Source organism: Nymphalis io, chromosome 30 (genome assembly GCF_905147045.1).
Source record: "Nymphalis io chromosome 30, ilAglIoxx1.1, whole genome shotgun sequence".
Lineage (NCBI taxonomy): Eukaryota > Metazoa > Arthropoda > Insecta > Lepidoptera > Nymphalidae > Nymphalis > Nymphalis io.
In genome coordinates this window covers 2616741-3175715 of record NC_065917.1, presented here as the reverse complement: position 1 = coordinate 3175715, position 558975 = coordinate 2616741, and the positions used below count along the sequence as shown (strand labels likewise).

General features: G+C 36.8%; 25 protein-coding genes, 1 long non-coding RNA gene and 6 other non-coding genes across 53 annotated transcripts; 16 read left to right on the top strand and 16 right to left on the bottom strand.

Annotated features, from left to right (window-relative positions):
- Positions 1–4084: 4084 nt before the first annotated feature.
- LOC126780179 (U2 spliceosomal RNA) lies at positions 4085–4277 on the top strand. Its single transcript, XR_007670459.1, has one exon. It is a non-coding gene; the product is annotated as a U2 spliceosomal RNA (small nuclear RNA).
- A 6811-nt stretch (positions 4278–11088) lies between these two features.
- Positions 11089–11281, top strand: LOC126780177 (U2 spliceosomal RNA). Its single transcript, XR_007670458.1, has one exon. It is a non-coding gene; the product is annotated as a U2 spliceosomal RNA (small nuclear RNA).
- A 1054-nt stretch (positions 11282–12335) lies between these two features.
- Positions 12336–26353, bottom strand: LOC126780013 (uncharacterized). Its single transcript, XM_050504255.1, has 6 exons — positions 26080–26353; positions 21186–21293; positions 20071–20186; positions 15540–15651; positions 14668–14794; positions 12336–13491 (listed from the first exon to the last, which is right to left on the bottom strand). Exons 1-6 carry the CDS (start codon positions 26151–26153, stop codon positions 12844–12846), a joined length of 1185 nt encoding a protein of 394 aa, XP_050360212.1. The 5' UTR covers positions 26154–26353; the 3' UTR covers positions 12336–12843.
- A 3682-nt stretch (positions 26354–30035) lies between these two features.
- Positions 30036–122021, bottom strand: LOC126779883 (la-related protein 1B). 10 transcript variants are annotated; one of them, XM_050504018.1, is made up of 28 exons: positions 121203–122021; positions 94845–94950; positions 94283–94356; positions 60740–60859; positions 57704–57821; positions 56623–56736; positions 55958–56112; positions 47761–47924; positions 46879–47068; positions 45793–46011; positions 45160–45446; positions 44349–44456; positions 44163–44251; positions 43801–43880; positions 43219–43364; positions 42977–43130; positions 42451–42507; positions 42041–42163; positions 41308–41405; positions 40511–40621; positions 40049–40200; positions 39469–39577; positions 38814–38959; positions 37808–37941; positions 36852–36982; positions 35855–35949; positions 35161–35528; positions 30036–33854 (listed from the first exon to the last, which is right to left on the bottom strand). In XM_050504018.1, the coding sequence occupies exons 1-27, from the start codon at positions 121554–121556 to the stop codon at positions 35458–35460; spliced, it is 3705 nt and encodes a 1234-aa protein (XP_050359975.1). In that variant the 5' UTR covers positions 121557–122021; the 3' UTR covers positions 30036–33854; positions 35161–35457. The 10 variants fall into 10 exon arrangements, with proteins under 10 accessions (XP_050359975.1, XP_050359976.1, XP_050359985.1 ...); XM_050504019.1 differs by having other exon boundaries at positions 47761–47897; XM_050504028.1 differs by lacking the exons at positions 94283–94356; positions 94845–94950; positions 121203–122021 and adding exons at positions 64333–64454; positions 90101–90206.
- Positions 122022–123960: 1939 nt separating this feature from the next.
- Positions 123961–133541, top strand: LOC126780002 (60S ribosomal protein L4). Its single transcript, XM_050504242.1, has 10 exons — positions 123961–124093; positions 125424–125604; positions 126468–126549; positions 127985–128148; positions 128737–128861; positions 129431–129529; positions 130580–130715; positions 131911–132046; positions 132705–132864; positions 133347–133541. Exons 1-10 carry the CDS (start codon positions 124091–124093, stop codon positions 133515–133517), a joined length of 1257 nt encoding a protein of 418 aa, XP_050360199.1. The 5' UTR covers positions 123961–124090; the 3' UTR covers positions 133518–133541.
- A 5932-nt stretch (positions 133542–139473) lies between these two features.
- On the bottom strand, positions 139474–151852 carry LOC126779886 (zinc finger Y-chromosomal protein 1-like). Of its 2 annotated transcripts, none has more exons than XM_050504035.1 (9): positions 151637–151852; positions 149434–150696; positions 148772–148901; positions 146006–146585; positions 144371–144807; positions 142745–142949; positions 142048–142231; positions 141116–141280; positions 139474–140488 (listed from the first exon to the last, which is right to left on the bottom strand). In XM_050504035.1, exons 1-9 carry the CDS (start codon positions 151727–151729, stop codon positions 140309–140311), a joined length of 3237 nt encoding a protein of 1078 aa, XP_050359992.1. In that variant the 5' UTR covers positions 151730–151852; the 3' UTR covers positions 139474–140308. The 2 variants fall into 2 exon arrangements, with proteins under 2 accessions (XP_050359992.1, XP_050359993.1); XM_050504036.1 differs by having other exon boundaries at positions 148832–148901.
- Positions 151853–152246: 394 nt separating this feature from the next.
- On the top strand, positions 152247–154980 carry LOC126780051 (28S ribosomal protein S35, mitochondrial). Its single transcript, XM_050504308.1, has 2 exons — positions 152247–152531; positions 154143–154980. Exons 1-2 carry the CDS (start codon positions 152313–152315, stop codon positions 154947–154949), a joined length of 1026 nt encoding a protein of 341 aa, XP_050360265.1. The 5' UTR covers positions 152247–152312; the 3' UTR covers positions 154950–154980.
- A 228-nt stretch (positions 154981–155208) lies between these two features.
- Positions 155209–189056, top strand: LOC126779908 (uncharacterized). The gene is made up of 12 exons (XM_050504092.1): positions 155209–155332; positions 155594–155668; positions 156788–156969; positions 158135–158273; positions 163690–163823; positions 164132–164988; positions 165739–165936; positions 167020–167174; positions 177539–177708; positions 187619–187766; positions 188077–188222; positions 188916–189056. The coding sequence occupies exons 1-12, from the start codon at positions 155266–155268 to the stop codon at positions 189039–189041; spliced, it is 2397 nt and encodes a 798-aa protein (XP_050360049.1). The 5' UTR covers positions 155209–155265; the 3' UTR covers positions 189042–189056.
- On the top strand, positions 158921–161477 carry LOC126779971 (putative aminopeptidase W07G4.4). Its single transcript, XM_050504201.1, has one exon. The coding sequence runs from the start codon at positions 158952–158954 to the stop codon at positions 160482–160484; it is 1533 nt and encodes a 510-aa protein (XP_050360158.1). The 5' UTR covers positions 158921–158951; the 3' UTR covers positions 160485–161477.
- On the top strand, positions 182868–184649 carry LOC126779967 (heat shock protein 68-like). The gene is made up of 2 exons (XM_050504195.1): positions 182868–183006; positions 183089–184649. The coding sequence occupies exon 2, from the start codon at positions 183090–183092 to the stop codon at positions 184635–184637; it is 1548 nt and encodes a 515-aa protein (XP_050360152.1). The 5' UTR covers positions 182868–183006; position 183089; the 3' UTR covers positions 184638–184649.
- A 7025-nt stretch (positions 189057–196081) lies between the features above and the next one.
- Positions 196082–198346, top strand: LOC126779842 (DNA polymerase alpha catalytic subunit-like). The gene is made up of 3 exons (XM_050503965.1): positions 196082–196085; positions 196152–196483; positions 197231–198346. The coding sequence occupies exons 1-3, from the start codon at positions 196082–196084 to the stop codon at positions 198344–198346; spliced, it is 1452 nt and encodes a 483-aa protein (XP_050359922.1).
- A 3828-nt stretch (positions 198347–202174) lies between these two features.
- On the bottom strand, positions 202175–211455 carry LOC126779951 (PR domain zinc finger protein 5-like). Its single transcript, XM_050504168.1, has 8 exons — positions 211198–211455; positions 209897–210006; positions 207521–208214; positions 205694–205896; positions 204806–204931; positions 203976–204170; positions 203229–203442; positions 202175–202324 (listed from the first exon to the last, which is right to left on the bottom strand). Exons 1-8 carry the CDS (start codon positions 211291–211293, stop codon positions 202241–202243), a joined length of 1722 nt encoding a protein of 573 aa, XP_050360125.1. The 5' UTR covers positions 211294–211455; the 3' UTR covers positions 202175–202240.
- Positions 211456–234607: 23152 nt separating this feature from the next.
- On the top strand, positions 234608–283644 carry LOC126779905 (oxysterol-binding protein-related protein 8). The gene is made up of 20 exons (XM_050504085.1): positions 234608–234849; positions 235149–235212; positions 237525–237631; positions 239662–239835; positions 240446–240532; positions 242038–242182; positions 243282–243402; positions 245255–245352; positions 266472–266626; positions 267689–267867; positions 268347–268527; positions 269461–269557; positions 271016–271155; positions 272995–273051; positions 274270–274395; positions 275097–275237; positions 275969–276089; positions 277479–277521; positions 278664–278828; positions 279789–283644. The coding sequence occupies exons 1-20, from the start codon at positions 234739–234741 to the stop codon at positions 280027–280029; spliced, it is 2553 nt and encodes an 850-aa protein (XP_050360042.1). The 5' UTR covers positions 234608–234738; the 3' UTR covers positions 280030–283644.
- On the bottom strand, positions 235654–235727 carry Trnan-guu (transfer RNA asparagine (anticodon GUU)). The gene has a single exon. It is a non-coding gene; the product is annotated as a tRNA-Asn (tRNA).
- Positions 238723–238794, bottom strand: Trnac-gca (transfer RNA cysteine (anticodon GCA)). The gene has a single exon. It is a non-coding gene; the product is annotated as a tRNA-Cys (tRNA).
- Trnan-guu (transfer RNA asparagine (anticodon GUU)) lies at positions 272286–272359 on the top strand. Its single transcript has one exon. It is a non-coding gene; the product is annotated as a tRNA-Asn (tRNA).
- A 6606-nt stretch (positions 283645–290250) lies between the features above and the next one.
- On the bottom strand, positions 290251–292642 carry LOC126780057 (uncharacterized). Its single transcript, XM_050504314.1, has 2 exons — positions 292505–292642; positions 290251–291224 (listed from the first exon to the last, which is right to left on the bottom strand). Exons 1-2 carry the CDS (start codon positions 292548–292550, stop codon positions 290272–290274), a joined length of 999 nt encoding a protein of 332 aa, XP_050360271.1. The 5' UTR covers positions 292551–292642; the 3' UTR covers positions 290251–290271.
- Positions 292643–302042: 9400 nt separating this feature from the next.
- LOC126779841 (uncharacterized) lies at positions 302043–346364 on the bottom strand. The gene is made up of 28 exons (XM_050503964.1): positions 346291–346364; positions 336148–336236; positions 335258–335314; positions 329279–329425; positions 324829–324910; positions 324089–324210; positions 322963–323135; positions 322550–322656; positions 320710–320817; positions 319161–319233; positions 317434–317630; positions 316496–316575; positions 315932–316044; positions 315571–315728; positions 314635–314728; positions 312401–312507; positions 311494–311631; positions 310974–311077; positions 310449–310680; positions 309835–309917; positions 307868–307965; positions 307605–307743; positions 306971–307160; positions 305606–305732; positions 304733–304890; positions 304343–304429; positions 303343–303451; positions 302043–302177 (listed from the first exon to the last, which is right to left on the bottom strand). The coding sequence occupies exons 2-28, from the start codon at positions 336209–336211 to the stop codon at positions 302043–302045; spliced, it is 3282 nt and encodes a 1093-aa protein (XP_050359921.1). The 5' UTR covers positions 336212–336236; positions 346291–346364.
- An 8299-nt stretch (positions 346365–354663) lies between these two features.
- LOC126779975 (ruvB-like 2) lies at positions 354664–364454 on the top strand. Its single transcript, XM_050504203.1, has 12 exons — positions 354664–354797; positions 354965–355151; positions 355431–355547; positions 355825–355906; positions 356261–356423; positions 356854–356950; positions 357883–358014; positions 359342–359454; positions 360499–360719; positions 362620–362758; positions 363444–363555; positions 364024–364454. The coding sequence occupies exons 1-12, from the start codon at positions 354678–354680 to the stop codon at positions 364053–364055; spliced, it is 1515 nt and encodes a 504-aa protein (XP_050360160.1). The 5' UTR covers positions 354664–354677; the 3' UTR covers positions 364056–364454.
- A 665-nt stretch (positions 364455–365119) lies between these two features.
- LOC126780161 (uncharacterized) lies at positions 365120–367613 on the top strand. Its single transcript, XR_007670444.1, has 2 exons — positions 365120–365269; positions 367451–367613. It is a non-coding gene; the product is annotated as an uncharacterized LOC126780161 (long non-coding RNA).
- Positions 367614–369203: 1590 nt separating this feature from the next.
- LOC126779840 (xaa-Pro aminopeptidase ApepP-like) lies at positions 369204–383328 on the bottom strand. Its single transcript, XM_050503962.1, has 19 exons — positions 383315–383328; positions 382386–382459; positions 381773–381888; positions 380565–380736; positions 379780–379886; positions 378166–378301; positions 377765–377860; positions 377348–377415; positions 376703–376837; positions 376198–376272; positions 375323–375400; positions 374746–374876; positions 374176–374328; positions 373749–373881; positions 371290–371467; positions 370928–371019; positions 370050–370163; positions 369447–369609; positions 369204–369274 (listed from the first exon to the last, which is right to left on the bottom strand). The coding sequence occupies exons 1-19, from the start codon at positions 383326–383328 to the stop codon at positions 369204–369206; spliced, it is 2106 nt and encodes a 701-aa protein (XP_050359919.1).
- Positions 383329–386656: 3328 nt separating this feature from the next.
- LOC126779928 (xaa-Pro aminopeptidase ApepP-like) lies at positions 386657–412345 on the bottom strand. Of its 5 annotated transcripts, none has more exons than XM_050504129.1 (18): positions 412285–412345; positions 404010–404068; positions 402705–402805; positions 401753–401924; positions 401391–401503; positions 400915–401050; positions 400273–400368; positions 399394–399593; positions 398527–398613; positions 395910–395999; positions 395407–395537; positions 391397–391549; positions 390340–390469; positions 389845–390022; positions 389507–389598; positions 389300–389413; positions 387584–387702; positions 386657–386749 (listed from the first exon to the last, which is right to left on the bottom strand). In XM_050504129.1, exons 3-18 carry the CDS (start codon positions 402798–402800, stop codon positions 386743–386745), a joined length of 1914 nt encoding a protein of 637 aa, XP_050360086.1. In that variant the 5' UTR covers positions 402801–402805; positions 404010–404068; positions 412285–412345; the 3' UTR covers positions 386657–386742. The 5 variants fall into 5 exon arrangements, with proteins under 5 accessions (XP_050360086.1, XP_050360085.1, XP_050360087.1 ...); XM_050504128.1 differs by lacking the exon at positions 412285–412345 and adding an exon at positions 406499–406566; XM_050504130.1 differs by lacking the exon at positions 412285–412345 and adding an exon at positions 404417–404483.
- Positions 403542–403734, bottom strand: LOC126780173 (U2 spliceosomal RNA). Its single transcript, XR_007670455.1, has one exon. It is a non-coding gene; the product is annotated as a U2 spliceosomal RNA (small nuclear RNA).
- Positions 408500–412148, bottom strand: LOC126780110 (histone chaperone asf1). The gene is made up of 2 exons (XM_050504376.1): positions 411267–412148; positions 408500–410116 (listed from the first exon to the last, which is right to left on the bottom strand). The coding sequence occupies exon 1, from the start codon at positions 411916–411918 to the stop codon at positions 411268–411270; it is 651 nt and encodes a 216-aa protein (XP_050360333.1). The 5' UTR covers positions 411919–412148; the 3' UTR covers positions 408500–410116; position 411267.
- A 233-nt stretch (positions 412346–412578) lies between the features above and the next one.
- Positions 412579–432446, top strand: LOC126779904 (uncharacterized). Of its 2 annotated transcripts, XM_050504082.1 has the most exons (13): positions 412579–412747; positions 413343–413482; positions 413979–414214; positions 414388–414558; positions 415614–416111; positions 417088–417797; positions 419563–419692; positions 420259–420350; positions 428037–428184; positions 428863–428998; positions 429109–429181; positions 429251–429381; positions 430056–432446. In XM_050504082.1, the coding sequence occupies exons 2-13, from the start codon at positions 413366–413368 to the stop codon at positions 430185–430187; spliced, it is 2574 nt and encodes an 857-aa protein (XP_050360039.1). In that variant the 5' UTR covers positions 412579–412747; positions 413343–413365; the 3' UTR covers positions 430188–432446. The 2 variants fall into 2 exon arrangements, with proteins under 2 accessions (XP_050360039.1, XP_050360040.1); XM_050504083.1 differs by lacking the exons at positions 428863–428998; positions 429251–429381; positions 430056–432446 and having other exon boundaries at positions 429109–429172.
- Positions 432447–433858: 1412 nt separating this feature from the next.
- LOC126779927 (monocarboxylate transporter 12-like) lies at positions 433859–472548 on the bottom strand. Of its 2 annotated transcripts, none has more exons than XM_050504125.1 (8): positions 472324–472548; positions 457954–458239; positions 454453–454572; positions 453772–453915; positions 452829–452955; positions 451049–451228; positions 450103–450229; positions 433859–437452 (listed from the first exon to the last, which is right to left on the bottom strand). In XM_050504125.1, the coding sequence occupies exons 2-8, from the start codon at positions 458093–458095 to the stop codon at positions 436226–436228; spliced, it is 2067 nt and encodes a 688-aa protein (XP_050360082.1). In that variant the 5' UTR covers positions 458096–458239; positions 472324–472548; the 3' UTR covers positions 433859–436225. The 2 variants fall into 2 exon arrangements, with proteins under 2 accessions (XP_050360082.1, XP_050360083.1); XM_050504126.1 differs by lacking the exon at positions 433859–437452 and adding an exon at positions 442860–444085.
- A 486-nt stretch (positions 472549–473034) lies between these two features.
- On the top strand, positions 473035–488664 carry LOC126780080 (uncharacterized). Its single transcript, XM_050504341.1, has 5 exons — positions 473035–473496; positions 473761–474024; positions 486400–486469; positions 487702–487760; positions 488533–488664. Exons 1-5 carry the CDS (start codon positions 473035–473037, stop codon positions 488545–488547), a joined length of 870 nt encoding a protein of 289 aa, XP_050360298.1. The 3' UTR covers positions 488548–488664.
- A 4620-nt stretch (positions 488665–493284) lies between these two features.
- Positions 493285–501678, top strand: LOC126779902 (myb-like protein X). Of its 4 annotated transcripts, XM_050504080.1 has the most exons (5): positions 493285–493362; positions 494187–494606; positions 497057–497269; positions 498164–499350; positions 499540–501678. In XM_050504080.1, the coding sequence occupies exons 2-5, from the start codon at positions 494204–494206 to the stop codon at positions 500203–500205; spliced, it is 2469 nt and encodes an 822-aa protein (XP_050360037.1). In that variant the 5' UTR covers positions 493285–493362; positions 494187–494203; the 3' UTR covers positions 500206–501678. The 4 variants fall into 4 exon arrangements, with proteins under 4 accessions (XP_050360037.1, XP_050360035.1, XP_050360036.1 ...); XM_050504078.1 differs by having other exon boundaries at positions 498164–501678; XM_050504079.1 differs by lacking the exon at positions 493285–493362 and adding an exon at positions 493438–493506 and having other exon boundaries at positions 498164–501678.
- A 2971-nt stretch (positions 501679–504649) lies between these two features.
- LOC126780006 (astacin-like metalloprotease toxin 1) lies at positions 504650–518582 on the bottom strand. Of its 2 annotated transcripts, none has more exons than XM_050504246.1 (9): positions 518419–518582; positions 517154–517338; positions 516451–516538; positions 515703–515749; positions 515111–515333; positions 514544–514716; positions 506864–507014; positions 505810–505952; positions 504650–504798 (listed from the first exon to the last, which is right to left on the bottom strand). In XM_050504246.1, the coding sequence occupies exons 1-9, from the start codon at positions 518516–518518 to the stop codon at positions 504673–504675; spliced, it is 1236 nt and encodes a 411-aa protein (XP_050360203.1). In that variant the 5' UTR covers positions 518519–518582; the 3' UTR covers positions 504650–504672. The 2 variants fall into 2 exon arrangements, with proteins under 2 accessions (XP_050360203.1, XP_050360204.1); XM_050504247.1 differs by having other exon boundaries at positions 517154–517263; positions 518419–518553.
- An 8432-nt stretch (positions 518583–527014) lies between these two features.
- On the bottom strand, positions 527015–530668 carry LOC126780107 (cleavage and polyadenylation specificity factor subunit 5). The gene is made up of 4 exons (XM_050504372.1): positions 530269–530668; positions 529709–529820; positions 529304–529394; positions 527015–528018 (listed from the first exon to the last, which is right to left on the bottom strand). Exons 1-4 carry the CDS (start codon positions 530493–530495, stop codon positions 527771–527773), a joined length of 678 nt encoding a protein of 225 aa, XP_050360329.1. The 5' UTR covers positions 530496–530668; the 3' UTR covers positions 527015–527770.
- A 286-nt stretch (positions 530669–530954) lies between these two features.
- LOC126780113 (uncharacterized) lies at positions 530955–537619 on the top strand. The gene is made up of 4 exons (XM_050504378.1): positions 530955–531165; positions 531355–531523; positions 532454–532585; positions 536877–537619. Exons 1-4 carry the CDS (start codon positions 531057–531059, stop codon positions 537091–537093), a joined length of 627 nt encoding a protein of 208 aa, XP_050360335.1. The 5' UTR covers positions 530955–531056; the 3' UTR covers positions 537094–537619.
- Positions 537620–539194: 1575 nt separating this feature from the next.
- On the bottom strand, positions 539195–558145 carry LOC126779945 (zinc finger protein ZFP2-like). Of its 2 annotated transcripts, XM_050504159.1 has the most exons (14): positions 557936–558145; positions 555752–555874; positions 554416–554613; positions 553272–553478; positions 551744–551920; positions 549313–549441; positions 548850–548938; positions 546745–546867; positions 545802–545915; positions 544689–544833; positions 542762–542820; positions 541382–541592; positions 540315–540437; positions 539195–539290 (listed from the first exon to the last, which is right to left on the bottom strand). In XM_050504159.1, exons 1-14 carry the CDS (start codon positions 558059–558061, stop codon positions 539285–539287), a joined length of 1830 nt encoding a protein of 609 aa, XP_050360116.1. In that variant the 5' UTR covers positions 558062–558145; the 3' UTR covers positions 539195–539284. The 2 variants fall into 2 exon arrangements, with proteins under 2 accessions (XP_050360116.1, XP_050360117.1); XM_050504160.1 differs by lacking the exon at positions 541382–541592 and having other exon boundaries at positions 553272–553490.
- Positions 558146–558975: the final 830 nt, after the last annotated feature.

Below are 558975 nucleotides of genomic sequence, written 5' to 3'. Positions count from 1 at the left end.
AAATAGTGAATCGAATATACAACTAAATTTGATATATATTTCCAAAATGCACATTTTGTATTAACCAATTGATTTTTATCGAAACAAATACTTTTATCACTTTTGATATTAAAAGTAGATAAACTTTGTCTTTTACACGATGTGATTTGGACAAATCGCCGCCAGCAATTTATAATAAGCTAACTCTCAAATGTGTACTTTACAGTAGAGGCGAGGCGTATAAAGAAAGAAACGTGATTAATTTTATATGAATTACGACACTTATTTCAAATTTGGTACCGTTAATGGTGAATTTATTCATTATAATTACCCATATTTATTTTTCCTTAATTATTTATATTTTTTGATTAAGCGCAAGTTAGCCGTATATACACATAATTCCTCAATAATATTTTACATATTACACACATCTAACTAAAAGGCATGCGTCGGATATATCAAAACGAATTCAAAATCCGATTTCAAACACAAATCGATTCGTATCGATTTCACAAACTAATAATCCGATTTCAAAAACCGACCCAGCCGAACCAAACGCCAACGATTAAAATCGATCGATACCATTAAAAAGGCTAGGCGTTACCAAAATCGGATATCTAAAATCGATTTGTAAATTTGAAACCGGATAAATACCAAATTGCGTTAAAAACAAAAAACGCCCATGTCTACTAGCTAACGTTAGCGTCGTGTATTACGGCAGAGCATATTGCAATAACAATTTTAAAATATATTATGCACTAATTATTACCTTAGGTTTGTATATGTATTTACAAGATACAATATTATAAATTCTTATGCTAAGTAACAAGTTCTTAAAGTTAGCTTTATTTAAATGGTGCATGCGTCTCTGGCGGATATTGTATTAAAAGCCGTCAAATGCTATATAGCGTAATATTTTATATAGCGAACTGTGGCACGAGTTTCATGTCGATTTTGACCTTTGCCCATCGCACTAGTGAATACCATTCATCTGGCGAATATACCCCTCTGCCTCTTGCAGTGTTTTCTATTAAAGCATGAACGGAATCGCCCTCATTCTTTGTATGGCCCTTTTCCATAAAATGGTGTCTAATCTTCATTTTAAAATTTTTAGCAGCTAATAAGAACATATTATAATTAACGATACGGTTACGATTTTGTCACCCACAATTGTCTGACCATAGTTTGACTTCTTGAACTCGCTTAGAAACTAATTTATTAAAAAAATCGTATAAGCAACTGGCCACTTCATTGCCCCCCCCCCCCCTTAGCCGTTTACTCGTCCCGCATATAACAAAATGTTTCGTTTGATCGCATATTGTAAATTGTAAAACATTGAGCTTACGCCTATAATAATAAACACTTATATTACCATGTGGTGAGCTTAAAACTTTTTGAATATCAAATACAATATAAGCTACTTTGTTACTACAGATAACAGTTTACATTCCAATTATTTAAATTTAATTTGCGGGAAATTTCTTTTTCCGTTTGATGTTTAGCGAAGTTTTATTTTAATTCATCAGCAGGGCTAGATGTATTTTTCTACTGATGACAAAGGTCGCATTGGTCTTTTTTTGGTAAATGAAAGTCTATCTTTAAATTAGTTTTAACAATATCTCTTTACTGTCTTACTGTCTGTACTCTAACATTATAATTATAATCTAACATTATAATCGGCACACCACTCAACATATAATTTAAACATTTTTGAAAAGAATAACGAAGAATCTAAGAATTTTTTACTCGTACGTTTTATAACCTAGCGAGACTCGACAGGGGTGAAAGAATTAACGGTTTTTATGCCGACCTCTGTCATCAGTAACGTCAGCAAAATCATTGTTAGCTTGTATTTTCCGTATCGCAGTATAAACAAAATCTTCACTAAAATTAAAGGCGTTCAAAAACATTGTTTCACGAGCGTTTTGTAGTATAATACCATTGTCAGAATCTATGGGAAGGTGATAATGCAAAGTGTGTGATCGACGACTATATTCGCGTTCGACGTTAGTGGCAGTTTTTTCACATATTTGGCGATGATTTGCCATTGTTTGGCGTGATTTCCAGTACCCCAGAACTTATCGAAGAGATCAATACGAACTTCTTGGTTTATTTTATTATTGCACTGCAGACGTCAATTGGCGCAACTGACTTTAATGCTTCTTGCTGCTTACTCCAACCCTTTGTTACACAAACGTTTTCTCTTTCTAACTATCCACTCATCTTCACGTTTAAGACGCTTGAGGCCCACGTCTGTCCTTTTTTCGATCTACGTTTATGTTTTTTGCGTAGATACTGCAGAATAGTTACTATTATTAAACTTTACAGGCGAGGAAATTGAACAACAGGGAGTAGATATTGCTGATACTGAATCTTGCTGAACGGTATTGCTAAGGGCGTTATCTATATGCGAATCGGGAAGACTTTCCTGGGCGGACGTACAGATTTCATGTGTGAGAACACTCCCTGTATCTTGGGAAGAAGTCGGCACCAAAGTGTCATTTAATATATTTGGAGATTCCGAAAAATCACAACAGGGTGAAGGTAAGGAGGTGTTATTTACGCTGTCAGAAGGATTAGTAATCACCAAAAACAAAGGTTCGATACTCGGTGGAGTTAATGTCAACAGAGAAGGTTTTTGGATAGAAGTCAATACCTTTGGTGAATACATATTAAATGGAGTATTAGGAGCCCCCAAAACGTTTAATGTATTTCTTGTAATATTACATAATTATCATAATTGGTCATATCTCGGCTAGCAGAATTGGTTATAAAATAAAGCATGCTCTTGAATAGGCTCATTAAACATGACGTGATTATACAAAGCCACGAATTCGGGATTATCAACTTCGGCAGGTAATATCGACGATTCCATAACAATAAGTACAATGTATTGATATCATACTATGATTATTTTTATTTAAAAACATGTACATTAAAAGGAGTAGTCAAGTACTATCAATAAATCAATTAACATTAATTTTTAGATAATTATTTACAAGGTAAATTATGCTAAGTAGAGTAATTTACAAACGAAAAAGTATAAACGAACGCACTAAACTAAGCTTACTAAGTGTCAGCGTAATGTTACACGGATTTCGAGCTAAGCGGCTCAAATTTTTAAAAAAACGTAGCGTATTACTATAAAATATGTTTATATATTACGACCTACATTATAATCACAATAAACTTGCCTCTCTCGACAGTATGAAGCGATATCTCATTATTTTTATCAACCTTCCTCAACAAATATTCCTCCATTTTGATTAATTTCACTAAATATTTAGATCGGTTTCGTGACATTTTTGGAATATTAAAATAACATATACAATATTTTAAACAACTTGTAAAAAGACGTTATCAATTAAGATTTACTGATAAAGTTTTTAAAGCCGCGCGCAATCACATCTAACACAGCGACAAGTGTCGTTAGATTAATGTAAAGAAACAAGCGGCGCGTCACCTCCCCGCGCACACTCCGCTAGTAATAGTTAAAGTTTAATTTAAATCGAGTGATTTCAAAAAGTACCTTTAGTTAGCGTTGTATAAGATTTGTAACTTCGTTATATTTGTATATTTCTTCATGATTTTTTAAAACATAAAAAAACATATTTTAAGTAACTTGGCATAAATAAATGATTTTCCCAAAAATCGAGTTAGCGTAGTAGAAATTATTGGTGTCGAAATATTATGACAGCTTTACAACTCATTACCAAAAAACTTTATAATTGCAAATTCAAAAAAAGATTACAAAGTTATTTACTGGCACAAAAAGTAGACATAAGTTATGGTATATTATATATAGTACTCTATATTTAATGGTATTTCCTAAGTTTAAGTGGACTTTGTTCTCTTTTAGGGAATAAATGTCTTAAGGTTTACTTAAATACTTTATCTAAAATTAGCTGCGCCTCGCGATTGTATCCTCATTCAATCTGTTGTATACAATACATATGTGTAGAAGTTGTACAGTACATAAAGTTAATTCGAACTAGTTCTGCCGTGATCTCGCAGATGGCGCTTTACGTTTCGAACGATACTCTGAATCGCGCTGGCTAGATTTTCTCGCGAATAATGAGGTCCGTGGGTTGGTTCCCTTCGAGTTATCGCTTCTCGGCCTTTTGGCTAAGATCAAAGTGTAGTATCTGTTCTTTTCAGCTTAATATCTGAAAGTTCCCGCACTGCGGGACCAGTATATTAAACTGATTTTTGTACCACGACGGGATGTTCGGGGCTCGCTCCACTCCCGTCACGGGTCGGCCCGGCATTGCAGTGCCGCCGGGATCGGCCCACAGAATTCACTTGAAACTAGGGAAATAACTTGCGCAGCAGAATAACTTTAGCTAACAAATCTAAACTCTAGAGGTGTAAAAGTAAAGAAAAAAAGCGTACTCGTATGTATTCGTTACTATAGTATCGTTATGTTACTCGTTACTTCTCATGACAAAATTCTGATTTACTATTTTAAAAATGTTACCTGTAGCTTATGTTATATCGCAGTAACATCGCAATCCATTATACATCAATTATACTGAAAAAGCAACAAATAGGTGTCGAAAATTATTTATTGATAATAATATTTAAATTATTTTCTCACCATAAATCAACATAAAAATAGTTTTGCTTAGAATGAAATTGAACATCAAAAATGAAATAAAACACATTTTAAACAAAATTGCAACAACAACAAAAATCTTTTGTTCTTTAAGTAAAATTAAACACAATAATAAAATAAAAACATATTTTAAACAACAAAGAAAATCTTTTTCTTTAGAATGATGGAACATTAAACACATCAACAGTACTTGCGTAAGCTGAAACGGTGTAGATACCCATACTACGAAAAATGCGAGTAACGAAATGTATTTGTGTGTAACGTTTCGTTACTCGGTACTAGATGGCGCACCCGTTACTCAGTACCGAATACGGTTTGCAGTGCACGGTTTACAGCTCTACTAGACTCCTCAAATGTCTAGTATGCACATCCTACTAATATTATAAACGCGAATGCTTGTATGCATGTTTATTACTCTTTCACGCAAAAACTAATGGATTTTAATAAAACTTTACAATAATATATCTCATACAAATCATATAATGTGTCTTTATTAATACTTTATAATATATAAGATATAGGCGGCTATAATTTATACTGCTATTGATTAAATTGGCCAAAATATAACAATAAGTGTCACATAAGTCGGAAAAATTTCTCCGTTTTGGGAGCCGTTTTGGCGTGCGCTGTAAAAACCGTAAGAGTTTTACGAATATAATGTATGGTAGAAATGTATCTCTTAAATAGTTCTACAAAAAAGTCCGCGACGGCATATATCTATTTTGACGTGTAAGCCATTATCGCTAAAATAGTGAATCGAATATACAACTAAATTTGATATATATTTCCAAAATGCACATTTTGTATTAACCAATTGATTTTTATCGAAACAAATACTTTTATCACTTTTGATATTTAAAGTAGATAAACTTTGTCTTTTACACGATGTGATTTGGACAAATCGCCGCCAGCAATTTAAAATTTATAAGCTAACTCTCAAATGTGTACTTTACAGTAGAGGCGAGGCGTATAAAGAAAGAAACGTGATTAATTTTATATGAATTACGACACTTATTTCAAATTTGGTACCGTTAATGGTGAATTTATTCATTATAATTACCCATATTTATTTTTCCTCAATTATTTATATTTTTTGATTAAGCGCAAGTTAGCCGTATATACACATAATTCCTCAATAATATTTTACATATTACACATATCTAACTAAAAGGCATGCGTCGGATATATCAAAACGAATTCAAAATCCGATTTCAAACACAAATCGATTCGTATCGATTTCACAAACTAATAATCCGATTTCAAATATCTAAAATCGATTTGTAAATTTGAAACCGGATAAATATCAGCTTGCGTTAAAAACAAAAAACGCCCATGTCTACTAGCTAACGTTAGCGTCGTGTATTACGGCAGAGCATATTGCAATAACAATTTTAAAATATATTATGCACTAATTATTACTTCAGGTTTGTATATGTATTTACAAGATACAATATTATAAATTCTTATGCTAAGTAACAAGTTCTTAAAGTGAGCTTTATTTAAACGGTGCATGCGTCTCTGGCGGATATTGTATTAAAAGCCGTCAAATGCTATATAGCGTAATATTTTATATAGCGAACTATGGCACGAGTTTCATGTCGATTTTGACCTTTGCCCATCGCACTAGTGAATACCATTCATCTGGCGAATATACCCCTCTGCCTCTTGCAGTCTTTTCTATTAAAGCATGAACGGAATCGCCCTCATTCTGTGTATGGCCCTTTTCCATAAAATGGTGTCTAATCTTCATTTTAAAATTTTTAGCAGCTAATAAAAACATATTTTAATAAACGATACGGTTACGATTTTGTCCCCCACAGTTGTCTGACCATAGTTTAACTTCTTGAACTCCCTTAGAAACTAATTTATTAATAAAATCGTATAAGCAACTGGCCACTTCATTGGCCCCCCTCTTAGCCGTTTGCTCGTCCCGCATATAACAAAATATTTCTTTTGATCGCATATTGTAAATTGTAAAACATTGAGCTTACGCCCATAATAATAAACACTTATACTACCATGTGGTGAGCTTAAAACTTTTTGAATATCAAATACAATATAAGCTACTTTGTTACTATAGACAACAGTTTACATTCCAATTATTTAAATTTAATTTGCGGGAAATTTCTTTTTCCGTTTGATGTTTAGCGAAGTTTTATTTTAATTCATCAGTAGGGCTAGATGTATTTTTGTACTGATGACAAAGGTCGCATTGGTCTTTTTTTGGTAAATGAAAGTCTATCTTTAAATTAGTTTTAACAATATCTCTTTACTGTCTTACTGTCTGTACTCTAACATTATAATTATAATCTAACATTATAATCGGCACACCACTCAACATATAATTTAAACATTTTTGAAAATAAATACGAAGAATCTAAGAATTTTTTACTCGTACGTTTTCTAACCTAGCGAGACTCGACAGGGGTGAAAGAATTAACGGTTTTTATGCCGACCTCTGTCATCAGTAACGTCAGCAAAATCATTGTTAGCTTGTATTTTCCGTATCGCAGTATAAACAAAATCTTCACTAATATTAAAGGCGTTCGAAAACATTGTTTTACAAGCGTTTTGTAGTATGATACCATCGTCAGAATCTATGGGAAGGTGATAATACAAAGTGTGTGATCGACGACTATATTCGCGTTCGACGTTAGTGGCAGTCTTTTCACATATTTGGCGATGATTTGCCATTGTTTGGCGTGATTTCCAGTACCCCAGAACTTATCGAAGAGATCAATACGAACTTCTTGGTTTATTTTATTATTGCACTGCAGACGTCAATTGGCGCAACTGACTTTAATGCTTCTTGCTGCTTACTCCAACCCTTTGTTACACAAACGTTTTCTCTTTCTAACTATCCACTCATCTTCAAGTTTAAGACGCTTGAGGCCCACGTCTGTCCTTTTTTTCGACCTACGTTTATATTTTTTTCGTAGATACTGCAGAATAGTTACTATTATTAAACGTTACAGGCGAGGAAATTGAACAACAGGAAGTAGATATTGCTGATACTGAATCTTGCTGAATGGTATTGCTAAGGGCGTTATCTATATGCGAATCGGGAAGACTTTCCTGGGCGGACGTACAGATTTCATGTGTGAGAACACTCCCTGTATCTTGGGAAGAAGTCGGCACCAAAGTATCATTTAATATATTTGGAGATTCCGAAAAATCACAACAGGGTGAAGGTAAGGAGGTGTTATTTATGCTGTCAGAAGGATTAGTAATCACCGAAAACAAAGGTTCGATACTCGGTAGAGTTAATGTCAACAGAGAAGGTTTTTGGATAGAAGTCAATACTTTTGGTGAATACATATTAAATGGAGTATTAGGAGCCCCCAAAACGTTTAATGTATTTCTTGTAATATTACATAATTATCATAAGTGGTCATATCTCGGCTAGCAGAATTGGTTATAGAATAAAGCATGCTCTTGAATAGGCTCATTAAACATTTTTTTTTTTTTTTATTCTAAAAAAAAAAAAAAAGGGCTTTTTCGCATAAGCGAACATGCCGCCCTGGTTGAGAATTCTTAGGAGGGTACAAAATATAATATATTAAACTTAAAAATACCTTAATTAATCACAGATCTAAGACTTAATTTGGGCAACATTTTTGCGAGATTTGACGTCGGATCTGACAGAATGACATTGCATTGTCCAACAGACTTTATATCCAAATTAAGTCTAGTTCTAAGAGATTCGTTCTGAGCACATTCCATCAATACGTGCAAAAGATCATCAGGTACATTACAAGTTGAGCAGTTTGGAGAAGTTGATTTCCGCATCAGAAATGCAAACTTATTGCATGGGATGTGCCCAGACCGAAGCCGCAGAATTAATTTCGTTTCATTAAAATTCATGTTACTATTCTCAATCCAAGGATATCTGCATGGATGAGGCTGGATCGTACGGTACCATATACCTTTCTCCTTAGCTCTTTCGTCAAAGTACTCTTTCCATAAATCATAGCAATGCACTTTTAGATTTGGCAAGTAACTTTCAAATGAAGGTGTAAAGAGGACTTCAACACCGTCAGATATAGCTTCTTTGGCTAGTACATCTACTTGTTCATTCCCTTCTATGCCTACGTGAGATGGTATCCATTGAAAGAAAATTACTTTGTCATCTGATTGTAACTTAGATAGAAGCTTTAGAATCGCGTAAGCTACAGGTAACCCTCGACAGATCGAGGTACACCGAGCTAGGTGTTGAAGCGCGCTTTTCGAGTCTGACAAGATAACTACTTTACTGTAGCTTGTACACTCAATATAGCCTAAAGCCTCTAAAATAGCTACAAGCTCAGCTTCCATTATAGATACCTCTATTTTAATTTGTAATTTAGAATAAATGTTCAAATTGAAATTCAAAAATGCAGCTCCCTATTCCATATTTGTCTTTCGAACCATCTGTAAATATTTTTTGACAGTTGGAGTAATTCGAATTTATGTATTTTATACAAGTATTTCGCAAACTAATTTGATGATACTCTCGCTTAGAACCGGTAAATCCTTCGATATTTGTTTTTAGAATGCTTGACATATCAATACTAGTTACCCATTGATCTAATGAAAACATGCCTAAACTTGAGAAAGAGTTGCATGGTTGAGATTTGTACATCTCGGAAATTTGTGTAAGTAGAGGTTTTTTCTTGTTAGTCCAGAATCTGTTATGTGTCAGATCTGTTAATTGATTAATTAATGAAAAAGAAGTATTATTATAGAGTGATCTGTTTTTAAGCCAAAATTTTCCTGCCAAATACAATCTTCTTAAATACAAAGGAGGTAAACAAAGTTCACTCTCCATCACATGTATGGGAGTGGTCCTTATAAACCCTCCAATGTTTCGCATTGCTTGATTTTGAATTTTGTCCAATTTCGATAAATTGGTTTTACAACAGTTGTCATACAAAAATGAACCATAATCTAATCTACTTCTAAGTAACGTTATATACAGCTTACGAATATGTTTTGGATGGACTCCCCAACCTGATCCTGTTAACACCTTAAATATATTTAAAAACTTAGACACCCTAGACACAATCTCTTTAATATGTTTAGTCCATCTAAGACCGCGATCCAGCCACATCCCCAGGTACTTAACATTATCCACGACTTCCAAAACTACATCATTTAGAGTAATAGTAATATTGTGCAAATTTGTGCCCTCTTGAAAAAATACATATTTTGCTTCTCATTAAACATGACGTGATTATACAAAGCCACGAATTCAGGATTATCAACTTCGGCAGGTAATAGCGACGATTCCATAACAATAAGTACAATGTATTGATATCATAATATGATTATTTTTATTTTAAAACATGTACATTAAAAGGAGTAGTCAAGTACTATCAATAAATCAATTAACATTAATTTTTAGATAATTATTTACAAGGTAAATTATGCTAAGTAGAGTAATTTACAAACGAAAAAGTATAAACGAACGCACTAAACTAAGCTTACTAAGTGTCAGCGTAATGTTACACGGATTTCGAGCTAAGCGGCTCAAATTTTTAAAAAAACGTAGCGTATTACTATAAAATATGTTTATATATTACGACCTACATTATAATCACAATAAACTTACCTCTCTCGACAGTATGAAGCGATATCTCATTATTTTTATCAACCTTCTTCAACAAATATTCCTCCATTTTGATTAATTTCACTAAATATTTAGATCGGTTTCGTGACATTTTTGGAATATTAAAATAACATATACAATATTTTAAACAACTTGTAAAAAGACGTTATCAATTAAGATTTACTGATAAAGTTTTTAAAGCCGCGCGCAATCACATCTAACACAGCGACAAGTGTCGTTAGATTAATGTAAAGAAACAAGCGGCGCGTCACCTCCCCGCGCACACTCCGCTAGTAATAGTTAAAGTTTAATTTAAATCGAGTGATTTCAAAAAGTACCTTTAGTTAGCGTTGTATAAGATTTGTAACTTCGTTATTTTTGTATATTTCTTCATGATTTTTTAAAACATATAAAAAAACATATTTTAAGTAACTTGGCATAAATAAATGATTTTCCCAAAAATCGAGTTAGCGCAGTAGAAATTATTGGTGTCGAAATATTATGACAGCTTTACAACTCATTACCAAAAAACTTTATAATTGCAAATTCAAAAAAAGATTAAAAAGTTATTTACTGGCACAAAATGTAGACATAAGTTATGGTATAGTACTCTATGTTTAATGGTATTTCCTAAGTTTAAGTGGACTTTGTTCTCTTTTAGGGAATAAATGTCTTAAGGTTTACTTAAATACTTTATCCAAAATTAGCTGCGCCTCGCGATTGTATCCTCATTCAATCTGTTGTATACAATACATATGTGTAGAAGTTGTACAGTACATAAAGTTAATTCGAACTAGTTCTGCCGTGATCTCGCAGATGGCGCTTTACGTTTCGAACGATACTCTGAATCGCGCTGGCTAGATTTTCTCGCGAATAATGAGGTCCGTGGGTTGGTTCCCTTCGAGTTATCGCTTCTCGGCCTTTTGGCTAAGATCAAAGTGTAGTATCTGTTCTTTTCAGCTTAATATCTGAAAGTTCCCGCACTGCGGGACCAGTATATTAAACTGATTTTTGTACCACGACGGGATGTTCGGGGCTCGCTCCACTCCCGTCACGGGTCGGCCCGGCATTGCAGTGCCGCCGGGATCGGCCCACAGAATTCACTTGAAACTACGGAACTAGTTGACGCAGAAATATGTCTCGCGGATAACTCTTACACTTAAACTCAGAAATGTACTTGAGTATATTATATTTTATGAATTATAATTTATAAGAGCTTATAATTATTATCTGCTGTGTACATTATTCTAGTTAAAAGAAGTTCTTTCTTACTTTGAAATGTATCGTATTTAGAAAGTACACAATTAAGCTATAATACATAAGTAAATTGTTTAAATTATAATATATATAATTTAAATTAGTGTAAATTTATGATAATTTAATTTAATTATTACAATCTTGTACAGCGCAGCGTAGGGCGCCCTCCAGCCAGGTTGACCGACGACCTTAAGAAGGTGGCGGGCACCAAATGGATGCGGAAGGCGTAGGACAGGGAGCTTTGGCGCACCTTGGGAGAGGCCTATGTTCAGCAGTGGACAACGATTGGCTGTTGATTGATTGATTGATTGAATCTTGTACAAATACGTCTGAATGTGCAACAATCACATTAAATATGCTTTATGATAATAAGTAATCAAATTCACAATCGAAATTAAAAATACGTGGATTTATGTAAATAAATAAATAAAAAGCCTTTTTTATAGAATAGGATGGCGGACGACTTGATGGTAAGTGGTCACCAACGCTCTCAGAATTGGCATTGTAAGAAATGTTAACCATCGCTTACATCACCAATGCGCCACCAACCTTTGGAACTAAGATGTTATGTCCCTTGTGCCTGTAATTACACTGGCTCACTCACCCTTCAAACCGGAACACAACAATACCGAGCACTGCTGTTTTGCAGTAGAATATCTGATGAGTGGGTGGTACCTACCTAGACGAGCTTATAGCCTTGAAATGACCATGAGTTAATTCGGATGTAATTTATTCACGGTGGGCGTTCCGGGGGGAAGAGGATATATGATGAATGGATGGTACCTACCCAGACGGGCACGAAGCCCTACCACCAAGATAATTTCCACCAACTGGTCCTCGTAATTTTTAGACCTGAGAAGAATCGAGAAGAGTTTTCAAATAAAAACCAAATTATAATAATTTTAAAACATATTTATTTACCAGTAATAGAAGATGGGCACTTGCTAACAAGCGTTAATTCATCACCCCGGAACATTTCACATGATTCAAAAACCGAGCAACATTATACTATAATCCGTTCCAACGGGGGGAGGAGTGGGGATAGACAAACATTGAAACGACACGACGCTTCATTTATTATCTGTGGTGAATTCCCGAACGTTTTGATGTAAATAATATATGAATCGCGAACTGTTTGTAGTGTATATTACAGTCGTGTGTTCATTTATCCCAACATCTTCCACCGTTGTTATATACTATACATCTTCATACCTTATTTATATATATGACAGAAAGAAAAAACAATTACTCATATTTATATTAAACGTACAATATTTAGTGTGTAAAGATTTATTAACATAGCGTTATTGAAACTAAAGGCATTGGATCACGCGAATATATATCTAAATTAAAAATAATAATAAAAAAAAAATGATTAAAGTTTGATCCGCTCCGTGTTTTCTAGTTAGGTAACAAAATCATAGCCGAGGTACTTTTTATTTTTCCGTCTCACTCTAGCCGCTTTCTTATCGTCGTAATCGTCGGACGTGTCCTGGTCGTAGACACTATTATCGATTACCCAGTCTTCGTCTATCTCCGTTTTGATCTCCGTTTTCACCTGTCTCACTTGCTCCCTGACAGACGGCGATGCTGTTTTCTTCTTCCTCCGTTTGGTCGGATCCGAATCCCTGGATCGCTTCCTGGGACGCTCCTCGAGCACCAAGTGGGGGTATTCCTCGACTATGAAGTTCTCCGGCTCGTAGCTGGTCGTTATTTCGACGCCGACCGACGGATCCACGTCCGGTAGTATGTAGTAGTTCTCGAAGTCGCCCTGTAGTGTTATCTCGTTCATCTCGGCCGTGAAGTGCCGTTTCTTCTTGCCGGTGTTACAGTGTTTTATGTAGGCGTACTTCGGCTTCGTCTCCTCCGGTATGATGTTCACGGTCCACTCCCGATTACTGGAGACGGGTATCTCCTTAACCTCCTCCATGGTTATCTCTTGTTCCTCCGCTATTTCGTATATGAAGTTATCGGATATGTTCCCATCTTCCATCACGTGGAGAACTTCGCTCTGGGCTTGGAGTTCCTCAGACGTCGACGTTTGCGGGACGATCTGAAATTTTAATTAATACTATTATTATTATTATAACAATCCTATAAGAGGAATACAGGAAAAGACATTGGATACCTAACCCACCCTCCTTTCCAAAGGGAGTGGAAACTATTTATATAAAATGTTTGATAACGTAGTATAATCCAGTATCGACCGTATTTGATTTGATGACATGACAAATATCTGTTACGGCCATTCTCAATACGAGCCAACTGCGCAAACACAGGTGCACTCTATTACCTCACTCTATAATACGATACAACTTGAGAGTTCAGCGACCGACGACTTTACGTGCTTCCCGGAGCACGGACACCCAGCCTGGCGTCGTGCCTTTCGTGTATCATATATTTAATTTATTTTATTGTCATTTTGACGGGCCAGTTGGCGTGGTTGGTAGATACTTGCATTTCACGCCGAAGGTTGTGGGTTCGATTCCCACCCAGGACCGACATTTGTGTGCATGAACATGTCTGTTCGTCCTGAGTCTGGGTGTAATTATCAATATAAGTATGTATTTACAAAAGAAAAGTAGTATATGTAGTATATCAGTTGTCTGGTTTCCATAGTACGAGCTTTGTACAAGCTTAATTTGGGATCAGATGGCCGTGTGTGAATAATGTCCCAGAATATTATTTCAATGTGTATGCATGTTTATTACCAGACAGCATCGCGGATCTACGTTTATATATATTTATGTTATAGATAAGTGGTCACCACCGCTCATAGACATGTAAGAAATATTAACGACTCCTAACATCGCCAATGCGCCACCAACCATGGGAACAAAGATGTTATGTCTCTCGGGCCTGTAGTTACAATGGCTCACTCACCCTCAAGTATTGCTGTTCAGCGGTAGAATATGTAATTAGTGGATGGTACCCACCCAGACGGGTTTGCACAAAGCCCTACCCAGTGTAGTGAATAAATAATCACTTTTACATTAGATGTAGAGTCCAGATGACTTCCCCAATCACTCAAGATGTGTAGCAGTTGACATTGAAGGTGCATTAATTGTCTCCAAGATTGGAATTCAGGAGCGTTAGCACTGGTCCCATGAGATTATGAAAGAGTGGAGTGCACTTGTGTTTGCACACAGCTGCTCTATATCTCCAGCAGTTGGCTGATCTATACCAAAATCGAGGAGTACCAGCAGAATTAATTAAAACAACTCATCACCTCAATAATCTGTTTCGGATCCGGCATCTTGGTTATGACCTGTTCCGATTGCGTTATCGACGCCTCCGCCTTGTCGGTCTCCACCTTCACCACCCACAGCTGTTTCTTCTGTAGATTCTTTATAGACCTGGAATATGACATAGTTTTTTTTTAATTACCGAACATATTTACCGTGTCATTTTTAACTTGTTTGTGGAAAATATTCAAATGTGGAGCTTGGTAATTGGTTTTTAACCAAAATTTGAAAACTTGGATGAAATAGCTAGAGAAAAATATTGTATCGGTACAATCTGCGGCTTCCGTAACAGCCTGTGAATTTCCCACTGCTGGGCTAAAGGCCTCTTCTCCCTTTTTGAGGAGAAGGTGACCTGCGGCTTCGCCAGCGTGTAATTCAGTTTGTAATGAAAATCCTTTAAAACTTGCCATTTTAACATACGTAATTTCTATTTAAATCATACATCGTACGTGTGTTTATCACATAACTCCTCCCAAACGGCTGGGACGATTTGGATGAAATTTTCAGTATATTTCAATGGATTCCTGGATGGTGCGAAAACAATTGGACCAGCTAGTTGGCGCTGCTGTCGGTACGTCACACAATGACTTTATGACATATATAACAAATAAATCAATAACTAGCTAATTGTCTAAAATAAAAATGGATGTTTCGGTTTTGATCTCTCACAAAGCCATACTGACTTAAAAAAAAGCAATTATTTTGCGATAACAGACAGACGTTTTATTTTATTAAACTGTAAAGTTATTGAATTATAAACACAAATTCATGTGACATGTATCATGAAAAATTGGTGATGTTCTAGCACTAGAAATATTGTAAGAACAAATCTTATTTACTTTAGAAGTCTACTTACAAATATCCCAATGTATCGACGAGTTGTCTCACGTTCAGACGGGAGACGCTCTCGGCCGCCTCTTTGACCGCTTCTACACAGTAATTGTGTTCCATGCGGATGATATCAGCCACTGTTGACGAGAATTGTGATGATGAGCATAATTCACTAGGTGGACGGCTTTGGGTGCCGTCTGGGTAGGTACCACCACATATAAGATATTCTACCGTCAAACAGCAATACTTCGTATTATTGCGTTCCTTGTTTGCGTGGTTGGTGGCTTAATTATTGGTGATGTATGAAATGATTAGTATTTCTTTCATCGCCAATGTCTATGGGCGATGGTGACCCATTTGGTAGTCCGCGTACCTATGAAATAATATATATATATTGAAAACTAGGTGAGGCGTAGATGGAGAAGTGTCGAAATCGCAAAGTTTTGGGTATTTTTAATCGGAATTTGTCTCAAAATGTCGCTCAACGTCTCTGAATGCATCTCCTAACAGTCCTAAGAGAACTTTGAGTGCCTCCTGTAAAGCCTTCGGATAAAGACACACGAGCTTTCAGTCTAATCACAAGACATCCCGGAACTTGATTTTTCTGAATAAGCGATACGGGAATGTCGACCCGAAGTGCAAGCACACGGTTACCCGTTACCCGAACCTTAGTTGTAATTTTGCATCAAAACAAAATACACTTCATACACTCGTTCAATCACTCGGATCGTCATTTTGCAGGATTCCGAATATAGATTTTACGAACTGACCAGAAACTCAATGGTAACTCTTTTCCGCCATTTTTATAACTAAGTTCTATTATTTGATATAATCCCGACACGAAATCTCAAAATTTACTTCTACCCTTTGGTCCTATGGCTAGTTTATCAGCTTATATATACACTGAAAGTTATATTAACCATCCCTTAAATAAAATAAATGTATAAATAAAGGGAGGGGTTGTCTACATACATAGTATATAAGGATGAATTATCGAGATATACAAATTTATGATACAGTAACAGCCTGTGAATGTCCCACTGCTGGGCTAACCCCTCCCCTTCTTTTTTTGTGGGTAAGGTTTGGAGCTTATTCCACCACGGTGCTCCAATGCGGGTTGGTAGAATACACGTGATAGAATTTCAGTGAAATAAGACACATGCAGGTTTCCTCACGATGTTTCCCTTCACCGTCAAGCACGAGATGAATTATAACTCAAATCAAACACATGAAAAACATCGGTTAAGATTCACGCGGCTATTTTTACCACTGGGCCATTACGGCTCGCTTATTTATGATATGATATATTGTATACGTTTTTATGTCGAGAAATTGCCAGTAACAGCCATTATATACCACATAAAACCATTCCACCAAAACACTTTCCGGTCATCTCGTCCCCATCACATTATGAGAGTAAGGTGATAGTGAACTTGCGTTTAATATATTAATTCTACATCTACATTTTAAACGGTCAATTTCTTTTTATTCTTCTTATCTTTACTAATAGATGCAAAAGTGAGTTTGATAATTTGTTTGTTTGTTTGTTTGTTACGTCTTAACTACTCAAAAGAAGCCGAGATGGCCTAGTTTTTTTTATAGAATAGGAAGGCGGACGAGCATATAAGCCACCTGATGGTAAGTGGTCACCAACGCCCATAAACATTGGCAGTGTAAGAAATGATAACCATCGCTTACATCGCCAATGCGCCACCAACCTTGAGAACTAAGATATTATTTCCCTTGTGCCTGTAATAACACTGGCTCACTCGCCCTTCAAACCGGAACACAACAATACCGAGTACCGCTGTTTTGCGGTAAAATATCTGATGAGTGGGTGGTACCTGCCCAGACGAGCTTGCACAAAGCTCTACCACCAGTAGCCTTATGACACCTCTCCTTTTGAGGAAGTTTAGATTTAATTCCACCACGTTGCTCCAATACGTGTTGATTGCTACACGTGTGTTACATTTTCATCCCACACATAAACAGTTCTTTACGTTTTTCTTATACACAAATTAACATTGTTTTTTTTTTTTAATTAAAATTGTTCCTAATGTTAATTTTTATTTTTATATATGTACGTCGATAGCGATGATATATCCGTGGACATCACAATCAATGAGATATTATGTGTATATTTGTACCGTATACTATATAAATATACACTATAGGACGAATTGAACTGCCTTTTAAATAAATTGGTTCATTATTATCGTATTTTAATCAAAGAAAATTATAAGAGCACAATAATAATCTAGTCCCCGATCGTTTAAACAAGACATCAATTGATGATCGCGGCTCCAGAACCGAGCATCACTACTCTAACTAAAATTCATCACCTTCATAAATCAGAAAAATAACCATCACTTACATCCGGCTCGCAGAGGACCAGCCTCCGGAAACCTCTTTACCTATTAATACGGCAATAATTCTACTTTTTAATATTATTGCAATAATGGTACCTTTGTCCGAGTTTGATGCGAACTCAACAAATAGGTCTTGATACGTCTGTCGGGCCGCGCCTGTAACCAGAGCGGCCCTTAGCAATTCACTGAATGAAAAACCAATTTTACTAATTTTTTTTTCTTTATGCTATAGTTACGCTATAGTTACAGGACAGCGGCCACCTGATTGTAAGTGGTCACCACCTTAGACATTGGCGATGTAAGAAATATTAACTATTCCATATGATATATTAAGTTGCATAATTTTTTGAGGATATCGCTTAATATGCCGCAGAGAGAAAATTGTTGGTCCAGACGCTTTTAAAACGAACGCTGTTGAACATAAAAGATACAACAAAAACTTTGTATTAAAGATTTGGCGTTGTGTTCCGGTTTGAGGGGTGAGTGAGCCAGTGTAATTAGACACAAGGGACATAACATCTTAGTTCTCAACATTGGTGGATTGACGATTTCAGGAATGGTTTTTTATATCTTACAGTGCAATATTTATAGCTAATGCAATATTTATAGCCCGTCTACTTATTGCGCAAGACTCGCGGAGAGTTCAGACGACGGACAAACTGCTTAATATGTTGCAGATCAAACGGGAGAACTGGTGGTAGAGCTTTGTGCGAGCTCATCTGGGTAGGTACCATCCACTCATCAGATATTCTACCGCAAAACAGCAGTACTTGGTATTGTTGTGTTGCAATTTGAAGGGTGAGTGAGCCAGTGTAGTTACAGGCACAAGGTACAGCATCTCGTTTCCCAAGGTTGGTGGCGCATTGGTGATGTAAGCGATGGTTAACATTTCTTACAATGCCAACGTCTTTGGGCGTTGGTGACCACTTACCAACAGGTGACCCATATGCTCGTCCGCCTTCCTATTCTATAATAAAAAAATAGCTCCATTAACTACTGAAACGGGACTGTGAAAATATCTGAAACCCCATGGATTCGAGCCAGAGTTCTCCGATAAGTTCAGTTGATTGCGTCGATGTGGCCTTTAAGTTATGTTGGCGAATGAATTGGACAGAGAAATACGGATGGTGTTCAGTTGCACACAGAATACGTCAAACGATCGAAAATCAAAACGAGTGAACTTCAGCCAACACTTTTACTATTACTATGAATAGTCAAGCACTACCACCGGTTCGGAATGTGGAATATTCCGAGAGGAACCGGCATGAGGTATTTTTTTTAAATACCAATTTGTACAAATAAAATTTGTATAAAAGGCGGGGACGGCTAGTACAGAACATTCTTCCCGACTGTACTGGCCGTCGTCGCGTTTGGACTCTACTACCACTTACCATCAGGTGGAGTAGAGTCATTTGCCATCCCGGGGCATATAAAAAAAATATATAAAAAAATAATATATATTTAAAAATATATATATATAGTGATATTTCGCTTATATATATATATATATTATATCACTCATCACTCATCACGAGATCTCCTAAGCTATCCGCCCGATTGACTTGATATTTGTCACAGTTACTCCTTCTCACGTAGACGCTCACTAAGAACGGATTTCACGCAAATCCTAATCAAAATACATTTTTCTTCATATCTAGCCGTGCGAATCCGGGACGATAAACAAGTATAATATACAATGAACGTATAATCTTTACAAGAACATCAATATCGCTATATCACGTCAATAGTCTGAATTCAAAGAGGGTGAAACTGCGAAGCGCTGCTATAGTAAATATATATATAATTATATTATATACTAAAGCCTTTTCTGAAATGCGCTATATCTTCCGGTAAAAGTTTTATGTAAATCGTTGTAGTAGTTTCTTTCAAGTTAGGTATTAACAAAATACCTTTTTCTCATCACGAAGACGAAAAAAAAATCTTCAAGTATTACAAACAATAATATAAAAGATTAATTCACATATTTTATCATCAAGGAAACAAATAATAAAATAAACACGCTAACGATAAAGTCTAGCAGCGTTAAGCTTTAAGCAAGTTTGGAGTTGGGCGGTCTTAAGGACAAACGGCATAACTCCCGAATGTTCGTTATTCCGATTAATATAAAATAACATTTTTGTGGTTATGTTTTTTTTTAATAATTTTAAAATTAACAAATTTTCTTACCTTTCTTATCAGCGGCCGTCTGTTGAATCGGAGCGGCTTGTTCCTGAGGCGTCAGTAGTTCAGGTAACATTGGCGAATCGATCCATAGTCCTTGCGCGTCCAGTTCAAAATGATACCTGTGTTAATAAACCGTTTAAATTATCGTGTCGTTGTGTAATAACTTCAATAATCATTATTCAATACTAATTTCCGACCGCGTCGTCGCCCACGTGTTAGGGACCAGATATTAATATTATAATTGACGAGCCGGTTGGCGTAGTTGGTAGAACACTTGCCTTTCACGCCGAAGGTTGTGGGTTCGATTCCCACCCAGGACAGACATTTGTGTGCATGAGCATGTCTGTACACATACATACAGACATACAAAGTTACTTTCACATTTATAATATTAGATAGGAGAGTGACACTTGCTGTTTGACTAATAAATTTACCAACGGTTCGGTGGTCTCTGAACTAAGGAACCCTCTGACAACACGAGAGAACCTCTGGAGATTTGTATATTTAACAATATCTTCCGTAGACTGACATAATGATTGACTAGCAGTTCCCGTACCGTACCGTAACAGCCTGTGAATGTCCCACTGCTGGGCTAAAGGCCTCCTCTCCTCTTTTTGAGGAGAAGGTTTGGAGCTTACTCCACCACGCTGCTCCAATGCGGGTTGGTAGAATTCACATGTGGCAGAACTTCAGTGAAATTAGACACATGCAGGTTTCCTCACGATGTTTTCCTTCACCGTAAAGCACGAGATGAATTATAATCACAAATTAAGCACATGAAAATTCAGTGGTGCTTGCCCGGGTTTGAACCCACGATCATCGGTTAAGATTCACGCGTTCTTACCACAGGGCCATCTCGGCTTTTTTAGCAGTTCCCGTAAGTAGTCAATCAGCGTCCACATTGCGTAATGGCGCAGCATCACAATAGGCCGCTGCGTCAGTGACTACGTACAGCGTTATAGCGTGATATCGGTTCGGTCTGAACGAAAAATTTGGTATGTATGAAAATATCGTTTTTGTTTTTTTTGTTCGCTCAACATGGTGAAATGATGGAAAGACCTCACAAAGACATAGACACGGCACAAAGATTAGAAAGAATAAAAATATATTTGTCTCACCCACACAGCTGTAAGCTCACGTGCCTCCATAGACACTCGCTCTCCTCCTGCATAGCACCTTCGATCCAGTTCTGTCTCTTGTCATCTGTCTGGGCGGACGTATTAACACTGCGCAGAAAATTTTAAATATATTTAATATATATATTGGGTTCCAAAATTGGATCACCAAAGCAAAAGACGGACAGATGTGGAGCAAAATGGAGGAGCCCTTTACCCGTAGAGGGGTCCATAATGATTTATGATGTTAAAAAGGAATTTTGATTTTGATTCTTTTTAATTTATTTATCATTTAAAATTTGTATACATTGAAATTATTTATTATGATTGGAATTTAAATTTAATGATTATTCATTATAATATTTTATTTTTTAATGCATGTACATATTATGTAATAATTAATCATATGATATATTTGTTTAATATATTATTCATTATGGAAATAAAGAGGCGATAATAATAATAATTGGGTTCCAAATGTAGATTCTATCAAAGAAACGGCTTTATGGAAGCTCGTCTGGGTAGACCACCCAATCATCAGATATTCTACCACCAAACTGCAATACTTAGTATTGTGTATTGTGAAGGGTGAGTCGGTGTAACTACAGGCACAAGGAACATGACATTAGTTTTACTAGTGGTAGGACTTTGTGCAAGCTCGTCTGGGTAGGTACCACCCACTCATCAGATATTCTACCGCAAAACAGCAATACTTGATATTGTTGTGTTCCGGTTTGAAGGGTGAGTGAGCCAGTGTAATTACAGGCACAAGGGACATAAAATCTTAGTTCCCAAGGTTGGTGGCGCATTGGCTATAAGCGATGGTTGACATTTCTTACAATGCCAATGTCTAAGAGCGTTTGGTGACCACTTACCATCAGGTGGCCCATATGCTCGTCCACCTTCCTATTCTATAAAAAAAAAAAAAAAGTTCCCAAGGTTGGTGGCGCATTGGCGATGTAAGCGATGGTTAACATTTCTTACAACACCAATGCCTATGGGCGCTGTAAGAAGTAGTTCCCAAGGTTGGTTAATATTTGTTATAATGCCGATGTCTACGGTGACAATTTATAATCAGGACCCATTTGCCCGTCCAACTACCACACAGCCTTATTGCCTTACTTTAAAAACGTTGTTTAGTTAAACACTCATTTATCTCTTACTGTCATCACTGATTTGACAATCGAAAGAAAGAGACAGCATTGTTTAACTGATTTAACCCCTAAACGACATTCATAGATAAATCCGTTATTATTTACTTATTACATATGTATGATAACTTTACATAAAACATTTATATCGTAATACATATTGGTTTACGAGGCTCTCGCCAATAAAACTCCCAGTCGGCATATATTTTCCGACATCTTCAACAATAATCGTCATGTTTCCTCCAATTTATAGAAAACTATAATGAATTATACACCTGAACCTTCCTCATGAATCTCTCCGTTCATTGGTGAAAACCGTATGAAAATCCGTTCAGTAGTTTTTGAATTTATCGCGGTCATACAGACAGACACGTTACACTTTGTTTTATAATATGATTAAGTAGGATATTAATATGTCGACTATTTAATATACATGTATTTTTAATCTTTATATAAACGTATATGGCTGGTGGTAGAGCTTTGTGCAAGTTCGTATGGGTTGGTACCACCCACTCATCAGATATTCTACCGCAAAACAGAAGTACTTGGTATTGTTGTGTTTCGGTTTGAAGGGTGAGTGAGTCAGTGCAATTACAGGCACAAGGGACATAACAACTTAGTTCCCAAGATGTGTGGCGAATTGGTGAAGTAAGCGATGGTCAATATTTCTTACAATGCCAATGTCTATGGGCGTTGGTGACCATTTACCATCAGGTAGACCATATGCTCGTCCGCCTTCCTATTCTATAATAAAAAATATTATCGTTGGTGAGATTTTACATAATCACTATTTTCAAGAAACGACCCGTTTTCCTTACGAACAGTTGAATTGTCTACGAAGCGTAATTCAGACGATACATTTGGATCCGAACTTTAAAAATAACGGCTAGTTGTATAAATGTATGGAGATAAAGAGTTCCTTTGTTACGATGGAAATTGGCTTCATACTCCTACCCCCCGGGGAGGGGTCTATGTGGGACTTTTGGCTGATTGCCAAACGCTACATGTCACTTTAATGCTTGCGATATCCTTATAGAACATAATAAGATAAGGTATTATACAATAAAACTGAACTTACCTGAGAATCGAACCTAAGCCTAAAAGTTAAACACAATTAAAGAAGCAATAATTATAGACTAATTATAAAAAAAAAAAACATAATTTTGTAAATATAACAAAAAATGTATAAGAAATTGCTTTTATATATGCAACATATTACATAAGAATAATAAATACCTAATATAAGGTATATAAGAACATGAAATTCATGTAACATCAAAAGGCTAAATCTAAAGCGAGTGAAACTGAAAAGTTCAGCTTATAGAATTGTATTATATACTAAACTTTCTCCTATGCTTCCTAAATCTTTCAGTTTTATATAAATAAAATTTTAAGTAAACAGTTAAGAGAAATTTATTTAAAGTTCTCATATATTAAACGTATTCAACGAGATGTGTTTGGTATGTTTATTAATTATGAAACCAATGTGTGAATCGTGAACTATTTTATTATGTGGGCAGACCACGTGACATAATACTACTAAACAGCAATAGTTAAAATTGTTGTGTTCCAGTTTGAAGTGTGAGTGAGCTAAAGGCACAAGGGACATAGGATCTTAGTTCCCAAGGTTGGTGGCGCATTGATGTAAGGAATAGTTTCTAATTATCATCAGGACGATTCGCCCTACATATAACATCAAAAAAATACATGTTGACGAACTGGTTTCTATTAGAAACAAATACGTTATTAGTAATAATCATCAACTATTCATAATATATATACCAAAGACAATAAACAAATCATAACATAGAGTTAAAAGCGAGCCGTTTGGTGTGGTTGGTAGATACTTGCCTTTCACGCCGAAGGTTGTGGCTTCGATTCCATTTGTGTGCACGAACATGTATGTTTGTCCTGAGTCTGAGTGTAATTATCTATGTGTAATTATTATGAATAATAATATCCCGGGACATTATTCACACGCGGCCATCTGATTCCAAACTAAGTAATCAAGCATCCACCAACCACGCCAACCGGCTTGTCAAACTTTGTAAATTATCTATATACATTGTTATTCTATGAAAAAAATTGATTTTAAATGTTTTGCAAATTTGTTACGGGAATGTTGAGAGTAAAATAAAGTTGATATAAGTGGTTAAGTGGAATAGTGTCGTTACAAATAAAGATATATTAATCATCAACTATTAGTATTGTATAATAATAATGTCCTCTAGAACGATTTCGGCCACGGCGGCCAATATGAAGAGAGATTAGCCAACTATGCAGGAGATATTATAGTGCACAAGTGTGTGCGTAAACACAGGTGCACTCTCTATTCCCTAACTCTTACAAACTTCCAACTTCCAGACTTCGGGCTGCTACTGAAAATTTTCTAACTCAAGAGAAAAACTCAATAACATTTTATTGGCCCGACCTGGGAATTGAACCCAGGACCTCCGGGTCTGCGTCCTTACATCAACCCCACTAGACCAACGAGGCAGTAGTGTATAATATAGCATAGCTGATAGTAAATTGCATGGAATTTATAAATCTACGATATAGTCCTGCCTATATATCAATATAGTTGAAATACTGCATCGCCATCTAGCATCAAGTTGCAATAAAGTTGCAGACATATGTGCCATGCCTTGGGTTATATTTGATTTTTTATTTTGTATTAAATGTTTGCTATGATTTTTTCATTATAAAAACTATTATATCATACAAATGTACATTGATATACTATTATCTTTATGTTAATTAGATTTTAGATTATATTATTGAAACTAGAAAGTTAACAGTATGAATACTAATAATAAAATTTATCAGCTAAACTGTTTCGAAGTATATTTATCTCAAACAGACACACCAATAGTCACCACACACCAATATACATATAATATATAATTTACTTTAAGACATGTATTTTTTAATATCATTAACAACAATTATTGTATGATTTTTATTTAATAATTGAAGTTTATTGTTTGAAAGAAATCTGTTCTTGTGCTCGTCTAATCAGCAAATCCTATTTGATTGATTTCCAATATACCAATATCCACCCAAGCAACATCAGAGTAGTGGGCGCATAAATTGCTAACCTCTTGAAGAGTTATAATTGTCCAGCAATAGGACACTATTCTGCTGATATTTTTATCCTATTTAAATTATATTTCACTTTGTTCAAATTTATATTTATTATCAAAACACAACAGATCATTAAGTTGTTTTATGTATATGATAAAAAGTAGAAATATTTTATATGAAATGAAATATGAAATGTTTTATATATTAATGTTATAGTTAAAAACCTAATTTATATATTAATATTTATCCTATACATAGTGTTATGATTTTGTAAACTCAGACCAAATAACAAAACGAAATAACATAACACTATAGCAGTAATATAGATAAATTTGATAAGCTCTATTGAATGGTGGAATAGTTGAACAAAATTGATGTTATATGCAAAAATACATATAAATATAATCCTATACTGTTTCAAGATTAAATGGTATTCTTAATGCATTTTAATGTAATAATATACAAGATAAACAAGAAAATTTAATCGAAAACAAAATGTAAACATCTAATAAGATTCGTAAATAAAGCTTTGTTCTTAGTTTCTTTGGACGTATAAGTGATTTTTTTACGAGTCGAGGTCACACAGCGTCACTTTGCGCAAAAATCATCCCCTGAAATCGATTCAACATTCTAATTGAAATAAAAGCGGGAAAAACACTTACTTGTAGAAGGAAAAGCTGCACACTACATCATATTCCATGTTGCAGCCTTCAACTACACACTTTAGAGCGCTCATAATGGCAACCAAAGCCGCGACCTCCAAATATGGAATCCGTTTACTCACATCCTTCTCAATACGAGAAAATTATAAAATATTAACATTTAGCGCCTAAAGTAACTTTCAAACAAACTAATTTGATGGATCTTTAGAAAATTATCAATCAAATGTCGAAAATGACATGCTGTCACGAAAAGTCGCAGTCCTAAATGCGTGCCATGAAATGGTGATGTAATGTACCATGAGAAATATGTGTGGCAACATTTAATTATTAAGTCGATTCAATAGATTCGAATGAAAACTCGATTATATTATGACGCTATTATGATTTAAAGAAAACGAGAAATATACACAATTATTGGAAAAAAAAAGTAAAAGAAACAATATTTTTTTAATTTAAACTTTATACTAAGTGGAATAAAAAAAACGATTCTTAATATTCCTTTTGACTTTTGCTTTTGCCTTTGTATTAATAATTTTAAATTGCCAGTAACAATTATTAGACATAAATATTGTGTCAGTGTTATATTTATATATAAATACAGCGAGAGACAGTAATTTTATACATAATATTATTGCAGTAATAATGAAAAACGAATGATTTCGATAAAATCGATTTTGTTGAAATATGTTGCCCAATAAAAAAATGTGGCCATAGAGTTTTCTTCAATTCTGTTGCCACAGGATACTAATTTTATATTGGAAAGCAGCCAGCAAATTGAAAACAATTTAAAAATTATACCTACAATTCTAGAACAATATATAACACTTTTAGGGTAGTAAAGTTACAAAATATCTCATTTACAGTCACAGAATATTTCTTTTACCCGTTATGTTAATACTTTAATTTTCACATATTTCATAGACAACAATGCAAGGAGCGTATCGATCGCTTTCATTTTACGTTACTTCCGGTCATTTGGGTTATTTTAAGAATAACCTTTCAATCTTAATATTTCACTAAACATTATCGTGAATGATGAATAACAAATAATATTGATGTAGGTAGCCCATTATTTAGTCGTAAATTGTCATTGTCACATTTTCTCTGACAATTTTGTCAAAATTCTATGTCATTATTTGTCAAGGATGTCAATTGAGTACCTACTACCTAATTGTTTTTTCTATTAATGAATTCATTACGTAACACGGTAAATACCAAAATGATTCTTTCGCGAAGTGTTTTGTATCGAAATTCATAATTTACTCAACTATATCCAATTAAACATAAATTCCTAATGTAATATTGTGATTAATTTACTAATTTTTGCTAATTTTTAGTAATATTTTTTATTGTTAGCGAACTGTAACCCGTCTTCTAAATGAATGATCTCAAATACAATTATTAAAGCAAGATCCTTAAATTTTGCGTAACCTTATGTATTTATATAACTCTACGTTACAACATTATTGAGTAACAATGACAAATTTAAGTTGACCTCTTTATAGTATTCGCTTTCACGATGTCAGGAGGTCAATTAGATTCAGAGATTAGCTTACAAATTCTTATATTATTGTTATTTACCTGATACGTATTGGTATTATTTATTTACTATTCAAAGGAGTGGGTATTTAGTGTGTTCAAAAAAACAGTTAGAAATGATATAAGTACATAAATATCTACATAATGTTGTGAAGGAAACATAATATTGTAGTTATAAATAGTTGTTTTGAATTGTAGTGTAATTATAACTAGCAACTATTTTATATGTATTACGATTGTGAATAGCATTATATGAGTGTTACTTTTAGATTCACGTTCCATACATATGTGTATTAAACAGGAAACAAATGATTGCTAGTGTTTTTTTTTTATATATGAGCCATTAGACAATTGCCTTGCCTACATTATAATATCTAAAATAATGTCAACAGTTTCAGTACAAAACCAATGCATTTTTTTTATAGAATAGGAAGGCGGACGAGCATATGGGCCACCTGATGGTTAGTGGTCACCAAACGCCCTTAGACATTGGCATTGTAAGAAATGTCAACCATCGCTTACATAGCCAATGCGCCACCAACCTTGGAAACTAAGATTTTATGTCCCTTGTGCCTGTAATTACAATGCATTTAGTTTTATTGTTGATTATTATTCATTTGAAAATGTGGTTGTTTATTTGTCATTCTTTCGGAAAAATTAACAGCATTTAAGCAAATACCTACTAACCATACTACTAACCAATGGTAAATAAAATAAAAAAATTAAACAAATGGTTACAGTTTTCAATCGATTATTATTATTAAGAGTAATTTTTATTTAATATATTATTTATACATATAATCTAATAATAATACATTTCAATTTAAAAATGACTATAATAGATAATCAAAGTGTCCAAAGTTCAATGAAAGTAACAAAAGCGATGTATTGCGCGGGAAATTTCCCGCCAAATTTCCCGCGCTTTCGTAATTTCAGTTACTTGATTGCCTTGATGCAGCAGGTTTGCTTTAATCTTGCATAAATTGGTGTACAAAAGACGCAAAAGGGTTTCTTTGAAGCTGTATGATATATTTTTATTACAAATACCAATGACCTAATTATAGCTGTCACGTGTTTCGCGCTAAAACAACGTGAGCTGCGCTATGCATGTATGCATACATAAGCTTAGGTCTGGTAACGCCATCTTGTGAATGGCCATTGAAATGGCAACGATGTTGCTATTAGAAAAAAGTTTACTGTTTATTATTATATTATTAGACTTAAAAATATATTGAATAATGCATTTAATGCTCTAGTTATTACAATATTAAAAGTTTTAATATATTGTAATAAATTTAAAAAAAATCAGTATTCACTTTTATAAAAAAATATTTCTTTACTGGATTGCTAGTTTTTTTTTAATGATTAATAAAACTCATAATAAAGTTGCAAAATGCAACTGGTGTAATTTAATTTACACTATTTTTATTTGTACATGCCTACACTTTCCATAACACTGTTATTCCTATTACTTATCAAGCTGTTTACTTGGTGGTAGGACCTTTCTGCATGCTTGTCTGGGTAGGTACCACTCACTCATTACATTTTCTACCACCGAACTGTATACTTCGTATTTTTGTGCCCGATTTGAAGTGCGAGTCACAGTTAACTACAGGCACAGGGGACGTAACATTTTGGTTCCCAAAGTTAGGAATATTTGATACTTTTTACAATGTCTAGAAGCGATGGTAATCATATACGATCAGGTGGTAACCTGGTAGTCAGACTGTTCGAATTACTATTTTAATAAAAAAGGTAACAGCATAGACACAAAATTGTGTATACTTTTTTGTGTTTTTATACTAATTGTTTATTAAAAAAGAAATAAAATTACTCATTTTATATTGTGTTCGGATTTAAAAAAATAAAATGCACATTGTTTTTTATTATTAATTTATTTATCAATATAATAATATGTATATAATGTATAACTTACAGCCTTAAAGAGCGTCAATCGGGGTACAAAGTGTCAGAAATCCAAAGACAACCCATATTGAATCAAAAGTGAAAATTTAAATTAAAAAAATTACACCAATATATATTATTTTTCACAATGGGAACTATTGAAGGCCACGATCGACGCCACCAAGCATCCTTAAAAAAAACATGTATTTTTTTTTCTTAATTTTATTAAATCATCAAATATACCTAACGTTACTGACTATGAAACAATTCTACGCTCGCCTATGTTACAACAACCAATTTTTTAATTATTTTTTTTTTTTGTTTTGTTAATTAATTAATTTGAATAAAACCGAATTAAATTGAGAGTCAGCAAAAATTAAGAGATTGGAAAATTGCACGACACGCATCTTTTTCTGATATTTATACAGCACTTATTAATAATAAAAAGAGTAATCATTTTTTTGTATCGTTTTCCATTTATACAATATCCTAATTTTTTTTTTATTTCCACCTTTTAGCACAATGTCTTCTCCTTTGGCGTTCTTACGAAAAAATTGCAACAACTGATGTATTTAACTTAAAAAAAAAACTTAACAAAAAAAAAACACAACGTCGTTTCGAATCGTCAAATTTTTAAACGTCTGAATTTATGAAAGGAAATTTCGCGGGAAATATCGAAAACAAAAAAAGAGTCAGTTCATGAAGTATATATATAAAAAAAAATTAAGCACATTCGATTCTAATTATTAGTAAATTTATTTACAAAAATTTTATATAATTCATACGTTTAAAAAATTGACGAAAAATTTTTTATACCTCATCTCATGATCGCTTCGTACATTATACGACCCTTAAACTTAAAACTATAATAAAAGGGACGGTCCTGGTGTTCGAGGTCCGTTTTAGACGATATCATTATTGATGACCACAGATCAATTATATTCCGTTAAAACATCATTTCCTTTATAAATCACACTGTCATCAAAAAATTAATTAATAGACATACATTATGTTTCTTAGTCTGATTTAATTCATAATTATTAAAAAAAAAAAATTGCTAGTTTTGATAAGCCTAAATGAAAACATTCGTCTAAAACGGCCACATTGTGGAAATTTAGCGACACAGAAATCGTTCATAAAAACTATTTCGAAATCAAACATTAAAATATTACTACAGAATATTATAATACCAACCCTTTAGGCGAACTTTATCCAACCGAAGGTCTCTCCATAAAGGGATGGTTTAAGGTTACATTTCTAGCTGTCATATAACTTAAATTATAAATCAAAATTATTACTTTAAAGAATTCGAATTAGACATTCTGAAAAATATATATGTAATTGCAAAGAAAACGTTGCCTGCACGATTCAGAAATGCGTTTAAAATATAATAAGCGCCATCTATTGGCACTGGGCTATTAACATTGATTGCTAGTTAATTTTTTAATTAATAAAGAAAGCTTATGAATCAATGTACCATTTCATGGTAACATATATTGTGATAACTAAGCAATCGATTTATGTTTAATTATTTTTAATCTGTGTTTTATAAGAAAAAAAAAAAACAATAAACCTGCATTAAAACAGAAAATCTTCAATAAACATTATTTATTCTAAGTTAATAAACAAAGTGCGGTACAATTTCTGTGTCAATGCTATAAAAGAAATAATTTTACATATTAATTAATTAGGAACTATATTTTATTTTCAATAATCAATAGGAGAAGCGATCTCAGCGATATTTTGACGTTATTTTTGTCTTAAATTTACCAAAATAAGTGATGTCACGCGTGTATGGCAACACTGGCTTTACAGATAAGAAATATATCTGAACCGAACATTCATTTAAGAAATTAATCTGTTCTAAAATGCTTAGTTTATTGTCACAGTATAATATATGTGGAGGCAAGATTCACAGAATTAAAAAGAATGTATTCGAAATTTAAATAGCCATACACGCGTCACATAATAACTATGTTTACAAAAGCATCCTTAAAATCTAGAAAAAAAAAAAGAATAAAAGTATTAAGAAACACACCCTAACTTTTTATATTAAGTGCAAATTGCAATTTACATGTATCATCTTTTATTGAGAGAAAAAATTATCAACATTAAACATTTAAATGGATGCCATTTTATTCATTTAAATCAAATCCCTTTCAAAATTTTTAATGTAGATAATTTTTCACTACGTCACATCTTAACCCCGTACAATACAGATAAACAATCGCATTGAGCAAGTTAGTTCTCAGCAAAAATTAATTCAAATTTAGAACATTTTCTTTATCTATTTCCCGTACCATAGACCACAAAGACAATGCATCGTACACTATGACAATCGTTAATATAATCTAAAACTCAGCTATTAGACTACGACAGTGCCGGTTTTATATAATTTTATATCTAAATAATAATAGCAACTATTAATTTCAGGATTAAAACGTTACACCGTAACGAAAAACTTATATATATTTCATTGATAACAATTTCTAACCGACTTAAAAACAACTTAAGTTTAAATTGTTAGCTGCTTGTGTGTTTGTTTTTGCGCGATTTTATCAGAAGCCACACGACCGTTATTTGTGTTTACTCTCACTGGATAATCCGTTTAAAAATAGGAAGGTTCTAGAATATAAATAAGAGAAACGACCATCCTTATATACTCTATTATATAAGTTCATTGAAATCTATACGAAAAAAAGTTTAATTACACTATCGGTGCTCAATGAACTGAAAGAAGCATATTTTGCTATCTCTACCACATGTGTACTGTTGGAAAGGGATAAAAAAAATGTGTTTAACTTACACAATACAGCGTTATATATTTAGCCTACTAGTATCGACTAGTACCTACCTGGACGCATAGCATATTTCATTCCTATTAAATATTATATACCTTAAGATTTTTAAAGATAACAACGACTTTTTCAGCGATTAAAATGGTAGGAGTAACTCACTCATCTATATTATGCTCCAGTTAGAAGTGTAAGTGGGCCAGTGAGCCAGCACACCGCACAAGGACGCACTTAGCCAGCGAGCTAAGTTTGGTGGCATATGCCTATACAAATAATTGTGTAAAAATGTCCTATGGGCTAATAAAAAAAATAATGAATTGTTAAAAGTTTTATCATTTACGGTGTAATCGTTTTAAGTACCGATGCGGTTATTTCTAAGGAATTTGTGTGTTTAATTTTGTCATAATATTACAAGTGGCAGTATTCGAAATGCGGCTTTGAAAAATGTTATAGTTTCATCGAAAATTCTTTAGCAATTTTATCACAGAATTTAAATTTTCGTTCGAAATTTCCACGAAAGAAATTATTACGGTGAAACTTGTTTAAAATATTTTTTTTTTTTTCAAATCCGCAGCAGTACGCAGTCAAACTTTTTTTGAAACATAAACAATAGTGCTACCAAAGAAAAAAATAGAACGATTTCTCTACTAAATATGCACATAACCAGTCTTAGCGACGTCACGTCGTTCGTTTTTTAATATCAATTCTATTTAAAAAAAAGAGAAAGAATATCTATAACTGTACAGTTTTACAATTTTCGCCACTAGAGATCTGCGCTGGTCAGTTTTATTGACCATAGACAATACGCAGCACCACTTGAACCATAGACAAAGTGGACTGAGCAATCAGTGCGCAAAGAGACCTTTTGAACTCTCTGAATGTAAAGATCAAAATGGACTAATTACAAAACGATATTAAATAAGCCACTCTCACAGACAACATGGAGCTTCGGTATTCGGCGAAAGCATTGTTACAATAAGTGAAGCGTTGTGCAAGATTCGTTTAGTTTATTTGTGTGCAATAAGTTGTTGAAAAATGCTCTTCGTTTGTGTGTGCGCGTTTTCTTCTGAACACGAACATTCTATGTTATAAATATACTTATGGTAAGTCTTGTATAAAAGTCTTTTGAATTATTTAAAAAAAAACCTCAATTATTATAAAAAAAAACTATTCCAAAACTATATGTAAAGGCAAACAAAATACCGCATACCGAACGCTAAGATGATAAGCATCAAGTCCCTTGCAACACTGATCGCTCACTCCCTCGTCGAAACCCAGTGTTGCCACTGATAAATCTTATTCTAACAAGCATTAATCGTACTTATTTAAATTGATTTATATTATGTTATTAGACTAAGAGTGTCACTATTATGCATATATTTTTTTTAATATGTTCGTATCGAAATTTTTACTTTACATGTCAAAAATATATAAATACATATATAGATTGTATGTTTTTTTTAATGGTAATCTTATTCTATGGTGATAGTGGCGTCTAAACCGCGTAGCATTTTGCTTATTGTCGATGCGTACAAGCTGAAAAGTGAAGAAAAAAAGTTAATTAGTCTATTGTCGTGAATATTGCAACCACTAATAATAAAGATCATGTTGTCGAGATGGCCTAGTGGTTAGAACGCGTGAATCTTAACCGATGATCGTGGGTTCAAACCCGGGCAAGCACCACTGATTTTCATGTGCTTAATTTAATTTGTGCTTATAATTCATCTCGTGCTTGATGGAGAAAGGAAAACTGCATGTGCCTGATTTCATTGAAATTCTGCCACATGTGTATTCTACCGACCCGCATTGGAGCAGCGTGGTGGAATAAGCTCCAAACCTTCTCCTCAAAAGGGAGAGGAGGCCATAGCCCAGCAGTGGGACATTAACAGGCTGTTACATGTGGTCAATATGTTCTAGAGAAGAAAACATCGTGCAAACGTTGCCACAAGTGCAATTTGCATCCACCAACTGGAATTTGAGTTGCAACTTTTGACCAGCACCAGCTAACAAACCAATAGGCATGCGTCCGATATATCAAAACGAATTCAAAATCCGATTTCAAACACAAATCGATTCGTATCGATTTCACAAACTAATAATCCGATTTCAAAAACCGACCCAGCCGAACCCAACGCCAACGATCTATAGGTCGATACCATTAAAAGATTTCAAATCGACAAATAAAACCACTGGAAATGGAGTGATTGTTGCATAACATGAAATTCGCTTTCTGTCTTTCGAACCAATTGGAATAAAGCGGAATAAAAAGGATAGCGAATTTTGCGATTCGGATTTCGATTTGTTTGTTATGCTACGGAAATCTATTACACAATCATCGACCTTACTTTTAAGTACTTAAAGACTATATTTGCCTGAGCGCAAGCGATTTGGTGAGGCTAGGCGTTACCGAAATCGGATATCTAAAATCGATTTGTAAATCTGAAATCGGATGAATATCAGTTTTCGTTAAAAACCAAAAACACCCATGACTACAAACCACATATTAGAATTACTTTAATAGTTCGCCTGGTGACTATTTCATATGGCTGCTGTCTTGGGTTTTCCTTTCGAGAAATTCCTCAATGTTTTGTCTGGGCGTATAATACTGTCCCATCGGATTATGAGAGTGAGGGAATTGAGTGCACCTGTGTTTATACGCGAACATTGCACTGTAATATCTCGCGCGTAAGAATACTAACGATACCCATACATCCAAATTTGTCCAGCCGTTTAAAAGTTATGATGGAATAAAGAAACTCACATACATACATTCATTACAAATATTGATTTATTACAAAAATATATCAAATTAAAATTAATAATTAAAAAAAAAAATTATTACCTAGGCTCCACATATAATCAGCCTGCAATCCCAGTAACCGCACACCGCCCGCGCAGCCAGATTGGAGCCGGCCGCGACCAGCTCAGGCCGGTCGGAACCGGCTCAAACCAGTTATAACTAGTTAACACTAAACACCAGCGCGATCCGCACAACACTTTTTATTCACTTTTATTTTTATAGTATTTTTTTTTTTGTAATTTATATATATAAAAAATGCACTTTAAAAGTCTAGATAAGTAACACATGCACACGGGTTTATTTATATGTACAGTGTTTGTATGTTTGTTTGTTATGACTTTACTGTGTTTTAGCGGCGACTGGCGCTTTCAGCTCGTTCGGCGCGGCTTCTGGTTTCGACTTGGGTTTCGCTGTGAAAAAAAAAATACCAAAACTTATATTTGACACTTACTACTAATATCAGATAGATTTTTTTTATATAAAATAGGAAGGCGGGCATGCATGTGGGCCACCTGATGGTAAGTGGTCACCAACGCCCATAGACATTGGCATTGTAAGAAATGTTAACCATCGCTTACATCACCAATGCGCCACCAACCTTGGGAACTAAGATGTTATGTCCCTTGTGCCTGTAATTACACTGGCTCACTCACCCTTCAAACCGGAACACAACAATATCAAGTATTGCTGTTCACGGGGTATGTGAGGATACAATTTATTATCGTGGTGTACTCACGGCGCGGCCGGGCGTTGGCGACGACGCTCTGCGCGCCGCACGAGCCCGCGCGACCGCGGTTGTTGTTGGCGCCCGACGAGCCGCCCGCCGCCCGCCTGCGGACACACACGCGTTACGTCGCTATATTACACTCACACGGACACACGCGTTACGTCGTTATACTACACTCACACGGACGCACACGCGTTACGTCGCTATACTACGCTCGCACGGACGCACGGTGTCCGTTGCATCAAACGACCAACGCCAGATGAATCACTTTCTTACCTACCTCTGATTAATTACCCTAGATTTACATACGGATTCACTTTAAACTGAATTATCTTATTTGTGACTTCTTACGTACATGATATCGGAAATTTATCAGTTTTTACAAAAAAAAAAAAAGATTATTGTCATTGGGAATAAGCCAATTCCAATCGAAGGAGTAAAGATGAACAATCTTTAGATTTGTATATTCCATGCGATTCGTTCATAGTTCTTTATTTAACTACTTATACCCACTTTAACTTTCAAAATCCGATGGTAAGCTCGCCGATATTCAGCAATTATAAAGTATCCATCATGAACATCACTGGTTATTCAAGATAACCAACGATATCGCGTGGGTTGTTTATTTGTTTTTACTTCTCTCGCGGTTCGAATAGGCTTTAGCTACATTGATTTGTCTAAAAGTGAGTGATCTACTGTGATGTCATACTGCTTTGAAGATAAATATTTAATCAATATATTATTTTTATTATTTCACAAGTTACTCCCTACTGTCCAAATCATCTTAAATAGCTAGATATAAGGCCGGAAATCCAGAGATTCTCTGTCGAAAAATTCTCAGTAGCAGCTCGGAGACCGGAAGTTGGAAGTGTGTACACTCCCGCGTCTCGGAGAGCAGCGCCTCTGGTCGTTTCGGATTTTTCGTTCCATCGGATTATGAGAGAGATAGAATAGAGATTGACGTGCAGTATAAGGCTAGGCTGCGAGCCGCGAGCAGGAGGCGTACCCGAGCGCGCGGAAGGCGGACAGGTGTCGCTCGCTCTCGGACACGGAGCGGTGCCGGTCGTAGGGCCGCGCGTGCGGGCCGCGCCCCGCGCCCGCCGCGCCCTGCGACGCCAGCAACTCGTTCAGCTGCGGCTGCGGACGGCGGCACGTTAGTGTCATTGTGGAGCAGAGGCGGACCAGGTGATGGAATACCACCTGAATTCTTATCTTTCGTGCTCAGCGGCTAAGAAAATAGCTTTTCTTTTTATAGTATAGGAAGGCGGACGAGCATATGGGCCACCTGATGGTAAGTGGTCCCCTGATGGTAAATGTTAACCATCGCTTACATCACCGATGCGCCACCAACCTTGGGAACTAAAATGTTATGTCCCTTGTGCCTGTAATTACACTGTCTCACTCACCCTTCAAACCGGAACACAACAATACCAAGTACTGCTGTTTTGCGGTAGAATATCTAATGAGTGGGTGGTAGCTACCCAGACGAGCTTGCACAAAGCTCTACCACCAGTATTTGAATATATTTAACATATATAACATATTTATATATATATACTGTTTGGTGGAAGAATACCTGATGAGTGGGTGATAGCTGCCTGTGAATGTCTCACTGCTGAGGTAAGGCCTCCTTTTCTATTTTAAGAAGGTTTGAAGCTTATTCCATCACTCTACTCCAATACAGGTTGTTAAAACATACATGTGCCAGAATTTTAGTGAAATTTGACACATGCAGGTTTCCTCACGATGTTTTCCTTCACCGTCAAGCACGCGATGAATTATAAACACAAATGAAGCACATGAAATTTCAGTGGTGCTTGCCCGGATTCGAACTTACGATCATCGGTTACGATTCACGCGTTCAAACCACTGGGCCATCTCGGCTTAATTCACTTATCCTACATAAATAATTAAACAATTACATTCCTCGAGCAAGGCAAGGTAACCTTGAACAATACATACCTCTAGTACACGAAAGTCTTCGATGCTCTTGAACTTGGCGAGGTGAGCTTGGAGCTTCGGCTCCACTTGCAACGAAGTCGCGTGCTTGTAGTACTTGAGGAACGCCCAGAACTTTTCCAGACCGTACAATTGACCTGAATAAAAAAATATATATATATTTATATGCTAAACGCTTTACATATTTATTAAATATGCAAAGTAGCAGTCTGGGATTGTTCCACAGCTGGGAAAACGTTGAACGTGATGGGTGGTGTCTTGAGATATGTGCAAGGCTTTGAAGAGGTTATTAATTTATGAAAAACTGTTTTTTTTTTTACAAAGAGTAACTACGGTAATCTCTTCATATATATATATAAAATATATGAAGAGATTATAATAAATAAATATTTATGTATAATGGCCAGATTAGTCGATTTGTTGTCATAAACCAGTTCTGATGAGAGGATGAGAAATTGAGGGTACTCTTTAACTATTACATACATATACTGATTTTGGTATTTTCATCAATAAATCAAGCGTATTATCAATCAATCGATGAGATGAGATAGAACTGATTAAGCATACCACAAACAGACACCGAAGTAATTTTTATATATATGCCAGAGATAATAAATTTAAGCGGGTATACGACGTCACTTATTTTATTAGAATAGCAACACCACACAACGTGATTGATGTCATATAGGTTGGTCGGTTGTCAGACGTCAAGTGTGAAAAGTATAAGACGGGTGATTATTTTATTATGTAGCCGACTGATGGAAATATAAAATATAAAGGAGTATTTCAGTAGCGCGTGTGATCGTTTGTCGAGTGACACACTTGGTCTCTCGGTCTCTTGCTCTCAGGACAGCGCCAGCGCCGAACGTGCGCACTGACCGATTTAATAAAATCAACATGTTAGACGACAATGGCGGCCATTTGAATGGCAATCCATTTGAATCCGCGACATATATATATATATATATATATATATATATATATAATTATAATTAAATAGTATTCATACCTTTCTCGTAGTCAGCGAGTGTTTCAGCCTGGAAGTGCTGATATAGCTCAGGGCGGAACTTCCGTTCTAGACCGTACGAATAGAAACGGAACAGGCATTCGAGACCATAGCGGAAACCAGCTGACGCGTCCTCGTTAGCCAGTGTTCTATAGAAAAAAAAATAGATTATAGATCATACAAATAAAAAAAAAACTTACAATAATAATCAATTTCTAATTACGATATCTTGATATAGTAACTTAAATTCGGACACTAAGAGAATGTAGTCCATAATTTATAAAGCTGTATAACTTCAGGTCTTGGGTTGGGTGACGAGCCAGTAAAAAGTTACTAATTTTTTTTTTCATGAAATCATCATCTCAGTAGCAGATTAGTCACCACTATGTCGGATTGCAAGTACATCGGTTTATGAGTTAGCTGTGTTAGCGCACACACTTGTGCACTTTAATACATCCTGCGCAGCACGATAACGTAAAGTAAATGTCCCACTGTTGGGCTAAGAACTCTCTTAACTGAGAAGGTTGCAGGTTACTCGCGATGTTACCCTTCACCTTCGAGCACGATATGAATTAAAGACCCAAATTAACGATATCAAAATTCGATATTTCTTGTGTGTCTTCTATCTAGCTCACGAGTCCATCAATTACACACATACCTAAATTCGTTGTACATAGTTCGGTTGAAGTGATCACGCAGGAAGAACGACCAGAATCTAAACAGCGTGTTCATCTCCTGGGACTGGCCGATGCCGAGCTTCTTGCGTTCTGTAAATAAAATATATATTTTCTATATTCATTTATAAAGAAACCGATCGACTGCGAGTCGAATTTGCGATATAACTTTTTTTTTTAATAGGTAGGCGAACGTGCAATTGCTTCATCTGATGGCATAGACATTGGTACTGTAAGAAATATTAAGCATTCCTCACACCGTCAATGCGCTACCAATCTTATGAACTCAGATGTTATATCTCTCGTGTCTGTAGTTACACTCTCTATCTTCAAATCAAAACAAATCCATACTTATATATTATTGCTGTTTGGCGGTAGAATATGTGATGACCTGGTACCTACCCATTATATGTTACGTAATTAGAAGATTAAGCAATCTGACACACGGTCAGACAAACAGACATGTATCTTGTAAATGATCAGTTTTTTTATCGACAAGACAACAATATTTATAATAAATATGAATATAAAGAAATGAAACAAAGAAAGACGGGATTAACTCACCCTTAAGACACCTGGAGTGGTACTTGTGGTAGGCCTGCTGGGTGAAGTGGTTCTCCCGCAGCAAACCGTGGCTGGGGTGGTGGAAGGCTGGCAGCGACTGCGGGACGGAGCCGCACGACGAGCCCAGCGTCGGAGACGTACCCAGCGACGAGCTGCGCGCGAGACAAATATCCAGTTACATCTTTTGTGAATCAATGTACAAGATTAATTAGAAACAGACTGTCAAGGTCACTGCTGAGCTTTTAAGAAAGGAGTTTATTTCACCACGCTACTCCAATACGGATAGGCGGAGACCGTCTGACGGGAGATTTTCATCTGAGACATGTCGATGTATAAGTACTATTACTACCCACTCAAGCGGGGTTTGAAATTTTTGGTTAAGCTTTACTAGTGTTCCAGCCACTGTACCAGCTCAGTTCGTAATTAAAAATGATAAACTATATATAAATGAGAGAATGTTACCCGGTACTGTCACGATGCGATCGCTTGTGTTCACGGACGTCCATTATCCATCCCACGTGGTGCTCGACCGGCGGGTTCAGGCTGTGCCGGGTCTTGTGTTTCCTGCTGCTTCTGTAATTATAACGGTTCAGGTCAAATTCGTACACACACACACACACACACGTACGCACCGCACACCCGTACACACACATTATACGCTAAATACTTACGTGCACGCACGAGTGAGCGGTGTAATGTGTTAATGTGTGCTTTGCAACTTTTTTTAAGTCACTTTTAATATAATGTTATATGAAATATATATTATATTCATTCGTATTTGCTAGTAACTACAATATTTACATTTATTTTGCTTTTTAATCATTTAAACGGTTCGACGTTTTTAATATTAAAACGAAATCCGAGCGTTTTTAATTTTAAGCAAATAACGATAAGTGTTTAAATAAACTACATTTTTTTTATTAACGTCTTATAGCCGCTGATCAGTCTCACAATGCTGTGTCTTCTTCTTTCAAATCAACAAATCAACGATGAAAGAAAGAGAGAAATCGATGTATAACCAGACATCTCACTAAGTGACATATGTAGTATGTATGTATAATAATAATAATATCCCGGGACATTATTCACACGCGGCCATCTGATCCCAAACTAAGCAGAGCTCGTACTATGGAAACCAGACAACTGATATACTACATATACTATTTTTCTTTTGTAAATACATACTTAAATATAAATATATATATATATATATATAATTACACCCATAAGTATGCAGTAAGTGTTCGTATGGTACTCACATGACGTCGGTGGCGTGCGGGTCCTTGTTCGCGGCGTAGAAGCGCGCCGTACGTCTCGGCCGCAACTTACCGCCGCCCTCCTGTGTTTGCTCCACGGCCTGTATGGTGTACAATTTATTATAATTATCAAATCTCGTTCTATAATCAATTTATATTTTGTCTCTGTACCAAGGAAACCGTTTCGTTCTGTTGTTCTTGATTTTGTATATGACAAGTATAACAGACAAACAGATACTACACTCTACTCGGCACAGAGGTTGTCCATTGCCGTACAGCGTGGAAATGCGGTCTGCATTATGGGCAGCCTTGCGTCGGGTGGGAATTGGGATGTACTATTTTAAATTTAACTTAAATAATAAAAAAAAAATTGACATTGTTACAAAAAAAAAAAAAACGCAACATAACTATCGAGAGAAAAATAACGTAAAAAAAAAGCAGATACGTTATATATGTTAGATGTTATCACATTCATAATAGGTAAACGTGGTACTATTTATGGTAATAAATGTTAAAAGTATATTGTTCAAATTACACACTCAAAAGATTGAAACTTGAAATTCAGTGTTCAAAATCAAAATAGGACCCAAAAATCTTATCAGTATATTCTGACGAGAAATTCTTTAAAAACGACTCGGCATCTGATAGTTGACAGCGTTAACCCTCTCAAAGGGCCAGTTAAGCTTTGAACTTGTTCCGGTCGTATCAGAGCGGAGCGGAGGGCCGGTGTACGCACGGGTCGCGGCGGCGGCGGCGGCGGCTCGCTGGGGTTGGCGTGTCGCTCGGCGGGCGCGGCGGCCTCGAACTGCTCGCGCGAGATGAGCGACACGGTGCGGTACTGCGGCGTGCTGCTGTACGACTGCGGACGGGACCACGTTTTATTCAACACAGAAATCACTCGCCTGTTTAATGTTAAGAATCCACAATCTGACGTGTAGAGAAAAGGCAAATGAAACGCAGCAGGTTTCACTTGTTTACATTAATAAAATATTCTCCATGTGAAGGATATTCAACATTTATTTTTCATATGAAACAAATCTTAGCTGCTTACATCTACATACTATTAAACTTTAAATATATATATATTATTATGTATAATATATATTTCATTAGATATTATAAATATGAATATAATCTATAACTCACCGATGAAAACTCATTCCATAGATCCTCTTCGTAGCGTCTGAGACCATCCGTGATCACCTACAATAAAAATAATTATTTATATTGACTTGCCTTTATTGTTACTTATTAACTGAACACTAAATCCGAAATGGCCCTGTGCCCAACGCGTTCTTAGCGTGAATCTTAACCGATGATCGTGGGTTCAAATCCGGGCAAGCACCACTGAATTTTCATGTGCTAATTTCCCTGAAATTCTGCCACATGTCTATTCCACCAACCCGCATTGGAGCAGCGTGGTGGAATACGCTCCAAAACCTTCTCATCAAAAAGGGAGAGGAGGCCCAGCAGTGGGACATTCATAGGCTGTTACTACTATAAACTAAACACATACTATTTACTATATAATCTTACTTATACTCTCTTTCATATAATCTTGCAAAAGTTAAACGAAACGTTTGTCATAAAACTTTCACTAACATACGTGTAGCAATGTCGCTTTAAAAAATATACTCAAACTAATCCCTAGTTATAATTTTCGACTTCATACCTGCTCCAAGTCCTGAGTGATCTTGGTACGCGTTGCCCAGTCGCCCTGGCGGTCGTGTCCGTCGTGCTTCGGCTGTCGGGTCGCCGTCTGGGTCACTATCAACAGCCTGCCGATGTCGCGATCCGACAGTTCCAAGTCGGATTCTTCGTCGGACCTGAGGAAGGTATAAAAACACATTGTAATTAACTATATAAGAACGAATTTTATATGGCCGAGGTTTTTTTTTCGTGACGCGTAGTTACCAGGCGTCGGTGAAGGTGTTGTGCCGCGGCGGCGGCAGGTCGAGCTCCTCGTCGAGCTGGAAGTGCAGCTCCTCGCGGGGCTCGTCCTCCGGCGGCGGGGCGGGCGGCGCTCGCTCGCGGGACCCCGCCTTCGTGCGGCGCTTCACCTGAGGGATACACACATTTAAGTATTTTTCACATAGCCAATGCGCCACCAACCTTGGGAACTAAGATTTTATGTCCCTCGTGCCTGTAATTACACTGGCTCACTCACCCTTCAAACCGGAACACAACAATATGAAGTATTGCTGTTTTGCGGTAGAATATCTAATGGGTGGGTGGTACCTACCCAGACGAGAACCCACAAAGATCTAAGGGGCCGAAACGCAAGAACGAGTTGCGTCGTCACATCGCAGCAATTTGCGAATTGATTCGTGGGTGACGTATGAAACCTTTTTTTTTGTTTAACCGAACCCTGACAGTGAAGCCGCCTTGCTGCACGAAATCGCATCACAGCAATTCGCGCTATGTTGCGCGAACGATTCGCACTTTTGTTTATACATACAAATCTATAAAATTCAACAAAATTAAAATAATATTCACCTCGGTCCAGACGTCAGGGTCGACTTTATCTGAACTCGCTTTGCCGTCTGGAATATTTGATATCTCAGAATTCGTTTCTTCTAAAAAAAAAAAATGAGTCAATAACATGCATATATATATCTTGGTAACTAAAAACCAAACATTTTAAGCATAAATCGTTAACTGTGTACTAATAACTTGAACTTTAGCATATCTCTATATTATTATACTCTATATATTTCTATTTGCTTTCGTTTAATTGAACAAAAATGTTTGCTCAAGTATATGAAAATTTATACTCATTTCATATATATAATTGCGCTTAACTTGCGCAAATAGGTTTGCTCGAGTAAACGACAAATGATTTTAGAATATATATCTACCGGCGCGTCTCGCTTGGGGCACGAACTCGGGCACATCTGGGTTGAGATGGTCGTGGGCCAATAACGACGTTCGGCCAGTTCGAAACATCCTAAAAAATGAAAAAAAATAAATATTTATAGTTTAATGAATTAATTAATATATAAAGAGTTGAACGTGCTGGTCTCCCTGATCTATCTGGCACCTACCTGGGCAGCGGCGGGGGAGGCACGGCGCGCAACAGGCTGGACACGGGCGCCACCAGCGGACCGCCCATAGTGGCCAGGGGGAATATACCCACCATCTGCTTCTTGCGACTGGAACACAAAGAATAATTCAGTAAGCGGGGGAAAGGTTTACACTACATGTCTCTTTTTTATTATGCTGAAGAAAATGTTTTAAGGCTATTTACTATTTAACAATAATACGTGTATATTTATCACGGCGACCATTTTTAACTGAAAAAAAAAACAACTAAGATGGTTATATTATAGTGCAAGTGTATGCTCATTTCATTTCATTCCTCATAATCTCAACGTAAATGATTAGAAGCTTGAGACTTTTCTAAGAATAAAAAAATATCGTCGACTTATATACGAAAAAAGTCGTCTATAAATAGTATGAGTTTGAGTCTGCATAACACAATAAAAAAAAGAACACATTTTTAATCTGACACCTTTTTTTCCAGGGCTCCGTTAATCGAAGCTTTACTTTTATCAGTCTTAAAGTATTCCTTATAATGTATACTAATATTATAAATGCGAATGTAACTCTGCCTGAGTGTTATGCTTTCACAGCTAAACACCAATGGACCGAATTTGATAAAATTTGGCACGAATCAAGCTTGAACCCCAAGGAGTATCATAGGGTAATTGGCGAGACTTTTTTTTATATTTGCTCGCCCCTCGAATGCTAGTTAATAATAATAATAAACTTTATATTGTAACTAATATAGATAACCAGCATTTTTTTAAAATTAACTACTAAATGCTACTAAAAGCTACTCGGTAGTCTACTAACCGTTTCTCCCCAGGTTTGTCTGCAACCTCAGGCTGTAGCGGGGGGTCATCGTTGGAGTCAATCTTCTCGCTCCCTTCTCTATCCTCATTGATTTCCTTCTCTTCCGGGAGTGATGGTTCCACTGCAGCCGGCTGAGATTCCTCTGGAGTCGGCTTGGATTCTTGTGGAGTCGGCTGAGGTTTTTCTGGAGCTGGCCGGAGTTCTTCTGGCTTAGTTTCAACCACTTCTTTGGATTCTGTGGCTGGTGAAGTCTTTGTGTATTCCGGTTCGATCGGCGTTGGTTTTTGCTGCAAAATTGTTTTTGTATTTATTTTTTGTTATTTCAAATGGATAGATTAGCAAATGAACGTGATGGTAAGTGGTCACCACAACACATAGATATTGGGATGTAAGAAATATTAACCATTCCTTACATCGTCAATGCGTTACCAACATTGGGAACTAAGATGTTTACAAGCGAAATAGCACTCCAAGATTTCCTAAACTATCCGCCCGATTGACTTGAAATCACACAATGTATGTCACAGTTATTCCTTCCCCAACGTAGACGCTCACTAAGAACGGATTTCACGCGAATCCTATCCAAAATGGATTTTTCTTCTTATCTAGCTTAGCCAGTCATAAAATACTAACTGTAATTTCGACAACAGCAACTGCTTCCGTCGCCTCCGTCTTCTCTACCACTTCCTTATTCTGTATCCTCTGGTCTTCTACTGCTTTCTCTTTGTCTTCTACGGTCTTCTCTTTCTCATCGACCGGTCGTTCCGCCTTCTCGTCTGTCCTCTCCCTGTCCTCTTCGTGGTTGGTTAAGTCCAGTATCGGCCATTTCGTCGGTTCGAAGGCTGTTCGGACCTGTTTAAAATTTAAATTACTTTTGTTATTATTTGATCATAATACATATTATAAGTGCATCGTATGACATAGGACTCCATCTTTTTTTTTTATAGAATAGGAAGGCGGACGAGCATATGGGCCACCTGATGGTAAGTGGTCACCAAACGCCCTTAGACATTGGCATTGTAAGAAATGTCAACCATCGCTTACATAGCCAATGCGCCACCAACCTTGGGAACTAAGATTTTATGTCCCTTGTGCCTGTAATTACACTGGCTCACTCACCCTTCAAACCCGAACACAACAATAACAAGTACTGCTGTTTTGCGGTAGAATATCTGATGAGTGGGTGGTACCTACCCAGACGAGCTTGCACAAAGCCCTACCACCAGTATCACCATCTATAGTATATTCGAACTACAAGAGCAGTAAAGACAAATAAACAGTTTTGACATTGACGCGATATCATTGGTCGAGATCTTGAATAAGATGAAGTTGAAAAATATTACAATTTGAATTTTTTTTTTAGAGAATACGACGGCTGACTAGCATGTGGGCCACCTGATCACCAACGCCCTTAGACATTGGCATTCTAAGAATTGTTACCATCGCTTACATCGCCAAGATTTTATGTCCCTTGTGCCTGTAATTACACTGGCTCACTCACCCTTCAAACCGGAACACAACAATATGAAAGTCGACGTAGTCGTTATCGTAACTTTGGAAGTAAAATTAAAGTGTATATAAGTGGTTAAGTGTAATAGTGTTGTGTTATATATAGAGATGTATTAATCGAGAACTGTTCGTAGTGCGTAATACAGCAGAGGTATTAGCGAATCGCGTGGAATATGTAAATATAAGATTCGTTTATGTCGACTCGCTCACCTTGAACCCGTTGATGAGCTGCAGGCGGTCGGAGTCGCGGATGGCGTCCAGCACGAGCTGCACGTCGGCGGTGAGCGCGCGCACGCGGTGGAACGACGCGATCAGCGTCACGGGGATCGTGCCGTCCGCTGACATCTTGCGCCGCAGGAAGAAGTCGCGCGCCAGGTTGTCCGGGCTGAAGTAGTACTCGCTGCGGGAATTGAGAGCTGTTCAAGTCGACTGGCAGAATTTCATAGAACACGTGCGGGTTACATCGCGGTATTTTCTTTAAGTCCAGCGCGAAGTTTATTATGAACAACATCGAGCCATTTCAGCTCATATTAACCGAAACGGTTTTTATTTAATTACATTTAATTCGACGGACAATTAAGCCACCTCGTGCTTACAGCCAGCCCATAGACATTTGGACTGCAAGAAATATTAAGCAATTGAGAGGATGGAATTAAAATTATACATCGTAAATTCGTTATTTGAATATTTATTCAATTTGTAAAATTTATTGAACTATAATGCCAATTTTCATTAACGATTCGTATCGATATTATGAAATTTCAAACATAGTATATAAGAACTGTTATATAAATGTTGTTCAAAGATATATAATAATAATATCCTGGGACATTTTTCACACACGGCCATCTGATCCCAAATTAAGCTTGTACAGAGCTTGTACTATGGAAACCAGACAACTGATATACTACATATACTACTTTTCTTTTGTAAATACATACTTATATACACTCAGACTCGGGACAGACAGACATGTTCACGCGGACAAATATCTGTCCTGGGTGGGAATCGAACCCACAACCTTCGTCGTGAAAGGCAAGCATCCACCAACCAAGCCAACCGGCTCGTCGATATAACCGGAAGCGCACTCACATTTGATTCTTGATGAGGTCCTTGAGCGTCGCCTGATCCAGGGCCATGCCGTATGGAGCACCGCTAGCCGCACCGTAGTAGAACGCCTGAGCGAGCGGCGCGATGGGTAGACCGCCAATACCGTATCGGAGTACAACCTGCGGTATGGCCGGCTGAACGCGAAGCTAGGGGGGAAGGGGGGAGCGTATGCGTTGATGTACGTATGATAAACGCAATATATGGATGAGTTAGTTATATATATATTTGAATGTGGCCATTTATTTTTCTGACGGTACCCAAAACCGTTCGAAACATGTACTAAATGATAAATTTAATCTTATATATGAGAAAAATAATAGCTACAATCAATACAGCACCATCCCATACATTGCCTTCCATGTTATAATAATATATGTTAGTAAAACTTTATACCGATTGATATAATTACCGTCTTATTAAATAAATTCATAATTAAAATTAAATAAATTATCTTTCCAAACGAGAGGAGGCCTTAGAAAAGCCTTTTAAAATCAAAACACTATATAATTTGATAGATTCGATATAAAATTTTATCATTTATTTTATGTTATAACATTAAATGAACAATATTTTTATGTATATAACTTGATTTCGTTTGTCTCTGAAACGATCTTGCTCAAATCTTGCATTTAGATGAGATTTTACTTTTTAATATTATCAATATATTTAATTAAAAGAGCGTAGCGATGCTCATTCGAATTTGTACTATATATTAATAAGACGATAAGTATATAATAGGCATAATGTACCAACCCTTGTATACATATATATATTACGTACAAATATGTTTATTATATTATTTTAAAAAAAAACAATTGATATTACCATAGTATTCAAAAAAAGCTAAGCTCGATTAAAAGTTTTTATTTACTATATATAGTGAACTATAGTGAACCTGCGCTGGTGTAAGCATGATATGATTGTTTATATATATGACGATTTATTGTTCATTAATATATTTAAAAAAATTATATTGACAACAGATTATAAAACAAAGTATTTGTCGAGAAAATCATATAAGAATATATATATATATATATATATATTTAACCTACATGTAAATAATATGATGTGCAAGTTCTAAGTATATAAAAGAAGATAAAACACTAAACATAATTAAATCATTATATACTTTATAATTAGCATTTAAAATAAGAACGAATGTCAATCAATCAATCAACAGCCAATCGTTGTCCACTGCTGAACATAGGCCTCTCCCAAGGTGCGCCAAAACTCCCTGTCCTACGCCTTCCGCATCCAGTTGGTGCCCGCCACCTTCTTAAGGTCGTCGGTCCACCTGGCTGGAGGGCGCCCTACGCTGCGCTTGCCGATTCGCGGTCTCCACTCTAGGGCTCGTCTGCTCCAACGGCCATCGGTCCTACGACATACGTGACCAGCCCACTGCCACTTCAGCCTGCTAACTTTGCAAGCTATGTCGGTGACTCCGGTTCTTTTCCGGATAATCTCATTTCTGATCTTATCCTTCAAAGATACTCCGAGCATAGCTCGCTCCATAGCACGCTGAGCGACTTTGAATTTGTGGACTAGTCCCGCAGTTAGTGTCCACGTTTCGGCACCGTATGTCATGGCAGGTAAGACGCATTGGTTGAAGACTTTCGTCTTCAAAACTTGCTGTATAGACGACTTGAGGACTTGACGAAGGTTGCCAAATGCTGCCCATCCCAAGCGAATTCTTCGATCGGCTTCCTTCTCGAAGTTGTTCCTACCGACTTGTATTATCTGTCCTAGGTAGGTATACTCACTAACAACTTCGAGAGGTTTCCCCTCGACGTATATCGGTCCCGGCACGACATGCCTATTGAACATGACCTTGGTCTTGTCCAAGTTCATACCGAGACCGACACGCCGGGAAGACTCGCCTAGGCTACGCAGCATTTCGGTGAGTTGTTCCAGCGACTCTGCTATGATGACGATATCGTCGGCAAATCGAAGGTGTGAGATGTACTCGCCGTTTACATTGACTCCATACCTAGTCCAATCCAGCGTTTTGAAAACGTCTTCCAACGCGTTGGTGAACAGTTTCGGGGATATTACATCCCCCTGTCTCACCCCTCTGCGCAGTTGGATCGCCTTCGTCTTACAGTCCTGGATGTGGACAGTCATTGTAGCGGCGTTGTACAGACATCTCAGTACCTCGATATATCTCCAATCGATATGACATCTCTGCAATGAGTCGAGCACAGCCCAGGTTTCGATGGAGTCGAAGGCTTTCTCGTAGTCCACAAATGCCATACACAGCGGCTGATTGTACTCTTTGGTCTTCTGCACAATCTGCCGAACAGTATGGATGTGGTCCACGGTGCTGTAGCCTGATCGAAAGCCGGCTTGCTCTGGGGGCTGGAACTCGAGAACGAATGTAAATAAATTCAAATAAAAAAAACTCAGTTTTTTTTTTATAGAATAGGAAGGCGACGAGCATATATGGGCCACCTGATGGTAAGTGGTCACCAACGCCCATAGACATTGGCATTGTAAGAAATGTCAATCATCGCTTACATAGCCAATGCGCCATCAACCTTGGGAACTAATATGTTATGTCCCTTGTACCTGTAATTACACTGGCTCACTCATCCTTCAAACCGGAACACAACAATATCAAGTACTGCTGTTCTTTAATAATAATTATTAATTATAACATTTAAATTATTGTAGCGGTAGCGGTGATGGGTTGAACAACCCAAGATGATGATGAAAGATGATGAGTTTCTTTTTTTTTTTATATGCGCCGGGAAGGCAAATGACTACTCCACCTGATGGTAAGTGGTAGTAGAGTCCAAACGCGACGACGGCCAGTACAGTCGGGAAGAATGCTCTGTACTAGCCGTCCCCCCCTTGCCGGCCCGTAAGATGCCTCTTCACGTCTCGCTTGAAGGAACCCGGGTTTCGAAGGTGTCGAAAATAAAAGCTGCGTTAGGCTCTCAATTCAAATCGCATGTTATGTTCAAACGAATGTACAGACATCAAGAAGGGGTGCGGGTAGTTGAATTAAACAATCGCGGCCGATAAAAGGTATTACGTTGTATACGGTTGAATATATCGACCCGAGATGTCGCTACCCGTTCTTAACTGGATGGGAAGTATGAACAATGATAATTGTATCAAAATTTTCATATTTGTTTTCAAAATTTCACGAGTGAGATGCTATGTGAGTTCTTAATGAATAGAAATACTGTTAGATTTATAACAAAGGTGAGTACGACACAAACGGAAATTTTACAACTTTTGTATAAAAACATTACAACGTAAACGCTAAAGAAACGTCGAGAAACGTATTATCGCCTAATGCAGAATATCATCAATGGTATACATATCCGAGATGGCCCAGTGGTAATAACGCGTAAATCTTAACCGATGATCGTGGGATCAAACCGGGCAAGGACCACTGAATTTTCATGTGCTTAATTTGTGATTATAATTCATCTCGTGCTTTACGGTGAAGGAAAACATCGTGAGGATACCTGCATGTGTATAATTTCACTGAAATTCTGCCACATGTGTATTCCACCAAGCCGCGTTGGAGCAGCGTGGTGGAATAAGCTCCAAACCTTCTCCTCGAAAAGGGGAGAGGAAGCCTTAGACCAGCAGTGGGACATTCACAGGCTGTTACTACACATATATTTTTTTTAAATTGATTGACGATAAAATATAGACAAATGACTCTATAAAACTTCATAAAGTTTTAAAACACAGAAATTGTCGACTATTTATAGCTGAAACGTACCTTTAACACATAAATTACCTTGTAACAGAAATTGCCAATTATTTGAATAAAAACTCACTACATTAACAATTATTATGTTATATAAAATAGCACACACACTAATAAATATTTTATATGATTTTTTAATAATATAAAATGAACCCGATTGATCATTAAACCCATTACATGTAAAATTAACCAAATCCCCAATCAATAAAGCTGTATCTAGAAATGTTATGGGCAATAACGAATATTATCAGTCAGTGTTAGAAAAAAGGATGTTATATTTTATATGATAGCACAATGTAGTTGACAAAATGACATACTTAAAAACTTTATAAATAAAATTAGATATAATAAATGTTACCGAATTTAAACTTTGAATTTAAAACACACGTAATATTCTTTTTTTTTATATAGAATAGGTAGGCGGACGAGCATATGGGCCACCTGATGGTAAGTGGTCACCAACGCCCATAGATATTGGCATTTTAAGAAACGTTAACTATCGCTTACATCACCAATACGCCACCAACCTTGCGAACTAAGATGTTACGTCACTTCTCACTCACCCTTCAAACCGGAACATAACAATACCAAGTACTGCTGTTTTGCGGTAGAATATCTGATGAGTGGGTGGTACCTACCCAGACGGGCTTGCACAAAGCCCTACCACCAGTAAAATTAATTGTTTTGTTTCAATAAAATTAAATTTAGAAATTATTAAGCATATAATATAATTTTGAAAACTCTATAATTTCTAAGTCAAGTCATTTCGTCAACCATTTAAGGATGTATTAAAACTCGCACCCCGCCTGCAATCAAACCACGTGGTCTGATGACGAAATCATACATTCAACAAACGTGTATTTACTTAAATCAGACCACGTGGCAATGACGTCACTGGCATGTATAGTAAAATGAATAAACCTTGATACTTATAACCTATTCCAATGACAGCTGAGACGAATAAACAAATTCGACCTTAAATTTGAACAATTGGTCGAGATTTTCAATAGAAAATAAAAAAACTAAAGCGTTTTGTATATCGAGTTATCATCGAAACTTTGGAAGTGAAATTAAAGTGTATATAAGTGGTTAAGTGTAATAGTGTTGTGTTATATATAGAGATGTATTAATCGAGAACCGTTTGTAGTGCGTGATACAGCAGAGGTATTCGCGAATCGCGTGGAATATGTAAATCTATGGTTTGTTTATATCTTCTGCAATTGGAATAGCTTGCGTAAATCTTTATTATAAGTAATGCCCATAATAAATAAAAATGATCGCGTGAAATGCATAAAGGAAACGAGGAACGGGATACCTGATATGACAAGCTCTTCAAACGAAAAGTTGTCATACCAGTTGCCATAGACACGAACGTAGCTAGTGTTGTGCCCAGGTACAAAATAAGAACGAACATTGAAACCTTTTGATTCATGATTTTTTTTTTTTTAAATTTTATTACACAATATAGAAAAACTGTAATTCGAATCTCATTGAAATCAAATAAGCTTCAATTAAAAAAATATAAAGAAACAAAAATATAAGGATATTTTTATGTGTGTTTTTATAGACGTATAATAAATAAGTCGATTTGACACATCCATGGATGATATTAACAATGATATTAACTTTAATAGTAAGAGACATTAAATATACCTCACAACTGATCTAAGGTTATCTGTCAACTATATCGAAAATAAACGACAAAAACCGATTCCTTTTTTTATAAAATAGGAAGGCGGACGAGCATATGGGCCACCTGATGTTAAATGGTCACCAACGCCCATAGAAATTGGCATTGTAAGAAATGTCAATCATCGCTTACATAGCCAATGCGCCATCAATCTTGGGAACTAATATGTTATGCCTTGTGCCTGTAATTACACTGGCTCACTCATCCTTCAAACCGGAACACAACAATATCAAGTACTGCTGTTCTGCGATAGAATATCTGATGGCTATAGCTCGGACAAAGAGACATAATGACAAAAAAAAAAATTGTTTTGCTTTTGGCTTCTCGCAAATAGCCATGTTTACTTTAAAAGAGTCGGTTAGTTTGAAATCACAGACAGACATTTCAATTTTATTTATTTGTATAAAGTATAGTATTGTAGACAAGAATATTAATAAATTATTAATATTAATGAATTATTTAATTTTAATTTGTACCTATATCAATTCAAACTATTTGTGTTTTTAATTTTAATTTTATTAAGTGCATGTTTATTTTTTTTATGGTCTTTAATTTGTAAAAATTTGGACTTATTTTTTTTTTAATCTTTCTACTCATGTTGCTATAATTATGTGTTAATGTATTTTTAAAACAAATATTGTAATTGTTGTGGCTACTTTAAAAAGCTTCACATGTTAGCTATTTTCACTAAATTGTTTTACATTTGTCATTAGAACATGTAGCAGCTACTAGTGGTCCTTAAAATAAATAAAAAAAAAAAAAAGAATATTATATGTATGAAATGTTTTAGTTCACAAATAGATGAAGAAAAAAAAAACTAATTTACTTCTATATAACACACGCAAAGTTCTATGTTTTCAAGTTAATCACACTTTCGTGTTCATAGGTCGTTCGTATTTATATATCATTTCAGTTTTAAAACGTGAAAGCTAAAGGAAGTTTGATGTGTATAGTGCGACTTGCCACCTTCATCTATTTATGGTTTTCTTTTTATAGAATAGGAAGGTGAACGAGCGTATGGGCCACCTGATGGTAAGTGGTCACCAACGCCCATAGACATTGACATTGTAAGAAATGTCAACCATCGCTTATATAGCCAATGCGCCACCAATCTTGGGAACTAATATGTTGTGTCCCTAGCGCCTGTTTTTTATTTATTGTTTTTTAATTACACTGGCTCACTCACCCTTCAAACCGGAACACAACAATATCAAGTACTGCTGTTTTGCGGTATAATATCTGATGAGTGGGTGGTACCTACCTAGACGAGATTGCACAAAACTTAAAGGGTGCTTGCTTGACATTTAAGTATTTAACGCATTTACGACCTCACTTATAAACGTCCTTTACAGTAATGTTGAGGTAACCACTGATTTCTCTCTCTTTTTGACATCACTGATTTGACATTCGTTGGAAGAAGAGAGCGTCAAGAAAGGGGTAAACGTAGAGTAGTATGGTGGAATAAGAACTCAAACAATCTCTTCTAGAAGCGAGATCTAAGCCCCGCATGGGATATTTTATTGACTTTTACTGTTTTAATTTAAGTTTATAATTCATATCGTGCTTGAAGGTGAAGGAAAACATCGTGAGGAAACCTGCATGTGTCTAATCACATTGAAATTCTGCCACATGTGTATTCTACCAACCCGCATCGGAGCAGCGTGGTGGAATAAGCTCCAAACCTTCTCCTCAAAAGGGAGAGGAGGCCTTAGCCCAGCAGTGGGACATTAACAGGCTGTTACTGTACTACTACTGTACTGTACTTTTTTAATGACTAATTAAAAAAAAAATTGGCAGTTGGCAAGTGTTTGTATACATATAAATTTATGCGTCGAAAGTTATCTATGTATTCAGATAATTTTAGAAGAAACAAAGATATCTCATGGACTTTTAAGTGCGTGAATGACGTGTGCTTGTATGTGTGTTAAAAATCAATATTTTTGTAATTGCTTTAAAAATAAACAAGAAATCTCAACGACGTGCGTGTGCGTACATAACGTGTGCGTGTGTGAGCGTGAAATAAAATTAAAATATGAAAGTGTATGAAATGCGCTTGTGATTTAGCGTAATTTTAAATTAGATTAAAGGGTAAGAAAATAGAGTGCACCTGTGTTTGTGCACTACAATTTAGTGCTGCGCATTTAGCTAATCTCCTTTGATCGCCGAAATTGGTCATGCATTTATATATTTCGAATATAGCTTCGTGTGGTGGTCGAGTGGTCAGAGAGCATAATATGTGCACAATAGTTGAACCGTACTGTGCAGAAACAGTTCCAACTAACCGAAACACTGACAAATGTTTTTAAATCCTTTTATATAACCTTACGAATCAACGGGTACTGTCAACATAAAAATGTTTTTCTCTGCTAAACATTAATAACTTTTTTTATGTTATCTGTGGGCTGGAATATTTGTACGCAACACAGCCGAACATTCTGATCGGTGTATCCGTAAGTCGGAACGGTCCAAATATTGTTTTTTCGAATTGTCTAGTTTCTGTTGGCCATAGTGGCCTCATGAACTCGGCCGGATGTTGGAAGCCACACGAGGGGCTCAAGAGAGACGGACGTCCTAAGGGTGCCTCCTATGAGGCCGGCTCGGCTTAGGACGCCGTTGAAATCGGGAGGGAAGGACGTGTGCACTATAAACGCCGTCATACGCCTAAGCGTCGACGGGACGTAACGAACGAGGGTCGTCGACCCCGCCGGCGGGGTCGGTGTGCGTTTAGCGTGTCACCTAACATGTTAACGGCGATGTACCTGCGGCATGTCGGGGTGGTGGTAGAGCGCGTGCGGCGGCGCGTGCAGGGCGGCGGCGCGGGGCGCGGCGCGCCGCCCGCCCCGCGCGCGCGCCGCGCCGCGCCCGCGCCCCGCGCCGCGCCCGCGGGACTCCTCGCCGTTCAGCGACACCGTGTCTGCGGACGAGATCGGACTCTGCTTACTCTATTGATTGTGACGTTTTTAATCTAACTGAATCTATCTATAATAATAATGTCGTTCGCACAGATTTCACATACATGTTAAGTGTGTGCGGGTGCACAGGTGCACTCCCCATCCCCTCACTCTCACTCTCTAAATCTATATATACTAATATTATAAAAAGGTAACATTCATTTTTGTATGTTTGCATGTAATTTCGCCTCCAGAAAGCTTCATTATCAGCGAGTAGCAAAACCTCTTCTATGCCTACGAGTTTATTCTTATAAGTTTAATAGAGGCAAGCGTGCTACGACCTAGACCGTATCGATGCCCGATCTTAAATCGGGCAAGTCAGCGGTCAAACGCTTGCCTATTAAGAGTAAATAAATAAAAAAAAAATCAGAAAAAAAATTAGACAAGACCGAAGAAACGAAAAAACAACTATCATGTTCATAAAATAATAGTAGAAGCGAGGATAAAAAGTATTTAAAAAGCTTTGATAATACCGTGATCTTGTCTGGGCGGATGCTGTGGTCCATGTTTCGAGGGTCTCGCAGCTTTGACGTCTATATCTAAGGGCAGCCATTTGTGCTTGCCGGACTTGCTACCACCCTTGCCAGCTGAAATTGAGAAAATAAAACTTATACTGACGGTTCACTTTAATTACATGATGGTGACGTCGATTTTATATAAAATACGTAAAGCCGATGGTAAATGGGCCTTCTTTAAATGGTCACCAACACCCATAGGCATTGGCACTGTAAGAAATATTTACCATCCCTTATACCTTACATCACCAATGCGCCACTAACTGTGAGGACTAATATCAAACTCACCCTTCAAACCGGAACACAACAATACTCAATATTGCGTTTTATAATTGCTATATATTATTTTATATAATAATAAATATATATTCGTATGAATATTTATTTTAATTAATTATCGCTAATTATTGAATTTATTCATTATCAATAACTATAAATAATTACAATAATCGTGAATTACTAAATCACATTTGTCGTAAATCACATAAGGGTCAAACATTTTATTAAAATGTTTTCTTCAAAAATAACATTAGCATCTTTATAAAAAAAAAAAATACTACATATCATTTTAGAAGAAGTTTCTCTTTACCCGTATTGCGTAACCCAGCATCTCCACTGATAAGAGATTAGAGGCCTAAAATACGGGAAACATTATTTACTATTACGATATACAGTTTATAGTTACTGGTGGTAGGGCTTTGTGCAAGCTCGTCTGGATAGGTACCACCCACTCATCAGATATTCTACCGCGAAACAGCAGTACTTGGTATTGTTGTGTTTCCGTTTGAAGGGTGAGTGAGCCAGTGTAATTGCAGGCACAAAACATCTTAGTTCCCAATGTTGGTGGCGCATTAGCGATGTAAGCGGTGGTTAACATTTCTTACAATGCCAATGTCTATGGTCGTTGGTGACCACTTACCGTCAGGTGGCCCATATGCTCGTCCGCCTACCTACACAATACTTATTATTATTGCGTTCCGGTTTGTAGTCCCAGCAGTGGGACAATTAAGTGATCTAAAAGATCAGATACAATACGAACCTGCAGCTTTATTCTTATCGTGTTGCAGGTGTCTGTCGTTGTTTCCCTGGTGATTGTGAGAAGGTTCGATCTTCTCTACCTTCACCTGTTGCTCCTCGAGCGGTTTACGCTCTTGATCCTGAAAAATACAGATAAAAAACACATTAATATCTATTATTTAATCTGTAACTTTCTAAAAACACCCATTTCTCCTATATGTACATATATTTTTTCGATTTCCTAGAGATATCTTGCACACATTACATATTACAGAAAAGGACAGACGGTACTTTGCGCCCCCCCCCCTCTCCCTAGTCATATAAATCACCCTACATCACAACTCCAGCCCGCTGCGTTTGCCTGTCTGAACGCGATAAACTCAGAAACTACGGAATGGACAGAATGATTCATCACTAAGGTTTTGAAGGAATAATTCATTATGGTTTTGTGTAAAATAGCTGAAACATGACGTGAATTGTTAAGTATATCTGAATAAATCATGACGTATGGAAATTTTACCAGCGTGTGCCATGTAAGCCCGTATTTGACCGCGCAAGCAGCTACTGGTGTATGAAATTGTTAAATATCCTCCCGGGCCATCTGATCCCAAACTAAGCAGAGCTCGTACTATGGAAACCAGACAACTGATATACTACATATACTACTTTTCTTTTGTAAATACATACTTATATAGATAATTACACCCAGACTCGGGACAAACAGACATGTTCATGCACACAAATGTCTGTCCTGGGTGGGAATCGAATCCACAACCTTCGGCGTGATAGGCAAGTATCAACCAACCACGCCAACCGATTACTTAAATGGAATGGATACGTTTTTTTTTTATTTCCAAACTATAATAGATCTCCATCGCGAAAGCATCGCGGGGCGTTATATATAATACTATGTATATATATCTAGGTCCTTATCTAGGTCGCAGGCAACGTGCATGCGGAATTTCATTATATTCAGTTTAATGGTTCAATCGAGTCGAGAATCTCAACCGATGTTATTGGGTTCAAACCACCGGTAATAACGGTGAAGTTTATGACAGTTCATGTCGTGCTCGGCGAAGGTGAACATCCTGGGATGACTGAATCAGGGATGAGTTATATCACACATGTTACCAGCAACCATGGACCAGCGCTGTGGAATATGCTACAGTCTGAAAAGGTGACCTTAGACGAGCAGTGAGAAATTTCAACTTAAATATTTCAATCATGATAACGTAACAGACACTAATCGAGTTTTAAAACCTTTCTGAATATTTAAATATAATATTATATATAATGCAAAAATGAGTTTATATATTTTATTTATTTGTCTGTTTGATTTTCACGTATTATCGACTCAAGCGATCATCATGAAATTTCGCATACACGTTTACTGGTGATAGAGCTTTGTGCAAGCTCGTCTGGGTAGGTACCTCCCACTCATCAGATATTCTACCGCAAAACAGCAGTACTTGTTATTGTTGTGTTCCGGTTTGAAGGGTGAGTGAGCCAGTATAATTACAGGCACAAGGGACATAAAATCTTAGTTCCCAAGGTTAGTGGTGAATTGGCTATGTAAACGATAGTTGACATTTCTTACATTGCCAATGTCTAAGGGCGTTTGGTCACGACTTACCATCAGGTGGCCCATATGCTCGTCCGCCTTCCTATTCTATAAAAAAAAAAACGTTGCTCGGAGTATAGAATACATAATATCTCCTTCCAATATCACATACATCACGCTAGAAAATCACGCTATCACGTCTTAAACGTTGAACCGATTTTGATGAAATTTGATACGGAGCAAGTTTGAACTGGAATGAAGGACATAGATTACTTTTTTTATATCTAGCACCTGACACATCACACCCTAATACGTGGGCGAAAACTAGAAGACTCGGAGCAAGACAACAATATTTGTTCTCTTTCATAGTAATTTAAGTATCTATAAAAAAAATACAGTATATAAAACGATGAAAAAAACGTATTTTACCCGTATTGCGTAACCAATCATCTGCTATATACCATTATAAATACCAAGAAATACATATTCGTATGGAGATTGACTTTAATTAATTATCACTAATTATTGAATTTATTCATTATCAATAACTATAAATAATTAAAATAATCGTGAATTACTAAATCACATTTGTCGTAAATCACATAAGGGTCAAACATTTTATTAAAATGTTTTCTTTAAAAATAACATTAGTATCTTTATAAAAAAAAATACTACATATCATTTTAGAAGAAGTTTCTCTTTACCCGTATTGCGTAACCCAGCATCTCTACTGATAAGAGATTAGAGGCCTAAATTACGAGAAACCTACCTATTTCAACCACGAGAAAGACAAATAATAATAATATCTGGTCCGAGCCGATATGGCTCACTGTACTGAACACGTGAATCTTCCTTATATCCTTTACTATATTTCTGACGGCGTGATTGTAAGATTTCATTATGATCGGCTGAGTAGTGTGAATTATGAAGCCGCGATGGCATTCATCTCGTGCTTGACGGTGAACAAAAACATCGTACGGAAACCTGCATGTGTCTAATTTCCCTGAAATTCTGCCACATGTTTATTCCACCAACCCGCATTGGAGCAGCGTGGTGAAAAAAGCCCAAAAACGTTCTCCTCAAAAAGGGAGAGGAGGCCTTAGCCCAGCAACGGGACATTCACAGGCCGTTACTGGTACTGGCTGAGTAGTTAAAACGTGAAAGCGTAACAGATAAACAAACTCATATTCGCTTTTATATTAGTAAGGATCGGTATACGTAAATCCATCAAGTGCTTCGGCGGTGGAACATATTCTCGTGAAGAAACCTGCATTGGTCGTATCCTCAAACTCGTGACAGGAGCTACCCTTAAAAGGATGGCTGTGTAAATTTACCCCAACACCAGCCAGTTTCCTTGACGGAATATCATTTCATCAGCGAGAACACAAGCTGCAGAAAATTCACTGTTTATCTGAATGTATTTATTTGTGAAGATCTGTGGTACAAACATTGCTGAAAATTCTGGAAAAAAAAATATGAGACACGTGTAGTTCTTACCGCGTTTCCGTTATGGTGCGCGGAGTCCTCGTGGGGTGGTGGCGTCGAATGACATCTCGCCCCAGCGACAGCCGCCCCTAGCGTCGGCCAATCATCACCGATATCCGTGAAGTCGGATGCCTGTGGACAAATTATACTAAATTTAGATGATTCCTGTAAATAAAATCTTTACGAGGCCAGAAAGGCGCATTCGACAATTGTCGAATCAATTTCAACTCACGTGATTAACAATTTACTTTAATTAGATGCTACCAATATATTCTATCGCCAAAGAGCAATACTTAATATGGTCCAAGCTAATTGCATATAGTTGACTTTATATGAGACTTATATACCGGGAGCTTTGGCGCACCTTGGGAAAGGCCTATGTTCAGCAGTGGACGATGATTGGCTGTTGCTTGATGATTGATTGAACTTTAAATACTATTTGATTAACAAAAAGAAAAAAAAAGCCGAGATGGCCTAGTGGTAAGTGCTTGACGGTGAAGGAAAACATCGTGAGGAAACCTGCATGTGTCTAATTTCACTGAAATTCTGCCACATGTGTATTCCACCAACCCGCATTGGAGCAGCGTGGTGGAATAAGCTCTAAACCTTCTCCTCAAAAAGAGGTGCGGAGGCCTTTAGCCCAGCAGTGGGACATTCACAGGCTGTTACTGTACTGTACGTAAACATTGACGTGAACTGACAAAATCCTTGACGAGATAATTTTTTTTTTTATGTGCGCCGGGATGGCAAATGACTCTACTCCACCTGATGGTAAGTGGTAGTAGAGTCCAAACGCGACGACGGCCAGTACAGTCGGGAAGAATGTTCTGTACTAGCCGTCCCCGCCTTGCCGGCCCGCAAGATGCCTCTTCACGCCTCGTTTGAAGGAACCCGGGTTGTAGGCCCTCCTTCTCCTCTTGTGAGCACGAACTCGTGAGCTGGTAAGGAATTCCATTTTTTGGTAGTGCGACATAGAAAAGAGTTGCCAAATTTCTTTGTGCGCGATGGAATTGATGTCACAGTTAGGCGGTGACATCGAGAACCAGCTCGCGTGGACTTAAGAAGGAAGGGGGAAGCAGGAATTAGAGAGAATAATTCCTCAGAGCACTCGCCGTGATACAGTCGATTGAAAGCGCTCAGTGCTGCTATCTCGCGACGCAATTGTAAAGGTTCAAGGGTGTTTGTGACCTTTACGTCGCCAATAATGCATACTGCACGTCGCTGCAACCGGTCCAAGGCCTCCAGTAGGTACTTAGCGGAGCCATTCCAAAGGTGCGAGCAATATTCAACGCAAGACCGTACCTGTGTTTTGTATAAAAGGCACAGTTGTTGTGGCCTGAAAAAACGTCGCACCTTGTTCAGAACTCCGAGTTTCCGTGAAGCTGTTTTTATAATAGCCTCTATGTAATCCCTTGGACTAAGGTCGCAGCGAACGTCCATCCCCAGAATGGCGATTTTGCTTTGTATCATCAGCGGTGTGCCACAGAGGGAGGGAAAGGGGAAAATGGTCTTTTTCGCTGTGAGAGCGCATACCTGTGTTTTCTTGGCATTAAACTCAACAAGATTATCAGAACCCCATTTGGCGATGAACTCTAACGTCCTATCGAGTTCAATGACAAGATTCTCCCGCTTCTCCTCAGTTTCCGCCCGCCCAGCCACTGCGCGTCCGTGGTATCCACCATGCACAGTACTATCATCTGCATAGCAATGTATGTTCCCAAGAGAGAGCATATCATTGATATGCAAAAGAAAGAGTGTGGGAGATAGCAAAGATCCCTGGGGGACCCCAGCATTCACTACATAGAATTGTGAAGCGCAACCATCAACTAAAACACGAAGGCTACGCTTGTGTAGGAAGCTGACAATCCAGGTGCATAGCTGAGCAGGCAGACCATATGCCGGTAGCTTGGGGAGAAGACTTCTGTGCCAGACCCTGTCGAAAGCCTTGGAGATATCGAGGCTGACAGCCCACGATTCTCCATGCTTGTCGATAGCTTCACCCCAGAGGTGTGTTACATACGCTAGAAGATCACCTGTGGACCGTTTTGGTCGAAACCCGTACTGACGATCATTAATTAGACAGTGATCTTCTAGGTAATGGATCAGTTGGTTGTTTAGAATCCGTTCCATCACCTTACAAAGTAATGAGGTGATACTATTGGTCGATAATTTGCCGGGTCAGACCGATCCCCTTTTTTGGGAACCGCTTGCACATTAGCTCTTCTCCAAGCCTCCGGCACACATCCCGAAGAGAGAGAAAGTTGGAACAGGCGCGTTAACACAGGAGACAGCTCCGCCGCGCACTTCTTCAGCACTATGGCTGGTATTCCATCGGGACCGCTAGCTTTCCGTATATCAAGTGATTGCAGCTCCGCACGCACATCACGTTGCCTGATTTTGATGTCAGGCATCGTGTGGCCACATGAAGGTATTGTTGGTGGCAGCGCACTACAATCATCGATCACGGAGTTGTCGGCAAAGAGTTTAGCCAGGAGATCAGCTTTCTCCTGCGGACTGAGAGCTAGCGATCCGTCCGGATTTCTGAGCGGTGGCAGCGAAGGTTGGCAGAAATTGTTTTGCACAGACTTAGTCAGACTCCAGAAGCTACAGGAGCCCCTAGGATGCGAAATAAATTCATGACCAATCTGTACAATGCGCTGTGCATCCGCTCTCGTGTATGCCTTCCTACAGGACTTGGAATTTTTATTGTAGTTTGCTTTCAATGAGTCAATGTTAGATGCCCCGCTAACGCAGCCGTTGATCCACGCGCGATATGCCGCCTGCTTAGATGATATAGCGTCGGCACATTCACGAGTGAACCAACGGTTACGCGTACCCCTACTGATGAGATCTGAGTTAGGAATGTAGTATTCCATTCCTAACATGATCTCACACCCATGGGAAAAAGAGGGGCAGTGAAATGTATTCTTTCTCCGTCACTGCACGGATAATTATAAAAGCCAAAAAAAAAACAAAAAAAAATGATAAAAGTAACATTCGTTTCTGGTAGTTATTTCAAACTCTTCGTTAATAAAACACATTTATATAATATAAACATATATACATACATACAACAGTATATAACTCATTAAATAAGGTGGTCTAAGGTCTCCTCCCCTTAGACATGAGACAAATTATTCCACAACGGTTCTCTATATACTTTTTTATAAAATTTGTAGTTGGGACTTGCAAATGTGCCACGTGATGGTAAGTGGTCACTACAACCCATAGACATTGGTCATTGGCGTAGGAAATATTAACCGTTCCTTAGATCGCCAATGCGCCACCAACCTTGGAAACTAAGATGTTATGGCCCTTGTGCCTATTAATGTAATTGTAATTACACTGGCTCACTCACCCTTCAAACCGGAACGCAACAATACTAAGTACTGCTGTTTAGCGGTAGAATATCTGATGAGTGGGAGGTACCCACCCAGACGAGCTTGCACAAAGTCCTCACACCACATTGATTTCTGTGAGTGAGTTTGCGAATTTATCCATTACAAACAAACATGAATATTCGGAGGTGATCGCATTCTAGTCATTCGGCAATATTGGCTCTTTAGTTTAGCATGTCTTATGTATATTTCTTATAAACTATTTACCTGCCCATCGTGTCCGACTCTCGCCCAACTTTTTCTCCCCTTCCCCTTCCTCCTCGTTGCGACTCCGGCCGTCATTATATACACTTATTACACACTTATATCACCATTCTTCGACACTAAACCTTATATATTAACCGTTAATTCTAATCACATTTCATATCGTTCGTATAAGCGGAAGGAGTTGTCACTTAACGAATATGATTTTGTATATATGTCAGTTTTATGATTTCAAGCTGATCACTAATTCCCGTTCATGAGCCGTTAATATTTTACATATCTTAAATAATTTAGTGACTAGGTATGAGACCCTGAGGTCCTGGGAAGTTGGAAGGAGGTTGGAAGTTGTGTACACTCCCGTGCCTTAGAAAGCACGTAAGGCCATTAGTCGTGTGTCAGAACCCTTTTTTTAATATATGTATTATAGGTAGGAGGACGAGCATATGGGCCACTTGATGGTAAATGGACACCAACGCCCAAAATCATTGACATTGTGAGAAACATTAACCATCTGATTAGTGGGTGGTACTTCGGACGAACTTGCATAAAGCCCTACCACCAGTGACCATACCACTTTCCGGTCCCGTCGGATTGCTGTCTGATCAGGTTATGAGAGATAGGGAATAGAGGGTGAATTTATGTTTGCACACACACTCGTGCACTATAATATCTCTTGCGTAGTTGGCTAATCTCTCTTGAGATTGACCGCCGTGGCCGAAATCGGTCCGGAGGACACTATTATAATATATAAACAAACAAACACACTTTCTCATTTATAATATTAGTTATCGTCAATTCAATATACAATGCATGTATGTATGTGAAATATAAAAAAATATATACATTATCATGTAAATGAGTGACATTTCGATCGAGTAGGAAGTGATTAAGATACCGGTTCGTGTTTTTTTTTTTATAATATCGACTTCTTTTAACACCGGTTTCACGTAACTATGGTAAATATATATATATACCAATTATAATAATAATAATATCCTGAGACATTATTCACACATATACGTTTCTTTTGTAAACACATACTTATATAGATAATTACACCCAGACTCATAACAAACAGACATGTTCATGCACACAAATATCTGTCCTGGGTGGGAATCGAACCCACAACCTTCGGCGTGAAAGGCAAGTATCCACAAACCACGCCAACCGGCTCGTCTTTACGCGCAAGGGTGGGCGGCAGTATTTTAGTTATTGGGGAAAATAAGCCCATATCCGTCCTTGAGATTCAAGCGTGCTACGTAGCCAATTCCATCAAAATCAGTTCAGCGGTTTAGCCGAAGCGTAGCAGACAAACAGACAGATGAAATTAGGTATGAAGCAAGCTGGAACACCATGGAAGGACATAGCATCGCATTGATAAGGGATGATTAATATTACCAATGTCAATGTCCATGGTCATGACCACTGAGCATCAGATGGTCTATTTAATAGTCCAAAATACCAATAGAGAAAAAAAAAGTAATTATGAGTAATTAATTAGATGACGATATAATTATCTAAACATAAGTCGATAAGAGTGAAATGTTAATGATTTTTTAATCGAATCGGAAAAACCGTATTTCTTACGTAAAATAACAATAAAAATCGTACTCGAGAACTTTTTTTTTTACGCTGGAAAAACGCCTTACGCGTTTCCCCCACGGGAACAGTGGAGGGGTATGTGTGGCTCGCCGATGTCCGAGGCGCCGAGTGCGCACGAATGTAATTATGTAACTCTAGCTATCTAAAGTAACTGTCTATGTAAATATGTCTGTTAGGCTTAAACGTTTAGAACACTGAATTGATTTTGATGAAATTTTGTATTACATAAGCTCAATGTCATATGCTACTTTTTAATATCTAACATTTCAATAGCATCCCCTCCAATACGCGGGTATATTATGAGTGACGTATCATATCTGACCTGCAGTGCTGTAAGAACAATATTAGTTATCGTTGCTCAATTGTGAAATGTCGTATATCGACTTACGATGTTACGCTATTTTGATTCTTGTATCATTTAAATATTATAATTATCACAATCAAGGTCGAATATCACTTTTTGATATTTCACGACGTATTCGTGTTTGTTCTCAGACTCTTTTATATACATACTTATGTATAAAATATCAAAATTATTTATCATTAAATACATATGTATGTATATATGTTAATTCTGATAAATAATAATAAATATCGAGGTCACATAATTATAAATATTACGTAAAACAATAATATATATATATAATTTCTATTTAATACTTAAAACATATATAATATGGATAAAAAATTAAGCAGCGAATTGTTTACTTATCGCGAATGAATATGACCTTTTCCAGTTTTCGTCCGCGCGTTTGGGAAAAGGGGTCAGCAATTAGGTAAATAAAATGTAGCGTATGTTCTCTCCAACCCGCATTGGAGCAGCGTGGTGGAATAAGCTCCAAACCTTCTCCTCAAAAAGAGGAGAGGAGGCCTTTAGCCCAGCAGTGGGACATTCACAGGCTGTTACAGTATGTTCTCTCCCGGGGTTCAAGCTTGCTTCATACAACATTTCATCAAAATACGACCATAGACAAGACATACCGAGTTACTTTCACAATTATAATATTTGTATATAATTTCTATTTAATGACTTAACCGTATATAATATAGATAATTAAATAAACCGCGAATTATTTACTTATCGCGTATAAAATATATATACAACATATTTCCTGGGATTTCTTTTACATCCGCGATATTTACTAACAATATAAATACGTACGTTTATCCGTTTGTATACTGAGTGGACTTGAATGTATCGTGTGCGATAGCCCAGTGGTTGGAACGCGTGGATATTATAACAAATGCCCGCGAGTTCGAAACGTGGCGAGCACAACTTATTTTGTGCTTAATTTACGTTTTATAATTCATCTGTTTTATATGATATCCTATCACGTATGTTTCTACCAATCTATATTGCAGTATCGTGGTGGAATATACTCCGAAAACCTCCAATTACGAGCCTTCGTTAACGGTTTATTTATTTGACATACAAAAAAAAAAAAAGCAATCGATTTAATTATATGCAAGCGAAAACGATCCTGACATTCTTAATTCCTATAGTTAACTTTACTAACCTAGACATCTATAACAGATTGAGAACTAATGATGGTGATGAACGTGACCTGCTGATCGATCGGGGTTAACAATCGTACGATAATTATCGTACAATTACGATGTGCAATGGTACATAGATATATAGCGTACAATAACTTCCATTATGATGCAAAATTTGATAATTACACATCAATAGCAAACTACAATTGGTTTTACAGCCGCTCGTATTATTGGTTGCTACTGTCTTTCAATCACCGATCCAGGTTTGTTGTGGAGTGTTGGGTTCTTGTATTTTTTTTTTATTAGTTTACTGGTAATTTCAACTATAATTATAAGTTATTTAAAATATATTGTTGTGATCTTGTATAATATTATTGTATATTATAATCATTATCCTGATGAACGATAATTTCGCTCCATGTACGATAACTTTACGGCCCTGGTACGATAACTGCCTGGCTTTCTTGTGAACACTGTGACCGATTTCGGCCACGACGACCAAAGGAGACACACAAGTGCACAAGGGTGCGCAAACACAGGTGCACTCTATTCTCTCACTCTCATAATCCGATTGGACGACAATCCGATATGATCGGAACGAGTTCAGGCTCAGCACCAACGGAATAACGTGATTTCCGAGGCAAGGGAGTGTACACACTTTCTTCTTCAACACTACAGGCTGCTAATGAGATTATTCGACGGAAAAACACAATAACTTAGTTAAGTTATTGGCTCGACCTGGGCTTTGAACCCGTGACCTCGGGATCTGCGGCCTTATATCTAGCCGCTAGACCGACGGGGCAGTCAGATGAAAAACTAACATACTCTAAGAACGAATATATGAAAACACAGACAGCTGATAAACACGGCAACTAGGATTGTTTTACAAAACAAAAGTATAACTAACTACTCCACTCTTTATATACGTATTAATAATTTCAACGAAAGAGATTTTTTTATTTAATATAAATAAAATTCATGGACCACATGACGGTAAGCGGTCACCACTGCACATAGAGAAAGGCACTGTATGACATATAAACTATCTTCAATGCGTATCAACGCGCCACCAACCTTGATGATTAAGATGTTATGTCCCTTGTAACACTGGCTCACTCACGTTTCAATAATAAACACGACAATAAAAAGTATTACAGTTTTGCGGTAAATATATAACCGTGGCATTTATCCAGACGGGCTTGGACAAAGCGTAAATTTAAAAAAAAATATATAAAAATTTAAACGTATTTGAATACGGAACAATTACAATACAAAACTATAATTTAATACCTATATTTATATTACATAATAAAATATCACATAACAATCACTAAAACACAATATATATTATATAACAACACTAAGAATGGTTATTTAAAAGTTTTATTATCACGTTTGTCGAAATATAACCTAAAAGTTGCGGCGTGGCTACCGCACAACACATTGCCGGTTCCGTCTCCCTCGCTCGGACTCGTGCCGTTTCACTCGGACGTATTACGAAGGTCGCGTTACTCGAATGAATGTCGATTGTGTATCAGATATCACTCACCTTTCACATTCGATATATTTTATTTTCGTTTACGTCTCATTTATCGAGAGTTATATGTGTTTATATTTTATATAATATTATTTTCACGTTATGTAAAATATACTAGATAATTAATTAAATAAGTATATATTTTATAGATGTCAATACTTATTTTATTTCCGTAATATTGAAGAACTAAATATTTCAAGGCAAGCAAAACCGATTTCGACATAATTCGGTTTGGTTATATCTTGAAATATAAGCTACATATTATGTTACGGTTTTTAATATGATGTGACAAAATTACATCACATTAAAAACTAGTTCATTATAAATCGACTACTTGGGCTATTGTGTATGAACAAATTCGTAACTCATCGTAGGAAACGGTCGTGAAATGTCAGATGGTGATATGCGACATTGACCGTTATAATGATAGAATTACAAGAATACACGCGTCAAAATAGTATATCACCATAAGTCGGTTCGCGTGTGAGCTCTGTGACGAGTGAGCTTTTAAATGGGTTGACATAAAATGGCACTACTGGCAATGAAGAATAATCGCTGTATATTGAAAAAAAAACGAGTAAACCTTTGCGGCTTTACATATAAATGTTAGAGCCGAGATGGCAAAGTGGTAAGAACATGTGAATCTTAACCGATGATCGTGGGTTCAAACCCGGGCAAGCACCACTGAATTTTCATGTGCTTAATTTGTGATTATAATTCATCTCGTGCTTTACGGCGAAGGAAAACATCGTGAGAAAACCTACATGTGTCTAATTTCACTGAAATTCTGCCACATGTGTATTCCACCAACCCGCATTGGAGCAGCGTGGTGGAATAAGCTCCAAACCTTCTCCTCAAAAAGAGGAGAAGAGGCCTTTAGCCCAGCTGTGGGACATTCACAGGCGGTTACGGTATATAAATATTGTTTAGGAGATGATTAGTCGAACATTGCTATCTTTTTCTTTCAAATCTCAAATGAATGATGATGAGGAGAGAGGAGAGAAATTAATATTACTGTGTATCAATCATTTCTATATTAGGTTGTCTTGGTTGTTTTTTTAGAATATAATAACAATAATAAAACTGATATTTATTGCATTCAATATTTTGAACACTAGTTACTTTTAGATAATTATTACTACAAGTATGCACTTATACGATAGATGTTATATGTATATTTATATACATTATTAAGATATAATACATATATATAAATTAGACACATTTTGAAAAGTAGTTCATAAATAAGTAACAAAATGTAAGACGAAGAAAAAACGATTATATTAAAATTGATTTATTTTTAGTTCCATTTATATATTCATTTTAACGAATTGTGACAGATTATCCTTAATATATATATAAAGTGGTGGTGGTCATATATATGACCACCACCACTTTATATATGTATTATATATATATATATAATACATATATAAAGTCACCACCACCACCACTCCCACCGTGGATTGGTAGTTACGTTTATTAGTTACCTTTTATCGTGGTTTTATCTTAAAATAGTCTTTATATAATATTTCGAGCGAGAAAGTTACATAAGGTCATCATTGAAATGTTATTCTGTGAGATCTCACGACTTATCTCAATACGCTATTATGATGCGTGTATTCTTTAAATAATATAATAATTATAGTCAATGCATGTTCTCACATATAATATGCTCTGCGATAAGTTTAGTTTATTCATAAAGAACAGCTGTACGGTATTATCGACGTCAATTATGTATTCGAAAATGACTCAGAATACCTGTATGTTGGTCACGGTTAAGCCACTGAGCCAATTTGTCGAAATTTGGTCTGAAGGGAGCTTGAATACACAGGAATGACCATTTATATATCTAAAACCTCGCCCTCACCCCTGTTAGGGAAAGCCCTGGCTATCGCACGGGGATAATAAGGGTCTTACTAAAAGGTTTGTATCGTAATACATATATAAACCATTGGTTTACGCGGCGAGCAAGGCAATCTTCGACATTGTCATATCGGACAATTTGCATCTGATCCTTCCTCATGAATAACGCCGTCCATTTTTGAAAACAGCATGAAAATCCGTTTCGTATTAATATTTATATTTAATATTTTATGCAAGTGTCACAGTCAAAGTTAAGTTAGATAATGAAATGTTTATGTGTAACTATCACCGTATTGAATCAATTGTCATGGTCCGTTTTTTAAATATTATAACGAACACTAGTTTCAATTCGCAACAACAACAGCTTGTGGAGGGGTGCTTGCTGATATTAAATCAGGGCGTAAGCTATCTGTATTCTAAATTTCACCCAAAACCTCGTCTATATAATCTCAAACTCTCACGTTTATAATATCAATAGGTTTATAAAGAATACTTTAAAAATAAATAAACTTAATCGTTTTTAATATTATACAAGAACCACTGCTATTTCAACTCTGATTTAATGTAATGTTCTAGTATGTAACAGTACATTTCAAGAGCCCTCAATCGACTATCATATATAGTTCCATTCCTCTCAAATATCAATTAACAAATATCCTCAAGACAAACTTAGTTAGGAATTTAATCACATCACACCAATTCCTAAACAATTGTTACGTTTACTTACAACTTTGAACAAAACCTATGCAATTGAAAAACATTAAATTACTATTCATCGATAATTTATTTATCGTGAAACGCATGTTTCGTTAGTTTACGATACCAAAAACATTTTTAACCATTTTTAATAAAAAAACAAACTCAGTATGAAACGTAGAAATCATCTGTACTTCGAGGAAATATAGATATAACAATATAAAAATTAACAATATTAAAAGTGGAGATTAATTTTATATTATTTCAGTAGTTTAAGAGATTATGCCAGACAAATTTTTCACAAATGCACGATAAGGTTAGAGATTAGATATGAAATAATACAGACCGATTACTAAGTCTATTTATATAGATAAATATACATAAATATGTTTTGTAAATCATAACTGAAAAAAAATACTAATTTAATATACATAAAACTGTTTATATAAGAAGCCGCGATTCGCAGCTTTAAATTTAGACTTTTGACGTGTCAAACATGAATTTTATGTTCTTTAAACTATATATATATATATGTATTTCAGCTACTTGATAAGTTGTATACCTAATCACAAATATCAAATGAATATGGTTTAATAATATTATATTTACGCTTAATTTAACAAACCGATACGCATAACCGCAAAACACATTTTAATTTCGATTTGAAATACTCGTTTCTTTACGCCAACGACAAATCGAATTAAAATCGATTAGAACGAACGAACACAGAAACGAAAAGAGCACAATAATTAAAAAAAAAAAAAGTAATCCAACCATTGGTAGGGGACATCTCGGTTTTTAAAAATCGCCCCACGTGACGAGCAAAGGAGGGGACAACAACAGGCGTACGTATTATAATTTGTAACCTACAATGTGACACGTGCTAAATATATTAACCGACGAAATTTAAATGACATTGTATCGCGATATATTCCGATACCGTGTATCGATGCTTTTAATGTTATCAACATAATAGCCTTGGTCGTATCACGGAGAGCACGTTTAATTATTAGGTTATATCATTACTAAAGAGTTCTATGCAATCATACTAAGAAATTTTCGCCATTTACTTGGTGGTAGGGCTTTGTAAGTGCATCTGGGGAGGTACCACCCACACATTACACATTCTACCACCTAAATGTAAAAGTCGCAGGTTCAATCCTGACCACTTTTGTAAAAATAATAAAATGTCGATTAAATAAATAAAATAGATTTTGACTTAAAATATTTACACTTCTATAATGTCTGTTACGCTTTCACGGCTAAACCACTACGCGATTGTGATGAAATTTGGTATGTAGCAATCTTGAACCCTAGACATTAACACCTTACGACACAGACCCCCCCCCCGCCCTAAACCGCGGGGTAAAGCTAGTTTAAAATAAAATAATAAACAAATTTATTTTTGATTTAATAAACAAAAAACAGAAATAAAACGATGCTGCAAAAAGTGGGAGTAAAAACTAAACTTTTTAGGGTGACAGCACTTACGCTTGTGTCGCGGATACACGTGTTCAATGCTCGAATAATCGATATTGATTTGAACTTAAATCGTATAACTGTTCGTTCCTACTTCATACTGGTGAAATTCATATGAAGTAATCGTAACAGCCGATGAATGTCCCACCGCTGGGCTAAGGCCTCCTCTCCTTTATTTGAGAAGAAGGTTTTGGAGCTTATTCCACAACGCTGCGCCAATGCGGATTGGTGGAATACACATGTGGTAGAATTTCGGTGAAATCAGACACATGCAGGTTTCCTCACGATGTTTTCCTTCACCGTAAGCACGAGTTGAATTATAATCAAAAATTAAGCACATGAAAATTCAGCGGTGCTTGCCCGGGTTCGAACCCACGATCATCGGTTAAGATTCAAGCGTTCTTACCACTGGACCATCTCGGCTCCTTTATGAAGTAAGTAATTTTTTAGATTTACTTGAAACCTGAAATTATATTTTGAAAAGGATTTGCGTACAATGTATATACATCGTGAGTAGGTAGGTAATGGTTTTCGCCCACGGCTTCACCTTCCACCTATGTCCTTCTTGTAATTACATACAAGTAAATCTTGTAAATACACCAGTTTAGTGTTTTTGCCGTGAAAGCGTATCAGGCAGAGAGTTTCGCGTTTATAATATTAGTGTGTCCCGTTATTAAACATCATTAATGGTCACACTATCTGAACGGGATAAGCCTTAACAGAATCGAATGTTTTTATAGCGTTTTCAATGTGTTTGACGATTCATGCACGAGTGGTTATCAAAACATTTAACCGACATCGATCAAAACAAAGTACGAGCATCAAACAACTCATATATTATAAGATGATATTTGTGTTTATAAATTGAAGACTTACTGGTGATAAGGCTTTGTGCAAGCTCGTCTGGGTACGTACCACCCACTCATCAGATATTCTACCTCAAAACAGCAGTACTTGGTATTGTTGTGTTACGATTTGAAGGGTGAGTGAGCCAGTGTAGTTAAAGGCACAAGGGACATTAACATTTCTTACAACGCCAATGTCTATGGGCGTTGGCGACTACTTACCATCAGGTGGCCCATATGCTCGCCCGCCTACCATTTCTTATAAAATAAAAGACCAGCAAATAAATCAGGGCTTCGAGAAACCCCTCCAACTTCCTGTGGAAAATAACGCACGATGGAAAAGTTTGTAGCGTTTGTTTTTAATTAGTTTAAGTATATTTAAATATGATATGATTTCTATTAGTGTTGTATAGTTCGCCTTTTATAATTACATAAACAATAATAATAATGTCCTCCAGACCGATTTCGGCCACGGCGGCCAATCTCAAGAGAGATTAGCCAACTGCGCAGGAGATATTATAGTGCACAAGTGTGTGCGCAAACACAGGTGCACTCTCTATTCCCTAACTCTCATACTATGATGGGACGGCAATCCGACACGTCGGATTCGGATTGCCGTCCGGTCCGGTCGTGTCGTAAGAACGCGTGAATCTTAACCGATGATCGTGGATTCAAACCAGGGCAAGCACCACTTGATTTTCATTTGCTTAATTTGTGATTATAATTCATCTCGTGCTATACGGTGAAGGAAAACATCGTAAGGAAACCTGCATGTGCCTAATTTCACTGAAATTCTGCCACATGTGTATTCCAACAAACCGCATTGGAGCAGCGTGCTGGAATAAGCTCCGAACCTTCTCCTCCAAAAGAGAGAGGAGGCCTTAGCCCAGCAGTGGGACATTCACAGGCTGTTACTGTACTGTATACATTCTTATTTATTACATAACGTAATTTTGCTCGTTATCGCTTGCCAATTAAGAAGTTGGATTAATCGTTTATTTATAGTCCACGATAAGGTTAAGACAAACTGATTGATAACAAAGTCGTTAATTATTGATTCTGATAACGAACTAAAGTTACACAGGATAGGTACAAAGTAGTACACAATTAGCCTTTTCTTTATCGCTGGAAAAACACTTTTACCCCACGGTTAAAAGTGTGGGGGGGAGGTATGTGGGAGTTGCCGTTTTCCAAGACAACCAGTGTGCCCGAACATCGGAATACCCACTAAAATATCAGTGGTACCCTCGCCATCTCTTCGGAGGCGTCACGGAATCGCTTGTTAATACTACCGCGTAGTACACATAGCTTATTCCAACCACAGGATGAGTGAAGACGAACAAACAAGTTTCACCTTGAAATGACGCGACGCCATTGGTCGAGATCTAAATAATCTGTGATATTCATTGCGGATTCGCGAATGACGTTTTGAATGTCTACGAAGTTGCTATCGGAACTTTGTAAGTAAAATTAGTGTATATAAGTGGTTAAGTGTAATAGTGTTGTGTTATATATAGAGATGTATTAATCGAGAACTGTTTGTAGTGCGTAATACAGCAGAGTTATTAGCGAATCGCATGGAATATGTAAATATAAGGTTTATTTATGTTTACTTCTGCTATTAGAATAGGTTATAAATCGAATATTTATGGTTAATTTGCAGTTTTTTTTAATTTATTGAAATAGATTGACAGGTTGGCGAATCAAATGGATCATATCTGATAAGTGGTCTCGACTGCAAGTAATCTCAATCCCTTACATCGATTATGCGCCACTAAACTTGGGAACTAAGATGTAATGTCCTTTATGAATATAGTTACAGTATTTCACTCACCATTCACACCGAAAAGAACAATAGAAAGTATTGCTTTGAAAATCTTATGAATGAGAGGTACAAGACGAGCTTGCACGAAGCCCTACCACAAAGTGGTAATACCCGTTCTGATCCATCGTATTACTTATCGTACTAAAAACGCATGACGGCATTCTTAATTAATGACACTACGATAACACGATATGTAAAGCTAAGTTTGACATGGACTTACCTTATCTATTTCTAATTAATATCTATCTACATATAATATTATAAACCTGTAATAATATTGAAAGCAATTGCTAGAACCGCAAACTATTCCAGACAAACTTTGATCCACAACAAAGGATCTAATCCAAATTCACAACAATGCACATTCCTTTTTAATAAACACGCTGGTAAACACCCTTACGCATTTCAAACGCATGAAGTGGGAGTGGTTTTTAATCTGTGTCGAAATAATAAACAACTATAATAATAGTAATAATATCCCGGGACAGTATCCACACTCGGCCATCTGATCCCAAACTAAGCAGAGCTCGTACTATGGAAACCAGACAACTGATATACTACATATACTACTTTTCTTTTGTAAATACATACTTATATAGATAATTACACCCAGACTCAGGACGAACGGACATGTTCATGCACACAAATATCAAAGATTTGAAACGAATAAAAAAGTTCTATATATATATATAGAAGCACACCTTATCAAAGGCCTTTCAAACATCGATAATACTAAAGATTCAACTTTTATTTCCTGATCGATTGCAATCAATAAATGATTAGTCCAAGGTCGATAGAAATTTAGTATATATATATACTTTTATTGAGACTATCAAATTGACTAATATAAGGCCGCAGATACCGTTAGTTAAACAATGCTATGTCTTCTTCTTTCGTATGTGAAATCAATGAAGACGGAAAGAGAGAAATCGGTGATTAAAACGAAGTAAATAAGGCCGCATGTCAATTAAAATCAACGTACCGCTGCTTGCTTTACAATTACTAATTAGAATGTTTTTAATTATTTACGTAAACATTACATCATTTACACAAAAACAAAATATGTTGAAATATATCTAATTATCCTGTTTTATTGTAAATCGCTTCAGAACTTTTATTTATAGATAGGACTTTCTCTAGGCTCATCTGGGTAGCACCTACCAGACGTTCCTCTCGAGACGACATCACATTTCTATGCTTTTTCTAATTACAAGGCAAAAATGAATTTAACAGTGAACGATTTTGATTTTAACTAAATTATGATAATGACATTGTATTTTAACTAAAATATGATAATGACTGAATTACGAAACAAATAGATGTATTAAGTATGGATGACATGCGACAGGAGATGTTTTTTCGCGAACACAAAATGTAGTAAGCGCCAAAAGCTCTTTTTCGTCATTACAATGAAACCAAAAGGAATTTACCAAAAATCTCTAACATCAGCTCTAGATTAATCGTAAATACAATCAATTAACGCGTTTTTGTCTCAATAACCTTTAAGATTACGAGTATAAAGTAAAATTACTGGCTCGTTAGTCTAGTGGTTTGTGTAAGGCCGCAGACCCGGAAGGCCTGGGTTCAATTCAGGTCGGGCCGATAAAAAGTTATTGGATTTTTCTGTCAGAAAATTCTCAGTAGCAGCCCGGAGTCAGGAAGTGTGTCCACTCCCGTTCCTCGGAAAGCACATAAAGCCGTTGGTCCTGCGCCTGAACTATTTCCGGTCGTGTCGGATTGCCGTCCAATCGGATTATGAGAGTTAAGGAATAGAGAGTGCACCTGTGTTTGCACACACACTCGTGCACTATAATATCTCCTGCGTAGTTGGCTAATATCTCTTAAGATTGACCGCCGTGGCCGAAATCGGTCTGAAGGACATTATTAATTAAAATAACGTAAAAAATTAAGAGACATTTCCACGTCAAACTATATTTTTTAAGATAAAATCTTAACAGACATTAGCATATTTTTATATATCTCGTCTTGTTCTAGATTATTCACATTGATATTATATTTAAATCCTAATTTTATATCGAAGTCAATTTCTTATAGCTTTAAACAGACACTGAACACTAATTATAATAATTTGAATATTAAAATAAATGTCTCTTAAATTATATATCTGGTTACATAGAACAGTAAAAATGAAAAGATCACAAAAATATAATAATAATAATATCCTGGAACATTATTCACACACGGCCATCTGATCCCAAACTAAGCAGAGCTCGTACTATGGAAACCAGACAACTGATATACTACATATACTACTTTTCTTTTGTAAAATACATACTTATATAGATAATTACACCCAGACTCAGGACGAACAGACATGTTCATGCACACAAATGTCTGTACTGGGTGGGAAGCGAACCGACAACCTTCGGCGTGAAAGGCAAGTATCTACCAACCGACGACAACAACTAAACTATTGCACACTGAAAAGGGTTCCACAGGGTTCAACTCTTGTTCACGTTATGTTCCACACATGTTCATTTAACACAGGTATGCGCTCTCACGGCGAAAAAGTCAACATTTTCCCCTCTTCCCTCCCTCTGTGGTACTCCGCTGGTGATGCAAAGCAAAATCGCCATGCTGGGGATTGACGTTCGCTGCGACCTTAGTCCAAGGGATTACATCGAGGCTGTTATAAAAACAGCTTCACGGAAACTCGGAGTTCTGAACAAGGTGCGGCGCTTTTTCACGCCACAACAACTGTGCCTGCTGTACAAAACACAGGTACGGTCTTGCGTGGAATATTGCTCGCACCTTTGGGATGGCTCCGCTAAGTACCTACTTGAGGCCTTGGACCGGTTGCAGCGACGTGCCGTACGCATTATTGGCGACGTAAAGGTCACAAACACCCTTGAACCTTTACAATTGCGTCGTGAGATAGCAGCACTGAGCGCTTTCTATCGACTGTATCACGGCGAGTGCTCTGAGGAATTATTCTCTCTAATTCCTGCTTCCCCCTTCCTTCTTAAGTCCACGCGAGCTGGTTCTCGATGTCACCGCCTTACTGTGACATCAATTCCATCGCGAACAAAGAAATTTGGCAACTCCTTTCTTTGTCGCACTTCCAAAAAATGGAATTCCCCACCAGCTCACGTGTTCCCCTCCTCTTACAACCCGGGTTCCTTCAAACGAGGCGTGAAGAGGCATCTTGCGGGCCGGCAAGGCGATGGCGGCTAGTGCAGAACGTTTTTCCCGTCTGTACTGGCCGTCGTCGCGTTTGGACTCTACTACCACTTACCATCAGGTGGAGTAGAGTCATTTGCCCTCCCGGCGAATATAAAAAAAAAAAAAATTTAAATACCAAGTATATAAATGATGATATAAGTGTATGTACGGTAATCGCAGAATGGGTAATCAAATTACTCCACATTCCAGTCTTTCATAGTATCTTGGGCCCAACATGACAAAGGCTTTTTCGCAAACACCGAATGTAGTAAACGCCAAAAGCGGATTAATGGATTACAAAACATATATAAAAATGCCGCTATTTTTACACATCAAAATGTAATTTTCAGTTTATTTAAGTTTCCGGTGTTCAACTTGCTTAATACCAAATTTTATCATTTTGACATTTGCATTGTGAGAAATGTTAACCATCGCTTACATCGCCAATGCGCCATCAACCTTGGGAACTAAGATGTTATGTCCCTTGTGCCTGTAATTACACTGGCTTATTCACCCTTCAAACCGGAACACGACAATACCAAGTACTGCTGTTTCGCGGTAGAATATCTGATGAGTGGGTGGTATCTACCTAGACGAGCTTGCACATAACTCTACCACCAGTAAACCTATATTGGACCTTTTAGCACTGAATGAATTAATTATAAACGGTTGTGTCACTGTTTAACTATTTTGACATTCTCTGAAAAATTAATAAGCAGCTTTTCATTGACAATGATAATTAATTTAACAAAAAATATTATTTATTCTTCAAATAAATACAACGAATAAAGATAAAAAAACCTTATTTTTACATATTCCACGCGATTCGCTAATACCTCTGCTGTATTACGCACTACGAACAGTTCTCGATTAATACATCTCTATATATAACACAACACTATTACACTTAACCACTTATATACACTTTAATTTAACTTACAAAGTTCCGATAACAACTTCGCTGACTTTCAAAACCTTACCAATTTTATTTATTTATTATATAAAATAAAAAAATCTTTAGAAATGGTTTAATATTTAACCTACGCTAATTAAAATATGAAGTGAAAGAGGCTAGTATATAATAAAAAAAAAATTTAACTCCACGGCGGGGAATCGAACCCCGGTCTCCCGCGTGACAGGCTGGGATACTTACCACTATACTACCGAGGATGTAATCATTAAGTTGAATTTAGTCTACAGTTGCTACTGACATACAATTAATTTACAATCATTCAGGTATTTGATATGAATTGCAATAATTTCATTCAACAATTCGGGTGGTGACTGTCACATACTATGCCAATTGACGCCATTCTCTTAAGTCAAAACAAAGTATACTCTTTCATGATAATAAAAACTTTTTATTTTATTATTATTTAATTATATTTTAATAAATTATCTAAATCGATATTTAGAAGTAATTTTTTTGTACGTTATTGGATAACAAACGGTCAATAAAACACCTTAACACTACACACATTGTACCTTCATGTTTCACGTTTTAAAACATTTAAGATATAATAAATAAACGGCCTATATACACGAATTAGTAATTAAATCAAAATCATTCATGTACTTAATGAAAACATCTTCTTAATTGAAGTATATGAATTTTAAATAGCTGGAACATTAGACAAATTAATTAATTTATTAATGTTATGTATATATAAGCGAAATATCACTCATCACGAGATCTCCTAAACTATCCGCCCGATTGACTTGAAATTTGTCAAAGTTACTCCGTCTCCAACGTAGACGCTCCCAAAGAACGGATTTTACGCAAATCCCATTCAAAATACGTTTCTCTTCTTATCTACCCGAAGCGAAGCGAAAGCGAAGCCGGGAAAATTAGCTAGTCTTGTATATAATCTTCTTCACAAAATCAATCTTATTCGAAGCGATAACAATCCGTACCGTAACAGCCTGTGAACGTCCCACTGCTGGGCTAAAGGCCTCCTCTTCTCTTTTTGAGGAGGAGGTTTTTGTCACGTGTGTGGCTGAATTCCACTGAAATTAGACACATGCAGGTTTCCTCACGATGTTTTCCTTCACCGTAAAGCACGATATAAATTATAATCACAAATTAAGCACATGAAAATTCAGCGGCGCTTGCCCGGGTTCGAACCCACGATCATCGGTTAAGATTCACACGTTGTTACCATCTCGGTACTTAAGTACCGATAACAATCGAATGTTTTCAACTATACCATGTATTATAAAAGACATTGTCGTACAAATACACTGTGAACATTAGTTATGTATTATATTAAAACGTTTATATGTTAAGGTCTTATACATATCACGATTTGAACTAAATACTGTTACAAAACATAACGGATTGTGTCAAACATATTGCTTTATATATATACTTTTTATATATACTTTACTCGTGTTTAAGTTATTCGTTTATATATGTTCGTTTCTTAAACTTACTTCAAGTTTAAGAAAGGCTTTAAGATAGATTAAGTTTGTTCCGATTGGAAAACTCAGTGTTGCTGTCCATGACTTTAATCTTAAATTATATATATATATATATATATAATCATTTGTCCTGTCCGGCTATCGACGCTGACCTAAAACTACAGAGTACAGAAAAGTGAAATTTTGAATAAAAGTACATTTTATCACGTAAACATTCGATAAGAAAGGATTTTCTACAATTTCAACTTGAAAGCGATTATTTTGTATGAATTTTAAACAACAAAGTTTACAAAGTTAACAGAACAAGCAATTACTCGATATAATAAAATTTCTTTAGTATACCTATAATATTTAGATATTAACAGAGAAATCATAAAAAAAAAATATATTAATAAGCGCACAAGAAACTGAAATAAAACGCCTAAAATGCTAAAAATTACAGAAACGATTACGCGTCAAAGAATTTGCATTTCAATTCGATCTTGATTTCTCATATCATTTCTCCAAACGTCATACATAAAAAAAAAAAACAAATCATTGCTCTTGAAATCTACCGTAACCGTAGCAGCCTGTGAATGTCTCACTCTGACTCACTCGCTGGGCTAAAAGCCTCCTCTTCTCTTTTTGAGGAGAAGGTTTTGTCACACGTGTGGCTGAATTCCAGTGAAATTAGACACATTCAGGTTTCCTAACGACGTTTATGAGTTATAATCACAAATTAAGCACATGAAAATTCAGTGGTGCTTTGCCCGGGTTTGAACCCACGATCATTGGTTCTTACCACTGGGACATCTCGGCTCTTGAAATCTGCATTTGTAAAAAGTAATATAATTCCTCTGTACTTCAATGTTATAAAGCCATATAAAAATCGATATTTAGATTGTTCTTATTGAAATAACACTTGGGTGTCCCTCAAGGTTCTCGACTCGGTCCGCTACTTTTCAAATAAGTTATCGTTAACGATTTTAACGATGAATTAAATGTGACCGTAAATATATAACATTTTATTATTATAACGTGCTATTGAGTAAAATATAACGCTTTTATAGCTTTATTTTAATATACTAATGTTAAAAACTCGAGCGATTGTTCGTTTGATTATTACGCTTACAGATATTTTTTTATTGTATATTAGGTTGAGGAGCATATGGGCCACTTGATGGTAAGTGGTCACCAACGCCTATAGACATAGCCGTAGTATCGTAACAGCCTGTGAATGTCCCACTGCTGGGCTAAGGCCTCCTCTCCTTTTTTAAGAAGGTTTTGGAGCTTATTCCACCACGCTGCTCCAGTGCGGTGTGGTGGAATACACATGTGGCAGAATTTCAGTGAAATTAGACATGCAGGTTTCCTCACGATGTTTTCCTTCACCGTAAAGCACGAGATGAATTATAATTACAAATTAAGCACATGAAAATTCAGCGGTGCTTGCCCGGGCTTGAACCCACGATCATCGGTTAAGATTCTGCGTTCTTACCACTGGGCCATCTCGGCTTTTAGCTGTAGTAAGAAATGTTAGCCATCGCTTACATCGCCAATGCGCCACCAATTTGGAAACTAAGATGTTATGTCCCTTGTGCCTGTAATTACACTGCCTCACTCACCATTCAAACCGGAACACAACAATACCAAGTACTGCTATTTTGCGGTTTACTATCTGATAACCTGGGTGGTACCGTACCTACCACCATTCTAATCTTAATAGATATTTACTACTCAATGGATCATCATTAAATTTTGCATACACGTTATCAGGGATACAAAAACCACAAAAGGTACCCTAAAAACCCTTTTTCTCCCCTCCTCACACAGGCAAAGTCGCGGTCGGAAACAAGTAATTTATAACACACATATAACATAAACACGTGATTGAGAATAACATACCTTTATTGTTTTACAAGCACATTTAACAATGTATTATGTATTTATTGAACATTATCGGCATGTGAAGTCTTATTTACATAAAATTTAAATAATATAGACTGTATATAAGAACGATTACTGGATAATACATGAATAAATTTAAATTCCATGGTCACGTTATGAATATTTGGATTCGTTTCAGCCGATTATTAATTCATTTAACATTTCTAGGTGGACTCGCAAATAGGACACTTGATGGTAAACGGTCGCCATCGCTAACAGACATTTGTATTATATGGAATTACTTTAAATCTTACCCAATCTCGCTCGTGTCACGCAAGTCGTCATCTATTTTTTGTCATTGAAAATTATTGTCACAAAAACGGATTTGAAACAGGTATGAGACGAATTTTACATATATTTAAAAATTTAATTAGGATCAAAGGTCAAATGGCATCTTTAATGAGTATATAAAGAAAAATATATAATATGCGGCGTTTATAAAGAATGTCGTAACAATGTAATTACCACTTCAGGATGAATATATTGAAAGAACAAGTTTTTTTTTATGGTATTAGGTAGGTGGACAGATGATACCTGATAGTAAGCGATCATGGTAACCTACAAACTTTGACATTGTAAGAAATGATCACCATTTCTCCAATCGCCAATGCACCACTTGAATTGGGAACTAAGATGTTATGTCCCTTGTGCCTGCAGTTACACTGTCTCACTCACCCTTCAAATCGGAACACAACACTCAGTATTGCCGTTTGACGGTAGAATGTATGATGTGACTTACAAAACCCAACACCACCAAGTAAACACTCATCGGATTGCTGATCACGGTTGCGTTATATCAGAAAGTTATAAGCGACATTGACTATAATAATTATAAGATTTAAATGACACACGTATCAAAATAGCGTAACATCGTAAATCGATTTACGACATATCACGAGTGAGGAACGATGTTAGTTCATAAAGACACAAGAACACTAGAATCAACATCAATGTGCGATCATCTAATCTCAATGTATATTTATGTATATTGTTATATACCTTTGTCTATAGTCTATATATAATAAGCACAGTTCTCCTTTCCTAACGTAGACGCTCACTAAGAACGGATTTCACGCAAACCCTATCCATAATACATTTTTCTCCTTATCTACCCGTGCGAAGACCGGACAATAAGGTAATCAATATAGCTTTAATGACGTTGTCCGAATACGCGGGACACGCGTGCCGTGACATTTAACCTGTCTAATCGTTTCTTGATATAACCGATTTCGAAGTCATCTGATTTTTCGTCCCGCGTAAATATAAGCAGACGCAACGCCGTATACAATCAAACAAAGACTCAACCATAAAAACAATATCCATTCTATAGTACAATATTGTAAGTTCGAAAGTAACGTCAGTTACGCTTTCACGGCTAAACAATTGAACCGATTTTGATAAAATTCGCTGTGAAGCTTGAATCCCATTGGAAGACACTACTTTTTGAAATCCAACACCTTCTAACCCCTCAAACTCGTTGTCTAAAACCGCAAAGTGAACTATAATTATCGATTGCATTATAAAAACAATTACATAACAAATGAACACCAAAAGATATATACAAAACAGCGAATCGGCTATTAGAACGAGAAACGTAAATCCAACTATTATAATAATCCGAATGAAAAATTTAATATTATAGAATCCATCGATTAAGACGTGAAAACAGAAAAAAATAACAGCTCGTCACGAGGACATCCTTGAAGACGATCAAATGTGACATTGTATATTCATTATTTACTAGCGAAAACCGGGGCTTCGACACCGTGGAATTCATTTTGCGAACGAAAATCCTTCGAAATCTACCATTTTATCGTACACGAATATAAAATATTAGTTATTCCTCGGCTTCGCCCGCGTGTAACCAATACGCTGTTAACTATAAAAAAATGCCTATGTCCTTCATTGAAGCTCAAGTCTTCATACCAAAAATTTTATCAAAATCAATTCAGTGGTTACTTTTGCATTTATATCATTATACCATAGTTTTGTTAAAAATTATTATTTTGATTTTGGTAAAACGGAAATGACCTTATGAACTAAAAAGGTTATTTTGATATACACAGACATACATTTCGATAACATTTATCTGTATACATTCGCTCGATCAGCTCCAACGTCCAAAACCAGTTCGTCCGGCTCGTGGCACTTGCTCAACATGGTTAAGTAATGGCATTTATATACGATCTGATACGCAAGAGCGGAAAACGAAACGAAAAAATGTAACACTTGAAAATATAATATAAGTTATATATAATAATAATATCCTGGGACAATTTTCACACTCGCCATCTGATCCCAAATTAAGCTTGTACAGAGCTGGTACTATGGAAACCAGACAACTGATATACTACATATACTACTTTTCTTTTGTAAATACATACTTATATAGATTTTTACACCCAGACTCAGGATAAACAGACATGTTCATGCAAACAAATGTCTTCATCAAATCCACAACTTTCGGCGTGAAAGGCAATCTACGAACCACGCCAACTCGTCAAATATCAAGGGACATAGTATCTTATTACCCAATGTTGGTGGCGCATTGGGCATATTTGAGATTGATAATATTCCTAGCAGTGCCAACGTTTATGGTGACCAATTTCAGTATGTGACCAATTCGACAATGTAGACACCAAATTTGAAATTAAAAAATAATATCGGAACAAATATTATAAATACAAATATGGTATGATTTGTCAAAGTGTAATCACGTTGTCACGGGTGCATAAAGGACATATAACACCAGCCAAAAGGTCACGAGCGAAAACCAGTAATAAATAAAGAGAAAGTAGATATCAATACGTATAATTAAAGTTTAATACTAAAAAAATATGGCGCAATGTCGTTATTGAATGACCTGAACGTAGCGACAAACGTGAACGGGTCCCAATCGCTAACAGACAACTGCTAACGTTAGTACAGTAACAGCCTGTGAATGTTCCTCTGCTGGGCTAAGGCCTCTCCTCTCTCTTTTTGAGGTGTGGAGCTTAATCCATTACGCTGCTCCAATGCGGGTTGGTGGAATACACATGTGGCTGAATTTCAGTGAAATTAGACGCATCTAATTTATGTATTTTTTACCTAATAAAGTCAAAGTCAAAAATCTGCATGTGTCTAATTTCATTGCGTTGTGGAATAAGTTCCAAACCTCAAAAGGGAGAGGAGGCCTTAGCCCAGCAGTGGGACATTAACAGACTGTTACTGTATCTTACAATTATTACATATTTTATAGCAAAATTTTTAATTACCTTGGATTACATTAATGCAATTTTCGTAAGGATCTTTAACTTTTTAATAGTAAAATTCGGCTTATATATAGTTTTTGAGTTAATCCATTACAAACATACATACAATAAATCAAATCTCATCTCTTTATAATATTAGTTTAAACTAGCGCTAAGCGTCCAATATATATACAGCCTCGATCATTCGAGAGGTTTAAATTATATGTATATTGCGCAATATAAAAGCAATGAATAATTTTAAAACGAATTGGATGTGTGTTACGAAATAATTACGAAATTATCTGATACCGAGCGAAATGAGTGATTTTTTTTTAAATTTTTTTACTACGAAATATATTAAAAGGTCTTATGTTACATACATTAAACGCTTTGCTATGTATAATTATACACATAAAAGGTCAACATGTCTCGAAAGCTTCAATAGCGCAATGGTTTTCGAAACGTGTCGTTGCGATGTAGAAGTCGTAGGTTCGATACTGTCTCGGGATATTGTCGTCAAAAAATATCTTTACACAATAAAAAAGACGAATTAACTGTTCGAAAAGTAACATTAGAAAAAAAAAAATTGCGAATCCCATTTTTATGGGATTCACTGACATTCCTATTAACCCCCTTCAATTATACGTGTGCCAGGACAAACCCAGGACCCAGGACATCCCAAGGGATTAGACGGCTATTCAATAAGAAAAAACTCGAGACCCACCGCAGAAAACGCTCTTGAAACGTCAGAAAGTGATATGCGATATTGACCGTTATAATCATAACATTACAAGAATACACGCGTCAAAATAGTATATCAACATAAGTTTTCAACATTTCAGGAAGAGTAATGAAATGAGTTCTTACTGAATAACACAGCTGGATCGAACCAGCGATACCAACCATAGAGCTATTGAGGTAAACTTGATATTATCAAATCATTGCTATTCTATGAGAATTCACTTCGAATCTCACTCGAGAATTTTGGAACACTAATCTTACAACAGTTTCTCTAAAACGTCTTCCCGTTCTGATATCTCGAACCAGACGAATCCAAAGTTCGATCACAATAAATATGTTTATCTTACATTAAGATAAACAGTTATATACGTTCACGAAACCGAAACTACATTTAATTTAAAAATAAAAATAAAAAAACCGACAAGCGTGCCAAAAACATACGCAATAAATATAAAACTACCATTTTCTAAACAACAATAATATATTTTTAAAACGAATACAGACGAAACGATATTTATAATATTATATATATAGTATAATTTTCGGCCGAGACTTTGTGTTTGAGGATTGCGTGGGTGTTAGATACCAACTTGCAAGTGGACCACCTCACGGTGGACATTGGCGATGTTAATATCAACAGTTCCTTACATAGCTTACATAGCCAATGCGCCACCAACCTTGGGAACTAAGATGTTACGTCCCGTGTGCCCGTTTTTGATACACCGTGTAACAAACAAACCCACTTCCGCGTTTATAACATTAGTTAGAATACAATTCGTACAGCTCACCATTATTTTAACAGTGACAGCCTGTGAATGTCCCGCTGCTGGGCTAAGGTCTCCTCTCCCTTTTTGAGGAGAAGGTTTGGAGCTTATTCCACCACGCTGCTCCAATGCGGGTTGGTGAAATCATTATTTTAAAGTATACCGAAATTAATATAAATAAAGATTTTCTTTATCAATGTTTCCAATACTACTTTATACTTTATTGTACACCACAAAGAGAAGAAAAAAAAATACAAAACATGGATGCAGCCTAAATAAAAGTAATATACAATTTTGGCGCCTTTATCGGTACATAGCGATCTCGTCCAGGCAACCAACGGAAAGGGTACCGCTGGTTTTTTAGTGGGTATTCCGATGTTCGGGGCGCACTCGGCGCCTTGGACACCGGCGAGCTCCACAGACCTCCCCACTGTTCCCGTGGGGGAAACGCGTAAGGCGTTTTTCCAGCGTTAAAAAAAAGGTGGTGCACAATAAATAAGATAAATTTAATTTATGGTTAAACAAAATACAAATCAATATTATAAATGCAAAAGTACGTTCATTAGTTTCTTTGTTACGCCCTCACGTCTCAACTACTCATCTTGAATCGTTACTTTCATATTATATAGCTATGTTTTTTATTTTCTTTGTTGTTGTTATATTTGTATGTATGTATATTTTTGATTATAAATTATCGCCCTTACGAATTTCCGCTTACCCTAAAGGTTGACTGGTAGAGAATGCCTTTAGGCATTAAGTGCGCCTTTTGTCGTACTAACAATGTGGTGGGCAAAAAAGTTTTTAAATAAATATATAAATATCAGGGCAATAGAAAAGACATTGGAACCATAACAACCCCCTCCACACACACGCACACACACACACACACACACAAACACATACACACACACAATATTATTGTGAACTGTATATGTGTAAGCAATATGAGTGTTAGATGTATTGTCTAGTATTGATAATATTGGGTTTAGTAGTTAGCTATCCCGCAGATTCTGGAGGTTCAAACCCTTCAAGGATAAATCACTAAACCGATTTTGATGAAATTTATGTATGAAGCAAGCTTGAATCACAATCGTGAACGTAGCCTACGTTTTTACATAGCGTCCGCCCCTCTTCACGTACTACGCAGGCGATTACTAATAACATATAAAATTCAATACAACTACAATATCATATTCATACAGACATCCCAGAGTAACTCCAGCGTGACAGGCAGACGAACGTAATGACAATATTAGTACTTAAAACATAACACTCGTGCTATATTATGTCAACGAGAATTGAAATTAAAAATGGCGGCTTCCGCAATCAAAGCAGAGGTAATATTGATTACACTTTAATTAAAAAAAATATATGTTACCGACTAGTGATCAAAATCAAAATACTTTATTCAACATTGAAGCATTACTCTTATTAATTGATTATCAAAGTAGAAACTACCACCGGTCCGGAAACTAAATAACCTGACCCGAGGAGGATCGGCAAAAGAAACTCAGCGGTTTGTGTTTTTTTAATCACCGATTCGTTTAAAAATTCGCTTTCAATTCACTCTTAATAAAAACGATAACAGAAAAATGAAAAAAAAAAATACGAAAAGGTCACCATCGCCGTGTAAGAAATATTAACCATTCCTTGCATCGCTAATACGCCACCAACCTCGTGAACTAATATAAACATAATCCTTGTTCCTATATTTACACTTTAAGGAACACAACGATACCAAGTATTGCTGTTTTCTGGTAGAATATGCGATGAATCTTGAGTTATAACCTGACGAGCACGAAGCCACAAAATTACCCCATCTATGCTTCAAATAACATTCAAAATGGACCCACCTTAGAATTAAACCATATTGAAATTAAACTGAACGCAACGTATACATGAACAAAACCGACTCACACAGTGCATACTTCCCGTAAAATCGTAAAAAACCAAATATATAAAATTCGTTATATAGATAACAACTCCAAACCGTGAAACTGCATTCCAACCAGAACAAATGTGCGCGATAAACAATAACACAGATTAAAAACTAAACACAATAGTTCTTTCTTTTTTTTATTGCGTATTTAAATAACACAGAACTGTGCAAATGTATCACAACTCGTTGCAACATTCAACTATAATGTACGTAATAAAACCTTTTTCGAATCGAATACTTGTAATATTATTTATATTAGCAGATAAAATATGCGTTCTGAATTTAAAATGCGCGGGAAACGCGACCGTCAACCGCGCCGCCGGGCGTCCGACTGGCCTAGTGATGTATATGGTTCGCTAGCTTGCGATGAATATTAATTTTATAACTCGACTATTGTTACTTTTTTTTTTCTCATGATCTTTTAGTATAACATACGAACGTACCTGTTAAACGTGTTATATATGTCACTATCTCGATAACATACCTCGAAGATAAATAGAGAAAAACGATACAGAAACCAAAGTGTTGTAATTTCATCGATTAATAATGTTTTTGTTATTACACCAAATTAACATAAGTTTTTTTTTATTTTAAAACGCAATTACACTGTGTAGTAAAAACATAAAGATATGAAAGGTTTCTAAATAACCTTAATACAAATCCTAATTAACATGTAACTTATGTAACGGTGATATTTTTTTTAAATATCGTACTCATCGTTACAGCGTACAACATCATTATAATAAGACATATATATCAATCAACATGCGACAATAACAAACCAGTCGAGTATTTGATCGATAATGTAGTGATCGTTGCACAGCACTAGAATCGCGATTGCGCGTTGTGTCCGTACTGCGGCCATGTTTTATTATGATTCACGGATACAATTTAGGAATTTAATGTTTTTTTTATTTATATTTCTCAAATACATAAAACAGCGACATTGATAGTTTTTGATATAATCTATTATTATAGAGAACCAATATAATAAAATAAGCAATTTTTTTTTAATTTTAAGCATTAAATTAAATAAAATCATTGACGGCCTTTTAAACTCTGTTTAGTGGGGAGGACCCGTCTCTCGTTGGCTGACTGCCTCGTCGGTCTAGATTTAACGCTTGATGTAAAGCCGCTGACCAGGAGGTCCTGGGTTCAATTCCTAGGTCGAGCCAATAAAAACGTATTGAGGTTTTCTGTCAGAAAATTCTCAGTAGCGACCCTAGGAGTCTGGAAGTTGGAAGTGTACACTCCCGTACCTCGGAAAGCACGTAAAGCCGTTGGTTCGGTCGTGTCGGATTGCCGTCCCATCGGATTATGAGAGTGAGGGAAGTTATAGGAAGTGCACCTGTGTTTGCGCACTGGCTAATCTCTCTTAAGATCGGCCGCCGTGGCCGAAATCGGCGTGGAGGACATTATTATCATTATTATTAGTGTCTCATCTGTCGTATGTGAAATCTATGATGACAGAAAGAGCGTAAAACTTTTTATATCACTTTGGTGGTAAGGCTTCATGCCTACTCTAGGCACCACCCACTCATCGCATTTTATACCGCCAAACAGAGGTTATTATCGTTGTGTTCTAAGGTTTGAAGGACGAGTAAAGACTGTAACAGGCAAAAGGACATCATAGTTCCCAAGATTGGTCGCGCATTGAATATATAAGCTATGAGCAATTCTTGCCTCGCCAATGTCTATGGACGGTGGTAACCATTTACTATCAGATGTCCGATTCGCCATAGGTAGGTGACTTATGATAAAAAAATAAAGAAAAACTATAATATACTAATTAATCGATATATATGGTCACTCTACAAATCAGATACACGGAAAAATAGAACAGACGACCACGTAATAATGACTACATTCCCGTGGAAAATTTTAAAATGTTATGGAACAAAAATACGAACCGTTCGCGGACATTACATACATTTTTTTTCATGTCTGCATAATTGTTTCGCGCGGTTTTAAATCTTGACGTCGACGTTCGATTTTCAAAATTCTTACACGTTTACTCGATTGGTATTCGATCGTTATCATTAATTGACTTTAATAATAATCTGTTGAAATTGACGTTTTACAGTTAACGTGACTTTTTTTTTTTTTAATTATAATCCTTTAGACGTGCCAAGGGTAAAATTTTACGGTTGAACAGAAATGACGTTAAAATTTACACAATATAGTTGCGAAAGAGAGCTGAATATATACTTATACGTACATATATAAACCTATAGCCAAAGACCTATTGTATTACAGTTTTCGGCCGCAGTGTCGGCTGTTTGGTACAAAATTGTAGCCTACACTTGTCGTGAATTTCATCAAAATCGGTTCAATGGTTAAACCGTAACAGAGAAACGGACAGGTAGAGTTACTTGCACATTTATATTGGGTATATGTGTGATAAAAACGCATATTAAATTACACGAACCGTTTTTTATTTTAATCTACTCGTAAATTTCCTGCGCTCATCCTTTATTTCGTTTGGCATTTCCTCACGTTGTTTTCCTACACCCGTGAGCCAAATATAATCATACGCATCAATCACATAAAAAAAAAAACTCTGGCTTTGGCCGGATTTGAAACAGGGAACCATGCTGACAGCGCTGAGCCAAATCGGCTTGGCAACATTTAACACAATTCAAAGTCATTGTTCGTTAACAATGAAAAACATTTCTATACAATATTAAAGACCCAATCCTTACTAATATAATAAACGCGAAATTAAGTTTTTTATTAAAAAACTTTATGCAAAGTCAAGCATACATAATACTACATAGGCTACCTAACAGTTATTTATAAAATAAAATAATTCAATATTAACAAATGGCAACACTTCATTCTCATACCGTATTCATAGTACGACCACAACGTTATTCGATCAATACACCACTTGACTATAAATAAAATGTTATAAATTTACATAAACTACATTTTAATGAATATTCGAAATGGTTGACGGTTTTATAAATATATTTAATTCGTTTCGTTTTAATAAATAGCTTATATTGTATATATTGAGATGAAATGGTAATAATAATATTAATAATATCCTGGGATTTTTTTCACACACGGCCATCTGATCCCAAATTAAGCTTGTACAAAGCTCGTACTATGGAAACCAGACAACTAATATACTAATTTTCTTTTGTAAATACATACTTATATAGATAATTACACCCAGACTCAGGACAAACAGACATGTTCATGCACACAAATATCTGTCCTGGGTGGGAATCGAACCCACAACTTTCGGCGTGAAAGGCAAGTACCTACCAACCACGCCAACCGGCTTGTCTATGGTCACTGCGTTATTGATCTAGTGGTTGTCTCGTAATGTTGCAATCTCGAGGTTCAAATCCCAGGTCGGGCTTACAAAATGCCGCCAAACAGCAATACGATATACGAGTATGTTTGTTTGAACGAGCCAATCTCCTGGACTACTGTTTTTCGTCCGCATTTTGGGGAGGGTGTGGGGCGGTGTTTGCTGGTCTCCGATTTAAGTTATGAAAAGCAGCCTATGTCTTTCCTTTGGGTTATAGCATGCTTCATATCCAATTTCATCAAAATCGGTTCATTGGTTTACCAATGGAAGCGTAACAGACTGATTGAGTTAATTTCACATTTATAAAATTAGTATCGATAACCATTAGACACTAACCCCAGCAGTGGGACCTTTAAAATCCTTTAAAGGTTATTTATTTTAATGCGTAGATTGGAACGTAATTTTTTATCTACGATCCGATTTTGACGTGTGACGTTCATCCCTTGTCGTGTGGCCATCTCTTGGTCTCGTGTTCTTCAAACTTGTGAAGACCAAGACAGCGTTCCCATGAAGAATTGTCTTCAGGAATACGAGCCCGAATTCCGATGAATAACGCCCTTTCTATTGATCTTAATATATACACTAAGAGATAATATTAATTTTAGATATGTCAACACTTTACAATATAAATTCAATCATGCAGCTCCCAACGTTTCGGAACGAAGATTCCACCGAGAAGAACCGACAAGAATCTCAGTAGATACTCTTTTTCAATACAACACATGCCATAGTCATATATAATTATATTTATATATCCTGTATGAACATCAACGTTTACCAACTCCAAGCTCGTCTATCATTTATATAATCCTGTACAGTGTAATACCAAAGCCTTATTATTAAAAAAAACAACATGACTTTTAAATTTAGCTATTGGTAAATATGAAATCATCTCACAATGATCGTGGTCATATATACCTATCGATCTAATTATCAGAGACATTAATAAAACTTTAGCCCCCCCCCTCCAATAAAAATTACACATATGTTTTTAACTTCCAAAATCAACTCACACGTAGACGAAAAATCCTATAGAGCATCTAAAGTCTAAAGGGTAAAAATGATTGGCTTGGAACTGACCTTTTGATTAATCTTGGCATTCTTCGGCGCCTTCACGACTGCCGGTTTCGGAGCTGGAGGAGGCGGGACGGGCTCTGGTGAAGAGTATGGTGACGATAAAAAAAGATCAACACTTTTGCAACTGACTTTAGTATTTCACTTCTAAGCGATGACCAGCATTTCAGAAACAAAAAAAAAAGTTAAAAAAAGTTAAAAAGTTTTTATATAAATAAGATAAGGCCGTGTATCCTAGTAGTACACGTACCTCTATTCGGTGGAAATATCTTGGACGAGATTATGTAATATTGAAACAAAAAAAAAAAACCTACTCAAGCGACTTGATGAATTTTCTCGGAAAACCTTATTTGGATTATAACGTAAATTTTAAAAATAGAAAAACCGATTCTTCCAATGTTATATTTTTACCAAGGAAAAGCATTTTGTTTATGTACACTTATGTCATAATCTTCTATAGAGGACACGAGAATTAGCTTTTTTTTTTCAAGTGTTATACATAATATACGCATTTATTCATCCCATTATAAATATATATATAAATTATTTTTGTAAGAACAAAAAATACCTGGTGGTAACTGCGCCCTGCCCTGCTGCTGCGGCTGTAGAGGAGACCTCTTCTCTTCAAGGATCGGAGGCGCTGGCGGCGGCGCGCCAGTACTCCCACCTCGAACCTACGAACAAAATTAGACATAATTATTGATTTATGATAACAACAAGTGTTCGCCCACGGTTTCGCCCCCTCGCTGTGTCTGTTTATCTGTCTGAACGCGATAAACTCCCGAACGAATTTTCATCCGGTTTTCACCAATGAACGGGTGGTTCATAAGGAAGGTTTTAGTTGATAATTCATTAATGTTTTATGTAAATTGACTGGAATATGACGATGATTGTTGATGTCGGAAAAAAAACATGCCGACTTTACTGGCGTGCGTCGCGTAAACCAATACAGTGATATGTATTACGATATAATTTTGCCCGTGCGAAGCCGTGACAAGTAGCTAGTAAAACATACAAACTAAACAAAGGCAACACTGTTTAAATTTTCCTTTCCGAATTTTGTTTTCTTTTAAATATTACTAGTGCATTAACCGCGGCTCCGCTCGCTTCATAATTCAGAATTGCTTAATACCAACTTCTCGAAGAATAACCTTAAGGCCTCTGCCTCGAATCTCGCGGGCAGCGGGGCGGCGGCGGCGGCGGCGCGGGAGCGGCAGGATCTTACGCGTATAATCAAATGGACCGACCCTCGAATACAGCGGTGCAGGAGCGGCGCGGGGGCGGGCAACGAGCGGTGCACTCCAGTCAAGCGGTGACCGCCCGCGTTGCGCGTCTGCATTGTAGGTATAGTGTTGTACATTTTTTTTGTGACGTATCAAAATGTCTTCGGACGTGCAAGAGCTAATTATTTCGGCAATCTTTGAGAGGACACCCATATGGAACAGCAAAGATGTGAACCATAAAAATAGAAGAATAATTAACCAATTATTAGTCGTAGAATTTGTCGGGATTTTGTCTCTGTTCTTCATAATTTCGATAAAACTCGTCATTTATTTTCCTTGCCCTATAGTAGGGATCCACTTCTTCTTTTGCCCACAATAAATCGAGCGTTAGGAATAAATTTGAATCAAAAAGATGTCGCCGTTTTTCAGACATTTCGTTCGCGAATAAAAACAAATATCTCGACAACACAACCACGAACACAACACTACACCGCTATAGTGCCGCGCGATCTGCCCGCTAGTTTGGAGAACAGGTATGCGTTGCCCGCTCCGCTGCCGCGCCGCCGCCGCCGCCGCCCCGCTGCCCGCAAAATTCGAGGCAGAGGCCTAAGGGTTAAATATTCAAAAATGCCTCGTTACTGATAACCTGCAGCGTAAACAGAACCCGTATGCAAAATTTTCATGGTGCTAACAACAGAAGTTTGGGCTGTGAGTTGATATGTAAGTCAGTCATCATGGTGCCAATCTCAATAGGTTGGACTTTTGATGTCAGTCAGCCAGTTATTCTTTTATACAGTGCAACCTCGATATAACAAATCGGAAGGGAACAATTAAATATTCGTTATATCAAGTAATTCGTTGAACTGAGGTTTGTTATGTTGGGGTTAAGTTTTTTTTTATAGATTAGGAAGGCCGACGAGCATATGGGCCACCTGATGGTAAGTGGTCACCAACGCCCATAGACATTGGCATGTAAGAAATGTTAACCATCGCTTACATCACCAATGCGCCACCAACCTTGGGAACTAAGATGTTATGTCCCATGTGTCTGTAATTACACTGGCTCACTCACCCTTCACTCACTTTCTTGATAGTTGAAAATTCGTTATAAAGAGGTTGTTCGCAAAAAAAAATCCGTAATGTAAAGGGATATTTCACATTGACTCTTATGGACAATTCAAGGGGATTACGAAGAATTTGTTAAATCGAGGAAGTCGTTATATTGAGGTACGTCATATTAAGATTGCACTGTATATATATATATTGTTATTATAGGTAGGCGAACAAGCAAATAAGCCACAGGATAGTGAGTGGTCACAACCGCCCGTAGATATTGTCACAGTAACAAATAGTAACGATTCCTATCGCAAATGCACCATAAACCTTGAGAACTAAGAAGTTACGTCCCTTGTGCCTGTAGTCACTGGCATATTACCCTTTCAAACCGGAACACAACAATACTATGTATTGCCGTTTAGGCGTAGAACAAGGAGAAAAGGGCCATAAAATAAATGAATAAAAAGGGACTGGAAGTGTTTTTGACACTGTAATTAAAATGGTGTTAAGAATAACAATCAAGTTTCTTTCCCGTTCTCTTAGTAGAATCGACTTTCCGAACCGATGTTAACTAATTATTATTTTTTTATAGAATAGCAAGGTGGACGAGCATATGGGCCACCTGATGGTCACCAAACACCCTTAGACATTGGCATTGTAAGAAATGTCAACCATCGCTTATAGCCAATGCGCCACCAACCTTGGAAACTAAGATTTTATGTCCCTTGTGCCTGTAATTACCAGAACACAACAATATCAAGTATTGCTGTTTTGCGGTAGAATATCTGATGAGTGGGTGGTACCTACCCAGACGAGCTTGCACAAAGCTCTACCACCAGTACACCAGGTTGTTCTAAAATTCGTTATAAAGAGGTAAAACAAATAATTGATGTATGATGTATCAGCCTGTGAATGTCCCACTGCTGGGCTAAAGGCCTCCTCTCCTCTTTTTGAGGAGAAGGTTTGGAGCTTATTCCACCACGCTGCTCTAATGCGGGTTGGTGGAATACACATGTGGCAGAATTTCAGTGAAATTAGACACATGCAGGTTTCCTCACGATGTTTTCCTTCACCGTAAAGCACGAGATGAATTATAATCACAAATTAAGCACATGAAAATTCAGTGGTGCTTGCCCGGGTTTGAACCCACGATCATCGGTTAAGATTCACATGTTCTTACCACTGGGCCATATCGGCTAACAATTATACAATAGTAATTGTATTTGATAATTAATCGAGAAATTAAAATAATTAGTTATATTTCGTTAAATTTCCAAATCAGGTACTAAACAGAAAAACAGAGCAGTACAGCCATAACTCCCATTAAAGTAAAAAAAAATTCCTGACTTACACCGAACGAAATCATTACAAGCGTATCACTTTGATGTTATTAACCACGCCATATTAATGCGCACGCTCTTATGTCTTAGGCGATAAGGACCATTTCGGCTTATACATATAAATGTTAACAGGTTTCTGCAAAAATGTCGGACCGCAGCCGACGGATTGAGTAACTACTCGGTTCTTAAGGATACCGTGAGATTTTGTGCCACTTTCAATACACTATCGTTCACATAACGATTTTTTTGTTTGACGAATTGTTTGCGAACGTTTCATTAGCCGCATCTATCGAATACGAATCGCAATCGCTTTGGAATTGGAAGCGATTGTTTTTGTGAATCCTAACTAAATTATTTCATGTTTCATTCGTTTTCGTAAAATTTTGTACACACGTTATCAGGAGGTACTGGAAACAAACAGGCCCTAAAACCCCCCTCCCCGTAGACACGGTCGAAAGGAATAAATAAATAGCAAAGCAACGCAAAAAGTCGAGATTAGTGGTACGAATGCGTGAATCTTAACCGATTATCCTGGGATCAAACCCGGGTAAGCACCAGTGAATTTTCATATGCTTAATTCGTGTTTATAGTTCATCTCGAGCTTGACGGTGAAGGAAAACATCGTGAGGAAACCTGCATGTGTCTAATTTCACTGAAATTCTACCACATGTGTATTCCATCAACCCGCATTGGAGCGGCGTGGTGGAATAAGCTCCAAATCTTCTCCTCAAAAAGGGAGAGGAGGACTTAGCCCAGCCGTGGGACATTCACAGGCTGTTCGTGTAGTGTAGTGTAGTGTAGTGTAAAGCAACGCTGTCCTATCCCGGAAGAGCTTTGAAATTCATGCAAATTGTTAGTAGCGTTTAGAAAACTACACATACTACCATAAATGCGCTTAGTATATAAATTATAAGCTATCTACATAATCCTGAATGACTATAAACGCACAGTCAAAACCACAGAATCTAAAGAGCTCAAAATCGAAAAACATTTTCATTTTAAATCGTAAGCATCCACCGATATAGAATTCCATCTCGGAAAACGGAAAAGAAAAATCTAATGTACAAATAAAAATATTTAAATCTAAATATATAAGCGTACTAATGGTACAGTCGCACGTCGACCCGTCGGCGTCACCACCCACTCACGATCTACCACATCAGTTATTTAACCAAACATCAATACTTCGAATTGAAATTGCATCGTTGTTATAAGCCGTGTCAATAATTTGAAGAAGGAGAAACGACATAAAAGACTTACTGGTGGTAGGGCTTTGTGCAAGCTCGTCTGGGTAGGTACCACCCACTCATCAGATATTCTACCGCAAAACAGCAGTACTCGGTATTGTTGTGTTCCGGTTTGAAGGGTGATTGAGCCAGTGTAATTACAGGCACAAGGGACATAACATCTTAGTTCCCAAGTCTTGTGGCGCATTGGCGATGTAAGCGATGGTTAACATTTCTTACAATACCAATGTCTATGGGCGTTGGCGTCCACTTACCATCAGGTATGCTTGTCCGCCTATCATATACCATCTTTGAAAGTGTTATTCATTTAATCATGAAAAAACTTGGAACACGTCAATTCTATTCGAAGGTACAGCAATCTTCAGCTCAAATCATCACTAGCTCAATTTGTGTTTTATGAACTTTTTCCACACAAAACATGCTCTTATGACACCATAAATAAAACCACAGCGATCCCTCTGGTGCAGTTTGATTTTCTTTATGGGACTTTTTAGTATCAGCCTCATTGTTATGGCCGTTGTTAGCAATCATTACTTCTTCACGTACTTCTTTTTATATTTGCTTTACCATAGTAATGATATCCAAATTTCCAAGTCTAAGAAATAACTAGCCAAACGGTAGAATCGCAATGCAATGTGTCTTATAAATATAATTTTCTATTGTTGAGGATAATTAAAACAGATATTTATAGCTTGGCGTCTACTAGAATAATGAATATAAAATTTCATTTTATTATAAGCTTACATAATACATGCACGTAAAGTACCAAATACATAATATGGGAACTGAAACTTTAATACACAGGGTTGAGGGTCTGGTGACCTGATGTACAGGATCTACCTTTTTTTTAGGACCAGTCTCCTAAGATTTGATATTATACTGACTTGATATAATAATAATAATAATAATATCCTGGGACATTTTTCACACACGGCCATCTGATCCCAAATTAAGCTTGTACTAAGCTTGTGCTATGGAAACCAGACAACTGATATACTACATATACTACTTTTCTTTTGTAAATACATACTTATATAGATAATTACACCTAGACTCAGGACAAACAGACATGTTCATGCACACAAATGTCTGTCCTGGGTGGGAATCGAACCCACAACCTTCGGCGTGAAAGGCAAGTGTTCTACCAACCACGCCAACCGGCTCGTCGAATATGACGTTGATATGACGCTTTTATTTATGGAAATATAATTTATTCATTCATTCATACACTACACACGCCCACGGAACTGTCAATTGGAATAAGCACCTCATGTATCAGTTGGATATTTATCCACGTTTTATATTATAATAAATAAACTATCGAAATTGATCAATTAAAAGGTCGAGCTGATCAATTTTCTCTTTAAAGCAACCACTATAATTATATCAGGCTATCGCTAAATAAATTTGCGTAACAATATAACACTTATCAGACAAGCTCATTTTGGTTAGTGTGTTACAATAAAGATTTACTGATTAAACGAACCTTGAATTTTATCAGATAACAACGTCATCAATCAACTCAGGATAAAAACGACGAAAATCTTTTAAATTCATTTACAATATTTTAATCATTAACAAATCATCTACGACCTAACAGTACAGAAACAGCCTGTTAAAATCCCAATGCTGGGCTAAGGCCTCCTTTCTTTTTTTTAGAAGGTTTGGAGCTTATGTCACCACGCTACTCCAATGCGGGTGGAATACACAGGTGGCAGAATTTCAGTGAAAGTAGACATGCACCCAAGATAGACAAGATCATACCAATAGTTTAGTAGAATTATTTAAATGATAATTCTATTTATATAATATGAATTAAATAGGTGATGAATTTCTTGAGATTTTATCTATTTATGAAAACCGTGGTACTGGTGGTAGGGCTTTGTGCAAGCTCGTCTGGGTAGGTACCACCCACTTATCAGATATTCTACCGCAAAACAGCAATACTTGATATTGTTGTGTTCCGGTTTGAAGGGTGAGTGAGTCAGTGTAATTACAGGCACAAGGGACATAAAATCTTAGTTCCCAAGGTTGGTGGCGCATTGGCTATAAGCGATGGTTGACATTTCTTACAATGCCAATGTCTAAGGGCGTTTGGTGACCACTTACGATCAGGTGGCCCATATGCTCGTCCACCTTCCTATTCTATAAAAAAAAACCGTTGATATAATAATAATAATAATGTAATAAAACTAAGGAGCATGTTTTTTATTCTGTTTGTATTATCTAAACGAAAGAGGAGATTTACAATTAAATGGATTATTACACTGTAGAGGATAATATAAACGATAGAAAATCTTGGAGTTGGTATTCGATGGATATATAAATATAATTGTATACGATTATTGCATGTAATTAAAGTCAAAAAGGGTAACCACAGAGTTTCTAGTCGGTTCTTCTCGGTATAATCTACAATCCGAACCGGTGGTAGCTTTGTGTTAAAATATTGTAAACTGACGATTCCAAAATGCTCGTGATAGTCTACAGTAACGGCCTGTTAATGTTCCACTGCTAGGCTAAGGCCTCCTCTCCTCTTCAAAGGTTTGGAGCTTATTCCACGCTGCTCCAATGCGGGTTGGTGGAATACACATGAGGCAATTAGACACATGCAGGTTTCCTCACGATGTTTTCCTTCACCGTCAAGCACGAGATGAATATAAGCACCAATTAAGCCCGGGTTTGAACCTACGATCATCGGGTAAGATTCACGCGTTGTAACCACTAGGCCATCTCGGCGTGATAGTCTACGTGAATAAAATATATTTTGACTTTACCGCTACAGCCGGGTACGGGTCGGAGAAACATCTAATGCTGAACGAAATCTTCACGTTTCATACAGGGTTTAAGAATTTCAATGTTTCTGTAAGTTTTTCATATCTCATCGGCTCTGGCGTCCAGCCAAATACCAACGCATTGCGTATGTCACCTTATTTGATTATATTTCTGATGCCGATATTTATATATAAACACAAAAAGATTTGATAATATAGACGATATTTTTTTTTTTATATTTAAATATTGTTGTCTTGCTCCGAGTCTTCCAGTTTTCGCCTACGTATTAGGGTGTGATGTGTCAGGTGCTAGATATAAAAAAGTAATCTATGTCCTTCATTCCAGTTCAAACTTGCTCCATATCAAATTTCATCAAAATCGGTTCAGCGTTTAAGACGTGATAGCGTGATTTTCTAGCGTGATGTATGTGATATTGGAAGGAGATATTATGTAGTCTATACTCCGGGCAACGTTTTAAATAGAAATAGAAAGGCGGACGAGCATATGGGCCACCTGATGGTAAGTGGTCACCAAACGCCCTTAGATATTGGCATTGTAAGAAATGTCAACCATCGCTTATAGCCAATGCGCCACCAACCTTGGGAACTAAGATTTTATGTCCCCTGTGCCTGTAATTAAACTGGCTCACTCACCCTTCAAACCGGAACACAACAATATCAGGTATTGCTGTTTTGCGGTAGAATATCTGATGATAAATATAAAAGCATTTTGCTTGCGTTGAAAGATCTTAGTTTAGAATCATACATACATATTTACTCTACCGATTAGGTACAGGTACTAATCTTTTATGTATACATATACAATAGGTAGGCCGCCAAATGGGCCACCTGGTGGTAAGTGGTAGCTATTTAACTGTAACCGTTTTATGTAACATGCATTCAACTTATTATTTCTCATCTAGTCTCTGAATCTATACCAACAATAATAGGAGAAAAGATTTTAAATATGTTTGTTTGTAATGGATAAACACAAAATCTACTAAACCGATTTTGAAAATTTCTTTCAACTACAGAAAGCTGTAATTTATTTAAAAAAAAAATTACATATCGTAAGGACATTTATCTTTTCTATAAAAGTAATTATTGGCGTTAAAACAGATAAATGACAACGACGACCAAAACGGGGGGGGGGGGATGTTTGTGGTGTGCTGTTCTAGCCATTTATAAAGCTACCGATCACATATGAATCGATACGTTGTCCGTAATCATTGTCAGCTATTATATATAACGATTATTTATATAATATCGCTGAGCGTGACAGAAAATGTGACAATTCCTTATCAACGCGTTGCGTCAGAGTGTCAAGGTCATACAACATCACGAGCGTCACAACAATAATGCGATTGTGAGCATCAGGGAAGGAGATTCTGACGGGGCATTGGCAAACTGGCTCGATATTTATTTGGCACAGATAGAATGTCTTCACCTTTCGCCGAAAACGTGGACACTAACTGCGGGACTAGTCCACAAATTCAAAGTCGCTCAGCGTGCTACGGAGCGAGCTATGCTCAGAGTATATTTGAAGGATAAGATCAGAATATTCGGAAAAGAACCGGAGTCACCGACATAGCTTGCAAAATTAGCAGGCTGAAGTGGCAGTGGGCTGGTCACGTATGTCGTAGGACCGATGGCCGTTGGAGCAGACGAGTCCTAGAGTGGAGACCGCGAATCGGCAAGCGCAGTGTAGGGCGCCCTCCAGCCAGGTGGACCGACGACCTTAAGAAGGTGGCGGGCACCAACTGGATGCGCAAGGCGGAGGACAGGGAGCTTTGGCGCACCCTGGGAGAGGCCTATGTTCAGCAGTGGACAACGATTGTCTGTTGATTGATTGATTGATTGAGAATGTCTTCTCTATATCAGCCCAGCACGTTGGCGCCGTAAGAAATATTCACTATTCCTTACGTCGTGCCATGGTATGTCTCTCGTGGCTGCAGTTACACTGGCTATATCACCTTTCCAACCGATACACGACAATACTAAGTATCGTTTAGTGGTTGTTACGATAAGTAAGTGGTACCTACTCAGACCAAGTAATTTTACCCGTCCATCTAACCTATATTACATATAATATAAATACAATTATTTTATTATTATATAAAAACAAATTATTTTATATTAATTATAGGTAAAGTTATTTATATTTATACATGTATATTTATAAGAAAACATTAATTTTGTAATTAATTTAAATAACAAATTAATGTAACGTAATACAGGGCAACCTTAAAAATTTATGTAATTGGGCAACGTTGCCAATTTCGAATATGTGCGTGCGTTAGTCAACCCCTTTCTAGGAAACAGCCGAGCTTAAAACGCAGCTGCTGATCGCGCTTGAAATCATTGAGGGTGTCCGCCCCTGGACTACGCTTTTAATCTATCATTTCGTCATAGATTAAATATTATCGTGACGTCATAATTTACTGACCACCGATTTATTTTTCTAACATACCATTCCATAGATGTCATGCAATAGGCGCCGCCGGGACTAGTGGGGGGTTCTCAGTACCCTGGGAATCACCCCTAGAGGGAAAGAATTTTCAATCAAAAGGTCAATTTTTTTTACAATGCCAATGTCTATGGACGTTGGTGACTCCTTACCATCAAATGGCCAAAATACTCGTCTTGTACTAACTACCTATACTGTTAAAAAAAAACGAAATTAAAAGCTTTTATATATCATAAGACAAGATAGCTAATAATCAAGTAGCTCACTGATGTTAAGTCCCTGTAGCCCATACATATAAGCATTGCAGCTTCACCCATCCCCTTTCAACATTAAGACCAAAAACGATCCGTCCTCCGCATCTCTTATTATCTCACTCAACCTTCAAACCGAAACACGGCACGTATTGACGTTTAGGGGCGGAACGATCGATGAGAGGGTGGTGCCCACCTAGACGGGAATGCATACCACCTTGATATTAATTTAATTTTATATTCTTTTTATATCTCGCAAGTAGTAAGACAAATATGTAGGCCAAACAGGTCGAGATCAACCAATCATTCATTCACTTGTTTTATTAATTTATTTATTTAGGACAAACGATAAAACACGAACTAAAAAAAAAAAATACTTAGGTTACCAACACATATGTAAAATTAAAATCAGATAGAAACACAAACACATCTTCACATATTAAATAGGGTTATAATATATTAAAATCTTACACGGCGGTAGTGTAACTAATATCAGATTATATTTATTTAATTATTTACTAAATATAAATGAACATTACAGGTTGAAACTAAAGCGTTTACTTACTCAATTATTAGAGTTTATATGTATGTATTATATGATACACTACCGTGCCTTGGAAAGTACGCTAAGCTGAAGATCCTGCGCTTTAACTATTACCGATCATATCGGATTTGCCGTATCATCAGATTACGAGAGTTCAAAAATAGAGAGTGCGTTTGTGTTTGTACACACACTTGTGCACTATAACGTTTTGCCTCCTAGAGATTGACCGCCATGAACAAAATGGCCCAGTGGTAAGAACGCGTGAATCTTAACAGAGGATCGTGGGTTCAAACCCGGGCGAACACCACTGAATTTTCATGTATTTATGATTATACATTTATGATTATTCCAACAACCCGCATTGGAGCAGCGTGGAATAAGCTCCAAATCTTCTCCCCAAAAAGAGAGAGGAGGCCTTAGCCCAGCAGTGGGACATTCACAGGCTGTTACTGTGTATGAACAAATTCGTCTAGAAGGTCACCACATGATAATCATCATCTTCATCATTCAAAACTTCGCAAATCTTACTTCAATCAGCTTTAAAAATAAAACACGATATAACATTCAATATAATATCCGAAAAACCGTATCTATCGTTCTAACAAATATTCTTTGCAAGACTTATCGTGGGGGCGAGATAAATCAATATACTAACAAAGAGGAAGCTGTACGGGCACACATTGAAACTGCTGTATCGATTTTGATGAAATTCGTCATGATGATACAACTTGATAGAAAAATATATCGTTTCTTGTTTAATTGCATCTCCGCAGACGTATTATCATTGCCTTTTCTGTTTCATTGATTTTTATTAATGTTATTAATGTGCCTCAGGATTGAAAAATTATCAAGATATGATATTCGTATGGAATATAAATATTGGTTCGCATTAGTCTAAACGACCTGTCCGTTGACTCGGAATGTGGGCCACTTGACGTTGAAAGGGTTGCTTGTTGTCGTCGTAGGATTCTGATCTCCAAGTGTGGATTGTATTCAGCCAGTCTTATATAATAATATAAAATATAATGTTTGCGCTTGTGAATTGAAAATTTTGTAGTATATTAAAAAAAAAAATCTTCATTATTTAATCAAACCATTTCGTTTAACTGCTTGTCGAATAAAGATGTGATTCGGTGTTGAAATAGTTTGTATCTAAGAATATGATGAATGGGCTTTGAAAATACTGTCATATGACAATGCTTTTTTCTATAAAAAAAGGGGAGCGGAAGGGCACCCAATGACATTACCAAGTCAAAAGATTTTTTTTAATATTTCCCATAGCGCTAATGTATGGTTTATCCATTTCGCCTGTCTGTTTGTCTACTATTTTAAATTAAAAAAATAACAATAATAAACATGATTCACGCATCGAGCGTCCATTCCCTACTACGAACCGTAAATAACCGGGATTGCGTGATAATGATTTAAAATTAAAACCTGGATCATATCCAATGTTGCCTAGAATCAGCTGATTGTATATGATGAAATAACATAGTAGCATGTCGCACTAGACGATACGACTTTGAGAGGAGAATCGTCATGTGGTTAACGGGAGAAGTAAAAAAAAAATTCTCCAAAAAGTTAAGTTATTATATGTTACTGGCTTCAATCCTATTGAGGAGATGGTTTGGAGTTTATCCCATCACGCTATTCCAATACGAGTCGGTGGATAAACGTTCATGTTCACGCACAAGTTCAATAATAAAATGTATTAAGAATAAGAAAATTAATGATTGCCTGGGTGTGATCTCGCAATTTTCATATATATGTTCATAGGTAGGCGAGAGAAGCCTTAAGTATCCTTTATAACGCCAGTGCGCCACAAATCTTAGGAACTAAGATGTTATGTCCAATGTGACTGTAGTTGCACTGGCTCACTCGCCCTTCCTTATTGTTGCTTGGCGGTAGAATATTGAGTGGGTGTTATCAATACAGACTGGCTTCCAGAAATAATTGCACAACCACCGGGAGATTCACCCGTTCTATCCATTGGTCACATCTCAACTCAGGTTTATAACAAACGCACTTATTCGCATGCCTATTTACCATCTATATATAACACTACACAGATTATATGATCGTATCCCTTATCTCTACGTTTTTTTAAAACTTTTTTTTTTATAGAATAGGAAGGCGGATGAGCATATGGGCCACCTGATGCTAAGTGGTCACCAAACGCCCTTAGACATTGGCATTGTAAGAAATGTTAACCATCGCTTACATCACCAATGCGCCACCAACCTTGGGAACTAAGATGTTATGTCCCTTGTGCCTGTAATTACACTGGCTCACTCACCCTTCAAACCGGAACACAACAATACCAAGTACTGCTGTTTTGCGGTAGAATATCTGATGGTGGTACCTACCCAGACGAGCTTGCACAAAGCTCTACACCAGTAAAAAACTTTATATACATTGTGTGATACATATAAAATGTAGCGTTAGGATAACCTTCAGGATATAACAGATAAATAAATACCAACGGTATAAGGTACCCACACACGTAATAGCAAACGCTTAAACAATATTAAAACGAAATAATTATAGTAACCATTTAAAGTTGTATGATTCACTTGATGGTAGAACTTTGTGCAAGATCGTCTGGGTATCACCCACTCATCAGATATTCTACCACTATGCAGCAATGAGATGAAATAAAACAACGAAGTATATAAATAAAATAAAACCTACATAAATAAAACCGGCAAGAAAAACAGAAGTTACTGACATCAATTAAAAAACAAAAAAAAAAAAAAAACATATCAAACGTCTAAACATAAACGGCTCCGTGTTTGGGTAGCCTTAAAATAATTATACACATCCAAATTTTTACACTGGCTCACTTCCAGATGACGTAGGACGTTTAATGTCAACGGCTGGGTGACGTCACGTGACCTTGGCGAGGGGGAGCTCGTCGAAGGTTAGATTTAAACGAAAATATCAACTGTTACTACTACATATATACCGAGCGGGTCATCAGCTACTATGGATTATTTGGAAGTGGTTTGGAGTTTCTCTGTGTGAAAGGCGAGGCGAACCAAAGTAACCGACATAGCCCGAAGAATTGCTGAATTAAAGTGGCAGTGGGCGGGGCACATCGCTCGTAGAACTGACGGCCGCTGGGCAGAAAGGTTCTCGAGTGGCGACCAAGAACCGGAAGACGCAGCGTGGGTAGGCCCCCTACAAGATGGGCCGACGACATAGAAAGGGTCGCGGGAAGCCGTTGGATGCGGGCAGCGCATCCTTGGGGGAGGCCTTTGTCCATCAGTGGACGTCTTTCGGCTGAGAGATGAGATGGTATGGATATCGGCGAGTCCCACATACCCCACTGTTTCCGTGACGGAAACGCGTAATGCGTTTTTCCAGCGATAAAAAAAAGGTGAGCGTGTATGTAAGGTGTTAGTTACGTTATATCCTTTTGGTACCTCTGACAACTTGTATGCAAAATTTCACGATAATCCGTCGACTAGTTAAGACATTACAGCGTAACAAAGAAACAAACGATTCGGACTAGATCGATAGATAGATAAGAGTGGATAGTCCAGTGGCGAGAACACGTGAATATAAACAGATGATTGCGAGTTCAAACCAAGGTAAACACCACTCGGGATTTCACGTGCATGCGTTTATAATTTTACCTTTTATAATATCCTAATATCCTGGGACATTTTTCACACACGGCCATCTGATCACAAATTAAGCTTGTACAAAGCTTGTGCTATGGAAACCAGACAACTGATATACTACATATACTACTTTTTTTTTTTTGTAAATACATACTTATATAGATAATTACACCCAGACTCAGGACAAACATTCATGTTCATGCACACAAACGTCTGTCCTGGGTGGGAATCGAACCCACAACCTTCGGCGTGAAAGGCAAGTGTTCTACCAACCACGCCAACCGGCTCGTCAAATTTACCTTTTATTTGTTACTAATCGCTTTATTAATAATAATTTAAAAACAATTAGTTCTTAAATTTGACAATCGATAAGTGATAATTTAATTATAATTAATTAACATAACTAATGTTACTAGGCGAAACAGATTAACTAACTAAGATAAATGCCGAAGAATCAACATTCCAATCCGATCGACATGACAGAAGTGCCTTTATGAGCCCACTTAATAGAAAAAAAACATTTCGATTTTTAAATCATAAATTTATCAGGCAAAGACAATCATCCATAAGTCCAAATAATCGAAAACGTGGCTATAGCACACGATACGTAACCAATGATGTGTTTTAGAGCCACGTGTCGTTTTTAGGTTAGAATAGCTGATATCTATTATCTCCGCATTGATAAGGTTTGTCGTATATTGATATCCTCGGAAATTTTACGTGTCAATTTCGTTACGTAACTTCGATTCGATTTCGTATGAACATTTTAATATCTTTTTAAATCGTTTGGCAGACTGGTAAGTCACCTTTGCCTGTTAACATTGCAAAAAATATTATCCATGTACATTGTCTATGCGTAACGAACTTCGGTAACGAAGATGTTACGTCCCATGTGCCTGTAGTTACACTGTCTCAATTCAACCCGGAACACCAGAATACTTAGTATTGTATACGAACTTATACCTTAGCCTTATTAGCTGCATTTACAAATTAAAAAAAAATACCTCTATCACACAGATACGTTGAGCTACACACATACATAAATGTAATATAATATCGTTCGTTCAATTTCACTTCGTCCACTCTCCACCCTTCGTCGTACCTTTAGCTGTTAACCTTGAACTTTCAACCCCTTCGTCATAAACGGTACTCGAACGGTGCAACCGATTCGAAAGTAGTTTCTTGTTTATATAAGAACAAGTGCAGAACATGTGATGGCTTTTGTAATGGAATTTTATTGAAAAAAGGTCGTATGTGAACTTTGCGTACTATTACAGTAAGTAGCCGTAACGTTTTATGGAATTGGTAGTAACAGCCTGTAAATGTCCCACTGCTGGGCTAAGGCCTTCTCTCCCTTTTTGAGGAGAAGGTTTGGAGCTTATTCCACCACGCTGCTCCAATGCGGGTTGGTGGAATACACATGTGGCAGAATTTCGATGAAATTAGACACGTGCAGGTTTCCTCACGATGTTTTCCTTCACCGAAAAGCACGAGATGAATTATAACAGAAATTAAGCACATGAAAATTCAGAGGTGCTTGCCCGGGTTCGAACCAACGTCCATCGGTTAAGATTCACGCGTTCTTACGACTGGGCCATCTCGACTTTCACGAATATCAGGAATTGGTAGGCGGACTGTCAAATGGGATCAGCTGATGGTGAGTGGCGTTGTATATAGCGAAATAACACTGATTGACTCCTTACGAGATCTCCGAAACTATTCGGACCGATTGGCTTGGATTTAAACATAGTAATAATGAAATGGACACGCTCACTAATAACGCTGTCCAAAATAAAATGTTCACCATTTCACACCCATACGATGTCCGAACGGTCGACTAATTTCCCATAAAACGTATCATAATCAATCATTTCCGAGGTCAGTCGTAACACACACACACACACACACACACACACACAAACACATTCACGTAGCGATACTGCATCACACAATCACGTCGCTGTATGTATTTCAAGGTAATGTATATAGGTCAAGTTTGTGATCGATACTAGGAGCCGTGACGTTTGACGTCGAACCGGGACACATGTTTCGCTGTCACAACATATTGTAAAGGTGGATCCGATGGTTTGGAGCTTGGAGCTGAAGAAGTAGACTCTTGGTCTAATGGCTAGATATAAGGCCGCATATCCCGGGATAAAAAGTTATGGGATTTTTCCGTCGGAAAATTCTTAGTAGCTGTGACGACGAGTCTTAGAAAGCACGTAAAGTGGTTGGTCCCGCGCCTGAACTCATTCCGGTCTCGTTGGATTTGCCGTCCCTTCGGATAATGAGAGTTAGGGAATAGATAACTGTGTTTGCGCACACACTTGTGCGCTATATGTTCCGAGCAGTAGGCTTGGCTTCGTTGGCCGGCGTGGCTGGTATCAGGTCGGGAGAATATCATCATAACCGGATGTAAATGTTTAAAGCTTATATACCCCGTTGCTACCACCTCAATGAATCAGGAAGACCACCACTATACTAGTCGTTAAATCTTAAAAAGAGGAAATACTTGACCCGAACGAGTTGCCCATAACCCTACAGCCAGCATTCTATCATCACGGTGGTGGTGTACGATTAAAAAAAAAACCCACAACATTATAATTTTAAAAGCATAAAACTTACAATTGAAAGGGGAGTTAAGATAAACAAATCTTAAATATACACATGCCAAGCGATTCTCTAATAGCTCTGCTATATTATATGCAAACAATTATATATTTATGTATATAATTTATGTATATTATGTATATAATGTGTATAATAACAAAATTATACTGAACTACTTATATATTAAAATTACGACGAGCCGATTGGCGTGGTTGGTACATACTTGCCTTTCACGCCGAAGTTTGTGGGTTCAAATCCCACCCAGGACAGACATTTGTGCGCATGAACATGTCTGTTTGTCCTGGGTCTGAGTGTCATTATCTATATAAGTATGTATTTACAAAAGAAAAGTAATTTATGTAGTATATCAGTTGTCTGGTTTCCATAGGAGAAGCTCTGCTTAATTTGGAATCAGATAGCCGTATGTGAATAATGTCCCAGGATATATTATAATTTTACTTACAATTTCCGATAAAACTATCGACATTCAAAACGCAATTTTCTCGCGAATCCATAGTGAATATCATAGACTATTCGAGATTATATGGACCAATGATATCGCTTCAATTCAATGCTGTTTATTTGTCTTAAGTCCTGTGATCGGATACCTTCACGCTAACTCTTTAGGAAAATATTATATTTTAAAAACATGAGTACGCTTCATAAACTTGACCGAATTAATCAGCATCAGTTCATAGCCAAAATTTAAAATACACATTGTTTAAAATTTGAACTCAATCCAAAATAAACGTACACCGTGCCCCGGCATCACTTGCTCTTAAATCTATACAAATTGCCGTTTCTATTCCGGAAACGTACAGGCATTTGAGATAATTGACTGGAACGGGAATCGATAACGCGACCTCTGGCTAAAAGCCAGACGCAGTGACCGCTGCACCATTCGATTCAAATATACAAACTCCTTTGTTTTATCAAAACAAAGTACATTTTTATGACAATTTTAATTGTCAAGTGAAAATTTTAAGTTTTTATTCATTGACACGTCAACTCATACTCTTTGTCATCTTCAAGTCTACATCATATCATATGAACGCAGTGCTGCTAATAAGAATTCCCCGAAACCTAACCAAATCGAAGTAAATCAAATAATTCTTTATTCAAGTAGACTTGGCACTTTTGAATCGACATGTTATAGTATTAAATTAAACGTTAAGCTACTACCGGTTCGGACTGTATTCTGATTCTAGAGAGAAGAAACGGCAAGAAACTCAAAAGTAGTTTTTACTGGTTGTAGGGCTTTGTGCAAGCTCGTCTGTGTAGGTATTCATCAGATATTCAAGCGCAAAACAGCAGAACTTGGTATTGTTGTGTTCCGGTTTGAAAGGTGAGTGAGTCAGTGTAATTACAGGCACAAGGAACATAACATCTTATTTCCCAAGGATGGTGGTGCATTGGCGATGTAAGCGATGGTTAACATTTCTTACAATACCAATGGGCGTTGGTGACCATTTACCATCAGGTGGCCCATATAGTATAGGAAGGCGGACGAGCATATACAAGAGTACTGAATTTCTTAGCTGGTGGTAGCTTTATGAAGAAAAGTGCACGTGAAAACTTACTTAAATAAAGTATATTTTGACAATATTGCTTCGTTATATACCTGCGACACATGCGGTTTCAGAGTAGACGCAGTTAAGAGTGGAGGCTTATCGGTAATTTTTCGACCGAACGTCGTAACGTCCTGTTCTAGCGTACAAATTGAGACGTGTATGAAAGAGATAATAATAGTTTCAATTTGTTACACATAAGAGGCCGTATCGTATATTATTCGACCTTAAAACTAAAGTTCAAGAGAAATCAAAGGTCGATTATATTCTATCGTTTTATACAAAAATATTTTAAAAAAAAGAACATCGTTCCAAAAATGCTACTTGGTGGTAGGTCCGTGTGCAAGCTCGATTGAATAGGTAACACACGCTCATCAGATATACATAAATGGTGTATTTTTTTTTTATATTTTCCGGGAGGGCAAGTGATGGTAAGTGGTAGTAGAGTCCAAACGCAACGACGGCCAGTACTGTCGGGAAGAATGTTCTGCAATAGCCGCCCCGCCTTGCCGGCCCGCAAGATGCCTCTTCACGCCCCGTTTGAAGGAACCCGGTGTATGTTATATAATATTTTACTGGTGGTAGGGCTTTGTGCAAGCTCGTCTGGGTAGGTACCACCCACTCATCAGATATTCTACCGCAAAACAGCAATACTTGATATTGTTGTGTTCCGGTTTGAAGGGTGAGTGAGCCAGTGTAATTACAGGCACAAGGGACATAAAATCTTAGTTCCCAAGGTTGGTGGCGCATTGGATATGTAAGCGATGGTTGACATTTCTTACAATGCTAATGTCTAAGAGCGTTGGTGACCACTTACCATCAGGTGGCCCATATGCTCGTCCGCCTTCCTATTCTATAAAAAAAATAAAAAAAATATATATAACGGGTAGGTACCAAGTCATCACATATTCTACCGCCAAAGAGCAATACTTAATATTGGTGTGTTCCTGTTTGAAGGTGAGTGAGCCAGTGTAACTACAGGCACAAGAGACATAACATCTTAGTTATCACCGTCGGTTCTTAATACTTACGACCAAAATGTTTATGGGCGGCGGTGACCACTTATATATTATGACGAGCCGGTGTCTGTCCACCCAGGACAGACAATTGTTCCTTTTGCATGAACATGTCTGTTTGTACTGTCTGGGTGTAATTATCTATATAAGTATGTATTTACAAAAGGAAAGTAGTACATGTATACCAGTTGTCTGGTTTCCATAGCACAAGCTCTGTACAAGCTTAATTTGGGATCAGATGGCCGTGTGTGAAAAATGTCCTAGGATATTATTATTATTATTATATATCAACAAGTAATTCCTTCATTATACGAGGTTATTGTATCTAAATTATGTAACATACAATATCTTAATTGCATATTTAATTATATGTATCAATCGATAATAAAACATATAACTTAGTTTTAAGTACATAACATATTATTAAACTATTTAGGTAGGTTGGTAACTAGATAATAATTTGAACGTACTTTATTCACACGAGACGAGATGGCCCAGTGGTAAGAACGCGTGAACCTTAACCGATGATCGTGGGTTCAAACCCGAGCAAGCACCACCGAATTTTCATGTGCTTAATTTGTGATTGTAATTCATCTCGTGCTTGACGGTGAAGGAAAACATCGTGAGAAAACCTGCATGTGTTTAAATTCATTGAAATTCTGCAGCAGCATTCTGGAGCAGCATGGTGGAATAAGCTCCAAACCTTCTCCTCAAAAAAGGAGAGAAAGCCTTAGCCCAGCAGTGGGATATTCACAGGCTCTTACTGTACTTTATTCATATGTGATTATATAATTTTACAATATATACCTTATTTACAATAAAGTCAAATAATTATATAGCAAATTTTTAAATGATTGCACACCCTGGGAATGAAACGATCGCCTCCAGATTATTTTAAATAAAAAAAGGTATATATAATTTGGCTATTGTTGTATTTTATTAATTGTAAAGGCCGAGTTTCTTTCCCGGTTCTTCTCAGGTCTGAGGTGTTTATTTCCGAACCGGTGGTAGATTTATGACAATCAATAAACAAGTGTAACGCTTCTATATTGAATAAAGATTTTTGACTTTGACTTTGAATCATAATTTTTTTTTTTTTTTTATATGCCCCGGGATGGCAAATGACTCCACTCCACCTGATGGTAAGTGGTAGTAGAGTCCAAACGCGACGACGGCCAGTACAGTCGGGAAGAATGTTCTGTACTAGCCGTCCCCGCCATGCCGGCCCGCAAGATGCCTCTTCACGCCTCGTTTGAAGGAACCCGGGTTGTAAGAGGAGGGGAACACGTGAGCTTGTAAGGAATTCCATTCCATAATTAAATAAAGATACCGCACAAATCATGACAGCCGCCTGGAATGGTCGCAAGATCGCTACCAGCATTTCCCCGTTCAATTGCTGTTCTGTAAGAACTAAACTACTCATCCGTGAAATGTCGACAGCCGACTTATGTTGATATACTATTTTGACGCGTGTATTCTTGTAATGTTATGATTATAACGGTCAACATCGTATACCACTGTCTGACATTTCACGACCGTTTTCTGAGGTGACTTTTGTTTAGCCCTACTGATGGTCTGAGCGAATGAATATTTTGAAGACCCGTGTAGATTAAAAAAAACACTACTAAAATACCAAAAAAAAATGTAATAATTTAATTTTCAATTGAGTGCTCAAATGCCCGCTATGCGGGAGCATCATCAGTAAGCAGATTGGCTACATAAGCCACATGCGAGCACATGAACGACACCAGGCAGGGAGTTGAAGCGGTCGCCGAAATCGATCGGGAGAATATTATTATTATTATATTCAGTATATATATGTAAATACCAATAAACGATACACTACTATATAAAAAGATACGAAAAACGATGACGCGATCGAGTATTCAATAAACGAAAAGCGAATACGTGAACAAAATAAAAAAATGATATAAGGGCCGCGTTACTCACGAGATGGCCCTGTGGTAAGAACGCGTGAATCTTAACCGACGATCGTTGGTTCAAACCCGGGCGAGCACCACTGAATTTTCATGTGCTTAATTTGTGATTATAATTCATCTCGTGCTTTACGGTGAAGGAAAACATCGTGAGGAAACCTGCATGTGTCTAATTTCACTGAAGTTCTGCCACATGTGAATTCTACCAACCCGCATTGGAGCAGCGTGGTGGAATAAGCTCCAAACCTTCTCCTCAAAAAGAGGAGAGGAGGCCTTTAGCCCAGCAGTGGGACATTCACAGGCTGTTACGGTTACGGTTACGGTACTCACGAGGATTGATGTGCGAACAAATCCGACGCTCGAAATCTTACGCTTATCCGTTTGACGAAGTCTCGGTTACCTGTCGTGCCGAACGCTAAGATATTTACACATTAAAAAAAAAAAAAACATTACGTAAACTGACATAATACATCATAAAGTTACGATATGCAATGAAAGTAAAATAATGAAGTTTTGTAATCGACGAATTGGAACCGACACGACAACTGCTCAACATCCAAGGTCCCAGATTCGGTTCATACGAGACACTTATCGCTATACTGTTCAAGATATCAGTTTAAAAGTTAAAAAAAAAGGTTAAGGAATTTTTTTGATAATATAAAACTGACTATTTGTAGTTTCCACCCATGGTAAAGGGGGGGGGGGATGGTTTAGGTAAAATATTTCCTTTTCTATACACCAGACACCGTGTATGCAAAATTTCATAATGATAAATATTTTCGATTAAAATCAATAACTTATTCATGGGACAAAGTATCCGTTTGTATAATCAAATACCACACATACTTTTCGCTTTTCTATATATTATATATAAATTTAAGTATATATACATATATTATAGGTAGGCAGACTGACAATATACCATGGTGACGCATGTGTCACTCTGCCATCCTACCGGACCAAAAAAAATAATACTCATTTATTATAAATATTTACTTAGTACTGTTTTGTTCTGATTTGAAGGGTGAGTGAGTAAGAGTAACTAGATACAAGGGACATTATAATCTTAGTTCCCAAGGTTGGCGGCGCATTGGTTATGCAAAGAATGGTTTATATTTTTTACAGTTCCAATGTATATGGGCGGTGGTGACCACTTACCATCATGTCACCAATTTGGACGTTTGCCTATCTATTTTATAACAGCCTTGAAGGAACATACTATAATTTATAGGAGTACCTTTTAAATGTTACATTGCAACCAGAAATCACTTACCGAAGTGACCTTTAGTAATAATTACTTGTTTCATGCGATTTCATCCATTTGAAATTTATTTTACCCATTAATTTATAGGTCTACATCCATCAGATCCAAGGCTACATAAATGTCAAATTTCATTACGATCCATTCAGAGGTGATTTGGTAACAAACATACAGACAGCTACTTATTTTTCAAAAATTTGTTTAGAAAATACACAAGAAAATATGTAGGATGAAAATTTTAGGGCTTTATTATTACACCCAGGTTCAATTATCGCTAAGACCAGATGGGTCTGAAATGGGACGAGGAACCCATAAGTGCAAAAAAAAACTATTTATTTATGAATACATAGTGACAATCATTTGATATATAGAGATGTATTTATTGTACCACATGCAGTTTACAGTCTTGTAAATGCAAAAATATGCAATTCAAAAAAAATAGAACTCGTACCAGTCCATATTTACATGTTCTATCCAGTAGACCGTAACAGCTGTATATTTAATTAACTCACAATTACATATATACTATATAAATTAAGCATATAAACTTACAAGTTTAGCATTCAACATATTATGAGGAGCAACTATAAAGTTTTTATATCAATAAAAGTCATTTCTTATTCAATTACTTTACATAACTATAAATGCTAATAATGGTCACGTAAATACTTAATACTTCAAGGATACTGTCCCACACACTGTACTATACACAATAGCTAAGCAATTGACAATGTCTATAGACGTCGAGCTAGTTTCTGCCCGTGTTGGGGAGGGAGAGCAGTTATGTCTTTTTATCCACTGCTGATAATGTGTATGCAAAATAAATAATTGAGTCGTTAAGTCTTGAAAGCGTAACAAACAAACAAAAATACTCAATTTTGTATTAATAATATTAGTAAGGATTATTCTGAGGCATGAAAGTGTAAGCCCTTTACATTCAAAATAATCCTATCAAAAGTGCTCAGCTTTACTTTTATAAAGAATATATGTATTTTGGCTCAGATCAGCCAGTTATTGCCTGATTAGAATCCACAGCTAGAAATAAATTGTATTTTCAACAATAGTTTTTTAAAATACATTTATGTTAACATTATGCAAAATCTATAATTATAAAATTGTATGTCCTGACAGATGTCAACGCACAGTCAAAACTATTAAATCTAAAAGGCTGAAATTTGGAACACAGGTTTCGGTATCAGTATAGGCAACCGCTAAGAAAGGTTTTATGCAATATTCAACTTAAAATGGGAAAGTGGGAGAAATTGCTATGTATAAATTTTAACCATAAAAAGTCGGAATAGACTAAATAATATATGTTGAGGTAATTAACAATGGGATTAATAGATATACTCTTATTGATAATTAATATACAGTACTTTCATTCATAATTCTCGTTAGTATACACAAACATTACATTATATATTGACATATTATACAATCTATGTGCAATATTAGAATATCTTAAGTACTTAATTCTATTAAATTGATAGATTCATTTATGAGATTGAGCCAGTGTTATTACAGGCACAAGGGACATTGGCGATGTAAACTATGGTTAACATTTCTTTCATTGGTTACAATGCCAATGTCCATACATGTTGGTGACCACTTAGCATCAGGTGTCCCAAATACACGTACACCTACCTATACTATAAAAAAAAATTTACTTAAAGATATAAAATTGAATGAAAAGTCAGGTGCTTGGTAACATCAAGATATGAAGCTAAAACCACAAGGACGTAAGTTTTGCTGCATACCAAATTTCATCAAAATTAGTTCAGTGATTTATCTGCGATAGTGTAACAGACATAATTACTATCTCATTTACAATATTAGTATAGATGTTACATATTATATAAATCAATAAGAGGAAATATCCCAATGGTATGCATAGTGAAATCATTGGGAAGAAAACACGAGGAAGCATACGTCAATGAAATTCTACCACATATGTATCTATCGACCTGCACTACAAGAGATGAATACACTTCTCACAAACAAGCATATGCCCAGTTATCCAATTAAGCTTACTGTATTGTACTTTACTATAAAAAAATACAATCACAAACTGAAATTGATCTAAATGATAAATTATACCTTGTAACGGTGGTAATATGATATATATTTTCAAGAACATATTATTTGGCACATTGATTATGATGAGAATGACCTCCTGACCCATTACTGATGCTTTCCAAGACACTAGAGTACAAACATCCAATTTCTAAACAATAGACCTCTGCGGTCAATTTCTAAAAAATCTACCACCAGTTTTTGAACCTAGGTATTTACTTTTGAGCCTTTTAAGTAGCCACTACACCAACAAGACAGTTGCTTTTTTATGCATTAAATATTCATAAGCATATGTTTATACATAATAAAATAACACATTTCCTTCACAAAATATTGAGGTATTATTTTTATTAAATCTTTTAGAATTTATATATACTACATATACTATCATTAAAAATGCAATATATTAAATACTTGAAAGCATAATATGATTGCAATGTCTTTTTATATACAGAAGGTATATAAGTCATTACTCAGACAAATTGCATTCATATTAAATGATATTACCATAATACCTAACACAATAAAAAAAAAAGAAAAATAAATATATATGACATACATTCTATGACATCACAACTTTACTTTTATATGAAAATATGTTAATTGAACTTATTATAAAAATAAAAAAAAGTATATATTATAAGTAACTGGAACAGTTTATGTTTATATACAAATTGAAATTTCATTAAATTTCAGAATAAGTGTTAAGATATACAGTAATCACTTGATTATGTATATACTATTCATCGTATACACCACAAGAAATCATAAAAAAATATTTTTTTTTATAGAATAGGAAGGCGGACGAGCATATGGGCCACCTGATGATAAGTGGTCACCAATGCCCTTAGACATTGGCATTATAAGAAATGTCAACCTTCGCTTACATAGCCGATGCGGCACTAAGCTTGGGAACTAAGATTTTATATCCCTTGTGCCTGTAATTACTCTGGCTCACTCACCCTTCAAATCGGAACACAACATTATCAAGTACTGCTGTTTTGCAGTAGAATATCTGATTAGTGGGTGGTACCTACCTAGATGAGCTTGCACAAAGCCCTACCACATCATATGCAGATGATAAAGAAAACACTTCGAAGAATACTTACATTAACATTGTCAGGTCTTACATACAACAATATATCTATTGTTATGAAATTAGAGATGTATAAACAAATCTATAATATATAATAGCTACTTTAAAAATCATAATCAAGTATACTGATGACAATACTGCGAGCAGCATGTCCATTGAATCGCAATTCCCATCCACCGGCAGACTAAATTAACCTGTACACCATTCACCGGTCAAGGGAAAAAGGGGTGTGTTAGAATATATAATATGTTCCTTATTTGTTTTCATTTAAAATGCAAAACATTCCTAAACATTACCAGACTTGCTTATAAACATTGATTCTTCTTTCTATCTCTATTAATTTAAACATTTATAAGTAAAGCTGTAAAATTTATATCGAATTAATCATGGGTTACGCTTGTCCATGACATGAAAAATCTATTAAGCGTTTACACAATGAAATTATCTGATAAACTGATATTAAAACATCATTTCTTGTTATATACTTGAAGGAAAACGCTTGAAATAATTCTTTAATACGGTAAAGTAAACATTGCTCAACTTGAAAGATTAATGACTTTGCAGAGCTATAAAAGTCATTTTAAAGCTTGACCAATACATTTAATTATATTTATGATTATAAATATAATATTAACAATATATAAATGTGTGTTTTATCCATTTAAATTGGAAGAAAATGTTTTATAGGTTATGTTGTCTGTTACCAGTGCTTATGCAATAAGCCTAAGATTCAATCATAATACATATTGATTGGATATAATTATGAAATGTTACAACATCTTGTTATTTACAATGAGAAATATGGCTAAACCATATAAAAAAAACAGCTTGTTTACATACCTGCCAAGGGTTGACCTTAGGAATGGGTGCTTCAACAAACTTCTTGGGCTGCGCTTCAGCTGCTTGTTGTTGTTGCTCCGATGTTGGCTGTTGGCCTGGTTCAGCATGTGGTTGGGGTACTTTGTGCGGGCGAGGTGGAGCCCTGCGTTCACGCTCCCTGCGACTCTTGGCCGGTCTCCTCGCGTGAGAGATGACCGGCACAAAGCCCTCCTCCTCCTCGTCGTCCTGCCGTGGCGGTGCGTCCGCCACTTCCTCCGTCGCCTCTATGTTCTCTTTATTACATTCACTTCCTCTGAAGTTCAGCACAGACGCGTACGAGGGCCCTGCGCCCTCGACCGACACACGCGCGGCCATGCCGCTGCTACCCACGTTATATAAGACCGGGCGCGCGCTCCGCGCCGACCTAGGATCACGAGCGCGCCGCCATGCCCCTTAGCACGACGGCATGTTGCGGGTTAGACCCACGAAATTCAGAACTTTCCCAATCGTACGAAGGTCAAACTCGGTAATGTTAATGTATCGAACGCGGTTATAGAGTATCAGGGAGAAATATGCGCACAGTTCAAAATGCACACCAGACTGACCCTGGATCGACCGTATTTACATCGAAAAAATTCACTTCCGTTGACTTGTTCCAACTTTTTAGCGACACACAACGCTCCGGACACACTTTATCTATCGATTACGTGTATCGATCACACTAAAAATGGCTCTCCAAACCTGAAAATAACTAAAGATCCATATTTTGTTCACAATTCACACATGTGGTCGGACGCCCAAAAAGGGTATTTTCCGCAACATACACGGAACTCGCGGAAGCCTGTGACTTCTAATTTTACAGGAAAGACAATTTTCGCCAGATGGCGCTGAAATATCCATGTCAGTGAATGTGTTCGAAATAAGGGCACATAAAACCCCATTTTAAAAAAAATACCTGCTAGACTTATATGTTTTGAATAGTGTATATTAACCCTTAATAATACTATGATTTTATAATCAATATAAGCTTATAATTAGTATTTAAAATATATAAATCATTCCTTATTGCCCTCTGGTATTCGTGAACGCGGCTGTAGTAAAAATCACATTTCATTCTTATTTCTTCACGACCTTGCAAATCGTGCTAATGTAACCTATTAAGTACAAAAATTTTCAAAAAAATTCCAAAACATTATAATACCTGATTTTTAAGTTATCATTTTATAATAAAATAATAAAAAAACTAAACATACTTAAAATGTTTTAATACATAAAACTTTTCTTAATTTTTTTGTCTATGGATAGAAACACGTTGCAACACTTAACATTCGTTCAAAAATATAATAAAAACAATCAAAAATTTAAATGAAATTATAACAAGCATAACAAAGATAAAACATTTATACAATTAAATATTAAAAAAGATTTATTATCTCCATTTATTTTTCACGTATATGAACTTTCTGTGTTAGTAGGACAATACATTCCCAGATAGTATCGGCAATTTCTACAGTAGTGATAAACATCCTTGCATGATCTTAGTACATATGGTAGAGGGGCACAAATCCAGCAACATAATAAGCACAATACTATTGCACATAAGTGAGTACACAGAGTTATTTTACTTGCCACAATGCTAAAACCCGCATAACCACATTCAGGGCAAACAATTGGTATTGGCGTAAACCCAAAGTTATAATTTCTCATTGGAGGCGGTGGTAGGGGACTATCGACGTATATATCAAATGCAGTTGCGTAATTTGGAGGTGGTGTATGTTGAACAAATGATGGAGAGGGTATGAAAGTTCCCATAAGCCTGCGTCGTTTTCGTGCCGCCATTTGCCGCAAAACAAAAGAATAAGATGGCGGTGCACTCGTTAAAGAGTCTGGAGGCGTTAATTCTACAGAGTTCATATTAATACTTTTATTCGCACTTGTAATATCTGAGCTAAATTTTGGTAAAATATTATTTTGTATTGCTAAACTTATTGAACTCTCGTTTAATTTTGCTAATGCTTGGAAGAATAATGTCAACGGTTGGATTGTCTCAGGATTATTCAAAGAAGTCGGTGATGATAAATTTGAGGATATGCGAAGCGGTTGATTTGTCATAGACTTTGTAAAAAGTACAAACGGCATCGAAGTTTTTGAAGAATTAACCATTAAATCATTATTACATTCATTCGAATTTGGATTTGTAGTGCCAACATCCAGTCTTTGCGAGATTATTTCCTTGGAAGTTGTTGATGTGATATCAATTACTTTGTCTATTTGCATTTCTTGAGTACCTGCGTTTGTACTGCACTGAGGACAGTTCTCACTAGATTTACGATCCATAATAAGTAACCTTAATGTTGTTTTATTAATTACTATTTGTAACGTCAGGATATTGTCATAATCACATGGATATCATTGAGCATTGACATAATATTTTGCAATATAAAGAAATAAAAAAAAAACTTATATAATAGATTGACCAATGTTTATATAATTATTTGCTTTAGCGTTATATTAATTCAACGTGCAATTGTTTACTTCCCTCGTATTTTAAAAAAATGTTGAATTAATTTTACAGGAAATGGCTGTATAATTAAATACATTTACCCTATTAATGCTGCGTATAGTCCAGTTAAATGAATTGGCTTCGCAGATCTTTGGCAATTTCATATTATTTATATAATTTTATGTTAAGCAACATAGATTTTAGAATAAGCTTGTTAGTAATATTTTAACTTAATAATTAATATACTGGCAATTGTCAAAAAAAAATTATTTACCTGGCAACTGTCGTTTAATATTGTCAAAAAAACTGATTCTTTCCGGTCTTTTAACTCCTCCGTGGCATGGCGGATGGTCTATACCGCCGCTTATAGTGTTTATTTGGAGGAAAAACTTCGCTAACAAGCGAAATGGTAAGTCGATGTTTTTTAAAAGTGTAAAATTAATCTAAATCATATTTTTGTAGTGAAAGTTACAAAGTGAGAGTGTTAATACGAGTATCACGTATGTATGTGACATCCACGTGTTTAGGATAATTTTGTTCGAAATAACTTTAATGGGATGGTTTTGTGCAAGTTTTAATAATTTAGAAAACAAATTATATTAATTCTTTACTATATTTTTGCCTAATTTCTTTACCGATTGGGCAAATATTGATTTCCACGATATACGTATTCGCTGCACGCGAACGCAACATATCCGCCCTTGTTAAGTGTTTATGCTGAAGTTAAGGGCAAATGGAACAAAATAAACTCTTTTATATGTTTCAATCGTGAACAATCATAGCTATGATCGATTAATCCGTAAAATATGGTAAATATTAATTGCGAAAAATCTAGAATTTTTGAGGTTAGGACGGTACATTTTTTGGTTATATTAGTAACAACCTGTGGCAAACATTATTATAAAAGCATATTGGTAATAAATGATAATAATGTAAATCTAGATATCTTATTGCTTTAAAATCTTGGTCAGTATTTTTAATTGTAACTTTGTATTAGAATTTCTAAATATTTACATTAGCAAGTGCAATACACTTATTAAAAGTGTTAGTTATACGTATTATTCAATATTATAATAAAATATATGTCCTAAAATCTGAACGGGTAAAAAGAGGTATAGAATAACAAAACTAAAACATTAGAATTGAACCTAATTTTTTGATGTAGAATTATAATAAAAAACATTGATCAATAAATACAACCAATAGTGGTACTGAATATATTTTAAATTGGAAATATTTTGGCTTTACTTAATATTGCTTATTCATTTATCCTTATGCTCATTAGTCACATAGACATTACACCTTTAAAAATATATATACCTGTACATGTAGCCCAACCCTATGTTTTACTTGTATTTTTTTAATTAGTTTGAACAGCTTAACCAATGGTCTTCAGCTATCTGTGAATAATATAACCTATATTATATAGGCAAAATAAGCAAATATGTTATTTTAATATGTGTGAGAATTTGTGTGGTGTGACTGTCCCACTAAAACAGTACATAATTATGTTTACATACTGCTTGGTAATTATATTAATCCCCTAACTCTTACTGGTTGAATGTTACTGCATCCTCCAGGTACCAATTAGGGGTAGAGTAATGAATTCCTGTAGGAAACATCACTAACAAAAACATTTTAGTGATGTGTCGACATATGGAATACATTTCATCATACATTATTTGTTGCTTCTTGTCAGCTTTGATAAATATTAAATAGGATGATTAACTTCGTTACAGAGTCTATCAGTTGCCCGGCCGCTTGTGTCGGTGTACACAGAGAAGAGTGAGAAGGTGGCAGATGCCTCCATCCCACTGCCGTTCGTATTCAAGGCACCCATCAGGCCTGACCTGGTCAACGATGTCCATGTCTCTATGTCCAAGAATGCAAGACAGCCATACTGCGTCAGCAAGGAGGCCGGTACGTGTTTTTTATTGTTTTTGGAGTAAAATTATTGTCATTGTTATTATTACACTAGTATTAAAATACTTTAGTTAAAAATTAAATGTTGTTTCTCTTCTTTAAGAGTTAAGTTTCATAGATAAGATTAATGACAATAATAATAAGTTCAGTAAACCAACTATATTTTGCATTCAAGTCAGTATTTAAATCTACAACCAACAAATTAAAACATTATTCCGGTTAAAGAAACTTTATTTCTCATTAAGAATATTAATATTAGAAGTACAATCTAATTTTGTTGATGTTGTTTAATCATCATTAATCATTGAATTTAGTTTGCGATTACACCCGGAAATAAATAAGCAGTCATATCAATATGAATGCAAATTCAAGTAATAGAAATTTATTTCGAATATTTGTCGCACTGTAATGTCCACATTCTTCAACTCAATAATGTTGTTGCGTGTTACTGCGAATAAGTGCAATAATAATGTGACGATATGGTGTTCTGGGTCTGTTCAGTAATTGGCACGGGTGCAAATATGTCACTACAAAGATATATAATATCTAATAAAACTTTGCTTTCTTAAAAACAACATAACTGGAAAGAAAGATTTAATTTTTTTATATTTTTAATTTCTACACATAAAATAAAAAGTTACAGTCAAAATATGTTAAAACAACAATAAGGGTACACTCGGTATAACCAAGATATTGTTGTAAGTGATGTTGTCATAAACATTTATATACTTACATACTTAGAAATAAACAAACTGAAGCTGAATAAGTGTCTGTCATGGAACACCGAGCAGAGAACATCAAAATTGTTGTATTTCGGTGTTAAAGTACAAACCTTGAATTCTTATTTATTTATATTCCAGGTCACCAAACCAGTGCTGAGTCATGGGGTACCGGTCGTGCTGTAGCTCGTATACCCCGTGTTCGTGGTGGTGGTACCCACAGGTAATTTGTCAGACAATAATAGTTATAGTGAAATTTATGTATGGATTATCCGTACATACGTACTAATATAGATGAATATCATTTGGAGATAAAATAATATTGATTTAATTATTAAACTTAAATTTGTTACAGTGACTAATTTCAATCATGACAAATGAAAATTGTGTGAAATTAAGGAAACTTACTAATGTGTGCTGCATATTTTCCTTAAATTTTCATAATGATTATTATTAAAATTATGATGAAATCATATATGAATGTTTTGAGCTTTTGTTTCCAAAGTGTGTTTACCAATATTACTATAGCTCGTCAATTGAAAACCAAAAAAGAAAAAGAAAATCAGTTGGCATACAGATCAAAATGGTAAACTGTTTTGTCTTTGAATATTTATATATTAGAGAAATGATTGGTGTCTCATTAGCATAACTGTAAGGAATGCATTGTTTTGTATTTGAATTTTAAATGTTTGTTGAAAATGTTTCCCCTAACTAACTCATCTGAATAAAACTCTCCCTGTAACCTTACTTGTATTAGTCTATCTAATACAAGGGTCACTACGGCAGGGTATATTATAACTCCTTTATCGCAGGCATATTAAATTATTTATTTATCATGTCTCGACATATCGGAGGATATATATACAGAATTTTAATTGAATTTTCTATGGATTAAGTAGTTTAATGTTAGTTATTAATTGCTTTTGAATATGAATGAAGATGACAGTAACTGGTATGTTAGCAATGCCCATTTTTAAGGAATTACTAATATTTCTTTTTATCCTATATAATATTATTTTACTGGTGGTAGAGATTTGTGCAAGCTCGTCTGGGTAGGTACCACCCACTCATCAGATATTCTACCGCAAAACAGCAGTACTTTGTATTGTTGTGTTCCGGTTAGAAGGGTGAGTGAGCCAGTGTAATTACAGGCACAAGGGACATAACATCTTAGTTCTCAAGGTTGGTGGCGCATTGGTGATGTAAGCGATGGTTAACGTTTCTTACAATGCCAATGTCTATGGGTGTTGGTGACCACTTAACATCAGATGGCCCATATGCTCGTCTGCCTTCCTATTCTATAAAAAAAAATCCCTCTAATTAAGCCTTCAGTTTGTGTTAGGAGTAATAGGCCGAGGTTTCAAGGTCGCACCTGCCGCTTACCATTGTGCTATTGTCGCTGTATTCATCCATTTCAACGTTAACTTGCTGTTACCAATATATCATAATGTACCGAAATAGACCAGTGGTAGAATACCTTATATGTTGAACGAAGATTGTAGGTTGTATATTCTTGAGTTGTATTTGTGTTTTATCTCATGCTAGAGGAAGGATAACATTGTAAGGAAACCTGCATGTATATATAGACCAAACCAAATTTAATAGTAAGTCTTTATTCGGAGTCTAGTTCAGCAGCTAATAGCGTTTTTCGCCTCCAGGTCGGGGCAGGGTGCGTTCGGTAACATGTGTCGCGGTGGACGCATGTTCGCTCCCACCAAGCCGTGGCGTCGTTGGCACCGGTTCGTGAACCTGCGCCAGCGCCGCGCGGCCGCCGCCGCCGCCGTTGCCGCCGCTGGAGTCCCTGCCCTCGTGCAGGCCAGAGGTGAGCATGGTGATCGTATTAGTCGAGTTTAGGCTTTCAGTGAACAAATCGTGGCTCTTCAATTATGGTTTATACATTTTCGTTAAGTGGCCTACGTATGAGGCTTGTCTGGGTTCAATTACCTGACGTAAAAAAGTAATGGGTTTTTCCATTAAGAAATTTTGAGTTGAAAGCGGGAACAAGTTCGAATTGTTTTGCTAATCATGCAAGTGAAAGAATAAAGGTCTTTTTATTTCGAACTGACTTGTTGCTCGACAGCGTCACCGGGCGGGGGGCGAGTCTTTAAAATACTCAGCCTCAGGATGTTAGGTGCCCACTAAAGGGCTCAGAATACGCGTGGCCTAAGGGCGCCTCCTGTGAGGCCGTCACCGTCGACGTCAGGAAGAAGGACACTATGTGTGCAATGACCCCGTCATACCCCTAAGCGCGGACGGGTTATAATAAGAGGGACCTCGACCCCGCTGGCGGGTTCGGTGTGATGTAATCTTAAGTCTGGAAATTTGACCTTTATTTTCCATGTATAAAGTTGTTTTTCTTTTGTAATTTGCTACCTGTTACATATTTTAAACAATGTAAATATCTATTCAGGTCACATTATTGAAAAAGTTCCTGAGCTACCTTTGGTAGTCTCCGACAAGGTACAGGAAATCAACAAGACAAAGCAAGCCGTTATCTTCCTGCGACGTGTCAAGGCCTGGTCTGACGTACTTAAAGTGAGTTATATAAATTTAACATTATTAATTAAAATAAACACTTCACCTGTTAGCGGTACTTATAAACAGTAAGTCTGTTCGAAGGTTGCCGCAAGTGAAATGTATAAATATTTAATATTACTTTCACGTTTTTTTTTTAAATTTGCAACTAAGGTTTTGGGTTAAATGTGTGTATATTCAATTCTGCTCAACAACTTTAAGTTGAAATTTCGGACTTTGGTAGTATGATTGTACATGAATTTCGTTTTCGAAGAGCAGGTTGGCGTGGTTGGTAGATACTTGCCTTTCACGGCGAAGGTTGTGGATTCAGTCTGGCCATGTCTGTTTATCTTGAGTCTGGGTGTAATTATCTATATAAGTATGTATTTACATAAGAAAAGTAGTATATCAATTGTCTGGTTTCCATAGTACAAGCTTAATTTGGGATCAGATGGCCGTGTGTGAATAATGTCCCAGGATATTATTAAATGAATAAAAGTTTAAGGACTGTTAAAAAAAAAATCATTCTTTTAATGATTAATTTTTAATATCACTCAAACTCTCTTATTAATAATTTGTTAACATTTTAGGTATACAAGTCCCAGCGCCTGCGTGCTGGTGTCGGTAAGATGCGTAACAGACGTCGGCTACAACGCAAGGGACCTCTCATCATCTACAACAAGGATCAGGTACGCTTATATCTCTTGTACTATATGTATAATGTCTCATTTGTGTAGCGGGTAGCTTGGCTGATGTTATTTTTCTAGGTTCAAGCACCGACCAATAAAAAAGTTATTGGTGATTTTTGTTTTGATGAGATATTATTATTTGGAAGTCGGTAAATCTGTTGTTCCTATGCTTGAAGTCTGGAGTTAGAGAATAGTTTGTTGTGTTTACAGTACCCGCCTGACCTGGCCTGGCCAAGTTGTCTGGCATCTTGACTGGTTATTCTAAACTAGTTCTACGTAAATTATGATTGTCTTGTTGGTCAGCCAGCCCAGCTCCACCCCCCCCCCCTCACTTGCTAAACTCATAATATTATAATTGTTTTGAGTTACAATTAAATGAGGGTATATAAATATTTCCCTAAGGAAACATTGGACAATTGTTACGTTATGTCCAGTGTGTCGACATGTGGAATACATTTCAGTTTTATCCATTTATTTTCTTTTCAAAAGGAATTAACTGAACTAATTGTTTGAGAACAATATTACTTGTTGCGTTGATCCTCTTGATATATATATTATAGATAACTTTGTGCAAACGTAAGTGTACTCTATTTACTCAGTGTAAACCGATGGGAAAGCAATCAGATAATCCAAATAGGAAATGTATACTGACTACTTTCGTTATCGACAATTACTGTTAGAAGAAATTTTTTAGCCTATTCCAAACACGAGTGGAGTAAAGACATATAAACAATGTGGCATTGAATTTACACGATATTATTGTTGGATCTCGAGTAAACTATAATATTCATGATGAGTTTGTGAATAAATGGTGTTTTGAATGTCGGTGAAGCTATCATTATCACTTTGGAAGTAAAATTAAAGATGATACAGGTAATTAAGTTGAATAGTGTTGCATTATAAACAAAGATGTATTACTCAAGCAAAAACGTGGGGTAGTAAGGTTTGTTTACATCTATAGGGAGGAAATTGGAATTTGTACCATTTGGTTTCGCTTATATATGATATTAAGAATATCAAGTTCATCTACTATATTCTTTCTCTTTCCAGGGTTTAACCCGTGCCTTCCGCAACATCCCAGGCGTTGAAATGCTCTCCGTCAATAAGTTGAACCTGCTCAAGTTGGCACCAGGTGGTCACGTTGGACGCTTCATCATCTGGACGCAGTCCGCTTTCGGCAGGCTCGGTGAGTTGTATCTTCAACTTTGTTTAAATTGGGTTGCCTATCATCAATGCACGACCAACCTTGGTAACTAAGATAGTCCCTTGTGCCTGAAGTTACACTGGCTCACTCACTCTACAAACTGGAATACAACAATACTTCTTTAATGCTACTTTAATAGTAATTCTTCATTTGTAAATCAAAATTCCAATAACAGATAACATTTTTAATACTCTATATTTATTAATAAACAAAAGAAAACATTCGCGTTATTTCTACTATTACAGTAACAGCCTGTTAATGTCCCACTGCTGGGCAAAGGCCTCCTCTCCCTTTTGAGAAGGTTTGTAGCTTATTCCACCACACTGCTCCAATGCGGTTTGGTAGAATACACATGTGGCAGAATTTCAATGAAATTAGACAAATGCAGGTTTCCTCACGATGTTTTCCTTCACCGTCAAGCACGAGATGAATTATAAACACAAATTAAGCACATGAAAATTCAGTGGTGCTTGCCCGGGTTTGAACCCACGATCTCGACTTTTACTATTGCAGATCTTTTAATTCCACCTTAAAAAAAATATGCAGACTGCACTGTAATGTCCACATTCTTCAACTCAATAATGTTGTTGCGTGTTACTGCGAATGAGTGCAATAATAATGTGACGATATGGCGTTCTGGGTCTGTTCAGTAATTGACACGGGTGCAAATATGTCACTACAAAGTTTTTATTAAATATATCACGTCATTTATTGGTAGGGCCTCGTGATAGACCCTCTGGGTTGATCCCACTCATCAGATATTCTACAGTTAAACGGCACATACTTAGGTTAGTTTTGTTGTTTTTCATTTTTTTGTTAAGGTTAGGGTGAGTGAACCAGTGTAAACACAAATAATATACAGAACATCTAAGTTCGTAAGTTGGTGACGCATTGGCGATGTAAGGAATTGTCAATATTTCTTACATCGCCAATGTCTATGAGCGTTGGAGATCATTTGCTCTTCACCTTTTCACACATAGCCGAAGCCGCAGCCGCAGCCGGGCTTTGCTCCAAAGATATTCGATAATTGAGTGCGAGCAGAATTGGAAAACACCATACTTATAATGGAAATCGATTCATATGGATATATAAATAAGGAGCAAAATCATATTAATATCACATGCTTAAATGACATCTAAGTTTTGTCACTGACAGTTCATGTGAATGTTTATTTCAGATTCCCTCTTCGGCTCATGGAAGACACCATCCAAGGAGAAGAAGAACTTCAACCTGCCTCAACCCAAGATGGCGAACACTGATCTGAGCCGTCTCCTCAAGTCCGATGAGATCAGGAAGGTCTTACGTGCGCCCAAGTATGTTATATTTTTTACATCTTTTATCTTATTCTGAGCAGTTTTAATTTCGTAATGGGTATATTTAAATCATATAGAGGACTTTTTTTACAATACATTCTTATATACAGCTTTCAAAACCGGTTGAGATAGACAAACAAATATTTTTTATGTATTGTTATAGTCTTATTATCTCGGCTTTTGCTTAAAATATTAATGGTAATGCTAATGAATCACAATACTGTAATAAATGAATGTATACTCTATTCCAATGGAAGAAGGATTTAAAATAAACAAACCAAAGATTTATATATTGTATGCAATTTTCTATGAACTTTGCGATACAAACTGTTCTCGATTAACAACATTATTCCACTTAAATACTTATATCCACTTTAATTTTTCAAAATGCAATTTTGTCGTGATTCCATAATGAATATAATAGATTATTCAAGATCTCGATCAACTATATCCCATCAATTCAATTTTTTTACACTCTTGTGGTTGGAATATAGGTTATAGAAGTATTATTGAAATGATGAAATTCTCTTACAGAGCATTGGGTTATGAAATCTTCCATGATTACTCAATCACGTTGACTTTAACTGAATAAACAATATTAGATTTTCAATTCTTTTTAAATTCAAATGACAATGTTTAACAATGAAACTTATTACAGCAAGCGTGTGGTTCGTGCTTCTCGCAAGTTGAACCCACTCACCAACTCAAGGGCAATGCTCCGTCTGAACCCATATGCCGCTGTGCTCAAGAGGAAAGCAGTTCTCGACCAGCAAAGAAAGAACAACCAGAAAGCACTTGCCCTTGCTGAGAAGCGTGGAGTAAGTTGGTTTTGATGACTGTTAAATAGTCATATTTAATTTTTGGTAGTGTAAGTGATAACCCATAATGGTGATAATGCTTGCCAAGGCTTCCTCTCTTAAAGTGTAGGTTCGGAGCTAATTCCATCATGCTGCTCTAAATGTGGGTAATTGGATACAAATTAAGGTTACTTAGGAATGGTTTCCTTTATCGAAAGATGATTTTTAAACTCAAATTTATTTATTTATTTTGAAGAATTAATACATATCATAAACAATATATACATTTAGTAACTACAAAAGTATTAGACCGTGTCGTAGCTACTAAATTAGGTTGCAACCAGAAGTAACTATTTTGTAGTAAACATAAAATGATGATACTCTCTTTCAGAGCATTGGGTTATGAATAACCATGATTACTCACGTTGACACCTACTGAATTACCCACCAAGAAAGGGAAGGATCCTAAGCATTTCTCGGTACTAAAATAGTTCTATTTACAGATCAAACTGCCAGAGAGCGATCCAGCGGCGAAGGCGGCGAAGTTACGTCTTAAGAGGGCTAAATCTATCAAACTCGCAAATTCCAAAAAGCCCAAGAAGGCTGCGGCTAAGAAGACAGCGCCCCCACCACCCAAGAAGAAGGCAGAGAAAAAGGCAGCGCCTAAAAAGTGATTGAACAATAAAGTTTATAACTGAGTCGGCGTTTCAATTTGTTCCTTTGCCTATTTGTATTGATATATGTTATCTGTAATAGTGCGTAGTGTCAATGTCACTTTTGGGATTAGGTCCAATCACATCATTCAAAAATATTACTTAACTTATTCAAAAGATATTTAACTTAGAGCACAAAACAGTGCGATTTCTAAAGTGTTCTTTATTATTATAATTAGTATATTTCAAACATGACAATTGTCAACAATGGGTATTTTAGGTTCAATCACCAGAAAGTGTTCGTGCCCGGTATATCAAAGCCGTAAGATACCAGAATACATGAGAGGCAAATTATAGTGCAGCATGAATTAAAGATCTTCGCAAGTTCGCATAATATTATTAAACCGTTGCAATACGTGGGGCCAAGGCTTCTGCTGGTTACCAATTTCATATAATTATAAAGATTATTATAGATAAGTTATTAAATCACTATAAATACACCGCGTCAGAATAGCTGGTTGTCTCATTTACTATTAAGTTGGTGATCAAAAATTCCTGCTTACCATTGAATAATTGCTATCACATAGTAAAAAGTAAGGTATATAAGTGACCAGCCATTCTGTCGTCAGGTTGGCTGGTTGGTTTGAGGAGAAGGTTTTGGAGCTTATTCTACCACGCTGTTCCAATGCCGGTTGGTGGAATACACATGTGGCAGAATTGTGCTTTGGGTGCAGTGGGTTTATTTATTTATTTGGATCTCCAACAGTTGTACATAACACACATTCAAAACACTTTTTACATCAACTTAAAACTAACTATGCACAACCGATTATAGGAGAACACACCATTCACAAACACAATTACAAAATATACAAATCAAAAATAGAATAAAAACGGAAAATAAAAATATTTAAATAGAGAACAAAAACAGCAAAAAGTTATGTTGCGCAGTACACGGTTTCTTCCAACAAAGGAATCTCGGGAAACCAGACACCCTGCCAGTTTCAATAACGCCAACCGACTCAAAGTCAAATTTATAATTACTTGTTTACATTTCTAACATTCTGAAAAACAAATGAAATAAACTGTTAAAACAGACAAATGTTTGTACAAAAAAAAGAGGGTGGGTAATAAGGCCTACGAATAAATTTGGTAGGCCTTATTACCCACGGATACGATGTATGGATAAAGATTAAAAAAATAAATACATTTTTTAAACATCAAGTTCATAGAAACTAAGAATAAATGAAAACTAAATGGTTAATATTTATAATATAAGTACAATATTTAAAAAAATACCTACGATTGATTCGGACGAATTCTTATTATTTGAGTCGCGCATCTGCTCCTCACGATAAATAACGTAACATTGGTGGCAGAGAGCAAGCGAACACGTAGCGACAAGATTGAAGCGACATCTTTGAGGGTTAACTACCTACAAGGGTGACTTCGAGCGAATACGATCATTTTAAATACCATTTTTGTTATTTAGGCCCTATTACCCGCCAGGCCTTATTACCCGCACCTACCATACACATAATTTTGATAAAAATAACTGCTACTATGACCCGTATGACCAAATTATACACTAGAAAGATGACCCCTATGACGCTTATTACAATGAAATAAACGAATATGCTTCGAACGAGGAGGTTATTAAAAAAATACTGCGATCGACTCAAACCGACAAAATATTAAAAGTGGAGATGAAATTGAAAGTTTTCACATAATAGCCTCACACATAGAAATCGGCAAGTAATAGAGCTTAATTTCGACAACGGTCTAAAATTACCTTACATTTATATTCCTGATGTAGATGGTAAATTTATGTTAAACACTGGCAGCACAAGGTCATTCATAAGCCCTAAAAAGGCTAATGAGTATTTCCAGCATGCTAAATTTTATGAACAATTCCAAGTTCTAAGTACTCATGCAACTAGTGCTCACAACGAGGTAATCGAAATCCCACTTTTTTCAATATTTAATAGTTATGACTGACACAAATTAGTATATTAGTATATAACGTAGACAATAGATATAACGGACTCATAGGACTCGATCTATTGATACATTTAGAAGCTGACATCAGACTTAAAGACAAACAGATAAAAACTAAAAATGCTAGAATACCTATTGAATATAACCCAGTAAACGTTATAAAATTATTCCCGCGTACCGAACAAGTTTAAGAATTAGAAGTAAGCTCACCAATTTTTGTTAAAGATATAATTAAAAGAAAAAGCATGGACAAGCCCCTCTATACACAATGGTATACAGGCAAAGGTTTTAGGTAAGCCCGAACACAATATATTCCCTGTACAAATAGCAGATAGACCGCCAAAAATACATTTAAAGAATATAATACGACCTCTACAGGTGGTGCCTCATTCCGCTGATGTAGATTTCTTGAGTCAGGGCCTTCATCTAAAAAAGATTCATGAAAATCCTGGTATCCTTCCTTTAAAACTAGAAAACGCCTATATACAGTAAGACAACTGGCTTATAGTTATGATTATAGATTTAAATAACATAATAGATGATTTGCAGTTAAATATAAATAGGTATTTAGAGTTGTTACAGATGTAAGACCGTAACCGTAACAGCCTGTGAATGTCCCACTGCTGGGCTAAAGGCCTCCTCTCCTCTTTTTTGAGGAGAAGATGTAAGACAAGCATAAGCAATGAATTTTTAGATTTAAAAGGGCAAGCCGATGATCGGACACACCTTTCTGTTGTGAAGTTAGATCAATTAGTACTGTCTAAGCGATTTAAAAGAGGGTTAATAGACCCACTTGCAGACGATATCGTCATCGTGGCAGAAACCGTGCAGGATATGCAATATATGCTGAGCAGCCTGGCTGATTCTTCTGCTCGAATTGGTCTCCGGATGAACTTGAAAAAAACCAAGATAATGTTCAACGAACACGTCAGTCCGGAACCAATAGCTCTTAACGGAGTTCCTCTCGAAGTTGTTCAGGAGTATGTGTAACTTGGGCAAACTTTGCAGTTGGGTCGAAACAACTTCGAGGGGGAAGCACGAAGAAGAGTATAGCTGGGCTAGGCAGCGTATAGAAAACTTGGTCAAGTCTTTTCGTCACAAATACCGCAATGCTTGAAGACAAAAGTCTTCAACGAGTGCGTCGTACCGGTTATGACCTACGGAGCCGAGACGTGGACACTGACAGTGCGTTTGGTCCACCATTTTAAGGTCGCTCAGTGAGCTATGGAGAGGGCTATGCTCGGAGTTTCTCTGAAGGATCGAATCCCAAATGTGGTGATCTGACAGAGAACCAAGGTTAACGACATAGCCCAAAGGATTAGTCAGCTGAAGTGGCAGTGGGCTGGACACATATGTCGCAGAACCGACGACCGTTGGAGTAGACGCGTTCTGGAGCGGAGACCACGCCTTGGCAAACGTAGCGTAGGACGCCCTCCTGGTAGGTGGAGTGACGATATACGCAAGGTGGCTGGCAGCGGTTGGAGATTAAGAGCTGAAAATCGAGCTCAGTGGCGTGCCATTGGAGAGACCTATGTCCAGCAGTGGACGCGAAAAGGGTGATGATGATGATGATTTTTATTAGAAATTTTACGTGATATTAATTTGTTAGAAATTGCTAGAAGAACACCGCCACCAAGCTTATTATTTGCACGATCTCTTCTATACACTGTATATCTGCTGTCGAAAATTTCAGAATCATAGATTGTACAATTTAGCCATGTTTCTGTAAGGATTATAATATCGAATGTATTGTTTTGAATTTTTAATGAGACATCTCTCAGTTGTCTGGTTTCCATAACACAAGCTTTGTACAAGCTTAATTTGGGATCAGATGGCCGTGTGTGAAAAAGGTCCCTGGATATTATTATTATTATTATTATCTCTAACGTTAGACATTAGTCCTTTGACATTTTGATAATAATATGATATAGCATTGAATGTTATGTTATGTATAGTAAGGTATTCCAACACATTTATATATAGGTTTAACAATAAATCTGTTTTAATTAATATAGTTAATTCAGACTGTTGAGCGATTGAACATTTTTGATGCATATATAATCTGATGATTCATTTTTACGTGTATATATGCGACCCGATTTAATCCACACATATCTGTAGCCTATTTCTTTTGCTCTAGCGCGGGTAGCTGCATGAAGAGATTTCAAAGCCGGGGACAAGTGCTCCATGATATACATAGGTTTTTGTTCACCTGATATTCCTAGATACATAGAATACAAGCATGTTTTAAATTTTTCGTTATTATCTTTCTGTTTCCTGTTGAAGAGTATGTCGATGCTAGAAAACCATCACGAATTCTCGGGTTAGCAAAATTTACAAGAACGGAGCGTGGCTTGGAACTGTTTTTATCTATTTTTGTTATTCTTGTACATAAGTGTATATCTGTTTCATTTAATTTATATTCTGATACATTTGCAATTTGCTTTATAATATATATTACTGGTGGTAGGGCTTTGTGCAAGCTCGTCTGGGTAGGTACCACCCACTCATCAGATATTCTACCGCAAAACAGCAATACTTGATATTGTTGTGTTCCGGTTTGAAGGGTGAGTGAGCCAGTGTAATTACAGGCACAAGGGACATAAAATCTTAGTTCCCAAGGTTGGTGGCGCATTGGCTATAAGCGATGGTTGACATTTCTTACAATGCCAATGTCTAAGGGCGTTTGGTGACCAATTACCATCAGGTGGCCCATATGCTCGTCCACCTTCCTATTCTATAAAAAAAAAAAAATAATAACAAGGTTTTCTGATTTGTGTTCAGGTATACAATAAATTTCGATATTGCTAGCTCTCGAATGTTTCCATTTGTGTAAGCCTAGCGCTGAGGTCCGCGACAGTATTTTTTAATTCATTGTTTTCGGATTGTAATCTCTTTAACGATTCATTTTTATTGTTTACATAAATACGTAGTTCTTCATATTTTTCATCAAATAAATTAAAATAAATCGTTGGTTGCTCTACTCGCTCTTTTAGTTCATTGTTTTTTGCATCTATATTTTTTAATAAAGTCTCTTGCAAACTAAAAAAAACACTCGTTAACGCATCCCTCACTATGCTTCGAATTTCATCCTTTCATCATAGGAGAATTAGGTTTATCGTCTGCTTTTGAGTGCCGTTTAAATGCGTCAGGGCTCTCGTGGGTTTGAAATCACGCGTGATTTTAATTCACGCGTTCTTACCATTGGGCCGTCTAGGCTTATCTCAGGTTACCGTAACAGCCTGTGAATGTGCCACTGCTGGGCTAAAGGCCTCCTCTCTTCTTTTTGAGGAGAAGGTTAGCCAACCTTATAATTCGTATAATTTTTGGGAAGCAATTATAATAAAATTTTATGTCATGGAGAAGATATTTTCTTAAGAAGATACCTAGATATTGTTCGTATATTTATCGGGCCTGTTGGCGTCATTGGAAGATACTTACCTTTCACGCCGAAGGTTGTGGGTTCGATTCCCACCCAGGACAGACATTTGTGTGCATGAACATGCCTGTTTGTCTTGAGTCTGGGTGTAATTGTCTACATAAGTATGTATTTACAAAAGAAAAGATGTAGTATATCAGTTGTCTGGTTTCCATAGCACGAGCTTTGCTTAGTTTGCGATCAGATGGCCTTGTGTGAATAATGTCCCAGGATATTATTATCGAATATTTGTTATACATTCGAAATAAAGCTTTTTTTATAACCGTGTCAATTAAAAATATGTTTCAATAAATAAACAACAGAATATATATATATAAAAAAAATATTTATTTCAAACATAATATAACATGCAAGTACAATTAAACTATATCACTAAATTTAATGTCATTATTATATATAATAAATTTCTCACAGCAACAATTATTCTAATTGTATATTAAAATATAAACACAACATTGTGTACGAAATTCATTTAATTTTTTAATGAAAATTAAATATATTTTTAATATTTTATTCAATAAAAGTTATGTAAGCGACAAAACTTCATAGGATCAGTATTGGGATTCATACAAAGAACAATTAAAATGCTTAAAAACTAAAACTAGATTACGTTAAAACTATGATTTTATATGTATTAACAAATTATCGAGTTAATACATGCAAAGTGAAAAAATAATAAACGTCAAAATCCAAACGATATATTTAAGACAGCTGCAAACTTTACAAAAACACAACACCCCATCTTCCCTGCACTGACAAATCAAGTTATTTTATCAACCAGTAGACCAGTGACCCAGAGAACGTCTCCATTCTTGCCATCATTACCACGCGATCATGATTCGTATATTTTTATTTGTCAATGTTGAATATTTTATTAAACAAAATAATTCCTATCTAGCTTATAAAATATATATATATAAATATAAATTTTGGAGCGTACAACTTATTTGTATATATATTATATAAGCCAATATCATTGGTCGAGATTTTAATAATCTGTGGCATTCATAGTGGATTCGTGAATGACGTTTTGAAGATAGAATCAAGTATATATATATAGTTAAGTGTAATAGTTTTGTATTATATATGTAAGAAGAAGAAATATATATATAAATATATATTAGAAGAAAAATGAAAAAGTTAGAATCAAGTATATAGAAGTAGTTAAGCGTAATTATATATATATATAAATATAACTGAACTTTTTGTTGTGCGTAATAGAACGGAAATATTAACATATATATAGATATATAGTTTGTTTATCGTTAGTTATCTTGGTAAGTACATACGACAAATCACGTTAACATACACAAATTAAGCACAAAATTCACTTCACTTTACTTCACTTTGCTATTATTCGGTGGGCATTTTATATTTAAAGTATTATTATTTCTTTGATCCGCCTCGCTTTAGACGCGGTGTTTATTTGTGATTTGTAATGCAGGTATTGTTTTTCGTCGTGGTCTTCCCGGAGATGATGCTTCACGTCCAAAAACTTTCTGAACGACTTGTTACAAAGTGGACAGTCCGCTTCGTATTTTCTTTCGTTATGTACCTGTGACGAATTTCCATATAATTTCAAAACATAACATATTTAAGTATAAAGTAACAGCCTGTTAATGTCCCACTGCTGGGCTAAGGCCTCCTCTGCCTTTTGAGGAGAAGGTTTGGAGCATATTAATTTAAAATTAATATTTATCGGTAAGCCGTATACTAATGTTATAAACCCAATAGAAAGTCTGTTTGCCTGTCACAATTTCACGGCTAAGCCACTGAATCGGGTTTGATTTAAATTTTGTATGACCAATCCCAAGGAAGGGCATAAACAACACTTTTTTTGACGGGCGATAACTAGTACAGTAACAGCCAGTGAATGTCCCACTGCTGGTCTAAGGCCTCCTCTACCTTTTGAGGAGAAGGTTTTGGAGCTTATTCCAACACGCTGCTCCAATGCGGGTTGGAATACACATGCGGCAGAATTTCAGTGAAATTAGACACATGCAGGTTTCCTCACGATGTTTTCCTTCACCGTCAAGCACGAGATGAATTATAAACAGAAAATAAGCACATGAAAATGCAGTGGTGCTTGCCCGGGTTTGAACCCACGATCATCGGTTAAGATTCACGCGCTCTTACCACTGGGCCATCTCGGCTTACGATAACGATATATATATATAATCACCTCCCACATATGATCCCATTTCTCTTTCAACGACATGTAGTATGAAGCACACACGGGACACTTGAATCGGGACTTATTCCTCTTCAAGTGTTTGGAGTAACTCGACTGGCTGTAGAACAGCTTGTCACAGGTCTTGCACATGATCGGCTTAACGACTTGATGCATCTGAAATGATAAATACAATGTATTAATTTTTTTTATAGAGTATTAAGGCGGACGCGCATATGGGCCACCTGATGGTAAGTGGTCACCAACGCCCATAGACATTGGCATTGTAAGAAATGTTAACCATCGCTGTGCCACCAACCTTGGGAACTAAGATGTTATGTCCCTTGTGCCTGTAATTACACTTTTAAGTGGACTTTGTTCTTTTTTAGGAAATAAATGTCTTAAACCTTGTATTAAATAATTATTACATTTGTATTGGTTATAATTTGTAATATCTGACTGCAATATTAGGTCTAATGTCTCTTCGAGGGGCATCCCTCGACGACGCCTATGACAGTAGGAAGTATATGGAAAATTTTCGCTGGAAACCATTTCCTTCCAGCACCTTTTGCTACCAAGAATGGCGATTATCACACTCGGTAGCGAATGGTCTCCGACGACTACGGCCGGTATACTCCCGTGCCTCAGAAAGTAAGCAAACCAAGGTCACGCGCCGAACTCTTCGCGGATGTTCGTTGAGCTCTCTGTTCCGCGCACTTGCCAAGTATCTCTTAAGAGTAGCCTGTGAATGTCCCACTGCTGGGCTAAGGCCTTCTCTCCCTTTTTGAGGAGAAGGTTTGGAGCTTATTCTACCACGCTGCTCCAATGCGGGTTGGTGGAATATTGCCCGGTTTGAAGCCACGATCATCGGTTAAGATACACGCGTTCTTACCACTGGGCCATCTCGGCTTTTTTCATAGTCTATATCAAGTAAACGAACCTACCTTTAAATGTTTAATGAGGTATGCCTTTTTACTGAATTTCTTTTTGCAAATATCGCAGACAAGCACCGACATATTGTGCACTTTCTTGTGTTTACAGAAGTTGCTCGAGTCGCTGAACGTTTTGTCGCATATCTCGCACTTGTATATAGGGAGGCGGGCGTGGTCGCGCATGTGGCGTTTGTATCTGAAAATAATACATATTTAATAAAAAAAAAAATTAAATAAAATTTTAACAAAGGTCTTTTTTTTCTCTTTAATTTCTAATATTCCTGTTTGGGGTGAATAGGGATATTAGTGGTTAGTGAGTGGGGAAGACAATAGCCTGAGAATCGAAATTGTTTTTATTTTTTTTACATATAACCGTCTCCTAATTTGAGGTCTCGAGTACAACCTCCAGGTCTGACCAAAAAAAAGGTTTTTTACGATTTCTGTCCAGATATTCTTTCAATAGTAAACCTAAGTTTGGTAGTGGACAGGGTTTACCCTTTCGTACGTATAAGCGCTGATCTTGAACTCTATCCTGTACTATGAGTCCTGGATTATGAGAGTGAGAAGATAGATGGTGCACTTTTGCTTGCACAGTTGAATTTCCTTTAACACAATCATCAATCATAGGTCAACCCGACACTCGCGAAGTGATTTCAGATGCAGAATGACGTAATGGAGTCCAAAGAGGCCATAAATAGGTGCAACTCACGCGTCCCCCTTGAGGAAGCCCCGCCCGCACAGCTGGCACTCGAGGCAGCCGCGCTGGTCGCGCTCGGAGTACGCGTCGGTCAGCAGGTGCTCGATGTAGTGCCGCTTGCAGTCGTTGCGGCGCTCGAAGCGCTTGTTGCACACGAGGCACATCCGCAGGGTCATGTCTTCGTGCGACAGGGGCGTGTCGGGCCCCTGGATGATCTCTGGAATTGTAAACAGGAACTTGTTATGATTGACATAGAAAATAGATAGTGTGCATTTTTTTATACGATAGGAAGGCGTACGAGCATATGGGCCACCTGTTAGTAAGTCACCACCGCCCATAGACATTAGTCTTGTAAGAAATGTTAACCATCGCTTACATCGCCACCAACCTTGGGAACTAAGATGTTATGTCCCTTGTGCCTGTAATAACATTGGCTTACTCACCCTTCAAACCGGAACACAACAATACCAAGTATTGCTGTTTAGCGGTAGAATATCTGATGAGTGGGTGGTACCTACCCAGACGAGCTTGCACGAAGCTCTACCACCAGTAAACTAAAACTAAGGAATAGGTAATATCAAAAGTAAAAAGTTATAATCTATAAAATTCAAAACATAAATATTACTTAAGAAGTTAAGACTTATCCAATCAAAAACATAAATGTGAAATGAGAGCCAAGTTCAATATTATGATATACGCCTTGGTTATTGACTTCAACGGTAAAAGAAGTGAGACCTAAATGGGTGACAAGTTTTCTTTATCTTCTCATAACTTAGGATAATATATTGAAGTCTGGTGAAGGCGAGTTGGCCCAGTGGTAAGAACGCGTGCATCTTAATTGATGACCGTGGGTTCAAACCCGGGCGAGCACCACTGAATTTTCATGTGCTTAATTTGTGATTATAATTCATCTCGTGCTTTACGGTGAAGGAAAACATCGTGAGGAAACCTACGTGTGTCTAATTTCACTGAAATTCTGTTACATGTGTATTCCACCAACCCGCATTGGAGCAACGTGGTGGAATAAGCTCCAAAACCTTCTCCTAAAAAAGGAAGAAGAGTCCTTAGCCCAGCAGTAGGACATTCACATGCTGTTACTGTACTGTACTAAGGTCTGACTACCAGTATCTACCAGCCACGCCATCCGACCCGTCATCCCGTGAAAAATAAGTACGTTTTTATAACTTTTGATAGATTCAACCGATTTCGATGAAACAAAGACTGAACGGAACCTTGAAATACTTCTTATAATAATTCAGTTATTCCAATTTGTAATATTTAACCGTTTCAAAGATTAGCCCGGACAAACAGACAGACAAAAACAAAAAAAAAGATTTTTTCGGTTTTAGTAACTCGCAGATACCTTTTTTTTAACGCTGGAAAACGCATTACGCGTTTCCCCCACGGGAACAGTGGGGTCGTATATGGGGCCGGTGTCCGAGGCGCCGAGTGCGCCCCGAACATCGGAATACCCACTAAAAAACCAGCGGTACCCTTTCCGTCTTAACGAGGAGCGCCACGGGATCGCTGTCGCGTGCTACCGTGATGCTCAATTTAACGCAGATACCCATATTAACTTTAAGAGAGGCATTTATTTTGAAATCACAGGACATTTTAATTATTTTTCATCAAACTCACCCAACATATTCTTCAACATTGGCTTCCCGTCCATGTTGACATTGTAATCACTTTCCTCGCTGCTGATATCCTGGATCTCCAGGTGGCGCTCCCAGTGCTCGAAGAAGTCGCTGACGCTGAGGGTCATTTTGCACTTTCTACACTGGTAGTTGCAGTCCGGTTCCGTGCTCCAATTCCGTATCGAGTGTATCATCACGAAGTCGCTCTTTATGTGAGCATTCACGTGACTCAACAGAGATTGGGCCAGGGGGAACTGCTTGAAGCACTTCGGGCAGGACAGCTCCTTGTAGTTGTGGTTCTTGAAGTGCAGCAGGTACTTCCTCAGAGTCTGAGACGTGGAGTTGCATTTCGTGCATGTATATCTATCTGTTACGTTTTTCGTATTTTGTTGATCTGTGTCGCCCGCCAGGGGTTTTTTCTTCTTTTTTTGTTTCGCTCTGAAATTAAAAATATTTCCTTGATTAGTTCATTTGCGATTGAAAGCAGAAATAATGGCAAGGGATTTTTTTAATTTGAGGTTCATTTCAAGTGCGGATTTAATATTATTAATGTAGGCTGATAACCGATACAGCCCAGTGGTTAGAATAGTTCAATCTTGAGGTAGATTGTGGGTTTATGCCCTGTTGAGCACCACTGAATTTTCATGTGCTTGATATATGATAATTCATCGTGAAAATCTTTTACATGTATTGGAAACATATAATAATATCCCGGGACATTATTCACACAAGGCCATCTGATCCCAAACTAAGCAGAGCTCGTACTATGGAAACCAGACAACTGATATACTACATACACTACATTTCGTTTGTAAATGCATACTTATATAGATAATTAATAGATCACCAACCCACAGTGGAACAGCGTGGTGAAAACAGTTCCAAGACTTCTCCTTAAAACGATTACTGAGAGCGACAAGTGCCTTTGCATACTCATTGTGTTTATTGTATTCTGTAACTATAGACACAAAGGGCATTTCTCAAGGTTGGTGACCATTAACCATCAGATGTCCCGTCTACCGCCCATAGCCATTGGCATTGTAATAAATATTATCCATTCTTTACATCTCCTCATTGGTGATGTAAGCGATAGTTAACATTTCTTACAATGTCAATGTCTAAGCGCGTTGGTGACCACTTACCATCAAGTGGGCCATATGCTGGTCCGCTTTCTTACTCTATAAAAAGATTTATTGCGATTTCTGTCCAGATATTCTTTCAATAGTAAACCTAAGTTTGGTAGTGGACAGGGTTTACCCTTTCGTACGTATAAGCGCTGATCTTGAACTCTATCCTGTACTATGTGTCCCATCTACCGCCCATAGCCATTGGCATTGTAATAAATATTATCCACTCTTTACATCTCCTCATTGGTGATGTAAGCGATAGTTAACATTTCTTACAATGTCAATGTCTAAGCGCGTTGGTGACCACTTACCATCAAGTGGCCCATATGCTGGTCCGCCATCTTACTCTATAAAAAAAAAATCTCCAATGCGCCACCAATCTTAAGAACCAAGATATGATGAGTGGGTGGCATCTAACCAAACGAGCTTGCAAAAAGTTAGAAAATTATCACCATCAAATGGACATTTCCAAGTCTACCTCCCAATTATGAATTAAAAAACATATTCACCTTTTTCCTTTCATTACATCCGATACAGCCGCTTCATATAAGTCAGGCTCATCACACACTTCATCTACATAGTTCATTTCATCATCAGCCTCCATCTTCACTTCGGTCTTTAATTCAACAGTAACCGAATCATCGCCGATTATTTCTTGTTTGATATCATTTATAACTTCACTTCCATCAATATGCTCAATATCCTCTAGAATTTCCTGTTTTATATCAACAGCAGTATGTATAGTTTCTGAGTTTTCACTTTCATCAGCAATAACTTGTTTGTTTATTCTATTTTTGTTCGTGTTCGTGTAAGTTCTTTGTATTGGTTTCTTTTTCTCTTCTACATTATTGTCTATGGTTTGCTCTGTGTTGTCGATAGTTTTTCTTTTTATGTTCAATTTGTTAATTTCATTCGTGTTAACATTATTTTCGTCTGCATCTGTATCGTTGGTTAATTTTTGTACGGTCAGTTTGTTGATTACTGTCACCTTTATACCTAATTCATCTTGGAAATAATCTTTTTCCTTCGTATTCTCACTTATTTTCTTATTGCCGACTAAATTTCTTCGTCTTTTTGGCTTTTTCTTGTCTGTAAATGATTGATCGTTATGAAATTTATTAAGTTTTACGCTGTTATGTAGGGGCTTCGCGCACTAATGGAAACCTCTGAGGTAACCACAAAGTTGTGGTCCTCTAGCGGTTAAAGCCCCTTAGGGTGATTTCAACCCCTTACAATATTGTCGTGCACTTCTAATTTAGCTACATAAATGAAATGAAAAAAATATAGAGAAAAAAAATATAATAAACAATTTAAGCAACAAATACATTTATTAACTAAATTTTTTTGCTATAAATTAAATTTTAATAGATTAGCTCAAATTCTCTTATCGTTTACTTTACGTTATACAATCCTTTACATTATAAGAAGCAAATAAATACAAAAAAATTGTAAGGTTTTAGGGTACTATCCATTCCAAATGCTATAAGGTTGCAACCAACTAAAGACAACATTTTAAGTACTAGAACTGAGATATATTTGTTGTATTAAGTACCAGGATTTTCGAGTACATTTTTATTTTCCGGGGTAAGTGGTCACGATACCCGCCCCCCCGCAAATCCTCGCTCATGCAAATGCCAGCTGGCCCACACGCGAGGCCCCTACTCCACGCGACCTCGTCCCCAGGGTCACGCTCTATCATTTAAGCCCCAAAGTTGTGGGATGACTGAGACGACGCCGTTGAGCGTTATCGAAAGTAGAAGTAACGGCCTTGATCCATTGGGACATTCACAAGATATTGATTGAAGTATATAACGCTCATATCAGGAAGCGGTACTTCAAAGCGAAGTGTTAATTTGAAAACCTGATAAAGTACACCTCTCATTCCTTATAAGTACCGTTAGCAAAACAGTTGCTGTTATTTATTTTTGCATTATATTCCTTTATTTGGTCAAAATTTGCGTCAGAATGTGTGTGCAACAACTGCTGTTTAGTCCATAATGTGACATTTAACAAATTATACCATTTCATTAATTCATATAGTAAAGTCAATGTACCGTTGGCAAAACAAAGATACAGAGATACTAAGACGACAAAGAGATGCTTTTTTATAAGCTATTTATTGATTGAAACGTTTTTCTAACACTACACAGAATCTACCTTGCAACACAGTTTCAAAAGGTCTTATCAAATAGCATTTGGAATAAAAAATAATAAATAGGAATGAAAATAAAAATAAAATATCCCTACAGTCCATTTCAATCGTATTTGCACATATTTACCAATATATTATAGTGTAAGGACTTGTTTTTCCGATCTTAAGCGATTTCGTCACGATGGCTGCGCGGCCAACTACACGGGACATACTATAGTGCACAAGTGTACCCTCTATCCCCTCTTTTATAATCCGATGGTGTGTCAAAATCGATCAGACAGGAGCGAGCACAGGTTCAGGACGAATTGTACGTGCTTTTGTAGCTAGCTTTTGTCGTTCCGATGTCTTGGGTGAAACGGTATATAAGGATTATTGGTTTTTTTTTTAAAAAAATTGTGGTAGCAGCTCGGAGGCTGGATGTCTCCTGTATACAGTGCCTTAGAAAGCACGTAAATCTTATAGAGGGATAGAGTACAGCTGCGTTTGCGCACAATTTTTTTATTATTGTATAAGTTGGCAAATTAAAAAAAAAAGGAATTGGCGTTATGAGAAATTGTTAACATAGCCAATGCGCCAACGACATGAGGAACTAGGTAGCCTTGTGCTTATACTCGTTCTCCTTTCAAACCGGAACACAACAAATTACAATACATATTACTATTGTTATGCTAGAATAAGTTATAATACTGGTGGTAGGGCTTTGTGCAAGCCCGTCTGGGTTGGTACCACCCACTCATCAGATATTCTACCGCAAAACAGCAATACTTGATATTGTTGTGTTCCGGTTTGAAGGGTGAGTGAGCCAGTGTAATTACAGGCACAAGGGACATAAAATCTTAGTTCCCAAGGTTGGTGGCGCATTGGCTATAAGCGATGGTTGACATTTCTTACAATGCCAATGTCTAAGGGCGTTTGGTGACCACTTACCATCAGGTGGCCCATATGCTCGTCCACCTTCCTATTCTATATAAAAAAAAAAAAGTTATGTGTGGGCCCAGACGTGAACAAAGCCCTACCACAAAATAATTGGTGCACTATAATATATCCAGCTCAGCAATTACCGTTAAGAAGTAAATAGCCCTTTGTGCAAATCAATTGGAAATGAACTGCAGACATGACATACCTAAAGAGCATATAAGACCTTGGCAAGCGTTATCAAAGCTTGGAGCTGGCTGCCAATTACCTGTGTCCGGGACTTCGGGGAGGTTACTCATCAGTTTTGACTCGTCTAATATTTTTGTAGGCATGATAACCTGAAAAATTAATTAATTTCATAAACTAGCTGTTCCCTTCGACTTTTTTCCACCAACACTGCAGCAGCAGCGTGGAGACGGAAGTAGTGCTCCAAATCTTCTTTTCAAAAGAGGTTTTAGGCCAGCAGAGGGACATATATAGGTTACTGTTACTCAATTTTTTTTATCCCGTCATTGGAAACTTAGGTCTCCAACCAGAGCCCAGACTATCTCTACGTGAAACTTAATTAGAATTGGTTCGGTAGTTTCATGATGAAGTCAGACAGGTAGGTGGACGTTCAAATAGACCTCCTGATGCTAAGTGTTCAGCACAAATCACATCCTTTCGTCACCAATGCGCCACCAACCTTAGGAACTAAGATGTTATATTTCTTGTGCCTGTGGTTACAATGCCTCACCCTACAAACCAGAACACAAAAGACTAAGCATTGCTGATTGGCAGTGTAATTACTGACGAGTGGGTGGTACCTACCCAGACGGGCTTGCACAAGGCCTACCACCGAGTTAATCAACATACATAAAATCAACTCACCTTCTCGTAGACTGGTTGCTTTTCTTGGACATCGGCATGAACACTTTTTTTATGTGCCTTTATCGAGACATAGTCCTTAAAATATAACGATTCCACGCACAGAATACATTTAAACATCATAGTATAATTAGAGGTATGTACTAGGAGGTGTTCTGCCAACATGCATTCACGGAGCACTTTCATGTTACAAATTCTACATGATACTTCATGCTTTGAATTATATAAATGGTACTGGAGAGCTGGTTTAACTTGAAAAGTCATTTTACAAAACTCACAGCTATACATCATTGGTCGGTGTGGGCATTCGTGGACTCTGTGATCATTGTAGCTCACATCGCACCTCGGACAGGGTTTTGAAGTCCAGTGTATTGGTAAGTCTGATCTGACGCTGTGCCCTAAAAGTAGGTGCTTCTGGATTTCACCTTGAACCCAATGCTTGTAAGGGCATAGCGGACAATAGTATGTATTCGAAATATCAATACCGGTACAATTTAGCAACATCTTGAATTTCTTACAATCATTTTCATGTGTACACAACATCGTACAAGAAGGCAGTTCCAACTTACACCCACGACATCTATACTCAGCTCGTTGATGCACCGATACATCTCTCCCACATTTCCAACAATCTGATTCAAACTGTATATTCTTAGATTCAATGGCTTTCTTATATGCTGTTATCCGGAACTCTTCTTGATGGGGAGTTTCGGTACCGTAGGTCAAGGTATCATGTTCTTTTAAATGTTCCCTGAACTCTGAGAAGTGCCACCAGCCCTTATTACAGACGTAACAAATATACATTATAGGGGAATCCCTTAACTCTGGGGCTGCTTCATACCATAACTTCCATTTCTTCAGTTTCATTTGCAACATTTTATCTATATTACTTTCTGCTATATATGCTTGTTGTCTACCAAAATTGTTCCTTATATATATTTCTATCATTTTGTCGACACAACTTATCGTTTTCTTGCTTTGTAAATAAAATACTTCTCTTAAATTGTCTTCATCTATTTGGTAGTATTGTATAATTTCCTTGGTCGTACTTTGAGTATCGTTTAAGCTTCTAATGGAATTAATTTTTATATTTAAGTCATTTGATATTTGATTATGGCTCTCGCTGTCGACTTCTATATTTTCATTGCATTCTTCTACTTCAACTTTCACAGAGAATTCCAACGACTTAGAAGAAAAATATTTTGGTTCTAATTTTCTTAATATTGATTGTACATTGATTTTGGATATTGTCTCTTCAATTTCATTCTGAAATTTTAAACAAACATTTTTAACATGTGGTTAAACAGTTCAAGAAAAAATCATCAGAAAGAGATTTCTATACATCTAAACATCTATACATACATAAAGATATACTTCTATACATAAAGAGACTTCAGTGTATACACTTCCAACTTCCTTACTCCGGGCTGCTACTGAGAATTTTCGACAGTTATTTTCACTGACCAGACCTGGGATTTGAACCCAGGACTTCAGGGTCGAGACCAACAAGGCATACAAACATTACATTGCCCCACAAAAGAGTTACTGTTAATGCAGTTGAGTAACAGGAGTAATACATTGCTTTTTGTTTCTTGTAACAAATCTATATATTGTGAAACCACAATATATCACAAACACGAATTTTGGAAAAATACATAATAAAGAATATGTATGTTTCTTAGACAAAAAAGTGAAAAAGTTTATATAAAATTTATACATAAAATATTGTATATTACATAAAATATTGTATTTATTACTTAAATGAATAAACATCTACAGTGTAAAGTTATGTATAATGAGTTATTAATTTAATTTATTATTATTATGAAAATAATATTAACTAAGCATATTTTTATCCTGTTTATGAATAATTTTGAGATATATCAAAATTAATTTTCATAAACATCTTTCAAACATGCTTTAAAAATTGTTGATGCCATTTATAATATTACAAAACGTGTTGATACTAATCTAACAATAATATTATTTTGTTTGTATAAAATTGTTTTCTGTTTTGGTTATGATTAATTCGAGTCTACCCACATTATGTAAATTACAATTATGAGAACATTTAAGCCTAGCCTCATATAGTAAGCGTTTTTATACGATTCTTTATAATTTTACTCCTATTTTAAATGTTTGATTAATATAACTTTAATGCGTTACATATTTCGTAAAAAAACACACACACAAAATGGTGGCCTACCTGCATTTGAGCGATATTTTCATCGTCAGAGTCTAAATATTCCCGCGGCACCAGTTTTGTTTTCCTAGACCTTTTTTTATTATTCTCTTCCATTTTTCGATTTTATTATATCATAACTATAAAGTTAACACAAAAATACACTTGTCACATGTATTTTAATAGTTTGTTTAACAGAATGAAACAATTAAAACTTAAAATTTACTCCACGAGCTATCAACTTTGTCAAGTATAATCCTACCAATGTAAAAATAAGTTCGTTTCGTAAATAACTCCATTGAATATTGTTTGTTACTTTATAATAACGAACAAAATAGTACATGTGATTTTAGCACAGATACCATCGTAATTTGGTCGGCTTAATCTTCATTCTTCACGCGAGTCGGGTAGTTCGTGAGAATGTTTTTCGTTCGAAAACGTTTTTTTGGGTGGTTTTATTTTTTTGTAATAAATTTAAATAAATGTGACTAAAAAATAGAAAATCCATTACTTTATCGTGAAATAAATACAATTAAAAATAATACAACAATTTATTTTTTAAAATAATTTCTTATATTATAAATTTCTTGACTGAGTTTTGACATTTTAAAAATGACTAAATTTATAACCTAAAGAAATAACAAATGGATATATTTAATATTGTGTCATAAGTCTGTAATTCGTAAATATATTTATAAAAATGAGTTTATTTATGAGAAATTATAAACCTGGCGTGGCTTACAACGCTCAGATATTATGGCGTTTTAATTCAACAACGGCGGAAACTCTGAAACAAGGCGAGGAAGAAGAGGAATTTCGAGTTCTTGATATTCTACAAAAAAGGGGGAAATTACAGAAGAAAATAGTCCGTAGAACAGATATACAGCCAGATAGATCGGAGAAAATGCCGACAGACCAAGTGGGTAAATATATGAAGTATATAAGAGCTGCCTTTGATTTGTATGCATTAACAAAATTTTTGTTGTAACGCGAAACTTCACCTAAATATTATTATCTCTCACTTTAGACACTGCAATCATAGTTAAATACAAATTATCCACATTGAGGATTGATATAAATGTATACAAATTAAAAAGAGCTACTGTACAAGTCATGTATAAAACATTCTTATACTTTTTAATTAGTAATAACAGCCTGTGAATGTTCCACTGCTGGATTAAGGCCTCCTCTCCCTTTTTGAGGAGAAGGTGGATGGAGCTTATTCTTACTTTTTAATTGATGTGACAAAGATTAAATTTATTCTAAAGTTAAAAAGACAAAGTAGATAAAGTTGTATATAGGTACTAACAACTACTGTTATGCATACCGAGTGTACTGCACATACACTTAATTATCATGATAAAAAATAAAGTAACAACCTGTGACCGTCCTACTACTGGCCTCCTCACCCATTGAGAAGGTGTTAAGCTTACATAAGTGGTAGTAAAAAAAAAGCCGAGATGGCCCTGTGGTAAGAACGTGTGAATCTTAACCGATGATCGTGGGTTCAAACCCGGGCAAGCACCACTGAATTTTCATGTGCTTAATTTGTGATTATAATTCATCTCGTGCTTTACGGTGAAGGAAAACATCGTGAGGAAACCTGCATGTGTCTAATTTCACTGAAGTTCTGCCACATGTGAATTCTACCAACCCGCATTGGAGCAGCGTGGTGGAATAAGCTCCAAACCTTCTCCTCAAAAAGAGGAGAGGAGGCCTTTAGCCCAGCAGTGGGACATTCACAGGCTGTTACGGATTACGGAAGTGGTAGTATTTCATTGCTTATTACGTTTTCCTTCACTGCTAAGCATGGGATGAATAATAAATTAAATTAACCAATTGAAAGTCCAGTGGTGCTTGCCTGGGTCTGAACCTGCAATCATTGGCTACAATTATTTATAAATTACATGAATTCTAAAACTGATCCATATACGGGCAAATTGTGATTTAAAAATAAGTGCATTTATTCTTTATTTATCTGTGGGTATGTTTCTTCATGTCTTTGCTTAGTCAAGATTAAAAATAAATACCGACATCAAAATTAAGCTGTCCCCAAAAGAAAATAGAATAGGGATGACTCATGAAGAGGTAAAAATTACTATTATAGGGCTAAGTAGCTAAAATAATATTTTGTGACATAGAGAGTGGCTAAGGAATTTTTTCGGAAACAGAGAGGACGAAAATATTAATAGATAGCCTGGAAGTCAGCCATATTTTAAAGAAGCTGTTTCCTTAGTTTATCCAAGGATTTGTGCTATACATAGTATAATAAAAAGCCTAAAATCTTAAAATTATGTATGTAGCAAAACTATGGAAGCAAAATTTGGGGGAAATTTGAAAATGTTGAAGATAGTTATTAATCTTAAATTGCGGTAAACAAATATGTACATACTTAAGTTGTTATTATTAGATAGACTGTATAATAATCCAATTATTGACAAACAAACAGACATTATTGATTTAAAAAAGCAATTATTTTTGAAATCACAGTTTGACAGGACTGAAATATATATATTTTTTTATGTTACAGAATTGGGGCAATGTCTGGCCAGGTCCAAGATCCTTCCACCCATCATCAGTACCACTGCCAATTCGACAAGGCTATGTGCCAAAGGGCCAAGCTCCACCAGGGAAGAAGGCAAATGCGGAATTAATGAAAATACCAAACTTCCTTCATCTAACACCACCCGTCATCAAGAGTCAATGCGAAGCTATCAAGAAGTTCTGCACACCATGGCCGAAGCTATTAAACTCTGAGGAAGCAATTGAGAAGCATTATCCAATGGAAATTATCAGCTCGGACTACTGCCATGCAAGTCCAACGATCAGGAACCCACTGGCTCGTATCGTGACTTTACGTGTTAAACTTTCAAATTTGAAATTGGATGCCCGGGCAAGGGATAAGTTCCTGAGATTGGTGGGTGATAAATACGATGAGAAGACAGACCTGGTCACATTGACAGCTGACCGATGTCCGGTTAGGAAACAGAATTTGGATTACGTCAACTATCTTCTGACCGCATGCTACCATGAGTCTTGGACAGTAGAAGATTGGGAAAACGATAAAAGCTTAGAGGATATGGAATATTATGATTTTGATTTGAATCCGTCGAAAAAGAATCTTGTTGAATGGTATTTAAAGTCAAACAATGAAGGTAATAATTTAAATGATGAAGAAATTAAAAATTATGATGTATCAAAGATTCCTAATGGAGTAGAATATAAAAATGCAGTATCCGAGTTGTTTAATGTGGGTGAAAGTGATGCCACATTGAATAAATATGATACATCTGTTAGGAAATTGTTAGGGTTGCCAGAGAAAAAAATTGCTAATTGATTGTAAATAAAATAAAATATTATAGGTTGTATATTACAAGATTTTTTATTTATAATCCTAACACGAACAAATACGTTAAAATATCAATTATTTAAATATGTTATTAAAAATATATATTTTTACATATTTTCAAAATTTGTTTAAAAAAATTATGTTTAAGAAAATAAGTTTGAAATCAATCATCGAAACATATATAAGAAAATTGCTGACCACAATTTCAAATTCAATTTCAGATTGTTTTATACTCTAATAAACTTAATGTGCTAAAAGCAATAAAAAGTGCATTAAAAATGTTTTAGTACAATACGCATACAAAATGGCGGTGTATATGACATCGTTTTTTTTATTTTATTTTTTTAATTATTATGTCAAAGGAGATCAGGGTAAAATTGCATTTTAATATATAATAATAATTATTACTAAATCCTGTGGTAAGCTTATCTAGCCAGATAATGATTGTCTATTAAATTATTATTAATTAATATAGTCTTATATTAATTAAAAAAATCGTCATGGAATAAATTCATCAAATCATGAGTATGATATAATTATTAACGATCACCAAATGACTAAACTCATCGTGAAAATTAACAAACTGTATAGTTACTATTATCTGTGTAAGAAATGTATTTTTTTTTTCAAAGATATTTTCAAGAAAGAGCACTTTGTATTTTGGCCAAATGGAACGATTCCTTTTTACATAAATCCAGACCATTTCGGTAAGTAATCATAATTCAAATACGAATAAAAATATTTGACGTTAAATTAGTCACGTGATTTTTACATTTTGTTAATTAAAGAGAACGCAACTGAATCGAATCGAATAATTAGAAAATAACTTTTTTTTTAAATAAGCTCAAGCAGTCCTTTTAAATTACGAAAGTTGTACATTTTTTTATTCAGAAAATTTGTTAAAACTTCAAGGATATTTTTGCTCCTGGCTCAGTACTGGCCCTCGGCGCTTAACGGAGTCAGATCCGGGCTGACTTTCGGCATCCAATGGCTCCTACTTTGGTACCAAGGAAATTCATGTCTGTCTGCTTGTTACCTCATCATCATTAAATCAGTGAACCGATTGTTATGAAAAACAAAGGTAGCGTAGGATATGAACATAAATCGATCACATGAAAATTCAGTGTTGCTTGATCGCGTAAGAACGTTCGCTTAAGATTATATATATTATTATTATATTATTATGCGTACTAAACAATTATAATTGACATCTCCGATATTCGGAATCAGGCATATAAATCAATGTAATTGTAATGATCACCTAACAATTAATAAAAATCTATTATTTTTATATTTGTTTGACGCTTTCACGTTAACTACACCCAGCACCCGACCCCGCCCCCCATGGGAAACTAGTTGATAAATGTGATAATAGTCTGTGATTATTTCAGTTTCTAAGATCTATTGATTTGATAGAGGGCTTTGTCGCATTTCCAAAAAATGGAATTTTTTACCAGCTCACGTGTTCCCTTCCTCTTACAACCCGGGTTCCTTCAAACGAGGCGTGAAGAGGCATCTTGCGGGCCGGCAAGGCGGGGACGGCTAGTACGGAACATTCTTCCCGTCTGTACAGGCCGTCATCGCGTTTGGACTCTACTACCACTTACCATCAGGTGGACTCTATAATTTGCCTTCCCGGCAAATATATAAAAAAGGACTGTATATAGCCCTTTAAATAAGAGTAAGCTTAGTGTGATATAGGCCCGGCAATCGATATTCGAAGCGCTTAGAGTAAAATCATATAATCGGCTCGGTGGTGGCTTGAAAGCCTAGGCATAAATAGGCTGGCGTGATCATAATACAGATTAAATAAATATGTGTTACAGATAACGAACAAACAAATTTAATCATGACGACGTTGTCGTCCTTTGGGTTTAAAACTTGCCTCGAATTCCACCCGATTTTGGGTGAACCGCAGCCGAATTTACACATAATGGTCTTCGAAAATCCGAGGGGTATTAGAAAGTGCATCATCGGCATGGAGGGGCACGCCAAGGAGGAACCTCACGTGAGATTGCGATTTTGTTTGCACTGGGTATCACATTATAGCTTTCGTTGGTAGGAATATTCCCGATTCATTTAATAGTATTGTACTTTTTTTATAAAATACCTTCCTAATAGTCACCATCGTTAATAATAAATGGCGCTGTATGAAATATTATCCAACCTGATCTATTAACTGATCTGATCCATCGCCAATGCGCCGCCAACATATTCTATCGCCAAACAGTACTATTGTGTTCCGGTTTCGAGTTCCGAGTGCAGTAACAGCCTGTTAATGCCCCACTGCTGGGCTAAGGCCTCCTCTCCCTTTTGAGGAGAAGGTTGTGGAGCTTATTCCACCACGCTGCTCCAATGCGGGTTGGTAGAATACACATGTGGCAGAATTTCAATGAAATAAGACACATGCAGGTTTCCTCACGATGTTTTCCTTCACCGTTAAGTACGAGATGAATTATAATCACAAATTAAGCACATGAAAATACAGTGGTGCTTGCCCGGGTTTGGACCCACGATCATCGGATAAGATTCACGCGTTCTAACCACTGGGCCATCTCGGCTTTTTCTTAGTTCCGAGTGAGACAGTGTAAATTTAGGCACATGGAATATAACATCTTAATTCCAAGGATTGCATTGGCGATGTGTGGAATATTTCTTGCATCGCCAATGTCTATATGCGGTGACGACCATTTACAAGTTGGCAGTCAGTTGGCCATACGTCTGTTCAAGATCAAATTACATTATATCAAATATTATTTTAATTTTCCTTTCTGTTAATAGATGGCGCTAGTTGTCTTTTAAATTGCGCTATAGGTTTTAATTTTTGTAAGTACTTAATAATGCTTGGCCTTTTTATTATAAGAGTCCCTCCCGACTTCAACGGCGTCCTCAGCCGAGGTCCGGCCTCAAAGCAGGCACCCTTAGGACGTCCGTTTCTCTTGAGTTTCTTGTGTGGCTCCCAACATCCGGCTGAGGCCATTAGGGTCAACAGCAACTAGACAGTTCGAAAAAGAAATTATAATGAGAGGCTAATAAAGCTATCTGACAGTACATAGTCGGTGGTTTTATTATAAAAGTAGTACAGTACTACCTGGTAACCCTTCATACCGTACAACTTCCTATATTATAAAAATTAAATTATACTGGTTTCTCTCAATTGTTAATTCTTTCAGCGTATAGTCCTGGGCTACGATTGCCTTCGATCACCTCAAATCGATATGCTCTTGATGAAAGCCCTGGGTTTCCCGTTCGAACATAACAGGGCGAGTCGTGATGTTTTCATTGATGTGCAGTTCGAAAATATTGAACCAGGTAAGTGGTAATGTCAATTCATAAAAAAAGTATTGTATTGTCTGTGGCTTCATCTCAATATCTTTGATTAGAATAGAATGCGAAGGCTACGTGTAAGGGTCTATGGTGGCTACCTCTGTCATAAATAATAATAATAATTATTATTTATTTGCATGAAACATAATTTTACAGATGATTTCTTTATAAGTATCTAATACTTATAAATAGGAAAAATTAACGTATCATACCAGTAGAGGCAATATTTGTCTTTAATTTACTTAGTGGTATATTATGGCTTTGTGTTCGTCCAAACAGCAATATATGGTATTGTTGTATTCATGTTTAAAGGTTGAGTAAGCCAGTGTAATTACAGGGACAAGGTAAATTAAACCTTAGTTCCCTTATTGGTGGCACATTGGCTATGAAATTGGCTATGAGCGATGGTGATCAGTTACCATCAAGTGGCTCATATGCTCGTGTGCTAATATATTTCATATAAAAAAAATATTGTTATGTAAACTTTATCGACTGTATCACAAGTTTAGCTCCGTGTCGTATCAGCAATTTATCAGATATATAAATAACTGATAATAATTATAATTTACACAATATTGTTGAAAACAATGATAATATATTAATACAGTTTAATTATTGTATTACGAATAACATCACCAGTTTCGTGATAACATTTGTTTAGACATGACGTCCCAGGATTTTAAACTGTACGAAAATATATTTATTGAGACAAATCTCCAATCAACCGATTATGATGGGGTTATAGTCATTATATACCCCCAAGAAATGAACATTGGGCTACCGAGACACATATGCAGTTTCATCGATAAAATATCTCTACTAGATAAACATATAAATACCGTGCCAACTGTTTGGAACTGTGATTATGTCTCTGGGGGAAGATTGGTTCTGTCTCCAACCGGGAAAATAACACCCTACCATGACGTCAAAGTTATCAGGGATGCAGCCAAGAAAGGGATGGCGCGAGCTCTGGATGCTGGAATGAAGAAACCTTTACTAGTCGTGGAGAATGTAGTCGATTTCCCTGATGGACAATTGGTATGCATACTCGGAGCTCTTGAAGCGTTTTACGTTCCATTGCAGATACGAGAAAGACAGGAATGTAGGAATTTCATCAGAATCGGTTTGCACGCTGAGGAAAAGGAGACGGAGTCCTTTGAGAGGATCGTTAGGAATGCGATAGCTTTGGAAAGAGCGAGGATCTTCACAAGAGATATAGCTGGTGGTGATCCGGAGAGGATGGCGCCGGCGAGAATTGTGGAATACGTGAAGAATTCGTTCGCTGAAGACAGTAATATTACAATTAATGTGATTGATGATGATGAAATTATCGCAAAGGATTATCCCCTCTTAGCAGCTGTCTCGAGAGCCGCTAATCGCGTGGACCGGCACAAAGCGAGGATCGTAGAAATCGAATATAAATCATCTAACCCGAATCGAGTTACAGAAACACTAATGCTAGTCGGTAAAGGTGTGACGTACGACACCGGTGGCGCCGACATTAAAATAAGCGGTAAAATGGCCGGTATGTCCAGAGATAAATGCGGAGCAGCTGCTGTTGCTGGTTTCTTAAAAACGTGTTCGATTTTAAAACCACCACATTTAAAAGTGGTAGGTGTGATGTGTCTTTGCAGAAATTCCATCGGTTCTGATTCGTATGTGTCAGATGAGCTTATCATTTCCCGTGGGGGTAAATCCGTGAGAGTGACAAACACGGATGCTGAAGGTAGACTCGCAATGGCCGATTCAGTTTTCAAGCTGTCCGAATTAGCTGGAAAAGAGCTGAACCCCCATATTTACACCATTGCTACGTTAACAGGACACGCTAGAGCATGTTATGGCAATTACAGCGCTGCAATGGACAACCACAGCGCTAAAGCGACAAATCATTCGTCGAAATTACAATTCAGCGGTTCAAGAGTCGGTGAAGGATTCGAAGTATCAGTTGTTCGTTCGGAAGATTTAGCCGTTAATATTGGCAAATGTAAGGGCGATGACCTCGTTCAATACGATACGGACGCCAAGTGCCGTAATCATCAGCTGGCTGCCGGTTTTCTTATCAAAGTCGGCGGCTTAGAAGATAAGAATGTTAAATTTACACATTTAGACATAGCTGGTGCAGCTGGAATGCCTCCTGAGGAACCCACAGCTGTCCCCTTACTATCTTTGTGTCATTTGCATAAAGTTCTTTTGTAATTTCAATGTATTCTTAATTCTTTGCTTTTCATAATAATGGAATAATGTAAATAATATATTAGTTATCTACATACTAAACATTTTTAATTACTTCAATGATTAGAAATTGTATAACATGTATTATTAGAACCATTTGTAAGAACTAATTTGACACAACGCAGAACGCTGCCTTCATCTTAAATGTCAAAAAGTAATATGCAATATTGATTACAATAATTATAGCATTAAAAGTATTCACGTATCAAAATAGCGTATCATTGTCGTCGGTTTTCATTTCGCGAGTGAGATACGAAGTGAGTAACAACATCACTTCATCGCCACTTCTACTAACAAATTGTCACTTTATCGTAATCAAATCGAAGCGTGATTGCCGTTTTTCCGTTTTTATATTCTTTAATTTAATTATCGACGATTGGCACAAAAGTTAACAATGACGTTTGATTTTGACATAACGGTATATGTTAACATTTTATCGGTTCGGTTCCGATTCTTTTTTTTTTATAGAATAGGAAGGCGGACGAGCATATGGGCCACCTGATGGTAAGTGGTCACCAAACGCCCTTAGACATTGGCATTGTAAGAAATGTTAACCATCGCTTACATCACCAATGCGCCACGAACCTTGGGAACTAAGATGTTATGTCCCTTGTGCCTGTAATTACACTGGCTCACTCACCCTTCAAACCGGAACACAACAATACCAAGTACTGCTGTTTTGCGGTAGAATATCTGATGAGTGGGTGGTACCTACCCAGACGAGCTTGCACACCACACAAAGCTCTACCACCAGATTCGAATAAATACAGATGATTCAAATTTGGATCGGAATTGAATCGAGAACGCATCGTATAAATTTGTAGAATTCGGCCCCTAGTTGCGCTGTTGATTTTCCGCAAAATGAGCGAGAAGCGTGCATACATAAATTACATTCATATCATACATACGAACTAAATTTATTGTAATAAAAATGTATTTAAAGATAACAATAAACTATGTTGTTTTATTTGTTCTAACACGCCATGTTTCATTGGCTTGGGACTCTTGAAGTTTTTAATTTTTTTATTATTATAAATGAAGAGTTATAAAACATAAAAAAATTATAATTTAAAAAAAAAAAAGAATATTCGGTAGCATTTTATTTTGTTTTTTAATCTGTTTCAATGATATTTTTTATCTGTCGAATTATTTATTATACGATTAATCAATAACAATCAGTCTTTATTTATCAGAAGCTTTAATTTTCATCTTAATTATAAGATAGAAGAACTAATCAAAGCGATAAAGATTTTTAATGACGTTATGTTTTTTTATCACAGACTTGGTCGTGAAGTACACAATATATAATTTGCCTTATCGTTAATGATATTCGATATTCAAATTCGAGGATTTAGGATTTGCTTAAGAATGTTTTTAAGAACTATTAAGCAAATCAAAGTCTAACCAGCCAGCAAACATTTCTTTCCTTAAGAAGTTTTTATTACGATACAATGTTGATTTTTTTTTTGTCATTTATTATTACTGCCCACTAATCAGTATTATTTACTAGTGGTAGAGCTTTGTGCAAGCTCGTATGGGTAGGTACCACCTACTCATCAGATATTCTACCGCAAAACAGCAGTACTTGATATTGTTGGGTTCCGGTTTGAACGGTGAGTGAGACAGTGTAATTACAGGCACAAGGGACATAACATATTAGTTCGCAAGGTTAGTGGGGCATTGGTGATGTAAGCGATGGTTAACATTTCTTACAATGCCAATGTCTATGGGCGTTGGTGACCACTTACCATTAGGCCCATATACTCGTTTTGCCTTCCCATTCTATAAAAAAAAATTTAGGTAAATGCCTATTTTTGTTGTAAGTGTTCTTGAATTAATTTAAATATAGTAAACATCGTAAAAAATAATTATAAAATAGTTGTGTCATATTATAAAATTAACAATAATAATACATTTTGTCGACAGATTAAAAATAATTTACATAAAAGAATCGAATGAATAAGTAAAAACACATTAAGAATTTGAACATTTTAAACGGAGTTTTAATGAAAATTTGGAATTAATAATAATAATGGAATTATTCATAATATAATTTTTGCAGTTTATATGTCAGATCGCAAAGGCTTGTTTATTACTCGTTTATTTAGATTTACTAAAAAACGTTAAGCATATAAAAGCCTAACACGATTAGTGATTTATTAGGAATATATCAAAAGTACTAAAAATTGTCTATGATCTCATCCGATATCTTTCATATTTATATAACCTAAGACTAGAGACTAATAATAACAATAATTCATTTTTATAATCCATTTCGTTTTGAAACATTACGACGGTATTTTTTAAGTCATATAAAGTTTCATCATATGTGCGTCAGCTAATCGATACTGGAGTAGCCTTGTGGGTAAGCTATCTCAGCTCTTTAGAAAGGTGTATTATTGTTATTATACGTCTATTATGTATACACCTATATACGATTAAAGTATTCATTGTAGCTGAGTTAACTGACCTTACTCAAACGTGGACTTGTGGCGGACTGTCTTATGAAGGATATCGGGATGCGATCAAAGACAATTTAATGGTTTGACATATCCTAACAAAAGAGCAGACATTTTTACCAACCTTTTTTTAATTTAAAATAATTAGCATTAGCATCATCACCAACGCCCGCGGACATTAACGGCAATGCAATTTAGCATCCCTTACATCGCCAATACGCCACCAAGCAATAAAGTGTTTGTATGGAACACAATACCACCGGGTGTTACGTACTTTATCAGACTTGCACATAACCTTACCACCAATTATGTTTATGAAATTCAAATGTCATCTCAAAAATGGAAAAGCATTGAAGAAATTAACACAGCGCTGACCAAAAAGTAATAAGTTGACTGATTTCGGCAACGGCGTTTATTCTCAATGGTCGTTAGACGTTGCAAGCATATTACAATATGTGCAATATTGTGTGTGTGCACAAAAAAAGTGCACTTTGAGAGAGGGGAGACGGTGAGAGAGCTGCATACATTCCGAAGTATGGGAATGAACATTCAGGTTTCAGGCCGTTTATGAGTATTCCTCTACAGGAAAACTCAATTTGTTTATTGATGTCGATATGCGCAACCAAATAATGACCTTGACCATCAACGAGGCAGTGTAGTCAATGGATGATCTTTGCTAACTTGGGTAATAAATGTAATTTGTTTTTAAGGTTCAATTCCATTTTTTACGAAAGAGAAGAAATTACCCCCTGAACTAAGGGTATTGCCATACGACATTAACAGCGTGATGCATTTCGGAGAAAGGGAATACAGCAAGAACGGTCACAGAACTATCATATTTAAGGTAATTTTATGATTATAATTAAATTTATCAGCGAATATTCCTCTGCTGGGCAAACGCCTCATTTGGAGGAGAAGGTTTAGGTATATTCCATCACGCTGCCCCAGTGCGGATTGGTGAAACATGTGGCAGAATTTTGTCCAATTTTATAAAAACATTAAGCAAGCGAAACTTCAGTAGCACTTTCCTGGATTTCAACCCGCGATCGTTAAGATTTACGCGTTATAAACATATCTAATTAAATTTGTATTTTGATTCTGATTACATAATAGGCTAAGGAACAAATATAATCGAATATTATTTTATTATAGAATCTTAACGCGAAACAAAATCGAATCGGATTAACAAAGAACGACTTGAGAAAGATAGAAATAATATACGGTCCAGAATGTCAGAAACGAGATCGTCAAGCAAAAATCGACGTATGCAAGAGTTACCCAAGCTCGCGAAAGAAGAGAGAAACTGAAGTTGAAATTGTCAAAAGTTTAAGAGTAAATCCAAACATAACACCTCCTCCTGACAATAAACTTATCGACGATTTAACTAACAGCGTTAAAGAACTAGGAATCGAGAATGAAGCGCAAGATTTGCTTGAACAAGTCCATAGAATAACAGCGAAGGCTTTAGAAAACGCTAGAATTAAGCGATGCAATACTACAGAAATTAATAATGAAACTTATTCAATATCACACGATGTTTCAAATATATTAGAAGCAACGGTAAATTACATAAAAGCAGTTGTTAGTAAAGCGCTGCAGAATTCGACAGCGTTCTGCGATAAAACGAACGATATAGACATATTTCTGCGGGCAGGTTGCAGCTTTGGAACGGGTAACAGGTGTCCGGTTTTTTATAAACCAACGAAGTCAGGTTCCGTTCGATATTCAACACAACACAGACCCGTCATCCGTCAATCCACGAAACACGACGGTAAAGGGAACAAGTCACCATACGTCAAATGGTTAAGAGCAAGTAATGAAACTGATGACAGAGCGAGAAAGAAGAGAGATTTGACAGATGTGTCAAATTTAGATATGGAAACTGTAACAGATCATGACTTAACAGCTGGTGCTAATGTCAGTGAAGTTTTGACGTATGACACGACGGTTTCCGTTCAGAAAGTTCTTAATTTCGCACCAGTTAGAAGATTTCAGGAGCGTGATTCAAGGTGAGACTTTTTTTTATATGTCTATACCAATATTATAAATGCGAAAGTCGGTCTGTCTGTTATGCTTTCACGGCTAAGCCACTGAACCGATTTGATGAAATTCGGCATGAAGAAAGCTGTAACCCCGAGGAAGGACATAGGCTACTTACTCCCCCCTAACACGCGGGCGAACACTAGTCTATAATATTATAGTACCTAAGACCCCTACTTACATACGGGCGGAGCCACTGGAGCAAGTAGTAAGCAATATTCTCCAAAGTATCAGAACTCAGAAATACATTTTGATGTGAAACATTTGACCTCCAGACGTGCCATTAGCATAAGTCTATATAATAACTCGTATGCCGTGACGGTACACGACATGACACTCTTATGTCTGATAAAAAAAAATATTTAAATTAGGAATGGTATCGTGTCAATTCAATACCATAGTTGTTTATTTGCCCTTACACCTCTTGTAATTGGAATAGTCTATCCATACTTACGATGTTATTTTATTTTTTTGCTTGATGATAAATGGTCTCGTTCTGCATTGGCGATTTAAGAAATATTAACAATTCCTTACACCGCCAATGCGCCACCAACCTGTAGTTACACTGGCTCACTCACCCTTCTAAGCGGAACGCAGAAATACTAAGTATTACTATTTGATTGGATGTAACTATCCAGCCGGGTACCCATACCTTGCACAAAGCCCTACTACGAAGTAAAACGTGGTAACAATTTAAATCAAACTCATTTTTCTTCTAGAATGTTCGGAAGTAAAGAGAAACAGCAAGAAGAAGAAAATTCTAATACGTCATCCGAGAGCACTAAGAAGAAAGCGAATTCGAAACGTGTAACTAAGAAGGCTTTAAATATCGAGCTTTTGTCTGATAAACATAAAAAAAGAAAAGAGCAGTACAAAGAGAATGACAGTCAGAGTGACAGCGAAACAGAAGAAGAAAGGTACATAGTACTTTTTTACTTTACAGGGTCTTACAAGTTACTTTTTTTATATATCCCCTGAACTGGCGGGCGTCCCAAAATGGGACGATTGTCTTATGTCCCGTTACACAGCAAAAATAACAACAATAATTTCATATTATCTTACTCGCACCTATTTTAGTGTGTATGAGATCGAATAGGCTAGCAAGCAAGCCAATAATATGGGCTTACATGAAAGGATATTATAAATTGTGAACAAACTACGATTTGCCGTGTGGCGCGAAAGTGTGAAGAAAGTATGTTATTATTTATCGTGAATTTTATATTTGTATGGAAACACCATCACCAGTTGAGGGGTTATAAAGATATATTATATATATCATATATCAACAGCCAATCATTGTCCACTGCTGAACATAGGCCTCTCCCAAGGTGCATCCAGTTGGTGCCCGCCACCTTCTTAAGGTCATCGGTCCACTTAGCTGGAGGGCGCCCTACACTGCGTTTGCCGATCCGCGGTCTCCACTTTAGGACTCGTCAGCTCCAACGGCCATCAGTCCTACGACATACGTGACCAGCCTACTGCCACTTCAGCCTGCTAATTTTGCAAGCTATGTCGGTGACTCCGGTTCTTTTCCGGATAATCTCATTTCTGATCTTATCCTTCAAAGATACTCTGAGCATAGCTCGCTCCGTAGCACGCTGAGCGACTTTGAATTTGTGGACTCGCAGTTAGTGTCCACGTTTCGGCACCGTATGTCATGGCAGGTAAGACGCATAAAACCCCCTGCCCTGCCGATACCGCGACCGCTACCTTGGTCGAGCCTAGCGGGCTTGCCGGTAACTGGGGGCCTTTTTTTAGGCGCATTTACCATTGAAGAGGGCTTGCCCATACTCGCCGCGCTGGGCAGGCGTGTTGGCGAGCGCAGTAAGATGTTTATGGGGGGGACGCTGCTGCCCATTTCCTCTTTTCCCCGTCCCTCAGTCGCCTCATACGACATCCACGGGATGAGATTGGGGAAGTACTATTCTAAGCCGGTACTCCACGGTTTATATTATATAAATAAACATTTATAAATTAAAAAAAATATATATATATTTTAGGCCAAAAATAAAAAAAAGTAAGAAAACGAAAGAACCAAAAATAAGCGTCGAGTTACCAAAGACTGTGAAGCTTTCGAGGGCAAACCGAGAATTCTACGATGAACGAATGTGGCCAGACAAGATTGTTAGATACGTTATTAGAGACGATCCCAGATGTAAGTATACATATGTACAGCTTTATATAAATAACTAGCCCATCTCGAAATCGTATGGAGAAAATATCGTGGAAGACGATCGCAGCGCCTCCTACCGGGTATAATCATATAGGAATTACATTCGAGCACACAAATACTCAAAATCGGTTTAGCTGACAGTCCAGCTGTTTAGGACTTCAGTGACATACCACACGTACAGATAATATATAAATTGAATTTAAATTAAATCCTATAATGCTGTAAGGACGGGACTAGGTAAATAAAGTAGATGTTTAAGGTTTGAAGATAAATTTATTACTGCTCCTCAATACCATGTGTCAGCTGCTTATATACTACACTACATGCCCTACCAAACAAAAAAAAAATGTTGGATACATTAACATTTTTTTTAATCAAAATACAATATGAAAAAGTAAAATAAAATTGAATATAATAATAATTAAACAAAATAAAACAAATATGTAAACAAAGGTATAATAATGCAGTGCTGAAATTTAATATCAAATATCATAATAGGTACAGTCATAATCACAAGTCTTAATAAACAATATGTTTAATGATCATTCAACATAAAGTCTTGTCCTATTTTTATGAACAGTTTTTTCTTTACCATTGACTAAAATTACAACATTCGGTGATAAATCTTTAACAACTGTATATGGACCTAAATATAATGGATCAAGTTTGCTAATATTTTCATTTTTAACCAATACTAAGTCTCCTTGTTTATACTCCACTGGGTTTATACTTCTATCATATTTTATTTTTCTTAAAGTTTTACAATTTATGAGGTTTGTTTTAGCATCATTTTGTGACTTTTGTAACCGGTATTTTAGTTCTGTTGCATAATCATCAAAATTGTAAATTGGATCTATTGTCGACCTAAGATTACTTGGTAAGTTACATTGTTTGCCAAACACTAATTCGTATGGAGTAAATTTTGTACTCGAGTGTACAGAAGTGTTATACGAAAAACACCAGTAAGGAATCCATGAACTCCATTCCTGACTATGACTGTTAACTTGCATTCTTAAATAAAATGTTAAATGTTTATGACTATTTTCAAGTGATCCTAAGGTCTGATGGTGGAAGGCTGTAGACTGTAATTGACTTATATTTAAAATTTTACAAACCTCTTCCATTGTAGAATTTATAAATTCAGTTCCTCTATCGGTCACGATCTGCCGAGGGATGCCATATCTAAGTATAAAATTATTTACTAGAGTTGTAGCTACTGTGCGCGCATCCTTACCTGCTATCGGATATGCCTCGACATATTTGGTGAGGTCGCATTGGAGCGTTAAAATGTAATTATAATTATTATCTCTTGTCAATGGACCTACCAAATCTAAATAAATCTTATCAAAAGCTGAATTTCCACAGTCCGTTATGGTCATAGGTTCTTTTATGGTATTTAAATATTTATAACGTTGACATTTACTACATTTTTTTACAAAAAGCTTAACATCATGCTCTAATCCTGGCCAAAAATATTTTTTACGAATGTTATTTAACATACGTCTTATTCCTGCGTGTCCGCTAGTGGGCAGGATATGATAATCGTTTAATATAACTCTTTTCGTATCGTCGTCTATAATTTTTGTAACTCCTTTAATTACGCATAAACGGGGTCCGGACCACTTACGCATTTTATTTATAACCTGAGCTAGCTCTTTAATTATTTGAAAATTATTCTCATCTTTTATTACATATAACGTATTTATTTTTAAATCGATACAAAATGATTCCATTTCCCTCACAGAGACAGCTCGTGTACACTGGGATTGGGTAAACAGTTTCACAAAAATTGTACGATTTGACGACGAGTATGCATAATCACCACGCTCTAATGATACGCATTTTTTAAACTTTCTCCATTCTTCTTCATTCACAAATACCAACTCCGTGTAATACTTCGGTAGTTTTAACATCTCTACAACTCTTGGGTGATCAGTCCAATCGTCAGAAGAAATATTAGAAACCGAAGTAGAATTACAAGGTTTTTCATCAAGCTTCTTCTTTTGTGCCCTTGTAAGTACTGACAAAATATGATCATTCATCGCCTTTAATTCTTCACTACTAATTTCTATGCGTGACAATGCATCTGCAGCTACATTATCACACCCTTTCACATAAGTAACCTTAAAATCATACTCTTCAAGTATTAGCCGAAATTTTAACAATCTACTGGAAGGATCTGTCATATTGTATAAAAATATTAAGGGTCTATGATCCGTTTCTATAATGAACTTTCGTCCATAGAGATACGGTCTAAAATATTTAACAGACCAAACAATCGCTAAAAGCTCTTTCTCAATCGTTGGATACCTACGTTCAGCTTTATTTAAACTACGACTGGCGTAAGCTATTGGTCTACGATCAGCATTACATAAAATCGAACCTATTGCATACCCTGAGGCGTCTGTCTGTAGTATAAATGTGTTATTATAATCGAAAATAGGATATTGTAATATTGGAGGGCTCATTAACATTTCTTTTAAAGTACTAAATGATTTTTGACAGTTTTTATCCCAATTAAATATTACATTTTTACGACATAAATCATTTAATGGAATACAGATTTGGGCGAAATTCGGAATAAACTTTCGATAATAGTTCGCAAAGGCTACAAATCGTTTGAGCTCGTCTACGTTTTTAGGAACCGGATAATTAATTAACGCCTTAATTTTTTCTGGATCTGGTTTAATGCCGTCCGCTGATACCACGTGTCCGAGGTATAAAATTTCTTTTCGAAGAAAATCGCACTTATCAGGATTTAATTTTAAATTAACTTTTCTAAGCCTTGTTAAAATATCTAACAAATTTTTATTATGACTATCTAAATTTCTTCCGAAACAAATTAAATTATCCAAATATACAAAACATTTATCGTAATTAAGTCCCGACATTGCTACTGTCATTAAGCGTGAAAATGAACCAGGACTGGTTTTCAAACCCATAGGCATACGGGTCATTTGATACTGGCCAGACGGTGTTGTGAATGCGGTATATTTCCTACTGTCAGCATTTAGCTTCGTTTGATAATAAGCTTGTGTTAAATCTAATTGAGAAAAATAAATAGCTCCTGAAAGTGAGTCTAATATATCACTTATATTCGGAAGGGGAAATTTGTCATGCATTATACAATCATTCAATTTCCGAAAATCTATCACTAAACGCCAGCTTTTATTATTATCTTCTGATTTTTTAGGTACTAATAGTACTGGGCTAGACCATTCGCTGTTAGCGGGTTCGATAATATCATTGGCCAACATTTTTTGAACTTGTTTTTCTATTTCATCACGTTGAGAAAACGGTAATCTATATTGTTTAGTATAGACCGGATTCGTATTAGCTTTTAGTTGTATATTTTGTTCGTAAAGATTACACGTACCTAACTTGTCTCCTGGCAAGAAAAATACGTCAGCATATTTCGCACAAATACTTTGTATACTAATGCTTTCTTCTTTGTTCAAATGATTCAATTTAATTAATGATAATAATTTCCGAACTCTTTTTCCGTCCAAATTTTCTTTGTTAAACGAACAAATATTATAATTCGATAATAAATCAATTTCAGGCCTAAAATAACTAAGATTAATTTCTGTTTCGCGAGTATTTAAAATTTGAATAAATATTTTTCCCTCTTTCGGTTGACAGATACTTCCAGCGATAAATACACCTTCACACAATTCTCTGGGAAATATAACACACGATTCATTCAAATAAGAATCAACTTGAAAAAACTTTTCACACCTCGGAGGTACCTTTATAAATGTATTTTTACCTAATTTTCCTATACCTAAGGAGAGCGTAATTGGTTTGTCGAAGCTATTTAAAGTAAATGTATTATTTTCGTAATTTAATACACAATTATAATTAGTTAAAAATTCTTGTCCGATTAAACCATCTTGAATACAAGGCAAATTCTTTAAGACATAAAACTTATGTTTGAATTCTATTCCACATAAGGTAAACGGTATGTAAACATAGCCCTCGGTGTACGAGGTGCCACCAATACCATTTACGGCTACGCGTTTTGGATGTATTGGAATATTCCTATCTCTTATTACATCGTATTTAATCACTGACATCGAGGCGCCCGTGTCAACTAGCATTCTATATTTGGTACCTAATATTGTAAACTCTACGAAATTATTATATGTATTGCATGCTAGAATAAAGTTAGGATCGAAAAAACTCTAAGTTTTGGTTATTTTCCGAAGTAGTAACCTGTATATCGTTTTGGGATTGATTCATAAGATACCCATGCTGTTTTCTACCGTTATTATTTCTACCTCGCGATACTGCACGTTCAAAATTATGTCCGCGTCCTCGAGAATTACTTGTGGATCCTCTATTGTTTCCTCGGTGGTATAAACTAGATGTTTGATTCGGCATCGGCCTAAATGAACTATTTGGCGTGTAATGTTGGCGTGCGTTGTTTAATACTCGACCTCTACTATGCCCCCTATAAGATGGTTGGTACTTACCTCGATGTTGAGTCGTGAAAATCGTTTCAGCTGATGTAAAAGAGCCTTGACGCGACAGTTCCTCGTCTTTGGCTGCTCTTATAACATCTTTCAGCTCTGAGTAGTTGCGGGCCGCTAAAATAGTGCTTAATCGACTGTTCCTCAAACCTTCGGTGAATCGCTGTATTGCTAATTTTTCGTTTACGGGTCTCAATATTTTAAACGCGTTATCGTCACCGTTAGCTTGGGAAATAGTCAATTCAACAAATAAATCCTCAAGTTTCTTACCAAATTCCTCAATACTCTGCGAACCTTGTCTAGATTTTAACATTTCTATTTGTAGTGCCGTGGCTGACTGCTTAGTCAACAGATTATTTTTCATGTCGGCAATAAGTTCTGTGGAAGATTCATAGTTAGATAACAAACGTAATTTGGCATTTTTAGTTAAACGCGTTTTAAGGACAAAAGAAATAAGTAACTGTTCATGTTCTTTCCTAATGGTTTGGCTATAGAATTCGATACAATCTATTAATTTTTTAGTAACTTCTTCATCTCCTGTCATAATAGGTAGAAGAGAAGTAGCAGTTTTCATGTCAAAGTCAGTCATGGTGCTAAAATCTTGGTCACTAACTAAACAAGTTGTTTGAATTTTTTGATAAAGCGATTCAATTTCTTCGCAAGCAACTAATAAGTAATTTATCTCTTCCTTTTTTATATACCCTTTAGATGCATTAAAGTTTAACTCGTCACGATATTTTATATATTCGTCATATAAACTTTTTGCCTCTAAATATTTCTGTTCTAACAACTTTAAGAAACATAATATAATATTTAGTACCGAAAAATAACAAAAAATGGCTTAAAAATATACACTTAAAAATAATGATAAAATATGAATAAATCTATTGTCTATAATACCATAACACCTTTGCTGATGACACTATTTCACTTCTCCTTTTATATATTTTTCACACTTTTACACTCCTATTTTTTTTATAAGCATCTATTGATGCGTCTCCAGGCTAAACGACACGTTCCTGATTTATTTCTCCAGTCTCTGGTCCACGCCTCGAACGTCTGAAAGCGCTCCTGGCCATCTCCTGACGCATCCAGTTTATGTGGCAGCGTTTATATAATTTATATATGGCAAACTTTGCCCCCAAAATTAAAAGTAAAAGAAAAATACCCAAAATTATATTTGTCACTTTCTGATTTTAGTGTATAGTTCCACGTCGGCCGAATTCACGCCTCCTGCGACATTTTGTGCAATCACAATTTGTTCTTTACTTTGTTCTTTGCCCATTTTGTATTATGACGCTACTAACGTTCGAACAATTAAATACACGAATGTCCAATATTACACAGAGCGACATTATATTGTTATACTGCACTTCGTTAGAACCCGAAACCGAACCTTAAATGGCAGGGTCGCCATGTAAGGACGGGACTAGGTAAATAAAGTAGATGTTTAAGGTTTGAAGATAAATTTATTACTGCTCCTCAATACCATGTGTCAGCTGCTTATATACTACACTACAATGCAATTCCACGATCCGATAACAAAAAAAAACTATGAGCCTACAAAAAAACGCTTTAGTTATTAATCAATGATGTCTCTTAGTGTCTGATTATGGCTGACCTTGCAAAGGTTTAAAGACTCCGTTGACATAATCAAACTACTTTCTCGTTCGGTAGCGATGTAATTAATGTGGATTGTTCTAGAACGATCGTGACATTGACGTGTAACGACTTTTTAAACTGTACGCTTTATACTAAGTAGCAATGAATAAGGGTCCGTTCACACAGACCGGCTCGGAGAGCATCGGCCTGCTTTTTTCTTTTCACACAGACCGGGTCGTATACGCTTGGAATTGGCCGGAGCGGAGCCGCCAACTATTTCACATCGACCGGCTGGAAGAGATCTGAAAGCGGGTGCGAGCGAGAAAGAGCACGCAAGCGGAGCCGGTCGGCTCCTTTAATTACTTCACACGAAGCGCGTTCAGGCATTTTTAATGACAAAAAAGGTGCAAATGCAAAAATAAACTTTACTACAATCACTCAAAACACTGTTTCCAACGTGATAAAAATCTGCTCTCCTCTCCGAGCCGGTCTGTGTGAACGGACCCTAATGTATGAACGATATTCCGCGAGTGAATATTAACATATTTGAGAATTCTGGATATAATTTTGAATTAAGAATCAATGAAAAAATAAGACAAATTAATTTAAAAAAATAGTTTTTTTTAATGCAACACACTACTTTAGAATGTATATACTCCAACAACACGATTTAATTACATACATATATATATATACATATATATATGTAAGTGCACTAAATATAATTATTAATATTAAAAACTACAATAATGTTCTAGAGTAATAATTTACTGGTGGTAGGGCTTTGTGCAAGCTCGTCTGGGGAGATACCACCCACTCATCAGATATTCTACCACAAAACAGCAGTACTTGGTATTGTGTGTTCCGGTTTGAAGGGTGAGTGAGCCAGTGTAATTACAGCTACAAGGGACATAACATCTTAGTTTCCAAGGTTAGTGGCGCATTGGCTAAGTGAGCGGTGGTTAACATTTCTTACATTGCCAATGTAAGGATGTTGGTGACATTTTCTCGTCCACCTACATATAATATAAAAAACAAAACATATAACCTTTATATCGCAATACAAGTACTTCTTTTGGTTTACGCCGAGCACGCCAGTGGAGCTCCTAGTTGGCATGATTTCCGACACCTACAAATATCTTTTTATTTAAGTTTTTTTTTTTTTTTTATATCGCCGGGAGGGCAAATGACTCTACTCCACCTGATGGTAAGTGGTAGTAGAGTCCAAACGCGACGACGGCCAGTACAGACGGGAAAAACGTTCTGCACTAGCCGCCTTCGCCTTGCCGGCCCGCAAGATGCCTCTTCACGCCTCGTTTGAAGGAACCCGGGTTGTAAGAGGAGGGGAATACGTGAGCTGGTAAGGAATTCCATTTTTTGGAAGTGCGACAAAGAAAGGAGTTGCCAAATTTCTTTGTACGCGATGGAATTGATGTCACAGTTAGGCGGTGACATCGAGAACCAGCTCGCGTGGACTTAAGAAGGAAGGGGGAAGCAGGAATTAGAGAGAATAATTCCTCAGAGCACTCGCCGTGATACAGTCGATAGAAAGCGCTCAGTGCTGCTATCTCACGACGCAATTGTAAAGGTTCAAGGGTGTTTGTGACCTTTACGTCGCCAATAATGCGTACGGCACGTCGCTGCAACCGGTCCAAGGCCTCAAGTAGGTACTTAGCGGAGCCATCCCAAAGGTGCGAGCAATATTCCACGCAAGACCGTACCTGTGTTTTGTACAGCAGGCACAGTTGTTGTGGCGTGAAAAAGCGCCGCACCTTGTTCAGAACTCCGAGTTTCCGTGAAGCTGTTTTTATAACAGCCTCGATGTAATCCCTTGGACTAAGGTCGCAGCGAACGTCAATCCCCAGCATGGCGATTTTGCTTTGCATCACCAGCGGAGTACCACAGAGGGAGGGAAGAGGGGAAAATGTTGACTTTTTCGCCGTGAGAGCGCATACCTGTGTTTTCTTGGCATTAAACTCAACAAGATTATCAGAGCCCCATTTGGCGATGAGATCTAACGTCCTATCGAGTTCAATGACAAGATTCTCCCGCCTCTCCTCAGTTTCCGCCCGCCCAGCCACTGCGCGTCCGTGGTATCCACCACCACCACCACCACGTGATCGCCAGATAAACAACGATAATATATATATATATATATATATATATATATATATATATATATATATATATATATATATATATATATCACCGCTCATAAACACTAGCACTGTTATAAAATTAACTACTACTTACTTATGTAAAAACAAGTTTGGACAGGTTATACGATGTGGCTAAAACCGGTTTAAACTAGTTACTACTAGTTCGCGCTAGATACGACAAACTCTCGCATAAGTAGCGTAAACTGTCATTTCGTTTATTGTCATAATAATTAGTATGAAATGATTATGAATCCGTAACAGCCTGTGAATGTCCCACTGCTGGGCTAAGGCCTCCTCTCTCCCTTTTCATCAAATTACTTTGATTTCACCAAAGTACTTTGGTGATAGCTATTGGCCGATAATTTGCCGGGTCAGACCGATCCCCTTTTTTGGGAACCGCAAAGTAAATGTATATAAAACTAATGAATTACACTATATATACATATACACTTTAATTTTTCCTCATAAATCACTCTTTCCATTGGTGAAAACCGTAGGAAAATCTGTATGGTATTTTTCGAGTTTATCGTGTTCAGATAGATTGAATGCACTGAAATTTATTTAAAAAGCCGAGATGGCCTAGTGGTAAGAATGCGTGAATCTTAACCGATGATCGTGGGTTCAAACCCGGGCAAGCACCACTGAATTTTCATGTGCTTAATTTGTGATTATAATTCATCTCGTGCTTGACGGTGAAGGAAAACATCGTGAGGAAACCTGCATGTGTCTAATTCCACTGAAATTCTGCCACATGTGTATTCCACCAACCCGCATTGGAGCAGCGTGGTGGAATAAGCTCCAAACCTTCTCCTCAAAAAGAGGTGCGGAGGCCTTTAGCCCAGCAGTGGGACATTCACAGGCTGTTACGGTACGGTACGGAAATTTATTTTGGGCTTATTACCTGACTCATTTTACTTATGAATCCTATATACTTATCAACCACAAATGAATCTGATTTTATAAAAATCTCGGATTGGTCTTTTTAAAAATAGAACACCAAATCATACAAATTGATGTAAATAACTCACTAGATGACTCTTAAAAATCCAAATAACAATTGAACACATTCAACGAAGCACAAGTCACGCCAATAATGAATCGATTACTTTGCCTTTCTGTCAACAAACAAAATGGCGGTTTTAAATTGGCGCGCGTCTTTTTTTTTCTTAACAACGTTTTCTTAGAGATCAAGGATTCTCCTTAACGTATAAAAACAATGAATGATTTGAATATATTATATATATTAAAACCTAACATTTATATGTAATATATCATGATTTTCTTCAACTCAACATTTAGTAGTAGTAGTAATAATGATGATTCGATCTGATCTTGTATCTAAACCTCTCTTCAATAGAAGTATATGTGGTGGAATAAGCTCCAAACCTTCTCAAAAATAAGGGAGAGAGGAGGCCTTAGCCCAGCAGTGGGACATTCACAGGCTGTTACGGATTCATAATCATTTCATACTAATTATTATGACAATAAACGAAATGACAGTTTACGCTACTTATGCGAGAGTTTGTCGTATCTAGCGCGAACTAGTTTAAACCGGTTTTAGCCACATCGTATAACCTGTCCAAACTGGTTTTTACGTAAGTAAGTAGCGTATGTTTTATCGATTTTTCTGAATGAATAAATGATTTGGTCAACATAATAGCTATCGGTGAAATTTTGAATGTATGTTCGCGAGTGTAATAGCTTCCAATATACCTCCTAAAGTAGTAATGAGTCAGTACAGGCTCAAGAGATATATTATCTTGGTGATCTTAGTTCGCAAGGTTGGTGTCGCATAAGCGATGTAAGAAATGGTTAATTTTATAACAGTGCTAGTGCTTAAAAACCCGTAAAAACCGTAACAGCCTGTGAATATCCCACTGCTGGGCTAAAGGCCTCCTCTCCTCTTTTTTTGAGGAGAAGGTGCTAGTGCTTATGAGCGGTGATATATATATATTTTTTATCGTTGTTTATCTGGCGATCAGTTAAACAATGCTGTCTTCTTCTTTCGAATGTCGAATCACTAATGACAGAAGAGACAAATCGATGTTTAACTAAACAGCCGCTTAATGTTCATAGTAAAGCCGTTAGTTTATAAACAATATTTTGTTTATAGATAACTTAAAAAAAGTACGTGAGCGGCTCGAGGAAGTAAATTCTATACTGAAGATAAAAACCTGCGTCCAACTCCAAGAAATCTCAGAGAGAGAGGGACGGAAATATAGAGACTATCTCGTTCTTGACACCATTCCGGACTACGTCACGGGCAGAGTGGGCGGGGAGCAGGTAGGTTTTCATATATATCTATATATATACATATAATAAATGTAAATTACAAATCCTCATGTATGATTCCAATTGTATGTAGCCTAGATCAGGGTGCGGCAAAAATAAAACAAAAAATATTGTATATACTGAAATATTATGAGTCTTCTCTTAGTGATTTTTTTAAGTTATACGCAGGTGAAACCGCAGGCACAGCTAGTAAGTAATAAAATTTTGTAGCATTTTTTAAAGAAGAGCGGTAGGACATTATGTAGTACCTACGCATTAGATATTCTATCGCTAAACAGCAATATTTAGTATTTTTGTGTTCCGGTTTGAAGAGTGAGTGAGCCAGTGTAGCTACAGGTACAAGGGACAAAACATGTTACATCCCAAATCGGTGGCTCATTAACACTGTAAGAGATAATATATCTTACAAGGCTTGTCTTTGGTGACCAATTACCATAATTTTCACATTCGATAGATTCTCTCTATTTAAACAAAACTATGACACTTAATCAACTTCTTAGAACAACAAAAGAATAAATACGATTGCATTAAATTGGGAAAAGTAAGTTAAAATTTAACTAATTGCTCAGTGTAGCGTCAACCGTATTAATCCGTTGCTAAATTTAAAAAAAAAGAAACGCTTGTGTGTTAAAGGTTATTATACAAGTAATGAATTTATGGTGATAGCACACCTTGGGAATGAGAAGATCGCCGCATGGTTATTTCTTTTTTTTTTGTGAATGAAACATGATACATGTAAAAAAAACCCCGCTGAATTTCTTTCGCCGGTTTCAGGACTGTTTCTTTTCCGAACCGGTTGTAGTTCCTGGTTTGACTATCAATAAGTAAGTTCTTATTAGTAATTTGTGATTAAAATTCATCTCGTGCTTGACGGTGAAGGAAAAGATCGTGAGGAAACCTGCATGTGTCTAATTTCATTGAAATTATGTCACATGTGTATTCTACCAACCCGCATTGGAGCAGCGTGGCGGAATAAGCTCTAAACCTCCTCCTCAAAATGGAGAGGAGGCCTTAGCCCAGCAGTGGGACATTAACAGGCTGTTACTGTTACTGTACTGTAAGTAAGTTCAATGTTGAATAAATCGTTTTGATTTTTAATCATGACCTTTTTCGTGATGGTTCGCAGCGTGGTAAGTCTATAGAAAATAAAAAACATAAAGCGACTATACATTTTAAACTTATGCATTTATGCCCGAAATCACTTAATAAATGCATTAAAACAAAAGTCAAAAATCTTTACTCAATATAGAAGCGTTACACTTACTTATTGATTGTCATAAATCTACCACCGGTTCGGAAATAAACATCTCAGGCTTTTTTTTTATAGAATAGGAAGGCGGACGAGCATATGGGTAACGCCTATAGACATTGACATTGTAAGAAATGTTAACCATCGCTTACATCACCAATGCGCCACCAACATTGGGACCTAAGATTTTATGTCCCTTGTGCCTGTAATTACACTGGCTCACTCACCCTTCAAACCGGAACACAACAATACCAAGTACGGCTGATTTGCGGTAGAATATCTGATGAGTGGGTGGTACCTATCCAGATGAGCTTGCACAAAGCCCTACCACCATTATGACTTGAAAAGAACCGGTGAAAAAAAAACTTATCAATACTTTAATTTCTTTTTATGTCTTTTTGTTTTAACAATTGTATTAACAATGCAATTATTCAATAATTTTAAGTAACTGTATATATTTTTTAATTTTATTTATTTTGAGTTAAAAATAAATAAAAATAAAAAAACACAAACGAGTCACAAAATATCATCTGTTGATTTAAACAAACACCAAGACTAAGGCAAATAGTTAAAATTCATAACTCGACATTTACTTTCACAACATGCTCAATTAATTATACCTTATCTGTCGGATCGAGAACATTCCAGATGTAATGGTCACCCGTTAACCGTGCTTTTACCCAAGTCGTAATATCGGTATTAAAAATTAAATAATACATATTATATTTTATATATCAGCTCGTTATGCACACACACCGTCTTCATTTCGCGCCAAAACCAATATATGTATTCTATTTTCCCGCGCTCCGCGATGTGTGTCACCCGAGATGACAGATGAATAGATACACAGATAACATATATTCATATTATAAAATACTAATTAATACATTATTGTAGATGTGTGTACACTATATCAGATATATAGAAAATAGAAAAAAACTGTTAACAATGATGTTCCACGAAATCTTGACAAAAGGAACTTCGTAAACATCCCAAGCGAACCAAACTCGACTTTGAATGTATCTAAAATAAGCTATTATCTACATTTCTTTGTGATCTATATACGTATTAAGTTTAATGTTTTTTTTTTGAGCATTCGTGAGTGTACTACGGATAAAATTTTACGTCTTTACATAATTCGTTTAATGATAAAGTTGTTGATTATAAGTTAATAAATAAAATAGCAATTACATTATAAAAAAAAAAAACTTCTGGCAACAAATATTCAAAATTAAAAAAAGTCAACTTATTAAAACCTTTTTTATGTTTAAAAAAGATAATGTCAACTCTAATCTTATTTAATAGTCGCATAGTATTCATTCTTATAAAAATAAATAACATATTAATTTCAAACGTTTAATGTCGATAAATATCGCATTAACACTTTGCATTTCGAACGAGAAGTCTACAATATATTACGAGATATTAAAATAAACGCGTTAAAAATTACGCAACCTCTTCACTTTGCGTAATTAAACACAACAGGCGGGGGCAGCACAGTCCACTCCTAACGCGCCAACAATTTCATAAACTAATCACTATTCAATCGAAGGAGTAAACAAAATTTACATATTCGATGCGATAATCGTTCTGCTATATTATGCACTACAAACAGTTCGTGATTAATTTGCCTTTATTTATAATACAACACTATTACACAACTAGTTATAACCACATTAATTTAACTTCATATTCAGATTACAATTTCGCGGTTATTAAGAACGCCATTTTTAAGCGCATGCGCGAATCCATAGTGAATAATAGTCATTCAAGATCTCGACCAATGATAACGCGTGATTATTCAAGATTTCGAATTATCAACCAATGGTATCGCGTCAATTCAATATCAAAGTTGTTTATTTGTCGTTACTCCTATTGCTGTTGTGGAATAGAATATAAAAGCAGCAGATTCTATTCTTTGTCAAATATCAAATTATGAGTCTGATTATTTATTCAAATCGTTTAAAATTCAGTTTATTTTAAGTGTTATAATCAAAGTAATAAGCTCCAAAACCTTCTCAAAAAGGGAGAGGAGGCCTTAGCCCAGTAGTGGGACTTTCACAGACTGTTATTGTAATAATAGTACAAGTATTTATATAAGTTTTTAAGAAATATAAATTGTTCCTGTTTATTGTTTTAATTTAATTGTACTAAAAAATCTGCCTTTGCTGATTGATATTATTATTTTACTTATAAGATAAATGTATTTTGGATAGGATTTGCGTAAAATCCGTTCTTAGTGAGCGTCTTCGTCAGAAGGAGTAACTGTGACAAATTTCAAGTCGATCGGGCGGATAGTTTAGGAGATCTCGTGATGAGTGATTTCTCTCATATGTATTTATTTGTTGTTTAAATACAACGCTATCGAGTTTAATTATCGTCACGCAATATATTTATTATCAGAGAGTGCAACGACCTAGTAACATGTATATAAATATTCAAAATTATTTGCCTTAATAATAAGAACAATAATATTTACTTTTCATTTACATAATAAATAATTCATGTATTCAGCTTGCATTGATTTCAAAGTAATAATTTAATTATATAAGGTACGTAGTACCGAATTTATTAGTTTTTTAATTGTTTTCTAAATGACCTAAATTTTTATTTGAATAATTTGTCTTATTATAAATTGTCTGTCTTTCTGTGTGTTGTGTTTTCGTTTCGTTTTCGATATAAAGCAAGCTTGAAACCCGAAATAGGACACCCCGTCTACCCGATAACACACAGCGAAAACTTTTTACTAATAAAATACAATATATTTTTTTGCAATTATTTTCTATATTTGCAAGAAGTTAAGTTCCGAACATAAATAGAAAGTAAATAGAGGTAAATTTCTTTACCATTTTATAATATACAAAAAAGTTATTTTTGATAAGGTACAAAATTTTAGTAATTTTAAAAACAAAATCTTATTCCAAATTTAAAAGTACGTTATTTTCGTTTCAAATTAAAAAATGTAAATATTTTTACCAAATTTAAGTGAAATTAAAAAATTATATATTATTCCATTTTCAAATCTGGCTGTTATATTAAAATGTAGTTTAGCTTTTGCGTTGTCATTTAAATGATATCTAAATAAAGCAATTAAAACTCGTTTTAAATCTCGTGTCCTAGTAAAATAATATTTAACATAAATATCTTTATTAACGATCTCTTTGAGCAGTTCTTGATAGTGATAGCATGAAAACTTTTACGAGAAATGTAACGAGTTAGAACGAGACAAAAGGATTGACGCAGTACATTGCATAGCACGTAAGCAATGCACTGGGTGACCATATATTACATTTTTCCCTGAATTTAGAATATATTTTTATTTATATAATACAGAGCCACATAAAAGAAATTATAAGCATTTGAATATCATAAATCCTTCAGTTTTGTTTTGAAATAATATAAAAATGCATATTAACTATTACTAAACTTAATGCAAAATTAAAATTAAATTATTAGATTGGTATAAACTTAACTAAATAATACAATTTCTATATTATTTTGAGAAGAACATTTGAAGTATTTTCTACCATTAAATCGAACATCATATGTTTCTGAAAAAATAACAAATTGTATACAACAATCCAAATATTTTTTCTTTAAATGTCAACACTATTCTAGAAACGTCTATCTATCCTGCCCTGTGATTGGTCGATATGGCACTCTAGAATATTCCTAGCTGTGATTGGCTGGGTATATAAACGAACACGTCATTTTACAATGTTTCAAATACTTTGGAGTGTTTGTTGATAAAAAAATGGTTGGAATTGGTATAGATTTAGGAACTGCTTGTTCGTGTGTGGCTGTGTGGCGTAATGACTGTGTTGAAGTGATACCGAACGAACAAGGTACTTATATAACGCCGTCTTACGTGGCATTCACGGCGCGGGAACGCTTGATCGGCGAACCCGCGAAAAGTCAGGCATCCGTTAATGCGATTAACACGGTTTTCGGCGCGAAACGATTAATCGGGCGCGCGTTCGAAGATGTTGGCTTGCAATTGGACTTGCGTCATTTGCCATACAATGTTATAAATCATAATGGTAAGCCAAAAATTGTTATTAATTATAAGAATCGAAAAAGATTGTTCGCGCCCGAAGAAATAAGTGCAATGCTACTTTTCAGGATGAAGGAGTTGGCTGAAGTGTATCTTGGGTGTAAAGTGGATAGTGCCGTTATAACCGTGCCCGCGTATTTCAATGATACTCAACGCCAAGCGACCAGACTTGCGGGTGAAATCGCTGGTCTGAATGTTATTAGGATCATTAACGAACCGACGGCCGCTGCTTTGGCGTACGGTTTGAGCAACAATTTAAAGGGAGATCGCAATATTCTCATTTACGATTTAGGTGGTGGGACTTTCGATGTGTCAATTTTAAATATAGGGGAAGATTCGTTGTATGAAGTTAAAGCGACTGCTGGAAACTCAAGATTAGGTGGGGAGGATTTCGACAACCGTTTGGTTGCGTATTTCATTGATGATATACGGAAAACACAGGGGAAGGATATCAGAAGCGCGCGATCGCTCAGACGTCTTCGATTCGCCGCTGAAAAAGCGAAACGAGCGCTGACGTCCGCATTAGAAGCGGTTGTTCACATTGAATCGCTAAGCGACCGAACGGATTACATTGGAAGAGTAACACGCACCCTCTTCGAACAACTCTGCTCGGATTTGTTTAAAGATACACTAATATCCGTCGAAAGGGCATTAATGGATGCTAGGTTGCAGAAGACCGATATCAATGACGTCATATTAGTAGGGGGCAGTACGAGAATACCGAAGATAAGGGAGATGCTCACAAATTTCTTTGATGGTAAAGAAATAACGAACTCCGTTAATCCAGACGAAGCGGTCGCAAGCGGTGCAGCGATTCAAGCGGCTATATTGTCCGGGGAACAGAGTGAGAGAATCAAAGATTTGTTATTAATCGACGTGGTACCATTATCTCTTGGCGTGGAAACCGCCCGTGGTATTATGTACAAAGTTATAAACCGTAACACACCAATACCTTGTAGACAGGTTAAGGAAATAACGACTTTAGAAGATTATCAGGTCAGCATGACGATTGAAGTGTTCGAAGGCGAGAGATCTCTGACGAAGGACAATCATTTGCTCGGTGTCTTCGAACTGCACAACATACCTCCAGTCCCGAGAGGTGTTGCGAAAATCGACTTGATATTTGACATAGATGCAAACGGTATACTGACTGTTTCCGCGAACGACCGAAGCACGGGACACCAAAAAAGCGTTACAATACAAAACGTTAACAGACTAGCGCAACAGGATATATGTCGAATGATCGCTGACGCTGAACGGTTTAAGAACGAAGACGACGAAGACAGACGACGATTGGAATCGAGGAATCAACTAGAAACATACATTTATAATGTCAAACGATCGTTCGTGGAGAATTTGGAGAAATTGAGCGGTGAAGAGTGTGCTGATATGATAGGGGAATGCAAGGACGCTATCGCGTGGCTAGATGACAATCCTGATTGTTTGAAAGAGGAATACGAGAGGAAAATGTCGGAACTGCTCAAACGTTGGTCGTTGAGGATAAAGAAGTTTGATCGTGCGATGCACAGAGCTAAACGACAGAGGAATTGTTCTACGGAAACAGAAATGCAACAGACTACAATTGAAGAAGTTGTAGATGAAAATATAGCCATATAATTATGTGCTAATTCCTCATAAGGTATGTGCTATTTATTTTATTTAGTAAATAGAAAATACATTATAATACTTTTGGATGAACTAGCTTTCTTATTGTGATGGGATTATTAAAATTGGTTTATTTTCAGAGCTTATCGATCGCAGATGAATCTTTATAATATAAGTCTAGTCGGCTGTATAAATGTTGTTCAGGGAGCGATTTAAATATTGTCTTCTTCTTTGAAATGTCGAATTAATGATGAAAGAAATAGATAATTCAGTGTTTAACTAGACAGCCTCTAAGTAAAGTTATCAGCATATGAAATGGCTATTGAAAAAATTCGTAAAGCTATTCTGTAAAAAATTACTTTCTACAGAATAGCTTCGCTTCAAACTTAGCTTGATAATTTATATACAAGCTTCTACCCCCGTTTGTGAGGGAAGGGAGCCATTGTATGAAGTCAGGGTATAAGCTATCTATATTCAATCTTTCATACAATTTTTTTCAGTGGATTTTGTGTGAAAGAGTGAAATAGATCCATCGATCCATTCTCACAAATTTAATATTATATTAAGTTATATATTTATTAAGGTATATTAATCCCCGATTGTTTTATTAATGTTTTTTAAAATACCACTTTATGGTAACTGGTCAAGGCCCATAGACATTGGCGCTGTAAGAAATATTAATAATTCCTTACATCGCCAATGCAATCCAATCAAACTTGGGAACTAAGATGTTGTGAAAGTCCCCTGTGTCTGTAGTTACAATGTCTTATTCACCTTTCAAGCCAGAACGCAACAATTCTTGTATTGCTTGGCGGTTGATGCTTTTGATGTTATTATTAAAACTTTGGTTAAATTTTATATCGAATATTTAACTAAAGATTAATAATAATAATCTTGAATTCTAGGATATGTTAACACGATTTTATAAGCAATGGCTATTTCTATAAGTACTCAATGCTGCATCGAATGCTGAACACGAATCGAAGCAACTCTTCTGTTTGGAAAAAGTTTAACTAAGAAAAACAACAGCCTACATCAAGATTTACTAGCAAGTGGTATACATAAGGATTCACCAACCAGCATTGAAGCAGCGAGAGGAGCTTTCAGTCCAGCAGTGGGATATTTAAAGGCTGGTTTTTGTTAAATGCAGCCCAAGAGTGTGTGTGTGAAATGTGAACACATTATCAAGAAAACATTCAAGTTATATGTAAATATCTCAGTGTAGTCGATTCCAATGCCAGAAGTAAAGACCTTGAAGTGAAACTTTAAATAATTTGCAAACTTATTGTTTTTTTTTTTCAATAATGTCAAAGATGTAATATTCCTATTCACCCCCGATTAAATCTTTAAGCTTATTTTTGTACAACAATAAGTTCATCACTCGTGTAATGTTTACATGACTAGCCCGTTAACCATTATGAATAACTCTAGCGTTTTTCTAATTTGTTTAGTGTTACATATATTATTTTTTTACTGTAGTAAGCTTAAGTATTATTTTTATAATTAACGAAAAAAAATCTCCTTCGTCAGAATTTCAAATTTATTTATAATGTTTTCAGAATACAGACTATGTATTTTTTTTTAATTATAATTCACAGCACATTTGTGTCAGGGCCTTGAGTTACAGTTTTTCTTAATTTTATTTGCAATTTCGTCGCGAATTTAAAATTCATAAACGTCGACAGTGACGTAGCCATTAATATTGACTATTTATACAATTTCAATATTTATTACTAATTTTCGAATGCTTTTTCGGACGGGGTTTCTGTAGGGGTTAAGTATAAAAAAGTAGCCTATGTCCTTCCTTGGGATTCAAGCTTCCTTCACACCAAATTTAATCAAATTCGGTTCCGTGGTTTATTCGCGAAAACGTGACGAACAGACAGTTACTCTCGCATTTATATTAGTATAGGTGATAGGTTTTGGTCGTTGTTAGATAATAATTGGATATTCCCATTTAATACATTATCGTTTTTCACTTATTAATTAATATTATATTTGTATTGTTTTTTTATATAATATATGCTGATAACAGCATTTTTTATCTACCTCATTTACTTTGAATAAAGATTTTCTTTTAATATTTTTTTATTTATTAACCTATCCTTTCAATACTGCAGTAAAGAAAAGTTAATACAAATTAAATCATACTTTTATTTACCGCAAATATTGAACAAGCAGGATTGGAGCCATATATATATATAAACAGTGTGTTTATAACAAAATGGTGTAAGTGCCATGTTACGTACGAGGATTGATGTGTGAAGCAGGTGAGCTCGCGTAACGATCTCACGCACACCGTTATAACCGTGCGCTACGTTCGGATTCAAACCGATCTGGTGCCAGCCAGGTCAAGCAGCGGTCGGCGATCCGTAAGCGCGGCATCGCATAGCCGTAGTCGAGTTGACACATCGGAGCTGCTGATCCGCTTTTTACGTGCTTGCGTTTGATTGACGCCTGTTGTTGTGTAGTGTTGACGGCGAGGCGAAAGGCGATACGGTGACGATCCCTTTCCAATTTGATATGTGTGCTGACTGCCTACTGCTCTCATAATAATTTATCTCACGCTGACGTCATCACGCTCGAACTCTCGGCTACCGTGCGCCGAACGCTAAGATGTTTACACATCAATAAATCTATAATCTCGCCCTTGATGATGGAACACATCAACCAACCCTGGGATTGGTGGATTTATTACTTTGTCGTAAACATGTTACACGACGATAGCGATAGATGGCGCTCATTCAAAACACACAGACATTTGTGTGCATGAACATGTCTGTCTGTCCTGAATCTGGGTGTAATTATCTATATAAGTATGTATTTACAAAAGAAAAGTAGAATATGTAGTATATCAGTTGTTTGGTTTCCATAGTACGAGCTCTGCTTAGTTTGGGATCAGTTGGCCGTGTATGAATAATGTCCCAGGATATTATTATTATTATTTACATCAGCGTAAACAATAATTAAAACAAATTATTTGATTATTACAGAATTTCGGTTGCCTCGAGTTATTCGAAGGCGGGCAACACCGTCAGCATGCCGCTATGATGGTGATGGCGATGTTGGGTTTCTACTTCGAAGTCTCCCGCCATGATCGGGACAAGTATATCAGGGTTCATAATAGGCATATTCGCGCAGGTTTGTTTTATATAGAATCTGGTTTTTATCTTTAAACCAGAATAGCTGGTTATGGCGGCCGTCCTCGGCATTGATTGGAGAGCCTGCGAGATCGTGTTGATATAGCGCATCTGCGGTCCCTCTGTGTACTTCCTGCCTTATAATTTTAACGAAAGTGAGTTAGCTATGTTTTCACTTCTAACTATTCAACCGTTTATCATGAATTACATACATGAACGGGGTAGGAAAAAGTACATAGAATACCCAATACCTGCTGCCCTTCACATTCGGAAACTAGTGATATAAATAACAAATTAGCTCATTATTACAGATAAGCTACACCATTTCGAAAAAATACGTTCTGACGCGACTCTAGCTCTTGCTTACGATTACAATAGCGCCACTCACCCCGCCTGGCAGTTTTGGAGGAGAGTCGGGAAGAGGGGCATTTCATCAGTCGCTACCTATAAGGATCAGGTGAATATTGAAATTTTATGCTCGTCTTTGGCTGTGATGGAATAATATATTGGGAGTATGTGAAATGATATCTTAACATTACTTGGTGGTTTTGTGCAAACCTGTCTGGGTAGGTATCACCCACTCATCAGATATTCTACCGACAAAAGGAAATACTTAGCATTGTTGCTCATCTGCTCATCATGCTCATTGTTCCGGTTTGAAGGTTTTTTTTCTAAGAGGGGGTAAACGAGCAGGAAGCTCACGTGATGGAAAGTCACTACCGCCGCCCATGGACACCTGCAACAGCCGAGGGCTTGCAGATGAGTGTCGGCCTTTAAGGAATGAATACGCTCTTTACTTGAAGGCGTATATATTATAATAAATATATAATAATAAAATAATAAATGTCACATCTGTTTGGAAAAATTGTCGGCGAAAACGATATAAGGTATAGTTAAATATATGTGGTTGATATTCGTTATATCGTTAATGTCTATGGGCGGTAGTGACCACTTACCATCAGGTGGCCCATTTATTAGCCCACCTGTCTTTTGACACATTAATATTTACCCCTCTCTATTCCGAAGCTGCTAAAATGAAATTATAATATGTATGGCTGGGTGGACCCCTTCGACCTTGTAGGCCGATATTTGGAGACGAGCCTACACAAAGCCCTACCAGAGAAATATAAGTATTGCGTTTTTTTTCCAGGATCCAGACGGTTCCGTCATGAGGTCACTAGGTCAGAACGAGGAGCTCCTCTCAGAAACAGATATCATTAAGATAAACAGCGTGTACGGTGTTCAGTGCTTTAAGAGAAGGAACGAAAACAATTAAAAATAAATACGAATACTGTTTGTCTGATTTCAAATCTATACTTATACTAGCGGTTCCGGGAGACGACGTTCTGACAAACAGACATTTTTTCATTTAGTGGCATACTGACAGCAACGCCAACTACCGATTCCCATTGTGTTTTCAAACCATCCAGAAACCCATTGAAATATACTCACAAAATTTTCTCCTAATAGGTCCAGCCGCTTAGGAGGACTTGGGTGACAAACAAACGTACAGAAGATTTTTATATATTAAGATTATAAATACGATGTGCTGTCTGTTACGGTTTCACGGGTAAACCATTGAACCGATTTTTATGGGATTTTTTTAAGCTTGAACCCCAAGGACGAACTAGTAGGTGACTTTTTTTAAATAATACCCGGCACTTAAAGCTGACAAACATGCAGACAAATATAGTGGTTGTTTTGGTGTTAATAACTTGCATAGCCATATGAACTTTAAACATACACTAATTTTAAAATTTAAAGTAAGATATACTATTAATACTAGTAATTTTATTTGCTTAATATTGTATTGATTAAATACTCCTTCGTGTATTATCATATATACATAATATTTCGTTTTCTTAGTCAAATAAAAACACTATAAATAAAAATAAAAAAAAACAAAATTTATTCTATACAAGTATGACACAAATAGCAATATCAAATAGCATGACTCGAAACGTTTTCTTTCGTCAAGCTAATACTACTCTTGCTGACTACATCATAAATATCAATATCCTCTGCGTACCTCCTTCGACGTAGGACACACTTGTCTCGACTTATCATTATACTTACCGCTGAAATATTAAACCAATATTAAAGGTGAGGAGAAGTACATTGTGTAATAAAAAGTGTCCCTCAAAATATATCAAATTTAGATATTTTTATAGAAAAGGAAGGCGGACAAGCATATCGGCCACCTGATGGTAAGTGGTAAGCCAATAACCTTGGGAACTAAGATTTTATGTCCCTTGTACCTGTAATTACACTAGCTCACTCACCCTTCAAACCGGAACACAACAATATCAAGTACTGCGGTTTTGCGGTAGAATATCTGATGAGTGAGTTGTGACCTACCCAGACGAGCTTGCACAAAGCCCTACCACCAGTAAAAGTAGTAGATGTCTATCACTTATTTCATATTAACTTGAAATTCTAATTAAATTTCAATTAATAAACACATTTAATTTCAAGTCCTCTAGCTAAGGTAGCGCCACTGGCAATTTATGGAACTATTATTTCATACATATTAAAAATATAATATTGATGTGAAAAGTGTTTATTTCTTATTTTTATTAAAATTATTTTTTTTCATAATAATATTATTTATTGCGTTAATTCTAAAAAATTATTTTAATAACAATTACAATTTTGAAACCGAACAGATAATTCGTGTCTTTGTAACATTAGTAAAACATTTTGCCAAAGTAGCCGACACACGCCTTAACTAAGCTTAAAAAATATGCTGTAATATTCTATCGCTCGCTATATTTTTTCTTTGTCTGGCGTACTTCAATAAATATAATGCACTATACTTTACGTACCAGGTCTGTCAGTTGTACTCAAAATCATCCGTTCGATTTTGTGTTCTTGTTTCCAATGAAAATACATTTTTTTTATTATCGCCATCACAAGAGCTATCATGAATATGCTGATTCCGAATAATATTGTATATAAAGCCATATTTGTAACAATAAATTTTATGTTTTTTTACCATCTTTTTTATAAAAATGTTATTTATATATCATGATTAGTATTTGTCAAAATATTTTTTTTAATCAGATAGATTTTATACAATCAATTATATTATGATATAAATAAACATTGTTGCCATTACCACTATTAAAAAAATATATAGTTATATTCACGATTTTACAACTATATTGTCAAATGAAATATTTATTTAAAAATAAAAAAACCACGTTAAGCTGTATGGTATATGACTTTTGCCTTTGTAAAAATGACATAAAAACAATTAAATGGCGCGAAGTGCAACATTATATTAATATTAATTTTGTAACAATTTAAGATTTTGTAAAGATATTTAATAAAATGTTTTTATTTACCACGAATATTATAAAATAATTTTAATTTAAGAAATGATTTCTAGTGATTATGGTAAGTGTGGATTCAAATATAATAATTTCGTACATTTTCTTGATGTACCTAAAAAAAAATTCATAATACTGTGTAGTATTTAGTATTACATTAAATAAAATAATTTGTGACGAAGTGCTTAAATGTCAGAAAAACAATGGTAAAGGCCGGAGCCTAATAAAATAGGTACGTATAATCTTATTTGAGAGTTAAATATTTAAAAATAGAAAAGCCTAGATATCATGATATTTAAAAAATACCTAGTTGATTTTTGAACATATCATAAGTAGTTGAATATTTATGTGAGAAAATATGTTTTCAGTTCAGTGTGTGTTAAGAGTGGGGACGACAATTGCCCAAGGGGATAGGATTGAATGTAAGACTTTTGCATGTCTCGGGATTAAATATTATTAAATATGTATATATATGTTCAGTAAATGTCGAACGGCAAATATATGTATGTTTATATATCTGTTTGAGATTAATATACAGCATCACTGTTTGACACCATGAATTGATCACCATAAAAGTTTATACGTTTATAATTGTTCATGAAGAAGATTTTTACACAATCCATTTATTGGAACTCCCAACATGTGCAGGTTACCTCCCAATGTTTTCCATCGGGCAAAATACGTAAATTAAATCTTTACTGGTGATAGGGCTTTGCTAAAGCTCGTCTGGGTAGGTACCACCCATTCATCAGATATTCTACCGCAAAACAGCAGTACTTTTTTTTTTTTTTTTTATATGCCCCGGGATGGCAAATGACTCTACTCCACCTGATGGTAAGTGGTAGTAGAGTCCAAACGCGACGACGGCCAGTACAGTCGGGAAGAATGTTCTGTACTAGCCGTCCCCGCCTTGCCGGCCCGCAAGATGCCTCTTCACGCCTCGTTTGAAGGAACCCGGGTTGTAAGAGGAGGGGAACACGTGAGCTGGTAAGGAATTCCATTCTTTGGTAGTGCGACAAAGAAAGGAGTTGCCAAATTTCTTTGTGCGCGATGGAATTGATGTCACAGTTAGGCGGTGACATCGAGAACCAGCTCGCGTGGACTTAAGAAGGAAGGGGGAAGCAGGAATTAGAGAGAATAATTCCTCAGAGCACTCGCCGTGATACAGACGATAGAAAGCGCTCAGTGCTGCTATCTTGCGACGCAATTGTAAAGGTTCAAGGGTGTTTGTGACCTTTACGTCGCCAATAATGCGTATTGCACGTCGCTGCAACCGGTCCAAGGCCTCCATTAGGTACTTAGCGGAGCCATCCCAAAGGTGCGAGCAATATTCAACGCAAGACCGTACCTGTGTTTTGTATAACAGGCACAGTTGTTGTGGCGTGAAAAAACGCCGCACCTTGTTCAGAACTCCGAGTTTTCGTGAAGCTGTTTTTATAATAGCCTCGATGTAATCCCTTGGACTAAGGTCGCAGCGAACGTCCATCCCCAGCATGGCGATTTTGCTTTGTATCATCAGCGGTGTGCCACAGAGGGAGGGATGAGGGTAAAATGGTGACTTTTTCGCTGTGAGAGCGCACACCTGTGTTTTCTTGGCATTAAACTCAACAAGATTATCAGAACCCCATTTGGCGATGAGCTCTAATGTCCTATCGAGTTCAATAACAAGATTCTCCCGCCTCTCCTCAGTTTCCGCCCGCCCAGCCACTGCGCGTCCGTGGTATCCACCATGCACTGTACTATCATCTGCATAGCAATGTATGTTCCCAAGAGAGAGCATATCATTGATATGCAAAAGAAAGAGTGTGGGAGATAGCACAGATCCCTGGGGGACGCCAGCATTCACTACATAGAATTGTGAAGCGCAACCATCTACTAAAACACGAAGGCTACGCTTGTGTAGGAAGCTGACAATCCAGGTGCATAGCTGAGCAGGCAGACCATATGCCGGTAGCTTGGAGAGAAGACTTCTGTGCCAGACCCTGTCGAAAGCCTTGGAGATATCGAGGCTGACAGCCAACGATTCACCATGCTTGTCGATAGCTTCACCCCAGAGGTGCGTTACGTACGCTAGAAGATCACCTGTGGACCGTTTTGGTCGAAACCCGTACTGACGATCATTAATTAGACAGTGATCTTCTAGGTAATGGATCAGTTGGTTGTTTAAAATCCGTTCCATCACCTTACAAAGTACTGAGGTGATAGCTATTGGCCGATAATTTGCCGGGTCAGACCGATCCCCTTTTTTGGGAACCGCTTGCACATTAGCTCTTCTCCAAGCCTCCGGCACACATCCCGAAGAGAGAGAAAGTTGGAACAGGCGCGTTAACACAGGAGACAGCTCCGCCGCGCACTTCTTCAGCACAATGGCTGGTATTCCATCGGGACCGCTAGCTTTCCGTATATCGAGTGATTGCAGCTTCGCACGCACATCACGTTGCCTGATTTTGATGTCAGGCATCGTGTGGCCACATGAAGGTATTGTTGGTGGCTGCGCACTACAATCATCGATCACAGAGTTGTCGGCAAAGAGTTTAGCCAGGAGGTCGGCTTTCTCCTGCGGACTGTGAGCTAGCGATCCGTCCGGATTTCTGAGCGGTGGCAGCGAAGGTTGGCAGAAATTGTTTTGCACAGACTTGGTCAGACGCCAGAAGCTACGGGAGCCCCTAGGATGCGAAATAAGGTCATGACCAATCTGTACAATGCGCTGTGCATCCGCTCTCGTGTATGCCTTCCTACAGGACTTGGAATTTTTATTGTAGTTTGCTTTCAGTGAGTCAATGTTAGATGCCCCGCTAATGCAGCCGTTGATCCACGCGCGATATGCCGCCTGCTTAGATGATACAGCGTCGGCACATTAACGCGTGAACCAACGGTTACGCGTACCCCTATTGATGAGATCTGAGCTAGGAATGTAGTATTCCATTCCTAACATGATCTCATCAGCAACAGCAGCGGCACTAGCTGTCGGGTCATTCCCACTGAAGCAACGTTCCTTCCAAGGGACTGACGCATAGTAATCGCGCATACCGTCCCAATCTGCCGACTTATAGTGCTAAACGCGACGTTTGCATACCGCTGATGGCGGCAGCTTGGCCTGTGGCACTTTGGTAGATATAAGGCCGTGATCCGAAGAACCAAGTGGAGCTTGAACCACAACCTGATATTCCACCGGGTGAGAAGTCAGCAGAAGATCCAGTAGAGAAGGCGCTTGCCCATCAATGTCTGGGATGCTGGTGGGCTGATCAACCAGTTGGGTCAAGTCGTGTGTGAGAGCAAAAGCATGAGCAGTTCTTCCAGCATGGTCAGTTTTGAGGGATTTCAACCATGATTCATGGTGAGCATTAAAATCCCCCAAAAACACCAATTCCGCGTTAGGAAACTGCTCTTGCGCAGCATCTGCCACCCGACTAAGATGTTCGAATAATCGGCTTGTCTCCAAGTCACCATTGTGGGATCTGTAGAGGCACACGTAGACTCGACTCTGACGAACCAGGTCCACACGTACCACCAACATGGAGAAGGAGGGGTCCTCCAAGCAGCGCAATCGGTGACAACAAACATCCGCCCTGACGAACAAGCATACTCCGGCTTTCGCTTTAAAAGATTCTTCAAGCATGTAGCCGGGATAGTTAAGGTAGCTGGTGTCGGCAGGGCGGAGTATTTGCGTCTCCGTGAGAAACAACATTGCTGGCCGTGCTGTCTCGAGATGGTGGTGGACAGCGTTGAGGTTAGCGTGGAGTCCTCGGATGTTAGAGAACTCGACCTCAAACAGCGTGGGTATGGTGGGGGTGTGCACCGCTGAACGACCGTTATTTCTTATTTGCGCTACCATTTGGAAATTAGGAAAAGAGACGTGAGGCGAGCGACGTATTGCCACGATAGGGATGGGCAAAGTATGGAGGCGTGTTTTCCCAAATGTTTGCCAAAAAGGAAAATATACTGATCCGCCGGACGGAAGGGCCCCCGAACCCCCCCGGAAGTGGCCGCCGGGACCCCACCTTCCGGTCACCAACCGGCACGACGGTCCACCCCGAGATTATGCGTGGCCTGGTGGGGCAGCCTCGAGAGCTGGTTAGGCACGCTCGGGCCCCTGTACTATGCCACGGGCGGCCAGCGGAACAGCCGTTTCTTCGGGTCTCCCTGTCCGGCAGGTCAATACAGTTTCCCCCGGCATGGGTTCAACAGCCGTCTCCACTGGACCAACACCCATCGCGGCAATACTCGCTCGGGCACTGGCTGTACGCTGGCTGACCTCGAAACGCGGCTGCAAGCCACTTCACGAGTTTTTCACCATGCGTACGGTGGTAACAAGCCAGGCGGATGTTAGCATCCTACCACCAGATGAGCAGATGGTCGCTCAGATATCCCTTAGTCGCCTCTTACGACACCCATGGGAAAGAGAGGGGCAGTGAAATGTATTCTTTCTCCGTCACTGCACGGATACTTAGTATTGTTCTGTTCTGGTTGGAAGGGTGAGTGAGCCAGTTTAATTATAGGCACGAGGGACATTACATTTTGGTTCCCAAGGTTGGTAGTGCATTGGCGATGAAAGCGATGGTTAACATTTATTATGGTCGCCAACGTCTATGGGCGTTAGTGACCACTTACCATCAGGTGACCCATATGCTCGTCTGCCTACCTATACTATAAAAAAAAAAATAAAACGCATCGATCATTTTGGAATCTGGGACTGATAATTACGATGCGCCCAGTACGATTTTTTTTTTAATATCCCATAGCGTTGAGTTTTACTGCGATTTGTATGGAATGAAAACAGCACCATCTAGTGCCAATAATCAAACTTCCAAATAAATAGCAGTAACGTCAACGCTATTGAATAAGTTTACAAAAAAAAACTTGTACCAATCACACTCAGGTCTGGACTTAAAGCTCAAAGGCGTCTAGCCATTTTGACATTTGAGGCCATTCCAAAGCGTTAAGAGTTTTACATTATTACCGTCCGAGAAGGACTAAGCACACTATGAGTATAAATTCTATCCAACCTCCTTAGTTTACAATATTTAATAATAAAAAAAAAAACATATTTCTAGATCAATTTATCGTTCAAAAGTATCGTGTAGCGGTAGCACTTGCTGTCCTTAAAACGAAACCACCTAGTATATCAATTGAGGAACATTTGAATGACTTAAAAACAATTAACGAACAAATTGACGATGACATCACGATATGCGATGACGATTTCGGTTTTGATGAAGACGACTCGGACGTAGGAGACGAGTTTAAGGAAAACGACAGCAATGATAGTGTGACCATATTGAAAAATTTCGACTTTAATAACTCGGGAGATGTATCGAAGGCTCCCAATGTTTCGTTGATGAACGTTATGCAAGAATTGAACACTATAGAAGATCTAGGTAATAAGGTAATAAGAACGGTTTCATACTGTTATAGAAACACGTATTGTGTGATGATGCCACGATAGTGGCTGACAGTCTTGCTTGGTGGTAGGGCCTTATGCAAGCTCGTCTGGGTAGAAACCACTCACTCAGATATTCCACCGCAAAACAGCAATGCTTAGCATTGTTGTGTTCCGGTTTGAAGGGTGAGTGTGCCAGTGTAACTACGGGCACGAGGGACATTACGTCTCAGTTCCCAAGGTTGGTGGCGCATTGACAATGTTCACACTCCCCCTCACTCTCATTATCTGATAGGAAATCTGCTGGGAAATGAAATCCGACCGAATCAGATAACCGGAGTCCGCGTTGCACTGTCCTTCTTATTCAGTGACAAATTATTGAACTTATCAACCACACTGATAGATAAATCATCTGACCAGATCATATCTAAAATATCTATATACTAATATTATAAATGCGAAAGTTTGTCTGTCTATAACGCTTTTAAGGCTGAACCGATTTTAATAAAATTCGGTTCGAAGTAAGCCCCTAAGACGTAATAAGACATAAACTACTGTTTTCCTAATATTCTACTAATTGATGTCTCTCAGCACATCTACATAGATACAAAGCATTATTTGTGTTAATGATACAAGTATTACACGATTACTACCCTTAATATATATAACTTTTGCTGTTTATTTGTACATACGCAAATACGCGTCATATACTTGTTATATATTATAATATATAAATTATCAATTTATTTATAGAAAACCGTCCAAAATGATTCACAATCAACATACTTCGAAGGATCCCAAAAAACTGATCTAGATTTAATTAACAATATATTAAATGAAATAGATAATGAAATAATATCTGAACAATTAACGATTAAAAATCTAAAAACTAATCAACAAATTGACAAATTGGCTTTAATAGATGATAATGAGATAAATTCACAACAAACAGAAGTATATACGTTGCGTGATTATTCAGAATTTAACACACACATAAGTCAGAGTCAAGATAATTTCGTTATATCTAAAAATTTATACTTAAAAAATGCAAAATCAGATGATTTCAGACTAAATAATGATATAGAATATCCTGGACAAAATATAAATACAAACGAAAATTTAACAAACAAAGCGCTCAATGTAGACACTGACATTGTTATAAATGATAAAACAATCACAAACGATGCAATTGATAAAAAGAACAAATTAAAAAATAGTCAAATAGTTAAAAGCGATCCATTTGATCAACTTTCAACACAATTTTCATCTCAAAGTACACATTCGAAATTTGATACGTCACTTAATTTAGGTGTTCTAAATACGAATTCAACTTCCTCTCCTAACATTCCCCTAAATACAGATGATATATCAAATATCAATGATGTAATCAATTCAACTAATCAAGAAACTCATATGGATTTCGATAAGGAAATTGAAGTAATCAAAACAAATGAAGTACGTAAAGCGAATTCGTTTTCATTGGATGAATTCGAATTTAACACACAAAGTCAGGGTTTCAGCTTAAATAATTCAAAAATTAAAAAACTTGATAAGGAACTAGATAATTTAACACAGAATAATAAAATCATTTCCGAACATAGAAAAGATAATCTAAATTTGAAAGTTGATTTAGACAAAGATCGATTGAAAGATTTGTCATTTGATATTTCGAATGTGAGTTCGGAAGAAATCTCCGATTTAACGGAATCTCAAGCTGAAATAATAACTTTTAAAGTTTTAGAAGAATTAAGTAAAGTTAAGAATTACTTGAATAGAAAATTGATTAAATCCGATTCGGGATACAGAAGTTTTCAACCGAGATATTCAGGTGGTAGTGGTGAGATGATAGAATATTTATCCTGTCCATAAAAATTAAAGCATAGCTTAATATTTCATTGTTGGATAATTCCCTTGTTAAGGAAAAATTCAATTTTACTAAGTTCAGAAACATGTCAAGACTTTTAAGCTACATGCAAATGACACAATTTTCCAAAGACGAGAATAATTTATAAACACTTGCGTGAAGGAAAACGTCGTGAGGCAGATTCCGCATGTGTCGAATGAAAATACAACCCAAATTGGGATATCGTGGTGGAACAACTCCAAAAACTTCTCCTCAATTCGACATGAGTACAGCTACGGGACGGACTCGGCCGTGTAATCTTGACAACCGACTTATGGTGATATACTATTTTGACGCGTGTATTCTTGAAATGATATGTCTATAACGGTCAATATCGCATGTTACTATGTGAAATTTCACGACCGTTTTCTGCGGTGTGTTTCGTCATGTCATCATGTCTTTATCATCATTAAGACGTGTTAGTTGGCGTGGTTGGTAGATACTTGCCTTTCACGCCGAAGGTTGTGAGTTCGATTCCCACCCAGAACAGACATTTGTGTGCATGAACATGTCTGTTTGTCCTGAGTCTGGGTGTAATTATCTGATAGGTGATATTATTAACAAAATATATTTTTATATCTCAAAAAAAACCAGTACCTATAAAGATGCCGAAAATATTTTATTTTCATTTGATCGCTTAAAGCGATTTTTCCTTTTACCATCAGCGCTGCTTCTAGTGTTTTGATTTTCAAGCGCTTCAATAATATTCCAGCGTCACAGTGTTATAGTTCATGGATCAATGAATCCGCTCATTGCTTAATGAATTTTTTGACGACCTGCCCATTAGTGATGAGCACTGTTGAAATAACGGATGAAATTTCTAAAGTAAGTACTATGTACTTTGTAATCTATGTATATAAATACAAATGTTTTTTGCAATAGCTAGTCATTCAAATTGTTAAGTTAGGACAGACAAATGGTCCATCTCCATATTTGCACCGTAAGAAATATTAACCATCCCTTACGGTTATATCCCCTGTGCCTGTAGTTGGCTCGCTCGCAAAACTTTGTCCCGGTTTTGATACTGTATAATAATGTCCTCCAGACCGATTTCGGCCACGGCGGCCAATATCAAGGGAGATTAGCCAACTGCGCAGGAGATATTATAGTGCACAAGGGTGCGCGCAAACACGGTTGCACTCTCTATTACCTTACTCTCATAATCCGATGGGACGGCTATCCGACACGACCGGAAAGAGTTCAGGCGCAGGACCAACGGTTATGCATGCTTTCCGAGGCACGGGAGTGTACACACTTCCAACTTCCAGACTCCAGGCTGCTACTGAGAATTTTCTCACAGAAAAACCCGATAACTTTTTATTAGCTCGGCCTGGGAATTGAATGCAGGACCTCCGGGTCTGCGGCCTTACATCACGCCACTAGACCAACGAGGCAATCGTACTAATAGTCAGATTAATCAAATCGTATCACGCTTAATGCTTTCTCTTTTCTCGTAATTGGAGTCCAACGTTTGTAGTGTAACGTTTGAGTAAAACGCTTTTTGGCGCATTTTCGTTCACTCATATCACTTGGTGAGTTGCAAGTGTTTAATTTTATATATATAAGTATGTATGTTATATTTGTAGGTTTTAGGTAAATTAATAGATAAATTGCACGAGGACGAAATCTATCCGAATTTTCTCGAAGAAATCCTCAACACGTGTAATGATTTACTACATACAGTTTACGAAGGTCGAAATTATGGAGAAAATATAGTAATACTCTTTATTATTTTATTTTAAAAATGGTAATATGGCATACCATATTGCCATATATTTTTTTATTGACTATTGAATGTAACGTCAAATGACTTCAGCGTAAGATTTGTTGTTTACACGTCAATTCTCGTGAGTACCTCGGCACTCACAATTTTTATTTATAACAACACCTTCCCCAAAACCAACATCTCCCCCGTACCTAAAATGCTGGTGAAATCGCAAACAAACAGTACTATTATATAATTTTACTGGTAGGGCTTTGTGCAAGCTCGTCTGGGTAAGTACCAACTCATCAGATAATCTACCGCAAAACGCCAGTACTTGGTATTGTTGTGTTCCGGTTTGGAGGGCGAGTGAGCCAGTGTAATTACAGGCACAAGGGACATAACATCTTAGTTCCAAGGTTAGTGGCGCATTGGCGATGTAAGCGATGGTTACATTATTTCAATGCCAATGTCTATGAGCGGTGGTAACCACTTACCAAATAAAAAAATCTTTAATTTCCTTATTAAAATATAATATAAACATTAATTTTAGCTTAACAAAGATGAAACAATACTCCGAATCCTACTTCTAAATCGATCATTGCATATAATAAAATATTCAATAGAAAAAATAACAATTATACTAGAAATGACACTCGAAAACTTAAACGATACATTTGAAATTGAACACACGGACAAATCCGAGAATATTTGTTACATATTCTATATTTTAGAAGATTTATTAAAACGCAATAATAAATATAAAAATACATTAAGTCAAAATAGTTCGCAAACGTCGCAAGATGAGAGAGTTCTGAAGAAGAGTTCGCTAACAGAAATATGGCGGAAGAAATGGAATCTGTCAAAAAGTGACATTTGCGAGGGGACCTTGGAAAATAAATGTTCCTTGTCCAAATGTAGTGATGTTTTGAATAAAATAATAGTTCGAGCGATGGAGGGTTACAGCTTAATATCATTTGCGGCGCTACAGTGTTTTAATTTGTTGCAAAATTGAAAAAAAAAATTTTTCTTTAAATATATATTCACGCAAAGACCTCAAATGTTTATGCCAAATTTGAGCTTATTTGCCTATTTAATATCATTTGCGGCGCTACAGTTTTTTAACTTGTTACAAAATTGAAATAAATGTTATTTATTATATCTTGTTTCTTTTTTTTTTTAATTATATATTTACGCAAAGACCTGAAATGTTTATGCCAAATTTGAGACTAAATCATTGCCTTATTATATAAAAATCTGCTCTATCCTGCCTGTGATAATTCGATCAAAATTGTTTCGTTGACGAATTCACTAATATACAGATTATAAATAAGAAAATGAATATTTGGATTGTAACAAAATAAATATTATGATCATGATATTAAGATTTTATTTACTTGTTATATCAAAAGCGTATAAATGAAATAAACATTCCTCTATTACAACAAACATAGACAGTTTACATAACTTCATAACAGCGCAGTATGTATATAAAAAAAATCAAATTAAAATTTAAATAATATTGTTTTATTGATATTATTCGTCAATGTAGTGAAATATTTCGTTAAGTTGACATACTGATAAATTAAATCTCATGTCAAAAAAACTTTGACAAATAAGGCACATTACACATGATTATATAAAGTATATAAAAGCACGATGTTAGTATTTGTTATATTCAAGCGGAATATGCATAAATTTAACTGTATTTGATTGAATCTGTAATTAAAAATCGTAACAATCGAGTTTTTAGCCGGTTCTTCTCGGTACATTACTGCTTACATAGGTAGCTTTACATTTAATTCAATACTAAAAACATGACGATACAAAAGCGCTTTTACGAGCCTACGACGTTACGCATTCCTTTTTTAATTTGTATATGTGGGCGAATAAACTTAATGTTATTTTAACGTAAATCCTTCGCTACTTAATGTTATATTGTCTATGGTCATACGAACCTGTCAAAAACGCATTCTCTCAGCGGGCGAATATTATTCCATCTTTGCAAATGAAATGATTACAACAATACTGAATTTTTAGGAATAATTACAAGTAAAACCATCATCTAAACAATTTAAATATAAAAACAAAACATTTTTAAATATTTATTTCAAATGTCACTTTGACAGATATCACAGATATATATTTTTTTAAATTATTAATAATACAAAGCCGAAATCTCTTCTTCCAATTTCGTCTTCTCACAAACTTGTCTCAAATGCCGGTTCAGCTTATTGGTGCCCTGAAAATTAAATAATCATATTATAGTCAAACTTGGACTATATACATTTTTGTTCCTAAATCTAAGTACGTACGCAACAGCTTCCTTTACAGATCGCGCTGAAACCTTAATAATAAATTCAATTATCTTAATTTCTCTTGCCATTGAAGGAAATAAAATGTAAAATTAATTGTCACCTTGAATAGAATTTTATAATTTTATTTTTTGTAAATTTTTGTTTGTTATTATTTATTTTATGGCATTTTATTTATTGTCTGTATTGGTCGGTTGGATATAACTGGTAAAATTACATCTGGCCATTAACTGTCATTATGGAAGAGGACAACTGTCATGGTGGCGGTTCTTAAAAAATGGAGGAATTAACAAAATAATAATTTTTTGTATTTAGATTATATCGGAGAATAAATAACGTTATACGTTGACAACGGTGTTTTATTTCTGACCAGCTGTAAATCGTAACTATTTTTATTCCTAAGATTAAATATAATATCCCGGGACATTATTCACACACGGCCATCTGATCCCAAGCTAAGCAGAGCTCGTACTATGGAAACCAGACAACTGATATACTACATATACTACTTTTCTTTTGTAAATACATACTTATATTGATAACTACACCCAGACTCAGGACGAACAGACATGTTTATGCACACAAATGTCTGTCCTGGGTGGGATTAATTTGAATTTGAATCGAACCTGCGGGCGAAAGGCAAGTATCTGCCAAACACGCCAACCGGCTCGTCAAACAAATTACAAAAAAAAAAACAAAAAAATTACAAAATAAAAATGTCCTTTCTACTTTTTTGTACCCTTTTACAAGGAAAATGAAATATTACATAATGATCGGGTTGAGTAGATAAGACGTGACGTAAGAGCGTAACAAACAAACATAAGACTTCACCTTAAAGGTACTGCCACACAAGTGACATATCGCCATTTTGATATCGGGCTTCTTGTTATGTGTGCCCATGTGCCTCACGAGAGACTTCCGACTAGTGTACCTAGCCGGGCAAAGTGTACAGGTGTAATCCTTGGTGGACGAGTGGACTGTTTGGATGTGGGACGCCAGTGACCTTTGATTGGGACACACCCTATTACATATTGGGCATTCGAATCTGAAAAAAATATAAACTATTTTAAGTAAATCATTATGACGTAAGGAAATAAATCACCTCGTTGGTCTAGTGGATAGATATAAGGCCGCAGACCCCGAGGTCCTGGGTTGAAATCCCAGGTCAGGGTGATAAAAAAATTATTAGGTATTTTCTACCGAAGAATCAGTAGCAGCCAGAGTGAGGGAACAAAGAGCTGTGTTTGTGCACACACTTGCGCTTTTCTTATATTACAGGCAAGCGAAAGTGCAAATGGACTCAATGGTAATTGGTCACCACCACACACATTGGCGACGTAAGAAATAACAACCAACCCTTAAATCGCCAAAGCACCACCAACCTTGGGAACTAAGACGTCATGTCTTGTACAAAGACAGGCCCGGACTTAAGAAATCGGAAAGCCACTACGCACTTTGACAGTTGAGACACCCCCCCCCATTCTGAATTATATTATTTCTGGTTAGATTTAGTTCCTCGCCGGAGCCCTGAGCATAAATCTGGGGCTGTAAAGACATTAAAAACAGTCGAATACTCACAAGGTCTGCTGATGATTCATGGTGTTCCGTTTGTGCGCCAGTAGACTCTTCTTCGTGGCATAACCGACGCCGCAGGTGCTGCAGTGGTGCAGCTGCCCCGTCACCTCGTGCGTGCGCTTGTGCTGCGTCAGCGTGTACGGACTGCTGTAGCTCGCTGGACATTGCTCACAGTGGAATTTACGTTTTATGTGCTTTCTGGAAAATTACGTGCGATATTTTAACATACTTACATTAAGAAAATTAAACGACAGATATACAAAAGCTAGTTTCCGCTAAAGCGTAACAGACAAACAAATAAACTCACTTTAATTATCGATTGTATCGATAGTTCACCATGAGCAATACTAGCGATAGGAATTAATTCGGTAGTAACGACTTCACTGCTATCGAAAAATCATTGCCCATCTATAGTCCAAAACCATCGTTGCTATGGATGGCTATGGAGTATCGTTAGATTTTAGTTAAGAGGAATAACTTTCGCAATACCATCGATACTATAAGAAGAACAATATTTTCTCACTAACGACTTACCAGTGTAAAATCCAAATGACCAACTGGCTTCTCAATTTGGGCTATGATTTTTTTTTACAGAATAGGAAGGCGGCCGAGCATATGAGCCACCTGATGGTAAGTGGTCATCAACGCCCATAGACATTGGCATTGTAAGAAATGTTAACCATCGCTTACATCACCAATGCGCCACCAACCTTGGGAACTAAGATGTTATGTCCGTTGTGCCTGTAATTACACTGGCTTAATTAATATGTCATTATTATCAAGATATTATTATTATTATATGTGATCAGCGATGTTAGGACAGCTATGCTTACATCATATGCGTGCGCAGGGCGGCTTGGTTGCTGTAGCTCTCACCACACACCACACACGACAGCAGACGACCCCCAGATTTGCTCGTGTGGCCCCTTTTTAGGTGTTGTTGTAACCCATTCGCGTCTCTGGAAATATTTCTTTAACATTAAATAAACTTATTCGATCGATTTTTCCGAAACTTTAGAGGCTTAGATTGTTTATATCAAAACATGAATTCGAATATGTTTTTTTGACCGATTTGGTCGCGGCGATTTTGGCAAATTTCAAGATTAGCCTTCTGCGCCCGAAATATTATATATACATATGTATACGTGCAAGAGTATGAGCGCAAACACACCGCAGATGGAATCAATATAAGGATATTGAGTTTTCTGTCGAAGATTTTCAGAAGAAGCCCGGAGTCTGGAAGTCAAAACAGCATTAGTTGATATTGTTGGGTTCCGGTTTGAAGGGTGAGTGAGCCAGTGTAATTACAGGCACAAGGGAAATAACACCTTAGTTCCCAAGGTTGGTGGTGCATTGGCTATGTAAGCGGTGGTTGACATGTCTTACAATGCCAATGGCTAAAGGCGTTGGTGACCACTTACCATCATATGTGGTGGCTCATATGCTCGTCCGCCTTCCAATTCTAAAAAAAAAAAGGTTGGAAGTGTGTACACTCGCGTGCCTCGGAAAGCACGTAAAGCCGTTGGTCCTGCGCCTGAATTCTTTCCGGTCGTGTCGGATTGCCGTCCCATCGGATTATGAGAGTTAGGGAATAGAGAGTGCACCTGTGTTTATGCACACACTCGTAGACTATAATATCTCCCGCGTAGTTGGCTAATCTCTCTTGAGACTGGCCGCCGTGGCCGAAATCGGTCTGGAGGACATTATTTTATGGGACTCACTTAAACAAATTCCCACAGAATTGACAAGCGACGCTTTGCACGTTCCTCTTGACGCACACATGTAACCTCTTCGCGCGCGGCTTGAGGCTCGCGCCACACTTGGTGCACTCGTACCGCTCCGCGTGACCAGCAGTGTGGTGACGGAGCACTGTTACAGTTGCGAAACGCAGCGTGCACGTTCTACATTGATATTCACCGTTCGACTGCAAAAATTTTGTCAATAACATCTTAGTTCCCAAGGTGCAAATTGGCGATGTAAGAAATGGTTGACACAGTGGCGATGTTTTTGGGCGGTTGTTTGGGCGCCCACCTTTTTATTTTCGAAAAAAAGGCGAAGGTAATCTCGCTGCCCCCCCCCCACCCTCCTCGCTAGTGCGTACGGCAGCGCGAGACCATTCCGGCTGCCGTCCTCCTCAGGGCCGTCTGAAATAAGACACGCGAGGCTCCCACCTCACGCATCCACGGTCCCAGGGTTACGCCCTATCTTTTAAGCCCCGGGCGTGTGGATTGTGGTTGTATCCACCTACCATTGTCACATTTGCCAGCCAGTCACGTAATTTTCGAGAAAGCACATGAAACGTTACATTGCAATGTAATCAATTCCACTTAACCTCTCTACTACCGATTTTTACAGGGAAAGATTTGTTTTGACCGGCAAATGGGCTACTTGTTCGCGCTCACCAACCTTGAGAACAAAGATGTTATGTCCCTTGTGCCTGTAATTACACTGGCTCACTCACCCTTCAAACCGGAACAACACAATGCTAAGTATTGCTGTTTGGCGGTAGAAGCGATGAGTGGGTGGTACATATACCATGTATGTACCAGATAGGCTTAAACCGAGTCGTACCACCAAGTAACAGTGACAGGAGTAAATATAAACAAACTTTAGATGAACATATTCCATTCTATATGATGATAGCTCTAAGATAACACTCAATTTTCATGTGCTTAATTTGTAATTATAATTAATCTCGTGCTTGAGGGTGAAGGAAAACATCGTGAGGAAACCTGCATGTGTCTAATTTCACTAAAATTCTGCCAAATGTGTATTCCACCAATTCGCACTGGAGCAGCGTGGTGGAATAAGCTCCAAACCTTCTCCTCAAAAAGGGAGAGGTAGCCCAGCAGTGGGACATTTACAGGCTGTTACGGTACGGTCTTATCTATTATGCACTACACAAAAAGTTCTCGATTATTATATATACTATTCTAATTAACTACTTATATTCATTTTTTTTTAAATATATAAGCTAGCACTTGACTGTTATCATTTTTTTTTCATCCTTTTGCCGTCCACTGCTGGACGAAAGCCTCCCTATAGAACGCCAACCATCCCGATCTTGGGCAGTCCGCATCCATCCCGAACCTGCCACCTTTTGTAACGTAACCGAATGCCGCCCAGCCCAAACGTATTCTTCTTTTAGCCTCCTTCTCAAAGTTGTGCCGGCCAAGTTGTATAGTTTGGCCCAGGTATATTCCTGCACAACTTCAAGTGGAGAGCCATTTATGACCACTTATCATTAAATGATCAAAATCATACAATATCACACATTATTGAAAGTTATGATACAGTCTGAGGTGGAACGCGCTTGCCTATTTTATTAGCAAAATTCCGATCACAACTTCGCGTACATTAAAAAATGATTTTTTTTACTAATTCACAGTGGATACATAATATTATTTTGAACTCGACCTATGATATCATCAATACATGAAAGCGGCGAAACAGCAAACGTACACTTGTGTATGTTAGAGTGAGAAAGCAAACACTGCTGCTGAAGGTCTCCCTTCCTCTTGAGGAAAATGTGTGTCTGTTTTACTTACCTCTTCATGTCTCATCATGTGCGTTTGATATGTATCTTTGAAAAGAAACCCCATTGCGCAATTATAACACTTAAATTCAGCTTCTATATACTTCTTCTCCCTTCTATTCGCTTCTAGCACTGCTTTCTGTTCTTCTAGACTTAAAATGACTTTCTTAAAACATTTCTTCTTCATGCTCTTCGATTTCTTAACTATGTTTTGTTTCGAATTATCGTTTGATAGATTTTCATTTGATGAATTAATTGTATCAACGATTTCTTCATTGCTTTCATTAATATTCGTTTGAATTTCATTATTTGTTGCTGTTGAATCATTATCTAAATCATTAATATCATCACAGTCATTAAAAACATCATTAACATCATTAAATTCTTTTACAGCGTCGATAGGATTAACAGTGGAATCTTGTTCAATTTCAGGGTGATTTTCTTCATCTACTTTAACGTTTTGTTCCAATAAATTGTAATCAATCGTTTTGTTATCAACCGTTTCAAATTGTATCAAATGTTCGTGAAATTCATTATCATTTTGGAGCTTTACATATCCGCTATCGGTGTTATAGTTTGTATCGATAAAATCATTGTTGTAAGTGAAATCGTATGTTTTGTTGTTTATTTGATATAAGCTACAATCTTCGGGACACAATACATGAATTTCTAAGTTACTTTTTTGCAAATTTAATGTCCCTTTTTCACTGAAAATTCAAAGATAATTGTCAGTCACAATTTTATATGCATGTTTTCTCCATATATATATATATATGTAAATATATCATCAAACAGAGGATTTTTCAAGCAGATTTAAAAACCTAAACACATCAAAACAAGGTTGTTTTAATCCAACAATATTTGACCAAATTCTTATATAAACTCGAAAATTTTATAAACGAGATGGCCCAGTGGTTAGAACGCGTGATTCTTAACCGATGATCGTGGATTCAAGCCCGGGCAAGCACCACTGAATTTTTATGTGCTTAATTAGAGATTATAATTCATCTGCTTGACGGTGAAGGAAAACATCGTGAGGAAACCTGCATGTGTCTAATTTCACTAAAATTCTGTCACATGTGTATTTCACCAACCTGCATTGGAGCAGCGTGGCGGAATAAGCTTCAAACCATCTCCTTAAAGAAGGGAGAGGAGGCCTTATCCCAGCGGTGGGACATTCACAGGCAGTTACAGTTATATAATTTTGGTGGCAGAGTTTTGTGCGAGCTCATCAGTGAAGGTGTTACTTACTCAGTAACACCTTCACATATTCTGCCACCAAACAACAAAACGTTTTTGTTAATTTAAACAGGCACAAGTTACATAACATCTTTCACTGTCTATGACCGGTGATGACAATATACCATCGGCTGACCCATCTGTCCATTAGCCTACCTGTATTATATGGAAAAAAGTAATCAAAAATTAACTAATTATTATTTTAATTCTTATCGAAGCTTCGCTTGTTACGATGGGATATACTTCATATCTTATATTTATTATACAGATATTAATCTTTGCAACTTTATAAATAGTTTTTATTTTATTTCTATAAGGCGAATTTTTTTTTAATTTGGGCTATGACAGCCTTAATTACATACATTGTTTAGTGGTAACTTAAAGAATACTTTGTCTTTTCTTTCTAATGTCAAATCAAAACAGACAGAAAGAAACTCACGAGCCAACTCTTTCGGTGCTATTTTCTCGTATTGCATGTACACTGTATAATAACTTTAAGCCGACCCTAAGATTACCTGTTTATCGTTCATGGTATATTCCTATTTTAGTAATTTAATATTACTGTAAGAGAAAATTACACCTTAATAAATAGAATTTTTAATTTTTATGTACCAAATTTTCCCTGCTATTTCAAATATAATTTATGTCATATTGTGAAAAAATTGTAGATGATAAAAAAAAAATTTAGTTTAAGGTAATTTTGTTTAAAAAGTTTTTACAAACATTTTTTTTTGTTGGCGTGTTTAATTATTATAATAATATGAAATGTTTAATAGTTAAATCTTAAGAGTATTTTAATGTATACTGATATGTAAAGATTTAGAATATAACTGGCTGTTACCAAAAATTAAAAAAAAAAGGACATGCTTAATAAATTGTTTAAAATTTCGATTTTAATTATTCTCATCTCCCTGGTTACTTTTTGATTCTTGTATTAGTTATTTGTGAAAACTTTATTGGTTTAAGTGTTATTTTATGGTTATTTATTATATATATATATGTAGCCATGTAATTAATGAAAAGAAGAAATGTAGTCTTATTTATTGACCAAGCCCTTCCTTATGCAATATTTTCACCTAAATACTCCATTAAGGACATCCAACTCTACTATTATTATTACCGAACAAAACTGTGAAAATTTTGGACTCACCGAAACAAAACTGGATATTCTAGGCTCCGTTTGAAACATATCGACTTAAACAGCGACAGTTTGTTTAAGACATGACAGCAGATGAAACAGAGCTGAGTGTCGGGGCACAACTGGAATAGAACACAAATATATAAATTAATTTTTCTATATGTATTTTCTTAATCGAAATGGTTGGCAGACCAACTAATGGGCCATCTATGTAAGTGTTTGTTGGCCAATAACATTATCGCAGTAACAAATATTAACCATCCTTTACATCGCCAATGCACCACCAACCTTGGGAATGAATATGTTACATCCCTTGTGCATGTAGTTACAATGTCTCACTCACCATTAAAACCGGAACACAACAAAACTAAATATTGCTGTTCGGTAGTAGAATATCTGAGGAATGGGTGATACCTACTCAAATGATTCAAAAATTCGAATTAAATTTAATGAATGAATAAATTAAGTTTTTGAAATAAAAAACTTTATTATAATTTTGTACCGTACCGTAACACCGTAACAGCCTTTGAATGTCCCACTGCTGGGCTAAAGGCCTCCTCTCCTCTTTTTGAGGAGAAGGTTTGGAGCTTATTCCACCACGCTGCTCCAATGCGGGTTGGTAGAATTCACATGTGGCACAATTTCAGTGAAATTAGACACATGCAGGTTTCCTCACGATGTTTTCCTTCACCGTAAAGCACGAGATGAATTATAATCACAAATTAAGCACATGAAAATTCAGTGGTGCTTGCCCGGGTTCGAACCCACGATCATCGGTTAAGATTCACGCGTTCTTACCACAGGGCCATCTCGGCTTTTTTTTTATATATAATATTGTAATTTATAATTTTGTAATTTATGCGAAAAGGAAAGTTTAAGAAAAAAAAAACAATAATTATAAGCTGTTTTTTTTTTCATAGAATTGGTAGGCGGACGAGCATATGGGCCACCTGACGGTAAGTGGTCACCAACGCCCATAGACATTTGCATTGTAAGAAACCATCGCTTACATCACCAATGCGCCACCAACCTTGGGAACTTAGATGTTATGTCCCTTGTGCCTGTAATTACACTGGCTCACTCACCCTTCAAACCTGAACACAACAATACCAAGCACTGCTGTTTTGCGGTAGTATATCTGATGAGTGGGTGATACCTACCCAGACGAGCTTGCACAAAGCTTTACCACCAGTAAACCAGTTGTGTATTACGCTCAAAACAGGTAGCACAGTATTTGTATGTTATTATTTAAGTACCAATACGATAATTTTAGTGAAGATATTTCAATAATATAATCATTAAATGTTACGTACAGGTATCCCGACAACATCTCTATATTTTTCTCGTGTGTCTTCATTTATTTCTTTATTAACTGTACTATGGCAGATAAAACACAAAAACGAAGACATCCCCGATATGTTGTTTTGTTTACATTTAAGCACCCTTTTTTTTCTTTTATCTGATTTTAAGAAAATGACATTAGTTTTAGAAACACAGAACCACAAAATATTAGCCAGTTAAGTCAAAAGCAATGTAAAGGTATTATACAAAAGAGGCAAAAAAATAATTTGCTGCTTAAATTTCACGTTCTAATATACAAATTTATTATTCAAGTTTCTTATTAATATTTTTAAAACATTAAAGAAATATTATATAACGCAAAATATAAATTCCTAATATAAATTTACTTATGGTAAAAAAAAAAAACCATGTGTCTATGGTAAAATACGTAGTTTCGTTGGAATATCGATATCGATTTTGTATTTATTTATTTATTATTATAGGTAAGCTAAGCAAATATATATCTTAAGCTTAATAGATATTATTATCTAATATACCAATGAATTTTAGACATTTTTTTAACATATTTAATTTAAAGATTATGCTAGTGACGTTAGACAAGTAGTCCAAAAAAAACACAACTTAATAATTGTCTACGATATATAGTTAAACACAATTTAAAAGAAATATTTTATAATTTATTAAATTATAATGCAACATACATAAACAATTTTATTAAATTTAGGCTACATTTAATAATACTATAATTTGTAAAATCAAAATTATGTAATTTTTCATATTTAGATATTTTTTAGTTTTATATCAATTTATTCGTCATAAGCTTAACTTTAACGGGTTTTCTATGAAATGATAAGAGTAAGGCCTTGCTTTTGCCTTTTTTATCACCATTTAATAATATAATCTGAGTTATAAATAAATATATTACAAAAAATTAAATTAAACTGATATTTAAATTAATAAAAAAACACATTTATCAATATGGATGACCAATCTAAAATCGTTGTGTAGTAAACGTTCTTTAGTTGAAAATAAAAAAAAATACGTCTTAGAATATCGATATCGACATTTAAACAATGCTAAACTGTCTAGTACCTCACGTACTCACGCATGTCTCACGTCAGAAGGATAATTTTTGTGTCTCGAAGCATAAAACTATTAAACAATTCATTTCGACATCCATCAACCGTTCAAGAGTCGAATTGAGGAGTTGCGGACTTCTCTGTGTGAATACCTCTATGTGTATTTGTTGTGCGTTAATTTTTCGAAAATTGAATTTGTACTATATTCGCGTAAAGTGATAAAATTAATGTTGGAGTTAGAATAGATCTGTGCCGTATAGTATAATTGAATGTTTGTGTCCAGCGATAGTTGTGCGAAAAAATTATTTATGCGGAATTACGAAAGTATTCGGCCTTTTTCGTGTTTCAATGGATTTGGCAACAAACGACGCCGGTAGTCAAAAAATGTATACAATTAATTTTATTTGATGAACAATACACAATTGAACATCGGCTGTGAGCTTGCTGGTATGTATTTTTCTTTAATTAAAAAAAAAAAAAAAAAAACAAAATAAATGGTTCTTTACAATGTCGTGATCTGAGTGAGCTATAATTATCGTGGTCTGGCTGTTTGTAGTGTGTTTTTAATCTAATTAAGCAGTATCACGTTACTAGGTTGGTTAAAAAATAGGTCTCTTTATATTTAATAAGATTCCAATAAGAATTTCCTTTTCCAGGTCATTTATACATGAATGTTTCGTTTTTAGCTGTTATATAAAAATATTTTGCAATTTATTTATGCTTAATATTATATATTAATTTTATATAATGTTATAATATAAATCAAGTTAAAAAGCTATTGAGTATCAGGTACAAGATATATTTTAGATTTCATAGTTATTTTTGCATTAACTGTGTAATGAGTAACTTGTAATTCATACTTTACAATTTTGTGTCTGAAAGAAAGCACTGACACTGTGAACTTTTGCCTCTTTGTAATGATAGAAAATAAAAATCTTGACCTTGATCAGAGTACAAATAAAAAAAAAGTTAGATTCTTAAATCTTTTTCATTATTTTTTTAATTACACTATAAATTAATTACACAGATAGAATATTACAATTAAGCCAGAAAGTTGATACACTATTCTATGTATAGATTTTTATCTATCCACTGTGGATAGATAAAAATTAATCTTTTTTAAAATTATTTACGACTGGTGGCTCTCCCTGATTTCGTCAAGATGATGATGAACTATTACCATTTTACGCCAATAATTACTTTTATAGGAACAAAATTTATTACCTTGGGCAACATTATTGCAATTTTTATTCAACTAATTAGTTTGAAAATAAAATGTATGTCAGTCGCTGAAAACTTACATTTCTATTGGTGAAAAATTAAAATCGATTTAGTAGTTGTTGAGTTACATTATAAACAAAAATACAATTAAATCTTTTCTCTTTATAATATTATTATAGTAAAATCCACTGCATCCAGCGTGGAATTTAGTTTGTGATGAAAATCCTTCGCAATCTAACATTTTAATGTACACAATGTATGAATTTTGAATAAATTGTTTAACCTCTTATGTCGTCGAGTCGAGAGAATATAACTTTGAAGATTGTTGTGGTTTTGGTAACTTGCGAGTAGCTGACTAGTTTATCTGAAAATGAGCACTTTTATTGTTTGCTTCTTTGTTCTCATAGGATTAATGAAAAAAAATATTTTCATGACCTTACATATTATATTACATACATATTATAAGCCATGATAGCCCAGTCGTTAGAAGTGAATGTGAATTTTTTTTTATATACATTGTTATAAGCCATGATAGCCCAGCATTTAGAAGTGAATTACGATTAGTAGTATGGTAGACATTTGTTTTCTCAAAAGATTTACATTTAAATCACTAAGAAAATTACAGAACAATTATTAAAAAAATTAAATCGAATTGGCGTACATAGTAATACTATGAATGTTATAATAACCTAATATTATCAGTACAGTGCAAACAAGTACTGATGTTTTGTGATGTGAAGTAGGGTAGTCTACTAAAAAATAGTGCGTATACAAAGTAGTCTAGTATAACTAAGGGAGGAGATTAACCAATGATTCCAAATTAAGACCCTACCAAGCCTCACTGAATTTTCAAATGCTTAGTTTGTGTTTATAATTCATCTCATAATCAGCAGTAAAAGAAAACATAGTAAGGAAGCCTACATGTAACGTATGAAAGTTGCCATGTATATCCACCAACCTGTATTGGAGCGTCATGGCTTAAACTGCAAACCTACTCGATAAAGAGAGCAGGTCTTTGACCAACAGTTCGACATACTGGCTGTTACATACTACTTAATATATTTACTATTTCAATGATGGCTGAAAGTTGATTAGATTAGAGTCTTTGATGCTTAGATACGAATTTAGATAAAAATCAATCATTTCTATATTTAATTATGATTAACAAAATCAGTTGCTTGCCGAAGAAACGGATATATTCCTAACTCTCTATGCAATATATTAACTATGAACATTATTCTACCATTATTAATTAATTAAAATTTTATACTAGCTAATTGTCCCAGCTTTATACAGGTAGATAAGGATAAAAATGCATTTTGAATAGGATGGGGAAGGAGTAACTGTGACAAATTTCAAGTGAATTGGGCAGATAGTTTAAGAGATCTCGTGGTTTTTCGCTTATATACACACATAGCATAGAGCCTTGTGCATTCTCTGTTATTATCATATAAATATAAGCTCATGTACTATCAGGTTATTCTCCTATCAAACATTGATGTATTGTGTTGCTGTGATCAGATTGTAAGGTTGAGTAACCCAGTGTAAAACAAAAATACAATATGAGGTAAGCGGCCCTCTGGACATGTTGATATTAATGGAAGGTTAAAGGTTGAAATCTTAGTGTTATTTCATCTTGGGTTTTTGTTATCTTGATTGCCTCGTTTGTCTAGTGGTTATATATAAGGTCGCAGATTTCGAGGTCCTGGAATCAAACTCCTGGTCGGACCAACAAAAAAAAATTGGGTTTTTCTGTCGTAGATTCACAGTAGCAGCCAAGAGTATGGAAGTAGGAAGTTTACACTCTCATGCCTCGGAAAGCACGTAAACCCGTTGGTCCTGCGCCTGAACTCTTTCCGGTCGTGTCGGATTGCCGTCCCATCGGATTAAGATTAACCGCCGTGACCGAAATCGGTTAGGAGTACATATATGAACTGGCAGTTACTCAACTTTTTTTTATCACACACACACATGCACACATCGGCACCGATTTTGCCAGAATACCAGCGGTAGTCATTCCCTCTCTTTGGCGGCGTCATGGGATCGCTTGCGGTTCCATCTACATATCCACCCGGGTGGAAACAATTATAATCCTCTCGTAAACATATATATGTCGTTGAATTCTTAATCTCTTACATATGTATATATGCCCACGCCCATAGTCCCACGGTTGTGCCCGCATCATCATCGAAAATAACGGTCATATTTTAGCTGGGATATAATATTCACAACCTAATTACTAATTAAAGATAAAGATCCTTGGTAGACACGATTTGTGCCCTTTTCACTAATGGCCGAATGAAGGTTTTTGTGTGACGCGACGTTAAAAATACATTTAAACCCTGACCTGCTGACTGGTTCGCTGATAACTAAGTGTTTAGCGTATGTGCGTTTGTTTATCGTAAATAATTCTAAACATTATGTGTTCAAATTCGTAATAATATATAAATAGTTTTTTTTTAATAGCAAAATTATGGGGAAATCTGATACCATTTTATCTATGATTATAGAATCATTTATCCTGACTGACTATCAATGCGAGGCCAAAGCTACTGAGTCTAGAAAGCTGGGAGTGTAAGCCTCCGTTAAGGCAGGTTTTATGGATCGAGGTTATGGCTTACCCTATTTTGATGGTCCAGAGCAGATTTGGACGAAATGTAATCATTTTAATGATGGACGATTACGATTACAGTCTTACGGTGACCGAAACTGATTCTTTTGAAAATACGTTAATCCTTTTTTCGAATTCACGTACGTTTTATTTATATATTAATATATATATGATGTAATGGTATAAAAAAATATTAAACAGATGAGACGAATTAATTTCATGTATGGTGTAATTATCAATCAAACAATCTTGATTAACCAAAATTAACGATTACATGTTTAATTGTAATCAATTTAAATTAATCATAATTATTTTGAATCATTTTTTATAGTATAGGCTTAGGACGAGCATAAAGGCCACCTGATGGTAAGTGGTCACCAACGCCCATAGACATAGCACTGTAAGAAATGTTAACCGTCGCTTACATCGGCAATGCGCCACCAACCTTGGAAACTAAGGTGCTATTTCCTTGCTTGCCTGTAATTACACTGGCTCACTCACCCTTCAAACCGAAACACAACAATACCTAATATCTACTACTGTTTTACGGTAGAATATCTGATGAGTGGGTGGTACCTACCCAGACGAGCTTGCAAAAAGCCCTACCACCAGTAAATGTACCACCATATTATTGATTTTATATAGTAGTTGATTACGCCGAACTCTGGTCGAGGGTAGAACCGGTAAAAGGTGGTGGTGACCACTTAATTAATACGTATATTATTTTTGAACATAAATATCATTTTACGTTTTTATAGACTTCGATTTTATGTTTGTTTGTTTGAAGGCAGAATAGCTGAAGAGTAACATCGACTCTTCAGCTCCCCTCGTTTCATGGGTAAACATTTGCAAACACTTGAATTTATTATGATAATATTCCGACTTGAATGGTGTTCGCGTCAACATAGTAGCTTTGATGTCAAACACTTGGGCGTCTGCCAATTTCGATTATGGTGCTATAAAACTGTTTAATGGGATGAAGTGTGTTTTTAATTCGTTGTATTTCGCTCTGGGTTCCGTATATGTGTTTTTTTATATATTCTCTTAGTTATCACTATGTTTATATATAAAAAGGAAATAGATGACGGACATATCAAAACACTACTGGGGTTATCACCATGAAAATTTGCATACGGGTTCCTTTTTTTACACGGTAACTTTTTTTTATAGAATAGGAAGGCGGACGAGCATATGGACCACCTGATTGAAAGTGGTCACCAACGCCCTTAGACATTGGCATTGTAAGAAATGTCAACCATCGCTTACATATCCAATGCGCCACCAACCTTGGGAACTAAGATTTTACGTCCCTTGTGCTTGTAATTATACTAGCTACTCACCCTTCAGACCGGAACACAACAATACCAAGTACTGCTGTTTTGCGGTAGAATATCTGATGAGTGGGTGGTACCTACCCAGACGAGCTTGCACAAAGCCCTACCACCAGTAAAAGCTTAGCACTTAGGTGGGATTATTGAAAATTTTTCATCTGAAGTAGTGATAGAGGGGATGTAATTTTGTATGAAAATCATTCGCTTTTAAAGAAGGAGCTTTGAAAATTTAGTAATTTTAGTAAATTTATTTAGTAATTTAGTAAATTTAGAAACAGTTATGGCACAAGACCAACGGCTTAACGTGCTCTCCGAGGCACGGGTATATACCACCACCAACCTCCTAACTCAGGGCATTTACTGAGAATTTCTAGACGTAAAAATCTAAATAATTTTTATTCGTCTGTTTTTTTGAACATCCAAGATCTATTCTAAAAGCTAGTTATCAGACCAACAGTACCACGTTGGTATTTATGGTACCACCATAAATATGTATATAACCAGCATATAGAGAGTTACAGTCGCAGTTCTTAGCGAAGTTATGTGTTGCGTACATAAATGCGGCGAAACATTGCCAAGTGTTATATATAAAGTTTATAATTAAATTTATACATAAGACATACGGATAAGACAATTATATCTCCACAAATAAATGTACGTTTCTTTTGTAATGCCTAATTGAAAAACAAACTACAAGACCAGTGATTTTCAACCACTGTGCACCGGCACTTTTGCGTGCCCCGTACTTCTGAAAGTGTGTCGACAATATTTTTAATTAATATGATTTAAAAAGAAAAATCCTTTTGAAAGGAATATATATTTAAATCCATAAAATTTGATTGGGTTCGTAATCTATTTTACTCTGTGTACAGATAAGTAAATGATTTTTAAACTTATGTCTTTCTATGCTTTTTAAATTGGCGGCACACAATGCCGCCAATTTTGAAATCGTTGTGTGCTGCAACAAAAAAAAAAAAGGTTAAGAATCATTGTACTAGACCAATATACATATAACGTATATAGGAAGATGTATCGCGTTTCTGAGAAGGTTTCAGTATGTAATATTGTTTTATAAGTAGTAGCGCTTTGCAGTTTCACCCGATTGGAATTTAGACTATTGACGTGACAAGCGTGAATTGTTATATACATTGAAATCGGTAGGCTTATTAAAAATGAGCCATCTAATGGTAAATGGTCGCACATTAATAATAATAATAACATATAATAATGTCCAGGGACATTATTCACACACGACCATCTGATCCCAAACTAAGCAGAGCTCGTACTATGGAAACCAGACAACTGATATATTACATATACTACTTTTCGTTTGTAAATGCATACTTATATAGATAATTACACCCAGACTCAGGATAAACAGACATGTTCATGCACACAAATGTCTTTCCTGGGTGGGAATCGAATCCACAAACTTCGGCGTGAAAGGCAAGTATCTACCGACCACGCCAACCGGCCCGTCAAACATTACTGACATCGATAATGCGCCACCAACCTTGGGAATTAAGATGTTATGCCCCTTGTGCCTGCAATTACACTGGCTCATTCATCCTTCATACCGAAACGAACAATACTGAGTTTGATGGTATAATATATGATAAGTGGGTGGTGCCTACCCGGACGGGTAAAAAATCGTACCTAAAGCAAGAGCCCGTTAATATCCCAAGGCTGGAAACGGCGAAGGAACCTCTTTATATTGATTTATGCAGCTTCAACCATGCAGTTCCAATATCCTCACTGTGTTTTCATCGTGTGTAGAAATAAGCGAACAAATGGTCAGACTCGAGAAGCGGTTGACTTATGATAATGTAGTTCTGCAGTTTCATGTAAATGATTGATCTTTTTAAAGTTAAATTATTATATGCTCGAATGGCAAAAGAGTTAAAGATAGACGAACCTTTGCCATACCATCGATACTATAAGAATAAGAAGATCAATATTTTCTCACTAACGACTTACCAGTGTAAAATTCAAATGACCAACTGGCTACTCAATTTGGGCTATGTTTTTTTTTTATAGAATAGGAAGGCGGACGAGCATACGGGCCATCTGATGGTAAATGGTCACCAACGCTCATAGACATTAGCTTTGCAAGAAATGTTAAATATAAATGTTATATAGCCAATGCTCCATCAACCTTGGGAACTAAGATGTTATGTCCCTTGTGCCTGTAATTAATTTCGATTCGCTAATACCTCTGCTGTATTACGCACTACGAACAGTTCGCGATTAATACATCTCTATATATAACACAACACTATTACACTTAACCACTTATATACACTTTAATTTTACTTCCAAAGTTACGATAACGACTTCGTTACATTCAAAACGTCATTCGCTAACCCACAATGAATACCACAGACTATATAGATCTCGACCAATGGCGTCGCTTCATTTCAAGATCAATGTTGTTTATTTGTCTTCATTCGTTCTTCCATTGGAATGGACTACAGTTGTTTTGATTTCCCATTCGGGACGCGATGACTCATCGCTAAAAACACGTGGCTTTTACGCGGAGGACATAAGTTCAAGTCGTGACACCGTTTTTTCAATCGTTGTTTACGTTAACGCGGTGTTGTGTCTCTATCGCGTGTTGGAAGTATTTTATGCTTTGTGGTAGGGTTTTGTGCAAACCCGTCTGGGTAGGTACCACTAATTCGTTTATGCTACCGTCGAACAGCAATACTTGTTAATGTTGTGTACCCGTTTGAAGAGTGAGGGAAAATACCAAATTTTTTCCCAAGGTTGGTAGCGCATTTGTGATGCAAGGAATGGTATCACCGTATATTCATATACTCTCATTAGCGATTTTAATAATTAATTTCGTGAACGGCGGTGAAGAAAAACGTCGCAAATCGGCAATCGGCTTTAAAATTCCTCATCAAATAAGTCCAACAGTGGGAAATTAAAGTAGTCTATATCGTTCCTTACGGTTCAAGCTTACTTCATAAAAACTTTTATCAAAATCGGTTCAGTGGCTTACCCGTGAAGGCATTACAGATAGACAAAAGTTACTTACGCATTTATAATATTAGTATATATGTATTATTATATATTAATTTATACTGGTGGTAGAGCTTTGTGCAAGCTCGTCTGGGTAGGTATCACCCACTCATCAGATATTCTACCGCAAAACAGCAGTACTTGGTATTGTTGTGTTCCGGTTTGAAGGGTGAGTGAGCCAGTGTAATTACAGGCACAAGGGACATAACATCTTAGTTCCCAAGGTTGGTGGCGCATTGGCTATAAGCGATGGTTAACATTTCTTACAATGCCAATGTCTAAGGGCGTTTGGTGACCACTTAGCATCAGGTGCTCGTCCGCCTTCCTATTCTATATAAAAAAAAAATATTTTGTTTATTTATTGTAATAGCACACTTACAACATACATATAAAGCATTGAAAAAATGAATTTATAAAACAATAATAGTATATCTAATATGCATGTCAATTACAAGTGTACATAGCACTTTCAGATTGAATCTAAACAAATTCAAATTAAAAGTAACAAAAAATCATCAGTAATTTTTAAAAATGTCAAAATTAAATAATAAATAATGTCATTGTTATAATAAAAAATCAATCGATCAAATCAACAACAAAATTAAAAATTATTAACTAAAACTAATTATGAATTTTTAAATAATTAAGTAACTTATTTCTAAAGATTGTGGGAGAGTCATAAAAAATGTCAATGTCCGGAATCGATTTAACGATATTGTTATGTAAACTTATCTGAACTAAAATTATTTTCTACTATTTTAAAAATGTTTCTACTACGAAGTCTTCATGATATTTTTAATAAAATGTTTTTTTGATATTTTGAATTGTTTTCGAAGTAATGCGAATTACAATTTTTTTTTGAATTTTTAAACCGAACTAATTTGATGAATGAAGCGAGTTGGCAACGTCGCAACTCAATGTAGTATTTGGACGCCAAATAAGCGGATATTTCGCTATTGCTGAGAAGCGTATACGCGGCATTAATATACGCGCTGCAGGAGCGCCACACCTCGGCCGTGATTGATGTGAAATCTTCCGGAACTTTTATTTTTTCAATCTTTTTACCAACATTTTTAAGTCCACTCATTTTTGTTCTACGGGTAGCTAGGACCATAAGGACGTATGTACAAACGGTCGTAAAAGTGGCGTCCGATATTCGGCTGCCAGTTTGTTTCTAGGATGTATATATATATAAGCTCCAAGATAACTAAATATTAACTGACCCTTACGTCTTTTATCATTTATTATATTTAATACTTTTTGTATACATATATGGTAATTAAAATATAATTAATATGTAAGCTTGTTTCATTGCGATTGTATAGTATATTATAATCCATGGGAATTAATTTTTTTTTTTTTAATTTTTCACACATTTTAACGAAGGTATCCATGTATTGTATGTATATATATATATATATATATATATATATATATATATATATATATATATATATATATATATATATATATATCACTAACCGTGTTATGTTGTGTTATATATAGAATTATATTAAACCAAGATCTCCTTGGCAGTCGGTCGTCATTTGTGTCCTCTCCACCAATGTCCTCAATAAAGCATTGTCGTGTGACGCCACATGTAAAAAATTTTAATTTAACCCTGACCAGCTGAATGCTGAAAGTGTTCAGCGGGTGTGCGTATGATAATATGGTTTGACGGTTAGTATGTCGTTATATACAGTTTAAGTAATTAGCCTTGGAATGCATTGCTTAGACTGGTGGTAGGGCTTTGTGCTAGCTCGTCTGGGTAGGTACCACCCACTCATCAGATATTCTACCGCAAAATAACAGTACTTGGTATTGTTGTGTTCCGGTTTGAAGGGTGAGTGAGCCAGTGTAATTATATTCACAAGGGACATAACATCTTAGTTCCCAAGGTTGGTGGCGCATAGGCGATGTAAGCGATGGTTAACATTTCTTACAACGCCAATGTCTATGGGCGTTGGTGACCACTTACTATCAGGTGTTCCATAAGCTCGTGCGCCTACCTATTCTATATAAAAAAAGATGAAACATATTAACATAAATCGGGTTAAGAATATCACAAAATACTGACCTTACTGGGCAAAGCCTGTCCTGCCGATACCAAATACTTACCTGATATTTTTTATCTGTGACGATAAATACGACTCAACTCTAATGTAAATCTGTAGCCACCGTCACCATCATCTGTACCACAAGAGTAGTAAAGACAAATAAATAACTTTGATCTAGAAATGACGCGATGCCATTGGTCGAGATCTTGTATAATCTGTGAATCCGTCTTGAATGAAAGGGGAGTAGATATTGGAACTTTGGGCATTTGGTAGGCTGACTTGCTAATTGGCTATGTGATAGTAATTAATCACTAATAAAGTAACCTTAAAACTAAACTCTTCGGAGTCAATAAAAAGTTAATTTGTAATCGTGATTAATGATTACACATTGTAATCGTAATCGTTAATCGTTCTTCTGATTACATTTTGATCAAGTCTGCCAAACAAAACAACTTCCAAAGTTACGGTCGACACAATTTACCATTAGATCGCGATTGCAATGAAACAAAACATGCCAAAAATGTCAACTCCATATTTAAAAACTCGATACCCTATATATAATCGGGCGCAGCAAACGTTAGCGTGATTCAGAAATTTGCTTTTTCTTATAAAATTTTATTACAAAAATGTTACTATATTTTTTATGGTTTAACAGCCGCGAAAGTTAAAATTAAAGATAAATAAAACAAATAACACGATACATAATGTTATCATGTAGCTTATCAGAAATATATTTACTTACATATAATATATATATGCTGTTATGTACATTTAGTTCGAACGGACATCGATATTTTATGAAAGAGCTTATAATTAAAAAATAAATAAAAATAAATATGGAGTACAAACGAATAAAAACAGAGACAGAGTCGGCAAAGGCATCCCTTACATCGCCAATGCTCCACCGCATCCTTCCTGCTTCCCCCTTCCTTCTTAAGTCCACGCGAGCTGGTTTTCGATGTCATCGCCTAACTGTGACATCAATTCCATCGCGCACAAAGAAATTTGGCAACTCCTTTCTTTGTAGCACTACCAAAAAATGGAATTCCTTACCAGCTCCTCTTACAACCCGGGTTCCTTCAAACGAGGCGTGAACAGGCATCTTGCGGGCCGGCAAGGCGGTGACGGCTAGTACAGATCATTCTTCCCGACTGTACTGGCCGTCGTCGCGTTTGGACTCTACTACCGCTTACCATCAGGTGGAGTAGAGTCATTTGCCATCCCGGACATATAAAAAAAAAAAAGATCTTGGGAACTAAGATGTCATGTCATGGCTACTTACATAGTCTGAGTCACTAAACTTTCAAATTGGAACGCAACGATACTAATTGTTACTAGCATTAGAATATCTGATGAGTGGGGGGCATTAACCCGGGCTTGCACAAAGCCGTACCAAGTAAACGCGTCACGACAAGATAATGACGGCATAAGAGAGCGTCATACTCACCGTGCCGCTCGCGGTCACGTCACACGAATCGGTCTCACCGCCGAGGCGCGTATCAACTGCAAATAATGTCCTCCAGATCGATTTCGGCCACGGCGGATATATTATAGTGCGCAAGTGTGTGCGCAAATACAGGTGCACTCTCTATTCCCAACTCTCCTAATCCGATGGGATGGCAATCCGACACGACCGGAAAGAGTTCAGGCGCAGGACAGGTAATGGCTTTACATGCTTTCCGAGGCACGGGAGTGATCACACTTGTAACTTCCAGACACCGGGCTGCTACTGAGAATTTTCTGACAGAAACACCCAATAACTTTTTATTGGTCCGACCTGGGAATTGTACCCAGGACATTCGGGTCTGCGGCCTTACATCAAGCCACTAGACCAACGAGGCAGCTAAAAATATCATCTATTTCGCACATCTAGGTCAAACAACTGTAATCGAATCTCAAACTTTGACCTAAAACATCATTTAGGCCCAATTATCGTAAACACGAGTGCTTACCCATTAATGATCGTACTTGAAAACGAGTAACTAGTAAGTTCTTTACAAATTTTCATTCGTTCGTTCCATGAATACGGCGTTGTGTTCGAAATTCGAATCTGTTTATTGGTGTTTTTTTTAATTTGGATCTGACAAAGGGTACTTCAAAGTCAAAAGTCAAAAATGTTTATTGGAAAGCATTACTCTTATTTACAGTAACAGTCTGTTAATGTCCCATTGCTAAACCTCTTCCTTTTGAGGAGAAGGTTATACCACCACGCTGCTCCAATGCGGTTTGGTAGAAAACATATGTGGCAGAATTTCAATAAAATTAGACACGTGCAGGTTTCCTCACGATGTTTTCCTTCACCGTCAAGCACGAGATGAATTATAAACACAAATGAGGCACATGAAAATACAGTGGTGGTTGCCCGGGTTTGAACACACGATCTTCGGTTAAGATTCACGCGTTCTAACCACTAGGCCATATCGGCTCTCACTTTTTTATTGATTGTCAAAAAATCACCTATCGATCTGAAGGGGACGTGACCAATTACCAGTGGCCAACTAGCCAGCCTGCCTATTTCAATAAAGGTATAACTATGTGACCACCTCTGCTAAATATCGTAAGTATTTTATGTGTATAGAATTGAATATTTTTATCAGATACGAAGCGCTTATCAGCTTCTATTGGACGAAGGATACAGCGAACTCTGTACGAACTTTCTATTTGAAAATTATTTAACAAATTCCAAATTCGGATAAATCAAAATTAATTATTCCAATTCCAACTACAGAAGGATTAAAGACAAATAAACATCTTTGACGTTGATTTGATGGCGGTTTGGTAACAGCCTGTGAATATCCCACTGTTGCGCTAAGGCCTTCTCTCCCTTTTTGACATGAAGGTTTGTAACTTATTCCACCACGCAGCTCCAATGCGGTTTGGTAGAATACACATAGCGGTATGATATTCATTATCACCAACACACGTATCTTCTGGTTCCCAATAAGTATTCATTGGTTCTAGGATTGAACCCAGTACCTCGTGGTCCAGATTTATAGCAATGATTGTTTTTTAAAGTATCTAAACAAAAAAAGTAATTCTGTCTGTATGTTACGGTTTCACGGCTAGAATACTGAACCGATTTTCATGAAATTTTGTATGAAGCAAGCTTGACCCCCAAGGAAGGAAATACTTTTTATAAGTAACAGTAGACGACCCCCCCCCTCCCTCTCCTAACACGTGAGCGAAAACAAGTGAGTAATAAATGAAATAAAAATATACTTAATCCAAGTATGCTCTTGCGAGCGTTATTACGTCATTTTACAATTAAATTAAATTACATACTACCGTTTCGGAATGAAGATTCTAGAAAGAACCGACAAGGAATTCAGTATTTACTCATTTTTGACAATCAAATTATATTGATAATTGAATACAATGGAATTATAACTATATTTAATAATTTATTTTAAGCTATTTACAATCATTGTTATAATATATGTATAACTTAAAAAAAAAAAAAAAACAAACTACGCATTACAAATTTATAGAAAAAAAACACGCCGTCTAAAAAATGGAATTATTATTTATATTGCATGGCATCAATCAATGAATACTATATATATATATATATATATATATATATATATATATATATATATCACTAACCGTGTTATGTTGTGTTATATATAGAATTATATTAAACCAAGATCTCCTTGGCAGTCGGTCGTCATTTGTGTCCTCTCCACCAATGTCCTCAATAAAGCATTGTCGTGTGACGCCACATGTAAAAAATTTTAATTTAACCCTGACCAGCTGAATGCTGAAAGTGTTCAGCGGGTGTGCGTATGATAATATGGTTTGACGGTTAGTATGTCGTTATATACAGTTTAAGTAATTAGCCTTGGAATGCATTGCTTAGACTGGTGGTAGGGCTTTGTGCTAGCTCGTCTGGGTAGGTACCACCCACTCATCAGATATTCTACCGCAAAATAACAGTACTTGGTATTGTTGTGTTCCGGTTTGAAGGGTGAGTGAGCCAGTGTAATTATATTCACAAGGGACATAACATCTTAGTTCCCAAGGTTGGTGGCGCATAGGCGATGTAAGCGATGGTTAACATTTCTTACAACGCCAATGTCTATGGGCGTTGGTGACCACTTACTATCAGGTGTTCCATAAGCTCGTGCGCCTACCTATTCTATATAAAAAAAGATGAAACATATTAACATAAATCGGGTTAAGAATATCACAAAATACTGACCTTACTGGGCAAAGCCTGTCCTGCCGATACCAAATACTTACCTGATATTTTTTATCTGTGACGATAAATACGACTCAACTCTAATGTAAATCTGTAGCCACCGTCACCATCATCTGTACCACAAGAGTAGTAAAGACAAATAAATAACTTTGATCTAGAAATGACGCGATGCCATTGGTCGAGATCTTGTATAATCTGTGAATCCGTCTTGAATGAAAGGGGAGTAGATATTGGAACTTTGGGCATTTGGTAGGCTGACTTGCTAATTGGCTATGTGATAGTAATTAATCACTAATAAAGTAACCTTAAAACTAAACTCTTCGGAGTCAATAAAAAGTTAATTTGTAATCGTGATTAATGATTACACATTGTAATCGTAATCGTTAATCGTTCTTCTGATTACATTTTGATCAAGTCTGCCAAACAAAACAACTTCCAAAGTTACGGTCGACACAATTTACCATTAGATCGCGATTGCAATGAAACAAAACATGCCAAAAATGTCAACTCCATATTTAAAAACTCGATACCCTATATATAATCGGGCGCAGCAAACGTTAGCGTGATTCAGAAATTTGCTTTTTCTTATAAAATTTTATTACAAAAATGTTACTATATTTTTTATGGTTTAACAGCCGCGAAAGTTAAAATTAAAGATAAATAAAACAAATAACACGATACATAATGTTATCATGTAGCTTATCAGAAATATATTTACTTACATATAATATATATATGCTGTTATGTACATTTAGTTCGAACGGACATCGATATTTTATGAAAGAGCTTATAATTAAAAAATAAATAAAAATAAATATGGAGTACAAACGAATAAAAACAGAGACAGAGTCGGCAAAGGCATCCCTTACATCGCCAATGCTCCACCGCATCCTTCCTGCTTCCCCCTTCCTTCTTAAGTCCACGCGAGCTGGTTTTCGATGTCATCGCCTAACTGTGACATCAATTCCATCGCGCACAAAGAAATTTGGCAACTCCTTTCTTTGTAGCACTACCAAAAAATGGAATTCCTTACCAGCTCCTCTTACAACCCGGGTTCCTTCAAACGAGGCGTGAACAGGCATCTTGCGGGCCGGCAAGGCGGTGACGGCTAGTACAGATCATTCTTCCCGACTGTACTGGCCGTCGTCGCGTTTGGACTCTACTACCGCTTACCATCAGGTGGAGTAGAGTCATTTGCCATCCCGGACATATAAAAAAAAAAAAGATCTTGGGAACTAAGATGTCATGTCATGGCTACTTACATAGTCTGAGTCACTAAACTTTCAAATTGGAACGCAACGATACTAATTGTTACTAGCATTAGAATATCTGATGAGTGGGGGGCATTAACCCGGGCTTGCACAAAGCCGTACCAAGTAAACGCGTCACGACAAGATAATGACGGCATAAGAGAGCGTCATACTCACCGTGCCGCTCGCGGTCACGTCACACGAATCGGTCTCACCGCCGAGGCGCGTATCAACTGCAAATAATGTCCTCCAGATCGATTTCGGCCACGGCGGATATATTATAGTGCGCAAGTGTGTGCGCAAATACAGGTGCACTCTCTATTCCCAACTCTCCTAATCCGATGGGATGGCAATCCGACACGACCGGAAAGAGTTCAGGCGCAGGACAGGTAATGGCTTTACATGCTTTCCGAGGCACGGGAGTGATCACACTTGTAACTTCCAGACACCGGGCTGCTACTGAGAATTTTCTGACAGAAACACCCAATAACTTTTTATTGGTCCGACCTGGGAATTGTACCCAGGACATTCGGGTCTGCGGCCTTACATCAAGCCACTAGACCAACGAGGCAGCTAAAAATATCATCTATTTCGCACATCTAGGTCAAACAACTGTAATCGAATCTCAAACTTTGACCTAAAACATCATTTAGGCCCAATTATCGTAAACACGAGTGCTTACCCATTAATGATCGTACTTGAAAACGAGTAACTAGTAAGTTCTTTACAAATTTTCATTCGTTCGTTCCATGAATACGGCGTTGTGTTCGAAATTCGAATCTGTTTATTGGTGTTTTTTTTAATTTGGATCTGACAAAGGGTACTTCAAAGTCAAAAGTCAAAAATGTTTATTGGAAAGCATTACTCTTATTTACAGTAACAGTCTGTTAATGTCCCATTGCTAAACCTCTTCCTTTTGAGGAGAAGGTTATACCACCACGCTGCTCCAATGCGGTTTGGTAGAAAACATATGTGGCAGAATTTCAATAAAATTAGACACGTGCAGGTTTCCTCACGATGTTTTCCTTCACCGTCAAGCACGAGATGAATTATAAACACAAATGAGGCACATGAAAATACAGTGGTGGTTGCCCGGGTTTGAACACACGATCTTCGGTTAAGATTCACGCGTTCTAACCACTAGGCCATATCGGCTCTCACTTTTTTATTGATTGTCAAAAAATCACCTATCGATCTGAAGGGGACGTGACCAATTACCAGTGGCCAACTAGCCAGCCTGCCTATTTCAATAAAGGTATAACTATGTGACCACCTCTGCTAAATATCGTAAGTATTTTATGTGTATAGAATTGAATATTTTTATCAGATACGAAGCGCTTATCAGCTTCTATTGGACGAAGGATACAGCGAACTCTGTACGAACTTTCTATTTGAAAATTATTTAACAAATTCCAAATTCGGATAAATCAAAATTAATTATTCCAATTCCAACTACAGAAGGATTAAAGACAAATAAACATCTTTGACGTTGATTTGATGGCGGTTTGGTAACAGCCTGTGAATATCCCACTGTTGCGCTAAGGCCTTCTCTCCCTTTTTGACATGAAGGTTTGTAACTTATTCCACCACGCAGCTCCAATGCGGTTTGGTAGAATACACATAGCGGTATGATATTCATTATCACCAACACACGTATCTTCTGGTTCCCAATAAGTATTCATTGGTTCTAGGATTGAACCCAGTACCTCGTGGTCCAGATTTATAGCAATGATTGTTTTTTAAAGTATCTAAACAAAAAAAGTAATTCTGTCTGTATGTTACGGTTTCACGGCTAGAATACTGAACCGATTTTCATGAAATTTTGTATGAAGCAAGCTTGACCCCCAAGGAAGGAAATACTTTTTATAAGTAACAGTAGACGACCCCCCCCCTCCCTCTCCTAACACGTGAGCGAAAACAAGTGAGTAATAAATGAAATAAAAATATACTTAATCCAAGTATGCTCTTGCGAGCGTTATTACGTCATTTTACAATTAAATTAAATTACATACTACCGTTTCGGAATGAAGATTCTAGAAAGAACCGACAAGGAATTCAGTATTTACTCATTTTTGACAATCAAATTATATTGATAATTGAATACAATGGAATTATAACTATATTTAATAATTTATTTTAAGCTATTTACAATCATTGTTATAATATATGTATAACTTAAAAAAAAAAAAAAAACAAACTACGCATTACAAATTTATAGAAAAAAAACACGCCGTCTAAAAAATGGAATTATTATTTATATTGCATGGCATCAATCAATGAATACCAAGTCCATACTTTTTTTATCTATATATCTACAAATTATCAAAATTTTTTTTTATCTATGAGCGAAATAGCACTCATCACGAGATCACCTATACTATCCGCTCGGTTGACTTGATATTTGTCACAGTTACTCCTTCTTACGTAGACGCTCACTAAGAACGGATTTTACGCCAAACCTATCCAAAATACATCTTTCGCCGCGACCATTACAGTAGCAGCCTGTGAATGTCTCACTCCTGGGCAAAGGCCTCCTCTCCCTTTTTGAGGAGAAGGTTAGGAGCTTATTCCTAGCGACCATTAGCTGGTAACTAATGTGATAGTTAAGTTAACAAAGTAATTTTAGAGTACGGACTGGTCATCCTAGATTATATGAAAATAACCGTGTTAAGGATGGCCAGTTATCTTCCGTCAGGGTAGCATGCGAAAGCGATCCCGTGGCGCTCCTCGTTAAGACGGAAAGGGTATCGCTGGTTTTTTAGTGGGTATTCCGATGTTCGGTGCACACTCGGCGCCTTGGACACCGGCGAGGTCCGCATACCCCCCCACTGTTCCCGTGGCTGAACCGCGTAATGCGTTTATCCAGCGTAAAAAAAAAAAATGGTCAGCCACCCTTCCCAAATGCGGAAAGTTTATAGCACAATACCTTACATCATAGACCTTGAAGGTCGATCTCTTACCGTCAAATGTCAAAAACAATTTAAAAAGTCACTCGCCCGAGCCCTACCCGCCGCAAATCTACCCATAACACAGGCCGCGTTTCCACGCTGTATTTTTTTTTATATAGCAGTTAATCTAAATCCAGATAGATATTTTACACAGTTGAAATTTATCAAAACTGACATATTTAACACTGATAAAAGATAAGACCGCCTCACGATCAATGTATGTTGATGAATTATTTTTGTGGTGATAACGTTAGAATGTAAAACGTATAATCACTTATTTTCCTTTTGCTAAAATATCACATAAGATATCGCCCTGCAAACGTCGTGTTTATAATAAATACATATAACTCTATTGGCTTACGCGAACCTCAGTAGGATTCCCGGACAGTTTTTCTATTCTTTCTAATAATCCGAAACGTTCGGGAAGAGTTCAGGCGATGGACCAACGGCTTTAAATGCCTTTTTTATTTTTATTTTTTTATATTCGCCGGGAGGGCAAATGACTCTACTCCACCTGATGGTAAGTGGTAGTAGAGTCCAAACGCGACGACGGCCAGTACAGACGGGAAAAACGTTCTGCACTAGCCGCCTTCGCCTTGCCGGCCCGCAAGATGCCTCTTCACGCCTCGTTTGAAGGAACCCGGGTTGTAAGAGGAGGGGAACACGTGAGCTGGTAAGGAATTCCATTTTTTGGAAGTGCGACAAAGAAAGGAGTTGCCAAATTTCTTTGTGCGCGATGGAATTGATGTCACAGTTAGGCGGTGACATCGAGAACCAGCTCGCGTGGACTTAAGAAGGAAGGGGGAAGCATGCCTTCCAATGCATGGGACTGTAGCCACATCCAACTTCCAAATCCGATAAGTTTTTACTCGTGGGATTTGAACCCAGGACCTCGGACGGCCTTACATCTAGCCATTCGATAAACGAGGCATTCAAAACTCAAATTAGTAAATATAATAAGATACGATAATTAAAATATTAATAATTACGTAAAAAATTTACTACACGCATTATTTATTAAAAACTGGCATCCGCCCCGACTTCGTCCGGGTTGAACAATTATGGGCTAAAGCCTCCTCTCCCTTTTTGAGGAGAAGATTTTGGAGCTTATTCCACCACGCTGCTACAATGCGGGTTGGTGGAATACACATGAGGCAATTAGACACATGCAGGTTTCCTCACGATGTTTTCTTTCACCGTCAAGCACGAGATGAATTATAATCACAAATTAAGCACATGAAAATTCAGAGGTGCTTGCCCGGGTTTGAACCCACGATCATCGGTTAAGATTCGGGCGTACCGCTGAGCCATCTCGACTTTTCGTAAGCTAAGCGTAAGATTTTCGTAAGGATATGTAATTTTTTTTTACTCGATGACAATGAAGCTTTGTATAGGTGATAGAATTTTTAAAATCGGTTTAGTAGTTATTGAGTTTATCCGTTACAAACAAACATACGAAAAATCAAATCATATCTCTTCATATTATTAGAACAGGCAATTGTTTTAAATCGTATTCGCGCTATCCTTACTTGTTATAAATGCGAAAATTTGTTCGGTTGTTTGTTACGCTTTCACGTTTTAACTGAACGGGATGAAACCGAAATTCGTTTTACATTCGGTTTTAACCGAAATTCGGTTTGAATACCGAAAATTCGGTGCAAAATGAAAGTAAAATAAAATACCTACTTGCACTATTTTTACTGATATGAATGGGTATCATACTTATCTATCATGACTGTAAAATAAAACTCGGCCTTTATGTACTCGTGGTTATTTATTTCAGTTCGAACAAGTAAACCTTAACTTCCGTAACAGCCTGTGATTGTCCCACTGCTGGGCTAAAGGCCTCCTCTCCTCGAAAAGAGGAGCTTATTCCATCGCGCTGCTCCAATGCGGGCTGGAATACACATGTGGCAGAATTTCAGTGAAATTAGACACATGCAGGTTTCCTCACGATGTTTTCCTTCACCGTAAAGCACCTTAACTTACAATGTTATAAAAAATTAATTGTCTTCTTCTATATCTATAATATATCGTATTATATAATATATAGGATTATTAAATAAGGAATAAAGGAATAAGCTCCAAACCCTCTCCTCAAAAAGGGAGAGGAGGCCTTAGCCCAGCTGTGGGACATTAACAGGCTGTTACTGTACTACTATTACTATATAGGATTATTTGGAAAACATTAATAACCTCCTTGGTAATATAATACAATAGCACTCAAATAATCCTGTATAATGGTTGTCAGATTAAACAAAAATAAAATAAACTTGGTATTCTTCTAACAAATAGCACTAAGTATAAATTGTAATGCGCAACTTTATTACTTTAAACAAAATAAATCACTCGTAACATAATGTCCTCCAGACCGATTTCGGCCACGGCGGCCAATCTCAAGAGAGATTAGCCAGCTGCGCAGGAGATATTATAGTGCACAAGTGTGTGCGCAAACACTAACTCTCATAATCCGATGGGACGGCAATCCGACACGACCGGAAAGAGTTCAGGCGCAGGACCAACGGCTTTACGTGCTTTCCGAGGCACGGGAGTGAAAACACTTCCAACTTCCAGACTCCGGGCTGCTACTGAGAATTTTCTGACAGAAAAACCCAATAACTTTTTATTGGCCCGACCTGGGAATTGAACCCAGGACCTCCGGGTCCGCGGCCTTACATTAAACCACTAGACCAACGAGGCAGTCATGTAACTTGTAACATACATTTGAAACAAATTGAATTTTGATTGAAATTACTACAAACCAAATATTCATGTAAGTATGTACACAAGTCACGTGTTGCTCTCGTATGTATGAATGTTTGTACGAATTTCGTATTAGGTTCAATCCACATTCGGCGCTTCTCTGGTCTTAACCAATAAACCGATGGTCATGAAATTTTTCATTCACGTTGTCAGGTGTACAGATATGGACATAGAATATTTTTTTTTATAGAATAGGAAGGCGACGAGCATATGGGCCACCTGATGGTAAGTGGCCAACAACGCCCATAGACATTGGCATTGTAAGAAATGTTAACCATCGCTTACATCACCATTGCGCCACCAACCTTGCGAACTAAGATGTTATGTCCCTTGTGCCTGTAATAACACTGGCTCACTCACCCTTCACCTGGCTGGCCAGCCAGGTGGACCGACGACCTTAAGAAGGTGGCGGGCACCGACTGGATGCGGAAGGCGGAGGACAGGGAGCTTTGGCGCACCTTGGGAGAGGCCTATGTTCAGCAGTGGACAACGATTGGCTGTTGATTGATTGATTGACTCACCCTTCAAATCGGAACACAAAAATACCAAGTACTGTTTTACGGTAGAATATCAAGTATATATATATATTATAATGTTATGTTTATTTTTCCAGGTGACAACTTCATTCCTATTTCCCATACCTTTAATTAGCATTCCATATAATTAATAAATATATTGTAACACACTGCCAATCATTATATAATAAAATTATATTTCTTATATAGTATCCCGAATTCCAGTAATCCATTCCAGTCGAAAAGAAAAAAAAAAAAACAGTGTCTTTAACAGTGATAATATAAATAATTATTAACGAAAAGCAATAATTTATCTGTATATATCTCGCTTTAGTATATAAAAAAAAACTATTTAAATAATAGATTCTATTAAATTATTATTTATAAATAAATATATATATATATAAATATAGAGATATATAATATTAATAGATATATTTCACACTGCACATTATTACATGAAAAAATAATATTATTTAAGCAATTTATTTTTTTCGCCATTTTTACGTGTACTCAAATATTTGAGTAAAATGTTTAGATAATATATCCAATATGAGTTCATCCCCAGCCATCGAGGCTTCTACCCCTACCGCTACCCCATCCTCCCCAGCGCTAAAAGCACCAGACTACCACTTCCAGACTTCAACGCCGAGCTATTACAAGGTAATCGTTTTTTTTTTTTTTTTTTAAATAAATAAGCACAAGTGCGATTCTGTAAGAACTTACTTCATTGCTCATCCGTGAAATGTTGACTAACTTACGGTGGTGTACAATTTTGATGCGTGTATTCTTGTAATGTTATGATTATTAAGGTCAATGTCGCATGCACGGTTTCCTGTGGCGAGTCTCGAGTTTGTTCTTACAGAATGGCGCTACTTATTGGTAAATATCGTCTACTCGCATTGTCTTATATATTATATAACTCTTATATATATATATATATATATATTATGTAATTCCAGAAACAGCATCAACCACTGAGCGTTGTGTTATCAGCAACCGCGCCATCGACACCACCTACTTACGGTCAGTGAACAATAAAACAATATAGTAAGCTAGTGCATATTTTATTAATTTGAATTTCGAATGTTATTATTTTTTTTTTTTACTCAAAAAATCGTCAATAGTTTATTGGACGATGGAAAAAATTATACTGAACAAAATTTTTCTTTGCCTATTTATATATAGATATATATTCCTTATATAGTCAAATATGTTATAATTTTACTCTAACTGTCCTGAATGAGGAACCTCAAGTGCATGACCCTTAACCCTATACCATTCGAAAAAGTACAATAGAGATAATTAAAACTTTTGGAATAATTTATAACTATGCTATATATATAGCAGCTCGACGATCGTGACGTCATTATAATTAAAATACGCACCAACATGTTTATACATTTATAATAAATATGATATAAAATTTGTATAGAAAATAAATTTTAAAATTTACAAAAAGTGTGCCGCCCCCGGGTGGGCTCGAACCACCAACCTTTCGGTTAACAGCCGAACGCGCTAGCCGATTGCGCCACGGAGGCGATGGGAGTCGTCGCGAAATAGAACATCGCTCGCGGACGCGTGACGCGTGACGGGCGACGATCGACTCGACGTATTGCATTGTTTATTATCTATGTATTGTATTTGAAATCTTTTTTTTTAAGTAGCGAAGATTTAATTTTGTAATGCCAATTGTATTTCGAAATTCGTAATTAGATTTATTTTGAATGACATCAAAACAGGACTGTTAAATATATATCGGCGTCTCAAAAGAAATATTATTAAAATAAATTACAAATCTAAGCCACATACGGACATCGTTTGGCCTTGCTACTTATTGATTGTCATAATACATATATGCATAAAGCACCGCCCTGCGAATTTTTGTCCAACATGCGTTTATTTATTATTGTTTTCTTCGGTTGTGTCTACGGATTTTGTGTGTGATTGGTGGCTCATCATCATCATCGTTCGTCCTACATTATGAGACAGAACTTTTGAAAAAGGTGGTCCGTTATTTGATTTCTTTTCTAATATTGGTAAATGGTCACCCCCACCCATATACATTGGCACTATAGAAATATTGACCATTCTTTATATCGCGAATGCGCTACCAACCTTGGGAACTAGGATGTTATGTCCCTTGTGCCTGTAGTTACACTGGCTCTATCGCTCTTTAAGCCGGGTCAGAACAATACTAAATATTGCTGTTTGGCGGTAGAATATGGGATAAACATGGTCATACGAATGGAACATAATCTTTGCGCTGGCTATTTCACTGTCACATCGTTGGCCAACACCATACTTTTTCTTCTTGTGCGAGAATTTAATTTTGCCGTGACTCCTAAGATATTAATTTAAATTAATCCTTTTATAATTCCAGTGAGGCAACCGCGTATTTTTATCGCCTTTCAATCGATTCAATTATTAGCAACCAACAGTTCCTATTAAAACAGACAAATTGAATTATTGCTAAATATATATTTTTTTGAAATATAGTATAATATTTTGCACAACTCGAGATGATTTATTTCACACAAACTATATAAACAAACATAGTCTGTTCAAAAGTAGCGTTGCTAACTAAAGAAGAATATTAAATACATAATTAAAAAAAAAAGACAACATTTTTTTACATCTCATCCCCTCCCTTATCACACGTGGGGGGAAACTAAGTCTTCTAAATATTCTTGTATTATGTGATAAGTGTTTTCAATTCACATATATATGTTTTAATAATAATAATATATATATGTGGATGGAAAACTGATTATTTTGACTGCCTCGTTGGTCTAGTGGCTACATGTAAGGCCGCAGACCCGGAAGTCTTGGGTTCAAATCCCAGTAAAAAGTTATTGAGTTTGTCTGTCAAAAATTCTCCCTTGCTTCGGAAAGCACGTAAACACCGTTGGTCCTGTGTGTGAACTCTTTTCGTTCGTGTCGGATTGCCGTCCCATCGGATTATGAGAGCGAGGAAATAGAGAGTGCACCTGTGTTTGCGCACACACTTGTGCACTATAATATCTCCTGCGTAGTTGGCTAATCTCTCTTGAGATTGGCTGCCGTGGCCCAAATCGGTCTGAAGGACATTATTATATATTTTTTATTATATGATTCGCTGAACCCATATGAATGAGGGGAAGTGAACTGATGATGATGTGACACATGTTCCTATTCGTGGTCTAGTGGTTAGTGGAATCTGAATTGATGATTGCCGGTTCAAATCCGGGCCAAAAATCTCTAAAGGAAAACATAGTCAGGAAACCTTAATGGAAATTGTCGTAAATGTGTTTTATTTGTCCGTTTTAAATTCAATATCGTTAAACGTCACATTTCAGGGGAACCGACGCTCACGCCGCCCCCGCGGTCCCCAGGCGCTCCGCTAGCGACCCCGGCCTCTGGTGACGGGAGGGCTCACCCTCCAGACGGGACATCCTCAGATAAGGTAAATTATTGCCTGATAATTTCACTCGTCGTTGTAAAAAAAAAACCGTGCGGTTTTTTTTTTTTACGATGGCGATAGTATATAGGTTAGGATAGGATGGTATGGATGGACTGCCTCGTCGGTCTAATGGCTTGATGTAAGTCCGCAGACCTGGAGGTCCTGGGTTCAATTTCCAGGTCAGGCCAATAATATCTCCTGCGTAGTTGGCTAATCTCTCTTGAGATTGGCCGCCGTGGCCGAAATCGGTCTGGAGGACATTATTATTATTATTAGTATGGTATATAATATAACAAACCAGAAGTGAAAAGCACTTTAAAAAAAAAACATTAATTTTTTTTCTTTGTAATTAAAAATAAACAAATAATAATTAATTCCTTTAAATGCTAACACAAAACCAAATAGATTTGACAACGTAATTGTATGTTCGAAGCATCCCAACTTCGCGCCAAAAGTAATATTCCTCTTCTATGACGGGCGATGGCGCGCTTTTCTTTTTTTTTTTTTTAACATACTCCGGCACAAGGTATTGATACATTCGGTCGAATATTGTTAAGTGTATATTAATAGTTGCGTTGAATTATTGATTAATTTTAAAACATTTTTTAAAATAAGCTTAGTATTAGTATATACAAATATACTACGCTGTTGTACGTCGAGGAGTTCGTCCCTCTGGAGCAATTCCTGTACAATCAGATCATGGTTACCATTAAAATGCTTTTTTAATAATGAACGGATGTGTGAAATTTCAACTGTGTAGGATAAGCGTAGTGGTTGGGTAGCTAATTTAGATTGCAAGTTATGACATTTATTTATTTATTATAATATCAACACCAACAAGTACACTAATAAATACAATTGAGTCTTTAAACATGACGTTGTGCAAATCAAGTGTCTCCTTAATTATATGTGTTGCAAAATATATCAACATTTCGAGTTAACAAAAATATAATAATTTCAAAAATCAAAATATTTATGACATAAACAAACTTACAAACAATAAGTTAAAAGCTCTACATGCATTGGCCACAGATTAGATAAGGTTATATAATATAAATATATGAAACAAAAAAATATATAAAAAGAATTCACTTAGGGGACACCCGGGTTTGAACCGGGGACCTCTCGATCTGCAGTCGAATGCTCTACCACTGAGCTATATCCCCGTTGAGTGAAGTGTTGAAAAATCATACTATATATTACGAAAGTATTATCTTGTATGTATTTCTTTATTCTTACCAATATTATATATTTCTTTATTCTTACCAATATTATAAATGTGTAAGACATTCTGTTTTATTGTTACAAAATAGTCATTAAAATATATAATATTATATATATTTAACTATATATATTTAGATATTAACACAATTTATAAACATGTAGCGCCGAGGTGGCCCAATGGTAAGAACGCGTGATTCTTAACCGATGATCGTCGGTTCAAACCCGGGCAAGCACCACTGAATTTTCATGTGCTTAGTTTGTCTTTATAATTCATCTCGTGCTTGACGGTGTAGGAAAAAATCGTGAGGTAATATGCATTTGTCTAATTTCACTGAAATTCTACCACATGTGTATTCCACCAACCCGCATTGGAGCAGCGTGGTTGAATAAACTCCAAAACCTTCTCAAAAATAGGAGAGGAGGCCTTAGCCCAGCAGTGGGACATTCACAGGTTGTTACTGTGTCTCTTCTATATGCTTTTAATAATAATATATGTAAAAAAATGACAGTTTATATAATAATAATAATCAAATACATTTTACAATTTTATAATACACTTAACTACAATTTACAAATTATTACATTACTTATTTCTTTTATTACGGTTTGTTTTGTGTAGCGAAATCAATATCAAGAAAATATTTGTTGGACATTTAACAAGCTCTGGGAATAAAAGAGTTTGGGCATATTTGGTTTTAAGTTTTTTTTTTCCAAATAAACTAAATTTTAATATATTTATTTTAAAATTTCGCTTCCCTTTCCGGTTTAAACGATAATTAAGTCGTAAATATTGTTGTTATGATTTTCAGTCATCAGAAACAGCAGTGGGGGGCGTGTCGCGTACGGCAAGCACAGCGCTCTCACGCAAAGAGAGTTACAAAGCGCAGAGGCAGCACTACAGGAAGGAGAAGAAGAGGGCAGCCTCCGCGCTCCTGCATTCGATAGAGGATCCATCGGTCGTCGTACTCTCGGATTGGCTGAAGGTAATCCGAATGATCACTTATTTGGCTGCAGATCTGGAGATCTGGGGCTTGTGTGGTGGTGTTGAAAGTATGGAGATATAATGAACACTCCATGTGCTGTGTTCGTGCACACACAACGGAGATATTAATCAGCAGCAGCTGCTGGTCATCGGTATTTGGAAGTGTGGCCAAAATTCGATCAGGATTTATTATTTGTCTGTTACGTAAAGCTCTTGGCTACGTGCCTTAACTATTTCCTGGGTCAGATTACCTGTACACACACACTTTAGTACAATATCCTGCGCTGCGTAAGTATTAATAGAATACCACAGCATATATTCCATTTAAGGTGTGTCGTAGTCCGGTTTGAAGGGTGAGTGAGCCAGTGTACAAGGGACATAACATCTTAGTTCCGAAGGTTGGTGGCACATTGGCGCTGTAAGGGATGGTCAATATTTCTCACGGTCTACTGACTGAGGATCAGTCGATGTCTATGGGCGGTGGTGGCGTTGCACACCATCGCACCATCAGGTAGCCCATTAGGAGTTCTTAAATGAATAAAAGAAACGTATTAATCAAAATAAAACGCGTGAAATTTTGTTCAGTTCTCAAGACGGTAATTCTTCTCCAGGTTCGTGGGTCGTTGAAGTCATGGACGAAACTCTGGTGCGTCTTGAAGCCCGGTCTACTGCTTCTCTATAAGAGCCCTAAAGCTAAAGTAAGTAACGTATATACATAATTTATCCCAATAGCAGGATGACTAAACACCGGCCGCAGAGGGTCATATCGATAAGAGCGATAAGAGGGTATCGTACGGTGTCTTGGACAGCGGCGATGCTCCTCGCGGGCGATCCGCCCTGGGAACTCCAGGCGGAGGTGCTCGCAGAGGTGTACCACTTCCGGGCTGAGGCGAGAGACCGCGGTGACCGTCCAGGGTCGGCGAATGTCGGGCGGATCAGGGTTCTAGCCCAGCAAGCCTTGATAGCCCGATGGGAGGAAGATCTGGGGTCCCCCACGGCGGGCCTGGCGACAGTGGAGGTGGTACGTTCCCACTTGAGTCGCTGGGTCAAAAGAAAACGAGGCACGCTCTCGTTTAGGTTGACGCAGGTACTTACCGGACACGGCTGCTTCGGTAAGTACCTGTACAAGATAGCACCGCGGGAAATGACACCTTCCTGCCACGAGTGTGGTGCGCCAGCCGACACGGCGCAACACACCCTGACGGAGTGTGCCGCGTGGGCCCCAGAGGCTTTCCCTGGCGGCAGTTGTCGGCGGAGACCTCTCCTTGCCGAGCATCATCAACGCGATGCTCGGAAGCGATGAGTGCTGGTCGGAAATGGTCTCCTTCTGTGAAAATGTAATGTCGCAGAAGGAGACCAATAAACTACTACGACCTTAAAATGAAATGACGTCTCTGGATGAGATATAAATATGATCTGTGGTATTTATTGTGGATTCTTGCATTGCGTTTTGAATGTAACTTTGTTATCGGAACTTTAAAAATACTTATATCTAACAAGTTTAGATGAAGAGGCGCGGGTAATATGCAAAGTAAATAGTGTATGTCCTTCCATGGGTTTCAATCTTGCTTCGTACCAAATTTAATCAAAATCGGTTCAGTGGTTTAGCCGTGAAAGCGTAACAGACAGACATTTCGCATTTATAATATTAGTATCGTCATGTCTGTTGTATTGCGTTTTACGGTTGTTAGGTAAATGAAAATTCACTTGTTTCAACCATTTCGTCGTCGAGTCGAGTCGAGATGGCCTAGTGGTTAGAACGCGTGAATCTTAACCGACGATCGTGGGTTCAAACCGGGTGAGCACACCACTGAATTTTCATGTGCTTAATTTGTGATTATAATTCATCTCGTGCTTGACGGTGAAGGAAAACATCGTGAGGAAACTTGCATGTGTCTAATTTCATTGAAATTATGCCACATGTGACATTATGCCACATACTACCAATCCACATTGAAGCAGCGTGGTGGAATAAGCTCCAAACCTTCTCAAAAAGGGAGAGGAGGCCTTAGCCCAGCAGTGGCACAGTAACAAGCTGTTACTGTTACTGTACACCATTTTGGTGTACGAGTACTCAAACTCCAATCTAGCTTAAGATAATAAATGTAATAGACGCATAATCTCATATCGTGTAAGTGTTTTTTTTTTAATCTGTATGCTTATGTCAACCGTACCTGTAATAGTTATATAATTTTATTTACAGAGAAGTCACTGGGTCGGAACTGTTCTGCTGACGTCCTGTCAGGTTATAGAGAGACCGAGTAAGAAGGACGGCTTTTGTTTCAAACTCTATCACCCCCTCGAGCAGAGCATCTGGGCTCCGAGGGGCCCCCATAATGAGACGATAGGTGAGAGTCTGTATTGACTAACTAGCTGCCCTTTAGCGGGTAGAATGAAGATTTTAACTTGAGATTGGCGGGCTGGCGGCGTGGTCGGTAGATACTTGCCTTTCACATCTAAGGTTGTGGGTTCAATTCCCACCCAGGATAGACATTTGTGTGCATGAACATGTCTGTTCGTCCTGAGTATGGGTGTAATTATCTATATAAGTATGTATTTACAAAAGAAAAGTAGTATATGTAGTATATCAGTTGTCTGGTTTCCATAGAACGAGCTCTGCTTAGTTTGGGATCAGATGGCCGTGTGTGAATAATGTCCCAGGATATTGTTATTATTACCAAGTGTGCAATATTTATTTATTGCACTACAATATTTCCTGATCAGTGGTTCACGCTTTATAATAATAGTTTGGATTATATATTTTTAGGAACGAGACGTGGATTTAAAAAAAAAAACGGAAATGTTTAGTTAAATAAAAAACAAAGAAATTAAAATAGTAACGAAAAACGACTGTTTAACATTAATAGAGAAATGTACCACTATGACAGCTCAGGCAGATGAAAGCGAGTTCCGATCTTCAGGAGCAAAGAGAGGCCCATCATGGAGAGAGAAGTTCTTTTATAGTCCGGTGCCCGTGTGTTGCCAGACTTCTCGCTTGCATCCTTATAATATACATTTTTCTATATATAAATTTTTATAGCAGTTTTATATATAAGAAGCAATATATTAGTTTATGATAATGATTTGTTTTATTTTCGTTGTTGCTGTGTTTTTCTTTATGTAATTGTGATACTATGAATAGAATTTCATGATTTGGTCAAAGTCGAATCCACCTCGTGACGTACCTTCGTTATTGCACGTATTTACGACTTACCGAGGAGAGCCGGACACCCCCCACCAGCCCGCATTGGAGCAGCGTGGTGGAATAAGTTCCAAACCTTCTCCTCAAAAAGGGAGAGGAGGCCTTAGACCAGCAGTGGGACATTCACAGGCTGTTACTCTACTGAATAGAATTTACTTTTGTTATATTATTTTAATCGTGTACACATTGATGAACGAAATCAATCAATTATAGATGGTTACTCTTATTGTTATCATTTGAAACAGGTGCAGTGGTCCAGCCCCTCCCCACAGCGCATCTCATCTTCAGGGCCCCCTCCCAAGCGGCTGGACACTGTTGGCTGGATGGACTGGAATTGGCGTTAAGATGCAGCAACGCTATGCTCAGGTAACTCATACTTTATTTATTTATATGTATGTTGTACATACATATAAGGCATTGAAAGGAATTAATCTATAAAACAATAATAGTATATCTAATATGTATGTCAATTACAACGACGACGATTGGACGAGCCGGTTGGCGTGGTTGGTGGATGCTTGCCTTTCACGCCGAAGGTTGTCGGTTCGATTTCCACCCAGGACAGACATTTGCGTGCATGAACATGTCTGTTCGTCCTGAGTCTGGGCGTAATTATCTATATAAGTATGTATTTACGAAAGAAAAGTAGTATATGTAGTATATCAGTTGTCTGGTTTCCATAGCACGAGCTCTGCTTAGTTTGGGATCAGATGACCGTGTGTGAATACTGTCCCGGGATATTATTATTGTTATTATTACTAAATGTGCATTACACTTTCCGATTCAATCTAATCATATTCAAATTGGAAGTAATAAAAATAAAACATCACTAATTGTTAAAAATTTCAAAATTAAATAATAAATAATTTCATTGTTATAATAAAGAATTAATCGGCGAAACCGTAATTAAAATTATTAAAAGTACTTTATACGTTAAGGTTTCTCTGCTTACTACACTTATGGCGGTTGTAAATAGCCCATAAGGTTGAATGTGCTTGGATTAAAAAAAAAAGTGAGCCGTCGCGAGACGTCTGACTGATTTTTTTGTTATTATTTTGTACGTATAGTACGCATACAAGGATAGTTTATGGCATAATAAAAAAAAAAAAAACAAAATATATTTTGAAGAAAATGTTAATATGACTTTTATTTATACCGCAACGTATTAGTGACATACGACGTGACGTGACGACGCGTCAGATGTTTGGAGGAGTGGAGTTAGTGTGTCTAAGTAATTATTACTACAATCCCGGAATTTGGGAGTGGGTGGTGTTTACAGTTGGTCCTGCGCCTGAACTCCTTCCGGTCGTGTCGGATTATCTCCCCATTGGTTTTACTGGTGGTAGGGTTCGTCTAGGTAGGTACCACCCACTCATCAGATATTCTACAGAAAAACATTAATACTTAGTATTTTTGTGTTCCGGTTTGAAGGGTGAGTGAGCCAGGGTGATTTCAGGCACAAGGGACATAACATCTTAGTTCCCAAGGTTGGTGGCGCATTAGCGATGTAAGCGATGGTTAACATTTCTTACAATGCCAATGTCTATGGGCGTTGGTGGCTTTCCATCAGTTGGCCCATATGCTCGTCCACTTACATATATTATAAAAAAAAAATTAAAAAAAATGAGAGCTCATATACACATGTGCATTATAATATGTTATAATCACTAGACCAAAGTGACAATTATACGTTACAGCATTAAACCTAATATAAATCACTACATATTATAAAACAAAGTCTGCCCGCTGCATATGTCTGTTTGTACGCGATAAACTCTAAAACTAAAGAACGGCTTCTCATTCGGTTATCGCCAATGAACGAAGGGATTATTGAGGAAGGTTTTAGTGTATAATTTATTAATGTTTCGAGTGAATTGAATGGTATATGACCATGATTGTTGAGCAGTCGGAAAAAGTCACGCCGACTGAGAACTTTACCGGCTTGCACCGCGTAAATCAATAGAGTAAATCAATTATATGAATAATATTACGATATTTTTATATTCTTTAGATCCATTTTTTTTTCACTCAGTGGAAACCTTTAGAAAGGTACGCATTTGCGGCCTCTCCCGCGCTCAGCGCGAGGCCGGCTGCCGTCCTCCTCAGGGATTCTTTAGATCCTTATTCAACTCGTGCGAAGCCGGAACGGGTTGCTATTAATGTAATTATTTTGTTTTCACTAATTTTCTTTCATTTGTTTTTTTTTTTCAAACCACAGATGCTCCCGGTCGAAACCGGAACAGGCCGTGGAAGATGCCCCCGCTTCACAGACGAACATCTCCCACGAAGAACTGGAGAAGCACTTCAATGAACATGGTTAGTACGATTTTATTTTATTTTTTTTAATTAAAATTAATAAACGCCTGCGCAAATTGTCGTAGCAAAAACATATTCCGAAATTTTGTTGATTTTTTTTTTGTAGGGTTACAATCTTAATATTATATTTATAGTCGATTCCAATGGCAATGTTGCTATATTATGTACTTTAAACAGTTCTATTTTCATATATATATATATATATATATATATTTATTTATAATACAACACTATTTCACTTAACTATTTATACAGGATTATTGGTAATTCGACGTGTTCCCGTTAGGAGGTGATAGGGGTGACTATTTGCGATAATTTTAACCCCCCATAAGCATTATGCAAAAGTGAACAATTTTTGAGTTTTTTTCAAAATAAATCAAAAATGCAACATCACAAATTTATTTAAAAAAAAGTATCAATTTTAATCATTTTTTTTTCTTCTGATTTATAAAAACGATTAAACAATGGTTTTTTATCAATGTTAAAACAACAATTATCGGGCCAAATTTAATAATGCGAGACGAAAAACGATATTATTTCAATATTTTATTGAGTTTTTATTTTCACTAAAATGCCTTAAAAACAAAAACAAAACGTTAAAAAACTAGGCTTGCAGATTATTTTAAAAACATAACCGTTTTCTTAACTCGCCAACAATGCATAACAACTAGAAACTTATTTCAAGGAAACTGAAAAAAATAAATGATCACAAAGGATACAGGTGGAAATTCGTATTCAAACTAAACTTCGAATTACCAAAAACCCTTTATACACTTTAATTTCACTTCCAAAGTTCCGATAGCAAACTTCGCCGATACATAAAACGTCATTCACGAATGTACAATGAACACCACAGATTATTAATATCTCGACCAATCAGAACGCGTCGATTCAAGGCCAGTGTTGCTTATTTATCTGTGCGCCACCCGCTATTGGAATCGACTATATTTTAATATGTTTTTATACTTTATATGTTTCTTAATAGGATTTTTGCTTATGAGAAATATTATAGATTTTTTTTTCTTTAATTAAAACGGTTATAGGCGTTGAAACATAAATTTGAATTTCACATGTTTACGAATGAATGTTCGGTTGTTATATTCAAGAAACAATTCGTTTTGCTTGAATTTTTGAAGTTGAATTTTCGACGAGGGTAAATTCAGATTTATAAATAAGGGATAGTAGGATAAATATATGAAGATGTTAGATCATATACTAGTGTTAATTAGATATACCGTTCGTAAGCGAAACGATTCGTTTATTTTTTAATATTTATAATAAAGCATGAAATAATTTATGGTCAAGTTTAAAATGTACGTTTTCACATTGTCCACGAGTTGACGATGACGTCACGATTGACGTACGTCACGGTTACGTGTGTTTGTCCACATATTTAAATCGGTTCTCTTTCAAAAGCTTAAATAATTTCGTTTTTGCATTAAAATGTTATATTAATATTGGGAATGGAACACGTCTAGTCCCGTCCGTGTCTCTGAATCAAATGATATAATTTTGTGTAATTCTCAATGTCGTGACGTGTATCGTGTCACGATGTCAAAGCACGTCACGTCACGGCTTTACTACTAATCACGATGACGTCGTATCGTCTACAGCCAAATCAGATTGAAGACGTTTTTGCGTTTGTAATAGTAAACGGTCAGCAGAAAACTTTTTATATTTTTTTTATGACACTTGTAACGCTACTCATGCGACATTGCGAGGCACGTGACAACTGTTTTATCCCGTTATGTTATAGATGTTAAGTTTCTGAACGACGATATTGCACGATATTGCGTGTGTTTATTTGGACACTTAAGTTTGAATGACTACTAATTCGTATATATATTTTTTTTTTTTTTTGCACGTATTCGCTTGCTATATCCTTTTGTATTGTATGTTTAAGTAGTTTTAAGACTTGATGAGTCGACATGTAGTTCGCCGCTGCCTCTGCTATCTGTATCAGATTATTCACCTCAAAGTTCACGGTCCGAGTTCAAAGCGTATCATTCGAAAAATTATCATGATAAATTATCGAAGAGTTTGACGTCTAGCCCGTTCAGATTCGACGCGAAACTGCCCATATTAAGATGCTTCGAATTGCCGAAATTGTCGTTCGGCGAGCGGAGTAACGAACGGGATAAGAGTTCAATGAACTTTCTAGAAGATAATATCACGAAGATGATCCTGAAACGACGCAGTTCGACTCCATCCGTTTCGAAGTCTAATTCGTCGCAGAAACGGATAAGCGAGTTCAGGGAGTCAGGGGTTAAAACGGACTCGGAGAACGATGAAGCTCTCCAGTCTGAGATGATGAAACGAAGGAAGATTCTGGAATCGGAAGTTCTGTTCAGTTCGCCAGAAAACTTCTTGATAACTAAAACGGCTCCATCGTTGGAGAGGTTCGGGGAGTCGCTCGATGTGTCATCGTCGAGCGATGACGTTATCACGTTTAGGTGATGTGTTTTCGTTTTCGAAGTGGTCTAGTTAATTTCAATAGATCATGCATGAAAGCCGATATGGTCTAGTGGTAAGAACGCATGAATCTTAACCGTTGATCGTGGGTTCAAACCCGGGCAAGCACTACTGAATTTTCATGTGCTTAATTTGTGATTATAATTCGTCCCGTGTTTGACGGTGAAGGAAAACATCGTGAGGAAACCTGCATGCGTCTAATTTCACTGAAATTCTGCCACATGTGTATTCCATCAACCCGCATTGGAGCAGCGTGGTGGAGTAAGCTTCAAACCCTCTCCTCAAAAAGGAAGAGGAGGCCTCAGGCCAGCAGTGGGACATTCACAGGCTGTTACTGTATGCATGAAAATAGAATTGACAAACGGGCTACCGGATGGTAGGTGGTCACCACCGCATATAAACTCTGTCGATGTTAGAAATATTAACCATTCCTTACATCGCCACCAAAACTGGGAACTAAGTTTTTATGTCTTTTGTGCCTGTTGTATATTTTTCGTTCATTTATTAACAACCCAAAACATTTGTATACATGACTAATTAGTGGCTACATATAAGTCCGTAGAGCCTGAAGTCCTGGTTACAAATCCCGGGTTGAGCCAAAAAATATTATTGTTGTGTTTTTCCGTAGAAAAATCTCAGTAGAAGCCCGTTAATGTCTGACTACTGTGGTATTCATTGTCTATCAGATCCGTTGTCCGTTTGCCCTGTTGTTGTTATGCAGTTGGCTGTATGGTTATTAAATGATCTTCTTGACCGAACAACTGCAACAAACAACATCAGCAACCTGGCGAGTGTACCATCACTCCACTCTCTGATAACTTCACAGCATTACGCCTTTTTCCATTTTTTCTGTACTATCTATTGAAATTAACTATGACGTTATTATTATTAAGAGAAATGGAAAAGTTTTAGTAGATTTCGGTAATAATGTTACCATGTGAAAAAGCAATGTTTTGAATTTGGAATGGATTTTTTAGAAATGCAACGGCTTACAATCAAAAATATTCGCTAATAAACTATGACAATTTACCATCGAATAATTTTGAGGCGTCACAAACGGATCGACGCGACGATAGGTACACGACTCAGAGTGTTTACTTGGCTGGGAAAATTGTTAAAAGCGGTGAGAAGTGTTGTTTTTGGTAGAATTAACCAGTGTTAGAAGGCCTCTTCAAGTCCTCTTGTGCGAATCAGCCGCGGTACGTTAGTCTAGATTTCGCCGAGCCGATTAGTCTTTGCCAATTTTTGACGGATCTTTTCGATCCGAAATATAGGACGGAGATAGAGAGAACCAGAAGCGATTTTTCGCAATAGCGCAACTGAAGATTTTACTGCGATCAGTGCTTTGAACTCGCACGGGAGTCTGGAGAGGCCTTGAAATTGATCGTGTTGGTATCACATATTTCATCAGCTATAAGGAAGAGAAATGTAGAGTGATCAGTATATTAGGCCTATCATCTAAGAACAAACTCGAAAAATACCGCAGATACGGTCGTGAAATGTCAGACAGTGATATGCGACATTGATCGTTATAATCATAACATTACAAGAATACACGCGTCAAAATAGTATAACACCATAAGTCGCTTGTCATAATTTCACGAGTGAGTAATGATCTTAGTTCTTACACGACAGCACAGATGGTATAATTGTGCACAAAACAAAGCAGTCGATCATTATTACCTTTTTTACAAATAACAGGACAGACATTTGTGTGCGTGAACATGTCTGTTTGTCCTGAGTCTGGGTGTAATTATCTATATAAGTATGTATTTACAAAAGAAGTATATGTAGTATATCAGTTGTCTGGTTTCCATAGTACGAGCTCCGCTTAGTTTGGGATCAGATGGCCGCGTGTGAATAATGTTCCAGGATATTTTTTTATTTATTTATTTCTTTATTATTCAATAGTTATATTGTTTTTTTTTTTTAATTTAAAATTGCGTCCACAGACCGATGGATCTGTGTCTCGGAACTCATGTTGGTTTTTAATAATCATATTGATTAGTTAAATTGACTAGTTTAACTAAACGCTATTGCTAATTCAATCTTAACGCTCATTGGTCGACTATCACGTCATCAGCTGCAACCGACCAATGAGCATGCCTTCATTGAACTTCGGTTTGTGGAAGTAGAGGTTAGTCCTGTTTGATTCCTGTTTGAGTATTCATTTTCAGTCGATTATCAAAATGTAAAAAATATTTCTGAAATGTAGACATTTACTACGTGCGAGTTTGGGTAGGTACCACCCACTCATGGTCAGACGCCAAGGTAGCATGCGAAAGCGATCCCGTGGCGCTCCTCGTTAAGACGGAAAGGGTACGGCTGGTTTTTTAGTGGGTATTCCGATGTTTGGGGCGCACCGGCGAGCCCCACAGTTCCCGTGGGGGAAACGCGAAAGGCTTTTTTCCAGCGTTTAAAAAAAAAAGGTACCACCCACTCATCGAATTTTCTACCACCAAATAGAAATGATTGGTGCTGTTGTGTTCTTACACAACTATCGCATTTCATCGTCATCATCTTAATCGACATTTTAGGCGAAAATGTCCACTGCTGGACAAAGGCCCAAGGATATCCAACGGCAATCAAATTAAGGAAAATATATACACAGTATTATATACATACTAGCTACCCGCACGTGTAGAATAAAAGGTTAATATCCTGATAGGTACAGCATTGGTGTCTTCAAATCCAGAGTAAATAGGTTTCTTACAGGCAAGCGTGCTACATCCTAGACCGTGTCTTTGCTTAACATCAGGCAAGTCAACGGTCAAACGCTGGCCTATTAATTGTAAAAAAAAAAAATTTCCGACATCTCCAACGATCAATTATACACCTAAATCTTCCTCATATATATATATATATGTAAATATTTTTTAATTTTTTATGTATATAAACAGTTTATAATAAATTACATAACTAAACTATATTATCAAATGACTACCAATAAAAGTTATCCCCCCTTTCTAAATTTTGACTGGTGGTAGGGCTTTGTGCAAGCTCGTCTGGGTAAATACCACCCACTCATCAGATATTCTACCGCAAAACAGCAGTACTTGGTGTTGTTGTGTTCCGGTTTGAAGGGTGAGTGAGCCAGTGTAATTACAGGCACAAGGGACATAACATCTTAAGCTTCCAAGGTTGGTGGCGCATTGGCGATACGGGCGTCATTAGCCACTTATCATCAGGTGGCCCATATGCATGAAATGAAAAATGAAAAAATCATTGTAAAATTAATAACAAATAACGTTCAATTGATAAATTATTTTTGTCTATATATATCTAGATTGATATTATAAAGAGAATTAATTTAATTTTTTATACGTTTGTTTGTTATGGACAAACTCAAAATCTACTTGACCGATTTCAAAAATACTTTCATCTATAGAAATTATCAGCGAGCAGCATATTACGAGATGCCAACGTAAATTGCAATAATGTAAGCCAATGTAAAGCCGAGATGGCCCTGTGGTAAGAACGCGTGAATCTTAACCGATGATCGTGGGTTCAAACCCGGGCAAGCACCACTGAATTTTCATGTGCTTAATTTGTGATTATAATTCATCTCGTGCTTTACGGTGAAGGAAAACATCGTGAGAAAACCTGCATGTGTCTAATTTCACTGAAGTTCTGCCACATGTGAATTCTACCAACCCGCATTGGAGCAGCGTTGTGGGATAAGCTCCAAACCTTCTCCTCAAAAAGAGGAGAGGAGGCCTTTAGCCCAGCAGTGGGACATTCACAGGCTGTTACAATTACAAAAAGCCAATGTATCAAAAAATTTCCTACAAAATATCTCTTAAGATAGATAATTGGTATACCCGAACGTAGTGCCATGCCGCCAGTGAATTATAATTATTTCAACGGTGACGTCAGACACTTGATGACGCTGATATTATAATGGTGCTTTTTTATCGTCACTTCCTGTTTAATGACACGGAGAGTGTCAGTATATTGTTTTCAATTTACATATAACCGAGGTCTTATTTAATTTTTATCACCGTCTAAATAATCGCTGGTCTGAAAGGTATCTGTAAGGTAAATGATAGGGCTAGCCTGCTAGGATGGCACCACCCTCTGATAATATTCGTTACCAGCAATGCTTAGTATTGTGTTCCGGTTTTGAAGGGTGAGTGAGTGTGACTACAGGCACAAGGGACATAACATCTTAGTTCCCAAGGTTGGTGGCGCATAGGCTATGTAAGGAATTGTTAATGTTTTTTAGGGTGCCATTGTGTATCGGTGGTGGTGACCGTTCGCCAGTCTTCCTGTGTAATACAATAAAAAATAACGAAATGAGAAAAGTTATAAGGTTTTTTTTCATCAAGAAATACACTAATTATTTACATAATGATATATATATTTAATAAAGTAAATTAAAATGAAACAGCGTGTGAATGTCCCGCTGCTGGGCTTGTCTCTCCTTTACTTTTTGAGAAGTTTTGGAGATTACCCCACCACGCTGCTCCAATGGGGATCGCTTGAAACGCGCGGCGGATTTTTATCAACATACAGGTATCCTTCATCACCGAGCACGAGATGAATCGTAAAAAAAAAATTAAGTACTTAAAAATGTCCGGCTTTGAACTCCGAACCATCGCTTTAGATTTACGTATTCTAACCATTGATCTGTCTCATAAATAAATGACAACTGAATTGCTTTGAAATGAAATTTCCTTAAATATGCTGTTGAGTAAACAAAACATAAACGCATAACCTATCTATTGCAAGTTGATTAAACATTACGTCATCTTATCTCACGCTTATGTAGTAAGTAATGATCTACCGGCCTTGTAGCACGCGTCGATGTGATAATTTTTAATTTTAATAACATTAATGGCGAAAACCTTCGTCAAAGTTTCTAAAAAAATTGTTTTTTTTTTTTAAAAATATATATTTACATTTATTAGTGTACGGTGAAATTGTGATTATTTTTTAAATGTTATTAAAAAGTTTCAACTAAATCCTTCGCCGAAGTTTCGTTTTAAAAAATGAGTGTTTTTTTTTTCTTTGAAACTATTTACATCAAATGGTGTACGGTGATATTGTGATTAGTTTTTAAATATTTATTAAAAAGTTTGAATTAAAACCTTCGTCGAAGTTTCGTTTAAAAATTAAGTGTTTTTTTTTAAATTATTAACTTCAAATAGTGCTCGGCGATATTGTGATTACATTTAAAATATCGTTAAAAAGCTTAAGTTCATACCTTCTTTAAAATTTCGTTTAAACTTTTTTTTTTTAATTATATATATAAAACGGATTGTTGACATTTTGGTTATACTTAAATTAAGAAAGTTAAACAAAAATCATCCTCAAAATTTCGCTATAATTTTTTTTTGTAATATGTCCTTTTTGTAATATGTATTTTTTGTAATATATCCTTTTTGTAATATATCCTTTTTGTAATATGTCCTTTTTGGTAATATGTCCTTTTTGTAATATACGAGTCAGTTTTAAGTGTTTTTTAAAAGTCTAAAATATCTTATCTTAATCATTGACGTCGCGTTTTAAGTGAAAAGAAATGTATGCACTATATACACAGTGGTATATATATATTCTATAGGTAGTCATGTCTACATAAAACCAGGCAATTTGTCTGAATGATAACAAAAAAAAACGATAAAATAAAATAGTTTATTTATGATAGACAGACATATAAAATAGATTCAAAACTAAACCTTATCGTATATAGTATTATAAATTCGTTTTTGTTTGTTTTTTTGTTAAGTTTTAACAATTTAATCGATTGTCATTAAAATTTCATATACACGTTTTCAAGGATGTGAAAATGAACTGTTTTGTGGATAGAAGAATCACAAAAATCATAATACAATCGCATTACGTGCAAAATACTTTTATTTTTAGTAGGCGCAGTAACACAGGCCAGAATCAATTTTATATAAAATTACACAATAACAATACAGTAACAGCCTGTGAATGTCCCACTGCTGGGCTAAGGCCTCCTCTCCCTTTTGAGGAGACGGGTTGAAGCTTATTCCACCACGCTGCTCCAATGCGGGTTGGTAGAATACACATGTGGCGGAATTTCAATGAAATTAGACACATGCAGGTTTCCTCACGATGTTTTCCTTCACCGTCAAGCACGAGATTAATTATAAACACAAATTAAGCATATATATTGTACCCATATTGTACCCATGATCATTGGTTAAGATTCACGCGTTCCAACCACTAGGCCATCTCGGCTTTTTAGAATTACACATTAAATTAGACTAAAATCGTTTTTCAATAATAATTATTCACGACATTTCCATACGTAACGTAACGCAACTAAACCAGAAATTATTAAAATGTACATCACAGTATTCTTTAGGATTTAAGTTCAGCTTAGAATTTGTTTGTTTGTTTGTTTGTTATGCTTTCACATGTTAACTACTGAATCGATGATTATGAAATTTTTCTTACACGTTGTCAGGTACAGAAATTGATTGATAATACGCTCACAGGAGGGTGAAGCCGCATACGGTAACCTATGGTCTTCATTAAAGTTGGAACTTGTTTCATACCAAATCTCATCAAAATCGGTTCAGTGGTTTAACATAAGAGAAATGAATTTCTCGAATCTCGTCGTAGTATGAGTTTCGCTATGTTAGAAACGTATTTTAAGATGTAACGCATTGGTTTGGGTGAAATTAAAAAAAATACGCATTTTTTGTTTAATTATTATTGTTAATGGTTAATTAATAGTAAGTAGGTTAACTAATGATGAGATTTTGACTGCCTCGTTGGTTTAAGGTTGTTGGTGTAAGGTATTGATGTAAGACCGCAGACCCGGAGGTCCTGGGTTCAATTCCCAGGTCGGGCCAGTAAAAAGTTATTGGGTTTTTCTGTCAGAAAACTCTCAGTAGCGGCCCGGAGTCTGCAAATTGGAAGTGTGTTCACTCCCGTGCCTTGGAAAGCACGTTAAACCGTTGGTCCTGCGCCTGAACTCTTTCCGGTGGTGTCGGATTGCCGTCACATCGGATTATGAGAGGTAGGGAATAGAGATTGCACCTGTGTTTGCGCACACACTTGTGCACTATAATATCTCCTGCGTAGTTGGCTAATCACTCTTGAGATTGGTCGCCGTGGCCGAAATCAGTCTGGAGGACATTATAATAATGAGATTTAATTAGTAATGTTCATTAGTTTCTACAAGTTCCTTTATAAAAGTCAAATCATAGTCACAAAATATGTATGGAGATTATAAAGGCTAAGCCGAACTTACAAGACTTGCGGCCCCGAGCACGTGCTCATGGTCATAGGGTCGCCATAATACGCCGCTGTGCTGTGTGATCTTTCTGTCTTTGCCATAACGATACGGGGCGTTTTAAAAAAAAATCCATAACACGAACTTCGTGTTGTAAATCTTTTAATGACCACGGCACGTTGTATGTTTATTTCAATGAGTGTTTTCGTTCATATATGTTTCGTACGGTCTTTGTAAAAGGTTTATATATTAATACATATTATAATTCGATTGGTTAACTCTCAGGCGGTGAGACATGATTTTTTTCCGACATTTTTACTGGTGGTAGAGCTTTGTCCAAGCTCGTCTGGGTAGGTACCACCCACTCATCAGATATTCTACCGCAAAACAGCAGTACTTGGTATAATTGTGTTCCGGTTTGAAGGGTGAGTGAGCCAGTTTAATTACAGGCACATGGGACATAACATCTTAGTTCCCAAGGTTGATGGCGCATTGGTGATGTAAGCGATGGTTAACATTTCTTACAATGGCCCATATGTGGCTTATATGCTATCCGCCTTCCTACTCAATAAAAACAAATCTTCAAGTTATCGTCATATTTCCTAAAAATGAATTAAACACCCATAGAAAACTTCCTCGCGAAAAAAACCGTAAGTGAGAACCGTATTAAATCCGTTCGGTAGTATATGAGTCTTCAGTCAAACAGACAGACATACGAGTCAGAAGTGATTGTTTTACAGACAGACAAGAAAGAAATGGGGTGACTCTGTTTTATATATAGTGATATGAAAACTTATCAACGCTTTCACACCTGCAGTATTAATCATACCGTACAAGTGTTATCAGGTTTGATAAGGATAAATCAAACCAGCTAAGACCTAAATTAAGTAGTCTTATATAAAAGATAAAAGTGTGTGCTTTGTTTATATTATATAATATATACTTGGTCCACACATCGCATATACTACAGCGCTACAGCAATAATTATGTGAGTAAGACTACAGGCACTGGGATATAACATCTTAGATGCCAAGGTTGGTGGCGCATTAGCGATGGTGATCACTAACCATCAGGTGCTTCACTAGACAGTCTGCGAGCCTAATAATCAAAAAAAATGTATAGTGTTGTTAACACTTGAGTTTCCTTCTTAAAAGTGATCTTCGAACTCCCTTTTTTACTGTAGTGCTTATGTGGCACTAGGGTACGCTCGTAGTACACGAGATACGATACACTAACATCTTAATACCTAAATATACATAATTTTTACTTAAATTAAATTGAAAACCCATAAACTGACCCCCCCCCCTCCTAATGCACGCACATTTTACACACACACACACACACACACACACACACACACACACACACACACACACACACACACACACACACACACACACACACACCCACACACACACACACACACACACACACACACACACACACACACACACACACACACACACACACACACACACACAATAGCTCTGTTTTGACGTGACAAATACATTTTTTCTAACACTATTAACGGTGAAAATACAAAGATATCTTCGCAATGCCATATTAAGGAGTTTTTAGGTTAAGGCTAAGTTGGTTATCTTCTGTGTAAGTTAGTCAGGGTGTCAACCACTCAAGTATATCAATAAGTAAAGCCAATTCCAATGGCAAGAGGATTAAAGACAAATAAACAACATTCATCTTGAAATGAAGCGACGCCATTGGTCGAGATCTATATAGTCTGTGGTAATTATTTTGGGTTAGCGAATGACGTTTCGAATGTCAGGGAAGTCGTTATCGGAACTTTGTAAGTGAAATTAAAGTGTATACAAGTAATTGAGTGTGTAGTGCTATGTTTAAAATAAAGATAGCTAGTTTGGTTTGTACCGCCCACTCATCAGATATTCTACCGCAAAACAACAGTATTTGATATTGCTGTGTTCCGGTTTGAACGGTGAGTGAGCTAGTCTATTATTACAGGCACAAGGGACATAACATCTTAGTTACCAAAGTTCGTGGTGCATTGGCGATGTAAGCGATGGTTAACATTTCTTACAATGCCAATGTCTATGGGTGTTGATGCCCACTTACCATCAGGTGGCCCATATGCTCGTCCGCCTACCTATACTATAAATATATTGATTCGAAAACTGTTTGTGGTGTATAATATAGCAGAGGTATAAGTAAATTGTATAGAATATGTATATTTCTTATTGTTTTTTCTTAACCCTGCCATTTGGCTACAGTATTGTACGGCAAAGTAACGTATGTATGTCACATTGCTAGATCATATATGGTTAACTTCCTGCGATATATTTTAAACGACGCAGGGCCACGATTCTTTGCGGATGAATGCGATTAGCGTACCCATAATCTATCCTTTCAGAGTGAAACCGTTTTGATTTCAACCTTTATGATATCGACATATTACAGTGGTTATTTTGTTTATTTTTTGTCTCATTTTTATTGGTGTAAATATGGATTTGTGGAATTCCGGATTAAGGACTTATTATTATTATTATTACCCATACTATTAAGGGGTATCTATGATGAGTCACCGTCAAATTGTGACTTTATCGCAATCGTATCGAGACGAAACCGTTAACGTTTAAACGTTTTCATATTCTACTAACAAATCGATACGGTTGCGGTACAGTTGATGTCGGATCGGAATAGAATCGGAAATCGTATCGTGATCGTTCTTCAGAAACAGTTCCCTGTTTCGTATCGTTTTGTGTATGTGAATGAATAAATTAAAATTTTACAAATAAACTTGGAGGTCTTGTTTATTGTATTTGAGAGAGTAATTCGATTTGAAATTGTAAAGTAATGATTGCTTGTAAACAAAGTTTTCGAGTCGAGATGGTTCGGTGATCGCGAAACGATAATCGCGCTGTCGAATCCTCGAGTTTTTTTCATGTTTAATACGTCTAATTTTATTGGTGGCGGATATCAGCGTTGGTCCAGGAATAAAAGAAGGGATTAGATTCGTCATCATATTACCCTTAGCTGATATGTTCCAGTGGTTAGTTCGATTAACCAATGATCGCAAATCCAAACCCAGGTAAACGTGGTGAAGGAAAACACCATGAGGACACCTGTAAGTGTCTAATTGCACTGTTTGGAGTACCATCGTAGGATGACCTCCGCAATCTTCTCCTCAAAGAGAGATAACTTAGCCCAGCAGTACCGCGTGTCAAGCCAAGTTCAAGCTAACAGAACTGGCGAATGGATTAAAAAGAACTAAGGGTGGTATTCCACCCGTTATATATTCACGCGAAGACCTTAAAATCCACATAAAGACCGGCTGTCATCAATTTTGATCGCTGATTCTAACATTACAGGCACTAAAAGTAAGTGTTCCTAAAAGAATCAATTAATAGGAAACTGATAATAAAATGATAAAAAAATACTAGATAATTTCTATGCAAAAAGTAATGATATCCCATCAAAAACATAAATGTGATTTTACTTACCATACCTTAGCGCAGTTGGCTAGCCATCGTTCTGATTGCCATCTTATTCATCATCTTACCTGACTTGCCATATTGGTGGAAATCATACGAAACGCTCCTCTAAATGTTAACTTATTTCGTCTATTATGCAAACGCTAATTACCTTACTTATAAATGATGATTTATCTCTTTCTCTCATCAACGATTTGACCTTCGAAAGAAGGAGACGGCATTTTTTTATCAATAACAAGTTCACAGGTGTAAATGGCGGTTATAAACAAATAAATATTGCCTTATGTATGTGTTTAAGGTACATTGACCTAAGTCAGGTGTACTCAAATATTTTTAGAGTACGGGCTGCACTGAAGACATAGTTAGCCGGTTTAGGTCGCGGGCCGGAGCGTAAACACCCCTGAACTACGATGCGCATTTATAAATAACCCAAAACCGTTAGTCATGTTGTTTTATCAGGCAATGCGGTTTGAAATTGAATTAAATTAGTCCATTTTTAAATTATATACTAACTGGATTGCCTGTGTGTGTGAGGGGGGGGGGCTAGTAGATACCCAATGTACAAGGATACTGTATCCCTGACAACGTGTGTGCAAAATTTCATGATGATCGATTGAGTAGTTGAAACGTGAACCGTAACAAACAAACTCACGTTCGCATTTAAAATAGATTCTGAAGAGTCTGTTCGTCTGCGCTAATCTCCGGAACTAATAATCGGATTCGAATAATTCTTCTTGCATTTAATAAAAACTCTTAAGGAACGTTATATGCTAACATCACACTATAGCCAATATTTATTTGAATTGCATTAATAGCAATGTATTTATTGTATTTATTTATTTGTGTAAGATCAATATTATGTTTGTAAATAACTGGCAGTAGAGAAATAAAAATAAAAAAAAATATAATTTTACGTTACACAGCCTATTTCGATTATAAGACATACGAAGCTTTTCTATATACTAATATTATGATGAAAGTAAGTGTCTGTGTGTTACGTTTTCACGCCTAAACACCTGAACCGATTTTGTTTAAATTCTGTATGATGCAAGCTTAAACCCCAAGGAGTGTATAGGATTCTTTTTAGGCTACAACGGTGAAGCTGCATATAACCGTAACCGTACTGTAACAGGCTATGAATGTCTTACTGCTGGGCTAAAGGCCTCCTCTCCCTTTTTGCGGAGAAGGCATGGAGCTTATTCCACCGCGCTGCTCCAGTGCGGGTTGGTGGAATACACATGTGGCAGAATTTCAGTGAAATTAGACACATGCAGGTTTCCTCACGATGTTTTCCTTCACCGTAAAGCACGAGATGAATTATAATCACAAATTAAGCAAATAAAAATTCAGTGGTGCTTGCCCGGGTTTGAACTCACGATCATCGGTTAAGATTCACGCATTCTTACCACTGGGCCATTTCGGATTTTTTTCGGAAAGCTGCATATAAAGAGTAGTAATTCATATAAAGGATTAAATTTGGTAATATACTTGTCATTTAATACTTGAATGTCTGGTGTGTACTCCGATTTCATTATCACGCGTATTGTCCCATTAATTGTATCTCCATATATCTTTCGAGTATGTTGCGTTCAAGCTTTATATATTATTGTGTGAATTCAAAACACTTATCGAGTTAATATAAACGCAATATATAGATGAATACAAAGAATATTATCGAACATATATATACACGTGTGTGTTGTGTGCTTAAGTATATAACATAAACAGAAAGTAAATAAGAAGTTAAAATCTTAAAAGCAAAAGTCAATCGTTGAAATCATTAAACGAAAGATTTAACCGAAAAAAACTGATAGGAAACTCCTAATATACTGTTTGTACTAATGGAAGCATGTTTATTAATTATTTACAATATTATATATTGTATTTAATAACTAATTGTTTGTAAGAAATACTATTTTTTTTTGTTATTTTGATATTACATATACCTTTCGGTCAATATACTGGTGGTAATATATTTACTGGTGGTAGGGCTTTGTGCAGGCTCGCCTGGGTAGGTACCACCCACTCATCAGATATTCTACCGCAAAACAGCAATACTTGATATTGTTGTGTTCCGATTTGAAGGGTGAGTGAGCCAGTGTAATTACAGGCACAAGGGACATAAAATCTTAGTTCCCAAGGTTGGTGGCGCATTGGCTATGTAAGCGATGGTTGACATTTCTTACAATGCCAATGTCTAAGGGCGTTTGGTGACCACTTACCATCAGGTGGCCCATATGCTCGTCCGCCTTCCTATTCTATAATATATATATATATATATATATATATATATATATTATATATATATATATATATATATATACTATTGCTGTATATATATATATATGTATATCGCAATTAAAAAAAACCACTTATATCACAAGATAATGTTTAATCTCACTCATATTTATATATATAATTAATTCGAATTTAAAACACACATAAAACTTAGACGTTAGCAGATATATTAAAATATTATATTAAAGACAGTTCTAAAAGTGATATTTCTTTAAGTGAAAATTAATGATGAAAATGACGAAATAGCTAATTAAAATGATAGAAATGGTGATAAGTTTGTAGAGGATGCTGAAATAATTAAATCAAGAACAGCAATAGTACATCATGATGGATCAAGAGACGAATATGATGGTGTCGAAGATGAAAGACAAAAATCGTAGGCGTTCGAGTATATTCTCGTTATTGAAGAGGCAGAAGAAATTGTCAAGGCAGTTCTCGGAGCCGACGAAGATGATGAATCGGAAATTCTCAATCGATTCGTCGATTATGAATAGTTTTAATAATGACATTGTCAATGGTGAAACGAAGAGTGCGTCGGATCTGTCCCATTACGATGAGGGTGAGTTTGGTTTTATAGTCAGGAGCGAACGTAAGAACTTGGTGTTATTTTAGTGTGTAAAATTAATATGTAAATTCCCTTAAGTCTCCTCATCTTTTGAAGTTTTGAACTTTATACCATCACGCTGCTCCAATTTTGGTGGATAATATGGCGAATTAATTATTATTTACATTTAGGCTTTTTTTCACGAGTGCGAGATGATTTTTCGTCACAAATTAAGTTTGAAAAGTCATATGGATCATTTTATAACTGTTACTTTTATTCTTATAGAAATATAAATACTATGTTAGGCTACAGTTATCGCTAATAGAATTTGAATAGAATAGATAAGTATATGCTTTATTATATACCAAAAGAGTTACATATATAAAGTCGAGATGGCCCAGTGGTAAGAACGCTTGAATCTTAACCGATGAACGTGGGTTCAAACCCGGGCAAGCACCTCTGAATTTTCATGTGCTTAATTTCTGTTATAATTCATCTCGTGCTTTTCGGTGAAGGAAAACATCGTGAGGAAACCTGCATGTGTCTAATTTCATCGAAATTCTGCCACATGTGTATTCCACCAACCCGCATTGGAGCAGCGTGGTGGAATAAGCTCCAAACCTTCTCCTCAAAAAGGGAGAGGAGGCCTTAGCCCAGCAGTGGGACATTAACAGGCTGTTACTGTACAGTTATAGACGCTAAAATAACAATTATTACTATGTACAAAAGGCGGTCTTATCGCTAGCAGAGCGATCTCTTCCAGACAACCTTTTGGTAAACGACAATCAGATAAAATAATTATACAAATAATTGCTTTTTTTAATATAAATATAAATACTAGACATACATATTCATACAAAAACAAATACACACATATATGTCTATGTATGTATAATTACTATTCCGTAGGCGAAACGATGAAAATACAGCAACCATGTTTTTTTTACTATTTCAATGAATGACCGATGTCAACTCTGATCTTTGACTTGTAAAAAAATAATAATAATAATAATATCCCGGGACATTTTTCACACACGGCCATCTGATCCCAAATTAAGCTTATACAAAGCTTGTGCTATGGCAACCAGACAACTGATATACTACATATACTACTTTTCTTTTGTAAATACATACTCATATAGATAATTACACCCAGACTCAGGACAAACAGACATGTTCATGCACACAAATGTCTGTCCTGGGTGGGAATCGAACCCACAACCTTCGGCGTAAAAGGCAAGTATCTACCAACTACGCCAACCAGCTTATGAATATTATAAAATATTCATAAGCTGGTTGGCGTAGTTGGTATATGAATATTATAAAAAATGTATATTAATATTAATAATATATAGGAACAAATAATAATGTAAGTTGGATATAAACATGATTTAACCGTCCTTTCATTTGAATCCAATAAAAAGCTATTAGGTAACATACACACATATGTAGCGAGCAGAAATTGCTTCGAAAACAGACACTTCTTCTGTATTCGAGGAGCGAATACTTCAATACAATATAACTTTTTTCAATTCATATTAAATTACTATACGTGGCCAGAAAAAGTCGCCGTTTGTGGTACCCTGTCGTAGCCTGGGGATTCTTAGCACCCCCCGTCATACCGTTACCATGGCCGGTACCGTGGCCAGGAATAGGAATTGGTGGCTGTGCATTTGGGTGTCGCTCATTTAGGGGGGTTTATTGCCTTAGTCATCACGCTTGGAAGGCGGGTTAGTGACCGCAGTAGCTGGAAATCTTTCGCTGATAGCGATGCTGCCGCTATCAGGATTTGCATTATCGGATTCCAGCATTTGTGTGATTATACCGCCACGATTTCGGTCGCTAGAGCCGTTGTTTCGTTGGTCAGCAGCATGCAACACGGGCAGGTGAGGTTGACGGTAGCCTAAGGTCGTTGTCAACTCCCCTAACATCGTAAAGATTGGGATGGTTGGCATTTTATGGGGGAGGCTTTCGTCCAGCAGTGGACGGCGATAAGCTGATATATATTAAACTATTCTTTGACTATTACAACCGGCTCATGGACAATAACGCTATAATTACTACTTAGGACCATAATGTAATGTTAGATACAAGTGTTTGTTAGACACAGGTGTATCTACTCTCTCACTCTCATAAACCGATGGAGGGCAATCAGACCGTATAGAGTACAAGCGAAATACCATCGTATTAATTTTATTGACTGGGATGCTACTCATTTCTAGACGGAAATATTTTTGGCTCGACCCGAAAACCGAACCAAAAAACGAGACGGAACATGTTATATATCAAAATTATAAAGTAATAATAGTCCCGGCTTTGCACTGGTCGATAAGAAGAATGTATGTATTTTGGATAGGATTTGCGTAAAATCTGTTCTCAGTGAGCGTCTACGTGAGAAGGAGTAACTCTGACAAATTTCAAGTCAATCGGGCGGATAGCTTAGGAGATCTCGTGTTGAGTAGTATTTTGTTCATATATATATATAATGTATATATATATATATATATATATATATATATATATATATATATATATATATATACATAGTCACATTTTTGGTACATTTTACATTGCTAAATTTATAACTCTGTTAGCCACTTTGGCAAAGACCTCCTCCATTCCTTTCCATTCTATTTTATTTAGTGCGGTGATGGTCCATGTATTCCCTGCTGTCGCTTTTATTTCATCTTCCCACCTTCGAAACGGTCTTCCGCGTCTCCTTTTAGCGTTTCTGGGATACCAGAAAACCAAAGTTTTTTTCGCTTTCTCAGTACCTCTTATTATAATTCAAATAATTCAAATTAAATATAATTCTAGTTATTACGTCGTCTACTTTTGTGCGCTTTCTAATGATTCTGTTTTGTATTCTGTTGCTTTTGCTGACATTCAGGAATAGTATTTTATATATATATATATATATGAACAAAATACTACTGCTGATTATATATATATATAATCAGCTAAACAAATACCACAGTTAACACAAAGAAAATTATTTTTCGTATGATTTTAAACGGACGGATTTTACGTTTTAAATATTTGCATATGATGTTTGTTCGCGACCTTATCGCCGTGTGACGTAATCAGCTTCGAGTATGTATAATTGTTTTTGCGTCATATAACTTGAGTTATGCTCTTGGTTTTTTTTTAAGAAGCTGTTATCGACTTGTTCTCTATGTATCTATGTATTTGCTTGCACCATAAAGATATTTTATGGAAGAAATATTAACCATTTCATACGACACCAATGCGCCACCGACCTTGGGAACTAAGATGTTATTTCCCTTGTGCCTGTGGCTACACTGACTCACCCTTCAAACCGGAACACAACAATACTAAGTAATAATAATAATAATAATAATAATAATAATATCCTGGGACATTTTTCACACACGGCCATCTGATCCCAAATTAAGCTTATACAAAGCTTGTCCTATGGAAACCAGACAACCGATATACTACATATACTACTTTTCTTTTGTAAATACATACTTATATAGATAATTACACCCAGACTCAGGACGAATAGACATGTTCATGCACACAAATGTCTGTCCTGGGTGGGAATCGAACCCACAACCTTCGGCGTAAAAGGCAAGTATCTACCAACCACGCCAACCGGCTCGTCAAGTATAGCTTAATGTTCAAAAATATAACTTAAATATCAAATATGTCTATAGATAGATAGAAAACATTGTCGTTATCTTTTGTCGTGAAGGTTTAATGAGCCAGTGTAGTTAAAAAAGATACTTCAAGGTTTTGGCCTCGCATTGCGAATAATGATGCAAAGCGAAGAGTTTATTTGTTAATCGATGATTGCGGCTTCAAATCCAGACACTATTTAATTTTCGTTAGAATAGTTCATCTCGTGCCCTGCGGTGAAGGAAGCCTGTGTTTATCCACCACACCGCTATGGAGCAACGCGGTAGAATAGTATCCAAGTCACTTCTTCAAGAAGGCTTTAGCAGTGGGTTTTATAGGGTTAAACTTTTGATCCATAGTATATTTTAATTTTCTTTTATAATATTTGTTTGCGGCCCGCGACACCATGACTACCACGTACTTATGGCCCCTATGAAGAAAAGGTTGAGTTTCGATCGTCTAGTGGCTAGATGTAAGGCCTAAGGTCCCAGGCTCAAACTAGGTACGGTCGATATAAAGTTATTGTCTGTCGAAAAATTCTCAGTAGTTCGAAGTTTGGAAGTTTTTACGCACCCGTGCCTCAGAAAGCACTTAAAGTCATTAGTCCTGCGCCTGGACTCTCCAGTCGTGTCAGATTGCCGTCCCATCGGATTATGAGCGTGTTGGAATTTTGCACCTGTGCTTGCGTACGCACTTGTTTACTATAATATGCCAGGTGCAGTTGGCCGCCGTGGCCAGTGTCGGTCATTTGGAAATCATTATCATCATTTTTCTTCTTCTTCTTCTGCCTAGCGTTTTCCCGGCCTAGTAATGCCAGGATCATATTTCCTGCATCTATTCCTCCACTTTGCCCGATCTAAAGCATCCTCCTTAGTGAGATCGTGTTCTCTCGTGTCGTCCCTCAGGACATCGAGCCAGCGTTTCTTGGGCCTGCCGCGGGGTCTAGGGCCTTCGACAACAAAGTCCAGGCATCGGTTTCCGATATAATTATTAAATATGATTATTATTTAGTCATATACTATGTGTACACTGTGCTGTCTCAATATCGTTGGAAGCAGATAGCATGTCTTTATTTTGTGAAATACAAACGTTAGCGCGATGTAGTCGACTACTAACGCCATCTATCGAGTGTTCGCTGTTGGCCCTACTGGCTTTTACAGCGTCACCGGGCGTCGGGGCGAGTACAGGATTCCGCCTTGAAATTTGAGCCAGCTCGGGCTCCGAGTGACGTCCATCCTGACGGCCCATAATCGTTAAACATGGTAGGTCTTCATTCTGTGAGATCGAAACGTTAGCGCGACGTAATCGACTAGTAACGCCATCTATCGCTAGCCAATGTCACTATCGTGGGACAAACTTTATTATAGTAGCTTAATTTTCCTGCTAAATATTTTGCTCTAGCTATCTAGCATCGTCTAAGTGTGTTTCGCTAGAGATTCTGTATAGATGCGCTAGTCTCCTGTAGCTAATACCTAGCACCGTCCGACAGAGTTAGCAGGTGCAGCGTCGGACACGGATAGCGAGGGCTCCAGACCAGGGATGCAGGACAGTCAGAACACGGACGATCAGGGGTTGAAAAAGGAAGACGTTCTAGCTAGGATAGACAGCTTTTACGTTGAAGATCCAGACATTGAGATTGGTGTGGTATGTTAATTGATATTATTATAATTATTATATTGTGGTATATTGATTGATCATTTATTTATAAAAGCTGAAATTCGGACCATATATATAAATTTATGGTGTTTTTTTGGTGATTTTCACTTTAAGGAAGTAAATGGGTAACTTTGTAAGAATTTCTGTACTAAGTCAGGACTGGTAGTAGAACTACGAAGCTATATAAATAATCTAAATATTAAAAGCTAAAAAATCCTTATAAAAACATATAAAATATATATATGTCAATAACAATATTAACACCATGGCGGAATTTTTAAAAGATCCTGATAATCGTTTTCTGTGGTTAATTCGTTGTTTTAAATCAATAAAAGCTAAACTTTTTGTTATTGTTTACATATATATAATAGGTAAGCATGCTGGCTTTAGGGTCAACTGATGGTAAGTCACCACCGCCTATAAACATTGTCACTTAAAGAAATATTAACCACCTCTCCAATGCGCTACAAAGTTTGGAAATTAAGGTGCAACCTACCTTGTGCCCGTAGTTACTCTGTTGTACTTTAAAACGGAAAACAACAGTATTGAGTAATGGTGGTCGAGTATCTGATAAATGGTTGGTACCTACCCAGATGGACTTGGCATGTCTTGAATGTCATGACTTAAATAAGTGTATAAATAAAAATTTGAAACGCCTACTGTCCCAATTACGATCGTGTGGAATGGTAGATAGCAGCATTCCCGCCACCATTCCTTTGTACCTATATACCATACCTTTATATATTTAGCATCCAGAAGTTAAAACTAATTAAAAAAATAACCCTGAATTGGTCTTTTTAAAAATAGAACACGAAATTATATAAATTGATGTAAATAACTCACTAAATTACTCTTAAAAATCCAAATAACACAATTGAACACATTCAACAAATCACAAGTCGCGCCAATAATGTATTAATTAGTTATGTTTCTATCCATTAACGAAATGGCGGTTTGAAATTGGCGCGCGTCTTTTTTTTAACAACGAAGTTGTAGAGATCTAGGAATCTCCTAACCATATATTATATTTATGTATATGTATGGTTCCAGGCAGGCGAGCTGGTGGAAGAAGTGGCTGAAGAAAATAAATCGTTGCTATGGTTTCTCTTGAAGCAAGTGAGACCAGGTATGGATTTATCGAAGGTGGTTCTCCCGACGTTCATATTGGAACCAAGATCCTTCCTCGACAAGCTATCTGATAATTATTATCACGCGGACTTGTTGGCACAGTAAGTTGTTTCTGATTTTTTTTTATAATGGGCAGATTGGACATCTGGGGTAAGTGGCCACCACGGCCCATAGATATTTTTGTCGTATGTAATATAAATTATTCTTTATATTACCAATGCGGCAACGACTTTGGGAACTAATTATTGCTGTAAGTGGTCACCGACGCCCATAGACATTGACATTGTAAGAAATGTTAACTATCGCTTACATCGCCAATGCGCCACCAACCTTGGGAACTAAGACGTTATGTCCCTTGTGCCTGTAATTACACTGGCTCACTCACCCTTCAAACCGAAACAAAACAATACCAAGTAGTGCTATTTAGCGGTAGAATATCTGATGAGTGGGTGGTACCTATCCATATGAGCTTGCAAGCCCTAACACCAGTCGAAATTCGTCATTGGCGGAAGAATTTTTGACATAGAGGAGGCTGCTAATTTCTACTTCTCATCTTTATATTTTATCTTTTATCTTACAGAGCGCAATCTATAGAAGATCCCTACCAAAGATTTAAAGGGGTACTGCGATGGTATCTATCGGGGCTCTACCGTAAACCGAAAGGGCTGAAGAAGCCCTACAACCCAGTACTGGGCGAGACGTTCCGGTGTTGCTGGCGACATCGGAACAACGAAACGTACACATACTATGTTGCTGAACAGGTATATAATTTTTTTAATTATGTAGATAAATATTATTGTGTTTCAAATATCCGCTAAGAGATGGCGCTGTGTGTATTTTAAATCGCGCTATCGTTGTTCGCGTTCGCAAAGTAAAACCGTCTAAGAACAACTTTATATCTCAAGTTATACCTCAGCGTTTCCGCTGGCGGAAACGCGGTCCCTGACTAGTGACGTCACGAAACCGGTCGTGACATTAAATCACAGTTCCGGAGATGAGGTGTGATCTTATAGGAGACACACTCAGGAATCAGGATGGACGTCACGCGGAGCCCGAGAATATTCAAAGTTCAAACAGTCGAGTATTCGTCCCCACGCCAGGTGAAGCGGTAAAGGCCAATAGAGCCAGCAGATCCTTATACAGGAAAAATAATACTGCTACGAGCTGAAACGCTGTCGTCTCCCTACTGAGCACATACCACCACATGTTCAGGCACATTTCACCTACCGTTTCTATTGGCGGTGTTTGCTTCCGGTCGTGTCGGATTGCTGTCCCATCAGATTATGAAAGGCAATGAGTAGAGATAGAACCTGTGTTTGCGTACACACTCGTGCACTATAATACGTCCCGCGCGGCTTGCTAATGTCTTCTGGCCGCTGTGATCGAAACAGATTCAGGGGGACGTAATCGTCAATTGCCGTCAATCGTAACTATTAAACGCTTATGTCGGAAGAATTCTTGAATTTGGAAAGACTTCTCATGCGTGTATTTCTCGGTCTTTTTGTTTTATTTATTTCAATTATTGTTTGTGTAAACATCTTGGCGTTCGGTACACGGTAGCTAGCCGTGAGTTCGAGAGTGATGACGTCAGCGTGAGATTAGTTATTGTGTGTTAATGTGTGCGTGAGATCGGTACACGAGCTCACGTGTTTATTTAAGTGAGTACAACGGCACTCACACTTTTTTTTTTCTAGGTATCCCATCACCCACCGGTCTCCGCTTTTTATATATCTAATAGGAAGGAGGGCTTTGTCATAGAGGGCAGTCTCCTGGCGAGATCTAAGTTTTATGGTAAGACTTTTATGGTATATGACTTACTAGCTTCCGCTCTAAGGGGGGGGGGGGGTTGTAAGTTAGATAGGATCAAAATAAAATAAAAAACAAACAGTACTATATCGAAAAACGGTATTCTACATGAATATCGCAGAAGAACTATTCTCCTCGGTCCATAGACTCGTCCTCAGAGGTTTAGTGGGCGTCATTTGAATTATATAGTAGTAACAGCCCGTTAATGTCCCACTGCTGGGCTAAGGCCTCCTCTCCCTTCTGAGGAGAAGGTTTGGAGTTTATTCCATCATGCTGCTCCAATGCGGTTTGGTAGAATACACATGTCCAGAATTTCAATGAAATTAGACACATGCAGGTTTCCTCACGATGTTTTCCTTCACCGTCAAGCACGAGATGAATTATAAACACAAATTAAGCACATGAAAATTCAGTGGTGCTCACCCGGTTTGAACCCACGATCATCGGTTAAGATTCACGCGTTCTAACCACTGGGCCATCTCAGCCTATATTTATTGAATTATATGCGAGCACAAAACAGCGTACACAATTTCGCATATTTTAAATGATTTTACAAATGTCACTTCACAGTTCTTACCAACTTAAAGTTACTTTACTAATAAAATACAAACAATACAAAACAATTAATATAATCGAGCCGATATAACACAACTCCAAGACAATTATTTCATCGCAACGATCCCGCGTCATTTTAGAATTCCCGCCAAAAAGCACGTTAAGATGGCGCTTCGACCTGTACTCTGATTGGTCGTGACGTAAGACGCAATGTAGAATAAAAATGTATGATTTTAAACAATGTAAAAATAATAACAAATTAAATAAAATTAATTAAAATTAAGAATGCCGAAATGGCCCAGTGGTTAGATCGCGTGAATCTTAACCGATGATCGTGGGTACAAACCCGGGCAAGCACCACTGAATTTTCATGTGCTTAATTTGTGTTTATAATTCATCTCGTGCTTGACGGTGAAGGAAAACATCGTGAGGAAACCTGCATGTGTCTAATTTCATTGAAATTCCGCCACATGTGTATTCTACCAAACCGCATTGGAGCAGCGTGGTGGAATAAGCTCCAAACCTTCTCCTCAAAAAGGGAGAGGAGGCCTTAGCCCAGCAGTGGGACATTAACAGGCTGTTACTACTACTACTAAATAAAATTAAATGAAAATTAAAAATATAAACAAAACGTCCTTTTTATATGTAAATCCACTTATTACCTGTTCTCTTACAAAAATTATTTCACCAAAGGCTGTCTATGAGAGATCGCTATAAGCGATAAGACCGCCTTTGCGCACCATTTTTTTTTCTCTGATCGTTTCATATTTCTCTTATTTTATTTACATGTTGTGCAATAAGTATTAAATAAATAAATAAACGTTCGTCCATTACGTCACTTCCTCCGACACACATATATATATATATATATTTCGTTTATATTTTCAGGCAACTCAACGTCGGCTATACTAGAGGGCTGCGCGCGGATACATCTCCTGAACTGGGGGGAGACGTACATAACCACGGCACCGTACGCGCACTGTAAGGGCCTCGTGATTGGAACACTCAGCATGGAGCTCGGTGGCAAGGTCAGTTGGGACTTAGTTTTTATTTTATGTTACACGTAGGCGGACGAGCAGATGGGCCACCTGATGGTAAGTGGTCACAACCGCTATTGCTAATGCGCCACCAACCTTGGGAACTGAGATATTATATCCCTTGTACCTGTAGTCACACTCACTCGCCTTTCAAACCGGAACGCAACAATACCATATAATGCTGTTTTGCGGTAGAATTTCTGATGAGTGGGCGGTATCCACCCAGACGGGCTTGCACAAAGCCGACCACCAGGTATTGACCGAAATGATAACCAGTGACTGTGTCGGTTGAAATTTCGTTCCGTGTGTTTTCAATTATCAACACTGGAGGCGTTTTAGGACCGCTCTCTATTTTCTATGAATTTACTTAACTATTTTGAAGTACGCTCGGCTTCGCACAGTTAGTATAAAGGTACACATATAACTCTATTGGTTTACGTGGCGCACGCGAGAAAATCTTTTAGTTTAGCTACTCAGACAATTAAAAAAAAAACAAATTAATTTTAATCAGCTATAAAACACCAAATCACACAAATTGAAGCAAATTTCTTACTCAGATATTCTTTAAAATTGAAATAAATAAAAGAACGGAACTCTTTTAGAAATCATAAGTCATAAGAGCTTTTACCGTGTGTTTCTAAGAGCACGGTGCTCGTCAATGACCGCCGTAGAGCCCACACACAAAATGGCGGCTTAAGATTAGCGCGCGCCTTTTTTTTCTATAGCCACCTATTGGCACTATACTAATAAACCTTCGCTACACTACACAAAAACAAAAAAAAAAACAATATAAAATAAAAGTTATCAAATACAAAACATCTATACAAATTAATAAAATTGTAGTCTGTGATTTCAAAATAACTGCCTTTTTTGAAGTTAATATGGTTATTTGAGAGTTAAAAAACCAAACATTTTCTTTTATCTTAATACGAACGCTTATAATTAAAATATTTAATATTCATAATTTAAATAAGCATTATATACATCAAAACGTTAGAAATACAATTGAATTCAAAGCTGGTGAAATCACGGATTTTGTTTGTAAATAATAAAGCACGCAATACATCGAGTCACGCGTCCCCAGTCCGCGAGCGATGTTCTATTTCGCGACGACTCCCATCGCCTCCGTGGCGCAATCGGCTAGCGCGTTCGGCTGTTAACCGAAAGGTTGGTGGTTCGAGCCCACCCGGGGGCGACACACTTTTTGTAAATTTTTATTTTTTTATTTTTCATATATGTATATATAATTACATTAATAATATTTTTATTGTGTTTGTTTTTAAATTTTTTAACCTCTTTCGAAATAGGAAGGTTTTTATGATGTATATTAAAAAAGAGAAATAGTTTTTTTTTTAATTCTGCTACTAGGGTATTTTCATTGGGAACGTTTTAGTATATATATATATATTTTATTACGGAAACAATTAGTATTATCACATTATTTAAATCAATTAATTCGAGTTCATAAACATTGTTTACACTTAAAATAGAACAGTACAGGGAGAAAAAACATCAAGCAATAACCACAATAAAATTTTATCAATAATCTAAATACAGGCAAAAGGAACATCTTAGTTCCCAAGGTTGGTGGCGCATTGGTGATGTAAGCGATGGTTAACATTCCTTACAAAGCCAATGTCTATGGGCGTTGGTGACCACTTACCATCATATGCTCGGTCGCCTACCTAAATTATATAAAAAAAAAAACAAATAATTTCTAAACGTAAGTTTAAGAATGATGTGTTCTTTTTTTAAAAGATAATTAATCTTTTAATTAACGTATTAATTGTATTAATTTGTATTATAAATATATTATTTATATTTTTTCAGATACATATAATATGTCAGGAGACCGGCTATCAAGCGGATGTTGAATTTAAATTAAGGGTAAGGCTTTAATTAATACCAAATAATAATGGAATTAAAAGCCGAGATGGCCTAGTGGTTAGAACGCGTGAATCTTAACCGATCGTGGATTCAAACCCGGGCAAGCACCACTGAATTGTCATGTGCTTAATTTGTGATTATAATTCATCTCGAGCATACGGTGAAGGAGAACATCGTGAGGAAACCTGCATGTGTCTGATTTAATTGAAATTATTGAAAAAGCTCCAAAACTTTCTTTTCAAAAAGGGAGAGGAGGTCTTAGCCCAGCAGTAGGACATTAACAGACTGTTACTTAACTTACTTAATAATGGAATAATAATGTCCTCCAGACCGATTTCGGCCATGGCGGCCAATCTTAAGAGAGATTAGTCAAGTGCGCAGGTGATATTACAGTGCACAAGTCTGTGCGCAAACATAAGTGCACTCTCTCTTCCGGATTATTCTCTTCGGGATGCTACTGAGAATTTTCTGAAAAAAAAACTCATTAACTTTTTATTGGCCCGACCTGGGACTTGAACTCAGGACCTCCTGGTCTGCGGCCTTATATCAAGCCTAGTGGCTTGACCAACGAGGCAGTCAATTATGGAATATTTTGTTTATAGTGTGCAATTGGGGATATGTATCTCGTGTATAAAAAGGGTTCCTCAAAATATATGAAATTGGAAATTGTCGCTCTTAAAGCTAGAAGTTGACATTTGTTACGAGCGCGTAATTGTCTTTACAGAGAGTTAATACATCCGCTTATAAAAGGTGCTATTTTCAAATTATTCTGTTAATCCCAATTTATAAAATCCAATCTCGAGGACAGCAGATCTCGAGGCCCGGGGTTCGGCGTTCTGGCCATTGAAAGAAATTCTATAAAAAGGAAAATCTCAGTAGCAGCCCGGGTCTGTAACTTGGCAATAAACACTCCCGTGTCTCGGAAATCACGAGAGAGTTCACTATAATATGTGCTGGGCATATGGAGTCATAAGTTGGTCATATGTTGTCCTATTCGAGATGGCCCAGTGGCTAGTCGAGATTCTAAAAAAAGGTGAGGAGGCCTTAGTCCAGCAGTGGGACATTTACAGGCTGTTACTGTATATGGAGTGTCATCGATGGTCAAGGTCATTCGGTCATCATTAATCAATATTTAAAATAGAGATGACACGTCTGATCGTCTCCACTAGTTGGTGATATAAACCTGGTTCGTTTTAATTTTTTTTTTTTTTGTTAAAGTCCTTCCTCGGCGGTGCTGATCAAACGAACGCCATATCCGGTAGGATAAAGCGCGGGAAGGATACCGTCGCGACGGTCGAGGGGTACTGGGATGGAAAAATTGATATCAAGGATAAGAAAAGTGGGGTATGTCTTTTTTTCGTTTTTCATAGTATAATATCGGCTACGTAATGGCAAGTGGTAACCACCATTCATAGATAGAGGTGCTGTAAGAAACAGTAACCATCCCTTACAACGCCAATACGGTCTGCTTGATTGGGGGGGAGGGGGGTTTGGAATGTAAGTAATTTTTAATTAAATTGGGAATTGATAATATACTTTAAAAAAATTAAATCGTGTGTTAAACTGCGAAGCGCAACGTATATGATATTATTTACTATTATATCATCTTTCGTTGTTTAAATTACATCACGATGTCGGTGGTGGAGATAATCGTGAGGATATAAGCATGTGTCGAATGGAATCAGGTCACATGTGTATGAGCACCATCGCTGGTAGCCCAGCTGTAGGACGGCAACGGCCGTTAATTACTGATGTCGAACGTGTAAGAACTAGATCCCAACACGGAATCCGCAATGCTCGTAAATAGAAATCAAAGTCTGTCAGTTTCCCGCCATAAAGAGTATCTGTCAATGTTCTTCTTGCCAGATTAAAAATGTAGATTATTATTGAGTAATATGAAAAAATGAAAGATACTCTCCAGTAATATTTTTATAATAATTCGTATGACATCTAATATTATATATTACAAGCTGACTTAGCCTTACAAACGTAAGAGAATATTATCAGTGTATGTCATTGTGACGCGTTCGTCTGTAACGTTACAGGAAGAAACGAATCTTTTAGACGTCGCGATATTGAGGGAGCAGAGGTTGCCGAGATTTCTCGTCAAAATAGACAGGCAGCAAGAGTGGGAGTCGCAGAGGCTCTGGATCAAAGTCTCCGAGGCGATACACAATGAGGATCAGGTGATTATTCACTCATTCGTCATTTCAATTGACGGGCCGGTTGGCGTGGTTCACGCCGAAGGTTGTGGGTTCGATTCCCACACAGGACAGACATTTGTGTGCATGAACATGTCTGTTCGTCCTGAGTCTGGGTGTAATTATCTATATAAGTATGTATTTACAAAAGAAAAGTAGTATATGTAGTATATCAGTTGTCGGGTATTCACAGTACGAGCTCTGCTTAATTTGGGATCAGATGGCCGTGTGTGAATATCCCACGATATTCAAACATTCATTCGTTCGCTCATCCATTCACTCCTCTATTCATTCAATTTATCAACAAAGCACACAATAAGACAATTTGCAGCTTAAAACAAACAAACATTTGGAAAATTACAGGTATAAATGGTGCCTTAATAATTATAGCTATTGAGTGTTTATAGAAGGAACATGTTCGTTTAAATTACAAGTTAAATGACACTAATCACACAAAGAAAATCAATTAATTAAAAAAAAACAAAGCTATTATCACTTTGCTTATATAACAAAATTCGGTTAAAAATTTATTGTATAACTTCAGTACTGCTTACGATTTTACACCGAGTCACTATGATCATGAATTATTAGATTAAAAACGTGCCGAGACCTCGATACATGTTTATCCGCCTCCCAGAGGACCAACGTCGTGGAGATCGTTCCAGAACCTTCACCAGTTTTGGGAAATTAATTGATATTTTCTTTTTTTTTTTCAGGTGGTAGCTACTGAACAAAAGACAATAATAGAGGAGGCGCAGCGCGCTAGGGCGAGGAGTCTTCTAACGCCGTGGATACCAAGGCTGTTCCACCGGGACTCTAGAAGCAGTCCACCAGAAGGTTCAAAACACGGACATGAAAATTATATATATACATTTAAAATACAAATTGTTTTTTATAAAAAAAAAAACTATAAGATGTCGTTGTGACATTTTATAGGTATACGCATGAATCTTAATCGTTCAATGATTCTGGGGTCAAACCTAAGCATTACAAATACTAGTACCGTTGACAAAAACACATTTTTTTTTTTTATAGAATAGGAAGGCGGACGAGCATATGGGCCACCTGATGGTAAGTGGTCACCAACGCTCTTAGACATTGGCATTGTAAGAAATGTCAACCATCGCTTACATATCCAATGCGCCACCAACCTTGGGAACTAAGATTTTATGTCCCTTGTGCCTGTAATTACACTGGCTCACTCACCCTTCAAACCGGAACACAACAATATCAAGTATTGCTGTTTTGCGGTAGAATATCTGATGAGTGGGTGGTACCTACCCAGACGAGCTTGCACAAAGCCCTACCACCAGTAAATTATGTAAACATTATGTAAACATTACTTTTTTTTTCATTGAAGATGAAAAAGTTTTTAGTTTACTTATTAAATTGCATTCCCCGCTATGTCATCGTAGATAATAATATAAGAATAGACGCGAGCAGTAATAATAACAATAACTATAATTTCTTAAAACATTAATGTATTGTACACACATCTACAAATATATATTAATTAATATTATATTATATTAATTTAAAAAAACCTCGAATTGGTCTTTTTAAAAATAGAACACAAAATCATACAAATTTGTGTGAATAACTCACTCAATTACTTAAAAAAAATCCAAATAACACAATTGAACACATTCAACGAATCACAAGTCGCGCCAATAATGAATCAATTACTTTACCTTTCTGTCAACAAACAAAATGGCGGTTTCGAATTGGCGCGCGTTTTTTTTTTTTAACAACGCCGTTATAGTGATCAAGGAATTTTCTGACTGTGTATTATCTGTGTGTCTATCCATCTGACACATTTCGAGTGACACATCGCGGAGCGCGGGAAAATGTAAGATATTGGAATTGGCGCGAAGTGAAGAATGCCGTGGTGTGGGAACTAAGATTTTATGTCCCTGTTATTACACTGGCTCGCTTACCTTTCGAATCGGAACACAACAATACCAAGTACTGCTGTTTTGCGGTAGAATACCTGATGAGTGGGTGGTACCTACCCAGACGAGCTTGCACAAAGCCCTACCACCAGTGAGTAATACATGAGTATTATTGATAGACCAAGTGAAAATTATCACCAATTCGAACTAGATACTTGTATTAATATTAGAAAGATATAGTTATATACATAGAGATATGATGTAGAAAGAGACAGAATCAGTTACGAGATACTTACTAGTTAATTTAACTTTTACATGTATTTTTTTCTTTCAGGTATAACGGACCAGGGTTGGAAATATAACCATTCAAATACGAGGTAATATTTCAATTAGTTCATCCTCTAACCTATCCGCTTCATGATTATGTTTAACGTATATATGTGTGCTTGTTGTCCTGTGTGGACATATTATAGTGCACGAGTGTGTGCGCAAACACAGGTGCACTCTCTATTCCCTAACTCTCATAATCCGATGGGACGGCAATCCGACACTATTGGAATGAGTTTAGGCGCAGGATCAACGTCTTTACGTGCACACCGAGGCACGGGATTGTACATACTTCCCACTTTTATACTCCGGGCTGTTGCTGATAATTTTTCTCTCCAATAACTTTTTATCGGCCCGATCGTGGGGACCTTGTATCTCATGATAGACTAACGAGGTACGTATGTATTGTATGCCTATTGCCTCGCTGGCAGTAGTGCTTAGCTTGCAAGGCTGCAGATTCCAAGGTCTAACCACGAGTTTTCCCATAAAAACATCTTGTGTAACAATTTGAGATATATAATAATAACGCAAAAGGTTGAAAAGAAATAAGAAACTAAGTTGTCACTCAATTGACATGATGATGAAGGCCTGGTGACCTGGTGTACCAGGACCTACATTTTTTATGCACCACCCTCCGCAGACATGACTATTTTAATTCATCCGTACCGTAACCGTAACAGCCTGTGAATGTCCCACTGCTGGGCTAAAGGCCTCCTCTCCTCTTTTTGAGGAGAAGGTTTGGAGCTTATTCCACCACGCTGCTCCAATGCGGGTTGGTAGAATTCGCATGTGGCAGAATTTCAGTGAAATTAGACACATGCAGGTTTCCTCACGATGTTTTCCTTCACCGTAAAGCACGAGATGAATTATAATCACAAATTAAGCACATGAAAATTCAGTGGTGCTTGCCCGGGTTTGAACCCACGATCATCGGTTAAGATTCACGCGTTCTTACCACAGGGCCATCTCGGCTTTTTTTTTACTTTTTTACTTTACCATACCGACAGCAGCGTCACCTACCGGGTCTAAAAGTGTACTCAAACCATCCTGACACCCATTCAAATATATACACAAAATTTCATCCATTCATTAGCCGTTTAGAAGAAATTTGGTGACAAACACACGTACAGTAGAATTATATATACATACTAATTATATATATATATATATAATGTATATTTGTTTTTTCCAGTCCATGGCAACCGGAAGAATTGATAGAATACGAAGACGACTTTGTAATAACGACGGTGAAGAACGTACCGATGCGCGGCCCGGCCGAGGCGCGGATACGGGAGCTGGCGCCGAGGTCCGACTCCGACAGCCACGACGACCTCGCGAGGAGGTCGAAGACGTCCACGTGAGTTGCGAATTTGAACCTTATGTCGTAGAGTGTATTTTGTTATTGCACTATCAATGGTACATATATTGCTGTGTAATTACAGGCACAAGGGATATAACAGCTTAGCTCCCAAGGTTGGTGGCGCATTGGCGATGTGAGGAGTCGTTAATATCTCTTACAATACCAATGTCTATGGGTGTTGGTGACCACTTACCATCAGGTGGCCCATATGCTCGTCCGCCTACTTATTCTATAAATATTTTGTGAAAGGAATTCAAAAATGACAGTTCTCGAACGAACTAGCGTTAGCAGAATGGTTTTGATCAATAATTGTAGTGTACACATCTAATATATATTATCTGTGCACCTATCGATCTGTCATCTCGGTGACACATGGTGGAGCGCGGGAAAATTACGAAATATTGTGGAGTTATCTATATATATATATATATATATATATTATATCGCAGTATATTTAACAATATAAAATTTCCGACTACAGCAATGGGATTGTCAACAGATTATGTCTACGTTGATATGTAGGTTAGGTTGTTTGTGTGTATGTATGTATGTTGAATGGTAGGAATTAATTTGCGATTTTTTTTTTTTAAATGTATATAATTATAATTAATCTTATTTCTATTGAATAAATTAATAATAATGATCAAAGTAATCTAAAATTGAACTACGTGGTGCTAGCTGGCTTAATCGGTGGTAGGGCTTTGTGCTAGTCCGTCTGGGTAGGTACCACCCACTCAGATATGTATTGAAATTCCGGTTCGAAGGTTGAGTGGGACAGTGTAACTATATAAAATCTTTGTTCCCAAGTTTGGTGGCGAATTGGTGATGATTGATTATATTTACAGCTCCAATATCTATGTGCGGTGGTAACCACTTACCATCATGTGGCCATTTACAAGTACGCTTATTATAACTTTTCTCTGTTTATATGTTTTAATAATATAAAATATATTTCAGACGAACTCTAAAACAGACACTGTACGCTATCGACGCCTCGTTACGCGAACAGAGCTTAGTGTTGGAGCGCTTGACGAAAAACTTCGAAACTTTGTCGGAGAGCCAGCGAGCCGCGTCATATCGTCCACAGAGCGTAGGCAGGGTCCCGACTTCGAGCCACTCGTGGGACCTGTTCGGCGGATTCGTTCTAGCGATGGTGTTGCAAGCCTTGTTAAACTGGATATTCTACCAAAAAGACTGAGTGTTGCCACTTAAAAATAATAATACATCGACCAAATTTAGTTTATCGAACTGTCTTTTTGTCTGTCGCTTGAATTGAATTTGATTCTTGCTTAATATTGCAATATTTATATTTTAAAATAATTGTCATAAGTTGATTTTAAAAATGTTTATAATTAATAAAACTTAGTATCTATACGCAATTCCAATCGAAGGAATAAAGATAAAAAAAACCATAGATTTACATATTCCACGCGACTCGCTAATACCTCTGCTGTATTACGCACTACGAACAGTTCTCGATTAATACATCTCTATATATAACACAACACTATTACACTCGACTACTTAATAAGTACATTACACTTAACTTATATACGCTAAAATATTACTGCCAAAGTTCCGATTATAACATCGCTGACATTAAAAATGCAATTTTTTTCGCGCACCCATAATGAATATCACATCAAGCTCTCGGCCAGTGGTATCACGTCAATTTAATGTCAAATTTGTTGATTTGTCTTTATTCCTCTTGAGGTTGATAGGCTTTAGTTTTATCTTTTATAAACATTTCTAAATAAACTACAGATAATTAATTTTATTGAACTCATAACAGTTAGGGTTGCCAGATGTTTTAAATTAAACACGGACTGTTTGGACGCAGCTGAACACTGTCCGATGTTTAAAAAAAAGATAAAAATATATTTATATTACTAAATTAAATAACTTTAATTATTATATATAAATAATTTTATATGTCTCGTTATAAGCTGATAACACAATCAGACAGATACAATATTAAAATAACGGAACTGTGTGTCAATACTGGACACCCTATAACCTTGATAATGTAATAATTAAAACATTCTTAATAAGATACATATATGTTACATAAATAAAAAATAATAAATAATACGATTTTGGATCGTTCCTTTGTGTGGACAAAACGCCGCGTCATCACCTCCCGTCCCGGACCGCAACACCTCCGCTCTCGCCCTACAGATATATTGGTTACAACGGAAGTTTTTATCTAAAACAAAAGTTAGATGAAACCTCGTTATTAAATCAATGAAACAAAACTCGAGTCAATCAATCGGTGCTCAATATATCAAATAGGTGGACCGGTGTCGTTACCGTGAACGCACCCATTACCCCCTCGTATTATTTGTTATTCTCGTGATGATAGGATCCTCTCCATATTTGAATTACGTAATATAATGTATGAATTTAATATTTCTCAACATAAACAACTTCGTTGCTATAGCAACCGGCTTGAGTCAGCTTATTTTTTGTTATGGCAATAAAATTAACTATTATTATAGAAATTATATATACATATATATATATTTATATATGCAGTAAGTGACACAGACAGTCGAAAGGACAAATTTCAACACGCCTATGCTTTCCAAATGTTTAAATGTATATATATAATTTTTAGCTAATTATATGAAATAAATTGAGCTTGATGCGTTTCGTCTATGGAATACGATTCTGTGTTGACATAAATTAAAATTCATTTCTTATAATATGTAAATGAATATAAACTTTAAAATACTTAAAACATATAAATTATCTGTGAAATGTCCATAAAGAAGCCATAAAGGTTTTAAAAAATATAGTTTTTTTTTTATTCGTTTACATCTTGTACGAAATGGATTTTTTTTTTGATTGATTTTTAAGACACTCGAATTGTAATCTCTATTATATTTTTTTTTTAATAATAAGTTTTTTTTCTTCGTATATTAATTAGTTGATCTATATTGCCATTAAATATTATAACGAGGTTAATACAATAATAAAAAAGACATCTTAATTATATAAAAATAATGTATTATTATATACAGCTTAAAATCAATAATATTTTATCTGTTAATATACAAAATTAGTCGTTCATTCAATCAGTAGTATTTCAACCATCAAAGTCAACCAATCAAAGATGGCGTCGTGTAACAGAACATGATCATGTGTGCGTTATTTTAAATTTAGAACGCGTATATTTTTTTTTCTACAATTTATTTAAATATGTCGTCGGCACTACCAGTCGCGGCTTTGGAAATTAAAAAGAAATTGAGCTAGTGTGTTTTCGTCGTCACGTTTCTCGATTATCAAAAGTTGAATTCTGAAGATCTTTATAATTAAAAAATCGCAAAATCCCTTATTTCGTCTCGATTAATAATACTTTGAAGTATATATTTAATAATAAAGCTATTACCGTTTATTAAGGACATTATGTTTAGTGTGTGTACTAATATTATAAATTCGAAATGCGTCTGCGAACTCTGTCTGTATGATACGCTTTAACGGCTAAACCATTTGATACGCATCAAGTAGAAACTCCAAGCCGGACATGGTTCCTAACAACTGCCCCACCCCTTCAAGCAAGCGCTTTAATTTTATTATATATCATTAATTTTATTATCTGTTACTAAGTGACAGCGATTCCTAGTGAATTTTAAATTCTATATAAAGTCCTCATTCCCTTATAAATAATATATGTAAATACTACCCAAGTCCATACTCTGATAATTCCTGACCTATGATTTTATTTATGTATATTAATAAATTGATTTCGTTTTGTAAGCATTGTTATATAAAGATGAAATGTTATTGGTTTTAATTGTATATAAGCGAATTCATTTTTTACATATGTATATATATACCAAAATTATGCTGTTAAGGTGACAATTCTGTGTCTTCTTCTTTCGTATGTCAAATCAATGATGAGAGAAAGAGAGAAACTGTTTAAAAATCCGCTAAACAACGTCCATAAGTAAGACCGTTGATTATTTATTTCGTTTTAAAAAATCTAAATAATTCATGTATCTCATTTTCAGTTAAACACTTGTTTTCACTCTTTCCGTCTTCATTGATTTCATATTTGAAAGTAAGAGACACAATTGTTTGACTCATCGCACGCTAAACAACACATATAATTAAAGTCTTATAATGTCGTTTGTCAATTTCGCTACGCGTGTCAGGTTTTGTTTATTAAAAAATAAAAATAAAATTGTGAAGTCGTAAACAAACAATTTCGATTTATATCACGTAGGTTCTTAAAAAAAGATAAAATTAATATAATTTTGTTATATTTTCTTTATTTGAAAATACAGTCGGCGGCCATTTGCATTTTTTGAGCCGCGACGGCTTATCAAATATCTAGGTTAATATTAAATTCGTTTTGTGTGATTGTGAACAAAAGAATCAACAGCTTTTCTGTAGTTAATAATGCACTTTATACTGCGAAGCCATTTATCTTGTCATTGCTAAATAAAAATATAATTTTTATAGTATAATAATTTTAAATAATCTTTTTTCTTATTTTAATTTTGGCGGCAATTCTAATGTCAAGTTTAGAAATACAGTGTTGCCAGTCCTAAAATCCATTCGATGGGAACTCTGAGGTATTGTAGTCGAAACTTTTGGTAGTGTTCCGTCGATAGCAATGGTGTTGCCATTATCAAAGTATTAATTCCTACTTTATTGTAGTTAATAAAAATTATATTTCTTTTCGTTTGTTTTTTTTTTCTTTAATGAATATTTGTCAATATTTATATAAATTTCGCGTCTATATAAGGATCATTAGATTGTTGATATTTTGTTGTTTTATTCATTGATTATATATTTTTTCCAATTTCTTTGTTGTTTTATTATAACCTTACAGTAAAAACATAATAAAGATGTTTTCGTCTCTTTTTATCCCTTTCAAAGCAATGAAAAGGACTCTTTCCTTTAATACACTGCTGTTAATGAAGAACGATTTTGGCCGAAGCGAACATTCCGTTTTTTTTTTTCAAAATAAATTGAACAATTACTTTCATACGGTTATTTTAAGAATAATTTATTTCGGGTCAAAGGAAATTATTAAAAAAAAAACGATATAGTATTTTAATATATCTACATAAATTAATCGGGACGCTTTGGCTTTACAAATCTTTTGCGGAGTGCCGGATTCTCTAAACAGCTTTTTAATTGTATTTATATCTCATTATGTTAATTATTTATTTATTTAGGATCTCCAACAAAGGAGTACATTACATAGTGCAAATATTGTTTTAAAATATATATACTCAATTATAGGAGACCACATTACATTAAATAATGACTAAACTGAATTAAATTTTTCGATGATTGCAGTACCATCGCTAACCTCAACTTCAATAGCAACCACAGAATGCTCCGAGCATATCTCAACATAGGATTTAAGGCGGGGTTCTCAACACTAGACCACATACACGTTGTAAGGCAAGTTTTTGAAAAGAATAGAGAATATTATGTACCATTCTACTGTTGCTTCATAGATTACGACAAGGTTTTCGATTCAGTTGAATATGAAAGCATCTGGTTAAGCCTAAAAAACCAAGGAATCGAACATAAATACATAAGAATTTTGAAAAATATATACGCAAACAGTACAGCTAAAATAAAGTTATAAAAACAGGGAAAGAAATAAAAATTAACAGAGGCGCACGCCAAGGAGACCCCCTATCTCCCAAATTATTTACTGCGGTTTTAGAAAACGTCTTTCGCAAAGTTAAATGGGACCACTATGGTTTAAACATAAATGGAGAACAGCTTACCCAACTACGATTTGCTGACGATATCATTATATTCGCTGTATCAAGTGCCCACCTTCAAAATATGCTACTGGACCTGGATATAGAAAGCCGCGGAGTTGGTCTAACTATGAATACCTTTAAAACCAAAGTATTGACAAACGCGACCGAAGATCCTATTGTATTAAATGGTGAACCCATCGAATATGTAAAAGAGTACACTTACTTAGGCCAACTCATCTCACCAACTAATTCAATGTCAAAAGAAATAGACACAAGAATAGGTAACGCATGGAAAAATTATTGGAGACTAAAAGAAGTTATGAAAAATAAAGAAACTAAGATGTTTGTTAAGAAGAAGCTATATAATACCTGTGTGCTGCCAGTACTCACTTATGGCTGTCAAACTTGGGCACTCACCAAAGCGCAAAATGAAAAAATTAAGACATGGCAAACAGCGATGGAGAGAAGCTATGCTGAATATCATGAACAGCGACAGAATACAAAACAGAACCATTAGAAAGCGCACGAAAGTAGACGACGTAATAACTAGAATTCGGAAACTCAAGTGGAAATGGGCAAGTCATATAATAAGAGGTACTGAGAAATGGAAGAAAACTTTGGTTTTCTGGAATCCCAGAAACGCTAAAAGGAAACGCGGAAGACCGTTTCGAAGGTGAAATTAAAGCGACAGCAGGGAAACATGGACCAGGACCGCAATAAATAAAATAGAATGGAAAGGAATGGAGGAGGCCTTTGCCAAATGTGGCTAACAGACTAAGTTGTCGATGTCAATTCACCAGAGTGATAATTTCATTAATATTAATCCGTGCAGTGACGGAGAAAGTTATCCGTGCAGTGACGGAGAAAGAATACATTTCACTGCCCCTCTCTTTCCCATGGGTGTCGTAAGAGGCGACTAAGGGATATCTGAGCGACCATCTGCTCACCTGGTGGTAGGATGCTAACATCCGCCTGGCTTGTTACCACCGTACGCATGGTGAAAAACTCGTGAAGTGGCTTGCAGCCGCGTTTCGAGGTCAGCCAGCGTACAGCCAGAGCCCGAGCGAGTATTGCCGCGATGGGTGTTGGTCCGGTTGGAGACGGCTGTTGAACCAATGCCGGGGGAAACTGTATTGACCTGCCGGTCAGGGAGACCCGAAGAAACGGCTGTTCCGCTGGCCGCCCGTGGCATAGTACAGGGGCCCGAGCGTGCCTAACCAGCTCGTGAGGCTGCCCCACCAGGCCACGCATAATCTCGGGGTGGACCGTCGTGCCGGTTGGTGACCGGTAGGTGGGGTCCCGGCGGCCACTTCCGGGGGGGTTCGGGGGCCCTTCCGTCCGGCGGGTCAGTGTATTTTTCCTTTTGGCAACCACTTGGGGAAACACGCCTCCACACTTTGCCCATCCCTATCGTGGCAATACATCGCTCGCTTCACGTCTCTTTTCCATTTAATTTCTCCCAAATGGCGCAACAAAAAAGAAATAACGGTCGTACAGCGGTGCTCACCCCCACCATACCCTCGCTGTTTGAGGTCGAGTTCTCTAACATCCGAGGACTCCACACTAACCTCAACGCTGTCCACCACCATCTCGAGACAGCACGGCCAGCAATGTTGTTTCTCACGGAGACACAAATACTCCGTCCTGCCGATACCAGCTACCTTAATTATCCCGGCTACACGCTTGAAGAATCCTTCAAAGCGAAAGCCGGAGTATGCTTGTTCGTCAGGACGGATGTTTGCTGTCACCGACTGCGCTGCTTGGAGGACCCCTCCTTCTCCATGTTGGTGGTACGTGTGGACCTGGTTCGTCAGAGCCGAGTCTACGTGTGCCTCTACAGATCCCACAATGGTGACTTGGAGACAAGCCGACTATTTGACCATCTTAGTCGGGTGGCAGATGCTGCGCAAGAGCAATTTCCTAACGCGGAATTGGTGTTTTTGGGGGACTTTAATGCTCACCACGAATCCTGGTTGAAATCCCTCAAAACTGACCATGCTGGAAGGACTGCTCATGCTTTTGCTCTCACACATGACTTGACCCAACTGGTTGATCAGCCCACCAGGATCCCAGACATTGATGGGCAAGCACCTTCTCTACTGGACCTTCTGCTGACTTCTCACCCGGTGGAATATCAGGTTGTGGTTCAGGCTCCTCTTGGCTCTTCGGATCACAGCCTTATTTCTACCAGAGTGCCACAGGCCAAGCTGCCGCCACTAGCGGTATGCAAACGTCGCGTTTGGCACTATAAGTCGGCGGATTGGGACGGTATGCGCGATTACTATGCGTCGGTCCCTTGGAAGGAACGTTGCTTCAGTGGGAATGACCCGACAGCTAGTGCCGCTGCTGTTGCTGGCGAGATCATGCTGGGAATGGAATACTACATTCCTAGCTCAGATCTCGTCAGTAGGAGTACGCGTAACCGTTGGTTCACTCGTGAATGTGCCGATGCTGTATCAGCTAAGCAGGCGGCATATCGCAAGTGGATCAACGGCTGCATTAGCGGGGCATCTAACATTGACTCACTGAAAGCAAACTATAATAAAAATTCCAAGTCCTGTAGAAAGGCATACACGAGAGCGGATGCACAGCGCATTGTACAGATTGGTCATGACCTTGTTTCGCATCCTAGGGGCTCCCGTAGCTTCTGGCGTCTGACCAAGTCTGTGCAAAACAATTTCTGCCAACCTTCGCTGCCACCGCTCAGAAATCCGGACGGATCGCTAGCTCACAGTCCGCAAGAGCAAGCTGATCTCCTGGCTAAACTCTTTGCCGACAATTCCGTCATCGATGATTGTAGTGCACTGCCACCTACAATACCTGCATGTGGCCATACGATGCCTGACATTAAAATCAGGCAACGTGATGTGCGTGCGGAGCTGCAATCACTTGATGTACGGAAAGCTAGCGGTCCCGATGGAATACCAGCCATAGTGCTGAAGAAGTGCGCAGCGGAGCTGTCTCCTGTGTTAACGCGCCTGTTCCAACTTTCTCTCTCTTCGGGAAGTGTGCCGGAGGCTTGGAGAAGAGCTAATGTGCAAGCGGTTCCCAAAAAAGGGGATCGGTCTGACCCGGCAAATTATCGGCCAATAGCTATCACCTCAGTACTTTGTAAGGTGATGGAACGGATTTTAAACAACCAACTGATCCATTACCTAGAAGATCACTGTCTAATTAATGATCGTCAGTACGGTTTTCGACCAAAACGGTCCACAGGTGATCTTCTAGCGTACGTAACACACCTCTGGGGTGAAGCTATCGACAAGCATGGAGAATCGTTGGCTGTCAGCCTCGATATCTCCAAGGCTTTCGACAGGGTCTGGCACAGAAGTCTTCTCTCCAAGCTACCGGCATATGGTCTGCCTGCTCAGCTATGCACCTGGATTGCCAGCTTCCTACACAAGCGTAGCCTTCGTGTTTTAGTAGATGGTTGCGCTTCACAATTCTATGTAGTGAATGCTGGGGTCCCCCAGGGATCTGTGCTATCTCCCACACTCTTTCTTTTGCATATCAATGATATGCTCTCCCTTGGGAACATACATTGCTATGCAGATGATAGTACAGTGCATGGTGGATACCACGGACGCGCAGTGGCTGGGCGGGCGGAAACTGAGGAGAGGCGGGAGAATCTTGTCATTGAACTCGATAGGACGTTAGATCTCATCGCCAAATGGGGCTCTGATAATCTTGTTGAGTTTAATGCCAAGAAAACACAGGTATGCGCTCTCACGGCGAAAAAGTCAACATTTTCCCCTCTTCCCTCCCTCTGTGGTACTCCGCTGGTGATGCAAAGCAAAATCGCCATGCTGGGGATTGACGTTCGCTGCGACCTTAGTCCAAGGGATTACATCGAGGCTGTTATAAAAACAGCTTCACGGAAACTCGGAGTTCTGAACAAGGTGCGGCGCTTTTTCACGCCACAACAACTGTGCCTGCTGTACAAAACACAGGTACGGTCTTGCGTGGAATATTGCTCGCACCTTTGGGATGGCTCCGCTAAGTACCTACTTGAGGCCTTGGACCGGTTGCAGCGACGTGCCGTACGCATTATTGGTGACGTAAAGGTCACAAACACCCTTGAACCTTTACAATTGCGTCGTGAGATAGCAGCACTGAGCGCTTTCTATCGACTGTATCACGGCGAGTGCTCTGAGGAATTATTCTCTCTAATTCCTGCTTCCCCCTTCCTTCTTAAGTCCACGCGGGCTGGTTCTCGATGTCACCGCCTAACTGTGACATCAATTCCATCGCGAACAAAGAAATTTGGCAACTCCTTTCTTTGTCGCACTTCCAAAAAATGGAATTCCTTACCAGCTCACGTATTCCCCTCCTCTTACAACCCGGGTTCCTTCAAACGAGGCGTGAAGAGGCATCTTGCGGGCCGGCAAGGCGAAGGCGGCTAGTGCAGAACGTTTTTCCCGTCTGTACTGGCCGTCGTCGCGTTTGGACTCTACTACCACTTACCATCAGGTGGAGTAGAGTCATTTGCCCTCCCGGCGATATAAAAAAAAAAAAAAAAATTAAATGTAGCAAAAATGTATCTGAATAAAGGCTTATTTATTTATTTATTTAAATTGAATTAAAAAAAGAAGAATTTATTAATATTATAATTTACATTTACTAGTAACAGCCTGTGAACTGTCGCTGCCCACATCCCACTGCTGGGCTAAGGCCTTCTATCTATTTTGTGAAACAGGTTTGTAGCTTATTCCACCACCCTTTTTTTAACGCTGGAAAACGCATTACGCGTTACCCCCACGGGAACAGTGGGGGGGTATGTGGGGCTCGCCGGTGTCCGAGGCGCCCAGTGCGCCCCAAACATTGGAATACCCACTAAAAAACCAGCGGTACCCTTTCCGTCTTAACGAGGAACGTCACGGGATATCTTTCGCATGATACCGTGATTTATTCCACCACCCTGCTCCAATGCGTGGAAAACACATGTGACAGAATTTTAGTGAAATTAGACACATGCAGGCTTCATCGGGTTTTCTTCCAACGTCAAGCATAAGATGAATTATAAACAAAAATTAAGCACATTAAGATTGTTGTGTTGTCATTTGTTTCACGGTTTTAACCCACGAAATAGGTTAAGATTCACGCGTTCTAACCACTTGCCATCTCGCCTCTATTTACATTTAAATCAATTAATATATAAGAAATTCATGTTGCTTTGGGATGTGTTTGCGTTTACTTCTAACTGTCACATTCAATTGCCAAGCATTGCTTTCATGGTCATAAATAGATTTCGACGGGCCGGTTGTTCGATTCCCACCCAGGACAGACATTTGTGTGCATGAACATGTCTGTTTGTCCTGAATCTGGATATAATTATCTATATAAGTATGTATTTACAAAGCTCTGCTTAGTTTGGGATCAAATGGTCATGTGTGAATAATGTCCTAGGATATTATATTATATATTTAGGTTATGAGGCAGTGAATTGCGGGGGATACCCGTTATTAGGCATTTATGTTTCCAAACGAATCTAGTCCAGTACTAGAAGATCAGAAGTTATCAAGAATATATGCTTTATTTATTACACTATATGTATATTTAACTATTAAAAAAGCTAATGGACCGCGTTAGAACCGCGCGTATATCATTTCCAAAAGGTCAAATCCCAATATTATGGCGCGTTGATTATGTCATTGAATTCAGGTACACAGGAAATAAGAACTAAATTTGAAAGTTAATATATTTTATTAATAAGGTGTTCTGTATTCGGAATACTTCCCTTGCGGTCCATTTAACCAGTAATTCCTCAAAGTCTTCATGTCATATTCGTCCCAGTGAAGTCTTTTTGGAAAGAAATATGATAGTCTTCTCCTACTGTCTTCTTCGTACAACCTCGATGGACCTTGCATGTAGAGAACTTGGGGTTTTTTCAATTTAGGTATTTTCTTCTTCGACTTAGGCGCGGCTTTTATATGCTTTTGTTTCTGGAATGTCAATATTTCTTCTTCAGAACTGACTTCTTCACTGCTATCAATATCATACGATTTATCAAAGGTTTTGTGACTCTTTGAACCTTTTCTCATTCTATCTTCTTGCGAACCACTAGAAGCACTGTAGTCGGAACTGGAGTCGGATCTCAAGCTTTTCTTTGATTTTAAATTCGGGTTAAACTTTCTGAATCTCGATAAATCATAATCGAATCTGCCGTATTTGTTTTTCGGTTGTACAATTTTAAAAATGTATCTGTTCTTCGTCTTATTGGTACCCTTAGTGATTTCGTTTGTTCGCAATAAGTCTGCTACATCTAAGTAATCTTGCGAAAAGTTACTCCGACTATTGAATGATTTATTCAGATTTGATTTAGTTAAATCTATTTCATCTGAGTCGTATTCATTAAAATCTTTCTTTATATTATATTGATAATGTTTATGCTTTGGGATGTTAGTGTGGCTTCGCCTTTTAAATTTGTTTTTTTTTACTAAATAGTTAACGCAGTTTAGATGATTCCTCAAACTGTTGTGTTTCAGACATTCATTTATGTCGTTGGCTTTTGGTTCTTGTTTAATTATCAAATCAACAGCTTTATTAATTTGTTCAAGTCTGATATTGTCGTTATTTGTTGACTCTAGTCTCACTCGCCAATTGTTTCGTGGATATTCATCTAAGTTTATTATTTTTGAAAACGTTGGAGCTATTTCCACTGAAAACAAAATATATGTTAGGAGATTATAATAGTAAATATGGATTCTATATAGTCTGTATTGAGTGTGATATATTTAATTCAGGTTTTAACTCATGTGCTCTACTGACAGGCGAAAAATGCTGTCAACACTTCGGTTTGCGGTTACAACTCTAATCCTTATCTTATATACAAAAATATATCAAACGCCTTGAATACATCACTATCATAATTGGTATATTCATGTAGAATATTTTGCTTCTATCCACTTTGTTAATACTTAAGACTCGATAGCGCTGTAACACTATACGTTTTAAGCCGCTCAAAGTATTGCCAGGATAATTGATTCGAGATATTCATTTACTTGATTGTTTATTTATATATTTGTTTGTTTTAAAAACAGTATCGGCATATTAATAAAATTAGCAACAAAAAAAAATACGACAATAGTTTAGTGTGTGATACACCATTATAGACATTTACAACAATATATATATATATATACATCAATCAATCAATCAGTCATTCGTAGTCCACTGCTGAGCATAGGCCTCTCCCAAGTTGCGCCAAAGCTCCCGGTCCTCCGCCTTCCATAACATATACATAGAGATATATATATAAAGTTCCAGAAATATTATAATAGTGTCCAGCGAAAGTCCGCAATAGCGATTTTTATATGTCTCAAGCTTTATTAGAGGAATAATCTCTAAAGGTCACGGATACCTTAATTGTTCAGAGATGAATGTGTTACTACCGAGTTTCTTGCTGATTCTTCAATAGAATCTGCATTCCGGACCGTTATCTTTGACGATTCTAAGTAAAAGTCTATTTAAATAAAAATATCTTAGATGAAAGTACCATCAGGTGTATAATCATTTGAAAAGTTCATTATGGGCATATAGACGTATGCTCAAAGTTCTCGAACGTAGATGTCTTGCGACGCGTCAACCAGAAACGGCAACTTTTGGAGACTGTCAAGAAAAGATAAGTTGCATATCTCGGACACGTGCTTAGGCATGAAAGATATGAATTCTTGCAACTCATTATGTTGGGAAAAGTTGCCGGAAGGAGAGCTGTTGGTCGCAGGAAAAAGTCTTGGCTGTGCAACATCCGAGAATGGACGGGAATCGCGAGAACTGCCGAAATCTTTCGCCTCGCGAAGAACAAGAAGGAGTATTCAAAGCTGACTGCCAACCTTTGCTAGTCGGAGTGGCACTCGAAGAAGATCATGTACAAAAATCAATATGTTTAAAATGCGACAAAACTTGTGCATTTATATGTGCAATTATCATAAAACTTACCGAATAATACAAAACTGAGAGTAATCACAAAAAAATTCATTGACATTTTAAAATGGATCGTTCTACATCATTCAATATTATTCAATTGCGATGCATTTTACGTTATTCAGAATTAATTTGTACGTTTAGAAGCTACACGAGTACAATGTGATATGGTCATGGCTTATATATATGCAATATATATGGATTATTTACAAATTGTTGTCTGTCTGTTGAATATTTTTGACGCAAATATATTATTAAAAGAGTATGCGTTATCTGCCTATAGAGTATGTACATTCTGCCGGGCCGGTGGGCGTGGTTGGTGGATATTTGCCTTTCACGCCGAAGGTTTTAGGTTCGATTCCCACCCAGGACAGACATTTGTGCGCATTAACATGTCTGTTTGTCCTGAGTCTGAGAGTAAATATTAATATAAGTATGTATTTACAAAAGAAAAGTATAGTAAGTATGTAGTATATCAGTTGTCTGGTTTCCATTGTACTGCTTAGTTTGGGATCAGATGGCCGTGTGCAATAATGACCCAGGATATTATTATTATTATATGTAATATAAAAAGTTTTAAAAATGCAAGCACAATGCATGAAGTTACATATTTAAATGTCGAAAAAAGTAATTTTAATTTTTCATAATGAAAATTATAATACAATTAGAAAATTATTCAGTCTATACCAATATTAGAAAAGCGAAGTAGCTCTGTCTGTGTCTTTCGCTTTCACGGTTAAACTGAAACGATTTTGATGAAAATTTGCTATGGAGCAACCTTGAATCCCGAGAAAGGATATAGGGTTCAAATCTCAGGTCGTGCCAATAGAAAAATATTGAGTTTTTCTTAATATCAGCTCGCAGTTTGGAAGTTGGTAGTGTGTACACTCCCGTGCCTGATAATATAAAAACATCATATTGGTCTTTTAAAAAATAGAACACTAAATCATATAAATTGATGTAAATAACTCACTCGATTACTCATAACAAATAAAAATTGAACACATTCAACGAATCACAAGTCGCGCCAATAATGAATGAATTGCTTTGCCTTTCTGTCCACAAACAAAATGACTGTTTGAAATCGGCGCGCGACTTTTTTTTAACGACGCTGTTGTATGGTTCAAGGAATCTCCAACTATATTTTTTAACAATATTGTAATCTTAAAAAATAAAATATTATTTCAAATAATATAAAAGTCGTAAAGTCGATCCTGACCTTGGAGTATTATGGTCTTTACTAATATAAGTTTTACGCTTAATTGTGAAGGTAAATAAAAATATTGTGAACTATCTTTATATCCAGACAATGGTGGTGACCATTACAGAATTACAGATATAAATTTTCCTTTAATAAATAAATGATTTTATTATTAAAATTCAAATCCAGATGAAAAAACACGTTCATAATGTTTCATAATTAAAACAAATTCGATAACACAACGGAATGTAAAACGTGACGCTCAATTAGAAAATAATTGAATTCAAGATGTCAATTAATTTCATTTACGCGGAAATAATCAAATTATTGTGTTCTTTTAAATAATAATAAATTATTCGTATAATTATTTGTGTCTGTATTTTTAAACACTTGGTTCAATTTGTGTCAAGCCGGTTGGCGTAGTTGGTAGGATACTTGCCTTTCACGCCGAAGGTTGTGGGTTCGATTCCCACCCTGTCTGTCCTGGGTAGTGTTTGTGTGCATGAACATCATGAGTCCATGTAATTGCATGAGTGGATGTAATTATCTATATAAGTATGTATTTATTAAAAAAAGTAGTATATGTAGTATATCAGTTGTCTGGTTTCCATAGTAAGAGCTCTGCTTAGTTTGGGATCAGATGGCCGTGTGTGATTAATGTCTGAGGATATTATTGTTATTATTATTTAGGGGCATGTAATGTATCTCTATATATATACGCGAAATGCCACGCACGATCAGATCAGATCTCCTAAACTATCCGCTAGATTGACTTGAAATTTGTCACAGTTACTCCTTCCCCGAAGTATTCGCTCTCAAATCCTACTCAAAATACATTTATCCTATCTACCCGTGCGAAGCCAGGAGTATTAGCTAGAATTATATGTTGAAAATGATGTCGACTGCCTCGATGGCCTTTTGGCTAGATATAAGGCCGTAGATTATTTTTTATAGAATAGGAAGGCGGACAAGCATATGGGCCACCTGATGGTAAGTGGTCACCAATGCGCCACCAACCTTGGGAACTAAGATGTTATGTCCCTTGTGCTTTTAATTACACTGGTTCCCTCGCCCTTCAAACCGGAACACAATAATACCAAGTACTGTTGTTTTGCGGTAGAACATTTGATGAGTGGGTACCTACCCAGACGAGCTTGCACAAAGCTCTACTACCAGTGCCGAGGTCCTGGGTTCAAACCATAGTCTACCAATAAAAATATTAACCAATAGAGTTATATGAATAACATTACGATACAGACGTTTCTCTGTCTGTTACGATTTTAGTGCTAGAACACTGAACCGATTTTGTTGAGATTTCGTATGAAACAACCCCTCCCCAGAAACCAATATCTTCCCGTATCTAGAGGACATTACATGGAGGCGAAGACTAGTATAAAATAAAAGTAGGGGTTTTCGAGTAATTTAATTGAAATCAGTTCAATAGTATTCAGTGGCTCAAACACATATACACCAATAATCTTACTATTAGGAATATGTCAAATCATTAAAAAGTAATAAATTGTCTATGGTTTCATCTTTGATAAGTATTGACAGTCCGCAAGGGTAAATGTGAATAAGGTCTATTTGTTAACTTTCGTTTTTCAATAAATATGTTGATACTTACTGGTGGTAGGTCTTCGCGTATAATCTTATTAACTTCCGTTCGCAGCTTCGCTTCCATATGAGGGGAGAATTAGGTACCATATATTACTGTTTGTACTTGGCTTTGTTTGTTCGTTTGGGTAGGTACCACTCAGTACAGTAACAGCCTGTTAATGTCCCACTGCTGGGCTAAGGCCTCCTCTCCCTTTTGAGGAGAAGGTTTGGAGCTTATTCCACCACGCTGCTCCAATGCGGGTTGGTAGAATATACATGTGGCAGAATTTCAATGAAATTAGACACATGCAGGTTTCCTCACGATGTTTTCCTTCACCGTTAAGCACGAGATGAATTATAAACACAAATTAAGCACATGAAAATTCAGTGGTGCTTGCCCGGGTTTGAACCCACGATCATCGGTTAAGATTCACGCGTTCTTACCACTAGGCCATCTCGGCTTTTTTTCATATGATGAGAGAGGTACCACTCACTCATCAGATATTCTACCGCAAAACAGCAGTACATGTTGTTGTGTTCCGGCTTAAAGGGTGGGTGAACCAGTGTAATTACATGCACAAGAGACATAACATAGTTCCCAAGGTTGGTGGCGCATTGGCGATAAGCGATGGTTAACATTTCTTACAATGCCAATGTTTATGGGTGTTGGTGACCACTTACCATCAGGGGTCCCATATGCTCGTCCGTCTATCGATTCTAACATTAACATTAACATTTTTTATAGTGCCAATGTCTATGGACGTTGGTGACCAATAACCGTTAGGTGGACTATATACTCATCCACCTACCTATTCTACAAACTTACCCTTGTTCCTAGATAACGCATATGTACTTTGTTATGTATAAAGGCGAAAGTAACTATCTATTACGCTTTCACGGCTAAACTACTGAGATGATTTTGATGAAAATTGGCGTGAAGCTTGAACCACAAGGAAGGTCACGAATATCTCGAAGGCCAAAAACAATTATTAAATAACCGCAATCTACTAATATGAGCCGAGATGACCCAGTGGTAAGAACGCGTGAATCTTAACCAATGATCGTGGGTTCACACCCGGACAAGCATCACTGAATTTTTATGTGCTCAATTTGGGATTATAATTCATCTCGTGCTTTACTGTGAAGGAAAACATCGTGAGGAAACCTGTATGTGTCTAATTTCACTAAAATTTTGCCACATGTGTATTCCACCAACCCGCATTGGAGCAGCGTGGTGGAATAAGCTCCAAACCTTCTCCTCAAAAAGGTAGAAGAGGCCTTTAGCCCAGCAATGGGACATGCACAGGCTGTTACTGTACTAAAAGGAAGCAAGTTTTATTAAAACAGACGACGCTGTATTTATTTGTTTAATAAAAAGCTGATTTACATTAAGAAAGTTTATTACAAAAGCAGATACAAATCCATCGGAGACTTATAATTAATTTACACACTAAGAGCTAAATGACTGGAATCCAAAACTTGACGGTTGAACAGACTTATAGATTCTAAATGAAAAAAAAAACTAATTTACAGATAATTAAAATCTAACTTGGCATAATTGTATAAAAAGTTTGGTACAATTTTAAAACTAAAAACTAAGTACATTTCTTTTTTTTTATATACTGACAGCACATTTCAATAGATTTTTACAAAGTTTCAAAAGTGATTTCGACGTCCGTCTTAATAAATCTTACTTGTAACGTTGCTTAGTGGCTGTTCAGTTATACACTGATTCTCACTCTTTCTGACATTATTGATTTGAAATTCGAAAGAACACATCATGCGCAACGAATCACACGATAAATAACATTTATGATCACGGCCTTTGACGTTTAAATAAAAATTATTCTCTGGCGTACGACGGTACATACGTCTCTTTCGCACTGAGAGTTATATTCGATTTTCTATCTTTTACTTTTAATAAGAGACTTGTTTGTTTGACATCTAATGAAATGTGCCGCCTTGTTCAATGTCACACAACCGATTAATATATCGTATCCACTACTGGTCGGAACGTTTTAAATATAAAGACTTTAGAAATATCTAGAATATAAAAAAATTCCGATCATATAAAAAATATACAAAAATTTTCATCTTTCAAATTACGTCTCTTCTAAATTTTTTCTAATTATAATCCGAACCACTTAAAAAGTCTCTTTATGTAAATAACATTTTTAATTGTCGTATATATTTTTTATATACTTTCGTAAAAATATTTTTTACATCAAAGACTTGTGTGGAATGTTATAAAGCTCCATTGAATCATGGTGTTATGAACTTGTTGCGTTTACATCTAAAAACAAGTTCTCAACAATGATATTTTATTCCAAGACAAGGTATATCAAAAATGTCTCACAGTGATCCGACTGTTTCTCTTTTATTTAGTATCATTCGATCCTTCATACCTTAGCCTTCAAACGGTGCGTGATATTACGGACGGACGCCGACCACGACGCACCGTGGGAAGAGCGTCGTCTGTGAAAGCGCGGACAAGTCGTGCGAGAGGCGTAGCGATATGTTCTGTTTCACTTTGCAATTTGGAAAAACAAAATGGCGTCAAATGTCACGACCAGCACAGACTGACACGCATGGTTGGAAGAGCCTCGGTGGGGTGCGTGGTTGTCCGTGATCGTTCGTCGCTTATGAATAATCCGCAAAATTACGCACCATTTACATATTTTAATAGTTAACTAAAAAAATGTATCCAAAATGGCGCCTATTTTCATTTCTAACTGTAAACGATTTTAAAATTATGATTTTATTCATGAATATTAAATATATATATATATATACCTTTATTGTGGTAAGGTGAGGTTTGACAGCCTCGTTGGTCTAGTGGCTTGATATAAGGCCGCAGACCCTGAGGTCCTGGGTTCAATACCCAGGTCGGGCCAATAAAAAATTATTGTGTTTTTCTGTCAGAAAATTCTCAGTAGCAGCCCGAAGTCTGGAAGTTGGAAGTGTGTACACTCCCGTGCCTCGGAAAGCACGTAAAGCCGTTGGTCCTGCGCCTGAACTCTTTCCGGTCGTGTCGGATTGCCGTCCCATCGGATTATGAGAGTTAGGGAATAGAGTGCACCTGTGTTTGCGCACACACTTGTGCACTATAATATCTCCTGCGCAGTTGGCTAATCTCTCTTGAGATTGGCCGCCGTGGCCGAAATCGGTCTGGAGGACATTATTATTATTAAGGTGAGGTTTAGTGTAAGCCAACTTTTGTGGGTACCATCAACTATTCTACCATCACTAACATTGGTACCTATGTCTCTGTTCGTAGAATGAATGTACTAGTGTTTAAAGTGAATGTTTTAAATAAATAACAAAGCTAGCCAATACAGAAATCAAATTGTGCAAAGACAAGCAGTTATTTCGTTTCGGTTTACGACAAACTATTTTCAAGCATTGATCATTAGCGCCATTTTGATATCATCACAACATTCTTCGTACTAATAAACTACGTTTTTTTTTCTCTTTTTCTCGCGTGTATATACGTTAGTTGAGTGTAAAATATTCTGCCAATGTGACATATTAGTAAATGGTGTAGTATGGTTTCTAATTTTAAAGTTATTAATGATGGTGGGTTTTCTACGAATTTTGCGGATAAACACTGACAACTCCTCGTTAAAATCTGAGAGACAGTCAGTTATCTTTTGTAAAATACAAATTATATATAAACAACATGACTTAAGGTCTGTTTTGACATATCTACGGATAAAATACCATTACGTGATTAATACCTATTTCAGTCAAAATGATTTTATTCATTTTCCATTCTAAGATTAGTGATGTGATAATTATTTTAAAATATTTATGAGAAAAATAAAAAATAATTTATTTTAATGTTTCCGCCTTTGCCTTATTATTAACGAAGACTGACAAAATTACATAAAAAAATTATGTTACCTCATACTAAAATTGACTAGATTGAATTAAAACTAAATTACATTTAATTAACTAAATTAAATTAAATATAAAATTAAGCTAAGTTACAAATACATGTAAGAACACCGTAGGCATGTGCCTACTTTGCTTATGGCAAAACTACAACCAGGCTTGGGATGAATGAAATCAGATTAATGACTAACGATTATGATTACAATGTATAATCATCAATCACGATTACAGATTAACTTTGTTTTGACGCTGTGGGACACTTCAAAACACTAACGTAACTTTTTAGATTACTTTTGTAATACTGTACAACTATAATCTAATAATAAAATAGATTACAAACTATAATCTATAATCATTAATCTGATTAAATTTTTCTCAAGCTTGACTACAACTACATTAATTACCACATAACCATGATATATGGATATTGAAAAGTAAGCGTGGGTAGTCAGATGGGTATAATTACCCATCCTTTTATGAGATTCGATTAAAAAATTTACATATTTCTTTATGGCATGACAGCGGTTTTGCGAATGATTAGTTCTCGAATAGTTTTTTTCAATTTTTAATGTAACATATACTTTATTACATATATTGTAAAATGAGAAATATATCACCAAGTGTGCATTTATATTACAAAACGACGCGGAAATATGAAATCAATCGGAAAAAATATGTTTATAATTTGGAAGTTAGAAGAAAATATATATATTTTATTAAAGTATTATATTTAATATAGCGATAAAAAATAATTAATTTATACATCGGTATATTCTTTTGACATATAATTTTGGCATTTCATGAACCGTTCGTAATTTACAATATGTATAATAAAATATTACAGTTGGCAACATTGATCAGATGTTTTGTAGTTGGCAACACTGCAGTATTTTAAATCGATTTGTGTTTATTCTAGTTTTTAAACGTGTATTGACATGCGATGACAATTGTACGTCCTTAGACTCACAGAAGTTTTGCTATCTCTGTCTTCATGATGATTATATAATATAAACGAAAGAGATGCAAGATTAAAAATTAGTAAATGCAATAAATATATTTATTTAAGTGCGTGATTAACTGATGTATATATGTTTATATGTTGTTATAACAAGTGTTTTTATATAATAGATTGCTATATATTAATACTACTTGAAGGCATCTTTATATTTTGAAAGAAACTGCAGCTATACAAATTACATATGTATATAAGCTTAATCATTTAAGTACATATAAGTAATTATTCAAATAAAAAGAACAAAATACACATTACAAATTTAAAGCAAAAACACGCCGTCTAAAAGATTGTCCTGTGGCATTGTACCCAAGACGCTGGCACTATTGCCTCTCTGCACCGCTGGACTCAGCCTTTGGGCTAAATAAGCGCCAGCTCTTGGGTCACCAGAAGTGTATTATATATTCAAATTATTTATATTTTAACAAATAAATAAACAATTGGCAGCCGAGAAGATGCCATAAAATTCTTCCTAACTGTCAAATTCAAATAATAAAATGACACTTCGATATTGACTTAAATTAAAACCAAAATAGCTTTGGAGACGTTTTTGAGTTTGTAGTAGTATACAGTCAGCAGATGAATTATATATTCGTTTCTGAACAAAAACTTTTTTATCTTAAATATATGATAATTAGTTCCTATATTGCATCAGAAGCCTCGTCTCCACCCCGATTTCCTCTTCAATAGCATGATTTTTTTTATAGTATAAGTTGGCGGACGAGCATATGGGCCACCTGATGGTAAGTGGTCACCAACGCCCATAGAAATTGGCATTGTAAGAAATGTTAACCATCGCTTACATCACCAATGCGCTACCAACCTTGGGAACTAACTAACTAACTAATGTTATGTCCCTTGTGCCTATAATTACACTGGCTCACTCACCCTTCAAACCGGAACACAACAATACCAAGCACTGCTGTTTTGCGGTAGAATATCTGGTACCTACCCAGACGAGCTTGCACAAAGCTACCACCACCAGTAAAGTAAGTGTAGCCGTAGAGAAGCATTTCTCCATTCTACTGTTATATTCACGATGAAAATTTTGTTTGAGAGTTAAGTTTTCACATTACTCAATTAATTAGTGAAAAAAGAATAATAAACTGACATGTCTAACGCTACACTAGAATTCGAGGCTGGTCATAGCTAGCGAAAACTGGTTCATTCCGGTTTTAGCAACTTTACACTACTACATACGCAAAAACGTCACCGAACTGATTTATACGTAGTCTTAAATGACGAAATAAAACTAAAATTGCAACGAATATTGAACTAGACATATTAAGATGATTCTTGAATGAAAACATTTCCGAATATGATTTATTATAGATTTAACTACAATACAATTATATTAAGTTTTGTATACAAATTCGTCACAAGGATTGTCTACAAATTGATTTAGAAATATCCATTAAAGCGAAGACAAGCTGAAAAGAGTACTACTGTAAATATTATGTATATAACCAATAGGGTAACGCTATTTCTGCATCTGTCCACTTCAGTAGACTCCTATCTCCGCTTTACTGGATACAGTGCCTTACACGTACGTTATATACAATCATAGTACCCTAATATTTGATAAAAAAACATCCGACAATTGAGAATGATTTACAAAAAAAAAACAGCAACTATCCATTCCGCGAATGTCGTTTCATAAAAGACCATTTGACAGGTACTCAATTCGCAAAAGTGTAAAAAAAAACTGTCAAATAATAATCTTTTACAAAATGGTGTCTTGTAAGTATTTGCCAAATTATTTATAATATTATGATGTTTGTGTATAAGATGAAAATAAGTTTGTCATTTGTTTTTTTTATCAAATGTATATATATTGTATATATTGATATTTAATCCGTTTGTTTGTGCACTGCGTTGAAGTACGAGAGAAGATCACCGTCAGCGCGAGACACCCACGCTGTGTTGAGTGCGATCGTGTCTAAGGCGATTGCCGCGCCTTTCTGTGCTCCAAATAACTCCCTAAACTATTACCAAATTAACAAATATATATGATGAACTTACGAACAATATCTTTAAAACACATTGACATAGCCATTTTATTAAATTAAAATTTTATCCTTACACTTTTTTTTTATTTGTAAGACTTAATCAAATTTTAATACAAAATGATACGAATTATTATTAAATATTTTTAAAGCGTATCTGTATTTTTTTACATTAAACAATAATAAACAACATTTTTAATCTGTCAACAAGAACATTGACAGTTACTCTTTATGGCGGGAAATTGATTCGCTTTTAATTTTTTTTACGGGCATTGTGGCATAAAGCATAAAATAAAGATGTTTTATGATTGTGAATCATAAAAGGAATCCTTTTATCGAAATCTCGTTTTATTTCTGAATTGAGATCAAGTCCTTTCATATTTAAGTATATGAGACAGATAAATAATTAATTATTACGAATTTATCAGAGCATTACAAGAAAATGGCGTGAGTGCCAAGATGCTGCAGAATTGATGTGTAAACATGTGTGCTCGTGTACCGATCTTACGCACACATAAACGCACTCACAATAACTAATCTCACGCTGACGTCATCACGCTCAAACCCTCCGTTAGTTACCGTGTATCGAGCGCTAAGATTCTCACAATATCATCATTCATTATCAAAATTGCGTATAACCGTTAGTCGGTTTTCATTTTACGAGCGAGATACTAAGTGAGTTCTTAAAGAATAGAACTGCTATAAGAACTGAATTGAAGCTGTATTCTGTAAGAAAAAACTCGAAACTCACCGCAGAAAACGTTTTTGAAATGTTAGAATGTGATATGCGACATTGACTAATAATTATAACAATTAAACAATACAGTACAGTACAGTACAGTAACAGCCTGTTAATGTCCCACTGCTGGGCTAAGGCCTCCTCTCCCTTTTGAGGAGAAGGTTTGGAGCTTATTCCACCACGCTGCTCCAATGCGGGTTGGTAGAATACACATGTGGCAGAATTTCAATGAAATTAGACACATGCAGGTTTCCTCACGATGTTTTCCTTCACCGTCAAGGAATTAAACAATACACTCATCAAAATATCTATGGTTAACATTTCATGGGTGAGTAATGAAGTGAGTTCTTACAGAATAGTATCGGACGGCAAAGTTAGAATAATCGTTCTATAAATTAGTCTTACCCTGTAATAGTCTCCGGGTTGATGGAGACACCGTGCTGCTGCTTGTAAGGCGGAAGGTGGAAGTGTCGTCATGTTCAATATCCTCCAAATACCCGAAGCGCCGCGCCATCTAGTTTTAACGAGTAAAATTTAAATAACATACCAACTATCAAGATTATTTTTGTTGTTAAATATTTAAGCGAACTTGCAAGGCCACGTGATAGTAAGTGGTCACCACAGTTGATAGACATTGGCTTTGGAAACTTGGAAACTAAGATGTTATGTCCCTTGTGCCGGTAGTTACATTGGCTCACTCACCCTTCAAACCGGAACAACACAATGCTAAGTAATGCTGTTTGGCGGTAGAATACCTGATGAATGGGAGTTATGAAAGTCTTGTAGTATTAATTTTATTTATTAAACCTTTATTGCACACAATTTACAAACATTTAATAACATATAATAACAAAAATAACATATACTAGTATGCAAGGGCGGCTTTATTATTTACAGTGATCTCTTCCAGGCAACCTCTGTAAAGAGCATGTTTATGTTTTTTTTTTTTTGCCAGGTTCACTAACCATAGTGTACGAACAACTATATTTAAATTCCTTATCATTTTCAATTAGTGTTTATTAATAATAATGATAATTTTTTTTTTTATAAAATATTTCTATAAATATTTCATACCCTTGAAGATAACCGCATGCACCGTATGGACTATAGTATTTTACTCAATTATATTTATTCATAGGCACAAAGCAGTCGGAATATGTTATTTTTAGTTCAAAAAATTAAAAAATTTTGAAATTGAATTGAAACTTTTCATTATTTTTTCATTTGTCATACGGCTGTATAGTCCAAAAAGTATCAACTGTCAACTGATCAGCGTATATTTTAATTTCGTAAACAATGTAATATTTGTTTTCACATCCAACTGATGTCATGAGCGTGGCGTCGATTGCGTCCAGCGTTTTTGTAAAATTACGCGTGAAATTTGAAAATGTAAACATTTACATACTTGCAAATTCCCTGGCAGAGTGACGTCACCCAGGTCTTCCACTCCCGCCCGCGCTGCGCCTCGCTCGACATCACCGTGTACGCGAACCTGGACACCAAGCATTGAAGTGTCAACAGCGCAATGGTTTACGGGCCCTAGCGATATAAAGTCGCAGGTTTTATGTTGATGATTTTAGCTATTGTCATCCCCACTCTTAACGCTTAATTGGAGTGGTAAAAAGGAATTTGAGATATTGTTCTCTAAAACATTATATACATTTTTAATTAGATAATCAGAATTCAGTCAATGAGTGAGTGAGTGAGTGGGCGCGGCGCCGCGTGTGACGTCAGCAGCGCGCGCCACACGCGCCGCCACGCCGATGTGTGAGTGTGCGAGAGTGTGTGTACGTACCGGTATAGCAGCCAGTCGTCGCGCGGCGCGGCGAGCGCGGCCAGCAGCGCGGCGTGCGAGTGCGTGGGGCGCGGCGCCGCGTGTGACGTCAGCAGCGCGCGCCACACGCGCCGCCACGCCGCCGCGCCGCGCGCGCGCACGCCCGCCGTGAACGCGCCCTGCGGCCACCGACCGATACAACTCATTAAAGCGCTTAAAGCGATTTTCAATCGCAGCCAGTGAAGCTGACCACACGTTCAGAAATCAGTGGTGCCGTAAAATTATCTCCACGTATAAAATAATACGGTTTATGTTCGCGCAGATACTGTTCTCGCTCGTATGTATAACGACTGTTCAACATACTACAATGGCGTCGGTCGACAAAACATTATTTACGCTGGCAACGCAACAGTCATCTTTTCGGACATTAACGTCATTGTAATAGCGCGTTAGATAAAAGCGCTTTTACAAGGTGGCTCATTTGCTTCTCCGCCTACCAACACGATACAAAAAAATATATATATCCGGGGACATTATTCACACACGGCCATCTTATCTCAAATTAAGTAGAGCTTGTACTACGGAAACCAGACAACTGATATACTACATATACTACTTTTCTTACATACATACTTATATAGATAATTACTCCCAGACTCAGGACAAACAGACGTGTTCATGCACTCAAATGTCTGTCCTGGGTGGGAATCAAACTCATAACCTTTGGCGTGAAAGGCAAGTATCTACCAACCACACCAACCGGCTCGTCGATATTATAAATATGAAATAAAAACAACCATTCATCGTATTAAGTCATCGATCTCTTAGCTAGAGAACTCCTCACTGTGCGACCGTATTCGATCATCAGCCAAACTAAAACAAAAAAAAACTTACCTCCTGATATATTTCCGGTATCGTCTCATTATCATTCATCCAAGCGTCGAACAGCTCCAGCGCTTGTTCTGTGACGTTTTCGTTGCCCCACTCCACGCCAGCTGTTAGCAATGCTCCGCTCAACCACCTGGATATGCGGAGTTTTATTTACTAAGAGCTTTGGTTGGGCTTTGTGCTTACCTTTACCTGCTTTACCCGTCTTTTTGCGTACCATCCACTCATCAAATATTCTTACCGTACCGTAATAGCTTGTGAATGTCCCACTGCTGGGCTAAAGGCCTCCTCTCCTCTTTTTGAGGAGAAGGTTTGGAGCTTATTCCACCACGCTGCTCCAATGCGGGTTGGTGGAAAAATATTCTTGGTCCTTTTGGGTTTCGTGGTCTCCTCGGTAAGTCGTAAATACGTGTCAAAACGTAGTTACGACATGAGGTGATTTCACTTTGACCAAGTCAAATATTCTTACGCCAAACAATAATACTAAGGACACCCTTAAATTAGTTCAATTAATAAATACCATATTCCTTTCTTTTATTTATATTTAAAATACATTCCCACAAGACAGGACAGGTTTTATTTTAGATCTAAACCAATTATGTATTGCAATTCAAGGTCATTGATGTTTATTTTTTTTTATAGAATAGGAAGGCGGACGACCATATGGGCCACCTGATGGTAAGTGGTCACCAACGCCCATAGACATTGGCAGTGTAAGAAATGTCAACCATCGCTTACATCACCAACGCGCCATCAATTCACACACACTTCAAACCGGAACACATCAATACCAAATACTGCTATTTTGCACTTATTTATCCTGGAATAGGCTGTACAGCTGCTCCAGCAGGAGTCGAGGAAACATTATCAATTCAACTGCATCTTCATATACTATATCTATCTATATATATACATAAAGATGTTGTTGAAAAATTTTATATTAATTATAAATGTTATATAGCTTATAGATTGCTCAGTTAGACCGCGTGAATCTTAACCAATGGTCGTAGGTTCAAACCCGGGCAAGCACCACTGAATTTTCATGTGCTTACAATTTGCAATTCATCTCGTGCTCGACGGTGAAGGAAAACATCGTGAGGAAACCTGCATGTGTCTAATTTCACTGAAATTCTGCCACATTTGTATTCCACCAACCCGCATTGGAGCAGCTTGGTGAGATAAACTCCAAATATTCTCTCTAAAAAAAGGAGACGAGGCCTAAGCCCAGCAGTGGGACATTCACAGGCTGTTACTATATTGTTACTATAGCTGCAAAGGCACACGGTACATTAAGATGAAATATATTTTACAAGCGCTAGTGATAACACGATACGTATTACTTAAAATAAATAAATGGTGGCTGGAACTCACAGCTGATCCTCATTTATCCCCGGATCTTGTAATTCCTGGTAAGTGTACAATGGTAAACGCGGTGGTAGGGTGCTTAGCAACTCTTGAAGGTGTGGTCCTGACGCTGAAACTTGGAGCAGTTCCCGCCACCAGGACAGATGCCCGACAACCACACGCCATACTGCCCAATGACGCTCCGTTGCCAGATGAGCTGTAAACATAGGTTAATTTTCTTCTAACAACTTTTTGTGTAAGATTTGAAAATAGCTGGTAGATAATACTGTATAAGCGGCTGAGAAGAACCAGCTAATGAAACGTTACGAGATTTTTTTTAAATATTTAGCAACATTTTTACTTGGTGGTAGCTAGAGGGCCTTGTGCAAACTCATCTAGGTAGGTACCACCCACTCATCAGATATCCTACAGCAATACTTAGTATTGTTGTGTTCCGGTTTAAAGGGTGAGTGAACTACAGGCACAAGGGATGTAACATCTTAATTCCCAAGGTTGGTGGAGCATTGGCGATGTAAGGAGTGGTGAATATTCTGCCAAAGTCTATGGGCGGTGGTGACCACTTACCATCAGGTAACCCACCTATATTATAGAAAAAATGATATTTTTATTAGAAACATCTGAAGGAGATCGCTTCGCTCACCGGCCGCGGCGACGGCCCTGCTGGCGGGCAGGCGGGCGGCGCGGCTGAGCACGAAGGCGTCGTCCAGCAGCAGCGCGCGCTCGGCCGCCGCGCCGCTCGCGTACAGCGCCGCCGCGCGCCGCGCCGCCGCCTCCGACGACTGCGGAGTAAAGGAGGGGGTTGGGGTCAACTACCCTTAGCAGAGTCTAGTACTAGTGATATATTCACGCACACATAGAAGATAAATACATACATCACGTTAAAATAAATATGCTACAATTTACCTCTCCAGCATTTCGGTCCTGGGGGGCCACGCGGTATAGACCGCGCGCTCCCACGTTGTACCTCACCCACTTGTGTTTGCCCAGCTCTGGTATAACCACTAAAAAAAATCAAATCGGTAACCCATTTAAGCTGCAGAGTGAAAAAATAATATATATTGCATAATCAATGAGTTTTTATTACTTGTCTATTTAAACACTTCGAGCGAACAACAAAACCAACCGATAAAAGAGAATATAGTCTAATTTCAAATTATTCTTATAAAAACAGTAGTAGTTAAGAAAATTGTTGGCAATTGAATATAGATAGGCAGACTGTCAAATAGGCCACCTGATGGTAAGTGATGTTAAGATGGGTGGTCACCACCACCCATATATAAACCATTCCGTTCACCGCCAATGCGCAACCAACCTTGGGAACCAAGATGTTATGTCCCTTGTGCCTGTTACACTGTCTCACTCATCCTACAAAACGCAACCACAACTAAGTATTACTGTTTGGCGGCAACATATCTAATAGTGGTGCCTACCTACCACTAGCTTGATCGCTCTTCACCAATTACACTACAATTCGATTTCAATAGTCCAGTTAATAAAAACTATTCCAACTTTTACTGGTGGTAGGGCTTTGTGCAAGCTCGTCTGGGTAGGTACCACCCACTCATCAGATATTCTACCGCAAAACAGCAATACTTGATATTGTTGTGTTCCGGTTTGAAGGGTGAGTGAGCCAGTGTAATTACAGGCACAAGGGACATAAAATCTTAGTTCCCAAGGTTGGTGGCGCATTGGCTATGTAAGCAATGGTTGACATTTCTTACAATGCCAATGTCTAAGGGCGTTTGGTGACCACTTACCATCAGGTGGCTCATATGCTCGTCCACCTTCCTATTCTATATAAAAAAAACCACAAGAGGAATAAAGACAAATAAACAAATTTGACATCGAATTGAGGTAATACCATCGGTCGAGATCTTGGAAAATCTGCGATATTCATTGTGGATTCGAGATAGTGGCGTTTTGTCAAATAGTGTTTTTATTATAAATATATACATTAACCGTATATACTTGTATTTACTTTTTACAGTAATAGCCTGTTAATGTCCCACTGCTGGGCTGAGGCCTCCTCTTCTTTTTTGAGGAGAGGGTTTGGAGCTTACTCCACCACGCTGCTCCAATGCGGGTTAGTAGAATACACATATGGCAGAATTTCAATGAAATTAGACACATGCAGGTTTCCTCACGATGTTTTCCTTCACCGTCAAGCACGAGATGAATTATAAACACAAATTAAGCACATGAATATTCAGTGGTGCTTGCCCGGGTTCGAACCCACGATCATCGGTTAAGATTCACGCGTTCTTACCACTAGGCCATCTTGGCTTTACTTTTTATTTAATTTCAATTTATAATTATGGGAACCATCAACGTTTGATTTTTTTTGTTAATTTCTAAAGACATACGAGGGTCGCATGCAATCCACCAATCAGATTGGACCAGCGTCGTGTAGTAAGCATCAAGTCTTCTCCAGTCTCCTAAAAAGGACGTCTCCTAAAATCGTACACTGTTAATGTAGCCTCTACCATAGAAACTAACATATTCCTTGTTCGATTTATTATATTATATTATACGGTTCTACAACAGGATCCCAGAAAGCGTTCAAAATGCCTCAGTTGCTAAATTTAAAAAATTGTAAAGGATCGCTTGTGTTAAAGTTTTTTACAATTAATGTATTTATGGATGATAGCACACCTTGGGAATGAGACGATCAATAACAAGTATGTATATAAATTGTAATATCAGAGTCAGCAATTAGTTTTGGAGTCAGAGGACCACCACCCATGTTGCCTGCGTAAAAACCGTAGATTTAGATAAACCTATCAACTAAAATTGTGTACATTTTTTTGGGTGTAAACAGCGCGAGCGAAGCCGCGGGCAAGAGCTAGTAATAAATAATGAGATCAACTTACTTTCTGTGTCATTCATCCAAATGAGATAAGTGACATTTTCCGACCACCTCGACGTGTGTTTTGTGTCGTTGACTATATCATACCTGTGAATAATAAATAATGGCTGGTATATTTGTAACAGCATTTACACACACAAGATTGAACACACTGTAATACTCGTATATTAATGTCCTCCAAACCGCTTCCGGCCACGATGGCCAATCTCAAGGGAGATAAGCCAACTGCGCAGGACATATTATAGTGCACAAGTGTGTGCGCAAGCACAGGTGCACTCTCTTTTCCCTAGCTCTCATAATTACACCGACCGGAAAGAGTTCGGGCGGAGACCGCTTTACGTACTTTCCGAGGCACGGGAGTGTACATAGTGCTACTGAGAATTTTCTGACAAAAAACCCAATAACTTTTTAGTGGCCCGACCTAGGAATTGAACCCAGGACCTCCGGGTCTGCGACCTTACATCAAGCCACTAGAAAGAGGCAGTCAATGAATGTGCATATAAATTGTAATCCACACACTTCCACATACATACTTCCAACTTCCAGACAGACAGAATAATTGCTTTTTACCTAAACGAAATGGAATTGTTACCAAAGGTAAGTTTATGTAAGACTTACCAGGTGCCATTTTGTATGTTTTCTGTAACGTTCTTCCAAAGCTTTGTAAGGTTTTCTACTTCTTCATCATCGCCGTGATTAAGTGGTCCAACTGAGAAGGTAACTGGTATAACCCATTTCGGTGTTGGTGGAGCTTTTGTTGTTTTAATTGTCGTCCGTTTGGTTGTTGTTGGCGGGGTCGGTGTCGTTGTTGTAGCGTTGATATCTTCTTCCACTATTTCGGTAAAGTTTTCTGTGAATTTGAAGGATATTTTTCTTATGTGTTGTTTTAAATAAAGAACAATTAAAGTAAGACTTTACTTTCATGGTTTTTGTAGTTACATTTATTGATTGGTCGTTTATTTTGTTAAATGTTATTAATAATAATAATAATAATGTTATTAAATTTATTTATAATAAAGAGAGTTTAAAAACGCGGAAAACCAAAAATGACCCTTAGATTAGCTAACCTAACAGCGTAGTAACGGCCATAGGTGATTTCAATTACATTAAAAATCAAATTTATTCGTTTTAAAAGAAACTTACCGGGTTCATAGAATATTTCATCCAGCTCAGCTCGAAGGTCTGAAGTTAAGAGGTAGTTCAGCATCGGCGGTTCAGGGTCCGGTGGATCCGCAGACATGACAAATCTGAAATTATATTACCTGATTGAGGATAGGCTTAACATGTTTATATTTTTTGTTACATACTCTAAGCATATTATCATTATTAAGGAAGGCCAGCCAACTAGAGCATTATATTCGAAAAGTGTGTGTGAAAATACAATTAAGTGGTACGGCTTTGTGGAAGCCGTCTGGATAGTTACCACCCACTCATTAGATATTCTATCGCTAAAGAGCAATGCATTGTAATGTTGCGTTATATTCTTTTGGGTTTTTATCATTTTTTACATCGCTAATGTCTATCGGTGGTGGTGACCACTTAACATCAGGTGGTCCATTTATATATAACGTCCATTTATATATGACAGATAACAGGTAACTTTAAGCTTTTTTATGACATTAGATCGGTAGAAAAATAAGTAGTACATGGGGATTTCCCTCACCTTTCCTGCTTCAGCACCACGTCACTGCCAGATACCCGGGCACAAAGTAAAGGGTATCCAGGTCTCTCGCACCAACCGTCCCAGGCGTGAGCGGGGGCATCATCGGGACTGTCGTGCTGGAGAGCACGCCATAGATCTCTGGAACGAATTCATAAATTTGTCACACATGAAACGTTGATATCCGAAATACGGTGATACGCAATTTTGATGCGTATAGCTCATAAATATTAAAATTATTGATGTCAATATCGCATAACACTTTCTGAAATTCCACGATTTTGTGATGCGGTGAGCTTGGAGTTTGGTCTTAGTGATATTTTTTTTTAAATTAAAATAAGTAAGTTTATGTAGGCGAACGAGCATATGTGCCACATATGTGTAAGAAATGTTAGCCACATACATCGCCAATGCGTCACCAACCTTGGGAACTAAGATGTTATGTCGCTTGTGCCTGTGATTACACTGGCTCACTCACCCTTCAAACCGGAATTTGTATTCCGGTTTGAAGGGTGAGTGAGCCAGTAGTGTAATACCAAGTACTGCTGTTTTGCGGTAGAATGTCTGATGTGTGGGTGGTACCTACCTAAATGAGCTTGTACAAAGGATTACCAACAATAAATGTGTAGGACTGGGTATTCAGCAATTGAAAGTTAAAAAAAACATTCTTCAATAGCAGAGGCAAATTAAAGACATATTTTTGATTATGGTTAAATCCTCTAGAACGATTTCAGTCGCCACGAATATTTTTAATGAATAGTAAGCATCTGTGCTTACCTCTTATAGTGCTTAAGTCTGTGCGGAAACAAAATTGAACTCTTTTCCGTCACTATCATAATTTGCGGTGAGTTTATACAAAGACCAATTGCACGCACTTTTTGAGGAAGTCAGGAGTCTCTCTGAAGCTTACCTGGCATCGGCACTGGCTGAGCGATGGTCGCGCAACAGTCGCGCGAGCGCAGCGCGTCCAGCTTCCTGCCCCGCGGCCTCTATCGCCATACTCACTATGGCTGCACCCTACCACATCGATTAAGAATGTATTATTCTGTGAATTAAAGACGCTATATATGTGCTACTGCGGTTATAGTGCAATCTCGACATTTTCTAAGAATCTTTTAGAGGCAAAATTTGGAAACTTTTCTGAATAACCATTTTTGGTTATTTGCATTATCTTCATAACCATTTTAATCAAATTCCATCATTTTAAAAGTCAATTAGGATCTAAGCAATTGACGTGTTACACTCTTAAATGAAGTAAGAAAGAACTAAGTATAAACTGCACTAAATATAAAGTAGAAATAGACTTCCTCTCTTTCCGAGAAGAAACTTCAGAGCTCATTCGGTTATGATGGTCCAAAGGGATGTCAGGTTTTGACACATGAGTTTCCTCACGATGTTTTCCTTCATAAAACAAACTCAGTAGGGCATGCCAAAGTTTATGTTTTAAATACTGGACATTCTAAGCCCCGTATTATTATTTTATTTATTGTATTTTCAGGACAGAAGTGAAATATCAACTAAAAAAATTTAATTTTATCAAGACACAAAAGGAAGAATTCAAATTAACTAATTATAGAATAAAAATCATTCACAGATTATAACGATATCTTAAGCTGACAAAAGAGTAATAAAAAATAAAACCGGCCCGTGACAGTTACGATGTGTTTGCTGCCAGTGCTATTATCCGATGGTATTTGATAACAGTTATCAACATATTTACATATTTAATAATATCCTCCAGACTGATTTCGGACACGGCGGCCTATATTAAGAGAGATTTGCCAGCTACGCAGGAGATATTATAGTGCACAAGTGTGTGCGCAAACACAAGTGCACTCTCTCTTCCCTAACTCTCATAATCCGATGGGACGGCAATCCGACACGACCGGAATGAGTTCAGGCACAGGGTCAACTGCTTTACGTGCTTTGCGAGGCCCGGGAGTGGACACACTTCCAAATTCCAGACTCCGGGCTGCTACTGAGAATTTTCTGACAGAAAAACCCAATAACTTTTTATTGGGCCGACCTGGGAATTGAACCCAGGACCTCCAGGTCTGCGGCCTTATATCAAGCCACTAGACCAACGAGACAGTCAAACCTCACCTTACCACAATAAAGGTATACATATATATTTAATATTCATGAATAAACTCATAATTTTAATATCGTTTACAGTTTGACATTTAAACGACGGCGCCTTTTGGATACATTTTTTTAGTTAACTATTAAAATATGTAAATGGTGCGTAATTTTGCGGATTATTCATAAGCGACGAACGATCACGGACAACCACGCACCCCACCGAGGCTCTTCCAACCATGCGTGTCAGTCTGTGCTGGTCGTGACATTTGACGCCATTTTGTTTTTCCAAATTGCAAAGTGAAACAGAATATAAAGCTGTTGCTACGCCTCTCGCACGACTTGTCCGCGCTTTCACAGACGACGCTCTTCCCACGGTGCGTCGTGGTCGGCGTCCGTCCGTAATATCACGCACCGTTTGAAGGCTAAGATATGAAGGATTGAATGATACTAAGTAAAAGAGATAGTCGGATCACTGTGAGACATTTTTGATATACCTTGTCTTGGAATAAAATATCATTGTTGAGAACTTGTTTTTAGATGTAAACGCAACAAGTTCATAACACCATGATTCAATGGAGCTTTATAACATTCCATACAACTCTTTGATGTAAAAAATATTTTTACGAAAGTATATAAAAATTATATACGACAATTAAAAATGTTATTTACATAAAGAGACTTTTTAAGTGGTTCGGATTATGATTAGAAAAAATTTAGAAGAGACGTAATTTGAAAGATGAAAATTTTTGTATATTTTTTATATGATCGGAATTTTTTTATATTCTAGATATTTCTAAAGTCTTTATATTTAAAACGTTCCGACCAGTAGTGGATACGATATATTAATCGGTTGTGTGACATTGAACAAGGCGGCACATTTCATTAGATGTCAAACAAACAAGTCTCTTATTAAAAGTAAAAGATAGAAAATCGAATATAACTCTCAGTGCGAAAGAGACGTATGTACCGTCGTACGCCAGAGAATAATTTTTATTTAAACGTCAAAGGCCGTGATCATAAATGTTATTTATCGTGTGATTCGTTGCTTATATATTTACTCACTTTATGTAATGACAAGTCATCGGTAGATGATTCTATATCCGCTTTATCCAATCTCGGTGACGCGACTGCTCGGACCGAGTAGCTCGAATCCAACCTGTATCAGAAAGTATTGTATTTTTTTTATATTTGCCGGGAAGGCAAATTACTCCACCTGATGGTAAGTGGTAGAGTCCAAACGCGCGACGGCCTGTACAATCAGAAAGAATGGTATATAGAATAATGAAAAAAAAACACAGTATATAAATAATTGTCAAAATGTGTACCAAAATCGATGATTATTAGAAATATATATCAAGATAAACAGTGACAAATATTACTACAAACTTATAAAGCTTTCGACTTTTTTTTATAGAATAGGAAGGCGGACGAGCATGTGTGCCACCTGATGGTAAGTGGTCACCAAAGCCCTTAGAAATTGGTATTGTAAGAAATGTCAACCATCGCTTACATAACCAATGCGCCACCAACCTTGGGAACTAAGATGTTATGTCCCTTGTGACTGTAATTACACTGGCTCATTCACCCTTCAAACCGGAACACAACAACACCAAGTACTGCTGTTTTGCGGTAAAATATCTGATGAGTGGCTGGTACCTAACCAGACGAGCTTTCACAAAGCCCTACCACCAGTTAACAAAAGACTTAACCAACTTATATAATTAATCCTTCATGGGGCAGCGTATTCGATTCTATAATAAAACTACAGACCATTTTACATTTACTAACAACTGAATTATAATAATAATAATAATTGATGAAAGAGCTTGGAGTTAGCATTTGGTTGATATGGACAAAACTCTCTATCATATTAAATAATAATTTTGCCAGTGAATTCACGAATAAAATCGCTACACTTTTAACCATCTATAAAATCCTGTATTGAGTATGTCTCATCTTTTTTAAATATAAAGCAAAGTTACCTTTCTAAAAACTTACCTCAACGCAGGTAATACATGATCCAGTAGCAAGGCGTCCTGTTGCCGTTCAGCGGGAGCTCCGCCTAATGCTGGCGCCTTTTCACCCAATACTGACGTTAAGGCTTCAAGAAGCCACTGCGAGCTCCACCAGCGCGGTGAAACCAGACCTCCAAACCACTATGTAATAATAATTTACTATTTAATTTTTTAAACATGAAAGCAATTTACAATTAAAGTTTTATGTAATGAGAAGTATAAAAAGAACTCTGTAATATGGACTTCCATTCTTTATTCGTTGGTGACGCATGATGGAAGGAACAATTAATATTACATGAAACGCCACAAAAAAAACAATAATTGATTTATTACTAAAACCTTACCTGTTGTGCTAATAATCTTGCAATCGCTTTCGTGTCCGTAAGTAATGATGGCGACAGAGTGATCAGACCCCAACCTTCAGAAAACTGGTTACCCCCATCAACAACTACGATGTCTGTTGGTGACAGAAAATCATTGCCAGATTTAAAATTAAATAGCACTATGTTTTAAATAACATTAATACTATGTTGATTATATATATATAATAATAATAATATCCTGGGACATTTTTCACACACGGCCATCTGATCCCAAATTAAGCTTGTACAAAGCTTGTGCTATGGAAATCAGACAACTGATATACTACATATACTACTTTTCTTTTGTAAATGCATACTTATATAGATAATTACACCCAGACTAAGGACAAACATGCACACAAATGTCTGTCCTGGGTGGGAATCGAACCCACAACCTTCGGCGTAAAAGGCAAGTGTTCTACCAACCACGCCAACCGGCTCGTCAGATATATAACACAATACATGTTATGATTTTTTCTAATAAAAATACTAAGGTAAGTATTGAAAATAAATTGCTCAATAATGTTTTTATTAAATAGAACTTACCAAACTTAGGTAACGGGTAAGATGTGTTCAGTTCGAACGCGAACAGCTGTATCGTTTTCTGGACCCATTCTAGCAATGGCCTAAAAATACAGTAAAACTTATATAATTAGCTGAATAAAAATATATAATACTTAAATATTTCAGTAAAATTATTCTATCTAGAGATGAAAGCAAAAAAATCTAAGCAACCCTGGATTTAGGTCTAGGTCAACAAGACACTCGAACCGCTTTGGATTGAGAGCGCATTTCTACAATAGCACTTTAATTTACTTTATAAATATTTAACACTAGTTTTTGTCTGGGGCTTCGCTCGTGTGGTGGTCTGGCTTAGGTGTAAGAAGTAACCTATATCCTTCTTTGAATTTCAAGATGGCTTCATACGAAATGTTATCAAAATTGATTCAGTGGAGCCTTGAAAGCGCAACAGAAGGACAGAGTTACTTTCGCATTTATAGTATTAAATAAATATTTGTTTTTTATTATAATAAATGCGAGGTAGGATATATATAATGCTGCTATTGTTGTATATTACTTATTGTAAAGTCTGAGATGTAAATAAAAAACCCGCTGAGTTTCCTTGCCGTTTCCTCTCAGGTCTGAGGTGTTTATTTCCGAACCGGTAGTAGATTTATCACAATCAATAAGCAAGTGTAACTCTTCTATATTGAATAAAGATTTTTGACTTTGAACTTTGTCTTTGAACATGGAACTACATTTAAATGTATTTCTATATATATTCTATGTGTATTAGTAACTAGCAAAATTCACGATTTTCCCAAAGTGCAATACAGCTTGTGACGAAATTCCTTCAAATTCTGCCAATTTAACGTAAATCACCTACCTGAATTGTAGGTATAAAATATCTTAAAGCAGTTGTCACATACACACACTACGCTTCAATTATATTTATTCGTATAGAAGACATATACATAACAAACCCCGATTCATCCAGTATAACTTGCTGGTCACTGTATAAGCTGACTTCCGGTGGGGGCATGAAGTCATCCGGCGGAGCTTCAGTGACTTCTGGAGTGGGTTCGGGTAGAGGCGGTGCAGCTCTACGCTGGAGGCGGCACACAGCGAGTGACATCATGTGTGTCGACATTGGAGGGGAAATTGCAAATTCGTCTTGAAGCTAGAAAACACAAATAATTATGTCTTATAATATATATGTATATAGATATATATAAAGCCTTTGTTTGTTAGGAAAATCTTTAAAATGTACTAAATTGTCTATTGTTTCATCCTAATATCTTTGGGTACTGACAGTCCGCTAAAAGGCTACGTGTTAGGTCTATATCGGTTAACTCAATGACAATGACTACATTAATACTATTAATAGTGAATATATAGTGGTGCGGGCAGCGCAAGACCAAATCCTTGGGGGAGGCCTTTGTCCAGCGGTGGACGTCTTTCGGCTGATGTGATGATGAATAAAATTCAGTCATTGTTTGGGCTTCGTGAGTTTCACTCCAAATTTTGAACCATCGTTTCCACCACGGCTATTTTTCCAATTACTAGATATTTTGTTTTTTTTTTTTTATTGATGTTTGCAGGATGATCTTGATCTTGATATTGGATTTTTTTTATCAGACAATGACTGCATTTCATTTAAAAAAGAATAAGATTATATAATATCGTTACACATACTTATATAGTTATATAAACAGACTAAATACATATAGCAAGAATGGTACCATTTTTTTAAATAAAAATCTAAAAAATCATCAGATATTCTACCGCAAAACAGCAATACTTGTTGTTGTTCTGTTCCGGTTTGAAGGGTGAGTGAGCCAGTGTAATTGCAGGCACAAGGGACATAGCAACTTGGTTCCCAAGGTTGGTGCCGCATTTGCGATGTAGGCGATGGTTGACATTTCTTACAATGCCAATGTCTATGGGTGTTGGTGACCCCTTACCATCAGGTGACCCATATGCTCGTCCGCCTTCCTATTCTATAAATAAATAAATCCTGGGACATTTTTCACACGGCCTTCTGATACCAAACTAAGCGGAGCTCGTACTATCGAAACCAGACAACTGATATACTACATATACTACTTTTCTTTTGTAAATATATACTTATTTAGATAATTACACCCAGACTCAGGACGAACAGACATGTTCATGCACACAAATATCTGTCCTGGGTGGGAATCGAGCCCACCTTCGGCGTGAAAAGCAAGCAGCCACCAACCACGCCAACAGGCTCGTCATTCAAATTAGAATTAGTCGATATTGACCACAGAGGCTTTTCACAAGCTTAGCCGTGCGTGACATATTATTTTTTTTTTTTTTTATAGAATAGGAAGGTGGACGAGCATATGGGCCACCTGATGGTAAGTGGTCACCAAACGCCCTTAGACATTGGCATTGTAAGAAATGTCAACCATCGCTTATAGCCAATGCGCCACCAACCTTGGGAACTAAGTTTTTATGTCCCTTGTGCCTCTTATTACACTGGCTCACTCACCCTTCAAACCGGAACACAACAATATCAAGTATTGCTGTTTTGCGGTAGAATATCTGATGAGTGGGTGGTACCTACCCAGACGAGCTTGCACAAAGCCCTACCACCAGTAAAGTATAGTGTACGTGTACGCAACTTTATTAATCTTATTGTTGTTATAAATGATTGTTATTAATTGTTATTAATAAAACTTACTAATCTGTGTCCTAAATAAAATCCAGCTTCTTCGGTAGCGACTATCGGCATATTTGTTAAAGATACGTGAAACCTGCAAACAAGAGAACAATATAAGACCTTGCATGCATCATATGAAGCCGAGATGGCCCTGTGGTAAGAACGCGTGAATCTTAACCGATGATCGTGGGTTCAAACCCGGGCAAGCACCACTGAATTTTCATGTGCTTAATTTGTGATTATAATTCATCTCGTGCTTTACGGTGAAGGAAAACATCGAGAGGAAACCTGCATGTGTCTAATTTCACTGAAATTCTGCCACATGTGAATTCTACCAACCCGCATTGGAGCAGCGTGGTGGAATAAGCTCCAAACCTTCTCCTCAAAAAAGAGGAGAGGAGGCCTTTAGCCCAGCAGTGGGACATTCACAGGCTGTTACGGTACGGTACGGATGCATCATATTACCGCAATTATATTTATATAGCATTATTATTCTTAAGCTTTTTTTGTTTTCTTATATACTTGTATTTGCCTTTTTTTGCTTTTGAGTGTGCAATAATTTTATTTTATATTAATAATAATAATAGAAACACTTATTTTAATATATATACAATATGTACATAAAAATAATGTCATATACAATAAAAAAAAGCCGAGATGGCCTAGTGGTTAGAACGCGTGAATCTTAACCGACGATCGTGGGTTCAAAACCCGGGCAAGCACCACTGAATTATCATGTGCTTAATTTGTGATTATAATTCATCTCGTGCTTGACGGTGAAGGAAAACATCGTGAGGAAACCTGCATGTGTCTAATTTCATTGAAATTAGACATGTGTATTCCACCAACCCGCATTGGAGCAGCGTGGTGGAATAAGCTCCAAACCCTCTCCTCAAAAGGGAGAGGAGGCCTTAGCTCAGCAGTGGGACATTTACAGGCTGTTACTGTACTGTACTGTATACAATAAAAATATACTATATTTACTTTCCGAGAGAATATAGAGTAACACCTGTGTTTCTTACTGAGAATTTTTCGACAGAAAATTTCTATAACTTTTTATGAAACAAACCTGGTTTGAACCCATCATAGGGATCAGCGTTATTGCTAGCCACTACACCAATAGGCAGTCTATTATTGTATAAAAAGACAATGAAAAAACACCAAAGTTCCATGCTCTATTGTTTCCGAGTTTGTTGTAAATAATTATAATTCAATAAAGCTGTAAGGGTAACAAATTAAGCACATGAAAATTCAGTGGTGCTAATTGTATTAATTGTCAGTATTTGATTATAATTCATCTCGTGCTTTACGGTGAAGGAAAACATCGTGAGGAAACCTGCATGTGTCTAATTTCACTGAAGTTCTGCCACATGTGAATTCTACCAACCCGCATTGGAGCAGCGTGGTGGAATAAGCTCCAAACCTTCTCCTCAAAAAGAGGAGAGGAGGCCTTTAGCCCAGCAGTGGGACATTCACAGGCTGTTACGGTTACGGTTACGGTAAGGGTAACCTTAGAAATATGAATGGTAAGTTTAGAGTTAAATTTAAATATGTGTTAAATATTACTTACCTATCCCTTACAATGGTAAGTTTGAAGGTAGCTCTGAGATGCGGTTCATCGAGGCAAGGGAACGCTGAACGGGCGTGAGTCAGCCAGAAACGGGACACCGCACAACGACTGAAACATAAATGCCGTTTGTTGATTCTCGCCCTGAATGTATGTCTCCCATACACATAAACACATAAATATAAGAGTATCATGTATTTTTGTCTTTATGAAATTAATAAACATCAAGTTAATGGTAAAAAAAAAGTCGAGATGGCCCAGTGGTAAGAACGCGTGAATCTTAACCGATGATCGTGGGTTCAAACCCGGGCAAGCACCACTGAATTTTCATGTGCTTAATTTGTGATTATAATTCATCTCGTGCTTGACGGTGAAGGAAAACGTCGTGAGTCTAATTTCACTGAAATTCTGCCACATATGTATTCCACCAGTGGGACCACCAACCCGCATTGGAGCAGCGTGGTGGAATAAGCTCCAAACCTTCTCCTCAAAAAGGGAGAGGAGGCCTTAGCCCAGCAGTGGGACATTTACAGGCTGTTACTGTTACTAAGTTAATGGTAGGGTAGCCCTTCTGAATACCACGCTCTAATCACAAATTCTACCACCAAACGGGAATACTTATTAGTGTGTTGGTGGTAGTGTTGCATGTCGATAGTCCACTATCGATAGACAATCGATTGTTTATCGATACTGAAAGTGTGAATACTAACGGTATTATCGACAGTATAGCACACCATTAGCAATACTGGTGGTAGGGCTTTGTGCAAGCTCGTCTGGGTAGGTACCACCCAATCATCAGATATTCTACCGCAAAACAGCAATACTTGATATTGTTGTGTTCCGGTTTGAAGGGTGAGTGAGCTAGTGTAATTACAGGCACAAGGGACATAAAATCTTAGTTCCCAAGGTTATTACCACTTACCATCAGGTGGCCGATATGCTTGTCCGCCTTCCTATTCTATAAAAAAAAAAATACTATTGAAAACAGCAATACTGTCGATAGTAATTCATTCAAGTTCAAAATTCGTTAGCTTTAACCAAAACCTATCGATACTATCAAAAGCATCGATAGGACTATCGATATTTTGGACTATCGAAAGTCAATGATATTTCGATAGAATTGAAATTTTATTAAATCGTTACTACCGAATGAATTCCTGTCGATAATATTTATAATATTGCTGTTTTCAATAGTATTGTGCATGGAGAACTATAATTACCACCGGTATTGATACAAGACGATACTTTCGAAAGTACTGTCGATATCCTGAATAGTATTCGAGGTCAACTATCGAGTTCTGCAACACTGGTCGGTGGTGAACTGATAATCTTTAATGGTTAATATTTCTAACAGTACTAATGTCTATGGGCGGTGCTGATCGGTCAGTCTGGAAACATATTTTCAATAATTAAAAAAAAAAAAACGCCAATTACGCCGAACTAATTTCGGGTCAAACGGTAAATGAAACTAAGGAAAAGCTTTCCACTGTTCTCACATTTTACATTATTATTTTTTTTCTTAATGAGTAAATGCTGTTGGCCCTACTGGCCTTTACAGCGTCACCGGGCTTTTAGCGAGTACTAGACTGCCTTGAAATTTGAGGCGTCTCGGAGCTCTACGTGACGTCCATCCCGAGGGCGTCTCCTACGAGACCGCACCTCGGCTCAGGACGTAGTCAGTGGGGTGAGTAATTTTACAATTATTGTACCACACTATATAAAACCAATAGCGAATATTTAGACAGCGCGATTCAGAAAATTTACATATTGGTTAAGCGCCATCTATCGCTATCGGGTTGCAACACATGTCATTATACACCAATGATTAAACTTGTATACATACTGTCGATGCGTTGATGTCAGGAAGAAACCGCGTTGTTTGTCGCTTCTATCTAATTTCGTTATGAAACGGAGACTCAGTGTATAATTGTATTTCCGGCGAAGTTTCTCCTGCAAACAATAAATGCACTTGCGTTATGTACTTATATCAGTAGTCCAAGACATATATGACAGCGTGACAATATCAATATTTAGACGAGAGCGGTTGCATACTTTTTATGTCAAACGGGCCGCCATCTTGTGGTTTGACGTCATCATAAATTTAATTACGCTTGAATTACAAAATATAATGATATATAAACCTAATGTCTCTACTGATACGCCGATTTATATAAAAACAAAATTGAAAATAAATAATAAAAACTTATTAATTTAAATAACTTACCTTACCTTACCTTACGAATAATCGAAACTTACCTTAAACTCGATATATGTTTGGTCAGCCGGCGGATAATCCAACGTCCTAGCGACCTTCGGGCCCAAAGAACCGCCACTCTTAAACAGTGCCCTTTCTGTTATATTCATATCCCTCACGTTGAGGACTAGGAATGTACTGTCGCGGTCAACCTTGAAATCTATTGAAACTTCACCTGAAAAAAAAATAGAACAGTACAGTACAGTAACAGCCTGTCCCACTGCTGGGCTAAGGACTCCTCTCCCTTTTTGAGGAGACGGTATAGAGCTTATTCCACCACGCTGCTCATGTGACAGAATTTCAGTGAAATTAGACACATGTACGTTTCCTCACTATGTTTTCCTTCACCGTCAAGCACGAGATGAATTATGCCCAGTGGCTTCAAACGCATGTCAAAAACATAATCAGAAATTTCTCAAATTGTCTTTCACAATTAGTTATGAATCTTCAAACGCTACCACCGGTTCGGAATGTGGATTCTACCAAGAAGGACCGGCAAGAAACTCAGTTTTTACCCTTTTTTGTATAACAGAAATACAAACTTATCTATATAAGTATGTATTTACAAAAAGAAAAGTAGTATATGTAGTATATCAGTTGTCTGGTTTCCATAGTACGAGCTCTGCTTAGTTTGGGATCAGATGGCCGCGTGTGAATAATGTCCCAGGGTATTATATTATTATTCAATCCACGCATTTTGTCTGATATACATTCAGTAACAGTAACATGCTTTAATAATAAAATTATTTTTTATAACTAAGTGAAGCCTGCTTGGAGTAAAGACTGCGGAATTTTATTAAAAATGCGAATCAATGTTATGAATGAACACTATGCCGCTCCACTAAGTTTTATGATAGATTTGATTTTCTAATAAATCGTGAGGAAACCTACACGAAAAAAATAACTCCTGTCCTGCTCCAATGTGGTTTGGTGGAATACACGTTTCGAAGAATTTTAGTGAAATTAGACACTTGCAGATTTCCTCGCGGGTTTGAACGCATGATCATCGGTTAAGATTCACGCGTTCTAACCACTGGGCCATCTCGTAACCTGCATGAGTTACATGAAAATTTGCGACAGTTGTATAAAATCCGCATTGGATAAGAGGTAAAAAGCATCAAGACTTACCTCTCAACTCTCCCGTAGTCAGATTTGGGTGTAACCATAGACTATAGTGTTTGGGTATTAGGAAGGTTGGTAACCTCGCGCCACGCCATGGGAAAACCATTCCATTGCTGGCTATCCTATCTCTGAAATAAGATTATTGATTTTATAACTGTAATTCTACCAAGAGGTTCTAAAATAAAAATAATAATAATAAGGTCCTCCAGACCGATTTCGGCCACGGCGGCCAATCTCAAGAGAGATTAGCCAACTGCGCAGGAGATATTATAGTGCACGAGTGTGTGCGCAAACACAGGTGCACTCTCTATTCCCTCACTCTCATAATCCGATGGGACGGCAATCCGACACGACCGGAAAAGGTTCATGCGCAGGATCAATGGCTTTACGTGCTTTCCGAGGCACAGGAGTGTACACACTTCCAACTTCGAGACTCCGGGCTGCTACTGAGAATTTTCTGACAGAAAAACCCAATAACTTTTTACTCGCCCGACCTGGGCATTGAACTCAGGACCTACGGGTCTGCGGCCTTACATCAAGCCACTAGACCAACGAGGCAGTCGGTTCTAAAATATACATATAAGCATGCAAGCGAATGAGCTTAGGAGTTTGAAATGTAACATATAAACAAATGTTGAGTTCGCAATTAGTACGGTGGTCGCAACTTCCACTCAATCCCAGCCATACCGCGTGCTTTTGGACCTCTCCTTGTATTTAAATGAGGAGTATAATATTGATGTTCTTACTTATTAGCGGTTGTTGCATTTTCTTCAGATCCCGTTGGCGATTGACCTGGTATTAGTTCAGCTTCACTTAGACATGGGCATTCTGAAAAATGACATCAACTTTCAATAAAGATCTTCTTTGTAATCTATACTAATGACAATATTATAAAAAAAGTCGCGTCTGTCTGTTTGGCCGCGATAATATCAAAAACTACTGAATGGATTTTGATACGGTTTTCACCTACGAACAGAGAGATTCATGAGGACGGTTTAGGTGTATAATTCATTAATATTTTGTGGAAATTGGCTTAAGTATGACAGTAATTGTTGATGATATATTTACTGGAGTGGGCCGCATAAATCAATAAAATTTATTTATTTGTAATAGCACACTTACATCATACATATAAATCATTGAAAAAATTAATTTATAAAACAATAATAGTATGCATGTCACAAGTAGTAGTACAAGTGTACATAGCACTTTCAGATTCAATCTAATCAAATTCAAATTAAAAGTAACAAAAAATCATCAGTAATTTTTAAAAATGTCAAAATTAAATAATAAATAATGTCATTGTTATAATAAAGAATCAATCGACGAAATCATAATTAAAAATTTTTAAAATTATCAACTAAAACTAATCGAATTTTATAATAATTAAGTAACTTATTTCTAAAGATTGTGGGAGAATCATAAAAAATATCAATGTCATTATGATATTGTTATGTTTATTACACAACCGTACTAAGGGAGCTTGTTTACCAATATGAGACTTTACGCAAGGAGTATAAAATATTTTGTGGGTGTTAGTACTTCTGTGTGCCCTGGACGGAACTGATATCAGTATTTTCTCAATTAATTCTGAGTTGGTTAACTTATCGTTAATTATAACGATATAACTGTGTAGGAATTTAAGTTCTAACATTTCGTGCCAACTCCGAAAAGGAATCATATTAAATTTTGCCAAACGTTCTTTGTATAACTGTCTGTGCGAAAAAATATTTTCATAACAAGCAAGATGTTTCGTAAAGGCTCGCTGAATACTCTCAACACGCTGTACATTGGATTCCATATAACACAGGCGTACAAGAGTAATTTAGTTTTCCATAAAAAGCCTTGTATGTTCCGCTTGATGAAACCAAGATTTTGAGCAGCTTTAACAATTATGTTGTCAACATGAGTTACAAAGGTTAGACGCTCGTCAATAGTGACTCTTAAGTCTTTAATTTGCGATAACTCTTGTAATATTTTATTTTCAATTGAGTAACTAGAAACAAGCGGTTTTTTCTTACGGGTAAATTTTATATGAAAACATTTACCTACGTTAAGAGTCATATTGTTGAGATGACGATACCATCAAATAATATTGTTCAAGTCGTATTGTATTAAATCTATGCCTGAATTGGATTTTACTGTTTTGTATATTTTGAGATCGTCTGCCAACAATGAACACTTACAATACTTTATATTCTTAGTAATATCATTTATAAAAACGAGAAACAAGAGAGGACCCAAATGTGAGCCCTGTGGAACCCCACTTTAACAAAATATATCTGAGATTCAAACCCAGTTACGGCAACTGTAAGAGATCTTTGTGTCAAATATAACTGAAACCATCTAAATAGAGTAGTTCCAAGTTATACTGGTGTAATTTATTAAGAGTATCGCTAATGCCAAGTCTGAAGTAAAAAGTATTAGATTAGTTTGAACTGATAACCCGTCTCTACAACCGTGTTGCGAATGTGTGATGATGTTGTTCAAATGTTTATTAAGCAAGGGATACACAAGGCTCTCAAACAGCTTAGAAAGACAGGAAAGGATGGAGATGGGACGGTATTTCTTAATGTCCGATTGGTCTCCTTTTTTATAAACTGGTACTATTCGAGCTTTTTTCCATTGCTCGGGAAAAATAACGTTTTTTAAAGAATTATTAAAAATTAACGTCAATGGAAAAGCTATTATTATAATATATATATAACGATATAATATAATAATAAAATACGATATAAGCTATTTTTATGAAAATAGGTGGAATTCCATCTGGACCCGCACCTTTTTGAGGATCTAATGATTTAATTTTTTTTTTAAACCTCTGCTTGATTAAATGTTATTTTAGTCAGTGTTGTAATGTAGTAATGTAAGTTATACGTGTGTGAAGTGTGATGTACATTATTTGGGGTTATCATGTGTGTAGATTCCTTAGAATAGACTGAAGAAAAGTAGCTAGCGAAAAGGTTGGCTATGTCTACTCCTGAACTAGCGCTAATGCCACCCAACGACATAGATGCAGGCAAAAAGTTTATATTACGTTTGCTTTTATAGTAATTCCAAAAAGAAGTCGGATTCTTGTGAATATTATATTCGACGTTTCTTTTGTGGTTATTATAACATTTTCCCCTCTTCCCTCCCTCTGTGGTACTCCGCTGGTGATGCAAAGCAAAATCGCCATGCTGGGGATTGACGTTCGCTGCGACCTTAGTCCAAGGGATTACATCGAGGCTGTTATAAAAACAGCTTCACGGAAACTCGGAGTTCTGAACAAGGTGCGGCGCTTTTTCACGCCACAACAACTGTGCCTGCTGTACAAAACACAGGTACGGTCTTGCGTGGAATATTGCTCGCACCTTTGGGATGGCTCCGCTAAGTACCTACTTGAGGCCTTGGACCGGTTGCAGCGACGTGCCGTACGCATTATTGGCGACGTAAAGGTCACAAACACCCTTGAACCTTTACAATTGCGTCGTGAGATAGCAGCACTGAGCGCTTTCTATCGACTGTATCACGGCGAGTGCTCTGAGGAATTATTCTCTCTAATTCCTGCTTCCCCCTTCCTTCTTAAGTCCACGCGAGCTGGTTCTCGATGTCACCGCCTAACTGTGACATCAATTCCATCGCGAACAAAGAAATTTGGCAACTCCTTTCTTTGTCGCACTTCCAAAAAATGGAATTCCTTACCAGCTCACGTGTTCCCCTCCTCTTACAACCCGGGTTCCTTCAAACGAAGCGTGAAGAGGCATCTTGCGGGCCGGCAAGGCGAAGGCGGCTAGTGCAGAACGTTTTTCCCGTCTGTACTGGCCGTCGTCGCGTTTGGACTCTACTACCACTTACCATCAGGTGGAGTAGAGTCATTTGCCCTCCTGGCGATATAAAAAAAAAAAAACTATCAAATAAATAATGGCAACGACTACGCAATATTTGAAATTCAAGTTTATCTCTAGGGTTACCATATTTACGATATTTGTTACGGAGTTTCTCCTTCTCCTTGAGTATGTAATATGGTTGTGTTTGAACCATTTAGGATACTTAGAATTCCGTAATTTTCGTTTAGGTACTAATCTATTATTTCATACAGAGTATTTCATACAGAGAGTTATATGTCTTACGATGTAATCATTTTATATAGACCATTATCCTACATATATATAAGCAAGTCAGTAGACAAAGCAGATCTCAAATAATTTTTTTTATAACAATAACAAACAGAAATTTCATTAAATATACATAAGGGAAACTCAAAATAGGCTCCGCAGTAATTGCCTTTAATAATAAATAAACTTTAATAAAAGTTGTGTTGAATTCATTATAAGCAAAACCTTTGTGTGTTTTGCTTCGTGAGGAGTACAAATATTATACAAGGTCACCGTTATATTGTTTTGAGTATTTAATCATAAATATTTAACCAATAGAAATGCTTTATATCATGTTATAATAAACATAAATCCTCTACAATTAAAACAAGGATTATAAGCTTATATTCATATATTGATCCTCTGCGAGCCGGATATAGTTTTTTTTTGTTTAAAACCAGTTTAATTGTCAAGTATATATTTTTTTATTTAAGTGTTTTGTCACAATAATGAGTATATAGATCAAATATATTAATATCAATTGTAATTACTACACGTGTCCTCCGCTAGCCGAATATGAGTGTATTTTGGTGTCCGAAGCCCGGGGATTGAACCCATAATTTTTAATCTAGACCAATAAGGCATTTAATTACCGAATTTATTTGATTCAGGGGAGGACTACAGCTCCGGGGCTTCCAAAAGAAAGGGGCACATAGAAATTTTTAGATTCTTATATCTCCAAAATGTTTGTAAAATAATTTAATATGTTCCGAAATAAATTATAAATAAAACATCCGATTGTGGAATTTTTCAGTTTATTTGAGTTATAATTAGGCTAGACTAGGGGCTCCAGACCTCTATCCGGCTCTGCTATTACAATTTCATTTTATACCAACGTACCACGTGCTCTTTATTAGCCCTTGATATTAAAAAGCATGCTATTTTGAGACGATAAATAACTTTGCTAATTAATTTATCGAAGCCTAATAATTAATTCATAAGTTATTAATACTGATTTATAAAATAAACAATATTTTTATGTATGAAGCAACAAACACCACACGCGCATCAATCACACACACACACATCTACGCATACTTTCAAATGAAGCTTGACTTACCAGGCTGCGGAGTTGCGTACACCACTAGGAGCGCGGTAGCAAACATCGCGGAGAAGACTAAAGCTGCGAGACATAGCGCTCTTCGTTGGGAACACACAGCCACGGGCGTGTCACCGAGCTCCCTCGCTTCCCTTGCTTTATCTGTGTCTAGAAATACATCATACATTAACGATAAACTCATATATGTTGAAAGTCACTAGCAGGAACAGATATTTAATGGGTGAATCCGAACTTTCCAAATGAATTGTAGGAAAACACAATCAAATCTATTAACAGTTTTTATTTTAAAATGTCACAGACACAATTCACACGGGACACACTCTCATTCGCTGTCGCCCCCGATCGAATGACATTTTATCCGTCAAAAAAAGAACCATTGACAGCTCGACGCCGGTTATCGTTCAAAAAACTAAACGCTAACATATGGGAACATTTATGTGTCGTGGAAAACGATATCGCTTAAAATTAAGTTTTTAATTTGAGTATCGTAAACTCCGTGATGTCACTTGTTATTGTAAAGGCTGCACGTGGACAGAGCCATGTTGGAACGTGAGGAATTGAAAACGGCACATTACAATTCGGGACGCCAACCAGGTCACTTCTCCAAAACGAAACTGTCGATTTACCTAGTTTACTTTTAAGTGTATTTATTGTGTTCAAAACAAAATAAATTAAGGTTATAAGAAGTGTACACTATTATTTTCGCCACTTACGCAATGGACCCTGTACCACCTACTCAAGATGGAGATTTTTTTTTTTTTATAGAATAGGAAGGCGGACGAGCATATGGGCCACCTGATGGTAAGTGGTCACCAACGCTCTTAGACATTGGCATTGTAAGAAATGTCAACCATCGCTTACATATCCAATGCGCCACCAACCTTGGGAACTAAGATTTTATGTCCCTTGTGCCTGTAATTACACTGGCTCACTCACCCTTCAAACCGGAACACAACAATATCAAGTATTGCTGTTTTGCGGTAGAATATTTGATGAGTGGGTGGTACCTACCCAGACGAGCTTGCACAAAGCTCTACCACCAGTAAGTGAGCGATGGAGTATCGCTCAGCCGTCGCTCCCGCCGTCATAATCATATATTGATTTATTTATGCGAAACTTGAAATTATTTTTTTACGAAAATCCTTCAAACAGTACATCCGTTTGAAGATATACAATGCATATTATTGTAATGAATTGAAATTTTTAGGTTAGTCTAAAATAATAATAATTGTTTATATTTTGATAACTCGCATAATTTGAAATCATAATCAGACACTTCTTTTTTTTAAATATATTATGCAAAGACGTAATGCCGGATGGCATTCCCGTCCAGGCAACCCTAAGCTGAACAGATAACAACCCAAAAATTAATATTTATTTTTACCTAATATTATACATATTAAACGATTTTTTTTTAGTCTGCATATTCTTTTTTATAGACTTATTTATTAAAAATTTAAAATAGTTAATGACTGCGTGTAATGCGGCAAGAATGCTAGCAGAATTTCCCATTTGAATCCCAATTCCGAACCTCTGGGCGAAAAATGAATCAGCCCTCCGTTAGTAGACGCAATAAGACAGAGATTATAAATTTTTTTGATGATGTATTTCATCTCCAGACATTTCTTATTCATCTTCATCCTCGATTTAATCTGATAAACCATTTGTGTTGCCTGTAGTTCGTACTATCATTGTATTTAGGCCTCGTCTCTACTAAAATTACTTAAGTCGTTCGCAATAAAACCTTCGAGTCGCATGGTATTCTTTTTATAGAATAGGAAGGCGGACGAGCATATGGGCCACCTGATGGTAAGTGGTCACCAACGCTCTTAGACATTAGCATTGTAAGAAATGTCAACCATCGCTTACATATCCAATGCGCCACCAACCTTGGGAACTAAGATTTTATGTCCCTTGTGCCTGTAATTACACTGGCTCACTCACCCTTCAAACCGGAACACAACAATATCAAGTATTGCTGTTTTGCGGTAGAATATCTGATGAGTGGGTGGTACCTACCCAGACGAGCTTGCACAAAGCCCTACCACCAGTATGGTTCTATTATATGAATCTACTATAACTCAAACTATAAACAACGGATATGAATTTGCGGGCTGGGTTTTGAAACATTAGGTCCATGGTCGTCTGATACAAAAAAAAAACATAAAAGATCTTTCTAAGAAACTGGTCCACACTTCTGGTAAACCAAGAGCTGGCGCTTATTTAGCCCGAAGGCTGAGTCTAGCGGTGCAGAGAGGCAAAAGCCAATGTCTTGGGTACAATGCCACACGACAATCTTTTAGAGGGCGTGTTTTTGCTATAAATTTGTAATGTGTATTTTGTTTTCATTTTAATTTTGTATATTATAAAAATGTCTGTACATAGTTCACTATTTAATGTAAAAATATAATAAAGAAAAATATTTTTGATTAAAAAATATATTTGATTAAGATCATATAATTATAAACTTAAATATCATGTCAAAAAAATTTAGCTAAATATGGCTTGTTACTTGAAATATTTTCTTTATATCCAGCGACAAACTAATTACTCATTATTTAGTACGGCTCAAGGTCGTTTTTCCTTTGTTTGAATATCTTCATAGAAGCGTCTTCGTCTTTCATCTTTCAAGATAACGGGTAAGAACTCTGTATAATATTTGAAGAGTTTGAGCCACTTGAGCTAGCTATGATACAATGAGCCAAAATTTAATGAATATATTTGGTGACACGAATTTTTAGACGAGTTACTAATACATCATACTTGATACAACAGCCTGTGAATGTCCCACCGCTGGGCAAAGCCTCCTTACCTGTTTTGAGGAGACGTTTTGGAGCTTATTCCGCCACGCTGCTCCAATACATATGTGACAGAATTTCAGTGAAATTACATGCAGGTTTCCTCACGATGTTTTCCCTCGCCGAGATGAATTATAAACACAAATTAAGCACATCAAATCTCTGGCCTTGGGGCCCGGCCAGCCAAAAATTATATAGTTTGACTCTAACCGCTTTGAAATGAAGGACCTCATAAAGTTTCTAGGGGGCTTGCGGATCACTGTTCAAACCGGCAGCCATCACGGCCATTTTTAGTGACCAAGTCAAATACACAGGTCATAATAAAGTGCACAAGTGTGTGCGTCAACACAAGTAAAAGGGATGGCAAAAGCGGTTCGACTAGAAAATCCAATCCAAATGAAGGACCTCATAAAGTGTCTAGGGGGCTTGCGGATCACTGTTCAAACCGGCAGCCATCACGGCCATTTTCAGTGACCAAGTCAAATACACAGGTCATAATAAAGTGCACAAGTGTGTGCGTCAAAACAAATAAAAGGGATGGCAAAAGCGATTCGACTAGAAAATCCAAATAAATTAAACTCAGTTGTAATATAATTAATTACTATATCATGTCTTTGCTGAAGAATCTATTTGTGTGCAAGTAAAGACTGATTTAATACAGACTGTAATTTAAAATGATCTCAAGATGAGCTGTGGTCTGGCTAGTCTATTGAAAATGGCTGTCGTAAACGCGGTATGTCAATTTGTGTACAAAACTCCATTTCCCAAGCACGCCACTTTTTAAACTGTCACAGTGACGTCAATACTTCCAGACGAACGTATTTAATTTCGCTTGAATAATACAAAAACATTAATATCTTCTGTGTTGTTCGAATGTAACAAATTTAGCGCGATTTAATTGTCAGCGACATCTGTTATCACGTAACAAAAACTTATTAACATATAATAAAACAAAAAGTTTTATTATATGTTAATAAGTTTACTTATATTTACTATAAATAAATAACTATACTATTTTATAAATAAAAATTCATTTTCTGTTTTAAATAAAAATCACATTTCTAGACTGAGATTTCCTTAAAAAACTAAACACCTAATTAAAAAAAAACAATAGAGATAAATTCATTGTAAAGAATTGTATTTAAGCGCCATTTTGTTTTATTACAGATTATAAAGTTGTAGTCCGTCGCGTGTGTCCCTTTTCTTTTTATTAAAAACAAAAGAATATGATAATATATATTAATAAAAACAATTTTGCATATTTTATATTTTAAATAAGGTTTTAAATTAGTACAGCAACGCTCTTTCTTACAAGCGCTTCGCGGTTTTTTAATTGGAATGTAACGAGGGTTTCATAAATTGCCACAATGGCGCCATAGAAGCTGTATAACCTGACATTAATACATTTATTAATTAGGATTTATAGCTTTGATTAACAGATGAGATTATTTAATCTGTGGAATCTAAAAGTCAAAAAAAATTCTAAAAGTTGCTACTCATGATATTTCCCGTTTTGTAGATTTATATATTATTGCTGTTGCATATATCTAGATAAAAGCCGAGATGGCCCTGTGGTAAGAACGCGTGAATCTTAAGCGATGATCGTGGGTTCAAACCCGGGCAAGCACCACTGAATTTTCATGTGCTTAATTTGTGATTATAATTCATCTCGTGCTTTACGGTGAAGGAAAACATCGTGAGGAAACCTGCATGTGTCTAATTTCACTGAAGTTCTGCCACATGTGAATTCTACCAACCCGCATTGGAGCAGCGTGGTGGAATAAGCTCCAAACCTTCTCCTCAAAAAGAGGAGAGGAGGCCTTTAGCCCAGCAGTGGGACATTCATAGACTGTTACGGTGTTACGGTGTATATCTAGATTTGAAATGACATTACTTGTGCTTTAAACTAACTATCCGCGCTTAGGGGAGGATGTTTGGCCATCTTTAAGCATGTTTTTTTTAATAGAATGGTTAGGACAAGCAATTGGGTTCCCTGTTTACATCGCCAATGCGCCACCAATCTTGGGAACTAAGATGTTATGTCATTAAACCGGAACTGCTGTTTTGCGGTAGAATATCTGATGATTGGATGGTACTTCCAGACGAGCTTGCACAAAGCCCTACCACCAGATTATTCTCATGATCTAGCTAGGATGACCAGACTGTACTAAAGTTTTTGTTAACTTGAATTATTGTAGAAGTTATTTCTTGTCTATACTGAGTAAATGTAGAAACTCTTATGTGAAATAAACATTATTATCATTATCATAGACTTTGCAAAAGTGAATATGTGTTTTGTGAACATTCATTTTTTACAATTTCAATATTATTTTTTTCTAATTTGATTACGTTCTCTAATTAAATTTAATGCTATTCTTAAAACTTTCAACTCTGAGTCAGTTTGCAAACAGCTACAAGTTGAGTCTTCGACCTTTACCGGCATTGATTATGTTTTTTACCTGACGACTGCGAAGCAAAAAGGAGGTTTATTATGTTGATCATATGTTCACCTGTTCCCTCATAACTTCTAAACTACTTATTATAATTTGGCGCTGGTTTTCGCCATTGGTCGCCCTCTCGAGGATTTAGTCATAAACAAAAAAAAATATGCCGTGTCAGATATCAAATGAAAGGGTTTTATTAAATACAAATTTTTATTAAATAGAAAAGGTTTTTTTTTGTCATAAGATAGTTTTCTGTTCTTTTTTTTTATACATACTAGCCAAATCCAGCAGGCGTCCTGCCTTTATGCCTGCTTACCAAGTCATGGCGATCGGATAAACGCTACACAAGTTGTTGCGCTACACAGCATACAGTAACAGCCTAATTCATATCAATAATAATTACATTAAGTTAATGCCCCACTGCTGGGCTATGGCCTCCTCTCCCTTTTTGAGGAGAAGGTTTAGAGCTTATTCCACCACGCTGCTCCAATGCGGGCTGGTAGAATACACATGTGACATAATTTCAATGAAATTAGACACACGCAGGTTTAGGCCATCTCGGCTTCATACAGCATAGTGGAAAGCATAAAAAACTTAGGTATTAAGTTTTCTATGAAGAAATAATATGAGCAACTGGTAAACATTGTCGAAATCTTATTATCTTAAACAGAATATTTATCTCTATATATATTTATTAAAGTACTATTCACATGGCTGCTGATCAAATCTTTACTTACCAGCTAAAAACGCCACGTCATCCAAGTCCTGATCAACCATGTTTCTCCAAGCGGCCGCTGTGGACATAAAAGATAGTTTTAAAGCCCATATATATATATTAAACAAGTTACAACCCGATAGCGATAGATGGCGCTCATTCGATATGTCGCATTCCTGAATCACGCTGTCTAGATATTCGCTAATGGGTATATATAGTGAAACAATCGTTTTAAAGTGATCATATACATTTTAATTGTAATACGCCACCAACCATGGGAACTAAGGTTCCTTGTGCCTGTAGTTACACTGGCTCACTCATTAAAGCGCAACACAACAATACTAAGTAATGCATATATTGGACAATATATGAGTGGGTTATACCCAGACTCATGAAAGCACTGACTTTTAGTTTTCGCCCACATTGGTGGGGGAGCCAAACCGAGATGGCCCAGTGGTAAGAACGCGTGAATCTTAACCGATGATAGCGGGTTCAAACCCGGGCAAGCACCACTGAATTTTCATGTGCTTAATTTGTGATTATAATTCATCTCGTGCTTTACGGTAAAGGAAAACATCGTGAGGAAACCTGCATGTGTCTAATTTCACTGAAATCTGCCACATGTGTATTCCACCAACCCGCATTGGAGCAGCGTGGTGGAATAAGCTCCAATACCTTCTCCTCAAAAAAAAGGAGAGGAGGCCTTTAGCCCAGCAGTGGGACATTCACAGGCTGTTACGGGGGGGGGGGGTGTATGAGAGCAGATGTTACGTATAAAAAAAGCCTATGAATCTTGGAGTTCAAGATATCTTCATACCAAATTTCATCAAATGTTTTTCTGTAGTTTAGGCGTGAAAGCGTAACAGACAGTTACTTTAATAAAACATTAGATTAGATTTTGATTTTACATACCCTTAGCGGATCCGTTACGATCGGCTTTATACTTGCCGATGGGCTCCATCTGAATACCATCCATTTCACGCCCACGGCATGCCGATTATCTGTTGAAAAATGATTAGTTTATCAAGCAAGACTCGAAACGAAAGAACGCTATGCAACGCTCATTAGAAGCCTGTCAGAGTGATCAGAGGATAAGAGAAATATTTTTTAATTCATCTCGTGCTGGACGGTGAAGGAAAACATCGTGGGGGTAAATTCAAAGCGATTCAAACTTCAAATCACTGCTTACATAATAACATTATTTACTCAATAATTATACAATAAAACCTTCTTCGAAAAGCGCAGTATCTTCTGATATAAGTTTTATGTATATTATTTAGGTAGATTTTTCAGTCTGTGGACACCTCTCGCTGCCGAGTGTGATAAACACCATGCTTGGTAGCGAGAGATGCTGGTTGCAGACGGAGTCCTTCTGCGAAAATGTCATGTCGCAGATGAAGGCAGCGGAGCGGGAGCGAGGGCCTCCGCTGACTCGCTTCGCCGAAGAAGACCAGGGAGAAGACGTCGGCGCTATGCGCATCTTCTCCTCCCGCCGTAAGTGTTGCCGGGGTTAGGGGGTCTTTGTACCTCGAGAATCCCCTAGGATTTGGAGGCCTGTAGAGGCGGGCCAACCGTCGGGGCGTCATGGTAGTATGCGCAAGCGATCCCGTCACGCCCCTCGAAAAGGCAGTGTGGTACCGTTGCTTTTTTTGTGGGTATTCCGGCGCATGCTCAGCGCCGGCGAATCCTACATACCCCTCCACTTCAAGTGAAAGAAACGCGTAAACGCGTTTTACAAGCGAAGAGAAAAATAATAAAAGGTAGATTTTTCAGTTACACATTACATAAAAACCAGCTAATTGTGAATCGGGTTCTCGCACCAGTGGTACCTTTTAAAGCATGGACTAATATATTTCAATATTGTAAGCTGTATCATCTAGTAGCTCATCTGTGTAGTGCACTCGCTGTGTTGACATGACATATTGGAAGGAGACGGTTGAGCGGTATAATCTCAAGGGAGATTAGCCAACAGCGCAGGACATATAGTGCACAAGTGTGTGCACAAACACAGTTTCACTTTATTCCCTCACTCTTATAATATGTGTATTTTATATTAACATTTATTTACTAGTTTGTTTTAATCATAGATTAATGTTATTTTATTTATTATTACCGCACCGCCTACTTCATATCCCATAAGCTACTACTTCGTTGGTTGCCTGGAAGAGATCGCTATGTAGCGATATTTTTTTTTTTTTTGTAGAATAGGAAGGTGGACGAGCATATGGGCCACCTGATGGTAAGTGGTCACCAAACGCCCTTAGACACTGGCATTTTAAGAAATATCAACCATCGCTTTAGCCAATGCGCCACCAACCTTGGGAACTAAGATTTTATGTCCCTTGTGCCTGTAATTACACTGGCTCATTCACCCTTCAAACCGGAACACAACAGTATTGCTGTTTTGCGGTAGAATATCTGATGAGTGGGTGGTACCTACCCAGACGAGCTTGCACAAAGCCCTACCACCAGTGATAACGTCGTTTATTTAAGCTGTATTCATTTTTTGTATTATTTTTTCTCTTTTTGGTGTACAATAAAGTATAATGTAAAGTGATGTTTTTAACAAGAGGGCGATGAAGATGCAACGATACTTATTGTTTTTATTGGTCTTTAATCTTTGTACATACACTTATATACTATTTTCGTATTAAGTGTCACCGAGTTAACTGACATAGACCTTCACATGCAGCCTTGAGGCTGTCAATGTCTTATGGAAGATATCGAGTGTTCCCAACATAGATTTCTTTAATATTTATAGATTTGACATATTCCAAAAGATACCTCATTTGTAGAAATACGATAACTACGTATTTGTGAGGTCATAACCCTCATTTTGTCATCGTCGAAAATAAATAGTAAGAGTCAATAAATATCCCACTGCTGGGAAAATGTGATTATATTTATGAAAGGGACGATACCATGATCTTTTTCCCTATAATTATTCTATCCTACTCCCCTTCATGTCCTGAAAAATCGAGGAAACAAAGAAGAAGCGCTTGACAATAGACACTTCAGCGCTTTACTCTTAATTATTTGAATTCCCTTAATGCTCCCTAATGTTCAAGCTTATGAAAAGTGAAAAAACATTATTATTTATTTATAGAGTATATAATAAAGTGTTTTTGAATCATCACAATTTTAACTTACCATCGTTTCGGAAAGCAGATTGTAGCGGGAAGAAGCTGCAAGAAACTTATGTAGTTGCTCTCTAAAGAGCTAAATTTAGCAGCAACAATTCTACTAACAAATTGTCACTTTGTTCTCATCTCACAATCTTTCATTTAATTATCGACTTTTGGCATAAAAGTTAACAATTAAGTATGGTTTTGACACAACGGTATATGTTAACATCATATCGGTTCGGTTCCGATCCGATTAAATATGGAATAGTCAAAGTTGGATTGGAATTGAGTCGGGAAAGTATTGCAATCGTTAGAGATTAGTAAAATTCGCTTCTTGTTCTGAATCACGACACGAGTCGCGGATAATTAGTATTTGATATAATGTCATTATATTCCGCCATTGTGTTCGTGTAGTGGAATATTTATAAGCTGTTTACTTTGTGAAAATTTTAAGGCGTGTGACGTAAGTTAAGACCTTTGACGTCGGAACAAATACGACCTTGAAATTTTTTTATCGTACAATATTTCGCTTCAAAAACCTACATCACCCTAAGCTTTGTGAAAAGGTTAAAATAATCTCATAAACCGTCAGCTTGGAAAGGCAAGGGCGCGTATGTTAAGGGATGTTAAAAATTTCATCCCCTTTACAGCCATGAAGGGTAAGAAAATAGCATTGGTGTGACAATAGGGCTGTCTACGTGTAAAAAAACATGTTTTTCTAATTTTTGTATTTTGTTTCTGATATTTGTTTATGAATAAGCTGAGATGGTCCAGTGGTCAGAACGCGTGAATATCAACCGATATCGTACGTTCAAACCCAGACAAGCACCACTAAATTTTCACGTGCTTAATTTGTGAAGGAAAACATCGTGAGGTAACCTGCATGTGTCTAATTTCACTGAAATTCTGCCACATATGTATAGCACCAATCCAAATCGGAGCAGCGTGGTGGGATAAGCTTCAAACCAGCTCCTCAAAAAAAAGAAGAGGAGGCCTTAGCCCAGCAGTAGGACATTCACATGCTGTTACTGTAATTTTTGATTAACTAATATTATAGAGAGTTAGTCTGTTTGTTTGTTGTAAATCAAGAACATTAAATTTTGCGCTTGTCAAATAAATGGTCTAAATTTAAAACTATATACTAAAACCTCTTCCGAACCGCGCTGCATCTTTTGGTATAATTTTTACGTATATTGGTTAAGTAGATTTTTCAGTTGGATATTACATATAAACCGACCAATTGCGAGTCGCGTTCTCGCACCAGTGACTTCGTGCAAACTTACAGGTATTTAATTTTATCATATATAACGTCCTCCAGACCGATTTTGGCCACGGCGGCCAATCTCAAGAGAGATTAGCCAACTGCGCAGGAGATATTATAGTGCGCAAGTGTGCGCGCAAACACAGGTGCACTCTCTATTCCCTAACTCTCAAAATCCGATTGGACGGCAATCCGACACGACCGGAATGAGTTCAGGCGCAGGTCCAACGGCTTTACGTGCTTTCCGATTGAGATTTTTCGACAGAAGCCCCCAATAACTATTTATTGGCCCGACTTAGGATTTGAAACAAGGACCTCCGGGTCTGTGGCCTTACATCTAGCCACTAGACCAATGAGACAGTCGTTATTATATATAATATATTATATGATTTTATTTATTTATTTGTAAAAGCACACTTGAATATACATATAAAACATTTACAAATAAACATAAAAAAATATATAATAATTTATCTAATATGTATGTCAATCACAAGTGTACATAGAACTTAAAATTAACAAAAAAATCATAATATAAGTATTTTTTTTACTGATGCAGAGTCAACAGTGCCAGCGTCTTGGATACAATGCCACAGGACAATCTTTTAGACGGCGTGTTTTTGCTATAAATTTTATGTGTATTTTTTTATTTATTTTAAAAATGACTAAATACACATTGTACATAGTTTCAACAAATAAATAAATGGTCCATTATATATATCATAATCATAATTGAAATTAATAAAAATATTAATTAAAACTAATCATGCATTTTATTGTAATTAAACTTATTTCTAAAGATTATTCATTTGGTTACCCATAATCGATATAGGTTGCGGTTAGTTTGCCAATTGCAAATACCTTTGTAATCGCATTTTGACGTGTAAAAGCTTATCTTAGCGCTCCGTACGTAGTAGAATTGGTCCAAAGCTAGCAAGCTAAATGGGGAATAATTCTACAAACAAAATATCACTTTATCGCAATCGAATCGAAGCGTGATCGTTGCCGTTTTTCCGTTTTCCTATTCTTTAATTGAATTATCGACTATTGCCAAAAAAGTTAACAATTACGTTTGATTTTGACATAACGGTATATGTTAACATGTTATCGGTTCGGTTCCGATTCGAATAAATACAGATGATTCAAAGTTGGATCGGAATTGAATCGGGAACGTATCGTAATCGCTATAAATTAGTAGAATTCGTCCCCTGAGAGTTCGAGCGTGATGACGTCAGCGTGAGATTGGTTATTGTAAGAAATATTAACCATCGCTTACATCACCAATGCGCCACCAACCTTGGGAACTAAGATGTTATGTCCCTTGTGCCTGTAATTACACTGGCTCACTCACCCTTCAAACCGGAACACAACAATACCAAGTACTGCTGTTTTACGGTAGAATATCTGATGAGTGGGTGGTACCTACACAGACGAGCTTTAACAAAGCTTTACCGCCAAGTTACTCGTGTTACATGACATTGCTTGCGAAATTTCATGATTCAAAGTCAACGTTCATTTCGTACACTTAAAAATACTTTATTGTACACCACAAAGATTAAAAAAATACAAAACGGATCAAACTTAATTATGAGTAGAATAAAACTTTGGCGAACTTATCGCTACATAGCGATCTCTTCCAGGCAACCATACCTTCAAAAATAGGTAGATCGGTAAATTGGTAACGTCAACTGACCAGCGCCCATAGACATTGGCATTGTAAGAAATATTAACCATTGCTTACATCGCAAGCCGAGATGGCCCTGTGGTAAGAACGCGTGAATCTTAACCGATGATCGTGGGTTCAAACCCGGGCAAGCACCACTGAATTTTCATGTGCTTAATTTGTGATTATAATTCATCTCGTGCTTTACGGTGAAGGAAAACATCGTGAGGAAACCTGCATGTGTCTAATTTCACTGAAATTCTGCCACATGTGAATTCTACCAACCCGCATTGGAGCAGCGTGGTGGAATAAGCTCCAAACCTTCTCCTCAAAAAGAGGAGAGGAGGCCTTTAGCCCAGCAGTGGGACATTCACAGGCTGTTACGGTTACGGTTACGGGCTTACGTCGCCAATGCGGCAGCCTTGTGCTTGTTACACTGGCTCACACACCCTTCAAACCGAACTAAAACAATACTAAGTACTGCTATTTACCGGTAGAAAATTTAATCGGTGCTAACTACCCAGACTTGCGCAAATATATTCGTTTTAATTATACGTCATCAACCCTAGCTTGTAAAACAACTGACGTCAAAGTGTGACGCGTATAATTACGTCACACACCCTGTCGCCTCGCGCTGCGCTTTTCATTTCAGACTCTCTAACTTGTGGAAAATATTGTAGTGTTTATGGAGCAAGTTTTCCTTCGTCCTTACTAATATTATAAATGATAAAGTGAGTTTGTTTGTTTACTACGCTTGTTTATTTTGCGTACAGGTTTTTTTTTTATTGAATACGTTGATGGACGAGCGTATGGGCCACCTGAACGCCCACAGAAATTGGCATCGTAAGAAATGTTAACCATCGCTTCCAACCTTGAGAACTAAGATGTTATGTCCCTTGTGTCTGTAATTACACTGGCTCACTAAGCCTTCAAACCGGAACAAAACAATACCTAGTACTGCTGTTTTGCGGTAGAATATTTGATGAGTGAGTGATACCTACCCAAACGAGCTTGCACAACCCTACCACCAGTAATTTATGGTACCTAACATATGGTACCATATGGGGGTGAAATCGCGAAACGAACCTAGTAAAATTATACGAAAATAAAACTCTTTTGTCTGTCTGTTAAGCTTTTATGGCTAAAATCAAATATGGTTAAATTTAAATCGTTTTCGATGTAATTTGGTGTGAAGCAAGCTGAACATAAACTTTTTTTTATAACTAAAAATTACGTATAACCCTATTTTAGAGGGGGATTTACACAACAATGCTGTATACTTCTTTCGAATGTCAAACTAATGATGAAAGAAAGAGAAATCAAGTATACTAAGGATCTTTGGTTAGCAAGTCAAGCTTTTATAATTCGATGCAACCATCGACTTCAACATTCTGAAGCATCAGCTATCTAGTAACTTCTAATGAGGATATACTTGACATCATTTCTATTGCATTTTGCCATGGTGCAGTTTCGCCCGCTTTTTAGTGGGAAGGTGCTGGTGTAAGGAATAAAAAGAATCTTAACCGATGATCGTGGGTTCAGATCCGGGCAAGAACCACTGAATTTTCATGTGCTTAATTTGTGATTATAATTCATCTCGTGTTATATGGTGAAGGAAAACATCGTGAGGAAACCTGCATGTGTCTAATTTCACTGAAATTCTGCCACGTGTGTATTCTACCAACTCGCATTGGAGCAGCGTGGTGGAGTAAGGTATACCTTCTCAAAAAGGGAGAGGAGGCCATAGCCCAGCAGTGGGACCTTCACAGGCTGTTTTGTTTTACTGTACGTACGTGAACTTTAAATGTTGATAGACTCAACCGATTTTGATGAAACAATAAATAAACGGTACCTTGAAATACTTCTTATAATAATCGATGGACCGATTGGCGTGGTTGTTAGATACTTGCCTTTCACGGCGAAGGTTGTGGGCTCGATTCCCATCCAGGACAGATATTTGTGTGCATGAACATGTCTGTTTGTCCCGAGTCTGGGTGTAGTTATCTATATAAGTATGTATTTACAAAATAAAAGTAGTATATGTAGTGTATCAGTTATCTGGTTTCAGATCAGAGGGATCAGATGACCGTGTGTGAATAATGTCCCAGGATATTGTTATTATTAGGTCCTTACATATGAAATTGTATGGCATTTTGTACGGGAGGAATATAAAGTCAATTTTTTTTTGTTTGTAAAATATATTTAATTAATCAAAGTATGCACCGTTGTTATCTATCGACTTTTGCCATCTCATAGGTAGTTATGAAATATAATAAACTCTTTGAAGGCGGTTTGGACTGCCGCATCGGAGGTGAATTTTTTTCTTTGTAAGAAGTCGTCCAAATTCCGGAAATATGTAATCTGTTGGAGCAAGGTCCGGGGAGTACGGTGGATGTCGCAGACATTCCAATTGTATCTTAACTTTATTTCCAGAACGAAAACGTTGAAACCATAAACGTACCGTGCTTTCTTTTGCGACACCAGCGCCGTACACATCATTAATCCTTCGAGCTGTTCCTGCAGCACTGGTGCCACGGTAGAACTCGTACTCGTAAATACACCGATATTTCATGTTGTCGATTATGCGGTAATAAGCGACGCCAAAGAAAAAAATAAACGTCTGTTTTCCAAACTCAAATATACCAGCTAAATGAATTTATAAATTTGTATTTGGAATTCTTAACCAAAGAGGAGATATTTCAGATCAAAGTGTTCAGTACGACAAAACGCTAATTTCATATGTAAGGACCTAATATTATTAATTCAGTTATTGCAATTTCTTAATGTTTAGTCGTTTTAAAGATGTGAAAAAACTCAGTTTTTATGTATAAACATCTCACCACTATGTACACGGTACCCGAATGAGACTTCGAGCGTAAGATTTCGAGCGTTAAATGACGTCTGTTAAGATTTATTATTGTAAGGGCGTTAATGTGTGCGTGAGATCGATAAACGATACACATGCACACATAAATTCTCATATTTTTCGATATTAAGTAAATTATTTAACATTCGATCGAATCGAGCGTCGAGTTTCGAATCATACAGAATTGGTTTACAGGACGCGAATTCGTGTAAAATTGGCAATTTCCGGAATGGAATGAGACTGCAATTCCGAACGAAATACATTTTTCATATTATTAGATTTGTATATCCTTAAAATAGGTATTTATGTATATTATGTACCTTAAGGTTTCGTTTCATGATGATGATAATCCACCTGACTGATTTCGACCACGGCGGCCAATCTCAAGAGAGCAACCTGCGCGGGACATATTATAGTGCACAAGTGTGTGCAAACACAGGTGCACTCTCTATTTCCTCATCCACATAATTTGGAGGCATAGGAGTGTGCACACTTCCGACTTTCAGATTCCGGGTTGCTACTGAAAATCTTCGACAGAAACTCACTAGATTTTAAACGCCCGACCCGGGATTCAAACCCAGGACCTCGGGATCTGCGCCCACTATCAAGCCACTAGATCAACGAAACGGTCATTCGCTTCATAATATTTATATTTAAAAAGACTATGATATTCACGCTTGTCCAATAAATAGTCTAAATTCAAAAAGCAATTACTATTATAATAATATTATATACAAAAGCTTTCTCCGAAACTCGCTGCATCATTCATATAAGTTATATATTGGTTTAGTAGCTATTTTTCTGTTAGGCATTACATAGTCTCGTTTATTATTATATATAATTTTCTTAATTGTTATTAATTAACCGCCAGTAAAAGTAGCCCGACGCTGGGCTAACTATCTCTCTCTCTCTCTCTTTGGGGAGAAGGATTGGCTCTCATTCCACCACGCTTTCCCAATACGTGTTTATGACACACATTGACGAGCCCTCGTGTTTATGTGTGAAAATAATATGTTTTTTAAATTTGAATTTAGAAAACGTTAATTCTTTTATTATCTCGACCGTTATTATAAATGTATCCGTTGGTTTGATAGATTTAGTCTTCATGTTTTTTTTTTTTAATAAATATAGATTAGTCAAAGTTGGATTGGAATTGAATCGGGAACGTATTGTAATCGTTATATATTATTAAAATTGATACCCAGTTTTTTACTCATATTCTCTGTACGTAAAAAAACATAAACACATCGGATACGTTCCGAACCCCTAAAAGAGAGAAATCTTTACCCAGTGTGGTGTGGGGCTATATGTATTACTTTTTGCCTTGAATATTAAAGTCGAGATGGCAAAGTAAGTCGAGATGGCCCAGTGGTAAGAACGCGTGAATCTTAACCGATGAACGTAGGTTCAAACCCGGGCAAGCACCTCTGTATTTTCATGTGCTTAATTTCTGTTTATAATTCATCTCGTGCTTTTCGGTGAAGGAAAACATCGTGAGGAAACCCGCATGTGTCTAATGTCATCGAAATTCTGGCACATGTGTATTCCACCAACCCGCATTGGAGCAGCGTGGTGGAATAAGCTCCAAACCTTCTCCTCAAAAAGGGAGAGGAGACCTTAGCCCAGCAGTGGGACATTTACAGGCTGTTACTTACTTAAACTTAACAAACAACGAAACCATGACATTAAAATAATTTCTACTTTAAAAATAAACGAAATTGCATATAATTAATTCATTTATAATCCATGAAAGAGTAACTACGATTGAACTGACGGTTCTTTCGTTCAGAATCGGTTTTACGTTCTATCAACATAACATAACAAAATATTTTGATAATTACTTATAATTAAGAATATATATTAATAGGCAAAGGCAAAATATTTTAGTGCCTTTTTCTCATCGATTTTTCAATCATACTTTTTTTGTTTGATTGCTATTGAGCTGTAGTTTTATCAATAACAAAAAAATAAGAGTTGAAGTTCCATATATAAAATTGGAAATTTTCAATAATGATTATCAAATTTTGACCGATACGAATAATAAAACGCTGAGTGCAATCACATCGTAAGTAAATACGTCAACATGTTTACATACATTAAACTAATTATTTATAATCTGTAATAAAATAAATATATTCACCTTAGTTTCCGAAAATAACACGATCAACACTGCACTCAATTAAATTATTATTAATTATCACAAAATCACAAAACGGCGATATCACGGGCACGAGCGATCGTGCTGATGCCGCGAAGGAAAATGCGAACACGAATCGATTTTCCGACAATAGCGGAGAGGGAAAGAGATAGCTACATCTGTATTGTTATCGGTTAGAACGAGATGTTTGTTTTCTGTGTGTACGATGCTATGTGGATGTGTGGAACCCTTCGAATCAGGGTTGCTTCGTGAAGGGCGACTATTTGTTCTCGATCATAGAACTATAGTATTAAAAAATATATCATAATTATGTTTTACATTGCAATAGTTTTATTAAAATTATACATATCTTCCTAAAACTCTATTAAACTAATTAAGGGAAGGAATTTTATGGAAAACATTGGCATTTAATTGTTTAATTCTAAATTAGTTTGAGCAAGTTCTTAAATGGAGACGAAATTTATAAATGTATAAAATTCTTCTGTATATGTGTTTGTCACCTAACTCCTAAAACGATTGGACCGAATTGGATAAAATTTTGTGTGTACAATTCATGGATGGATTGAAAATATAATTGAACCCGTTAGATGGCGCTGCACGACAGGTCTGCTAGTAATGTATATATTTTTTTATATATATACCGGGAAAGCCCATGACTCCACTCCACCTGATGGTAAGTGGTAGTAGAGTCCAAACGCGACGACGTAGTAGTAGCCAGTACAGTCGGGAAGAATGTTCTGCACTAGCCGCCCCCGCCTTGCCAGCCCGCAAGATGCCTCTTCACGCCACGTTTGAAGAAACCCAGGTTGTAAGTATCCAAAATAAAACAAATAAACGAATTAAATTTCTTTCAATTACGCTCGATTTTTGCTGATCAGACGTTACGCGCGAGATGCTGTAACTCACTTCTGTCAACTAAAATCATTAATATTGAAATATTACTGAAGTATAATATAAAATCCCGGGACTTTATTCACACGCAGCCATCTGATCCCAAACTAAGCAGAGCTCGTACTATGGAAACCAGACAACTGATATACTACATATACTGCTTTTCATTTGTAAATACATACTTATATAGATAATTACACCCAGACTCAGGACGAACAGAATGATTTCATGCACACAAATGTCTGTCCTGGGTGGGAATCGAACCCACAACCTTCCGCGTGAAAGGCAATTATCTACCAAGCACGCCAACCGGCCCCTCAGTATGACGATGATTGTTGAAGGTGACTGAAAAACATGCCGACTGGGAGCTTTATTGGCGTGCGCCGTTTAAACCAATAGTCTTATATGTATTACGAAAGAAACGTTTTTTGTAGACCATTATTATTCGTGTTGTCGAGTTTTAAATAAAAATTATACTTAAAATAATGTTACAATAATTTTTTATAGTATAGGTAGGCGGACGAGCATATGGGCCACCTGATGGTAAGTGGTCACCAACGCCCATAGACATTGGCATTGTAAGAAAAGTTAACCATCGCTTACATCGCCAATGCGCCACCAACCTTAGGAACTAAGATGTTATGTCCCTTGTGTCTGTTAACACACTGTCTCACTCACCCTTCAAACCGGAACACAACAATACCAAGTACTGCTGTTTCGCGGTAGAATATCAGATGAGTAGGTGGTACCAACCCAGAGGAGCTTGCACAAAGCCCTACCACCAGTAAAAAATTTAACAATAATAAGAAACAATAAATTTAAATAACTCTAAAAAGTAAAAAAAAAATGTAATGTGTTATATTTTAAATATTTAGTAATATTTTAATACAAGCGTCGGTACGTCAGAGCATCATAAACTTGTAATATACTTCCTTTCGGAGCTTAAAAACTAATTATATATTATCATTGTTCTTAGTTTCAATTTAACATTTTTGTATTTACTCGCTTTGGCAATATAAATTGAAATACAAAATATAATAAAATTGTTACGGTATAGATTAAACTAGAATGACACAAAATTTAAATATTCTATAGGAGGTTACGTAAATAAAAGAAGCAACTCGATTTTTAAATAAAATATATCACAGAAAAAAAATTTGACAGATGTCAATGTTATACGTTACTGGCCAACAGCCATTTAAAAAATTATATCAGATATATTTTTTAAAAACTTTACTGTAATTTTTACACAAATTATCAACCGATACTATATTTAAAAAAACATAAATTGTCAGTTTATAAAAAAAAAAAACTATTCTTTTTTTTTAATACTTTTTAAGACACATGGTAGCGCTGTTTAAGGTTTTGGCAGTTACTTCCTAGTCGCTAGGGCATAAATATCTAGAGCACCAGGGGACATGTTTAGGGTTGATGAAAAGAATAACGGATAATCTAGACAAATAGATGAAAAACATCACTTAATTGCATGTAAACAAAATATTTATCAAACATCTAAAAGTTAACAAAACTTTTTTTTAAATAGGGCCGAGATGGCTTAGTGCTTAGACGTGAATCTTAACCGAATATTTCAAATTTTCCGAATGGTTCAAATTCGGAAAAGTGCTATTGAATTTTCATGTGCTTAATCTCGTTCATAATTCATCTCATGTTGGAGGATAACATCGTGCCTCGTGCATCGTGCCAACACCTGCATGTTTATGATGATAATTTGTATCCAACTCGAATCGGAGCAGCGTGCAAGCTCGAAACATTTTTAGCCCAGCAGTGGGACATTACAGTACGTTACTTTTAAACATATTTGTTATAAATATATAGTTAACTAGCTGACCCGTGCCCACTTCGTTGGGCGGTAAACATTTTTACTTGTGATGAAATTATGATTGCGGTTCGGTTAGTACTGAGTGCTATGATTTATTTCCTGACTGCCAAAAGTCGCGTTGGCCGAACATTAAGAAAATTGTCTCGCGTATTTGATATTTAAAATTATCTCTTAAACTATGCAACCAAAAAACATATCTTAAAAACCAATTTTATCTAAATAAAGTTTCCTTAGTGATAAAGCAATTTATTTCTAAATAGATTGACGTGTTGTATATAAAAAAAATCCAATAGAAATCACCGAATAGATTACGACACAGTCGCGGTCCCATACCTATGTCGTTATCTCTTGAACCTTTCGTCAAATTATATGCAGTAAAAGGAAAAAGTCTTTTGTTTTAAACACTTGAGACGATAAGTTTACTTATTTTGATAAGAATTCATAATTGTTGATAATATGACCTAATGATTTAAATTATTTTTTTAATACGAGAAACTCCTTTTTGTGACTTAAATATAAAAGTTAGACATATGCTGTCGCTGACTTTTTTGTAGGCATTATCAAGCTCTACAACTTTTCTTTAGAACTCAATCATATACCTCTCATCGTAAAGGCAGCGTTCGTGAAAAACGTTTTCGTTCGACCGTTTTTCTCCGACTTACTTTGCAAATCCGACTACCACGAAAGTCTTTTCATTTTATGGGTAAATACATAACCTATGACACTCACAAATAATGTGGCTTTCGATTGGTGAAAGAATTTTCAAAAATAATTCGGTAGATCCAGAGATTACCCCCTACAACGTCACAAACTTTACCTCTTTATAATAATAGTATACGTGTCATGCTTTAACGCCATTAAAGAATGTCATTAAAATAATTGTCCGCGTGGCTTATTTTTATATAGGTAGAAAAACAGGCAAATGGGCCACCAGATAAGTGGTCTCCACCGCCCAAAGACATCAACATTGTAAGCTTAGGAACTACGATGTTATGTCCCTTATACATGTTGTTACTGTCCCACTCACCCTTCGAACGGGAACACAATAATACTTAATGCTTGCGATAGATTATCTGGGAGGGTGGTATCCAGATGAGTTTGCACAAAGCCCTACCGGGATATTTGTTTGTTATAATACGCTGAACGTGATTGTTAAAACTCCTAATAAAATAGTATTATACAATTTTTATGACATTTCGAATCTATATTATTAAATTTTTACACGTCTTTTAAATTTTCATTATAAGTGTAGGTACACCTACAACAATATTTATAGTATTTTATAATATAAATATATATTATCTGTGTATATATTATCTGTCATCACGGGTGACACATCGCGGAGCGCGGGAAATTACAATAATGTATATTGGATTTATTGGCGCGAAATGAAGACGGTGTGTGTGCATAGCGAGCTGATATAAAATATAAAAAAATCTTATTTAGTTTGTAATACCGACATAACATTGATTAATATTACACGAACCATTTGGAGCTACTTTTAACTCCTTCATAACTCAAAAATAGTCGAGATGGCCCAGTGGTAAGAACGCGTAAATCTTAACCGATGAACGTGGGTTCACACCCGGGCAAGCACCTCTGAATTTTCATGTGCTTAATTTCTATTTATAATTCATCTCGTGCTTTTCGGTGAAGGAAAACATCGTGAGGAAACCTGCATGTGTCTAATTTCATTGAAACTATGCCACATGTGTATTCCACCAACCCGCATTGGAGCAGCGTGGTGGAATAAGCTCCAAAACCTTCTCCTCAAAAAGGGAGAGGAGGCCTTAGCCCAGCAGTGCAGCACTTTAACTCAAAAACTATTTCACATAGACATGTCAAATTTGGCTTATATATTAAGACCTGCGAGGTACATATGTGTTCTAAATTTCATAAACACCTCAAACGGTTATTTAGATATTAACGTCCAAAAATCGTCATTATAATCACTGACTGTCCTATAGATAAAAACTCTAACGCAGTTCCAGATGATCTAGAAAGTTCAAATTTCGTATCCAGATAGGTAGCTGGGTGAATACAAAGGAATAAATCTGAAACCAGTAAATTTTTATCATTTTATTATAATTTATCAATTAATTGATTCTATTAGAAACACTTACTTATAGTGCCTGTAATGTAATCAGCAATCAAAATTGATAACAGCCGGTCTAACGACTGGAATAATTGTTTTTTTTTAATGCAAACATATCAGATTTAGTACTTATAACTGAGAGTATCGTCGACTTTCGTATTTATTGCGTTTTTAACTGGGATTTAGTATTAAATATTATTTCAATATTTTGCGCACATCAATAGTGTAAGTTATACTCTTAGTTATAAATAGTTATTAAATGATAAAAAATTACTAGATAATTTCTGTACAAAAAGTAATGATGTCCCATCAAAAACATAAATGTGAAATGAGAGCCAGTTCAATATTATGGTACATGCCTTGGTTGTTGACTACAACGACAAAAGAAGTGAGATCTAAATGGGTGTCAAGTTCAATGGTCAGTTCTGAAATTTATTTACAACATAAAATATTTTATAAAAACTTAAAATATCATTTCTTCTTTTAACTTAGGATAATATATTGAAGCCTAAGGTCTGACTTGATTAGTTTTCATATACGAATTATATTATAGCCTTTGCAAGTTCTAAATCTGTAAGTTGTTATTTTATTCTTCCGAAAATTTGGCTTGCTGGTGGAAACTAGCCATTGAACATATGGCTCTTCCATGACTGTTTTAATCCGTAATAGCCTGTTAATGTCCCGCTGCTGGGCTAAGGCCTCCTCTCCCTTTTTGAAGAGGTTTGGAGCTTATTCCACCACGCTGCTCCAGTACGGGTTGGTGGAATACACATGTGACAGAATTTCAGTGAAATTAGACATATGCAGGTTTCCTCACGATGTTTTCCTAAACCGTAAAGCACGAGATAAATTATAATCACAAATTAAGCACATGAAAATTCAATGGTGCTTGCCCGGGTTTGAACCCACGATCATCGGTTAAGATTCACGTGTTCTTACTCTTAATATTATTCGTATATAAAAAACTAGTTAAGTATACTAAAGAGATTGTCGATCTCCCTGATAACCGTTTAATATTTTTATTTGTTATATTTTTTTATAAGCTGTTGTATGTACCGTAGTAGCACGACGTACGTACGTAGTAAGTACTACGAGTTCTACCTGGCACCAATTTTGCAGAAACGGCTCGAAGGATTAATGATGTGTACGGCGCTGGTGTCGCAAAAGCACGGTATGTTTTTAGTTTCAACGTTTTCTTTCTAGAAATTTCGACCTTCAGAACCAACCCCGTATCGGCCGGAGACCAAAATGGAAAATGAAGAATTAAAGGCTATTGTGGAAGCGGATCCATCACAAAGCACTTCAGAGACAGCTACAGGCTTTAGAGTAAGTGATAAAACTGTATAAAACCACTTGAAGCAAATCGGGAAAGTAAAAAAACTGGAACGATGGCTACCGCATGAATTGAGTGAATTGAACTTGGAAACACGCATCGACTGCTGTGTTACTTTGCTTAACCGACACAATAATGAAGGGATTTTAAATCGAATCATTACTTGTGATAAAAAGTGGATACTGTAGGATAATCGGAAGCGCACGTCGCACGGCTGAACCCTGGAGACCCGGCCAAATCCTGCGCTAAACGAAAATTGAATCAGAAAAAGTTACTTGTTAGTGTTTGCTGGACGAGCGCCGGTGTCGTTCACTACAGCTTTCTAAAATCTGTGTGGGATAGTGCTGTCATAAGAGTTTGTATCGATGGAAAATGCATTTCAACGTTAATCTTAGGTTTATTGGTAAACAACTCTGTATCAGCAATGATCCATTGAAATTGAATTAAAACGTAGTCTAAGTACATATGATACAAATGTCATTTAAATAGGCTTATATGGGGACTTTTGAATCGCCATGTTACAGTATATAATTAAACGTAAAGCTGCCACCTATTTTGCTTCTTCTGTATTTTAATGACATGTCCAAATTAGCATCTTTCAATGTTGGCAGAGGACAACATTGTAGACAACTTATACACCGGCCGCGCAAATATTTGTCGGGAACACGTCGACGAGTATAAACTTGTGTCTGAAATAACAAGTTATTAACTAAAGCCTGAGATTGGGGCCAACCAAACTTCATACAACTCAAGCTCAATACGTCCAAATTAGCGCGATGACTTCTAAAATGTCACCTTTAGACCGCGATGACTTCTAAAATGACCATCCCTTCATATTGTGAATACCGCCTCGCTACCAAATCCAGTATCAGGACGTTAGGTTCCGTCTATTGAAAGGTGAAGCCAAATGAGCCTCTAAAAGCTTTGTGTGCTCAACAAGGTGTCAGTACTTCACGTCAAAATTTTTTCGAAAAGGCTAAAAAACAGCTTTACATGGAGTAATGCTCTCATCTCTGGGCGGGAGAGATGTCATTATCACTCTGCATCTTCTATCGCATCTTTTACGGAGAATGATCTGAGGAACCATTCCATCCATTCCATCCATACCATCTCGACGTCTGGAAATCCACTACTACGCTATTTTTAAAGCATTTCTTGCCATTTCTGTGGAACCAAATTATCCGGCGACATTTCCGAACTGTTATGACATAGAAACCTTCAAGAAAAACTTAAGCCCACTCATTCCTTTAAGGCCGACAACGGACCTGTAAGCACTCCGGTGTTGCCTCCCTTTTACATAAAAAAGGTTTTTTCCAGTAACAGATTATTTCATTAAAAGTAGGCTCCTTACATCGCTATAAGCGCTACCAATAATAATAAAATCATTTATTTCGGCCAAACAGGGATCATACATACAAAACAATAAATAGTAAAAAGACAAAAATTACAATAATAATATTCTACAGCTTTTACATATTATAAATTAGATTAAATTAATTCCAAATTAATTATAATACCAAATTAAACTAAAATTATTTAAATCAAGTCTAAATAATTAAATCAAAATAAAATTTGAATTAAATCAAATCAATTCAAATTCACACTAATCAAAAGAAATCAATCACATTAAATTATATTAAATTAGACTAAATCAAATACATAAAAAAATACTAAAATACTACTCTTATTTTAATAATCGTTCTAATATTATTATAAGTAAAAGAACATATGTGGGGCGTCAAATCACAAGGAAGGATAAAATAAATACAAATTATCAATGCGCGTATCGCAAAAGAGTCGCCCGCAATAACGAACCGGCGACGTGAACATTGTCAAAACTCGGACGGAGCAAGAATTATACGAGAGCGCCCAGATTGATTTGCTTATAAAAAAAAAAGTTTACATGATATAATCATAATATTCTCACACATGTTATTATAATCGTGTAAAGATCATTTAAGTACAAAAAAAATTATATATATTTTTTAATTTACATCTTCCTAATTTAAGTATTTATCAATGTTCTTAATTTTATTACTTAGTAAGAAAGCTATAATTTATTTTAATGTCACGGCTTTATACTCATCCTGCTAAATATTTTAAAAATATAAATATTTTAAAAATAAATAATTATTATTAGTCATCAAATGTTTTTTAATAATTTAAATTGTTGTTTCCGGGCAACGGTTTCCAAACAGTTTACAAATGTCATGTTACATTTTAACTGTCATTCATTGTTTGATTTTTGCGGCAACAGCGCATTTTATAAAAAGTTTGTAATTTGTTACACAAGTAATTTCTTAACAAATAAGTGTTTCTTGAAAATGGCTGTAAGTAGAGTAAAATGTGTTATACTACTAATTTCTTTATAAGAACAAATAATACTAAATAAGTGTAAACATTAGTAACATAACCTATAATATCGTGTGATTTTTTGTCTTTTAAAAATATTTACACCTTCTATTTGTAATTTAAATGTTTTAAAACGTAATTCCAGTCATTAGCAGCGGCGCAAGTACAAGAAGTTAGGTCAATAACTCGCATAGAACGCATCGGCGCTCATTCTCACATACGCGGGCTCGGATTAGACGATGCTTTGGAACCACGAGCTATATCGCAGGGCATGGTGGGCCAGAAGATGGCGAGGAAAGCAGCTGGCGTCATCCTGCAGATGATTCGAGAAGGTAAAAACGAAGCCGTTACCATAGCAACCAAATCAAGTGACCTAATGCGTGAAATAAACAATTTTTGTATAAATAGTGAATAGAAATGCTGAAATGCAGTAAAATTTGCTGCATCTGTTTCAAGGAAATACCCTCACAAGACATACATTCACAATATAATAGGATTGCCATCCCATTAATCTCTGTTTGTGCAACAAACGAACTATAATATCGCCCTTGCAGTTGACTACTCTTCGATTGAAATTGGACATGATCAACATGTTGTAATTTTATTTACAGGTAAAATAGCAGGCCGAGCTGTGTTACTTGCCGGTCAGCCAGGAACGGGGAAAACGGCTATTGCTATGGGCTTAGCTCAAGCTCTGGGTCCCGATACACCGTTTACAAGCATGGCCGGTAAGTGTTAGTGGTTCTTTATTTGATTTATGCTACATTGATAAGTGTTGTCCAGGTTCAATTTAATTTTAATTATCTGAACTAACCTCGGTTGCAATTGATTCGGTTAATCGAGGTTCTACTGTACTTAATCTAATCTAAATAAATATTTATAGTTAAAACTAAAATTAAATTAATGGCCAAAAGTAGGTGGCTCAGCTTAACCTGCTACGGGAATCCGCTTATATGCAAGCTGTTTTTCCTCTTACTTATATAGTTGTATATATGTCTGTTACAGGATCAGAAATATACTCTCTCGAAATGAGCAAAACAGAAGCATTGACACAATGTATAAGGAAGTCAATAGGAATACGGATCAAGTAAGCTCTATTTTATTTATTGCTAGCAAAACATATGCCTTCCAGTGTTGGAATTCAGTTTCTGCAAAAATCCTTCAAAAGTGTTAATTAACAATATATATGATAAAAAAAACATTTAATTATTTTTTACAAGAATGAATTATGATTATAATTGTATGCTCTCTCGTGCCCTCTGTAAGTAAGTTCAGGAGAACATCATCAATTTTCACCATGGTTCCTTTCATGGTCTCCGAGATACCATACAATTGCTCCATTTTCCTAAATCATCTATATAATAAAAGAATTCAAACATACTCGTTCTGTATTATGAATTATTTGTTCTTGAGTTGCTAATTTTACTAACTAATTTTCCAGAGAGGAATCCGAGATAATCGAGGGTGAAGTCGTGGAGGTGGTGGTGGAGCGATCGGCTGGGGGAGGAGGCGCGAGATCCGGACGACTCACGCTGAAGACCACAGACATGGAGACCAACTACGACATGGGCACGAAGATGATTGACTCGTTGCTGAAGGAGAAGGTGGGCAGCACTAATTATATTCATTACTGGTGGTAGAGCTTTGTGCAAGCTCGTCTGGGTAGGTACCACCCATTTATCAGATATTCTACCGCAAAACAGCAGTACTTGGTGTTGTTGTGTGCTGGTTTGAAGGGTGAGTGAGCCAGTGAAATTACAGACACTTAGTTCCCAAGGTTGGTGGCACATTAGTGATGTAAGCAATGGTTAACATTTCTTACAATGCCAATGTCTATGGGCATTGGTGACAACTTACCATCAGGTGGCCCATATGCTCGTCCGCCTTCCTATTCTATAAAAAAAAACAATTATCAGTACAAATACACACCTCATGCTCCCTTGTAATTATTAATTGTACGAATGTGAATTATGATCTGTTTTTGTGAATCAGAAATAAATAAATAAATATAATGTTCATAAAACTTCGTTTTAGGTTCAAGCCGGTGACGTAATAACAATAGACAAAGCTACGGGGAAGATTAATAAGTTGGGAAGAAGCTTTGCACGCGCTAGAGACTACGACGCAACGGGTATTAACCTTTTTTATTCTGTAGCGGGTACTGCTGTTGATCCGACTAACCTTGAAAGCATAACTAACATAACTATTAAAAACAATTGAGCTCATATATGGGCTCAGTGAGACGACCTTAGTTAAGTCTCTTTTGAGATGCACCTGAGCTCAAAATATTTTCACAGCTATATTATATCTACATGAAATGAAGTGCCAAATAATCTTAATTTAAAATCAGTGAAACTGCGAAGCACAGCTACTTACATAGTAACACCTACTTTTACCTGTTGTAATTCAGATTTGTTAAATACCTCTTTCTTCAAAAATGAAGGATTTTCACACCCTTTTTCACTACCTTTGGGGTTAAATTTTCAAAAACCCTTTCTTAGTGCTAACCTGCTGTGTAAAAAAACCCAACGCGTTTGCAAATTTTCATAGTGCTAGCTCCAGTAGTTTGGGCTGCACGTTGAAATGCCAGCCAGTTATTGTTTTTTATAATATCGTTGGACATTATTCAAACACAGCCATTTGATCCCACACTAAGCAGAGCTTGTACTATGGAAACCAGACAACTGATATACTACATATACTATTTTTCTTTAGTAAATACATACTTATATAGATAATTACATCCAGACTCAGGACAAACAGACATGTTCACGCAGACAAATGTCTTTCCTGGGAGGGAATCGAACCCACAACCTTCGGCGTGAAAGGCAAGTTGTTGCCAATCACGCCAACCGCTTGACTCCCGTCATATATATAGATTATATACTGAAACTTTCTCCACCATTTACTATTCTAATTAAATAGATGAAGTCGTATACCCGAGTAAATTGATTATCTCTAACATATCATCATCATCATCACCAGCCGAAAGACGTCCACTGCTGGACAAAGGCCTCCCCCAAGGATCTCTAACATATATATACATATATTTTCTATCATCAGGTCAGCAAGCGCGCTTCGTTCAGTGTCCGGAGGGGGAACTCCAGAAGCGGAAGGAAGTCGTCCACACGGTGACATTACACGAAGTCGATGTTATCAATTCAAGAACTCATGGATTTCTAGCACTATTTTCTGGTAAGTGATTGTTAGAAACATTATATAAACAGTATAATTGCCTCGTTCATCTAGTGGCTGGATTAAGAGGTCGCTCATCTCAAGGTTCTGGGTTCAAACCCTGGTTTAAAACAAGGTCTCTTTCTTTTTTTTTTTAAATATCTTTTATCGGCATCATTGTTTATTATTTTTATTTCCAGTTTGAAATGTATATACTTTATATTATATTACTAAAGCTATATTGTTTTATTCTATTCTATATTTAATTAAAGTTAAACTAGTAACTCTTGTAATATATAATATAATAATAATATCCCGGGACATTATTCACACACGGCCATCCGATCCCAAACTAAGCAGAGCTTGTACTATGGAAACCAGACAACTGATATACTACATATACTACTTTTCTTTTGTAAATACATACTTATATAGATAATTACACCCAGACTCAGGACAAACAGACATGTTCATGCACACAAATGTTTGCCCTGGGTGGGAATCGAACCCACAACCTTCGCCGTGAAAGGTAAATATCTACCAACAATGCCAACCGGCTCTCAAAATATATATATTTGCACACTGTGTTTGCATCTAGTCGGACACAATTAATTATTTTATTCTTATTTATTGTGTTCCTGTATCTACCACCTAATTTATTGTATCCAGTATTGCGAACTTAATAAATAAAATAAACAGAAAGTTATAGGGTTTTTTTTTTATATAGTATAGGTAGGCGGACGAGCAAATGGGCCACCTGATTGTAAGTGGTCACCAACGCCCATAGACATTGGCATTGTAAGAAATGTTAACCATCGCTTACATCGCCAATGCACCACGAACCTTGGGAACTAAGATGTTAATGTCCGTACCGTAACCGTAACAGCCTGTGAATGTCCCACTGCTGGGCTAAAGGCCTCCTCTCCTCTTTTTGAGGAGAAGGTTTGGAGCTTATTCCACCACGCTGCTCCAATGCGGGTTGGTAGAATTCACATGTGGCAGAATTTCAGTGAAATTAGACACATGCAGGTTTCCTCACGATGTTTTCCTTCACCGTAAAGCACGAGATGAATTATAATCACAAATTAAGCACATGAAAATTCAGTGGTGCTTGCCCGGGTTTGAACCGACGATCATCGGTTAAGATTCACGCGTTCTTACCACAGGGCCATCTCGGCCATGTTAATGTCCCTGTGCCTGTAATTACACTGGCTCACCCGCCCTTTAAATCGGAACACAGTAATACCAAGTACTAAAAAGAGGCAGTCAATTAATATGCATATAAATTGTAATCCATATGAAACTTTTCAAAAGTCGCTTATATGTACTATGTCATAACGTATTCCAGGTGACACGGGCGAGATAAAATCTGAGATACGTGAACAAATAAATAGTAAAGTAGCCGAATGGAGGGAGGAGGGGAAAGCGGAGATGATACCCGGAGTACTCTTCATTGATGAGGTATGATCTTCATTTAAGTTTTGTAGTTGTAGTTTACGTGTGAGGCGGGCGAGCAGGTGTGAGTCTTTCCCTGACTGTGTATTCAAAATTGAATGATCGGTTTAGTTAACATTGGAAAGTGTAGCAAATATACAAATAAACAAACTTATTTAGGCATCACTGGTGGTAGGGCTTTGTGCAAGCTCGTCTGGGTAGGTACCACCCACTCATCAGATATTCTACCGCAAAACAGCAATACTTGATATTGTTGTGTTCCGGTTTGAAGGGTGAGTGAGCCAGTGTAATTACAGGCACAAGGGACATAAAATCTTAGTTCCCAAGGTTGGTGGCGCATTGGATATGTAAGCGATGGTTGACATTTCTTAATGCCAATGTCTAAGAGCGTTGGTGACCACTTACCATCAGGTGGCCCATATGCTCGTCCGCCTTCCTTTTCTATAAAAAAAAAAAAAAAAAATTATAATATTAGGATTACGTGGATAACGTGATGCAAAGGGTAGCGGGTAGGTAGTAGAAATGAGCTCCTTTTTAAAGCTTACAATAGTAACAGCGAATGTCCCACTGCTACTGCACTGCATGAGAAGGTTTGCAGCTTATTCCACCACGCTGCTCCAATGCGGGTTGGTGGAATACACATGTGACAGAATTTCAGTGAAATTAGACACATGCAGGTTACCTCACGATGTTTTCCTCCACCGTCAATCAAGCACGGGATGAAATATAAACACAAATTAAGCAGATGAGAATTCAGTCGTGCTTGCCCGGGTTCGAACCCACGATCATATCAACGAACCAAATACAAAATAAAACAATTCGATCAGAACACATTCTATTACTCAAGATCTCGACATTAATTAAGTCATATCAATTAAATGCAACAAATTTATTTGTACTTTACACATCTTGTGGTTGGAAAAGGCTAGAGGAAGATGGTATGTCGACCACTCACCACCACGAGCAGTATCTTTTGATAGTCTCTCACATACATAAGACACATTAAAATCTCTTTGTTAATTTCAATTGATTAAATTTTCATACCGACAGGCCCACATGCTGGACATCGAGTGCTTCTCGTTCCTAAACCGTGCCTTAGAGTCTGAAACGGCTCCGGTCGTGATCATGGCAACGAATAGAGGCATCACACGAATCAGAGGGACGAACTACAAGAGTCCCCATGGGATACCCCTCGACCTGCTGGACAGGATGATCATTGTGCCAACGACACCATACTCACACCAGGAACTCAGAGAAATATTGAATATAAGGTGAGAACAAAATATATCTTTGGTTTAGAAGTAACGCATGAGCCTTAGAAGCAAATAGTTGAAGAATTGAGAACACAATTAATTTGGGTACACTCTTGTACTATATTCAAATGGTAGGAGGAGAAAAGGTAAACAAACATTTTGTTTACATGTTCTATGTGATTTGCTAATATCTCTGCTGTATTTCACACTACAACTGGTGGTAGGGCTTTGTGCAAGCTCGTCTGGGTAGGTACCACCCACTCATCAGATATTCTACCGCTAAACAGCTGTACTCGGTATTGTTGTGTTCCGGTTTGAAGGGTGAGTGAGCCAGTGTAATTACAGGCACAAGGGACATAACATCTTAGTTCCCAAGGTTGGTGGCGCATTGGTGATGTAAGCGATGGTTACCATTTCTTACAATGCCAATGTCTATGAGCGTTGGTGACCACTTACCAACAGGTGGCCCACATGCTCGTCGGCCTTCCTATTCTATATAAAAAAAAATAAAAAAATACAAACAGTTCTCGATTAATATATCTCTGTATATAACACAACACTATTACACTTAACTACGTATATACACTTTAATTTCACTTCCGAAGTTCCGATAACAACTTCACACAATGAGTACCACAGATTATTTTTATCTCGATCAATAATATCTTTTTAATTCAAGATGACTTTACGTTAAATAAACAAACTTAGAACTGTTGTCCAGTTGTAATTCCAAAGGTTACCACATTATACTTATAACCTTTCCCCGGGCTAATGCATCCACTCTTTTTAAGGGGGCTTCAAGCTTACTCTTAAGTATTTTCCAATGCGAGTTAAGCATACACATGAAATTTCAATGGTGTTTGATTTGTTTTAACTGTTTCAAGCCGGAGTAGGATATTTTTATTCATTTAATAAAGGTTTGCTAATGAAATAAAGTACAGGTGCCGTTGAGGATGCAATAAGATTGATATAAATTTGCCTAAAATATTTTAATTAATATAAACATAAGACTGTGACAATTGTACAATGTCAGTTACAGAAGTAAATTATAATTTTGCAAAATTAATAATGATACATCGGTATGGTCGACTTGATGTAAGGCCGCAGATCCGGAGGTCTTGGGTTCACAGAACGGGCCAGTAAAAAGTTATTGGGTTTATCTGTCAGAAAATTTCTTAGTAACAGCCCGGAGTCTGGAAGTTGGAAGTGTGTACACTCCCGTGACTTGGAAAGCACGTTAAGCCGTTGGTCCTGCGCCTGAACTCTTTCCGCTCGTGTCGGATTGACGTCCCATGGGATTATGAGAGTTATGGAATAGAGAGTGCACCTGTGTTTGCGCACACATTTGTGCACTGTAATATCTCCTGCGTAGTTGGTTAATCTCTCTTGAGATTGGCCGCCGTGGCCGAAATCGGTCTGAAAGAACTTATTGTTCGATCACACAACAATGGTACAAAGCTTGCTGAGATAGCGGTTTCCACAGTACCACTGCCGTAGATTTAAGGGTTGCTGGTTTAATGGTCATCACATAAAAGCGGATTTTACATAAACTATATCTTAAAAAATGATGTACAGAAATTAGAAGCATTTTATATAACACAATTGAAAGCAAACACTGCATGCATAGTGTTCTACAGATTACAGTTATATTCTGACGTATGATAAGCCTTTATTTTTTTATTCTATATTTTAGATTCTTATGACAGATTATATAATATAAGTATATTATATAATCTGTCACGTGTTACGTGTTTGCCCAATTATCGACTATAATCATTACTGAAAAAAATTGCGGGCATGTTTTTTTTTTATTGACAACACTTAAGTACAGAAACAAAAAAAATTGCTGGTTGTCAAACAGAAGAGTATTGTTTTGTCTTTGCCTAATTATATATATATATATATAATTTAATTACAGATGCGAAGAAGAAGACTGTCAAATGTCAGCGGACGCGCTGACGGTGCTCACCCGGGTCGCAACGGAAACGTCTCTGAGATACGCGATACAGCTTATAACCACTGCGTCACTGGTGGCGAAGCGGAGGAAGGCGTCTGAGGTAATTATAATAATAATAATATCCTGAGACAGACAGAGCTTTTATACTATGGAAACCAGACAACTGATATACTACATATACTGCTTTTATTTTGTAAATACTCGGGACGAACAGGCATGTTAATGCACGCAAATGTTTGTCCTGGGTGGGAACCGAACCCACAATTTTCGGCGTTAAAGGCAAGTATCTACCAACCACGCCAAATGGCTCGTCAAATTTTCGATTATTAATCAAAATAGGTAGGCAGACTGACAAATGGGCTATCTACACTAACGCTCATAGACAATGTAAGAAATATATTGCTAACTAAGATGTAATGTCCCTCGTTTTTGTTATATCGGCTCACTCATTCTTCAAACTGGAACACAACAATACTAAATATTGAGAACACCCCCCTCCCCTCCCCTCTCTTCAATAATAATATACTCCAATGACAGAAGGAGTAAATATAAACAAATCTAAAATTATAGATATGATTTTAATTTCAAGCTCTTCTATCATTAATATAATACTGTACAATACAATAAGCATGATTTATTAAAAAAGAAATTAACATGAGTTTTAAAGCAATAACTAAACGTAATATGGAATCGAATGAATTTTATCATAGAATATAATACTACCCTCTTATCATTGTGGACAATGGGACGTTAAAAGGCTGTAAGTTTATTTTTTTATATTCTAGGTTAGCATGGAAGATGTTAAGAAGGTCTACTCGTTGTTCTTGGACGAGCATCGTTCCGAACAGTTCCTGAAAGAATATCAAGACGAGTTCATGTTCAACGACGGCGGTGGGGGTGAGTTGTGTTGCCATGTGTAAAAAATATACTAAAATGGTAAAAAAATATACTATTTATATAGATATAACTATAATTGGTTTCAATGGTAGGTATAGAGACATTGTTTTCACAATTCAACAATTCAGAAAAAATCCTTTCTCTGATCTCTTAAACGACAATTGTCATTAATTTCAAGGCATACGACTTGTGCCATATGATGTTGTCATTGCCATTGCCATATGATGATGTATGATGAGTCCCATTTTTAAGTTTCAATCCTCATATGAATGACTAAGATTAAACATTTATGCTTAAGCGATCAGCGAACCAATTATTAAAAAAGCTGTGCGCTCCGAGTTACTCACTCAATAACAAACATCACGCTGACGTCATCACGCTCGAACGCCTAGTTAGCCCATACCGTCTACGGAACTCTTAAGTAAGATACTTACACACCAATAATATAATAATAATTTTTTTTCACAGATGCACCACAGATGATGGAAGTAACGCAGTAACGTGTGAAAACAATAACGTGGCAATTGTTCCGAATGCTTTATACAACACGACTTTGTGTTAATACATTGGGTGCGTTTAGATTAAATAACCACAAGCTATGGAATATTGTTTACTAGTAGAGGGTTAGGTGTTATATACGCTGTCTCTTTCTGTAATCCTTAAAAAAATATGCAAAATTTCATGTTTAAAATTAGGCTTGTTAAAACAAATAAATCAGTGATATATTGTTAAGGGATGAGTTGACGTAGCTCACGATGTTGTCGCTAGACGTCGCTTCACTGAAGCTGCTAATTTTCAGTGTATACGTTTAAAAGTTATATAATCTGAACGCACCTTTACAGAGGATGATTTTTGTTAAGCTTTAAGCTAATTTTATAATAAAAATAAATATAACACAATATTTGACTTTTAATCACATTAAACATTGAATAACCTCCCTTTCTAATAGAAATGGGGGGATGAAGTTCTTCCTGACCGATTTCTATGTCTGTTTATTTCAAATGAAATTATTTTATTGGAGTAGAGGTGTGTTCTAACACACACACTTGAGTTTGAGAACTCAAACTGCACTATTCAAATATTAACATTACAGTACTGAAATATTTAATCTTAAGTGAATTTAACTAAGTATCACCACGTGCGATCAGCCAGAGTATCCCTGCGCAGTCCTCAATCAATTAAAAGTAATCGTAATCTTGATTAAGATTATAGAATTATAATAATTAGTCCCCCGAATTACAAATCGTAGCAATTAATCCGATTTCATTTTGCCCAAGTTAAACTCGTTCAAGTTAGCAGTCAAATTCTTATTAAATGTTTATTTATTGTTTTAAAAGAATATAATTACAGTTATATTAAAATTAATAATATGTAACATTAAAAATTAAAACAGTCTGAATATATACTTATTACATCTAAAATGTAAATAAAACTTGACGATATTTCTACCATTTAACGTGATATTTTGTATATGGCAATACCAATTATAGAACTTTTTGGGAATCGACTAATGGCAACACTAAGTCAATTTTCATTGCCCGAGTTATCGACTAAACTAAATTCTTAGTAGAATTTTCATTGAATTCATACACCTTCCAAAATGTTGGCTATCAAGAACCTTCTCAGGACCAACCCGTCGATCGTTAGGAATGTCGTCCAACAGAGAAACATGAGCGGAGTCGCAATCCCACCGAGGAACAATGTTTCTAAGGGTGTAAGTTTTTGTATACATTTATTATTTTTCCATTAACAGGAGTTCCTTTAATTAATACGTAGCTTGAAGGATAAAATATCTTTATTCCAATTAGTACTAAAGCTTAAGAAAATTAAAACGAATGTATAAATGATTTAGGCTGTTACGTAATTTTTAAAAAGATAGGTTATCTTTAAAATTTATTTTACACGTACCTATTAATATTAGTGTATGACTAGCGTAATTTACTATTACAAACAGAATGAATACAGCTTACTGCTTATAGCATTTTTTTAATGTATTTCTTTGTTATTTACTACATAAAAAAAACTTTTCAACTTTTTATAATTATAGAGCTTAAAATAATAAACTTACGTTAGAACTATAGGAAAGTAAATATGCAATTTCATTTCAAACAATACATTGTTATTAATTAAATAATATGAAAAAAAACAGTATAAAGCTTTTGTTATTATTAAAATAAAGAAATCAAAGGAGCTTTTGAATTACTAAATACAAACAGCTGAATCAAATCCTGAATAGCTTTATCCAATTACTTATACATTAGTGATAAATTAATTGTATACATTAACATATAAAGGCATCTTTTAAAATGTCTACAGTAATTGACAAGCCGGTTAGCATGGTTAGTAGATACTGTCCTTTCACTTCTGGTCGTGGGTCGATTCCAAACCAGGACAGACATTGGTGTGTATAAACATGTCTGTTCGTCCTGAGTCTGGGTGTAATTATCTGTATAAGCATGTGCAAAAGTAGTATATGTAGTATATCAGCTGTCTGGTTTCCATAGTACGAGCTCTGCTTAGTTTGGGATCAGATGGCCTTGTGTGAATAAAAATTCATTTATGTATGTTAAGACTTCAATTCAATTGAACACATGTAATCAAAATTAGTAATGTTCTACATCATAGATGTGTGCAGGCTCAGAGGGGTCCGGTCACAAACCAACATTCTAAACATGTTCTAGTTGAAATATTGAGTGAGCCAGTGTAATATGACATGGGATTTAGTATCTAAGATTCAATTGCTAGCAGTTCATTGAAATTGTAAGAAATGGTTTATAATTGTTTTTTTTTTTTATTTACATTAGTATTACTTACATTAAAGTTTTTTTTATTAATTATGAATTAAATTAACTACAGTGCAAATTATGATACCATGGAATAGTGGTAAGAATGCAGCTTTTCACCCTTTAAGTTAGTGTTAAGTTTATATAATATATTTTTAATAATTTTGCAAAATTACTCCCAATTCCAACTTTTAGGCTAAACAGAAATCTGTGAAAGCGGTAAACAGTAAATTGTACCAACAAGAATACACACACATAATATGCTACATAATGTGTTAGTTATATAAATAACAATATCCTGGGACATTATTCACATGTGGCCATCTGATCCCAAACTAAGCAGAGCTTATAAACATATACTACTTTTCTTTTGTAAATACATACTTATATAGATAATAACACCCAGACTCAGGACAAACAGACATATTCATGTACACAAATGTCTGTCCTGGGTGGGAATCGAACCCACAACCTTCGGCTTGTCAAAATATAGTATAATAATAATATATAATTAACAACACATTGCATTTCCCCTGCTTTCAATAAAGATTGGTTGTCAAAAATATATGATCGAATCGAATTGAAATTTAAAAAATAGGAATAAATCATTGACATATTTAGTTTTAATAGCTAGACACAATCTATAGTTTAATATCTAAGATTTAATATTTTGTTACCATTGATTAGTTATATATACTTATATTATTATAAATCATATATGGGACAGCAACTCGACACGACCGGAAAGAAATCCGGCACAAGACCAACGGCTTTGCTTGTTTTCCGAGGGACGGGAGTGTACACACTTTCAACTTGCAGAGCAAAACCCAATCACTGGCCCCACCTGAGAATTGATCCCAGGACCACCGGGTCTGCGGACTTACATCAAGCCACTAGACCAACGAGGCAGTCAACTAAATAAACAATCATTATAAGAAGGGCTCTGTCGCCTAGAATACAATGTTTTTTTCTACTTAAAATGGACAGATGACCTATTATAATATTACATAATATTTTCTTCTTGAATATGCTTAATGTTCTATTTGTATAACGCTGATTTAGATTTTAAACATTATAATTATTATTAATGCTATGTAATTTTTGCCTTGCAGGAGATTTTTGTCCTGGCCGGCTCCATGGTGATTGCCTGGCTGTCCATCCCCGCTTGGGTCCTAGTCAACATTAAACATTACCGTGACAAGAACTAAACGCTTAGAAAAAATCAATATGTAGAATATAATGAAATTGTATTAAGTAAATATTAATTTAATCAGGTATATTGTTTTATTTCAATTAAATTCAATTCCTTTTTATAAATACATTTGACATCCAGAAGTGAAACTATTTTATAAAAACGAATTGATCTTTTTAATAATAGAACACCAAATCATATACAGTACAGTAACAGCCTGTTAATGTCTTACTGCTGGGCTAAGGTTTCCCTTTTGAGGAGAAGGGTTGGAGCTTATTCCACCATGCTGCTCCAATGCAGATTGGTAGAATATACATGTGGCATAATTTCAATGAAATTAAACACATGCAGGTTTCCTCACGATCTTTTCCTTCATCGTCAAGCACGAGTTGAATTATAATAACAAATTAAGCACATGAAAATTCAGTGGTGCTTGCCCGGGCTTGAACCCACAATCATCTGTAAATATATACGCGTTCTAACCATTAGGTCATCTCGACCAAATCATTGTCAATGTCAATATAAATTGATGTAAATAACACGCTCAATTATTTTTAAACATCCAAATAACACAATTGAACACATTTAACAAATCACAAGTTCCATCAATAATACATTAATTACTTTACTTTTCTGTCCACCAACAAAATGGCGGTTTGAAATTGGCGCGCACATTTTTTTTTAACAACGCTATTGTATGAATCAAGGATTCTTTAACTATATATTAATGTAAAATAATAGAGTTGAGATGGACAAGTTAAAACAGATGAAACTTGAAGAAGTACATAGGCTCACCATATAAATTTTACTATGTACATATTTGTACAAATAAATATTCGAGAACTTAAATTTTATTTATAATTGATCCCGTGCTAGGTGAAAGAAAATATCGTGAGGAAACCTGCATGACGTGTGGATCTCAGATATGGTTCGTTATTTAAATATACAGTAAAATTGTTGTTTTATGTGACCAATTATTATAATTCACATTTTCATTTTATAAATTGTTAATATAAGATGTACAACGCCACCTAGTTATAAAATATAGAAAATAAATAAAGTTGTTTATCGATAGATGGCATTAGTTTGCATAGAATTGTTTTATATCTTACGTTATACCGCATTTACACATTCGCGCGGATTGTGAGTCAAATCACGGACAAGCATGAATGAATGTGGTATATAATATACTTTTCCCGCGTTTTTCGAACTGCAAGATTGGCCTATTCCAAACACAGGAGGAGTAAACTCAAATAAACAACACACTGATATCAATTGACGCGATATAATTGGTCGAGATCTTGAATAATCTATGACATTCACTATGGATTCGCGAAGAAATGGCGTTTTATTTACTTGCTTGCCTTTCACGCCGAAGGTTGTCGTTTCGATTCCCACCCAGGACAGATATTTGTGTGCATGAACATGTTTGTTTGTCCTGAGTCTGGGTGTAATTATCTATATGAGTATGTATTTACAAAAGGAAAGTAGTATATGTAGTATATCAGTTGTCTGGTTTCCATAGTACGAGCTCTGTACAAGCTCAATTTTGGATCATTATCATTATAAAAAAGTGAGTTATTAATAGCACTGCTGCATAGGTACTGTAAAAAAATACTTTTGATATATTTGTAAAATACATAAGAGTTATTTTACAAATAGTCAAATGTCATTCAGTACCCGTCACAAAACACGTCCGTTATATCAAACTTCACATCAAACAGATTTTCGACACTGCTTATACCTGTTGTGTGTAAAATTATGATAAATCCAAAGTCCAGAATGTTGCTATTGTTTATTTGTTTGGCTTAAGCTGTATAGATTAAATAAAATTAAACACATTATTGGTACCTAATTACTAATATTTTTAATAACAAATAATTAACACATTCACAAGTTTAACAGACTGTACATACTTAGTAATAAAAATGGCGATGTTTTCATCAAAATGGCCGCGCTACGATATATTGGCGCGCATTCTTTTTCAAGCCATTCGTAGTCTTCTGTTAATTTTCTTTGTTTGAGAATTGGACCCAATGTCGCCAGGACTCGAGCGTGGTAATTGTTTAAGTAGGTAATCTGAAAAAATAATTTAGGTATTTCATTATCTGATATTCAAACAATCACATACCGATTTGGGTTAAATTATAAATAAACTAGACAATGTTGATGTATTATTTTACAATAAGTAATTTTATTTATTCTCGTATATCTTAATACTCTGTATACTTAAGTATTATTTGCCGTAAAATGATCCCATAGACAATAGCTATATTTTAACTAGTTAAACATATTCGTAACAATTAAAATTTAAGCATTATATCCAATTCACAGGCTTCAATTATTTATCATCTTGGATAAATTATATTTCTATGACTTGGTGCCATATTAGGTTTCGGTGTGTTTTTTTTATTATTTGTCTATGGTCTAAAGTCTCAATACATAGTCACTAGCAAGTTGAAAAAAAAAACAAAATTAAGATTCCAAAGTTATTAACACGTTCTTCGAATCTAACATACCTCATCCTCACTCAGCAACTCGACGTCTAAGCTCGCAGTTTGGTGAGGTGCCAGAGATATCGTGTAAAAGGCAACAGCCCCCCTCCCACTGAAGTTACCCACTAAGCCCTCCGCCTGAAATATATACAAAAATAATACTACTAGTAATTTTGGAGACACCACTATAAGCTGACAATTGAACTGTAGCATAATTATGTATATATTTTACTATAAACAAATATAAATAAATGTTATAAATAGTAAACCAAAAAAAAATAAAAAAATAAATTCTAAAATCGTTAGCTGTACTACTTCTGTACTATAAAGCTTATTTTTCTTTTGGCTCTGTTCTTCGTTTTTGTATGTGCTTGTGACTCTATAATACAATTAAATTTAAAAGGCGTTTATACCTTCGAAGGAGGTGTAAATATAAACAAACCTTAGATTTATATAACAAAAAAAATTCAATGCAACCAACATTAAAAACATTAAAATAATTGTCAAATATCCACATATTTGCATCACTAACATTTATCGACATTTACGACTCACTTTGTTTCGCTTAATTTTTTTTATAGGATGGGCACGTAAATGGGCCACCTGTTATTAAGTGGTCACCATTCCTTACATCGCCAATGCGCCACTAATCTTGGGAAAGAAGATGTTATGTCTCTTATGCCTGTAGTTACACTGGCTCACTCATTCTTCGAACCGGAACGCAACAATAGTCAATACTTGATTCCTAATTCATACTTATATGATTACATTATATTGTTAGGAGTAAGTCCAATTAGTTTGTAAAATATTTTAGCCAGCGCGATTTATTATTGATGCTAAATTGATGAGCGCCATATATTGACAGTTCTAAATACTATATTTAAATATATCTTAATGCTTACGAAAATGTGATCCGCGTTGCGATTCATCTCGATAACTTCAACAATGTCTTCATGTCTTATTCCGTATTGTCCCACTTCGTAAAAGCCTGGCTCTGTAAACGTATTGTTCAACAATAAAATAAATTAAAAAATAACTGCGTAATGAACCCGCGTTACTAGTTATACCGCCTACCTAATTTTATAATAAAAACCGTTATATTTATACAAATGTTATTAATTGATAATAAGTTTAACAAATTAAAATATGTATGAAATTTCTAGACCTTACCTTGTGGCATTATTTAGCGTGGCTTTATCTGGTATGACGTATACAATATATAGATGTATAAACAAACACTGATAAGAGACTTACACCTACTTACCATCACTGAATATCATTCCAGGAGTAATACCAGGATCGTTGGCCATCAACGCTGCTCCGATACCAGAGGGCCCTTCGTGTACGTTCAGAAAATGTCCCACACCATGCCCTGTGCCATGGGCATAGTTCAACCCAACGTCCCATAGAGCTTTTCGAGCTAGGGTTTCTAGAAGATTACCCTGAAACAATAATATATAGAGTTTTTCTAAATTTCACACAATTTAATATTCAAAATGTGAAGTCAATTCTATTAATTAATAGCATAGCTATTTTTTCTTTATAATACAGTTAGGCGAAGCACATGAGCCACCTGATGGTATGTGGTCACCACTTGTTAGACATTGGTAAGAAGTATTAACCAATCGTTTCATCACCAATGCACCACATATTTTAGGAAACATTGGGAAACTGCTTTTGTCAATGCTTCTAGTAAATGTCATCTAATAAACTACATTTACAATAATATTTTAAAATATGTGTGCTCCTTCAATTAAAGGATACCACAGCAAGCATATAAATAATGACTAAACAGAAAAAAATAAATAAGCTAAATGTTACATAGTGGTACTCAATAAAACATAGGAACTAAAAAAAGGTAAACAATGGTTAAACTAAGACTAAATTGTGCAAATGTGAGTTAAGAAATATATAAAAATAGCTAGAAAAATTAAAATTAAAATAACGGGTAATAATAAACTTAAAAATAAAACCTTTAAACAAAAAGACAAAAACATTACGTATTAAAAAACAATTTTTTAAGATGTTTTTTAAACTTATTTAATTCTGGAGTATATATATCCAATTCAGTGTGCTGTTTAGAAAGCGCATTATGCAGCCTGCAGATCCTTGGCAAAGCAGCATAGTGTCCGAAATTTGAATTGGAGGTGGAAATATAAGAGTGATTGTAAGCGTTTCTACAGAAACGAGAGGTAAACGAGAAGGTACATTAAGATTAATTTGTTGAAGCAGTCGCTACAATCAAATGTTCCATTTATTATTTTATACAACATAAGCATGTCAGTTATTTTTCTTCTGGAGTTTAGGGGGATCATCTTATAGCGCTGAAGCCTATCGCAGAAGGTAGGAATACCTTTAAGGTTCATCCACATCATTATGTAACAAGTACTGTAGGATTACTCTGTAAGAAAAAAATCGAAACTCAACGCAGAAAACGGTCGTGAATTGTCAGTAAAGGTTATGCGACATTGACCGTAATAATCATAACAATACAAGAACACACGCACCAAAATGGTTTATCACCATAAGTCGGTTGTCAACATTTCACGGTTGAGTAATTCAATTCTCACAGAATCGCACTGCTGTTACTATAAAGATGGGTTTCTCTTTTAAGTTTTGATAACTTCTATTAGTGTTTCCGTGGTTTGGATTTTGCACAACAAGTTCTTATTTTTTAAAGTAACAGCCTGTGAATGTCCCACTGCCTGGCTAAGGGGCCTCCTCTCCCCTTTTGAGGAGAAGGTATGGAGCTTGTTCCACCACGCTGCTCCAATGCGGGTTGGTGGAATACACATGTGGCAGAATTTCAGTGAAATTAGATACATGCAGGTTTCCTCACGATGTTTTCCTTCACCGTAAAGCACGAGATGAATTATAATGACAAATTAAGCACATGAAAATTCAGTGGTGCTTGCCCGGGTTTGAACGCACGATCATCGGTTAAAATTCACGCGTTCTTACCACTGGGCCATCTCATCTTATTTTTTGGTCAAAATTAAATTGAAGCAGTGTCCACTTCAGTGCACTTCGTGGTTTGATGACTCAAAGGGATGACCCGACTGGATGGGGGGACATCCAGTCGGGTTTCTAGACAGAACCCGTACACACTGCCTCGTCGGTCTACTGTCTAGAAACAAGGCCGCTGTCCCGGAGGTCCTGGGTTCAATTCCCAGGTCGGGCCTATAAAAAGTTGTTGGGTTTTCTTACAGAAAATTCTCAGTAGCAGCCCGGGGTCTGGAAGTTGGAAGTGTATACACTCCCGTGCCTCGGAAAGCACGTAAAGCCATTGGTCCCGCGCCTGAACTCTTTCCAGTCGTGTCGGATTGCCGTCCCATCGGATTATGAGAGTTAGGGAATAGAGAGTGCAACTGTGTTTCCGCACACACTTGTGCACTATAATAGCTCCTGCGTAGTTGGCTAATCTCTCTTGAGATTGGCCGCCGTGGCCGAAATCGGTCTGGAGGACATTATAAGGACGTATTAGGTACCTTGTCAGTGTTATACATAGATCAGATATTATATATATTATAGAATACTAAAAGATGCTACTACATTCAAAAGTGTTTAATATATGTACTGTAGATGTGCCTTTTTCAAATAAACAAGATAGAGAACTGGACACTTTGGCGCAGCTTGGCGGGGAGGGGTTGTCCTATGGAGGGGTGTCCTATAACCATTAATGGACTACGTTTAGATTATGAAGATATGAAATAAATCTTTCACCGTTGATCCTTTAGGGAATACTGCGGTGGCGAGCAAGATTTGACCTTTCAACACCCTCGTGAAGGCCAGCCTCTGCGCAGGAGTTGGATTCGAGCGCATATGCCGTGTGCGTGTTATGTCGGTGGTACCATCCCTAGAAAGTTTAAATAATATATTTCTTACAATCAAAAGTCATTTCCGATTATTATTTTTTATAAAATAGGTGAACTGGCAAATGGGCCACCTGATGGTAAGTGGTCACCAACGCCCAAAGGCATTAGCGCCATAAGAAATATTAACCGTTTCTTACATCGCGTGCTCTTTCACATTTCTTTTTTATGTATATTAGGTATACATAAAAAAGCAATGCCCTGAAATAAGCATGCTATTACGCTTCTATAAAGCACGTGTTTTTTTTATTTTATTTATGTAAAATTTTAATACTTACATATATTGCCCCCCAGAGTCTACAAGTAGCATGTCATCGGGCCGTATCACCCTTTGAGGCCCTTCCCGTGATGGTTTGTAGTGTATTATGGCCCCATTTTCACCGGCGCCCGCGATCGTTGCGAACGAGGGGCCCTTGTAATAAGCTTCCTCTCTGGAAAATCATTAAGTCATCGAATATCTATTTATATAAAGGGTGCATATCTTACTTTTTTTTGTTACTATTACGTGGTATTTATTAGTAAAATTTTTTTAATTGTTAATATTATAGGCAGGCGGACGAGCAAATGAGCCACCTGCCACCACTGCTCATGGCGAGCGATGCGCCACCAACCTTGGGAACTGAGATGTTATGTCCCTTGTGCCTGTAGTTACACTGGCTTACTTACCCTTCAAACCAGAACGCTACAAATAAGTGCTAATACTAAGTAATGCTGCTTAGCGGCAGAATATCTGATGAGTGGGTGGTACCCAAAATAACATACATTTTATTTTATTCATTTTACATAATCCATATATCTATAAAACATAGTTACAATTATTTTGAGCCATAGATCATTTTTTTTCTCACCCTCTGAGCTGGTCCAGCTTATCAACGACGTTAATTTCAGTGATATTGTGCCCGGCTGATACTTCTTCATGTACCCAACGCAGGAATCGAACTACGGCCACTCCGTCCCTGATGTGTGATGATCTAAAACCCTAAATATATCATCCATATTATCATTACTTACAAAACAAAGCCTCCCGCCGCGTCTGTCTGTTTGTACGTGATAAACTCGAAAACTACTGAAAGGATTTTCATACGGTTTTCACCAATGGACGGAGTTATTCATTAGGAAAGTTTAGGTGTATAATTCATTCCAGTTTTATATAAATTGGCTGAAATATTACGATGATTGTTGAAGATGTCGGAAAACATGCCGACTGGGAGCTTTACTGACATGTACCTCGCAAACCAATAGGTCTATTTGTATAACGATATAAATATATGAAGACCATTAATCTACCCGAGCCAGGAGGATATTGTGCATGTATATGTACAAGAAATATTGTGCATAAAACTTTATTTTTTATAATGTTTTTAATATTAATTTTGCTTATTTTACGCGTTACGAATTGATCACTAACAATAATTACAGTCTTACCCTCAGTTCGACGTCATTTTTGATGCACTTCATAAGCGCGACCGGCGACAATGTAGACAGCGTAGAGACTCCCGTATTCTGTTAATAATCATATTTGCAATACTTTTTTTAATTTTTTTAATGGAGACAAACGCGTGAATTTTCGCGATGATAAATACGTCTTATTGTAAAACTACTCTGTTTTTTGGCGGTTCTTATCGATAGAATAGCAGGGAGATTAATAGACGACAATTTACTGGTGGTAGAGCTTTGTGCAAGCTCGTCTGGGTAGGTACCATCCACTCATCAGATATTCTACCGCAAAACAGCAGTACTTGTTATTATTGTTTTTCGGTTTGAAGGGTGAGTGAGCCAGTGTCATTACAGGCACAAGGGACATAACATCTTAGTTCCCAAGGTTGGTGGCGCATTGGTGATGTAAGCGATGGTTAACATTTCTTACATGCCAATGTTAATGGGCGTTGGTGACCACTTACCATCAGGTGGCCCATATGCTCATCCGCTCTCCCATTCTATAAAAAATAAAAAATCAAAAATGAAGGCAATCAGATAAACACTGATTTCGATCCTTCTGTCATTATTGTTTTGACATTCGAAAGAAGAATACAAAGCATTGTTTAATTAAACAACGTATATAAGTAAGGCCGATAAACATTAATATTCAAAACGTTTGAAAACTAAGACATTTGCTAGTTCAGCGTTCGTTCGATCGCGAAAGATAATTTCATTTATATAACGATATATTTGTGCAACGAGATGTTTTCCACGTGAATAGTTTCTAAGATAATTTTTTTAAAATTATCATGGGTCAATTATTTTTATCGGATGTTAGGAATCCGAAAGGAGCCGTGCAGTATTTTTTTTATTAATCTAACCTTTTCCGCGGCAACATGTACAGCTTGGCTGCCATCACTGGACAACCAAATTGTACTCCCGGCTGGTAACTCATCCTGTTAAAAAAATATTTATTATCTGTGGTTTAGTAAAACATTATTGATTTGAATTATCCTTCCATTCATATTTTAATCTAAGCACGAGATTAATTAGAAATACTAATTTGATTCGTCAATAGTAAAATGGTTTTGCACCAAACGAACATTGCTGATACTATTTTAAAATAAAATATAGCGCAAGAAGATTGTATGTGTTTGATTAAGTTTGAAGTTTAAATCGGTTCATTAATAAGAAAACGACACATAAAGTCATTTCTGCACTAAACAAGAAGATCATTCATTTATTAAATTTCATTCAAGTGCACAAACCTCAATGATAATGTTAAAATACGTGTTCCAAAGTTCAGGCCATTTTGGTCCTTATGTATACATGTGTAAGAATGTAAATCACATAACACAATTTTAATTTAAGATGCTTTAAACTAACGCTTAAATTCCTTAGATAATCGAATATTTGCGTGTAAGGCAAGCATGTGAGCTTCGTCCCTTCGGATGCGAGATGATCTTGTATGTGCGTTGGTAACTCGCCATTACCCCAGAACAGGATCACGTTGTTATTTTCCTGTAAAATAATACGTATTGTTTAAATAAAAATGTCCTCCATTCGCCTCGATCGAATTTCCAATATGGCGGCCAATTTCAATTATTAACTGAATAGTTAGAATCCTTGATCACTATAACGGTGTTGTTAAAAAAAAGACGCGCGCCAATTCAAAACCGCCATTTGTTTGTTGACAGAAACGTAAAGTAATTGATTCATTATTGGCGCGACTTGTGATTCGTTGAATGTGTTCAATTGTGTTATTTGGATTTTTAAGAGTAATTGAGTGAGTTATTTACATCAATTTGTATAATTTGATGGATGATTTCTCGATCTTAATCGCGAACTGTTTGTAGTGCAGAGATATTAGCGAATCGCATGAAATATGTAAAATTAAGTTTTTTTTTTATCTGTACTCTTTCTATTGAAATTGTCCGTAGATTGTAATGACATTTCATTGTAGACAAACAGCTTAGTTATATTGTAATATTTGACAAAAGCGTTTAGAGTTTAGGGTCTTACCATATCTGCTCGTATCACGAGATAGGAAAAGTATACGGGGTTGAAGGGAATATCGGATCCGCGGATGTTTAAGGTATCTGTGAAATAAAGTATTGAATAAGTGACAACCAGTGATATTTAAAAGTAACCTATTTTTCAACCCCGACGTAAGAGATGGTTTAAAAATAAGTACCCGAGACTGAATAAAGACTGATACTTATTAATTTGAAAATAATAGTTAAATTCAATTGTTTTTTATATAATGTAACTTAGCAAGTCTATATTTGCATGCTGTGACTGCTTTTAAGTGAGTTTATGTGTGTCTTACACAGTTAGCGAATCCCTTGAGATTGCTATCGTGGCAAAAATTGATCAATCCGTCATCATTTCATTATTATCACAGAGCTAGTTTCAACAAGAGGATCAGCTCATTAAAAAAATACTTACATGCGATATCGTCTAATGCTGTCAACACCAAAGCCGAAGCTTGTCGACCATGGATCTGCGCCAGCAAGTCAGATATTTTTTCACTCGATACTCTGCCTGGAAATAATATTGGAACTTTTATGTTGATAAATGTGTTTGTGTGATGTATTGTTGTGTTCCAGTTGGAAGGGCACAACGAATATAGCATCTTAGTTCCCAAAATTAGTATTTAAAATTAATTTAAATAAAATTAATTCGTGTCGGATTGCCGTCCCATCGGATTATGAGAGTTAGGGAATAGAGTGCACTCGTGTTTGCGCACACAGTCGTGCACTATAATATGTGCACTCAAAAAACTGTGAAGAGCACGTCATCATTGACGTATCTCGCGTGACTTTCTTTTGATGTATAAAAAACGATACCTGTGTAGTTTGAAGATAAAGCGAGTAATGGTTCATTCGGCCTGCTCGGAGGTGGATCTTGGATACGTCTTCGAGCTTCATCCACGATATTATTATATATCGGAACGAGTTCTATATTTGCAGGTCGGAGGGCTGCCTGTAATATTTGAGAAGACAATTGATTATGTTTATTATATAAATGGTTGTATGAAAATGTTAATCTGAAACAAAGATTAAGGGATCATTCTGTTATAACTATTCTCTTTGTGAAACCATCTACGCACGCCTTGGGGTTATACCGTTGTATGCCGTGACGGTGAAGGCATGACGCTCTCTTATGACGTCATGTCTCTCCTCCGTTCTCGACTCCCTTGTGTGTGTGTATATACATACTTCGTTGCTTTATATAATCATATATTTATTTTTACTAACGACTAGTCGTTTTAATTATAAACGCTTTCAATAAAGCCAAGTATTAAAAAGAAAGAAAACTGCACGTATCGGGTAAAATTCTACCGCCTGTCTTGCCAAATTAGTGCACAAGTATAGTGCACAAGTATATATGCTCTCCGTAGTGATTGTACATTATATAAAGTAGTATAGATAAATAAATATCGATATATACCATAAAGCCGAGATGGCCTAGTGGTAAGAACGCGTGAATCTTAACCGATGATCGTGGGTTCAAACCAGGGCAAGCACCACTGAATTTTCATGTGCTTAATTTGTGCTTATAATTCATCTCGTGCTTAACGGTGAAGGAAAACATCGTGAGGAAACCTGCATGTGTCTAATTTCATTGAAATTCTGCAACATGTGAATTCTACCAACCCGCATTGGAGCAGCGTGGTGGAATAAGCTCCAAACCTTCTCCTCAAAAAGGGAGAGGAGGCCTTAGCCCAGCAGTGGGACATTAACAGGTTGTTACTGTTACTGTTATACCATAAAAGGTATACCCTTTACGTAATAAGACACTGTAAGATGATTCTATTCTTAAAATATTATATAAACTGTTGAAATGATTAATTGCAACACTGAACGCCATCTATTTAGGATATTGTGCACATGTCATATTATGACATTTAAAAAAAAAAAAAAAGAATATACTCTGTAAATCTGCCTTGTCAAATATACACATTGTTTCCGTCGTTTTGCTCAGATCGTGTTTTAATTCAATTTACCTAGTTCAATCAAATAAATACTAAATACTATCAAATAATATCATAAACAAATAATAATATTAATGTGCACTCTCTATTCCCTAACTCTCATAATCCGATGGGAGTTTACACACTTGCAACTTCCAGACTCCGTGCTGCTACTGAGAATTTTCCGACAGAAAAACCCAATAACTTTTTATCAGCCCGACCTGGGAATTGAACCCAGGACCTCCGGGTCTGCGGCCTTACATCAAGCCACTAGACCAACGAGGCAATCAAAATATTATACAATCACATAAGTACTATTACTCACATATTTATATCTTAAAACGATTATATTATTTACTTAAAAACGTTTCACCTTCCTCTTCTAATCCCATGACAAATCTGACACGAGAGACTAAGACGCAAGATTTTTAAACGGAAAAATAGTAATTTTAGGAGTCAATGTTTCCATATATATTAATAATGTTACCTCCAATGCGTTCCATGAAGCTCTGGTGTACGTGGTGGGATCAACGCCCACTCTGCTTTGGCTGCGCAAGTTCGTAGCCAGCCAGTTCTGTATTGTAGCGTCAATTCCTGTGAAATAAAATGTTTCATATATTTATGCGATACAGATTTTTTGAATATTATCATTGAATTTAAAACAGAACTGGCAATTGGCCATTTGATGGTAAGTGGTCACCAAGTCTCTAGGCCTACAGCAGCTTAGTGGCCCCGCCGGCCGAGCCCACCCAGTCAAAAATAATACAATAATTCACATACCGTTTAAATAAATATTTGGTACGTTATAGTTTAAGTTCTAAGTAATTATAAATATCAATTATGAAATTAGTATTTTTATACACTAACAGTATGAAATATAGGGTACTAATTGTACTAATATTTGAGTAAAAATAAACGTCCAACTTGCTGAGCTTTCACGACGAAGTTAGTAACAGAAATATTCGTCTTATATAGTCAGATGATAAATAAAAATAAATATTAATAACGTACTAGCTAATCGTTCCGGCTTCGCACGGGTAGATAAGAAGACAAATATATTTTGGACAAGATATGCGTAAAATCCGTTCTTAGCGAGCATCTACGTCTGGGAAAGACTGTGATAAATTCCAAGTCAATCGGGCGGATTACGGATAGTTTAGGAGATCTCGTGATGAGTATTTCGCTTATATATATATCCCGCTAGGGATAAAATTACCCCACTATGCTGGATTGCAATCCCTATATCAGATCCCAAAGAACACACCAAATTACCTTGTCTCATCAGAGTCCACACCGACGTGTCTACTTGAAGTTCGAACTGTGTAAAATATCTGCCGTCAGTCCAGACCAGAGCATGGTTTTCCGTCACCAAGGCTGTACCTGAAGACCCGGAGAGACCAGACAACCATTCCCGGCGAGCGTCGCACGGTGCTATGTACTGGGACTACGGAATACCAAACAAGTTTAAATATTTACTAGGTGGTAGGGATTTGTGCAAGCCCGTAAGGGTAGCTACCACCCACTCATCTAATATTCTACTGCTAAATAGCAATACTTCGTATTGTTGCGTTTCGGTTTGAAGGATGAGTGAGCCAGTGTAACTACAGGCACAAGGGACATAACATCTTTCGGTTGATGACGCATTGACATAAGGGATGGTTAATACTTCTTGCATCGCCAATGTCTATGGGCGTTGGTGACCACTTAGCATCACGTAACATCAGGTCAGGCCCATTTGCCTATTCGCCTATCCGCCTATCCATAACATAATAATATATATATTAGTAAAAAAAAAAATTGAGCCCAACTTGCGTACAATATCGATTCTTTATTTTTTACTTAGTCTGTGTTTTGTTGCGCTAACATGGTAACCCAGCGGTTAGAACACGATTAGGAATATTTCAAAACTATGAAAAGTACTAAAAATGTCTATGCTCTCATCTTGATATCATTCGTATGAAGTATTGACAGTCTGCCTCAAGGCATTGTGAAGGTCTATGTCAGTTAACTCAGTGGCGATTAATACGTGAATAGTATATAGCTGTATATATAAAGACTAAAGACTTAAAATAACAATAAAAAAAACAATCACTTGAAGCTTGTACAAAGATAGTGGTTTCACACTGAATTTTCATATACTTAATTTGTGTTTATAAATTAATAACGTCGTTGGTAAATGAAAACATCGCGAGGAAGCCTGCATGTATTAGATAAAAACCATCCACATGTATATCCACCAATCCGTACTGGAAAAGCTCCTAACATTCTCCGTAAGCTGAGAGTTGATTTCAGCCCAGCTTTAGAAATTTACAGGCAACTTTAGGACGGGACTGCTAATACCAGAATCCAGACAGCTACTGAGAATTTTTAATCGGAAAAAACCAATTACTTTTTAATAGTGCTATGGGGCTTGATTTCAGGACCTAAGGACATAGGTACGCCATGGCAGCCATAGTTGGCTGATAAATAATCAAACTTACGTTATGAGCATCTGCAGTTGGTACGATGAAGGCGTCGATGTTGTTCTCCTTCATCACTTCAAGAACTGCTTGAACCCTTTGTGAGCTGAGCTGCCTGCCCACATTACTAGGTCCAGCTGTAATTATAATAATACATGTACACGGTCAATTTTGTTGCCGTTGAGGAGTCAATCCTGTGGAATCATAAGAAGATATTTTTTATTTTATTAATTAAGAAGCCAACGTACATATATATTAAGAAAAACATTTTCTTATTGCTTATATAGAAATAGCGTAACAAAAAATATCCAATTACAGACTAACTTAACATTTAAAATAAAAAAAAACTCTTATTTAAATAACAAAATATATAACTGGACTGAGACAAAAAATCAATTAAAAACCGTGTAATTACAGAGACAAAGGACATAGCATCTTAGTTTCCAATGTTGGGTATTGACGATACAAGACATGGTTTAATTTTCTTGCAAACCCATAGACAAAGAACACGGATGATAGTGATCACTTACCATCAGGTGGCCCATTTGCCAATCTGCCGAATCATTTGAAATTAATTAAAAAATGAAAAGAGCTTGTAGGCTATAAACTAAATATATACTCCATTGGTACTCACCATAAATAGGATCATTTGGTTCGGCATAATCGTAGCTGGCTGGAACATTACCAATCACAATATTTGTTTCACAGCTAAAAAATATATTAAGTCATTGTGAGTAGTCCTGTGCCTTAAAATAACATTTACAATTTAAAAAAAAAGTTACATGGCCGTAACACTAATGTGAAACGTCGATAGTGATGAATGATCGTTTGAAAGAAACTATAATTAAATATAACTATTAAATAAATTTGTAATAAAATTAATATTAACATGGAGCTTTGGTAATAAAATATATTTATCTTATTATTATTAGCAACGAAAAACAAGAGCGACGGCGGAAAGACATGACGTCATAAGAGAGCGTCTTGCCGTTGGCCGTCACGGTATTGCGCTGTACGGCTGAGGCGAGCTAATAGATTTTTAATACATTTTGTTTATTATTTGACTGCCGTGTACTGGTTTGAACCATAAGTCACTAACTCCAGACACAAGGGACATAACATCTTAGTACCCAAGGTTGATGGCGTATTAACGATGTAAGGGGTAATATTTCTTACAGTGCCAATGTCTATGGGCGTTGCTGACCACTTACCAACATTTGTCAGTATGTCTATATTAAATTTAAAAAAATATTAGCTAGAAAAAACGTAAACAATTAAATCTCCCCAAGGTTGGTGGTGCATTTGATCAAATCAAATATTTTCAAATCATTGCCGACGTAAGTATTGATTAATATTTCTTACAGTGCTAATGTCTATGGGCGGCGGTGAAAACTAACCATAGGTTTATGTATTCCAAATTAAAAAAAATGTGGATAAAAAAAACAAACAATTATTTCTTATTATTTAGTATGTTAATATATATAAATTAATTATTTTCTACTAAGTAATAATTGTAATAATAATAGAATAACTTACAATAATAACAATAACAAATAAACGCACTGGCTGGCCGCCATTTTGAAATAAGGATATTAAATTTGGTTATCAAAAACTTATCAGAGTGTATAGTTTTATAGATAGCTTAAGATTAAGATTATTTTGATAAAAATTATTATATTTAGATAAATAAAGCATGTTTGTTTGTTTAATACGTAATTTTTTTTTGGAGTGTTATATACTGTATTTTTAGTATAGGTATTTCGACGAGCAAATAATCCACCTGATGGTCACCGCCCATAGGCATAAGCATTAAGAATATTAACCATCCCTTAAATAGTCAATACGCCACCCACGATAGCAAGCATTAATAATAATAACAATATCCTGGGACATTATTCACACAAGGCCATTTGATCCCAAACTAAGCAGAGCTTGTACGATGGAAACCAGACAACTGATATACTACATATACTACTTTTCTTTTGTAAATACATACTTATATAGATAATTACACTCAGACTCAGGACAAACAGACATGTCCATACACACAAATGTCTGTCCTGAGTGGGAATCGCACCCACAACCTTCGGCGTGAAAGGCAAGTACTACCAACCACACCAACCGGCCGGCCATTGAAAATCAAATTTAATACAATCAAATGACCTAGTCAACGAATTACTACGTACTATAAATCAAAGAACGCGTCTGTTTGTTTGAACGCGATAAACTCAAAAACTACATAAAACATTCTAATATGTTTTTCACCAATTAACGGAGTAATTCACGAGGAAGGTTTAGATATATAATATATTAATATTTTATGTAAATTTGATGAAATATGACGATGAGTGTTTATTTTTTTTAATAGGGTCTAGTTACATTAGCTACAGTCCGAAGGCCGAAAAAAAACCAAAATCTATTTTAAAACTAATTTAATTATATAAAATTAATTTTACAATTAAACCTAATGTACAACCTACTCGATGTAAGCTTTACAATATAATAACGGTGAGTAGGTTATAATAAAAAAACTTATGTCTAAATTGCAATTTAGCATTCCCGAAAAATGCACATTATTGTTTGGTTCGAGGGAAATCTACGTCAGCAATCTTCACTACTAGCTCCTTCAATGAATAAACATACCAAGCTTTAATACATCATGCGAGTTATAAGTCTACGTGTTCCCTCACTTTTTTTTTATAGAATAGGAAGGTGGACGAGTATATGGGCCACCTGATGGTAAGTGGTCACCAAACGCCCTTAGACATTGGCATTGTAAGATATGTCAACCATCGCTTATAGCCAATGCGCCACCAACCTTGGGATCTAAGATTTTATGTCCCTTGTGCCTGTAATTACACTGGCTCACTCACCCTTCAAACCGGAACACAACAATAACAAGTATTGCTGTTTTGCGGTAGAATATCTGATGAGTGGGTGGTACCTACCCAGACGAGCTTGCACAAAGCCCTACCACCAGTAACAGTTACAGGAAACCACAGCGTCCATCACATACAACTAAGTAACAGCTAATATAAATAGTAAAATTAAAATCAAGAACTTACAAATTTAAAATGATACGTCTTAGAAAACTAAAAAACAGAACTTCTTATGTTAAATGACCAAAATTTAGGAATGAAATTTGATAAATAAAAGTAATACAAGAATATACTAAAAATACAAATAGAATGAATGAATGAACGTATGAAATTTATTTTAAATATTGTCGAAGATATCGGAAAATATATGCCGACTGGGCTTTCAATCATTATTATTTTACAGACTATCATTTATAAAGTTAAAGTTAGGTAAAGTTTCAGCCAATTCAACTGAACAGTTATTTTATAGCAATTTTTTCGATTAAATTTTTGACGTGATTCATTTAATTGACATAACTATTATTTATGAACCGATTGAAAAAAAACAAACACTAAATTTTAAGTGAAGTTGGCCACAACATATTAGTGAAAGCCGCACTCAAATTCGTTTCTAAGATTAGCACAAAGGCACAGATAAACAGACAGAAATACTAACGATCATTTTTTTGGGTTCTGTTACGTTTATAAAGGCCCCCGGTAATATTTTTACCTCAAATATCTTCAATGTACAGACAGCGATCAGTTACAGATTTATTATATTTTTAGATTACGATAAAAAGCTTTATTTAGATCTTATTCTACACGTGCGAAGGTACGAGAAGCTAGTAAAATATATACAGAGTAAGTTATTGAAAAAGTATAATTGAATATATTTGAATATATAATTTGAATATATAATTTTCCTTTTTAATATATAATTACATTCAACAGGCAAAGGTATAAACGCTATCTGATTATCGACAATTATTATCTTTATTTCCTTAATAAATTATATTCTATCATCAAAATGTAATAAAATTTGCAAATTATATTGGGGATAAGCTCCAAACGATCTTCGTGTTTTATATTGAAACTAGTTTCCGTTTCCTGGCTTCGTCCACGTCTAAAATACATGTTTCTATTATTAATTTATTATTATTTACGTATAGAAAAGCCGAGCCGAAAAATTGAAAATTCATGTGCTTAATTTTTGTTTATAATTCACCTCGTGCTATACGGTGAAGGAAAACATCGTGAGGAAACTTGCATGTGTCTAATTTCACTGAAATTCTGCCACATGTGCATTCCACCAACCCGCATTGGAGCGTGGTGGAATAAGCTCCAAACCTCCTCCTCGAAAAGGGAGAGGAGGCCTTAACCCAGCAGTGGGACATTCACAGGCTGTTACTGTTATTATTGACATCTTCACTCCATACGGAACAAACGAAGCTCGGTGCGGACATCCGAGTTTTCTTTCACACAAATATAATCATCGCTTACTGGTTTCCGCCCACGATTTCTCCCACTTGTTAGTGGGGGAAGTGTTAGGTAAACTAAAACTATAACAGGGTTGGGCTTTGTGCAAGCCAGGTTGGGTGGGTACTTACTCATTAAATATTCAACCGCCAAACTCCAATACATAGAATTGGTGTGTTCCAGTTTGAAGGGTGAGCGAGCCAATCGGTGCCAGGTCCCAAGGTTGGTGATGTATTGACGATGTAAGGGTTTGTTTAATATTTCTTACAGTGCCAATGTCTGGGCATTGGTGACTTACCATCAGGCGGGCCTACGTAGCAAAGTAAGAAAACGAAATTCCATAGTAAATTACTCGAAATATTGTAACACACAGACACGAGTTACTTTCGCATTTATAATATATTGTTAACAAATATCTGTGGATAAAAAATGTTCTCAAAACGTTCGTTTTGCTTGACAAAATGCCGTTAAATTCGTAATTTTATGATTAATTAATTCTTTTTAATTTCATATTTATGTCGTAATATATAAATCATAATAATTATTTATTTCGGTTTAAATTAAACAAAACTGCCAGTAACATATTTTATTATACGATTAAAATACAATGAGCCTATATAATTTCTTAAAAAAATGCATTTCCGGTATGAATCGTCTTCAAGACCTGAAAAAAAACAAACAATATAATAAAAACACACACAACATCACAACATCTTGCGACTAAATTTTCGTTGCAAATAATTCCTGACATTTATGAGTAAATAATAGGGGCGTGGCTTATGTCTGCTATGTCTGCAAAACTGCAAAATCCGACGGGATTATTGTACAGCGAGTGACCCAGTACCTTCCAATACCTTCTTCTCAAAAAGAGGAGAGGAGGCCTTTAGCCCAGCAGTGGGACATTCACAGGCTGTTACGGTTACGGTACGGAGTGACCCAGTGTGTAATTATAAAGACACTGGACATCTTGAAGATGAGAACGTTCAGGAACTGTTACGTGGGATAAGATAACAGCACTAACCTTGAAATGACGCGACACCATTGGTCGAGATATTATTAATCTGTGGTGTTCATTGCGGATTAGCGAATGACGTTTTAAGTATCGGCGAAGTTGTTATCGGAACTTTGGAAATAAATTTAAAGTGTATATATATATATTTTTATATTCGCCGGGAGGGCGAATGATTCTACTCCACCTGATGGTAAGTGGTAGTAGAGTCCAACGCGACGACGGCCAGTACAGTCGGGAAGAATGTTCTGCACTAGCCGCCCTCGCCTTGCCGGCCCGCAAGATGCCTCTTCACGCCTCGTTTAAAGGAACCCGTTATAGAAGTAGTCGAGTGTAATAGTGTTGTGTTATATATAGAGATGTATTAATCGAGAACTGTTCGTAGTGTAATACAGCAGAGGTATTAGCGAATCGCGTGGAATATGTAAATATAAGGTCCATCTCTACACCTTTTGTTAATGTAATGAAGATTTCCTGGCAACATCTCACCTCGATATCGGCTTACACTCGTTCTCCAACCACAGGTAATCATTTTCCAATCCGCGATTCTTCAAAATATCTCCGAGAACTTTGAACACTCTCGCGTGGTACGCGTTTATGTATTCTATCTGTAAATTATAAATTTTTTTTTAAATCTATTTCCTAAAACGAATGACAATGATTATGACCTGTGCTGTCAGATTCTTACCACAGCTCAACAGATTCTGATAAAGCTATAATGAAAACCGGCTGTAACACTTCAGTACTCCTTATTTACAACAAGTCTACCCGTGCTTTTGAGAATGTGTATAGAAATTGAACAATGATTGGTATTCGAGAAAGCGTAACAAACAAACACAATATCGCATTTATAATATTAGTAAGGATTTAGTAACAGTAACAGCCTATTAATGTCTATGGGCTAAGACCTTTTTGAGGAGAATGTTTGCAGCTTATTCCACCACGCTGCTCCAATGCGGGTTGGAGGAATACACATGTGGCAGAATTTCAGTGAAATTAGACACATGCAGGTTTCCTCACGATGTTTTCCTTTACCGTCAAGCACGAGATGAATTATAGACAAAAATTAAGCACATGAAAATTCAGTGGTGTTGCCCGGGTTTGAACCCACGATCATCGGTTAAGATTCACGCGTTCTAACCACAAGGCCATCTCGGCTTTTTTTTTAAAAAAAAGGATTTAGTATAAGCATGATACTTAAGGAATGTATTTCTTTTATTTGGTTAATCATTACATGTTATAGAAAAAAAGTGCCCCCGCTATGTCTGTTTGGACGCGATAAACTCGAAAAGTACGGAACGGATTTTCATACGGAATTTGGACTGTTGGTAGGGCTTTTTTTTTTTTTATAGAATAGGAAGGCGGACGAGCATATGGGCCACCCGATGGTAAGTGATCACCAACGCTCTTAGACATTGGCATTGTAAGAAATGTCAACCATCGCTTACATATCCAATGCGCCACCAACCTTGGGAACTAAGATTTTATGTCCCTTGTGCCTGTAATTACACTGGCTCACTCACCCTTCAAACCGGAACACAACAATATCAAGTATTGCTGTTTTGCGGTAGAATATCTGATGAGTGCGTGGTACCTACCCAGACGAGCTTGCACAAAGCCCTACCACCAGTAAGCTCAAGTGTGCAAGCTCGTCTGGGTAGGTACCACCCAATCATCAGATATTCTACCGCAAAACAGCAGTACTTGGTATTGTTGTGTTCCGGTTTGAAGGGTGAGTGAGCCAGTGTAATTACAGGCACAAGGGACATAACATCTTAGTTCTCAAGGTTGGTGGAGCATTGGCGATGTAAGTGATGGTTAACATTTCTCACAATGCCAATGCTATGGGCGTTGGTGACCGCTTACCATCAGGTGGCCCATATGCTCGTCCGCCTTCATATTATATAACTGGCTCACATTCATATAAACATTGGATGAAGACCATTTATCGACCCGAGGAAATCCGGGTAGCTAGTAGTATTTATTTATTTGGATCTCCAACAGTTGTACATAGCACACATTCAAATCACTTTTTACATTAACTTAAAACTAACTATGCACATCCGATTAGAGGAGAACACACCATTCACAAACACAATTACAAAATATACAAATACAATTATAAGATAAAACACACAATTGTAATATATATAATAAAAACAGTAAATAATTAAAAATTAGTCAAAAATTATTATATTGAAATACCTCAAAATCATCCAGCAGGTCGATTTTCAAGCACTTCCGTTGGTTGGGCACCAGGGTCAAGGTGTTGAACCCTAAAACTCCGCGACCTTCGAAATCACCAGCTAGTTTTGATGCCTGTGGATTGAATTAAAAAAAAATCAACTTTTTATCGAAAAAGGAAGCCGGACGGGCAGGTCCGCTACCACTTCGAATTCTTAACCCACTCACCCTGGGATGATCGGTTTCATTTGTGACGGATATGACCTCCACCAAGTCCTCATGCCTTATACCGTATTCACCGACCTTGTAGTAACCAGGTTCTGAAAATAAAGTTAAGTAACAGCCTGTAAGTGTTGCTGGGGTAGGGCCTCCCCTCCATTTGAGATGGTTTAGAGCTCATTCCACTACACTGTTTCGATGCGGAATGGGGGATACAAATTTGGCATGATTTCAATGAAATTAGTCACTTGCAGGTTTCCTCACGATACTTCCGCCCAATAAATCAGCACGGGTCGAGCCAGTGCCCACAGACCGGTGGCACTTGTCCCCCCCACGGGTCGACTCACCGTTGCTAAGTATCTGGCCGGGCACCAGGCCGGGGTCGTGCGGGTAGGGCCGCCAGGACACCCCGGCGGGCCCCTCGTGCACGTTCAGGAAGTGCCCCACGCCGTGGCCGGTCCCGTGCGCGTAGTCCAGCCCGGAGTCCCAGAGGGACTTGCGGGCGAGAGTGTCCAGCACGTTACCCTAAAAAGAGCTGCTTTTGTAGCTTCATGAACAGAATATATATTGTTTATGGTTTTAATGTGATTTTTATTCATTACAAATTGGAAGGCAAGTTCAACTGATGGTAAGTGGTCACCCATAGACATTTTAAAGTCAAAATTATCTATATATCACTAACAATAAAAAAGTGAGCCGTCGCGAGACGTCTGACAGATGTGAAAATGACATGTTCATGCACACAAATGTCTGTTCTGGGTGGTAATCGAACCCACAACCTTCGGCGAGAAAGGCAAGTATCTACCAACCATGCCAACCGGCTCGTCAAATATATATATTACCTTGACACCTTTAGGGAAGAGAGCTGATCCAACTCCGATCTGACCCTTGAGGACACGCGTGAACGAGTCCTTCTGTGCGAGGGTGGGTTCGCCCATGTGTCTCGTACGTGTTATATCCGTTGTACCATCCCTGAACACGTTCAAATACTTTTATATTTATACTAGTTTTGCCAGCGGTTTCACTCGCGTAGTTCCCGATCCCGTGGGAATACGGGGACAAAATATAGCATGTGTTACTCGCTGATAATCTGTCCATTGGTGAAAGAATTTTTAAAATCGGTTTAGCAGTTTAGGCGTGAAAGCGTAATAAACAAACAAACTCACATTCGCATTTATAATATTAGTTAGGATTACTAGTAGCAGGGAGACACACGCCGTATTAGATAAAATGCAACCTCGATTAAGTAAGTTCGACCTTGGTTTAAGATTGTTTCATACGAAATTTTATCAAAATCGGTTTAGCTGTTTGGCCGTGAAAGCGTAACAGACAAACAAAGTCACTTTCGCATTTATTATATTGATATAGAGACCTCAATCTCAAGAGAAATTAGCCAACTGCGCAGGAGATATTATAGTGCACGAGTGTGTGTGCAAGCAGGTGCACTCTCTATTCCCTAACTCTCATAATCCGATGGGACGGCAATCCGACACGACCGGAAAGAGTTCAGGCGCAGGACCAACGGCTTTCCGAGGCACGGGAGTAAACACACTTCCAACTTCCAGACTCCGGGCCGCTAATGTGAATTTTCCGACAGAAAAGCCCAATAACTCTTTATTGGCCCGACTTGGGAATTGAACCCAGGACCTCCGGGTCAGCGTCCTTATATTTAGCCACTAGACCAACGAGGCGGTCAAAGACACTGGCACTACGAGACATATCAACCATACCTTACTGAACTAAGATGTTATGTCCCTTGTGCCTGTAGTTACACTGACTAACTCATCTACAAACCGGATCACAATAGACGGAGCCAGACGGGACTTGCAAAAAGCCCTATCACCACACAAACTTGTTCCTTCCACTGGGTCATCTTATGTAAACAAACTAATCCCATACATGTACTGTCCACCGGAATCCAGCAAAAACATATCGCTGGCTCGGATCTTCCTCTGAGGACCGTCATGGGAGGGGCTGTAGTGTATGATGGCTCCGTTTTCACCAGCTCCTGGTATCGTTTCGAACGATGGTCCCATGAAATACTTCTCTTCCCTGAAAAATATTAATAGTTAATTATTGGAAAACTCTTGGAAATTCTCCTGGCCGATTTCGGTCAATGGAAACTAGTCAACTAGCACGGGAAACTTTATGTAAACACAGGTTTACTCTCAAAAAACATCTATATATATATGACGGATCGGTTGGCGTGGTTGGTAGATACTTACCTTTCACGCCGAAGATTGTGGGTTCGATTCCCACCCAGGACAGACATTTATGTGCATGAACATGTCCGATTGTCCCGAGTCTGGGTGTAATTATATATATAAGTATGTATTTACAAACGAAAAATAGTGTATGTAGTATATCAGTTGTCTGGTTGGAAAACATCGTGAGGAAACCTGCATGTGTCTAATTTCACTGAAATTCAGTCACATGTGTATTCCACCAAACCGCATTGGAGCAGCGTGCTGGAATAAGTTGCAAACCATCTCCTCAAAAAGGGAAAAGAGGCTATAGCCCAGCAGTGGGACATTCACATGCTGTTACTGTATATATTATTATATACAGGGTTACAGGGTAATATGTCACGATCCTTTTAAAGGGTTATAGTTCAGGACAATAGCTATCAAATGACCCCCAAAATGCTTATGCAAAAGTGTATCGTTTTCGAGTTATTAATTTTTTAATATTTTTTTTATTTAAAGGATGTTTAAGATTCTAAAATTCAATAAAAAAAAAATCAACGTATTTTCCCTATTTTTTTTTTTGTATTTCTTGCTAGGGTACATCCTAGTTAATAATAACCAGTTATAAAACAAAAACAATCTTCAAGCATTTTTAAATTACAGATCCAAAACTGTACAACTTTTCGATTTTTAATTTTGATTCTTTAAGTTACTCGCAATTTTTTTGTAAAAATCACTATGGCTCTTATCGTGCGGATCATTTTAAAAACATCTGCGTTTCCTTAGCTATCCATCGGTACATAAAAAGTACAGTAACAATCATAAACTCAGGAGAAAATTAGATAACAAAGAGACCAGGTAGGAAATTCTAAGAAATGCTATTGTTAAGAAATTAAATCTGGATCAAAGACAAAAGGACCTCAATGCAAAGTAGTTAAAGATTATTTTTAATAGGGGTAATAGGTAAAAAAGGAGAGATAAACCAGAGCTGTCATTGCAATTTTAAATTTAAATCAAAAACAAAATACTTAATCTTTTTAGTTACTCCATACTTTCGAAATTACACTGTTTATTATTCATAATTCGTGTTCAAAATGAGATCCCCTATTTCGTATACAAATACGCATTCTTTTTCTTAATTCACTTTTTACTACAACACTACTCAAGCTATGTCGAATAGAATTTGCAGCATTCATTATTCTTGTTTTGAGTTCTTCAATTGTTTGTACTGGTGAAACATCATAAACCAGGCTTTTCATATGCCCCCAGACATAATAGTCCATCGGAGTCAAATCTGGACTTCTCGCTGGCCATGGGATTGGTCCTCCTCTGCCAATCCATCTATTACGATAATTGCTGTCTAGCCACTGTCTTACGGACATTCGAAAGTGTGCGGGGCAACCATCATGCTGGAATATCATTCTCTGCCTAAGTTTCAGCGAAACATTTTCGAGTAACTCATGCAGGATTTCTCTAAGCAAGCTTTCATAACTTTCACCATTTAAGTTATCAGGTAGGAAATGTGGCCCAATAAGATTATCATTGATAATCCCCATCCAGACGTTTACCGAGAAACGTCTTTGGGAACCGCTTAATCGCTTTTTGTGAGGGTTTCCCTGTTCTTTTTGAGACCAATATCGAATATGTGGTAGTTAGTAATACCATCTTTGTCAAACTTTGACTCGTCTGTCCATAAAATTTTTCTCAAAAAATTGGGATTTTCTGCATCACAGTGTAGCATAAATCGGCAAAAATCTAAACGTCTTGCAGGATCTCCTTCTTCAATCACGTGTACGGGTGTGTAATGATAGGGATACAATCCAGCCGCGTTGACAGTAAACCAGACTCTCCATTGAGATACGCCCAGTCGGTTTGCCACAATATTGGTGGAAACTGTAGGGTCCTCTCGAAAATGACGAATAATTACATCTTCTTCATCTGGAGAACGGACACGAGGGCGTCCGGAATCAGATTGTCTCCTTTGCACGCGACCAGTTTCTCTAATTCGACGATATACACCAATAAAGACACTATTGTCAGGTGTCCGGCGATCCGGAAATCGACGATTATACTCACGACGAGCAGCTGCGGCGTCACCGTTACAATATCCATAGCAAAATAAGATGTCAGCGTATTCCTCATTAGAGTACGGACGACGAGAAGAATTTTGTTCTGCAGCCATAATAGTCCTTTTTACGCGCCAAGTTATCATAAACACAAATCACAAATTCCTTTTAGCTAGCCGAGTCACGAAGTTGTAAGAAACAGAGTCCAGTAAACGAAGCGGTTTTTTTCAAAAATTTAAGAGATCAATATTCACTAAAGCGCGTCCACACTATACGAGCAGTGCAAGTACAGTGAGTATTATGTACCCCGACAAGGTTTTATTACTCTTATTCTTAAAAGAAATGAGATAAAAGGAAATTAGAAAAAATGACGGTAAATTCAAAGGAATTGATAATAGTATTCCACAAACAGCTCTGGTTTATCTCTCCTTTTTTACCTATTACCCCTATTAAAAATAATCTTTAACTACTTTGCATTGAGGTCCTTTTGTCTTTGATCCAGATTTAATTTCTTAACAATAGCATTTCTTAGAATTTCCTACCTGGTCTCTTTGTTATCTAATTTTCTCCTGAGTTTATGATTGTTACTGTACTTTTTATGTACCGATGGATAGCTAAGGAAACGCAGATGTTTTTAAAATGATCCGCACGATAAGAGCCATAGTGATTTTTACAAAAAAATTGCGAGTAACTTAAAGAATCAAAATTAAAAATCGAAAAGTTGTACAGTTTTGGATCTGTAATTTAAAAATGCTTGAAGATTGTTTTTGTTTTATAACTGGTTATTATTAACTAGGATGTACCCTAGCAAGAAATACAAAAAAAAAATAGGGAAAATACGTTGATATTTTTTTTATTGAATTTTAGAATCTTAAACATCCTTTAAATAAAAAAAATATTAAAAAATTAATAACTCGAAAACGATACACTTTTGCATAAGCATTTTGGGGGTCATTTGATAGCTATTGTCCTGAACTATAACCCTTTAAAAGGATCGTGACATATTACCCTGTAACCCTGTATGTGTGTACAGTACGATATCTAAGAATTATAAGACACAATCAAATTGTATTATAATATTATATATAATACGAATAATTATTAATTATTACAGAGTCATGTAATTTTTTTACGTTAACAACAATCATAAAGTACATTTTTAATCTGTTAACAAGAACATTGACAGATGCTCTTTTTGGCGGGAAATCGGTTGAACTTTTCTTACGATCATTGCGCGGTAACATATAAGGAATAATTCGTTCATTTCATTGAAATCTCGTTTTGTATCTGATGTTTATGATATATAATGGTATAAAGTGGCAAGTAGCATTTTTACTGGTGGTAGGGCTTTGTGCAAGCTCGTCTGGGTAGGTAACATCCACTCAACAGATATTCTACCGCAAAAGAGCAGTACTTGATATTGTTGTTAGTGAGTCAGTGTAATTACAGGCACAAAAGACATATATTCCCAAGGTTGGTAAAGCATTGGCAATGTTGACAGCGATGGTTGACATTTCTTACAATGTCAATGTCTATGGGCGTTGGTGACCACTTACCATCAGGTGGCCCATATGGTCGTCAGCCTTCTTATTTTAATAAAAAATATATATATATATATATATATATAATTTTTTTATATAAATATATATATACTCACTTTCTAAATTCCAGTAGCTTATCAGCAGCCTGCACCTCGGTGACGGCGGTACCACCGTCAATCTGGTCGTGCAGCCACTTGAAGAAACGCACCACCGCTACGCCGTCTCTTATATGACATTGACGGAAACCCTTGAATAGAAGTCGAAATTAATTCACGAAGACATTTTTACACACACATCATGACGTCATGTAAATTGTCTTTAATTTAAAATAAGATTAGGCCACCTGATGGTATGCGGTCACCACAGCCCATACATCTTGGCGCTGTAGAAATATTAACCATTTACGTCATCAATGCGCCACCAACTTTGGGAACTAAGATGTCATGTCCCTTTGCCTGTAGTTACACTTTTTCTCACCCATCAAACCGGAACCCAACAATACCAAGTACTGCTGTTTAGAATATTTGATGAGTGGGTGGTACCTACCCAGACTTCCACAAAGCCTAACCACCAAGTAAGTCCGTATGTTCGTTCAACACTAAATGCAGAACACTCATACCTCCAACTCCACTGAGTTCTTGACTAACTTAGCCAACGCGACCGGTGACATTTCGGAGACCAAATTCAGCGGTTTCTTCAAATCACCTTCCTGAAAAGATAAATAAATCTTGAATATAATAAATGTGTGTATATCAATCAACAGCCAATCGTTGTCCACTGCTGAACATAGGCCTCTCCCAAGGTGCGCCAAAGCTCCCTGTCCTCCGCCTTCCGCATCCAGTTGGTGCCCGCCACCTTCTTAAGGTCGTCGGTCCACCTGGCTGGAGGGCGCCCTACGCTGCGCTTGCCGATTCGCGGTCTCCACTCTAGGACTCGTCTGCTCCAACGGCCATCGGTCCTACGACATACGTGACCAGCCCACTGCCACTTCAGCCTGCTAATTTTGCAAGCTATGTCGGTGACTCCGGTTCTTTTCCGGATAATCTCATTTCTGATCTTATCCTTCAAAGATACTCCGAGCATAGCTCGCTCCATAGCACGCTGAGCGACTTTGAATTTGTGGACTAGTCCCGCAGTTAGTGTCCACATTTCGGCACCGTATGTCATGGCAGGTAAGACGCATTGGTTGAAGACTTTCGTCTTCAAACATTGCGGTATAGACGACTTGAGGACTTGACGAAGGTTGCCAAATGCTGCCCATCCCAAGCGAATTCTTCGATCGGCTTCCTTCTCGAAGTTGTTCCTACCGACTTGTATTATCTGTCCTAGGTAGGTATATTCACTAACAACTTCGAGAGGTTTCCCCTCGACGTATATCGGTCCCGGCACGACATGCCTATTGAACATGACCTTGGTCTTGTCCAAGTTCATACCGAGACCGACACGCCGGGAAGACTCGCCTAGGCTACGCAGCATTTCGGTGAGTTGTTCCAGCGACTCTGCTATGATGACGATATCGTCGGCAAATCGAAGGTGTGAGATGTACTCGCCGTTTACATTGACTCCATACCTAGTCCAATCCAGCGTTTTGAAAACGTCTTCCAACGCGTTGGTGAACAGTTTCGGGGATATTACATCCCCCTGTCTCACCCCTCTGCGCAGTTGGATCGCCTTCGTCTTACAGTCCTGGATGTGGACAGTCATTGTAGCGGCGTTGTACAGACATCTCAGTACCTCGATATATCTCCAATCGATATGACATCTCTGCAATGAGTCGAGCACTGCCCAGGTTTCGATGGAGCCGAAGGCTTTCTCGTAGTCCACATATGCCATACACAGCGGCTGATTGTACTCTTCGGTCTTCTGCACAATCTGCCGAACAGTATGGATGTGGTCCGAGGTGCTGTAGCCTGATCGAAAGCCGGCTTGCTCTGGGGGCTGGAACTCGTCAAGTCGTCTGGCGAGACGGTTCGTGACGACTCTTGAGAACAGCTTATACACGTGACTCAGGAGGGAGATTGGTCTGTAGTTTTTCAAGAGGGTTTTATCACCTTTCTTGAAAAACAGTACCACCTCACTCCCGCTCCACGTTTCCGGGGTCTTGCCATGTTGGATGACGGAATTAAAGAGGCTTGCTAGCTCTTTCAGGACCGGAGTCCCGCCTGCCTTAAGCAACTCTGTTGTGATTCCGTCATCTCCCGGAGCTTTGTTGTTTTTAAGCTGTACTAGAGCCGCCCTAATCTCTCCTTGGTCAACGACCGGGAGCTCCTCGGAGTAATGGCGCATAAGAGGGGCGCGCTGGTCATCAATACTGATTCCCACGGGTTTATCCGATCTTGAAGAGAACAACTGCCCATAAAACCTCTCTACTTATCCGACAATCTCAGGCCTAGAGGTAACGACCCCACCATTTTCAGTTTTAAGTTTTGTCAGACGCGGCCTCCCAAACTTGCGAGCGAACACTTTCGATCCCCGATTTTGCTCAATCGCAGCCTTGATGGCACGGGTATTGGAGCGTCGGAGATCGCGTCGCGTCAGCGTTTTTATTGTTCGGTTTAAGGCCTTATCTGACAAAAACGATGGTAGTTCTCGTCGTTTTATCATGAGCTCGAGTGTCTCAGCAGAGAGTTTTGGTGCGTTGTCTCTTCTCTGTGGCGGAAAACGCTTGCGGGATGTGTTTTGCAGTATTTTGACCAGCGTGTCGGTTCTCTCATCAATGTTGCTTATGGTTTCCAACGCGGTGAATTGATTTTGAAGTTCCATTTGGAACTTTTCGGAGCCTTGAGCATGCAGCTTGGAGCATGGTAGGTCGGAGAGTAGACCTCATCATTCTCGATCTTTCGGCTTATATATATATATATATATATATATATATATATATATATATATACATATATATATATATAAGCGGACGGACGTCATCCAGCCATACAGACATTTTTTTGATTCGGTGACATACCGACAGCAGCGCCACCTATAGTCCAATTGTGTTTTCAAACCATCCAGAAACTCATTGAAATATACATACAAAATAAATAAATAAAATAAAAGTGTTCATAAATCTAAATCAGTGATTTAGCCGTGAAAGCGTCAACAAACAAACATACGGACAGAATTACAGTCGCCTTTAATATTAGTAAGTATACATCATGGCGCCTCCTTAAAGTCCTCGTATGTATGTTGATTTGATTTTATTTTATTTGATTTGGTTTGATTTGGTATGGTATGAGACTCACCCCAGAAGCCGCTCGATGTATCGCCTCGCTCGCTTCACTGGACAACCATATCGAATGTTCCCTATCACCATTTTCCGACAGCTCCCTCTATAAATAAAGTAGAAAATTATTATTACTATCTAGTATCTAAGCCGTGCGGTATACATCGCTTCGATCATGTGCCCCCCCCACAGGTGTTAGCTACCCCTGGTAACGTGTATGCAAAATTTCATGATATTCAATTCAGTTTTTTATAAAAATGGTAGGCGGGCATGCAAATGGGCCACCTCATGGTAAGTGGTAACCACCGCCCGTAGACATTGGCATTGAAAGAAACGTTTACCATCACTTACATCGCCAATGCGCCACGAACCTTAGGAACTAAGATGTTATGTCCCTTGTTCAAACTCACCCACTTATTAGTTTTCTACCGCTAAACAGCAGTACTTGGTATCGTTGTGTTCCGGTTTGAAGGGTGAGTGAGCCAGTGTAATTACATGCACAAGGGACATAAGACCTTAGTTCCCAAGGTTTGTGGCGCATTGGCGATGTAAGCGATAGTTAACATTTCTTATAACGCCAATGTCTATGGGCATTGGCGACTACTTACCATCAGGTGGCCCATATGCTCGTCCGCCTTCATATTCTATATATATATATATATATATATATATATATATATATATAAGATCACTGGGCTTTACAAAGAGCAATGAATAGTGAATGGGCCAGTTTAATTACAACTACAAGCATTAGAGTGAGTGAGCCAGTGTAACAAGCATAAGGAACGTTGGCTATGTAAGAGATAATATTTCTCACAGTGCCAATGACGAACGGTGACCACTTACCATCTTTGCCATCAGTCTACAAATCTAAAATCAAACTTACTGCTATTTTTTTCAAAGCATCAGTGATTTCCTCGTACGGCCTCCCCTCCAAATCAACGCCCTCTTCCACCAGTATATCGCGTATATCCTGTGGTATCTTGCCCTCGTCCCAGAACAGCACCACCGACGTGGGGGTTATGACGAGGTACGAGAAGAACACGGGGTTGTAATTAATATCACTACCCCGGAGGTTAAGTGTATCTGTAATTGTGTGTGAAGAACAAACAATAATTTAAAAAAAATGGTGGACTGCTGTGGTACTCACGAGAATTTATGTGTAAACTCGTGTACCGATGTCACGCACACATCAATGCACTTGGACTGCAAAATGGTGGACTGCTGTGATACTCACGAGAATTTATGTGTAAACTCGTGAACTCGTGTACCGATGTCACGCACACATCAATGCACTTTGCATCAGTAACAGCCTGTGAATGTCCCACGGCTGGGCTAAGGCCTCCTCTTCCTTTGAGGCGGTGTAGAGCTTATTCCACCACGCTGTTTCAATGCGGATTGGTGAATACAAATGTGGCATGATTTCAGTTAAATTATGCATTTATTAACCTGCAAGTGGCAGGTTTCCTCACGATATTTCTGCCCAATAAATCAGCGCGCCCTTAAGGGGAGCCCTTTTTGAGGAGAAGGTTTGCAGCTTATTTCACCACGCTGCTTCAATGCGGTTTGGTGGTATACACAGCCCATACCGCTACTGCTACCATCGCTACTGTTTACACATAAATTCTCGTGAGTATATTGGCACTCACACATTTTTTTTAATATAGTGACAAACATTTAAAATTAGGAAGCCAACATTAAAAAAACATTAAAAAAATATATAGGACTTAAGGAACGAATGAATGAACAAGTGAATGATATTTACATGCGACCTCATCCAACGCTGTTATGACGAGAGCGGAGGCATTCTTCTCGGCCATTTTGTCTCTCAGCTCCTTTATCTTCTGACCAGCCGTTTTTCCTGTTAAGGAAAACCAATTTTCATCTGTTATCTATCTCAATTACAGGATTAAAGATAAAAAATAACTATGACTTTGAATTGTGATCACATAATTCGATATTTGAATAATCTGTGGTATTTAAAGTCCTTGATTGTACTGGCAAGAAATATTGGTAACGCGGAGGTTGGAAGGTAGTGCGAAGGACCATTGGTCCTTTGCTTTTGGTCCAGGACAGTCTTAATAGACTAGCCAAGCTCAGGGCATATTATAGTGCATGAGTGTGCGCGCAAACACAGGTGCACTCTCTATTCCCTAACTCTCACAATCCGATGGGACGGCAATCCGATACGACCGGAAAAAGTTCAGACGCGGAACCAACGGCTTTACGTGCTTTCGGGCTCTGGAGTGTACACACTTTCAACTTCCAGACTCCGGGCTGCTACTGAGAATTTTCGACAGAAGCACCCAATAACTTTTTACTGGCCAAACCTGGATTTTAAACCCAGAACCTTTACGTCTGCAGCCTTATATCATGACCACCGAGGCAGTCCATTTTTTTTGTATACCAGTATACTCGATCGGCAGATGCATAATATTATTATGCGGTCGCTCCGGCGGGAAATCCTTCAACTGGAATCGCGCCAGATCGACTAGATTTTTATCAACAGCCATTAATTGCACCTTCGCCTTCGATAGAGCCGTCTGAAAAAAAAAACAAAAATTTATCTTAATCTCTTTATAGGATTATATTACGTACCCACCCAGTAATATTATTAATATTTGGCTTGGAATTCTGGGAAGGTACGAACCTACCTATTTATTCTTATTATAATCGCGAAAGTTTGTAAGGACGGAAGTTTGTTACTTTTTGACGCAAAAACTGCTTAACGGATTTTAATGAAATTTATAATAGAGATTGACTTAAGAGAGCTGACTTAAGCCCCTCTAAAATCTTCCCCCCCCCCTTTCACGCAGGAGTAGCCGCGAGCGGAATATAGTGATATATAATCTTGCGACAAAACCGAAACAGTTAAATGTATACCTGTAGAGGCGTCCAATCCTCCCTGGTCATCGTGTGAGGATCGACTCCCACCACAGAACCGGATACGAGGTTACTCGTTAACCACTTGTCCATAGACGGTGTTTCCGGTAGTGCTGAAAAAAAAATGTATGAAATTGATCAGGCAACAAGTTTACTCGGTAATTTCAGCGCCAATGTCTATGGGTGACCATTTTAAAAAAAAAAAAAAAGTCTAAGCTGATTTATCTATATTTCACCATATGTACTATATTCAAGTTGCTTACTTGCCGGGTATAGAATTTTTTTGCTCACCCCCCCCCCCCTAGTATTTTAGAATAAATATATTCTTGCCTTCTTAAAGCCCTGCTCTATAAATAACTCACATTGTTTCATAAGCGTCCATACATTCATATCAACTTCGTTCTGGAATTGCGTGTAGTACCTCCCATCAGTCCAGACGAGAGCCTTCGCCGACGTCACGATGGCGATCCCCGCTGACCCCGTAAACCCTGATAACCACTCCCGCCTGGCGTCAACCGGGGCTATATACTCCGACTAAAATGAATCGTTGCGTTTACATACGTATCAAGCACATTTGAATCGACATTTCAAATGGTTGCATTATACGCAGACAATTTGACATTTAAAAATTAAACGCTTAAAAAAAGGTAAGTTCCTTTTGAGTAGAAGGCTTACTGGGGACCAATTCTACTAACAAATTGTCATTTTATCGCAATCGAATCGAAGCGTGATCGTTGCCGTTTTTCCATTTTCCTGTTATTTAATTGAATTATCGACTATTGCCAAAAAAGTTAACAATTACGTTTGATTTTGACATAACGGTATATGTTAACATGTTATCGGTTCGGTTCCGATTCGAACAAATACAGATGATTCAAAGTTGGATCGGAATTGAATCGGGAACGTATCGTAATCGCTATAAATTAGTAGAATTCGGCCTAAGAGTTCGGGCGTGATGACGTCAGCGTGAGATAGTTATTGTGAGCGCGTTAATGTGTGCGTGAGATCGTTATACGAACACATGTTAACACGTCAATCCTCGTACGTACCATGGCAGTGGCAGTGGCAGTCGCTATTTGTTGTACATGATTTATTCACCGCTGATTCGGAATATTTACTTAACCATTAATTAGTATAATAATAAATTGAATTATTCCCTCGTAGGGGACGGCAAAAAATATGGGTTTCTTTAAATTCTGGCTCATGAGAAATTTGGCCTAAGCAGCAGAGCCTTTAACTAGCAGTGAAATATTGGATAGTATTCCTAAAAGCACCGGGAATCCCCGTATTAATATAATCGGTGTAAAATCTTACGTTGTGTGCGTCGGCAGTGGGCACGATGTACGCAGCCAGCGCCGTCGGCTGGCTCGCCATCAGCGCTCGGAGCGCTGTCAAGCGCTGTAGTGACATCTTTGCTACAAGCAACAAATAAAAAAGCAGTTATTTATTTGTCACAGAGAATTAATAGAATCGTTTCATATTGATAAATTTTACATAAAAGTTTTCGCCCGCGTTTTAAGACAAGGTGTGGGCGTGGCGTTTTGTGTTCATTGTGTTACTTATAAAATATTGCCTATGTACTGCCTTGGGGTTGAAGTTTGCTTCTACCAAAATCAAATCTTTTTAATTTAACCATTAAAGCGTAACATACACACAGAGTTACGTTCGCAATTCGTACAATAGTATATAAGAAAGTATACATAATATACACATTGGTATCCGAACCAATTTTTAAAGTATGACGAGATATTTAAATAAAAAAAATATGTTTCCTTCAGTTTAATAAATAAAATTAATGTCCGTATATTTGTAAACGCTTTCCATACATTAACCTTGTGACGAAACTTTTGCAATATATATATGATAGATTTACACTATGACATGCGATTCACTTTAGAAGACATTGCCAATTCCAAAGTACTAGCAACAATATTACCAAAATTTGAATCTATGGACCGAGACCTGTTTCAACTTTAGAGGTAAATGTGTAACATATAGACATATACTTTACTTGCGCTTTAATAATGCTCCCGGTGAAGCTGTAGAGGCCACTCTGGCCAACAGCAACTTACATTTCGAAAAAAAATAAAAGCTTTAATAATGTAAGAAATTTGATTCTACCACAAATTTTATGACCCTAGTTTCAAGTGAATTCTGTGGGCCGATCCCGGCGGCACTGCAATGCCGGGCCGACCCGTGACGGGAGTGGAGCGAGCCCCGAACATCCCGTCGTGGTACAAAAATCAGTTTAATATACTGGTCCCGCAGTGCGGGAACTTTCAGATATTAAGCTGAAAAGAACAGATACTACACTTTGATCTTAGCCAAAAGGCCGAGAAGCGATAACTCGAAGGGAACCAATCCACGGAGGTCATTATTCGTGAGAATATCTAGCCAGCGCGATGCAGGATATCGTCCAAAAAGCATAGCGCCATCTATGAGATATGGAGTAAACTTTACGTATATAAAAAAAATGGCCAGCGCGATGCAGAATATTGTTATAGTGGTACAGCGCCATCTATGATATTACGGTGACACTACGAGTTAACTTAATGTACAGTTTCACTTTTATGCCACAATACTTCAAATCACACGTGTTGCTCTATAAATAATACTTACATTTATTTGAGGTAGTTTGATAGTTTTCTAATTTCAAACCATCGATGACAGCCGTCAATCTGAAAAAAAACAATGATTACGTATTAAAAAAAACAATAGGTAATCTCATACAAACAATTCATTGTTGTTAAGTTATGTAATATTTATATTAAATAATTATATTAGTGTTACCACGCAATCGCATAAAAACTTAATTTGATATATTGAACAAATGATAAGGCTGACTGTTACTGTTTATAGACCGTTGACCAAGAAAGACGGCTTAATCCTGCTATTGCAACAAACTTTTGAACTTTCATAAAAATTTTGATCTGCTTCTTTCCAATTATCAGCGGTATTCGTTCGGTTTCGCATTCATATATTAATTGAGAAGCTACCTAATTAATATATATATAAGATGTTAACACCTGTGGGCTTTATGAAATGAAAAACAGCCCAATTATTACACTTAATTCATAATAGACAGCGTAACGTAGTGCCAGGAATTCTTAAAACCAATATGCTTCTATGACGCGTCCTACCCACTTTATACAAAAATAATCGGAAGTCAGTTTATGAACTAATAAATTATTATTATGAGCCACAACAGCTGAGCGCCTATGTCGTACTTGTTAACATAAGGTTATATTTCTTTGGATGGCACCGACTCCAAAAATAACTCACACATACGTATATATATCGTTCACAAATATTTAATAGATATATAAGTATCAAAAAATGTTGTTGTTTTTGCTTTGAAATAATTAAAATACTATTTTTTACTTTTTAGTTTAAGTTTGTATATATGGGTATAGATTTCAAGTTGGTTTTTGTTTTTTTTTTTAAATAAATTTTATTTTGCATTTTTTTGTAGGAAGTGTTTTTTTTTTAAAGTTTATTAATTTTTATAAAATACGGGTAAGCCTACGCGTTGCTCAAATGAGACAGCACCGTTTGGCAGAAAGTAGTTTTTTCATTCTTTTTTAAGAATATATATAGGTATTTTTAATGTATAATAATTATCATGACGGCTCCTTATTAAAAATACAAACAATCTTTTTTGTTTTTGGATATTTTGTCTATGATGACAGTTAAAAGAACAGAGATTGAAAATCCTCATCAAAAACTTTTGTGAAAGGAACCATAAACCAAAACATTATCTGAATGTATATCTTTGTTTTTGTTGATTTTCTCGGAGAGCTCCGAATCAATTTCGATAAAATTCTTATGGGACCACCTCTGAAATATGACCTACTAAACAAAAAAATAATCACCATAATTGGCGGAATTGTCGTGTAATAAACATACAATCGAATTAAGAACCTCCTCCTTTTTTGAAGTCCGTTGAGAACTGGATAGTTATCGTACTGACATATACAGCCAGGATTGGCTGTATATGTCAGTACCTATGCCCGCTCTATATTCGCAGCGCGAAAGCCCGCGAAACAGGAACGTAGATTGTCTCGCGGCGTCGCGTTATGGTTCCCGCGAATCGTTATATAAATGTATATAACGATGTGTAGGAATCGAAGCAGATTGTAAATAATATTAGATATAATATGAATTATTATTAAATATTTCTGAAGCGTAACTGTCACGGTTTTATAATAAATTACATTTTTAATCTGTCAGATACTATTCATGGCGGGAAATTGATCGATTTAAGTTTTCTTACGAGCATTATGCAACAAACCTATTTGAACTCAAACGTTATAGATTAAGGAGATTTAAAAATAGTGTTTACATTAATAATATATTTAATTTATTAATCTTTATTAATATTTTGTTTTCTCATATTCAATTTATTTTTTTATAATTTGTAAATAAGTATGTCGTAATATTTTTCTGTTTAATGGTAACTGTTCTTAATATTTTTTAAGATAGGAATATGATTTTTGTTTTTTTAAAAGACGGTAAATATATTTGTAACCTATGTTTACGGTTACGGTATTGTTTACAGTTGATATAATAAATCGCTGCCGTGTTGGATATTTGTTTTTTTTTAATCAGTATCGTCCACGCGCCACATCCGTCAACCATAATAATTGCAAGAATAATACATTCATTGTATTGAAAATTCGTTTTATGCACACTTGTGCACTATAATATCTCCTGCGCAGGTGGCTAATCTCTCTTGAGATTGGCCGCCGTGGCCAAAATCGGTCCGGAGGACATTATTATTAAAATATATTAATGAATACATATTCGTATCTTTAAATTGCTCATAACAACACTTCTTCAAATCATTGCACATAATTTAAATTAATAGAATTTATATACTATAGAAGACCGGCAAGATTGACCTCGTACTGAGTTGACTTTACGAGGAATTCTGAAAATATAAGTCAAATGTCTGATATCCATCAGCCCGCATTAGAGAGAGTAAAATAAACCAGACATCCTTAAGATGGAACAATATGTTATTTCTAAGTATTAAATCAAAGCAATTTGACGGTTTTTGAACCAATAATTTTTAGTAAACAACGTCGATTAAAAAGAAAAATACTTACACAATCATGACGAACCAAATAGTTTTTATATATTTTACACCCATTTTTAACGGAATACAATACACCGTTCGTAGACAAGTCAACTGACCATTTGTCTACGACATATTCATTTGTAACCGAACCTAGACAGATTGCATAGACAATCGAGACCAAATGAGTTTTTTATTGCAAAACCAAAAAAAAAAAAAGGTTTTATATCCAATTTTTTTTTTTACCTCAACATTTCACGTAAGTCGTAAAAATATAATATGCCAATTGCGTTTCGGCTTTGCACGTGAATAGTCTACAAACTACTTATAGACTATACTATACTATACTAGAAACCGCACGCATACGCAGGAACACGCAGGCAAAAAAGTATGAATAGTTAAGAAACACATACATGACAAAAACAAATATTATTTTTTAGTATGAATATTTTAAGTCATTCATAATGCATGCAACATAATGTAAGATCTATTATAATAAACATAGTATATGGGCCACCTAACGGTAATTGGTCAATAACTTCCATGGACATTGGCGCTGTACCCAGACGGGCACAAAGCCCTACGTCCAAACAACGCTTAAAAAAAAAAAAAAACTTAAATCGAACGCGACTGAAAACTTTTATAGAAAATTACTGTTCTAATTTTATTTGACCTCATATGTAATTTACGGTCAAAGGTCTATCGTAAAAGGTCAACGAAAGGTCATAGTATTTAAATGTTAGACTAATCAGGTCGAGTTATAAATATCCCGTTAGTTGGTGGTATAATTAATATTTTCTGAGAAATATTTTTTCTACTTTTCGTTAAATTTATTCCTAGTAATGGCGTGATCTAGAAAGTAGTGATTTATCGAGTAATAATTATAATATAATATAAGTAAAATAGATAGATACATATAAACAAAACTAACCTAAATAATAAAACAGAGGCGGATGTTGGAAAAAAATCATACCGACTGGGAGTTTTACCGTATATTATATATATGCATATATAAATAACGATATAAACGTTTTATGTAGATCTTTATTTTACCCGTGCGAAGACGAGATGAGAAGCTAGTATATAGGTATGTGTTATATCAAACATGTACAAACAAAAAAAACAAACAGCAACAGCCTGTTAATGTCCCACAGCTGGGCTAAGGCCTCCTATCCCTCCGAGGAAAAGGTTTGCTCCAATGCGGATTGGTAGAATACACATGTGGCAGAATTTCAATGAAATTAGACACATGCAGGTTTCCTTACGATGTTTTTCTTTTACGTCAAGCAGGAGATTAATTATAAACACAAATTAAGCACATGAAAATTCTGTGGTGCTTGCCCGGTTTGAACCCATGATCATCGGTTAGGATTCACGCGTTCTAACCACTGGGCCCATCTCGGCTATTAAACTTGTACAGTACAGTACATTATAATAAAAGCAATGTATTTTTTTCTTATATATTAGATATTTGTAAACAAAAAAAAACATCTGCTACAACTTTAATATTTGTTATTGATAGACATTTAATGATAATAGATAATTTTTTTCGATAAAAAATAGTTTTTAATTGGAACTTCAAAACTGTAATTATAAATAAAAAATTTCTCGACGAAAAATCTGTCTGCCATGATGGTTTATAGATTATCTGCGCTATGGCGTTATTTAATTTGAAAACAAATACGTAAGTTAACATGAAAAAACAATGAGCATTGTTATATATATGTATATAAAATCGCATTACACAATCGTGTGAAAAGCCAGAAAGTGATATGCGACATTGACCGTAATAATTATAACATTTCAAGAATACACGCATCAAAATAGTATATCACTATAAGTCGTTTGTCAACATTTATCGAGTGAGAAACGAAGAAGTTCTTATAGAAATCTATCAGCATATCACGTTTGAGTTCATTATTCTTGATTATTTTTAATAATGCATCCACAGACACAAAATCTACTCAAACAATTTGACCAAAGAGGTTATTATAACAGAGAGAGGTTATGAAAAAAAAAACAATAACAATTTTATTTTATATCTATATTAGTTCGGTTTTGGTAAAAATATTTCCGCTATCAACAAAGTATTGTTACATTATACTTAATAAATAAAAAAATAAATACAGTACCGACAGATCAACAGTTACTTACATGTGATTGCTTCGAACTTGCTTGCAAAGGACTTTGTACTATGTTTTTTTTATTAAATCATGCAAAGATGTCACTATCCGCAAAGAGTTTTTATTACACTTTAGGAATTAAAAACAAATAATGCTTTAAGATCTAAGGTAAATGAATAACAATGACCCTGAATTGTAAAATAAAGTGAAAGATCATTGATCATCTATCACGTCATCAGCTAAAACAGTTATGATATATATAATACATAAACATAAGCAAAGATGTATAATTTGTTTAACTTCAAAAGGAGATTATAGGCAACACAACTCATTTCATCGCGCTTAACTACGCAAACTGTTTGCTCATAAACGCGCAAAAGTTTATACCATATTCATCAGTTCATTTCAAAGTCATATATATGCTTGAGACTGACAAGACATTTTTTGACATTAATTGTTAATTACAGATAAAATATTTTAAAATTTTTCGAATTCGTTTATTTATTGCATATTTATTTAATCAATGTAGTAATCGAATGATTTAATTTCTAACAAAAGAATTAATGCAAATTTTTGAATCAATATCATTTGGTCATGGAACGAAATATTCGATGATTTAAGGATATCCACCAAACCACATTGGAGCAGTGTGGTGGAGTAAGCTCAATCCTTCTCCTCAAAAAGAAGAGGCTGTTAATTAACTTTTAACATTCAAGATACCAATTCTATTATAGAAATATATGAAGTTCTAATTAGACAAATGTCGTAAGTGATAGCAATTCTTCTTGTTTTAAATTAATAACTTTGAATAAACTGTACATCATGATATTAAATCTCCGTTGTAAAACTGTTATACCAATATAAAGAGGGACACTCTGAAGCAGTGTTACCATTGGCATTTGCCATGTTCAATGGCAATCGGCCAAATGTACAGCAATTTCTCATCATATATAACAATATATTTTTTTATTAAAGGATGAATTATATATATTTAAATGTTATTTAAGCGATTTAGTTCATTAATTTAGTTAGTTAGGTTGTTTTATTATTAAACTAATTTCTTTTGATTACAATTCCGAACATGGCAATTGAAAATATGACACTGGCAACACTGATCTGACACTTAAAATTAAATGCTATTGAATGGCTAACCGACTCAGAAATAGTGGTACTGTACACTATGATCCGGTTACCATAAACAATACAGATGGAATAACAACTGAGCCAGTGTAATTTTAGGCATTAAGAAATAACGGCTCAGATGTCATAATTGAAAATAATATTATAAATATTCCATCAGATGGCACATTTTAATATCTACAAGCAAGTCTAATATTTACAAGCAAGTTCGGTTCAGATTTTTTTATTACAATATACATTATACATAATCCATAATGACCATTCCTCATCTCTATGCATCAACCTATGCACAAGTTTGCTTATTCATTATTTTCAGTCGATATAGAAATTCCATATGTTTAATTCACCGACGTATTATTTACTCCCATAATTAATTCCTCACCAATCTGAAATTAAAAATATTTTCAATTTAATAAAAAATCTGAGTCTAGTAAGAATAAAAGGCTATTAATAAGCTGTCATGTCCATACAACGCTTTATGGACAACCAAACCTTACATTTGTTAATCAAAGAACATTCTAATTGGATGTCATATATATTTTTTTTTAATATTTCAAATTTGTAGGTGGATTGGCAAATGAGTCATCTGATGGCAAGTGGTCACTGTCCACACATCCATAGCCCAGTCATCGCCAATGCACAATAAACCTCCGTTACTGAAATGTCATGTCCCTTGTGCTCATAGTTATACTGGCTCACTCACCCTTCAAACCGGAACACAACAATACCAAGTATTGCTGGTTGACTGATATGATGAGTGGGTGGAACATACTCAGACGGACTTGGAAAAGATCCTACCACTAAGTAAAATTTTAATAAATAAAATTTGGTAAAAATAATAAAATATTTTGTTTATTTCATCTAGTGCTTTGTTAAAGAAGATCTATTTGTATCAGACATTGATTGATTGAAATTCTAATACGTGTATTTCCAACAAGCCATATAAAAGCCATCGAACAAGCTCTATAACTTCTAAAAACTTAGTTGATGGGATATTTATCGAAACTTAAAAAAACCAAATTCTTTTGCATCAATTGCGTTTACAATTTGTATACTTTATTAATTTAACCCGATTTATTTTTGTTTTGATAACATTGTAAGATTAATTCAATCAAGACATACATTTTAAACTGTGCAATTCTATTAATAAATTTATCAAAGTCATGAATAGTAATTTATATTCAACTAGCGAAAGTTGGAAGTTGCTGCTCTGCTTTTGTATATATAATATATTCTGACATTGGCATCGGGCAAGTCTGACGAGAAAGGGAATGGGCTGATGTTAGATATCTGTTTTAAATCAGCGATATAAACTTTATTTACTCAAATTTGTAGTGTGATTGACTAATAAATCTCGAAGCTTTCACATATATAATTAAGTAGGATTCAAATTATCATTGCAGATATCAGATAAACATTAAAGATTTGCTTCAGTATAGTCTAGTAACAAGTTATAACAATGCAGGTAGTACAAAAACCTCCCATGAAAAATACATTTATATAGTATTTGAAGAATATTGACAAAAGGTTACTTACCTCAACACTCCATGGGAGCAATAGAATTTGAGTTGTCTCCATAACCACTCAGACTACCTTGGAACTCAATACCACTTATTTGACTATCAGCATTGAAAGACGCTCCATAGGAATCATTGCTCGGTGCATGTGACGTCTCCAAATTGCCATCTCCGCTGTCTGTCGCAACGGCTGCGTCCGGTTCAGCCCAATTGATCTTAAACCTAGTCACTCTTGGTTCTGACGCCAATATATTCCTAACTACTTTATCGAACTGTGGTTTAGCTGGGGGATTCTCTCTTAATTCCGGTTCGCTTTCGTTGTATTCGTTATTAATATAATAACCAACTCTGACAAACTCTTGTCCTCTATATGAACACGCTAATAGTACCACAGTGACCCCTAAAGCATCGTTTTCTGGTATGCGTGTTACGTCTGGAGGTGGGGCTTGAAAAACAAACATGTGCCTACCTTCTGGTATCGGTCCAACGTAAATCGTGTCCAATACTTGATCGTGCTCTTCAGATTCCGCAGAACCGACGTAAATCATTTTCCATTCGAGGTCTTCTTTGAGTTCTTCTATGCATTCGAAGGTCAACTCGAATTGGAAAGGGTTAAAAAAAGGACTTGGATTGTCTAGCACAACGACATTGGTTATATGCACTTTAGCCATTATATTGATCGCTTTTATAGCGATTAATTAGAACTTTTATAATAAATATTTAAACTGATGTAAATTATTTGTAAAACAAGAAACAAATACGATTAAAATAACAAATTACCGTTTCTTTGTAACAGAAATTTATGCTGTCGGCGAAAAATGACACTTATTTTGGCGGTTGAAACGATCACGTGACGAAAATAATTTACGATCGCTACGCTTCGTGCGGCAAAATGACGTACTAAAATAAAAAGTAAATACATTACAATAACTCTGCAAATATGTAAGTTATTGTTATAAGCCGTCATATATTAGCATCAATTGGTAGATACTTGATTTATACACGTAAGCATTACCAAGAAAATTAAAATAACTTACGAATGAAATCCCAAGACAGCCTTATCATCAACACTTCACAACATACGTTCGTAACAATCAGTCTTATGTCAAATGTATATGTACATAGATAACAAAAGCAATTCCATGTATGACATTTTTAAAATTTTAATTATTAACTATTGAGAAACAGTGCACAACTTAATTCAAAAGTTTAGTAGATCATTCAATTTCTAAACTCCAATTTCACAGCATTTTAACTATTTGGAAATTATTTTAAATAAATGCATAAAGGGACAACATTTACAAACGTCATAAGCAAAAATATGACGCTTAAGCTTTGTTACGTTTACATTGTAGGTATACATTTGTTGCTAGTTACGGTCTAATAAGTTATTAATTAAGAAAAGAATAACAAAACGTTGCATTATTAAGGAATAATGAAGCCGAGTTCGTGCAACAGTATTAAGAATTACATATAAATACAATATAGTTTTTTACACAGGTAAGTCACAATTTCTCTTTACGATAATATTTTTATTTACACAGGAAATAATTAACTTACAATGATATCACATGCTAATATTATATATAATTGAATTGACATACATACAACATCAGTAAATATTATGTATTAATATTGTTCCCTTACTTTCACTTTCGTGGTAGTATTTAGGACTCACTAAACATTCTTACGAAATGACTCACAGTATGTCCAGTGTCCTCTAATTAATGCGGGCATTAAACTGCACAATTAATTACAATTGTTCACGCAATTTTGCACAACAGTTCATTAAAGAAACCCCGATTTCGTACTCAGTTTCGTGTTTGGCTGTTTGCTCATCGTCTGTTTCGTTAGTTTTAAATTAAAAAAAAAACAAATGTGTATATAAAATATATTTCTACGTAAAAAATAATTTAATACGAAAATCATATTTAATAAAAGTGAGACTTGCGTTTTTGAGTAAAATTAAACTTCAGCTTAAATAAGTAAAGTATTGGAAAGAAAAAAAAATATAAAATATTATGGATTTTTTTAGGAATAATAAATAAATTACAAGCTATTATATAAAGTTTCTATAATTAAATTATTATTTCAGGTGAACTGAATGTTGTCCAAAATATGTCGTCCAGTTACGATGAGGGACCAGTATATTACAGGGAAATACAAAAGAATGCATATCTTAAGAGGATCCCCAATGACATTAATTCCAGTAAACTCCGACCACTGGGACATAAGGTACTATTAAAGTTTGTACTCGGGAATTTGATTTTTCAAATGATCCGTTGTTTACTACATATATATTATATAAGGTTAATGTTTATCAAAGTATTCCTATTGATAAATGACTACTGAAAATGTCAATCAGATACTAAAAATGAAATTAATATTATTAAAAACATATGGTGTATATCAGTATGTTGTATAATATAAGTGCATTCTTTATTCCTTCTATTTCATAATCTATATTGAAATGATAAATGTTAAAGTATGTCAGTTACACTTTCGCGTTTAAGCTGAATCAATTTTGATGGAATTCAGTATGAAACGACTCTGAAACTCAAGGAATACAGGACATATGCCACCAAAGACCTGCCTCTCCCTCTCCCTAATACGGGGGCAAAATCTGTGACTCATTCACTAGACACAGACCTAACCATAATTATGTAATATCTTTAATATCTTCTTGTAATATCTTGATTATATATGTTTTACGACAATAATGTAATTTCAGAAGCCACCCCTCAAACCGATGTGGACATTATTCTGTGTCCACAACGGAAAAACCCCCTTCCTGGAACAGTATCCTGAAGCGGACAGTGCCGCGACGCTGGCGCACCGGCCGGCGTGGCGCGCCTGTCTCCGGAGCGCGAGACACGTGACGGCGAGCGTGAAGCCCCATGTTGGGGCGGAGTACGACTTCCTAGTTGATACAGACCATGGCCCTGTGAGGATGTTAGCACCAGATTGGTAAGAGATTATTTATATTTAATATAAAATTTAGACTTGCAACGAAATGTGAGTAAGATTGGCGTGTTCTTATCACGGCCAGTTTGGTTCTAATATATTCAATATGAATGTGGTCAATAAAATGAACATGGTCCTTCGAGCCGGATTTAAGAGTAAAATTAAAAACTCAACAGGGAGTCAATGCAAGACTGGGTGTCCATACTGCGTGCAAAACTCCACGAACTGCGCATCGTGTCCCGCGGAGAGAACGTGTACGGAGCCCCGCCTGTTGCCCCGCCGGCACGAGCAGCTGCCAGGGACCCCACCTCGCCCCTACCGCCCACCCCGCCTGTACCACCCGACAGGTACCCGTACTACCCAAAACTCTTCAACTACATACCTCTTACCAACTGCCTTGTTAGTCATATGGTTAGTTTATACGGTTACTATTCATTCAGCGTCCAATCTCAATAGGCATGATGACAGTATTAAAGAATTAAAAAAATAATTATTTTAGAATAGAAACTATTTTAAAAGGATTCTAAAAAATAATCCAATTTTAATATACACATTGAGATCAATAAGATTTTTAGTAAAATAAAAATATAAAATTCTGCAATCGGCCAATTTATTTGAAACATCAATCAGAGATTATTACGAATACTATTATTACTTCTTTTACTTCTAAATATATCATAAATATATAATAAATCTTATTAATCTGCCTCCATTTGCAATTTCTTAAAAATGTTCTGTAACCATACTTTCTTTTAATTGCTTTTTACATTCTTCAACGACCATAATCTTTCGTTTCTTACTTATGTATATATGGTCGTTCTGCTTCTGTAGATTGTTCTTCGATCTGGTTGATATTCGAATGTATTTTTACACAGAGAGACCGCACACCACTTGCAAACTTTGGAATTCATTTTTCACCTTAGGAAATACGCAATACTTTCTGCTTTTCTTCGTTGTGTATAGACACAATATAACGTTTACTGAGGTGTGACGTCACGTGCAGGCGCCATGACACCTGCGAGTGTTTTCGAGCGAAATTCAAAATAGGTAAATGAAAATGCAATTATTTGAACAGTTTATTACTGAAATAAAATTATTTTCAGTAATTGTAGACGTGTACCTACATTATAGAAGGTTATTTCAAAATCAGTCATCATGCCTATTAGTTGCATTAATAAAGTTCTAACCACCATGCACTGTTGATATTAAAAAGCAGTAAGCTCCTGTTGAAACATCTCTGGATCAGATGATCTCTTACAGGGTTTTTCTAAAAAATATATCTTTTAAGTGAATTTTAAATAAAAATTAAGCAAATAATTATAAACTCAGTGCTATTACTACTTACTTAGACTTGCCCTGATCATACCGCAATATATAAATTAAAAACAAAAATTATTTCCAGGGTACCGGGAATCGACCTTACTCCACTCACTCGTCCCACATTGGAAACCAACGAAAGCGTACGGGAGAACTCAACACCAACCCCCCAACCGCCTCCGACACCACAGACAAGCCAGACCGCACAAGAAACCCCACCAACACCCACCCCCCTAAACCAACAAGAGATCCCGACCAGTTCCGCTCAAGCGTTCCCAAACACCTCGAGCCTAACAAACGTGATGTCACTTACGAACATAATCCCACAGGAAACAGAAGTGGACATATCCAGCTGGGAGCCGTTCTCCCTTCCAAGTACGAGTCGTGAAGTGGACCACAAGAAGGGTGTGGCCAAGATATGTGGTCAGAATATATGTTTAGACGATTCGTTGTTCAAGAGGAATGTTACGGATAGCGATGAGGAATTTTTCAATGAAATCGATCGGATAAATGACAACGATAGCTTTGATTTTAAACAGAGAGTTGTCGTTAACAATGGTGAACATTCAGATAATGGTGACAGGTTTGTAGTTTTATTATAATTATTATGATATAGAGTGAACCCAGGCTAGCAGTTTAGCTCGTCTGGGTAGGTACCACCCACTCATCAGGTATTCTACCACAAAACAGCAGTACTTGGTATTGTTGTGTTCCGGCTTGAAGGATGAGTGAGTCCGTGTGATAACGGGCACAAGGGTCATAACATCTTAGGTCCCAAGGTTGGTGGCGTATTGGTGATGTAAGTGATGATTAACATTTCTTACAATGCCAATGTCTATGGGTGACCACTTACCATCAGGTGGCCCATATGCTCGTCCGCCTTCCTATTATATAAAAAAAAACAAAGCACAGCTGTACTAATTTATCATGTGAAGGAAAATATCGTGAGGATAGATGTGCCTGTGTGAATGAAATCTGCCACATGTTTATTTCACCAACCCTCGTTAACTCCTTATCCTCAGAAATGAGAAGAGGCCTTAGCCCAGCTTTGGGACTTATTTTAATGATGTCTGTCTGATTTATTCTGGCTAAGTCAGTCATTCAAGAGAGAAAAGCCAAATGAACAGGAGATATTATTGTTCACAAATGTATGCGCAAACCCAGGTGAACTCTATTGCCTCACTTTCATAGTTTTTTTAAATTTTTTTTGGACATTTTTCACACACGGCCATCTGATCCAAAATTAAGCTTGTACAAAGCTCGTGCTGTGGAAACCAGACAACTGATATACTACATATACTACTTTTCTTTTGTAAATACATACTTATATAGATAATTACACCCAGACTCAGGACAAACAGACATGTTCATGCACACAAATGTCTGTCCTGGGTGGGAATGGAACCCACAACCTTCGGCGTGAAAGTATCTACCAACCACGCCAACCGGCCGTCCGTAATTCATCCGTAATCGTCGTAATTCGAAACATACATAAGCTGAAATCAATAATTTTATATATCTACTCTATTCAATAAATGCATTTTTCACTTGCTTTCCAGTGCTCCTCAAAGATCGAACGTAACCGTGATACAAGTGTCGAATAAAGGCCCCCCGCACACAGCGATACCGGTCCTGGGCCCCGAAACGGACGTATTTGACTTTGAATTCAAACAAAACCTTCGAATAACACCAAAAGAGAACAAGAGTAACTTCGTAAACATCGTGAACACTGAAACGCCAAGCGACAGCAGCTACGGGACCGTATTCGATAACTCCAACTCGGAATACGGACACATAAGCCTCACGACAACTGTCAGTTTGACAGGGCAAGACGTCAGACCGGCTGTCAGCGCGGACGTCAACGTGACAGCTGTCAATGGTGACGGAAACGTGACGGTTAATAGTGATGGGATTTATGAGAGGCTCTGTCTCGCTTCAACGGCGAATGTAACAGCTTCGCCGCTTTCGGTAAGGCGTGTTAGAGCTGAGAAAGTCAGGAAGTCATCGTTACCTAATCTAGATCACGTTGAATCGGACTACGAGTGCTTATTTCCTAATTCTAGTCAATCTGGCAACACTGTGAGTGAAAATGCGACAAGTTCGATGCAAAATGGCAGGCTAAATGACGTTTCAAGGAATATGGACACTGTTCAGAGGGTGATAAGGTCGAATGTCGAACGATCGCAAAGTCAGAACGCGTATGATATAGCACCGAGGCAAAGTGCGAGAAGGGTTACCAACAGCAGTCCGAAAAGGGAAGCTAAAATTGGTGAGTTATGTATTAGTTTATTTATTTATTATTATAAAAAAGCCGAGATGGCCCAGTGGTTAGAACGCGTGAATCTTAAATGATCGTGGATTCAAACCCGGGCAAGCACCACTGAATTTTCATGTGTGTTTGTGTTTATAATTCATCTCGTGCTTGACGGTGAAGGAAAACATCGTGAGGAAACCTGCATGTGACTAATTCATCATTCATTGAAATTATGCCACATGTGTATTCTAGCAGCCTGCATTGGAGCAGCGTGGTGGAATAAGTTCCAAACCTTCTCCTCAAAAGGGAGAGGAGGCCTTAGCACAGCAGTGGGACATTCACAGGCTGTTACTGTTACTATTTAGTATAAGTAAACATATAATCACTTATATGTTACAACGCGGTAACGATAGATGGCGCTCATTCGATATGTCAAATTCCTGAATCGCGAGATATTCGCTACTGGGTATATAATATATATATATATAGAATAGGAAGGCGGACGAGTATAAGCGACCTGATGGTAAGTGGTCACCAACGCCCATAGACATTGGCATTGTAAGAAATGTTAACCATCGCTTACATCACCAATGCGCCACCAACCTTGGGAACTAAGATGTTATGTCCCTTGTGCCTGTAATTACCCTGGCTCACTCAGCTTTCAAACCGGAACACAACAATACCAGGTACTTCTGTTTTGCGGTAGAATATCTGATGAGTGGGTGGTACTCAGACGAGCTTGAGATTTATAGATCGTTGGCGTTTGGTTCGGCTTTGAAATCGGATTTTTAGTTTGCGAAATCGATACGAATCGATTTCTGTTTGAAATCGGATTTTTTATTCGTTTTGATATATCGGACGCATGCCTAGTATATTATTGATTAATTAAATTGCAGTCGCCGCTTGAATAGTAGAGAACACTTCCTTAGTTCCAATGACCATTTGATCTCCCGATATAGTTCAGCGATATACAAATGGTATAATGCTAAAACGTAAATGACAAAATGAAAAATTATAGTAAAATTTTATAGAAATGTTAGTATTAAATTAAAAGTAATATTGTCACATAATATAATTTAACACGCCATTGTTAGTACTACAAGTTTTTTAATCGTCTCAAGTGTGCACTGTTGTTCATGAAAGTAATTGAACGAAACGAAAAACAAAACAGTATTGCCAACTTAAGATAAATGTATGAAAAATTATATAAATCGTTATTTATCCAATGAATATATAAGTCGAATGTTTTTGTGCTAATTTCGGCACGAAAGGTTAGAAAGTAGTTCAAGAATTCCACGATTTACAAATAAATACAAAAAGTTACTTAAATAAGTAATTAATAAATGACCAACTGTTAGGCCGCTCACTGAGAACGTGTATCTAAAATTTTGTAATAATAAACGTGAACGCGTCACAAACAAACGAATATACAAACATATTAACCAAGTGCTGTTTGGAATGCATAATATAGCAGAGCCATTAGCAAATCATATGGAATATATAAATCAAGTCCTACTGCTATTGAAATATCTCTACTTCTTTTTATTAATAAGAAAGTCTGTTCGTCTGTCTATTACGCCATTACTACTAAACAGAATTTGACGATATTCAGTATGAAGCAAGCTTGAACCCCTATTGAAGGACATTTACTACTTTTTTATAACTTTTACCAGCTCAATCTCCCCTTTCCCCTAATACATGGTTAAAAATTATTTGTATAATATCGATAATTATGATTATATTTAGCAATGTAATTGAATGAAAATCAAAATGATTTCAGAAAAGCCGGAGCAAACCCAATCTAAGCCGATCTGGAAGAGGGGCCTGACGGAGCTGTCATTATTGAGCAGGTTGCGGGGTATCGCACAGATTAAGAGGCAAGAGAGCCCGACTAGGAACGATGAGGAGCAGTGAGTGACCACAGATGTTATTAATGAGACCAGACAATTGCACAGGAGTGCACAAGTCCTTCTGATTCTGGGTCCGGTTCAATGAAATATTTTGGACTTTATCGAGGAATCCTCAGTAGGGATCTCCGAGGTGGAGAGAATGTAAAGTCGTTGGCTAAATGATTGTATTGGCTTATAAGAATGAAGGCATAAAAAACGCCTGTGTGTGCACACAGTTGTTAAAATATATAATAATGTCTCCGCTGATATTGTTCAAGAAGTCATCTTTACTATAAAATAGAAAGATGGACAGACAAATAGGGCTCCTGATGGTAAATGGTCACCATTATCCATATTGGCACTGTAAGAAATATTAAATCTATATATAAAAAAAAAATTAAGGCCTGTAGTTACACGGGCTCGCTCACCATTCAAACCGGAATACAAAAATACTAAGTACTGCTGCATGGTGGTAGAATATGTGAGTGGGTGGTACCTTGGACGGGCTTGCATAAAGCCTTACCAGTTAAAACTTGCAAATAAACCATCGATGATGTTTGTATATGTTATGCGAATTATATTTTCAGACCGGTGACGTCACCCGCCAAGGTCGTTCACAGGTCTCGTCCAGTTGGAAGAGTCGATAGCTTGAGACGAAGGAGTAACTCGTTGACCAACTGTGAGTTTGTTTCTATAAAAAACCTAGTTTTAGCCGGTGGTTTCGCTCGTGTTGGGGCGGGGGTAGGTGCTCCTCCCAACGTGTACATATATGTGTATAATAATAATAACATCCTGGGACATTATTCACACACGGCCATCTGATCCCAAACCAAGCAGTTTGTACTATGGAAACCAGACAACTGATATACTACATATACTACATTTCTTTTATAAATACATACTTATATAGATAATTACACCCAGAATCAGGACGAACAGACATGTTCATGCACACAAATGGGTGGGAATCGAACCCACAACCTTCGGCGTGAAAAGGCAAGTGTCTACCAACCACGCGAACCGGCTCGTCGAATACATTATACAATAATATTGGTTGTCGTAGGTTCATAATGTTTGTTTCCTTGTTAAGTGTTGTTGATGTCAAGGGTGGATATCGAAAAAGTATTTTAATTATTCTATTTTGTTTTCTTTGTAGTTCTTGCAGTTTTGTTTTTCCAGTATTACCCCATATTTCTACTAAATGATGCGATTTTACTAGAGAATTGTAGATGTTACACTTTATTTTTTTATTGATGCATTTTGAAATATTTCTTAATGACCCAATTAAAGAAGAAAGTTTTCTAATATGTCTAAAGAAGAATATGTTTCATTTCTAATATGTCTACTTGATATTTAAAAGTTAAGTAATTGTCTATTCGTAAACCTAAATATTTTTCACAGGTTTTCTGCTCGATTGGAAAATTGTCAACAGTTGCGGTGGAATCATTTTAGTTTTAAATACAATGTAACAAGTTTTGGAAGCGTTAGTAGTTAAGAGATTGAACCATTTATAAAGAACATCTAGATCATGTTGAGCTTGACTGTGTCATTTATGTTACCGAAATAAAATAAACAGGTGTCATCTGCGTACAAAGTCAGATGATCATTTAGTTTCAAAGTTACAATATCGTTTACATGAATTAAAAATAGAAGTGGTCCCGAAATTGAGCCCTGTGGGACTCCACAGGTGACAGTCGAAGCTCTACTTTGTATGTCACCAATTTTATGTTTGCAATCTGTTTGTTTGGTACGATTTTAACATTTCAAGTACAACACCTTTGATACCTATGTTTTGAAGTTTATGTAGTAAGACTTTATGACTTACGGTGTCAAAGGCTTTTTTAAAGTCGATAAATACGAGGAGCTATGCGCTTTTTATCTTGGTTCTGTCTTATTTTTGTTACTAAATCTACAATTGCAGCAGTGGTGTTACTTCTAGCTCTAAAACCGTATTGTCGTTACGATGAAATCGAAAGAGTCCAAATACGTTATTAAGCGGTTGTGAATTAACTTTTCTAAAATTTTTGAGAGAACGGTTAGCACAGATATTGGACGATAGTTTTCTGGGTCTGTTTAAGCTCCAGATTTGTGTATAGGTGTTATTTTTTTCGATCTTTAATGAGTCTGGGAATATTCCTTCAGACATAAGCTTGTTAAAACAGTGTGCCAGACATTTTGATATTAAATTTAATAAACATTTTAATACTTTTATGCTAATCTTATATATACCGCTACTTGCATTCGAATCTAGATCGCCTGCCTATCAGTCTTTCAATCTCACCGGAACTACTCGGTTTGAATGTTAGAAGTTCATGATGTTCATTGATTGTATTAATCGGGTGTAGAATGTTGTGGTATTGTGTTGGTATTCTTTTTGCTAAGAGGGAACCAATTGTTGTGAATTTTTTGTTAAAAACGTTACAAATATCGTTTGTATCAGAAATTATTTTTGATTCTACTATTATTTTAGACTTGACTTGATTTGTTTTATTACTAAATAATTTGATAACTAAGGTCCAGATCTTTTTTGGATTATTTGCGTTGTTTGTAAATAATTTGAAATAGTATGAATCTTTTGTACTTTGAATCAACTTAGCTACTTTAGTTCTCTTTGAATAGAATTTATTTTTTATATACTCATTGTCAGGATTGTTTTTATATTGCGTCGATAAAAAGTTCCTTTGACTTATTCCGTCGACAATATCCTTGTTTATCCAATCGTCTCTTATGTTGAGGAGAAGGTTTGGAGCTTATTCCACCACGCTGCTCCAATGCGGGTTGGTAGAATTCACATGTGGCAGAACTTCAGTGAAATTAGACACATGCAGGTTTCCTCACGATGTTTTCCTTCACCGTAAAGCACGAGATGAATTATAATCACAAATTAAGCACATGAAAATTCAGTGGTGCTTGCCCGGGTTTGAACCCACGATCATCGGTTAAGATTCACGCGTTCTTACCACAGGGCCATCTCGGCTCAGGGCCATCTTGGAGCAGCCTGGTGGAATAAGCTCCAAACCTTCTCCTCAAAAAGAGGTGAGGAGGCCTTTAGCCCAGCAGTGGGACATTCACAGGCTGTTACGGCAACGGCTCTTATGTTGTTTATAATTTTGGTTTTTGTTTCTTTACAGTCGATAGCATGTTGTTTTATTATATTTTAAAGTTCTGTATAGTTCTCGATTGAGTTAATCTTTTGCGAGGACTCTAAGGAGCAGTACAACTTTGTGTAATCTACAGCTTCATAAGTGGTTCGTATTTTTTTTTTTTGTAGTTTTGGATTTATTCAATTGAACACATATGTTTTTGTTATCTGTTAATGATGAGTTAATAATAGCAACGGTGAAATTATTCGTGTTTAAATTTGTACTTACGTGGTCTATAATTTTTTTTTTTTTTTTGTACTAGAGTCTCTTGTGCAATGTGATTTATTAATTTCGTTCAGCGGCCTATGTCCTGATTCTTTTTTTTTTTTTTTTTTTTTTTTTTTTTTTATAGAATAGGAAGGCGGACGAGCATATGGGCCACCTGATGGTAAGTGGTCACCAACGCTCTTAGACATTGGCATTGTAAGAAATGTCAACCATCGCTTACATATCCAATGCGCCACCAACCTTGGGAACTAAGATTTTATGTCCCTTGTGCCTGTAATTACACTGGCTCACTCACCCTTCAAACCGGAACACAACAATATCAAGTATTGCTGTTTTGCGGTAGAATATCTGATGAGTGGGTGGTACCTACCCAGACGAGCTTGCACAAAGCCCTACCACCAGTAAATTTGTTCATATTCGGTTATTCGATTGTTATTCTCGTTGTTGTAGTTGGCTGTGATAGTCTTTAAGAAATTGTTCAAAGTTTGTATCACCAGGCTTGTAAACTAACCCAACATCTATGGGGCATTGTTCAATGTGTGCCCATAATAGTTGATTCCACCTTGGTCAATTGAATTTAATTGGTCTGTGCTGTAGACCATTATGTATGTAAGAGGATACTCCACGTCCAATAACGTCTGTCCTAAAATTATAGTGATGTGTATAGTTTTCTATCTGTAGCTGTGTCGCTTGATCTTCGGATGCTATCCAAGTTTCAGAGAGAAGGCTGATACGAATGGTCGTTGGTATGGATTTCAAAATGCATTTTAATTCTAGTCTAGTTTGCCTTTCTTCTTAATACTGCGGGCATTTAAGTATAAGAAGGATAAACGCGACTGTTCAGTGCGTAATTCTCGATAATCATTCAGTATTTGGTTAATTTATAGTGTCGGTTGCATTTATATTTATTGTTGTTGATTGGAGTTTTTTGTAGGAGTTTTGACGATAGCCGGTGTTCCGTTCACGTATTTAATTTCGCCCTTAAATATACGTTCGTTTAGCTTATTTTTTAAAATTGTGTAGAATTTATGTTGCGTGGGAGTTTGGTCAGAAAATATTTTTAAATTGTTAGGCAATTTATTACGGCTCTTAAGAACTGACAATGCTGTCTCTGGCTTTTCAAAGCAGATTTGAATTTTTATTTTTTTATGTAGAATATGAAAGCGGACGAGCATATGGGCCACCTGATGGTAAGTGGTCACCAACGCCCATAGACATTGACATTGTAAGAAATGTTAACCATCGCTTAAATCACCAATGCGCCACCAATTTTGGCAACTAAGATATTGTGTCCCTTGTACCTGTAATTACACTGTCTCAATCACCCTTCAAACCGGAACACAACAATACCAAGTACTGCTGTTTTACGGTAGAACACCTGATGAGTGGGCGGTACCTAACCAGACGAGCTTGCACAAAGCTCTACCACCAGTACAAAGTTTTACGAGCTTTTCCTGGATTATACCTACGAATACGAAAAATTCTTTTCTTCGTGTTACTGTGGCTTTCAGCAACTCCCATAATAATTATATTATTTTCTCTCTTTTTGCTTTCTTGTACTTCTCGAATCAATTTTTCGTTTGTATATATGTTATGGGTCATGTAACTAGTAGTAACAGTACAGTAACAGCCTGTAAATGTCCCACTGCTGGGCTAAGGCCTCCTCTCCCTTTTTGAGGAGAAGGTTTGGAGCTTATTCCACCACGCTGCTCCAATGCGGGTTGGTGGAATACACATGTGGCAGAATTTCGATGAAATTAGACACATGCAGGTTTCCTCACGATGTTTTCCTTCACCGAAAAGCACGAGATGAATTATAACAGAAATTAAGCACATGAAAATTCAGAGGTGCTTGCCCGGGTTTGAACCCACGTTCATCGGTTAAGATTCACGCGTTCTTACCACTGGGCCATCTCGATCATTTCTAGTGATTCTATTTATTTCTTATCGATATTTAATTTTGTCTCTAATTGAGTTAATTGAGATTTTACATTGTCGTGTTGTACTGAAATTCTTGAAGTTGACGATTTTATATCCTGTATTTCTGAGCTTATTTTAGCTATGTTATTATCAAATGTTTTTTTTATTTCGGTATGAGAAAGCTTTAGATTAGAAATTTCAGATTTTATTGTTCCAATAGATTCATTCATTTGAATTTGGCACTATAAGTCGGCGGACTGGGACGGTATGCGCGATTACTATGCGTCGGTCCCTTGGAAGGAACGTTGCTTCAGTGGGAATGACCCGACAGCTGGTGCCGCTGCTGTTGCTGGCGAGATAATGTTGGGAATGGAATACTACATTCCTAGCTCAGATCTCGTCAGTAGGAGTACGCGTAACCGTTGGTTCACTCGTGAATGTGCCGATGCTGTATCATCTAAGCAGGCGGCATATCGCAAGTGGATCAACGGCTGCATTAGCGGGGCATCTAACATTGACTCACTGAAAGCAAACTATAATAAAAATTCCAAGTCCTGTAGAAAGGCATACACGAGAGCGGATGCACAGCGCATTGTACAGATTGGTCATGACTTTGTTTCGCATCCTAGGGGCTCCCGTAGCTTCTGGCGTCTGACCAAGTCTGTGCAAAACAATTTCTGCCAACCTTCGCTGCCACCGCTCAGAAATCCGGACGGATCGCTAGCTCTCAGTCCGCAAGAGCAAGCTGATCTCCTGGCTAAACTCTTTGCTGACAATTCCGTCATCGATGATTGTAGTGCGCTGCCACCTACAATACCTTCATGTGGCCATACGATGCCTGACATTAAAATCAGGCAACGTGATGTGCGTGCGGAGCTGCAATCACTTGATGTACGGAAAGCTAGCGGTCCCGATGGAATACCAGCCAGTGCTGAAGAAGTGCGCAGCGGAGCTGTCTCCTGTGTTAACACGCCTGTTCCTGTTCTGAGCTAATGTGCAACCGGTTCCCAAAAAAGGGGATCGGTCTGACCCGGCAAATTATCGACCAATAGCTATCACCTCAGTACTTTGTAAGGTGATGGAACGGATTTTAAACAACCAACTGATCCATTACCTAGAAGATCACTGTCTAATTAATGATCGTCAGTACGGGTTTCGACCAAAACGGTCCACAGGTGATCTTCTAGCGTACGTAACACACCTCTGGGGTGAAGCTATCGACAAGCATGGAGAATCGTTGGCTGTCAGCCTCGATATCTCCAAGGCTTTCGACAGGGTCTGGCACAGAAGTCTTCTCTCCAAGCTGCCGGCATATGGTCTGCCTGCTCAGCTATGCACCTGGATTGCCAGCTTCCTACACAAGCGTAGCCTTCGTGTTTTAGTTGATGGTTGCGCTTCACAATTCTACGTAGTGAATGCTGGGGTCCCCCAGGGATCTGTGCTATCTCCCACACTCTTTCTTTTGCATATCAATGATATGCTCTCTCTTGGGAACATACATTGCTATGCAGACGATAGTACTGTGCATGGTGGATACCACGGACGCGCAGTGGCTGGGCGAGCGGAAATTGAGGAGAGGCGGTAGGATCTTGTCATTGAACTCGATAGGACGTTAGAGCTCATCGCCAAATGGGGCTCTGATAATCTTGTTGAGTTTAATGCCAAGAAAACACAGGTATGCGCTCTCACGGCGAAAAAGTCAACATTTTCCCCTCTTCCCTCCCTTTGTGGTACTCCGCTGGTGATGCAAAGCAAAATCGCCATGCTGGGGATTGACGTTCGCTGCGACCTTAGTCCAAGGGATTACATCGAGGCTGTTATAAAAACAGCTTCACGGAAACTCGGAGTTCCGGACAAGGTGCGGCGCTTTTTCACGCCATAACAACTGTGTCTGCTGCACAAAACACAGATACGGTTTTGCGTGGAATATTGCTCGCACCTTTGGGATGGCTCCGCTAAGTACCTACTTGAGGCCTTGGACCGGTTGCAGCGACGTGCCGTACGCATTATTGGCGACGTAAAGGTCACAAACACCCTTGAACCTTTACAATTGCGTCGTGAGATAGCAGCACTGAGCGCTTTCTATCGACTGTATCACGGCGAGTGCTCTGAGGAATTATTCTCTCTAATTCCTGCTTCCCCCTTCCTTCTTAAGTCCACGCGAGCTGGTTATCGATGTCACCGCCTAACTGTGACATCAATTCCATCGCGAACAAAGAAATTTGGCAACTCCTTTCTTTGTCGTTTGTTTCCAAAAAATGGAATTCCTTACCAGCTCACGTGTTCCCCTCGGCATCTTGCGGGCCGGCAAGGCGAAGGCGGCTAGTGCAGAACATTTTTCCCGTCTGTACTGGCCGTCGTCGCGTTTGGACTCTACTACCACTTACCATCAGATGGAGTAGAGTCATTTGCCCTCCCGGCGAATATAAAAAAAAAAAAAATATTTTGCGAATTAGTCGCAACAAATGTTTTGGGCAGTGTTGTAATGCGGGTTAATTCGCTGCGTATAAGTTTAATATCTTCCGAACATTGACATTCCCGATCAGCTGGTTGTTCTCGTTTACTGCGAAATGTTATTTGCGAGCCAGCAATATCCACATGCAATTTTGATCATTTCAATTGGATCAGGTTATGATTCACCACCAGTGGTTGTAGGAGGCGATCGTGTTACGCTCATTATTTATTAAATAATTCTAACCGGCAATCGCAATAAGTTTTAAAATACACCGTCAATAAAGTCGATAAAGTATTAGCCGATGTACGAACTTACGTGTATAAGCGTACGCCTCAAACGCAGGGTCAGTGTGCGAGCGAGTCAAAAAATAGCAACCGCTCTGCTTTCTTTATGCACTTTGATATTATTTTGTTTTAAAGATAGTTTATGCAGTTATGATTCTAGGTATATTTCACACAAAGTATACAATTGCGAGACACTTTTTACTAGTTTAAGGAAGTAACGAACACACATCTACTCTGTGCAACGGTCAGGCGATATTCCTAATTAATATTAAAGTTATTTATTTTATTTTATACAGAAAAGTGCTTGTAATAACCTCGTTGAATTGTGCTTGTAGGTGTTGTCCCCACAGCGCCGTCGCTGCAGCCGCTCCGCGCACGTCAGGCGGCAGCATTACGCGCGGAGCAACGTCGCGGCGCGTGTGTGGCCACCGCGGTGCTCACGCGAGACGCGCCGCTGCTCTGCGAGTACGAACGACAAGTGTGGTCTGTGAATATGTATTATGATAGAATCAACTTCAGACAGATTGTACAAGTCTCTTTTTTTAATAGAATAGGTTGACGGACGAGCATATGGGCCACCTGATGGTAAGTGGTCACCAACGCCCATAGACCTTGGCATTGTAAGAAATGTTAACCATCGCTTACATCGCTAATGCGCCACCAACCTTGGGAACTTAAGATGTTATGTTCCTTGTGCTTTTAATTTCACTGGCTCACTCACCCTTTAAAATTAGTACAGCTGTTTTGCGGTAGAATATCTGATGAGTGGGTGGTACCTATCCAGAAGAGCTCGCACAAAGTCCTCCCACTAATAATTTATACTACTGCCATTTTCTTAAAACAGTAACAGCCTGTTAATGTCCCTATGCCGGGCTAAGGCCTCCTCTCCCTTTTGAGGAGAAGGTTTTCCATCACGCTGCTCCAATGCGGGCTGGTAGAATACACGTGGCAAAATTTCAATGAAATTAGACACATGCAGGTTTCCTCGCGATGCTTTCCTTCACCGTCGTGCACGAGATGAACTATAAACACAAACTAGGCACATGAAAATTCAGTGGTGGCTAAGATTCACGCGTTCTAACCACTGGGCCATCTCGGCTTACAACGCATACAAAAATATTGAAATTGAGTTCACATATATAAACGACGAACGTCGCGCAGGGTGGCGCGCTGGGGCGGCGCGGGCGGCGGCGCGCGGGTGTGCGGGCGCGCGGGCGACCGCGTGGCGGCGCTGGGCGGCGCGGCGCCGCGCTCGCTCGCGCACGCGCGCGGCCTGCTCAAGCACGCGCGCGTGCGGGTCGGTGGGCAGAGTGCCGTTCGAAATATGAAAAAGAATATCTGTGCCTTTAAATTCTTAGGCCGGCCGACCTCGTATCGCGAGTGATAGTGTGCTCTCCCGCGTTACAGATCGACCTGCTGTTCCACCGCGTCCCGCTCGCGAAGATGTACGTGATAAGCAAGAGGGAGGACGAGAGCCTGGGTGAGTGTCGATTTGGCGACTGTCTTCTGGCGAGGACCGCGATGAGATGATCGAGCTCCTTCGTGACAGGTTTGAAGCTGGACGAGGAGTGCTGCATCGTGTCGGTGGAGCCGCAGTCGGCGGCGGGACGCGCGGGGCTGCCCCCCCGCGGCCGCTGGGCGCTCACCGAGGTCAACAACCGGCCCATCGACATTGTCAAGGTGCGTCGCTTTAAAATGAAATGGGAGGGATGATGTTCATCACCGTCCATGGATTATAAGAAACATAAAACACATGTGAATTAAAGTCAATCGAAATACTAGAAAAACGAAAAATACAAAGCAACATTACTACGGAGAATTGTTTAATTTAGTAAAAAAATCTGTAAAGTCCTATTTGTTCACACTTCTGTATTAGGCAGGAAGATTAATAAACAAACCGTATACAACTTCGCCGATACATAAAACGTCATTCACGAATGTACAATGAATACCACAGGTTATTAATATCTCGACGAGCCGGTTGGCGTGGTTGGTAGATACTTGCCTTTCACGCCGAAGATTGTGGGTTCGATTCCCACCAAGGACAGACATTTGTCAGCGTAAACATGTCTATTTGTCCTGAGTCTGGGTGTAATTATCTATATAAGTATGTATTTACAAAAGAAAAGTAGTATATGTAGCATATCAGTTGTCTGGTTTCCATATTACGAGTTCTGTGCAAGCTTAGTTTAGGATCAGATGACCGTCTGTGAAAAATGTCCCAGGATATTATTATTATTATTATTATTAATCAAGTCACGTCGATTCAAGACCAATGTTGTTTATATATAAATATTAAATAAGATAATTGTGTGATCAAATTAAATAAATATCGTTCTCCCCTATTTTCTCAGGGAGGGGATGAAGAAATGAACAGATTGGCGTCCCACGGGACCGAGGTGTCTCTGCTAATACAGCCAGCGGCGCTCGTGAAGAAAATGAGAGCGGCCATCAAAGCCAGTAAACCGCTATTGTCTCTGAGATGAGCATCTTCCGGAGCTATCGTCCATCAGACAGACATACGCTGTCAAAGCAGCTACGAAACATAAGCTATTATAGACTGACTTAATTACATATTAATGTTTATTATTATATATATATTAACTTTTGAGAATTTTATATAATGTATATACTCTTTTTGAGAGCAGATTTTATTTGTATTAATAATAGTGCAGCTAATTTCCGCCATATTGGATCGCAAGTAATCGAGGGTTGGATGTGGGGGGGACTCTGTGAGTTGCAAAGTTGTGTTCATTATATATTTGAGGAAAACATTAATTTGAACATATTTTTCTATTCTTATTTTCATTTTTTTTTATTGGTTAACTATACTTGTCTATGGTTAACAAAAAAAACTGTTGACAGAGAAAAAAAAGGCTTTGAACTGTTTTGTCTTTGCCTGTTTAAATATAGATGAGCCGTATCAAAGAGATTGTGTCGTTACAGGATGATGTTATTATACTTCATAGTTAATCGTCAACTTCTAATCTTACCTGGATTGTTAAGGAGCCATTTATTAACAATATATAAAAATGATCAATCAATGGTCCTCCTGACTGGCCTAGGGCAGTCTGGGTACGGGCCTTGGGGTTGCCCCCCTACCCGGGCTGCTCCTCCCCGACGGTTCTATCGCCGTGTCACTTAGTTCTGGCCCAAAGGGCCAGGGTCATTGTGACCCAGTGGCTGTTTGCTATTGTTTGTATAAAAATGAATTTTTACTGTATCTACTTTGTTATTACTCGTCGCTTGATGGCGCTGCAGCTCATCAAGTTTAATGAACACAATTTTGTTCCAATGAAACATAAGTCTCCCCAACCCTCTATATATTATTGTAGAGAAGTGTAAATTTTTGTATTATCGATTCCAAATATTATCAGGCAAGGAACCCTTTGACAGTACACAGTGCGGCAGCGATTGCGTGTGGCGTTAGAAAAACAATTGAGTTGATTTTTTCAAACAAGTTCATTTACAGTAACAACTATCTATAAGCCCCCGTCTGGGCTTCGTACGTGCAAAAAATCTACATATAAAATTTATATCATAATACGTATAACTTTAATAATTTCGGCGGCGCACGCCAGTAAAGCTCCTAGACGACTTGGTTTTTTTCGACATCTTCAACAAACGTCGTCATATTTCAGCCAATTTACACAAAACCCTAATGAATTATACACCTGAACCTTCCTCGTGAATCTCTCCGTTCGTTGGTGAAAACCGTATGAAGATTCGTTCAGTAGTTTTTGAGTTTATCGCGGTCATACAGACAGATAGAAGCCTTTGTTTTAATAATTAATCAAATTCCTTGAACATACTACCCGGGCATACTAAGTCACAATGAAAATACTTAATATTATCATACTTAGTATTTTTAAAACACAAAAGCGTATACTAAACGAATATTTATCCTAGGGTGCAAGTGCCCAGGGTTGGTCTTGTAGGGGCAAGCTAACTTTCATAATCTTTAACAATTTTTTTTTTGTATAAATAGTTACTTATAATTTTAATTAAACAATATATAATACATTTTCTTGTTACATTTATGGGGCTGTTTTTATTTTGTGAACGGTACACCGTGTCTTAAAATACGCTTACTGTACTAATTAAAATTGTTTAGCAATCATTTTATGTTTGAAAATTTAAAATTAGACTCCGGACTAAGAAATCCAAAGTCACTAGGAACATTTGAGCCAGTGTTGCAGAACTATCGATACAATTGTTTACACTTTAACTATCGATAAACAATCGATTGTCTAGCGATAGTGGACTATCGACAAGCAAGGCTAATTTGAGCCTCTCCCATTTTCAAGATGTTGAAGTGAAATTGTATTATTTTCGGCTGGGTAGCGTGTAGGCCGAGGCATAAATCCGAACTGAATATTCTAAATGGCGTTGCTAACGCTACTTTGCGTTAGCTGACGTAATAATAACATTAGCTCCATTCCGAAAGGTCCTATCTTAATAATGTTGGGAACAGATAATAAAGTTTTTTTTTATACCTCAATAAAGGTTAGTGGATGAAGTTTTTATACAATCGGATTTATCATATCTTTGTAATAAATAGATATATAATTAATTAAAAGAAAATCTTTCAAGTTCATTCCATTTGAAAAAAATTAAGATCTCTAATTGATTTAGGTTTATTGAAAGAAATGTATGTATTTACCCATTTATAGTTTGTAAATTTGTGATTTTACACGAATAATTTACATATGGGCGACGTCAATGTTCGTTAACTTGATTTTAATTATAAATAAACGTTATTAAAATTTATGCATTTTTATTTCAACTTTCGACTACATACGCACTAAATTAATTAAAAACCATCAGACCATTGACCAATACTTGATACGTGCGCTCGTTTTGAAGTTCGCGCGTAAACTAGACGCAACAAGGAGTGCCGCGCGCGATTTACGCGCGTATTTCGAATTCGCGCGATGCTTGTGCACGCAATATTTAATTCGTCGTTAACACGCAAATAAAAAAAATTAAACTAACTTTTTAAAACATTACGATGCAAATTTAGATTAAAAAAAGTAATTTAATTTAATTTTTTTTTTGATTCGATATGTTATGTGTGTAATCAAAAGTCTTAGGGTTTTCCCGCAAAACAATTTTTGATCCATAATAAGAATGGATGCATTCTATTTGTTTTAATAATTTATATAACGAAATTATTTATTTTATTAAAGAATCTTATTCAACTCTGAAAGCTCTATATTTATAAGCATCGGATATGTTCAGATTTTAGGTCAATACAAGATTTAAATAAACAAAACACTTTTTTTTTCAAATATGATGTATTACAAAAACTTGTAATAACTTTATAATATTGTATATTTCATTTTGAAACTTAATTTGACATTGACATCATACCATTAATCTCTAAACGCAATGCACATGATAACCCGTTTCTCCTGTCTATTAAATTAATACACTTAACAAAATGTCTGCATTTTACTGTTTTTTTTTTTCATTTAAGGCTTTAGGTACTATGGTTTCAGCCAGACTTAAGCAAAATTATATTAATAATAATTAACGATTACGGTTACAACGTGTAATCATCAATATTACAGTTTAGATCTGAAGAGGGCGCGCGGTGATGATCTGGGGCATTTACTTGATTGACTCATTCACGTTACTTTTTTGAATAATTTCGTTTTTCTCTTGATACTCTTGATTAATTTCGTTTTTCTATTAATATGTAATCGTAATTGTTAATTATTAATCTGATTGCATTTTTCCCATATCTGGCGGGAGACAGCTACACCCATAGCGCGCGTACACAGACACGCCTGCGGTGCATTAACCCTTCGCCTCCCCTTCATAACACCAATTTCGCTGATACACCGCGCAATGCACTTCCCTAGCGACCTGTCGGTGTCTATACTTTGATATGATTAATTTGAATTAACCGATCGACAGCTGACTGCTGACTTAATCTTATCTTAAATGTCAAAACAAAATAGCAAAAATTCGCGCCAAAAAAAGTTGCGTTGAATTTTACGTAATATAATTTTTGTTTTTATTTTGCAATATGTTAATTCAAAATAATTAGTTAGTGAATTTTATAAGTATAGTTAATATAATTTAGTTTTAGGATTTATTTTTCTTTATATCGTAAAAAAGAAAAAAAATAACAACAAAAAAAAAAAGAAAATGAATATCGAATCGTTTAATTAATTACATTATTGTATACAGATTATTTATTACTGGTAAATTGTCAATTATTATAATATAAAAATATAATTGGCATTACATATCATCATTATTAAAAATGTAAAAAGAATAGACAGTTGACAGGCGGCCATATTTGAAATATTGGTAATTCTTGACATAGATTAGGCCCGTAAAAGTTACAAATATAGTATTGAAGACATAACGTTCCTTATTTAAAAGACAGACTCTTCAAACATAGTTTATAAACAAAACTATATCTAAAAGAATTAAAAGGAAATATTCAATGATGACAAATAAAATATATTTACCAAACCTGTATAATGTTTACAATTTATTACATTATATAATATAAACCTCATTTTAAGCCGATTTTACAAGTATATATGTAGGATAGTTATAAAATACTTTTATTTATATACTTTGAATAGTTACTATAGACTATCTCAAATCTAGGCCTTCGTCATTGGCGCCATTAATTATTGCAATACTTAAATTTAAAAAACAAAGAAAAATTATTTCTTTTTTTTTAATATTAAAAGATAAAATTGCGTTAATTGAATGTTATATAAAACCAAATTGTGCTAAATAAGATTGCATTAAGCAACCTAGACAAGTTATATATCCATTCTTTATCTATTTTTAGATATTATAGATTCAATATTTTAAGTATAAACATGACACCATTTTATTAGTACATTATAAGTGCTCCAATTAGTATTTTAATTGGATGTAATAAACTGTGCTCGTTATTCCCGTCTTAAATGTCATTTGATTATTTTAGCGCCATCTTGAATTTAAATTAAAAAACAAGGTTATGTAGACGTTTGTTAAAAGTGATAATTAATCATCCTACACATATATTTATAAATGTAAGCACAGTATTATATATCGTATATGAACTGTCATCTAGATCAAAAATTAAAAAGTAAGGTATAGGTAACATCTTTAATATTAAAAAGGATTGTTATACCAGCACTACAATGAGAATTATAGATTTCATTACTTGTTATTATTAAATGTGGCGAAACGCATATAACCACATACTTATAAGAATTTATTTGTTACTGTTACCATCAATGTTAGTCCATTTAATATTTGGCACAAAGACACAACTCACTTGCCTATTAATTCGAGATGAAAATTAAAAAAAGTTGTTACGTCAATTTTTCAGGAAGTGTTTGACAAGAAGAAAAACACAAAAGAGGTATGACATGCGTATAAAGGTAAGGATAGGTGAGTAGAGATAGAAATGAATGATTTAAGGAACTTACGGCAAGTTCACATACGATAGTTAAATACACTATTCATTTTAATAATATTTTTTATACATAGTATTTAGTTAACAATTATTAAGGCATTGTTTTAAATATATTGATACAATTGACTTTAAAAGCGTAATTTCATTGATCAGTTTAATTACATATTGAACAAAATGTAAACAGACACTTTTTTTTCGTACAGAATTTATTGTTGTCTATTGAAGAACCTACATCCTTAATCTGTGGTAGCTTTTAACTGTGTTAAAGCACTTTGATGTAATTTTATTTTTTAATTTCTTAATAATTATTTTTGTGTTGTTTACAATTTGTACAATTAATATTAAAAAGGACTAAATATATTTTAAGCAACGCAACGGTTTTAATGATATTCACAAAAGCTTACATTTGAAATATAAATGATAATCAACCTAAGCATTAAAAATATTTTATAAGATATATTGTGCTGAGAAAGTATAATGATTATTATTATTACTAATTAAAATACTATTTCTAGACATTAAAAACATTTTATTATTATGTAAAATAAATAATACATAAATATATTGAATCGATCAAATAAAAATATATAATAGACGCTGTATGTAATTTGCCTTTTCAAGAAAAAAAGATTTAAAGAAATCGCTCATTTTGTAATGTCTAGAAATAAGTGACAGTAAAACTAAGTATAAGAATAGAATTACCAAAAACGTGATAAAAATGGAGTGTAAAGGAAGATTCATTAATAAAAATAATATATAATAAGTACAGAAAACCTGACGGCTAACATATTTTGATAATATAATTGTAAAATTATTGTTATATATGTATATATTCGAAATAAAAATACTATTCCATTCTTGATTTAAATTATTAGAAATTAGTTCGGATATATTTTTTATCTAACAAAATTTACCATTAAATGACATTGACACCTAATGTCAAAATTGCCACGCTTTTCCACTTCAATCCTGTCCCAGTTTTAAAAAAAAATACTTTAACTTACCCGAGTCAAAAAAGAAAGTAAAAATTAATTATATATAGTAAAAGTTAATATAAGTAATGGTAACACGATGTAAGACCTTTTAACACTACGCCTTAATCGAATGTTTCAAATTTTGCTCGCGTTTTCGCTTCCTATAAATGAACGGCACGAATCCCCACAGACTAGCTCCGAATATTAAAATAAACCCGAGAGTTACGAATAAGAGTTTATATGATTTCGTGCGTTCGAACCACAGACCACAAACTGGCGGACCGACGAGCTGTAGAATACCGTTCACGAATAAACTTATACCGTACGATGACATAAGCCGTTCCGTGCCTAGCATCTCCGTCATAACTAGCGCTGTGACACCCACATTAATACCAGAGGCGATACCGAATACACAACAAATCGCACTAATAGCCGAATAAGTAGATACCAACGGAATCAACGACAAGCTTATTCCTGACAACAGTAAGCCAGTGATGAAAAAGTAACGTTTAGGCGTCAGAACGACGTCAGATAACGCGGATCCACCTATTCTGCCAACCAGATCTAACGCTGAAATGATCGATAGCAAATACGCTCCGAGAGATTTATCGAAGCCACATTCTTGGGCATAGGACGGAACTAGTATTATGAAATTTGTGTAAGAAATAGCGGACGTGCAATTAGAAATGAGTATAACGAGATAAATCGGGTCTTTTAACAGTTGAACATCGAAGTATTTACTTGGCTCTTTCTTCGTATCGTCGTCTCTTTTGCACCCACAGCAATATGTAATTGGGGCTAGACTATCCGTTACAGATTTCAAGCTAAACTGTGAAGCGAATTCGCTTGGTTTTTCGAAAGCGGATAGCGTAGATCCATGGAACGGAGTCGACATGTACTGGAAGCTCGACGTTGACGGGCTACGTTTGGGCGTCTTTGGGACTACTAATTTCTTACTGAACGCTTCCGTCGAATTAACTCTACTGGTCTTTCCTTCTGGAACTGATTCGAGGAGCGACGGGTTACTGGGAAGGTGGTTTGATATTTTACTTGATATGTGCTGCAAGCCGTGTTTAGATGTCGCTGGCGTGGATATCTTGCGAGTTCTTGGATTTTCCATGTGGGAGACTTGAGCGGCGCTTGCTGAACGAACGAAGTCGCCTTTGCTGGGCGAAAATCGCTCGTCCAAAGCTGCATTCGAGCGTTGCTTGAAGTTAGGGGGTGAACCGTTATGATATTTCTCCATATACGAGTTGTCTTCCGGTGTAAGAATTACTTTTGGGTTCGTATCGTGCAGTGTTTCTTCCAATTCATTCGGATCTTCTTCAACGAATGGTTCCAACTGAAAAGTAAAATTAATTATTGTAAAAATGTTATGCTCGTCTGGGGAAAAAAATCTCAATAGTAGAAATCTTTAAGTTGGCAATTGGCAATGTTTAAACACTTGTGTCTTGCTAGCACGTAAAGCAATTGGTATCTTCCTAAAATCTTTTCGAATCGTATTATAATAGTGTGGTAAAAAGTGGACTTATGGACTATATGTCGTGTTCGGGTGGTTAGCATTCTTTAATAATGGTCACCATTGTCACAATCGATAACATGACACCAGGTTTCGATAATTTTTATCACGCGTAGTCAAAACCGAAGTCACCCAGTGGATAGATCACGTAAATCTTATCCGAAGATTGAGGAAACAGAGCCAGCAAGCCCCACAATAATGTGCTTAATTTGTGCTTACAATTCATTAGTTGTGAAGGAAAACATCGTGAACCTGCATATGAGTATCCACCACCCAGCATTAGAAAGCTTTACTGGTGGTATAGCTTTGTGCAAGCTCGTCTGGGTAAGTACCACCCACTCATCAGATATTTTACCGCAAAACAACAGAACTTGGTATTGTTCCGGTTTAAAGGGTGAGTGAGCTAGTGTAATTACAGGCACAGGGGACATATCATCTTAGTTCTCAAGGTTGGTGGCGCATTGGTGATGTAAGCGATGGTTAACATTTCTTACAATGCCAATGTCTATGGGCGTTGGTGACCACTTACCATCAGGTGACCCATGTCCGCTTTCCTATTCTATATAAAAAAAACTCACATCAAGTCTCTTAAGTACATTGGCGCTCATCGTTGTTTATTTGAACGCGCTAATCTCAAGACGTATCAGGTCGAGGTCTACATACGATCTCATCTTTTTTATGTAAACAAATAGTACCTTATAAATTACATAAATAACAAATCATAAAGTAACAGCCTGTAAATGTCCCACCGCTGGGCTAAGGCCTCCTCTCCCTTTTGAGGAGAAGTTTTGGAGCTCATTCCACCACGCTGCTCCAATGCGAGTTGTTGGAATACACATGTGTCAGAATTACAGTGAACTAGACACATACCGGTTTCTTCACGATGTTTTCCTTCACCATCAAGCGCGAGATGAATTATAAACACAAATTAAGCACTTGAAAATTCACTGGTGTTTGAATCCAAAATCATCGTTCTAACAACTAGGCCATCTCGGCTAGCAAATCATTACCAATAAAAATTTCCAAAGTTTGACTAAAATATAACAAAGTACGACGCGTAGATGACACGGATGAAGTTATCAATTAATTTGAAATTAACAAGAATGACAAATTTATAATAAATTAAAAACAATAAAATTCAATTAATAAATTATAAAAAATTAAATTTGCTACATATTATGTTAAAAAAGTTATATAACACAGTTAAAATGCGAAAGCGTAACAAATAATCTTACAAGCGTTATTATTAATTAGGATTTGAAATAGATAATAAAATAAAACAAGATATGTTTAATAAAAATAATTTTATTTTATTTACAAATATTTTTTTTTTTTACAAATAACGTATAGAAAATAGGTAACGTTGAATTTTGTTAATTAAATTTTTGGCTAAAATTATTTTAATTCAAAATATAAAAAACCTATAATAACATTAAAAACTAATTTATCAACAACATACAAAATAAAAAAAAACTTAATAGCAAAAATTGTGCATTTGTCTGTATATTTGTTTTATAAATTTAAAAAAAATACTGCCCGACTCGTAATTTAACATCTCAAATTAAATGACGAGATGACGGGCCCATTTATAAAACAAATATACATATTTACATCACAATAGAATTATATTAGTTTAAAAATAGAATTGTGTTTATGTTAAATATTAAAAAAAGGTAAAAAGCGCTTCGAACGTTCTCGAACTTCGAACCGAACCAACTCGTCTATGAATTTAATATATTAAATATCCATCTTTATTAAAATAATATTTAAAACTATTTATGATACTGTAAAAAAATATTAATTACGAATTAATTTAAAAACAATTAAGGAATTTATATAAAATAAAAATTGAATAAAAAAGGGAGCTTAATGAAGTATATAATATAAAAAAACATTCGCTTTCTTTTTTTTATTAAATCGTACTATCACTGACATAATCCCAGATACATATTAAAAAAAATGTTTCTAGCTAACATATGAAGAATCATTAACGAGGCGTTGAACAAAACCCGTATAAAACCGTTTCATAACTTTCGAAGTCGCTTCTATGTAACAGGAATATTAACGGGCCGTTTTGTACTTATTTTATATTATTCTTTCCCCGATTGGAATAGGCTATACTGTCAGGAACAGAGTTAGGCAAAATATAATCAGATTAATGATTACGATTACAATATGTAATCATCAATCACGACTACAGTATAAGTAATAAGGTCCTCCAGACCAATCTCAAGAAAGATTAGTCAACTGCGTAGGAGGATATTATAGTGCACAAGTTGTACGCAAAACCAGGTGCACTCGCTATTCCCTAACTCTCATAATACGACGGGACGGAAATCCGATACGACCGGAAAGTTCAGGCGCAGGACCAACGGCTTTACGTGCTTTCCGAGGCACGGGAGTGTACACACTTCCAACTTCCAGACTCCAGGCTGCTATTGAGAACTTTTAATTTGCCCGACCTGGGATTTGAACCCAGGACCTCCGTGTCTGCGGCCTTACACTAGACCAACGAGATAGTTTGTTATATAGTATAACCAAAGTATTTTGATTACTTTGGTTAAGTAAAATAAGAGCCAAGTGTCCCAAAGCATTCGCGCCATATTGACAATGAATCAAAGTTAATTAGTAATCATTATTGATGTAACAAATTGTAATCTTAACCGTTAATCATTAATACGATTACATTTTACCCGAATCTAGTTAGGAATGTGTTAAATCATTACACATCAGATGACGTCAGCGTAAGTTTTTGTTATTTATACATCAATTCTAGCGAGCACGTTGGCACGCACACCATTTTTATTATTCATTAATTCAGTGATAGCACTTTTAATAACGAAATATCAACCATAACAAATTACAATATATTTATTTTGGTAACATATTCAATACGTACATATATATGAAATACATAACATATAGTATATAAGTCTATCCTAAGTATATAGTAATCGAATCGCGATTGAAATATTGAACAAATACATATATATAAATCGGGACCATCCAGCGCGTGAAACACATCCCTTGGGAAGTAATAAGAGATTTGTTAAATTTAATATTTTAATGCGTCAATTGAAACCAGTAACGCCATCTATTAACAATATAGTGTACTAAGTGTGTAAGCACTCAATTTAATAATATGTGTTTATAATCTGTATTTGATAGTCACCGTTGAAGTAACGCGTTTTATTTTTTTACTAATATGATTGTAAAAAATTCCCCCAATTTTGGGGTTAATACCTATCTAAAAAAAATCTATATTGTTTGTGAAACGGCTATTAAACACGCGTCGGAGGAAAGATAGAATGCCGACGTCCGTATGCCGTGACGTCGAACGTCATGACGCTTTATGACGTCATGTCTCTCAGCCGCTCTCTCCTCCCTTGTGTGAGGCGCGTATACTTATATACTTCGTTGCTATACATTATTATAATTAATAATAAGCAGAAATTATTAATTTTTAAACAATACTAATTTATAGCTTTTCTTTAATTCTAAATTCTTTCAATAACCGGAAAACATTTTATTTAAACAAGGAACGCGTGACTCAACTGTCGGGGAATCCCAAATTTAAATATAAGCACATATCTTAAACGACAACCATAAAGAAATTATCATACAAAAATACTATATAAAAAAAAAAAAACAGAAATTTGTGCTTGAATCTCCTAAATAAATATTCATATAAGTCGCGGCGGGTTTAAGGAACAATTTATTAAATTACTTGGACAAAACTAATGTGTCTTGTACTCTAACAGCCTTATTTATAATCGTTGTTTAGAGGGAGTTAGTAAGCCCTACTCGTCTCTCTCTGTCATCATTGATTTGACATTCGAAAAAAGGAGACGCAGCGTTGTTTAAAACGTCTGTATAGTTAAACACTATTTTTCTCTTTCTATCGTCATTGATTTGATATTCGAAAGAAGAATACAAATAGTTTTTTATCTAATCTCCCTCTAAACAACATTTACAGCTCTAAATGCCTTCAAAACTACACGAAAGATGTTAATAAAAATGATTACTTTAATTAATTACTTAAAATATATATTTTATATCATGATATGTAATATTTTTAAAATATTTATAATCTGTGTCTACAGTAAATCCCCGTTATATAAAATCTGTTGGACTACGTCAATTATTGATCACGTGATCAATTGAATGCTTATGTCGTTTCGATACATTTTGTCCTTTACTTTAGGTATCGACATTCTCACATTGTCTATGCCCGCTGTGTTGCCATCAACACTAACATTTTTTAACAATAATGCCGTACAAATGAATTATTTGAAGCTGGAAGCGAATTATGGCAACTCGTGAGACAATCACGCATCATGACGTCACACAAACGCACAGCGTTTCCGACTTCACCTTGACTACGGTATATCATAGAAACATACTGATCGGAAATAAAGTGGGCGGAGCATGCGTCCCCAATAACAGTTTTTTTTTTTATTAAGAAACTGTGTCACCCCGCGTTGATTGGGGTCTCGTCTTTGTAGATGAGTTGGCCATAGATACAATATACAACGTATGAAGCAAATCACGACCGCTTCTTTCTATGATATACCGTATTTTCAATATAGCAACACCGTCGGACGCGATATTACCGAGAATCTACTGCATTTAACACGATATTAAAAAAAATTGATTTCAGTATTATTTGTTCCGATCATTATTAACTTCTGATTCGATTTTTAAATCGGTAAAATTGATATCGTTTAACTAATTCGTTATTAAGCTAAACGCTCATTTGTTGACGGGAGTTGATGACGTGATAAGCGACCAATCAGAGCACATCCTATGCCGTGATTGGTTTGTTTAGTTTTTAATTTGATGAATAAATAAATGAATATAAAAAAAATGTCATGACAATCAGTTGGAACCAAGTTCGTTTGGAAATATATTATATATTGTACAATCATATAATCATAATTAATAATTTCGATATTTTTTTTTATAGAATAGGAAGGCGGACGAGCATATAGGCCACCTGATGGTAAGTGGTCACCAACTCCCTTAGACATTTGCATTGTAAGAAATGTCAACCATCGCTTACATAGCCAATGCGCCACCAACCTTGGGAACTAAGATGTTATGTCACTTGTGCCTGTAATTACACTGGCTCACTCACCCTTCAAACCGGAACACAACAATAACAAGCTGTTTTTCGGTAGAATATCTGATGAGTGGGTGGTTGAATCAAATGACAAGTTAATAATATCTGAATGAATGAGACTGGAACTGATTTTGAATTTCATACTTTATCATACTTTTTTTTTTCAATTACTAGCGAAATATCTAGGAAATATTTGTGCGTGTTTAGACTTTCTGACCCTGTTTCCCGTTCTCCAACTTCTTCTTCTTGTGTCTATTTATAATCGGCATCAGGAGCCAGAGGGATGCACCGCATATGAATATGATCCCGAAAGTTACAAACATATGGACGAAATTCCTATCATGTTCATACCACAGACCACATAATGGGGGCCCCACCAATTGCAAGAGGCCGTTAACGAACAAACTGATACCGTACGTCGACATCAATCGGTCTACCCCCAAAATTTCCGCCATAACTAGCGTAGTCACGCTATTATTAACGCCGGACGCTAATCCGAAAAACGCACAAACAACACTAATGGCTGTATAAGATTCCAAAAACGGAATTATCGTTAAACTAATCCCAGAAAACAACAAACCGCCGACGAAGAAAAACGACTTCGGCATGAAATTCAAATCGCAAAGAGCGGAACCGCCGATACGTCCGACGAGGTCGAGAGCCGAGACCGTACTGAGCAAATACGCACCTCTCGCTTTATCGAAACCAATGTTCTGCGCGTGTGACGGTAACAGAATTATAAAATTGGTACACGATATCGCAACCGTACTGCTCGATATCAAAATGACGAGATAAGTCGGATCCGTTAGAAGAGAAACGTCGAAAAATTTATTCCTCTCTTTCTTATCCTTTTTCTTGCAACGGAAACAGCAATACGCGACATCGGCGGCGCTCTCCGTGATCGACTTAAGCGAAAACTGTGAAGCGAATTCGTTGGGCTTTTCGAAAGCTGATAGCGTTGAACCGTGGAATGTCGTCGACACGTAAGCGAAACTCGACGTTGACATATTACGTTTCGGCCCTACACTCAAACGCCTCCCAAAAGTCTCTTGCGAGCCCAATCTCCTGCCATCTGGTACACCATCTAATCCAATAGACGCTGAGCTAAGATTGTTCTTAATCGGTCGAGGGTATGACAATTTCCTCTTAGACACATTCGGGCGTAAGTTCTGCGTTGAGTTCATGCAATTCTGACTGTTATGTATGTGGGCTTGCGATAGATTCCTGATCGAATTCTCCTTGCTCGGCCCTTCCGGTAGACCGTTCTGTTTATCCGTGACGTTTATCATATCGTAAGATTCTATCGGTTCCTCCTCTTCGAATAGGATATCGTCCTGCAAAATAAATGTATCACATTTTGAAAATAGAACACGAAAACCATTCTAAACTACAATACAAACATATATAAACCATTATAAACCCTGTATTAGCCTTTTACTAATTGTTATTACTAAAAAAAAAAAACTAAATTATAATCCTACGCAAAGCAATAAAATGTTAATTTTTGTCATCATTTATAAAATATATAAAACATTGAATACTTAATTATATAAAAATATACATTAAAAAAAACTTGGCTGTATGTTATAACACCATTGCCATATACAATTTTTTTAAGCCGCAATACACAAATACGAACCTATTAATGGTGCTGATTTTAATATACACTATATCTACATATATTAAAACAATTTAACACGACAGACACATTTTTTATCCTTTTCAGCAACACGACAGAAAGATATAGCACGCTTTCATATCCCTAGCCTCGGATTTATGGTTAAGCCTACAAGGCACGCAAAAGTAATATAATTTTACTCAAGCCGTTACGCAATGGGAAAGGGGGGGTTTAAATGTCAAAGTGCTTAGGGACCTTAGTGCACTAACACTCTAAATAACATAATTCGTGAACGTACAAACTTCAATCTGCTGCTGATAACATCTCAGACCAGACCCGGGGCTCGAACCCAGGACCTCGAGATCTGCAGCTTCACTATTAGACGCATCAAATTAAATTAGTTTACATTACATCATAGAGAATAAAATCAACACCACAAACAAAAACAAACCATTTAATAATCACTTTCGATACTTGTATATATATATATTAAATTATATAATAATATATATATATATATAAAAAATATTAAAACTAAAACATACAATGCGTTAAAAGGAGTGTGTTGTTTTTTTTTTTAAACGATACAAAGTGTCACAACGTATATACAGGGTTACAGGGTAATATGTCACGATCCTTTTAAAGGGTTATAGTTCAGGACAATAGCTATCAAATGACCCCCAAAATGCTTATGCAAAAGTGTATCGTTTTCGAGTTATTAATTTTTTAATATTTTTTTTATTTAAAGGATGTTTAAGATTCTAAAATTCAATAAAAAAAAAATCAACGTATTTTCCCTATTTTTTTTTGTATTTCTTGCTAGGGTACATCCTAGTTAATAGTAATCAGTTATAAAACAAAAACAATCTTCAAGCATTTTTAAATTACAGATCCAAAACTGTACAACTTTTCGATTTTTAATTTTGATTCTTTAAGTTACTCGCAATTTTTTTGTAAAAATCACTATGGCTCTTATCGTGCGGATCATTTTAAAAACATCTGCGTTTCCTTAGCTATCCATCGGTACATAAAAAGTACAGTAACAATCATAAACTCAGGAGAAAATTAGATAACAAAGAGACCAGGTAGGAAATTCTAAGAAATGTTATTGTTAAGAAATTAAATCTGGATCAAAGACAAAAGGACCTCAATGCAAAGTAGTTAAAGATTATTTTTAATAGGGGTAATAGGTAAAAAAGGAGAGATAAACCAGAGCTGTTTGTGGAATACTATTGTCAATTCCTTTGAATTTACCGTCATTTTTTCTAATTTCCTTTTATCTCATTTCTTTTAGGAATAAGAGTAATAAAACCTTGTCGGGGTACATAATACTCACTGTACTTGCACTGCTCGTATAGTGTGGACGCGCTTTAGTGAATATTGATCTCTTAAATTTTTGAAAAAAACCGCTTCGTTTACTGGACTCTGTTTCTTACAACTTCGTGACTCGGCTAGCTAAAAGGAATTTGTGATTTGTGTTTATGATAACTTGGCGCGTAAAAAGGACTATTATGGCTGCAGAACAAAATTCTTCTCGTCGTCCGTACTCTAATGAGGAATACGCTGACATCTTATTTTGCTATGGATATTGTAACGGTGACGCCGCAGCTGCTCGTCGTGAGTATAATCGTCGATTTCCGGATCGCCGGACACCTGACAATAGTGTCTTTATTGGTGTGTATCGTCGAATTAGAGAAACTGGTCGCGTGCAAAGGAGACAATCTGATTCCGGATGCCCTCGTGTCCGTTCTCCAGATGAAGAAGATGTAATTATTCGTCATTTTCGAGAGGACCCTACAGTTTCCACCAATATTGTGGCAAACCGACTGGGCGTATCTCAATGGAGAGTCTGGTTTACTGTCCACGCGGCTGGATTGTATCCCTATCATTACACACCCGTATACGTGATTGAAGAAGGAGATCCTGCAAGACGTTTAGATTTTTGCCGATTTATGCTACACTGTGATGCAGAAAATCCCAATTTTTTGAGAAAAATTTTATGGACAGACGAGTCAACGTTTGACAAAGATGGTATTACTAACTACCACAATATTCGATATTGGTCTCAAAAAGAACAGGGAAACCCTCACAAAAAGCGATTAAGCGGTTCCCAAAGACGTTTCTCGGTAAACGTCTGGATGGGGATTATCAATGATAATCTTATTGGGCCACATTTCCTACCTGATAACTTAAATGGTGAAAGTTATGAAAGCTTGCTTAGAGAAATCCTGCATGAGTTACTCGAAAATGTTTCGCTGAAACTTAGGCAGAGAATGATATTCCAGCATGATGGTTGCCCCGCACACTTTCGAATGTCCGTAAGACAGTGGCTAGACAGCAATTATCGTAATAGATGGATTGGCAGAGGAGGACCAATCCCATGGCCAGCGAGAAGTCCAGATTTGACTCCGATGGACTATTATGTCTGGGGGCATATGAAAAGCCTGGTTTATGATGTTTCACCAGTACAAACAATTGAAGAACTCAAAACAAGAATAATGAATGCTGCAAATTCTATTCGACATAGCTTGAGTAGTGTTGTAGTAAAAAGTGAATTAAGAAAAAGAATGCGTATTTGTATACGAAATAGGGGATCTCATTTTGAACACGAATTATGAATAATAAACAGTGTAATTTCGAAAGTATGGAGTAACTAAAAAGATTAAGTATTTTGTTTTTGATTTAAATTCAAAATTGCAATGACAGCTCTGGTTTATCTCTCCTTTTTTACCTATTACCCCTATTAAAAATAATCTTTAACTACTTTGCATTGAGGTCCTTTTGTCTTTGATCCAGATTTAATTTCTTAACAATAACATTTCTTAGAATTTCCTACCTGGTCTCTTTGTTATCTAATTTTCTCCTGAGTTTATTATTGTTACTGTACTTTTTATGTACCGATGGATAGCTAAGGAAACGCAGATGTTTTTAAAATGATCCGCACGATAAGAGCCATAGTGATTTTTACAAAAAAATTGCGAGTAACTTAAAGAATCAAAATTAAAAATCGAAAAGTTGTACAGTTTTGGATCTGTAATTTAAAAATGCTTGAAGATTGTTTTTGTTTTATAACTGATTATTATTAACTAGGATGTACCCTAGCAAGAAATACAAAAAAAAAAATAGGGAAAATACGTTGATTTTTTTTTTATTGAATTTTAGAATCTTAAACATCCTTTAAATAAAAAAAATATTAAAAAATTAATAACTCGAAAACGATACACTTTTGCATAAGCATTTTGGGGGTCATTTGATAGCTATTGACCTGAACTATAACCCTTTAAAAGGATCGTGACATATTACCCTGTAACCCTGTATAGAGGAAAGTGATTATTACAATGAAAGTATGCGAATACGAGTCGTTAAGGTGTATAGTTGCGTGCATAGCTCGTATTAGTTAGACTATTCCGATCACAGGAGGAGTCGAAGACGAATGACGGCTTCGACCTTGAAATGACGCAATACCATTGGTCGAGAGGAATCAATAGATATTAAAAATCCGCGAACAAATTGCGTTTTGAATTTCGAAGTTCTTATCGAAACTTTTGAAGTGAAATTAAAGTGTATATAAGTGGTTAAGTGTAATAGTGTTGTGTTATATATAGAGATGTATTAATCGAGAACTGTTCGTAGTGCGTAATACAGCAGAGGTATTAGCGAATCGCGTGGAATCTGGAAATGTAAGGATTGTTCATCTTTTCTCCTTCTCCGATTGGAATAGTCTATGGTATTAAGTTTTGAATTGGTGACGTTAAGTGTACTTAAGTATAGGAAAGAGGGGGTTCCGTTTTGAAACAATTATCAAATCAAAATCATGAATGAGCCATAAACAGTACTGGCATCGCCTGACAGCGCTGGATAGAGTAACAGGCGTAATGGCCTTATAATGGGCTTATCTGTGAATGTGGATCAGGCAGATCCTGGTGGAAGTCTGATTTTACTGGTTGTAGGGATTTGTGTAAGCTCGTCTGGGTAGGTACCATCCACTCATCAGATATTCTATCACGAAACAGCAGTACTTGGTATCGTTGTATTCCGGTTTTAAGGGTGAGTGAGCCAGTGTAATTACAGGCACAAGGGACATAGCATCTGGTGGCGCATTGGTGATGTAAGCAATGGTTAACATTTCTTACAATACCAATGTCTATGGACAGTGGTGATCACGTTGCATCATGTTGTTCACAACTGCGCGCAACTGCGCAAAACATATTATAGTGCACATATGTATGCATTCTCTGTTCACTCTTAAGGCACTTCATATCTGATGAGTGGGTGGTACCTACCCAGAATTCTACCACCAAGTAAGACCACCGAGACCGACATCAATCAGAAGACATCTTAAATTATCATCACCAATTCAAATATTCAATCATTTCGATTAATTTATGTTAATTATAAATTCATTAAGTGTACAGCGGAAACGAAACCATTTTAACGGATGATACACAAATATAAACTGTATTTACTTTGAAAAAAAAAAAACAATAAAACCGTAAGGAAATAAAGAATTTTGGGTTTATTTTCTTACATTTGTCTCTATTTTTCGTATTAAACGAAAACACACAGAGTCCGATCATCATTCCCTAATAATAATCATCTAAGGTCATTACACAAAAAACCGCTACTAATTTTCTTTTATATCACACTTACTCTTAGCTCTTCATACAGTTTCCACTCCATTCATTTCATTCATTCTCATTCAATGCTCATTCGATCTTTTAAAGAAGACTGAGCGAATTAAATTAAAATTATAATCCAATTGTCATTATAAAGAACAAATTCGAAATTCAAATAAAAAAAAAACAAATAACATCCATAAAATCGATTCCTATCAAAAACCGAATCCTAAAAATTCCTATCAAAAAACAAATTCGAAATTCAAATAAAAAAAAACAAATAACATACATAAAATCGATTCCTATCAAAAAACGAATCATTAGAACAAGACGAAAAAAAAGAACGAATTCGAAATTCAAAATAAGAACATCCGTTAAAACAGTTCCACATCAAGAGATGAAGCGATATTAGTGAATATAGATAAAACTTATGTTAAGAAATAGCTTACTTGAAGTCTCACCGCTTGTATGTTGTGGGTCGCTAGGATCATTTAAAAAAAAAAACACACACACACACACTTCGACCGCAAACCTCAGCTTCGATCGAATCAAAACTTAAACATTATTATTATAATAAAAATAAACCGTTATTACGTAAAAATTAAAAAACAAAATCTAGGCCTTCGACAATTGTCGAAGCAAATTAACACACTTTCGTACAATTTAAACACGAATGAATCGATTAAAAAAAAAAACACATTCTCGTTTGAGAAATTATCGAACATTTAAGGTAAAAAGAGGGAAAAAAAGGAGGAAATTTAAAAGTACATATTAATAGTCATAAAAAATGAACCAGTGTTGCCAACTTGAGGGGTTTCCCCAAAAATTGGGGATTTTCAGGGGCAACATTTTTTCAAGAGGGTTTTTCAGGGAGAACATTTTTACGAGGAATTCTCTTTTCGAATTAACTCTTCAGTTAAATTTAATCGGATTATTTTCTAGTTTACTGCTGTTGCATTACTTGCATTATTTTAAGCATAATATTATAAATGTATTTTCTATTTGTTTCAGCTTATCGGTCAGATGGAATCAGGAGTATTTCTAGATGTTGCCAGGGGTGCTCAGAGGTTGGCAACACTGAAATGAACCGATTCGTAACCCTACTATAGCGACTCACCTGGGGCCCGTCCTCGTCGTCTTCAACCTCCTTGTACTTCTTCACCATATGCTCTTCGACCGGCTGGAACAACAACGCAGCCGCCCACACGTTCAGCATGATACCGCCGAGTATTAGGACTGCTCCTCTGATAAAATTTTTTTTATTTTTTTATTATGATTTTGTCATATCTCCTACTCTCTTGTAAGCCGAATTTCTAATTAATTGATAATTTTATTATATTGTTATGTGTTAATAAATAACAAATCTATGTAATATTTGTTTACATAAAAAATGAGACCGCACCTCGGCCTGATGTCATGATATTAGCGCTTAAATAAATAAACTATTGAGCCTTATATAAAAATGGTATGAATGCCAAGGTGCTGCAAAACGATGTGTAAACACGTGTGCTCGTGTACCGTACTCACGCACACATTAACGCACTCATAATAACTAATCTCACGCTGACGTCATCACGCTCAAACTCCCAGTTAAAATGTTTACATATCAAAAAATTCTATTTCAACGCACGTTTATTACCAGCCAGCAACACATTCTACTTTTCAGGAAACTTTAATATTGGTTTGGCATTAGACGTCGTAGAGTCCAGACGACTTCTTCGTTGACTCGGAATTTGTGATAATCGATTTCCTTTAGGGGGTGTTGGTTGTTTTCTCCGAGTCATAATCGGGTCCAGGTTTAATCCTGGCCACTAATCAGGGGCTGGGTTTACGTTAGTTGTGAACGCTCGCTTTTTATATAAAACAGGTAGGCAAACTGGCAAATGATTTACCTGATGGTAACTTCTTATCTTACCCGTACACATTGGCACTGTTAGCAGTATTGTTGTGTCCCGATTTGAAGGGTGAGCGTTTATGGGCGTTGGTGACCACTTACCATCAGGTGGCCCACACGCTCGTCCGCCTTCCTATTCTATAAAAAAACACATATAAAGGATACTTACTTGTAACCATATGTCTCCAACAGGTATCTCAACACGGGGGGCAATATGATACTCCCGAACGCCGAGCCGGACATACAAATACCGTTCGCTAAGCCCCGGAGCCGGACGAAGTATGACGTCACAATGTAAACAGTCGGCGGGAAAGCTAAGCCGGCGCCAGTTCCGACCATCGCGCCGAAACTTAAAAAAAAATAATAATAAAAAAAAAAATTAAAAAAAAATCGGCCTGTGGAAAGAGATTTCATTTGAGTTAATTATTTAAAGCTATATGACCCGTGTGTAAGGGAGAGAGGGTGCTGGGTACCCTATGTCATTTCCCCCGTGTAACTGTAACAGCCTGTGAATGTCCCACTGCTGGGCTAAAACCTCCTCTCCCTTTTTGAGAAGAAGGTTTGGAGCTTATTCCAACATGCTGCCCCGATGCGAGTGTAATACACATGTGGCTGAATTTCAGTGAAATTAGACACATGCAGGTTTCCTCACGATGTTTTCCTTAACCGTCAAGCACGAAATCAATTATAATCACAAATTAAGCACATGAAAATTCAGTGGTGCTGCCCGGGTTTGAACCCACGATCATCGGTTAAGATTCACGCGTTCTAATCACTAGGCCATCTCGGCTGACCTTACCCCTGACAATGTATATGAAATATATTACGATGATCGGTTGACTAGTTAAGACGAAAAGGCATATAATAATATCCCGGGACATTATTCACACACGGCCATCTGATCCCAAACTAAGCAGAGCTCGTACTATGGAAACCAGACAACTGATATACTACATATACTACTTTTCTTTTGTAAATACATACTTATATAGATAATTACACCCAGACTCGGGACAAACAGACATGTTCATGCACAAAAATGTCTGTCCTGGGTGGGAATCGAAACCACGACCTTCGGCGTGAAAAGCAAGTATCTACCAATCAGCATATATACTAATACTATATATATAAACTAAACTCTCGTCAGCATTCATAATATTATTAGTTGCCGTCCGCGACTTGTTTGTGAGGGATTTGGACTCTTGTATGTTAGTATTTGACATATGTCAAATCATTAAAAAGTACTAAATTGTCTATGGTTTCATCCCGATATAGTACTGACAGTTCGCAACAAGGCTACGTGTGAGTAAATCTACGTTAATTCAGTGACACTTAATACTTTAACAGTGTGTAGTAGACATAAACTTTACTGGTGGTAGGGCTTTGTGCAAGCTCGTCTGGGTAGGTACCACCCACTCATCAGATATTCTACCGCAAAACAGCAATACTTGATATTGTTGTGCTCCGGTTTGAAGGGTGAGTGAGCCAGTGTAATTACAGGCACAAGGGACATAAAATCTTAGTTCCCAAGGTTGGTGGCGCATTGGCTATAAGCGACGGTTGACATTTCTTACAATGCCAATGTCTAAGGGCGTTTGGTGACCACTTACCATCAGGTGGCCCATATGCTCGTCCACCTTCCTATTCTATAAAAAATAATAAAAAATAATAATAATAATGTCCTACAGACCGATTTCGGCCACGGCAGCCAATCTCGAGAGAGATTAGCCAACTGCGCAGGAGATATTCTAGTGTACAAGTGTGCGGAAACACAGGTGTACTCTATATTCCCTAACTCTCATAAAGGGACGGCAATCCTTCACGACTGGAAAGAGTTCAGACGCGGGACCAACGGCTTTAAGTGCTTTCCGAGACAAATCATAGTTTGGTAATAATTGAGTTTGTCGCGTTTATACATAGACAGACGCGACGAGGTGTTTATCACTTACCTAAAGTACAAATAGCTGATCGAGAACGCCCAGCAGCTGATGATCATTCCGAACGCAGCGAAACAGCCACCGATCAAGGTCACAGTACGATACGACCACTTCACCGACAGTATTGATGATATCGGACCTGAAAAGCAGTATATTATTATCCGTACCAATTAAATTAACATTAACAAAAGTGTTATTATTGTTGTGTTGAAGGGTGAGTGAGCCAGTGTAATTGCAGGCACAAGGGATATAACATCTTAGTTCCCAAGGTTGGTGGCGCATTGGCTATGTAAGCGATGGTTGACATTTCTTACAATGGCATTGTCATTTGGTGAACACTTACCATCAGGTGGCCCATATGCTCGTCCGCCTTCCTATTCTATAAAAAAATGTATTAAAAGCGAAATGAGATCTGATATTTAATATGAAACGTGTATTGTCACGCCTCGGGCGTAAAACAGAATCGTAAACCGTGACGTCAAACGGCGTGACGCTTTATGACGTCATGTCTCTCAACCGCTATCTACTCCCTTGTGTGTGAGGCGTGTATAATATACACGTTGCTATTTATAATATAATAAACAATATATATATATATATATATATATTGTTTATTTCTTAAATTACACATTATTTTAATGACAATTACTTTTAATGTTTCTAATCAAATTGTTTATAATTTCATTAAAAAATTGTAGCCTATTCTAACCACAAGAGGACTAAAGACACATCCCATAAAAAAATAAATAAAATATATATATATTGCGTATGTATGTAAATAACATATTTAAAAAAAAAACTACGTAATATTGGCAAGTGAATTCCATACATAGTACAAATCTAATATCTCAAGTAGACTTTTCATCTTAAGGGAACCGTCAAGGTTCATCGTCATTCCCGTATCGGATTAAATGTAAAGCTATCAAATACGTGTTGCAAATCGAGTCCAACTCACCCAAGCTGCTGTAGAGGAAGTAACACAAGGCCACGATCCCGGAGGACGCTGAGGCGCTCGAATGGAAGACATCGTTGAACTCGACTAGGAGTACTCCGAACGATTTTATAGTACCCGGTATGAGGATGTTCACTAACGTCGCTCCTGAAAGGTGAAAGTAAAATAGCCCACAAGTGTCCCACTGCTGGGCCGAGGATTCGTATCGTTTCGAGTAAACGGTTTGGGTGTTTACCAGCACGCTGCTTCCAAGACGTGGGTACACATGCTGAGGGCAGATTTTCAACCATCACATGCAGGTTTCCTCACGATGTTTTCCTTCACCGAACGCGAGACTTTTGTAATTTTTACTTGGTGGTGGTAAAGTGTGTGAAACACAGATGCATTCTCTATTCCCTCACTCTCATAAATCGATTGGACGACAATCCGACATGATTAGAAAGAGTTCAGGCTCAGGACACACGTCCACACTTACAAGTACACACTTCCGATTTTCAGACATCTACCAGGCTGCTACTGAGATTCTTCGACAGAAATCCCAATATATTTCACTGGCCCGACCTGGGATTTGAACCCAAGATCGGAGGAACCTCGGGATCCGCGGCCTTGGAACTAGCCAATAGACCAACGAGGCAGCCACTCCCCCACTCGCTTAGCTATTAAAGAACAACCAACAGTTTTTACCTACGAGAACACACCATCCCCATTTTCCATCCGGAGGTACCATCTCCCAGTCTCGTTCCGGCGCCGGTCCGATTGTGAATCTACCGCCGCCAACACCGCCCTCATCTTCGGGTAGTTGAACTGGAATATTTAAAAAAAGAATCATTTTTAATATATGTGAAAAAAACGCCGTATAGTATGTATATATATACATCCTATTTGTTGGCGAACACTTCCTCTACCCTTTAGGAAAAGGCTTAAAGCTTATTCAGAATCAGAGTCACAGCCAAAATATTTACTCAATATTTAATTGAATATACTTGGCGTTAGGGCTTTGTGCCTAACAGCAATACTCAAGGACGTTACATCTTCAAGACCAAGGTTGGTCGCGCATTGGCGATGCGAGGAATGGTTAATATTTCTTACATTCAAGAAATCTGTATAATAACTTTGGACATTGGCGACACCTACCATCATGGTTCATTTGCCAGCCCGCCTACCTAATTAAAAAAAAATATCTCTATTATTATTTCAGTTTAAAAGACTTTTCTCGTGTGCCCCATAACAGTTTAAGGAAACACGTGGAAACAGCGTGCTATTAATAATCTTCTGGACATCTTGGCTGCGGGCCAGACACAAACGAATCGACCCAGACTCCAGCTTTAAAAAACCTTGTGATGATTTATTTATTATCCAGAATAATATATATTTTTTCGGTATCTTGGTACTCTTCTATATTTGGAATTAAACATTTTAGGTGGTCGTATTAATGAATTAAGTTTAATAATACCTACTTATTTGTAATCTGCATAGATGACTACATAAAAAATTATATATAGGCAAAGATAAAACAGTTCAGAGCCTACTGAGATTTTTTTAATTACTCCATTCAAGATTACCGCGTTGTACGAAATTCCGGCTATCGTCACTAGATGGCGTTGTTTTCATAAATAACATATTAATTGTTAACGCTTCGTGTTGATAAACGTTACTAATATTAATACTTACAATTCGAATAAGTAATTTTGTAATTAACAAATTTTACGAGATATTTAATTAAACGCATTAAAAATACGCATAGCGTGTTGCATGATGATTTATAGGTTAGGATTGTTCTCGTCCAATTCCGCTAATCGATAACAATTACGATAATCCAACTTTGACAAATATATATTCATTCGAATCGGAAACGAACCGATAACTTTCCGTATACCGTTAGGTTAAAACCGAAATTATTGTTAACTTTTGTGCCAATAGTCGATAATTAAATTAAATATTAGAAAAGATGATAAACTGCAACGATCACGCTTCGATTCGATTGCGATAATCTGACAATTTGTTAGTAGAATTGGGCCCCTGTATGGGCGAATAAATCGATTGGCGAATGGCATGGATTTATATAAAAAAAACGGGATAAAAACCTTCTTTTAAACGTATGTACAAACGATAGTTATTATACTTGTATTGTAAAATGTTATAATGCATCCTGTTTTATTTTATCTATATATTTAAGCGCAATACCATCACGAGATTTCATAAGCTATCCGCCCGATTGACTTGAAATTTGTCACAGTTACTCCTTCTAACGTAGACGCTCACTAAGAACGGATTTTACGCAAACCTATCCAAAATACATTAGCGATTGAAATAATATAATTATAATAATAATGATTTGAAATTCGAAAGAGGAAGACAGCATTGCATACAGCCACGAACGTGTCTCAATTACAAATATTTAATTTAAGCGAAACCAATCTTTATCGCAATGGAATTAAAATCATAACGTTATAACAACATTGAAAGTACTTACGTGATTTATATTTATAACTATTAGACATGTAAAACGAATAAATAGACACTCGAAGCTATATATTACTTGATACTTTTTAACACAACAGATACTGTCATTAAGTAAAAATTATAGAGTATGTCACACTTTATATATAACTACCTTCATTAAAAAAATATCCCAAAAAATATAAATATATAAGATATTATGTCCCTTGTGCCTGCAGTTAATGTCTCACTCACCATTCAAACCGGAACACAACAATACCGAGCTACTGTTTCGCGGTAGAATATCTGATAAGTGAGTGGTACCTGCCCAGACGGGCTTGCACAAAGTCCTACCACCAAGCGAAATCATTAAGAGGTGGACGTTGAATATTATTAGATACGCGATATGACTGCGTTTAATATTAGGTCCTTAAATATGAAATTGGCGTTTTGTACGGGAGGAATATAAAGTCATTTTTTTTTTTTTTGAAAAATATATTTAATTAATCAAAGTATGCGCCGTTGTTATCTATGCACTTTTGCCATCTCATAGATAGTGCATTGGTCCCTTTACTAAAAAACCATGGGGGCGAGAATCAATAAACTCTTTGAAGGCGGTTTGCCGCATCGTAGTTGTATTTTTTTCCTTGTAAGAAGTTGTCCACATTCCGGGAAAAAATGGTAATCTGTTGGAGCAAGGTCCGGGAAGCACAGTGGATGTCGCAGACATTCCAATTGTAGCTCATCTAACTTAGTGGTTGTTTGTTGTGCAGTGTGTGGTCTTGCGTGAAGCAGCAGTTGCCTAGAGCGATTGACCAATCTCAGTTGTTTAGCAGCTAGTTCTTCCTTCATGGTTTGCAATTGCTGACAATAGATATCTGCCGAAACCGTTTGGCCAGATTTTAGAAAGCTGTATTGAATGACACCGGCGCTAGTCCACCAAATACTCACAAGTGACTTTTTTTAAATGAGTCACTTGTCGTTTATGCCAGGATTTGGCTGGATCTCCAGGGTTTAGCCACAGCAGTATCCACTTTTCATCACAAGTAATGATTCGATTTAAAATCCCTTCATTATTGTGTCGTTTGAGCAAAGTAACACAGCAGTCGACGCGTGTTTGCAAGTTTGATTCACTCAATTCATGATGTACCCATCGTTCAAGTTTTATTACTTCCCGATTTGCTTCTGGTGGATTAATACAGTTTAATCACTTACCCCGAAGCCTGCAGCTATCTCTGAAGTGCTTTGTGATGGATCCGCTTCCACAATAGCCTTTAATTCTTCATTTTCCACTTTGGTCTCCGGCCATCCATGGGGTTAGTTCTGAAGGTCGAAATTTCCAGAACGAAAACGTTGAAATCAAAAACGTACCGTGCTTTCTTTTGCGATACCAGCGCCGTATATATCATTAATCCTTCGAGCCGTTTCTGCGGCACTGGTGCCACGGTAGAACTCGTACTCGTAAATATACCGATATTTCATGTTTTCATTGTGCGGTAATAAGCGACGCCAAAGAAAAAAATAATGAGGAAAAAACAAATGAATGACTGTTTTCAAAACTCGAATGTACCAGCGAAATGAATTTACAAATTTTAAATTGGAATTCTTAACCAAGGAGGAGATATTTCAGATCAAAGTGGTGGGTACGACAAAACGCTAATTTCATATATAAGGACCTAATATTTACACTGCCAATGGTGACCTTACTATCAGAAGGTACGGTGGTACCGAAAAAAAAAATCTTACCTTTTTTCGATGATTTCACGGAAACCAATCCCCTGTCTTCATTCTGACTGGGTAAGAATACAACCTCGTTCCTGTCCAGAAGTTTCTCTTCAGCTTCATCTATTATATCTTTTTCGGATCTAACGGCCGGTATGGTCGCCATATTTTTTTATTAATCGTACACTACACAAAATGGCCGGCGTTTACAAAATGGCGCATGTTATATTATTTATCTTTGGAATGTCTTACAGTTAACTACATTTCTTCGTAATGAATTCAGTCTTGCATTTGGCTGGCTTTATTTATTCTGAAACAAATACATTATATAAAATTATTATTATTACAATATCCGGTTTATATATAAAATATACAGTCGATGGTAGAAATACAGATGTGCACGAGTGTGTGTGTAAACAGGTGCACTTAGTTTAGTATCAGATGGCCGTGTGAGAATGATGTCCCAGGATTAATAGTATTAATGGCTTAGTGTCAAACGACTTTACTTATAAACGTTGCTTAGCAGGAATTACCCGAAACACTTTTTTTTTTCTTATATGCAGGCAAACGAACCATCTGGTAGTAGATTTATGAAAATCAATAAGTAAGCGTAACGCTTCTATATTCAATGAAGCTTTTTTTATATTGACCTGATTGTAAGTAATCACAGGCCATAACATTGGCGATGTAAGAAATATTACCATTCCTTACATCGTTAATGCGCCACCAACTTTGGGAACTAAGATGGTATGTCCTTCGTGCCTGTAGTTACCCCGGCCTACTCACCGTTCAAACCGAAACGCAAAATAACTATGTATTGCTGTTTAGCGGTAGAATATCTGATGAGTGGGTGGTATCTAACCCAGACGGGCTTGCTGAAAGCCACCAAGTAAAATGATGTCTAAAAGCGATTTTGATTTTAATTGTATTTGGTATGAAGAAAGCTTAAACCCCAAGGAATGACATAGGGTAATTTTCTATACCCATGACATACAAGCCCCCTAATACAATTCTTAAATAAATAAACGAAAAAAATCAAATTTATAACAAAACATATTTTTTGGAATAACTTAAACGCGATTAGTTATAATATCATTTCAAATAAATTTTATCTCACAACCTCCATTAAAACTATCATATACATATATAAACACATTGTGAACTCTATGTACTAATAAATAAGATATATAATCGTACGAAATTGAAAATGTTTGGTTTATATTGTAATACGATATCAGTTTAATAATCTTCACAGACCGTTTGAGAACCGTTTGAGAACCGTTATAAAGGCAATTAGATAAAACGTATGTCGCGTTTTATCAGCTGATAAGGGGGGTTGTTGACCTTGGTTATGTTACCAACTTTGCCAATTCAATGGGATTCAAATGATTAAAAAAAAAACCTTTGCTAATGTAACGCTAATTAACGCGAGTTACTCTGTTAAATAAAATCATACTTTATAGCTACGAATCCCGGCTTCGCGCGGTTATAATAAGCGTCTAAAATATACATCAAAAGTTAACACAATAATATCAGCATTTGACCGAACACCATCCAGACCAAGCTTACTAATTAGGATTAAAAAAAAATCGCAAAACAAAAATTTCTATTATATTGCTGCCTCGAAATTAAGACATACAGACACACGAAATATACAAACTATAAGCCGATAGGAAGATACAACAAGGCAACACAACACGTCTGTGGAGACTCCTTAGAGATTCCTTAACCCGACAACGAAGTTATTTAAAAAAAAAAAAGACGCGCGCTAATTTCAAACCGCCATTTTGTTTTTGGCCAGAAAGCAGCTAATTTATTACGGGCGCAACTTGAGATTTGTTGTATGCATTCAATTGTGTTATTTGGACTTTTAAGCGTAATTGAGTAACTTACATCAACTTGTACGATTTCGTGTTCTATTTTTAAAAATACCAATTCGACGTTTTTATAAAATCAGTTTCACTTTGGACGTAACATTATAGAAGATTAATATTTATACCTGATTATTGAAATTCGAATCTCGCGTCTTTCAATTTCAGTGTGAAATGGGGACGAATGTAAATAATGATAAATGACGTCACAACCTCCAAGGTTCGCCGTAGATCAACTCGCTTTATATAAATAGGAAAAGACAAAACGGTCCGATACATTGTTGTTACAATCTTTTGTTTAACTTGCAATGTTTGTTAGTGTACGCTGTATGTGTCAAATCTTCTAAAAGAAATAATTTATCTATGTGTTTATCCGTGACAACCTGCAACCTCTCATCCATTTTTTTTTAACGCTGGAAAAACGCAGTACGCGTTTCCCCCACGGGAACAGTGGGGAGGGTATGTGGGGCTCGCCGGTGTCCAAGGCGCCGAGTGCGCCCCGAACATCGGATTACCCACTAAAAAACCAGCGGTAAGACGGAAACTTGACGAAGAGCACCACGGGATCGCTTTCGCGTGCTACCGTGACGCTCTGATGGAACCTCTCATCCCCTATTTAACCCGTCTAAATCCTTTCTTAGACCTAGTCTACGTACCATAAGGAAATCCTTTGCATAATTTCAACCTATTATACATAACAGTTTAGACTATTTGTTGCAAGTCAATTATTTAAAAAAAAAATACTATGTATATTACGATAAACGAAACGGTAGCTTGAATTTTAACGGCACAGCGCCATCTGTTATCCACGAAATGAATTAAACATGACATGCCTGGGGTCATATTGAATCTTTACCAATAAATAAAGTTAAAAGTGTCTGTCTGCTTCAAAATAATTGATTCTTTATAAGTTAATATGGCTATTTGCGAATTAAAAAACCAAATAAACAAAATTACCATATTTTTTTTTTACATAATATTGTACATAAATGATTTAAATCAAAGTCAAAATATACTTTATTCAAGTTAGCTCTCACAAACACTTTTATTTATACAATTTTTTTTATATATATTTACCGGGAAGGCAAATGACTAGTCCGGCTAATGGTAAGTGGTATTAGAGCCCAAACGCGACGACAGTACAATCTGGAAGAATGTTTCGTACTAGCCGCCCCCGACTTGCCGGGCCGCAAGATGCCTCTTCACGACACGTTTGTTGGAAAAAAAACTACCACGTTTCGAAACGTAATCAACTGAGTTGAACCGGAAACAAACTCGAAAGTTACTCCATTAATCAATGAAAATAATGAACACGTAATAATCGTATACAATTATATTTCTATATCCTGTATGAATATCAACGTATAACTCCAAGCTTTTCTATCGTTTATATAATCCTGTACAGTATAATACATAAGCCTTATTTATTATTATTATAAGTAAAGTATAATGTATGTGTATTCCACAAACCCGATTTGGATTAGTGTGCTGTAATATGCTCCAAAACATTCTCCTCAAAAAGGGAGACGAGGCTTTAGCCCAGCAGTGAGACATTCACCTGTTACTGGTTACTGATATTGAAAGTACATATATTATATACGTTAAAATGGTAGATTTCGAAGGATTTTTGCACAAACCGGCGAAAACGTGAATTATGTCCAATTATATTATAAATGTGAAAGTAACTCTAAGGGTTAAAGGGGTTTGATAAAATTTGGTAAGAAGTGAAACCCAAGAACGGAAATAGGCTACTTTTTTATAGTGTAGTTAGACGGACGAGCATATGAGCCACCAGATGGTAAGTGGTCACCAACGCCCATAGACGTTGGCATTGTAAGAAATGCTAACCATCGCTTACATCGCCAATGCGCCACCAACCTTGGGAACCAAGATGTTATATCTCTTGTGCCTGTAATTACACTGACTCACTAACCCTTCAAACCGTAACACAACAATACCAAGTACTGCTGTTTTGCGGTAGAATATCTGATGAGTGAGTAGTACCAAGCTCGCACAAAGCCCTACCACCAGTAGGTATTTTTTTACCTAGCCCCTCTCTCTCTCACGAGCGAAGCCACGGGCGAATACTAGTAATACAATAAAACGACATGGCAATGTCAAGAAGGTCATATCGATCATTATTTAAACAATTCAATTTATTATTTAATTACTTTACCTAAGGTTAGTTTCACCTTAACCGAGTTATGATATCGTGAAATTGTTGTTGAACGAATGATGTTTTCATTTGAACGAGGTCAGTATAATCTGTGTTGTGTGTTTAGAGCGAGTTTTTTTATTTACTCGATAGAGTTTACGTAAATACCGATATGTAGACATTAGTTAAAAGTTAGGCAGTTGTATTGAAATCACAGATGGACACTTAAATTCTACTTATTTGTACCGTAACAGCCTGTTAATGTCCCATTGCTGGGCTAAGGCCTCCTCTCCCTTTTTGAGGAGAAGGTCAGCTTATTCCACGACGCCGCTCCAATGCGGGTTGGTAGAATACACATGTGGCAGAATTTCAATGAAATTAGACACATGCAGGTTTCCTCACGATGTTTACCTTCAGCGTCGAGCACGAGATCCTGCCACATGTGTATTCTACATGTGGCAGGATTTCAGTGTAAATTAGACACCTTCACAGGGAATTGTGTCCTTTTAAAACTGAAAGGTAAGTCTGTGTATTTAAAAAATAAGTATTTATTATCCAACTAACCGACTAAAAGGCGAGATGGCCCAGTGGTAAGAACGCGTGAATCTTAACCGTTGATCGTGAGTTCAAACCCGGGCAACAACAATTGAATTCTCATGTGCTTAATTTGTAATTATGATTCATCTCGTGCTTGACGGCAAAGGAAAACATCGTGAGGAAACCTGCATGTGTCGAATTTCGTTGAAATTATGCCACATGTGTATTCCACCAACCCGCATTGGAGCAGCGTAGTGGAATAAGCTCCAAACCTTCTCCTCAAAAGGGAGAAGAGGCCTTAGCCCAGCAGTGGGACATTAAGGGGCTGTTACTATTAACCGACTAAGTAGCTTTAACATAAAAATAGTTTCCAGACGTTAGATACCCATTTGATCGGTTGAGTTAACGTGAAAACGCAACAAACAAACGAACAAACAAACTTTCGCATTAATAATATTAGATAGAATTTTACAATTACACAATATGTATTTCTGACTACTCGTTCAGAAGAAGTAACAGATTAATTCCATTCATTTATGTTTTTTTTTATTGTGTTAGGCATACGGGCCATCGTCAGGGCGTCACGGTAGCATGCGAAAGCGATCCCGTGGCGCTCCTCGTTAAGATGGAAAGGGTACCGCTGGTTTTTTAGTGGGTATTCCGATGTTCGGGGCGCACTCGGCGCCTAGGACACCGGCGAGCCCCACATACCACCACCGTTCCCTTGGGGGAAAGGTGTAATGCAAAACGCATTACCCGTTAAAAAAAAAGGCGGACGGGCCACGACGGGCGGAATGGGCCATCTGTTGGTAAGTGGTCACGTCGATAGACATTGGCGATGGATGGAATATTAACCATTTCGTACAACGTCAAGTCGCCAACAACCTTGTGAACTAAGGTGTTATACCCCTTGTGCCTGTCACACTGACTCACTCACCCTTCAAACCGTAACAGAACAATACTAAATATTGCTTTTCGGCAGTAGAATGCCTGCCTCGTTGGTCTAGTAGCTAGATATAAGGCCGCAGACCTGAAGGTTCTGGGTTCGATTCCCTGGTCGGGCCAATAAAAAGTTATTGGGTTTTTCTGTCAGAAAATTCTCAGTAGCAGCCCGGAATGTGGAATTTGGAAGTGCGTACACTCCCGTGCCTCGGAAAGCACGTAAAGCCGTTGGTCCTGCGCTTAACTCTTTCCGGTCGTGTCGAGTAGCCGTCCCATCGGATTATGAGAGTTAGGGAATATAGGGAATATAATAGGGGAGAGTGCACCTGTGTAAGCGCACACACTCGTGCACTATAATATCTCCTGCGCAATTGGCTAATCTCTCTTGAGATTGGCCGCCGTGGCCGAAATCGGTCTGGAGGACATTATTGTTATTATATGGTGATCCATCATCCACCAAATATGTGTTACCGACACATGATCCATTTGGTGGCGCATTAGCGATGTAAGCGATGGTTAATATTTCTTACAGCGCCCATGACTTCGTAAATAAGTGTTATTTACCAATTAAATGGAATATCAATATAGGGGGGGGGGGTAATACAGTGAAGGGACAGCGAACAGCAAAATAGGGGACATGGCACGTCACGTCAAGGACTGTAGAGCATCATACAAGTTCCAAAGAGCCTGTTTACCATATTATAAGTTATCAAGAATCATTTTATGGTCGTTAATATTTATTGGAGACGTGTTGATGGCGTCTAGACTATTCCTAATAGAGAGTCCTGCTGGTTCTCGAGTGGTATGACGTCATGAGGGACGTTATCAAATGAGCTCACGCCAGCGTTATTCGCACACTAGCCTTGCACCGGGCTTTTATCGGCGTTGTTGTTTTATTTTTATTAAACATAGATAGGCAGACTGACAGTTGAGCCTCCTGGTGGTAAATGGTTATCAGCGCCCATAGAAATTGGCGCTGCAAGAAATATTAACCATCCCTTACATCGCCAATGCGCCACCGACCTTGGGAACTAAGAGATATATATATATATATATATATAAACTCATTATAATTATAATGGAAACGGCTCAAACGATTTGAATCAATATATTTATTTAGTTAAGGTTATATGTTATAGTATAGTAGTAACAGCTTGTTAATGTCCCACTGCTGGGCTAAGGCCTCCTCTCCCTTTTTGAGGAGAGGGTTTGAAGCTTATTCCACCACGCCGCTCCAATACGGATTAGTAGAACACACACGTGGCAGAATTTCAATGAAATTACATGCAGGTTTCCTCACGATGTTTACCTTCACCGTCGAGCACGAGATGAATTTTGAACACAAATTAAGCACATGAGAATTCAGTGGTTCTCGCCCGGTTTTGAACCAACGATCGTCGTTTAAAATTCACGCGTTCTAACCACAGGGCCATCTCGGCTGCGGGTTATATGTATTATTACATAAACATTATATATAGAACCTTATTCAGTTTAGTATTTAGTACATAGATATATCTCATAGTAAACATATCGCGGTCAACATACCATTGTACCCTTCTAACATAACATCCGGTGAGTTAATTGACCGGGATCAATCAAGCCAGTTGCGCGTGCGCATATCGCTTACATCAAACGAAAAAACAACTTGGAATTGTTCTTTATGAACATACAATTGCTTGTAGACATTTAAACATTTATATAATAATATTATATTACGTAATATATAAATGGAAAATTTTACGAGTGGCCGTAAACAAACTGTTTAAACTATTACTTATATATACATATATATATATATATATATATATATATATATATATATATATATATAAAGTATGTATGTATGTAGCCTTTTTTTATAGAATAGGAAGGCGGACGAGCATATGGTCCACCTGATGGTAAATGGTCACCAATGCCCTTTGACATTGGCATTGTAAGAAGTATTAACCATCGCTTACATATCCAATGCGCCACCGACCTTGGGAACTAAGATTTTACGTCCCTTGTGCCTGTAATTACACCGGCTCACTCACTTTTCAAACCGGAACACAATACCAAGTTCTGCTGTTTCGTAGAATATCTGATGAGTGGGTGGTACCTAACCAGACGAGCATGCACAAAGCCCTACCAGTTTTTCGAGTTGCGTATTTTTTTTTATCGATAACACAAAAATAAACGAAAAGTGTTGCATTTTTATTTTAAGACTCGTTCGTTTGTTTGAATTTCATCAAAATCAGTTCAGTGGTTTAACCGTGAAAGCGTAACAGACACACAGAGTTGCTAGCGCATTTACACTAAAGATTATTACACGGGTCTTAATAAATATAGGCGATACGAATACATCAGTGGAATAAACTGTACTCCATCTTTAAATTGACCTGAATTGATATATGACAGCAATATACGACTATAACAGCGCTATTCTGTGACAACAAACGCTACCCTCGACGTAGTACACGATCGTGGTATGTCAGAATCTAATACGATATTGACTATGAAGAAAATGGCGACCGTCACGGGAAGTGAATGTGGTCGATGGATTATTGAAGGGATATATTGAAGATAACCAATAAACGACGCCATGTCTTTTTTTTCTTTAAATTATAGTCTAGCGCTCGACTGTTAACACACCTGATGGAAAGTGAGATACAGTCTATGGAGCGCGCTTACCTAGAAGATGACTATTCACTATAGACTTGAAGGTACCCATATCGGAGGTGGTGGGGAAAACGGAGGTCGGGAGCGTATTCCAGACATTGGCAGTGCGTATCAGAAACGAGGAAGCAAATCGTTTCGTACGTGTCTTAAATACGTCAACTACGTACGGATGCAGATCTTTTTGATGTCTCGCAGTTCTATGGTAAAAAGGTGACGGGGGAACCAGATTAAATAGTTCCTGAGCACACTCTCCGAAATATATCTTGTAGAATACCGACAGACAGGCAACCTTACGACGATGTTCTAAGGTCTGGAGTCTGTCTGTATGACCGCGATAAACTCAAAAACGACCCAATGAATTTTCGTACTCATTCCACAAATGGAAGAAGTGAAACACGTGGAAGGCTTTGGTGTATAATTCACTAAGGGTTTGTGTAAATTCGCTGAAATATGACGATGTTTGTTTTGATGATGTCGGAAAAAAATCATGACGACTGGGAGCTTTACGATATAAACATTTTATTTAGGTCCTTATTCGACTAGACAAGACAGGATGGGTAGCTTAGTAGTAGGGTAGATCTTATATTGAACTTTGTGAAGCGGGTGGTTGACAATGCTCTGTCTCCTTCTTTCGAATGTCAATTTAATAATGACAGAAAGTGAGAGAGACATCTAAACACTGATTTCGCTCAATCCAGTGCAGTGCAAGCACTGCCTAATAAAACTTCGGCGTTTTACACCGAAATCTCGAATGAAAACCTAGTAAATATTGGTCCGACTCCGGCTTTGAACCGTGGACCTCGGCTATTAGTTACATTTGAATGACTTAGAAATATTAGCTCAATAATGGTTCTAGTAAGTAACTAGTAACAGTCCGTTAATGTCCCACTGCTGGGCTAACGTCTCCCCTCCCTTTAAAGTAGAAGTATTGGAACTCATTCCACCACGCTGCTCCACATAAATAGGCACATGTAGGTTTCCTTACGATGTGTTCCATCGCCGCCGAGTAGGAGGTGAATATTAAACACGATTTATACTCATTTGTGCTTGCCTGGGTTTGAACCCGCATTCATCGTTTAAGATTCACGCCTTCTATATACTGGGCAATATCTTTCTAATTCATATCTTTGCCTGCAGGCAACTTTCATTAAAGAAAAAAAACTAATTGTGTATTATATAAAGAAATACCACAATTAATTTATTAATATTAAAAACACAACACACATTATATTTTTTATTACCATTAAAAAGCAACTATAATTTAAATTTAGAAGCGAGAAAGAGACGGCATAGCTATTTGTACTCTACTGTTCATTGACCTTCTTTTTTTTCGCGATAAAGGTCAATGCCACGAGCCTGGTCTGTTTATGTATATAATTACTATTACATTCTGACCACTACCAATATGTACCTAAAAAAAATCGAAATGGTCCAGTGGTTAGAACAAATAAATTTTAAATGAATTTAAACATTCCTAGATTAATTTACCTTTATTTATAATAAAATACTATTCGACTTAACTATTTATTATCGCTTTGATTTTACTCGAAAACAACTTTTTTCCGCGAATCCAGAGTGTATAACAAAGATTATTCAACATCTCGACCAATTGTATCGTGTCAATTCGATTTCAGTTGTTTATTTGTCTTTACTTACTTGCGGTCAGAATAGGCTATATATACATTGCAATATACTTGCATATATGACATTTAATGTATATATATGTACGTATGTACTTAAGTTCACCGTACGTGACGAATGCTACCAATATGATTGGCAGCTATCCAATTACATAAATATTTATAAAAATATTTTTCTTTTTCAGTACGTCATTTTAGTTAGTATTAGTAAATTTTTCGGAAAGATTTGAGTCGAAGAAACCAAATTTATTTAATTCGAAAACTTTATTTAATATCTGTGGTAATGCGTTTAGTAGTTTCTAATTTGACTATCAATAAGTAAGTGTAATCACGCGTAATGCCTCCGTGTTGAATAAAATATTATGATTTTGTTATAGATACACGTATTGGTAATTAGAATTGCACTTTCCTTGGGTTTACCCCAAGGAAAGATATTGATACCGCATCCCCCAAGACACGGGTGTAAACTAATATACAATATATTTATTATTAAAATCAAAATGACAGCTTAGCTCAAAAAAACTACCCAATTTTAATAGATAAATAATCCTGCATTATACATCTGACAATTACAGTTAATACTTGTAATGCGTTCATTTTAACATGAAATACATTTTAGCACTAAAACCTTACATTACATTACATTAAATAATCTACACACCATATATACACATGCATACAAGACACACAGGCACAAACACACACACACACACCCATACACATGCGCTCACACGCACATATTCACAAGCATACATTATCTCTTTATTTCTATTAGCATAAGTCTAACTTATTACTAAATAATATATTGTAAAAGCTTTAGTGTTTCTCCTGTTTTCTATAAAATTAAACAAATAAATAGTTCCTTACTCAAGAGGGGGAGCCAGGAGACCCTTAGCACAGGGCAAACTAGTTTGGGCTCCTGTATCCCACATATAACTGTATTTATATATATTATAAAAAAAGAAAATGTAAACATTATTGTCTGTGGGAGAGAATAAATAAATTTATTATTATTATTATTATTACAGAGCATTTGTCCATCTTGAAAAAATAAGCATTAATTATAATTCATATTTTATGTCTTTGTTAAAACATAATTCCTTTGTCGTATATTAAATTAATATAATAATTAAAAACTATATATAGTTACGAGATTCCTTGATCTGTACGACGTTGTTAAAAAAAAAAGATGCGCGCCAATTCAAAACCGCCATTTTATTTGTTGACAGAAAGGTAAAGAATTTAAACGTTATTGGCGCGACTTGTTAAATGTGTTCAATTGTGTTACTTGGATTTTTAAGAGTATTTGAGTGAGTAATTTAATTATGTATGATTTTTATATAAACAGGCAAAGACAAAACGGTTCAAGGCCTTAGTCTTGTCTTTTGTTATTTGTTTTGTAGCTATTGATAAACAATGTTATAAATATGAGAGTACACATAACCAACGCCGGCCCTGTACCGTAATCGTTGTAGATTGAAGTATGTCTTTCCGCGTCTTTTGGTCGACGCTTTCGCATAAATTGCATTTCGGTAATGTTATATAAATAATAATAACCATATTTATAAAAATCAAACAACGCTCATGTATCCGTGGAGATAGATTAGATAAATAATTAGCCTAGCACAGAACTATGTAAGTACATAGTTTTATGTTACAGTTGTGTCTTTTACTTCTTCTTCTTCTGCCGGCCTAGTAACGCCAGGGTCCAGGGCTCATATCGTCTCTCACAACATCGAGCCAGCGCTTCTTGGGCCTGCCGCGGGATCTAGGGCCTTCGACAACAAAGTCCAGGCATCGGTTCCCGACATAGTCTGGTGGTCTGCGGCTAATGTGTCTTTACTTAGTAATATAAAATTGCACTTTTATTTGTAAGGCTGTTTTTTCATATATTATTTTTACTATTATTATTTTCGCGTCCGTTGGTACCTGGCGCCTAGAGCAATTGCTCGTCTCGTTCTATTGTAGACACTGGATACATAAGTGTTCGAAACATGGAAAAGTCACGTTTCCTGATACAATTATCAATAATGATTATGGTTGAATTTCGATCACCGGGCGAGCATTAGTCATTCTAAACATGAGCCCACATAGCAGAGACAAAGGCCATTGTTGTGATATACTTATCAACTACTCATTAAAACAAAAAAATATACATATTTGATAATAAATTTACAACTGTATGACAGTTAATATAGTAATTAAGTATAACTAGTAACCTGATGGTAAGTAGGTAGTTTTGACGAGCCAGTTGGCGTGGTTGGTAATATTGCCTTTTACGCCGAAGGTTGTGAGTTCGATTCCCACCCAGGACAGACATTTGTGTGCATGAACATGTCTGTTTTTCCTGAGTCTGGGTGTAATTATCTATAAGTACGTATTTACAAAAGAAAAGTAGTACATGTAGTATATCAGTTGACTGGTTTCCAGCACAAGCTCTGCTTATTTTGGGTTTAGATGGCCGTTTGTGTATAATGTCCTAGGATATTATATTATATTACCACAACCCATATTGGCGTTGTAAGAAATAATACACTTCTTACAGCACCAATGCGCCACCAACCTCTGGACCTAAGATGTTATGACCCTTGTGCCTGTAGTTAAACTAACTCTTTCACCCTTTAAGTATGGCTGTTTGACAGTAGAATATATAATAAATGGGTGGTATCTACTCAGACAGACATTCAAGTATAACATAATTTTTTTCTTTTACAATGTATAGGCCAGCGTTTGACCGTTGACATGCCTGATGTTAAGCATCGACACGGTCTAAGATGTAGCATGCTTGCCTATAAGAAACCTGTTTACTCTGGATTTGAAGACACCAACATTGTACCTATCAGGAAATACGGACTCAGGCAAAGCATTCCATAGTTTCACAGTGCGAATGATGAACGTAGACTCAAAGCGCTTCATACGTAGGCGGGGAATTTACACTGTGTACCTATGGTGCTTTGGTCGCTTTGGCCTGGCCGTTCGATAGTAAAAAGGGGCTGGAGGAATCAATTCGTGTAATAAGCTCATATATGGGTAAAGAACACTAGAGTATCTTCAATAGGTATATGAGCATTGAAGGTATGCTATGAGCATGAGCCAAACCGGTTTAATAGTCAGTAGGTAAGTAACAGTTCATTAAATTTAAATCCGAATCACTTTACAAGTGGAATAGATAACATCATTTATTATCACCATCTAGTCATAAAATGTTGAGCAAATATTAAAAAGACCATAATTTTTTATTATATTTTATCAAAGTTACAGTAATTAATTATGAAATTGCTTTATATATGTGTATAGTTTGTAAGGAATATAATACTAAATTTTCTAGTATAGATATATTCTCTCCTCAAATAAACCTTCTCCTCAAAAAGAGGAGAGGAGGCCTTTAGCCCAGCAGTGGGACATTCACAGGCTGTTACGGATAGATATATTAACGGAATCAATCTCAAACTTTAGGAAGTTTGTGTTAGAATCTGTGAAAACCTAATTCTTTTATAAATTTTGCCTTTTCTCGTGATTTTTTTATTATTATAAGTTCATTCTGCTATAATTATGTTTTAGTTATAAATGGCAACTTGACTTTTAATGTTTGCTAATGTTAATATTATAGTTTTAAGAATGAATGTACTTTTTGTTACCTAAAAAAATATATTAAAAAAAAAAAATTTTTGAATCCGTTATATTCACATATTCACAATATTTATATGGAGTTGATTAAAATGTTGCTGTCTGGATGGCCCAGTGGTTAGAATGGATGCATCTTAATCATTTCGTTTTTCAGTATTGCAGGAAAACTTTGTAAGTTAAAACCTGCATGTGTCTAATTTCACTCATGTCACATGTGTATCCACCAAACCACGTTGAAGCAGCATGGTGGAGGCTCCAAGCCTTCCGCACAAAGGCAGAGGAGACCTTAGCCCAGCTGTGGGACATTTACAGGCTTTACAATACTACTTTTGTAATATCTCAGATTCTTTTATACATGATTTTTAAATAAGTTTAAAGACAACAGCTATAACAATGTTATTAGTTTTAATTAGAGATTTTAACAACAGAATGGGCTCATTATTTGTTCATGTTTATGTATTTTCTAGAGTGAGCAATATCACAAGGTTTATATATTACATTTATACAAGTTTATATATTAGTTTATTGGATATAATGCTTTATATACTTGAGTATAATCATTCCGGAATGAACAATTAACTATCTCTATGTCCTAATAGACAACTTACATATTTTCTACAATATTGCTGAATCATACAAAATTATTCAAATTATTATTTTTTTTCATTCGCCTTTTTGTAAATGGTTAAAGACTTAATTTTGTCTTAATAGTGGAAAAGTGTTATTAAAAATATGTATATATGTAATAAATACTAATATTCCATTCTCTAATAAATATAATATAAAAGGGAGGTATTTTGTTAATATTTTTCAATATGGAATTGATAAAAATGAATAAAATCACAGTAATTATATAAGGAAAATCGCAAAACATCTGTTATTACTTAAAATTTAATCTTTAAACGTACGATAACAACATTTGTGTTACAATTTATATATACGATAGAATTATTTTATTACTCACCGATACGTTTGCTTTCAAAATAAATGAACGTCACAAATTAAAATTACACATAAGCACAAAAATCACTTGCACATAACACGAAAACCTTTTTTTAAAAGCACTATAAACGAGGGAATTTCCATAACAAAATACAATTGCAGTCAACCATTGTTTCTCGACGTTTAACAATGAATGGAGCTGTCTCCATGAATCAGAGAGTAGTGAATACGAATAGCGATTGCAGATTTGATCGGAATACTACGAAAACGTCAGTTTCAATTCATTCATTCTTCTTATGACGGATCAACACGTGGGTATCAATAAATTTGTAGATGGAATAATAATAAAAAAAAAAATGTTTATTTGTGAGTTATCATATAATTAATTCAATGTATATTTTAATTTCTTTATTATCAATTTTTGTTATACTGTACAAGTAGTCATCAACGTACTTTCAGTTCAAAACTGAAATGGTATGCTGAAAAATAAATAAAATTTTATGACAGCAATTATTAAAAATGTTAAAAAATTCTTATTATATTATATTGATAAGAATATATATACTTAGAACTTTTGCGAGTCAAATATTGAGAGAAAATTAAAAAAAAATCACTTTTAAAAAAATAAAAGAAACCGGCGCAGTTGTTTATAAACATACAACATACTGTTTGATCATAGTATAAAACGCCATTGTTCTATGAATGCTGTTAGGACTCCAGTTCATTTCAAGTAATGAAACTAAGAATACTTTATTTTACATTAATAATAAATATTGAGTATTCATTTGAGAAAATGAATCTGAACAATTTCGATATATTTTTGGATTACAATTCGAATTTAAATACAGAAAAAATTAATTTACGTCAAAGACTTCTTAATCGAAAAAAACAAAATCACGACCAAGATATAAAAATTAAATTATTCGATAAAATTAATTCTAATAAAACCTTATTTGTTGGTGGTATACTTCATTCCCGCGATCATAATGGTCTTGATTTAAATAAAAATGAAATGGAAAATGCGTTCAGAAACATATTAACGATGAACGGTTCGAAGTTTATCTTCAAGAGAGATTTATTCTGGAGAACATGGCGGGTGGTTGAAACTGAATTTGGAAATCGTTCAATAATTTGTTACAAATGCCAAGGTTTTTTAAATGAAACTCGTGGTAAATGCCGCAGTGGTGGATATTGGGTAAAGTACGTTTTAATAAAAATATAAATTAAAGTAAATCGAGCTATCTCAAATTAATAATTTTTTTTTATAAATTATTTTCTTTTGGCAAAACACATCTAATGCACATACTTTATAAGCTATGCCAAATTATCAAATTGAAAAAGTTTGATTTGTTACTTGGATATAATATAATGCTTATTTCAATAATTACTATGCACTTCGAGAAAATAGTCGTTACCTATCTAATATTGTTTAAATGATCATAAATAATATTTTACGCAGGTTATTGAAGAAAAACCACTAAGGTGTCCTTACGAAATACTTACATTAAGAACAGAGCAGGAACTATGCGTAGTTAATAATACACAATATTATAAGCCATTTGACGTTTGTCCATCAGTAATAACTTTGAGAGATTTAAGAATATCTTGCGGGGAATCTATTGAAACAATATGGCGTATCACAAAGACATACAACGTTCCTGAACGTAGCACTGCTGTCATCTGTCAAGGGCGGGAAAGTTGTGAAATTTCAACTCTGTATTCGGTATGTGAAACATTTTTCGTCACAATGAGAATAATATTTTCATTTGTGATATTTTTTTTTAACAAGGAGGGTTGCATTGTACGAATATGCGTCTTATTATCGTAATATGTCTTGAATCTTAATTATAATCTATATAAATATTTAAATATCTAAAAATCCCATCAAAAACATAAATGTGAAATGATAGCCAAGTTCAATGTTATGATATATGCCTTGGTTGTTGACTTCAACGACAAAAGAAGTGAGATCTAAATGGGTGCCAAGTTCAATGGCTAGTCCTGAAATTTATTTATAACAAAATATCATTTTTCATTATAGAATAATATATTGAAGCCTAAGGTCTGATTTGGCTAGTTTTCATATTTGGACGTTAATATCTTAATGACCGTTCGAAGGGTGTTTATGAAATTTGGAACACATACGCTACCGCGAGTCTAGATTATATTAAAATCCATTCTACCCTATAATTTAAATTCAGAATATATTATATAAATATTTAATTAATTACAAGACATTAAGATTACGATCCAATAGACAATTGCAAGAATCTTTTTTTTAAATAACTAAAATAAAATAAATTTATTTTAGATTCTCGACGATTTAATAGTGTTTAGAATAATCAATTCAACAAATCATGTATTTTATTCAAGAGCAATGATAAGTAATAACAAAAATTATATATGTTTTAACGACTGCGGTATTTATAACCCAGTGACCAAAGAAATAAGAATACGTGACGGACCATTGTTCTATGATTTGCTCAAAAACATAAAAAATAAAAGAGATAGTATTTATTTTAAAAAAGAGCAAAATACAAAAGGATCCACCAAGAAATATAAGATTATAAATACAATTAATTTGTTAAATAATGGCCTCCACTACAAAGAGCAAAGACAGAAAGATGAAATTTTGCAAGCAAAGGATGCCGCTCATCATTCTAAAACGGATATAGAATTAATATCACAGTCTCCTTGTATGAAATTACAGGATAAATATTTAAACGAGTCTGACGATGAAAGTGAATATTATGACTATATATAAGGTTTTTTAAAATAAATTTTAACGATTTTTTTTAGTTTTCACCAATTTATTTTACTTTTTTTTCTGAAAATAAATCTGGTTTCACTGGAAACAATAAATCAATAAAATAAAATCGATATGGTGTCTGTTTGTCTACCTTCCACAACCTTATTTCTGTTAATATACTAAATAAAAAAAGTTTCAATAAAGCACTCAAATAGAGTTAGGCGACTCCTCACTGAGATTAGGGTAATTAAAATGACTGATATTTAAGTTGAACCGCCTTATAAATGTTAGATAACGGCTGTTTATTTAAACACTGGTTTGTCTCTTTCTGCCATTATTGATTTGACATTTAAAAGAAGAAGACAGCATTGTTTTACTAATCACCCATTAAAGAATGTTTATAAGCAGGGGATATCTAATGCTACTAAATGAAAGACTATTCTTACTTTACGTAAGTCGTTTATTGAGTGTACATAAATATCAGCCTAGGCCTCCAAGCCAATGAACAATGTGCCCCTCTAGCCGAGGGACACAACCAAATATAATTTAACCTAACCGCTTCGGAATGGGGAGGCTCAAATGTCAATGTGTTTAGTGGCCTTGACCCTCTAAATCCTGGGCTGTATAACATGCCTGGACAGCGAATTCTGTCCCTTGTCTTCAAAATTAGACATTGTTTAGAAAATAATCAGCACATCTTTACATATTAATTGATTTAGGTACATAACTATCTATAAGACTTAATATTAACTTAAGCGTTTGTAAGGCACTTTCAGTCTTAAAAGTAATATATATAAAGATTTTGAGCTATACTAACATTAAGATATACAACAATTACAAAATAAAAAAATATCCCTATATTATAATTTTTAAGAAGCTAAGACAAACACTTGTCAATTATAATCCGGATAGTTCATGCGAATTTTCATTAGGCAGAATAATTTCAGATCTTAATATATCAGATAATAAAAAAAAAAAATTGACATGCATATATATTCTGTCAAGAATATATTTTACATTCCAATATTGGCACAAATTAAGTAATAACAATCATGACCAATACTGTTTAGTTAACAAAAGTTATTATAATATCCAAGTCAATAACATTTCACTGCACTTTAATAATAACATGAAAATAATTTGACAGCCGAGTCCAACGGTCCAATACATAAGTATGTAAACAAATTATCTATGCCGGGTTTTTTTTTGTCAACAACTAATACAAGAGACATAGCTCGCAATCTTATAAGGACCCATAAATTTATATAACATTTTAGTTCAAGCGAAAACAAACCCTATATCCCAATCAAATGAATGAATTTCATAACAATATAATAACTACACATAAAAATACTTAATTTTTATATTATAAGTACAATATTTTGATTATAAAGGGAGACCCGTAAATGTCCCATCTAATGGAAAGGGGTAACCACGGCCCATAGACATTAATACTATAATAAATATCATCTATTCCTTACACATTTTGCCTGTATACATCTGACACTTTAAACCATTATTTAAGCCATTTACAGAAATGACTGTTCATTTTTAAAAAGTTATCCAAACCACAGATAATACAGTCAAATTAATCGAATATATGTTTAAAAAATAAGTGACTTTCCTTTGATATGGAAGTTTGATAACTTTGCTTACACTATTCTAGTAACTTCTAGAACATTATAGAATTAAAAAACTATCACTATTAAATCTATAAGTCTGTATGTAGAAATGTTACCTTAATACTTTCCAGCATAATAAATGCTTTTAGATATAATTATGTTAGTTAGCTAAGGTATCTAGTGTACTGCCCCGAAAGAGATAATATTTAATATCAACAAATGGATATACATATCAGTAAAAATATTACATAGTCACTTAAAAATACTCAAATGACAAAAGATATCTTTAAAAAAAAAACATGCAATCCTTATGTAAAAATGTAATGGAAAATATAAAAATTCCTATATAAAACAATCGAACTTAGACAATATTTTAACATATACAAGCCATACAATAATTTGGAAGACATTTTGATAATATTTATGCTTTCATTTAATTATCATATTGTTCTTGATATGTAATGTATAGTTTCTATTCATCATTACCAACCCTTGTCATATGTGTCATCTCATTTATACATTGACAGAATATTTTTCGCTCAACTAACGTAGGTAAACACCAGAAAAAGAAGAAAAAAAGTTTATCAGTTATTAAAAGGGAGTTAACATGTATAGTACCTGATTAAAATGTATTAAGAACAACTTATATGGTGTTATAATTAATATTTAGAAGTATTGGAGAAGATATGCATGCAGCACGACATTGAATACATCCTAACAATATTTTAGAGCTTGGTGTATAAAAAAAAATTAAGCACATGAACACTGAGCGATGCTTGAGCGGATATGAAATAATCTAAGGCTCAGATGAGTTGTATAAACAACTAAAATTTGTCAATTGTTTTCATATAATGTACATTATGGCCACTAAAAATTGCCAGCCAGCCTTGAGCATCAACACTCTGTTAAAAATACAATCAGTAAATATGATCTTATGTCATCAGTTAAATTGTTTCTCTTTTCAATAGTTGAGTTTAGTTTCATGTAATGTAAATTTCTATATTTCTACATAATATTTAGGCTAAATTTTTTTTGTTTCTTTTTTATAAATGTAAAGACAGACATTAGACAGCCAAAATATTTTTAATGAAATATATTTAATTTGAAATTGTGTAAAAAACTATCAATTTAATTATAAATTTACTTTTAATTTTAATTGTATTTGTTCTTAGTAAAAACTTGAACAATATTTAATATGCATTATTTTATTTTTTTGTTTAACAGCAAAAGGCAGTATCTTTGTTTTTATGGATTAAGTCACTAATGAGATTAAATATATCAGAAATAATATGCTCAGAAGTAACATTTTAAAATACAATCAATAATAACATTTCACGAATGCTATATATATAACTCTTCTTTTTACGTCTCACTTAAGCCTTACAATATTATATATTAAGGTTTAAGTGTCAATATAAAAAAATAATGTTTTTTCACGTATTTGTGTGTCGCTCGTCCAAATACAATAAAACTTACAACAAAATTATTGTTGGTACTAACACTTTATATACAGCACCATTTACGTACAATACGTGGATGAACTATCCATTATTGGATAATTTAATAATTAATAGCGAATCGTGGCTCTGTTTTTTATTTTTTATAAAATCTATTTTGTTTCATTTCTTATTTTTGATCCTTTTCCTTTGAACTGGACCGCATTTATGATTGACCAATTGATAGTGTCTTTTAAATGTTTTACTACACTCTGTACAACTATATTTCCTTATATTCAAATGTCGTTCTCTGATATGAGATTTTAAACTTTTCTTTATCATTTCTTTTTTGCAATAATCACAGACGGCCTTTGAATATTGATCAATAAACTGAGCGCCATACAAGGACTTTTTTATTTTCACCTCCTTTTTCATTTCCGGCATATCTTCGACTTTCGTACATTTTTTTATTATGATAACATTGTTGTTGATTTTCGTCATTTCAACACAGGCGTCCGTACTTACAACTTTCTCTATCCATCGTTCGTTTAAATGTTTATTAAAATGAGACGGTTCGTCATTCAATTCTATATTGAAATGATATTTCCTTATATGGTTATCCAAAATTCTCTTCTCGCAGAACGCTACCCCGCAAGCTTTGCAAGTGAAGCGAACGTATTGCGGATTAATTGCGTCATCATGAACATTTTTCAAATGAGCGATTAAGTTATACTTGCTAACAAAACCTCGATCACAATAGTCACAAATATATTTCTTTTGATTTTTCTCCCCTGCATGACTTCGAAGATGGCGCATGTAGCTATCATTACGAAAATACTCCTTTGAACAGTATTTACATTTGAATCTAGGTTTGACGGCATCGTGTTTGAATAAATGTGATTTAAATTTATAATTGCTACCGATCACATTTTTATGACAATACTTGCAAAAGTTACGTTTCTTCTTTGGCGTATTTTCACTTTTCTTCGTCATAATTTCACTTTAAACACAATTTAAATTGTTAAATATTAAAAGTTAAACTTGTAAAAAGTATAAACGATACTTAATTGTTTTCAAATATAAAAAAAAAACACAAAAGCATGCAAAATAATAACAGAAATAACTAATTTAACGAAAATAACTTAAGAGAATTTTATAACAAAACAAAATAATATTGTTGACGTTGAACAGTGCTGTCAACGTCTGAGAAAAATCTCCCCCTAGCACCATCTCGAAATTACCCCGATTCCCCTGACCGATGAATTGAAATAAATAGAAAATATATATCATAATATTATCTTGAAAAAAAAAGTATAGCCAAGCTGCAATAAGCTTGAAATAATTAAGTACAGTTTTTTTTTGTTTTCAGGGAGGAAAGGCATTTTCTCCTGCCACCCGTTTGAGGGAACGGGTCGGGTATGTGGGACTCACGGGGCAGAAGGCCCCGTCCTACCCTCTAAAACCTCCCCAGTATTCCGCCTCACCGCAGACGGTGGGGTTACGGAAATGCTGTGGCTTACCACCGCAAACCCGCCAGCGGCAGTCGCTATTCGTGAGCGACCCACCTATAGTTTTTTATTGAGGTTGTCTCCAGTTAAGGCAAGGCCCTCGGTCCCACAGGCTGACACCTGGGTGGCCCCTAAAATATCCTTTTTTTTTTTTTTTTTTTTTTTTTTTTTTTTTTTTTTTTTTTTTTTTTTTTTTTTTTTTTTTTTTCGAGGAGGAAAGGCATTTACGCCTGCCGCCCGGACACGACCGGGACGGGTATGTGGGACTCACGGGGCAGAAGACCATCGTCCTACCCACTAAAACCTCCTCGTTTCCTTCTCACCGCATGGTGGCGGGGTTACGGGAACGCGTTAGCACACCACCGCGACCCCACCTGCGGCCGTCGCTTTGGGTGAGCGACCCAACCGTTGTTTTTTATTGAGGTTTTCTCCTCTCGACCCGGCCGGTGAAAGCAAGGCTCTCGGTCCCACCACAGGCTGGCGCCTGGATGGGGAAACGAGTTTGAGAAGGCGGTGACCGAAGTCTGTCCGCCCAGCATCGACACCGATACTGGACGAACCCGCTTCTCCCTCCTCCTCTACTCCTCTACTCCTGTCTCCGGCAGCCCGAAAGGACTCCAGAGGCCAACTCCTCCTCTCTCCGGCGGCCCAAAAGGACCCCGGAGTCCTCCTATTTGCCACGAAGCCGCTCGCTGGTCCACTCTGCGCAACAGAGAAGTCCCAGGAGCGGCCCGCGACACTTCCGCCGCGTCAGTCTCAGCCGCGATCGACAAGTATTCCGGAAAAAAACATCAGATTGCTGGTCGACCCCGTTGCCCAGGGTGCACCACGTGGAGGTGACTGACATGCACCCCGCCCCTAAAATACCCTATTCCATTTTATTTAACCCCAAATGTAGAGGGAATATCCTCAAGTCGGCAGCATTGAATCTTTTCACTTGTCAAAACATTTTTTTTAGACTGGTAATAATAAGTAGGTTTAGTTCATAAATTAAAAACTTCAATCTACCCACAAAAAATGAGTGAGAGTGATCTTTTTGTAAATAGTATTTTTTAATTTAAATTTTTTGCAGAAAATAATCTACACAAATTGTTAAATATTCTAACGTTATTAATTTTAATACGAAGGTTGCTTTAAAGTTAAGGCGATGTTCAATTGCTATGAATTTCCCCTGCGGGCCGATAATATCTTGTATTTGTTTTGGCTGGCCAAAAGTCCGCACTCTTGACTATTATGTTATGAACTGGAAGTTTTTCTAAAACATCTTCATAAAACACGTCAGCGACATCATTCTTATTCATTTAAAATTCTGTGCCATTATCATTGCAAACCTTAAGGAATGTACGCTCTTCATATTCATATTTCTTTTTTTTTATCACCCCTACCTTTCAGTCTTCTGTTTCTTTGTTGTTCGCTGGCAAGCTTTTTCTTCAAATTATCAATGAGTAAGTCCTTCCTTTTTAGTAAACTATTTATTTTTTTCCGTTGAACAATACTCCTTCTTCTAGCGTCAAATCTTCCATTATAATTTATAACAGCAACCTCAGGAATATTTTCCTCCTCCGATGACGGCGGCGTATTTTGGTCCATGTATTTATTTGCACTTCTAACAATATTTTGTTTTTTTCTATAATCTGATGAGTAGGCTTACAAGTTTTTCAGAGTTCATCTAAGCTCACGCAGAGTCATGTCTTTGACACATTTCCATTGTCCTTTTTCTATTTTCGTTAGATATTTCTGTCGTTCTTTTTCTTTGTACTGTGCCAGCAAAACAGGATCTTTTTAAAAAAATTTCCAAACGTCTTTTTTCCTGACTTTTTCTGTACACTTTGAATTGTACCGTTTTCTTTCTAAGCGCCATATTCTATAAGAAATACACGGATTTTATGCTTAAAACCATGGATCACACAGTATGAACGTCAGTCCCTAGATTTGACGTCAGGCCCTAGTCACTATTACGACGAGGGCCTGACATTGTAGGGAATGATAAATCGAAGGAAAATTAAACGTAACCTATTATTTAAAATAAACGTCAAAATCACAAGAAAGCACAAAATGAACTATCCTTAAAACGACTTACCTAGGGTCTGATAGTTTGACTGGCACAGCAATTGTTTCCGCAACAAAGTCGGCGACCGCACTAAAAGCAAAATGTCTGACGAGCCGTTTGTCATGTTTATATGTAACTTCACATCGATGCTTTCGCTTAAGAAAGTTGTGAAAAACGCCTTATGCTTAGATGGCGCGTATTTTTGAATTTCGCAAATGAACCTGATAAAAAAAAAAAATATTGTTACTGAAAATTAAATTGCAATGACAAGGTTAGTAATAATAGTAAGCGCGTTGAAGTCGAGTTAAATCAAAGTATTATGTAGAATTAGAATAACAGTGTAACGCTCACTAAATTTGGGAGATCTTCTATGGCTAGAGACTGATATTTGAAGTAGGAATAAAAATCTTAAAAAAAAAAACATATCATTTACGTATAATATTTCAGTACATAAACATTTTTAGTTTTATTTTCGTGGGATATTAGTATTTATTCGGTTTTACCCGCATTTAGATAGGGCAACATATGAGAAATACATCATTCCCTTAAATCTATTCCGGCATACTTGAATGTCTCTCCCTGTGCTTTATTTATTGTGTCTGCAAACGATACCTTAACAGGAAATTATGTCCTTTTAAAACTAAAACGTAAAGCTGGTTTTTTTTAATAAGAACTATACATAAGTAGTATTAAATAACCGACTAAGTGGTTCATTTTTCGCCCAGAGAATCGGAATTGCGATTCAAAGGGATGCTGTTAGCATTCTTGCCACCATTCCATGCGGTCACGATTTGTATTATTTTTAATTTTTATTTGTATTTAGTTAAGAATTTACTTCAATTGTCAAACTAACCGACGAAGAATAAATTCAACAAAACAATATAACTTTACTGGTGGTAGAGCTTTGTGCAAGCTCGTCTGGGTAGGTACCACCCACTCATCAGATATTCTACCGCAAAACAGCAGTACTAGGTATTGTTGTGTTCCGGTTTGAAGGGTGAGTGAGCCAGTGTAATTACAGGCACAAGGGACATAACATCTTAGTTCCCAAGGTTGGTGACGCATTGGTGACGTAAGCGATGGTTAACATTTCTTACAATGACAATGTCTATGGGCGTTGGTGACTACTTACCATCAGGTGGCCCATATGCTCGTCCATCTTCCTATTCTATAATATATATATAGGACAACGAAACGAAATACCTACCTAACCTATAAACTTTAACGTATAAAGTTATTTACAAACCGAAAATAAATACGTAGTATGTATGAGTATTTTCAAAAAATTCACTTAACTAACCCGCCCTACCCCAACTATAAAATGTATTAAAACTGTCTATGTTCATTTCTCGATATCTTTCATAAGAATTAATTAATCTCTCTTACAACCCGGGTTCCTTCAAACGAGGCGTGAAGAGGCATCTTTCGGGCCGGCAAGGCGCAGGCGGCTGGTGCAGAACGTTCTTCCCGACTGAACTGGCCGTCGTCGCGTTTGGACTCTACTACCACTTACCATCAGGTGGAGTAGAGTCATTTGCCATCCCGGGAAATATAAATAATATTAATAATATTTTATAAAAACAAATTTTCAAATAATTCATTATCTTAGAACAATGTTGATTACCATGCAAAAAGTTATAGCCAACCTTATAAGATAGACATATATATACGCACGGGCGAGTTAACCGACATATGCCATCATAAGCTGAACCCTATTTAATATGATTGATCATATATATCTGAGTTCAACTTATAGCAATTGTATCGAATATTATTCGTACGTGATTATAAGCCCGACGACGTGATTCTTTAAATTGACATAACTTTATTATTTATGAACCGATTGAATAAAACAAACACTAAATTTTAAGTGAAGTTAGCCACAATATATTAGTGAAAACCGCCCTCAAATCGCACAGAGAAACAGATAAACAGAACAAAATTCCAAGTCATTGTTTTGGGTTCTATTGCGTTGATAAACGCCCCGGTAATAGTTTTACTCATATATCTTCCATGTACAGACAGCGATCAGTTAAAGATTTATTATATATATATATATATATATATACATACAAAACATTGCTGGGCTGTCAACTACATCTCCGCGGGTTAAAGACATATCTATGTTTTAAAGAAATACTAAATGTAGCTACCGCTTAAAAATATAAAATATTAGTAATTCCTTAAATAAGGTGTATTGCTATTATTCTTTAAAAAACTACGTCAAATTACAAAAGAAAGCCTTTCATACAAAATACATTAATAAATATATTTTAATACTTTTATTGAACCAGTCCAATTGACGTAAATCTCGAAGTACAGGTGGTGCGGTGCACCAGGGCCGGGAACCGGGTACCGCTGGTTTTTTAGTGGGTATTCCGATGTTTGGGGCGCACTCGGCGCCTTGGACACCGGCGAGTCCCGTATACCCCCACTCTACTTGCTTGCCCATACTACCGTGACCCCCCACTCTTCCCTTGAGGGAAACGTTTAATATGTTTTTCCAACGTTAAAAAAAGGTAACATATTAAAAATACGACAATTTTTACACTTGTTAAACTAGATTACATTGTTCATTTTATTGTCATCACAAAAATAATTATTAATAGATAAAAGCGGAGAAAAAACTGCCACGGCAATCACAAGGAACACAATAAAAAAAGTCAGCTCTTACAATGCGAATATCCATTGACAACGGTAGACTGTTGTTCGTCTAATTTCCATTTATTAAAAAAAAAAACTGTTGTCTGTGATAGCTATTACGTGTTGTTGTTGTCACTTGACAATATTTAACAGTAATATTTAAGAACTATACAAATCACAGTACAATAATATATGCTTTTATTTAACAAATATATAATTCACTTGTTTTCTTCAATAAACTCACTTTTCTTTACTATTTGATCGATTGTAAATTTTATAGTTTTAATTTATGATTAGAATGAAATTATTAATGTAAATGAAAGGCAATACTGATTAATTAAAACAAAATAAAAAAGAAATACAAATACATCCAAATCTTACTTAATCCATTTGAATAAACGTTAATATTTAATTCTTAATTCAAAAATACATCGCGCAATAGAGCAATAAAAACATTTTTCATTATAGAAATAATGACTGCAAAGATGTTAAAAATCTGAGTCTACAATTTCAGATTATAACATTTTTATCCTTGTGTAATTAAATATGTATGTAATGCTTTCTTGTAAAAAAAATGTTTTTAGAACTAGCTTGAATAATTTGTCAAATTGGTATTTCATTGTTCTGTGAATTGGAATCAATTACTTATTGTTGTGAAGACGTGTTTAAATTTCGAACACTGACATCTTATTACAATATATGAATATATATATTTATTTAAATTTGTGTGTTTGTTTTTTTTTATAATTATGGGGTAAAAGTTATTACTTTTACTGCCAAGTTCATCTACTAAATTGAATTCAGATGCCTAGGGGCGGATTTCCCTATAAGTGGAGTAGGCCAGGGCCTAGGTAAAAATTGGTGATTAATTTTTTTTATTAATCGCGTCCTCTGTAAAACCACAAATCTATATTTAAAAACTAAAATACTTATCCTAGCAGGTCGCAAATAAATTACTCGTATGAAAATTCCGATTGTTAAAAAATAACAACGAGCAGGATCGCGGTAACTTTTAATCATCATTATTTGTGTTCGTGTTAGTACCTCCTGATTGTATCTAGTTTTACGAACGAAATAAATAAATTAAAAAAAAAAAACATGGTTAATTAAACATACCCTATTAGCTTGTCAAAACTGACTACAACCAATTGAAAAAATAAAAAAAAAGTAAAAAAAATAAAGCGTTCATATTAAGAGGAACCCGCTTATCACGACTAGTGCCATATATAAATTAACATAACTGCGAAAAATATACAATTTTACGCCTAAAGACACATTTCACTAAAACTTTTGTCTCGAGCGGTGTATTGTCTTCTTAAGCATTGAATACGGAAGAGATGTATAATAATTGAGGGTCATATGTCTGAAACATCTATATAAGTGTAAAAATTTTCGTTAAATCTCATAACAAAGAAAAGTTTCAAAGGAGTTCTTTCAATATGAAATACGAAGTTGTTTTTTTCGCTGTACTGGTGAGTTATGTTTTTTGGACTTATGATTTTGGATCTTTAACAATTTTTTGACGTAATTTTTTTTAACCTATTTGGTTGAATATCGTATTTCGATATATTTTTTATCATGAAACGTACCTGCCTGGTAATAAGCATGCAGTCACATAAAAACAATAATAAAAGAAATTAAAAATAAGATAAACCAAAGGCTACTTACTATATAACAACATATCTACGGAGATACTTGTCTTTGCTACTTTTAAACCAAAATGAGAAAAAAAATAGGGCCGTCTTGGCATAAATATAAATAACAGAGGTATTTTTGAGATTTGTCTTAATTCCTCGCAAATTAAACTGAACTGAAGAACTGTTTAATGTAAAATATTAAATAAAAACTACATCATTTAGATTCTATATTTTCATATACCTAACGTTCAATTGTTTTAAACAATCTTTAAAATGAACAATGATAAAACTAAGTGGATAAACGTTAGAAATAGAAAAAATAAATAAAAATAAATCTAAGTTATAATCTCATCTTAAGTATTATTTAAGATAAACTGGCAACATTATCATTTATGAATATAATGCCAAAGACTTATCCCGTGTTTGTAATACCTACTTTATTTTATTTTTCAGGCTGTATTCGCAATGTTCTTTGCGAATAATTGCGTGACTTCGAATCCGGCTAGCTTTGGACTCCGAGATAGTAAGTATATTTCCTTTTTTAATTTGAAGCTATTTTTATTATTATTATGACTTATCAATAAATCTATTTTCACGAAATAATCCCCAATAAATTGTCGGACCGGTTGTCGTGGTTGGTAGATACTTGCCTTTCGCAGGTCATGGGTTCGATTCCCACTCGGACAGACATTTGTGTGTATAAACATATCTGTTTGTCCTGAGTCTGGGTATAATTATCTACATAAGTATGTATTTACAAAAGAAAAGTATATGTAGTATATCAGTTGTCTGGTTTCCATAGTACAAGCTCTGCTTACTTTGGGATCAGATGGCCGTGTGTGAATAATGTCCCAGGATGTTATTATATTATTATTATAAATAAGGTCCCCTGGACTGATTCTGATAAATCGGTCCAGTCACAGAACAGCCTTAAATCGACATAACATAATTGTTCGCGATCTATAATAAGCTATATGTATTCGTTATGGATTCGTGAAAAAATGGCGTTTTGAATGTCGGTGAAGTTGTAATCGGGAAATTGATATAAATAGTTAAGTGTTTTATTATAATCAAATCTATAATTCAAGAACTATATGTGGCTTGGTGGCTAACAGCTGGATTATGCATCCAGCTGTTAGCAAATCGTTAATGTTAAATTTATAATGTCCTTCAGACCGATTTAGGCCACGGCGGGCAATCATAAGAGAGGTTAGCCAACTACGCAGGAGATATTATAGTGCACAAGTGTGTGCGCAAACACAGGTGCACTCTCTATTCCCTAACTCTCATAATCCGATGGGCCATCCCATCGGATTATCATACATACAATCACGACCGGAAAGAGTTCAGGCACAGGGCCAACGGTTTTACGTGCTTTCCGAGGCACGGGAGTGTACACACTTCCAACTTGTAGACTCCGGGCTGCTACTGAGAATGTCCTGACAGAAAAACCCAATAACTTTTTACTGGCCCGACCTGAGAATTGTACTCAGGATCTCCGGGTCTGTGGTCTTACATCAAGCCACTAGACCAACGAGGCAGTCAAATTTATATATGGTATATATATGGCCCCGTTTATTTCTGGATTAAATACTTCTTCTAAGCCATCAATGTATCCAAAATTAAACTTTTCTATAGATCCTCGCCCTTCCTATTATGTCATATCCACTGTCTAATGAAAGATAAATTCATCTTTTGTATGTATTTATTACGTCATTTAATTGTATATAATGAATCATTTGTATTTTTTTTCAGTTGATAAAATAATTAACAAGACTGTTGAAACGCCGATGTCTAACTTTGGGAAAGCTTTGGTAATTCTTTTTTCATGAATATCATTAAATGGCAAATGAATAAATTTTTTTTATTAGGAAAGCACTCGTAAGTGACAATAACAGCCTGTGAATGTCCCGCTGCTGGGCTGAGGCCTCCTCTCCCTTTTTGAGGAGAAGGTTTAATAGCTTATGCCACCACGGTGCTCCAATGCGGGTTGGTGGAATACACATGTGGCTGAATTTCAGTGAAATTAGACACATGCAGGTTTCCTCACGATGTTTTCCTTCATCGTCAAGCACGAGATGAATTATAATCACTAATCAAGCACATGAAAATTCAGTGGTGCTTGCCCGGTTTGAACCCACGATCATCGGTTAAGATTCACGCGTTCTTACCACTAGGCCATCTCGGCTTCTGACAAAACTGTAAGAATTAAATATTGTAATTATTATATTCATATATCTGTCAAGCAGTAATACTTATTGTTGTAAGCAAACTTGGGCAGCATGTAATCAGATTAATGATTAACGATTAAAAGTACAATGTGTAATCATCAATTGCGATTACATCTTAACTTTGACTGATTCTGAAGAGGGCGCGGTGATATTCTGTGGAACTTACCTGAATCACTCATTCACTTTGCTTTTTTAATTACTTCCATTTAAATTGTTATTGTAATCGTAATCATTCTGTTTATATAAATTATTTTTACATACGATATACCTAAAAATAATAGTTACTTTAAAATAAAAAAATATATATTACAAGTTTTCTGAAAGTTAGGATACAATTGCATTATTTTTTCTACAGTTCGGCAAAATGTGAACTCTTCGACGATAGATTTCAACAGAAGATAAAACAACGCTGCAGGCACAATGGACGATTTTAATATTTTCAATATGTAACTTAAATATGATGTTTATAAAGTAAATAAAATTTGCAATTATCATTATTATTTTTTTTAACAATAATCACACTTAAAACAACCAAGACCAATCCCCGTAATCCCGTAACAGCCTGTGAATGTCCCACTGCTGGGCTAAAGGCCTCCTCTCCTCTTTTTGAGGAGAAGAGGACCAATAATAAAAAAATAAATAATAAATAACCAAGACCAATAATACCTATATATTATGGAATCTATTTATACTGATGTTATAAAGAGGTAAGAAATTTGATTATTTGTATGTTTGTTTATAATGGATAAACTCAAAAACTGCTAAGCCGATTTCAAAAAATCCTTCACTTACAAAAAGCTAAATTATCAGCGAGTAATATATGCTATAATTTATTTTTATAGAATTAGAGAACATGACAAAATTTGCAATAATGTAACCGAAGGTATCAAGAACTTTCCTATAAAAATCATTATTTGTGCGCCGCGAAATCTATTAATGATACCTAAAGTAATGTATTACATGCTTATAATACTTATCATTACCCACATTACCGATCGTCAAGCTTGAGCAAGCCCGTCTGGGTAGTTACCACCCACTCATCAGATATTCTACCAAAAAACAGCAGTACTTGGTATTGTTGATGTAAGCAATGGTTAACATTTCTTACAATGCCAATGTCTATGGGCGTCGGTGACCACTTACCATTAGGTGGCTCTTATGCTCGTCCGCTATAAAAAAAAAAACAAAAAAGTCCGCGAGACTGTATATGTAATTATTAACAAGTTAAGTCACAATAACTGCTTTTTGTTCAATTTAGTAAATCAAAACACGAATTAAACAGGGTGGAATCGAAAGATGACATTCGTATCATGATATTAATCCTTATGCACTTAAATAGTTTCATAATAAAGGTTGATTAGCTAAAGGTAAATTCCTCTTGAAATTATTCGAATCGGACCTTTTATTTAGAATTACAACGGATATAAAAATGCTAAAAGTAAGCAAAAATGCCGCGGTATTAGCGAACCACGTATATCCCGAGCGAACAGAACTACGCGTTGTCTATTATTTACCTACACCTTTTATTATTTGTAAACTAAAATTATTGGATTGTACGTTATTTTTTTTTATTTATTAATACTTTTAAAAGTTCTATATGATGTGAAAAAAATCAAAAAGGTTTAAAAATGCGACGTAACACCTTCGTTCATATATGTCAAAAACAAAACTGTTTTTTCTAATGACAGATCATTAGCGACATCGGGCAAATACGTAGACAGAGAAACAAATAGACCGTGGCAAGGGGCCGTGAAACCGCGATTGAGATAGAGATAGTTTGTCAATGTGTGCGTATAATGTTGCCATAGTAACTGCATTCCCTGTTTTGGGAGATAAATAATTTTCAGGTTTTAACTAAAACAAAATAAGATTATTAAATTTTACTTTTTAATATTTATTATACATTTTTTTAATTGAAATATCTTTTGTCTTCCAACTACATCCAAAAACCGTTGCATTGTTGGTTTTTGTTTCCGTCATCAATAGTACTGCAGCATCTTTTTATGGCACTGGATTAGCATTCTCCTCAGATGTTGAAATCATAATCTAAAACAATCAATTAAATTATTACTAAAGAATGGGTGCCACATAGATTTCTATGTTAACCTCTTGACTCGGAATGTAATAATATTATAAATTCATGAAGAATGTTAAATAATGTTGTCGTTAGGAAATTTAAAAAAAGAGAACGAATAAATAAAAATAACATATTTACATATAATGAAGCGGTTTAGGTTATTATTGGACTCCATATTTATTTGTTTGCATTGTCTACGAGTCGATATTTTTTATCGAAAATCGGGACATTTTCTTTAGCTGACGCTGGCAGCACTTACATGATAAATAATTATAGATTATGAATGTTAAAAACTGGAAAATCCTATTATCTTCAGGATTTTAATGCAATATAAGGTTCCGTCATGCTATGGCATAAATAAACATCACTGAGAAACTATATTTAGGGACAAAATCGTCGTACTTACGCGTAAAAACACACGCCCGCAATTTTCTTCTTGCTATCACTTTAACATGAAATAATACGACAATGCACCATTGTATAATCTTCGATATGATATAATTTCATTGGATTGTTTCTCGGCCTTTTCACTGGATTAGAATCGTTTTCTAACACAAAAGTAAGCGAAAATTGAACAAAAAACACAATGAACGCACCAACTGTCAAGTTTGTTTCGCTACTTAAGTAGCGAAACCAACACCAAAACTGGTTACGCGATAAGGGACAAAAGATTTGATAATTCTATCTCTGTCTAACCCATTTGTAACGTCATTTACGTTCTCTTTCTTGTGTAAGTGAGAAGGAAGTCGTCATTGCGTCTATTAGTTTCTCTGTCTACGTATCCAACCGACCGATACAGGCAATCAATAAAATGCTAACAATACTTTAAATCGTTCTTCATGTTGTAAACAAATTTAAAATGTTTAGAAATGCAACACCTTCGTTCATTTATGTTTAAAAAAAAAAAAACCGTTTTTGTTACTGATAATTCATTAGCGATACACAAGTGCAATTATAGCTGCAATTCCTAAACGCAAGACCATCGGAGACATGATGTAGGAAGCAGGAAAACTGCCTGTGACCTGCCCAGTCTTGGCCTAGGAGTATAACACCAATATGCGTGGATTATAGATATTGCATATTGACAATTCTACTAATCTCTGACGATTATGATACGTTCCCCATTCAAATCTAATTTCATCATCATCAAATTTGACTATCCTTTATGTGACACCCAACCGCTATTATGTACCGTTGTGTGAAAACCAAACTTAATTGTTAATTTTTATGCCAATACTCGATAATTAAATTAAAGAATAGGAAAACGGATAAACGGCAACGATCACGCATCGATAGATTGCAATTGGTCCCTTGAATCGTTTAGTTTTTAACTTCTTTATATTTTATGGCAGAAGGGCCTTGTGCAAGCCCTGTGCAAGTCTGATTATGTACTTCACCAGATGTCCTGTCACCAAACGACAATAAATAATGTTGTTTTCTGTTTTGAAGAGTGGATGAGCTAGTGTAACTACAGAGTACATAACATTTATGTTCAAATTATCAATATTGTGTCCTAATAACGCCTAAATATGAAATAAAAAATTGTCATTGTTAATTTTTTCCTTGTTTTATTATTAAAAAAGTTAATCTACATTAAATAATTAAGAAATTTAAAAAAAAAAAAATTTAATATTTTATCCTGACTCAATAAACCGTCAAAACTCATTTTACATGAAATATCTATTTCTAAAAAAAAATGAAAAATATATTGTTAAAAATTAAAATAACTTTAATATGCCATGCCAACTACAAAAGACCGACGAACGCTTTGCAATTCGAGGCGAATGAAAAATTCAGCCGTAATATTGCTGTCTCTTTTTAATTTTGCGTGCCGCGCGCCTCACCTGTCACCGGTATCGATTGCTAAATCGCGACGAGCGCTCCGCTTAATTTAGCTTTGTTTAACGATAGCTAGCAACTAACAATATATTTTCCAGCTGTAAATATAACGCCTTATAAATACTCGTACTCGTAAAAGTTAGGTTATAAAAATGGAAAAGAATCCCACATTTATGACTCAATTAATTCACATTGTTATTTTTATTTTCAGTATGTATTTATCGTTTTGTTTTAAGTTATCCAAAACAGTACAGAAACACGAAATGTTTTTACATTATATACATAATAATAATTATCATTATTTTTTACATCAAATTGAAAAAAATAAGTGCAATAGCAAAAATCCTTATTACCCGTAAGTTAGGTGTCAGATGAAAATGAATTTATATAATTATGTTAACGACATCAAGTTATTACAACGAAAGCGCAATATTACATCAAAATAGAGTACTTTTATAACTCGTACAGTTACGTGGCAATGATAAAATAACGAAGGTCATAAAATTCGTGAATCGTCGAAAAGTCGAAAACGTTTACATGACAGTAGGTACATAATATATTTATGAATGTATTCAAATAAAGGTCTAACAGATTATACTATTAACATATTTTACTTTTTGTTTAAATGTTACCAGTTACTTAATACTGTAATTGTATTTATACGTTTGTTATCACGCAAAAACAATATACTTTATTATTTATATAAAACATGCAAAATATCTGCGACTAATTAAAATTCTACACCTTACTGAATAAGGTAATGTGATTTATCGTTTTAAGTAGCTGTTAAAATTCCAAAAGTAGGTATTTTATAACAAAAAAAAATACAGTTCTCTTTTTTTATAAGAATAAAAGGTAGACTAATAAATGAATGCTAGTTTATTTATATACACAGTCGTAAATATAAATCTTTACATTAAAAATTATAGTAATGGTTAAGTAGTCTTAGTCTTGCTTTTGCGATATACGAATATTATTGTCATTTTTTTACAAAAGTTACATCAAATTCTAAATTATATAATATAGTAAATGAATTCAATTACAAGCATAGGTCAACATATTTTAAGAATAAAAATTGAATGTGACAAAGTTCCATATCCCTTCATCCCTTCAATTTGGGGTTGCAATTATTAAAAATATGTGAGATTTATTTTGAAAAGGTTCTTTACAATTTCTTATTCCGTATTATTATATAGGTCTACGGAATCAATAAGAATTAAACGATTTGTTGTTATTTCGCGGAAAAAAATTGAAACTACGAATCGTAAGGTAAATTTTAATGGTTTTTATTCTAATTCATCTATCTAAGTCAAATTAAACCTGTTTCTATCAATCGAAACTATACTAATATTGTGCTTCAAAGGTCGATCAACATCGAAAATAAGAATTATATGTGAAACATTCAATATTATGGTAAATATTTGCTTAAATAACTAATATATATTTACTACGATGTATATCACACGGATATGCATAGTTCGAAACCAATGGTTTTATTATTTGTCGACTTATAACAAAGACCTATTATTTATTATATTATATTAGCAATTCGTAAATATTCTTTCGTCTTTCTCGAATTATAATATTTGTTTAAGTGAATGCTTATTATTTAATTAAATCATGTTTGATTCATAAAAATTTCATTTACCGTGATGAAATTCTAATAGACGAATGTTATTTCGTTTAAATAGGTACCTACTAGTGCTGTATTCTGTATGACGAAAACTAACTATAGGACTCTTATTCAAGATGCGGAACACACTTGCATGAGCAATTACAATATTATACATACTACATATAATATGTAACACAATATGTTACAATTGAATTGATAATATAATTTTTATTTCTTATTCCTTTTATTGTTTATTATTTTATGTTATAATTATTTTGTAACAAAATAAATTTACTTATCTAATTTTTGCAAATTACCTTACCAAAAAGATTATAAATAATTACTGACCTGATTTTGATGCTAATTCCATACAATATATTTCAGAAACTATCCTTGTAAAAATTCACTTTTTTATCAATAAAAAAATGCTTACTATAACTTTACTTTTTATTAAATCTCATGTTTTTATAAATTACAGAATTATAATTCATCAAAATGTCACTAAAAAATTCTAAGCCTGAAAAAAAGAAACCGCGAGCAATGCCAGTTGAAACTATTGTCACACGTTTCAAGTCTGCCCAACAGAAACGTCTCCTTGAGAAAGAACAAGCGAAACCGACAAAAAAATCAAAAAACATAAATTCATCAAGAAAATCACAACCTGTAATAAAAAAGACAGAAAAGAAATCGCCTCGGCATAAAAAAGTGAAAAAATCAGACAAAAATGTTAATGAAAAGAAAATTGAAGATACACAAGTTGAGAATAAGGAATATTATCCTACGAAACTAAAACGGAAAGTTCTAAATGCAAGAAGGTTCCTCGCTCCGAAGCCCAATTGCAAAGTTATATGCACAACAAAAAGTGTCAATAAAAGGAAACTACATGTTCCTCAACGAGGTAATGATTTAATTTTATTAATATAAATTTAATTTTCAATAATTAAGTATAATTGTTCGCCTGGTGTTGAAAGGGACAATATCGTTAACCCTTACTTTTGACAATTAAAAATGAACTACAAACAAATGTTGGTTGTTTTTATATATAACATATACATTTTTAATATTAAGCTTATACTGTTATAATAAATTTATATTTGCTAAAATGTATGTTCAATCATGAGGAAATTAATTATTTTTTATTTGCACAAATTATGCAAAGACAAGACACTTGGACATAAGGCCAGAAGATGTTTATTACTAATCAACAGTCAGGGAATGTGTATTGCACATAATAAAAAGTAAAAAATATAATTCATATACAACAGAAATTATATTAAGGCCCAAAAACATTAAAAGAACCATATTTGCCTTTGTACAGCATTATATTACAATAATACAATTTCCAATGTCATGTCTAATTTTTATTTTTATTTTTTTTACTTATTTTATCTGGACTTGTTTTAATTTTTTTTTAATATTAAGCTTATGCAGTCTTAGCACAAATAAATCTTAGTATTATTTAAATAATTTGGCAAATGGCATATTGTTGTTACTTTTAATAGAAAATGTGATTTTGAATGGCCCTCTTAAAACCAGGCATAGAAATAAATAATATAATACTTTGTTTTAAGTTATTAATGTATAAACTATACACACTTTATTTAAGAAGCCTTAAGCGAGATTTAATAATCTTTATACTAACTAATGGTTCAGAATGTGCATTCTACCACTAAGAACTGTCAAGAAACTCAAATATATATTTTAAGAAGTTAAGATACTGCTCTGCGATCTCAGACAATATGTCAATCATGAATTAACACCAGGCTAGTCATCCTTTAAATTTAATTAGCAATAATTAATGCTGCTTCAGAATCAAATTTCTTTATTCAAGTCTACAATCTTACTCAGCAATTACTCATCCAATGATTATCACAACATGTGTGTGTTGAAATTCAAAGGAGTTTATAATGCAACTTATAAATGAAATTTATAACATTTTTTTATACTAAATAATTAAAGAAACGATAAATTAAGCTTATGAAAATCTTAGTATTGTAATTTTATCAGATTAAAAAAAAATAAGGTTACCAAGAAGACAAAAAATTAAACTAAAAAAGTATTCTTTTATTGAAGATATTATAATTAAAGTAGTAAATGTTTAAGGAGGTAGATTAGTTAAAAAATGCTGTGTCTTCTTTTTTCTAATGTCAAATCAATGATGACTGTCTGTGTAGGTACCCACTCATCAGATATTCTACCTTTAAACAGTGAGCTAGTGTTACTACAGGTACAAAGAACATAACATATTCATTCCTAAGGTTGGTGGTGCATTGGCTATGTGAGGAATGTTTAATATGTCTTACATCGCCAGTGTCTACGGGCGCGGTTGTGACCACTTAACATCAGGTAGCCCGTTCACCTACCTAAAACATAAAAAAAAGTTAAACCCATGTTTAATTGACCACCCGCTAAGCTATATTTATAAGTAAGGCATGGCATGTAACGCACTATTTCATACAATAACACTTGCTCTCTTTGTATTGGTACTTCGCAATAAAGTAACTCATGAGGTACTATTTATAAAGGCATTCTTGCACAATTCTCTGTTGGTGTTTCCAACAAAGAGATAATACAATAATAAAATGTTTAATATTTTTTTTTTTTTTTTTATAGAATAGGAAGGTGGACGAGCACATGGGCCACCTGATGGTAAGTGGTCACCAAACGCCCTTAGACATTGGCATTGTAAGAAATGTCAACCATCGCTTATAGCCAATGCGCCACCAACCTTGGGAACTAAGATTTTATGTCCCTTGTGCCTGTAATTACACTGGCTCACTCACCCTTCAAACCGGAACACAACAATATCAAGTATTGCTGTTTTGCGGTAGAATATCTGATGAGTGGGTGGTACCTACCCAGACGGGCTTGCACAAAGCCCTACCGCCAGTAGAAGTATATGCAAGAGTATATGCAAGAGTTGAAATAGTAGAAAATATATTCAACCATCGAATCATACTTGCATGGTGAATTTTCTAGGAATTTTTCATAACATAATGTAAACAAAGTTGGTAATTATAAATTTACTTAAAACATTCATATTGTGAATCAGTGGTCATATCATTGATATGACAAGTACAAACCTGTTACTTATAGAAGAATGACTGACTGACTGACTGACATGACTGACTGACGCACAGTTCACTACTGGGACTAGCATTATGAAAATTTGTATGAAAATCCTTCATTTTTGGATGGAAATTAGAATTGGTTTTAGTAGCAATTCTGAATAATGACATGAACAATGCCCCCGTCAAATGTATATGTATTTAATGATGAGTGGGTGATACTTACCCAGGGGTTGTCCAGCCAACCAGGTATATAATTAATAAACTTCTTTTTTTTCAGATATGAAGTATGTAGTCGAGCAAATGCAAAAAGAATATGCCATTAATTCTGTTAAATCACTAAAACAGAAGACTCAGTCCCCAGAACTAAGCATCACAGAAATGGTTAGGATAATTGAGGAGAATGGAAGCCTGGATGATGAGGATTTATTGGAAATATTGACATGCCCAAGTCCGGTGTGGTGGGAGGAACCTCCTGATGGATATATTGAAGGTAAGCGAGCTTTGTTTCACTTTTATCATATTTATTTCATTTAAACAGTTAGTTAGAATTAAAAAATGTTAGCTAATCTCAACTAGAGCCAAGCTAAAGTCAATAGGATTGGATTTTTTTATTAGTTAATACAGACTGGCTTCTCTTGAGGAGGTGTGGAACTCACTCCACCTACATTTTTCATTAGTCTGTTAAGGACTAGTTAAGGCAAATCCCGGTCTGCTTGAATCAAGGTGATTGACAAAATCAATGATAGTATAATTGTTTGTTCTGTTATTAAATTCTCAGTAACAGCTGTCGGTAAGCTGATAGTACCAGCTACCACTTGCCACTAGTTAAGTCAGTGTCACTAGAATATGTCAATCTTAACTGAAAACTGCGGGTCCAAAGCAGTTTCACTACTGAATTTTCATGTGATGATTTTGATGAAATTTGTTTTTGGTAATTACGGTGTGACCTGGATGGTTTTTAGCTATAGTCGGACCTGGTATTTTTTTTTAATTATCCGATCAATTTTTTTTTAATCGAGTTTCTGACCCCGGTTTGGGCCATTAAGTTGAAGTCTGGAAATTGGAACTGTTTTCACTTCCTTGCCCCACAGGTTACAAGAATGAAGGATTAGAAAGTGCACTCATACACTATAATATGTCCCGCGCTGGCTAGTCTCCCTTCAGACTGTGCACTATGGCCGATCTAGAGGTCATCACTTACATTACTTTACTTTATACTATATTGTACACCACAAAGAGAAAAAAAAATACAAAACATGGGTACAGTCTAAACGAAAGTAGCATACAATTTTGGCGACCTTATCGCTACATAGCGATCTCTTCCAGGCAACCAACAATATTCTCTTTGATAACGCAAAAACATTAATCGTAATATTCTTTACAGAAGCACTGTTCTCTCAAGACCGTCCAGCAGATAATATAAGTGTCAAAAATCAAATAAAAGAAGAGGAAAAGAAAGATATAGAACGCAAAAGATATCAAGAAGACAAACACGAAATGAATAGCAACGACAACCAAACAAACATACCGGAAACTTTAGATATAAATATAGAGAGTCGAGATAAAATGTTCATAAATAAACGCTGTAAATTAGAAACACTGTTAGGTATAATTAAAAATAAAGGCTTAAAGCCTAATATTCATGAAATTAAATCGAATAAAAATGAATCTGATTCAACAAATGTGATTAAAAATGATCGCTCAAATGATAAACCAAAAGAAGCCGTAGAACTTGAAGATGTAAAAGAAATCATTGAAGAAGCAAACGATAAAAATCATCCAGAATACGCGGATGAAGGATTAATTGATCTTAGAGACGCAGATGGAAAAAATATTAGTAATGAAGTAAAACATAAAATGAATTCCGAATGCGCGGATGCAGATTTAATTGATTTTGAAGACGAAAAAGTAAAAGATATAAGTAAAGAAGTAAAGGATAAAAGGCAATCAGACTGCATGGATAAAGATTTAATTCATTTTAGAGACTCTGAAGTAAAAGATATTATTGATGAAGTAAAAGATAAAACAAATTCCGAATGCGCAGATGCAGATTTAATTGATTTTGAAGACGAAGAAGTAAAAGATATAAGGAAAGAAGTAAAAGATATTAGTGATGAAAAAGATAAAATAAATTCCGAATGCACGGATGAAGATTTAATACATTTTGAAGAGGAAGAAGTAAATGAAATATGTAAAGAACTAAAAGATAAAATGCATTCAGAATTCGCGGATGAAGATTTAATAGAATTTGATGAAGATGAAGAAGTGAATGATATTAGTAATGATGTAAAAGATAAAACAAATTCCGAATGCGCGGATGAAGATTTAAATGAATTCAGAGACGATGAAATATTAAGACATTTGGAAAATCTAGAAATTCCAATCGAAAAAACTATAAAGGTGACAAATTTAGTTGAAAGCAAAGATGTTGATGACGATCTAACAAGAAGAGTATCGATTGAATCTAATATCAGTGACAAAAATATGTCGGAAGAATATTTAGATATGAGCTTGCTTGATGACGATCATGACGACAAACTAGAAACAGATGATGATAATGACAAACGAGAAGTAGATAATGATAATGAAAAACGAGAAATAGATAATGATAATGACAAACGAGAAGTAGATAATGATAATGAAAAACGAGAAATAGATAATGATAATGACAAACGCGAAGTAGATAATGATAATGAAAAACGAGAAATAGATAATGATAATGAAAAACGAGAAATAGATAATGATGATGACAAACGAGAGATATTTGATGATGATAACGACGAACGAGTAATGAGTAATGATAACACAATAAATAGTGAACCTAGTCAACTCAATGAATTAAAGCTTGATGAACAACATGATGATTTAAATAAAACTAATGGCAAACATGACATAGATAACGAAGAAACAGTTAAAAAAATCAAATTAGATAAAGTTAATGCAGATAAAAATAAAAAAAAAAGTGATCATAGAAAAGATTATGAATTGGTAACTGTTTATAAAATAATTAATAGTGCTACGTTATTAAAAGAGATGGACGAAACGAGTAAAAAAACAAACGAAAATATAGATAAGGTAAAAGATATAGACAAAACAGACGGAAGAATCAATTCGTACTACAAACATTGCAAAAGAGTTCCGACTCTAAAATTGAAACTTGTAAAGGAATTAACTAAAGAGAAGCGTGATTATAAATGTAAAGAAAAATTTCATCGGGCGAATAGAGCAATAACGATATCGGAGAGTGATAATGTTAAATATTGCTTTGTCTGTTCGTCCATATTTGACTCTGAAAAATGTAATTACTGTCTACGGAAGACATTGAAGAGGAAATTGAACGAATACTACTGTGATGTGTGCGGTTTGAATGTTAATACTAAAAAGGAAATGATTGAACATTTGAATGTACATGAAAGTGTTGAGTAATGTTAATGTGGTCTGGATGTTGTATATTTTGGCTTTGTGTCGAGATGGCCTAGTGATTAGAACGCTTGAATCTTAACCGATGATCGTGGATTCAAACCTGGGCAAGCGTCACTGAATATCCATGTGCTTAATTTGTGTTTATAATTCATCTCGTGCTTGATAGTGAAGGAAAACATCTTGAGCAAACCTGCATGTGTCTAATTTAATTGAAATTCTGCCACATGTGTATTCTACCAACCCACATTGGAGCAGCGTGGTGGAATAAGCTCCAAACCTTCTCCTCAAAATAGGTAGCCCAGCTGTGGGACATTAACAGGCTGTTACTGTACTACTTCAAGCCCAGGGTAGATACCCATTCATCAAATATTCTACCACGAAATAGCAATATTATTGTTGTGTTACGGGACATACATCTTAGTTCTCAAAGTTGGTTGAGCGTTAGTGTGCATGGGTTAATATTTCTTAGAGCATCAATTTCAAAAGTGATGATGACATTGTAGGTCAACAGATGGGTCTGTCTATCTCTTTTGCTCCAATGTGAATTGATTTGACAATATATTATTAAGGTCGAATTTTTCTTTGCCGAGCAACACATGAATTTATAAATTAATATATATGAGTAGTAAGTAGCAGTTTTCAGGGTAACTTATATATATAAGAGACATAATAATTTAATATTAATGTTATTAGCTATTCCGTGTGATTACATAGATGGGGGGGGGGGTCTTTTTGTTAATAGATTACAATTGTTATATAGCCCTTTCACAATAAATGTGTTTTCTAACGTAAAAATAATGTACTAGATTTGTTGGTCGTGAGATTAGCGTATCAACCAGACAGACTTTAGCTCATATTATTATTAAATTAAAACCATCCCTTACAAAATATCATAAAGCATCCCATCTCCTCAAAATTACACTTCGGATTTTCATACGGTTCTCAGTAATAGAAGGAGTGATTCATGAGTCTTAGTGTACAATTCATTAAGGTTTGGTGAAAATTTACTGAAATACGAGAATATGTAAACCATATTAACGTTTTATTTAGACCCTTATTCCACCAGTGCGAAGTCAGGGCGGGTAGCTAGTGTACGTATATAAATTAACCAAGTGTTATAATTATAAAAAACATTTGTGTAGTTCAGTGGCGTAGCTAGGTGACCAAGAGCCCCGGTGAATAAGAAATGAATCGGGCCCTCATCCCCTCTTTCCGCGTAGCTTGAACTTATATTGGCCTTCAAAATTATAGATATGAACAAGAATAGGAAACAGTGAGTTCAACTTATCCCTAGTAGGCTAAATCCACACGTTTCTATGAGGGGTCAAGAAAAAAAGATTTTTTTTTCTTTTATGTTGCTCTCTTTTCAAAGCTGAAATTAGAGGCCCCCCTGAGCTCCAGATCCCTGGTGCACTGCACCACCTGGCCCTACGATAGCTACGCCACTGGTGTAGTTTCTGAGAAAGTCGCTTACATTTTACATTACAGAAACAAAACAAGAATGTGGTTTTATTTTAAGTCAACAATATGGCTAATATGCGCCATATTTATGACGTCATAACTTGCAATGTCAACTCACTTAGATATTATGTTAAAATATATATAGCCTTGAAACGCTTAATTTTCTACTTTAAATTACTTATTTATTGTAAATAAATGTATTAATAATGATATAAAAACATGTTTTTCACGTGCTTTCTCTCTTTCTATCATAATTGATTTGATATACGAAAGAAGAAGACAACACTAAATAATCACTAAACTATTGAAGTATATCCATAATAATGTATTATACAAGGAGAGAAGAATGTCTTTCTCGTAGTAGTAATAAATTATTTCCTATCGATATTAATATATTTATATGATCTTGAATTCAAACAACGTCATAGTCGCTTAGATAATCTGTGGTAATCATTGTGTATTCGTGGAAAAAATATCGTTTCAAATATTGTTATCATGAATATAGAAATCAAAGTGTTTATAAGTAGTTAAGTGTAATAGTGTTGTGTTATATAAATATACAAGTGTAATATATTATGAAAAGTTCTTAGTCGGACTGTTATATAATATTTTGTATTAATATTTAAATAAAAAACACATATTCGACCTCGGAAAATGTCTTCGGAGTAATCTTTATATTGAAATCAGACGATACATTAAGAAAATTATATTTGTCTCCTATCTAACAATCGCTTTTTTATCATAGAGTGATTGTCTATCTCTTACTTATGTTATATTTGTTTTTTTTTTTTTTTGAAAATTGTCTTTTGGTAGTCTGTTCAATGTAATTTATTATTATGAAATAAAAAGTGGCATTTTGTATGTAAATGTTGTAAATTAGTGTAGTTATTATCTCATTATATGTTTATAGACGGTTATACAGTGGAAATACTTAAATAAACTTATGAACGATATCTTATTTTTATTTCTTCATAATTTAAAGCCCTCCTACAACCCGGGTTCCTGCAAACGAGGCGTGAAGAGGCTTGCGGAACGGCAAAACGGGAGCAGCGGACTCTACTTCCACTTACCATCAGGTGGAGTAGTCATTTGCCCACCCGCCAAATATATAAAAAAAATATTATCTGTGCGCTAGTCATGGCTTAATTATATTAAAAACTTACTATTCAATAAGGATTCAAATCAAAAACATACAAAATAAGTACAAACCATAAAAAAATATAACGATGATTTAGTCAAACGATATCCTTTTAATTGTTGCTTTATAATCAACGCCTTGTAAATTTGCTGTAAACACAATATATAATTATATATAAGAGAAAAAAAAATCTTATTTCTTTACTTCTAAAGAAAAGGCTAATATTTAATCTGTAATATCCGCCGTGGAGTACCGGCTTAGAATAGTACTCCCCCAATCTCATCCCGTGGGTTTCATAAGAGGCGACTGAGGGACGGGGAAAAGGGGGGATGGGCAGCAGCGTCCCCCCCCCCCCATAAACATCTCACCCCCCTACTGCGCTCGCCAACACGCCTGCCCAGCACGGCGAGTATGGGCAAACCCTCCTAAATGGCAGATGCGCCCAAAAAAAGGCCCCAGTTGCCGGCAAGCCCGCTTTTGCCCTCCAGCCAGGTGAACCGACGACCTTAAGAAGGTGGCGGGCACCAACTGGATGCGGAAGGCGGAGGACAGGGAGCTTTGGCGCACCTTGGGAGAGGCCTGTGTTCAGCAGTGGACAACGATTGGCTGTTGATTGAATAATTATTATGTATGATAGGTAAAATATGTAGTTTTCTGCACGTATTTGTAAATTATCATTATGATCGGTTGAGTACTTTAAGAAAATTATTTATAGAAGCGTTAAATAATGGCATTGATATTGAATTGACGCGATATCATTGGTCGAGAGAATAAACCAAAATAAACAACTTTGACACCAATATCATTGGTCAAAGATATCAATTGACACGATGTCATTGGTCGAGACCTCGAATAATCTATGATATTCACTATGGATTCGCGAGAAAATGGCGTTTTCAATGACCGCGAATTTGTAATCGGAACTTTGACAGTTAAATTAATGTGTTTATAACTAGTTAAGTGGAATAGTGTTGTATTATAAATAAAGGTAAATTAATCAAGAACTGTTTATAGCGCGTAATACAACAGAATAACTATAAAATTGTATGCAATTTGTAATTCTACGGTTTGTTTAACTTTATACCAACTCCGAATGGAATAGGGTGTACAGTATTTTCAGTGTCACGGTAGCATTTGCGCATGCTACCGTTCCGTTTTATGCGATCCCGTGGCGTTCCACGTTAAGACGGAAAGGGTACTGCTGGTTTTTTAGTGGGTATTCCGATGTTCGGGTCACACTTGGCGCCTTGGACACCGGCGAGCCCCACTTACCCCCCACTGTTCCCGTGGGGGAAACGCGTAACGCGTTTTAAAAAAAAGAGTGTACTGTATTTATTATGGATTCGCAAAAACCCCAATTTTTTACGTCTACAAAGTTATCGGAATTTTGGAAGTTAAATTAAATTTGTATTATATATAATCATAATTATTACCTTTTAACAAATCGTATGTTATATACGAATCTAAGGTTTTTTTACTTATTGTCCTTCGATTGGATTACAGTATAGGTATAAGTTGAGTAATGAACCGAGAGCCGAGATGGCCTAGGGGTAAGAACGCGTGAATCTTAACCGATGTTCGTGGGTTCAAACCCGGGCAAGCACCACTGATGTTTCATGTGCTTAATTTGTGTTTATAATTCATCTCGTGCTTGACGGTGAAGGAAAACATCGTGAGGAAACCTGAATGTGTCTAATTTCATTGAAATTCTGCCACATGTGTATTCTATCAACCCGCATTGCAGCAGCGTGGTGGAATAAGCTCCAAACCTTCTCCTAAAAATAGAGAGGAGGCCTTAGCCCAGCAGTGGGACATTAATAGGCTGTTACTGTGAATAATGAAACACAGTTTTTAAACAACAATTTTATTAATCATATATTTTTATTCATCGATCGTTCTTCGCATTTTCCAGTATATAATAACTCAAGTAATAATATATCCAGGTTACTTAAACGATTTACTCGGCCCATTGACAGCGTGCGATGCCAGAGACGATCCTTGAAATGAAAATTACAATGGTCGTGAGTAAATACGTATATATTTAGGTGGTAGGACTTTGTGCAGAACCGTCATGGTAGGTACCACCCACACATCAGATATTCTACCGCTAAACCGCAGTACTTAGTAAGGTTGCGTACCAGTTTGAAGAATAAGTGCTTGTAGTACAAGGGACATAACATCTTCGCCCCCGTGGTTGTGACGTATTGGGTTTGTAAGGAATGGCTAATATTTCTTACATCGCCAATGTCTATGGGTGGTGGTGACCACTCATCAGGTGGCCCATTTGCCCGTCCGTCTACCTAAAACATAAAAAAGACAGTACATATTTGTATTACCTTACTGGTGGTAGGGCTTTGTGCAAGCTCGTCTGGATAGGTACCACCCACTCATTAGATATTCTACCGCAAAACATCAGTACTTGGTATTGTTGTTTTCCGGTTTGAAGGGTGAGTGAGCCAGTGTAATTACAGGCACTTGGGACATAACATCGTAGTTCCCAAGGTTGGTGGTGCATTAGCGTTGTAAGCGATGGCTAACATTTCTTACAATGCCAATGTCTATGGGCGTTGGTGACCGCTTACCATCAGGTGGCCCATATGCTCGTCCGCCTACCGATTCTATAAAAAAAAATTATAGAATAAATATGGGTAGATTTTTTTTTAATTTCTTTTATAGAATATAAAAAAATACATATATTTTTGCGGTAGAATATCTGATAAGTGGAAGGTACCTACCCAGAAGAGCTTGCACAAAGCTCTACCACCAGTACAATGGAAACCAGACAACTGATATACTACATATACTACTTTTCTTTTGTAAATACATACTTATATAGATAATTACACCCAGACTCAGGACAAACAGACGTGTTCATGAAAACAAATGTCTGTCATGGGTGGGAATTGAACCAACCTTCAGCGTGAAAGGCAGGTATATACCAACCAGGCCAACCGGCTCGTCAAAAGTTATAATGTCCTGGTGAGATCTCGTTGAAATCTATTTAATACCTGTATGGGTTGTACTGTTGTCTGCCCAAGGTCACAGTTCCCACACATGTAGTTCGCTGACGCGTGACTTACGCTGTCAAAATCGTAAGGGATTGACGAGACCCACGCTGCTTCTGGAGCTTTCTCGAGGAAGTGTTCTTTGCCTGAACAATATTGTGAAAAAATCTGATATTAAAATGTCACGTGATATTCTTACTATATATTTAATTGATATAGAACAAGTCTCTATTGATTGCCGTATTAATGATCACCATTTTAAGCATGCGTTGAAGACTTTTGGTTTCGAAATATCTGTCGAGGCGTTCAAACCAAGATGGATAGATATCAACACAGGTACGACAAACTACAACGATACAAACCACAGACAATAAGGAGTGATCACCACGAGTATCCTAGCCTATTCCACGATATAATGGACTTAGTCCAAAGCCGTTGTGTTCAGTAAAAACTCATTAGGGATTTATGACGAACAAAAATCAGTAGAATTTGGGAGTCTTGAAATTCATATGTGCATACTTTCCGATTATGTCAGATTTGTCACCAATTGGATTGTGAGCCGAGATGGCCCAGTGGCGAATTTTAACTGATGATCGTGGGTTCAAACTTGGGCAAGCACCACTGATGTTTCATGTGTTTAATTTGTGATTATAATTCACCTCGTGCATGACGGTGAAGAAAAACATCGTGAGGAAACCTGCACGTGTCTAATTTCACTGAAATTCTGCCACATGTGTATTCCACCAACCCGCATTGGAGCAGCTTGGTAAAATAAGTTCCAAAACATTCTCCTCAAAAAGGGAGAGGAGGCCTTAGCCCAGCAGTGGGACATTCAGAGGCTGTTACTGTGTCGATTGTGAGAGTAAGGGAAAGCACATGACCACACATGACCCACGCAAATAGCTTGTCTCTTTTGACAATGGCTGCCATGATAAGCACATTCTAATCAACTCCTTCAATTAGCACTATCAAGCCATGAAAGCATAGTTGTGTTATAATCACAAACATCAAAAAACAATTTGTTCGCTTGTCATCTGAAATCCAAAAAACAAATTACCCTTTTCGACGTTCTTCCAATTGATGATGACGTAATTGTCTCTGTCGTAACGGTTAGACATCATATGGACGCCTAAAATTCTTAGCAAGTTATTAATAACATGCCCCTTGTGGCCAGGCGCGCCTTGCAGGAATGACGATAGTTTTATTTCCTGTAATTAAGCATACACGTATAGAAAACTACGATATATATCTTCAGATTATTTTAAACAATAAAACGTCTATAGATTACTTTAAATTCCAGTTGTTGTTTTTATAAATCGTTATATTTAATGTTTTATTTATATATTTATGTGTTTTTGTGTTATTGTTTAATATGTATATTGTTCGTGTGCTTATTATATAAATAAATTTGAAGTTTTCATAGTAGAAACTAATAGTAGTAGAAGAGAAACAGATTTCGTTTTAAAACGAAGAAACGATTAATACGCATTTTAACACAAGAAATTGATCATAAAATAGTTAATTTACGAATTTTATGTTGCCCCACGTTGGGCGCCATTTTTATATTATACAAGTTCTTCTTCTTCTAGCGTTTTCCCGGCCTAGTAACGCCAGGGTCCGCTTTCCTGCATCTACGCCTCCACTTTGCCCGATCTAAAGCGTCCTCCTTAGTTAGATCGTGTTCTCTCATATCGTCCCTCACAACATCGAGCCAGCGCTTCTTGGGCCTGCTGCGGGATCTAGGGCCTTCGACAACAAAGTCCAGGCGTCGGTTCCTGACATAGTCTGGTGGTCTGCGGCTAATGTGGCCAAACCAACGCAGACGGCTTTCCTGCAACTTAACCGCTACATCGCAAACTCAAAGGCTACCACGGATGTGTTCGTTACGAATGCGATCTAGTCTCGTAACGCCACACATCCACCGCAGCATCTTCATTTCCGCGACGTGAAGTTGCTGAACGTGTCTCGCGAGAGCTGGCCACGTCTCGCTGCCGTACAATAAGACTGGTCGGATGATGCACTTGTACACAAGGCCCTTTAATTTCACCGGTATCCTGCGATCACAGATTACCCCGGTCACATCCCGCCATTTGGCCCAGGCTGCGTTTATTCGAGCTCTGACGTCGTGGTCGACTGTACCAGACTCGTGCAGTACGGACCCGAGGTATTTAAACTTTTCCGTCTTGATAACGGATTCTCCACCTATCTTTATGGGTTCGGGGTCCGTACTGCCACAGGCCATATACTCGGTCTTCGCAACATTTAGCATCAGACCTCCCCTCTTTAGCACACCCTTCCACTGGTTCACCTTTTGCTCCAATACCTGTTTGTCCTCAAGTATTGTACAAGTTATTATAAGTTAATTTCGCTATTTGGATTATTATATAAGTCATAGTTCATAATAATCTATATTTTACAGTTCAGATTATATAATTTAAATGTTAGGGCGAGAATATTAATCACACATAAATACCATTGCTTGTTCAACAAGTTAATAATGGGCATAGCTTAATTTTTCTAGTAAGGGCTTTGTAATTTTAGTTCAATTTTATATTAAGGTATTATCACGTTCAGAGGCAACAGATTAGCGGTAGAAGTAACCAATTCTAATAACGCATATGTAACTGTTACAAAAACGTCATCTATATGATTTAAAGTATAATTATAAAAAACATATAAAAGTTATATATGTATTTAAGTTTGATTTGATAATAAAAAAACTAAGAAATCCATTTTTTAAACTGAGCCCCACAGAATCAATATCTTGTGTCCATTTTAAGTTAACAAATGTTAATACTTTACTCTTAATATTCCATTAATGGGTTGGAGCTTACTACACCCAGGTGCTTAAATGCGGGGGTGCATGTCAGTCACCTCCACGTGGTGCACCCTGGGCAACGGGGTCGACAAGTAATCCGATGTTTTCTCGGAGTGCCTGTCGACCGCGGCTGAGACTGACGCGACGGTAATGCCACGGGCCGTTCCTGGTACTTTTCTGTTCAGCAGACTGGACTGTGCGAGCGGCTTTGTGGCAAATTGAAGGTGGAAGGAAGAAGCTCTCTGCTTTCTTTCTTTGTTTTGTTTTGTTCTTCTTCCGTTTTGTTTCGTTTCGTTTTCTTTTCTTTTCTTCTGTCTCATTTTTATTAATTTTGTTTGTTTTATTTTCTTGTTTTATTTACTTTACTTCTTTCATTTATTTATTTATTGGAGGTTACTCCCAATGGTGGAGTCAGTCGAGTTAGAGTTGGTCTCCGGGGTCTTTTTGGGCTGCCGGAGAAAGGAGGTGGGAGAGGCGGGTTCGCCCAGTGTCGGTATCGATGCTGGGTGGACAGACTAAAAGGTCACCGCCTCTCAAACTCGTTTCCCCGTCCGGGTGTTGTGGACATGTCTCGCAGCCCGTGGTGGGACCGAGGGCCTTGCCTTAACCGGCTGGGCCAAGAGGAGACAACCTCAATAAAAAACATTAGTTTGTAGATCCCGTGATACCACCCGACCTCACGGTGTATATAGGGTTACCAAGGTACAGGGGGCTCTGCCTTGGTGGACTTTTTATTTCCCCCATACTCGTGGGATTAAGTATGGAATTTATAAAGAATACAAAAAACAACAACGGACTCGGCGATCATACGGACAAAGATAACATGGCGGTGGAGGCGGGCGCCCCAATAGCGCGCGCCGAAACCAAAGACACTCTCGTGTCCAAAAAACTGGTGGTCCGACTGGAACGACTCTCAGAGTCCGACTCGTCGGCCACCAGCATGGTGATGGTCTCTTCGAGAGACCCCGCCTGTCGTCGGCGGAAGGGCGAGAAGCGGCCCCGTCCTGGGCCGGAGAGCTACTCCGGCTCCGAGAGCGACGCGGGTATGAGCGAAGGCGGCTTCTCGGGGTCAGGCATCAGCAAATGGCTGAAGCCCTCCCCCAAAAGGGGACGTGGTCGACCGCCCACGACGGGCGAATACGTCGGCCTCGGGCGCTCCCGCGAGGAGCTAAAAGCCGCTAAGGCAAAGGAGCGGCGGTACGAGGCGGAGGACGCACTGGCCGCGTACAGTGCGGCGGCCAAGGTGGCCACTGAAGAAAGGGCGGCCCGAGCAGAGAAACGCCAACCCGGCGCGACCGTGGACGTGCCGCAGACGTCTGCCGCGCTGGACGCGGCGGTGAAGGAGGCGCTCGACGTCGTTCTGCAGGTTGCCGACAGGTCGGGCAACCTGAAGGGCACGTTCGTTCGGGCCCTGAAGTCCGCCGCCGTCACCATTAAAGGTGCGGTGGCGGATCTAAGGGCCCTCACTGTGACGGAGGAGGTGGCGCGGCTGGAGGCGGCTAACACGCGACTCTCCGGCCAACTGGCTGAGCTGCGCCGGGAAGTCGCCGAAATGCGCCAGCGGCCGGTGGCGGCGACGGAGGCGAACCTCCAAAACGTCATGGAGGAGGCGCTGCGCGCGAACCGCGAGCAGTTCAGCACGATGCTGAACGCTCGCCTCGAGGGCCTCGAGGGCCGCCTCCTTCCGGAGCCTCGGCTGCGGCCTCCACTCGCCGCTGACCGCCGTAGGGTAGCGCAGGCAGCGGCCGTAGCCGCGGCGGGAAAGGAGGCTCCAGCCGCCTCCCACGCAACTGAGGGCGTCGAGGCCAGCGCCGCCAAGCCTGCTGCTGTCAGGCCGAAGCGGCCTAAGAGAAGTATGGCTGCCCAAGAGGCGGCAGCCAGGAGGGTGGCTCCTCAGTCGTCAGCGGAGCCGGCCGCCACTCCGGCCACGTGGAGCGCCGTGGTCGCTAGGAACAGGCCAAAGAAGGCAGAGAAGACGGGCGCCAAGCCAGCGGCGGCGAAGCCGACTTCTTCCGGGGCCACCAAGAAGGTCCCGGTTAGGAGGAAACTCCGCCCCCCTCGCACCGCAGCGATAACGCTGACGCTGAAGCCCGGTGCTGAGGAAAAGGGGTGGAGCTACGAGAAGGCTCTGGCCCTGGCCAAAAGCCGGATCAGCCTCCGGGAGGTCGGCTTGACGGCGGTACGGTTCCGGACCGCGGCGACGGGAGCGCGGATGCTCGAGGTGCCGCCGGGCACCAACGAGGCCGAGAAGGCGGCGGATGCCCTGGCGGAAAAGCTCCGCGAGGCCCTCAGCCCGGAGATCGTCCAGATCCATCGACCCACAAAGTGTGTCGAACTAAGGGTACTAGACCTGGACAACTCCGTGACGGTGGCGGAAGCCGTGGCGGCGGTCGCTGAACAAGGCGGCTGCCCTACCGGGGCCATTAAAGCGGGCATCATCGCTCGCGGCTCGAGCGGCTCGGGCTCTCTGTGGCTGAGCTGCCCCGTTTCGGCCGCGAAGAAGGTCGTGGAGGTAGGTCGCATAAGGGTCGGGTGGGTGTCGGCGCGAATCATGCTGCTCGACCCCAGACCGCTGCACTGTTTCCGGTGCCTCGAGCGGGGGCACATGGGGGCAAAGTGTGACCGGGACGTCGACCGAAGCCGTCTGTGCTTCCGCTGCGGTCAGCCCGGTCACAAGGCTCGGGAGTGCTCCGCCGCCGTAGCCAGCTGCGTGGTCTGCACTGCGGCCGGTAAGCCAGCTGCCCATGCCGCCTGCAGCAAGTCGTGCCAGGGCGGAAAGGGCGCCACGCAGAAGGAAAAGACAAGGAAGGTGGCGACGAAAGGCCCGGTAGCCACGTCTCCACGCACAGAGGCGGAGCCGATGGAGACCACGCAGTGATGGCCCTGCGCTGCCTCCAGGCCAATATCAACCACTCTGCCAGGGCTCAGGACCTCCTAGTCCAAAGCATGGCAGAGTGGCAGATCAACGTGGCGGTGGTATCGGAGCCCTATTTCGTTCCCTCGCGGGACGACTGGGTCTCCGACCACGAACGGGTCGTGGCCATCGTCGCCCCTGCGGTCGCTGGCGCTCCGGCCATCGAGGGTGTGGCCAGGGGCAGGGGGTGCGTGCTGGCCGTCGTCGGCGGTGTGACGGTCGTCGCCGTCTACGCCTCGCCCAGTCGGAGTCTCGCCGAGTTTGAGCAGATGCTGGCAGAGGTCGGGACTCTGATCGGGCAAGCGGCGCCCGCACCGGTGTTGGTCGCGGGGGACTTCAACGCCAAATCAACGGCTTGGGGTTCTCCTGTGGCCGATGCCCGGGGCGAGGTGCTCGAGGAGTGGGCGGTCTCGTTGGGGCTGGCGGTCCTCAACAGTGGGTCGGAGAGCACGTGCGTGCGGCGGCAGGGCGAATCGATCGTGGACGTTACGTTCGCGTCCAACGCCCTGGCCCGCCGTGCTCAAAACTGGAGGGTCGAGACTGGCGTGGAGACACTGTCGGATCACCGATATATTCGGTTCGATGTCTCTGCGTCGGCTCGTTGGGATGTTCGGCCCACTGTTGACGGAAGAACGGAAGGTCGTCCGCGTTGGTGCCTGGGTCGCCTCGACGGACAGTTGGCGAAGGAGGCGGCCATCGTCGAAGCTTGGGGGCCGGTTCCGACCCGGTCCTCCTGATCGACCAGGAGGCCGACCGGATCGACGGCGCCCTGTCCCGGGTGTGCGACGCGGCGATGCCGAGGGCTAAGCCGCACCCGCAACGTCGGCGGGTGTACTGGTGGCGTCCGGAGCTCCGTCGGCTGCGCTCGGGGCGGGGTGGTGCTGGCAGTGTCGCTGGATATTTCCAATGCCTTCAACACCCTGCCCTGGGAAACGGTGATGGAGGCCCTGCGGTTCCACGGTGTGCCGGGCTACCTGCGGCGTACCGTGGCCGATTACTTCTCGGGCAGGGCGGTGGCCTTCCCGACTGCGGACGGATGGGCCGTCAGGTCGTTGTCGTGCGGTGTTCCGCAGGGGTCGGTACTAGGACCGCTCCTGTGGTGCATCGGCTACGACTGGGTGCTGCGCGGGGCCACGTTGCGGGGGGTCAGCGTCACGTGCTACACTGACGACACCCTCGTGTCGGCCCGCGGCAGTTCATACCGGGAGGCGGCCTATCGCGCCACGGCTGGGGTGGCGCACGTAGTCCACCGAATCCGCGCGTTGGGCCTCGAGGTGGCCCTACACAAATCCGAGGCCCTCGTCTTTCACGGGCCTCGGAACGCGCCACCTCCGGGGGCGGCGATAACGGTGGGCGGAACTTCCATCGCCGTCGGGTCGACGATGAAGTACCTGGGACTCGTGCTCGACGGCAGGTGGAAGTTCGAAGAGCACTTCAGGCGCTTGGCCCCAAAGTTGGTGGCTACAGCCGGGGCGCTAGGGAGGATCCTCCCGAACGTGGGTGGGCCAGGAGGTGCCTGCAGGCGCTTGTACACCGGCGTCGTGCGCTCGATGGCGCTCTACGGGGCGCCGATATGGGCGGACGCTCTGAGCGCCCGCAACGTCGCCTCGCTGCGACGTCCACAGCGAGCGATGGCGCTCAGAGCGGCTCGGGCGTACCGCACGGTGTCGTACACCGCGGCGTGCCTGCTCGCTGGAAGCCCGCCATGGGACCTCGAGGCCGAAGCTTATTCGAGGGTCTATTGGCGGATCAAGGCGGCAGTGAGAGCGGAGGGGGAGAACCGGCCCCACTCACGTGAGGTTCGGACGTGGCGGGAGGAGGCCCGCGAGAAGGTATTCGCCGAGTGGTCGGAGAGACTGGGTGTCCCGGGTGCTAGCCGGGACCTCGTTGCGGCCATTCGGCCGGTGCTGAGGAAGTGGGTCGAGCGCAAGCACGGCCCACCCACGTATCACCTCACACAGCTTTTGACCGGCCACGGTTGTTTCGGCCGGTACCTGTGTGAGGTGGTCGGTAGGGAGCCGACGGTGGAGTGCCACCATTGTGGCGGAGGAGCCGTGGATACGGCGGAACACACGCGCGTAGAGTGCCCGGCTTGGGGGGAGCCTCGCGCGGTCCTTTCCACGGCCGTAGGTGGAGACCTGTCGCTTCCGGCCGTCGTCGAGAAGATGGCCGGAAGCGAAGAGATCTGGGCGGCAGTGTCCCGGTTCAGCGCATGCGTCATGTCGCAAAAGGAGGAGGCAGAGCGGGAGCGGGAGGACGACGTGGACTCGCTCCCGCAACGAAGAAGGAGACCCCTTCGACGGCGACGTGCCTTCACAGGCCGGACGCTGCCGCAGAGTTAAGGTGTGGTTGGCGGCGGAGTCAGTCTGTTGATCCGCCGCGGGGCTTCAAGCCCTGACGCCCAGCCTCCAGTGGCGGACTCGGGGGAGTCCGTCACGTAACAGGACGGAGGCACAGAGAGGAGGGAGGCGCGCCCTAACATCCTGGCGCGCTCTCGAGATGGGTCGCCTATGGCGACGACCGCTGGCGGGGTTGCGGTTGTAAGTCACAACGTTCCCGTGACCCCGCTGCCCTGCGGAGAGGCGGAAATCCGGGGAGGTTTTAGTGGGTAGGACGGGGCCGTCTGCCCCGTGAGTCCCACATACCCGTCCCGGTCCCCCCGGACCGGGCGGCAGGCGTAAATGCCTTTCCTCCCCGAAAAAAAAAAAAAAAAAAAAAAAAAAAAAAAAAAAAAAAAGGTGCTTAAATGCGGGTTGATGAATAAGCATGTGGCAGAATTACAGTTAAATTAGACACATACAGGTTTTCTCACGATGTTTTCCTTAACCAAGCACGAGACGAATAAACACAAATTATGCATATTAAAATCCAGTGGTTGCCTGGGTTTGAACCCACAATCATCAGTTAAGATTCACGTGCTGTAATCACTAGGCTATATCGGATAATACATTATAACGTATTTTTCAATATTTTTTAATAGAAACTTACCAAATTTCAAATCTTACCTGTCTAGCCCCATCAAATCCGAACATCGGCATGTCCAGACCTTCTTTACCAAACCAAATGTAATTTTTCGCTACCAATTCATCACTAACTTCAGACTCTTGAAATGATACACAAGAGAATTGCCTAAACGCGTTCATTGCATCTTGAAGCGTTTTATAATCTTCAGAATTTTCTAGAACATTAATGATCAAGAATCTTAAATACACGTGTTATTGATATATTTCTATAAAAAATTTAATTTGAAATAGAATTTGATGTAAATTTGTGATTCCCCAATGATTCGCTAATGAAGATATTATAGCTCCCTGTACATGAAGTTTATGTTGGGAATGGGTCAAATCTTTAAAAAGTAATAATTTGTTTATGATCTCATCCCGATAGTATTGACATTTCGCCTCAAGGCTACGTACGCCTTAGGGTTTATGCTGTCGCAATTAACGCGTAAATAGTGTATAGTTGAATAAACACCTTGGGAGAGGCCTATGTTCAGCAGTGGACTACGAAAGGCTGTTGATTGATTGATTGAATAAACAAAGTCAATAGACTAATGGTACCAATACACTCACTCAGTTCTGCGTCGACTCCGTACAAAACAATCCCCAACGGCCACAATTTCTCGTTATAATAATTCAAATTATCATCAGTTAACGCATGTTCAGAATCATTGCCAATTGTACGTCTTTGTATTATCTGTAGCGGTTGATATATACGGCCGCATTCGGCTTCGTAATTTGAATTTATATAGTTACGATTTTTAGTCGATATAAGTGTATTTGTAGAGTGCGTATCCTGAAAATGGATTAGAAGTAGTTTCCAGTGTTTATCTCGAAGCTATTTCCATCTGATGATAAACGATTATTACCGCCCATAGACTGAACTTTAAGAAATATTGACTTACATCACCTATGCGCTGCGACCTGGGGAACTCATAAACGTCCCTTGTGCCTGTAGTTACTCACTTCGCCTTCAAACCGCCACACAGCAATACTAATTGTTGTATTGTGGTCTAAAAAGTGAGCTAGTATAGCAACAGACCAAAGGGACAAATCTTAGTTCCCAAGGTTGATAGCACGTTGATTACGTAAAGGATGGTTATTGGTGTAATATTCAAAGTGGCCATGTTTATGAGTGATGAACATTTTTAGTAAAATAACTTACCTTATCTTCGAATCTTTTGAGTAAATCAAAACTATTTATTGCGGACGCTGAAATGAAATTTATATTATAATTATAAGTTTATATTGGCTAAAATTTGTATAGCAGTACATTGTTACGTCATAGTAACAAGGGCATACACAGGCTGCACCATATGACGTCGTCATTCGAAACAGCTAATAACAGCTTCTTGTAAGTACTGTTTCCTAGGTGGTAGGGATTTGTGCAAACCCGTCTAAGAAGGTACTACCCACAAAGAACATACCACCGCTAAACAGCAATGCTTAGTATTGTTGCTTTCCGGTTTAAAAGGTGACTGAGCCAGTGTAACTCCAGACAGGTGACATAAAATCTCAGTTCCAAGGTTGGTGACGCCGCCCATAGACATTGACGATGTAACAAATATTATCCATTGCTTACATCGCCAATGTTTATGGGCGGCTTTGACTTGGGGTGGTATCTACCCAGACGAGCTTGCACAAAGCCCTACCACCAGTATATACCGAAGCGCGAAGATCGTCAAATACATAAGCTCATTCAAACTATCATTAAAATAGTAACAATCAAGCGCCAGTAGTTTCTAAGCATCTAAAGTATTCAAAAATATGGAACACACAATGAAAACAAACCCAACAACAGTACTTTTTTAGTGATCTAATCAATAAATACGAAATCGTGTAATAATCTTGCCCATGACTGCTATTCATATTTAAACAAATATGTGATATGATACAAAAATTAAAACATATACCATTCGGATTAATGCTTGCTTTAAGCATATCCACGACGGTCCTCGCTATATCATTTTGATTCAGACATTTATAACCAATTGGCATATCCTAGAATCAATACACATTAAATAAAATAGTTGAAAATAGCTATAGAAATTAAGAATCGAGCATTCGAATCCAGTTTTGAAAAACAAGTGTGAGAGAGACGGAGCGTATCAGACTTAGGCAAAATGTAATCAGAATGAATACTATAATAATAATAATTTCCTGGGACATTATTCACACACGGCCATCTGTTCCCAAACAAAGCAGAGCGCGTACTATGGAAACCAGACAATTGATATACAACTCTTGTGAATACATACTTATATACACACAAACAGACATGTTCATGCACATTAATGTCTGTCCTGAATTTGAATCGAACCCACAATCTTCGGCGTGAAAGGCAAGTATTTACCAAACACGCCAACCGGCATGACAGTTATAATGTGTAATCATCAATCTTGATTACAGGAAAAGTTAATCTGTAATCGTAAATCATTAATCTGATTAATTTGCCAAGTCTGAGGCATATAGGCAAACAGTGAAGGAAAACATCGTGAGGCAACCTGCATGTTTTACATAACAATCTGAGACGTGTATACAGCTCTATGCATTATTATCTCAGCAGTGATATTCACAGATTAGAAATTCCTTTTTTAAATAACTTAATATACTTACTATAACACTTTTGCTAAAGTCGTAAGCAACGGGCACGCAAGTTTTCAACTTATCCGGGTTACTTATGTACAATATTTTATCTCCATTACTCGTGTTTAAATTCTGTTGAGCTTGAAAGAACTTAACGCATAACTCATTTTGTAATTGAGAAAATGTTGTCATGATTATATCTTTTGAATGGGCGTCTGTTGAACGAATTATATTATGATATTTATATTGAGGGATATAGAGTTCGGGACTTGTTGGTCTAGTGGCTAGGTGAATGTAGCTGGGTTCAAATCCCAGTTCAGGCCAACAAAAAGTTATTGGGTTTTTCTGCTGAAAATCCTAATAGTAGCCCGGTGCCTGGAAATTGGTAGTGTGTACACTCCCGTGGCTCGGAAAGCACGTAAAGCCATTGGTTCTGTGCCTGAACTCTTTTCGGTCGTGTCGGATTGCCGTCCTATCCTGTGTTTGCACACACTTGTGCACTATAATATGTCCTGCGCAGTTTGCTAATCTCTCTTGAGATTGGCCGCCGTGGCTGAAATCGGTCTGGAGGACATTTTTATTATTATAAGTATCCGGTTTAAAATATTAAAAGTATGTCTATGTTTATCTCGAGTCCGAGCTTGCTTTATACCAAATTTCATCAAAATCGGTTCAGTGATGTAGCCGTGAAAGCACAACAGACACACAAGAGTTACTGTCGCATTTATAATATTAGTATAGACTAGAATCCGCTCGCGTGTTAGAAGGTGTTTGTTATATTATAATCTTGCTATGATAAAAATATCTGCGGATTTTTTTTAAATACATAATTGTATCTCCACACAGTTACAAAGGCATTTTTCGAGGGTTATTGTCCGTGACGTTTCGCTCTGTTAGTAAAGTAAAACATTATATACACTATATAATGAAATCCACTTAATATTATTAATTTTCTTATTACGTCGAATTTCGAAGTGAGATTTAACGCGTGCATAACAGTACAGTGACAGTTCAGCTTTAAAATACTACCAGCATTTAGTACCTTTGTTTAAATATACACGGTAGCTAAATTATAAGCAAAAAAAAAAATTAAAATGTCCGGTCATTCTGACGTCAAAATGACCGAACATTTATAATTTCCGCACAGGCTCTGTATTGTGCAATTATTTTTACACGATCATTTAGTACTTATTTGGTACCTAAACATATATTTTTATTTGATAACTTTATATATAAAAATTGTATAAAAGTCGCCATTTTGATTCTTAAGCCTATTAAAGAGAATAAAAAAATACCGTAATCCTTGCTATTAATAGCATAATGAACGATTCCATTCTTCCAAATACATCCACTGACGAGTTTAAAACACAATAATACCACACAAATAAAACTCATCGTGCCTAAAATATTTGCGAAACTGACTATAAAAATAAATTGAAATATTGTACCGTGAAATAAAAATTATAAAACATTTTTTATTGTTACGTCGTAAGGACTTAATTTATTTTCAAATTAAGAATGTTTTCATGCTTAACATGGCCATTTTTAAATATCGATTTTTATTAAAGAATATTAGTAACGCTCATATTATTTTAAGGAATTCTAATATTCCTATTCACTCCTCCAATATATAATTTCTTTTTTTTCGAACTGATTTGTTGCTGTTGGCCGAAATGGCTTCTACAGCGCCACCGGGCGGGGGACGAGTCTAAGATACTCAGCCGGATGTGGGGAGCTCACTTAAGGGCTCAGAATACGCTCCTATAAGGCCGAACCTCGGCTTAGAACACCGTTGTCGTCAGGAAGGACACTATGAGTGCAATGACCCCGTCGATGATAAGAGGGTTCGAGTGCCTGGCGGTTTTCTCGAAATATTTTATCGAGAGATCCTTGATTACCTTGGAGATGGAATCAAGTTTGAAATCTTTGTGTAAATCTATATTACGTAAGTACCACGGACAGCCCGAGACCATGCGTAAAAATCTATTTTGTTTAACCTGTAGGCGGGCTATATTGTGTTCGCCAGTGTGTGCGAATGCGACGCTAGCGTATGTGAGAATGGGACGGACGCATTTTTTTTTTACACATAATAGGCAAGCGCTTGTCCGTTGACTTGCCTGATCTTAAGCATAGTCAAGGTCTAGGATGTAGCGCGCCTGCCCAAAAGGAACCCGTTTACCCTGGATTTAAAGATCCCAACATTGTACCTATTAGGAAATATGGACTGAGGCAAAGCTTTCCACATAATGTCACTTTATTCCTAAGGGACATTTTACTGCGCCTACATAGCATCGGATATAATCTACTTAGAACTGAAAATAAATAAGAATTATAACTAATAAGCAAAGAATCTGGGGGGGTAAGTTTTTAATTACTTTATTAGTAATACGGTCGGGGCCGAGTGACTTTTTTGCATGTAGATCGTGCACTATCATTTTGACCTTATCTATCGTGGTAGGGGTGAGTGGTTCACTAACGGGGGGATGAGAAATTAATTATGTGACCGTCGAGTCAACTTTCGCAAGGTGCTCGGGGTTCAAGTGTAAAGACAGCCCAATCTGTGTATGTGATGACGGAGAGGAGTAAACCATCCACCAAATAACCCGAATGGATACAGAAGCCCAAATTAATTGTAACATAAGAATAAATGAAATATAAAACATATTAGAAGACAAGGCAAAAAAAAAACAATTTTTTGGAATTTTGAAATTACGTAACGAAAAAAAGTATTGAATGAAACAAAGACATATAAAACAAAAGAAAATAGAAACAAGTAAAATAAAATAAAGAAATAAAACAGAAGAAAAGTGGACAAGGTCTCCGATCTCCATGCCGGAGGAGAAGCGGCCGGTATTTCACAAAAGTGAAGTGGCATAATAACAAATAAAAAAAAAAGTGCTCGGGGTCGCACGGGTGTAGACTGGGGGGCACTCTCGGGCCGTAAACCATTACACTATTGACGCTTCCAACCTAATACCTAAATGGGAATAAAAAATATAATAACAAGTTTCTTACAAATTCCCAATTTATAGTAGTATTAACTTAACATTTATATTTCGAAACTGTTAAAATTGTTTTTTTTTTTTATAATTGCCAGTAAGGTAAATGACTACTCGACCAAATGATAAGTGGTAGTAGAAGCGTTAGTCCAAACGCGACGACAGTACAGTCTGGAAGGATGTTCTGAACTAACCGCTTGGCTGGCCGCAAGATGCCTCATCACGCCTCGTTTGAAGGAATTAAAAATATTGTTGAATTTAATAATCTATTATTTTTACTACAACTTTTGTCGACCAAAATTCGTACCTAAGAGTATAATCAGCGTAGTAAGCCAATAGAGATGTTAAGCTAATTATATGTTTTTTTTAACATTTATTTCGTCCGTAAAACTGGATACAATTAGGTAATATTGAATTATAAAAACGAAATATAGTTCAGTTTAAACTGATGCAATTTAATATTTGGCATTTTTACTGGAATTAAAAGTGCAAGAATAATGTTAGGGTAAAACCTTTTAAAAATGAATTAATAATAATGTCCTCCATACCAATTTCGGCCACGGCGGCCAATCTCAAGAGAGATTAGCCAACCGCGCTGGAGATATTATAGTGCACGAGCGTGTGCGCAAACATATTTGCACTCTCTATTCCCTAACTCTCATAACCCGATGGGACGGCAATACGACACGACCGGAAAGAGTTCAGGCGCATGACCAACGGCTTTACGTACTTTCCGAGGCACGGGAGTGTACACACTTCCAACTTCCAGACTGCGTGCTGCTACTGAGAATTTTCTGATAGAAAAAACCCAATATTTTTTTTATTTACCCGGCCCGGGAATAGAACTCAGGACCTCCGGGTCTGCGGCCTTATATCTAGCCACTAGACCAGTGATTCTCAACTAATGTGCCGCGGGGCACTTTTGTATACCACAAAATTCAAAAATTTTAGATATAAAATTTTGTTAATATTATTAAATAATATGATGTTAATAGAAAAATCAACCAACTAAAAAAAATGATCAAAATTGTTAAATGTAGAAAACGATATGAGAGTAGCATTGGCGTTTTTACGACCGAAATATAAATGAAATTTTAAAAAAAACATCAAACTCAAATTTCTCATTAAAAGTATACTTATTATTAACACGTAATTAATTAACATACTGTTACTTTTGTAGTACATACTATTTTATTTTGCAAATTTAAATTTATGACCAACGGCTTTACGTGCTTTCCGAGGCACGGGAGTGTACACACTTCCAACTTCCAGACTCCGGGCAAAAAATGCCCGTAATGAATAAATTATAAGTAGCGTCAACAATAAACAAACGACTGAATTGAATAAAATAAATATAAAAATATTCACTAGTTTTAGATATATTTTATTTACCTATTTATACATTATAGTACATCATCTGGAAATATTACAGAAAAATACTAAGATCACATTGAGATGAGGCGGAATTAAAAAATCACATTTACTTTTTAAGAATTACTTTAAAGGCATCCATTGAAATAGACGTAAGTACCTTTAATAACTTTACTAAATATCATATTTATAAATATACTATGAACATCTCTCTGTTCAAGATCGAATTAAATTATGTCAAATATTATTTTAGTTTTCCTTTTCGTCAATAGATGACGTTAGTTGTATTTTAAATCACGCTATAGATGTTATTTCTTTAAGTACTTAATAGGCTTGATCTCTTTACAAGGTGAGAGAACAAAAATGCTACCTGACCAACGGTAGATATTTGGTGGTTTTGTTCTTAGAGTAGTACACGTACGGTACTACCGGGTAACCCCAAACACACATTCTATGTGCGAAATATAATTAATTATCTCAATAACAAAAATCTGAATGTCTTGTCGCAAACGTTACAACATTTCATTCCCGGACACGATAGATAATGTTCACATTTTCTTACTTTAATTATAGAACACATCCTTATATATAACACACACACACACACTTATATATCGCTGGAAAAACGCATTTACGCGTTTCCCCCACATTGGGGGTTATGTGGGACTCCCCTGCACTGAAGGCGCCGAAATACCCACTAAAAACCAGCGGTACCCACTCCGTCTTGTCGAAGGGGCGTCACGGGATCGCTTGCGCATCCTACCGTGACGCACCGACGGTTGGCCCGCTCAAGCAGGCCTCCATTCCTAGGGGGTTCTCGGGGTACGGAGTACCCCCTACCCCAGCGGCGCTCACGGTGGAGGAAGAAGGTGCGCATAGCGTCGGCGCCTCCTCCCGTGTCTTCTTCGGCGGAGCGAATCAACGGCAGCCTCGCCTCTCGCTCTCGCTCCGCGACCTCCTTCTGCAACATGACACTCGCAAAAAGAGACCATCTCCATTCAACACCTCTCGCTGCCACGCATAGCGTTAATCACGCTCGGCAGCGAGAGGTCTCCACCAACTATCGCCGCTAGGGTATGCCTCTGGGGCCCCCACGCAACACACTCCGTTAAAGTGTGATGTGCCGTGTCCAGTGGCGCACCACACTCATGGCAGGAGGGTGATATCTCCCGCCTCGCTATCCCGTGTAGGTACTTACCGAAACAGTCGTGTCCGGTAAGCAGAGATCTCAAATCGGATGTATCTGTGGTCCGACAGAGTGTCCGCAGTTCTCCGAGTTGCAATCCGCTGATTTGTGGCCATCGAGGTCGCACCGGAAGCAAAGGCCTCCTCGTTCAGCCTTGGATGGGCAGATTGTATTTGTATGGCCAAGGCCCATACACTTGAAGCAGCGCAGAGGGCGCTGCTCTAGTACGCAAACTCTGGTCGAGCTCCATCCAACCAGGAGACGACCGGCGTTGGACAGCTTTCTTGCTGCAGCTATCGGACATGTCACGAGGGCCATACCCATATATCCGGGTCCACGTGACACCTCTCCACATCTTATCGTTTCAGTGGGGCAATTCCCTTTTCGAGCGACTGCAGCGATAATTTTTTCCTTCGTGACGAAGTAGTCTTCCCCGTCACCTTAATATCCACCCATTTTATGGGACGGACGACGCTGGCCACTCCATCCAGCACCGTGCGGAGCTGGTCAGCCAGCTTATCCGCCTGGTCTGACGCCGCCCATGGCAGCTCCAGCACTCTGGCCCCTGTAACGGACTTTGAGTCCGCCAGTGATCGCAAGGTCCTGCAGTTTCACACCCTGCTCGGCGCGCTCCAAAACTTGGGCATACGTAACGCCCTTCTGCTCCGCTTTAACGCCGACTGACGACATTATGTCCGCCTTGAAACCTTCATCGTTTGACTATCCCACGCAGAACTGTTGGAAACCTCATTTGCCACTGCCGCCGTAGTCCGTCTCTCATTGAACTCCCGGCGGTGAGCCTTTATTTCGGCCTTGAGACCGTCCACTTCCTTACGCAGGCGGCCATTATCGGCACGGAGTTTCCGTGTCTCCTCCGCTTCCGTGCGAGACGCTAGGGCGTCAATTATTCCCTGCAAGGCAGCCACTGACTCCTGTAGTTTTTTGGAAACTCCTTTTAGTTTGGAGGATTTTTGCACCGCGTCCAAAATGAGGACTGTATCGCGGCCAGCCTGTGCGCGAAGTTCCTATGTGTTCATCTTCGCAGGATCCTTCCTAGCTTCTGATGCGGACTCTTCGGAGTCCAGTATCGCCTGCGAAACGTCCTTTCTGAACGCCCTACTCCTCAAGGAACGCTCAAATGCCTCCTCCTTGGCCTCGGCGACCTTCTCCTTGAGCTCGGCCTTAGCCCGAGCGAGGCCACTACCACGCCTCTTCGACGCTAACATACTCCGACTATCAAGCTTACTTTTGGCAGCCATTGTTGTTTCCGTCTCCGTATCGGAGTCGGAGTTAAAAGTGGCGAGCCCATCATAAAGCCTTTTTCGGCCAATCAAGGCATCGGACGGCAACTCAGTGTCGACGTCCATCGCCAAAAACAAATACAAGCACGAATAACAATAGCACTATAAAAAAAAAACAGGGTCTACAAAGACCCAGTCCGAAACAATAAATACACTCATTAGGCAAAACAATAGTACAAAGCAGAATGTCCAGATGTGCCGCATTAGAGATAGAGACAACACAGTTTTACAACGCCAGATGTCGATTGAATTGATCAAATCGAACAATCTTCGCAGTAAACACAACCTCACTCGACGACGTCCGAACGTTGACTCAAGGAGATTGCCAACTGCACAAACGAGCAAATCGAAAAAAAACACAAAACCAATTACTGAGCATTAATGAAATTGTCGGTGCTATCACTACTTACATGTCACTTGCAGTCATGCGGCGTTCCATTTCAAAAGGTCATATGTTAACGGAAAAAAAATAACGTATTGTACAAAACATTTAAAAATAAATAAAAATATTCGTAATGCCATTTATATCACTTTAGTTTAAACAAATACATACAGCTCATATTTTAAATATATAATATTGTAATCATTAATTATCAGTGGTATATTTAAAAAAAAATAAAACTTTCAAGTCTTTGAGACAACGTATATAGACGTCCTAACAATCAATTATCTATCTTTTGTGTCTAGCGTACTAATTATATAGAGAGGTTAATAAATTTTTTTTTTTTTATTATTTTTATAGAATAGGAAGGCGGACGAGCATATGGGCCACCTGATGGTAAGTGGTCACCAACGCCCATAGACATTGGCATTGTAAGAAATGTTAACCATCGCTTACATCGCCGATGCGCCACCAACCTTGGGAACTAAGATGTTATGTCCCTTGTGCCTGTAATTACACTGGCTCACTCACCCTTCAAACCGGAACACAACGATACCAAGTGCTGTTTTGCGGTAGAATATCTGATGTGTTTGGTGTAATATAAATTATGACAATAATATCTATATTCTTATATACATAAAATTAAAATTTATTATTAAATGTTTTTGTTTAACTAGTTAGTTTTTCTATATTTACGTTAGATATTATTATTATATACATTTTTGGAGTTAAATATTATAATGATAGGATATTGTTCGTTTCAATATTGTTGGTAGCAGTTTTTTATATTGATTATAAATGTTGTATATATACAATCAGACGTGTGCAATCAGATTAATGATTAACGATTACAATGCGTAATCATCAATCACGATTACAGTAAAACGAAAGTTATCAAAAAAGTGAGTGAGTCAAGTAGCCGCTTTAGAACTTCCTAGCGCGCCCTCATCAGATTCAATAAAAGTTAATCTGTAATCATGATCGATGATTACACATTGTAACCGTCGCCGTTAATTTGATTACATTCTGCCCAAGTTTACCTGCAAAGGCAAATCACACGGTACATTAAGATGAAATGTATTTTACAACAAGCGTTTAGCGATTATTCGATGGTATATATTGCTTAAAATAAATAAATAAAACTTAGCTCAAAAACTTGGATATTAATTATAGACAAATTATATTTTTTTTACAACTTTCAGGCTCGAACCAAGGACAATAAGTCCTACTCCAGAACCATAGACTAGATTCATAAATCACTGAAACAATAGACAAATTATACTACGACTCAATTAACCCTCTCCCTTCTCCAACTTAAGCTGAAATTTCCAATACTTTCTTAGCAAATGCCACTATTATACATTATGTACATTAGTACAAAAATACCGTATAACTATTTCTTTTTACAAAATACTTTCTTTCCTTTTTTTTTACATTCACGAGAAAGAGACAGCAAGTCCCGTCCAATTAAAACATTTATACACTGTACAATAGATTCAGCAATAATTTTTATCTTGTTTATATACTTACATAACGATATATGTACATTAAAAAAAATATATATATAAATTGGAGCCAAACTCGAGTCTCACTCGCTCGCTCGGTACAGTTAGAGGCAATCAAATTATTAATCGAATACTTATGATAGGAATATGTCTTTTTTTTTATATAGAATAGGAAGGCGGACGCGCATATAGACCACCTGATAGTAAGTCACCAACGCCCATAGACATTGGCATTGTAAGAAATCTTAACCATCGCTTACATCGCCAATGCGTCACCAACTTCGGCAACTAAGATGTTATGTCCCTTGTGCCTGCAATTACACTGGCCCACTCACCCTTCAAACCGGAACACAACAATACCAAATACTGCTGTTTTGCGTTATAATATCTAATGGCACCAACCCAGACGGGCTTGCACAAAGCTCTACCGGCAGTAATATAAAAAATAATTTACAATTTACAAAAATTAATTAATAAACAAATTATAAAAAAGTACTAAAGATTGTCTATGACCTCAAAGCTACATGTGCGTGAGGTCTATGTCAGTTAACTCGGTAAACATTTGTACGTAAATATTGTATCGAATAGACAAATATTAAAATTAGTACAATTAATTCGAATTATAGCATAAAATTGTATTAAAATTTATTTCTAAGCATAATTCAACAGCGAGTTCTGCTGACCGTACTTACATTATGATAAATTCCCTATTTATAAATCTTATCTCTATACCACGCTTTATGTGTGAAAAACAACCAGTATATACACATATCACACACACAAACACATTTTATGTTAATAATGTTAGTAGACAATTATGATTTTCAAATTTAGTGATTTTCCTTAGATGTTTTGGAAACAACAAGATGGACAGTTATGTTAAACAGCTATATATTAAACAATATTTAAATAACTACGAGTTGAGGATTTTTTTTAAACCTCAATTTGTATCTATAATTGTTTAACAGTTATTTTTAATTGCGCTTCTATTTGACACAATGTTTGAACGGCTCGCTATCTCTTTCCCGCCTGAACATAAGAACGAGATAACAATATAAGCACTCATTCGTACAAATAAATATTATATAAATCGTCTTAAAGCTAAGAAACAGTCTTCTTTCTTCGGGTACAATAAATGAAACTTCAATTAATTTTATTATTTAGTCAAATTAACTTATTTATTACAAACAAATAGTCTGCTTATATTTAATTTATATCTATATTTAGAGGGGGGGATAGAATGTGTTCATTTCAAATGTATATTACACACAGCCTATTCTAATCAGACGAGTAAAGATACATAGACAACTCCAACACTGAATCGATGCGATATCATTGGTCGAGAACTGGAATCAAGTATGATTGAATTTCTCTTAACAAAAATTAAAATCAACAAAGTTATCTGAACTTTGGAATGAAAATGAATATAAACAATTGAATTGAAGTGTGTTGTCATATCTAAACTAAATATATAAATGGGTAATTAATTCTATCTGTTACGCTTTCACGGCCACTGAATCAAGGTTATTGAAATTTGATATGAATCATGATTAAACCCCAAGGAAGGATACAGGCAACTTTTTTTTCCCTAACGCCTATCTAACACGCAGGCGGAAACTTGTTAAACAAGAACTGTTTGTAGTGCATAATACAGCAAAGCCGTTAGTTAATCACATGGATTATTAGTTGATTTTTTTAAACTCAACCGCTTGAATTGGAATAGGCTATTGTACATTTCACTATGATAGTATGAAATTGTTCTTATCATGTTTGTCCGATTACTATTGTTACAAATCGTTCACTATTGTGTAACACTTTAAATATAATTTTGTATGGAACACGACACATTTCAATAAGGTTCCCAACGTACCCACATATCCCTTCTCCCCTCCCTTCTACTATCTCACATGTACACAAAGTTGAATCTGCACAAGCTCTGCGACAGGGACGATATTATTGGTCCATAGCCCTGTGCGTTGTCGTACAGCTCAAACAGTGGAGCCGCTACTAATTTATAATTCTTCGGCACAGCAAACAGTGCCCTGTCTTGTAGTTGAACTAAGAACAGACGTTTGTGTTCCTTGGGCTTTGTTATGTGCGGTGGAATGTATGGATATTGGGGCGGTTCGAAGTTCGGGCGCCACCAGTTGCCTGAAATTTTAATAAATTATTAGTATAGTTGAAGCGAGATAACTCAATGAAAATTAGTCTAAGATTGGCGGGCAAGGAAACACTTATTTTTCACTTTACCTCACTCTTGTAATGAAACGACACAACCGGAAAAAGTTCTTTCAAGTGTTTTCCTGACCATGGGTGTGTATACACTCCAAACTTCCAGGCTTCGAAGCAATCCTGTCTGGAAGTTTGTACAACCCCGTTCCTCGGAAAGCACGTAAAGCCTATCATCAATCAATATCAATTTATCCTGCGCCTCAACTCTCGAATTGCCGTCCCATAGGCTTGAGGACGAGTGAGAGAATAGAGAGTGCATCTATGTTCATCTATGAATGAAAACATCGTGAGGAAACCTGCATGTGTCTAATTTCATCGAAATTCTGCCACATGTGTATTCCACCAACCCGCATTGGAGCAGCATGGTGGAAATAAGCTCCAAGCCCTCTCCTCAAAAAGGGAGAGGAGGCCTTAGCCCAGCAGTGGGACATTAACAGGCTGTTACTGTATTAAAAAAGTAATATCTAATGGGCGCTTAAGTATAGTAGAGTAAAAATACTTAAACGATTATGCAATCGTCTTTATAACAATTTATTTCTGTCAAATGCAATGCAAAAATGACACATCAAACAGTCGTTAGTATCTAAACGTTAAATAAGTGTCATAATATAGGTATGTATATTGTTTTTTTTTTTATATAGAATAGGAAGGCAGACGAGCATATGGGCCACCTGATAGTAAGTAGTCACCAAACGCCCTTAGACATTGGAATTGTAAGAAATGTTGAAAGAAATGTCTTACATAGCCAATGCGCCACCAACCTTGGGAACTAAGATTTTATGTCCCTTGTGCCTGTAATTACACTGGCTCACTCACCCTTCAAACCGGAACACAACAATATCAAGTATTGTTGTTTTGCGGTAGAATATTTGAAGAGTGGGTGGTACCTACCCAGACGAGCTTGCACAAAGCCCTACCACCAGTAAACCACAAGTGTTTTCTACAATCACAAATATAATATTAAAAAAAAATTGTAAACATTAAAAACTAATATAATAATATTTATTATAAGATATTAATATAATGAATTATAAAGTGAGTTTGTTTATTTTGGTCTCACATCTTGGTACCTAACACAACTTTGGATGAGTATAAATGTTGGTCCTTCGAGCCGGATAAAATTTGCTTCAACTACATAACCAAAAGTACTTAGTATAGTAAAACAAAAAGAACTAGCATTGTATAAATTTATGATCACACATACCTATAGTGTCTTCTATGGACCACTCCTGTTTAACACCGTCTTGTCTACCGAGTGTCTCTGTAAGCAGTCTCTTCAATCCTTCAATTTCGTCCTGTAATAGGAAGTGCAAAATTTATTAAAAATGTTAGTGTAACAATTAAAATAGCACATGCAACTGGCAAGCTGTCAAAAAGTTCTCTCGGTCCGAGCCAATAAGTCTGTTAGGTTTTCTGTTGAGATATTCAGAGTCGCAGACCAGAGTCTGTAAGTTGGACGAGCTTATCTTCCCTTCCCACAATAACCATAATTTTTTTTTCAGATTTCCTGTGTAATAAGATTAATAATAATAATGTTTTCATGACCAATTTAATTTTTTTCTACTCATTAATGCATTAAAAAGTATGTGATACAGTTTTATTTTGATACCTCTCCGGGATTCAGTTCCCCGCCTGGTAATTTGAAGAAAGCTGTGCCCAGCTGGAGAAGCAGCACATGAGGGAGACCATGTTCATGAACTAATAGCACACCTTCTACTGATCTGAAATATTCATTATTTTGTTCGTTTCAGAAATAGTTTACACAGTCATAACATTAATATCGAGTTTATTCAATTTATAATTAAAATAAACTTTATAAATTAATTCTTTAATTGTTTACAGATAGAGTATTGTTTACGTTGGATGCACTTAGGCCAAAACAGTTGTCTCAACATTGACATTAGAACCATTCCATTTATGAATTTATTTTTACTTTTGTTTAATTCTTTTGTTTTAGTGAATCACATCAATCAATGACATGAGAGTAAAAGAGCAAAATTAACGAAAAAGAACCGCCTCTTTTCAACTTTAGGATCTGGAAGGGATTCATTGCTACTTCCTTGGCAAAAAATAATAACAGAAAAGGAAAATAAAATAAACAAAATCAGACGACCACAATTAGGATATACCTATTATTTAATACAATAGTTAGAAGTGTGTTTCACGAACCTTCTCATGCCTATCTTTCCGAATTCCTCACGCATCCTCTGAAACCTAGCTGGTACAGATGCATCTTTTTCAAATAGTGGTTCCTTGGTACCAAATGTGTAATTCGTTAAGGGATAAAGATTTATTGTTCTATTTAACGTTAAACTTGCATTGCTTTGGCTATTTTGATGCTGGACACCTGGTCTCGCTGGCCATTGCTTGCTACCGGCTCCTTGGACTGCCGCCATTTTAACAGTTTCACTCCTTTTTGACACTTATTTTATAAAACGAAGTTCAGTTTTTCAACGAAAAAAGTTTAATCTACGTAATTTGTTATAAAATATAATACAAAATACAGTTTTTACTATAAAGTAAATTGATAAAGAAAACAATACACTCGCTCAAGCTTTGGTCCGCCATGTACAAAAATACAGATTAAAAATTAACGTTTCAATACACACGTTTTATAATGTGTCGATAATTATTTGTAAATAGGAGAAATTACTTTTTTTATCAATTTGTATTTTTGGAAATAAATATTTTATTAATATTTTAAAATGGATTAAAATCTTACCATAAAAATAATTAAATAATTATTATAGGTAGGTATTTAACATTTTCTTATATTAATCTTTTTGAGTTTGACGTTTTGGGTAGGTAGTGCCAGTTTATGATGTATATATGTATTATCTATGGCCTATGGGTAAGTTGACTTAAAACTAGTTGAAGTTTGTACTGTTTATGTTATAACTTTGGTTTTCAAAATTAGAGAAAATATATGCTGTGTAAATGTTCTTATTGTAGTGAAAATGTTATCACAGCAATTAGAACTGTTATCAGAGAGCCCTTTACAATGGACATCTGTCTCTTATGTTACTCCGGAAATACAGAAAAAGGAAATAAGACCATTTGTTTTGTGTGAGTTTTACGAATAATATAATGTTGTGTGAAATATAATTAAGCGGTATAGATGATTCTTATAGCTTGACTATGTAATTAGGTGTAGTATTTTAATTGAACATTACTAAAACTAAAAAAAAATATCACGTTCTTGTTTTAAATTTTTGTTGTTGATTATAAAAAGGATTGATGAATGTTAACTTTTAGTGGCTCTTAAAGAACTAGAAGGTAAACCAGACAGCAGAACTTCGAGTTTACAGAATGCCAACAAGTTTGCAGCAATTAGATCTATCGTACGACATGTTGCAAGATTACGTTCAGCTACCAAAGAACCATGGAGTGGAAGCGACATGCAGATATTTCTGGAAGGCTTGAGGTTTGTACATAAGGTTCTACAGACAGATTTTGGCCATGGTGGCCAATCTCAAGAGAGATTAGCCAACTATGTAGGAGATATTATAGTACACGAGTGTGTACGCAAACACAGGTGCACTCTCTTTTCCCTCTCTCTCATAATCCGATAGGACGGCAATCCGACACGACCAGAAAGAGTTCAGGCATAGGACCAACGTCTTAATGTGCTCTTCGAGGCACAGAAGTGTACACACTTCCACAATCCATACATTTTGATTTATGCAATATATTAAATATATATGCAATATCCACCAACCCGCATTGGAGCAGCGTGGTGGAATAAGCTCTAAACCTTCTCAAAAAGAGGAGAGGAGGCCTTTAGCCCAGCAGTGGGACATTCATAGGCTGTTACGGTACGGTTACGGAATATATTAAGCCAGTTTATATAGCGTGTAAGTATTATGCCTGGTGTGAGTTTCCTCTCCTGCCAAGTAGTATTTGAGGTTTGACGAAGATGCTCCAAGCGTGTAATACATACACATGTCTGTATGCTTTTGACTCATTTTTTTTTATTTAATATATGTAGGCACTAGCAAATCGGCCACTTGATAGTATGTGGTCACTACCTTCCATAGACACATGCACTGTAAGAAATAATAACCATCCTTTACGTCACTAATGCACTACAGACCTTCGGGTCTAAGATGTTAAGTTCCTCATATCTGTGGTTACACTGGCTCACTCACTCTTCAAACTGCAATGTCAATTGTTACTGTGCCTTTTTGTGATGGCCCACTTGCAAAAGTAAGGGACTGGCCTTATCACTGATTTATCAATCAGACCCTTAACACTTAGTATAAAAAGAGTAATGTATAATATAAAAAATTAATATTATTGATCTTAAAAGTAATTAAAAGTAATTGATCTTTAATGTAAGTGTTTATATTTGCAGGCTTTCACCAGAGTGTGCGGCCGAGCTGACAGCATTTCTTTGTACTGATGAAATATATCAAAATATTCCAAAACATGTACGGATGAAGCCTGGCATTGTTAATATGCAATGGAAGATAGATTTATCATTAAGGTAAATAAAAATCTTGGGAGTGGACTCCATAACAGAACGCATAGGGGTACATCTTTATAATATTTTGCGATGTCGCTGAAACTAGCTGACAGAACTAGCCGACAGATGACATTCCTGAGCCTAAACTTTTCTATGAGACTGTACTACTTTGTAGCTTATATAACGTTTTAACGCGTTGACTTGACACTTGAAATTTTATATGCAAGTTAATTAAAAGTACCTAAAAGAAATAATAACCACAAAAATGCGGCGCAGAAATTTTAAATATAGTTTTTTTACATTTTCTGGTGTAAAGGGAGCGCGAAAAATAAAGCAACGTCTCGTCGTTTTTATGTTTGACAGTGGCTGTAACTTTTCCGTTTGACGGTTTCTATCATGTATGTGCTATGGTAATGTTGAGAAATTCAAGAATTTTATTATTTAAAAAATTATACCCTGTTTGTAAATAGCTTCATAACGACATTCGATTGAATGACCATAGACAAGGTATCATTAATGTTAGGCTAAAATCTGTTTCAATCTTATGTATAAACACTTTTTTTGGATGGTTTTAGTTTTCGCATACTATGGTTTATACGAGTTAAAAAATTATTTATTGAAGTGACGTCATGGGTGTCAATAAATATTCTCCGGCATAGGGCCGTATCCATTTTCTTTACCTGGTAAAATAAGAGCATAATAGTAGACCGGTTTTTCAGTTTTGTGAAGATGAGAGGTAATTGAACCTGTGGCATCCAATTGACAAAAAATGGGAGATTTTATATCTAATAAGTATCGCAGCGGATTTTCGGTAAAACAAATTATGTTGAGATTGTCTTGAATATATCCACTAAAATGTTCCCCTTTCCAAATGTTATTTTTCCTTGACTTTTGTGTTAAAAAGTTAAGACTCGGTACAGGATCAGAATGTAAATTATATTTTTTTCGTTTTAGTCTCACTAGATTTTTTTCGTAATAACAGCTTACTTGGAGCTATGTTTCTGTTTCCAGAATCTAAAATATGACGTGGAACTTGACTCAATTTCAATGATTCTAGAACAGAAGGGTGTGCTCCTTTAAGGTCATTGGGAAGTTTATCACGTATTTCACCTTTATAAAAACGCCGATGAACTTAATCTCTGTTATGATTTATCGGTCTTCGGTGGAATACTGAAAGATTTATAGTAGACGACGGTTTTCTGATTGAGTCAAAAGAAACAATACTAAATCCTGTGCTAAAGGAATTAGGAATTATGAGCTTATTTTTTTTTATGATCTCAAAAAATCATATTTAAAATATAAAAAATACTGCCGAAAGAATTTTTACGATATCTGCATAAATGATTTTTTTTAATTTTTTTCAAAGTTACGTGTTCTTAAATTCTTTTCTGGGGCGACCGATCGACGCGTGACGTCACATCGCCCGACGTCGCTCGCTCGCCCATACAATTTCGCCTGTATTGTCGCGTTATTCTTGGTTTTATTTATATTTCGGTTTGTATACGATGAAAAATGCATTTCAAAGTTAATCTTAGGTTTATTGTTAATCTTGAAGATGATTTGTGAACTCCGTATCGCAAATGGTATACGTTGAAAAAACCTTAATGACTGTGACCCATTGAAATTGATTTTTACCATATTATGTTTCTTTGAAAGTCAAATATGTAGTCTAATATGTACGTATGATACAAATGAAATCGGATCTTTATTCAAATAGGCTTATAAGGGCACTTTTGAATTACCATGTTACAGTATTGAATTAAATGTAAGGCTACCACCGGTGTTTTAGTTTAACTGACCGATGGACTGAAGCAGTTGTCTAAGAGGCCACCTCTTGGACTCAACTACAACAAAATTGCCGATCACAGTTTTGATCAATCTGCATTAACAAAAGATTGAAATAAACAATAATAATAAAGTCACTAATGTATTTCGAGTAATTTGTGAAAGAATCCGCAATCATAAGGCGATCTTATTATATTATTGCGGTAGATTATTTGTTAGTCTACGTGAAAATACTGCTCTTATTTTAACACAAAATAATATATTAATAATCGTTCTAATATTATTATAAGTAAAAGAACACATGTGGGGCGTCAAATCACAAAGAAGGATAAAATAAATATCGAAATATCAGTGGCTGTTGAATTTGTAGCTATAGAAGAAATGCAAGAATCATCCTTTGAACTTAAATTCGTGTTATTATAAATATTATAAATTTAATAAAAGGAAAGAATTAAGTGGTTTCGTAATAAAATGATTCAATCAATATTATAAAAAGAATAAAATGGAACGAATTAAGAATGTTCGTTACAAAAAGTGATTTAAGTGATTATCAATATTACAGATACAAAAAAAAAGGAAAAAATTAAGTAGGTTCTTAAACTATAGTGTAATAAGGTAGAAAAATAGTTCTCGTCTATAATAAACTTTAAAAAAATTGCAGTTCACAAAGAACTTTTTAAATCGAACAAATTGCGCTCGTGCGCTAAGCAAGTAGCCGACCAGCCGCGTGCCTACCTCACTCATAGACGGGAACTCCCCTGCCGCTCGCCGTTAACGTTTAGGCCTCTGCCTCGAATTTTGCGGGCAGCGGGGCGGCGGCGGCGGCGGCGCGGCAGCGGAGCGGGCAACGCATACCTGTTCTCCAAACTAGCGGGCAGATCGCGCGGCACTATAGCGGTGTAGTGTTGTGTTCGTGGTTGTGTTGTCGAGATATTTGTTTTTATTCGCGAACGAAATGTCTGAAAAACGGCGACATCTTTTTGATTCAAATTTATTCCTAACGCTCGATTTATTGTGGGCAAAAGAATAAGTGGATCCCTACTATAGGGCAAGGAAAATAAATGGCGAGTTTTATCGAAATTATGAAGAACAGAGACAAAATCCCGACAAATTCTACGACTAATAATTGGTTAATTATTCTTCTATTTTTATGGTTCACATCTTTGCTGTTCCATATGGGTGTCCTCTCAAAGATTGCCGAAATAATTAGCTCTTGCACGTCCGAAGACATTTTGATACGTCACAAAAAAAATGTACAACACTATACCTACAATGCAGACACGCAACGCGGGCTGTCACCGCTTGACTGGAGTGCACCGCTCGTTGCCCGCCCCCGCGCCGCTCCTGCACCGCTGTATTCGAGGGTCGGTCCATTTGATTATACGCGTAAGATCCTGCCGCTCCCGCGCCGCCGCCGCCGCCGCCCCGCTGCCCGCGAGATTCGAGGCAGAGGCCTTACTGTGCCTACAGCGGACCGCGCGATTTAGCGCGACAGATTTAATACGAATATTTTATTTTTTATTATTTCCTAAACTATACAATTTTTTTTATAAGAGTTAAAATTCTTTGCCTAATAAAAACGATTGAAAATCATCTTTAATTTTTAAAATATTTTCTTCATTTTATGAATGGCATACACATTTAAAAATAACCAATATTTACGTAGTGGATAATATTATTTATTATATGACGAGCGAAAAACAGCTCGCTAGCGATATTTTTGGATTGCTTTACGATCTAACTTCAACAGTTAATAACCCTAATTTTTAAATTCAATTTTAATTGAAATGAAGATTTTAAGCAAATGAATTAATTGGAATTTTATTGAAAATACTTATTTTCCTTCCTTCCTTTAACCCAGCACAAATGTATTTCTCTAATAATTATTATATTTGTAGTATTAGTTTCTACCAAAAAGACAAAATGGCCTAGTGGTTGGAACGCGTGAATCTTAAACGATGATCGTAGGTTCAAATCCGGGCAAGGGCAAAATTTAGGCGCTTTGATGACGGAATGAATAGTAAAATCGAATACTTTAGTAAATTATAATAAATATAAAATAAATACTATTTAAAACTTATTTTGTTGTTAGCATTTTTAAAATTTACTGATGAGTTTGTCGTTGACGCCGAGTACTGACTACCGAGACTGAGTCGTAGCATTCGAGAGTTCGGCTTATTGATCTGCCTTCACCGCAGATAAAATAAAATAAACTATGCTTTAAATTTCTACGCCACTTTTTTGTGGTTATTATCTCTTTTGGGTTTCTTTAATTGACTTGCATACAAAATTTCAAGTGTCTAAGTCAACGCGTTCAAGAATTATATGCATAGTAGCCATGCTCAATAAGTCCGCACTCCCTTTATCTCAGGATAAATTTAAAAATGCTTAAAATTTCAAGTGTCTAAGTGTACGCGTTAAAATGTTATATAAGCAACAAAGTAGTACAATCTCAAAGAAAAGTTCAGGCTCAGTAATGTCATCTGTCGGCTAGTTTCATATAACATTGAGTTATAATTTTTTTCAGCCAATCCAACATACAATCAGAAAACGCAACTCCACAGCGTTCTAAAGAGATTATGAACAGAGACACGCAGATTATACTTATTTTCAATTTAACTAATGGACAGACGAAGACGTACAGATTATCGATAAGTAAATTTCACGAGTTGAGGTATATTGTTGCAAGTGCCTTAAAGAGTATGATCATATTGGAGAAGAGGAAATGTATGAGGAGAGACTGACAAATACAATTCTATGGGTAGTTTTACCTTTTTGGTGTGAGCCAAAATGTATGGGCCGATGAGCCATAAAGACCCATATTATGTTGTAAAAAAATTGGGAAGAAAAACTGAATGTGTGTTTTTGAACTATATTGTTAATACATATAAAGTATAGTCAAATGTTTGCGTGCATTAAAAATATATTTGTTATTAAATAAAATATTTTATTGTCGAGTTAAGATTATTTTGACAATGGCCTGTAGTATGGATGAACATTTATACCCTATTCCAATCTATGAAGAAGTCAAGGTGCAATACAATTTGCTCACAGCTCTGCTGTATTACGCACTGCAAGCAGTTCTCGATTAATATATATTTATATAACACAACACTATTACACTTAACTTACTTTACTTCCAAAGTTCTGTTAACAGTTAGACATTCAAAATGCAAATTTTACTTATTAAAAAATTAATAGCATAAAAACATTCGTGTAATAACGCATATATGTGCCAACCATAATGGTGACTATATTTTTAAGAGATTTTTTGTTATAAAGATTAAAAATAAATATTGTTTATGGAAATATTATCTGTTTTATTTACATTAAATATTATTTTCAATAGAAATTGATTATACTCTGTCGTAACGTATGGAATACCTCTCTCATTTATGCCTTAGCCTACAAGGCGCCGTCGGCGCTTCGGAATGGAGGGTAGAATTTCAAATGGATTTTAATGCGTAGTTTTTTTTTATAAAATAAATGGCCAACGTCATCCATAGACAAAGACGCTATATGAAATTTTAAGCATTCCTTACATCGCCAATGCGCCACCAACCTTGGGAACTAAGATGTTACGTCATTTGTGCTTGTAGTTACCTTGTCCCACTCACCCTTCAAACTAGAACACAAGTATACTAAAACTGCTGTTTGGCGGTAGAATATTTGATGATTGGGCTTACCTATCCGAAGGGCTAGCACATAAAAATACCACCAATTAAAGTAAGTTATTTATAAATCAAATTATTCAAACAGACTTTTATAAGTACTTATGAATTCGTCATTTGCTACCACCGGTTCGGAATGTGGATTCAACCATGAAGAACCGGCTAGAAACTCTTGTAATTATTCTTTTTCGACAATCAAGTTACGTAGATAATTAAATACAATTGAATTATTTATTTATCCTGTATGGAAATTAAAGAATATTAACTCCATATTTTTTATCATCTATATAAACCTATAACGACAGAAATAATGTAAAAAAGATGCTGGAAATAAAACACTAGTTAATTATAGATCCATTTAACTCAGTATTTTAACAAATAGTTTATTTATTGATAAAAAGCGAAATCCATCGGAAATTGTATAATAAAATATTGATATTGTTCGGATTTTGGGGCAGATTGAGGTTTAAAATCCGGAGCACAATATTAAAATGTACTGAAGTGTGCTTTTAATTATACGAACGTAATTTATAGTAATATAAATAAATACTAGTGTGGGACATTCATCACACACGACCATCTGATCCCAAACTAAGCAAAGCTATTACTATGGAAACCAAACAACTGATATACTCCTTTCCTATGTAAATACATACTTATATAGATAATTACACCCAGACTCAGGAAACAGACATGTTCATGCACACAAATGTGTATCCTGGGTGGGAATCGAACCCACAACCTTCGACGTGAAAGGCAAGAATCTATCAACCACGCCAATCGGCCCTTCAAATATGATATATCAAATCACAGTCATATCATCGTGATAGCGACTCAATTTTGGGTAACCAGTATTTTTATATAATCTTTCTGTGTGGATTTATCGCTGCGTTTTATAAAGTCCTCATTTGTGTAATTTATAATTAGATGTTATGTCCATTGTGCCTGTAATTACATAGTAATTTCTACATGAAATAACATCTCATTTCGATTATACACATTTAATTATGAATCCATATGTTTGTTAAAGTTATAATTTTTTCCGCAATAAACGATTATTTCAACACGCGAATGAAAGAAATTTTACAATTCATTTGCAAATAGGGGCATTCTATGTACCCAAGGGCCTGCAGAATAAATATTCTGCCCCTGATTTGAAAATCAAACGAAAACACAATCATACTAGATCATTTATTCAATATTATCACAATTTTCAAGATTCCTCGAGCATTAAAGTTCGTTTCTTGCAAGTACCCTTCCATTTTCATTTCTGTAACAAAACCGTACGTGTTAAAATGCATACTTATATATAAGCAGACGTCTTTTTTGTAATGCCTTGCTAAAAAAACTACTATACCAAAATAGATACAACTTATACTTGAAATTGCAGCTCGTTACCGAGAAGGCATATATAACGTATTTTTTTGGGCCACACGATGGCCACGGCATATCGATTATTCCTTACATGAGACACCTATGAGCCACAAGCCTTGGGAATCAATGTGATATGTCCCTTGTGCTTGTTATACTGGCTCACTCACTATTTTACTGGCTGTTATATTTAATTAACCGCCTATTGGGCCTCAGATCCTGTTTCGAGTTGGAAGTCCAGACTGGAGCCGATATAATTTAAACGCAATAAACTACTATCTTCTATTTCCCTACTATCTAATAACTACCTACTGAACCGATTTTGATGAATTTTCGTATGAAGCAAACTTGAACTTTTTTGTACCTAACACGAACACGAAACCCCACCAAACACGTGCGAAGCCGCAGGCGTTCATTATGTACTCATTAATTTCTAGAGGTATCCGGCATACACCCTACTCATACAAAACCTTCTATTGCACGTGAGCACGTGAAGTTCTATCGCACTATAAGACAAGAGTGCGCTCTCAAAACACCATAATAATTACAGTAACAGCCTGTGAATGTCCCACTGCTGGGCTAAGGCCTCCTCTCCCTTTTTGAGGAGAAGGTTTGGAGCTCATTCCACCACACTGCCCCAATGCGGGTTGGTAGAATACACATGTGGCAGAATTTCAATGAAATCAGACAAATGGAGGTTTCCTCACGATGTTTTACTTCACCGTCGAGCACGAGATGAATTATAAACACAAATTAAGCACATGAAACTTCAGTGGTTCTTGCCCGGGTTTGAACCCACGATCATCGGTTAAGATTCTAACCACTAGTTCATCTCGACTTTTATAATAATTAGATAATCTTAGAAATCAGCCCCCATAGTCGCGTTTGGATCATGAAGCCTTTATTTATAGTATTTAATGTACCTTATGCTTGGCAGCGGAGTGCGCTCGGAGGGCAGAGGCCTGCGCGAAGGCGGCGCCGCAGGGGCATGTGTGCGGGCGCTCCCCTGTGTGTGTACGCATGTGCATACGCAGGACATACTTACGCTGAAAAAGAAACAAAACAAGCTTTAGATTTCGAACTGCTGGACAAATCCTTTCTCTTCCCGGATTCATGCCTAGGCCTACAAGTCTTTCTTTCGCACGCACTTTCTCGAATTAAATGCTGAACACTTGAGCTAGATTCTAGATTTTTCTTCGTAATCAATAGAATACATAGAGACTAGTCTTGCGTTTTTATCAAATCCCTTTTGGGTGTTGTATGTAATTACAAGACGACACAGGTTGTAAGCAAAGTTCTTGGCATGGACTGCCCCTTAGAAATGTAACGACTTTACATAAGACCTTAAAACGTTTCATTATGCCCACAATAAGCCGCACTTATTAATCGATTGTAAATGATTCGAAACCGTTTCTTGCGTATCGTCGCAAACTCGTATCATAGATCTATACAAAGACTTTGATATCGACCGACTCACGAAACCAGCTATTACATTAACTCGCAGCGATACGAGCAGAAGCGCCTCCCACCCCACCGAACACGACCTGGGCCGAGGTGCCATGTCTTAGGAGACACCCTGTAACTATTATTATTATATATATATATTATATTGAAGGATTCAGCCTCCTCCCCCTTTTATATTTTTCTAAACCAATTAAATATATAAAAATGGGAAGGAGCGACATCCTTGACTCCTCTATAGTTTGTTGAACATGTGATCTCTGACGCTCTAAAAGAACACGGTTATTACGAAAACAACATTATTAAGATCCTAACTAACTAGATGAAATCACGAGCCAATGTACTATTTGAATAATAAAAATATGAATATTTAATTTTTTTATAATTAAGGCGGGCAGGGATCCGTTACAACCCTCGGGGTGGAAGTCACGCGGAGCTCGAGACGGATCAAATTTGAAGGCGGAGTTGAGGACGCCCGGTGCCGCTGTACAAACTGTAAGCTGTAGGACCAACATTAAAAAAAAATCACCGAGAAGGCGCGGTCGCACAGCGGGCACGGCAGCGCGCGCGGCGGCTCGGCGTGCGCGCGGCGGCGGTGCCCGCGCAGCGCGTCGGCGCTGCTGTAGCGCCGCGCGCAGCGCTCGCAGCGCGCCGGCTTGTCCGCGCCGTGCGCCGCGCTGCCGTGCGTCGCCAGCGTCGCCGCCGACACGAACCGCTGCTCGCAGTGCGGGCACTGGTACCTGCGTGACGTCACACGTACACTGACCGTGCCGCTCGCGGTTCAGGCACTGGTATGTTTGACGTCACACTTTACACGGCCGTCTAATAGCACATAGGGCTGGCTGGATTCAGAGTTCAAATGTAGGTACCATTTACTCATTAGATATTTTACCGCCAAACGGTAATAGTAGTAGTCAGTATTGTTGTGTTCAGGTTTGAAGTGCGAGTGAATCAGTGCATCAGGCCCAAGGGACATAACATCTTACCTGGGACATTGTTCACGCGGCCATCTGATCCCAAACTAAGAGGAGCTCGTACTATGGAAACCAGACAACTGATATACAACTTTTCTTTTGTAAATACACACTTATATAGATAATTACATCCGGACTCATGACGAACAGACATGTTTAAGCACAAATGTCTGTCCTGGGTGGGAATCGAACCCACAACCTTCGGCGTGAAAGGCATGTATCTACCAACCACGCCAACCGGCTCATCGATTATTTAATATATGTATATCGTTAATGGTGCATTGACGATGTTTTGGTTAATATTTTTTACAGTGTCTATGTGCTCACGATCAGATGGCCCAATTGCTCTTCGGCCTTCCTATCTTATAAAAAAAACGTACTAACAGACTAGTTTGCAATACACAGTGATAATACCCCCTTGCCTCGGTAAAGTCATTAATCTTTAGCCTGTACTATGCACGGTCGTGTCGGATTTGCCGTCCCATCGGATTATATTTGAAGCAAATCAGTCTACACACTTGCCTATTCATATACATGATCAGTATATTAATATAAATATTAAGCTTTTATTTAACTAGCAGTATTTCTTTGTTCTCAAGATAAAATGTTGTAAGCTGAAATAGAACCACTTCTCATTATCCTACGGAGTTGAAATTTCACAATTCAGTTATGATGAGAATACATTTTTATGGTGATCATGACCACCGACGCCCAGGATTGACTCGGACGAAACTCCCCAACAGTTAACAGCATGTATATAAAAGCGTGTGCCAAAAAATGATTCTTCGCTACTGACAATTTATTTGGGTAACAGTTATGTCACCGGAAGTCCTAACGTCATCGTATTACTGGATCCGGCTGGGATTGACGTATCTTGTAACCATTAACAGCATAGACAAGAATTGCATTTTTAAAACGTTTAAACACAAACTCACTTGTACGATGACGAGTCCCGGTGTCTCTTAGCTCGTTGTAAGTGCTGTTTCAAATTATCCTAAAAATAAGATTTAAATAAAACTATATTTATAATAGTGACATTATCTATGGCGACTGGGACCACTGATGAATTAAATTAAGAAAAAATAAAACCTTTTTTTAGTATTCTCGGTGGTTGGGCTTTATGCAAGCCCGTCTGGTTAGGTACCCACTCATCAGATATTCCATCGCTAAACAGCAATACTTGGTATTGTTGTATTCCGGTTTGTAGGGTGAGTGAGCCAGTGTAACTATAGGCACAAGGGACATAAAATCTTAGTTCCCAAGGTTGGTGGCGCATTGGCTATAAGCGATGGTTGACATTTCTTAGAATGCCAATGCCAATTGGTATGTGGTCACCAACGCCCATAGACATTGTAAGATATGTTAATGAACCTCGGGAACTAAGATGTTATGTCCCTTGTGCCTGTAGTTACACTGGCTCACTCACCCTTCAAACCGGAACACAACAATACCAAGTACTGATGTTTTGCGGTGGAACATCTGATGAGTGGGTGGAATTTACCCACTCATTTGTGGAGCTTGCACAAAACCCTACCACCAGTGAAGGTTATTATTTCTTGCAATGTCAGTGTATATGGTTAATGGTAACCAATTACCAATAAACCATTTACCTATCAGCCTATCAATATAGACTAATATTATATTATAAATTCGAACGTAACTTTGTCTATCAACCTGACCGTCTGTTTGTACCGCTTTCACTACTAAACTACTTAATCGATTTCGATGAAATTCGATACAAACCAAGCTTAAACCCTAAGTAAGGATATAGGGTACATTTTTTTTTAAAATTTTATTAAGGACCATCAGCAGTCACCACACTTTTACACGTAATAATAAAACAAATATATATATAATATTTTTTATAATACTAAATTACTAAAAAAAAAATTATCACATTTCTATAGAAAAAAAAATATATATATATTTAATAACATTGAAAATAAAGCCGTAAATATTATAATTAACGAGTGCACTAATTTCATTTATCACATTAAAATATATATAATAAAATAATTTAAATAAGAAGACAATAAATAGTATTTAATTAAAAATTTCAAAATTTAAGTTGAAAATAAAAACTTCAAATACATTTTTTTAAACTAACTAACTAAAGTAACGTTTAAGAAATTAATGAAAAAAATGTATTAACATGCTCGCTTGCTTGAACATATTATGTTTGTTCGTAATTAGAATTCTGATAATAACTCTAGAATTATTTTTTTTGTATATATTAATGTAATGTAATAATATTCCACCAACCCGCATTGGAGCAGTGTAGTGGAATAAGCTGCTAACCTTCTCCTCAAAAAGGGAGAGGAGGCCTTAAGCCCAGCAGTGGGACATTTACAGGCTGTTACTGTACATTAGTATATATTAATGGAGTCCTCAAATATTTCAAATGACATTGAGTATTTATTATACGTTTTACCTAATTTTACAAGAGGTGCATTTTGTCCTAGCTTAGTTTTAGATGGTCCAATGTAAAATACACTTATTGGATAACGTGGACATACTTTTCCCTAGGCACACTGAAATTTATTCCCCTAAGAATTTGAGGGCAGTCAATCTTATTTCTGACTATTTTGTACAAGAACAAAAGATCTATGAGAATTCTACGTTTTGAAAGGCTGTTTCAATACCAACCCCCCCCCCCTATAACATGCGGCTGAAAACTAGTTCAATCAATCAATCAATCAATCAATCAACAGCCAATCGTTGTCCACTGCTGAACATAGGCCTCTCCCAAGGTGCGCCAAAGCTCCCTGTCCTCCGCCTTCCGCATCCAGTTGGTGCCCGCCACCTTCTTAAGGTCGTCGGTCCACCTGGCTGGTTCAATATAAAATAAAAACCGTTACTCACCATCGATTTGAACATTACATCGCATTCCACGCAATAGTAGTCCATCCGTTCGTGGACCGACCGCATGTGTTTCGTCAGCTGCGTGGCGTAGACGAACGAGCTCGTGCATACATCGCATTGATGCAACTTCTTGCTATCGTGACGCCTTATTTGAGGAGAAATTGCGTTTAGAATTACGTAACGATTGGATGAAAGGATGAACGTTTCAGGTAATACAATAATATTTGACATACATGACACTTTCGTACAATGTTATATGTTACACTTGATCGCATCAAATTAGTTCCTTACTTTGTGGTAGGGCTTTGTGCGAGTCAATCTGGGTACGAACCACCCATTCATCAGGTATTCTAACGCCAAACATCATACTTAGTAGCATTGCGTTCTGGCTTGAACGGTTAGTAAGCCAGTGTAATTAAAGGGCCAATCAATACTAATCTTACTTCCCAAGGATGGTAGCACATTGACGATGCTAGGTATAGTTAATATTTTTTACAGCGCCAATCTTAACCGATGATCGTGGGTTCAAACCCGAGCAAGCACCACTGAATTTTCATGTGCTTAATTTGTGGTATAATTCATTTCGTGCTTGACGGTGAAGGAAAACATCGTGAGGAAATTTGCATGTGTCTAATTTCACTGAAATTCTGCCACATGTGTATTCCACCAACCCGCTTTGGAGCAGCGTAGTGGAATAAGCTCCAAAAACCTTCTCCTCAAAAAAAAAAAGGGAGAGGAGGCCTTAGCCCAGCAGTGGGACATTCACAAACTGTTACTGTACAGCCCCAATGCATATGGGCATTGCAGAGGAAAGCTACAGATCGATCTCAGAGGCCTAAATCATTCCGTTCGAATAACAACGCGATTTACTTGCCCACGATTAGAATTATAATGAATAGATATTACAGACGACACGACGACACAAGTATACTTAGTGGGATTTTTTTATGTATTGAAAGTAAAAATAACGCCATCTAGTGACAATGATCGGAAAATAACAAATCTTACTCTGACGTCATTACGCTCGAACTCTTCACTTATCTACCGTGTACCGAGCGCACACACAAACACACGAAAACGTATATACACAAAGATACATAATAGATGGCTTACATAACATGAACCCTTAGCGACTCCTTACTCTTATATAATTTCCCGCACAGTTTACACTTCAGTGGCTCGTTTGTCGAATGCAACCTCACGTGTCTTTGCATCACGGTACGCTTACTGAAATAAAAAAAATATAGGACCTTATTTGAAATACCCATTTATTTATTTATTATTTATTTAAATTTCTGAAAAAAAAATAATATTATGATATAATAATATAAATTAATATGACAAATTCATAAAAAGTATTTTAAAATATAATATACAGGGTTATTGGTAATTCGACGTGTTTAGGAAGTGATAGGGGTGACCATTTGCGATAATTTTAACCCCCCATATGTATAGTAAAGTGAACCGATTTTGAGTTATTACTTTTTTTTAGCTTTTTTTAAAATAAGTCAAAAATACAACATCAAAAATTTATTAAACAAAAATGGATCAATTTAAATCTATTTTTTTCTTCTGATTTATAAAAACGATTAAAAAATTGTTATTTATAAATATTAAAACAACAATTATCGGGCCGAATTTAAAAATGCGAGACGAAAAACGATATTACATCAATATTTTTTTAAGTTTTTTTTCTACTGAAATGCCTTAAAACAAAAACAAAAAAAAACCGTTTTAAAACTTGTTTTGAAGATTATTTTAAAAACATAACCGTTTTCTTAGCTCTCTAAGAATGCATAACAACTAAAAAATGAACTGTGGAGTCAGTGTGTAACTACCGTCACAAGGAAAATAATATCATAGTTCCCAAATTCGGTGGCGCATTGGCGATGCAAGGTATGATTAATATTTCTCAACAGCCATTATCTGTGCGCGGTGGTAACCAATTCACATATATAGGCAAACATGTCCGCCTACCATTAACATTAATAATTAACTTAATAAATCTGGGGCACTTAGGACATCCGCATGGTGATAGACAAAATTTTATACGTACTTAGTGGTGTGGGGGCAATTGGGACATCTGTACAGCGCAGCTGAATCCGTATGCTCCAATGAGTAGTGCTCGAGTATGTGTTGCCGTGACAGTCTTACTAAATCGCACAATTTACATTTATATCTGAAAAACGTTGTATCGTTAGCGATTATCTCTGGACAATATCACTGGCAGCGTACATTGCTCGGTGCGTCACGGTAGGATGCGCAAGCGATCCCGTGACGCCCCTTCGACAAGACGGAGTGGGTACCGCTGTTTTTTTTAGTGGGTATTCCGGCGCCTTCAGTGCCGGCGAGCCCCACATACCCCCCCACCTCATGTGGGGGAAACGCGTAAATGCGTTTTTCCAGCGGAAAAAAAAAGCATACATTGCTGTCACGAGCTTCTTTTGTTTTTTTTTTATTATTATTTTACGCGCGGTTCACATTGTAACTGTTATCTGTCAGTGTGCGATATCGATGTGTTCTGTGAATGATTTTTATCACATCACATTCATGTGCTTAATTTAATTTTTGTTTATAATTCATCGCGTGCTATACAGTGAAGGAAAACATCGTGAGGAAACCTGCATGTGTCTAATTTCAATGAAATTCTGCCACATATGTATTCCACCAAACCGCATTGGAGTAGAGTGGTGGAATAAGCTGCAAACCTTCTACTCAAAAAGAGGAAAGCGTAACAAACAAACGCACTTAAGCATTAATAATATTAGTTAGGTTAGGCTAATAAGAGCTTATTGATCCGCCGCGGGGCCTCAAGCCTTGACGCCCAGCCTCCAGTGGCGGACTCGGGGGAGTCCGTCACGGTACGGGACTGAGATAAAGTGGAGGAAGGCGCGCCCTACCATCATGGCGCGCTTTCGAGTTGGGTTGCTTTCCAAATAGCGACGACCGCTGGCGGGGTTGCGGTTGTAAGTCACAACGTTCCCGTGACCCCGTCGCCTTGCGGAGAGACGGAATTCTGGAGAGGTTTTAGTGGGTAGGACGGGGCCGTCTGCCCCGTAAGTCCCACATACCCGTACCGATCCCCCCGGACCGGGCGGGAGGCGTAAATGCCTTTCTTCCACGAAAAAAAAAAGAAAAAAAACGGCTAATAAGAGCTATTTTGAATCGACATGTTACAATATTATATAGTCTACATAAAACGTTTATATATTAATATTATACATATAACTCTATCGGTTAACGTGATGCATTGAATAAATATTAATTAATTATACACCTAAACCTTCCTCATGAACCACCTCGGCCATTGGTGAAAACCGTATGACAATCTGTTCGGTAGTTTTTGAGTCTATTGCAGATAAACAGACAGACAGACTCAGCGGGGGCACTTTGTTTAATATATATGTCGCAGATTCAAATGGCCGCCAATGTCGTCCAATATGTTGATTTTATTAAATCAGTCAGCGCGCACGTCCGCCGCTGGCGCTGTCCCGAGAGCAAGAGACCGCGGGGGTCGCTCGACAAAACGATCACACGCGCTACTGACATACTCCTTTATATTTTATACTGGTGGTAGGGCTTTGTGCAAGCTCGTCTGGGTAGGTACCACCCACTCATCAGATATTCTACCGCAAAACAGCAATACTTGATATTGTTGTGTTCCGGTTTGAAGGGTGAGTGAGCCAGTGTAATTACAGGCACAAGGGACATAAAATCTTAGTTCCCAAGGTTGGTGGCGCATTGGATATGTAAGCGAAGGTTGACATTTCTTACAATGCCAATGTCTAAGAGCGTTGGTGACCACTTACCATCAGGTGGCCCATATGCTCGTCCGCCTTCCTATTCTATAAAAAAAAAAAAAAATACTTCCATTAGTCGGCTACATAATATAATAGGCACCCGTCTTATATTTTTCACACTTGACGTTGGACAACCGACCAACCTACATGACATACATCACGTTGTGTGGTGTTGCTATTCTAATAAGTGACGTCGTATACCCGCTTAAATTTATTATCTCTGACATGTATATAATATATAATGATATAAGGCAACCACCGATTCGTGACATAGATTCTAACGAGAATAACCGACAAGAACTTCAATAAAAGACATACATATATAGACATACATGTATATCATAGTCAACTAAATACTTACCTCGTTGAATGCGACTTCATATGACCCCGTAATGACACCTTACTCGGACAATATTGTTCACAGAGCTCGCATTGAAACGGACCATTGCTCTGAAAATACAGAGAATTTCTCTTATCATTTTAAACGATTCAAAATCTCTACACTCCCTAAGGGTGACCAAAATTCAGAGCATCACGGTAGCATGCGCAAGCGATCCTGTGGCGTTCCTCGGAAAAGATACCGCTGGGTATTTTAGTGGGTATTCCGGTGTTCGGAACGCACTCGGCGCCTGGACACCGGCGAGTCCCACATACCCCCCCCCCCCCACTGTTAACGATAAACGTAACGCGTTTTTCCAGCGATAAAAAAAAACAATTTGCACAATTGTACATTTCATTAAAATCAATTTATCATTAAAGCACTTACCCAGGCTTTGTGTAGAGCACAGAGACATAGTGAGTCTGGGTAATACCATCATACTTACAGGGGAATGTTTTTCCATATGTGATTGCAGAACATCTTCGAAGTTGAAACCTTTGACGCACTTCTCACACTTATATGGTAGTATTTTGTACTTCTCGCTGTTCGAATTTTGCTTCATTTCTTCCATTATCTAAATATATGTAATGAAATAATTGTAATATTTCTTTAATGTTTAAATATTCCTTCACACTGGTTTAAATTTAAGTTTCGCAATCCAGTGGTTGGGAGGGTGGTAGGTTTTAGAGCGAGCTGCCGAAAGAGCCCTGATACGTCGCGAGCAACTCTCGTTAATGCTTTAAATGGTGTATAGCTTTACGAGACTGCCTCGTTGGTCTAGTGGCTTGATGTATGGCCGCAGACACGGAGGTCCTGTGTTCAATTCCCAGGTCAGGCCAATAAAAGTTATTGGGTTTTTCTGTCAGAAAATTCTCAGTAGCAGTCCGGAGTTTAGAAGTTGGAAGTGTGTACACTCCCGTGCCTCGGAAAGCGCGTAAAGCCGTTGGTCCTGCGCCTGAACTCTTTCCGGTCGTGTCGGATTGCCGTCCCATCGGGTTATGAGAGTTAGAGAATAGAGAGTGCACCTCTGTTTGCGCACACACTTGTGCACTATAATATCATTTGCGCAGTTTTCCCCTCTTCCCTCCCTCTGAGGTACTCCGCTAGTGATGCAAAGCAAAATCGCCATGCTGGGATTGAGGTTCGCTGCAACCTTAGTCCAAGGGATTACATCGAGGCTGTTATAAAAACAGCTTCACGGAAACTCGGAGTTCTTAACAAGGTGCGGCGTTTTTTCACGCCACAACAACTGTGCCTGCTATACAAAACACAGGTACGGTCTTGCGTGGAATATTGCTCGCACCTTTGAGATGGCTTCGCTAAGTACCTACTTGAGGCCTTGGACCGGTTGCAGGGACGTGCCGTACGCATTATTGGCGACGTTAAGGTCACAAACACCCTTGAACCTTTACAATTGCGTCGTGAGATAGCAGCACTGAGCGCTTTCTACCGACTGTATCACGGCGAGTGCTCTGAGGAATTATTCTCTCTAATTGCTGCTTCCCCCTTCCTTCTTAAGACCACGCGAGCTGGTTCTCAATGTCACCGCCTAACTGTGACATCAATTCCATCGCGAACAAAGAAATTTGGCAACTCCTTTCTTTGTCGCACTTCCAACAAATGGAATTCCTTACCAGCTCACGTGTTCCCCTCCTCTTACAACCCGGCTTCCTTCAAACGAGGCGTGAAGAGGCATCTTGCGGGCCGGCAAGGCGGCTAGTGCAGAACGTTTTTCCCGTCTGTACTGGCCGTCGTCGCGTTTAGACTCTACTACCACTTACCATCAGGTGGAGTAGAGTCATTTGCCCTCCCGGCGAATATAAAAAAAAAAAAAAAAGTTGGCTAATCTCTCTTGAGATTGGCCGAAATCGGTCTGGAGGACATTATTATTATTATTTGCTTTACGAGAGTCCTGCTTCCCTATGATAAGCACTTTATTTTACGTAATAGTAAAAAAATACAGTTCCCGACAGCCCATAAAATCCAACAGGCCTGCTGTTACGGTAACAGTAAACAGTAACGGAATGTAAGGAACGGTTAATGTATTATAAATCGCAAATATTTATGGGCGGTGGTGACCAATTACCATTAGGTGGGACTTTTTTATATAATAACAAGCTAATCGTCCGGGTTTCCCACGGGTTGATAAAAATAAAAATGTATTTAGGATAGGATTTGCGTAAAATCCGTTCTTAGTGAGCGTCTACGTCGGGGAAGAAGTGTGACAAATTTCAAGTCCATCAGACGGATAGTTTAGGAAGTCTCGTGATGAGTTAAGGATTAGTAAGCTAGGTGGAGTGACGATATACGCAAAGTGGATGAGAAGATTGAGAGCTGAAGATCGAGCTGGCGTGCCATTGGATAGGCCTCATTCCAGCAGTCGACGATAAAAGGATGATGATGATATATAGATAATAGGCTGATCCCTTACTCGTCGGTTTCATCACACGTTTAGCAGGGACCTAGCTCTTAAAGTTAGACACTTAAGATTCGTCGTAATTATTGTGATGCAATCAGAACAATACTGGACATTACTGTTTGATGGTAGAATAAGTAATGACTGGAACCTACACAGACGAGCTTGCACAGAGACCAACTAACAGGAATACTAAGCCAAATTACTGTACTTAAAATCATGTGATCTTTTTTTCTAAATAAGGGAGAGGGGGCTATGACTTCACGGTAGCATGCGAAAGCGATCCCGTGGTGCTCCTCGTTAAGACGGAAAGGGTACCGCTGGTTCTTTAGTGGGTATTCCGATGTTCGGGGCGTACTCGGCGCCTTGGACACCGGCGAGCCCCAAAAACGCCCTACTGTTCCCGTGAGGGAAACGCGTAACACGTTTTTCCAGCAATACAAAAAAGGTGGGCTATTACCTGTTCTTTAGTTAGTTTGATGACGACATACTCATTCGTCTCGGTCACCATTCTTGTCGTGAATCCTTCTTTAACATGTTTCTTCTTGGGTTTCTTTGTTTTACCGTTTGGTCTATCCGTCTGTGCTATATCTTCGAAACCTTCTATTTTAACTTCCATTTTCATGTTGGATTTATCCTAAAATATACCATAGATGATTTAATATGAGATGCAAAAGCGTCGACAATGGAAGCTGGTCTTCCTGGATCATGTCGAGTGTTCTTTGATAATTGTCAGTCTTCGACAACGGCAGAAATTCTTAAAGAAAATATTAATCAGTGCAGAACATATGCACAAGTGCGTGCGCAAACATAATATGGTGTTTGTAACGGGGTCATTATTTAAAAAGTAATAATAATATCCTCCAGACCGATTTCGGTTATGGCGGCAAGAGAGATCACTGGTGGTACAGCTTTGTGCAAGCTCGTCTGGGTAGGTACCACCCACTCCTCAGATATTCTACCGCAAAACAGCAGTACTCGGTATTGTTGTGTTCCAGTTTGAAGGGTGAGTGAGCCAGTGTAATTACAAGGGACATAAAATTTTAGTTTCCAAGGTTGGTGGCGCATTGGTGATGTAAGCGATGGTTAACATTGCTTACATGCCAATGTCTATGGGCGTTGGTGACCAGTTACCATCAGGTGGCCTCATTGCTCGTCCGCCTTCCTATTCTATATAAAAAAAAGATTAGCCAACTGCGCAGGAGATATTATAGTGCAAGAGTATGTGTGCAAACAGGTGCACTCTCTATTCCCTAACTCTCATAATCCAATGGGACGGCAATCCGACACGACCGGAAAGATTTCAGACGCAGGACCAACGGCTTTACGTGCTTTCCGAGGCACGGGAGTGTACACACTTCCAACTTTCAGACTCCGGGCTGCTACTAAGAAGTTTCTAACAGAAAAACCTAATAACTTTTTATTGGCCCGACCTGGGAATTGAACCCAGGGCCTCCGGCCTGCGGCCTTACATCAAGCCACTAGACCGAAGAGCAGTTTATTTGGAAAAGTATATTGTTTTTAGAAAAAAACTATTTCAAATAGTGGTTTTGACATTTCGTTCGTGTCTGAGCAGTTAACATTATATAAGTTATGAATAAAAAACTGCGACAAAACTAATCTGGTTTCACTAAGTTTTTGGAGATTTATTTTTTTAATAATATTAGAAAGTAGACGAGCAGTTTATTTTGTGTAATTAAACTGGCTGAGCCTCACCAGCTCGACATATATGGGACACTTCGATTGCATAATGACCCCGTTACAAGCACTATACACAGACACTTAAACCCTATTCCCGTGCTCTCACAATCCATGACTGGAAATATATCAGCCACGAGTATAAACGCTACCAACTTCAAGCAGCTAATCTAAGACGCAGCCAGAATTCCTGGGATCATATCCCGTGATAAGCACATGAGCTCTGAAAGAACATGAAGCCTTTCTTCTTCAGCTAAAGCACAATCTATATGTCTTTGATGTAAACTTACCAATTCCTCATCATCATAACGATCATTACAATCATCACCGTTGCTAGGATTGAGAAATATTAACGGTATGTCATCGTCATCATCATCCTCGTTTTTAAGATTGTCTTCTAATTTCAAATCTGTATCACTATCAGGTCCTACGTAATAGTACGTTATTACTGATGTACCCAAACGATCTATTCTAACTTTAGGGGAACCTTCTGGAACCTGAAAAGAAAACTGATTCCACAAAAGCTATCATATTATCGTTAATATTTTAGTTTAATGTTAGGAATATATCAAAATTATAAAACTACCATACAGTAACAGCCTGTGAATGACCCAGAGGAGCCTTAGTCCTGCTGGGCTAAGGCGTCCTCTCCTTTTTGAGGGTTTGGAGCTTATTCCACCACGCTGCTCCAATGCGGCATGGTGGAATACACATGTGGCAAAATTTCAATGAAATTCGACACATGCAAGTTTCCTCACGATGTTTTCCTTCACCGTAAAGCACGAGATTAATTATAATAACAAACTACATTGTAATTACAGGCACAAGGGACATAACATCTTAGTTCCCAAGGTTAGTGGCACATTGGTGACCACTTACCATCAGGTGGCCCATATGCTCGTCCGCCTTTCTATTCTATAAAAAAATAATTTTGCACATGAAAATTCAGTGGTGCCCGGGTTTGAACCCACAATTATCGGTTAAGATGTACGCGTTCTAATCACTGGGCCATCTCGGCTACTACTACTACTATAAAATGTACTAAAAATTGTCTATGTTTTGATCGCGATATCTTTGAGAAGATTGACAGTCTGCCTCAAGGCTGCGTATGAAGGTCTATGTCAGTTAACTTAGTGACAGTTAATACATTAATAGTATATAGGTTTATATACAAAGAATAAAGGCCAAAAATAACAATACACGAACCAAAATTCAGTGTTCTGTTAAGAATTTCATGAAAACAATCTTTTCTGATATGTATTACGATTTGAAACCCATGATAGGTCTGCGATCATTTAAGCGAACCACAGACAAATACCAAATTGATGGTGACACATCTCTCGTCCGTCTTATAAAAAAGAATCTTTCAGTGCCAGACCAAAATTGCGTTAGTTCTACATCAGTTAAAAAACAATATCTATGATCTAATCTTACCAATTCCTCATCGTAATAATCATCACAGTCTTCATCACCGTTATTGGCATTTAATAACGGTATCTCATCATCTTTTGTCTCGTTTTTAAGATCACCTTCTTCTTTAAAATCTACATCATTACGAGTTCCTACATAATTGTATGTTGTTTTCGATGTACCCAAACGATCACATCCTACTTTCGGTAGTATTTCTGGACCCTAAAAATAATGCAGATCAAGTCAAAGCAATTTGAAATTAAACATTACCATAAATAAAATATAGCCGAGATGGCCCAGTGGTAAGAACGCGTGAATCTTAACCGATGATCGTGGGTTCAAGCCCGGGCAAGCACCACTGACTTTTCATGTGCTTAATTTGTAATTATAATTCATCTCGTGCTTTACGGTGAAGGAAAACATCGTGAGGAAACCTGCACATGCAGGTGCATGTGCAGGTTTCAATAATTTCATTTCCTAATTTCATTGAAATTCTGCCACATGTGTATTCCACCAACCCGCACTGGAGCAGCGTGGTGGAATAAGCTCCAAACCTTCTCCTCAAAAAGAGGAGAGGAGGCCTTTAGCCCAGCAGTGGGACATTCACAGGCTGTTACGGTTACGGAAGGTTTGTGAGGTTGTAGGGGGTAATCTCTGGATCTACTGAAGCAATTAAGAGAATTATTTTACCAATAGAAAGCTACATTATTTGTTAGTGACATAGGCTATATATTAACCCGAAAAATGAAAAGACTTTTTCGTGGTAGTCGGATGTCGTGACCAACGCGACTTTTGACAGTCAGGTAATAAATTATAGCACTCAGTACTAACCGAACCACAATCATAATTTCATCACAATTAAAAATGTTTACCGCCCAACGAAGTGGGCACGGGTCGGCTAGTGGCTGATATGTAACGAACCACTGAGAGTCTTGGGAGCTAAAGAAAGACCTGTTGTGACGTAACACTGGTTCAGATTTAATTTTTGATGTATAAACATTTTAGCGCTCGACACACGGTAGCTTAGACTTCGAGCGTCAGACGAGTAAGCGTAAGATTTCGAGCGTCAGATGACGTCAGCGTGAGATTTTTTATTTAAACATCAATTCTCGTGACTACCTTGGCACTTAAACCATTTTTCAGTTTTTGGCAAAACCATATATATAATTATACCCATTTTAATGTAACTTTCCAAGTTTCGAAAACAACTTCATCCCCTGGTTTTGAGAAGAAGCTTAAGAGCTTAACCCACCATACTGGTCTGCAATAGGAGTTGGTGGATACACATGTGACCGAATATCATATATAGCATAACAGATACAGTTATATATATATATATATATGGCAATAAAATACTTACTTTACTAAGAGCCTCCTTTATAATAGCGTCGGAGAGTCGACATTGCTCAATAAATTTGACAATTCTTCGCAGGAAACTCTTACAGTATATACAAATATACATAATAACCAATGGATCTTCTACCTAAAACATGATTATAACCAATTAAAACCTTAGCAAACGTCTATACAAATAAATAATAAATAAACTGCCCCATGATTGATATAACTTGTAAGCCCCATAAAAACTGGTGGGGCACAATTTGTTTTGTTGGGCCTAGGCCGCACTTATCGCTATGAATTTCGAACGAGAAAAATTTCGCCTTCAGCCTACGATAATTGTGCGTGTGAACATGCATCATCGCGAGGATAATTGCTAATAAGGTCTAACTGTTATCGTTACATACGTCTTATTGGTTGCGTTCGGTGCGCGATCGAAGTGTAGCCGCACAACCAAAGTGCATCGCGATAAAACTCTGATGCGTGAGAGCTTACCGACAGTGGAACAGAATGTGTTCGGCTTCGCCGGCGCCTAAGTCTAAGATATTTCTTATATTATAGAAGATTTGGCTCCATATATCGCGGTGTATGCGGCCTAAGCGTTATAGATACGCTTCTGTGTACAACAGAGCAGGATATAACATAAATGGACTGTGTGTTGGGCCATTTGTAATGAGTTTTTTTTTTTAAATATATTATAGGTAGGCAGATGGGCCAATGAGCCGATTGATGGCAAGTGGTTAGAGCCACCCATAGACATTGGCACTGTAAGAAATACTAATCATCCCTTACATAGCCAATATGCTTTAGGAACTAAGATATTATGTCCCTTGTGCCTGTAGGTATACTTACTCACTAACCCTTCCAACCAAAATACAATACTATGGGCATGGTGACCACTTACAATCAGGTGGCACATATGCTCGTCCGCCTACCTATTCTATAAAAATAAAGTCTTTACTGTATGAAGCTACCTCCAAGTACATTACTTTGTAAGTTAAGTTTCTAAACTTAAGAGAAAACTAAAACTATTTTAATCATTTTCTCATCCTGTTCAACACTTATTATGACTTGAATATCTATTTGCGAAAAAAATAAAAAACAAAAAAATTGTCTCCACTTGCCGAGTGCTTTGAAATAAATTTATTAATGGTTGTTCAAATAGAATAGTGTAATATACCATTAGCAGGTTTTTTTCTTTATGTTATAAGTAGGTGGACGGGTAAATGGGTTACTTATTGTTAAGAGATCACCACCGTCCATGGACGTTCGTGATGTAATAAACATTGACGACTTCTTACTTTCTTGCTTTCAGAGCAACAGTCAGAAAGAAGCTGCATGGGGACTTAGTTTTATAATGTTTAATGGGACTGCCTTGTTGGTCTAGTGGCTAGAAGTAAGGCCGCAGACCAGGAGGTTCTGGGTTCAAATCCCAGGTCCCAGAGTTCAAACCCAAGGTTGCGCACACACTTGTGCACTACAATATGTCCTGCGCAGTTAGCTAATGTATCTTAAGAATGGCCGCTGTGGCAGAAATTGTTCAGGAGGATCCTTATAATATATAGTGAGAATGCTAATGTAGTTGTGTCTTGTTTCTTATTTGTATTTTAAGCTTTAATTTTATGTACAAGGGGTTTTGTAGTAGTCATTATAGCTTACAATTTCCTAAAATAATATGTTAATTTGTTTTTATAGACTCAGAACTTTAAATTAAATGAATGATAATATTTAATTCATATAGTATTGAGTTTAATTTTTTATATTAAAATATAATAATGATAATTGGACTGGGACATTATTCACACACGGCCATCTAAACCCAAATTAAGCAGAGCTTGTACTATGGAAACTGGACAACTGATATACTACACATACTCTTTGTCTTTTGTAAATATATACTTAGATATAATTAGAATTAGTTATATTATTAACACAGACTCGGGACAAACAGACATGTTCATGCAAACAAATTGCTGTCCTGGGTGGGAATCGAACCCACAACCTTTGGCATGAAAGGCAAGTATCTACCAACCACCCCAACCGGCCCGTCGATAAATATTAGTTTGGTTCATGCTTTATTCTTAATAAGAGCAAATTTAAAAGCGCATTTGCTCGTTCGCTCTACCTTCAACAAAAGATCTGAATTGATGTTATGTACACAGATTTGGGCACAAAAATGATTTTAGTAGAATTTAATAACTTTTACCTTCGGTATAAATAAGCGGTAACTTTTTAAATCTTCTACAGACATGGGATGGATATAGACGCCAGTTCTTAGACAAGTTTGGCATATTTCCATAGTATTATATGTTACTGATAGGTTAACATTCATAAGCACTAATCTTTCTTTCTTTAATAATTCATATAATAATTAATTTGTAATATAAATCACAAACAACAAACAAAACCCATTAGAACAAAACAAATATCGTGTTTTATGTCTAATGTGAAATGTCAAAGTCAAATTTAAATATATTTTTTTTATTTCGATACTTCAAGCAAAAGCAGTCCGCCATAAAGCCAACAAAAGTTATTTTAAAATATTTACCCCTATTATATTTTTGCCTTATTTAGATTTTTTTTTCGGAAACACATTTCCAATTAACTTTCTCTGAAATAAATCTAGAAAGTCAATTTAATCTACTATTAATAATTATCGTATGGAATTGATAATATAGTACAGTAAACAGTAACAGCCTGTAAATGTCCCACTGCTGGGCTAAGGCCTCCTCTCCCTTTTTGAGGAGAAGGTCTTGGAGCTTATCCCACCACGCTGCTCCAATGCGGGTTGGTGGAATACACATGTGGCAGAATTTCAGTGAAATTAAACACATGCAGGTTTCCTCGCGATGTCCTTCACCGTCGAGCACGAGATGAATTATAATCACAAATTATGTACATGAAAATTCAGTGGTGCTTGCCCTTACTTACCACTGGGCCATCTCAGCTATTGATAATATATTCATAATATATTATTTCCACATATACTTTATTTAATTAGTTTTTCACTTATTGACCTTAGAATCTAACTTTTTAGAATACATAAGATATTACTTTAAAATGTTTAATACAAAAAACATATGTATAAACTGCCTAATTTTACTCATAATACTTAGCGACGGGATCGATTGTATTCACAGCAAATAAATAAATCTAAAGTAACCGTTACGCACATCACACACAAAAAAATCACTCTAGGAAAAACCTTGTATTCATTTAAATATTAATAAAATGTATAACTTAAAC

Excerpts from the sequence above, each read along its gene's own strand:
- LOC126780013 (XM_050504255.1), bottom strand. The coding sequence starts at position 26,153 with ATGAGCGCTCTAAAGTGTGTAGTTGAAGGCTGCAACATGGAATATGAT. Across the intron at positions 21,294-26,079 it reads TGCAGCTTTTCCTTCTACAA|TGTTAATACGTCCGCCCAGA; the intron begins GTAAGTGTTTTT and ends TTTTCTGCGCAG. Across the intron at positions 13,492-14,667 it reads ATCCGAAACAGATTATTGAG|ATCGTCCCGCAAACGTCGAC; the intron begins GTGATGAGTTGT and ends TTAAAATTTCAG.
- LOC126779883 (XM_050504018.1), bottom strand. The coding sequence starts at position 121,556 with ATGGCCGCGCGTGTGTCGGTCGAGGGCGCAGGGCCCTCGTACGCGTCT. Across the intron at positions 44,457-45,159 it reads GACAAACCTGGGGAGAAACG|TCGCAAGAAGCAGATGGTGG; the intron begins GTTAGTAGACTA and ends TTTGTGTTCCAG. Across the intron at positions 36,983-37,807 it reads AAGACTTTCGTGTACTAGAG|CCGCAGCTGAACGAGTTGCT; the intron begins GTATGTATTGTT and ends CGCCGTCCGCAG.
- LOC126780002 (XM_050504242.1), top strand. Across the intron at positions 126,550-127,984 it reads CGTGGTGGTGGTACCCACAG|GTCGGGGCAGGGTGCGTTCG; the intron begins GTAATTTGTCAG and ends TTTCGCCTCCAG. Across the intron at positions 132,047-132,704 it reads AAGGTCTTACGTGCGCCCAA|CAAGCGTGTGGTTCGTGCTT; the intron begins GTATGTTATATT and ends AACTTATTACAG.
- LOC126779886 (XM_050504035.1), bottom strand. The coding sequence starts at position 151,729 with ATGGAAGAGAATAATAAAAAAAGGTCTAGGAAAACAAAACTGGTGCCG. Across the intron at positions 150,697-151,636 it reads AAAATATCGCTCAAATGCAG|AATGAAATTGAAGAGACAAT; the intron begins GTAGGCCACCAT and ends TTAAAATTTCAG. Across the intron at positions 141,281-142,047 it reads ACCTCATTAAACATTTAAAG|ATGCATCAAGTCGTTAAGCC; the intron begins GTAGGTTCGTTT and ends TTATCATTTCAG.
- LOC126780051 (XM_050504308.1), top strand. The coding sequence starts at position 152,313 with ATGAGTTTATTTATGAGAAATTATAAACCTGGCGTGGCTTACAACGCT. Across the intron at positions 152,532-154,142 it reads AGAAAATGCCGACAGACCAA|AATTGGGGCAATGTCTGGCC; the intron begins GTGGGTAAATAT and ends TTTATGTTACAG.
- LOC126779908 (XM_050504092.1), top strand. The coding sequence starts at position 155,266 with ATGGCGGTGTATATGACATCGTTTTTTTTATTTTATTTTTTTAATTAT. Across the intron at positions 155,333-155,593 it reads TTATGTCAAAGGAGATCAGG|ATATTTTCAAGAAAGAGCAC; the intron begins GTAAAATTGCAT and ends TTTTTTTCAAAG. Across the intron at positions 156,970-158,134 it reads ACGCCAAGGAGGAACCTCAC|CGTATAGTCCTGGGCTACGA; the intron begins GTGAGATTGCGA and ends TAATTCTTTCAG.
- LOC126779971 (XM_050504201.1), top strand. The coding sequence starts at position 158,952 with ATGACGTCCCAGGATTTTAAACTGTACGAAAATATATTTATTGAGACA.
- LOC126779967 (XM_050504195.1), top strand. The coding sequence starts at position 183,090 with ATGAAGGAGTTGGCTGAAGTGTATCTTGGGTGTAAAGTGGATAGTGCC.
- LOC126779842 (XM_050503965.1), top strand. Across the intron at positions 196,484-197,230 it reads TAGAAGATCTAGGTAATAAG|AAAACCGTCCAAAATGATTC; the intron begins GTAATAAGAACG and ends ATTTATTTATAG.
- LOC126779951 (XM_050504168.1), bottom strand. The coding sequence starts at position 211,293 with ATGTCTTCGTTTTTGTGTTTTATCTGCCATAGTACAGTTAATAAAGAA. Across the intron at positions 210,007-211,197 it reads GAGATGTTGTCGGGATACCT|TTGTGCCCCGACACTCAGCT; the intron begins GTACGTAACATT and ends GTTCTATTCCAG. Across the intron at positions 204,932-205,693 it reads TTCTGTGGGAATTTGTTTAA|AGACGCGAATGGGTTACAAC; the intron begins GTGAGTCCCATA and ends AAATATTTCCAG.
- LOC126779905 (XM_050504085.1), top strand. The coding sequence starts at position 234,739 with ATGAGTTCATCCCCAGCCATCGAGGCTTCTACCCCTACCGCTACCCCA. Across the intron at positions 268,528-269,460 it reads CATACTATGTTGCTGAACAG|GTATCCCATCACCCACCGGT; the intron begins GTATATAATTTT and ends TTTTTTTTCTAG. Across the intron at positions 275,238-275,968 it reads CGATACACAATGAGGATCAG|GTGGTAGCTACTGAACAAAA; the intron begins GTGATTATTCAC and ends TTTTTTTTTCAG.
- LOC126780057 (XM_050504314.1), bottom strand. The coding sequence starts at position 292,550 with ATGTCAATGAATTTTTTTGTGATTACTCTCAGTTTTGTATTATTCG. Across the intron at positions 291,225-292,504 it reads TCTCAGTTTTGTATTATTCG|TGGAAATAGCTCCAACGTTT; the intron begins GTAAGTTTTATG and ends TTTTGTTTTCAG.
- LOC126779841 (XM_050503964.1), bottom strand. The coding sequence starts at position 336,211 with ATGGATGGTATTCAGATGGAGCCCATCGGCAAGTATAAAGCCGATCGT. Across the intron at positions 315,729-315,931 it reads CAAGATTATTAGCACAACAG|TGGTTTGGAGGTCTGGTTTC; the intron begins GTAAGGTTTTAG and ends ATTATTACATAG. Across the intron at positions 312,508-314,634 it reads ATGACTTGTCATTACATAAA|GGTGCAGCCATAGTGAGTAT; the intron begins GTGAGTAAATAT and ends TCGATGTGGTAG.
- LOC126779975 (XM_050504203.1), top strand. The coding sequence starts at position 354,678 with ATGTTACATTTTAACTGTCATTCATTGTTTGATTTTTGCGGCAACAGC. Across the intron at positions 355,152-355,430 it reads CCTGCAGATGATTCGAGAAG|GTAAAATAGCAGGCCGAGCT; the intron begins GTAAAAACGAAG and ends TTTTATTTACAG. Across the intron at positions 363,556-364,023 it reads GTTCAACGACGGCGGTGGGG|ATGCACCACAGATGATGGAA; the intron begins GTGAGTTGTGTT and ends TTTTTTTCACAG.
- LOC126779840 (XM_050503962.1), bottom strand. Across the intron at positions 378,302-379,779 it reads CTTCATGGAACGCATTGGAG|GCAGCCCTCCGACCTGCAAA; the intron begins GTAACATTATTA and ends CAAATATTACAG. Across the intron at positions 375,401-376,197 it reads TACATGTTGCCGCGGAAAAG|AATACGGGAGTCTCTACGCT; the intron begins GTTAGATTAATA and ends GATTATTAACAG.
- LOC126779928 (XM_050504127.1), bottom strand. The coding sequence starts at position 404,308 with ATGAAAGTTCAAAAGTTTGTTGCAATAGCAGGATTAAGCCGTCTTTCT. Across the intron at positions 401,051-401,390 it reads AGGATTGGACGCCTCTACAG|ACGGCTCTATCGAAGGCGAA; the intron begins GTATACATTTAA and ends TTTTTTTTTCAG. Across the intron at positions 398,614-399,393 it reads ATGCTTTGAAAAAAATAGCA|AGGGAGCTGTCGGAAAATGG; the intron begins GTAAGTTTGATT and ends CTTTATTTATAG.
- LOC126780110 (XM_050504376.1), bottom strand. The coding sequence starts at position 411,918 with ATGGCTAAAGTGCATATAACCAATGTCGTTGTGCTAGACAATCCAAGT.
- LOC126779904 (XM_050504082.1), top strand. The coding sequence starts at position 413,366 with ATGTCGTCCAGTTACGATGAGGGACCAGTATATTACAGGGAAATACAA. Across the intron at positions 414,215-414,387 it reads AGGATGTTAGCACCAGATTG|GGAGTCAATGCAAGACTGGG; the intron begins GTAAGAGATTAT and ends AAAACTCAACAG. Across the intron at positions 416,112-417,087 it reads CATTCAGATAATGGTGACAG|TGCTCCTCAAAGATCGAACG; the intron begins GTTTGTAGTTTT and ends CTTGCTTTCCAG.
- LOC126779927 (XM_050504125.1), bottom strand. The coding sequence starts at position 458,095 with ATGGCGACCATACCGGCCGTTAGATCCGAAAAAGATATAATAGATGAA. Across the intron at positions 452,956-453,771 it reads CTTCCTCTACAGCAGCTTGG|GTCCGATATCATCAATACTG; the intron begins GTGAGTTGGACT and ends ACTGCTTTTCAG. Across the intron at positions 437,453-450,102 it reads ACGACGAGGACGGGCCCCAG|TTGGAACCATTCGTTGAAGA; the intron begins GTGAGTCGCTAT and ends TTTACTTTTCAG.
- LOC126780080 (XM_050504341.1), top strand. The coding sequence starts at position 473,035 with ATGAAACTAAGAATACTTTATTTTACATTAATAATAAATATTGAGTAT. Across the intron at positions 474,025-486,399 it reads AAATTTCAACTCTGTATTCG|GCTGTATTCGCAATGTTCTT; the intron begins GTATGTGAAACA and ends TTTATTTTTCAG. Across the intron at positions 486,470-487,701 it reads TAGCTTTGGACTCCGAGATA|TTGATAAAATAATTAACAAG; the intron begins GTAAGTATATTT and ends ATTTTTTTTCAG.
- LOC126779902 (XM_050504078.1), top strand. The coding sequence starts at position 494,204 with ATGTCACTAAAAAATTCTAAGCCTGAAAAAAAGAAACCGCGAGCAATG. Across the intron at positions 494,607-497,056 it reads ACTACATGTTCCTCAACGAG|ATATGAAGTATGTAGTCGAG; the intron begins GTAATGATTTAA and ends CTTTTTTTTCAG. Across the intron at positions 497,270-498,163 it reads TCCTGATGGATATATTGAAG|AAGCACTGTTCTCTCAAGAC; the intron begins GTAAGCGAGCTT and ends TATTCTTTACAG.
- LOC126780006 (XM_050504246.1), bottom strand. The coding sequence starts at position 518,518 with ATGAGTTTTATTTGTGTGGTATTATTGTGTTTTAAACTCGTCAGTGGA. Across the intron at positions 515,334-515,702 it reads TCAAAAGATTCGAAGATAAG|GATACGCACTCTACAAATAC; the intron begins GTAAGTTATTTT and ends ATCCATTTTCAG. Across the intron at positions 514,717-515,110 it reads CGGAGTCGACGCAGAACTGA|AAAATTCTGAAGATTATAAA; the intron begins GTGAGTGTATTG and ends TTAATGTTCTAG.
- LOC126780107 (XM_050504372.1), bottom strand. The coding sequence starts at position 530,495 with ATGGCGGCAGTCCAAGGAGCCGGTAGCAAGCAATGGCCAGCGAGACCA. Across the intron at positions 529,395-529,708 it reads GGGAACTGAATCCCGGAGAG|GACGAAATTGAAGGATTGAA; the intron begins GTATCAAAATAA and ends TTCCTATTACAG. Across the intron at positions 528,019-529,303 it reads GTCCATAGAAGACACTATAG|GCAACTGGTGGCGCCCGAAC; the intron begins GTATGTGTGATC and ends TTAAAATTTCAG.
- LOC126780113 (XM_050504378.1), top strand. The coding sequence starts at position 531,057 with ATGTTATCACAGCAATTAGAACTGTTATCAGAGAGCCCTTTACAATGG. Across the intron at positions 531,166-531,354 it reads AATAAGACCATTTGTTTTGT|TGGCTCTTAAAGAACTAGAA; the intron begins GTGAGTTTTACG and ends GTTAACTTTTAG. Across the intron at positions 531,524-532,453 it reads ATATTTCTGGAAGGCTTGAG|GCTTTCACCAGAGTGTGCGG; the intron begins GTTTGTACATAA and ends TTATATTTGCAG.
- LOC126779945 (XM_050504159.1), bottom strand. The coding sequence starts at position 558,061 with ATGAATGTTAACCTATCAGTAACATATAATACTATGGAAATATGCCAA. Across the intron at positions 555,875-557,935 it reads ACCGCTTATTTATACCGAAG|GTAGAAGATCCATTGGTTAT; the intron begins GTAAAAGTTATT and ends ATCATGTTTTAG. Across the intron at positions 548,939-549,312 it reads ATATGGAAAAACATTCCCCT|AGCAATGGTCCGTTTCAATG; the intron begins GTAAGTATGATG and ends CTGTATTTTCAG.